Below are 539,048 nucleotides of genomic sequence, written 5' to 3'. Positions count from 1 at the left end.
CTTTTTTTTTTTTTTTTTTTTTATCTTTTTGGGTAAAAATCTAGTCATGGTATTGTCGGGTGAAAAGACATACATGGTTTTATAGCCCTATGGGCATAGTCCCAAAACATCCTCCAGAATGGTTGCGCTAGTTCCCCACTTCACCCAAACTGCATTAGTGTCTCTACTCTTCTACATTCCTTGCTGCATTTGTCATTTTGCTTTTTTGAAATTTTATCCAATATGGTAGGTGCAAGGTAGTACTTCAGAGTTGTTTTGATGTGTATTTCTCTAATCAATACTGACTTAGAGGATTTTTTCATACAACTATTGATGGATTTGATTTCTTCTTCTGAAAACTGCCTTCAATAACCATTTGTTAAACATGAGGTATGTATTTGGCATTCTTTTAAACACTGGGGATACAAATACAATAAACAAAACAATTTCTTCTCTCAAAAAGCTTACATTATAGTTTAAAATTATACAAATGATCTGCCTTCACTCTTTCCCATCATCCTCCCTCCACATGAGAAAACAAGAAAAACAAAACCCCTGTTACCAACCTATATAGTTAAGCAAAAGATCCCTGCATTAGCTATGTCCAGAAAACTATGTCCTTATCTGTCCTTCGAGTCCATTATCTATTAGGAAGTAGTTATCATGTTTCATCATAGGTCCTTTGGAATTGTGTTTGATCATTGTATTGATCAGAGTTCTCAACTCTTTTAAAGTTATTTGTCTTTACAACATAATTGCGATTGTACAACTTGTGCTCCTGGCTCTGCTTATCTCATTCTACATCAATTCATACAAGTTTTCTGAGTTTTCTCTAAAACTAACCCCTTCATCATTTCTTATAGCACAATAGCATTCCATCACATTCATATATCATAATTTATCCAGCCATTTTCCAATTGATGGGTATTCATTGATATGTATTTTTTAAAATTTATATAAAGGTTCTTTTCCTCTTTCTCTGATCTCTTAGGGATAAAAGCCTTGTAGTGGTATCTTTGTATCAAAAGGTTTATTAACTTATGGGTCATAGTTCCAAATTGCTTTCCAGAATAATTAGACTAGTTCACTACTTCATTGATAATGCATAACATACATGTTTTCTCATAGCCTCTCCATCACTTGTCATTTTCCCTTTTTTTTTTTTGACAACCTGATACATATGAAAGATCTACAGAGTTGTTTTTAATTTGCATTTCTCTAAATATTAGGGATTTAGAGCAATTTCTCATATAGCTTTTTGATAGCTTGAATTTCTTCCATTCAACTGACTCTTCATTTATACCCTTTGACCATTTATCAGTTGGGGAATGGCACTTATTTTTTTATAAATTTGAATTAGTTCCCTAATATATCTTTATAATGAGACTTTTATCAGAGAAACATGCTGCAGAGATTTCCCATTTACCTACTTCTCTTCTAATTTTATCTTTATTTGTTTGTACAAAAACTTTTAAAATTGAATATACTAATGATTGTCTATTTTGCCTCCTACGATGTTCTCTCCTTTTTGCTTCTTCATGAAGTTTTGTCTTATGCATATATCTTACATATAATTTCTTCCTTAGTCCTCTAATGCTTTTATGATGTCACTCTTAATCTTTAAAGGTAAGGTTATCTAATCTCTACTAGACTGAATTCCCAGTTTTCCTAATAAGGAACTTGCTTCTTCCTTTGTCACATAAATAGAGGTAGTTTCCTTTGTTTAAATGCCTATTTTAAATTGGGGAGGTTGAACAATTTGCTGTCTCTTTTTCTTTTGTATTCTTTTCAACAACTCTTTTCTGCTGCATCCAGAATTCATCTACAGCATGGGTGAAATGAATTGCACCAGAGAATAGAACTTTTCCCCTTTGCACAATGGCTCGAAGATGTTGGTTTTCTGTCCATATTGTTGTTTTTAGTTTCAAGTACTAGAGGCGATCTTTGTGTGACCTGGGGGGTCAACCATGGAGATGTTGGATCAAGGATTACAGGCAGGATGATGCAGTCAGTCCACCTGACGTGGAAACCGGAAAACCTAGGGTGCCTAGACGCAAGCCCCGGGGGCTTTTGGACTTGGAACTGGAATTGTGCTCTATAGAAGCAGGTTAAACTATGATCAGAGCCCCAAGCTAAACTATAATCTTCTTCACCTTCCCAGAGACTGAGATGGGGGTGGGGTAGGGAGAGGAGGATTATTTGTCTCATGTGTTGGGGGAATAAGTTTCTGCTTTTGGGATTTTACCTTTGGAAGTAAATATTTCTTTGTAAAAATCTAATCCAACTATTATTGGCTAAATGGAAGTGGGATATAGGAGGCCATCTCCTACAATTGAGGGAACAACATTGGAAGGGACTGGAGCTATTTGCAGAGATCAAAGAAACCTTAAGGATTTTAACCCTATCAGTACCTCATAGACATTTGGCTCACAACAACAATATCTCTAATCTAGGAGAATATAACTTGTTTCAAATTATAAATCTCTCTTTACTTTTATTTTTCCTGCTTATCACCTTGACCTGGTTTAGAAAGTAGTCATAGGCAACATCTTTGGGCTTGGGAGTTTGGAGTAAAGGCTGTTGCTTAGTTGTCACTTTCCACCCCAACCCCTATTTCATGCATGACTCTGAAGTGGGAATACTGGATGAGTTTACTATATTATACGAGACTTCACTGGCTTTCAGTTACTATCATCTGTATTATATCACAGAAACAAATGTTAGTGGACACATATATTTTATATACCATTAGAATAAATAATAAGAAAGCCATGTACATAATTCACAGGGATAAAAGAGGAATCTCTGTAAATGTATACTAGCTGGGTATAGCCACACAGAATAAGTGGATCACAAACTCTGGAGGAATGTTGCATTTAATAGCATTTGCCTTCTCTCTGGTTTAGAGCTATAGGAGAAGGAAATTATTTTTAGGGGCAGCAAGGATCATCTCATCCAATCTAGATTGTAAAGTTAAGTGCTTCTGGTCAAGGTCATTCTCACCTTGCTTTAGTTGCTTTATTAACCAGGGTGGCTGCTGCTGAGCTAGCAATAGTCGCTTCTTTCAGAGTTGACAAGAAGGGCAGAGAAACACAAATCCAGCAAGTACTTGATGCTACAGATGTCTGTATGATTTTAAGATAGAGTTAAGTCAAACTTCTACCCCTAAGTCTTAATATTCTTCTATTTCTGGCATCTTTCTCTCTCAGAAGTTTCTCTAAAATACACTTTCATGAGACTTCTTGTATAATAATGTCAGTTGTCAATTAAATTATTAGACCCATCAAATCATTCAGTAGATTAAATTAAATAAAGATGTATCTTTGGTTACATTGATCCAGGGCTACATTTCTACAGGAGATGATATATATTCCCAGGACCAGAAATTTTTTAGTCCCTAGCAAAAATCAGCCAGGGTCTGTTGGGAAACTGTAACTATATAGCATAAATTGAGACCTCAATATTTTAAAAGAATAAGGAGTATTTTCCTGACTTCTTTCCTAACCATTCTAAAGAACCTTTGAAAACAAATGTGGATTAACCCTAAATGAGATATACTGATGTTGTTGTTGTTTGCCCTTTGTTCTAGAAAACATAACATCAAGAAGGACATACCATAACATGCAAGTTAATTGGATTTCAGTGGAAAAGGACTGTGCAAGGTCACCTGCCTCACTTTCTCCTCCTGAGTCATCTGAGTCCAGTAGCAAGACATAATTCAGAACTTGGAAATGGCCCTCAAGTGACAAGTGTAGCACTATAGAAAGCATTGCTTGATGGGCTACTTCAAAGACAAAATGGGTTACAGTCTATATATCTCAAGAGTATATTCACATCCATAGTACATAGAAAATAGTCATAAATAGCAAAAAATTAAAAAGCAATAAGCATTCATATATACAAAATGAAATATTGTTATATTACAAACATACATAAACAAATAAACACAATAGCAAATTAATACATAACTATTACTCATAATGTAGTAATCATCATATGTAATAAACATAAATAATTAAACTCAAGGTATCCTTCACATGAGCAGTCTCTATCATTGTCAACCAATAAACATTTATTAAGCCCCTACTGTATCTGCCAGGCACTATTCTAAGCATTAGAGATATAAATATGGAAAAAAAAAAAAAAACAGTCCTTGATTTCAAGTAGTTTACAATCTGATGGGGTAAGACAATACACAAAATGGCTCTCCCTTCACTACATATATAACTATTTCCTTAGGTTCACTTATAGTATCATTAGTTAGCTTAAGTGACTGGCCTAGTCCCATCTAAGGAGAATAAATACAAATAAATATAGTGTGGTTAAATACAGGTACTTTAAAAGGAGAATAAATAAAAATAAATACAGTGTAGTTAAATACAGGTACTTTGAAAGGGAGTACAATTGAGATTGAAAAGGTTCCATGTAGAAAATGATGCTTGAATTGGTTCTGAAAGGAAGAAAAGGATTCTCTGAGGCACAGGTGAGGAGAAAATGTTTTCCAAGCATGAGGAATAGCAAATTACAAAGACTGGTGAGAGTATCACATGTGAAGACTAGAAAAAAGGCCATTTTGATTAAATTGAAGAATGTAATAGAGTAAGCAATGCCCTGTTGTGCTAAAAAAAAAAAAATTAGTTTAGGACAAAATTGTGAACTACTTTAAACAGAGGAATTTATTGTGAGAATTGTCAGGGTCTTTCCTTTCACGAATAAGCCAGCACACAAAATAGACAGGGAAACCATAGTTTATTCACTCAAGAGTATAATACACACCATCAGTTGGTGATGGACATGCATATTTCACAATTTTGCAGATGACTTATATGACATGACATGTCACATATATGACACAAATATTATCTTCTGAGCTAAGTGATCCAGCTAAAGTAACAAAAGAGATATATTTCTTTATAAAGGCAATTTGGTAAGATCAGATAGAACACAATAAGCAGGAAAAAATACTTATTAAAACAAAAAGAGGATGCATAATTCTTATAAAGGAAAGAATGTGTCCTTGTTAGCATAACCATATACAATAGATCAAAGAAAATAGTATCTTCTTTATGTTCAGTTGATAAAAATTTGTTAAGCATCTACAAAATGCTTTATTAGGTAAGATTTAAAAAGGAGGCAGTTTTCTGAACTTTAAGATCCTTTTAAATTTCTTTTGTAATCTTAAATCAACTAGGGGAAAGAAGCATAAAAGGAGACATTCAGCACAAGTCAAAAAGGCATCATACAGGAAACAAAAGCAAATATGGGACAGTCAGTTGTATTCTCTCCCAAATCCATTTTAAACGAGTTTTTATTTTATTCTAGGGATAATTGAAACCACTGAAGTTTATTGAGTAGAGAGTGACATTTGTGCTTTTTTTTTTTTTTTAATAACATGCTTTTAAGATTTACTTAAATATTTACAATATTATTTAACATGTGAGCATGTAAATTATCTGCAAATAACTAGTTTTTTTTTTCTTTTCTTTTTTTAAAAATAACTTTTTATTGACAGAACCCATGCCTGGGTAATTTTTTTACATTATCCCTTGCACTCACTTCTGTTCCGACTTTTCCCCTCCCTCCCTCCACCCCCTCCCCCAGATGGCAAGCAGTCCTATACATGTTAAATAGGTTACAGTATATCCTAGATACAATATATGTGTGCAGAACTGAACAGTTCTCTTGTTGCACAGGGAGAATTGGATTCAGAAGGTATAAATAACCCAGGAAGAAAAACAAAAATGCAAGCAGTTTGCATTCATTTCCCAGTGTTCTTTCTTTGGGTGTAGCTGCTTTTGTCCATCCTTGATCAATTGAAACTGAATTAGATCTTCTCTTTGTCGAAGAGATCCACTTCCATCAGAATACATCCTCATATAGTAACGTTGTTGAGGTATATAATGATCTCCTGGTTCTGCTCATTTCACTCAGCATCAGTTCATGTAAGTCTCCCCAGGCTTCTCTGTATTCATCCTGCTGGTCATTCCTTACAGAACAATAATATTTCATAATGTTCATATACCACAATTTACCCAGCCATTCTCCAATTGATGGGCATCCATTCATTTTCCAGTTTCTAGCCACTACAAACAGGGCTACCACAAACATTTTGGCACATACAGGTCCCTTTCCCTTCTTTAGTATCTCTTTGGGATATAAGCCCAGAAGTAACACTGCTGGATCAAAGGGAATGCACAGTTTGATAACTTTTTGAGCATAGTTCCAAATTGCTCTCCAGAATGGCTGGATGTGTTCACAATTCCACCAACAATGTATCAGTGTCCCTGTTTTCCCACATGCTCTCCAACATTCCGCATTATCTTTCCCTGTCATTCTAGCCAATCTGACAGGTGTGTAGTGGTATCTCAGAGTTGTATTAATTTGCATTTCTCTGATTAATAATGATTTGGAGCATATTTTCATATGGCTAGAAATAGTTTCAATTTCTTTGTCTGAGAATTGGGTGACATCTGTGCTTAAGGAAAATCATTTGGGCAGTGGCAATTTGGAAAATGGATTGAAGAGAGAAAACAAGACACTAAGAGGCCATGGCAATAATTTAGGCATTGTCTCCTCACCTCTCTCTCTTTAAATCCCTCTCTTCCAAGGCTCAATGTAAGCACCACTTTCTACATAAAACTTCTCTTGATCCACTCTCTGCCTTCCACTCCCCAGAGTTATTTCATGTATTTTGTTTTTTGTTTTTTCAATGTACAAATTTTGCAAAATATTTATTTTGTTTTACATATATGCATGTATGCATGTTATGTATGCATGTATTGGGTAAACATTTACTTATTATTTCCCAGATGGAATGCATGCTCCTCAATACTAGAGAGTTGGCGCTTTAATAAATGCTGATTGATTGAACTGAAGCCAAAGCTCCTGGCTACCAGGGTTCTTTCCCCTATTCTCTGTCCTAACTGTGTGGCAAATTGCTTTGTGAAATATAAAGGACCCAGATAAAAAGGGAAATTTTTATTATTTGCTTCCATCACACCATTCTTAGTTTTCTTATACATCCCTATTGGGATTGTGGAGAGTGTGATCCACATCACCAGGCCTGGCCTGAGATTTTACTATCAATCCTGAGACTCTTTTCTCTCTAGCCTGAGGGATGACACTAGCTCCCTCCCACTGGGGCCTGATCCTTGGTGGCCAATTGCAAGACCTGGGAGAGGTACATCTGTCTGGTCCCTAAATCCCTCCTTTTTGTTCTCCTTCATCCCATCCTCATCAGACTGGAATTTCTTCCCTAAAGGTTTGCTCAGCTCCCTTCCTTTCCCTTCCCTTCAAGCTCTTAATTCAACTAAGACTCATCTTCTCCTTGCTGCAAGACTGATACACCTGCAGGCTCTTCAGGTTATTAAAAGGACATCAGTCTTGCTCAACAGATATAGGCTTGACTGAGAGGGCATAAACCTCCTACACTATTGAGATGACTGATGTCACACAAAAGAGAGTGTTGATTTCACAAAATAGGCACAAAATAATTAAGAAGACATTGTGGAGAGGAGAGTGAGGATGCTGATGACATAGACCTCACTAAGCGGCTACAAACCTCACTTAGTTTACCCAGATCTAATAGGAGAGAACCAAAGGAATCCATAACCCAGTGAATGGGCCAGGACTTCATTAAGGGGAATGCAAACCTACCAGAGGAGGCTAAAAATCCCATTGGAGAAATACCTTAACACTAATGCAGGAGAGATAGTGATCCCACTTAGAAAAGGGAGTCACCCTGAAGGGAGACACAGATCACAGTGAGAGATAAAGGTCTCCCTGAGAAGAATAAAGATTCTACTGAAAGGACTTGGATCCTAACAAATAGGAAGGCACAGGGAAGGAAAGGGAATAAGCATTTATTAAGTAACTATTTTGCATGAGGCACTGTGCTAAGTGCTCTACAAATATTTAATACTCACAACAAAACTCTAAAATAGATGCTATGTTCATCCCCTTTCTTTCTTTCTTTCTTTCTTTCTTTCTTCTTCTTTTTTTTTTTTTTTTTTTTTTTTTGCTGAGGCATTTGGGGTTAAGTGACTTGCCCAAGGTCACACAGCTAGGAAGCGTTAATTGGCTGAGACCACAGTCAGATCCTCCTGACTTCAAGACTGGTACTCTATTCACTGCGCCACCTAGCTGCCCCTCTTTTTTTTTCTAATTTTATTTTTTTACACTTGAGAAACGGAGGCAGCAGTTAAGTGCCCAAAGTCACACAGTTGAATTTGAACTGAGAGCTAGGCTCAGTTAGTTAGCTATTCACTGCACCATCCAGCCACTTCATCAACAGAATACACCCAACTTAGGAGAGTGGGGTACAACTCAATAAAAGAGACACAAACTCCTGTGAATATAGACTTCACTAGGAGGCTACAGACTGCACTGGAGGAATGTATACACATTAGGAGAGACAAGGATACTTATATGGAGACAAGTCCCACTGAGAGAAGATAGACTGTAATGAAAAAGATAGAATTTACTGAGAGATCTCAGATCCTACTAAGGGGACACAGAAAGCATTAAAAGAGTCACAGAAAGCCTAAAGGAGACACAGACCTTATTGTAGATGCAGAGAGTATATTCTTAATTATGAGACTCAGTCCTTGTGGGGGAACAGGGAATGTGCCACAGAGCCCACATAAGGACACAGACAATATTAGGAAAACATGGGCCTCTCTGAGGAAGGTAAAGACCTTGAGAAGATCTCAGACCCAATGAAAGACATATTGAGGAACATAACCCATTGTGGAAATGGGGTTACCATCTTAGGGAAGGGCTACATGCAAGAGTGCTAGCTGGGAACTTAAGAGTTAAATTTTAAATAGTAGTATTTATACCTCAGAAATGAATGATGCTACAAATCAGGGCTTGACATCTTTTTGTGATTATTTTAGACTTAAGAAAATGCAAATTAACTAAACAATGCAAATTAAACGAAAACATGTATCAAGCTGACATGTCTTCTGTCTCCCTCCCCTCATCCCCAGCACAGTTGTTAAACATTTACCAGCACAACTACATGGCTAGACTGGGGAAAGCTAGATTTCCTAAGTATTGTGCTACTTCCCTCCCAAGGACAAAATGAATGAAACAAGGAAAAGGTATTCATTAAGCATGTGCTATGTTCAAAGTACCAACTGTGCTTTAACACAAAGTGCTTACTGTGTTATAGGCTGCAAATAGACAATCAGATAACCTCAGAACTCAAGGAAATCACATTTTAATAGGTTGAAATGACACACATAGGAGGCTTCAGCAGCAAATCAAATGGAAAGACCCCAAGGTCCTTAGGGTATAGTGGACACAATGCAGATAATAATACAGATTCTTTACTGTTATTTCCACCAATAAAACCATATCAGTTTCAGATGTTGAACCATTTGATGATATCCAGAACTTTGCCATGAGAACTTTCTTTTCTGGGTTTTCAGTAGAAGAGACTGAAAAGAAAGGGCAGGAGTACTGAAGCCTGTGCAGAGACAGTAGCTGGGTCATTCATTTCTCCAGAGAAGCGTTCCTTCCTTAGATAAGAGCTTCAAGGATAAGCTAGGATCAGGGCTGGTGGAATGTTAGTATAAGTATGGGATTCTTGTGCTTACTTGTCCCTACAATGGAAATTGATTGGCAGTTAACATAGATGGTAGCAGGGATGCTGGATTATTTTTGTACCAGAGTTGCTCTCCTAGATAATGGCTGTGTTAACTAGGCTGGAAGCAGAGCCAAAGATGCTAGAGGGGTGGACAATCACTGCTGTTGGTATGTCATTAATTAATTCAGTCAGCAAACATTTATTAAGCACCTACTATGTATAGAACGAATAAATAAATAAGCATTTATTAAGCTATGTGTCCAGTACTATGCTAAGTGCTACAGATACAAAGATAAGCAAGCAAGATAGTTCCTACCCTCAAGGAATTTGCCTTCTAATAGGGAAGACAATACTGGGTGGAAAGGAAAGAATATTTACCTTGCAAGTTTTTATAGAGATAGTGATTGGAGTCATGGGGTAATTGATTGCCATGTCCTTTCTAGTTGTGTTTTATCTGATTACTGTTTTCAGAGTTGGATTTGAGCTGGACATGGTGAATGCTCACCAGTCAGGATGGGAGCTTGCGCTCCAGACTGGAGGTGGAGACTAATCTATAGAAATATGGCTGCTTGAAGGTGACTAGAAGCTTGGCCTTGAACTTTATCCAAAAGTCAGATAAAACACAGTTACTGATTTTATAAAATTTATAGTCCCTCAGAAGGATGAGACACAGAGTTAACTATAACATTACATGATGAATGCTATGTGAGGTAGGATCCTAGCATCAGAGGTTTTGGAGCTTGAAGGGATCTCATAGGATCTTAGATCTAGAACTAGAAGGGATGTTAGAAATCAGTGTGTCAATGACTGGGGAGTCATCGAGAAAAAGGCTCATTTAATGAAAAAAAACCTTTCCCCCCAAATTAACAAGGATTTGTTTTCTTTCCCTCTTACATCTCCACCCCAATTGAAAAAAAGAACAAAAATAAAGTTCTGGTAGTTAGATGGTACAGTGGATACAGTGCAGGGCCTAGAGTTAGGAAGATCTGAGTTCAAATCCAATCTCAGACACTTATTATCTATGTGATCCTGGGCAAAACACTTAAGTCTCTTTACCTCAGTTTCCTCATCTATAAAATGAGCTGTAGAAGAAAATGGCAAACCAATCCAGTATCTTTGCCAAGAAAACCCCATGTTTGGGTCATGAAGAAATCAGACACAACTGAAATGACTAAACAACAAAACAAATATGCACAGTCAAGTAAAATCTGTCTGAAAATGTCTATCTTATTCCTCATCTTGAGTTTATCATCTTTATGAGAAGAGGTAAATAAGATATTTCACCATGAGCCTTTAGAATCATGGTTGGTCATTGCATTGATCAGAATTCTTAAGTCTTTCAAAGTTCTTTGTCTTTACAATGTGATTATTATTCAAAAAATTGTTCTTTGATCCTGCTCAATTCACTCTGCATCAGTACATACAAGTTGTTAAGATATTTTCTAAAAACATTATTTCTTATGATACACATATTTCATTACATTTTTATATCATATTTTGTTTGTCCATTCCTCAGTTGAGTATTTTCTAAGAATCCATCTTTGCCACCATAAAAAGAGCTACTGTATAACATTTGTATACATATAGATTCTTTTTCTTATTTATTTTTTAATTATAGCTTTTTACATACAAAACATATGCATGGGTAATTTTTCAACTTCTGTTTCAACTTTTCTCCTACTTCCCCCCATCTCCTCTCCTAGATGGCAGGTAGATCCATACATGTTAGATATGTTAAAGTATAGTACATATAGATTCTTTTCAGGAAAAGGACCCACATGTGCAAAAATGTCCAATGTTTTTGTAGTGGTAAGGAATTGGAAACCAAGTGGATCAGTTGAGGAATGATGATAAGTTATGGTATATGAATGTTATGGAATATTATTGTTCTATGAGAACATGTTCTCATTGTTCTATGAGAAACCAGCAGGCTGATTTCAAAAAGACCTGGAGAGACTTACATGAACTGATGCTAACTGAAGTGAGTAGAACCAAGAGAACATTATACATAAGATTATGTAATGATCACCTATTATGGACTTGGCTCTTTTCAATAATAAGGTGATACAGTACAATTCCAATGACTTGTGATGGAGAGAACTATCTGCATCCAGAGAAAAGACTATGGGGACAGAATTTGGATCACAGAACACTATTTTCCCTTTCTTTGTTATTGTTTGCTTGATTGGTTTTTTCCCTCATTTTCTTCCCTTTTTGATCTGATTTTTCTTGTGCAGTATGATAAATGTGGAATATGTTTAGAAGATGTACATGTTTAACCTCTATTGGATTGCTTGCTATCTAGGGGAGGAGGGAGATGGGGAGAGAGGAAAACAAAATTTGGCACACAAGGTTAGCAAGGATGATTATTGAAAACTAATTTTGCATATACATATAGTTTGAAATTTTTAAAGCTATTATAAAAAAACCAAAAAAAAAAAAAAAACAAAAACCATGAATTCTTCTCCTTGGGGCAGCTAGGTGGCATAGTGGATAGAGCATCAGCCCTAAAGTCAGGAGGATTTGAGTTCAAATTTGGCCTCAGATACTTAACAAGTCCTAGCTATATCACTCGGGTAAGCTACTTAACCCCAATTGTCTCAGCTAAATAAATAAACAAACAAATAAATAAATAAATTCTTCTCCTTTTCAATGTTCTTAAAATTTAGGCCTAGTTATGACACCAGTGGATCAATTTGAAGTGGATTACAAGATTGAGAGATCATAATTTTAGACTGTTAGAGAGTTACAACATAAAGAAATTGTCAGAGAGATCTATTACGGGTCACAAAGATTTGCCATTTATTACTTGAAATAACTCATGTTCTTAACCAAATATGATTAAACAAGGGAGAATCTTAGATGATTAAACAATGTGCTTTGTGTTGGGGGAACTTTTAAAATCTCAGGGGAGAAAAGGAGCAAGAGCAGGGTCTGGGGAGTAAAAAGAGGAACCAGGGATGAGTTGAGGAGAAAATAAGGCAGAATTAAGAAGGAGCCAGGCCCCAGACTTGTGTAAAGATATCCAATCAAGACATTCTCAAGAGGCTGGACAGGATGGATGGATTAGAGTTACTGACAATGTAGGACAGATGAGCTAATTAAAATTCTATCTTCCATATCAAAATGATACACAATTTAATGACTTTTGGAGGATGGTTCAAATTTCTTTCCAGTATAACTGAAGCAATTCACAGCCCTTATTTTCCCTCAATCTCTCCAAAATTAACATTTTCTTTTTTGTCATATTTGCTAATGTAGAAGCTAAGAATTGCTTTAATTTACATTTCTCCAATTTATAATGATCTGGAGGACTTTTTTTTTTTTTGTTATAGCTGTTGATAGTTTGAATTTCTTTCTTTGAAAATTGTCTGAAGGATTCTAGGAAGATGGTGGAATAGGTCATAAAATTCCAAACTTTCCAGATTTTCCCAACAAACAAATCAAAATTTTTCTCTCAGGGCAAACACTGACTGGTAAAAAGTACAATACAATTTGGAGAAGATAAGAGATCCTCCTGGAACAAACTGAGAACACAGAAATATCCCAAGAGTGTGAAATATTTTAGGATTGAAGTTTACCTTTAGGATTGGTAAAATAGCAATCTGGAGCCTTCAGCTTCAAATACTGGATCTTTTACCTCCTGGACACTATGAAGTCCAGGAAGATTGAGGGAAACTCAGTTGATAAGGAATGGTAGCTATGCTGCTGAGAAGATGCCCTGGAGGAGATTAGGAATCAGTAAGCCAGGTGAGTACAAAAGTAGTGGGATAAAAATACTATTGATTGCAGACACTTATAGAAGGGAGGAGTTCTTGGTTTGGGGTTCCAGGCCAAAGGAGAGAACTGAAGTGAAACCAGAGGCACCATTCCCCACCCTATCACCATCACAGGACTAGAGGTGGTTACACTAATAAGTTCTCATTTTCTAAAAATGAGCAGCAAGCAAAGGAAAAAGAACTCAACCATAGAAAATTACTATGGGAATAAGGGAAGCTGGGGTTCAACTTCAGAGAAGGACATTAATTACCCCAAAGAATAATGTTAAATGTCTACCTGCTGAATAAGAAATCTCCTTATTAGTAGTAAGTTCATTTCAAATCATTGTAAGGACGTGACTTTCCCCATATGAACCTAATTCCCATGTAAACCATGAGAACGCAATCGAGGAAGGATGTGACTCCCCCTGTGAGGACTTGACTGCTCTCTCACCCCAAGAGCATATATTTTAACTCCTTCTCCTATGAAAACCTGACCGTTCCTTGACCCATAAGAACATATATTTCAACTCTTTCCTTTTTAATCTATAAGACAGGCATGTACCACCTGTGTTTTAGCTCCAATTATATGATTCCAGGAACTCGCCACTCCTTGGAACGGTTGCTGTTGATAAGGACTGGCCCCCTTATCAATGCAATATTTGATTATAACCACCTGGAGCCCTAATTGGTGCGTCCTTGTCTTAGATGAGGTCTTCATTTGGCCCAAAGCCTTCTTTGTTTGGACCCCTATAAAGAGTGGGCAAAGCATTCTCCACTTTGAAGCCTCACTTATGGAGATGACGATCTGCCTAGGACTTTCCCCATCGAGACTCATAGGCTGAAATACCGGGGCATCCCAGCCGTCCAATTAGAGTTGAAGCTCCCTCGATCGTACTGAGTAATGTATTCCCTCTCTTTCTCTGCTATTCTAATCATAATCCTTATTATTCTTTGCCTCTTGTGTATTATTTGTTGTATGTGTTGTTATTGCAAGCATTCTATCCCGTGCATTGTATAATTAAATTTTACCTTTACTTTAACTGAGCCTGAGAGCGTCATTTATAAAAACGGATTCGAACTTCTCTTAAAAATCATATAACATTAATATAACAATAATTGGCTTCACGAAACAGGATCCGCTATATTTATAAATGCCTCTCTTTAAGAAAAATAATAAGACCCCCGCCCCGGCTGAGATCCCGGGGTGGGAAGATGCCCCGTTTTCTTCCTTAGCGAAGATCTGGGCTGAAAATACAGGATCTTGTGAAGCCTGGGGCAACAGAGTGAGAAACGGCAAGCTACCCCAGTTAGCTGAATGTTTATCTAACATTCCCATAGAGAAAGGGAAGGAAATGAGCGGAATATGCAGAAGAGGTTGGACTTTGTTGACAGCTTACCGCAAGGTTTGTCTGGAATTGGATAAAAAGGAAGATGAGAAAATTCAAATGGAAAAGGAATTAGTAGAATTACAATGCAAAATGTCCATGCAGCAGAGTCAACTTTATCTTAGGAGATCAGGCTAGGAATTATCAGCATGTTGCTGAAAAAGCTGCAGTGAGAGTAGCACAATATAAATACAGGAATCGCTGGGGCAAAGTGAATAAAATGAAGGTTCATGTCGTGATTGCCTCGGCTAAAATTGATTGGGACCCCGATAAATGGGACGGAGATATTTGGGATGAGGATGATGAACAATGGGAGGAAATAATTGAGGAGGAAATACCCGAGGTGGGAGAAGAAGTAAGACCTATAGTACGTAGGAAAGCTGAAAAGGAAGGGGATAATCAGCCCAAAGTAACAGAAATCACTGAGGATTTTTCTCAAAGGGAAATAACTGATTTGCTAAGCAGATTTTCTCAAAGATCAGGAGAGCCCACTATCTCCTGGCTGATAAGGATAGCTGATGGAGGAGCAGGTGGTGTCTGGCTGGACCCCAAGGATGCTTAAAATTTCTCAGTCTTACTTCTAATCCCTTTGTTTAGCAGGCTATAAGGGATCACAGCCACTTAGGGCTAAATGCTCAGGGAAGTAACACTTCTATATTAGAATTAGCTGCCCAAGGGTTGAGGACTCAGTACCCTGATTCTTCTATATGGCCTAATGCTCACGGTCCTTAGTACACCCTAAAGGATGGAATTCAGAGATTGAAGGAAGAAGTAATGAAAACTGCTGTTCTTGTGGGAGATGCTGACACCTATACCGATACTGGTGTGTTGGCAATGCATAGAGCTCCTATTTGAAATCTGCACCTCCTGCTTACAAAAATCTTACCTTAACTTTGTTAGTGGCATCTTCCGGAGAGTCGCTAGGGACAGTGATAGATAAGCTGTCTCAGCTGGGAGATTTGGGAGAGTTCAGGGACATGGGGAATCCTAACCCTAACCTTCGGGAGAGTAATCGCCCGAGGGGAAACAACAGTAATAATAGAATGTCTCGCAGGGAATTGTTCACTACTCTCCTGAAAGCAGGAGTAAAAAAGGAGGAGATTGATGGGATTACAACTGCTGATATGTACCAATTATATAAAAAGAAAATAGGCAATAAAAGCCAGATATCTGCTCTGAATGTAACCCCATCAGCGCCTCCGCTTCCCACCTCCCTGTACCCATCCTTAGATCATCTTAAGGGAGAATAAGATGAAGGCCAAGCCCTGTGTGTCCGTGCCTTGCATACCGATTATAGACTCCACGTGTCTTTGATAATATACTGGAAAAATGGCTCAACCACCAAGACTCAGGCATTAGTGGACACAGGGGCGGAGGCTACTCTAATTTATGGAAACCCTACTAAATTTAGAAATGGGATTCCAATAACTATTTCAGGGCTAGGAGGGCATGAAGTAAGGGCTAAACAAGTGTCATTATGTATGAAAATTGGGACTTTCCCCAAAAAGGAATATAAGGTTATGATTGTGCCCATTCCTGAATATATCATAGGGATTGATATATTAAAGGGAATGACTTTACATTTACCTGATGGACAGTATCAATTTGCTATAAGGACTTTGCAAATAGCTGTAATGGTTGGAAAATTGTCAATACCCCCAGTCTCTGTCCCTGTTCCCTCAAAGATTGTTAGCCAAAAGCAATATAGAATACCAGGAGGGACAGAAGAAATTACTAAAACTATAAAGGAATATGTACAAGCTGGGGTGTTAATTCCTACAACTACTGCTTGGAATAATCCTGTTTGGCCTGTGAAAAAATCTGATGGGTCCTGGAGGATGACAGTGGACTATAGACAATTGAATAAAGTCACCCCTCCCTTATATGCAGCTGTCCCGGATACTATTACTTTGATAGAAGCTGTGCAGTCATATTCTGGTTCTTGGTATGCAGTAATACATCTAGCTAATGCATTTTTTACTATTCCTATAGACCCTAAGCAGTGGGACCAATTTGCATTTACCTGGCAGGGTAGACAATATACCTTTACTAGACTTCCCCAAGGTTACTTACATAGCCCCACTATTTGTCATCGGATAGTGGCTGAGCACTTGGATAAATTTAACTGGTCTGATGTGAAATTAACCCATTACATTGATGATATTATGATACAAGCCACTACTGCACAGAGTGCTGAACAACGGCTGGAGCAGCTTATAGAACATATGAAAGGGAAAGAATGGGAAATTAATCCTGAAAAAATACAAGGACCTGCTCAGAGTGTAAAATTTTTAGGGATAATTTGGAATAAAGGTCATAGAGAAATATTACCAAAGGCCAGACAGAAAATATTGGACTTCTCCCTTCCCCGGGATAAGAAAGAGGCGCAAAAATTTATAGGTTTATTTGGGTTTTGGAGGAATCACATTCCTCATTTAGGTCAGATCTTGCAGCCTTTGTACAAGGTCACTAGGAAGAAATATGAATTTGAGTGGGGAGATAAGGAGATACTGGCCTTTGAGGAAGCTAAAGCTGTTATCCAGACTGCCCTAGATTTATGGCTTGTAAAGGAGGGGCCTGTAGAATTACAGGTATCTGTTTTAAATGGATATGCAGATTGGAGTTTATGGCAAAGACAGCAGGGGAAGAATGTTCCCCTAGGGTTTTGGTCCCGAAAATTGCCTCCTGCAGGACAAAATTATTCTCCTTTTGAACAACAGCTATTGGCAGCATATTGGGCATTGGTGGAAACTGAACACTTAACTTTAACTCATGAAGTAATCCTAAGGCCAGCTATACCCATAATGAGCTGGATTTTGGAGACACCTGCCTCCCACAAAATTGGACATGCTCAAGAATCTTCTATAATTAAATGGAAGTGGTATTTACAAAATAGAGTAAAAACGGGGAGGCAGGGAGTGTCTGCTCTATATGAGAAAATTTTAGAACTTCCAAACCAGCAGGAATGTGTAGAAACACCCAGGATATATGAGCAGTCCCCAGTATCTTGGAATCAAGGTTATGATTCTTTAACCAAAGAGCAAAAAGACCATGCCTGGTTTACTGACGGTTCAGCCAAATATATAGGCTCTAAAAGATATTGGAAAGCAATAGCATATAATCCAGCAAAAAATACTGTTTTGGAGACTATAGGAGAAGGTCAAAGTAGCCAGTGGGCTGAACTGATGGCTGCCTATCAAGCAATACAGAATGAAAAAGGAAGCCAATGCCATTTGTTTACTGACTCATGGGCAGTGGCCAATGGACTAGTGGTCTGGATGCCTATGTGGAGAGAAGATGATTGGAAAATACGGGATAAAGAGGTTTGGGGTAAGAAATTATGGTTACAAATATGGGATTGGTGTCAGAATACTAATGTGTCTGTGTTTCATGTAGATGCTCATGTAAAGACGGATTCTGTGGAACGTGAGTATAACACACGAGCAGACGAACTGTCCAAAATACAAGGAAAGGCCCTGCAAGTGGTCCCCACTAAGGATGATGACCTAATGTTAGGGAAATGTATCCACACTGCTGCAGGACATCTTGGTGCACTTGCCTCTTACAGGTGGGCATTAGGGGAATTAATCTTCCTCTTGACTTATTTAAGCAAATATCTCAGGAATGTCCCCAGTGTCAGCTTTTTAGTCAGCGCCCTTTACCCAGAAGGGTGACTGGAGAACTGTCTCGGGGTACTCTACCTGCCCAGATCTGGCAAATTGACTATATAGGCCCATTACCTATGAATCAAGGGTGCCAATATGCCTGTACCTGTGTGGATACCTACTCTGGGGTACTTATTGCTTGTCCATATAAGAAAGCTACACAAAAGAACACGTGTAAAACTTTAGACATTGTTTCACTATATTATGGCACCCCTATGCAAATCCAGAGTGATAATGGCACTCATTTTAAAGGGAAAGAAATTGAGTCATATTGTAATTATAATAACATTGAATGGATTTATCATATTCCTTATTATCCTCAAGCATCAGGACTTATAGAAAGAATGAATGGATTATTGAAGGAAAAGTTGAAGAAATTAAGTGACAGTAATGATTTGAGAAAATGGAAAGAGAATTTATTTGAAGCTCTAAGTCAGTTAAACAATAGGCCTTTAGCAGATGGAGAAGGTACCCCTCTCTCCAAGATGATGACTCCTAATTTACAGATAAGAAAGATATCTTCTCTTCCCACCATTCAGTGGTGGACCTTAAATGAAAATGCTAGGCAACCTTGGCGAGCTTCTTTGGGAGCAGCAGGACGTGACTTATATGTAACTCATGATGTGAATATTTCTCCCCAAGGCCAGCAGCTATGCCATACTGGTATTGGCCTCAAATTACCCCCTGGATATTATGGACAATTATTTTCTAAATCTGATCTAGCTTTAAAGCATCAAGTGCATGTTTTGGGTGGTGTTATTGATAATGACTACAGGGGAGAAATTAAAGTATGTTTACATAATTCGCATATCAGCGAAACCTACTCTTGTAAAACAGGAGAAAGAATATGTCAATTAATGATATTACCATATTTGGAGGGTCAATGGACTCAAATGAACCTCAGTGTTACAGACAAAAGAGAACTGGAATTTGGCAATCCCAGTGATATTTACTGGGTCCCTGAGAAAATAATTCCAGGCACTAAAGTGTGGGTGAAAAAACACCCCACCGATAAACCTAGACAGGCTGAGTTAATTGCCCAAGGGAATACAAACACTGCTATTGTTGTTTACCCAGGTGATGATAAATGGTACCATGTTCCTCTAATGCAAATGTTTCTACAAAATTAAGTGTTTTATAGTGTGTTCCTGTCTGATGAAAGATACCTGGACCTGGACCCGTGGAGTCCGAATGCGGCCCATCGGAAACACCATCCAGTTAAGATGGTGGACATCAACCTTCAATACCATCCAAGGCGAATACACTTGTCCTGCATTCACCTCCTGTTATGTTGCCAATTGGACTGCTCCTAATGTCACATTTTACCTAAAGGAGGAATCCACCTATGTTGTACAGGGGTTTTCTTCTGAAAATTTGAGCCTCATTATTTCTTCATTAATTAATATCTCGTGTTGTATTGTGACCCTACCCTATACCCCTCCTTTTACATCCCCTAGGGATCGAGGATTCATTCAAGAACAGAAAATAGTAAAAAATTGCACTACATGGAATGTAAACAATGCTATTCAAACCGTGAACCTTTTCCCCAAGGGTCATGATCAATACCTAGTCTGTACCACCGCTACTGAAATAAGTAAATGGGATAATGGGAAAAAGCAAATAAGTGATTACTGGGTAAAATATTTGATGCTGACACCTCCTTCCCCTCCTACTAAACACCCTCCATCAATAATCAGAGTACCCAGTACTTGCGCCAACATCTCCATCTCGCAACACAAAATACTGTTTCACTATAATGTTACTTTTCCTCTTCTACCTATATGCAATAGAGGAAAAAGGGCTTGGTATGACACCTTGCTTGGTGGGGTAGGAACTGGTTTGTGTAGTTAACTCAATAGACCTTGAGGCCTTGGCCAGCAGACTGCGCAGTGCTGGACAGGATGTATCTCAAGCTTTAACTATTAATGCACAATGGTTACCCACAACGATCCTACCACACCAAAATACTATAAAGTACCAAGGCCAATTTCTACGTGTGTTTAATAATAGTGTTATAGTTAACTTGCATTTTGATACTAATATTGCCAAACTGTTTGAATGGACCAAATGCTCTCTTCAAAATATGTATACTTTGATACAGAAGGAAAATGCCCAACGTCTCTTGCAAGAAGGAGACACCCATATGTGGGACCAGGTGATTACCCCAGAAGATAAATGGAAACTACTTAAACCTGTAAATGCACAATGCACCCCTTATTGGTGCACTGGAACTATTGTGCACTATCAAGTACATGTTTGGACTGTTATGTGTCAATTTCATGTTATTCCTTTTATACTACATGCTTATTTTGCACTGCCTCACATACAAAGTAACTATATAGATCATAATAATGTAACTCATACCTTAACTAACTGTGTAATGACTGACAAAGGCATGGGTGTGTGGGATGATGCCCCGGCAGATGGAGCCCTGCCTTCTCCCACATTCTTCCAACCTTTGTGACTTAACTTTGTACCCATTAAACAACTTCTCTATGCTATATGAAGTTTCTGCCCAACATATATGTGTTGTGTCTAATAATGCTACTGATCTAGCCTCTGTTTCTCAAGTTCCCCCTTATTCTGGATGTTTAACTGGCAGGGTGATGTTTTCTAATTTTCCCCTGAAAAAGATGTTGATATTTTCTTCTTATACTGGCAGGGTGATGTTTTCTAATTTTCCCCTGATACAGATGTTGATATTTTCTTCTTATACTGGCAGGGTGATGTTTTCTAATTTTCCCCTGATACAGATGTTGATATTTTCTTCTTATACTGGCAGGGTGATGTTTTCTAATTTTCCCCTGATACAGATGTTGATATTTTCTTCTTATACTGGCAGGGTGATGTTTTCTAATTTTCCCCTGATACAGATGTTGATATTTTCTTCTTATACTGGCAGGGTGATGTTTTCTAATTTTCCCCTGATACAGATGTTGATATTTTCTTCTTATACTGGCAGGGTGATGTTTTCTATTTTTCCTCTGACCACTGATATGATATGGAATTTGACTTGGGTACCCAAATTGTTACCTCTTCCCCATATTTCTCTGTCTCTACAACCTTTAATTAATATTTTAAACCAATCTCATGTCCTGAAGCGACTATTGCAGTCTAATCAGCGCGCCTTGAATGAACATCGAATTCAGATTCATATAGTAGCAGGACGGTTGCTTGAGGCCTCACATTTAGTTACTTCTGATACTAATCACCATTGGTATGATTTTTTATTTAGATCTAACAGTGCTATTGTATATTTTAATAGTTTAGCTATCCCTATATTTTTATTATTGATATTTTTGTTATCTCTTATGTCTGTGTAACTGTTATATGTACTCCAAAATGAAGAAGATTTATTCTAGCTTCACTCCCCTTATCACGTCCTCTTATGCTTCTTATGAACTTAAGGCCAAATGAATAATAAATCTCTTTATTAGTAGTAAGTTCATTTCAAATCATTGTAAGGACTTTCCCCATATGAACCTAATTCCCATGTAAACCATGAGAACCCAATCGAGGAAGGATATGACTCCCCCTGTGAGGACTTGACTGCTCTCTCACCCCAAGAGCATATATTTTAACTCCTTCTCCTATGAAAACCTGACCGTTCCTTGACCCATAAGAACATATATTTCAACTCTTTCCTTTTTAATTATAAGACAGGCATGTACCACCGGTGTTTTAGCTCCAATTATATGATTCCAGGAACTCGCCACTCCTTGGAACTGTTGCTGTTGATAAGGACTGGCCCCCTTATCAATGCAACATTTGATTATAACCACCTGGAGTTGGTGCATCCTTGTCTTAGATGAGGTCTTCATTTGGCCCAAAGCCTTCTTTGTTTGGACCCCTATAAAGAGTGGGCAAAGCATTTTCCACTTTGAAGCCTCACCTATGGAGATGACGATCTGCCTAGGACTTTCCCCATCGAGACTCACAAGCTGAAATAACGGGGCCTTCCCAGCCGTCCAATTAGAGTTGAAGCTCCCTCGATCATACTGAGTAATGTATTCCCTCTCTTTCTCTGCTATTCTAATCATAATCCTTATTATTCTTTGCCTCTTGTGTATTATTTTCTGTATGTGTTGTTATTGCAAGCATTCTATCCCGTGCATTGTATAATTAAATTTTACCTTTACTTTAACTGAGCCTGAGAGCGTCATTTATAAAAATGGATTTGAACTTCTCTTAAAAATCATACAACATTAATATAACACCTGCCTAGAAAGAATTCATAGAAGAATTCAAAAAAGACTATAAAAATCAAATGAGAGAGACTGAGGAAAAACTATAAACAAATAAATAAATAAGAAATATCCAGGAAAACAAGAAGATTATAAAAAGAAAGTCAACCAACTAGAAAAGGAGATTCAGAGTCTTAAAGAAGAAAATGATTCTTTGAAAATTAGAATTGGGCAAGAAGAAGCCAGTGAAGTTATAAGAGACTAAGAAATAACAAAACAAAATATAAAGAATAAAAAATAGAATGAAATATGAAACATAAGAAAAACAACAAATCTGGAGAACAGATGAAGAAGAGAAAACATAGGAATAATTGGATTATCTGAGAGTCAAGAGAACCTTGACATAATAATACAAGAAATAATCAAAGAAAACTGACTGAAGTGATAGAACAAGAGAGTAAAATAGAAATAGAAAAAATCCACTGATCACCACATTAAGGAGATCTTACAAGAAAATATATAGCTATATTATTGCTAAATCTCAAAGCCCCCAGATCAAAATGAAAATTTTACAAGAAACAAATAAACAACAAAAAAAAAAAATCAAAATTCAAATACATCATAGCTACAACTTGAATTGTACAGGATTTATCAGCAGTTACAATTTTAAAAAAGACTTCAGATTTTGTAATATTACATATCAACAATCAAAAGAACTAGGCCTGCTGCTGAAAATATTACATCCAGCAAAATAAATATAATGTGGAACCCAAAAAATGACATTCAACAAACTGTCAGATTTTGTCTCAAACTTGAACTCAATAGAAAATTTAACATGTATCAGCTAACATCAAAGACTAATTTCAAGGGACTCATAAGAACAGATTATTTATGTTTTATATGTGGAAATGTGTACCATATGTCTAAGATTGACATTAGTAATTGAGAAGACCAAAAGAAAGATTGGGGCAGAGCTGAGTATGATCTGACTCTAAAAAGCAAAACTATCTAGGAACAAGTAAAAATAGTAATTGTGCTACATAAGTGTGGTGTAGAAGAAGAAATGATACAGAGGCATTAGAAGGAAGAAGAAAGCTGGTAGTTCTGAAAACCCACTCATATCTAGAATGAGTTTAATAGGGAATAATATATTCATATATATGTATATATACATATATACATACCAAGAAGGGTATAGCACCCTTCAAAATCTACAAACAAAGGGAGATGGAGGGAATAGAATAAGATGGGGTATAGAAGGATGCTTAGATTTATAATAGTGGGACAAGGTATGTAAATGAATGGGAAAGGAATAAAGAGGTAGGGAAAGGATGGGGGGAAAAGAAAAGGGAAGGCTCCATGGTGGGGAGGGTTAAGTAAAAGCAAAATAGATTATGGAGTAGAACTAAAGTAGAAGAACTAGCAGGAATAGAAAATAAGATATATATGCAAATACAATAACAATGATCAGGAGTAGAATTTATTAGGAAAAAAGAGGGATAGTAATTATTGATCTTAGATAAAGTCAAACTTAAAGATTCAATCAAGAAAGAAATCTATGTTATATTTCAGCTATATTAATATTGTTTTAGATGTATATATATGTGTACATGTATATACATATATGTGTATATTATGTATGTAGGTATATGTATGTGTATATAGAAATATGTGTGTATCTATGTTTTTTCTTATTTTATATTTAAGTTTTAAATAAACTAATTTTTAAAACCTGTCTGTTAATTATTTGATAATTTATCATCTGGAGAATGATTTACTCATATATTTAAATCAGTTCCTTATATATCTTAGAAGAGATCTTTATCAGAGAAACTTATGGCCAAGATTTTTTTCCCCCCAGTTAACTGTTTCCTTTCTAATTTTAACTGCATTGGTTTTGTTAATCTAAAACCTTTCTAATTTTATGTAATCAAAAGCGTCTACTTCATCTTCTTTAGTCCTTATTGTCTCTTATTGGTTCATAAACTATTTATGGATCTCAAAGGTAATTTCTGTCTTGCTTCTTTAATCTATTTATGATGTGAATATATCTAGTTCATATTTACATTTTACATTTATCTTATATATAGTGTGAAGTACTATCTAATTTCTCCCAGATTTCTTTCCATTTATCTCAACTATTTTTGTTGCATAGTTAATACTTGCCAAATTACTGGAGTCTCTGGTTTATCTAGTTTGATAAACCACTTCTTTGATTAAGAAGTTCTCTGGCTTCTATAACACTGTGTGCCTCTTCCATTTGGGAGCTGATACTGCTAAGTGCCCATCCTTCCCACTCTTTTTTCATTATTTCCCCTGAGATTTTTCAGCACTGGTTCTTCCAGATAAACTTTAATGTTAGATATACCTATCAAACTACCAAAAGATGATTTAATAGAGCTAGAGGAAAAAAACTAACTCTGAAGTTCAAGGATGAGGACTTAGTTCAATACTTTCAAGTAGTTGATTAATTTTGAAATTAACTCTGCTTGACCTACTTTCCAAGTCAGTTTTTAATCTAAGTTACCCTATGTTTTCTTTTTTTTTTTTTTTCATTCTTTTGACTGTTTTAATAATTCTTTTGTACTGCAGAGTCATTAAATTCTTCTTGGTCCATTCTTATTTTTATGGAGTCTATTACTTGAGTGAAATTTTGTAACTTTTCTACTAAATGGTTAGTTCTCTTTCTGTTTTTCTTCTAATGCGCTTATTTCCTTTCAAATTTTTTCCTTGGGAGATCTATATAATTTATAATATGATTTTTAAACTCTTGCTTCATTTCTTCTAAGAATTCTAATTGACCTCATGGCTAAACTATTTTTCTTTGAGATTTTGCTTAAAGATGTTGTAGAGTTATTCTCTGGTTCTAGTTGTGTGTCTTGGGCATTCTGACAGATCTTTTCCATAGTTGTTGCTTTTTTCCAGCTAATTCCCAAATTTGTGTTTTATGTTATGGCCAAGCTCTATTCACTTGTAGAAGTAATATTGAATACTTGTTAGTCCAGTCTGTATTCTTTGAGATCCAACAATTGCTTTCTCCAGGTAGTAAGAATTGGATCCAAGGATATTGGAGTTAAGTGGCTCAGGTCTGGAGCTTATAAACTTTCAGTGTATCCTAAGTAATCTGACCTAGGGCAAAATCTGATGGTTGCCTAATTTATTCTAAACTTTACAACCTCCCAATGCCAATTTGGACCTAGTAGACATAATTGCAAGCTTGTGTGACCCTGGACAAGTCACTTAACTCTGCCTTAATCCTTTGGAGAAGGAAATGTCAAACCACTCCAGTGTCTTTGTCAAGAAAACCCTATGGACAGTACTGGTGTGCTATGGTCCACAGGGTCATGAAGAGTCAGACATGACTGAACAGCAACAACACAACACACATAGAAAGGAGGATAATGTTGAACTATATTCTCTCTCTCTCTCTCTCTCTCTCTCTCTGTCTCTGTGAGACAATTGGGGTTACACTGTATGTTAATAAGAGTTAAGTGTCTGAGGCTGACTCCAGGTCCTCCTGACACCAGGACTGATGCTTTATCCATTGTATCATTTAGCTGCCCTGACTATCTAATCTCTATAGTTCTTCCAAAAACAAAATCCTGAGCTCCAAATGAAAAGCTGTTTGCATTCATGCCCATATATATATATACATACATATATATATACATATATATATATATACTCACACACACACACATATTTACATATGTATATAAGGAATAAATGTCTATATTCATTTTTCTGCTCATATACACATCTGTGTTTACATACACATATATATAGACAGAAGTGTATTGGAGCCAGTTCATACCTGTTCTTAAGAATCAATTGTAAAATTTTCAGTGTGAGCATTTGCATTTCAGAAATTGGCAAATCTACAAATGAGGACTTGATTTATTGTTTTGTCCATTGCCTTAGGAATCTTAGGAAAACTTAGGAAAACACTGGAGAAAAAGTTAATAATGTATATTAAACTTTAAAATGTGTCATGTTACTTTTTCCCTCCAGAGAACTGATTGTTAAACATTGACCAGCATATCTCTATAATATGGATAAAACCATTTGAGCATACACATGGACAGAGCCATATGAATGCACACACTCATGTAAATGCTACAGTCTGGGGCTTTTAACCTTGTTGCCTTCTCCGTATAGGGCACTATACTGCAGAGTTCTGATCCTATGCTGCCCCCTCCTGTCTATTGGGAGTTTTGCAGAAGCAGATGGTCTCGGCCATTGGTCGATTTTCAAATCATATAATTTTTTCCCTCGGGTCTTTCCCTTAAGAATAGCACAGAGTGGCTTAGAGGACAGAGTCATGCTCTCAATCAGTTTTTTTTTTTCTTTTTAAAAAATTTTATTTGAAAAAACAGAATAAGAAAAAAAGAAAAACAAAATAAAGCAAAACAAAAGAGAACATTGTCATGTACCTAGCAGAACACCAAGGAGGATTCAAAATATATAACAACAAATCACTAGATCAAGAAGATCTTAAAGAAGGAAAAGGGACCCACATGTGCAAAAATGTTTGTGGCAGCCCTTTTTGTGGTAGCAAAGAACTGGAAACTGAGTGGATGCTCATCAGTTGGAGAATGGCTGAATAAATTATGGTATATGAATGTTATGGAATATCATTGTTCTGTAAGAAACGACCAGCAGGATGATTTCAGAGAGGCCTAGAGAGACTTATGTGAACTGATGCTGAGTGAAATGAGCAGAACCAGAAGGTTATTATATACGGCAACAAGAAGACTATATGAAGATCAAGCTCTCTTCACCAATGAGATGATTCAAACCAATTCCAGTTGTTCAGTAATAGAGTCATCTACACTCAGAGAGAGAACTATAGGAAATGAGTGTGGACTATAACATAGCATTTTTACTCTTTCTGTTATTGTCTGCTTGCATTTTTGTTTTCCTTCTCAGGTTTTTTCTTTCTTTCTAGATCCGATTTTTCTTTTGCTGCAAAATAATTGTATAAATATGTATACATATACTGGATTTAACATATTTAACATGTATGGGACTACCTGCTATCTAGGGGAGGAGGTGGGGGGAAGGAGGGGAAAATTTGAAACAGAAGGTTTTGCAAGGGTCAATGTTGAAAAACTACCCATGCATATGTTTTGTAAATAAAAAGCTATAATAATAAGAAGAAAGTATATATATATACATATATATACACACACACATATATATAATATATGTAGAAGAAATTATATTCATGAATGTCCAATTTTCTTGACTTCCTTATAGATTGTTCTTTTATTCTCTGTTGCTTGCCGTATTTACTTTATTCTTTTTTCTCCCTTTCATCCCCCCATCACTCCCAAGCAAGCTATAGTTAAGAAAAGATATATTTATGTTTACATATATAGATATGTACATACATACACACAACTCACACTCATACTCCCCCTTCATATACACACATCTTTCCTATCCTCGCTGCCTCTTTAATTAAATTCTGCTCCATAACTTGCTTTGCTATTACTTAACCTACCCCCAACCAAGGATCTCTTCCTTGTCTTCTTCCCCATTCACTTATCTTTCCCCTCTTATTTTTTAAATTTTGGAGGATACTATATCCTTCAAGGTATATATGTAGTTCAACAAGCATTTTTAAGGACTTACTATGTGCCAGGCACTGTGTTAAATGCTAGAGTTCTATAAAAAGAAAGCAAACTTGGATTCCTTGACCCAGGAAAGTTACATTCTAATGCAGGAGACAATATGCAAATAAATATGAATATACAAGATGTATACAGTATAAAAGGAAAGTAATCTCAGAGAGAAAGCACTAGTACATATGGATGGGGGGGCGGAGAAAAGAGAGAGACAGACACAACCAGATACACAGAAACAGAGAGACAAAGAGACAGAGAGAGACTGAGACAGAGAGATAGACACAAACACGAGGGAAAGAGGAGAAAGACAGACAGAACAGAGACAGAGAGAGAGAAACAGAGAGACAGACAGAGAGAGAGGGATTTGAACTAAAGCTTGAGGAGATAGTTAATGAAAATGAGCAGAGTAGGGAAATGCAGCATCATGAACAAGAACAGCAAGAAGAGCAGTGTTAATGAATTGTTGAGCAGATGAAGAGGGGTAAAAAGACTAGAAAGGTAGGTTGTGAAGGGCTTTAAAAGTCAAACAGGATTTTATATTTTATACTGGAGATATAGGAAGCCACTGAAGCTTATTGTATGGGCAGTGGGGTGGGGGTTAAGTGATGACCTGTGATTTAGAAAAATTCTCTTGACATCTGAGTGGAGGATGGGAATGAGATGAGACTCGAAGTAGGAAGACCAACTAATGTTGGCATGAGATGATGAAGGTCTGTATTCATGTGATAGCTATATAAATGGAGAGAGGGCGTTTCCTATGCCTGTGAAATCACAAGTTCAATCTCTATCTCTTTCCCAAGATAAATAGAATATTTATTAAATGCTTACTATCTAGGCTCATTGCTCAGTATATGGGGATTCAATTACAAGTCAAAAAGAAAGGCAATTTCTACCCTCAAGGAGCTTACACAACAGAAGATGATACATAAGAGGGGTAATGAAGTACCATGTGGGAGCACAATGGAAAAATGGAATCAGGAGTCATGAGCTGAGCTTTGAAGTTTGAGGTTTGAAGTGAAAATGAGTTGGGTTGGGACTTTCTCAAATAGAGATTCCAGGACAAACTCACCAATGAGAAGAGGAGGGCACAGAGGACACTGTCATCATGAGAACTTCCACTGAAGTGGAAGTTGAGAAGCATTCTAGGAGATTTTTGGCTGAGGTGGCTTGTCCTCTATATGGAGAATTCTCTGACCCATTACCTCAGAGCAAGGACAACCACAACTCCCACACAAGTCCTAAGAGTAACCTGAAAGATTGGACTGTCTCTTCCCTAATTCTATCAGCTTCAGCCCTGACCAATTATGTTTTTTTCCACTGTTAGCTGTCATCAAGGAATATCCACTTCCTATTTAACCACTTAATGTCAATGAGCATTTTTATTCTTATTCATTCATGTGCAACTCTTCATGACCTCATGGAACCAGATCTTTCTATTCTCCATTGTCTCTCAAGTCTTTAAAATTCATGTTCATTGCTTCCAAGATCTCTCTATATATCTCATTCTCTGTCATCCCCTTCTCTTTTTGTCTTCAATCTTTCTCAACATCAGAATATTTTACAATGAATCCTGTCTTCTCATCATGTGGTCAAAATACTTAAGCTTCACCTTCAGTTTTTGTCCTTCCAATAAGCGATCTGAATTAATTTCTTTAAGTATTGACCGACTTGTTCTCTTTTCTGTCCAAGGCAATTTCTTAGATTTTTTTAAATTTCTTTTTTTATTTTAATAGTATTTTATTTTTCCAAATACATGCAAAGATAGTTTTCAACATTTACTTTTGCAAAACCTTGTGTTCTCTCCCCACTCCTTCTCTCCAAGAGAGTAAGCAATATAAGTTAAACATGTTCAATTCTTCTAGTACTATTTCCATATTTATCATGCTGCACAAGAAAAATCACATCAAAGGGGGGAAAAATACAAGAAAAAAATCAAGCAAACAGCAACAGCAAAAGATAAAAATACTAAGCTTTGATCCATATTCAGTCTCCATAGTTCTCTCTCTGGATGCGTCTATTTTCCATCACAAGTCTATTGGAATTGCCTTGAATCAATTCATTGTTGAAAAGAACCAAGTCCATCACAATTGATTATCACATAATATAATCTTAGTTTTTTAATGTCAAGCTTCAATTCTGTGTTTATACTTGTCTCCTTCACCTCCATCAAGAGACTTGTTCATTCTTCACTTTCTGCCACCATAGTGCTATCATCTGCATATCTGAGATTGCCGATATTTCTCCAAGCAATCTTAATTTTGGCTTTTGATTTGTCTACCCTAGCATTTTGAAAAATGTACTTTGCATGTAAATTATATAAGTAAGATAACAATAAACAATCTTGTACTCTTTTCTACATCTAAACCAATCAATTGCTCCATATTCAGTTTTAAGTATTGCTTCTTGACACAAATTTGTTTCTTCAGAAACAAATAAGATAATTTGATACTCTCATCTCTTTGACAACTTGCTACATTTTGTTGTGATATACACAGTAAAAGACTTTAATATAATCAATGAAGCAGAGGTAGATCTTTTTCTGGAATTCCTTTGCTTTCTCCATAATCCAGTAAGTATTGGCAATTTGATCTCTAGTTTTTCAGCCTCTTCAAAAACCAGCCTGAACTTCTAATAATTCTCATATTGCATATTGCAGTTCACATATTGCAGTAGCCTAACTTATATGCAGAATCTTGAGCACAATTTTGCTGGCATGTGAAATGAGCCCAATTGTTCAGTAATTTGAACATTTTTTTGACTCTGCCCTTCTTTAGGACTGAGCTATAAAGTGATTTTTTTTTCCCAATCCAATGGCTACTGTTGAGTTTTCCAAAATTGCTGGCATAATGAATGTAGTATTTTAATAGCATCTTCTTTTAGGATTTTAATAGCTCAGCTGGAATTCCATTACTTTCACTCGTCTTATTGTTAGTAATGCTTCCTAAGACCCAGTTGATTTCAATCTCCAGGGTATTTGGCTTTACATTAGTATCATACTATCGTAGTTATCAACGATATTAAGAAATTTCTTGTATAGTACTTCTGGATATTCTTGCCACTTCTTTTTAGACTCTTCTGTTTCCCTTAATTCCTACTGTGCCTGTCTTTTATCTTGTTCATTTTTGCATGAAACATTCCCTTGGTATTTCTAATTTTCTTGAAGAGATATTTTCTTTCCCATTCTATTATTTTCTTCTTCTTCTTCTTCTTCTTCTTTTGTATAGCTCATTTAAGAAAACCTTCTTTATCTTTGCTGGTTTCTGAATTCTGTGTTCAATTAGTATCTTTCCCTTTCTCTTTTCTCTTTCTCTTTCCTTCCTTCCTCAGCCAGAGCGTATGTGAAGTTAAGAAAAGATTAGCACCTCTCATTTGAGGGCTCACTGAGCCCCTTTCTGGGCTGCTTATCCATCTTTGTTGTCCAACTTGTCACCCAACTATCACTTAACACTCCAAGAAGCTGTAGCATCTGCAATACCCACATTCTGGTATTCTGTCACAGCAGACAGACAAAATCTAGTTATAGGTAACTGCCAGGCCACTTTTGAAACTAGTGAGTAAATTAGAGGGATGTCTATCTCAAGCATATAAAGACTTCTTTCTGACAGAATGGACAGATAAGAATTTATTCCAATAGCCATGAAGGTAGCTGAATCAGGCTCTGTGAAGTGCTAAGAGCTTGGCCAGATATCACAGATGCCAAGATCATCTGTTGAATCCCAGACCATCACCAGTTGTCCTGGCCTTGTCTTACCACTGGACTTTGAAGAGAGAATGAAGCCGATGACTTTGTGCAACTCTGCCTCACTTGAATCCATTAAAGCATTTAACACACAAGTCAAGACATCACTCCATGACATCATTGGTGCTCTTTGAAAACAAAAAACAAACAACACATTTGTAAAGTTTTATCAGATAGTCATTTTTCTCTCTTGCTCTTATTCTTTTTTCCCCCTGAAGAAAGCAACTCTTTATTTATCTTTATTAATTGTTTTATTTTTTCCTGATTGTACATTTATATTAACTTCTTAAAATACACATTTCCTTATGAATCATTGTAAAGGGTGAAACTATGAAAAAGTGTACTTGAATCAGACAAGCAAGTACTTAAGGCTAATTACCAATTTGATATGAGACAATGACTCTATTAGCATATGTTTGGATAAATGGCTCTTCTCACTGTTTGGTGCTGGTTCAATGTTTGATGTTAAGATAATCATAGACAAGGATTAGAGGGTGGGGTGAGAATATAAAGATTTTAAAAAGATGACAAAGTAAGCAAATATGTCTTGTTTATGTACTCTCAATTTTTGTATATTAATATATCAATAAAACAAAGAGATAGTGAAGTAAATAGAACACCAGGAAGACCAGAGAGCAAATTCAATCTCTAACACTAATTGTGGGGCCTTGTACAATTAAATTTATCCATGGTTTTCATCAGTTCCCTCATCTGTAAAATTAGGATTATAATAGCATCTATGTTCCAGGGTTGTTATGAGGTTCAAGTGAGATAATAATTATAAAGTGCTTAACACAGTGGAGAGATCCAGAAAGTGGTGAAAGAAAGGGACCAAATAGGTTAACTGCTTGGGGGAGAGGGTTTGCTTGTATCTCTACAGATGGAGGAGTCAGATGGGTGCCAATGAGTCATATTCGCCTTGTTCATCAGAGAGAGGCAGAGCAGACCCTTGAAACAAAGAAGACCCAAGAAACATTGGTTCCATTGCTGATTGTGCCCACCACTGAAAGAGCCTGGCAGTTATGGCAATTGACTCATGGACATCAAAAATTGTTAATAAGACTGATGCAGGACTTCAAAACCCTCAGGAATCATTGGATTCTCTGAGACATGATAAGATTGTTGCAAGACTTCAAAATCTACAGGAATCATTGGATTTCCTAACACATAAAAAGACTGTTGCAGAACTTCAAAAACTTGGAGGGATCATTGGATTTCCTGACACATGAAGTAATAGACAATAGATTAGTTTTGGACTATCTCTTGGCTGCTGAAGGAGGCACATGTGTGATTGTTGTTTACATAGCCTCCTTCTAGGACTTCTGGAAATCTTTTACAATACCATGTTGATTCATATTGTTTGTTATATCACTACTTGCATGTACAATTCATATTTGTTACACCATATTGAGCCTGCATATTGAGTGGGGAGAGTCATCACTGCTAGCCTATGCTTTATTGCTATGTGTTTGTGTAATACCTCCTATGCCGATGGGTTTATGTATACCTGTTTCTAGTAAGACCCTTCAGCCCAGAAACCCACTAAAAATATCTAGCTTGACTCCCCACTTCCCTTTGGTGTTTTTCATCTCTCTTCCTGAGAATCAGGGTGGGAATATGATCACCTCCTTTTTGGTGTTTTCACTTCCTTTTCTGAGAAGTCAGAGGGAGCATGACCACCTATGTTCTAAAACAAAAGAAAGCAGGAGATGTAGAGGGCTGAAACTCCAAAAAGGTATGCTTGAATCATACAACCTGAGCACTTAAGGCTAATTACCTATTTGATGTAAGATAATGACTCTATTAGCATATATTTGGATAATGGCTCTCCTCACTATTAGTGCTTGCTGAATGTTTGGTGTTAAGATAATCATAGGCAAGGATTAGAGGGCAGGAAGAAAAGCCAGAGTCATTTGGCTACAGGACAAGGAGGAGAGAAGTTGGTGACTCCAGAATCCAGGATACATCTTTGGCAAACCTCATGGCAACTTGCCTGCCTTCTTCACTTCCCCCCCTAAAGATCAAGGTCCTTAATTCATCCTGACTCTGGCTGACCCCGAAGCCCTCTAGGGAGCTAGCCCATATTCTATAGGCAGGCATTTTTCAGGTGAAGAAATAAAAAGTATGTATAGTTATATGAAAAAAAAAATGCTCTAAATCAAATGCAAATTAAAATACCTTTGAGACACCATGTCACATCTATCAGATTGGCTAATATGACAAAAAAAGAAAATGACAAATGCTAGAGGGGTTGTGGGAAAATTGGCACACTAATGCACTATATAATGCACAAAATATATAGATTTTTGAATTGATTCACTCAAAATGGAGAACAATTTGGAATTGTTCCCAAACAGGGAGTCAAGGAAGGGAAGTTGAAGATTTGGAACTCAAAAAAATTTTTAAATGAATGTTAAAAATCATTTTTACGTGTGATTGGGGAAAAAAAGAAATATTATTTAAAAACAAAAACAAAAAATGGAAATACTTTTCCTTTCAGATATTTCTGAAATGAAAGGTTTTTAGTGACAAAGAAACAAAACATTGGTGGTCTCAGCCTTTAGCATTTCACTATTGTTTTATCAAATTAAATTGATCTTGAGAGTTGATTTTCTAGTTCTTTTTGAAGATTAATTAAGCAGATTTAATCTATTATAGTTTTTCACTTCTTTGCCATCTCTTTGAATCTCTCTTATAGTTTGAGGATACTCTGGTTCTGGAAAGACAGTAGTAATTGTTTCATCTTATAGCAGCAAGGACTGAGCTAATTCTGCTGCTACTACCTAATTGGATTCTCTGGGTAATTGATGTTAGGCATAAAAGGCTAAGCATTTCTCATCACTGAAATTACCATTAAGAACACAGCAAAAAGATTCCCTACAGCAAAGTCCCCTGCCACTCTTGCTATGGTAGTAGTCATTTGGGTCATCAGATTTGGCTAAGAGCAGCAGGAGGAGATACCATTGCAGATGGTTAGAATTTTGGTGCTGGCTGAGCTGAAGCTTTCACTGAGGATGCATGGCTGGCTGGGAGGACCAACCAGGAGATCTGACTCCTGCTTTCTTGGGGCATCTCAGCTCCTAGTGATAGAGATTCCAAAGGAATAGAGAGGCTGATAGCAATTCCCTTGAGTGGCTGCCTCCAATGCCAAGTTGTTTTCTAGAACTATTGAACCAATTCATAGATCCACTAATTTTATGCAGTTACCTCAGATAGGTATCATCTTAACTCAGTACCTTATCACTTCTACCCTAGATTAATCCACAGCCTCTTGATTGGCTTTCCTGACTAAATCTCTAATCATTCCAATCCATCCTTTCCATTGCTGCCAAAGTCATTTTTCTTAGGTACAGATCTGACTGTGATTTCTCTGTTGCCTCTAGGAATTTAAAAAAATCCTCTTTTTAATCTTTAAATCCTTTCACAAACATAATCTGAACTCATCTTTCCAAAATTATCAGGTATTACTACTCCTTCTGCACTCTGAAATCTAGTCAAACTGACCTTCTCTCTATTGTTCACATGCCAATCTCAGTTACTTGTTTCTGTGTTTTCATCTCCTCATCTCTATCTCATAAAAATTTCTCCCATCCACTGATACATTGTTGATGGAATTGTGAACAAATCTAACTGTTCTGGAGAGCAATTTGGAATGATACTCAAAAAGTTATCAGACTGTGCATACCCTTTGACCCAGCAGTGTTATTACTGGGCTTATATCCCAAAGAGATCTTAAAAAGGGAAAGGGACCTGCAGGTGTAAAAATGTTTGTGGCAGCCCTCTGTGTAGTAGCAAGAAACTGGAAACTGAGTGGATGCCTATTAATTGGAGAATGGCTGAATAAATTGTGGTATATGAATGTTATGGAATATTCTTGTTCTGTAAGACATGACCAGCAGGATGATTTCAGAGAGGCCTGGACAGACTTACAGGAACTGACGCTGAGTGAAGTGAGCAGAACCAGGAGATCATTATACATTTCTTTTTTTTTTTTTTAATTTAAATTGTATTTTATTTAATAATAACTTTATATTGACAGAATCCATGCCAGGGTAATTTTTTACAACATTATCCCTTGCACTCGCTTATGTTTCGATTTTTTCCCTCCCTCCCTCCACCCCCTCCCCAAGATGGCAATCAGTCCTATATATGTTAGATATGTTGCAGTATATCCTAGATACAATACATATTTGCAGAACTGAACAGTTCTCTTGTTGCACAGGGAGAATTGGATTCAGAAGGTAAAAATAACTCGGGAAGAAAATCAAAAATGCAAATAGTTCACATTCGTTTCCCAGTGTTCCTTCTTTGGGTGTAGCTGTTTCTGTCCATCATTTATCCCATTGAAACTCAGTTAGGTCTCTTTGTCGTAGAAATCCACTTCCATCAGAATACATCCTCATACAATATCGTTGTCGAAGTGTATAATGATCTCCTGGTTCTGCTCATTTCACTTAGCATCAGTCCATGTAGGTCTCTCCAAGCCTCTCTGTATTCATCCTGCTGGTCATTCCTTACAGAGCAATAATATTCCATAACATTCATATACCACAATTTACCCAGCCATTCCTCAATTAATGGGCATCCATTCATTTTCCAGTTTCTAGCCACTACAAACAGGGCTGCTACGATCATTATACATTTCAACAACAATACAATGATGATCAATTCTGATGGAAGTGTCCCTCTTCAACAATGAGATGAACCAAATCAATTCCACTTGTTCAGTAATGAAGAGAACTAGCTACACCCAGCAAAAGAACTCTGGGAAATAAGTGTGGACCACAACATAGTATTTCTACTCCTTTTGTTAGTGCCTGCTTGCATTTTTGTTTTCCTTCTCTTTCCTTATTTTTACCTTATTTCTAAATCTGATTTTTCTTGTGCAGCAAGATTATTGTATTAATATGTATACACATATTGTATTTAACATATACTGTAACAGGGGCAGCTAGGTGGCGCAGTGGATAGAGCACCAGCTCTGAAGTCAGGAGGACCCGAGTTCAAATCTGCTCTCAGACACTGTCTAGCTGTGTGACCCTGGGCAAGTCACTTAACCCCAATTGCCTCAGCAAAAAAAAAAAAAACATATACTGTAACATATCTAACATGTATGGGACTACCTGCCATCTAAGGGAGGGGGTGGAGGGAAGGAGGGGATAATTTGGAACAGAAGTTTTTGCAAGGGTCAATGCTGAAAAATTACCCATGCATATGTCTTGTAAATAAAAAGCTAAAAAAAAAAAATTTTCCCATTCTGTAAGACACTTAAGCACCACCTTCTACATAATATTTTTCCTGATCTTCCCAATTGCTAGTTCCCTTCCTCTCAAACTATATTTTATTTAATTACTTTGTATTTATTCACTTCATATTTATTTGGTATATATTTTAATATGTACTTATTGTCTTCTTCACTAGAAAGTAAGCCTCTTGGGAGAAGGTCCATTTCATTGTCTATATTTGTATCCCTAATACTTAGCATCTGGCACATGGATGGTTCTTAATTAGCATTCCTTCATTGATGGATCAATGGTTGATTTTTATCTTTTGACAATCTTACAGTAATGAGGTAAAATTTCCAAGTTTTTATGATATGCATTATAAATGATTTGGATCATTCGTTCATGTGAGTTGTTGATAGCTTCCATTTCTTTATTTGAAAACCACTTAAAAATGAAGATGAATTTAGAGATGAACATAGGGATAAGATAAGGAATGACAATGGGATTGGGTCTGTGAAGAGGGCAAGAATAGCAAAAAAAAAAAAAATGAGGATAGGAGTGGGGATTCGAGATGGGAATAATAATTTCTACCAGTGACTTTTAAAAGATAGTGGAGAATTGATAAATGGTCAAAGGATATGAACAGACAATTCTCAGATGAAGAAATTGAAACTATTTCTAACCATATGAAAAGATGCTCCAAGTCATTATTAATCAGAGAAATGCAAATTAAAACAACCTTGAGATACCACTATACACCTTTTAGACTGGCTAGAATGACAGAGAAAGATAATGCGGAATGTTGGAGGGGACGTGGGAAAACAGAGACATTAATACATTGTTGGTGCAATTGTGAATACATCCAGCCATTCTGGAGAGCAATTTGGAACTATGCTCAAAAAGTTATCAAACTGTGCATACCCTTTGATCCAGCAGTGTTACTACTGGGCTTATATCCCAAAGAGATACTAAAGAAGGGAAAGGGACCTGTATGTGCTAGAATGTTTGTGGCAGCCCTCTTTTAGTGGCCAGAAACTGGAAACTGAGTATATGCCCATCAATTGGAGAATGGCTGAATAAATTGTGGTATATGAATATTATGGAATATTATTGTTCGGTAAGAAATGATCAGCAGGATGATTTCAGAAAGGTCTGGAGAGACTTACACGAACTGATGCTGAGTGAAAAGAGCAGGGCCAGGAGATCATTATAAACTTCAACAACAATACTATATGATGATCAATTCTGATGGACCTGGCCATCCTCAGCAATGAGATGAACCAAATCAGTTCCAATGGAGCAGTAATGAACTGAACCAGCTACAACTAGCGAAAGAACCCTGGGAGATGACTAAGAACCATTACATTGAATTCCCAACCCCTATATTTTTGCCTGCCTGCATTTTTTATTTCCTTCATGGGCTAATTGTACACTATTTCAGAGTCTGATTCTTTTTGTACAGCAAAATAACGGTTTGGACCTGTATATTTATTTTGTATTTAATTTATACTTTAATATATTTAATATGTATTGGTCATCCTGCTATCTAGGGGAGGGGATGGGAAGAAGGAGGGGAAAAATTGGAACAAAAGATTTGGCAATTGTCAATGCTGTAAAATTACCCATGCATATAACTTGTAAATAAAAAGATATTAAAAAATTTTTAAATAAATAAAAATAAAAGATAGTGAAGAAAGTGAGGAGTACTATATCACAAAATTAGAGAATGGCAAATATCAGGGCACTAGATCCCTAAAGTCGGGATGACCTGAGTTCAAATGTGACCTCAGACACTTAACACTTCCTGGCTGTGTGACTCTGGGCAAATCACTTAACCCCAATTGCCTCCGCAAAAAATAAATAAATAAATAAATAAAAAGAGAGAGAGAGAGAGAGAATGGCAAATATCACGTGATTTTTTTTTTAAAGGGGAGAGAATGGAGTTTGCAGACTATAAACCAGTGAACTTGATTTTGATTACTAGCAAAAATCTAGAATTAAAGTGATAAGTAGGGAACATAGAAAAGGAACCTGTGATCCAAAAAAAATTAGTTTGGCTTGGGATGATCATAGGATTGTAAATCACAGATAGCTAGATAGTACATTAGATAGAGAATTGGACTCATAAAGACTCAAGTTCACATTTGTCCTGTCTCTAAGGGAGGAAGGGGGAAAGAGGATGGAGAAAGGGAGAAAAATCTGGAACACATGGTTTTGCAAGAGTGAATGTTGAAAACTATCTTTGCATGTATTCTGAAAAATAAAAAGCTATATTATTAAAAGAAAAGAAAAAAGCAGTCCAGCTAGGAACCAAGATGGAGCAAAGTTCTATGCTAATCATCAGTGGGTCCATGAGAGGCCACTATTCTGTTTTCTTGTAAGAAATGGGAAAATCACTCTTAAAATAAAATAAAATAACTTGCTTTCTTTCTGGCCAATAAAATTTTACCTCAGTGGATCAGAAAGAAAAAAAAAAGAAGAGTATAAAAGCTGACATAGAAGCTTAACATAAGAAAATCTAAGATCTTAGCAACTGATCTCATCACTTCCTGGCAAATAAAGAGAAGAAATGGAAGCAATGTCAGATTGTATACCTTGGACTCAAAGATTACTGCAAATGTGGCTGCAGCCATGAACTGGAAGGAAAGCTGTGGCAAATCTTAACAATATACTAAAAAGAAGAGACATCTCCTGGTTGACAAAGGTTTATATAATCAAAGCTATGGTTTTTCCAATAGTAATATATGTCTGTGAGAGTTAGACTATAAGGAAAATTGAGCTAAAGAATCAGCATTTTTTGCTGTGTAAAAATTATCCTGGCATGGATTCTGTCAATACAAAGTTATTATTAAATAAAATTAAATTAAAAAAAAATAAAATAAAAAAATAAAGAATCAGCATTTTTAAATTATGGTGATAGAGAAGAATTTTGAGAGTTCCTTGGACAGTAAGGAGACTGAATCAGTCAATATTCAAAGAAGTTAATTCAGGCTATTCACTGGAAGGTCAAATACTAAAGCTAAAGTTTAAATACCAACCACATGATAAGAAGATGAGACTCATTGGAAAATATCCTGATGCTGGAAAAGATTGAAAGCCAAAGGAAAAGGGGAAGGTACAGGATGAAATGGATAAATACTGTCATGGTAACAATGAACATGAATTTGGACAGACTTTGAGAGATAGTGGAGGATAGAAGGGCTTGGTGTACTATGATCCATGGAGTCATGAAAAGTCAGATAAGGCTGAACAACTAAATAATAACAACAAACACCATTTGTAATGGAGGTTTTGTTTTTTTTTTTCTTCTCAATTGGTGTGGAGGAAGTGGGAAGGAAAGGAGAACTTTTATTGATTAAAAAAATTTTTTTTAAACACAGAGAAACCAACAGAAGGCTAAAAGAAACACATAGACAACTTTGAAAATTCCATGTTAAATTTATTTTTTACTTAAAAAGAAAAACAAGTCACAGAGAATCACAAAGAGTATCACAGATTCATTTACAATCCTCATTTTCCATTCCATTTTGTAAATGAAAATGCTTTTTTTATATGATGTTTGTTAAGTTGAGAATTTAAAACATTAAAAAGAAAAACAGAAACTCTGAATATGAGAAATTCAGAAAATATGGAAGAATTATATGAATTGATTTGGCAGAACCAGTAGAATAATAAATACCAATTATCACAGTAATATAAATGATAAAAATGACTAAAACAAAGCTGAAAACTATGTAAATATAATGACCCATCCTGACCCCTAGAACAAAGAAAAGAAACAAACAACCTTCCTCTTTTCATTGGACAGGAGAACTGAGGATGTGGAATGCTGCAAACCATGGTAGACATGGTTGCTTTGCAAACTGATTTAATTGCTTTTCTTTGTCACATGTTTTTCATAGCAACTCTATCTTCTGTCTTGGTGCATTTGCACTGGAATTCTCCTTATGCACCCTCCTCACTTTTCTCTCCTAATTTCCCTGATTTCCTTTAAGATTCAGTTCAATGATGCTAAGTGAAATGAATAGAACCAAGAAAACATTGTACACAGCAACAAAAAGATTATCTGATTATCATCTATGATGGATTTGGATCTTTTCAACAGTAAGATAAATCAGGTCAGTTCCAATGCACTTGTGATGGAGAGAGGCATCTGCATCCAGAAAGAGGATTATAGAGACTATGGTCACAACTTTTTTGTTGTTGTTTGTTTGCTTTTTGTTTTCTTTCTCATCTTTTTTTCCTTTGTGATCTGATTTTTCTTGTGCAGTATGACAAATATGGCAATATGTATAGAAGAATTGTATATCTTTAACGTATATTGAATTACTTGCTAACTAGGAGAAGGAGTGGGAGAATGGGAGGGAGAAAAACTTGGAACACAAAGTTTTGCAAGAATGAATGTTAAAATTTATCTTTGCATACATAAATTGAAAAATAAAAGATTCAGTTCAAAGCCTACTTTTGTGTTTTTCTAATGATACCATTTTGAGCCCCTACTGCAGTATGTTCTCCTCAATGTCAAACACCAATGAGTAAAGTTCCTGTGTAATTTTTCATTAATATCTCCTTGGTATCATAAATAGTAGGGACTAGCACTCTTTTATCAGTTTAGTCCATTGTTAATTTCTTGACATCATAGATAACCACTTAATGTTAATTTGATTCTATAATTGCTGAGCAGATTTAATAAAAACAAAAATACATCAAATCTAAGATATAATCTCTGCTCCATCACCTTGATTCCTGGGGAAAGTGGGTTCAAATTTAAAATTGCTGCTACAAACATTGAACTCATTAAATTCACATTTAAATGCAGCATGGTTAAATGGATGGAGTCCTTCACTTGCTTGCAGGATACAACTTCTCAGCTGTTGGAATTGATCTACTGAAAGACTAAGTAAAATAAATCATTCCAAAGTAACTTGTTCACTCTGGCCCATTGAGCTCAGGTGCCACCAAAGTCTGGTATGAATTTCAATTCCTGAACTTCTAGAAGTTGTTCAGATCCTTTCATAATCACTTGATTGTAGCCAAATCCATTCCATCTTCTATACTCTTTCAGTTAAGCACAGGAAACAATGAAATGAAACACAGAATTGAAAACCAATATCACTTTGTGTTCAAAGTCACACAAAGCCAGTTATAGAGATAAAAATATTAGGCTTCTCAGGATAAGAATGAACATTGGGTCTGAGCATAGTTGTTGAAGATTTGATTTGTGTTAGAAAGAAGTTAGAGATGGAAAGGAGCCAGTATGGTTGACTTGTTTGTTTGTTTGTTTTTCCCCAAAGGAGATGGTTGTGTGGCAGAAGAGACTGGAGTAAGAGAGTGACTTGAAATCAGTAAGAAGAAAGAAATTGTGAAGGAATTGGGAAACTTTGGATTTACAAAAAAAAAAAAAAAAAAAGTGATTGGATAGGAAGAGGAGAAATTTAGAAGAACTTGAGGAAAAATTGAAGGCAATCAACTCAAGAAGGAAGGGTAGGGGAAAAGCTCAACCCGAAGGAGGAAAAGCACTGAGGAAAAGGAATATTAGAGAAGGAAGAGGAGAAAAAGGAGGAGATAATAATTAGCAAGGTAAGGCAAGAAAAGGCAAATTAAGTTTTGGTAAAATGAGGTTAAGAATTTAGTAAGAAAAGGAAAAGGAAGTTGAGTGTGCCTGTTAAATTATTAAGAGGTAATAAAAGAGTGCAGAAATATAAGAGGATGATTTTATACACACACACACATACACACAATCAGCAAGAGTGAAGAGCAGGAGTAATGTTGCAATGATTTGCACTGCTGAATTAAAATCCAGCCTCACTGAGTTCAAATCTGGCCACAGACACGTAACACTTCCTACCCGTGTTTCCCTGATAATAAGACCTATCCCGAAAATAAGCCCTCCCCTTACTGTGTAAGATTCCTCTAAAATAAGCCCTCCCCCGAAAATAAGCCCTATTGAGATTGCTACTGTAGTGAAGGTGATCCCCTGCGCCACACGCTACATTACGGTACCCTCTGTATGCACCGTCCCCGTCCTCCTCCCCCCTCCCCCCCCAGGTGAAACGCACGCAGTGCTCCGAGCTGCATCCAATCAGAGCTGCAGCAGTGAGCGTGTCATCCTGTTCTTTCCCAGTGATTTGCTTGCTGGCGCCATTGAGAGCAGTGCCCGGAGGAGAGCTGAGGCAGGATAACATAAAAACCCGGTATGTAAGCGGGAGTGAGGGGGCATGATGGAGGATAAAAGGGGCATGATGGAGGATAAAAGAAGAATTCAGAGGGCATGATGGAGGATAAAAGAAGAACTCAGCCAGCACTCACCGCGCTAAAGAAAGGAAGAACTTCCTTGCAGAGAGAAGAATAGATCAAGTAATGATTCCTGCAGGAATGACTGCCTATCTCCAGACCCTTGATATTGCAATAAACAAGCCATTCAAGGACCATTTGCGCATGGAAGTCAATGACTACATTGAAAATAGAATGGAAAGAAATCAGCGTGGAAACTTTGTGAAGTACTGTCTGCAAGAAGTTGTGACTTGGGTGAAGAAGTCATGGGATAAAATAACTGACAGTTGTGTCGCCAAGGCACTACAAGCAGGTTACCTGGACAAGACATGTTCATTTAAAGAGAGCTATATTGCTGGACGTGACAGATTGGGTCCACTTCTTCTGAAGGAAATAGAGGCGCAAGACATCCAGAATGGAATTCAGGGTATGGACACTTATGACGATGTTGTTGAAGAAGATCACATGATCATTATTGAATAAAGGTACTTTTTTTTGTTCACATTTACCTGTTTATTAAAATTGCTGTCAATGTTCATTAAAATAAGCCCTCCCCTGAAAATAAGCCCTCTGGCATTTTTCTGTCCAAAAAAATAATAAGACAGTGTCTTATTATCAGGGAAACACGGTAGCTGTGTGACCTTGGGCAAGTCACTTAACCCCAATTACCTGCAAACAAATAAACAAAAACAAAAAAAGCAATGATTTGCACTGAATGTTCTCCATTTGTATTTATGCCATGATCAGCTGACTACTGATTAAAGTGCAAGCTAATTTCCTATTTAGAAAAAAAGTTAAAATGGCTTGAGAAATATCTTTCCAAACTTCAGGTTTTCAAGGACAATGAATTGTTCCTAAAATAAAAAAACAATAGCAACAAAAAGTTTTACATGTGAAAATCAAGAGGAAAAAAGAGAGAGAAGGGAATTATCTTGACTTTTGTCAGAAAGTTGAAGAATAGAAGAATATGATATAGAGAAGGAAGAGAAGAGGGATCATTGAACACTTGTAACTAAGAAGAAAATTTGAAAAGGATAGAGTTGGATTCCTTTAAGGAAGAAGAAAGATTCTTGTCTTCCAAGAAATGGGGATAAGGATCTGCAGAGGCTTCCATGGGATGTCATCCAGTGAGGGTCAGAGAAGAAAGAGAACAGAATAGGTCATTCTTTGCTGAAGGGAACTGAGGAAGCTATGTATTAACTTGACATTAACAACAAAGAAATCTGTTGCTTTTTCAGGGCATGTATCCAAAATTACAGAGAACCTCTCAAGACTTATAAAAATGAGTGACTCCTACATACTCTGGGTGGTTCACATGAACACAAATAGTACTTCCAGAAAGAACCTAGGAGGCATTGCCAAACATTATGCATATAGGGCCAAGAAATTGAAGATGTTAGGGGCAATGGTAGTGTTTTCATGTTTGCTTCCTATTGAAGGCAAGGGATATAGAACAGGAGATCTGATTTAAGAAGGGAATAGTTTGTTATACAGATAGTTTGCAAAAAAAAGGATTTGGATTTCTGAAACACAATTTAAAACAAGAGAGAAAGACTCCTGGCCAGGGATGAAGTATAGCTAGCAAAGGCTGATAAAAATGTCTTATCCTGGTGTCTTGAAAATCTAATAAAAAAAACCTTTTCTGAGCTTTTACAGGGATATTTATTCCTAAGATATGACAGGAACAGAATTATAAAGGTTTCCTCCAACACTTCAAGGGACATACTCCAATACCATCTTCATCTCTGTAGGTTCAAACTTAGCTCATTTTGAACTAAGTAGCCTTGGGTCCTAACAAGTCCAAATGAAAAAAGGAGTGTTCAAGTCAGCTTTCTCTCTCATGACTCCAGAAGGTCATTCCTGAAAGTTACTTCTCAGAATGCTGATGCTAAGCTGGTTACAAAAACCAAAAACTATAACACTGCCACTCTCTCTTCACCTAAAACCTAGAAAATAAATACTGAGATAGATAAAGTATCCATGACTGTAATTACAAGGCTACATAGCCTTGGAGGGGAAAAGGCCCAACTGCTGTCTCCTTATAGTATTGTCTTACTGGATTCTGTCAGTAAAGGAATGAAATAAGCAATTTTCTCCCTGCATTATCATTTTTGATTTAAAGTTCTTTTTATTGCTCTTCATCTGTGTTCTGGTGTTTTAATCCTTCACTGAAAATGATACCAGATCTACAAATTAAGAGATAACTAGCCACTTTGAAAAGAGGAATTTCATTTGGAAGATAAGGCTGAAAGCTAGATTGCAGAATTGAGAAATGAGAGAATAAAGCAAATGAATATAGACCATTTTAGTAGAGCAGGGTTTAATAGAGTAGGGTTTAGTCTGGTATAATAGAGCAATAATCCTCAAAACTATGTACTGGTTTTGAATGGTGGATCAATTGAGTAAATTGGGTGAACAATACACACTAGATAATGAAGGAATTTAGTATTTGATAAATGCAAAGATCCAAGATTTTGACAAAAACTGCTGGGAAAACTGGAAAGCAATTTGGCAGAAACTAATAAAGACTAACATCTCATATCATATACTAAGATAAGGTCAAAATAAGTACACAATTTAGACATAAAAGGTGACATAAAAAAATTAGGAGAGCAAGGAACAGTTTACCTGTCATATTTATAGATAAGGAAAGAACTTATGACCAAACAAGAGACAAAGAGTATTATGAGATGTAAAATGTATAATTTTTATTACATTTAAAGGTTTTTGCAGAAACAAAACAAATGCAACCACGATTAGAATGAAAGCAAAAATCTAGAGAAAACTCTGAGTCAAGACTGATAGATAATTACCACCAAGATCTAGAGAGGGTAATGTATTTGGATAGGGTGTATCTCAAGGAGAAGTTTCTGAGTATTGACAACAGAAAGAAGATCTGGAAATAACAAGGAAAGTTCCCATTCCTTCTCTTGGTCCAGTATCATAAATATATATATATATAAAAGTAGATCTACCCAGTGATGGAGAAGATAAATATGGATGCAGTATATCCTAAAATGATCCAGAAGTGCCAGAAGATAGAAGGAGTATAGGAAGAGCTCTAAAGAGGAAGGAAAGTTTGTGTATGTCTGAACAGGATTTCCAGAGTATATAATGATAGAAGACAGAGATTAATGGATTTGGTATGGGCATGGGGTTGAAAGAATGGGAAATGGTATCAGAGAAAAAGAGTGTGATTTACCTAGGCTTGCTAACCTGTATCATTAGATAAAAAGTTTAAAAGTAGTCATAGGATAGGATAGGAAGGAAGAACTAGAATTTCCACCCTTAAGAGGTAAATTACCCATGCACATGTTTTTGTAAGTAAAAAGCTTTATTAAATTAAAAAAAAATAAAAAGACATGTGGCAACTCAGAATAAATAAAACTTTTCTTGAAACTCAAAAAAAAAAAAAAAAGAGTCCTATAAGTTCTAAGGCAATCCCAATAAACTTTGGATAGATACCATCTGCATCCAGAAAAAGAACTATGGAGATTGAATGTAAATCAATACATGCTGTGTTCATTTCTTTTTTCTGTTTTTTTCCCCTCTGTCATAATTTTTTCCCATTTATTCAGATTTTTCTCTCTCAACATGATTCATAAAGAAATGTATATTTTAAAAAGTTAATATACATGTATAATCAGAAAAAATAAAACTATTTTTAAAGAGTCCTATAAATGGCAAAAGAAAGAATGAGTTCACTTTCAAACACTGGGGAAGAAGAGAGATTGGATCTGGTGCCAGAGGTCCTATTTGTAGATGAGATCAAAGCAGCAAAATGTTTGTTGTTGTACTGGGTTCTAGAGGTAAGAAGCCTGGTTTTTGAGGTCCAAGTGCTGGGTTGCATGCTAGAAGTAAAAAGTGTGGTTTCAAAGGCATTGATCCTATGGAACAGATTAGGCACACAATACACAGAAGTAAATGAACACAATAATCTGATGTTGAATAAATACAAAGATCTAATCTTTGGGGCCAAGAATTCACTATTCAACAAAAATTGCCGGGAAAACAGGAAAGCAAATTGGTGGAAACTAGACAGAGACCAACATTTTATATCATGTGCCAAGATAAAGTTGAAATGGGTACATAATTTAGACATCTTCTCTTTCTATATTTTATGCAAGTAAGATATAAAACCTCCCCTAAGAACTGCTTTGGCTGCATCCCATAAATTTTGATATATTGTCTCATTATTGTCATGCTCTTGGATGAAATTATCAATTGTATCTATGATTTGTTATTTCATCTGCTCATTCTTTAGGATTAGATTATTTAGTTTCCAATTAATTTTTGGCCTATTTTCCCCTGATCCTTTATTACATGTAATTTTTATTGCACATGATTTAAACATAAAGAGTGATATCATAAGCAAATTATGATGCAAGGAATAATTTACCTGTCAGATCTATGGATAAGGGAAGAGTTTGTGACTAAACAAGAGAGATAGAGGATCACTGGAAGTATAATGGATAATTTTGATTACATGAAATTAAAAGTTTTTCACAAACAAAACTAATGCAGGCAAAATTAGAGGGAAAAATAAGAGATCAATAAAGAATTTTAATGATATTTCTTTGATAAAAGTCTCATTTACCAAATATATAAGTAATTGAATAAAATTTATAAAAAGAATAAGAGTCATTCCCTAATTGATAGTTGTCAAAGGATCTGAATAAACAGTTTTCAGAAGGAGAAACCAAAACTATCCATGGTCATATGAAAAAAATGCTCTAAATCAGTATTGATTAGAGAAATACAAATTAAAACATTTCTAAGATAAACACCTCACATCTATCAAACTTACTGACAGAAAAAAAAAAAAAGGACAAATGCTTGAGGAGATGTGGAGAAAGAGAAACACTAATGCATTATTGGTGGAGTTGTGAACAGGTTCAATCTTGCTGGAGAACACTTTGAAACTATGCCCACAGGGCTATAAAACTGTACATACTCTTTGACACAGCAATATGACAACTGGATCTGTATCCCAAAGTGTTCATAGAAAAGAAAAACAGTGTTTATAGCAGCTCTTTTTGTACTGGCAAAGAATTGGACATTTAAGGGATGCTCATCAGTTGTAGAATGGCTGAAAAAGTGGTGGTATATGATTGTATTAGAATACTATTATACTCTAAGAAATGACATAGGAGATGATTTCAGAAAAACTTGGGACAACTTATATGAACTGATGCAAAGTGAGCAGCACCTGAAGAACATACTCAATAACAGCAATATTGTAACAATGTATCAATAACAGCAATAATATAACAGTGATCAACTACAAATGACTTAGTTAAGTCAATTTTCTGGTAGTTACAGATGAAAACAATGATCCAGGATAATTTCAAAGGACCCATGATGAAAAATGCTATTCACCTTCAGAGAAAGAATTGAGGAACTCTGAGTACAAATTTATGTATAATTTTTTCACTTTATTTCTCTTGCTTTTTTGGCAACATGGCTAATATGAGAATATATTTTTGCTTGATTTTACATGTGTAATTAATAGCATATTGCTTGATTCCTCAAAGGGTGTGGGAGGAGCCAAAAGGAGGAAGAAAATTTGGAACTCAAAATTTAAAGAAAAAAACCCAACTGATTCTGGGTTGACTCCAATCTTATAATTACATACAGTACTAGGTTCAGAGTTTGTTAAATTGGCAGATTATGGTTCCATATAAATTTGTTTTTTTGTTTTTTTTATTAATTCAGTTTTAGTTTATTTATAGTTTCAAATTATTTCCCTCTCCTTCCCTCCTTTCCCACCCACTGAAAAGGCAAGAAAAATAAAATCCATTACAAATATATACAAAATAGATTTCCAAATTAGCCATGTTTCAAGAAAAGAGAAATAGAAGAAAATATTCTTCAATTTATAGTCTAAATCCATCAGTTCTCTATCTGAAAGTGGGTAAATATGTTTTATCCTTTAGAATTGTGGTTGATCATCATCTTGATTAGAGTTATTAAATCTTTTAAAGTTGATTATATTATATTGTTGCTACTACATAAATTGTTCTACTGGCTCTGCTCACTTCACTTCACATCTGTTCATACAAGTCTTCCTAGGTTTCTCTGAAACTATCTCCTCATCATTTTCTTCAGCCCAATAGTATTACATTTCATGTAAATTTGAAAATTGCTCTTCAATAGTGACCTCAGAATTTGTATTTGTTCCTGTGCTTTTTAACCTATAATGGACAGAAAGACTGCCTCAGAGTATGGAAAATTCCACATCACATCCCTCTTTTGATACATACAGACAATGTGTAGCAAATCATTTAATTTGTCTCTCTATGTAAATCACTCAATGTCTCTAACCAAAGACTAAAATTAGCTCCATCTATCTTGACAGAAAAAATTTCTCACTTAAAGCTTCCTTAAAAAAATAACAGATCTAGGTCCCTTCTTCCCCTTCTAATCCCAAATCAATGTCTCAGATAAAGATATGAGAGGATTATCATCAAAATCACAGTTGCTGCCAAATTGGGAGGGATAGCTAATGCTAATAAATTCTAATAGAATTCAATAAAATGAAATTTAATAGAAATGAATGAAAAGTCTTACATTTGAGTTTAAAAAATCAACTTCTCAAGTATAAGATGGGCAATCTAATTGAGTTTGAAACTCAGTGAATCAATAGAATTATATGATAATTAAAAAAACTAATTTGATCCTAAACTGTCTCAAAAGAAACATATCTTCTAGTAATAAAGAGGTTCCACAATCCTTAGCTCTGGTCATAATACATTTGGAGTATTGTGTTTAATACCACATTTTAGGAAGGACATTAATAGAGAATTTCCATAAAAGCACAACCAAAATGGTGAAGATCTTCAAGTCAGTATCATATGAGGTTCTGTTGAAGGAATTTAGAGTATTTGGATTATAGAAATGAAGAATCAGGTCAATTGTGATCTTTTCCTTAAAATACTTGAAACACTAACATATAGAAAGACTAAAATGAAGGAAGTAGATTTATTTTCTTCAGTTCCTGGAAACAGAACTAGGGACAATGAGTATGAGTTGCAAAAAGGTAAATTTAAACCTGATAAAAAGAACATTTCGTAGCAATGAGAGTTACCCATAAATAGCATGAGTTGCCCTAGCAGATAATGAGCTCTCTTCCACAGGTAGTCTTCAAACAAAGGTTGGAAGACTACTTTTCAAGTGTGTTGCAGTAAATATGTATTTTTTATAAGAATATAATTTTTAATTTTAGCTGTACCCCAGAAATTTGTTATGTTTTCATTACTATTGTCTTTCCCATTATTAATTGTTTTTATGATTTGTTTTTTGACTTCTTAGGATTTCATTTTTAAGTCTGCACGTAGGTTGCATCTTTTGTTTGTGTTCTCTATATTGAATACTATTTAAATTTCATTATGTTTTGTAAAGGATATGCTTATTTCTCACTTTTTTTACATTTGCAATTTCTTTGCTCCCTAACAAATGGTCTCTTTTTGAAAATATGTCATGTTACTAATATAATATAAATATGCTATCTAGCAGTCCCATCCAGAATTCTTCATCTTTTGTAAATTCTAAATTCCTCAACACTTTGTTCAATTCTATATGTTCCCTTTCTATTAGATTTTTTCAACTCTGGAAGAAGAATATTAAAGTCTCCTACTGTTATTTTGTTACTATATCTTTTAGAAATTCAGTTAATTTTTCCTTTATTAATTTATATGTTATACCAAGAATGGGGATGAGAATTAGGATGGGGATGCAATTGAGGATAAGGTTAAAATTAGGGATGAAGGAAGGCCAGAAGCATTGTGTAACGAGAAAAGCACTGAATATGGAGTCAGGACATCTAGGTTTAAATGCTGCCTTTTCTGCTTACTACATATATGACTTTGGGCAAGTTAATTAATGTCTCTCTAATTTCCTCATCATAAAATGAATGTATTGCAGAAGATGACTTCAAAGATCCCTTCCAGCTCTAAATCTATGACCCACAATAAGAATGAAATGGAGGATAGAAGATGGGGATGGGGATGGGAATGGAGGTAGAGATTGGTATAAAAATACCAATAGACATAGGTATGGAGATGGAAGATAAGGAAAGAGTTATGGGAATAGATTTGGGGATAGGACTAGAATTGGAATTAGGCCTAAGGATAAAGATGAGAATGGAAATCTGAAGAGAGCGAAAAAACCAAATGAAATGCCAATTATAATGGTTTCCAATGAGTGAGAAACAGAAATGAAAGATTAATGGGTATTGGCAGCAACTAGGAGAAAGCCATGGAGAAAGGAGCATGATCTACTGGGCACCTCCTGGGATCAGGGACCCTCCTGAAAGTAACCTATTCCATCTCTTCTTCTCCACTGTCCTTCATTGCCCAACTCCAAGGCTCTACCTGGGCATGACAGCCACTCAGACTCAGGGTCAACTTGGAACACAGCCCCACTTAGTGGGGGCATCTACCTTATGCCCCCAACCAAGGGCCTCAGGCCCCGCCCCCGACCACAAACCCCGCCCCCTCCTTGCTCCCCATCCCCCACCCCTTCGCCCAGGCCCCGCAGTCACTTCCGCCGCTGCGCTGCTGGGGCAGATTAGGGTGAGGATGGCGGCGGAGAAGGAGGCTAGCCAGGAGAGCGCTTTGGGCGCGTACTCGCCGGTGGACTACATGAGCATCACAAGCTTCCCTCGGTTGCCGGAGGATGAGCCGGCTCCTGCCGTCCCGCTGCGCTGCCGCAAGGACGAAGACGCGTTCTTGGGGGACCCAGACACAGGTGAGGGAGGGCCCAGCGGAGCCGGGACTGACCACGACCCACCGCGGCTGACCTGGACCGACTGCAGCACCGCGGGCCCATCTCTGCATCCCGGTCCTATTCATCCTCCCACTATTCGCCCTCCTCTAACCCTCGCTCCCCGAACTGCACCTCTGTCTCTTCCTCTCGGCTTCTCCTTCATCCTCTCTGCTTCCATCCCCATCTCAATCTGTCCTCCATCCCTTATCCGCATCCCCCTCCTTGCCTTCCTCTGATTCAACCCTCCCCATCTCCCTTCCCCTCCTCCTCCCCACATCTCCTCCCATCCCCCTGCTTCCACACTTCTATCATGGATCCAGGGGCAGAAAATTGCAACGGGTTCCTTTTTTTGGGGGGGGGGGAATATTGGCAAGAGAAGTATATTTCTACCACCAGGACAAGCTGAGGAGAGCGCCCAGATTTGTCCCTTTCTCCAGGACGGAGCAGGGCAGGGAAGGAGAGAAGAGACCAGGACTGTAGCAGGAGAAAATAAGATCTGGGGAAATTAGGTCTGGGAAAAATTGACAGCAGGGTGTATGTGGGGGTGGAGGGAGATGGAACTCGGTACCTGGAAGGGAAGGGGAAATTTATTAGGTTTTCTTAGGTCTCCAGCGGCTTACTAGAAAACAGGGGGATGCATTCGATGACCTCTCAAGGTCCTTGGAGTGTTCTCTCTTTTCCGGGTTCTTCAGCATTCAATGGGTAGTCTGGCACCCTCTTCCCCAAACTGTCTCCTATCTTTTTTCATTAGATTAATTATTTTGAATGAAATCAACATAGTTATCTGAGACTTCCCACAGTCATTCCACTATCTAGTACCCTCTTGGGATTCAGAAAGAAATAAGTACCTGAACTTTCCTGTTCCCCCAACACAGCTCTGATTACCAGGCAGATTTCTTCTATTCCCACAAAACTTAAGGAAGTAGGAGATTGGGAAAGCAGAGAGGAGCTCAAGGAAGTTGGAAGGTTTTGTATCTTGGTAGCCCCATCTTTGGTTTTCTACACTTTTCCATATGGCCCAGTTCTCTCCATCTTTCTCCTATTTCCTATGACTCCTTAAAAAGAAGAATCACTTCCTCTCTGTGAGGCATCCTTCCAATAGTAGACCTTCCCTTTGGGATCCACTTTCACCCCCCAAGCACTCAATTGTTCTTCCCATCCTGATCCAGCAAGCCTCATTGGGCCTTTCTGATTCCGTTTCTTCATTCTTAGCCTATCTCTCCATTTTCCCCTGCCCCCAGACTTTTGTGTCCCTCATCTGTTCTGTCCCAGCTTCCCCTTCCTTCAAACCCAAACTTCTGCATCCCAGCCTCCTCTCTCTTAACATCCCAATTCAAGTTTTCTCTTTTTCACCCTTTCCAATTTCATTCTTCCAGTCTCCTATGCTCATCATCCCCTGTTCTCTGTGTGTCCCTGAATCTCTAGCCTGATCTGTCTCAATGTTCCCAGTGCTGGCCTTTCAGGCATCAACTTTGCCGTCCCAGCTACCGCTTTCTCATCCTCTCCATACCAAATCTCTTTGTCACTGTCATCAAGTCCAGGTGACCACAGCCTTCCAATCCTAAATCCCTTGGATCCTTAGATACCTAGTTCACTGTGTCACTGATTGCACAGCTCCTTCTATCTCAACCAAAGTAGACTCTGACCCAAAAGAGAATCTCCAGTTCCAGTCCTCCATTGCCTAGTTTTTAAAATCCTGTCTCACAACACCTCAGGTCCCCAGAATCCTGAGTCTCCAGCTTCCTTTATTTCCATCTATGTCCCTTAAGTCAGAACCTCCTTCTTTGACCCTGCTTCCTTTCCTAAATCTAAAAGTTTGCTCAAATTTATATTTATCCTCTTAGATAGAGGAACTCTTTCAGTCTAAACCTTTCCCAGCAGTAGATATTGGTGTTGTCAAATCTCAAACCAGTCACACCTCTCTCCTATTTCTTATGGCTTATTGGAAGAAGGTCAGAGTGCCAGCCCTGTAAAGGGCTAGGAAATTGTGAGTCAGTTCCTCTCCCCAGGAGTTTTATCCACTTGAATGTGTTGGATTGGAGGAAGAACTTCAAGTGGAAACATAGTCCCTGAAAGTTTAGAGGGTCGGAATGGATTGAAAGCTCATTGTGATGTTGTGGCCCAAGAAAGATAATGTGATTTTAAGCTTCATTAAGAGAAGTAGAGTGACCACCAAGCCTACGAAGGTCATAGTCCCACTATCCCCTATCCTAGTTAGACCATATTTAGGAGACTGTGTTTAGTTCTGGGTGCCTTAATTAAAGTCATTCATAAATTAGAGACCATCCACAAGAGGGCAGCTGGAATAGGTGAAAGAGCTCAATGCTAGTACATCTTTTGAAGGAAGTGGTAATATTTACCCTGGAGGAGAGCAGACTTGAGTAGGTGGAAGGGAGTGGAAGTGGGATCAGACCTGTTTTTCTTAGTCAAAAAGCAAAATTAGGAGCAGTAACAATTGAAAATTGCAGAGAAGCAAATTTAAGATTTAATGTAAAGGAAAAACGTTCTAATAATAGAGCTGTTCACAAGTAAATGGGCTGCCCTGGGAATACTTGTTGGTGATAATGTAGAAAAAATTATTTGTCAGGAAACATTGGACTAGGGTGATTCTGAGGTCTCATTTAACTCTGAGAATCTCTAGTTCTATAAATGACAGAGGAAGAAGGTTTTCAAAGCCAAGCAACCATGTAGGTAGTGCCACAGGACAGATTGAGAAATTCAAGAAATACCAACCTTATCCTGAACAGAAGACAGCTGGTTCCCCTAAAATGCTTTGGTAACTTTAAATAGAATGTTCCTCTTGAATCCTAGGCCTTTAGGAGAGCTTCAGGATGGATACCTAAGTACTAGTGCATATATTTTGCATGATGCTCAACAAATCTAAGTCTCCTGGTCAGAATTAATGAGACATAGATGGCCTAATGTAAAAAACTCTTAAGTTGGATGTAATCCCCAAGTTTTGGAGAATCTACTCAGAGTTTAGAGCTATGACTATAGTCCAAAACCTGTCTCTTTGGTTTTTAGATCCCGAGTTCTCAGGCTTTGTTCCTCAGAGGCCAAAAAAATGCCCCTGCAGGCTAGGGGAAGAAATGGTCTCCATCTTTAGGGGTTTTCTAAAGGAGAGATTTGACCCCACCCTCAATAAGTCCTGACTCCAAGGGGAAAGAAATAATGCCTACATCTAAGAGCATTCCACTCAGACTATCCTGATTCTGAAGAAGAAATATGAATAATTACAGAAAAGAGGATGAGTTTATAAAGTCTTTCAAGGCAGGAAATAGGCTCTGCACTTCTAAAATTCTATAGGACTTTGTATAAGCCTTGTCCTCTCTACTGGTGACTAGTGAATGCTTATCCAGTAAGTGAACAAGAGGCTGATGTCATGCCATTTATCTATCCATATCTTGAATAGATGCAGCACTAGGACCAGGTGGGCACCCTGAGTAAGAGGGGGTAAATTTAAGCAGTCTTTAAGGCTCTCAGAAATGAACTGCATCTTATCCGTATTGACCTAGGCATGGGAACACTGACTTCTTTCATGGATAAATTTAAAGGGATAATTTTACCAAGCCACTAACATTAAATGGCACAGCAATGACAGTCCAAAAAATGATACACTAGATGGAAGGAGGTACAAGCAGAAAATCTTTGTTGAATTCAGATATTTGAATAGCCTTGTATGCTAAACAAAACTATATACGTTTCATCACACTATAGGAAAAAAAAACTCTCTTTATCAAAGTAGCTAAGGATGCCATTTATTATTATATTTTCTTTTGAATATATTTTTGATATCTTTTGTTTTAGCATCACTGAGATTTCCCCCATATCTCTCTCTCTGAGTCACCTATTCTAACAAAGAATTTTTAAAAAGAGGAAGAAAAGAAAAATTTCAGCAAAACCAATTAACACAAAAAAAATCTGATGTTATATATAGTTAGTATATGTTTAAGATGGTACACAATTTAGACCAATTTTGAAAGAGGTACCTTTAAATAACTCTTAAATGTTTTCAATTAGTAAACCTAGTCTGCCCCCAATATAATGTAGATTTTATTAACTTATTCTGTATCCTTCAATTTGAAAGTAAAAATTCTCTTGGCCTGGAATCTATTTAGGGCCTTCAGGACAATTTTTCCACCAAAAGTACTCTTTCAGGCAGCCTCTATCAGTAATAGGACATACTTTAAGCTGCCTGCTTACTTCTAAGGAAAAAAACTCTTCCACTTTCCTTGTTTTCCTTCTCCATTTCTGTGAGGAAATTCACACGGATTTGTAATATGTTTATTCTGAGAAACCATCCCGAATTTTTTCTATACCGAAGATAATCTGACAGTTTACCAGATCCTCCCTCCATAATTTCCCTCTCCTCCTCTGATTCATCTTGGATCTACCTACTCATCATTTTACAAAGAAGGAAACTGAGGTCCTGAGAGAAGGCACTTGCTCAAGATCACATAATTATTTAGTGTCAACCTAGACTTTTGACAGAGAGTTCTTCCCACTACACCATACTTTTTCTCTGTGGTAAAGAGTAAAGATGTTTGGATAAAGACATATGGGTTTCCATCTTGCTCTGCTATGGACATTCCCTCTCTGAGTATCAATTTTCTCATCTCTAAGATGAGGATAAAAATAAATATAGCAGTTCTCTCACAGGTTGTTGTGAGGCTAAAAGGAGATAACAGATTTAATAATAAATTGTGAGCTACAAAGGACTATCTAAATGTAAGCTATTATGATTTTTAAAAAGTTTTGTCCTCCTATGGAAAGCTTGATAGGATACCCAAATAAGTTCTGTATTCTAAAATCATTCAAGGATGAAAAAAATAGATGGAAAATGGAACAAATTTGTCTGTATTTCTGTACTAATCTATTTTCATCATCAGTGTCAAGGGAACAGCTACATTTGGACTCTAATAATGAAGGGAGAAAGTCAAAGCTTTTGTTTGGGATGAGCCCCATAGCTAGCTACTTCACTTCTAGCCTGGGTAAGATAATGAGAACTAGTCTCGAAAAAAAAAAAATCATGTATTATAATAATAAAAATATCTAACATTTATATCATATTTACTATGTGCTAGGCACTGTGTTAAGCACTTTATAATTTTTATCTCACTTGAACCTCACAACAACCCTGGAAAGTAGATGCTATTATAATCCTCATTTTACAGATGAGGGAACTGAGGAAAACCAAGGATATTTGTATAGGGTCACACAATTAGTGTTAGAGACTGAATTTGATCTCAGATCTTCCTGATGCTCTATTTACTTCACTATCTCATTGTTTCATTGATATATTAATATATAAAAATTGAGAGTACATAAACAGATGTATTTGCTTACTTTGTCATCTTTTTAAAATCTTTATATTCTTGATAGAAAAAGAAGGGAAAGGGCATGCTTTTTCCAAAGGATTGCAATCAGATTGCATTTTTATAATTATGCATTTGACTGAAAAATGAAGAAACATAAGCTACCATGCAGTGATATTGTTTGTTGGTTACAAAAAAAAGATAGGACTCATTAAGAGAACCTAAAAGCCTGTCTTCTAGTAAGGAGTCTCTCCTACATAAGCTCTCCTCTTCTTTTGTTTTTTTCATCTCTTTCATTTCTCACCAACTCACTCCATTTACTCACCCCAAAAGAAGTCTTCCCTTGTCACAAATAAGCGTTTTTAAGCAAAACAAATAAACACTTTGATCATATCTGAAAATATGTGCCTCATTCTCATCCATCACCTCCCTGCCAAGAGGTGGGAGACATGCTTCATCAAACTTGGCATTATTGATCATGCATTGATCAGTATTCTAAAATTTTTCAGGGTTATTTTCCTTCGTATTATTATCATTATCATAATTTGTTCTTGTGGTTCTACTCATTTCATTCTGTATCAGTTCATTTGAGTATTCCCAAGATTCTCTGAATTCTTAATATTTGTTATTTTTTTATTATTTCTTATAAAGCAATAATAATTCATTACTTTCCATTAATTTTATTTTTAAATTACCAAGCATTTATTTTTCTTTCCATTATTTCTTATAAAAACAATAATAATTTATTACTTTCCATTAATTTTATTTTTAAATTACCAAGCATTTACTTTTCTTTCCATCTACCACCCAGTTTAAAAGGGAAAAAAAAGAAAAAACAAGACCTCTTATAATGTGTATAGTTAAGAAAAACAAATTGCAGCATTGTTCATGTTCAAAAATGTCTATCTAATTCTGCATCATGAATCTGTCATTACTCTGTCAGGAAGTGGGAAGCATAGTTCATCATCAGTCTTCTGGAATCATGGTTGATTGTGACATTGCTCAGAGTTCTTAAATTTTTGAAAAATGTTTGTCTTTACAATATCATTATTTTATAAATTCTTCTCCTACTTTTAGGTACTTCACTTTGCATCAATTTATACAAAGTCTTTACAGGTTTCTCTGAATTCGGTCCTCATTTCTTATCGCACAAAAACACTCCATCACATTTATATACCAAAATTTTTTTAGTTCATTTCCCAACTGATAGACTCTCTCTGAATTTCCAGTTCTTTGCTCAATTACATTCACATATCCCACTCCCTGTGTGGTTTTTTTCAACCACTCCCCAACTGATGGGTACCCAGTTTGTTTCCAATTCTTTCTGTTAAGCATATGTTAGGATCATACATGATACTTTGTTTTACTTATTAAATTGTATTTTTTATTTTTGTTGTTAAGTATTCCCAGTTATAATTTTTTATTTTTAAAATTCATTTTTTAAAAATTGAATTTCAAATTTTCACCCTGCCCACCTCACCCATTGAGAAGGCAAATAATATAATATCAATTATACATGTGAAATCATGCACATTATTTCCATGTTAGTCATGTTGTAAAAAAAAAAATGCAAAAAAGCAAGAGAAATAATGAAACTGAATAAAAAATATGCTTCAACCTGTGCTCAGAATTTGTCAGTTTCTTTCTCAAGGTAAATAGCATTTTTCATCCCAGGTCGTTTGGAATTGTTTTGGATCATTGTCTTGATCAGAATAGCTAAATCATTCAAAGTTGATCATTGTACAATATTATTGTTAGTGTATATAGTGTTCTTCTGGTTCTGCTCCCTTTGCCCTGCATAGTTTGTATAAGTCTTTCCAGTTTTTCTGAAATCATCCTGCTCTTCATTTCTTAGAGCACAATAGTATTCCATCACAATCATATACCATCTTTTGTTCAGCCATTCCCCAATTGATGGACAGCCCTTCAGTTTCCAGTTCTTTGCCACCACAAAAAGAATGCTAAAAATATTTTTGTATAAAAGCTTCTTCTTTTCTTTGATCTCTTTGAGATACAGACCTACTAGTGTTATTGCTGGATCAAAGGAAATGCAGAATTTTGTAGCCCTTTGGGCACTGTTCCAAATTGTTCTTTGGAATGGTTCAAACTCCTTCAACAATGCATATGTTCCATTTCTCCTCCAGAATTTGTCTTTTTCCTTTTCTGTTATGTTAGCCAATCTGATAGATATGAGTTGTTTTAATTTGCATTTCTCTAATCAATAGTGCTTTAGAGTATTTTTTCATATGACTATAGACAGTTTTGGTTTCTTTTGAAAATTGCCTATTCATATCCTTTGACAATTTATCAATTGGGAAATGATTCTTGTTTTCATAAATTTGACTTTGTTTTCTATATATTTGAGAAATGAGTTCTTTATCAGAGAAATTTGCTGTGAAAATCATTTCCAGCTTCTTGTTTTTCTCCTAATTTTGACTGTGATTTTGTTTGTGTAAACCCTTTTTAATTTCACGTATTCAAATTTATCCATTTTACTTCCCATATGTATTACACTTTATTAAATATAAACACAGAGATAACAATATGCAGTCACCCTCATGATTATTGATACTAAGTAATACATAAATTCATCTTTAACAAAGTTAGTAGCCATTGACACAGAGGATATCTTGTACAAAGTTCAAATGAAAGATTTCTTTATAGATGGTGAGATCCCCCAGATTTTCCTTTTTTTCTTCTTCTTTTTTTCAGATGACACTGAACTGATTACATCAAATTCTAGAACATTACAAGACCTCCTCAATGAGATTCTGATTTTCCAAAAATCCACCCAGGAAAAATTAAATGGTTGGAAAATTCTTATAGTCCAGATTGTGACAAATAGGTCCATTAAACTTAATTAGTGCATACCTGGGAGAGGCACTGCAAATGGAAAATGGATTTGCCTAGAATAGGAGAAGAGAGTAGGATGGATTGCATTTGGGAAATTACTCAACTTTTAACATTCCCTGTTTGCTCCCTTGTGCAAAGTTGCATCTGTTTAACCTAAACATTCTGTGGTTATATATTTTGAAAATACAGTCTTTGAGGAAGATACATTGAGGCAAAGAATGAGATATAAAAGTTCTCATTGACTCCTCCAAGTCTCTTGTGATTTTATATCATAGCTTCCAACAGTCTATATGTACTGGTTTAAAGAAGCCTGAACCTCTAAAAATCCCAATTGTCTTGGTTTATAAACTCTTAGATTTCTGCTATTAAAAGCAACCATCATCCTCACCTTCAAATCTCCAAAGCATCCATGAGAGACTTGAAAATATATACATATATACATACACATGCTTGAATGATTTAATAGGAATCACTTTGCTATATGACCTTCAAATTATTAACATCAAAAGAGGCATTAAATAGGGAGATATCTGTACACCAAAAGCGTTTGCCAGAATCATGGCATGTATTCAGTTCAAATCTAAATGAAAGACGGATTCCCCATGGATAGTGAGGTTCCTCAGATGCTTCTGTGTGTGTGTGACATTTTCTGCTTGCATCGAAGCCTGGAGCATGGCAGTTTCCTAAATGAACTCCACAGTCATGCTAAAGAGTTCAACTTAATTATCTACAAGTTGACGATAAGTGTCCATTGTCTAAATTGTGATACACATTTAGATGGACAGTCCATGAAGAGCCATCAGTTCACATAGCATCATAGATGCCACAGGTGGTCAGTGAAAGGAACTCAGAATTGGACTAGGGGAGGAGAATGGGTTGTATTGCTTTTGGGAGGTGGCAATGTTTTTAAATACCTGAAGCTATTCTCTGAAGCAGTGGTTCATCTTTTTTAATAGTAGTATTTTTTCCATGATGCAGTATGACCATGAGCCTAGGATGCCACAGTTTCTGAAGAATTAAAATGCAGGGTCAGTGGAGAGGAATGTAGTACACATGAGCAAGATGTAAACCATTGCCAACACAAGAATTGTGCAGGAAAAGTGATATAAAGGATATCATTACAGAATTATATAGAAAAAGAAAAAAAAAGAAAAACAGAAAAAAGATGGTCTGATCATTATAACAAGAGCAAGGTGATGACAGTTCTTGTACTCCACTGATATCCAGACAATGTCAAGATATCTAGAATAAGATCCCCAGCATTATAGGTAGATTTTTGTGAAAAATGAAATAATATATTTTACATAAAATAATAGAAATATTGTTTCTAATAATACAAAAAAGTATCATATAAATATCAATTATTATTAAGGGAGGTAATGGAGAAGAACCAGAATGGGCAAGCCATGGATAAGGGTATAGGTTCAAAACCTAGCTCTTCCACTTATTCCCGAGTGATCTTGGGCAAGACAGAACCTTTGTGGTACTGTTTCCTCATCCATAAAATGAGCAAGTTGGACTTAATGAATTCTGAGGTTCCTTCTGACTCTTAATTCTATGAGCCTCTAATTTATAATCTATCATTGGATGGAGTTCCGACTTCTAAAAGAGAATAGATAGATCAAACATGTGTGTATGCATGCATATATTTTTATGTCTTGTTCAAATATTATTAGATAGTTATCAGTACAGGAAAGAGATCATTTATGTGGGTTTGTAAGGTTGCGTACTCTCCCATTTGGCCAGATGATTTATTAGACACTTCTAGGTGTGAATCTTGAGCTGAGTGAGCCAGTCAATCACTATTGGCTGAAAAGATTAATACAGCTAGGTAGCACAGTAGCTACAGCATAGGACTTGGAGTCTAGGAGAACTAAACTAGCCGTGTGATTCTGGGCAAGTCACTCTCTGCCTTGGTTTTCTCATCTATAAAGGGGGATAATAATAGCACCTAGCTCCTATGATGATTGTAAGAATAAAATGAGATAGTAATTGTAAAACATTTAGCAAAGTACCTGGCACATGTAGGTGCTATATAAAAGCTATCATTATTATTATTAGTTTTTCATGACTTCAAGTCCAAAATTCTATCCATTGTATCACCTGACATCATCTGTTTAGGTTGTTCCATTGGGCAAGTTGACTATTCAAATGTTATAAGCAAAAGTAGTAGCTGAGTGGATATGAAAATTCATCATTATGGACCATCAAAAACATTGCAAAGTAAAATAATCAAACATAACTTATTGAATACAGCAGTACTGATCAATCTTAAATGTTATATATATGTATAAACTTAGCATTCTGAATTGTTTGGATCCAGGTATCCTTCATATTCTCCCTTTTCTTCCCCATTATACATACGCATTTTGCAAAGTCCATATGGAGAACCAGTAGTCCTTCTCCTGTTCCTACTTGTTTAGTCTACATGAAAAGTGACTGTTATGCAATCAGTGATACCCAAAAGCTTTCAGTGAATACTTTTGCCTCTAAGAGGCTGCTTTCACCCTGGTCCTTTCAGAGCCATCTGTGGTTACATATGTGGTATTTATATCCGTAGGACTAATGCTTAGTAGAGATGGGGATAGGGATAGGGACTGGACCTTGATATCCTTACTATAGAGAACTTCCAGGTGGAGATTACCTTCTCTGTAATTTATATAGTTTTAGAGAGCTATGTAGAACAGAGAGACTAAGGGATTTATGTAGGATCACATAGCCAATATGTGTCAAGGGTAGCATTTAAATGTAGGTTTTCCTGGCTCAATATTATTACGTTTTCTCCTCATTATCTCTTCCAACAGCGAATTCCTACTATCATAGGAAAATCCCTAATTGGAAATAATTATTTTGATATTTTAGGAACTGGAAGTAGCTCCAGACCTCCATAGAATACAAACATTGGCAGAAAATAAAACCTAATTGGTATCATTCCACTTGGATTGACAAGGTCATCATGTTGATGTTTATAGTGCCCATACCAATCACACCATACCAATGGTCAACATTGTAGGCATCTATCCATCATGTTAAAAACTCTGCAAAATTTAAGATATTGACCTCTGTTTTAACATGTAAACAAATTTAATTCTTTTTTAAATAGTATTTTATTTTTCCAAATGTATGTAAAGATAGTTTTCAGCATTCATTTTTGTAAAACTTTGTGTTGATAATTTTTCTCCCTCTATTCCTTATCTCCCCCCTCCTCAAGACAGCAAACAATCTGATATAGGTTAAATATGTGCGATTCTTTAAAACATATTTCTACATTTGTAATGCAGTGCAAAAAAAATCAAACCGAAAGGTAAAAAACCACAAGAAAAAAAAGTAAACAAGCAACAAAAGGTGAAAATTCTATGCTTCAATCTACCTTCAATTCCATAGTTCACTCTCTGGATGCAAATGACATTTTCCAATTCTATTGGAATTGCTTTGAATCACAGTGTTGTTGAAAAAAGGAAGTTGATTGCCACCATAATTGTTCATCACATAATCTTGTTGCCATGTACAAATGATCTCCTGGTTCTGATCATCAGTTCATGTAAATCTCTCCAGGTCTCTCTGTATTCATCCTGCTGGTCATCTCTTACAGAACAATAATCTTCCATAATATTCATACACCGTAACTTATTCAGCCATTCTCCAACTGATGGGCATTCATTCAATTTCTAGTTCCTTGCCATTAGAAAAGGGCTGCCATAAACCTTTTTGTGCATGTGGGTCCTTTTCCCTCTTTTATAATATCTTTGGGATAGATACCTAATAGTGGCCCTTCTGGGTCAAAGAGTATGCACAATTTTATAGCCCTTTGGGCATAGTTCCAAATTGTTCTCCAGAATAGTTGGGTCATTTCGCAACTTCAGCAACAATGCATTAGTGTCCCAGTTTTCCCATACCCTCTCCAACATTTATCATTATTTTTTCCTATTTCTTAGCCAGTTTGAGAGGTGTGAAGTGGTACCTCACAGTTGTCTTAATTTACATTTTTCTAGAGCATTTTTATATGACTAGAAATGGCTTTGATTTCTTCATCTGAAAATTGTCTGTTCATATTCTTTGACCCTAACAAACTTAATTCTTAACATCCTACCACAATAACTAAATCTAACAATCAAAACTATTTCCTAAATATGTAAAATGGAATATTAAAGAAAAAAGATCATATAAATCATTGCATTAAATCTCAGGCCTGGTAACTCTTGCAGAACTCTTTCACAGGATATACTGCAACATATCCAACATATAAAGGACTGCTTGCCATCTAGGGGAGGGGGTGGAGGGAGGGAGGGAAAAAAAAAATCGGAACAGAAACGAGTGTCAATATAAAGTAATTATTAAATAAAAATTAAAAAAATAAATAAATAAATAAATAAATAAATGGAATTAACCAAAAAAAAAAAAAAAAAAAAAGAACTCTTTCACATTCACAAGATCAGGAATGATCCTATGGATCTCCCAGGACTCCCTCATTGATGTGTTTATTTTATTCATTCCACAGGTATTTATTAAGCAGATACCATGCTAAGCTCTAGTGATAAAAAACAAACAAAACAAAACAAACAAACAAACAAACAAAAAACCCAGCTCCAGTCATCAGAGAAATTCCATTCTACTGGAAAGAAACAATATATGTACAATTAAATACAAACACATTTTGGAGGAGGCAGAGGGAAACTTGACAGCTATGGCCCTCCTGTACAGCTCTTCTACTGAATCAAGATTATTATAGTCTTCAGCTTCAGATCCCATACTGTACACTATACTTCCAACCAGGTTTCTGCTGCAATCAGGGAAAGAATGGTAAGCTAATGTTGTAGGAAAAGGAGGCACTGAGGTGTTAAATATTGTTTTCCGATTACAATTTTTATAAGGCAACATAAACCCTCTCCAATCTTACTTTACCCAATCAATTATAATAAGTTTTAATTTCCGGGTTGGGAGACCAATCAAAGATTTGTGACACTCCCAGGGGCACATCATCTGCTATAGCCCACTGGAGTTTAGAACCCCTGAGCTCAGGAGATTCTCCAGCCTCAGCATCCAAATAGCTGAGATTTCAGGCTTATACCACTGTGCTCAGTTGCTTGATAACTTCCCTTTGCAAGATAGAAACATTCTCTCTGAATACAGAGCCTGAGTCTTTTTTTGGTGGAGGGAGTCTCCCCTCATTTTTCCAATCCCTCTAAGGACTCTTGAAAAATTGACTTCCAGGACTTTGATTCTACTTGTTAAGCATTTGCTGAAATTGGGAAACAATTACCAACTCAATCTGTAATTCCTGAATTTAGCTTACTATTGTTATAACCACTTTCTTCTTCTCTGTCTGTGGGGACAACTTCTTGATCCCATAGGAGCACAGGAATGAATTGTGACTCGGGACTCTCTGGAGACCGCCACTCCTGATCTGGGAGATTGTCTGCTCTATGTGACTTAGTCTTATGTTATATCCCTTAATAGTTTCTGTTCCAATAACTCCCTTCTTGTTTCCACTTTTTCTTGGTTCATTAAGTAGCTTCTCTTATTGTGGCAAATAAATATACTTTCAAATCACTCATAGGAAAGCTATCAATTCAGCAAAAGTGCTACCTGTGTCACATTATAAGATTGGAGTGATGCTTTCTCAGTCTTTGGTTTTGAATTCTGTGAAACTTTCCTCTGGGCTTCAATTTATCTCAGTCTGGAAGCTTTGGATCAGTCGGATCTCAATGCAAGGTACCACATAGGCCAGTGAGTGCTGGCCAATGTCTTCCCTGGGCTTTTGGAGAGATGAAGTCTTAGTTTGCAGAAAGCTGTGGTGGTATCCAATGAGCCATCTCAATTTTTTATTTTTATCCTTTTATTGAAACCATCAATGCCGCTCTTGTGGAATGTGCCTGTTTAGGCAAGGGACAGTAGCTGACTTCCCCATTTCACCTCCAGAAGAAATCAAGATTATCCTACTGGCCACGCTGAATATTCATGTATTTTATGCATCCATGCATAGTATCAGCAGATTGTGTGATATGCATTGACTATATTGTAAAACATTTCATTTATCTACTTGATATGCCAATTTATAGAGCTTATATTTCTAAAATACATACAAATAGAGCTTTAATGTGCTTAAGGGGCAGGTAGGTGGCACAGTGGATAGAGTGCTGGGCCTAGAAACAGATAGACTCTTTTTCCTAAGTTCAAATCCAGCCTCAGACACTGACTAGCTGTGTGTCCCAGGACAAGTCATTTAATTCTGTTTGCCTCAGTTTCCTCATCTGTAAAATGAGTTGGAAAAGGGAATCGTTCCAGTACCTCTGCCAGGAAAACTCCTATAATGGAATTACAAAGAGTCAGACATAATTAAAAAATAACTGAGCAACAATAAATAATGTTTATCATTAACAAAACTTATCTTTCAAACCAAGATTCAAAGCGATTTCTTTCTCTACTGATCCCATTTTTAAAGAGATGAGAGGAGAAAGATTGATGTCCCCCAGAACACAACCACTTTGTTTTTGGAGGGGCTTTTTTTGGTGGTAATTGAGTTTAAGTGACTTTCCCAAGATCACACGGGTAGTAAATGTCTGAGGCAAGATTTTGATGAGGTCCTCCTTCGGGCCTGTGCTATATGCACTGTACCACCTAACTGTTCCTAACTGCTTGGCTTATGGATCAGTTCTGAACAGTCCAAGTCTGATTTAATCAGAGGGCCTAAATTTTAGCCCTGGCTCTGCCAATTACCTGTGTGATGCTGAACAAGCCATTCTCATTCTCTCTCCCTTTTCCTCCCCTTCATCTCAGTTTTCTTAATAATATTGGGTTGAATTAGATAATCTCCAAAGGGCAGCAAGGTGGCGCCATAGGACGCTGAAATTGCTGAGGCTGAAATCAGGAAAACTTGCAAAATTCAAATTAGCTTCAAATACCTACTGGCTGTGTGACCCTGCATGAGTCACTTTGTCCTGTTTGCCTCGGTTTCCTAATCTGTAAACAGAGCGGGAGAAGGGAATGGCAGATTAGTCCTATCTCTTCCAGGAAAACCCCAAACTGGATCATGGAGAGTCAGACACAACTTAAATGATTGAACAACAGGGCTCCCTCCAGAGTTAAATGATCCTATCACTTAGCCCCAGACTCAAGCTGTGAATAGAGCCAGGTCTTTGAGAGGTGGATATGAACAGAGCTGGAGAAATAAGTAAAGATACAAAAGATGGAAATAGTAATGTTGAAAGGTCTATGAAAAGGCAGATATATCATATGTTGGATTTAACGTATATTTTAATATGTATTGGATCACCTGCCATCTAGTGGAGGGGGTGGGGGAAAAGAGGAAAAAATTTGGAATAGAAGGGTTTTGCAAGGGACTCTGGGTAATTTTTCAACTACCCATATATATGTTTTGTTAAAAAAAAAAAAGGCTATAATAATAAATAAATAAATAATGAAAAAGGCAGGTATACTATTATATGGTCAGTGATCCTGTGAATTGATACATCCATTCCAGAAAATAATTTGGATTAATGTTAGAAAAATCATAAAAGTACTTCTACCTTTTGACTCAGAGATCATTCTTCTGAGTAACTCAAGAAGAACAAAGACAGAAAGTTTCCATATACAGTGTGACCCAAAAATCTTAGTTCAAGCAAAGAATTTTGTTTTTTTATAATATTTTATTTTTCCAAATACATGCAAAGATAATTTTCAACATTCACCTCTGCAAAACCTTGTCTTCCAAATTTTTCTCCCTCCTACCTTCCCTTCCTGCCTCCCCAAGACAGCAAACAATCTGATATAGGTTAAATATGTCCAATTTTTTAGAACATATTTCCATATTTGTCATGCTATGCACGAAAAATCAAATCAAATGGGAAGAAGTCACGAGAAAAAAAAATATATAAGCAAACAAACAAGAACAAAAAAAGGTGGAAATACTATGCTTTGATCTACATTCAGCCTCCATGGTTTTCTTTCTGAATGCAGATGGCACTTTCAATCCCAAGTAAGACTTTTGTTTTAAAAGCTTAAAAGTCTCAGTTTGGTTTTAAACTATTAAAACAAAAGCCTTAGTGTGCACTATTTTGGGGATTTTGGGGATACTCTATATTTGGGAACTTTCTGAATTTGTCCTCCTTGAGGTAGATACTCAGCAGAAGGATTCCTTGTACTGAGTTTGCCACAATATTTAGCAGTTTTTCAGGCAGCCAAAAACTGGAAAAATGGGCACTCACTGCCTGAGGAATGAATTACTGAACAAATTATGGCAAATGTAATAAATGTAATAAAATATGAATCCCTTGTTAAAAAACAAGGAATGTAAGTAATTCATAGACTTAGAAGATTTACATAAACTGATGCAGAATGAAACAAACAGAAACCAAAAACAAAGATCCTTAAAATTATAGTGTTTGGCTTCTTTTTTAGCATTATTTTCCTTTCTACTGTTACAGTTATTGTGTATAATTTTGGCTCTAGAATGGATGAGGAAATATTGACATATTATCTTCTTCCTTTCTTTAGAAAGAGAGAAAAGATCTTGAGTATAGAATGATACATACAATGTCAAAAACAAACAAACAGAGTGGGGCTGGAGATTAGCCCTTGAAGGCTCCTCCCTTTCTGTTCCCTGAGCTTACTGGCTCTACCTGAAGGCGATGACCATTTCTCCCTAAGGGCCTTCTTTTCCCAGTCAGCTGTGGTTGTAGAGAACAAGAACAGGCCCAGCCTTCTTTCTACCTTCCCCCTCCTTCATCTTTTCTGTCACTTCCAGGATACTGGAGTTTTCCTTGTTGGGTTTGAGCAGGCAGAGCCTGAGCAAGTCAGGGGACTGAAGAAAAGACCTTTGTAATCTTGGGCTGATCATTTCTCTGTGAGTCTCAGTTTCCTCATTTGAATGAGGTGGCTGAATGGCACAATAGATAGAGCAATAGACTGGAGTCAGGATTCCAGACTCGGACATATTTATTAGTTCTGTGACTGGGTAGTCCCTTTATTTCTCTCTGCCTCTGTTTCTTTAACTGTAAAATGGGGACAATAATTGCACCACCTCCCAGATTGTTATTAGGATCAGATGAGATATTATTTGTAAAGTACTAGCACAGAGTCTGTCCCATAGTAGATTAGGGTTAGTAGTTGTAGTACTAAGTATCAAACAAATGCTTTGTCTCTTTCAACTCAAAATAATCCTGTGAGTTGATGACTGGATTTGGGGAAGGGGGAGAATCCTGGACCTCTACTTCCTGGAAGGGAAGGAAGTGGTGGTCTGGCTTAGGGGCCAACCCTGGTCCCACCTATCTTAGAACAGTGCGTCAGAAAGAGACTGAAAGATGATACAGGTTAGGGATTAGAGAACTGGGGGAACCAGGGCTAGGGGAGGGAAAGACAGTCAGGAGGAAGCAGAGAAGGCAGTTGCTGGGAGCTAAGTGGAAGCATCACCCTAAGGCAGCTTCTCTGATGTAAGTGAATTCTCAAGGAGGACTTGGGGTAGCAGGAGGGGAGCCCGCAACGGGCAGGAGGAATTCTAATATCTCCTCCCTTCTCTTCCCACCCTCTCTGTCCCCCAGATCCAGACTCTTTCCTGAAGTCTGCCCGGCTACAGCAACTACCCTCATCCTCTTCAGAGATGGGCAGCCAGGATGGGTCCCCTCTGAGGGAGACCAGCAAGGACCCCTTTGCAGCTGCAGCAGAGTGTTCCTGCCGCCAAGATGGGCTCACCGTCATTGTCACAGCCTGCCTCACCTTTGCCACCGGGGTCACAGTGGCCCTCGTCATGCAGATCTACTTTGGGGATCCCCAGGTGAGACTGGGAAGAGGCAGATTAGGGGAAAACCCAGGGAGGCCTGAAGGAGGAAAAAAGATGTGGGAGTTAAAGGGAGAGGAGTGGGCTGTGGGTGGGGTGGTATCTAGGGATCTAGGGGCAGGGAGCTGACTAGGATATTTGGAAGGAAGGAGTTGGAATGCCATAGTGAGGAGACCAAGAACTGGCAGAATAACCTTAGTTCAAAAGACAATTATTAAACACCTACTGTGTGCCCAGCCCAGCTCTATGCTCAGGCATGGAAAGATTTTAGGGGAAGAGAGACTTACCTAGGTGAGGAGGAGGTTGGGATCATCCTTGACCCCCAAACATGGGTAGTTTTTTCCTCTGCCCCCCTGGCTTCAGTTTTACCATCTAGAATAGAGAATTAGTATGAGGAAGAGATATTTCACAAGAATATGCTCCTGTCCCTCCCTTTAAATCTCCTTTCCCCGATTTCTCCCTCAGATCTTTCACCAAGGAGCAGTTGTCACAGATGCTGCCCATTGCACTGCGCTGGGCATCGAGGTCCTGAGTAAAGGGGGCTCTTCTGTGGATGCTGCCGTGGCTGCTGCCTTGTGTGCTGGCGTTGTTGCTCCTCACAGCTCTGGCCTTGGTGGGTAAGTAACTTTCCATCTAAATTTACTCCTCAGATTCCCGCAATTATCCTAGTTCCTCCCCAATTTCTAATCCTCCAGTCAGTGCCCAAGAGGGACCCAACTGCTCTCCCAAGAGTCTCTTAATCAGTCCCTCAGGTCCCTCCAATGATCCTTCATCATTATTCTCCAAATAATAATTGGGCTCTCCCAATTATCCGCCCCAGATTCCTCTGTCAGCAGCCTCCATTTCCCTGATTAGCACCCCCAGAGTCCTCCAGTTGTCTCCCCTATTCTCTTTCAGCTGATCATCCAGGGCATTCCCTTGCTTGTACACAAGCCCTGTTCAGATTCCCGGGAAGGAGGGTGGGCAGGTAGGCCTTAGCTACTCCTCTCCAGCCCTTCAGAATTGGAACTTGGTGTAAAAGCCAGCTCATTTGGGAGCTGATGTCCAGGGTCTAAAGTCTTCTCCCTTACATAAGCCAGCCCCAGGGGGTGGGAGCGAGGGCCAGGACAGGTGCAGGAAATTGGCAGGCACCCAGTCTCTGGCCCCCTAGGATTGGCCCAGTGCCCTCCTCTGGCCGGTTCCTGCTAATCTGGGATTAAAATATTGGGTGACTTGGTGGGGAGAACCTCCTCAGGCCTGCTTTGGAGAGAGCCAGCACCCTTCCCCCACCTCCCTTATTAATCTGGCCAACCCCTCCCGTGTCTTAGAAGCAGGGCCAGGAGACAGTGGGGTACGGTGTGTATGTGTACGGGGGGTAACTCATTATTTCTCCTTGTTCTCCGATACAACTTGTATTGGATATTGGAATATTCCCTTGCCCTCTGTTTCTGCTCTCCTCCCTCCCACCCAGGGGTGGAGTGATGCTTGTCCATGACATCCGGAGAAATGAGAGCCGCCTGATAGACTTCCGGGAGACAGCTCCTGGTGCCCTTCGAGAGGAAGCCCTGCAAAGATCCTGGGAGACCAAGGTGGGGGCCGCAGGGGAGGGGCTCCCATCCCCTTCCCTTCTGTCACCGAAATCAATTTCTGAGCACTCTGTATGTGCCAGGCTGCTCCACATTTACTATGTGCCATGCTACTGGGCACCTGTGGTGTCCAAGGCTCGTGTGAGCTGACCCCGCCTGGCTTCCTCCTCAATTCACATTATTCAAACCCTTTCCCTCACTATCTCCTCCTTCACTCCAAGCTCAAATGAAGAAGTGTTTCTTCTCCATGCAAAAGCCACATTCTTTACATGTGGGTCCCTTCCTCTACCTGTCTTCTCTAGCCAATAATTTACATTTTCTCTCTTATATCCAGTCTATCTGCTAGCACCTTTCCTGCTGCCGACTAACATACCCAATGTCTCCCCATCCCTCAAAACAAAAACAAAAACCCCTCACTTGATCTTATCATTCCTACCTGCCCATCAGCTCGTGTCCCACATATGTCCTCTCCATATGGCTAAACTTGAGAAAGTTATCTACATTTGGTGCCTCCCCCTTCCTCCCCTCTCCCTTTCTTTAAACATTCTGTAATCTGGCTTCTGATTTCATTCAACTAAATAAACTTGCTGTCTCCAAAACTACCAATAATCTCTTACTTGCCAAATCTGATGGCCTTTTCTCTAGCCTGATCTTTCACTTAAAAGTACTTAATACCATTGAGTACCTTATTTCAGATACTCTTCCCTTTCTAAGTTTTTGTTAAATTGTTCCCTCTTGGTTTTCTTCTTATGTGTCCAACTGCTCTTTCTTTGTCTCCTTTGCTAGTGTCCTAAGTCATCATCTTTTTTCCATTACACTCTCATTTGGTTCAGTTAGCATCTCTGTGCAGAAAATTCTCAGATTTATATACCCAGCCTTCATCTCTTTCCTGAGCTATAATCACATATTTCTAAAAGTCTCTTGCACAACTTGAATTGGATGTGTCCAAGACATCTTAAACTCAACATATCCAAAGTGGAACTTTATCATTTCCTCTTCTCAATTTTCCTATTACTGTTGAGGGCACTACCATGTTACTGGGCCCCTAGGATTTAGTGTTATCCCCATCTCCTTACTTATATTATCTTGTCAATGTGAAACTTTGTTATTCCTGCCCTTCTAGCATTTCTTATCTGTTTCCCCTTGTCTTAGCTCATACAGCCATAACACTAGTTCAGGCCCTCATCACTTGGACTATTGGAATAGCCTTCTGTAAGATCTTGCTTTCTCGAGTACCTCCTTACTCCAGTCTACTCTCTATTGAATTACTCAATTCTTTTTTTAATATTATTATCTTTTTCTCAATTACATGTAAACAAAATTTTAAACATTTTTTAAAATTTTGAGCTGTAAATTCTTTTCCTCCCCTTCTTCAAGAAGGCAAGTAATTTGATATAGATTCTATATGTCCAGTCATGCAAAAACATTTTCATAATAGCCACATTGCAAAAGAAAATGCAGACCAAACCAACTAATCAATCAACCCAGGAATAATTAAGAAAGTTAAAGGGAAAAAAATAAGCTTCAGTCTGCATTTAGATGTCATCATCTCTGTCTCTGGATAGCATTTTTCATCATGAATCTTTTAGAAATGTCTTGAATCATTGTACTACTGAGAATAGCTAAATCATTCATAGTTGATCATCATATATTTTTTAATTAAAGCTTTTTATTTTTCAAAACATACACATGGACAGTTCTTTAATATTAGCCCTTGCAAAACCTTGTGTTCCATTTTTCCCTCCTTTCCCCCACACCCTCCCCTAGATGGCAAGTAGTCCAATATAGATCATCATACACTATTGCTGATACTGTGTACAATGTTCTTCTGGTTCTGTTCGCTTTTTTAGTTCATTAGTTTATTAGTGCATTAGTTCATGTAAATCTTGCCAGGTTTGTTTGTTTTTTTTTTAACTATCCTTCTCTTCATTCTTCGAGTACAATAGCATTCCATGACAATTATATATTACTACTTATTTAGTCATTTGTCAATGGGTATCTCCTCAATTTCCAATACCTTGCCACCACAAAAAGATCGGCTGTAGATATTTTTGTACACATAGGTCCTTTTCCTTTTCCTTTTTAAAAAAATCAGTTTGAAATACAAATATTACGCAAGTATAATCTATATCAAATTACCTGCCTTTTTAAGGAGGTGGAAGGGAAAGAATTTAGAGCTCAAATTCTTTTTTAAAAAATTGTTTATATATTACTGAGAAAAAGATAAAATACCTAATGGTGGTATTGCTGGATCAAAGAGTATGCACAGCTTTATAACCCTTTAGGCAAAGTTCCAAATTTTTCTCCAGAAAGCTTGGACTAATTCACAGCTCCACCAATAAATAGTGCATTAGTATCCCTACTTTATTTATTTATTTATTTTTTTAAATAACTTTTTATTGACAGAATCCATGCCGGGTAATTTTTTACAGCATTATCCCTTGCATTCACTTCTGTTCCGATTTTTCCCCTCCCTCCCTCCACCCCCTCCCCTAGATGACAAGCAGTCCTATATATGTTAAATATGTTGCAGTATATCCTAGATACAATATATGTTTGCAGAACCGAACAGTTTTCTTGTTGCTCAGGGAGAATTGAATTCAGAAGGTATAAATAACCAGGGAAGAAAAACAGAAATGCAAGCAGTTTATAGTCATTTCCCAGTGTTCTTTCTTTGGGTGTAGCTGCTTCTGTCCATCTTTGATCAATTAAAGCTCTCTTTATCGAAGAGATCCACTTCCATCAGAATACATCCTCAAACAGTATTGTTGTTGAGGTATATAATGATCTCCTGGTTCTGCTCATTTCACTTAGCATCAGTTCATGTAAGTCTTGCCAGTCCTCTCTGTATTCATCCTGTTGGTCATTCCTTACAGAATAATATTCCATAACATTCATATACCACAATTTACTCAACCATTCTCCAATTGATGGGCATCCATTCATTTTCCAGCTTCTAGCCACTACAAACAGGGCTGCCTTTTCAGTTTTTGTCATGTTAGGCAATCTGATAAATATGAAGTGGTACCTCAGAATTATTTTAATTTGCAATTCTCTAATTAATAGTGCTTTAGGGTATTTTTCATATGTTATAAATAGCTTTGGAATCTCCTTCTAGAAATTGCTTGTTCACACCCTTTGAGTGTGAACTCAAAGCTACTTATGTTCTCCACTCCCATCTTTGTTGTTTTTCAGTCATTTCAGTCAGATCTGATTCTTTTTGACCCCATTTGGAGTTTTCTTGGCAGAGATACTGGAATGGTTTGCCATTTCCTTGTCTAGCTCATTTTACAGATGAGGAAACTGAGGCAAACAGAGTTAAGTGATTTGCCCAGGGTTACACAGCTAGTGTAGAAGACCTATTTGAACTCAGAAAGACGAGTCTTTTTGATTCCAGGTCCAGCATTCCATCCACTGCTCCACTTAGCAGCCCCTTCCTTCCATCTACCCTGTATGTATGTTTTATATACCATATTGCCTCTCCTATTAGATTGTGAGTTCCTGAACGCAGGAACTATTTTTGTCTTTCTTTGTATCCCTAGTGCTTAGCACAGTGCTTGACACATAGGAGACGCTCAATAAATGCACGCTGATTGCCTAAGCATACTGTATGTCTGGCTGCATTATACCTGTACATGTTTGCTGGCTAGTTACTGTATGTAGGATGAGCATTGCCCGGGCATGTGTACCTGCTGTGTGCCTAATATATGCAAGGCTACTGTAGAACTGACATACTGATGAATCTTGGGGGTTCCTTGGGGCTGTGGGCTCTTTAGAGCTCAGTCTAGCCCCTCCCCTTCTAGTGACTTGGTCTCCTTTTTCCTTTGATCACTTCGTCTGACCCAGCCGGGTCTCCTTGTGGGGATCCCAGGAATGGCCAAGGGGCTATATGAAGCTCATCAGCTCTATGGAAGGTAAGTGGAAGGGTCACATCAGGGGCTTCCCCCTCCCCCCCACCTCCCTACCCACTGAATATTTCATTCTCTTTCCTAGAGAATTATCCTGTCTTGAGTTTCCTCTTCCTATATCTGTCCCCTCCCTAAATTCCCACTTTTGCCCCCACTTTCTCTTTCCCTACTCTCCATCTCATTTCAAATTCCTCCTCCTTTAGCTTGGGCCCCAGCATCCTTGGAATCCCCTTTTTTTTTTCCTCCTTTCAGTTCTCATTCCTATGGGTCAGCTCCTTCCATTCTCCTCCCTTGTTCTGGGGGTCTTTTCTCCTTCTCTCTCACCATGTTCTCAACCTTCTCTTCCTCAGGCTGCCCTGGTCCAAGGTTCTGGCCTTCGCCTCAGCTGTAGCTCAGGACGGCTTCAATGTGACCCATGATCTTGGTCAGTCAGGGGCCTTGGAGGTGGGTGGTGAGGCTGCAAAGGGGCTGGGAAGAGAGGGCAGGAGCCTGGAGGCTCTTGTTGGCACTGTGTTGGCAAAAGTAGTGAAGTGTTCTCTGGGATCTTAGAATGGTCAGGGTGGGAGAGGCTCAAGCCTAAGGTGCCTTCCTTGTGCTTTCAGCCCGGGCCATTGTAGAACAGCCTGTACCCAATGCTTCCGAGCGTTTCCGGGAGACCTTCTTTCCTGAAGGCCAGCCTTTGGGACCTGGCACATTTGTGCGGAGGCCGGACCTGGCAGCTGTTCTGAATTCTCTGGGCTCTGCAGGGGCCACAGCTTTCTATGGGGGTGGCAACCTCACCCAAGAGATGGTTTCGGAGGTGAGCATGGGACAAGCCAGGTGGGGAGAAGTAATAGAAGCGTGGACCAACAAAGCTCTGAGAGTCCAGTCATTTTACTCATAACTACATTGAAGCTCAGAGAAAGAAGGGGACTTCTCCCAGTTTGGAGCAAGTTAGTGGCAGAATCAGGACTAGATCCCAGGATACCTAACACTAATCCAAGGATTTTTCCACTTCTGTGCTCTTGGATTCAAAAAAATGTCTGAGACATTTTTAAAGGCTTTAAGAGTCTTAGGGGAAAAGATCAAGGAGTCTTTGGGGAGAGAGATGTGATCTTCACCAAAGTGGGGAATGAGATAAGAGGAAACAGTCTCTTAGAAGTTATAAATCTGGAGCCTAAAAACACCTAAGAAGCCCCACATTTTATAGGTGAGGAAATTATGGATGATCCATATCAAACTCAGGTGCTCCAACTCAGTCAGTGGTTTTTCTGCTGGGTCCCAATTTCTGAGACTTGGAGTGTTATTGGGGGTGGGGAGAGACTGCAGCGTCCAGCCCCTTGTGGTACCCCAGAGGTGGGCAGAGTGGGGGCTGGGAGAAATGTTAGCTGAGGCCATCTTCCTTGTTCCCTCTGTCTTCCTCCTTGCCTGCAGGTGCAGCACCATGGTGGAGTCCTGACTGAGGAGGATTTCAGTAACTACAGTGTATTAGTGGAGAAGCCTGTGCGTGGAGTGTATCGAGGTGATCCTGCCATTCCATTCAGCAGCCTTTCTCACTCTCCCACTCCTCTATCTGGAAGCTCATGCCCACTACAGCAGAAAAAAAGCAAATCCCCAAATCCTGTGCAGGCCAGTGGCTTCCTGAGAAGCCAGGGTCTGAGCTAGGGTTTAGTCAGTTTTCCCATGCGCCCAGAGTGTCAGGATTTAGGGGGCAGATGGGAGGTCTGTTCTTGCCAAGAAGGCTGTTTCCTTATTTGTACCCCTTTTCTCTCTGCTATGCCACTTTTTGTTCAGTCATTTCAATCATGTTCAACTAGTCGTGATTCCTATTTGTGTCTAAGATACTGAAGTGGTTTGCCGTTTCCTTCAACTCATTTACAGATTAGGAAACTGAGGCAAACAGAGTTAAATGACTTGCCCACGGTCACCCAGCTAATAAGTATCTGAGACCACTTTTTAAAAATAATAGCTTTTTATTTTTCAAAATACATGCAAAGAGTTTTCAACATTCCCTCTTGCAAAACCCCATGTTTCAAATTTTTATCCCTCCCTCCCTACATCTCCTCTCCTCTAGAAAGTAAGGCTATATAGGTTAAATATAGATTAAACGCTTCCAAACCTATTTCCACATTTATCATACTGCACAAGAAAAATCAGATCAAAAAGGAAAAAAAAATGAGAAAGAAAAATACAAACAAACAACTATGTTGTGATTTATATTCAGTCTCCATAATTCTGTCTCTGGAGGTAGATAGTTCTCTCCATCATTAATCTATTAGAGTTGGCCTGAATCACCTCATTGTTGAAAAGAGCCATGTCCATCACAATCGATCATCACATAATCTTGTTACTGTGTACTCACTTCACTTAACATCAGTTTGTATAAGTCTCTCCAGGCCTGTCTGAAATCAGCTTCCTGATTGTTTCTTATAGAACAATAATATTTTATTTTAGTTATATAACATAACTCAGGGGTCCTCAAACTTTTTAAATAGGGGGCCAGTTCACTGTCCCTCAGACTATTGGAGGACCGGACTACAGTAAAAGCAAAAACTTTGTTTTGTGGGCCTTTAAGTAAAGAAACTTCATAGCCCTGGGTGAGGGGGATAAACGTCCTCAGCTGCCGCATCTGGCCCGCAGGCTGTAGTTTGAGGACCCCTGCCATAACTTATTCAGCCATTCCCCAACTAATGGGCAGCCACTCAGTTTCCACTTTCTTGTGAGGCTACTTTTGAATTCAAGTTTTCTTGATCTATCCTGGATCCACTGTACTACCTAGTTGCCCCTTCCCAATATCATGGCCTCAGCTTGTCACAAAATGTCAGGGCAAATAGGGACTTTAGAACATAGACTGCCAGAGCTGGAAGAGAGATGAAAGATAGTGTAGTTCAATCCTCTCATTTTACAGAGAAAGCTGAAAAACAGGGAGTGGAAGAAATTTGCCTAAGATTACATAGCTAGTATCCTGATTCCTACACCAGGGCTTTGGATTCTCAGGGCACAGGATGAGGTTTTGGCAAGATTGTGAAGTTTGTCTCTATTTCCCAGCCTAACCTCTCTGTGTCAGCCACTTATTTTTCTTCCCACCCCAGTGCCCCCTTCTTCCTCTTTAAATGCCTATAAAAAACTGCTTTCAATGATATTCTTGGCCAGGTCATTTCCTGGAGATCAATCATTAAACAATTTTAATTAAGCACCTATTATGTTTGCAAGTGACAAAAAGACAAAAATTTAACTGCTTATTTTCAGAGTTTAATTTAATCCTGTTGTGGATCCCCATTTAATCCTATTGTGGTATATATATGTGTATATATATATACACACATATATATGTGTATATATATATATATATGTGCAAAATAGATTTAAAATAGTTTGGGAGGAGAGACACCAGCATCTGGGGAAATCAGAAAAGGCCTTGCTATAGGAGGTAGTACTTGAATTTTATTTTTTTCCCCCAAATACATTTTAAAGCTATTTATTAATTCATGCCATCAGAGTAAATCTCTGGTGAAACAATTTAAATTCAAAATTTTAAAAATAATAGATTTGGTTAAAAAAAAAAGAAATTTTCCATATTTTCCTTGCCTATATTTCTTAAGAGTTCATTTGAGTTTTGAAGAAAATTAGCAATTTAAGAGGTAAAGAGAAAGTGGAATGTGTGATAAACAGGAAGATGGCCAACTTGACTGGATTGAAGAATGGAAGCATGATGAAAGAACATAATTTATAATAAGGCTGGAAAATGAGATTAGATCAGATTGTGAATGGCTTGAAAAATCAGAGAGAAAAGTGTATACTTGTTTCTAAAAGAAATGGGGAACCAATAGAGTTTATTGAATAGAGATGTGAGTAATATGGTCAGAGATATGCTCTGATAAGAATATCCTTTTGACAGCTATGTGAAGGGTTTGGAATACAGCCACAGTTGGGTAAGAGGATAAGAATTATAATCAGTGACCTATGATAAGGAGACTGAGAAGGATTGGTCAGACAGGTAGGAGGATAAGCAAGAGTAATCTCATGAAAACTCATGGGTGGTAAAAAGTTTCAGAGACATCAGGAGAGATGAAACTTGATATAGAAACAAACAATTAAAACATCATTTATAATGTTGGAGAGTACAATTTCAGTTGTGTGATTAGAATAGAAAACCCAACTGCAAAGATTGAGAAGTGGGAGGAGAAAGAATAGAGGTAATCCTTTTAGATAACTTTTCTTTTTCTGGCATTCTGACCCCAAAAAGGATGATAGAGTCAAATGAGAGTTTTTAAAATCTAAGAACATTTTTTAGGTAGCAAGGAGGTAAACAGCGACATAAGGAAGAATAAAAGATTAGAGAGAGAAAGGTTGAATAATTGTGGGGATAATTTTCTGAAGGAGCCAAAAAGGGATGATGGGATCAAAGATGCAAGTAGAGGTACCGACCTTGGCAAGGAGAATGAGGGGATGATAACAAGGAGTTTTTAAATGTCTTTTATTATCTCAGTAAATATGAGATGGAATCTTCAATTGAGAGGGAGAAGAATAGTGTTATATAGGAGGAGAAAAGTCAAAGTTTACAATAGTTCCTGTGGGATGTCCAATAGAAAGAGTAAAAGGGTTGCTTTGCTATGTTGAGGCCCTGATGGGATTAGTCATATCAGTCATTTAAGTTTGGATTTTCTCTCCATGCCTGCCATCTTGTGCAATTCTTGGCTATCTCTTCCTATGAGTCTGCTAGTCTTTCTCACCAAATAACTAATGCCTTTCCTCATTTTCTCCTGCTATTTCAAGGAGAGCAGTAAAGCACAGGAGGGCCCACCTATAATCCCATGACACATGACTAGTTCATCTTTTTCTTTTATATGATTCTCCAGTGACATCTTAAACTCCAATTCTTCTTTGAAATTCCTCATTGATTACATGTTACATATATATCTCTCCATATGGTTCTCCGTGGCGGTCCATGTTCAGTTCTTCAGAGATGGTTGTGCTACATGTCTTACGGCTTATCCACTGTCCCCAGAATGAAGGTTTAGAAAAGATGAGCCTTTGTTTCTGGAAAGAGCTTGCAGTTTCCTAAAAGCAGACTGCCCTCTCTCCCTGTTTAATCCTGAAACCACCTCATTGTCCATTGTCTGTCCCAGATACGGACACTGATGGATGAGTTCTATATGGAAGTTAGAAGGGACCCAGTCAGCATGGGTCACGTGGGTCAGCCTTAGGCTTTTTCTTTGTTAAGAGACATTTTTGACTTGGCAAGTAAAGTGGTGGAGAAGGTTAGGAGTGGGGTCCGAGAAGAATTGTCTTTGTACTAACTTGAAGCCAGCTCTGAAAGAATGAATATCTTGGATCCTTGTTTCTGAAGGTTTCAAAGCCCCGGACTGGAACTCAGAAAGCCTCCTGAGCTGGAACTCCTGCTTTGCCATTGATTGTGTGATTGCCAGCAAGTCCTTTTTTCTCTCTAGCCTCAATTTCCTCATCTATAAAATTGGTTCTTCAGTTTCTAAGAGCTTGGTTTTAGTTTCTTTGCCTCAGTAAAAGTTCTTTGCCCCCTTTGTTGTTATGTCTAGATCTTTTCCCCTCCCCTCTTTAACCTGGCCTCTCCCCTTCTCAAAGGCCACTTGGTGCTCAGCCCCCCACCCCCTCACACGGGACCTGCTCTTATTGCTGCCCTGAACATCCTAGAGGGCTTCAACCTTACCAACCTGGTATCCAGGGAGCAGGCTCTGCACTGGGTGGCTGAGGTATGGTTTCTCACCATTCTCCTTGTCAGCTTCTCAGCTTTGTTGTCCTATTTTGTGTTCCTGCTTTCCGGGGGGCTGGGGTCTGTGCCAGCCTCCCTCCTCCCCTGTCCTGCTCTCTCTGGGTGCTGGGGATACCAAGCAGTCCTTGGGAAGAGGGTTTGGTGCAGGGGAAGCCTTTGGGGCATGGGGGTCAATAAAGGTATTTTGGGGATGGGGAAGGGAAGGTCTTTGGAATTCTGAGGGGTGGGGCATGGATGTTCTGGAGCTTGGGGGTCACAAGCAGAGGAGAGGCCCTGATATGCTTGGTGACTTCTGCATGCCTTTGTAAACACAGACCCTGAAGATTGCTCTGGCCTTGGCTAGCAGACTGGGAGATCCCTTCTATGATTCAACCATCTCTGAAAGCACAGAAGACATGCTCAGGTAGGGCCAAGAGATAGGAAGGGATTGGAGGTGGGAGGGCATTTTGGAGAAATGTGAGAAAGACATTTATCTGAGACTTGCCTCCTTCTGATTTCTCAGAACTATACACACACACACACACACACACACACACACATATCCTATTTGTATATGTGTATTTATGTATCTCTAAATCTTATAATGCTATTTGTGCAAACACTGGGAGTCCCAAAAGTCTTAGTGTAGTTTTAAACTATTAAAACTTAAACTTTATTAAACTCTCTAAAAATTTAAACTTTAAAGCTTTTTAAAAGCTCTCTCTCTAGGTGCATATGTATGCATAATAAATAAACAGAAACTGTGCTAGATCCTAGGGATATAAAGTCAAAATATGAAATAATCTCAAAGAATTTACATTGTATTAAGAGAAATAACATGTACATAAATAAGTATATGGAGAGTAAATGCAAAATAAATATAAAATAGGGAAAGAGGACATTAGCAGATGGAGGGAATGAAGAAAGGTTTCCTTTAAGAGGTGGTATTTGAGTTGTGTTGAATTTGTGTCTTATTATCTTTATTTTTTGAGTTACGGTGTTCAGGTTTTTTAACTTGTCATATAATCCTTAAGTTGTTTCTATATTTCCTGTCTTTGAGATAAATGTTTTGCTTGTGTGAATATCATGTTTTCTTTGAATACTATTGCATTTTGCTTCTCTTCTTTTAGATTGTCCTTTATTTCTGTATATTTCCTTTCCTAATGAATTATTCTCCCTTTTGTTTTTTGGTAGGAAACTTACTGCCTTGGGTTCAAGTTTTTCCTATTCTGCCAATTATTTTTGCTATGAAGACCATATATTCTATTTTACAATTCTTATTTTTCTTTTAAACCATTCAGGAACATCCCACTGTTGTTTCATGCTGTCTTGAGTATTCATTAGGATCCCAGTCTCTAGATGTTGATTTATTTTCCTTTGTCTTACAAAACTTACACATATGTGTCTGGTGGTCTGAGCTCTTTTAGAAGCCACATTCTTTGCTTTTAATATCTTCCTTGTTTGTTGATCTGCTTATGCTGATTAATTGAATTTTCTTCCTCCTGAGATCTTTGATCATATCAGCCTTTTTTCCTTTATTATTCCCTTTTTGACTCCTTCCCCTTTGATTACAATTTCTTTGGGAATTGTACCTTAAAGCTGTTTTAACATTCTCCCATGCTGGGAAATTCAAGTTTCACCAGGTTGTCTTTCCCCTAAAAAACTTCTGAGGGTATAGAACTAGTTCTGACTCAAAGCTGGACTTTTCTCCTCAGGTTTGGTAGAGTGCCATACATGTGTCCTGACCTACCTAGTTTCCATTTTCCCTTAGTTTTCTGACTGAGTTATGTAGCAGCACAGAGTGCTGCTGAGCTGCTGTTTCAGCCTAAGCAAATGTTTGATTTTTGGTTTTCCATGGTACTATGAGGAGACAATTGGTAGGCTTTAGTTCTGTTACAAGCCCATGTGTTGGCTCTTAAAGCTCTACTATTGAAGTGACTATATTAGGGGCTAGAGATTAGTCTTCTTTTCTGCTAGTGTATTGAAATGTTGTCTCATAAGGATTCTTGGTGTTCTAGACTGTGAAAAGAGCTGAAATTATTCTCTCTCGTACATCCTTTCTACTGTCTTCCATCTTGTTGGCATGTGACTAGGACATGTCTTGTAATTATCAGGGGTATCACTGTCCTCACAATTAGGCTCATGATCTAGATATTATCTTTGAGTCTTCACTCTCTCTTACCCCCCTATCCAATTTATTGCCAACCAGTCATTTCTACTTTTGTAAAATCTCTCACATATACCCCCTTCTCTCTTCAACACTGCTGCTACTCAAGTGTAGAATCTTATTCCTTAGGCATGCACTATTGCAATAGCCTTCTAATTAGTTTCCTTGTTTCAAACTTCTCCCAACCCCTGTCCATCTTCTATTCAGCTAACAAAGTGATCTTTTTAAGGAGCAGCTTTGACTATGTCACTCCTTCCCTCATTGAATAAACTCCAGTGAATCCCTTTTGCTCCAGAATCAAATCTAAAACCTTCTATCTTTTACTCTTTCATAACCTATCCCATAGATTTTCAATCTTTTTACACCTACAATCCCCATGTACTTTACTAACATTACTGGCTTTCTTGCAGTTCCCTACACCATCTCCTAGCTCTGTTCATTTTCACATCTCCCATACTTGAAATGTTCTCTTTCATTGTCTCTGTCTTGTAGCTTCTCTAGCTTTTTTTAGATCTCAACTAAAATCCCACCTTCTGTTAAGAAATTCTTGCCAGTCCTTCTTTTTCATTTCTTCTGAGATGATCTCCAATTTATCCATATGTACCTAATTATTTGTACCTAATTCTTTGCATGTTGACTCCCTCCTATAGAGGGAGTCATGTGTTTCTTAAGGGCAGGGACTATTTTTGCCTTTCTTTGTATATCTAGCACTTAACATAGTACCTGGCACACAGTAAGTTCTTAATAAATGCTTACTGAATTTACCCGTGCAAAGGCATGGAAATGGGAAATAGAGGTTTTGCATGAGGAACAGAGAAAAGAACAGTCTGTCTAGACTAAAGCTTCTTTTATTTACTTTTTTTGCTTGTTTAAAATTTTTATTTTCCCCAGTTATATGTAAAACAATTTTTTACATTTGTTTTTAAAACATAGTTCCAGATATTCTACCTTACTCTCCACTCTCTGCCCCTTGAGAAGACACATATAGAGTTATGAAGGACATTTCCATAAAAGTCATGCTGCAAAAGAAAACCTAGTTTTTCCTACCCCATCCCTCAAAAAAACCAAAACAAAACAAAACAAAAACTTCAAGAAAAATAAAGTTTTAAAAAAAGTAGGTTTCAATCTGTTTTCAGACATTTCTTTCACTGGTTATGGATAGCATTTTCAACATAAGGACTTCAAACTACTCTTGTATCATTGTATTGCTGAAAATAGCAAAATCATTCACAGCTGATATCACAACATTGCTATTACTTTGTAGACAATACATTTCACTTTGCTTGAGTTCATGGAGGACTTTGTAGGTTTTTCTGACAGCATCCTGTTCATCATTTTCCATAGAACAATACTATTTCATCATAATCACATAACACAATTTATTCAGCCGTTCCCCAATTGATAAACATCCCCTCAGTTTCCAATTTTTGTCTTGAGAAGAGAGCCAGCATTATATCTTTTGAGCCATTGTAGTGCCTTCCAAATAATCCATAAAACAATAAATGAAACCCTGATTTGTAGCATTTGTCTCTTTTTAAGATGTTAAAACTCACAGTTAAATTAAATAATTTTCCTGGAGCTGACTCCACCAATTGAAAGGGAACTTTAAAATGCACAGAGGAGTGAGCTTACCCATAATTTGAGAAACTTTGATCTAGACAGTACAGTAAAGAAAAGGAAATAATGTATATGAAGACTGAAAAGATAGTTTGGAGCTAGGGTATGAAAGACCTACTACAGGAGTTTATAATTTTATCCTAAAGGCAATAGAAAGTCCCTGGAATTTATTGAATAGGGAAATGACATGCTCAGAGCTACATTTTTCTTTTCTCAATAGTATTTTATTTTTCCAAAAATATGTAAAGATAGTTTTCAATATTCATTTTTGTAAAACTTTGTGTTCCAAATTTTTCCTCCTCTTTCCCTTACCTCTCCTCTTCCCAAGACAGCAAGCAATATGATATAGGTTAAATTATGCTATCCTTTTAAACATATTTCCATTTTTGTGATGTTGTACAAGAAAAATCAGATTAAAAAGAAAAAAAAAAAAAACCAAGAGAAACAAACAAACAAAAAGGTGAAAATTCTATGCTTCCATCCACATTCAGTATCCATAGTTCTTTCTTTGGCCGATTGGCATTTTCACTCCAAGTCCATTGTAATTGCTTTGCTTTTTTTTGTTTTTCTGAGGTAGTTAAGTGACTTGCCTAGGGTCACACAACTAATAAGTATTAAGTATCTGAGGCTGGCCTTGTGGAGAAGCCTGACTATTCCTCAGTGTTCTTTGCAATTGATCATTACATAATCTTGCTACTGTGTACCGTGTTCTCCTGGTTCTGCTCACCTCACTCAGCAGCAGTTCATGCAGATCTTTCAAGGGTTTTCTGAAATCATCCTGCTGGTCATTTCTTACAGAATAATAATATTCCATAACATTCATAAACCATAACTTATTCAGCCATTCCCAACTGATGAGCATCCACTCAGTTTCCAGTTCCTTGGCACTATACAAACATTTTTGTACATCTAGGTCCTTTTCCTTTGTTTATTATCTCTTTGGGATGCAGACCCAGTAGTGAGACTGCTAGATCAAAGCCTTTAAGGCATAATTCCAAACTGTTCTCCCGAATGGTTGAATCATTTTACAATTCCATCAACAATGTATTAGTATCCCAATTTTCCCACATTCCCTCTAACATTTATCATTACCTTTTCCTGACATCTTAGTTAACTTGAGAGGTATGAAGTTGTTAACAAACTTCAGAGTTATCTTAATTTGCATTTACTCAGAACCACTTTAAAAAAAAATCACTTTGACCTTTGTGTGGAAGATACAGTGAAATTGGGAAAGACTGGAGGGAGGGGACTAATTGAGAGATCATTGTAATAATGTAAGAAAGAAGTGATAAGGGCCTGAACTAAGATGTTGTAGTCAGAAACAAAGATTTGGTAACTGATTAAATATCTAGAGTAAAGGAAAATAAAGCATCAAGGATAAGCCACCTGGGAGACTGGAAGAACAAAAGTTAGTTATGAATATGTTGAAGTTGAGATGTTTTGGGGACATTTATTTTGTGTCCAACAGGCAGTTGGTATGGCAGAAAGGGAACTCAAGTGAGACTGGTGCTAAATATATGCATTTGTGGGTCATTTGCATGGAGAAAATAATTAAACCCATGGGGGCCAATGGGGTCATCAAAGCAGAGAGAAGAAAACAGGTTCCAGAAGAGAGCTTTGGGAATTATCCACAGTTGAGGGCATTATAGAGATAGTGAGCCAGCACTAGATACTGAGGAGTAGTCAGGCCATCATGTATGTATGTATCTACCTATATGTGTGAACATGAATACACACACATGAATGCAAAGAGACCTATGTGTATGTTCATATATGTATACACCTTGATGCATGTGTACAGGTGTGTAAGTATACTGCAAACACACATATATGTATCAATGCAGGTACATATGTACGTGAGAGACGTTCACTTATTTTTCAGTTGTGTTTGCCTCCTCATGGTGTCATTTGGGGTTTTCCTGGCGTGGAATGGTTTAACCGTTTCCTTCTCCATTTCCATTTTACAGATGAGTCAGGCAGGGTTAAGGGATCTGCCCAGGGTCACACGGCTAGTAAGTGACTGAGGCTGATTTTTAACTCCAGGCTCAGTGCTCTACCCACTGTGCCACCCAGGTGGCCAATGTGAGAGACAGCACAAGGCTATCTCCCTCCCTTCCAGCCCACCTCAGCCCCCCACACTTTTCACCCCGTACTTCTTTCACTTTTAGCCTTGTCCTGTCCCTCCTGCGAGCCGGGAACTGTGACTAGAGTGGTCATTATCTAAGTGCACTCTGGCCCCTAGAAGCCCGCTACTCCCCTCTCAGCCCTCCCTGTTTGTGTTCCCACAGCAAGCTGGAGGCTGGGTACCTTCGGGGCCACATCAACGATTCACAGGCAGACCCTGGCTCACTGCTGCCTGCCTATGAGCTGGACGGGGGTGCCACAGCTGCACAGGTGCTGGTGATGGGGCCCGATGACTTCATTGTAGCTGTGGTCAGGTATAGTCCATTGTCCAGCGTTTGGAACCAGAGTCAGAGCTCTCTCCAGGCTGGGAGCTAGAGCAGTGGGTGCCCATGGCAAACACCTCCTCCTTTCTTTGCTGGAACAGGGGTTTGGGTGCAAGGAGGGCAGTGGTGATTGGGTGGGCATATCTCATAGCGAAAGGCCCAGAACGAGATGTGCTGTCATTTATGTCTCCTGTTACTTTGCAGCTCACTGAACCGCCCTTTTGGCAGCGGCCTCATCACACCCTCTGGGATCTTGCTGAACAGCCAGATGCTGGACTTCTCCTGGCCCAACAAAACTGCAAATCACTCTGCACCCAGCTTGGTACTTCCTAGGCTGGTCTAGCTGCCCCTCCTTCCCTCCTTTTCCCTTTCTACTTTGGGATAATCTTCTAACCACTCCAGCCCCTCACCTCCCCAATACGTTTTGTTCCTCACTCCTTTCCCCACTTATTCATTTCCTTCTTCCCTTTCTTCTCCATTCCTCACCCCATATCCCAAAGTATGTTGCTTGGGTTCCTGTATATAGCAGGTACTTAAAAAAAATGTTGAATAAATGAGCCACTGTATGCCCAGTTCTGTTTTGGGTGCTGTAGGCTCATCAAGGAACTTATACTGCTGGGGAGACATAGCACTTCATCTACATGTAAACATAACTAATGTGATTTATATCAGGGAAAAGTTAAATGTGGGGAAAGAGAGACATCACTAGGGGTTGGATGGTCAAGCTGGGGACAAAGGGAATCAGTTCAGGTCCCTCTCCCTCACCCACGACATTTGTGTTGCTATGACAGGAGAATGCCATTCATCCTGGGAAGAGGCCACTGTCCTTCCTGTTGCCCACGGTGGTGAGGCCGGCTGAAGGACTTTGCGGGACTTACCTGGCACTGGGGGCCAATGGTGCTGCCCGAGGACTTAGCAGCCTCACCCAGGTGAGCCCTTCCCATTGTCCCTCCTGACAAAGAAGCATGGGAACTGAGCCTTGAGAGGGCTTGGACCTTGTTGTTCATGGGAAATTGGAGAGGAGCAAGAGCAGTTTCCCCCTCACTTCTCAGATCTACTTCCCCATTTCTCTCGGGTTTTTAGAGAACTTTAGTGCTGTCTTCCTGTGGCCATATGGAGCAGGTAGGTGGTGTGGTGGGTGGAGTGCCAGACCTAGTGACAGAAAGACCTGAATTCAAATTCAGTTTCAGATACTTACTAGCTATATGATTCTGGGCAAATCCCTTATTCCTGTTTGCCTTTGTTTTCTCACCTATAAATTGGGAATAATAAAATCACTTCCCCCAAGGGTTATTGGGAGGATCAAATGATTCAATAATTATAAAATGTTTAGCACAGAGCCTAGCACATAGTAAATACTATTGTTAGCTGCTCCTGCTACTATTGTTATTCCTACTAGCATAGTGCAAATAAATAAAGACAAAGCACTCAATAGGTAATCAAGAGAGCATACAATCAAGAGGCTTGTAGTTCTGACAATTACCTATGTGAATAAATTCAAAAAAATTTTATCTCTCTGAGCTTCAGTTTCATTATCTGTGAAATGGGCACAGTAATACTTGCATTGTCTAGTATATTTTGTGTAAAGTATCTTGAACATCTTAAAACACAATAGAAATGTGAGCTATTACTATTAGACAGTGTAAAGCAGCATGATATAATGAAAGGAATCTTGGAGTCAGATGGAATTTCTAGTTAAGATCTGCCACTAACTCGTTCTGTGGCTAGTGGACAAGTCATTTTTTCCCCTGAGGTTTCAGTTTCTTTTTCTTTCAAATCAGAACAATAATCTGATATCCTGACTCCGATTAGCTATTGTTAGTGTCTGAGAAAGTGGGTGAAAAAGTTGATAAAAGTTTCCCAAGTACTCTACAAATATTTCATTTTATATTCACTACTCCCCTGAGAGGTAGGTGATATTTTTATACACATTTTACAGATGGAAAAACTGAGGCAAATCGAGGTTAAAGATTTTGCCCAGTCAAATAATATGCATTGTCTAAGGCAAGATTTGAATTTATCCATTGTGTGACCTGGCTGTCTACTAACAAGAGTGTGCTAGTAAATATTTAATAACAGGCTGGGAAGAAAAAATTTTGTCCCTGACACAATCATAAATTTAAATTGTAATAACATTCTCATCACTTTCTTAAGTCTAGACATCAACAAATCAATAAATCAAGCTTTGATTTGTAGCATTTATCAATTTCTAAGGTGTACATTCTCACACTGAAAATTTAATCATTAATCATGAGCTAGTTTAAATTGGTTCCAGCATACCCCTGTTACTGTACCAACTGGGTGCCTAAAAAGTTTGTAATGTATTTACAAGGGATGATTTACCTGGGCTCCTTTGGGGATACTTCCTGGTTGTATGCACCTCTCATCTCTCTTGGCATCCTGCAGGTTCTGGTGAATGTGCTGACCATGAACAGAAATCTGAGTGATAGCCTGTCCTTAGGACGCCTCCACCCTGAGCTACAGACCAACATCCTCCAGGTGGACAGTGAGTATAGGGAGAAGGGCAGGCTGGTGCGGTCCTGATTCTGGAGCATGATTCTCCTTCAATATTCATTGACATATTTTATTTTTCTTTTGTGTTCATTTCCAAATATATTCTTTTCCCCTCCTCAGAGATCCTGTAGCTAAGAATATGGGTACCGAGGGCTACACAAACAGCAGGTACAACCCCCCAGGTGGCTCCTCAGGAGACTTTTAGGCTTTGTTTCCTTTTGATGACTCAGGCCAGCCCCATCTTCCTGTGGGCAAACACGCACACGCACACGCTCGCGCACGCACACATACACACAAGCACACGGATTTTGTGGCTCTTATGTTTATGTCTTGTAATCAGGGGTCCTCAAACTTTTTAATTAGGGAAGCCTTTCACTGTCCCTCAGACTGTTGGAGGGCCAGACTATAGTAAAAACAAAAACTTTGTTTTGTGGGCCATTAAATAAAGAAACTTCATAGCCCCGGGTAAGGGGAATAAACCTCCTCAGAGGCCGAATCTGGCCCTGGGGCAGTAGTTTAAGGACCCCTGCGAGTAACTACTTAATAAATGCTTGTTAATTGATTTATTACTTAGTCATTCTTCCCCTGTTCTAGATACTTACTCAACTTTGTTGAGATAATAATCCTTTCATTATCTTCTCAGGACCTTTATGGGGAAGAAAGCTAAAGACAGGAGTTGCTATCATTTTCATTGTTTATTATTTAGGAGCATGATTTCTCTGAATCCTGTTAACATTTTTAAAAAATTGATATATTCTACTTTTTTTTTTGCATTCATTTCCAATTATATTCTTTTCCTTTCCTTAGAAAGCTTGTAGCTAAGAATATGGGTACAAGTAGGGTTTGAACCTGTGATTTCATTGGTAGAGGGAACTCCCAGGTGAGGAAATTTCCTTCTCTGCTATTTTTTGTCTTAAAGAGATATATAGGACACAAGTGTCAAACTCTGGACCGATGGGTAACATGCAGCTCTCAACATTTCTGAGTGTTTTGATTGAAGAATCAGATCATAATGTCATTGGGAAATATTTTACAAAATAAAGAAAATAAGTCATATATAATGTTAACATGTAGCTTTCCAAAGTCAATAGGAGGGCATCTAAGTGACCCAGTGGATAGAGTAGCTAGATCTGGAGTCAAGAAGATTCATCTTCATGAATTCAAATCTGGCCTAATACACTTACTAGCTGTGTGAGTCTGGGCAAATCGCTTTACCCCATTTGCCTCAGTTTCCTCATCTGTAAAATGAGCTGGAGAAGGAGATGGCAAACCACTCTAGTATCTTGGCTAAAAAAAAAACCCTAATGGGATCACAAAGAGTTGAACTGGACTCAAAAGGACTGAACAGGACTGAACTACACAATTTGTTCTATCTACCTCTGGGTTGTTATTGGGAGGAAAAGACTTTGTAAACTTGAAAATGCTAAAAAAGACTGTATTATCTTTTAAATTGCTGTTATTTGGGGACACAAAAGATTAAAAGTCAAGTTCATCTACATATCTGTTAACCCAGCGTCTTCTCCACCCTCTTCTCTATTGGTGGTCTTTCTTTTTGGAGCCAGGTATTTCCTCCTTCTCCTCGAGGTTTAGAGCCCTTTAGGGCTGGGAAAGGAGGAAAAACTCAATCTTTTTAACCAAGTTTAGGTAAGGAGGCCCTCCTGGGCTGATTCTCTGAAAAGAGCTATGGCTGTACAGATAAAAGACAACTAATTTATGGCAGAGTTGCTGTTAGTAAAGATTGTCCCAGACACCAACAGCTGCCCCTTTCTCTGTCCTATTTCTACCTCTGTGGTGTCCCCTTTTCTCAGCCTCCTTTCTGATCCCCAGTGCCCTCTTGCCTCCCATCCATGCAGATACTACTCTTAGTGAGATAAGCCTTCATTAAGCCTTCAGAGTGATTTTCCCCTTTCTGGGATTTGTTTCCCACTTTTAAAATGAGGATGGTTGGACTAGATACTACTCTTCTAACACTAATTTATCTATGACAATAATCATGTGATCTTAAGATGCTGTGTTCTATAAGCAAAGCAGATTTGAATTACCCCCTTCCCTAACCACAAGATGCACAAAATTAGAGAAGTCACCCAAATATTCATAGGGACTATTTGTGTCCGATCTGTAGCAGAGCATTCTGAGCTCGTATTGGTCTGATCAGCCATAGTCAGACACACTGTAACTCAACTCTAACACAGTGATGTCATTTGGGTCCTCTTCCAGAACAAAGGACAACAACTGGTTATAAGCCAATCCCCTCATCTCTCAAGCCCTCATTCCCTTCATCCTTATTACTTTTCCCCTGGGTCTGGACTTCTAGTTGGTCTCCCAGCTTCAAGCCCATCTCTTTTCCAGTCTATCTTTCACATAGCTGCCAAAAAAATATTCCCAAAGAACCTCAATAAATGCTAGTTGATGATTAATCTGGTAAAATGGAGGAGCTGGGCTAGTGCTAGTGACTCTATAACAAACTAATTGTGTGGCCTTGGGCAAGTCCCAGAGTTAAGCTATCTGGGATTACTTCATGTGTACAGTGTAAAGACTGGAACAGATGATCTCTACAATACCTTCTTGCTCTGATAGTTTTTAATTTTAATGGAACTTTTGGAAAGGATGGGGATTTTCTAGAGGTGCTGAAATTGTCTACAACTTGCTATGGACAAACAAGACTGTCTAGTCCTGGAAAATAAATCCTCTTGGCCTCCTGATTGTGAGTTTATATGAGTTTACTGAACACTCAAGGAGAGCTCTATACAGAGGAGATACTTATTCTGTTTAAATTGATTTTGTTGCATGTAATTTCTTTCAGGTGAATTCACAGAGGAAGAGGTTGAGTTCCTGCAAGCTCGGGGCCATCGGGTTGAGAAGGTAGATGTTCTGTCCTGGGTCCACGGAGGTCGGAGAACCAACAATTTCATCATTGGGGTGAAAGACCCTCGAAGCCCAGATGGCGCTGGTGCCACCATCTTGTAGAAGTGGGTGGGTGGGGCAGGGGCAGGCGCTGTAGCACAAATACCCTTTGCATGTTCCAAGAGCCCCGAGGAGCCCTGCCTCCCCCTGGGCAAGGGAGGGGGGAGGACAGGCACAGAGTGGGTCTGAAGACCAGAGGCTCCCAGTTGGTGCCTTCGAGCTCTGCCCAGGGCCTGGGGACCAGAGGAGATTTCTATCAAACTCAATTCCAGAATAATTGACAAATTCTACAGTTGATGGGTGTGGACTGAGGAACCTCAGGAGAAAACTAGAATGGTTTTGCCTCCTCCCAAAAGTCCCCATTCCTGAGAGGTTTAGGGAAATGCTTGCTTAAAAACAAAACAAAAACAAAAAATAACCCACCCAACTGGCCCCAACCATCCTTCTCTCCCACCACCCACCCTCTGCATCTTTGCCCTACCTTCTCCCCAGTCTCATTTCTTAAATGACTTGGTTTTTTAAATTTCACCATCCAAAAGCAGTGGGCCCTCTTTTTCTTTATCTCTGTCCCAGAAATAGTAAGGATCTGAGGGAGTGGTGCAGGGAGAAGGGGCCACATAAGGGTGGGAGGGGGGGGGCGGGTAACAGCTCAGGGGCTTCCACTTCCCAAGAGGAATTAAAGAGAAAGTTGCTTAAGAAACCTTATCTCTGGCTTGGTCTGTTAGCTGTCTCCAGGTCAAAGTTGGAACAGATGGCTGAATTTTGGGGAGAAAGAAGTCTCCTCATTTAGGCTTCTAATATCAGCTACTTTAGGCTATCTGCAACCTTGGAGGCCTTTTAGACCATCTCTCTACTTTTGGGCAATATCACCCCTAACTCAACCCCTAAACAATTCAGTCTCATGAAATTCACCAAAAAAGGGCCCCAGAGAGGTAAAGTGGATCTTCCCAACCTCTCTTTAATTTTCCTTAATAGGCTGTGTCCTGGAAGTGGGATGGAGTGGGTCATGTGACATCTGGTACTTTCTTCCTCCTAGTTCATTATTAATATTAATATTGGAAACTTCTAGTTGTATGGAAATGAGTGGAAACTGAGGCCCAGAGAAGAGAGTCCACACCCAAGGTGCTCAGCCTTGAGTTAATAGAGATGTTACTCAAAGCATGGAATCCAAGAGTTGAGAGGAAACTCAGGGATCATCTAGTCTAACTGGTGACTGAACAAAAATTCCTTTTTCAACAACCCTGATAGTTGAAGCTATCCCTGTCAGCAAGCTCTTTCTTTTATTAAACCTCCCCCCCCCAAATATCCTTTCTTGTAATTTTTACTCTTATTGCTCCTACTTCTGTTCTTTGCAACCTGAGGAAACAAAGCTATAACCTCTTCAAATGCACAAGACATTGATCATAGTTCCCTTAAGTCTTTACTTCTCGTTTTTAAACAATCTGGGTTCCTTCAATTTGTGTTGTCCTGTCCATCTAATTGTCCTGATTCCCAACCTAGTATCTTTCCATGTCCCCAGATGCACAACCCTGCTCGTCCATGTCACTTCAGATCTATGTTATTTTTAGGCCATTCCTGCTGGTCTCTCACCGGTCTAGTATCATTTAGATGACTCCTCTTTCCAGCCTCACCCCCTTCCCTCATTTCAGTTTCCTGTCTCCTGCTTCTCAATGGGCCATTTCAACTCTTAAGTCTTATCATCTTATGACTATGTATGGAGATACCCTATTAGACCCCCGAATATAATATGGAAGACGTAAAGTATGATTTTACAGATTTAGAATAATGTTTTATAGAATAGCAACTGAGACCTTCCAGTGTCATAAAGGTAAAAGTACTCGGGTCAATCATTCTGAATGTGCCAGAGCCGAGGACAGAAAACTCCGAAAGGCACGGTCCGTAGGGAGTAGATTTTGGGCCGGGTCTGCCACTGCCTCCTCAGCATTTGTGGAGGGCAGACTATGGGTCAAGCGCAGAGGGCCTGGGTTCTGAAGAACCAACCAGCCAGGCAGAACACGATCGAATCTTCGCCACCATTTCCTTAAGAAGGCAAACCAGAGGAGACACCGTCCACTCAAGCAGAGGATTGCGAAAAGAGGGAGGGTACTGTGGGCCCCGGACTACGGGGAATCGAGGAATGCGGAATTTTGCCCGGAGAAAAGAGACCAAGGGTTCAAAGCTAGCGAAGAACTTGGGGCTCACGAGAAATAAAAAAACTGCTGAGGATCGGGAGGTGGAGGTAGGGGGGAAATAGGAGCTCCATCCAGGAGGGATCAGGGCGGGGTGGGGTGGGGTGGGGCGGGCCGGGCCCGGGCGCGCGTGCGTGCGGCCGCCCCGAGCTCCCGGGGACGTTCGCTCCGGTCACGTGCACGGGGCCCCCGCCTGCCCGGCCCCGCCCCGCTCCTCCCCCTCCCTCTCCCCTTCCCCTCCCCCTCCCGGGCCCCGGTCCCCTCCCCTCCCCCTCCCCGCCGGGTCTGAGGCCGCTGCCGGGTCCGGGAGTCCCGGTGTCCCGCTGTCCGGCTCTCCGGGCCGCGGAGACGGACAGAGCGGCGCTCGCAGGCCACGGGCCGGAGTGGGCCGCCGTCGGAGGCCCCTGGCCGGGCCGCAGGTGAGACAGAGGTTGGAGCTCGGGCCGGGTCCGGGGGGTGGGGTGGGACGGGACGGGACGCGAATGGGACTCGCTTCGTTCCTGGCCCCGGGAAAATGGCGCCGCCGCGCGGGGCGGATGACAGGCTCGGTCGGGCCAGGAGCAGCCACCCGCCCGCCGCCGGGCTCGCTCGTGTCCCCGCCGCCGCCGCCATGTTGGGGAGCTGGCCCCGGCCTGCGGGGGGTCGGGGCTGGAGTGTGTGTGGGGGGGCAGGGTCAGGCCTGCAGCGGGGAAGGGGGGTTGCTTCTCTGTGGTGCCCGAGCTCGAGCTCCGCCTCCCAAACCCTTAGCCGGGCCGGGGGAGGCAGGTGTCCAAGCCCCGACCCGGGCGGGCAGGCAGGGCAGGCCCACCTCATTGTGTGCCGGGTTTACCGGGCCGGGTGTGTGTGCGCTAATGTGCTCCGGGGAGATGGAGGAGGGGAAGGAAGGGGAAGGAAGGATTTGGGAGGACTACTGAGATAGATCCCTGGGCGGGGAGTTTGACAGCGGGCGCTACAAAGGAGCATGCTAACCCTCTGAGGTTTCCTAATCCCTTAAAAGTGGGGAGAAGAAATGAAGCCTCGAAATGCCCGGGGCCTGGCTATGTTGTATGTACAAAAGAGTGATGGCATTGTGTGGGGGTAATCACCCAGGGCACTCTCCGGGGGAGAACACCCCCCCATCCCCGCATCCAAGTAAGGGTCACTCGGGGAGGTCATCATTGTAAGGGGTGAGGAAGCCAGGAGCAGAATTAGTGATATGGAGCCCAAGAGCATGGAATCGGGAATGTCAGTGGACGGAGCTCACTCCGAGTCCACTGAATTAATGTTACTGAAACGTGTATTGCAGTTGCTCAGAGCACGGTACAAAGTGCCGAGAATACACAGAAGAAAAGGGCCTTGTCCTCAGAGAGCTTGAAATCTAACTTTAAAGGCTTAAAACTTCACGGAGACTTTTGAACACCTTGTATAAAGATATACAGAATAAATTCAAAGAAATGAATTAGGGAAGGAGGGCGCTGCAGTTGGGGGTGTTAGGAGGAAAGGTTGGGTAGAAGGTCTTGATTGATCTGTTCTTGGAGGAAGTGAAGCTGTATTCCAGGCATGAGGGGGTGTAGTCCAAAGACGCAAATTCTAAGTGGAGGTGCCGCGTATGAAGAACTGAGGGAAGTTTGGTTGTACTGTAGACTGTGGGAAGGGGAGTAATGTATAACAAGGTTGGAGAGATAAAATGGGGCCAGATTGTGAAGGGCTTTAAAAAGCTAGAGAGGAGTTACTAGTGTAGCCTTAAAGAGCAATTGAAAGATTTTGAGTGGATAAATTATATTATTATTAAACTTGTACATTTGGGAAATTTTGAAATTTGGAAAAACAAATCAATTGTGTGAAGCAGCACAATGGTCTTGAAAAGGCATTGGACCATACCTGGCAGGCTCTGCCACTCCTATGTGATTTAAGACAAAATCACTTTAATATTTCTTTTTGTCTCAGTTTTCACATCTGTAAAATTAGAAGATTGGAGTACTGTTCTCTGCCTAAATTTTATCATCTCACTTTCCTCAAAGTCACTGGTTCTAAGCTTTTCTCATCCTCCTATTCTTTGACTAAAAAGAACACCCTTAGTGACTTTAAAATTCCTCATAATCTATCTCCTTTTCTGTAAGCACCAGAAGTAAGTTAATTCTGACTTTTTACTAAAGCTTACCCTTTTACCTGATCTCATTTTCTTTTAACACCTTATTTCAGAAGGCTGCTCTCTTAGTCTCTTCAATCTCTCCTCCACTGGTACCTTTTCCTCAGTTCACAAATATGTTCATTTTGACATCCACTTCCTATGTAACTACCATCCCATCGTTTTCTCTTATGCTGCTAAAATATCTTGAAAAGTTGTCTATACCAGATAACTACACATCCTCATTACCCATTTTCTCCTTTAAGATGTGATTTTAGTTCTCAAACTTTTCTGCCTGGAATCATCATTGTAATCATATCTAATGGTTTCCAATCCTTGAACTTGTTAGTGTCTTTTAAGAGGGTTTTGAATACCCTCTTTTATTGAATATTCTTCCCCACTGGCTTCAGAGACACTATATTCCAGCTGGGTTTTGTTTTGTTTTGACTTTTCACATCTTTTTTCCGTGCCCTTCACAACCTCTTCACCTTGGTCTCTATGTCTTAATGAATGTATCCCATTCATCTGTATTCAGCCCAAACTTCTCTCTGCATTTTCTATTGACAAGCGAACATTCACTCCCACTACTTCAACTACTACCTCTATGCAGATAATTCCCAAATCTCTATCTTCAGTCCTGACTGTGTTCTGACCTCTACATCTGCATCTCCAACTATCTACAATAAAGCTTCACCTACATGTCCTCTTGGCATCTCAGACTAACATGTTCAAAACCAAGCTTATTTCTTTTCTTGGGCTCTCCTCCTGTCTTCCCTGTTTTAGTCTGATCTACCACCATTCATCGTGCCTCCTATATTCAAAACTTTGGGGTTAGTCAACTTTTCCTCATCTCTCATATCCAACTAGATTCCAAGTTCTACCCATTCCTCTGTGATATCTCATTCATCCATTCTCTTCTTACTAATGTTATCACCCTCGTATAGGTCATTTCTATTCACTATTTCTCTTTTAGGGGCCTCCTACCTTCTCAAATCCACCCTATTACTGCCAGAAAATGTTTTCTCATGTGGTAGCTCTTCTGCTTAAAAAGTTCTTTGTTGCCTACCATAAAGTTCAGATTTCTTTGCCAGGAATTCTAGGCTTTTTACATTTGGGGGCTTCCTACCTATTCATTCTTGTTTCTTTTTGTTTCCCTCTCTTCATAGAATACTTAGAACAAATTGGATAACAAATACTGATTGTCCTCATTATCTTCGTGTTGAATCCTTACTAACCCTTTAGTTCTCAACTCAGTTGTCACCTCATTCATTGTTTTCCCTGATCAGTAACGATTTTTAAATTTCACACCATTTTTGGCACCTTTCTAACTCGAATTTATCGCAGCACTTTAAAGTTTGTAATTGCTTTACATATATCATCTTATTTGATCCTCATAACTTGGTGAATAAGATCCTATTCTTATCTCCATTTTACAAATGAGAAAACTAAGGTTGATGGAGGTTGTGACTTGTTCAGAATCGTACATCTAATAAATAATACAGTATTTGATTTGGAGTCTTCCTTACTGTAAGTCCAGTTCACTATCCTTTATACTAGATTGCCTTTCTTGTTTGAGGGGGATGCAAAATTTCTTACATTTAAAAAAGTTCACTTCCTCAGAAAATACGTTAAATATTTCACTTGCGTAGGGCTACTATTAAGTATTTTAGGAGCAATGGAGTCAAGGATAGAAACAATTTATTTTTGCTTTGAAAGATTTTAATTAGTTGAATTTAAGTTTTATTTTTCTCTTCAAATACTCAAAATCAGTGCTTTCACCACATTATAACCTTTATAATTTTCCTGTGCAGTTGTAATCCCTTTTGACAGTGATGTGATTATTCCCAAACTGCTTTGATTTAATTGGTTTTGATAAAAGTTAAAGTTTATGGAGTAGAAAAGAAGTTAATTTGGAGCCAGAAGGTCTGGCTCTAAGTATCCAGGTTCTCCCAGTTGAAACGCATAAGAATTTGGGTAAGCCACTTTATCTCTCTAGGCCTCAGCTCCTTTATCTGTAAAATGAGCTAGTTGAACTTCTACAGATCTGTAATGCACTTACTGTGTAATATTTTTATTCCACTGCTAAGATGTAAATTTCAGTAGGAAAATTATACAAACTTATTTTATCTAAACTAATCTTTCCTGCATGTAACACAGTGTTCATTTATATAATAGATGCTTAAGAAGTGTTCATTGAATGAGTAAATAACTGAATTCATTTAAAAAATATATTAGTAAGTACCTGTATTAGATGCTAAGGCTATAAAGTTACAAAATGACATCTTGACCATCTTCCTTGACCAGAACACTTTCATTCATATATACACATACAAAATGACATCTTGACCATCTTCCTTGACCAGAACACTTTCATTCATATATATATATATATATATATATATATATATATATATATGTATATATACATATATATACATACATACATATATAGATAGATAGATAGATAGCTTCCCCCATTAGAGAATGTGAGCTCTTTGAGGGCAGATTGTCTTGTGGTTTGTTTGTTTTTGTATATATATCCCCAGTGTTTAGGATTGTACCTATTACATAGTCAGTAATAAATGCTTTTTCATTCATTCAAAAAGCTTATAATTTGTTGGGTGATATGACTTACACAAGTACAATATGTGATAAAAGAGAGATTCAGAAAAGATGCCGTAGGAAAATTGGAGGAGGAAAAGAAGACTTTCACCTGGGGTGAGAGGAATTAGAGGTGCAATTTGGAAATGCATCTGAATTGGAACCTTCCAAATTTTGAAGGATTCTGAAAAACAGAAATGAAGAGGTAAATTAATTCCATGCTTGGAGAATAGATTATATGGAGGAAGGAGATGGCATGGCAAATTTGAGAACACTAGTAGTCCAGTTTGGCTGGATTGTAGAGTACATGGAATGAGGGTACTATAAAATTCAGAAAGGCAAGATGTATGTAGAAGGGACTTATTAAGTCCTAACCAAGATGTACTAGATTAAGGAGTTCAAATTTTATTCTCTAGTTCAGGGATCCTTTTACCGTTTTGTTTTGTTTTTTTTTTTTTTTTTCCTGCCATAGACACACACACACACTTTCACACACACACACTCACTTTCTCTCTCTCTTTCTTTTAAAAATTTATTTTGTTATAGCTTTTTATTTACAGGACATATGCATGGGTAATTTTTCAGCATTGACCCTTACAAAACCTGCTGTTCCAACTTTTCCCCTTCTTCTCCCCACCTCCTCCCCTAGATGGCAGGTAGTCCCACACACATACATACATACATATTTATACAGTTATCTTGCTGCACAAGAAAAATCACATTTAGAAATAAGGTAAAAATAACCTGAGAAGGAAAACAAAAATGCAAGCGGACACTAACAGAAGGAGTGGAAATGCTATGTTGTGGTCCACATTCATTTCCCATAGTTCTTTTACTGGGTGTAGCGGGTTGTCTTCATTACTGAACAATTAGAACTGATTTGGTTTATCTCATTGTTGAAAAGAGCCACAACCATCAGGATTGATCATCATATAGTATTATTGTTGAAGTGTATAATGATTTGGTTCTACTCATTTCACTTAGCATCAGTTCATGTAAGTCTCTCCAGGCTTTCTGAAATCATCCTGCTGGTCATTTCTTACAGAACAATAATATTCCATAACATTTATATACCACAATTTATTCAGCCATTCTCTAATTGAAGGGCATCCATTCAATTTCCAGTTTCTAGCTACTACGAAAAGGGCTGCCACAAATATTTTTTCTGCCATAGATTCTTTTGGCAATTAGGTGAAATTTAAAATAGACCTCTTCTCAGAATCATGTTCTTAAATGCATAAAATAAAATACATATGCTTACCAAGGAAACCAATCATCCTGAATTTCAATGATCAAAACATTAAAATAAACAAACAAAAACCCCTCAGGTTAAGAATCTCTGAATTAGTTGGTGTTTTAAGAGTTCTTTTAGCCCCTGCAATTTGGAACTCTGGTTTCAGAAAAGGGGCAGTGAAAACAAAGGTGGAGGGATGGAAGTATTTTTTCTTTTCTTGTATGTTTAAATATAGGATCTGGACCATAAAATTAGATACATTAGTTACCCATTTCTTTTACTATAGAGAGGATCTCAGTTTTGTTGTTCACTTCTTTAACTTGAAATAGCTGCATATGTAATGTAGCTGCCTCAGGACTTAAACTTTTTCCACGGGTGACCCCTTTTTGCAAGAGAAATTTTTACACTATCTGGAGTATATAGGTATATAAAAGAGGTATACAGATCAAACCATTTACTGATAGTAAGTCATAAATTTATCTTAAAACAATTCTTGGGTATATTTATGATTTTTACTATTAAAGATGAAAGCAAATTTTAATATTAATGAGTTGGATGAGCTTATTTATTTTTACATAAAGAATTAAATCTTAATAGAATATTTAATATCTTTTACTGTTACCAAATTTTTGCAATCTCCCTCCTCCCTAATTCTCAATGAAGAGGCCAGTATAGTCTTTCCTGGAGATAGAAATTTCTGGACTACCTCATTCATAAAGGGATCCCTTTCATTGGGATTTTGTCAAAAAATCTTTTATAACAGGAGCTAATACTTTAGTGAATTGGCTTTCCTGTTTTATGCCACTTTGAGATTGATTAAAGGATTGAACAAAGTTATTTATGTGGGTTATTTTTTTTTTTTCAGTCCAATAATCCTGTGTTTTTAACAAATGCATGAATCTTGGTGGATAAGTCATATTTGCTCTCCCTCATCAGGTGCTTTAAAAACAAGAAGTAAACATAAGAAATCTGGCAGCTAGACATCACAATAGATAATACCTGATAATACTGTGATTAAATCTGGCTTCAGATATTTATTAGCTATATGACCATGGGCAAGCTACTTAATTTCTATTTGCTTCAGTTTCCTCATCTGTAAAATGGGGATAATAATAACATCTACCTCCCAACATTGTTATGAGGATCAAATGAAATAATATTTGTAGAGTACTTAGCATAGTGCCTGGCACATATAATAATCACTATATAAATGTTATCATTATACTTTTCAGTCACATTTGTGGCCATAGACAATCTTAATTGAAAGCCTGCCTGTTCCCTTCTTGTACATCAAGATTACCTGTATATGTACATTATTTTTATAATATTTTATATTGATCTGAAAGTAGGCAAGTGAATTTATAGTTGCTGATGTCCTCTTAGTTGCCTTTTTTGGAGAATGATATTGTCCGACTTCTTTAAGATATCTGATTATAGATCCTTCAACCCTTATAAAATTGAGTGTTAGCAGCCAGGGTTTCTTCAGGGTGTACTTAGTCATTTTTCCAAGTTTATTTTCTTGATTTCTATTTCAACTTCTTCATTATGGTACATCTAGTTGGTACTCAGATGGTAGGGTCAAAATGTAATCATAATGATAACAGCTATATAGAAATACTGGTAAATCTGTTACATTTTCTGGCTAGTTGTTGGCTACCTTAACAGTTTTTGTGTATGAGTATGATGATGTAGGTTAGCTGAGTTTCACATTAAGCACTTTGCAGACTCATTTTCTTCTGCTTTGCAGCTTCAGGACTTCCCCATCCCCCACCCTTCTGGGCCTGCTGCAGAGATCTTCAGGGTTTAGAATGTCTTCTCTGGCCAAATTTTGGCACATATGGATGAAGGAGGGTGGCCCTACCAGAAAATTGGAGATTGTGGAGATAGAGAACTGCCAGGTGAGTTTGGAGGCATGTAAAAACAAACCTCTTTCTAAGGTTAATTCAGAAATAGTTATGCTAAATAAAGTGATTCATGACATTAAAAGGTAATAGTTTACATTTATATAGTGCTTTACTGTTTGCAGAACACTTTATGTACACTGTCATTTGATCCTTAAACAACAGCCTCTAAAGTTCCACTATTATTCCCATTTCACATGTAATATAACTTAGGCTCTGAAAGGTTATATGATTTGGTGACTTCCCCAGGATCACATCAGTATTGGTATCAAAGGTAACATTTGAATGAAAGCCTTCCTGACTCCCAAGTCCTTGGTTATTTCCAATGTATCATACTGCTTAGCATTATGGGACACAATGAAAGAGGGATTTTCACTATTGTAGTGAAAATCATTTGAAAAAGTAGGAAACAAGAAAGATCCTTAAGGTGGAAGGATAGTGAGGCCTTAGGAACTATGTCATCTCATCCCAAGAGCAGTAGAAAAAAAATAGTAAGAAGAAATGTGATAACAGTTATTAAATATCTGAAGGTACATTTTAATTTAAAAAAAAGTCTTGGACTTGGTTTCCTGATCTCTGAATTTTCCTCAATGTCTAATTTGTGAAATGGAGTTAGTATTAGCATCCTGATGTGTTCATAGATCAAATGAAATAAAATCCCTTCTAATTATTTGTACGGGTCACTGTTCTAATATGGGCATTTTTATGGCACAAAATTTAAGAAACACATTTAAATGTAAGGGAAAAAAAAACCTTTAAATATTAAACAAATTTATCAGTGGAGTGAGAATGCTTCCTGTTAAGGAAAATATTCAAATAGAAGCTCAGGCAGAGTCTGGATAGCCATACATACCATTAAGGGTTTTAAAACTCACAAGGACCTTAGAAATAGAGCTTTCTTTTTATTGATGAGAAAACTGAGACTTTGACAGGTCACAAATCATAGTAATAGATCTGGAAAGGATCTTAGAAAGAAGGGATCTTGAGGCCAAGCTGATTTTACATATGAGAAAATTACATAGTCACAGAGGTTGCAAGGATTTGAACCCAGCAGTGTTTTTGTTTGTTTGTTTTTGCTTTTGTTTGCTGTACTAAATAAAGTGATTTTCTTAATACATTTTTCACTTTATGTAAATTTGCATTACACAAATTTGACTTTACATAAAGAATTCTGAAAGAAATTTACATTTAAAAAAAAACTCACCTGTCAACTTTATTACAAAATACTATGCATGTCTTCGCTCTGTGTGTGCGCTCTCTTTCGTTCTCTCTTCTCCTCCCCTCCCCCTCCTTCCCTCCTCTCTCTCTTCCTTTCCCTTTCTCCCCTTCTTTCCCATCCTGCCCTCAACTAAGTGCTCTATGCTCTCTCCCCTTGCCCATCTTTTGTCTCTAGCTCCCAACTGTCCTTGAACCTTAAGTAATGACCCCCTTTTTGCCGCCTTCCCTCCTCCACTTCCTCTGGCAAATTCACATAAATTGTCATTAAATCACTCTTTGTAAAAGCCTGCAGAAAAGCTAGAAGTGTTTGTATCTTGAGAATGACAGAAACAAGTATTTATTAGTGGCTAATGTGCCATTCGAAGTACTAATCATACTAATGCTAATACATATAAAAAGAAAGTTTCTGTCCTCAGAATTTATATTCTAATCTACAAATAAAAATAAGCTGAAAAATGGTGGTGGTAGTGGGAATATTAAAGGATTTCCTTCGCTGTATTCAATATTGGTTGGTTCAGGTGACTTCTAGAGTACTTTCAACTGTAGAAATAAAAATAATAATTCATTCACATGATAGGGTAAAATTTTCGTCTTTGATATTTTTTATGAAAGAATGCAGCATGGTATAATGCTTAGAAATCTGGCCTCTGAGACTGGGAGACCCAAATTCAAGTCCTGCCTCCTACACTTAGCTCTGTGGGCCTGGGCAAGTCATTTAAAAATGTCTAGTTGGTGCCTCAGGCAGCATCCTGAAGTTGTGGAATTATTGTTGATGGAAAGAAGTTTGGGGGGGGGGAGGAATTTGTACTCAGGTGGTATAAATTTGTACTCAGGAAGCAATAAAGATGTTTAGTGTGAAGGAGAATATCTTCTCTGTGTGAAACTGAAGGGAACCAATAATAAATTACTTTTGAGTTCCTGTGTGTGTTGCACTGTAGTGCTTATGAAACATATATAGTGGAGCATTGACAAGAGACCAGAGGCACTTGCTTGCATTCTCCTGTCATCTGTGTGCCTTAACTAGCACTTCTTAGTGGATAGAAAGACATGGGAAGAAAAAAGACTTTTCAGCTGAAGACTATTGAAGGACTTTGTGCTTCAGGTAATGATTGGAATAGATAATTGCATAAGGCCTTTTGAATTTCTTTTTTTCTCCAGTAGTTTTTTATTTTTTCCAAATACATATAAAGATAACTTTCAGCAGTCATTCCTGCAAGACTGTATTCTCCTTCCCTCCCTTACCGCTCCCTTGCCCAAGACAGCAAGCAATCTGATATGTTAAATATGTGCAATCCTTTTAAATATATTTCCATATTTGTCATGTTGTTCCAGAAAAATCAGACCAAAAGGGAAAAAGCATGGGTCTCTTGAATTTTTAAGTTTCTCAATCAAAAGAATTCTGATGTAAGATACTTATTTTTTCCTTATACCTCTGAAGGACTAAAGGACACTTTCATTAGGTGGTTTGGACTTCCTTGCAATAAGAAAACTAATAAATTCCCTAGGCCATGAAATTAGATGACTTTTTTTTTCTATCACTTGTTCACTCTTCCCCCAATATTCTCTTGCAGTGAGAATAATGTAAAGGGACAAAGGGATAACCACTATTGTGCTATGTTTTCAACCCATGAAAAAGATTGTCTTATGGAGAAATGATTTATCCTCCATAGATTCCTCAATAAGAAGGAATTTTCTAACAATTAGTTATTTAAAATTGGAATAGGCTGTCTCTAAAATTTGAAATTCCTATTTTTTAAATTTTAGCTTTTTAATTCTCAAAACATGCATGGATAATTTTTCAACATTAACCCTTGCAAAACCTTGTGTTCCAATTTTTCCCTACCTTCCCCCCACCCTCTCCCCTAGATGGCAAGTAATTCAATGTTATCAATATGGTAAAAATAATTAAATCCAATATATGCATATATATTTATATACTTTATATTGCACAAGAAAAATCAAATCAAAAAGGAAAAAAAAATGAGAAAGAAAATAAAATGCAAACAACAACAAAAAGAGTGAAAATGCTATGTTGTGAACCACACTCAGTTCCCACAGTCCTCTCTCTGGGTGTAGATGATTCTCTTCATTGCAAGATCATTGGAACTGGTCTGAATCATCTCATTGTTGGAAAGAGCTACGTCCATCAGAATTGATTGTTATATACTCTTGTTGTCATGTACAATTATCTCCTAGGTCTGCTCATTTCACTCAGCATCAGTTCATGTTAGTCTCTCCAAACCTCTCTGAAATCATCCTGCTGGTTGTTTCTTACAGAACAATAATATTCCATAATATTCATATACTATAATTTATTCAGCCATTATCCAACTGATGAGCAATCCACTCAGTTTCCAGTTTCTGGCCGCTACAAAAGGGCTGCCACAAACATTTTTGCACATGTGGGTCCCTTTCCCTTCTTGAAGATTTCTTTGGGATACAAGCCCAATAGAAACACTGCTGGATCAAAGGGTATTTCCAGTTTGATAACTTTTTGAGCATAGTTCCAAATTGCTCTCCAGAATGGTTAGATCCATTCACGACTCCACCAACAATGTATCAGTGTCCCAGTTTTCTTACATCCTTTTCCAAAATTCATCATGATCTTTTCCTATCATCTTAGCCAATCTGAAAAGTGAGTAGTGGTATGAGGTTCCTATTATCAAATATACTACAGCATAGACTCAAGGACTTGCCAGGGAGGATACAGAGAAGATTCATGTTTCAGTAACTCTTGGACAAGACATCCTCTGATCTCTCTTCCAGCATTAGGGCGTTGTGGTTTTATGATCCCTGATCCTCTTGTATTACATTTTTTTCCCCTGAAGACTGGAACCATGATTTCCTTGGCAAATCTCAACAAGCAGATAAAGACTCAGCTTACAGTTTAGCATATATGATCATTCAAAGATAGTTCTGTGTTGTTCAGTAGCCTTCATTACACTTTTATCGTCTATGTTAGATATAGACTATATAGATTTTAAAATCTAGAAATTCTGTGCTTAAAGAAGGATAACAACTGAAGAAAATTATCCAAGGAATTGTTTCTATATACAATTAATCCTCAGTAATTATTGGTAGAGAAAAAAGAGGGAGAGGCCATGGGGCAGGATCTAAGTGTTACCGACCCTAGTCCTAAGCCTAAGGTTTATTCTACTTTTCCAGGCAGCAGCACCCCACCTTTCTGAATCAGTCTCAAGTCTCACACAACTCTCTTCCTGTGCTCCAACCAACTGAATTATCCCCCAATTTCTTTTTCATGTCCTGTGCTTTCCCCAGGTTTTTAATACAACTTTTTACACTTGAAATGCCCTCTATCATTTCCCCTCTTCTGTACTTTGGGAAGCCTGCCCATTCTCCAAGACCTTTGCCTTCTATAGAGCTCACATAACACCTGGCTTAAACCTCCTTGTGCTTACCTTATTGTTTGATATTGTGCTTGTTTATGTAAATGTCACTGAAGGAAGAGGTCAGTATCTAATTTATCTTTGTACTTCCCTAACCTGGCAAAGTACACACTGTATAATTTTACCAAGTTTACATGCAAATTTTGATTGCTTAATTGAAAAGCATTTCTTATTATCTTGGAGGTAGCTTGGCATAGTAAATAGAGTTGACCTCAGTCAGAAAGACCTCGTTCCTGCCAGACCACTGGCCTTTTGCCCCTGGGTCAGTCGTTGAACTCTTCTGTCTCAGGCAGCTCTCTAACACTGTAACTTGTTGTTTGCCTTTCCTTCTCAAAGCGACCATGACATCAAAGAGGTGATGCCATGCCATGACATGCAAGCAGATTTAAGGGAAGGAAAGCTGTGTCAAGTCACCAACCTCACTTTCTTCTTAGGGGCCAGATAAGAGATCAAAACGCCTAGAGATGGCCCAGGATGCCAGTCTTGGCCTTTGTAAACGATGGTCTTTATTTAACAGGCTTCAGTTTGCCTGAGATTGGGGTTAGGTATGAAAAAAAAAAGGTAAAGAATGGCTTTTTTTTCCTGGTTTAAAAAAAATTGGTCTGGGAGGAAAAAATCCTCAGGATTTATGGCCAAAACAAATAATTAGTATTAACAGGCCCCAAAGACCATTTGTTGCTTGGCCTAAGATGTATTGTTGGCCAGTCTATGAAAGCTAGAGTGATTTGGGACTTAAGGATGAAGCCTTAGAAATATAGTCTGTGAATCCAAGGTATCCTATGAGGTTTCAGCAAATTTACATTTCTTCAAACCAGACCACATGTAGGAAGGGGAAAAGGGTGGGAGGGAAGAAAGGGAGAGAGGAAAGGAGGGCAGAGAGGAGAAAAAGAGAGAGTGAGCAGTCAATTGACCGTGTGAGCTGTGTTGCTTGGTCTATAATGGGATAGCTACTGATTATTGCCCTTCTTTCTGGAAGATGACCATGACATCAGGAACTCCCAATAGGAGTTCCCCATGAGAATGAAAGCATTGGTCCACTTAAGAAAAAAAAGAACAGAGATGTTGCCTAGAAGCATGTCATGCTTTTGATATTTTTGATGATACATTAAAAGTATCTTGATTTTTTTTTTACCTAACCATAAAGGATAAAAATTCTTTTTTAAAAAATTCATTCATCTTAATGTCTTTATTCCACATAGAGTTAAAGCATTTAAAGTGATTCGGGTTCCTTCTTCAAAATTGTTCATTTATGTCTGCGACTGCATTTGTGGTTTTCTTTCTTTCATTTTTAATTTAATTTTTTAAATTAGTTTTTTATTTTCAAAACATGTACATGAATAATTTTCAACATTCACCCTTGCAAAACATTGTATGAGGATAAAAATTCTAAGCTGACGATAAATTTTGTTTAGAGGTCTGGAAAATTGTAACATTTGTTGTTAATTCAAAATATTTATCCCTTGTATTCTGATGGAAGTGGACCTCTTTGATAAAGAGAGCCTTAATTGATCAAAGATGGACAGAAGCAGCTACACCCAGAGAAAGAACACTGGAAATGAATATAAACTGCTTGCATTTATGTTTTTCCTCCCGGATTATTTATACCTTCTGAATTCAATTCTCCCTGTGCAACAAGAAAACTGTTCAGTTCTGCACACATATATTGTATCTAGGATATACTGCAACCCATTCAACATGTAAAGGACTCTTGCCATCTGGGGGAAGGGGTGGAGGGAGGGAGGGGAAAAATCGGAACAGAAATGAATGCAAGGGATAATGCTGTAAAAAATTACCCTGGCATGCGTTCTATCAATAAAAAATTATTTAAAAAAATATTTATCCTTGTAATACAGCATCTAGTATGAGGGGGATAACTTTTGTCTTTGAGCTTTTGATTTTGGTTTTCAGGCCTAGTATGCCAAGGTCAAGTTCTTTTATTTATTATTAATAGTATTCCATTTTTCCAAATATATGCAAAGATAGTTTTCAGCATTCAACCCTGGAAAACCCTATGTTCCAGACTTTTCTCCTACTCTCCTCTCCACAAGACGACAAGCAATCCTTCATAGGCTAAACATGTGCAATTTTTCTAAACGTTTCCATGTTTGTCATGCAGACAAGTCATATCAAAGAGGGGAAAAAACATGAGAAAGAAAAAAAACCAAACAGACAAACAGCAACAACAAAAAAGGTGGAAATACTATATTTTAATCCACATTCAGTCTTCACTATAGTTCTCTCTCTGGATAGAGATGGCACTTTCCATCCTAAGACTATTGGAATTACAAGGTCAAGTTCTTAACCACATGTGTCAATCTGTATTAAGATGAATGGTTTAATAGATCAGTTTATTTTTTCTCTAGCTAAGATGATAAAATTATTGACCTTAATAGTTAATATGTTCCCTGAGGTGGGTTTTTTTTTGGTTTTGTTTTGTTGTTTGGTCAATTTCAATGCATAATTATTATTAAATATATATAACTTTGGGTTAAGTACAGAAGTATATTTGGCATTGCCCTTCTTTCGTGGAGCGTAGTTAATAATATCTTGTACTTATAGCATACTTTTTACAGACAACTTCACAAAAAATCCTGTGAATTAAGTAGTATAAGTATTACTACTCCCATTATACAAATTAAGAAAGTAAGACTCAAATGGGTAAAATCAACTTATTGATAACCTATAAGAATAGTAAAAAGGATAGCTGAAACTTTTTTTTTTTTTTTTGAAAGCTTAGTCTTTTATTTCATTATCACCTGTCACTAGATCTTTTTGATCCAGAATATTAAAATTCCTGTCACAGACCATAATCCTTTTCCATTTCTCTCTCTCTTTTTTTGAAATTTTTTATTTTTAAAATATATGCAAGGATAATTTTTTCAACATTGACCTTTGAAAACCTTGTATTCCAATTTTTCATCCCTTCCCTCCCCCTTCTCTAGATGCCATGTAATCCAATATATGTTAAACATAGTAAAAATATATGTTAAATCCAATATAGGTATACATATTTAAACAGTTATCTTGATAGCTGAAACTTTTAACTTAAGTCATCTGATTTCAAGGCCTGTGTTTTTTCACAGTATACCTAATATATGATAGTATATGTGAAATGTGTAAATTATTATGGGGACTCAGAAGAAAAAGAGAAAACCTTATAGCTTGGAGATAGAGATCAAGAAAGAAGAAAATCTTGATCCAGTAGTGTTTCTACTGGGCTTATACCCCAAAGAGATACTAAAGAAGGGAAAGAGACCTATATGTGCCAAAATGTTTGTGGCAGCCCTGTTTGTAGTGGCTAGAAGCTGGAAAATGAATGGATGCCCATCAATTGGAGAATGGTTGAATAAATTGTGGTATATGAATGTTATGGAATATTATTGTTCTGTAAGAAATGAGCAGCAGGATGAATACAGAGAGGCTTGGAGGGACTTACATGAACTGATGCTAAGTGAAATGAGCAGAACCAGGAGATCATTATATACCTCAGTAATGATACTGTATGAGGATATATTCTGATGGAAGTGGATCTCTTCGATAAAGAGATCTAACTCAGTTTCAATTGATCAAGGATGGACAGAAGCAGCTACACCCAAAGAAAGAACACTGGGAAATGAATGTAAACTGCTTGCATTTTTGTCTTTCTTCCCAGGTTATTTTTACCTTCTGAATCCAATTGTCCCTGTGCAACAAGTGAACTATTCAGTTCTGCACACATATATTGTATCTAGGATACACTGTGACATACTTAACATGTATAGGACTGCTTGCCATTTGGGGGAGGGGGTGAAGGGAGAGAGGGGAAAAGTCGGAACAGAAGTGAGTGCAAGGGATAATGTGTAAAAAAAAAAAAAAAACTATCCAGGCATGGGCTCTGTCAATAAAAAGTTATAATTTAAAAAAAAAAAAAAAAAAAAAAGGACAAAAAACAAGAAAGAAGAAATCTATAATTGTCACTATTTATGATCATCTCACCATTAAAATTCTAATTTCTTGACCAGACATTTTGTCAGTTATTCAAAACATTATTGTTCTTTGTTTTGATCTGTGATTTGCCTAAGTTAGCCCCTGAGGCCTCTGGACTTGAGAACCAAAAATACATAATAATGTTTAATAAACTTAGGAGTGGAGTTAGAAAGATAAGATCTGTCTCAAATTAAATCTCTTATGGCTATGTCCCTTTGAATGATTCATATTAATTATTCTCCCAGGTACTTTATGTGCCTTTTAAGTTAAACTGAAACATTAACATTTTGTGGTTGGAATATGTATTTCAGTTCTTCAGTGACAGATAGTTTTTTATTAATCTACTGTGATGGGCCTTTTTTTTTTTTTGTACTCTACGATTCAAAAGTTGGTGAAAAGAACCATACTATCCCCAGATAGGGAAGTGTCCTTGTTACACTGGTACTGAATTTAGAGGAATTCTCTCTGTGTTTCCTCATTCCATTTCATTTTTCAAAACTTTAATGAAAATCAAATTTTTAGCATCATTTTTAAAATATTGAGGTAATCATCTGTAGAAAATGCCTTGATTAAAAGCTTGTTTACTTCACATTGATTTCTGTGATAAATGTAGATCACCTTTGTAACATGTAACATTATGGTTTTCTCTCCCCTCCCCCCCCTTTCTTCTTCAACTATTACTGCAAAATACAGGTCCCCAAATGCTTGTTTGGAGTTAAAGACAGCGATCTGGCTAAATGATAAGACAAGATATCATTTTGGTAAGTGAAGTCCTATCTATGTGAGAGACTTTGGGTGAGTAGTTAGGAAATAATGGTTGTTGTCTTTATCTTTTTATTTCTTCCTGACTAAAAGGGATTGTAACAGTAATACCTATTTTAAAGAATTTTGAAACTTTACTTACTCTCCTTAACATTTTTAAGTGTTCTTTCTTTATTTTATTAAATAAGGTTTCTAGAGATCTTTGTGAAACTTTTTAAATTACCTTATTGTCTGCATGAGACCTTGATGTCTTGGAAAGGACACAGTTTTTTTGAGTCAAAATATCTTGCACCAGTATCTTACACCTTAATTCTCCACTTTATTTTGATTCAATGATACTGGTCTCTTGGCTATTTCATGAACAAGATACTCCATCTTTTGGCTTTAGGCATTTTCTCTGACTGGCTATTTCCCATGCCTACAATGGTTTTCTTCGTCTGCTCTGTTTCCTGGCTTAAGTTGCAATTAAAATTTCATCTTCTATAGGAGGCCTTTTTGAACTCTGTTTAATTATTTCTTACTTATCCTGTGATGTAACCTGTTTGCACTTATTTTGTTTGATTGTGGACTCCTTGAGGGCAGGTACTATCTTTTGCTTCTTTTTACATTCCTTAGGTACAGTATCTGACCCATGGTAAGTAAATGCTTATTAGCTATTTTCATGGGTGCAAATTTTAACTGTGCTACTTGCAACTTGTATAATCTTGGTTACCTTAACTTTTTTGGGTCTCATCTTATAAAAGAAGGGAATTTGGACTTAAAATTATCATTTAATACTGCAACATATCCAACATATAAAGGACTGCTTGCCATCTAGGGGAGGGGGTGGAGGGAGGGAGGGGAAAAAAAAAATCGGAACAGAAACGAGTGTCAATATAAAGTAATTATTAAATAAAAAATTAAAAAAAATTATCATTTAGTTCTAAATTCTGTAACTTTACTTTTCATTGTCTGTAGCTCTGGAGTGTAAAGCTAGATTAATGATTTTGATTATTGACTAAAACTAATAAGAGAGTTACTTCATGAGATAATAGGAAAAGTCCTAGATTTAAAGTCAGAAGACCTTAATTTGATTTGATTCTTGGCTTTTACATTTATGTATATGGCCCTAGAAATTTAACTTCTTTGATCCCAAATTTGTAAGGGGAAATAATTATCTTTGTCCTGCTTATCTTTACTGGTACTATAGTAAAAATAATTGAGTAAATTCAAAAGCACTTTATAAATTGTAAAGCACTATATAGAAATATAAGAAATAACTATAGAAGTTGAAGAAATAATTGTAGTCTTTGGAGTCCAGCAAAGAAACATGCACTAATACTTATAGGTAACAGCATCTAATTGTTGTTGTTGCTGGGACAGGTAACTCTGGAAAATTGTGCTTTCCTGGTTGTTGATCAGAACTTCATCTGCTAGCATGACCTAAGATATGAGCCATGACCCTACCACTCTGAATCTCTGAGTCTATAAGTCCAAATACTGAAAAGTTGTACTATTATAAGGTTTGGTGAGCAGACCTTCCATGCTTTCCGGAATGCCTCAAAATGAGTGAAGTGAATTTAGCTACAACTCTCCAACAATATGGAAATCCTTTTTTTTTCTTTTTTCTTTTGCTGAGGCAATTGGGGTTGAGTGACTTGCCCAGGGTCACATAGCCAAGAAGTGTTAGGTGTCTGAGGTCAGATTTGAACTCAGGTCCTCCTGATGTCAGGGCTGGTGCTTGATCCACTGTGCCACCTAGCTGCCTCTTGGAAATCCCTTTTTAGGAAAATAATCTTCAGTACATGGCAAGAAATGATTATACCTAAAAGACAAGATCAAGTCATTCTTGGATTATTTATTCTTTTTTTTTTTTCAGTTTATTCTTTTGCTCTTTCATTCATTCATTGAATATTTATTAAATATCCACTGTGCCAGGTGGTGCCTTGTTTAGATGATATATGGTCCTTGCTCTCATTGTTAACAGGTCAAGTAGAAGATTGGTAACACACAAACATTGATGATTATAATTTAAACATTACATGATGTATTTTAAAGAATTATCCTCAGAAAACTTTTGTAAGACCTAATCATGTGTTCTTTGTATTGTATTTTTTTTATATTCTTGTTTATATCTATATAATTAAAAGCATGGAGTAAGTTAACAAATTTGTGATATTTAAATTTTTATCTGGTGTAACTTGGTGCATTTTAATTTTATGTTTAATTTTATTATATGTTTGGTTGTTATTTAGTGCATACAGTTATCGAATACAATAGTTTTGGAGTTATTTTGATTAAAGATGTTTGCAAATATAACATCCAAATCTTAATGCAATGAGTGTCTACTGTTTTAGAACAAGGTTATTAGCCTGCTGGCATGACTGCTAATTGTGATGTACTAGATAACTTTTATTTATTTATTTTTCATTCTAAAGTAAACTCTTATTGACATTTTTTGTTTTTGCATATCTTAACATTTCTTAGCATATCCCTTCCTCTCTTCCAGAAAACAATACTTTATAATAAAGAATAAAAGTTAAGCAAAACTAACCATCATATTTTAAAAAGCTTGACGTTGTATACTTTTAGACCCTCTTCAAAGAAGTAGAAAAGAGTGCCTTCTTGTTTGTTTCTTTTTTTTTTTTTTTTTTTTTTTGAGCCAAATTTGGTCATATAATTTTGAAGCATTGTTTCAATTTTTTTTTTCCTCATTTGCACTATTGCAGTTAATTTGTATGTCATTTTCTTGGTTATTTACTTCATTTTGCATTTATTCATATAAGTCTTCCCATGCTTTTCTGTTTTCATCATCATATTCATTGTTTTTTTTTTTTAATTTTTTCCAATAATCAAACAATAATTTTTTTTCTTCCATATAGTGTCCAGGTGGGAAAAGATATTTTAAAGACATTTTAAAATTTAAAATGCTGCAGGTTTTTTGTTCTTTGGATATCCTTCACACAAAGAAGCAAATGATACCAATACTATCCAAGTAACTTTTGAGACATCCAATAGTGGATAATTCATTATATCATTGAATTACTTTCTCTATCCATTCTTCAGTAAATATTTATCTTTCTAACATAATATGTAGACTAGAAGAAGGAATATAGATTGGTGTTTCAGATACATAAATATTTCCTAGATAAGATATATATTGTGCTAGATACATGATCAATCTAACGTGGAGTTGAGCTTAATTCTTATTTATCCCCTCACCATTCCTTCATTCCCTGCCCTATATCCCATATGTTTGTGAGAGTTACACAAAGTGGAATAAAAGGAAATATTCTTATTAAATTTAAAATACTCTTTTATTCCTCAGGGTATTTTATTTTTTCTATGAATATATGTAAAGATAGTTCTCACCATTTATTTTTGTAAGACTGTGTTACAAAATTTTCTCCCTCCATTCCTTATCTCTCCCCTCCCCAAGATCGCAAGCAGTCTGATAATTGATTAAACATGTATAATCCTTTTGAATATATTTCCACAAAAAAGAAACAACAAAGAAACAAAAGAGGTGAAAATAGTATGCTTTGATCCACATTCAGTCTCCATAGTTCTCTCTCTAGATGCTAATGCATTTTCCATCCTAGGTCTATTGGAATTATCTTGAATCACCTCATTGTTTAAAAGAGCTAAGTATCATAGTTGATCATCACATAATCTTGCTATTATTGTGTACAATGTTCTCCTGGTTCTGCTCATTTCACTTAGAATCACTTCATATAAGTTAAAGAACTCTTTAAAAAAATAAAAAGTCTTATTGATTGCTTTTACTTTTTATACTGCTCATTTGCCAATATATCACCTAGTTCCAGGCCCTTCTTTATAATAAAGAAAATCTGAAGTAAAACTAAATAAATTAAAAGTATGTTCAAATAATATTTCATGCCTGTAAGTCTTCTTACTTTTTATTGATAGGGAAGGAAGGGTTATTTATGCCTGATTCTGATTTTGTTATTTTTATGCCTGCTAGGATATCCCGATTTAAAAAGTGTATTTTAAAATTCTATCTTTTAGAGGGAGCAGCCTTTCTTGTTAATTGAACCATAGGATACAGCTGAAATATATAAGTGTGCATTATAATGTATGCATTATTAGAAACTTTGTTTTGTTTTTTTTTCCTCTCTTTTAAAAGGTTGCCTCTCTGTCTGTTTAGTGTATTTGTTCTGAATAATCATCACCATGGTTTTGGATGACCTTCCAAACTTAGAAGATATTTATACTTCCTTGTACTCACCAACAATGGAAGATTCAGAGTTGGATTTTGACTCTGGATTGGAAGATGATGACTCAAAACATGACAGTATTTTGGGGAATTCTACTATCTTTATGGCTTTCAAAGGAAACATAGATGATACAGACTTGAAATGGAAATTGGATACCATATTGGAAAATGTTCCCAGTCTTTTACACATGGGTAATGTGCTTTAAGTGTCTTTTAGTGGTTATATGATTGTCTTGAATTATATATAGTTAAAGCCATTGACAAAAGTAAAGGAGTAACTCAGGTTGGAGCACTGTTTGAATTAGTATTAAAAAAAAAAATCTGAATTGTACAACTTTAAAAAGAAATTAAGATATGTTATTTTCAATTAGGAAATTGTAACTAAGCTAAGAGCTTTGTCTAATGTCCCTAGAATATGTTTTACTAAATAAAAATAATTAGCATTTAGCTAATATAATTATCATTACACACTAAAGAGGACTAAAAGAATTTGTCCTCTTAACTTAAAATTTTCCCAGAAGTTTTGTGCATACTATTAATATTCTAGTGCTAAGACAGACTTTAGTGTATATCCTCTCAAAATTATCCCAAATTTTGATTTGTTATAATCCGAAATAACTTTTCTGTAGTCCTAATTTATTTTTTAGGAGACAAAAATCTTTTTTCAAGGAATTTGGATGCTTTAAACTAACTTCTTTAGCAGTTTTCTAGCACATGTATTCAGAACTTTATATTTGTAAGTCACATTTATTAAAGTGGTATGTAATACACCAAGGACCTTTTTATTCACAAAGCAGCTGTTACATCATATTAAGTTTGTTCATTTAACCTTGTTTATTAAGATATAGAATCCTACTTTTTTGGTGATTTTAAGAAATATTATAAAGTGACTAAATATAAAATGGTACCATTAGGTCTGGGTGCTGTTCTAAAATAGAAAATGCTTTTAGGCAATACCCTACTTCTGAATGACCCTTACATTTGCGTAAATGTATGCTAAATCTGAAAATCTTTGAATCTTTTTTTCAAGAGAGTTAAATGAATGCTTTTTGGAAGACTTATATTCTGAAAGCCTTTCCTGGAGCCAGAAATGACCAGGAGAGTGTTTTGCCTAAGATTTTATTCTAATTCAGCAAACCTAATGACAAACACTTAAAGAGCCCCTATCAGTCTCTTCCAGTTAGCCCACCAGAGCTCTTTTCTAAAGAATCACAGAACTCTAGTATTAGAAGCAATCTTAGAAGTTGTGAAGCGCAACTCTTAACCTGAAACGTGATTATGCATTAAAATATATTATCTTTATTAGAACCCCCATTGAACCAGCTATGGTAGGGCTAAGGGTAGGAAGGTCTTCCAATTACAGTTAGGATTTAGAGTCTGAGAGTGACAGAACTTAAAACCTGGAAGGAACCTCAGAGATCATTTACTCCATGCCTACATTTTATAGAAAGGAAGAAACTGAGGTTCAGGGAAAGGATGTCACTTATCAAAATCATGCAGTGAAATAGTAGAGAGTCTGGACTAGAATCTAGGTTTCCTGATTCTTCATCCTTTGTTATTTCTATTATGCCATGATAGCATTTCCATCTGTTATTTCCCAGTCAAGAACCTAGAGTCATTCTTTGTATCGACTCTTAAATTCATGAACCTAACATTCTGGGAGTCAATATATTTCATCTTTCCAGCCTTCACTCTCATTACTGTCTAGGTGAAGCCTTTAATCCTTTTTTTCAATTCTGCTTTTGTACTATCACTTCGACATGTTTTTGCTTATTTGTACTTTTTCTTTTCCAAACTTGTCTTAAGAATTCACTTTTTTGCCTTCACCATGTGTCCCTCTTTCTTCTCTTAAGCCTTTCATTATTATTTTATTTTACCCACTCTCCTCAATTTGTGTACTTAGTTTGAACTAAATTGATTTTCATTAATGATAATAACTAATGTTTTATAGTAGGCAGAGAGATTTGCTAATAATTCTGTAAGGTAGGCAGTACAATCATGATTATCCCCCATTTACTATTTATGAAGCTAAGACTTAAAAAGGTTACATGACAAATCTAGGGTCTTATCATTGTATTGGATTGTATTGATCTTCAGTAATCCACTAAAAATTGTTCATTTACTTTGTATAATACAGAGTTTATATTTCTGTGTTTATATTAGTTTTCCCCAATAGAGTATTAGTTCCTTATAGATAGAAGTTGTTTTAATCTTGTTTTTATATCTCTGTGTGCCTTGCACGTTTCAAGTGCTTAATACTTTTATGAATGAATGAATAATTAGAGAGATTGGGAGTATGAATTAATAATGTCTGAGTTGTAGACTTTTGTGTGTAATAACTTGAAATACTTGCTGTTTATCTTAATTGAAAAATGCATTATTCATTTATCCATTTATTAAATGCCTACTGGATACAGAGCAGTGTTAGGTATTGGAGAAAGTAAAAAGATAAAATAAATCATGACCCCTATTGTCATCTTATAATTTAATAGGGGAAGAAAATATATATGTAATATATAGCCTGTATGCAATAACTGTAAAACCTAATAGAACATGGTGAGAGCATGAGAAGTAGAAAGTGCTATGTGATGTCTCAGGAAAGAAATAATTCTAATTTGAAGAATGAGGAAAGACTCAATGGAGAAAGTTGCACTTAAAAAAAAAAAATATATATATATATATATATATAGTCAGTATAGTCCAATAACAAAACTTAGTTTGTTGGGATAGTCCTTTCCCTTTTGGCATTACTTTTTTTCTACTTTAAGTACTATAATGATAATATAGTGTAATAATTTAACCTTTCTTGCTCCTGAAGTTTTCTGTACTGCAGCGAAGATTTTTTATGATGAAGTTGGATGATAGCTTAATGGAAGAAGTGTCACGAGCTTTCTCACTTACCCAGATCAACAGACAGAGCATGTATTTCTATGTGCCAGGCACTGTGCTAATGCTGGAGTTACAAGTACAAGCAAGCAAGCTAGTCCTTGATGTTAAGGAGTTTACAATTTATGGAGAAAGACAAGCCATAAAAGGGAACTAGAAAGGGAGAGTTGGGAGCACATAGGAGGCAATATTGCATGGAGGTTTCATTTCAGACGAGGTGGGGAAACAGTCATCTCTTAAGGTCAAGAGACTGAAGGGCAAAATTGGACAGCCAAGGATGATGACTAGAATGCAGGCATCACTGTTTGGAGATAGCCGGGAAGAGCATAGTGAGCTCCATTCCATGGCTGACACGCTTTTTTCTGTTTCTCTTTTAACCAAGACTCCAACAAGCTCAAAGTACAGAAGGTGGAACCTTGGAACAGTGTCCGTGTTACATTTAGCATCCCCCGGGAAGCTGCAGAACGGTTAAGAATTCTGGCTCAGAACAACAACCAGCAACTCCGGGACTTAGGGATTCTCTCCGTTCAGATTGAAGGTATCTTGCTCTGCCATTTGCTCATGTAGGTAGTTTCAGTTATGGCAGTGGTAGGAATCACCAGAAATGGAAAGCCTGTATTTTATATTGGAGCGGCTTTATAGATATTTTTAAATTATATAATTGTCAGGCCTGTTGAATGATGGCCAGATCATAAACCAATCTGTGTTTCCTGTTTTAGCAGCTAAGAGTGGAAGATGGGTTGAGGTTGGTGCTGTCTTGTCACTCTGCTACCCAGTCCCCTTTGGGATCCAACTTACTGCATTTGTGAGTCATGATTCATGGATATAACAATGGTTGTCATGATATAAACATAGCTTTCTAACTTTAGGGTGTGTGCAGCAAACCCTGGGTCACTTGCTCCCCCTTCTCTGTTCTACCATCCCCGAGGATTCAGTCAAATAGTACAGATGGTGGTGGCCATTTTTGTTGTGCTAATAGGACGAGGTGCTGCCATCATGTTGGCTATGGCTGAGGGAATAATCCTCTCCTTAAAACTGTCACTTCCCGTCCTCCCTAATCTATGTTTGGCATAACATTGGGGAAAAGTCTTTTTCTAAGAATCATTCATAACCTTGCTATGGATTCTTGGCAACCTGACTTTGAGTTATGACTAAAGATTGGGAACTAGTGCTTTAATAACTTTGTTAGGGTACTTTGGAATTTTACTAATTGAAAAGACTCTAGCTTTAGCATACTTATATGTTTATGATTTCCTTCCTTTTTTTGGAAAGCAGGAGAACTTGTTTTTTTTTTTCTTTTAATTCACATTTAATTTCATATTTTCTAATTCATAACAATTTCAGACAGGCTCTGCTAAAAGAGTTGCTCCTGTAGTAGAGATACACCTTTGGTAGGCAAGTCACAGTATCCCTCTAGCAGTCCTTAGTAAACATGTACTTTCCTGGATACACAGAATTAAACTATTGATTATGTCATCAGTATGGAAAAACATTCAGTTTTTTTTAGTAATGGAGGATGGGTTTGCACTAGTTGTTCTACTCACTTTCTTTTCTATCTTCTTTGTAATTAAGAGCCTTAGATTGGCTCACAAAAATTTTAGAGCTACAGGGAACCTTAGAGCAGGGCTTCCTAAACTTTTTCTGCTCATGACCCTCTTTCCTCCAATAAATTTTTATGTAATCTTGGGTATATAGGTTTATAAAATTGGTACACAAATCAAACATTTACTGATAGTAAATCATAATTTTGTGACCCTCCCATATTCAGTTATCTGACACCATATGGGTCATATGGGATTACAACCTATAGTTTAAGAAGCTTTTGCCTTAGAGATCATCTGATCCAAACCTTTTATTTTACAATAGGGAAATTTAAATTCCAAAGAGATTATATAATTGGACACAAACGTAGTAATTAATAGCCCAAAGACTAACACAGGTTTGACTCTATGGAACAGTGCAAAGTAACTTTCTTGGCTTTAATAGCACCATGTTTTTGTGGCTACATAGCCACAAACTTCATTAAGGAAGAGCAAGAAGAGAAATAGTTGTTGTCACATGTTTTAAACTCTAGTCATCTGTGCTTCTCTCTGTCCACAAGATGGGGCTATTTTCCTGGAAAGAAAATTTGGATAAACTATCATACGATTTATTTCTTGGAACTCCTATTTTTCATCTATGAACTGTTTCTTGTACAAAAGCCAATAAATATTACTTTGGTAGATGGGTTTTTTTTCCCTTTTCTATATTTTTTAATAATTGCTATAACTAGATATAGCAATTATTTAAAAAAAATAACTAGTTCAAAGGGTTAAAATTTCTTCAGCATTGAGTATCTAATTAAATCTTTTCATTTCAAAAAATGATATCTGGCACCATTTGATGTAGAGAGGAGGCAAATTCCATCTGGATATTGCCTTGTCTTTTTACTGTAATGATTATCTGGAATTTTAGAACTGGGAGAGACCTGAAAAGTTATCTACTTTAACACCTTTGCCTTTGGATAGATCCTTCTATACCTTGAGAGGTTGACCATTTTTGGATTGTATTCTGTTTGGGTTGTCTCTGCTAGAAATGAACAAGAAGGTAGAGAAAGGCCTTTTTGACATTTTTCCTTGAGGACCCAGAATTCAAACCTTTGTAGAGAATTACATGGCATTTTCCAATTAAAAAAATAAACCTATCACACGTTTGTGAAATTGTTGGGAGCAATGGGGAAGTCATTCATTTACTTACACTTCTTACTTCCCCACTTTATATGTGTACTTTCAGGATCCTAGTCCTGACAGTTCCTCTAGCCTGAGCCATTATTATTTTATTTATGCATTAAAACATCCCATTGTTTGAGAAGCAGTCCATTAATGTCCGAAATGTAGAGATTATGAAAGGCTTCAGGATATATCTGTCTATTAATGCCATAAGGAGAGAGTAATTTAACCATCAGGCTTACCTGATTCATGGAAAATACTTAGAAGCTAGAAATTTTATTTCTTCTGAAAACATTAAGTGACTATCAGGGATATTAGAGAGGCAATTCCTATATTGGGAAGAAAGTATCTCTAAGATAATATTTGAGCTCCCTTCTAATAAAATTATATAACTGTGAAACACTTTGGAGTCAAGCTTGGTTCAACTTTATTTTGTCCTTTTTGTTCTTTCTATTTACAGTGTTATTTTATAAATTATTTTCCTGGTTCTATTTACTTCACTGAATCATTTCATCAGTCTTCTACTACTTCGCTGAATTCTTTTTATGCATTATTTCTTGTGACATATTATTTTCATATGCCATAATTTGTTCCCCATTTGATGAGCCTCTACTTTATTTTCAGTTTTTGCAGCACAAATAGTGCTGCTCTTAATATATTTATATTTATGGAGCTTTTCTTTTCTTTTTTTAAAATAGCTTTTTATTGACAGAACATATGCATGGGTAACTTTTCCTTTTTTTTTTTTCCCCCAGTCAAGTGATTTTATTTTATTTATTTTTTATTTTTTTTAACTATAACTTTTTATTGACAAAACCCATGCCTGAGTAATTTTTTATAACATTATCCCTTGCACTCACTTCTGTTCCGACTTTTCCCCTCCCTCCCTCTACCCCTTCCCCAAGATGGCAACCAGTCCTATACATGTTAAATATGTCACCGTATATCCTAGATACAACATATGTGTGTAGAACCAAACAGTTCTCTTGTTGCACAGGAAGAATTGGATTCAGAAGGTAAAAATAACCCCTGGAAGAAAAACAAAAATGCAAGCAGTTTATATTCATTTCCCAGTGCTCTTTTTTTGGGTGTAGCTGCTTCTGTTCATCATTGATCAATTGAAACTGAGTTAGATCTTCTCTTTGTCGAAGAAATCCACTTCCAGCAGAATACATCCTCATACAATATCGTTGTTGAGGTATATAATGATCTCCTGGTTCTCTCATTTCACTTAGCTTCAGTTCATGTAAGTCTCTCCAAGCCTCTCTGTATTCATCCTGCCGGTCATTTCTTACAGAACAATAATATTCCATAACGTTCATGTACCACAATTTACCCAGCCATTCTCCAATTGATGGGCATCCATTCATTTTCCAGTTTCTAGCCACTACAAACAGGGCCACCACAAACATTTTGGCACATACAGGTCCCTTTCCCTTCTTTAAGATCTCTTTGGGGTATAAGCCCAATAGTAGCACTGCTGGATCAAAGGGCTGCACAGTTTGATAACTTTTTGGGCATAGTTCCAGATTGCTCTCCAGAATGGTTGGATTCGCTCACAACTCCACATGGGTAACTTTTCAATATTGACCCTTGCAAACACTTTTGTTCCAACTTTTCCCTTCCCTTCACTCCCTCCCCCAGATGTCAAGCAGTTTCATACATGTTAAACATGTTAAAGTATATCATAAATACAATATATGTGTACATATTTATACAGTTCTCTTGTTGCACAAGAAAAATCAGAATTAGAAAGGTAAAAATAACCTGGGAAGAAAAACAAAAATGCAAGCAAACAACAACAGAATATTGTGGTCCACACTCATTTCCCAGTGTTATTTCACTGGATGTAGCTGGTTCTGTTCATCACTAATCAATTGGAACTAAATTGGATCCTCTCGTTGCCGAAGAGAGCCATATCCATCAGAATTGATCCTCATCTAGTATTGTTATTGAAGTGTATAATAATTTCCTGGTTCGGCTCATTTCACTTAGCATCAGTTCATGTAAGTCTCTCCAAGTCTCTCTGTATTCATCCTGCTAGTCATTTCTTACAGAACAATAATATTCCATAGCATTCACATACCATAATTTACTCAGCCACTCTCCAGTTGATGGGCATCCATTCAATTTTCAGTTTCTAGCCACTACAAAAAGAGTTGTCACAAACATTTTTGCACATGTGGGTCCCTTTCCCTTCTTTAGTATCTCTTTGGGGTGTAAGCCTAGTAATTCCAAATTGCTCTCCAGAATGGTTGGATTCATTCACAACTGTATATGGAGCTTTTCTTTTTTTCTTTTTCTTTTTTTTATTATAGCTTTTTATTTACAAGTTATATGCATGGGTAATTTTTCAGCATTGACAATTGCAAAACCTTTTGTTCCAATTTTTCCCCTCTTTTCCCCCATCCCCTCCCTCAAATGGCAGGTTGACCTATACATGTAAAATATGTTAAAGTATAAGTTAAATATAATATATGTATACATGTCCTGTATGGAGCTTTTCTAACTAACTTCTTTGCCATATATGTGCAGCCAAAAGGCCTAGAGAGTTTTAGTGACGTGTTTTGTATGATCCCAAATTGATTTCCAGAATGATTAGACCAGTTCACAATTCTAAAAGTATATGAGTATGCTTATTTTTCTATAATTGTCTTAAGACATGATCTGTGATTTCTTTGGTTTGAGGTTCAATCTCAGATTTTTTCTTTGAGTTTTTCATTGGTAATTTGGAGCAGTCTTTCATAAGTTGTTAATTGTTTGCTCTTCTTTTGAGAACTATTCATATCTTTTGACCATTGAGAAAAGGCCTTTTCTTGATCTTACATATTTGTGTTAATTTTGTATATACTGTAGCTATCTCCTCATCAGTGCTGTCACTAATTTTAAAAGCCAATTTTTAAAGTTTTAAAGTTTGCTGGACCTAATGTTTTGCTTTTTATGTTTAATGAAAACTGCTATTTAACACTATACTGGGCTGTTGAAATGTTTGCTTACCTGACTGTTCTATTTGGTAGATAGTAAATTGTCTTGTTTTTGGACAAGTTTTGTGGTATTTACATTTATGTAATGTTTTCAGGTTTCAGTTTTTGGTTGTCAAGTTCCCTTTTAATTTCATCATATACTGCTTTGGAGAATTAGAAAGAACTTATTTAATGCTACATAGCTATCCTATGTTTACATGAAGATTTTTTTTCTGACATTGTCCTGGGCTGAATGTATTTATTTACTCATATTGGAGTATCATTTTAACTGCCCATCTATGGTATATATTGTTGGCCGCATTATAGTAAGACTTGGTTATGTAATCTTTATATAACAATAACAAGTATTTAGTAACTTTTGTGTACAGGACAACATGCTAAACCCATAGGAGAATTTAAATAAGACATGGTTCCTTCTGTTTGGGAAAGGGCTAAGATACTAAGAGAAGTAGCTTTACTACAAAATGGTATTTCTGGTAAGTAACTTCCTTTGATCAGGGTTCTAGAAGGAGCTATATGATACTGAATTCTAGTATTTCCTCCTATACAATACTAACTTGTGTAAAGGCAAGATGGCAGAATGGACTGAGAGCCAATCTCAAGCTAGGAAGACCTGGCTTCAAGTCTTATCTCTGTTTCTGTCGCATACTGCCATTGTGATCCTGGGCAAGTTATTTAACTTATTATTGTTCTTGGCAACATTTTGGGACTTTAAATTGCCTGGAAAACAGTTGAGTCCTTGTCCCTAATACTCTCTTGTCTAGTTATCATTGTGTTACTTTTCAGTTATATCCCACTTTTCACGACTCCATTTCAGTTTTTATTGGCAGCAATACTGGAATGGTTTGCCATTTCTTTTTCTAACTTATTTTATAGATAAGGAAAATGAGGCAAACAGGATTAAGTGCCTTACTCAGGCTGACACAGCTAGCGAGTGTCTGAGGCCAGATTTAAACCCAGGAAGAGGAGTCTTCAGAACACTATCTGTTTTGTCATCTGGTTGCCCAGTTTTCATGTTTTATAGAAATGATCACTATTTAGCCAATTAGGATTGTATGGTAAAATCTGTTGGGAAAGACCCAATTCTTAGAATTATCTTTGAAAGTTTGTTTACTGTCATTGAAATAGTTTCCTTTTTTCAACCTGGTTCCCCTTTTCAGGTGAAGGTGCAATCAACCTGGCTCTGGCTCAAAATCGAAGCCAAGATGTTCGAATGAATGGCCCCATGGGAGCTGGGAATTCTGTTAGAATGGAGACAGGATTTCCCATGGCAGGCGGTCCAGGTAAGAATTAACTTATCACAATTAAGTATAACATTATGTTAAGTAGTCACTTGAACTTTCTAGGACTCATTTTTGGTTGACTTTGATTTACAGGAGGAAAAGAATGTTAATATGTTATTTAACATCTGATGTAATGTTTTTGACAATATTGTGAAGATAATTGATTTAAGAAACAACCAGTTGTCAGTTTTCAGTAACCTTAGTGAAATAAACTAAATGTAATTTAGTTAACAAGCCAGACAGAAACAGACAAGTCTTTTTTTGGGAGAAAGAAAGCAAACAAGTCTGTCATATAATTCAGCTGAATGACTTGTAGTGAAATTTCTGTTTCATATGTATTAGTATATATTATGCACATGTGACTATATGAAAGACATGATTTCCCCCCCAAAAAAATGTATTGATATATTTTGTTTTTAAATGTCACCAAAATTTTCCCCATTATCCTTCTTTTTCCCCATATAATAAAACTACTCTCTTTGTATACTCTTTACTTTGATTTTAAAATAAATTTTATTAGTATTTTTTATTTGTTTAGCACACCAAAATTTTCCCCAGTATCCCCTTTCCTCTTAGAAAACCATCCCATATCCAATTAATTTTTTTTTTTTTAAAAAGAGAGAAAAAAAATCAACAGAACTAATAAATGCATTGATAAAGTCTGGAAATTTGTGGTCTACCACATCAATGGACCTTCTACCTCTCTATAAAGGAGTGGTGTATGTGGGGAGGTGTGTTCATATCTCCTTTGGCGCCATACTTATTCTATATAATTTTGCAGCATTCATTCTTAAATCTTTCTGTTTATATATTTGTAGTCATTGTATATATATTGTTTTCTTGTTGCTACATTTTGCATCATATTATATAAATTTTCCCCTGCATTTTTTGGACCCTGTGAAACATTTTTAGCAGTTTATTTTTGAGGGCAAATAACCAATTCAAGTTAAAAAAAAAATTGTTAAGCACCCAAGTACAAAGAAAGGCAAAAGCAATCTCTGTCTTCAGGGAGTTCATAGTCTAATAGGAAAGGTCATAAGTAAAGAACTATTTTCAAATAAGATATTCACAAGATAAAATGGAGAAGGAACTAAGATTTAGGAGGACTTTTTACAGAAGATGGGACTTGAGCTAAGACTTGAAGAAGGAAATCAGATAAACCAGGAGGTGAAGATGAGGGAAATTACATCTTTTTCTCGTTCGAGGAGAATGTCTATAGCTGGGAGGTGGAGCATCATGAATGAAGAGTAGGAGACCAGATGAGATCAAACAGAATTTTGCATCTAATCCTGGAGGGAATAGAAAGTGACTGGAATTGATTTGAATAAGGGATAGCATGGTCAGATCAGCATTTTAGAAAGATCATTTTGATATATTAGCTCAGAATTGATTGGATTGAGGAGAAACTTGAGGTAGAGAGACCAACTACCAATCTATTGGAATAGTATAGATATAAGGTAATAAAGTCATGTCAGGGTAGTAACAGTGTCAGGATCTGACATAGAAATGTCAGAACGTGGCAGTAGACTAAACATAAGAAGTAATCCCTAGGTTGGTTACCTGGGTGACTAGAAGAATGATGGTGTATCACAGTAACAGCAAGATCAAACGATGATCAATTCTGATGGATGTTTTCAACAGTGAGGTGATTTAGGCCACTTCCAACGGTCTTGTGATGGAGAGAGCCATCTGCCCCCAGAGGGAAGACAGTGGGAACTAGTGTAGATCACAACATAGTATTTTCACTTTTTTTGTTGTAATTTGCTTGCATTTTGGGGTTTTTTTTTTTTTTCATTTTTTTCCTTGTGTAGCATGATAATTGTGGAAATAAATATATAGAAGAATTATACATGTTTAACATATTGGATTACTTGCTGTCTAGGGGAGAGGGTGGGGTAGGGAAGGGAGAAGAAAATTTGGAACACAAGTTTTGTAAAGAGTGAATGTTGAAAATTATCTAGGTATATATTTTGAAAATAAAAAGCTTTAAAAAATGAAAAATAAATAAACAGTTAAGAAAAAAAAGAATGATGATACCTTCAACAGTCATAAGGAAGTTAGAAAGAAGAGAGGAGGTTTGGGAAGAAAGATGAGTTCATTTTTGGACATGTTGAGTTTAGGAGATCTTTGTGATACACAGCCTGAGATGGTAAATAGGCAGTTAGAAATAAGGCAGCTAGGTGGTGCAGTGGATGGAGTGCTGGAGGTAGAGTTAGGAAGGGTTTAAAACCAGCTCAGCTATAAGACCCTGAACATGTCCTTTCATCCTGTTTGCCTCAGTTTCCTCATCTATAAAATGAGGGGGAAGAGGAAGGGCAAACCACTTCCTTGTCAAGAAAGCCCTAAATGGGGTTATGAAGAGTTGGACACAGTTGAAACAACTGAACAATACTTACATATAATAAATTATCATCCATTCAATGCTTTTGTTTTAATATTTTCTGTTTTGGGGATCTGGCATCTCTAGAGATAGATCAGCAAGTATGGATATCTAAAAAGAGCTACCAGTACATCTATTTCTGTTTCATGCCTCTTATTAAACCTCATCTCACCTTCCACTCTCCCTATCTCCCAATTTATCCTTGTGCTGACCTTATTTAATAGTATTAATTCTATAGTTCATCATTTTGACTATCTGTTCTTCACTCTTGACTGACTCTCTTGTCCCCTAGTTATTTAGGTCATCATGCTGAAGAAAGTCACATCTCTGTACCAACTGAATCCATTACAATTTCTTATTATCTCAACTTATTGTTGAGTATACACTTATTGTATAATATATGAGTATACACTTATTGTAACCTTTATTCTTTCTTTAGTGTTTTCTTTTTCTACTTGATTCAATAGTAGTTTCAGACTTCATTCTCCTCAGTTCTCTAATCTCTTTTCTCCTGGCAGTCTTTCCATTAGCTCCTCCATCTCTTTTATATCTTATTATTTCTTTACATCTTTACTCAGTCCTTTCTACTTTGAATGCAAAGTGAATCCTCTTGCTAAAAGTCAACCTCTTTATGTCTATCATAGGTCCTCTCTTCTCCCCTCCTTTTCTTCTGTGGAAGCTTATCCCATCAATCATGTCTTTCATCTTCTATCTCTTCCTGTCTACTGACTCCACATTGTGAACTCTACCTCCTGCCCCAAAACTACTTACAAAAGTGCTCACACTAACTTTTCACTTAACCCTGACATCTCACTAAGATTTCATCCTATTGATATGGTTCAGCCCTTAAGAAGGATGTGTGGCAGTAACCCTAAGGCCACCTGACTTGGAAATGATGTATTTCTTCTCTTGGGCTATCCTGCTCCACTTTACTCTGTCTGATCAGAGTACTGAGCCCACAAATATTGCTGGCTGTCAGATAACAACTTGGTGGGCAGTGATAACAAGAGTTTCTGAAACTAATGAGCAGCAATAATAAGGGTGCTTAAAGTTAATGCAAACATAGAACAAAATTGGGTGTTCACCACTTGACTAAACTATTCCAGAAAGTTACTCTCTCTCCATGAGCTCTGTCCAGAGAATTTTGAGTATGAGCTCTGTCCAGAGAATTATGAATATTGTACCTGTGCATAAAGGCAGAAGCAAATCACTCAGCTCCTCATCTAAGCCATAAAATTAACATATCAGTGACACAAAGCATCTATTTTCTCTAACTTTTCCCTATAAAATTACTTTCTTGCTCTAGTTCTTTGTTAACTTCTTTTGGAACTTAGCCTTGCTTTAATTGGCATTATAATTAAAATAAACTTTTCACATTAGTCAGGTTGTGAAAGAAGATTCAGAACAAAGGGGGAAAATAAGAAGAAAGAAAAAAGTAAAAATAGTATGCATTGATAGGTATTCAGACTCATCTCAGTTCTTTCTCTGGATGTGGTCAGCATTTTCATCATGAGTCTTTAGGAATTGCATTATTGAGAAAGGCTAAGGCTACCACAGTTCATTGTCATATAGTGTTGCTGTTACTTTGTATAGTGTTCTATGATTCTATTTGCTTGATTCAGTATCAGTTTATGTAAATCTTTTCAGGTTTTTCTCAAATCAGCTTTTCTATTGTTTCTTATAGAACAATATTATTTCATTACATTCATATATCATAACTTGTTCAGCCATTCCCCTGATTATGGGCATTTTCTCAATTTCCAATTTTTTACCACCAGAAGGAGTTGCTATATTTTTGTTCATGTAAGTTCTTTTCCCTTTATTATGATCTCTTTGGGATATAGATTTAATAATGATATTGCTGGATCAAATGTAGTTTTATAGCTTTTTGGGCATACTTCTAAATTGTTCTTCAGAATGGTTGAATCATTTTACACCACCACCAGCAATGCATCAGTGTCCCAGTTTTCCCACATTTCCTCCAACATTTCTCACCATCTTTTCCTGTCATATTAGCCAATCTGATAGGTGTGAGGTGGTACTTCAGAATTGTTTTAATTTGTATTTCTTTAATCAGTGATTTAGACCATTTTTTTCATATGAGTATAGGTGGCTTTAATGTCTTCACCTGGAAACTGCCTGTTCATATCCTTTTTGGGGAATGTCTTGTGTTCTTATAAATTTGGTTCAATTCTCTATATATTTGAGAAATGAGGCCTTTATCAGAAACACTGTCTATAAGAATTGTTTCCCAACTTTTTGCTTTCCTTCTAATCTTGATTACATTAGATTTTTTGTGTTGTAAAATCTTTTAATTTAATGTAATCAAAATTATCCATTTTCCATCTTCTCTAACATTCTTTATGTCTTGTTTAATCATAAATTCTTCCCTTTTCCATAGACTGATGGTAAGCTTTTCCTTGCTCTTTTGAGTTGCTTATAGAATCACCTCTTATGTCTAAATCATGTGCCCATTTTGACCTCATCTTAGTATAGAGTATAAGGTGTTAATTTCTGCCTAGTTTCTGCCATACTATTCGTCAGTTTTCCCAGCAATTTTTGCCAGATAGTGCATTCTTACTCTAGAAGCTAGAATCTTTGGGTTTATTCACAGTCATAGACTATATTGTCTTGTGTACATAACCTATCCCACTGATCCTTTACTTGATTTTTTAGCCAGTACCACATGGTTTTGATGACTCCTTTTAGATCTGGTATAGCCCCTATTACTTTTGAGGATACTACAATTGTTTTCTCAATTTAATCCTCTATTTCATCTTATCCCCATAACCATCAGTTGCTAAGTCTTACTGATTATACTTCCATTATATTCCTTGTATGTAACATTCCTTCAGCTCAATTGCCTATTATCCTATTTTCCAGCCTTATTTCATACTATTCTCTGTTCATGGCTTTTATATTCCATTCATAGCTTGTCTCTGAACTTGACTCTTCTTTTCTGCCTCTGTATTTGCAACAAGTCATTTTCTGTTTCTAGAATGTACTTCTTTCTTATTTATACTTCTTAGAATCCTTTTATTCCATCAAGATTCATCAGTTATCCTTGTCCACAAAAATTTTCTTGACTTCCTATTACACCCTAAGTTGTTAATGCACTTTTCCTCTTGTTTTCCTTGTATACTTTATTTATATATATATATCTGTTGTATTCCCTTTGTAGGATATAGACTTTTGAAGAGTAAGAAGTGTTTTTTGGGTTTTGTTTTCATTTTACTGGAGTAGTACATAGTAGTAGAACTTTGTATGACTTCGTTTATTGAATTGAATTGAATTGAATTGAATGAGGCAGCATGGTATATTGGAAAACTCTGAACTGGAATTGAGAAACTTGTGTTCAAGTCCTTAGTCTGATACTTTACTTGCTGTGTGCCTTGACAAGTCACTTATCTCTCTTATCCTCAGTTTTCTCTTCAGTAAAAGGAGTATTATAATACTTAAATTGGCTACCTCAGAGGATTGCTTAATCTTAAAGTGCTATGGAAATGTACATTTTGAATACGATTCTAAGTTATTAGTCTGCTTTAAAAAAAAACTAATGGGTTTCTTTTTTTTTTTTTTTTTTTGGTAGGATTAATAAGAATGAACAATCCTGCAGCTGTTATGATGTCCCAGGGTGGAAGTGTATCTTCTTCCATGATAGCAGCTGGTGCTAACCCAGAGCTGCAGACTAGAGCACCTCGACCTGCTTCACAGTCAGGTAATTAACTCAAGTATCTGGCTAAAAGTCTATTGTAAAGTGAAAGATGGCATCAAGTATGTTACTCTCCAACTCTTTGTTGTGCTGAGCTCCTATCCACTTGTTTAGGTTAAAAGTGTGTTTAAAAGTAAAAAAAAAAAAAAGAAAAAATTAACCCAAAATGAGTGTATTATAGAGTCATATATTTAGAAGTATAAAGAACCATATAAGTCATGAATTTTTCCCATTAATTTTATGATGAGGCCCAGAGATACTCTGTATTTTTCTGGGAAAAGGGACACATATTTGTCATTTTGAAACATTGATTGAACATTTTTTAAGCCTTTGATAGATATGTTAGTAATTGATAAAATCCTGCAGCTCATCATTTCACAAATTTACTATTTCTATTTGAAAGAATAAATCGTTATTGATATGTATATCCCACTATATCCCTGCTCCCACCTCTTCCCAGAAAATCATCTCTTAGAATAAGAAATGCAAAAGAAAGAAGAAACAGTTCAGCAAGATTAATCAACTTATTAAAAAAGAGACATACATATATATTTAAAAAAAAGAGTTCCTTACCTATTGAATTTTATTTCTGTGTGTGTGATTTTGGACAAATCATTAAACTCCATGTCCCAGGCTATGGAATATAAGTCGTAGAGTAGGTCCCAAAATACCCTGATAAAGGGAATTTCCTTACTGGGAGTTCCTATGCCATTGAAATCACAATTCCATTGGAAAACAAACATGATTAGTGCTTAGACAAAGGCACTTGAAATGACATATGTGCTATCAAAGAGGAAATAGTCAGATTGGAAAAGATTTTAAGAAGTGGATGGACATCTGTGTAAAAAAATGTTTGTAGCAGCCTTTTTTGTAGTGGCAAGGAACTGGAAACTCTGTAGATGCCCATCATGCCCATAAATAAGTTATGGTTATGTGAATGTAATGGAATTTTATTGTTCTATAAGAAAAATTCAGCAGGATGATTTTAGAAAGGCCAGGAGAGATTTACATGAATTGTTGCTAAATGAAGGGAGTAGAAACAAAAGAACATCATACATGGCAACAAGAAGATTATGTGATGCTCAACCATGATGGGTGTGGCTCCTTTCAACAATGAGATGATTCAGGCCATTTCCAATAAACTAAACCACATAGTTGTAATGTACTTTTTCTGTTGTTTGCTTGCTCTTTTTTTTTCTTTCTCATTTTTTAAAATTTCTGATCTGATTTTTCTTGTGCAGCATAAATGTATAAATATATTTGGAAGAATTGTACATGGTTAACCTATATTGCATTATTTGCTGTCTGGGGGAGGGGGTGGGAGGAAGAGAGGGAGAAAAATTTGTAACACAAGATTTTGCAGAGGTTAGTGCTGAAAACTATCTTTGCATGTATTTTGAAAATTAAAAAAAAAAAAAAGAAATAGTGAACAAATAGATTTTCTGCTTAAGATAACAAGATCAGTGCTATCTAAAGGCAATGCCTTTTATTTGTGGTCTAGCTTAGGGATAGTAAACATTTCTTAAGTACATACTTTTTTTTTTCTTAATAGCTCTCATTTCCTTAAAATGACAGAAGTACTAAGGATAAAATGGGAGAAGGGCTTCTAAGATATCTCTGGGAATTATTCCTCTTAACAGATTCAAAGAATGTGAGGACATTATTTTAAAGTACTTCTTCTGTGCTAAGCATCTAGGATACAGATAGAAAAACCAAGATAGTACCTTCATTCAAGAAGCTTATATCCTATGAGGGGATATATAACACAGAGAAGGTTAGAACACAGATGGAAGGGTTTCTTATCCTTACTAGATTTGCTTTAGCAACAAAGCAGATGGTAATGCATCTTCTTTAATAGTATTTTCATTGACTAAGTTGTCTCCATTTCTAATATTGAATCATTTGACAGGGCTTTGGTGATAAGAACTTTCTCCAGTGTTTTGAAATTGTGGCTGCAGCACATGGAGAAGCAGTTGCTAGATCTTATCTCCACAAAAATTGGTTGTTTGAATGATAGTTGTGGGAATTGTGCTAGAAGCCTGGAAAATACTATTGCAACCATCGCATTTTACTAAGAAGGAATCAGATCCAATAAAATTTAGAAGCTTAACCATTTTTTCCCTGATATTTTTGATCTTTTGCTTATATAAGCATACTAGCAATTAGCTATTTTTGAGGGACCTTATTATTAGCTTGTGTTTATTCAAGATTGCAAAAATTCTTTACTTATAACAGTCCCCTGAAGTATAATATGGTGTTTTTTCCACTTTTACAGAGAAAGAAACAAGACTCTTTTTTTTTTTTAATTTAATTTTATTTAATAATAACTTTGTATTGACAGAATCCATGCCAGGATAATTTTTACACAGCATTATCCCTTGAAATCACTTATGTTTTGTTTTTTCCCCTTCCTCCCTCCCCCCCCCCCCCCCCAAGATGGCAAGCAGTCCTATATATGTTAAATATGTTGCAGTATATCCTAGATACAATACACTTTGCAGAACCGAACAGTTCTCCCGCTGCACAGGGAGAATTGGATTCAGAAGGTAAAAATAACTCAGGAAGAAAATCAAAAATCAAATAGTTCACATTCAAGAAACAAGACTCTTAAAGGTGAAGTGACTTACCCATAGATTCTAGTGAATTTTGGAGCCAAAATTTGAACTTTGGTTTTGTGACTCAGAGTCTAGTTCTCCTTCTGTTATTCCATCTTCACTATGATTTTATAGTCCTTTTGTAATTATTAGATTATTTCATTTCCTTAATCTTGTCAAGCAAAAACAAATCTTTTCCCTACTTGAAGATCATGTATCTTCATAGAATCTTAGAGAGGGAAGAAATATGAAAAGCTTTCTGTTCTGATCTAAAATCCCAGTAATAGCTAGGATATAGATTTTGAACTCTTTTTCTCATAGTTGTGCTTAGATAATGCTAGTGCCTTTATTTGGACCCCTTTGTAATCAATGACATCAGTTCCCAAATAGCTGGCCTAAATTAGGTGTGTAGATTGTGACTGTGAAACAGAGCAGAGCTAACTAGACAATAATAGGAATTGAATTTTGACTTCAATATGGAACTATGCTCTAAACTATCCTTAAAATCCACAGTCATCAGGGGGAAAAGCTTGATTATATTAACCCTTCTCGGTTCTTGAATTCTTTAGATTATGGAAGTAATTTATGTGAATTAATCATTTTCCTTTAGTGCTTAGTTCCTCTTCTATGGCAAGAAGTACTAACTTAAATTTTTTTTTCAAACAGAATTTTGCCTTCTACCTTTCCCACATTGAGAATTAAAATAAGTATCTAGGATATACTGCAACCCATTCAACATGAAAAGGACTGCTTGCCATCTGGGGGAAGGGGTGGAGGGAGGGAGGGGAAAAATTGGAACAGAAGTGAATGCAAGGGATAATGCTGTAAAAAATTACCCTGGCATGCATTCTATCAATAAAAAGTTATTAAAAAAAAAAAAAGAGAGAGAGAGAGAGAGAATTAAAATAAAATCCCTGTTACAAATTAATCAAGCAAAACAAATTTCCACATTGGCCATATTCTTATACACACACATATGCATATATGATCTTGTTAAGTAGAAAATCTATTTGTTCACCATTTCTTAAAGGCTTTCCCTACGTGTCCATTTTTCTCTTTTATACCATTAGCCACTTCAAGTGCCTTTGCCTAAGCACTGACCATGTTTGTTTTCCAGTGGATCTGTGATTTCAGGGAATTGCCAGTAAGGAAATTCCCTCTATCAGGGTACTTTGGGACCTGCTCTATTATTTAAATTCCATTACCCAGAAGTTTAATGATTTGCCCAGAGTCATACAGCTTTTATAAGTCAGAGGTAGAACTTGAACTCAGGCCTTCTGATTCCAGGGCTAAATGATCACCCACTGTGCCATGTCACTTCTTACACAAGTACTTTCAAATTGAAAATTTTGATTCTTTTAAAGCTATCAGTGAGCCTTTCCTTTAGATTCCATTCATTTCTTTAAACTTTGCAGAAAGTATTTAGCATGTGATTAAATAGGCACACTCTAATTTTTTTGTTTTTTTCATTTGATACTATATAATAAATACCTATATTTTCCTTTTTTTAAAAAATTGCTTTTATATAATTTTCTCTCTTTTTCTTCTTTCTATTGGCAAGGCAGTTGTGATTAAATAATTTGCCCAGGATCACACAGCTAGAAAGTTTTAAGTGTCTGAGGCTGAATTTGAATTCAAGTCCTCCAGACTTCAGGGCCAGTGCTTTATTCACTGTGCCCTCCAGCTGCCCCTTTTATGTAATTGTTTAACACGTCAAATACAATTGCCACTCTTTTGATGCAGTTTCTAATCTAGTTACATTAACATTAATTAAATGTTTATTATATGTCAGCCCCTGTGCTAAACACTGGGGATACAGAGAAAGGCAAAAAAAAGCTCTCAGGTAGCTGACAACCTATCGAGGGAGACAACATGCAAACAATTAGGTACAAACAAGGTATAGGCAAGATAAGTTGGAGGTTATCTAAGTGAGAAAGTACTAGCCTTAAAGTGACCAGGAAAATCTTCTTGCAGTGGAATTTTAGTCAGAATTTAAAGGAAACCAGAAGGCTGAGCATTCCAGGCCAGTGAAAACACCTAGAGTCGGGAAATGGTGTGCTGTATTGGAGGAGCAATAGTCAGGCCAGTGTCCCTGGTGGGTTGTAGAGGATATTGAGGAGAATAAAGTACAAGAAAAATACGAAAGATAGGAATAGGCCAAGTTATGAAGGGCTTTAAAAAGAACTGCACTTTAGAAAGATCTTTTTGAAAGTTGAGTGGAGGTTAGACTGGAGTGGAAGAAGACATGTGGCAGGGAGACCCACAGAAAGCTCATTTCAGTAGTGATGAAAACTTACATTATTGTGGTGGTGGGGTCAGAAAGGAGAAAGGAGCAAGTGGGAGAGATGTTTTGAATATGAGAGGAGAGGAGATAATAGAATGAGGAATTGTGAATGACACCTAAGTTGTAAGCCTGGTTGACTAGAAGGGTGGTAGTGTCCTTGATAGTAAGAGAGAAATTAGGAAGAGATGAGGGTTTTTGAAGAAAGATAATTCAATTTTGGACATGTTGTAAAAGATGTCTTTAGGATAAGACATCCTGTCCAAAATATACAATATGGCAACTGGCTTGGTGTCCAAAAAAAAAATCAAAAAGTAAATTGATCTGAGAACCATCTGCAGAGATGATAATTGACTTCATGAGGTTTATTGTATCATAAGAGATTCTCATATAGACTGAGGATCAGAAGTCCTGGGATTAATCTCACCTTTGGCAGTTAACATACAACTATGGACAGGTCACTTTTCTTTTTCAGCCTCTTTAAATTGGAGATAATAGTACTTAAGCTACTCTTAATAAGAGTTATGATAAGGAAAGTTTTTTTTTTTTAATTTTTTAAACCTTCAAATCTAAAAGTGATTTGTAAACCTTGTATTGAAAAGTGAGCTATTATTTTCAGTGGCATTAATTGAATCCTTCGTTGATTTTTCTTTAAAACAGATTCAGTGGATCCACTTCTCTCTGGGCTTCCTTTACAGCAACAGAGTCATTCTTCAGGGTCTTTGGCTCCTCAACTCCATCAAATGCAGCCTGTTCCCATTAACAGACAGATAAATCCACCTAATTTTCAGCAGCTTCAACAGCAGCAGCAGCAACAGCAACAGCAGCAGCAGCAGCAGCAGCAGCAGATGCAACCTAGACCTCCACAGCAACATCAGCAGCAGCAGCAGCCACAGGGTATTCGGCCTCCTTTTACTGCTCCCACTCAGGTGCCTGTGCCTCCTGGCTGGAACCAGTTGCCTTCTGGAGCTCTTCAGCCTCCACCAGCCCAGGGTGCTCTGGGCACATTGACAGCAAATCAAGGATGGAAAAAAGCCCCCCTTCCTGGTCCTATGCAGCAGCAGCTCCAGGCAAGACCATCTCTAGCCACAGTACAGACTCCTTCCCACCCTCCACCTCCATATCCCTTTGGAAGCCAGCAAGCCTCACAGTCCCATACAAACTTTCCTCCAATGAGCAACCCAGGTCAATTTACTGCTCCTCAAATGAAGAGCCTTCAAGGGGGACCTTCCCGAGTCCCTACACCACTTCAGCAGGCTCACCTAACGAACAAGTCTCCTGCTTCGTCTCCTTCCTCTTTTCAGCAGGGGTCTCCTGCATCATCTCCAACAGTTAATCAAACACAGCAGCAGATGGGACCAAGGCCACCTCAAAATAACCCTCTTCCCCAAGGATTTCAGCAGCCTGTCACTTCTCCTGGTCGAAATCCAATGGTTCAACAAGGAAATGTGCCACCCAACTTCATGGTGATGCAACAGCAAAATCAGGGTCCACAGAGTTTACATCCAGGTCTAGGAGGTGAGTTGTACTGAACATTTTTTTGTCATTCAATTTTTTAGAGAGAAAAATTGCTAGAACTTCATCTGGCTTTTTCAGTTGGCATGAGTAAAACTATAATGTAAGGATCTAATTCATATTTTACACTGCATGGTTAGTATTGTCACATTAACTTAGCCATTTTGGTGTATTATGATATCTTGGTAATTAAGCCAACCGTCTTTGTCCAAATGTAGGTAGTCTAATTTAGATGCATTTGTTTTGTTTTCTGAAATCCTTTGACTTGTTAGCTAAGAAAGTGTGTCAAGAAAAGCACATTTTAGAAATAATTCAATCACAAAATTGAAATGTTTTGTTTCTCCTCAAGTCAAAATAAAAAGATCAAGTATGGAATCTTAACAATAAATCTTGAGAGAAAAAGAGCTGCCACACTTTACAACCTATCTATTGATTTTAACATATTGTGGTTATTCAGTAGTTTTAATTCAGTATTCAGTTGTTTTTGATTCTTGTGACCCCATTTGGAGTTTTCTTGGCAGAGATAAGGAAACTGAGGCAAATGAGGTTAAGTGACTTGGCCAGGGTCACACAGCTAGGAAGTGTCTGAGGCTGGATTTGAACTTAGGAAGTTGAGTCTTCCTGATTCCAGACCCATCTCTCTATCGGACCACCTAGCTGTCCCGGCAGTACACCAACTACTGGTAAAAGTCTTTTGATAAATTTGGTAAAACTTTATTTAAATGCAAAAGATAAGTTCAGAGCACATTGACTTTCACAGTATTATAATGCAGATAGCTGCTCCTTAGAGAGGGAGCTCCACTAGTTATACCTAAAGGAGATTTATTTATTAATTTTTAAGGTATCTCGTATGAAGAAAAAGCAATGGAGCTTAATGTGTGAGAGGTAAAACAATTACCGTAAAACTTATCCATCTCCATGTTTATTATTATTTATTATTATTAATCATTTATCTAGTGCACAAGAATGTGCTTGGAGCTTTTCAGTAAGACATAGAAAGCACGATTATAATTGTCATCTGATAAACATGCTCAAAAAAAAGTCACTTCCCTACCCCCAAAATATTCCTTAAAGCTCTAGTACAGCATAGTAAAGGCATGTTCTCATAGTTTCTGGTGAACTTGAGTTGCTCATCGATCTTTTCACTGGCTTGCAATTTATTTTCTTGACATGGGCTATAGTTGTGGCTTTAATATTTGCATCTCTTGGAGAAAAGGGCCCTACCAAATTTATGTTTTCCAGAAGAAAAAAAATTCAACTCCAAACTTCAGCTCCCCAACATTCTGGACATTCTGATACAGATCATCAGCCACGTTTTATCTGGGTTCCATTCTACAGATTTGATTAATATGTTTTCAGGTACCATTGGATGGTGCAAGAAGACATGCTATAAATAGATGCATATTTGTATGCAAAAAGTATCTTCTGAGGAGAATGGGATTGAAAACATGGCATTTTTAAAGAGAGAAATATGTTTAATAAAAGTAAAATTGGAAAGATTTTTGAGTTAAATGCCTTCCATTGAGTCCTTGATGGGTTCACCTAGATGATATGACCATATCCAATCCTGTATTATTTACTCTCCTTCTAAATTCTCAGACATAAAACATTGTTAAAAAAGAGAAGCAAGATTTTAGCCACTTCATATTATAATGATTCTCTGTATCATATCCATCATAAGATGGAGCAGAGAACCTTAGAACAGGCTCGGTGATATTCTCCCTCATTTTGAAGCTTCTCTCTACCACCCATTTTAAAGAAACCAACACTAAAATATTTAAGGTGGGGTAAGGAGGGAGGGAGAAATATTGTGGAAGGAAATGTCATTTATCTCCTTTGATGGGATTGAAGCTACTTAACTATTTTTAACATCAGGATTCAACTGTTCATCCTGATATGTTGCATATCAACCTGTTCTCATGCCTTTTTTTTTTTTTTTTTTTTTTTTTTTTTTTTTTTGCATATTTCAAGGTTTAGCATGTTCCCTTGTTTCAGATGCTCCTTTGGGGTCTGTGCTGAGGAAATTCGGATTTTTCCGGATTTGGTAGGCTACAGAACAGTGTGAGCACATGAATCTACCTGTGCCAGTGAACTCTGGTCACTTCTAGGTAGCAGCTTGCCCTCTTTTCTTTGGCATGTTCTAATTATAAATTTAAAAATATTTTATTTTTATTTTTGACAATGCTCATGTAAGAGATTGTGTTGATTTTTTTTTAAATTTTATTTTATTTATTAATAACTTTATATTGACAGAATCCATGCCAGGATAATTTTTTACAACATTATTCCTTGCACTCGCTTCTGTTACGATTTTTCCCCTCCCTCCCTCCACCCCCTCCCCTAGTGTTGATTTTTTTAACCCATCTTTTCTGAACTTAATATAAAGATATAGCCAGTGATTTTTTTTTTTTTTAAAAAAAGTCTTAAGTAAGTGGATTCTTCATGCCGTTCATCCTTCCTTATTCATTCCATACTTGAGTAGAAGTGCAAATTTGCTAGGTAACTGCCTCACTCATTATTTTCTATTAAGGCATACCTAAACGGATCCCACCTGGCTTCTCGACAGGGCAGGCCAATCAGAATTTTTTGCAAGGCCAAGTGCCTTCAACAGCCTCTGGAACCCCTGGGAACACAGGAGCCCCTCAACTACAAGGAAACCAGAGTGTACAGCATACAGGTTTGTCTCTTCCCCTATATCTGTGGACAGGAGCTTTTCATCTTACTGATTTTATCTTTTTCTTATGTCAAATTTGAACAAAGGAGACTTGAGGCTGGTGGGGTAAATAAAACAGGCACAATTACTATCTTAAGATATCTTAAGAATTGTCATGTGGTAGAGGGATTACATTGTTTTCTTGTCCCCTAGAAGGTATGATTAGACCTCATAGATGGAGGTTAAAAAGAGGCAGATTTCAGCTACCTGTAAGGAAAAATTGCTTAACAGAGCTATTCACCAATGGTCTAGACTGCCTCAAGTGTCCCTATTGCTGGAGGTATTTAGACAGAGGCCAGATAAACCACTTGTCAGGGATATTAGAGAAAAAAAATCATCCATTAAGATAGAAGTTAAACTAATTGAGTTCTAAATCCTAGGATTATGTGATGAATAGATGTCTCAACAAATAGCATTGAAATAGGCTGTCTTGTTGGGAACAAGTTTGGGAAGCTAACAACTTTAGCTTTCAAATTAGTTAGGGAAGATTTACAAGAAAAAATCTCAGGTCAGTGACTCCTATCTTTTACTAGAGCTGTAAGCCTCCAGTAAAGTATTCCTTTAATTAAGATGTTTCTGTGTTTATTTCTTACTTTAACTCTTTCTCAATTGAAATAAGGAGTGATGAAACACACTAACTGGCAGCCAGTGTACTTGAGAGGCTGAGTGTAATGCTGCCATCAATAGCAGCTGACCATGTGTTCTGGGCAGAGTGAATAAAGCTAGATTGAAGATAGGTGAAAGTAAAGGTCAATGAGATCTATAATGGCTTATTCCCTTTAGCCAGGGATTTCTCTCCACAATCTATTTGAGAACTGTTGGATCCTGTGGATAACTGATAGAAATCAGTTATATACTATATGTTAACCTGATTCACACAGAAAATAGCTCCTGATTCACTGTGTATTGGTTGTAGAAACATGAAAGCATCTTAGTGCAGTCAGTCCCCTATGAAACACAAAACATTTTGGGCGAGGTTGAATCTGATTACTCCAGGAATGAGCCAAGAAGTGCTCGAAGGTCCACATTTCATCTCTCTGATTTTATATGTAATAAATTACTATTTCTATTCATGTCTTGCTCCTTTTTGTCAAGGCATCATTTAAATTGGAACATTGGGTCTGATGTCATCAAAAATATTCTAATAGTCCTGTGTTTTCACTTGGGATTAATTTAATCATTTGATCCCAGTTTTAATTGCATATATTTGAATTAGAAAAGCCCTTTATAACTGGTGAAAATTCATATGATATCTTGAGACAGGAAGGCAATTTCTTGGCCTTTCCTATTTGCACATATAGCAAATAGTGTTTGCCCAAGTAGTTGGAGAAGAAAGTCCAGATTAGCTTCCCAAGAAATTTTGTAGGTCTCTCCAACTTCTTCAGAATTTTCTTGTTAGAAAGGAAGCATCTTCTCTTAAAGTCTCTGCATTTGCATCTTATATTTCCCCAGCTGCTCTTGAGGCAAAATTTAGTTCACTGACCAAAAGTGTTTTTAATTTTCTTCATCTTACAGGTAGCAACAATCATCTTATTCAGTATTGACAATGAGATTATGTCCTCTTCCCTTTGTAATCTGAGAGAATGTAAGCTTGATTATCCAGCAAAAAATTTGTATCATTGAGTTGCCAGGCAGGAGTGGGGAGAACTTGTTTACCTCTATCCTTGTTGTGCAGTAAGATCTCAATGTAGATGATTATACAGCGTCACACCTTTATGACCCAGAAAACCCACCAAAAGCACTCTCAAGTGTGTTGACAGGTAATGGTATTTAAATTGGTCAATCAGAATGGTGGGGAGTGGGGTATCTTTGTAGTTAAGGTCATTGGAATGTACTAATGCCAGTTGATTCATAAGAATTTCTTTCTAAAGCTGTGCTTTTTCTTTTAAAGGTGGCCAAGGAACTGGTCCTCCCCAGAACCAGATGCAAGTATCACATGGGCCACCAAATATGATGCAGCCCAATATGATGGGACTTCATAGCAATATAACTAGTCAACAAACTAATAACAGTGGAGTTCCTCAAGTGAACATGGGCAGCATGCAAGGTCAGCCTCAACAAGGACCCCCATCTCAAATGATGGGCATGCATCAACAGATTGTGTCCTCCCAAGGACAGATGGTGAATGCTCAGGCTCAAGGAGCCCTGAACCCTCAAAACCCAATGATCCTTTCTCGTGCCCAACTTATGCCACAAGGCCAAATGATGGTAGCCCCTCAAAACCAAAACCTTGGGCCTTCACCGCAAAGAATGACCCCTCCCAAACAAATGATTCCCCAGCAGGGCCAGCAGATGATGGCACCACATAATCAAATGATGGGACCTCAAGGCCAGGTCTTGCTACAGCAGAACCCAATGATAGAGCAAATAATGACCAATCAGATGCAAGGAAATAAGCAGCCATTTAATGGTCAGAACCAATCCAATGTTATGACGGGACCAGCTCAGATAATGAGAGGACCAACTCCAAACATGCAAGGAAATATGGTTCAGTTTACAGGACAAATGACAGGACAAATGATGGCCCAGCAAGGCCCTGTGAACAGCAATCCATCTCAGGTTATGGGAATTCAGGGGCAGGTTCTAAGACCACCAGGACCTGGCTCACACATGTCCCAGCAGCATAATGATGCCACTACCCCCGCAAACAATGAAGTCAACATTTCCCAGATGATGCCTGATGTTTCCATGCAGCCATCAAACATGGTGCCGCCCCACTTGCAAGCAATGCAAGGAAACAGCACCTCAGGGAACCACTTTTCAGGGCATGGGATGCCTTTTAATGCACCCTTCAGTGGAGCACCAAATGGAAATCAGATCTCCTGTGGTCAGAACCCTGGTTTCCCTGTCAATAAAGATGTCACTCTAACAAGTCCTTTATTAGTGAATTTACTACAAAGTGACATATCTGCAGGCCACTTTGGGGTGAACAATAAACAAAATAATACAAATGCAAATAAACCCAAGAAGAAGAAACCACCACGGAAGAAGAAAAGTAACCAGCAAGGAGAACTTAAGTAGGTTGACATAATCTTGTGTAAATGTTCTTTGTCTGTTTCTATAAAGGGGACCCCTATAATAGAGATATCACTAAAACTAGATATCAAGAGAACTGTGTTCTAGTCTTAAATTCTGCCACCAACTTGGGTGATTTTTAGTTATGTGCCTTCTCTCTGGGCTTTAGTGTCTTCTATACAATGAGGGGTTTGGAATAGATGATTTCTTAGGACTCTTCAGCTTTGATATTTTATGATTCCAAGTTGTTTTATTTAGTTGACTCTAGCCATTGAAGTACCCTGCTGACCAGTAAAGGCTAAGCAAATAACTTGTCCTAGGGAGCCCATGGCTCACCTCCTTGGAAAGCTACCAGCGTCATTGTAGCAAAAGAAATAGATCCTCAGCTGCTATTGACTATATTCTTGGGCTTTATAATGGCTAGTGAATAAGGGTGGGTAAGTATGTTTTGAAAAACGGCCTATGTTTTATAGCATAAACCTGCTGTAACCTGATAAAGCAAAATTTGCTTAAAACTCCCTGCTGTTTCACAGTGAATTTTTTTTAACAGGTGTCTTCATAGAATATTGGTTCTTAATCATTTCTAAAGGCTTAAAATCCACATTAAGGAGATTAGACATTTCAAATCAGGCCCCCCTTTCTATCCCTGACAAATGGGTTCCTTGCATATTTACAGAAAGCAGAATGATTAACAAATTCATTTATACTCTATTTTCAAAAGTTGAATGTTAGTTTGGCTTGTTTTGTGCCTTGATGATAAGCATTTTCAAGAAAATATTTAACTTTCTCTTTGCTTCAAAATAATAGGCAGAAATGCAGTAGGTTAGAATTTATTAAAGCAATCACTCCAATGAAGATAGAAAAAGTTAATTCAAATACATAATTGGAATTGACAGTAGAACTATAAACAGCATCCTAATTAATGAATGGCTTACTGTTCTTCCTTATGTCTAGTCTGGGTTTTTGTCTAATATATATTGTAACAAAAATATGTGATAGATGTTAGGTGACAGAACAAAGGCTTTAGCTGTTGTAGATTTCCCCTGTGATAATTGCAGCTAAATTAAAAATACCAAATCTGATAAACCACCTTTCATTTGTAAGAAGTACATTTTTTAAAATTCGTTTTGTGGTGGAATTCTGGCAAAAATTAATTTGTCAGATGAACTGCCTCAGAAGGTCAGAATTTCCCCTTGGAAGTTTTCAAGCAAAGGGTGAATAATTATTGATGAGAATGTTATGAAGGTTTCTTCTGTGTGTTGGTTGCATTAGATGGCTGCTAAAATATTCTCTCTTGTTGTCTGTTAATCAATAAGGGGTTACCTTGCATATGTTTTTATTTAATCATCTGGGACAAGAATCATGCTGTTTGAAAGTTACCTGTTGGTAAAGTTAAAAGTAAACATTTAGTGTCTAGCTCTACTGCTAATCTTACAAAGTGTTTTGCCATGGTTATACTTCAAGATTAGGAGCAAAGAAAAGAACAAAGAAGTATTTATTACTTGGTGGCAGCATCAGGATTGAATCTAAAGTAAAAAGCATCTGCTTTATGTACAATAAGTATACTTTGAAAGATCTGTGATTTCATCAGCAAAGGTATTCCCAATATTGGATATATCCCAGTATATACATTATAATTTATTAAAGTGTTCCCATGACAAAGACAAAATAGCCCCTGGTGTCCAGGCATCCACACCAAACTTGGCTGGTTTTTAGGTAACAGAAACATAATTTGTTGCTTGGCCTGTACGCAAAACTTGACTTGCTTATCGGATAACCAGTTTGTACTCTCCTAGCCTCTTCTTTGAGAATTCAAAGCCCCTTCCACACTATATAATGAGATCATCAAAGAAACGACCAAAAACTTGCGTTGGGTTGAAAAAGAGCAGATTACTTGAATGGCCTGTAGTTTTACAGAGAGTTTTCCCAAATACATTTTCCCCCCTGAAGTTCTCTTTATCCCAAAATGATTATATTCATTGAGATTTACTTAGAATGTAATGTCAGGATGGCTGTATTTCACTGTATTTCAAACTCATATTAAGAAATGCAGCTTACAACTAGCAAAACAAACAAACAGACTTGCTTTAAATAAGTTTTATAGTTTATTTCATTGATTTCTCTAAGCCATAAACATGTTTTGAATCCGGTATGCTAAAGACTCAGTATTTTCTCTGCTGCAAAGAATCATTTTGTGGGAAGGTGAGTCTGGCAGGACATAATTCTTTGTAATTTGCAGGACAGTAGAACACCTGTTACATCACACTTCTTTAAGGGTGATCTGGGCTCTGCAGTTTTTTAACTTTCCCAGAATGGCTTTGTGAATGTGGTTAAGCCACTTAACCTCTCACATCCCCAAAGCAAATCTTTTAAGTGAATTGCAGCATAGGTCCCCATTTACACTGATAAGGAGAAGTTACTAGAAATTTTATCTAGAGGGCAGGTTATCATCAACAACTTAGAGAAATAATTTCTTGTTATTTATGTAACTTTTTGCGACTTTGATGAGTTTCTAAAAGGTCTCATATAATGTGTTTAAAGTACTAACATCTGTGTTTAAAATAAGAATTCGGTAAGATTTAGCTACTTTTTGAGACTTTGATGAGTTTCTAAAAGGTCTCATAATGTTATAAACTAACATCTGTGTTTAAAATAAGAATTCGGTAAGATTTAGCTAAACTTCCTCCCCAGAAAAAAAGGACAATACTTTTATATTAATAATAGAAATCCCACCATGTATATTCTCTTGTTCTTAGGACATATGTGCAGTTGTGATCTTTATTGTGGGTGTTCTTTGACCATTTTTTCATTATTTTAATCATTAACTAATAATAGCTCATAAATTAATGTTGGAGTTGATGCAGAGAAATTAACATTCTCCCACTACTTGTCTTTTTCACCGTGACTAAACTTTGCCTATTTGATGCAGAAGTTGGGGATAGGAGAAATAAGATGTAGGAATTTTCCTTCCTAAAAGTGTTGTGTGACCTGAATCAAAACACTTAAGTTTTCTAGGCTTTTTTCCAAAAAGGGTAAATAGTATTGAGGTCACTTTTTTTTTTTTTCCCCTTGCAGTTCAGGAAGACCTAAACATGTAAATTTTCCTTTATAGAGACAAAGCAGATCTCCGTAGTTGATAGGCTTCTCTAGTTTTTCTTAAGTTTTTATACTTTTAAATGTGTTAGAGGATACCAGGACAGGTTACTTTACATACAAATAACATCAAGTGTTTTTAGAATCACAGAGAATTTAGAGACAGGAAACAAATTCACATGCTGCTGTAGTCCTGGATCACTTTTTCCATTTTTTATAATTTTTGAAGTCAGTGATGGAAACCTAGATTGTAATTTGTCTAGGTTTTAAGATTTTAATTCATTTAGGGCAGCTAAATGCCCTTTTACTATTATAATACCTATTTGAGTTTCAGTTCCTTTTTTAATTACTTTTTTAAAAAAAAAAAAACCTATCCTTGGCTATAATCTCAGAAGGAATTTATTTTCTTGAATTCCAACTTCATATACACTTTTATTTTCTGTGCAAGTCTTTATTGAGATAATTTGTTTCATACCATTATTCCTTTTTTACTCTTTTAGAGAATTATTGTTCTTCCCAGTACTCTGAATATTAGACTGAAATGCATAGTTATCTATTTGCCATTAGAATATTCTTATATTTTTCCTCTGTCTCCTTCATTTCTCAGGGAGCTATGCGTTGCCTCAGCATGTAGAGTCTGTGTCCATTAATATACTATTCACTGCTGTAGGATCAGCCCAAGTGCCTGGCAGTTACCTAAAATAACCTAGCCATGGAATCCAGTAGGGTATATAGTGGGGAAACTGAGAAGGAGAATTAGGAGCCCTAGTACCAACTTTGCCTCTGATTTACCATGTGACTCTGGGCAAATTCTGTTTTTGTTGTTCTCAGTTTTCACTTATTTAAAATTAGGAGTTTGGAGCGTGTAGTCTTCAAGGTTCCTTTCAGCCCTAATTTTCTGTGATTCTAAAAAGGACAGTAGATTCCTCCAATTTAATTTATTGGTAGTTGTTAAAATTTTATATAGCCTTTAAAAATAAGCAAATGGGAATATTGTTAGATTATATTATATATAATTTATAGTATAGATTATAGGCAGAACTTATTTTATCACTTTAGGATAAAATAGTCCCATAGTTAAAGAGCTAGTAAATGTTAGCTAGACTGTTTTGGTTGTAGTTTTCCTATTGTACTTCCTTCTCCCCCTGCCCCACTCCCTTTTAAATACTTGTTGAATGTTTGGAGTCAATATTGAGGAACTTCTCAATAGATAAATATTGGGTCCCTGGTTACATTTTGTGGCTCCTGAGATGTAGCATTGCAGATGTTGACATTTTAGAGTCAGCATCTCCAAACCCATTGCAGATGTACTCTGAGAGCCCAGAACTCCTGGAATGGCTTCAGTTATTTCTTCTGCCTCTGCCTCCTAGAGAGGCAGGTGGAGAAGTGAAAGGGATCCAGGAGACCAAGGTCCCAATCCACTTCCAACCTTCCTTGGCTGTTTTACTGTTGGCAGGTCACTTAGTTATATGTTCCCTTATTTTCCTCATCTCTAAAACTAGACACTTAGTTGAGATCTTGAAACTATGGTAGAAGCATTAAGGTAGAAGAAAAAGAACGCTGAATTTGGAGGCAATCCTCTATCACTATCTGTGTAACCTCAGGCAAGTCACTGGACTTCTGAGCCCTAACTTTCTTATCTTTCAATCAACAATCAGCAAAAATTTATTGGGCACCTAATATGTGCCAACCACTGTGCTAGCCACTAGGGATAGATAGAATGGAACTTCCTTTAGAAGGTCATGGGTGAGGCAATTTGCAATTTGTATAAAGCTTATGTACGTGTAAGGCATATGTCATATAAATGGGAGATGATCTCAGAGAGAAGGCACTAATTGGTAAGGCCAGAAGATGGAGGGAAGAGGGGAAAGCATTCCAGACTTGGAAGATAATTAGTGAAAAGTCCCAGAGTAGGGAGCTGTAGTGACCCTGGATCACAAAGTACAGAATAAAGTATAAGAAAACTGGAAAGGAAGGAAGGGGCCAGATTATGAAGGGCTTTAAAAACCACAGGTTTATTGTTATTGGTTTGGTTTGGTTTTTTTTTTGGTTTGTTTATTTGTTTCATTTGATCCTAGAGGTAATAGGGAGGTATTAGAGTTTATTGATAGGAAAGTAACATTGTCTCACCTGAGAGATCACAGTAGAAAGGAAGATTGATTAGAGTGGGGAGAGTCTTTAGAGTTGAAGTAAATAACCTACCTTTAAAATCCTTTTCATCTCTAAGTCTGTGAATCGTTCTTTCCACCTCTAGAATTCCTCAGTTCTGGGTGATTATATTATTACTTTACCCTGAGTAATTGTTACAATAAAAATGGTACAAAAATTACTTGGGTGAATGTGAATTTTAACATGATGGTCTGTAATATTTCTCAGAATTACTAGGTTACGTAAATCATTTAAATTATAGAAAACATAATTCCAATAAATATTGACTTATAAAAAAAGTAGCTTAAGGTTAAACTAATTTTGCTTGTTAACTTTTAAATGCTTTCCTTTTATTTCTTTTTTTAACTCAGTACCCCAGATACACGCCCACCTGGCCTTGAGGAGTCTGACCAACAATCACTGTCTGGAGAACAAGGAATTAACTTGGACAACACAGGCCCTAAACTCTCAGATTTTGCAAGTAGACCACCAGGTGATAAAGCGTAATAATGTCACTTGTATTGTGTATGACATACATATGATAAGGGTCTTTGTTGATGTTCTTCCTTCCCCTCAAGGAAGAAACGACACTATCTGTCCATTGTGATCCAAGTATATTTACCAAACATTTTGGCATGTGCAATATCTGAGAATTTTTGTGTTGCTGAATAATAAACCTTTAAAATAATAACAAAATTTGTCTGAAGGTATATGTAAATTTGGATTCACCTTCATTTGGATCTTTCAGCTTCTTCCAAATCTCTTTAGCTTCCTAATCCTAATAGTACACATCCAAGACTCAGCCATATTCAGAGAAGCCAAATTTAAATGAATTTTCCTTACTATCTGATCTGATATGCTAATCTACCCTTCTGCATTATAAATGGTGGATTTCCAAGAAATTAATGATATATCTATTCAGTATTGTCATGTTCAATGTCAAAAAGAAGTGCCAGTCTTAGGTACTGTCATTCTCTCATCTAGGAATGTGATAGACCTCAGAAGAGATATCATTTATAACTGTAAGTGGTAAAGTTCACACTCCAATTCTGACAGGTAAAGCCAAGAGATACAAGCTGTATCCATAGCAGTAATTAATGGTAGGCAGATCTAATCTTTCTTAAAATCTTCACACATAAACCATCTGTCTGTTCATCTTTTATACTGTTAGGAGCCCTGTGACTCCTCAGCTACTGCCTGTCCTTGAACCTTTCAGGGTATATATGTCTAATAATGTAATTTCCACTGGATAATGCTATAGTATTCCCTGCTACACTCTGGATAAGTGTTCTCTTCCCTTTTTTCAGGGCAGATTAACCAGCTGTTGAAGCAGTTAAATTGCTAAAGCAGCAATATAGAGAATCTGTAGCATGGCAATAGCATTAAGGAACTTGTAGAGAAACCATAAGTGCTTGGTGCTTGATATGAATTGTGCATTGTGGAATCTCTGCCTCATAGAAAAGAATATGTTATATTCATCACATAATGTGGTTGATTGTGTTAGAGGAGATATCTTCCTCATTTATTCGGAGAGAATAATAACCTCAAGAACCAGAATTAAATATACAATAATATTATATTTGTATATTGTATATATAATATTGTATAAAATACACTATTACCCTTTTTAAAAGAAAAGTTATATTACTTTAAAAAAAAATTGGCTAAGACTCCAAATCTAGATTCTCTACATTAGATGCCAAAATAAATCTTAGCTCAGATGAACATAAACTGTTCATTTATTTTGTCCTTAGATGAGACTTATCCATAAGGATCAAAATAGTACTCGATTGGTGCTGTGTGTAATTAAGCTAAAGTTTCCAGGTCTAATTGGTAGCATTTGATACCTGTCAGTTGTAAAGGGTTTTGAAAAATAAAAACAAAACACTTCTACAAAGCTTTTAAACCTGCTGCGCCTGATTGTAGTACAGTTTTAACAATTTCTACAAAAGTTGTATTTTAGTCCCATGCCCCTTTCCCTCCAACTCATCTCCATTATTAATGTCAGCATCCTTTTTAGTACTTATTTTTGGTACTACGATAAGTAATGCTTCTTTGTAAGCAATGAGGCAGCTATGTTAGCCTTGCCTTTATGAAGCTCTGTGTGGTTATATCCCTATCATCTCTTTTCTATTTGTTGTCTAATAAGTGAAATAAGGATGTCTTTGATGTTTTCTAATGGTGCGAGTTATTGAGAAATATTTTCTGCAAGTGGAAAAAATATAAGTAAATAAGGAGTTAAGAAATAATTTTAAAAGATGAACTTAATAGACTTATAAAAGTCTCTTCCCTTAATTTATGTGTCTCCTTGGGATTTATAGTTCATTTAGCTGATGAATGTCCTGGAAAGCCAATAGATCCACATTGCCAACAAGATTTACTTTTCTTAAGGAAGTAAACCCTAGATTATACCAATTTTAAAACTATTGCAATTTTAAAAGTCATAAAGCTATCTATTTCTGCATAGTTGTCAAGAGAACTATGAGAAAAGTAATCAATGGTTACAATGGAGGGAATTGTTTCATTTTATATGTTAGTGAAGGTAAGGTGACTTCTATATGATACTAAAGTTCTAGATGTGGAAAAGCATCCATGTGGAATGCTTAATTCACATTTTTGGTAGATATATCAAAATTTTTATGAATAGCTATATACAGTTATCAGAACCTGGAATCAATAACACCTCATTCATACTCCAGGGAATCAGGAGTACTAGTGATTTTGCCCTCTCTTAAGCTTTATATTTTCTTAAATTATATGTATACCCTATTGCCAAAAGACTGAATCCTGGAAAAATGATTGTGCCTGCACTGTTTGTATAGATTCTATATGGCCCTCCTCAGAAGTTTCACTGAATATTTGTGAAAATATTTTAGAGATTCTTGAACTTACTATATATCTAACTTCCCTGATTTGGGGGTCTTCGTTCTAGGTTATCCATCTCAACAAGTTGAACAAAGGCCATTACAACAGATGCCTCCTCAACTCATGCAGCATGTGCCGCCATCCCAGCAGCCAACTCCACAGCAGCCACCACCACAGCCACCTCAACCACAGCCTCCACCACCACCCCCTACTCAGGCACAGTCGCAGCAGCAGCAACAAATGATGATGATGCTTATGATGCAACAAGATGCCAAATCCGTCAGACTGCCTGTGTCCCAAAATGTTCACCCCACAAGGGGTCCCCTAAATCCAGATACACAGAGAATGCCCATGCAGCAGAGTGGCGGCATGTCAGTAATGGTCAGTCTGCAAGGTCCTGGCTCAGTACCACCATCTCCTGATAAGCAAAGAATGCCATTGCCAGTAAATCCTCCCCTGGGGAATAATGCACGAAAAATGGTATACCCAGATAATATACAGAATCCTTCCAATTCACCTCTGGGAGAAGTATCATCACTTCCTGAAGGAAATGGAAATGAGTTCCTCCTGTCTCTGGGGCTTCACATTTAGTAGTTTCACAAAATCAGCTAATGATAGCAGGGCCAAAACCAGGACCATCTCCCCTTTCTGCTACTCAAGGTGCAAGTCCACAACAACCACCAGTTAATTCTTTATCTAGTTCTCATGGTCACCATTTTCCAAATGTTGCCACCCCAACACAGACATCCAGACCTAAAACACCAAATAGGGCCAGCCCAAGGCCATATTACCCTCAGACACCCAACAACCGCCCACCCAGTACAGAACCTTCAGAAATAAGTTTGTCACCAGAACGGCTCAACGCTTCTATAGCAGGTCTCTTTCCTCCTCAGATTAATATTCCTTTGCCTCCTAGGCCTAATCTGAATAGAGGATTTGATCAGCAGGGTCTTAATCCAACTACTTTGAAGGCCATTGGGCAAGCCCCTTCAAATCTCACTATTAATAATCCATCAAACTTTGCTCCTCCACAGACTCATAAGTTGGATTCTGTTGTAGTTAATTCTGGAAAACAGGCTAATGCTGGAGGAACAAAGCGAGCTAGTCCAAGCAATAGTCGAAGGTCTAGCCCTGGGTCCAGTAGGAAAACTACACCAAGTCCTGGCAGACAAAATTCAAAAACACCTAAGTTGTCTCTGACATCCCAGACAAATCCAGCTCTGATGCAGGGTGCAGAATTGCAAAGAAATGTGTTGGCCAACTCTACTTCTTTAACCACACCTGTACCTGGGAATTTTCCTAATAACAACATGTTGAATTCACCAAACCCAACTGTGCCTATGGCTGTAGTGGCTAATATTACTGAGGATAACAAAGAGAGTCTTAATGTTCCCCAGGACAGTGACTGTCAGACTGTTTCAGGTAATAAAGAGCAGGCAAATGTTGAACTGAAAGCCATTCCTATCCAAGAAATGAAGATGATGGTTTCTGAAGACCAGCAAAAGAAGGAGATGCAACCTTTAGACACTAACAAGCTTCCTGTTGTAGAAGAGAACAAAGCTATGCTTTCTTCTGCTATGAGAGAAGCCCCAACATCTTTAAGTCAACTTCTTGATAATTCTGGAGCTCCTAATGTTACCATTAAACCCCCTGGACTTAACAGTCTTGAAGTGTCACCTACAATGTCATCAGGGGAGGAACTAAAAAAGATAGCTGTCATTCCTCCACTGCAGGATCAACCTTCTGGTAAGGAATCTTCTAATCCCTTAAACTTGCCTCACAATAATGAGCCATGTTCAACCCAAATGCACCAAGAATTGGGTGAGGTCAACTCCAGTGTCACACCAAATGTACCCCCCATAATGTCCAGGCCTGTCAGCTCCTCTATTTCTACTCCTTTGCCACCAAACCAGATAACTGTCTTTGTAACTTCAAACCCCATTACTACTTCTTCTAATACATCAACACCTCTGCCATCTCACCTGCAGCCTACATTAATGTCAACAGTAGTCACAATGCCCAATGTGGGAAACAAAGTTATGGTTTCTGAGGGGCAATCCTCAGCTCAGTCCAGTGCGCGACCTCAGTTCATTACACCTGTATTTATAAATTCATCCTCGATAATTCAGGTTATGAAAGGATCTCAGTCAAGTACAATTCCTGCAGCCCCACTGACCTCTAACTCCAACTTAATGCCGCAGCCCGTGGCAGTGGTTGGTCCTTTACACATCCCCCAGAACATAAAGTTTTCTTCTGCTCCTGCACCTTCTAGTGCTCCATCCAGTAGTCCTGCCCCAAGCGTACCAACCAACAGGTCCCTGGTTCTTAACTCACGGGCAACACCCGTGCAGCTTCCTTCTCCCCCATCCACAGCTTCTTCAGTTGTTCCTACACAGACCCCTGTCCAGCAGATCAAAGAGTTTAGTCCAGATGAGGCTAGTTCTCAAGTTAGTGTTTCATCAGATCAGTGCCCTGTAGCAGCTGCACAATCAGCAGTGATGGTTTCACCTCTTCTTACCAGTAGTCCAGGTTCCTCTGGCAACCGAAGAAGCCCAGTTTCATCTAGTAAGGGCAAGGGGAAAGTGGACAAGATTGGTCAGATTTTGTTGACCAAGGCATGCAAGAAGGTAACAGGATCTCTTGAAAAAGGGGAGGAACAGTATTCTGTGGATGGAGATGCTGAAGGCCCAGGCCTGGAAATGCCTGCCCTGTGTAATGTGGGAACTGAGCAGATAACCACAGAAACGGACAATAAGGCCTCCACACCCCCGGCACCCACTCTGCTAAAGATAAGCACTCCCGGGCCTGGCACGCCAAGTGTTAGCACCATGGCTGTTTCTTCTTCCTCAGTACCAGTGGCGCCAAGCTTGTTGAGCAGTGCTTCTCCTACCAGCGCACCATCGATGGGCAATGCCTCACTGATTTCAGAGCTGGCTTCCGTCACCCCCAGTACTAAAAGTAATCATGGCGGCATGGTGACTGAGCAACTTGGAATTGGCCTCGTGGAAGAGAAAACAGGAACCCATCCCGAACTCCTGCAGAATATCGGTATGTATGCTGAGCCTTATGGCTTTCCTCACCCAGTGAGGGATCTCACAGTTAATGAGAGAAGTTTGGGCCATGGCTAGGGGAGAAGGAGTTAATATTAACGCTCTCCTGGTATCTTAGCCTGAAGGAGATTCTGTAGTTTGTAGGAAGAAAAGAAAACTTATTTTAGGGGTCTTAACAGTCAACATCACCACCTAGTCATTGTATTGAAATAATTGTTTAATGTTCATTGTAGTCCATCATATCAAGTAAATATATTAGGATAAAATATAAAGGGCCTTGTATGTATGGCTGTAGAATTTTTACTGTTGAATGCAGCTTCGGCTTTGCTATTTATTATACTCTTATCTTAGAGAAAAAGAAATGCCTCAGGAGAAAACCCTTAGTCTGGGGTTAATTTCTCATTCCAGGCTGTTCTTTGAAAGATTATAATTGATTCAAGTCCTTCACCTACTCTACTTCTACAATCTATAGACAACCACAACTAGTGGGGTCTTTCCAGACATCAACATCATCACTTAGTTATTTTTAAGAAAACACTTGTCCCCTTTGGTTCCAATCATATGGACAAGAGTGTTGGGGAACTATACAACAAGCCAGTAGGAAATAAAACTTGATACAATAGAACATGATTTAAAATAAAAGTCCTGGAACTGCAGCTTCAAAGCCAAATTACCCTTCTTAAACAGCTCTGGACTGATGCTTCTGTACTGGTGTTTCAGACCCACTTCTTGAGATCCTGTAACTACAAGAGGTGATGAATTGGTGGCACTATGCTTAATGTGTATACCTCCTTCTCCTGTCCTCCAGCTAGTGATTTTTGACAACTGGTCCAAGAATAGGGATAAGCATTTCCCAATATCTATATCTTATAGTAACAACTCCCCTGCTGAGAAGCTAGGGCTGCCTGTCCTAATTCTTTCTAATGCTATTTGCTGATGGACATCTATGTTTTTGAGTTCATTTTTTAATTTTGTATTTTGCTATATGATCTCAGAATTTTGGTCTAATTAAACTTGTACAAATTAGTTTCATGTCCAACACTGCTAGGTGCTATGATGGATACTGAGGAATATATGAGGTAATCCTTGCCTTTAGGAAGCTTATAATCTCATTAAGAAGTAGAATAAAATATTACTTAATTGCCAAAAGGTATGTAATAGACTATAAGTCCTGCAAAAGTGATTGGATTTCCTGCCAAGACCTTCATTCATGGCTTTGAAATACCTTTGAAAAGCTGGCACCCAGGAACAAGACTTCTAGGGAGATGGGGAACTGGAATTCTTACATGTATAGATACATACACTTCCAGGTGCTGATCTTTGCTAGTCAGTAAGGATGCACTTATTGGAATTTATTTATAAATTCAGGTCTATCTCCTTCCATATTTCACTTAGGACTATAAAAAAAAGTCTGCTTAAAAGTATTTTTCATGATCAACCTAGAGACTGCAACACTCCATTTTTATTTTGTTTTGAAAGAGAAAATTAGCTCACCTAACTTTCCTCACTTTTAGTACCTTCACCAAATCTGGCCCAGAAGGAGATCCCAGCTGTACCACCTCAGGGATCTACACACAGACCAGGTAGAGTATCCCTTGGAAAAGCTTCTCTTTGGGCTAGAATGGACTGAAGGGAAGCAGACTTAGGTAGGCCTCTTATTGGGGATCTCCTTGCTTTTATTTGCATACATTCTTAGCCTGTTGGGGGAAACTATCAATTCGAGGAAAGAAACTATTAAAAATTTTATGTCATTTTAGGAACTACCTTTGCTGTGAGAGGACAAGCTTGAGATTTACTATGTTCTTGCATTCCAACTCTCCAGCCTTCTTGCCTTCTCCCTCTGTAGTAATAATTAAATAGTTAACTGACAAAAGACACTTTAATTTTAAATTGAGTCACAAGGTCATAGATTCTAAGAGAAGAAAACCTCAGAGATTATCTAGTCTAGCTTCCTGATTGTACTGAGGATTGAATCACATGATTATGGTACTTTCATTCAAGTGGGTTTCTCATCCAGCTTAATGTCTTCCATTTTTAATCCATGCTCCACGTTGCTACCAGATTGTTAATTCTTTATGCAGAACATCCAATCACTTTTCATAACTCCTCTCTTGGCCATTATTCATTTCTGTCCTTGTTCCTAATCTAGTAATCTGTTCTGTGAACCATCAGAATTTTTATTCTTTTGTTGTTCATCTATGGTCCATAATTCCAGTATTCCCAGAAACCTTGGGGAATTGCTAGCTATTGTAGAACAAAAAATGAAAATGCTATTAAATAATGCTCACATTAGTTATGACTAAAGTCAGGACTTGTATAGCTGATCTCTGATTAAATTGTAAAGTAGTTCTCAGCAAATGAAAATCATTTCAGGTACATCTATATAGGTTTTTGTTTGTCCTCTAGGCCTGGAATGCTACAAATAGTCCTGGAGTAGTATTATTAAAGAGAAGAAACCAGGATGATCTGACAGATAATATAGGACATGGTTGTTTTTTAGGATCTAGGTTCATATCCTAGGCTTATTCTATGGATATTTTGGGGGAGGGAATGGTGTGTATAATTTTATTTAATTTTTAATTTTTTAAAATTTTTTTATTTTTTTACTGAGGGTTGTGATAAGATTAACAAGCTTTAAATGCTTGAAAAACAAACTTGGGAAACACTATTTTTTTTTTTTTTTATCTTGTCTCATTCCTAGTACACAGTACAGCAAAATATTCCTAAAACTTTTAAATATAAGATGAAAAAGGAAAAATGTTTTATGTAATCACAATAATGTTCATCTTAGCTTATTTCTCTCCATTTCGTTTGGCATTCCCCATGCAAAAAACATCCATAAATATTTGGTAGCTTTTCATATTAATGTAGAATAAGGAAGCAATTCTCAGAGTAGTATTTAAGGCCTCCTACAATCTGACTTTAACCTCCTGAACTTTCTGCTCCAGCCAGATTGTTCTTTAAACTTTCTCCTAAGCATGCTTGGGCATGTACTTAGAGCATTTCTACAGCCCATCAAAATACTGTCTGTCTTTCAAAGATAAGCTGCTTTCCTCTTTGAGATTATACCCAACTATTCCAGTACAACATTTTTTCTTTTCTGAATTCCTAAATCACTTAGTGCCTGTATTATTCACTTGATACATAACATACCCATTTTTTATATTTGCACTTGTATGTAATTGTTTTTTTCATGTTTAGTTACTTTTTCTTTGATTCTATCAAACTAAATTTGTTCTATCAAACAAATCCTTTAGGACAAGGATCATGTTTATTTTTGTATCTCCCTTCTTGCCATTCACTGGGCCTGTAAACATTCAATATTAATACTTGTTGATTGAATTACATTTGAAAATTATTAATTAAATTAAACTCAGATATTTAAGTTCTTGCAGGATCTTATACATGGAATTGGAATATTCAAAGATAAGAAACTTAAAATCTTATAAGAAGTTATTGCATACACATCTACAATACAAACTGGAAAATATTATGAAGATTCATGGGAGAAATATAACATTTTGGCTTAATAGAGACGGGTTGGATCTTCTAAAATTGGTAGATTTTTAGCAGAGATTGCATGGGAAGGCTTTCTCCCCTTAGTATATATGATATTATGAATAAATGCATAGACTAAGAGGAATAAGTAGTCCCACTTGGTTGGAGCATCAAAAGCAGGAGGACAAGTAATAAAACAAAGTTGGAAAGATGGGCTACTGTCCAGTGTAGTACCTCACATTTGAGGAATGAGGGCTAAATATTTCAATAGAGGAAGTGTTTTAGAGATAGAAGCATACCCCAGACCTATGTGAGCTTCTCAATCTATAAATCAGTTTCCAGTATGATCTTTTTCTCTTGTTTGTATATATGTGTGCTGGTTTATATTAATGGCTATTGTTTAAATTTTTTTCTTTAAAAAAGAAAACAATACTAGTCCTTGCCCATAAAAAATTTTTAATCAATAAATTAATGCTTATTATGCTGAGGCTCGTTGTAAAAGTAAAATATAGAAATATGAAACAATTAATAAATGAATTGATGAATCTTAATTTTATACTATAAAGTATGAAACCCTAAATGAGGAGATGCTGGTCAGGATTTTTATAACATTACTTGACAATGTCATGTTAATATAAACAGATAAAAAATGTTCGCAGTTAACAGTAAAAAGAACAAAAGAAAGAAAGAAACGAAAATTAGTTTTTAATTCAGCAATCTTTTTTGATGTAAGTGATCTCTTGTCAAGTCTTCTAATGAAGTTATATTTCTCTGAGAAATATTTTTCAGCAAGAACTGTTTCCAGCCCAGCTGACTTTCTTAAATGACCACAAGATGGCAGACACAATCAGGGAGAGGTAGAAACATTACCCAGAACCCTGTATGCATCCCATATCCCCCAAACCAGTCCTCAGTCTTATACAGTGTTCATTGATAGTCATAATTAAAAGGTACTTAATTTAGTCCTAAAGTATAAAAACATTAAAGTGAATAATTCTTAGGTAGCACTTGAGTACTGGCATTGGGGGTAATTTGGAGCTTAATAGATATACTTAAAAATGAAAATTTAGTTTTAGTTACCTTAATGTCAAATGGTATTGATTTTTTTAAATTGTTTTTAATAGTGTATCATTTTTCCAATTACTTGTAAAGATGGTGGTTTTTTTTGTTTTGTTTTGTTTTGTTTTTATTTAATAATAACTTTATATTGACAGAATCCATGCCAGGGTAATTTTTTTACAACATTATCCCTTGCACTCGTTTCTGTTCTGAAAAGATGGTGTTTTTTCAACTTTCATTTTTGTAAGATTGTGAGCTCCAAATTTTTTTCCCTCCCTCTCTCACCCCCCTCTCTCCACACCAGCAAGCAATCTGATATAAATTATATGTCTATTCATTTTAACATATTTCCATATGAATCATGTTGGAAAAGAAAAATCAGAACAAAAAGGGAAAACCATGAGAAAAGGAAAAAAAAAGAAAAGGTGAAAATAGTATGCCTCCGTACACGGTCAGTTTCCACAATTCTCTCGCTGAATGTGTATGGCATTTTCCATCCAAAGTTTATTGGGAGATATTAATCTTTTCAACTCTTGTTTACAGGAAAAAATAGACTAGGTTTCATATAGTCCCCATTCATACTGCAGTCTCAATAGTAGCCATGACCCTCTACTATCTGCCATTTATCCTTGGGCAGGAAGACTTCAGACATCTGTATTTTGGGTTGAGGCCATGTCCCAACAGCTTCTTGAAAGAATGTCTTCTTAGTCTCTTTTTACATTTTTTGCAGAACTGGAAGCAAATGCTGCTCTAGTCTCCAATCAAAGGTAAGATAGTTCCTGCAAATGCAGCAGGAATATAAGCCTGTTTGGAAGATGTCAGCTTTCTCAGGTTATAAATGACTTCTCTTTGTCCTTTTTCTTAACTTCATTTGCCTGTTTTTTCCCTCCAAATTAACTTTAGCTCCCAAAGCTATAGTTTCTTCTAATAAAGCCTGTTGATTGCTGTTTTATTATTTATGTTAAGTATGCCTATCTGCTTCTCATATAAGCAAGAATCTGGACTTCATCTCCTTTCATTGGAAGTGAATAACATTATACAGTTAAACCAGTTATCTACACCAATGCAAGATAGCTTTTTCATGTCATAGATTTCTTGAATATTAGAATGAAGAAAGAACCTTGGAATATATCTTATTTATCCAATCATGTCATTTTCAGTTTTTGCAAACAGAGTCATAGGATTTTTATAGCTTGAAAAAAACCTGAGAACTCTCCAGTCCAACTTTGTACCCATTATAAGAATAATCTTTATACAATCTCCCTGATATGTGGTTATTCAGTGTCTGAACACTGTCATGCAAGGCTGTCGTGTGAAAATTCAATTAGATATTTATTATTCCAGAAAGTTATATTGGGTGCAAGTTGCACAGAGACAAATTACAGCTCAATTTAAAAGACAATTAGATCTTAGGACTAACAATTAGAATTATCTTAGGACTCTGGAGAGAGGAATCAACAGTTCCTAGTTATGATGCTACTAGAAGGAAGATGGGGGATCTTTGAAAGAGGAAAGAGAAGAGAGGAATTTCATTTGTCACTAGTCATTGGTAGTGATTGACTAGCAAAAGGATGGAAAAAATCTGCAGCCTTATGGGAACAAGGCAATTAAGTAGAAAGCATATAATAGCTTTGTCAGTTATGATGAAGCAGATGTAAACAAGAAGCAACTGGATAGAGGTGAAGGAAGACTTCTATCTGGGCATGGTGTTGGCTAGAAAAAGTCTACGTTTATATAGATACTCATTGGTTTCCTGTTGACATTTTAATGAGTTAATGGGAAGCTCAGGGATTCTTCCTCACTGGGCAAATTTATGGTTGTAATCTTCATTCTATTAACATGAATGCTTCATGTCCAAGTAACTGGTGTACAGGTTAACATGTTAGCCTCATAGCTCAGCACTTGTGTCCCCCTTTTGATGATGTTTTAAATGTACAGTATAATATGCATGTACATTTAAATATAGAAAGAGCCAAGTTTTTGACATATAAATAGTGGTTAATTCAGAGAACAGGCAGTTTCGGGGCATTTCCAAGACTGGAAAGATTAATAAGATGGAATCGTTTCTATCTAAGGGACTGATTATTAGGAATGACCCTGAAATATGAATAGGACAACTCCTTGTGAGGTCATGTGCCCCTTTCTAAATTTTGAGAGTCCTGTCTTTTGAAAGCTGCTGCTTGATCCTTCCTATACAAGATGGTTCCTGTTTTGGGACTTCATACTACTTCCTCAGTACGTGCCTTCTGTTTCTAACTTCTTATTATTGTGCCCTTCCCTAATTCTGTACCTGAGTATATGCCCCTCACAAGAAATTCTGTACTTTCATCCTTTAGTAATGAACCCAAGGAGACGGGGGAGAAGTCTAAAACTCCAAGCCGGAGAAACTCGAGAGCCGAGGAGCCCACCCCTGCTCCTGAGAGTGGGGAGAATGGGCAGCGCAAGAGATCCTCCCGCCCAGCATCAGCTTCTAGCACTTCAAAAGGTGAGCCCTATTGTGTACCTATAGAGAGGAGAGCAGAACAGAAAAAAGAGTAGTCTCGTTACAACCAAGGTACTTTGACTGTTAGGCACCTCTAAGATGAAATGGAAGGGAAGTGAATTTGGAAGTTCCACCATTGTTTTGATGTAGACAAAACCATACTCTGCTATTTATAGAAACTAGTGCAGATGAATGGAAGTAGAGAGAGAACAAGAGCACTGTTTATAGTTGGGTGGATAAATAAAGCTTGGTCCTTAACCTCATTGTGCTTACATTGTGCATTACGTTGGACACAAGCCCAAATACTGATAATGCATATTAGTCTTTGTTAGTGTTTAAGAGCAATGTAAGCAAAATAGTAAAGTCAAGGAAGGAAAGATCATTTCCAACTTGAAGGTTTCAGAAATAGCTTATATTTAGGTAATGTTTGTAGGATAGACAGGATATCTGCAGAATTCAGGTAGATGAAAGGGATTCTAGTTTAGAAAATGATATGAAGAAAACCATGTGTGAATCAAGTGAGCACCTCTGAGAAGCAAGAGCTGCCATTCCATGAGCTTTCTTAACTTACTGAAAGATTCAGCCTCATTAAAGCCAATCCAGACTTAACAAAGGCATTATAGCTCATCAGTGTGCTTCACTGGGTCTGAACACTTCCACAAGCAAGCATAGAATCCAGGAGAATTCCCTCACCAAAGCATATACCCTGTGTTTGCAGCTCTGCCTTTGTTCAGTCTGGTTTTTACCAATCTGGGTAGCTCTCAGATAGTTAGGAATGTTACTTAGGGGCACTAGCCTCTGACACCAGGGAATTGGGTAGACCTAGGTAGGCTTGGTTTCTATGATTTCAGTTCACTGTAAACCTGAACCTGTGGCCTCCCCATAGCATGGTTCCTGAGAGGAGATGGCTTATGTGGCGTGCATCGGGGCATGTTCTCTAGCTGTTGACTTTATAATAAAAAAAAATAAAAACTGATGGCCACAGGTAAGACATTGAAGGGAGGGGGGAGGCTCAGACGTTTAAGACCTAATCCTACCTCCTTTCTCCAACTGCCATTTTCATCTTCCCTGAATATGTGATGTAGCTACTTGAGACTGAGGAGATAGAAAATTCTTTGTAGCACAGACCCTAGTTAAGAGTAGAATATCATTGACAGATGTATTTCAGGCAGGAAAGAAGGAGCTTTAAGAAATTGCTAGGTGTCTGGAAATTTCCTTTCTCACTTAAAATTATCTTTTCAGCAGAAATCATATCGGAAGAACACAACTCATTATTCCAAAGAACAGAATCTAGATTGTGGACAGAAAGGTTCTAAAATACCTTTCCCTTTTTCCTTTCTCATTGTTAGCCTTCAGTCACGTGCTTGAAGTCTCTGGGCTGTGTCTGCTTTAGATGCCTTTAAAACCAGAAGAGAAATAGATATTGGAAATGGCCAACAATGGAAGCTGTATTTGAGTTGTTGAGACTTAATCTTTGCTCATCTGATCCATCAAAAAATCCAGAAGTATAAGGAAAAGCAACACATTAGTGTGCCTTATAGGAGAGTGTGATCCAAAGTAGTCTGTAGCAGAAACTGCTATACAGTGTATGTATTATTATTGATTAGAAAGGTGTTGCTTTTTCCTTTTTTTTCTTTTTCACTTTGGGGATTATGGAGGTAGAAGTAGGGAAACTAGGAATACAGTAGGCAAGAAAAAGAAAAGCAGCAAAAAAAAAAAATTGGTCATTGAAATATTTTTTTTAAATGTACAGAAGAGGCAAGAATCACAGACAAGCAGGATAGTTTTGAAAGTTACATATTGAATTTATTATATATTTTAAAAAGGAAAGCTGTACATAATAGACACTAGCAGTTTCATGTACAGTACTTTTTGTTTCTACTTTGTATGTGGAAATGCATGTTTTATTTGGTGTTTAAATTCAGAATTTTACAAAAGAACTAATGTTGGGCTCCCTTCAGGCATTACCTAGGTAAGAGGAGTAGGGCTGGCACCACGCTCCCATGGAGTTTGGAAACAGGCATCCCTCAGTTAACTCTGTAGAGATGGTAACAAGGATGCTGTCTGTGCTACAATTGTTCCTTTTAGGGCTTTTTACCATTCTGTAGGTAGGCCATTCAGCCAACTGGAAAATCCTTGGGAGCTTGAGAAGAGCTCAGAAAAGAATTGTGCTTCTAGGTGTAGGTGTGTGCTTCCTCAGGCACTGCCTCAGAAACACCAACAGGTGAAGAGGACACCTCCTCCCATTCACCGCTGGCATTTCTTTGCCCTTTTTGCTCCCTATCATTACAATCCCAGTCAACAGAAATGGTGGCCTCTCCAGATTTTCCTGGAGCAATCTATCTAGATTCTCCTTCTTTGCCTCCATCTTACATTCTGCTTATTTTATCTTTATGGGTATGCATGTAGCCCCCACAAAGAGAGAAACTATCGTTTTTTCAGAATCTTTTTATCCTAACACCTAAGCAGTGCTTTTTACCTAATCTCTGATCCTATTGCTTACTATTTGACCAGTGTTTGACCCCTGAGAATTGTGGTATAATGACATATCCCGAGGAGACCCTTCTTTGTAGCTCAGCTCTAGCTCTCATGGGATTCCCGTTGAGGGAGATTTATCACTGTAGAGCTTGCCAAAGATTAGTAGAAAAAAGGAGTCAGGGAGTAGATGTCCTAAACTACCTGTTTTTCCTTTCTTCTTCACAGAGCCTGCAGCCAGCGTGATGCAGTCTAAACGAAGGAAATCCAAGTAAATCACTTCAGGCAACTTGAGACTTGTAAATGTGTGTGAAATTTTTCAAAAGAACAATTTTGAGCTGTGATTTTTAAAAACAAACAACAATTTCTGTACAGTTAATCATTTTAATAATGCTGCCTCTCTCTCAAACCACGTGGCCTCTTCATTAATGAACAGCAAGAGAGGCAGGGTCGATGAACCATTTGTTGTGGCAAGATGAAGTTCAAGTTTTCCAAAAAGAATAGTTGTCTCGTGTCAGAAATGACAACCTACTGTTGTAAATGTTTAGATTTCTCATGTTTCCTAAGCAAATTAGCAGACACAGTGGCCATTCTTAGGTAGCTGGTGATGTTTTGTGCAGTGGAAGTACTCTGTGAATAGCTGTATTGGGGACAGAAATAATCCCTCTCCTTTGGAAATGTTGTAAATAATTTTATTATAGATGATTTCAGACATATTTGTTGTAGAAAAACGGACCAGTGAATAAAGAGAATCTAAGGGTTTGTATAATGTGGAATTCCAAATGCTCTAAATAAAATGTCATTGTTTTAGACCATCAAGGACATTATTAGCAACAGTGATGCATCCTCCAAAGGAAAAGGCAAGGTTTTCTCATCTGTAAAATGAAAATTCAGAGACCAGCTAGTCTTAATTCCCTCATTTTACCAATAAGGAAACAGGCCCAGGGAGATGAAGTCAGACTTACCAGAGGCTAAACAGAAAACAAAATCAGCTCCTGACTGCAAATGCAGGACTAAGGAATCCTGGAGATGCCCTCTAGTTCTAAATCTATCGCCTTGGGTACAGAAGGAAACTATTATTCATTGAAGATGCTGAGCATCAGTCATTCTGTCCAGAGGTCCTTAGGTGTTCTTGGACAACTGTGAAAGCCTGGGCAAATCAATTCACATCTTTGCCTCAGTTTGTCCATCTGTAGAATGGGAATAATATCTACTTCCCAAGGTGATTGTGAGAATCAAACAAGATAGTTGTAAAACACTTATCCTAGTTCCTGGGACGTAGTAGACACTACATATATGTTAGCTATTATCCTGTCTCCCCCAGATGAAGTAAAAGGAGATTTGAGGCCTGAAGATGTGAGTGCACATGGTTCTTAGGAGCCCTTGGCCGACCAAGAGAGAGATGCATTGGTTTCCCTTGCTCTGTCCTTGAGTCTTCACATTCAGGCCTTATCTTTCCCATTAGGTCAATAGGCCATTTCATTTGTGGTCCTTTCTGGCATTTGATGGTCATTATTCAGAGAGTCTCCTGATCAGTATCTTCCTTGAGGGTAATCTGAGCCACATTTGAAGGCCCAATGGGGCTTTGTAAGTAGGGCTTGTACCTCATCTCAAAAATAGTGCCATGTTTCTATGCTCTTATTACCTTCTGCTTATGGATCTTGACTCTCAGGTTCATACTACATATAGAACAGCCCCAGATAGGAATGATAGGGCAGAATAGCACTGACTCATCCCTGACATTGTCACTTATCAGGGAGCAAAATGGGACTAGAAATATGGCTTTGTCCCAGCGTGAGCCTGTAACGTATCACTTTTCCTACTCAGTGCCTCATAAGCATGGAATCTCTGGCATGTTCTAAACCAAGATAATTCAACTTCAGTATATCCTTTAAATAGATTTTTATTTCTTGTGTTTTCCTTTATATTAATTTTTTCCCCCACAGAGGAATAGCATTACAGTCTAACACTCACAAGTCCTGTTACACGCACACACATACACACACACACACACCACGACTGAGTCAAGGTGGTTGCATCTTTGAGTCCACCAACACACATTTTAAACATCCTAAGGTAGGTTCCTCCTAGAATCTGGGCTCAGCATATGACAGAGACGCAGCTTGCTAGCTTTGTTTGGAACCAGGCAGCAGGGCTACAGTCATAGGTATCAGAAAGTGGGTGGTTTGTCTGCATTAAGCCCCCTAGTTCAAAGCCATGTGGATTTAGTAAGGCAATCGAGATCTGGAGCACCTGGGGGGGCAGTGATGCCCTCTGAGAGAGGAGAGGAGGCGCTCTGTCTAAGGGGCCGATTGGTGGGTTCCTCATTGCACATATATGCTTAAAACCGGTCACACTGCAGAAACACACACACAGTGGCCCTCTTGTGAGAAGAGAGGGGAGCAGGGGGCCAGGAAGTGATACTTGGGGCAAGAGAAGGGCAGGTTCATGCTCTTGAGACTCAGTAGGGAAAGAGTGATGCTGTCCTCGTGAACAGCGCACTTTTTAGAAACACCATTAGGACAAAAAGATGGGCATCTTCCCCCAAGACACACACACACGCACACACAATTTTGTTGAAGTGCTGGTTATACTAATGTCTAACTAATACTCCTCACAAACTGGTCATTTCCCCAATGTCTCTGAAACAGTTGTCACTGCAGACTGACTCCCTGTCTTAGGTTGCATAGGACTTCGTGAATCCTGGTTCCTTAATTTGTTCAAGTTCTGTGGTTTGAAAAACCCTGAACCATGCTAAGGGTGAAAGGCACATACACAGTCCATATAGCATGAGAAGATCTGGTGGCTCTGTAGTCGAACAAATGGGGGACGGAGTGGTGTCAGGTCTTAAAAATCTATAGACGTAAAATATCGCCACACTCAGATGCTACAGTTTCAATGGGATGGTTAAAAAAAAAAAAAAAAAGTCATAAGGTTGTGTTGATCCTTGGTTACAAAGACTTGAAGGAGCCTTGAGGGGAAAGGAGGCATAAACAGGCAAGCAAGGTTTAGGATGGTAGGCTCCTGCTCTCCAGACATCCTTCACTCCAGTCCCCAATAAGCAGCTCCCCAGAATTGCAACAGGGAAGATGGGAACTTGGAACATTTCAGCATATCTGGGTGTGACTGAAGTGGGGATTTGGAGAGAAAGACTTGCAAGAAGGTTGAAAGAACCTTAGAAGGGACAGGATGTAATCTTAATCACTGGCTTCTAAGCAAGCTGAAAGTCTTTTTAAAATGTCTCATTTTAATTTTTAAAAATAATTGAGTTTGTTCCTTGGGGCTGGGAGCCTCTGCCCACATAGCTAATTAAGCTATTGGCACCTGGACTCAGGAAGCTAGCCTTGTTCTCTGGCTATAGAGCCAGGGCCAAGAAATGAGAAAAAGGAGCATGTGGGCAGAATGACCGGCAGTAGAGGAAAGATGCTTGAAAGTTTCAAGATACAGAACTAGCTTAAGAAATAAATCAAGATAAAGAGACAAGAAAAAATAATCTAGAAACTGATGGGGCTATTCAGGGCATTGCAAGGGGATAGTTGCTGGTATCTAAGCCCAGAATTCACAGCCCACAGCGTCAAAAGGGGCAACTACTTAAGTCCCAGGCTGGCTATAGTTTTGGGACCTTGTCTCCCTCTCCCACACACCTCAAGGAAAAAAACAAAACAAAGGTAGGAAACTCCGGTAAAGATTGATACTAATAGCTCCAGTTCCCTAGAGATGAGATAACCTCAGAATGGGTGGGCAGTGAAAGGGCCAGAGGAGGTGCTTCTCTGCCCTTCTTCCAAGGCCTGGATCTAAACAATAGTCAATACTGGAAAGCTGCGAACCTTCCAGAAGACCTGTCCATCCTGGTGCAGAGATTTATTTCTAACTCTAGAGTGGGTGAGACATGTATAATCTAAAGCACAGAACTCTGGTGTTGAGGCAGGAAATTGGGTAGCCTGTCATTAGAGCCTTCAGGCTGAGATAAGAAGTTATCCTTTTCATTGCCCTCAACCCAGTTCCTAGAGAGCCTCTAACCCCCAGGAAAACTGCTGGACTAGGTTTCACAAGCTCACCTGGATCCCCCAGACTCCAGTGCCGTAGAGCAGGATGAGCGAGAGGAGTCAGCTGGACCAGAAGTCCTTTCTGGCCATGGTCTATGATGGGATCAGATGGAGGAAACCACCTAAATACACCAAAGCAGCCTTCTGAGCCAGGATCCCTCTCATCTAGTAAAAATCCAGCTTTCCTGTGCTCAGGGGTTCCCTCCTCCAGAGCTACTTCCCTTCAGTCATTTGTCATTCTCAAGTCTGTCTCTGGCTTTCTGTCCCTGTCTAAATCCCTCTGTTCTTTCACTTTCAAGTTTCACATCTCACAGCCCTCTCCAACATACTTTACCTTCAGAGGCCTAGGCCAGCTCTAAGGAGTCTGTACAGACACAGACAATAGAAACGGGCCTTGGGGCATTGCAACCTAGTTGCCAAGATTTGTCAAGGAGGTTTAGAAAAGTCACACTTGGGTCACTCGCTGGACAGTTTTCCTAGTAGGGAGCTTAGGGAGAGACAGTCTCGTGATGGAACTAGTGTTTTGTATGTGTGTAGGTGGAGTTAGATGTAGAGGGAAACAAGAGGATTAAGGTTGGGGATGAAGAAGGGGATCAGAATTTACAAGACAGGGTTCTGAGATAAGGAGTGGGAGGAAAAGGGTTCGGATGCGGACGTCCGAAGTAAGGGGCTGGGGATCTGGGACAAGGGAATGACCAGAGGGAGGCGTTGTCCCCGCGGGGATGGCTAGCAACACCTCTCCTCTTCTTGGGGCATAGGGGCTTTGGCCAACAAGTCCATGGAGCATGTAGGGGTCACCACTTGGGTCCAGAACAAGTGGCAGGAGCAGGCTGGTGAGAAGAAGTGGGGGAGGGTAGTGTGTGGGGAGGGGGAGGGAGGCTGGTGAGAGGTTTATTTGAGAGCAGTGTAGAGTGGAGCAGCCCAGAATGGGCAGACAGGCGACCTCAAGGGCGTCAGTAATTGAACTGGCGCTGGCACGGCTGGTGGAGAAAGCTGCCCTGGTGCTTAGACCGGCGGGGATGGCGCTCTCGAATACGGTTCTGCCGCTGGACCACCTTGGGGCTCAGCCTCTGCCGGTCAGCCTTCTGGCGCGCCCGTTGCACCCACCGGGCCTGACTGGCCTTTTCCAGCACCGCCGTCCGAGGGGGCATCGAGGCTGTGTGGTGCCTGGGGCCTGGATCCCGTCGGGATTGCACGACCTCCCTTGGGGAGAGGAGGCACATAGGAGGCTCAGAACGGGCTTGGAGGAGGCCCTTCCCCTGCCCACAACCCCCAAACTCCCCATCCTGCCTGACCTCGAATTTCGGCCCTTTCCACTGCCAGGCTGGCTTCCTCTCCTGCTGGGACTCTTGGCCAGCTAACTTCCCTACTCCAATCTACCCTACACAACTCATCTAACATGAAAGTGCCCTCTCTTTAAAGAGCATAGTCCCCTGAGTCCCTCCTCCCCCAAAAAGGATGACTTAGATTCTTCCAGCCTTCCTGTGCTCCTCTCTGGCTATAGTATTCAGGAACAGTCCCTTCCTCCCCTCAAGTTCTGACGCCAGTGGGCTTTGGGTCTGACTCATTATTCCCCTTTCTCTTCTCAAGTTGGACTCACTCAAGGACCAGGGTCCTTCTTAGGCCAGGAATTCTCTGTGAATATCTTTTAAAAAAATGTGTAGGTTCCTGTCATCACCTCCCCCCCCCCCCAAAAAAAAGGGTTAACCCTTGGCTTAAGTTATTTATCTTCACCCCAAAGAGCCTTCCTTGCCGCCAGGGAATCTATTATCCTTGGCCTTTCCTGGCCCTACCTCACACGGGATTTTTCAAAAGACCCCAGTACATCCTAGCTCGATACCTCATTTTTTCACTCACAACCACAATCTCCCAGGGACAGGGATGATTCTGACTATGACCATAGCTCCAGAACCGAAATGCCATTGGGAACTCCTCCTTCCCTCTACATGAACACACAGGAAGCCCCTTGTCTAGCTCTACATGTCTGTTTGAAAACCTAAGTGACCCAACCTCAGAGTGGCGCCCTTGGTGCTCGGACCAGCACAGAGAGCACTTCCAGGGAGCACTTCCAGACGGCTTCCGGCTCGGCCTGGGCGGGCACTCTGGGGGAGGGCTGCCCCCACCAGCTGCCTTTTCCATCGGTGTTCAGGTCGCCCAGCCCCCCTTTGCCCTGCCCCTTACCCTAGTCTCGGTCTATACTCTTCCTTCCCTATCCCGTCCCTGGCTCACCGGTGGCCAGCTCTGGCTGGAGGTGGGCTCCGGGGAGGGGTCAGGCTCCGGTCGGGTCCAGGCTCCAGGACGATGGTACTGCCAGTGACATAGACAGACATACTGGGGTGCTCGATGAGCAGGTCCTCCAAGGGGCTGCTCTCCAGGTGGGCAGGCCCCAGCTCAGGCCCCTCTGCAGTGAAACAGGCGGGAGGGGTAACAAACCAGCTCTCATCCAGCAAGCAGGGGGGGGCTGCTTTGGGACTTGGTGGGGCAGCAAAACTATCTGGGGGGAGGGAGGGGAGCGGCAGCAGGGGCAGGGCACCACACATACAGGGACACATGGTAGGGTAGGGAAGAGAAAGGGGAATAATTAGTCAGACCCAAAGCCCACTGGCATCAGAAGAGCCTTTTCCCCCAGCTGGCACCCATCTCTGGTTAATTCTTCTTTTCTCCCTAAGGACAGGCTCGCTCCTACCCCTCTAGGACTAGAGCAACAAGCAACTCCTTTAGAAGCAGCTGCTGCCCTTGGGGGAAGGGACCAGCAAACCCCTCCTGGTCAGAGGCCTAGGGAACCCTCTGGATACTTAGGATCTCTCAAGCCAGTGCCCAGTCCTCTAGGCTAAGCAGAGGTATTCCCCCTACTCCCTGCAATAGAAGTCACTCTCTTAGACCTCCACAAACTCCATTTTCCCTGAATACCTTCAAATGAGCCTGGAAAAGGAATTTGGAATATCGCCTAGCCATCATCCCTTCCCAATATGGGGGGTGTGAGGACCCAGGAATTCTAGCCCTCCTCCCAACCCAGCTCTCTTGAGTCCAGAGACCCGTGTGTAGACTCTGAAGTGGAACAGGCTGGGGCAGTCAGCCACTCAAAGTCTTCTCCAGCCACTTACCAGGCAGGTCAATAATAAGCCAGCCATCCACTTCTTCCTCATTCTCAGGGCAGATGAAGGCTTTGGGGGAGGGAGGCTCCTCAGATGGTGGGCTGGTGCTAAAGAAGAGGCTGGTGAGTCGCTGGAACATCGTGCACTAGGCGGGGTAGGGGAGGTAGCAGTGGAAGGCCCAGCTTCAGTAGCCTTACAGAGACCTGAGGACAAGGAAGCTAAAAATCAGTCAGATCCTGGTTCCTGCTCCCACATCTCGTAGTCAGGCTGGGAGAGAGAAGATCCTTGTGTCCATGCAGGGATGCTTCCCATACCTGACATAGGAAGTGGAAATGTTCTAGATCCCAGGGGATAGATTTTGAGAAAGGGGTATAGAAAATAAGCCTTTAACACATGTAAGAAAGGGAAACTCGAGGGAGTAGGAGGAAGACAGGGGAGAAATTCATCTCCCCTCTACCAAAAGCTGAGCAAGGTTTCCTGCAACAGAGAGGAATCCTTGGGCACAAAGCATGGGCCCAGGGAGGCAGTCATTCCCACAAGTACTGAGTATCTTCCTCCTACCACCCCCTCCCCAGACCTCTTATTCTCCCCCAAGGACAGCAAACTAAATACATTTTCTCATCTATTTGCTAAGACAACTCAGAGCCTTGGGTCCACATATTCCAGGCCTGAAATTGAGCAACCAGTCACTTAGTTTTTCTACCCAGTGCATCCTGTATCCCCATTCCTAAAATAGTCTAAACAGGATTCTGTCTTAGGAGACTGAGAGCAGCCTGTTCAGTGGATAGATAATCCAGCCATACAGTCATGAAAACCCAAGCTCACTTTCTACTTCTGACACTGATTATATGATCTTAAGCAAGTCAGTCAGTTCCCCAGGCAAATAAGTTGCTGAAGAATTTCTGATGTCAGTACAGGGAGTTCCTCATCTTGCATTCCCTATGCCACTTCCACTTCCAAAAAAAAAAAAAAAAAAAGTTGATTACAGGGAAAGCTCTGCCTAAGAAAGGGATTTGGCACCACAGAGAGTCAGCTCTGAGGTCCAAGGGGCTGTGTGGTAGATGGAAAAGAGCACTGAGTTTGGAGACAGGAAACCTCAGTTCCAATTATGATACTAATTGTTTGACCTTAGACAAAGCATTCCCATTTGTAATGTTATGGTCTCTAAGGTCTCCTTTAGCTTTGACTTCCTAGGATATTGTGACCTAGCTGAAGACTGAGACAGATTTGGTTCATGAACTTAAGTATTTCACACAATTGTCAAGAACTGGGATCCTTACACACCTGGATCCCACCACTTTCGTGGGAGCATCAGAACCCAAGCAGGTTCCTCCTAGCCACACCATTTCCTTGTTTTTGACTTCCCCAAATAGCCCTTGGGAGAACAAATCCCTTTAGTCATTGCAAGAGGTGCCCAAAATAGACACCGTGGCTCCCAGTGAGTCAGTGGTGCAGCTAAGAATGGGACCCCAGAATCTCAGCTCTGAAAAGCTAGGCCTGTCCTCCAACCAAATTCTTGCCTGGTCTCCAAGTGCAATTGCTTTCACAGGAAAGGGGATCATTATCATCACGATAGTCCTTGCATTTCTAGTGCTTTGTGGGCGCTCACCCACATCCACCTGGTGAAGGAGATAGTCTATTGTCCCCATTTTATAGATTGGGAACCTTGAGGGTTGGAGAGGGGAAATTTTTTTGCCCAACAACCCATTTAGCTTAGCCTGGCATGGAATCTGGGAAATCTGACCCCAAATTCAAGGCTTCCTATATTGCATCCAGTTGGATGGATGGGCAGGCCGAGCAGCAGGCACACTGGCCATGAGCAGCCCTGCATCCTTAGCCCTCCAGAAGGATAACGGCCTTGTTCTCGGCTTGCCCGCCCAACGTGGCTCCCTCTTCAAGGACAAGGAGAGAAGCAGGAAAGGAAACAGGCCAACGGAGAAAGGAAGACAAACCTCCCCAGCTCCAACTGGACCCCGGACAGGCGAGGCCGCCCCAGAGGTCATGAGCTCCGGGATTGTATTACCTGCCTCCTGATGCCTCCCTTGCCTCATTCCCAGGGCGTGAGAGCCAGAGCTGGGCAGGCTGAGAGGAAGCGGCACCGGCATCACCCTTCCCACTGCCGGAGTCCCTGCGCGTGCTTCTGCGCTCCCAGAAAGCTCTTTCCCGGGAGTTTTAAAGCCTAATGCATGTCAATCATGACTTGCTCTGGATGGCCCCAGGGAGACCCACCAAACCCAGATGTCAAGCCTCGGTCGCTAACGGGCCCTTCCTAGCCAGGGTCCCAAGACCAACCCTATCGGCCCCCCCACATCCCTCCCGGCCCCTCCCGGCCAGCCACAGCCTCGCCCCATCAGGCCTCTCTATCCAGTTCCAACCCAGCCGGGTCACCAGAGGACAGCCAGAGTTGGGGGAGTAGAGGGTGGCGGGGAGGAGCCGGCCTTGGTGACGATTCAATGTCATATGCAAATATGATGACGTAACCGCAGCGGACAACCCCCGGGAGCCAATGGGCAGAGGGCAGTGTGGCTCTGGGCTCCTGCGGTTGGTGAAGCGGCGAAGCCAAGAGACAAAGGCCCAGGAGTGAAGCCGGATCTCTAGCTGAGGAGGGAGGGTAACCCCGCGGGACGAAGGGGCTAGCGGTCTCGGGCCAGCCCAGCTCCGCAGCCCTGGGGTCGCGGCACTCAGAAGAGGCAGGGTTTGCATCCAGGCCTAGAAGCCGCGATGTGGGAGCCCTTGCGCTTTCTCCAACCTCTCCGTCCCCTCCGCAGTAGCGTCTGCGTAGCTTCAGGGGCGTCCTCCCTCTCCAGAAAGCCCGGTCCCCCGAGCAGCCTCCCGTCCGGCGCAGAGCCGCAAGCCCCCTTCCTCACCATTTTCCACCTCCAAGGGCTGTTCTTCCCACCCCAACCTCCGCGCCGTCTCCCGGGAGCCGGGAGTCGGAGAGCCACAAGCGGCCCCCTAAAGTCCCGAGCGGTGCGCGTCCCTGAGCAGACACAAAAATAGCCCCGAGCCCCCCACCACGTCGCGCCTCTGACAGCGCTCAGGTCGTCCCGGCTCAGAGCTGCAGAGAGAGGCCCAGTCCGGAATGCACTGACCTGGGGCTGCTTCCAGTCGCCGGCCACGTCCCGGGGCAGCGAGCGCGGAGTTGGCCGGACCGGAGCTGGGGAGCAGGCGACGGGAAAAGGGAAAGGAAGCCGGCTGTGGCCGAGTGTCCTGAAGCAGGAGGCTCCTTAGAGGTCCAGCAACATTGCTGGGGGCCGGCTCCGGGGCTGGCTGTTTGCGGGGATGCGGGCTTTGCTTCCAGCGCTCCCGGCGGGGGTTGGTGTATTGGCAGCAGATCCGCCGGGGCTCACGGCACAAATTGGAACGCTCAAACAGCTGATTGTGACGTCACAAAGGGGCCCGCCCGCCCGCCCTCACGTCACGGCCCGGGCGGCTCAAGGCCAATCAAGAATTGTGTGTCCTCCCCCTGCTCGGATCCCCTACCCCCATCCCGGGGATCCAGCCACAACAGGGCATAATAACACTTTGAGTTTCCGACCAACCTCCTTTAGTCCTGAGCCAGCCCAGTGGGTCAATCCTTGACCCACTTGGGTGGGCCCAGCCTATCCTTTAGCCCCACGCTCCCCTTCTTACCCTCCCCACCTTGGGCACCGGGTCGGGTTGTTGCCTCCTCAATTCCCTTCCGTCCCCCTACATTCTTTATCCAACCCCGCCCCTGTCCCCTGGAGAAGGGGGAGGTGAAAGGAGAGATCCGGTAATACTGGTCTCCTGGGTCTTAGGAGCTCTAGGGGAGATTGCTCTGTATGAAAGGACCCCTTGCTGATCCTCAAGGATGAATGAGATTCTTCCTGAGGGTCCCTGGGAAACCCGGGGGACGTCAGGAAGGCACAGAGGGCCAAAGAATAGAGAGGCCTAAATTCAGAGCCCCTGGAGAAAACTCCTGTGTAAGAGCCCTGGAGAAGAGGCCACATTTGAACCATCTCGATTCATTTAAAGTTTAGTGGCCTTCAGAGGTTCTAGGACTTTAGGATATGGGATAGGGACTTAAAAAATGGTCAAGGGCTAGTTGGGTAGTTCTCAGAATAGAGTTCAGAAGCTTCTGGCTCCAAGATCTTTATGGAGGAGGTAGCTACAGGGGAAATAAGAAGTCTGGACGCTGTTCCTAATTAAGAAAAAACAAGGAATCTCCATTCCTTGAGAGAGCCCTTAGTTTTAAGAATAAGGGAGTCCCTCAAGCTAAAGTCTGTGGAATTTGAATTCATTCCCTAGCAGTCCAATTCTAAACCCCACAAACCTGGCTTCAAACCTAGCACTTCAAAACTGGTGACAGAAGAGAAGGCAAGCTCTGTAACTATAGAGACTGTTTCATTTTTATCTTTGTATTGTCAGCACTTAGCACAATGTCTGGCACCTAGTGGGTGCTTGATAATTGATGGAAAGGCATCTTGAAGACCATAGTCCATTTCTCTTGTCATGGAGAAACAAACTGAAGAGCAGAAAAAGACACTTAGAAGTTCAAATCACTCAGAGGATTTAGGTTTCCTGACACTTTTAAGTTTTATGATTTTTCACCCCTTCAAAGTCAGCCATTAACTTGGTAATATTAAGCAAATTCTTTCTCCTCTGAGTCTTATTTTCCCCATTTGCACAATGAGAGGATAAGACTTGATCTTTCAACTCTTTTTTCACTCTGAATCCCATACTTCCACTCTTTCCAGGAATCTACAACTGCAAAACCTTATACTTCCAGTTCCTCACTTGCTAGAGGAGAACTAGCCTTTGCTACTCCCAGGATCCTACACTTGAGGCCCCTTTTTGAGGATGAGGAGATATTTGGGGGAGGGAATAGAAGGGTCTAAGCCTTCTCCCTGATAGAAAAGGAGTCAGTGCACAGAAGCTGAATTGACTCATGAGTCTCTTTGGGGCCCATGTTTGTCTGCCCACCATGGCACAACAGGAAGCTGTGGACTTGAGAATCCTAGGGAACCTTGGACTAGAAGTGGGGTTAGGCCAGAAACATGCCTTATTACTTTGTCACTGACCACACCAAGCCTAGCTCCAGGACACAGAGAAAAGCTCCATGTGACTGGCTCACCCAAAAGGGTGAGGCCCCAGGATGCTTGAATATGGCAGAAAATGATGACTCAATCTTCCTGCTGTCTGGCCCAGGCACTAGGCCCAAAGCAGGGAAAGAGCTATCCTTATACCCTGACCCTGACCCTGACCTCTTGACCAATATTTGGTTTCTAAACCTTCTACAAAAGACAACAAATGTGTTTCGGAAAGAATGCTGGATTTGGAATCAGCAGACTCCTGGATTTGATTCCCACCTCAGATCCTTAATAGCTATGACTTACCATGACTGTCACTTCTAATCCTAATAACATCTACTCACAAGATTGTTATAAAATAAAATGAGATGAGATGTGTAATGCCTCTTGCAAACCTAAAAGTGCTGTTCAAATTATGATTCTGACCACATCTCTCCTCTGCTCAGGAAGCTTCAATGGCTCCTATTGTCCAGAAGAGAAAGTCACAGGATTATAATGTGATTTAGAGCTGAAAGGGACCTGAGAGATCATCTTGTCCAGCCTCCTTATGTTACAAATGAGAAAACTCAGGCTTTATAGAGGTTAATTGACTTGAAGCTGGAATTTGAATCTAGGTCTTCATATTACAAAAGCAGTGCTTTTTACTCAGCCTGGCATTCAAGTTCTAAGCACCTCCAATTTATTATCCATAATTCCCCATCTTAGGTTATCTCATCTTCCACACAGGCCCCCTTCCTTGATCATACTACCCCCTGCTTAGAATGTCCTTCTCTAAGCCCAAAAATGCTTTAAAACCCAGTCATACTCATGCTTCTTCTAGAAAATCAACTTCTAGGGAATTATTAGTTATTTTTCAACTGATGTGGAACCTTAAATGAAGGACATAATAGATGCTCAATAAATGTTTCTGGATTGGCTGCCTGACAGGGAGGAATTTAGGCTTAGAGGAATCAAAGGGTCAGAATGTTTAGCTTGGAGCCCAGAAGGAGCAAATGTGATCACTGCCTTGGGCTTTGTCCCAAGACCCCAATCAATCCAGGTCATAGGACTAGGATTTGACTACAGCTCTGACCTGGTCAAAGTTTGGGGTTTGAAGGTCCCTATGGAACAGATGGATGGCATCCCAGAACACACTCATTACTGGGGAGGGAAAAGCTTTATCTTTTGGGTACCTCTCTGATCTAAAAAATTCCGATGGCAACTTTTAAGGGCCATAGGTCATATCTTAGTTTACAACAAACATTAAGCATCAATTAAAATTACAAAATACCCCCTGTGCTAGACTGGGGATACCTAGATTAAAATTACCTCAAAAAACTATTTTACTTGGATACAAGAGATATATATAGAAATATGATACAATATAATTCGAGGAGGAAAAGACATTAGAAACAGTGGTGTGTTTGTATGTGTGGGGGTGGGGAACTGGAGCACTCAGAATCAAAGAAGGTCTCACAGGAGAGTTAGCAACTGAGTCAAACTTTGAAAGAAGGTAAGGATCCTGAGAGGTAATAATGGAGTGATTTTCAGGCACTGGAGACTCCTCCTAGGAGTCACAAACTCATGTCCGCTAGGATTACAGATTTAGAGCTACATAGAACTTGAAAGGTCACCACCTTATTTTCCTCCTCCTCCTCTGTCCCCAGATACTTGAGTAGGAAATGGATCTGGCCCCTTCTACATCCCAGCCCAGATTTAGTGGCACTGTCTTTGAGGGAAGAATCCTATTAGCCATGACCACAAATCCTGATTGAAGATAACGTAGACTCCCACTAGGAGGGGAACTTAGAGTCTTTTCCTCTGGCTGTGGATGTGATGCGAATGTTTCCCTTTCTCTTATGAAAATACTCACTATACATTTTCTCACATATCCTAAATGTGTAAAGGTAGAAGGCAGCCTTAGAGTCAGAAGACCCGAGTAAAAGTCCAAACTCTTAACACCTACTAGCTGTGTAATTCTGATGGTCAGTTCATCTGCCCGAGCCTCAGTTTCTCCATCTGTAAAATGAGAATAATTACTTGCACTACAGATTTCACGGAACTATTTTAAGTAAAAGCATCTTAGAGTAAGGGCAAGTTTTAGACCTGAATCTGAGTTTAAAAATTGACTCATATGCCCTTGTGACCATGGCAAATTATTTAACCTCTCTTAGTCTGAGTTTTCTCATTTGGAATAATAGTGGATAATGCCTTTGCCTTCCTCATAGAGTTGTAAAAGCATTGATTTTCCAACTTTTTGATCTCAAGACTTCTTTATATGCTTAAAATTATTGAGGTTCTCCCCAAAATGCTTTTGTTTACATGGATTATATCCATGTTTATCACATTAAAAACTAGAATATCAATATTTCTTTTGTATTCTTTTTGACTTCTCCCAAAAGTCTTAATGCATTTCTAAGCAACTAAAGCTGCTAATACAGCTTAAAACTATATTAAGATAATATATACTTTGTTATATATATATGTATATATGTACATAAAAATGCATTTTTCCCCAGTTATCATGTATAATGTGGAAATTGATCAGTAAGAGCAATGCCCTTATGAGCTTGTACAAATGTTTAGCCTGATGCAATCCCTCATGTGAACATCAGAGCATACACAAGTGTAACTGTTGCTAGTCCTCATGGCGAAGAAAGACTTTTCAGTTGGCCTCTGGGCTGGAACAGAATGTGAATACAAAAGGCTGAATGATTGAACCTTGTTCTCTTTCCTGTCTTGATGCCTTGGACTGAAGAGATGAGGAGGAGGAGATCTTTACTTAAATCTCCTGGTTGGGAGAGAGTTCACTATGAGTTGAAGAAGGGAAGTTTACAAAGCATCCAAGGTTAGTAGGCAATGGAGCTTCCAAGCTACCTTCTTGATTCAGTCCAGTCCAGTCCAGTACTGATTTATTCAGAGATACTGGTTTCTTTAAGGAAAGAAGCAATTCATGCAGTGGCTATGCAGCATTCAGAAAGCAAATTTGATATGACAAAACTTTGATAAATTTTTTAAAAACTTTATAGCTTTTAATCTGAATTCACTCTTCCCAAAGACTGAAGTAGTATGGGAGACAATATGACCTTGCTATTCTTGATGCATTTCTTCAATAAAAGTGAATTGATATTTGGTTAAATGATATTAGGATGCTAATCACTGAGTCAATGATTGTTACCTCTACAACTAACAAATCATGTTGAGGAAAAAAGACACTAGAATGGGGGCTCAAGACAATAGCTTTAAAAGAAGTGCCCCATTATCCCTTAAGAATATCCCTAGACATGGCCTTCTTCAACGATGAGATGAACCAGATCAGTTCCAATAGAGCAGTAATGAATTGAACCAGCTACACTCAGGGAAAGAACTCTGGGAGATGACTATGAACCACTACATAGAATTCCCAATCCCTCTATTTTTGTCTGCCTGCATTTTTGATTTCCTTCACAGGCTAATTGTACAATATTTCAAAATCCGATTCTTTTTATACACAAAATAACTGTTTGGACATGTTTACATATATTGTATTTAATTTATACTTTAACATATTTACCATGTATTGGTCAACCTGCCATCTGGGGAAAGGGGTGGGGGAAGAAGGGGAAAAGTTGGAACACAAGGATTTGCAACTGTCAATGCTGAAAAATTACCCATGTATATATCTTGTAAATAAAAAGCTATAATAAAAAAGTGAATCAAAAAAAGAACTTATAAAAAATAAAAATAAAAAAAATTTAAACAAAGAATATCCCTAGAACTCTAAAGAAGCAACTATCTATCCCTTTCTCTGAGGGAACTGAACTATCAGTGAGAGTGGAGATCTAGGAAATAGCCCCAGAATCTTATAACAGACTACAAATATATGTTCTCTAAAGGCAAAGAGTGTTTCATTCTTTGTATTGTTATCCCTAGTATCCAATATAGTGCTTGGCACATGACATGTCCTTATATTTAATGTTTACTGATTGAGAATGAGCTTGGGGTCAGGACACTTAAGATTCATGCAGGTGGTAAATACAGTTTTGTCCGAGGATCAGTCTACCTTATCCTTAATTTCCCTTTTTAAGGTTCCATGTCCAGGGTTTGAGATACTAGAGCAGTTCAAAGATAAAAAGATGTGATATTGCTAGGTTTGGTCACAGAACTAAGAAAAGGAAAGAGATGTTTATGAGAGAGAGAGAAAGAGAGACAGAGACAGAAATGGACAAGACAGAGAAAGAGACAAAGACAGAGGCAGAGGGAGAGAGATGGCGAGACAGAAACAGAGAAAGAGATAGAGACAGACAAAGAGACAGAGACTGAGACATAGAAAGAAAGGAAATGTGGTTTATGGAAGGAGCAATGGGTTTGAAGTTACACGACCTGGATTTGAATCAAAATTTCAATTTTTACCACCTGTGTGATTTTAGTTTGTCACCTTACATCATAGGACTATTTTTTCATCTGGAAAAAAAAAATCAAAGGATTAGAGTAGATGATCTCTAAACTTCCTTCTAATCCAGTGTTTTATGTAACTCCCTAAGAAAAACTGGAAATTTGATCCTGAGGTTGGAGGTGTTAGGAAAGACAGGAGCTATTAAGCAGCATTCCCTGCTCCTATCTGAAGAGTGAGACTCAGTCTGCTTGATCCCCTCACTAGGACCTGGAATAGAATGGCATGACAGAAACTTTGGAAGTTGATTCAAGGCCCCAAGGAACTAAGTTAGGGATGTACAGTAATAGTCAAAAAAATATTGCCTTGTGGAGATTGGTACTGAGTTGGGTTTGATTTAAGCAAGAGGAACAGAAAGGAGAAGGGGAACCAAGAGAAGGAAAGTGGATATTGGATAGTGCTTATACAATCAGATCTTAATTGTGCCAAAAGGCTATTTCCCAGGTCTAGGGCCTACCTTGCCTCTTCTTTTATGACCATCTGCCTCCCTTTTCATCTTCTCACTTTTTCTGACATGTTCTTGTCTCAGTATCTGTTATCTGTTTTACTTCTCAGTTTTCTCACCTGTAAAATGAGACACTACAACTAGACCTACAGTTCTGACTTTTCCCCCATCCCCATCTCCTTCCTTTTCCTTTTTCTTTTTTCAATCTCCTGATGCCAAAATCAGTCCTGTAGTGAAGAGATCCTTGTTCTAGGAGTCAGAAAGCTGGAATATTAGTCTGGGATAGGTCATACCCTGATTCTTTGGTTTAACTTTATAGAAGGTAATCTTCTCTGGGCCTGTAATATGATGGGGTTTGATTAGCTTAGGGATTATTAATCTAGGTTCACAAGACCCTTATGAGATAGGTTTCTGGGCTCCTTGAATTTGAACAGGAAAATAAAAATCACATCTTTATTTTCACTACATAAATTCATTTAGTTTATTAAAAAATGATGCTAAGAAGATGTCTATCACCTTCACAGACTGCCAAAGGGGCCTATATTACAAAAGAGATCAAGGACTCCTGATTAGATGGCATCTGAGATCCCTAACAGTTCTGTATTCTACAGCCTTTACTGCTTTTCAGCTTGGAAGGTCTATGTTCTAGGCACTAAAGTTCCTTCTAATGATGACATTATTTGTTCTATGTTCTATGATCCCTACCAGCTTGATGTTCTATGATCTATTAAATGACACGACTCAGATGTTTCTTTTTCATCTTATTAGGAGCTTTTATGAAGCTCACTGCAGTTAGAGAAAACAAGGTCCTGTCAGAAACATTTGGGAGATAAGACCAGAATGAGAGCATGATTCATGGAGCATTGGAATAAAAGGGGGTTGGGAGAAAAGAGGGAAGGTGATGCAATAACAACAGACAGACTCAGAAATTCATAAGTAAATATTGACAATCTGGCTGGGCCTCTGCCCTCAGAAAGTGGCTTTGCTAAGGGTTTTTATCTGAGGGGAATTTTGCTTGAGATCAAAGGGGTCAATCAGGGAGAACTTCATGAAGGAGGAAGAATTTAAGAAAACTTTGGAAATAGAGTTGAGGGGTAATGTTGAGGTGAGGTGGGAGTGGGAGAGACATGCTATGGACAGCAGCTATGAGCCTGCAAAGAGAGAAACAGGATAGCAACAAGATAGAGTGAGAAAGAACATTGGTATCAGAAAATTTGGTTTTGGATTCCTGTGTGACCTTGAACAAATACCTTCTGCTTTCTGGTACAGTTTCCCCAGCTCTAAGATCAAAGAATTGGATTAAATGATAAAAATGGTAAATTCCAATTCTTAAGTCCTATGATCCTATAAGTGAGTGATGGGGAAGTTTAGGATTCTTTGTTGCTGATAGATAGTGCACTGGATAGAATGTTGACTCAAGAATCAGGAAGGCCTGAATTCTAATCCTTCCTCAAAAGGGAAGTAACTGTGTGATTTGGGACAAACAATTTAACTCTAAAATTCAATCCTCCTTTGAGGTACCTCCCCTCAGGATTGTTGTGAGGATCAAATGAGATAATATATGTAAAAAGTGCTTAGCAAATACTAAAGTGCTTTATAAATGCTAGCTGCTATTGTTGTTGTTGGAGGTATCTGAGCAGAAGTTGCATAAATACTTCTGGAAGGAACTTCTTGACTGGGAGTTGGATTAGACTTCTGAAGTCTCCTAGAGGTAGCTAGATGGCTCAATGGATAGACAGAACATTGGGCCTTCCCAGTATTGTTACAAGGACATTCTCAAAATCTCTCTGAAGAACTCTGAAATCGATTGTGTGACAAGGGACCATCCAGCATGGCCTGCTCCCATCAAAGATGGTGCTGTGATCTATGGGCAGAATTGCAGTAACTCAAAAGAAATGTGAGATGCACAAATTTAGAAATATCTCCAAAAGGTCATACATATTATTTATATCTGTCCTGTGGCAGAGCTTTCCAAGCTTATATTGGGCTGACCTTGAGCTCAACATAGCGATGTCATTTTGATCCTCTGAGAATGAAGAACAATAACTAACCAACCAACCAACCAACAACCTACCAAGAGTGCTGGGCCTGTAATCTGGAAGCCTTGAGTTCAAATCTGTCCACAGACAATTACTAGCTGTGTTACCCTGGGTAGTCACACAGCTTCTGTTTGCCTTAATTTACTGGAGAAGGAAATACCCACTTCAGTATCTTTGCCAAGAAAATCCCATGGACAGTATGGTATAGGGGGTCATGAAGAATCAGACATGACTGAAAAAAAATGAATAACAACAATCTGAGGTCCCTTACAACTCTCCTATTTTATAGGAGGGACTGAGAGGATATGTATGGAGAGAGAGAAGAAGTGGGCAATAGGAGCCAGGGCAAACAGTATAACAAAGCTGGAAATTAGGACTTTAAATTTAGAAATCTTCAGTGAATGCACAAGTTTGTCTAGCACTTACCCTGCCCAGCTTCCAGAGGAATGGGAATCAGGATACTTATTCCTGTTAGGAAGTGACCCAGGAAGACCCTGGAAAACTATAGTTCAAGTTGGTAAGAGATCATTGGAGAATGGTATTGGATACTTCCATCTCTAGGGACTAAGGCTTCTTTCATTCATACAGTTTTCAAAGATTGGATAGCTGCTTCGATTTCTCGCATTTAAGTGCCTGGGTCCAGGAGTAGTCTCTTGCCCCCAATTTTGAAGATGTTTGTCAGGATAAACTAACTAATTGGGACTAGGTCTGAAAGAAAAAGGGGAAGGTTCAAGAAAAATAGTTCTTCAAGAGGGCTGGGAATAGAAGACTCAACATTGAGTACTGGCTCTGACACATATTAGTTATGTGACATAGGAAAACTCATTTAATGTTTCTCAACCCCTATTTTTTTCATTTGTAAGATGATATTTTTACAATCTGCTTCAGAACATTTGTAAGTAAAGTGTTTTGTAAACTGTAAATTACTTTTGAGATGCTGTGATCTACAAAGACATACTTAAGGTCTATAAATACAAATACTAAGTAATTTTATACAAAGAAAGACAAATAATTGGAGGCACATTAATTTCTTTACATCTTATTTTCAGTTCTAAATTCTCTTCTTTCCTTCCCCTTTCTCCACCAAACAAAACCCATTACAAATATGTATAGTCATGCAAAACAATTTTACACATTAACCATGTTTCTTTCTTTTTTTTAATTATAGCTTTTTATCGACAAAACATATGCATGGGTAATTTTTCAACATTGATCCTTGCAAAAGCTTCTGTTCTAACTTTTCTCCTCCTTCCCTCCATCCCCTCCCCTAGACTGCAGGTAGTTCCATACATGTTAAATATATTAAAGTACATTAACCATGTTTCTTCCTTCCACCCCTAAACAAAAGCAAGAAAAAGAAAGAGAAGAAAATACACTTCAGTCTCTTCTCTGAATCTCTCAGCTCTCTAGCTGGAGATGGATAGCATGCTTCATTATGAGTCCTATAGAATTGTGATTGGTTATTATGTTGATCAGAGTTAAGTCTTTCAAAGATGATTATCTTCACAATATTGCTATTCCTATATAAATTGTTCTCTTGGCTCTACTCCCTTCACTTTGCATCAGTTCATACAAATCTTCTCAGGTTTTTTCTGAAACCCATCTCCATTATTTCTTACATCACAATAGTATTCCATAAAATTCATATGCTATAACTTATTTAGCCTTTAAAGGGCAAAAGAGAATTAATTTCTTTTAGCCATTGCCTGACCTAAGCTGTTGAGGATAAGGCCATGTGAATGTAATTATAATGATTAGAATACCTTAAGTTAACTTTAAAATAAGACATTTGTAACCCCCTATCTTGTACCTGGGATTTTTGAGTTCTGCTTTCCTTAGGTTTACGTTAAGATAGCATGTCATCATATTAATCATCTAGTAAGTTGTCTACCATTCGTACTTGACTTCAATCACTAATCCAATAATCTTATTGGATTTTTTCCTCTGGTGCAGGCAAGATAGTCTCCCTAAAAGACTAGCTAAAGTCTTCATGGCTACTGGACTGTACTCAGTCTACAACAACCTAGACTGCTTCCCACACTTCCAAGCCCATATTTGGATGGAGGCATTAAACTGTGGCTTAATCCTTGCTACCCAGGTCCAAAATTAATATGAGGAACATAAATATACATTTTAAAATATGAAATCTGATGTCCAAAACTATTTCCTGAGCCTCTATTCCATAATATCATAGATCTAGAGTTTGAAGAGAATTCAGGGGCCAACTAATTCTATCCCTTCGTTTTATAGATGAGGAGAATGAGGAAAGTTAAGTCTAATGTCACCAAGCTATTAAATGTTAAATTTGGGATTTGAATCTAGATCTTCTGGCTTTAGTATTACCTGATCACGTTCCTACCTCCAGATACCTTTAGACTATAAACTCCTTTGGGTAAAGACTGTGTCTTCTTTCATTTTTGCATCCTTAACACTGTGTATAGGCCTTGCACATATTCTAATATTTACTAAACTGAATTGAACCACCATTTCAGGTGGTATGCAAAGCCTAGTGATCCTGATGAGTGTTTGTAGTAGTTGTTAGAACTGATGGAAATAAATAATGAAGTCCTGGATACTGCCCCTGCAAAGTAACAAATCTTACAGGGGAGGGAGGCAGCATATGAAGAGACATATATAAATACAAAGTAGATTAAAACTCATAAATGTCCAAGGTATCGAGGTTTATTTTGGAATTCTGAGGAGGGAAATGTCATTTCTGTTGGACTAAAATGGGGGCTTGTCAGGCAAGTCTGAGTTAGAAGTGGCAACAACTGGGCTAAGTTTGCGATTTTGCCATGGCTTTTCACAAGTCCCAGATGTGTTTACATGTCTGTGCCGGACAGGAAGGAAGGAAGTGGAGGAGCCCTAGGGGCCCTGCCAGTGAGTGAAGTAAAGTCCTTATGGCCCCATCTTTCCGGCAGCCTCAGGCCCCTGACAAACCCCAAGGCCAAGGTTACATGCTTCCTTCATTGGGATAGGGTTGAGGAAATGACCTGTGGTAGCCTTGGCCAGGAAATGACAAAGAAAAATAAACTGAATAGTTTAGATTTTTAATATGATATTATAATATGCTACACTATGTTATTATGCTATAATATGATAGAAAATCATATATGAGCTGGATTTGTCATTTCATTGATAAAGACAACTCACAGATGGGAAAGCTCCCTCTATTGATGCAGGTCTGCAATTTCTCTGTAACTTACAGACAAAGTTGTGTACAAGCTAGCTATTGAATGAATACATAAGATACATTCAGGTTTTAGTTGGGATTTTACATAACTTGCATTTTAATTCTTCAATTCTTTGCAGACTTTTCTTGTAGGATGACTGGTTGCAATCCTTGCTCCAATCATGGCTTGAATCACAGATCTATTTCTTTGAGCAGTGATAAAAGGCAAGGTACCCCCTCCCAATTCACTTTATAGTGCCTAACTATGGAGGAATGGCAGATGAAAGGGAATGGTAGATGATTTTCACCCTCTGGAAACAGCAGGAAAAAGCAAATAGGAAAGAGAGAGGCTGTCTCAATGTGACCATTTTAAAGCCTCAGAAAGTTCTGACTATGTAGCCAATCAAAGGAGGTTCCTCCCAACCACTAGGTAAGAAAAGGTAGGATGCAAGGTCCCTCTTTATTTTTTGTTTTTAATAACTTTTTATTGACAGAACACATGCCAGGGTAATTTTTTACAGCATTATCCCTTGCATTCACTTCTGTTCTGATTTTTCCCCTCCCTCCCTCCACCCCCTCCCCCAGATGGCAAGCAGTCCTTTACATGTTGAATAGGTTACAGTATATCCTGGATACAATATATGTGTGTAGAACCGAACAGTTTTCTTATTGCACAGGGAGAATTGAATTTAGGAGGTATAAATAGCCTGGGAAGAAAAACAAAAATGCAAGCAGTTTATATTCATTTCCCAGTGTTCTTTCTTGGAGTGTAGCTGCTTCTGTCCATCCTTGATCAATTAAAACTGAATTAGCTCTCTTTATCGAAGAGATCCACTTCCATCAGAATACATTCTCAAACAGTATCATTGTTGAGGTATATAATGATCTCTGGGTTCTGCTCATTTCACTTAGCATCAGTTCATGTAAGTCTCACCAGTCCTCTCTGTATTCTTCCTGCTGGTCATTCCTTACAGAACAATAATATTCCATAACGTTCATATACCACAATTTACTCAACCATTCTCCAATTGATGGGCATCCATTCATTTTCCAGCTTCTAGCCACTACAAACAGGGCTGCCACAAAAATTTTGGCACATACAAGGGTCCCTCTTTGTTAGGCAGTCTGTGCCATATCACATATAAACCAAAACAAAGGAGCAGCTCTTTCCAAAATATTCTATCCTGGCATTATGGACCAGGCCACTAATGGAAGTGAGGAGATATAACCCCACAAGCTCCTATGTAACAGGAGCTTGAATTGTTGTGATTAAGAAAGCTGTGGTACACATCAGGGTTAATTTTGCCCCCGGGAAAATTGATCTGTGACCCAACTAGAGGTCCTTTGGCTGGGAGAATATAAAAAGGATTTTTAGGAGTTTGGGAGGGAGCTTTTGAAACATCTAATGAGCTTCCTTATAGCTTTTTATCTACTTTTTAATACCTAGGGACATTTATGAGGGTCTGTTTTAGTATCATTTTACTAAATGAATTGTTTATTTGAACATTATGTCTCTGAGTGATCCAGTGAGAGCCAGGTACAGTGATAGTAGAAACCAACCCATTCATCTCTGGAGCAAATACTATCAGTGAAATCCTTCCTGGAGAAGATGCCAAGGGGCATGTCTACACCCTCCTTAGAAAGATACAATCAATGTCCTATATAAATATTCAACTACCTCTAAGCTTATTAAGCTTAATCGGGTCATAAAGAGTTGGATATAACTGAAAACAACTGAACAACAAATTGAAGAAATGAATGAATAAATGTCTTCAGATTTAGTAAAAGTGATCCTGGGTCAGTATCCCAAGGAAATAATAAAGGAAGGAAAAGGACTCCCATGTGCAAAAATGTTTGTAGCAGCTCTTTTTGTGGTAGCAAAGAATTGGAAAATGAGTAGATGCCCATCAATTGGGGAATGGCTGAACAAGTTGTGGTACATTAAGATAATGGAATATTACTGTTCTATAAAAATGATGAACAAGTTGATTTTAGAAAGGCCTGTATTTACACGAACTGATGTTGAGCAAAACAAGCAGAACCAGCAATACACTGTACATAATAATAGCAAGAATGTGCGATGATTAACTATGAAAGACTTGGTTCTTCTCAGTGGTTCAGTGATCCAAAGTAAATCCAATAAACTTTGGACAGCAAATGCCATCTGTACCCAGAAAAAGAACTAAGGAGAATGAATGTAAATCAACTCATGCTATGTTCACTTCTTTTTTCTGTTGGTTTTTTTTTGTTTTTTGTTTTTTTACATTTCTCCCATGGTTTTTCCCTTTTGCTCTGATTTTTCTTTCCCAATATGATTCATAAAGCAATATGTATTAAAAATAAATAAATTTACTAGGAAAAAAATGTAACCCTGGGTTCCTGAGACACAAGTTTTCCAAGGCCCACTGAGCTAAAAAGATTGAGTAATAATACTAATAGTAGTGTCATTCTCAAGATTTGATTGGCTTAGAAGTGTAATGGCCCAGGCTATTGATATCACTTTTTGGATATCTAGTCAAATAGCTACCGGGAGCTCCAAGCAATGTCTGATGCTTGACTGGCTGACCACAATGGGCAACTCAGAAGCAAGAGAGCTTTTGCTCAGCTAAATCAACATTAATTAATATTCTTTCTGGGGCTAAATAAATCCCCTTCTTTTAATTGTTGAATGGTATATATGCATCTCATTTTGTTTTAGTATTAAATATAAACGACTAGCAAAGGGACTGACCTAAGTCATGCCAGAACACTATCCATTCCACTTTTAAATAGCTCTAATTATTACTAAGTTTTTTTCTTGTTATTAAGCTTCTATTTTCCTTTTTGCAACTTTGTCATGCCTTTAACACATATCTCCAGAGCAGAACAAATCTAATTCCTTGCCCATCAACTGGAGAATGGTTGAGTAAATTGTGGTATATGATTGTTATGGAATATTATTGTTCTGTAAGAAATGACCAACAGGATGAATACAGAGAAGATTGGCAAGACTTACATGAACTGATGCTAAGTGAAATGAGCAGAACCAGGAGATGATTATATACCTCAACAATGATATTGTATGAAGATGTATTCTGATGGAAGTGGATTTCTTCGACAAAGAGATCTAACTCAGTTTCAATTTTTCAAGGATGGACAGAAGCAGCTACACTCAAAGAAAGAACACTGGGAAATGAATGTAAACTGCTTCCATTTTTGTTTTTCTTCCCAGGTTATTTTTACCTTCTGAATCCAATTCTTCCTGTGCAACAAGAGAACTTCGGTTCTGCACACATGTATTGTATCTAGGATACACTGTGACATATTTAACTTGTATAGGACTGCTTGCCGTCTCAGGGAGGGGGTGAAGAGAGGGAGGGGAAAAGTTGGAACAGAAGTGAGTGCAAGGGATAATGTTGTAAAAAATTACCCAGGCATGGGCTCTGTCAATAAAAAGTTATAATAATAAAAAAAAAAAAGAAAAAAAATCTAATTCTTTCAGTCAGCTGAAGACAGCTATCATTTTCCCTTCTGAGTCTTCTCCAGGCTAAATGTGAAACAGGTGTTAATGGATATGTGTATAACTTCTCAAACTTTGGAATCAGATTGGACACTATCACCCTTATTTTTTGTTTCACACTTATTTTTAAGAGTTAATTGCTTTTAAGGGAAAGGGACCTGTATGTGCAAGAATGTTTGTGACAGCCCTCTTTGAAGTGGCCAGAAACTGGAAACTGAGTGGATGCCCATCAATTGGAGAATGGTTGAATAAATTGTGGTATATGAATATTATGGAATATTATTGTTCTGTAAGAAATGACCAGCAATTAACTTTATTGGAGTAGTTGAAAGTACAAGTAAATAAAAACAGCTCAAACATTCAAGAACTTCAACAAACTAAAGATAGCTTGTAGTTTAATTGCTGGAACTGAACTAAAATGAGTTATAGGCAGGTAGGTGGTTGATAAAGTACTATTCCTGGAGTCAGGAGGACCTGTGTTCAATCCAGTACAGATACTTACTAGTTGTGTAACTCCTGGGCAAGTCACTTAACCCTGTTTATCTTAGATCCTTATCTAGAGAAGAAAATGGCAAATCATTCTAGTATCTCTGCCAAGAAAACCAACAAAAAATTGGACATGACTGAAACATCTAAAAACAGCTATTAGTGCAAATAGATTCTGACAGATGTTGAGTTTTGCTGTGTTTTCCTTGACAAAATATCTACCGGTGCCCCTATGAGTCTGTTATGGTGCCCCAGAGCACCATTGTGTACAATGTGGGAACCAAGAGCTTACATGAGAGAGAGAATTGATCTCTGCATTAGGAAGGCTTTGTCATGCCTTTAACACATATCTACTTTGTCACTTAATTTCTCAGTGTCTAGGGAACTCAGGACCATACATGGCAGAGAAGATATAAATCTCTACCTAGAACTCCTTACACAGATTAAATAGCCCTTCTGTTAAGTATGTAAAATATATGAAACAATCACATTAGATTCACATTGTTGCATACACGGCAATAATAGCCTGGTGACAATATCATCTAAGAATCAATTTAAGAATCCAAGGATGGTGTAGAAGATGATGGCTATCTTCAAGTACTTGAAGAGCTGTCATGTGATATAAGAACTGTTCTGTCTGGTCCCAAAGCATAGGTGTAGAAACAAACAATAGGGAAAAATGGTAGCAAGGAAGGTTTTAGCTCAATACAAGTTCAGAATGAGCCCCAGAGAAGCCCACTATTGCATGGGGCCCCATTTATTTCAATCTTGCCTGACTCCTCATGATCCCATTTGAGGTTTTCTTGACAAAGATACCAGAGTGGTTTCCAATTTCTTTCTCCAGATGAAGGACCTGAAGCCAACAGAGTTAAGTATCTTGCCTATCATTACAGAGCTCGTTTCTGAAGTTAAATTTGAGTTCAGAACTTTCTGATTCTAATCCTCAAGCATGGCTTATGTCCATCATTGGCCTTTCTTCTGCTGCTGAATACAGCTGGGAAAATCCTAACAAAAGTGATAAATTACATTACATTAAAAATTCATGTTATCCAACCTCAACTTGGCCCTCACTATGGCAAGACAGTACTTTTATTTCTCCCTAATTGATTCCCTGTCTCACTCCCATTAAAACTATATGAAAACTTCTCTTCCCTTCTCAATTCTTTCATGTCCCTTTCTCTTACTTTACCAAGAAAATGAAGCTATTTGCTCTGGATATACTTTTCTTCCATTCTTTTCATCTCTAAAATCCTCACCATCTCTCATTTTTTCCTCCTTTCCCCTTATATGGATTTTCTTCTAGCCAAGGCCAATCCCTTTGCACATACACTTGATCTCATCCCTCCTACTCTTCTCTCAGAGATATCATCCATAATCATCCTTTATGCCTCTTGAATCTTAAGCCTCTCTCAATCTATTTTTTGTTTTTTTTTTTCCAGTTGCTTTCAAATTTGCTCAAGTCTCTCCCATCCTTAAATCTTCACTAGATCTCACCACACCCTCAAGCTATATCTACCTAAGTCTGTCCTCAGTTTAACTCCTTGAAAAAAAACTATTTATATTGTCCCATACCTTTCCTTTCTTCCCCATTCACTCTTTAACTTTTTTGAGCTGGATTTTAACTTCACTACTCAACTGGAACAGTCTTTTCTTCAAAGTGACTAATGATCTTTTAATTACCAAGACTGATGATCTTTTTTCAGCTCCAGTGCTTCTCAATCTATCTACTACATTTGACATTCAACCATTCTCTACCCCTGGATACTTTCTCTGCTCTGCATTTTTATGACACTGGTCTCTCTTGATTTTCTTTCTATCTGTCTGACCACTCCTTCTCAGCCTCCTTTGCTGGCTTATCATCTACATTATGCTCCCTAACTGTGGGTGTTCCCTAAAGTTTTGTCCTAAGTTACTTTTTCACTCTATATTCTCTTGGTAATTTCACAGGCTCCTGTGAGTTTAAATATAATTTCTATACAAATTATACACAAATGTATAATATATACCACACATAACACATATAATATGTATATATCATATATAACTGTCTTATATGTATATATGTATATATATTGTTTTTAATATGTATATACACATCTATCTTTTCATCTATCTATGCCCATTTGCTTCCCAGAGCTTCTGTCTTTTTTTAAATAGTATTTTATTTTCCCAAATACATGCAAAAATAGTTTTCAATATTCACCACAGCAAACCTTGTGTTCCAAATTCTTCTTCCTCTCTCCCCTCAACTTCCCCTCAAGACAGCAAGCAATATGATATAGATTAAACATATGCAACTTCTTCTAAATATATTCCATATTCATCATGCTGCACAAGAAAAATCAGATCAAAAGGGGAAAAAATGAGAAAGTTAAAAAAATACTTGTAAACAAACAACAAAAATGTGAAAATACTATCCATATTTAGTCTCCATAGTTCTCTCTCTGGATGTGGATGGCATTTTCCATCACAAGTCTATTGGAATTACCTTGAATCACCTCATTGTTAAAAAAGAGCTAATTCTATTACAGTTAATCATCACATAATCTTGATACTATGTACAATGTTCTCTTGGTTCTATTCACTTCACTTAGCATCAGTTCATGTAAGTTTTTCCAGATTTTTTTTGAAATTAGCCTGCTCATTATTTCTTATAGAACAATAATATTCTGTTACCTTCAGATAGCATAACTTATTCAACCATTCCTCAATTGATGGGCACCTATTCAATTTTTAATTCCTTGCCACTACAAAAAGGACTGCTACAAACATTTTTGCTCATGTGGGTCCTTTTCCCTTTTTTATGATCTTTTTGGGATATAGACTCAATAGAGAAACTGCAAGGTCAAAGAATATACAAAGTTGAGGTTTTTTTCTTTTTGTTTTGCTGAGGCAATCGGAGTTAAGTGACTTGCTCAGGATCACACAGCTAGGAAGTGTTAAGGGTCTAAGGACAGATTTGAACTTGGGTCCTCCTGACTTCAGGGCTGGTGCTCTATCCACTGCATCACTTAGCTGCCTCCATCTAACTTTTAAAGCCTACACTACCCACAAACTGTCTTTCCAGTCTTACTGGATACAATTCAATAGCCTTCATTCTGTTCCCCATGTACATTATTTTCATCTTTATTCCATCTATATTTTTGTACTGGCCATTCCACATGAATAGAATGCATTTCCTCCTAACCCTTACCTCACACAATGTCTTTCTTTAAGATGTAGCTCAAAATTCAGTTTCAATTGATCAAAGATGGGCAGAAGCAGCTACACCCAAAGAAAGAACACTGGGAGATGAATATAAACTGCTTGCATTTTTGTTTTTCTTCCCGGATTATTTATACCTTCTGAATTCAATATTCCTTGTGCAACAAGAAAACTGTTCAGTTCTGCACATGTATATTGTATCCAGGATATACTGTAACCTATTCATCATGTAAAGGATTGCTTGCCATCTGGGGGAGGGGGTGGAGAGAGGAAGGGGAAAAATCGGAACAGAAGTGAATGCAAGGGATAATGTTGTAAAAAATTACCCTGGCATGAGTTCTATCAATAAAAAGTTATATTAAAAAAATATATAAGATGTAGCTCAAGAACCATTTTCTACATGAGGCCTTTCTTGATTAGTTCTTTCCATGTCAAATAAATATGTATTTAACTGATTTGTATATATTTGTATGTATTCCTTTTACATTAATTCTATATAATTAGATATGTACTTGTTGCCCTAATAAACTATAAGTTTATGGGTAGGGATCATTTCATTCTTTGCGCTCTCTATTGCCTAGCATGGTACATGACACATAATAAAGGCTAAACAAACACTTTTTGATTTATTGCTCTTGTACTTGATATAATTTACACACCCCATTTCCTACTCCCTTCTACCTACTCACTTGTTCCTGACCAATCTCTTTTATCTTCCCAAACTCCAGTGTACCACTTAAGATCTCCTTGTCCCCTCTACTATGTATGCTCTATGGAATGCTTGCTCCATAAGTAAAAGATTTGCTTTCATCTTTTCTTTTCTCATTCTTCTCATTTTCTAGTTTCTCTTTGAAATAGCTCCCTACTGATGGCACAGCTAGTTTTCCTTTTCAGAACTTGGTTGTACTTTCTCTCATATCCCCTGAATCACTAGTCATAGTGGGGGAGTCAGAATAGTTTTTGTTCCCATCGTTACTTGCAATCTCTACCTCTGTTACCATATTCAAATCTGTCTTCCTTTCATTTCAATTTCTTTATTTAATCAATATTTATCACCCAATCAAAATTCTTCTCGTTATCTTCTGATCTCTAGAAAATTCTTCTTTCTTTGACAGTAAATTCAGTGCCTGACTCACAGGACTTTCTTCAACATTTATTTTTGTAAGATTTTGTTTTTCAAATTTTTCTCCCTCCTTCCTTTATCTCTCCCTTTCTGAAGACAGCAAGCAATCTGATATGTTATATATGTACACATTTTTTTCAAAATAGTTCCAGATTTGTCATATTGTGCAAGAAAAATCAGACCAAGGGGAAAAACTATAAAGAAAAAGTAAATAAACAATAAAAAGGTGAAAATACATGCAAAAATAGTTTTCAATATTCACCACTGCAAAACCTTCATTCAGTTTTCTCTCTGAATTGGAATTGCCTTGAATTACTTGTTGAGAAGAGCCAAGTCTATCACAGTTGACCATTAGATAATCTTTTTGTTACTGTATACAACATTGGTTCTGCTCACTTCATTCACTTCACATCAGTTGATGTAAGTCTTTCCAGAAATCAGTTTGCTCATCATTTCTTATAAAATAATAATATTCTATTATATTCATATACCATAACATATTTACCCATTCCCCAATTGGTGGGCATTCACTCAATTTCCATTTCCTTGCCACTATAAAAAGAGTTGCTTACAAACATTTTTGTATATGTGGATTTCTTTCCTGCTTTTATGATCTCTTTGGGATACAGATCGAACAGTGAGACTGCTAGCTAATCAAAGAGTATGCATAATGTTATAGTCCTTTGGACATAGTTCTGAATTACTCCTTAGAATAGCTGGATCATTTCACAAGTCTTCCAGCAATGCATTAGTGTCCCAGTTTTCTCACATCCCCTCCAACATTTATCATTATTTTTTCCTGACATTTTAGACAATATGAGAGGTATGAAGTGGTACCATAGAGTTGTCTTAATTTTCTTTTCTCTAATCAATAATCATTTAGAGCATTTTTATATGACTAGAAATGACTTTAATTTCTTCATCTAAAAATTGTCTGTTCAAATCCTTTGACCAATTATCAACTGGGGAATGACAGACCTTTTTCTCTCCCCAACTCATGCTCTCATAATAGGTAGGTTTTCAACATATTGATACTATACCAAACATTCTAACTTCCTAATTTGCCAATTTACTCATTTCCCATAACCTACTTCCCCACCTTCACCTCAGCTATACATGGTTACAGTCGTGCACACCCAGAATTGTTTCATTTTCATGTTTGTGAAATCTAATATTTCTTTATCTGATTACAATTTGCACAATTTCACCTTTCCCTCTGTCTTTCAACTCTTAACTCTGTTCATCTTCACCATGATTTCCAATACTTATATATTATAGTTCTTTCCCTGGCTATCACCCCCTGCACCAGCTATACTATTTTTTCTTTCTCTGAACTTGATTCCTTGGTGAACCAATTCAATTCAACATGGTCCTCTTCTCTTGAATCCTTTGCCCCTATGTACTGTCACTGATTTTTAATTGCCAAGTTATAATTTTAGATTGCTTCTACCATCTGCTACTGTCTTCCCACTGATACACAAAGCTGGCAAAATCACAAAACCATGCTGATTGAGTCCACTACAGATTTATGTTACATAACCTCAACTGTTCCCCTCGGGTAATTTATCTTAAAAATTCCTGTACACCTTTCTAATCAATTCACTGTCCCACCCTCACAGCAAGTCTTTTTTTCTCTTTTCCAAATTTTTTCATACCTCCCCAAAACTTTCCACTTCTTCCTCCCACCTTTTTAGCTTGAAAACATTGTTTCATCGTTTATGGGAAAAAAATGAAGCCATTCTCCAATGAGATGTCTTTTCTCCCTATTTCTTTATTTTACCCAGATACTTTCTGCCACAGTCTCTTCCTTTTCCCCTCTCTAATATAAAGAAGTGACTTTTCTCCTTGCCAAGACACACTCTACTTGCATGCACAAATGATCCCATCTTAAAACTATTTTATCCAACAGATTACCTCATAATCTCTATTCTCTCAACTTTTTCCTTCTAGCCACTTTGCTGCTGCTTACAAACTTGCCCATTTCTCCCTCATCCTCAAAATATCCTCATTCTGATCTAACCATCTCCACTAGTTCTTATCCTATATCTCTCTTCATTTTCATGGCTAATCTCCCTGAGAAAGCTGTTTACAATAGTGGTTTCCACTTTCTTTTTACTATCTTTTTAATACTGCAATCTGGCTTCGGATCCAAATATTCAGCTGAAACCATTCTCTTCAAAGTGACTGATGATTTCTTAATTGTCAAATCTAATGGCCTTTTTTGTAATCTTCATTCTTCTAGACCTTTCTAGAGCTTCTGACACTATCAATCATACTTTTTTTCCCCTAGGTTTTTATGATACTACTTTGCTTTGATTCTCTTCATATATGTCTGACTGCTCCTTCTCAGTCTTCTTTGCTGGATTTTAATTCACATCATTCCTATTAACTGTGGAGTATCCCACAAAGTTCTGGCTTGGCCTTCTTTTCTTCTCCTTCCATTCTATTTCACTTAGTGAATCAGCCCCCGTGGTTTCAATGATCATCTCTCTGTTGATGATCTCAAATCCAGCATTAATCTCTCTCCTGATCTCCAGTCTAACATATCCAACCATGTACTGGAATTCTCAAACTGGATGTTTTGTAGACATATTAAACTCTGAACTCTAGACCCGAACTCATTATCCTTTCTCTCAAACCTTTCCTTCTTATCTTTCCTATTTTTCAGAATGGTGGAGGACAACACCAATTCAAATCAACTCCTCTGGCTAAGTTGTTGCCAAGTCCTATTGATTGTATCTTTGAAATAACTCAGGTATATGTCCCATTCCTTCCTCTGACAACTACCACCAATTTAGTGCAGGCCTATATCACCTCATGCTTGGATTTTTGCAATAGTCTTTTAATACGTCTCTCTGCTTTGTCTCTATTTACTCCAGTCCATCCTGCATCAGGTATCAAAGTGATCTTCCTAAAGTTCAGATTTAACCACTTCACTTTCTTTTCCTATCAATTCCATTGGCTCTCTATTTCCCTCAGGATAAAACATAAAATCACCTCTTCTGTTTTTAAAGCCCTTCATAACTTTTTGATCTCTTCCAATTTTCCCAATCTTTTTATACGTTTCCTTTTCATTTAGTTTATAAGCCAGTGACACTTGCTGTTCCTCTCAGAAGAAAACTCTTGTCTTCTGATTGAACATTTTCATTGTATCCCATGCATGGAATGCTTTCTCTCCTCTTCTGAATTTTGGATTCCCTGGTTTCCTTTAAGTCTCATCTAAAATCTGACTTTCTGCAAGAATAGTTTCTGAGTATCCCTAATTGCTAGTGCCCTTTCCCTTGACATTATCTCCATTTCATTATATATATCTTATCTGTGCATAATTGTTTACAAGTTGTCTCACCATTAGATTGTGAGCTCCAAGAGGATAGGGACTTTGTAATACATAACAGAGGTTCATCAGGGTAGAGGAGGGGTGGTTTTCTTAGAGCGACCATCCTTGGAACCTAGCTGGAGCTGAAAAGCCAGTGATGAGAGGACCCGAATCCCCATTCCGTTTATTAATTAATTGAATAAACCCCGAGGGGTACACTCTTCAACGGCTTCAATCTACAGGTTCAAAGGGATGATCCTTAAATCTCTGCCGAGGTTTCATGATCCATGTTTCCTGGCCCTCTCTCCTTGCTGGAGACCCCTTAGAAGTGCCCTTCGAGAGCACCACGTGGTTGCAGATACAAGTACAAAGGGTGTGGGAGAGACGCACAGCAAGCGCCCCCTCCAGGTCTCCAACGATCAAGGGAGCAAAGAATCTCCATCTCAGCCCCTAAGGGCTATGAGCTGGGACGAAATAATTGCACAACGAGAATGAATGAGCCTTCCCAATTTCCGTTGTTCACATACCACCACGGCTAAAGAATTCTGGGAATGGTAGTTTCTTTTTCGAGGCACTCCCTTATCTGTGGTGGTGCCCACCTTAGTAGTAAAAACTACAGTGTAAAGCGCATGCTCCACGCGGAACTCCGTACCGCCCAGCGTCGACCCCGCCCTGTTCCGCGCGCCCGCCTGCTCTCCCGCCCCCGCTAACATGGCGGCTCCTCTGGCCCTGGTGCTGGTGGCGGCTGTCACTGTGCGGGCTTTGCTTTTTCGCTCTAGCCTAGCCGACTTCATCTCCGAGAGGGTGGAAGTGGTGTCCCCGCTCAACGCCTGGAAACGAGGTGAGTCTGTGTTGGGCTGCTCCGCCTCTGGACTCCGGGAGCCGGCCCCGCCCCCGCCCTGGCCCCTCCTCAGAGAGCACCTCGAGGCGGAGGCTGGGAGAAGGAGAAGGGAGAGTCGCGCTCCGGGTCCCATAGACTTTGCTTCCCCCTCTCCCAGGGGCGTACCATCGGAGGACTGGGGACCGGGTGGGGAGCCTCGCGCCTCTACCACCCCGGACTGGGGGAAAAAAGTCACTGAGCTTTGAAGGTAGACAGCGTGACCCCTGAGGCTGGGGCACGTTCTTAGGGTGAACCTTCTTTCCATTCCCCTATGGGTCTACCCTGGAAAGGCTATCCGCGGCGAGAGAGGCCTTGAGCTCCAGCGGTGTGTGTTCAATCCACTTTTCCTTACCTGCCCAGTCAAGAGGGCGTGGTCATCGAGGGAGGGGGCGTGTCTTGTGGAAGTGCTCCACCCCCAGTGCGTGGGTCTTGATGAGGCACCTTCTCCTGGGCAGGGACCCGGAACCGGGGCTTTGATGATTTCTAATTCTCTATTTTCTGGGGAGGTTTGTGGTAGGGGTTATTGAGTATTGAGACTCTAGAAAGGTGGGCCAGTTTGAAATAATCCCCCTACGATCCTCCTCAGGTAATAATTACTTCAGTACCTTCTTCCATTCATTCAATTAAGTTTTTACTGCAAAGAATCACTGTTCTGGGGATCCTTGAGGAGATGCTGGACAGGGCTATAGGCCAGGCACTTCTTAGAGCATCTGTAAAAGTAAAGTATTAGAGTCGATTTCTAGGATTTCATTGCAGTGTAGTTGTATATCAAGAATATGCACTTGTTTGGAAATCCATGAAGAATGGTCGGCAACATTTTTGAGGATAAAAGAAAAGAGAAATAGAAGTATTGGTATGGGAATACACGATAGACCAACTGGTCTGGGGTAGGAAATGCATAATGAGTTCCTGATAGATATCAAAATTCAATTTAAAAATATTTCTGATGCACCAATAAATGTGTATTGATTGATAAGATGTTAGGCTTGGAATCAGGAAAGCCTGGATTCATGTTCAGCTCTGACCCTTGCTATGTTGTTTAATTTCTATATTAAATAAAGCTCCTGTATTTGGTGTGATTCTTATTGTAGAGTCTGGAAGCTTTACATTTTGGCTATAGTGTTCCTATAGTCCTGAATTTCTTTCAGCTCTAGATTTTGGCTATAGTATTCCTATATTCCTAAATTTCTTTCAGGAGCTGACAGATACATTTTCCGTTTGCCCTCAGGTGTTAAGGAATCTGGGGAGTTTTCTTTTAGATTAAAATACATCTTGTTCATTTGTTTCAGTTGTGTCTGACTCTTCATTAACCCCATTTGAAATTTTCTTGGTAAAGATACTGGAGTGGATTTTCATTTTCTTCTCCAGCTCATTTTATAGATAAGGAAATAGGGTTAAGTGACTTGGCCAAGTGCACACAGCTGGTGAATTTGAACTCATTTCTTATTCCAGATCTCATGTTCTATCTACCTTACCACCTAGCTGCCCTGTCTAGGCTCTTTTTATTTTGTTCATGGCTTTTGGGGAATCAGTAATTCTTTTTTTTTTTTTTTTTCCTTGAGGCAATTGGGGTTAAGTGACTTGCCCAGGGTCACACATCTAGGAAGTGTTAAAGTGTCTGAGACCAGATTTGAACTCAGGACTAGTGGGAATCAGTAATTCTTAAACCTTTTTTTCCTTGGTCTATTTTCCATGTCAGTTAATTTTGCTATGAAATGTCATAAAATTTCTTCTTTTTTTTTTTTAGCCTTGTGATTTTTTTATATTTCTTATTGATTTATATTTCTTTACTCTTTAATATTAGTATATGGAGTCATTGGCTTCTATTTACTACATTATGATTTTCAGAGAATTTGTTGTTTTGGCAGGTTTTGTGCCTCTTGTCCTAAGCTATTAATTCCCTTTCCATTCTTTTTTCTGTACCTCTCATTTCTTTTCATTTAAACCTACTTTTTACAGTTGAGGAAACTCAGCTAAACAGAGGTTTAAGTGACTTTCCCAGAGTCATACATCTAGTAATTGTCAGCAGCTACATTTGAACTCAAGTCTTCCTAACTCCAGGCTCAGTTCTTTATCCACTATGCTGTCACCTGCTTGGTACTTACACTCATTTCTATTTAAATTTTTTTCCTTTAATACTCTTATTGTATTTATAAAAATGCTTTTTAATTTTTTTATACTCTTTTTAAAAACTTAGTAATGTTTTATTTTTCCAATTACACGTAAATACAGTTTTCAACATTCATTTTTATAAGATTTTGAGTTCCAAATTTTCCTTCAACCCTCTTACCCCTCTCCCTTTAATATAGCAAGAAATCAGATTCAGGTCATACTAGTCAGTTTGTGAAAGAAAAATCACATCAAAAGGGAGAAACCACAAGAAAGAAACAAGAAAACCTCCAATGGTGAAAATAGTATGCTTCAATTCATATTTAGTTTCATAGTGCTCTCTCTGGATGCATTTTCCATCCCTAGTCTATTGAAATTGTCTTGGATCACTGCATTGCTGAGAAGCGTAAAGTCTTATCATAGTTGATCATCATACAATCTTCTTGTTACTGTGTACAATATTCTCCTTGGGCTGTTCACTTCTATTCAGCAATAATTCATGTAGATCTTTCTAGGCTTTTCTGAAATTAACCTGCTCCTCTCTTGTAGAACAATAGTATTGTTAGTCAGAAAACTGAGACATACATTGCTGGTGGAGTTGTGAACTGATCCAACCATTTTGGAGAACAATATGGAACAATGGCCAAAGGGCTATACCCTTTAATTCAGCTATTTCTAGTGGGCTTGTAAAACAAAGTGTAAAAAAAGGAAAAGAACCCACATGTGTAAAGATTTTTGTAGCAACTCTTTTTGTAGTGGCAAGGAACTGGAAACTGAGTGGATGCCTATCAATTGGGAAATGCCTGAATAGATTATGGTATATGAATGTTATGGGATATTATTCTGTAAGAAATGATCAGCCTGATGATTTCAGAGAAGCCTGGAGAGACCTACATGAATTGATGCTAAATGAAGTGAATAGAACCAAGATAACATCGTATACAATAATAAAATTATACAATGATCAATTCTGATGGATTTCAACAATCCATCAGATGATTCAGGCCAGTTCCAATGGTCTTGTGATGAGGAAAGCCATTTGCACCCAGAGAGAGGAGTCTGGGGACTGAATGTAGATCACAATGTAGTATTTTCACTTTTTTTGTTGTTTGCTTGCATATTATTTTTTCTCATTTTCCTTTTTGATCTGATTTTTTTTGTGCAGCATGATAATTGTGGAAAAATGTATAGAACTGCATATGTTTAACAGATATTGGATTATTTGTTGTCTAGAGAAGGGGATGAAGGGAAGGGAGGAAGGAAAACATTTGGAATATGAAATTTTGCAGGGTGAATGTTAAAAATTATCAATGCATATGCTTTGAAAATAAAAAGCTTTAATTTAAAAAGAACAATAGTATTCTATTACATTCTTATGTCATCATTTATTTTGGGCATTCACTCAATTTTTGATTTTTTTCTATCAGAAAAAGGACTGCTACAAAGATTTTTGTTCATGTGGGTCTTTTTCCATCTTTGAGATACAGAGTCAGTAGTGATATTGCTGGATCAAAGGGTATGCACATAAACTCTTACTTCATCTCTTCCAAGAACTATAGTTGAATTTATGTCCAAGTTGGGTTTATGTTTGAAGTTTTGCTGGCAGATGTTTGTAGCTAGTGACATAGTGGATACAATTTTGGGCTTAGAGTCAGGAAGACCTAAATTCAAATTTGGTTTCAGACATTTACTAGTTCATGTGATCCTAGGTAGTCACTTAACCTCTATTTGCCTGGTATTTGATAGGTGTAGTTTGAATGCTACTTCCCTTTCTTTTTTCTCCATTTCGGATGCTTCTTCCTGCTTTATATCTTGAGCTTCCTTGTAACTATAATGGCTTTTTATGGTGGTATTCTTTTTTTGTTTGTTCGTTTTTCCAACCTCTTTTCTTGACTTTAAATTTGATATTAGGACCAGGCTATATGCACTTTTAAAGAGAAGGTCTGAATTGGTCCTTTGCTACTTTCTTAGGGGTGATGATGAGTGTTGTATTATTCTAGATTCTCAATAGATAATGTTATACACATTAGGAACTTACAAGTTTTGAGTACTTCCAAAATAGTCAGATCCATAGCAAAATTTGATCATTAAGCCTCTGATCTGAGCTTTGCAATTTCCTGGTCTGTGTTTGGGTCTAAGTAACAATGAAATATTACTAGACTCAGCTACTGTCACTATCTGGAAAGCTACTGGTTTAGAGTCACAAAATTGTAGGCTAGAATAAATGTACCAGATCCCCTTTGGTTTGGAATTCCTGTTCTGATTATTCCTTTACAGATTTCTACTTGGGTTAGAACTTGGAGTTGAGGCCCTACTTTTGTTCTAGGTTCTAAGCCACAAAATTGCTGCTTTTTTCTGAACTCCCTTCCTGTTTGATATAGGTGCACAGGCTAGGATGCAGCCTTTTGTATTCCACTGGACACAGTTTACTTTCACAATCTGTTCTGAAACTATTGATTCAAGCTAATATTTGGCACCAGTTCCCATACCCCACAGGAGATGGGGATCTGGTATGTATCTGAGACCTCATCTTTTCTTTGAGCATCACCTGACCAGACACCATCCTGTATCTCTACAGGCCTCTCTGTTTCCTTATGCTGAATTGGATTGGATAAATAACTCACCATAATATTACCTCTTTTAAATTTTTTGATTAGGATTAGGATTAGATTTGATTAGGATTAGGATTAGATCTATTTGGAGTGCATTTTGTAGATCTATTGGAGTATGTACTTCATACTCTTCTATCATCTTCACTCTGCTTTCTAATTGATTTTTGATTTGCTTTACTAATAGTTTTATTCCTCAAAAGATAGAAAAAGTAGATGAGAGACACTAGATTGCTAATATAGATTAATGTTTTTAAAAACCCAGATTTTTATTGATATCTTGGCTTTTTTTTTTAATGCCTAGATTTCTTTTATCTTTTTCTTTGCCCCTTTTAGATAATTCCTTAGAACAAAGAATTTAAAAAAGAAAAAAGATTTAAAAAATCAACAGAACTGATCAGTATATTGAAAAATAATTTGTATTGTAACTAGTATTCTATAACTCTGCAGGTGAGTTGAAGGAGGTATCTTCTCATGTCTCTTCTTTGGGGCCATGTTTCGTTTTTTTATTATTTCCCAACATTTAGCTTCACTTATTTTGTTGTAATTGTTTTTTCCATTTATGTTGATGTTATCTGTTTATTTATTATTTTCCTGGCTCTGCTTATTTTGTATCTGCTCATGTAAATTTTTCTGTACTTTATATTTGTCATATTTGTCTTTTCTTATTGCATGATAATATTCTTTTACTTTTCTGTGCCATAATTTGTTTAATCATTTCTCCATTAATCATCTGCTTTTTTTTTTTTCTTTGTTAGCAAAAAAAAAAAAATACTGCTGTAAATATTTTGTTTTGTGTGGAGTTTTTCTTTTTGTCAACTGCTTTGGGAACATAGTAAGTTTTAATTTATAAGGAGAATCTGGTTGATGAAGTGGAAGAATCTTAGATATTTTAGAGTTGGAAAATCTGGGTATAGGTAAGAGTTTACTAGTTTATAGTAAAACAGATTTTTAAAAGTAAAGGTAAAAAGAAAGTTGGAGTATATGACCTAAGAAGGAAATTTATTCAAGAGGGATCGATAAGAGGCCAAGAACATAGTTGAGTATAACACAGATTATGGAAAAAATGAGGAGAGATGTGTAAAGAAGTTTCTTTTGTACTTGTTGGAGAATTATCTGATGGATTTTTCTTAAAATTTAATGCACTTTTACTTCTAAAAATTGTTGTGGAAATATCATGAGTCTTTTGGAATTGTCCTAGATCATTGTATTGTTGAGAAGAGCAAAACCTATTAAAGTTGTGTTTTTCACACAATGTTGCTATTACTGTGTACAATGTTTTCCTAGTTCTGCTAACTTAATTCAGTATCAGTTTATATAAGTCTTGCCAATTTTTTCTGAAATCTGCCTGCTCATCATTTCCTATAAAACAATATCACATTACATTCTGACTTTTAAAAAATATTGCACTTTCCAGTAACCCCCACCTATGTAGAACTTAAACCTTTAGCAAAGAGGTATAGTTAAACAAAATAACATATTGGTCATCTATGACAAATTATGCCTTATTCTGTAGCCATAATCTTACCACCTCACTGCTGAAAGAGGGAGGAATATATATTTCACCATCAGTATTCTGAATTCAAGATTGGTCAGAGTTCTGTGATCAATGTTTTCCTTTACATTATTATGATTCTTGAGTAAATTATTATCTTGGCTCTGTTTACTCTATTCATATGTGTCTGACCAAATTTTTCTTAATTTTTCATATTTTTTCTTTGCTTTTTGATGCACTAATATAGTGTTACATGCATATTTCACAATTTGTTCAATTATTCTTAAATTAATTGAGACCTACTTTGTATCTAGTTTTTCTAAATAACAAAAAGTGCTGTTATAAATATTTTTGCCTATAGGAACTATTTCTACTGTTTTTTTTAAGACCCTCCCATCTCCTTTTCCCCATTCAAAAAAAAAAAAAAGGTAAAAAATAAAAACAAAATCCTTGTAACACATATATAATTGTATTATATATATAATTGATATAGTCAAGACAAACAAATTCATGTCTTAGTTATGTTCAAAATATGTTTCATTCTGTACCTGAGTGTATCACCTCTTTATTAGGAGTAGGATAACATACTTCCTGTTTTACACAATTTTAACTTCCTTGGGAATATAAGCTCTTATTGGCTTTGTGAAGTCAAAGAATATATTCATTTCAGAAAATTTTCTTGGGTATTCTAAATTGTTTTCCAGAATAGTTTGGCCATTTCTTTTTCGTATATACCATAACTTGTTTAGCCATTCTCCAACTGATGGGCATCCATTCAGTTTCCAATTTCTTGTTTGGACAGTTCTTAATTATTACTTAACCTTTCCAATCTTTATCATTTTTACCTTGTTATCTTTGCCAATCTGATAAGTTTATGTCTTTTTGCAACAAAATCCTGAAAGTTTGGCAGTTGTATGTCTACTTTTTTTTTTTTTTTTTTGGTTCAGTTTATGCTTACCTTTGCTGTATATATTTTTGGTTGTGATAACATACTATTTTTTTAAGAAGGCTGAGGAAGGGGCAGCTAGGTGGTGTAGTGGATAGAGTACCAGCCCTGAAGTCAGGAGGAATTGAGTTCAAATCTAAATCTGGTCTCAGACACTTAATACTTCCTAGCTAAGTGATCCTGGGCAAGTCACTTAACCCCAGTTGCCTCAGCAAAAAAAAAGGTTGGGAAAAAAAATCAGTAAAACCAAATAATACATTGAAGACTGAAATTACATGCAGTACCTTTCATCTCTGCAAAGAAGTGCAATGGGGGCATTTTTTCATATATCTCCTTTGGATCTTGTTCTTTGTAATTTTGCAACAGTTACTTTTGGATTGTTAAACTCATTTTTCCAGTTACATTGTTGTCATCATTATTTATATTGTGCTTACTATGCTTTTCATCAGATCATGTAAAATTTCTCATGCTTCTCTGCATTCATCATATTTATTGTTTTTTTTAGCATGATAATATTCTATTCCATTCATTTGCCACAGTTTACTTAGCCATTCCCAAAATGTATCTACTTTATTTACAATTCTTTGCCATCACAAAAAAATGCTATTATAAATAGTTTTGTATATATAATGACTTTCTTCATATCAGTGGTTTTCTTGGAATGCCCAATAGTACAATCTCAGTGTAAAAGGGTATGAACATTTTAATTAGTTTATTTGCATAATTGCAAATTGTTTTCCAAAATGGTTATACTGATTCATAGCTTCATCCTCTAATATTGACTATTCCTATCCATCATCTTTGCCAGTTTTCTGGATGTGAGGTGAAACTTAAAGGTTGTTTTAATTTACATTTTTCTTATAAGTGATTTGGAGCATTCTTTCTTATGATTAGTGATAGCTTGCAGTTCTTCTTTTGAGAACTGTTTATATCTTTTGACCAGTTATGTCATGGGGAATGGTTTTTGATGTGTTAGCTTTTAAATATATTTTATATATCTTGGGTAAAAAACTCTTATCTGAGAAATTTTATATAAAGATTTTCCCTCTTATTTATTTTCCTTCTTATCCTATGTACATTCCTTTTTAGTTTAGTAGCTTTTCAGTTTCACATAATTAAAATTATTAATTTCATCTTTTGTAATTGCCTCTCTCCTTTGTTTAAGAATCCATCTCTTACATATAGTCATGAAAAGTATGTAATCTGCCCTAATTTTATGATGTTAAATATTAAAGTCATATAGCCCTATAGAATTTATTGTCAGGGAAAATGGCATAGGGTATGGCTCAAGCCCAATTTTTTCCAGTTTGCTTCCCAGTTTTCTAGCATTTTAAAAAAATCAGATGGAGTTTGTTTCTATGTGTCCTACATTTTAATTGCATTTTCTTAGTAATTTATGTATGAATGGTGAGACTAAAGGCAGATACTTATATTAATTGGCCATAACACATTATTAAAATGCCTATTAGTTATTATTTATTACTATTAAGATAAAATAACAGATAGAGATTCCTGGGTTGTTTGCCTCCAAATAGGGTCACCAGCCTGGGAGGTTCAAAAAGTTGATTTTTACCATTCAGATGGCAATGCTAGGGAGACTGAATGATTATGTTCATTAGATAAGCTGAAATGCCAGTTTTGAAATTTACATGGAGAAATATAATTGCAATAGGAATTTGGAGAGATAAAGGGAGAAAGTCAGGGACAGATATTTGGTGGTGATGAGAGAAAGATGTTTTTGGTAATGCCAGTTGATCACTGTGTTCTCAGTAGACAGAAATGGTGGAATTAAAATTGGAAGGTTTCACAGGGAGTAGACTTGGAGAAAAAGGAGTTGTGAGGTTTTAGTGGATGGTGTTAACTTTTGGGATATTTATACTTGCCAAATAGATCAGAATTCTTGAATCAATCTACAGTAACACTGTGATTTCTATTTTGCACCTTGGACTCTTGGTTCAACAAACATAGGTGCTACCATGTGCAAGGTACTGTGTTAGGTATTGGGGAATACAGTGAAAAGAATGAGCCTTTTTTCTCAAGGAACATTTTGCATGTGTGGTAAAAATGTACACAAGTAACTATGTCCAAAATACATGAAAGGTAAATAAAAAGCAATTTCAAGAGCGAGAAAGGGCTGGAAGGATCAGGAGAAGCTCTCCAATAGGAGCTGACGTTTAGTACCAGTGCTTTGAAGAAAGGTAAGGATTCTACAGAATGGAGAGATAAACATTCTGTGCCTGTAATGTGCGAAGTCAAGTAAACTGATGGGGAGTAGCTAGGAAGTCCAATTTGACTAAGATGGAGAGGACAGTGAGATTCCGTGTAAACCACTTCTCTTATAACGGCATTGTTGTCTTTTTAAAAATTAAGTTACATCATAGTTTCTTTGATGAGATTTCAAGAGATAGCCACATTTCTTTGATGAAATTTGGGAAGCACTCATGTCTTATCAGCGACAGAGTTATAAACCATTACAAAGGGTAATTTTTTTTTTTTTTGGTTTTGTTTTGTTTATTATAGCTTTTTATTGACAAAACATATGCATGGGTAATTTTTCAACATTGACCCTTGCAAAAATTTCTGTTCAACTTTTCCCCTCCTTCCCTCCACTCTCTCCCCTAGATGGCAGGTAGTCCCATACATGTATACATATTTATGTAGTTATCTTGCTGTATATACAAAAGGTAATTTAAAAAAAAGTTGTTCCCAAATTCTAGAGATGCCGTCATTTGGGACACTTGTATTTACTAATACACTGTCTATATAGAAGTTGCCTTTTACATTTATAATCCCAGAGAGATAACATTGATGTTTCCACAAACCAGTTTGGGCCTTTTGGATAAATTAATATAGTCAGTGAAATAGTATTGTAGAATCCTAAAGCTGACTGGAACTTAGATTTCACCTAGCCTAATTCCCTGACTAATTAATGAATCTCCTTAACATTGTCTTTAAAAAGTGGCCATTCAATCTTTGCTTGAATACTTTCAAGCCCCTTATCTCATAAGGCAACACATTGAAGTTTTGTATGATTCTGGTGACTAATGTGAACGTTTATGTTGTCTTATCCTAGATCTGATGTCATGAAGAACAGTTGTAGATGTGTCTAGTATGAGAAAGTCAGTGAAGATTTTACAGGTCTGTGAAAACAGGTACATCCCAGTATGTTTTTTGAAACTTCTCTTTAGGCAATCATACTTAGTTATTTTCTTAATGATCTCTCTACAACCTATTGGAATGTGTGTGATTTGGTTAATAATATTTATGCTTTTCAAAATAAACTTATTTCAGAGAAGTATAAAATAATGGTTAGTGGCTATCAAATTGTGCATATCCTTTGATCCAGCAGTGTCTCTATTGAGTGTGTATCCCATAGATGTCATAAAAGAGGGAAAAGGAGTCACATGTGCAAAAATGTTTGGAACAGCCCTTTTTATGGTGGCAAGGAACTGGAAATTGAGTGGATGTCTATCAGTTGGGGAATGGCAAAATATGTTAAGGTATATAAAGATAATGGAATATTATCATTCTATAAGAAATGATGAGTAGACTGATTTCAGAAAAGTCTGTAAAGATTTACATGAACTGATGCTAAGTGAAGTGATCAGTACCTTGAGAACATTGTACACAATAATAAGATTATGCAATGATCAACTGAGATGGACTTGTTCTTTTCAACAGTGAGGTGGTTTAAGGCAGTTCCAATAGACTTGTGATAGTGATGGCAAGTGCCATCTACATCCAGAGAGAGAACTATAGAGACTGAATGTGGATCAAAACATAATGTTTTCATCCTTTTTTTTTTTTTTTTTTTTTTTTGGTGGTGGTGGTGTTTGCTTGTTTTTTCTTATTTTTTTCCTTTTGATCTGATTATGTGTGTGTGTGTGTGTGTGTGTGTGTGCGCGCGCGCGCACGCGCAGTATGATAAATATGTTCAAAAGAATTGTACATGTTTAACTTACATCTGATTGCTTGATGTCTTGGTGAGAGGGGACAGAGGAAAGATGTAGAACAATTTGTAACATAAAATTTTCCAAAGGTGAATGGTGAAAACTATATTTGCATGCATTTGAAATTAAATTCTATTAAAATTAAAACAATAAAAGTTTTAGTGGTGGGAAAAAAGGAAAAAATATAACAATGCTTAGTGTTTTTTTAAATTCTTCTGGCCAAATAGGTAGCTCATTTTTTAGTTGTTTTTTCTTAATCATTTGTAATATTTTATGGAGAGAGTTGTGACAGTCACTACTTGTGTATGCTATTTAGCAATGTTTATTTTTTAACATATTCAAAACCTGGATGATATAGTTTTTTTTTTTGGATAAAAGAGGTTTATTATTGGATAAGCAAAGTCAAAGTATAGGCGAAGTTAGAGATAAAGAGGACACTGGACAGAGGGTCCTGGATGATATAGTTGTTCAATATTGTGAAAAATGTAAGAAAAATTAATTAGGTAAAGGAATGGACTGATGAAATATCTTGAATATAGTACTGTTGCATTCAAAATGAATGATATAATCATAAAATCTCAGAGCAGAACAGTTGTTTTTAATCTGGAGTTAGTGAACTTAAAAAATTTTTTATAACTTTATTTCAATAGAATTAGTTTTATTTGTAATCCTGTGTTTTATTTTATACATTTAATAGGCTTCATTAGACTGTCATGATTAAAAAAAAGTTAAGAACCACTGATGTAGACCATAGCATGAATGGCTTTAGTGATATCCCCAACAAATGGACATATAGTCTCCACTTAAACTTTTGTACCAAAGGACAATTTGCTCTGTCATAGGGTAGCTCATTTCATTATCAGGCAGCCATAACTTAACAATTAGAATTGTTCAATAGTGGCAGTTCTTTTTTTATATTAAGTTAAAAATCTTATCTCCCAGAAATTTTCACCCAGTGGTCTTAGTTTTCCCTTGAACTCAGTAGAGTCACAGAACTAGAAGTACATCAGAGGCTTATAATAGAATCCCTCCATAGTTGATTCTCCAAAATCCCCCAAAAGCAACCATGCAACTTTCCTTTAAAGATCCCAAATAAGGGATAAATTCCTACCTTCTGAGACACTACATTGTTGTTGTTATTGTTTTTGACAATTTCTAGCACAAAATTGTGTAACTTCCATACATATTCTTAGTTTTCATGATTGGTGTCAAGCAACACAGATATTATGCTTCTTCTACATGGTAGCTCTTCAGAATACTTCAGGAGAGCTCTATTGATCCCTCTAAGTCTACTCTTCTGTCCTCTACCATCTTGGTAGTCTTTTTCTAGATGTGCTCCAATATATTAATATCCTTAACCTGTGGTAAATATAAATAAACACAGTACTTCAGCTTTAGTCTGACCAGGGTAGACTCTTTTTTGATTTCTTTGTTGTGTTGTCATTTTATGCTTTTTCAATTCTGTCTTAAAAGAAGAGGTGGCTTATCTCCTTCCTGAGACAAATCCTTCTACGTGCACAAGTGATTCTGTTTCATTGTTTCAAATTCTGTTGTCATCCTCATTTTCACTTATCATCAGTATCTTCTTATCTGCTGTCTACTTTCTTACTGTCTACAAACCTATCCATGTGTCTCCCATGCTCAGAAACTTTCACTTAATCCGTCTTTCACCAGTAGCTATCACCTTCTATCTCTCTTTACTTTTGCAGTTAAATTTGAGAAATCCATCATTCAACCCCACTTTCTCCAAAATTACTACTAATGCATTAGTTGCCAAATCTAATAACCTCTGACTCCTTAACCCCTTAACCCTTTAGCCTTTGACACTGTTATTTACCGTCTTCTCTAGGTTTTCAGGACATTACTCTTTCTTAATTATCTTCTTACTTATCTAGCTATTTCTTCTCAATTTTCTTTATCTTTATCCATATCATGCTCACTAATTGTGGGTGTCCCACAGGGTTCTGCCCTAGCCCATACTGTTCAAACCTTATACTGTTTTACTGATATCAGTTGTTGTGGATTCATTATCTTTTCTATGCTGATGATCTACTTATCCAGCCCTAACTTCTTTGGGGATGTCCAGTCTCACATCTCCAGTTGCCTGTTGAACATCTTAAATTAACTATTGTTCAAATTTGAACTCTGAACTAATTATCTTTCCCCCAAGTTCTTCCTCCTACTGTTGAGGGTACCACTCTGTTATTTAGGCTCCCAACCTAAGTGTCATCTTTGACTCTGTTATTATCTGTATCAAATTTATAGTTAAGGCCCTATTGATTTTATCTTGTAACAAATCTTGTAACTCTCTTATCTCCTTTGACACTGCTACCTCCTTAGTGCAGATTTCACCTCATGCTTGGACTTTTGCTGTAGCCTTTTCTTTTTTTTTTTTTTTTTTGTGGCTTCCTAGGGAGACTTTATTGAGAAGCTCAGATGCAAAAAGGTAATTTGTTGACAGTCAACAAGCATTTATTAAGCACCGGGGGTGTGCCAGCAGCTGGGGGGGGGGGGAGGGGGAGGATACAAACAACAGTCCCCGCCCCTAAGGAGCCCTTATGGCGCGGGGACATATACTGAGGAGGGGCCAGGAATGGTGTAGCCTTTTCTTTTGAGCCTCACTGCCTCAAGTTTCCTTCCTCTTTAGTCCATTCTACCATCAGCTGATAAAGATCTTTTCTGAGTGTAGGTCTGACCTTGCCACTTTCCCCTACAGCTCCTTCCCCCCACCCTCCCCTCCGTGCAAGTCCTTGGTAACCTTTCCACTTCCTATATCTTTCTAATTCCCTTATATTTTGTTCTCACCTATATACTCTATATGCTAATAACAGTTGGCTGCCTTGCTATTCCTGAAGCAAGACAATTTTTTAAAAAAAATTCTGGGCAATTTCACTGGCTGTCCCCCAGTCCTATACCAAATCTCTTCTCTCAAGGATATCTAAAATAAAACTCATTATCTTTTTTTCCCAAACACATAATTTCTAATTTCCCTTTTTTCTGCCAGAAATACTACCATCCTTCCAAAATCACTCAGATTTGCAACTTCTGAATCACCCTCTATTATTTATTCCCTCTTACCCCATACATCCAGTCATTTGCCAACTCTTGTTAATTCTTTCTCCATTTCACTTGCATCTGTCCCCTTTCTACTTGTATAGTGACCCCACCCCCCTCAGAATTCAGGGCCTCATCATCTCATCTGAATTATTGTATTAGCCTCCTAATTAGTCATTCTGTATTGACATTTTCCTTTTTCTAATATATCCTCCACATGTTACCATAATGATGTTTTAAATTAATGTAGAAAATACGTCCTTGTCACCTGCTAGTAAATTCCACTGTTTCTTTGTTGCCTCTAGGGTCAAGTCCAAAATTTTCTGTTTAATAAAACCTTTCACAACTTGGATCAACCTAACTCTAGACTTATTTATATTTATTTATATTTATATTTATATTTAATCCCTTTCAGTCATCCTACCCTAACTGGCCTTCTTTATGTTTCTTGCAGATGACATTCCACTTTTTTTCTCAATGCTTTTCCATGGTTTGATCTCTTTGCCTGGAATGCACTTTCTCCTCTCTTCCATATCTTAGAATCCTGTAGCTTCTTTCAAAGCTCAGCTCATGTCCTACCTCCTTAGTGAGGCCTTTTCTAATCATTCCTATTAATAACTTCCCCCCAAATTACCTGATATATATATATATATGTATATATATATATATATATATATATTTGTAGATATATATATATATATGTAGCACATGTTGGTTATTTGTATGTCCACATGACTTGTTTATATTAAGCTTCTGAGGGAACACTGTTAGATATCTCAAGAAGCTTGCCCACCCTACTCTAGGAAGACTTTGATTATTGCTTGAAAGGGAGCAAGAAAAGGAATTATGTGGCAGATCATTTGTTCTCCTCTGAGAGAGAGGAATACTAGACTACAGTTATATGTATCTGTACCCTTAAATATTGCTAGCCTAGAGAAATGACTTTTTTTCTTAGGTTCAAAGTGTTTTTCTAGTTGTTGTTCCTTAAAGAGGAACGGCTAACTGAAATTTGGATCTGAAGGCTTGACTCCCTTCCTACCAAATGCTAATTATATAAAAAATCATCAGAAATAGTGTATAGTGAGTAAATCAGTTTATCCAAATAGCAAACAGAAATCAGAGAAGTTATAAATATTAGAATATATCAGGTAATACACAGAATATGTGAGCACTTTCATTGGGAGTGAGATTTTTTAGGTCACCTGAGAGAGTTCTTGATCTTATCTAAGGGAAAATTCCTTGAAGTTTCTAGGGAGGGAATCTGGAAATCAGGGACATCTTGAAGAACCAGCTTTCCTCTAACGTCTGCTTTCTTGTTCTCTCCCTGCTCCCTCCCTTTCCTTGTCTATTTTGTGCAAGCCAACTGCTTGGTATTAGGAATACAAAGATAAGATGTAATAACATCTTCTTAAGATGAAATAGTTGGGGATGTTTTCAAGTTCCACACTATCATAGTCAGATCTATCTGTTTATATAAGTTTCAGTTTCTCAGTTTCTTTTCTAAAAATATTGAGCCTACAACTGGATCTTAAATTTTGGGGGATCATTTGAATTGGTAGGGCAAGATAGGACTATCATTCCTTGTACTATAGATATTATACTTCTTTTAATTCAGCCTGAAATTGCTTTAGTTTTTAAGCTATTTGTTCACACTTTTGGCTTATATGAAGCTTATCTATACAACCTACATAGGCTGAATAACTCACACCCATCAGTATTTGTGGTTAACAAGAGTATATTTAGCAATTCTGCTTCAATCTAATGTTCCTACACATGCATTGGGCACTTTTCTTAAAAAATTCAATGCCGATAGAAATTGGAAAATGAATGGATATCAACAATTGGAGAATGATTGGGTAAATTGTGGTATATGAATGTTATGGAATATTATTGTTCTGTAAGAAATGATCAGCAAGATGAATACAGAGAGGCTTGGAGAGACTTATATGAACTGATGCAAAGTGAAATGAGCAGAACCAGGAGATCATTATAACAACGATACTGTATGAGGATGTATTCTGATGGAAGTGGATTTCTTCGACAAAGAGATCTAACTCAGTTTCAATTGATCAAAGATGGACAGAAGCAGCTACATCCAAAGAAAGATCACTGGGCAATGAATGTAAACTGTTTGTATTTTGGCTTTTCTTCCCAGGTTATTTTTACCTTCTGAATCCAGTTCTTCCTGTGCAACAAGAGAACTTCGGTTCTGCACACATATATTGTATATAGGATATACGGTGACATATTCAACATGTATAGGACTGCTTTCCATCTGAGGGAGGGGGTGAAGGGAGGGATGGGAAAAGTCAGAACAGAAGTGAGTTCAAGGGATAAAGTTGTTAAAAAATTACCCAGGCATGGGGTTCTGTCAATCAAAAGTTATAATAAAAAAATTCAATGCCAGGTCCAGAAGGTCTTTTTATATTATTATAAAAGAAGTATAATGCTATTATATACTACATACAGAAGATCTACTAATTTCCCATTTTAATAATTTTTCATATTTGAATCATTGTGTTATTGCTATAGTCTAAGTTCAAAGGAAAAGCATATATTCTGGTTTTTTGGTTTATTCAACAAAATGAGTATTTATTGTGCTGAGATATTTTGGGGATTAAAATTAATTTCCATTAATAAATATTTATTAAGCAGTGACATGCACAGATACTTGAAAAAATGCTTGGAATTGAATTATTGGAAAGATATAAGTATTTAGCCTTCTGTCAATAAAAAGTTATTATAAAATAAAAAAAAAAAGACACAAGTATTTAGCCTTAAAAAAGCATAAAAAAAAAAAAAAAACTTAGGGAGGGCAAAGTAGCTATTGCCATCTGGAAGAAAGATTAAACTTTTTACTCTGTTCCCTTTTCAAGAGTGTATTTTACTTCTGATTGCTGCCTTTTTTAATCTCTTCTCCTAATTATTTCCTCCCTTCCTTCTCTTAATTCCTTTCCCTCTTCCCTATTGAGTAAAATGAATTTCTATATGTGTGTATGTGTGTGTGTGTTCCCTCCTTTAACCATTTCAGATGTGCATGAGGTTTAAGTGTTGCCTATTCTCACCATCCCTATCAAATTCTCTCCTCCATTGTATAAATTTTTCCTTGAGTGTTCCATTTATAAGATAATTTTCCCCATTCTTACTCTCCCTTTTTTCTTTTCCTAGTGCATCCCTCTTTCTCATTTTTAAAATTTTAATTTTAAGATCATCTCAATCTAATAGAATCACATCTGTGTCTTTGTGAAAATCTCTTTAATAGCTCTAGTAATATTAAAGTCTTGAGAGGTTAAATGTATCATCTTTCTATACAGGAGTGTGTAAATAATTTAATCTTGTTAAATATTTGTGATTTTTTTGCTTATGTTTACTTTTTTATGTTTCTCTTGATGTTGTGTTTGAATGCAGATTTTTCTATTTAGTTTTGGTCTTTTCATAAGGAATGCTTGAAAAATCCTCTTTTTAAAAAAATTAGATAAGCATTTTCTCTGTAAAATTGTCACTTTTGCTAGATAGCAAAAGTTTGTTGTAATCCTAATTCCTTTGTATTCCAAAATAATATATTCTAAAAACCTTTTTCCTGAACTCTTCTAGTAATTTTTTCTGGGTAATTTAATTATTGTATTAAAAAGAACAATATATTTATTAATAAAAGTCATTTGGCCTTTTCCCTTAGACCAATGACCCTCAATGGTAGTTCACAATTTATATGTCCTTCAGAGAGTAGATGTTCCGAGGCAATCAACTCTGATTGGCTAACAAGTAATGAGAAAATGAATATTACAATGAGAGACTGGGCTATATTACAGTGAAAGTATAGGGTTTATGACTAGGATCACTACTGATCAAAGAGTCATTATTACTATATCATCTTTATGACAAAAGGGAGAATCAACATTTTTCCAGACCTATCTGAGCAAATGCAAAGATCACTTATTAGCTCAAGCTTGGAATTTCTTTTACTATTTGATTAGATCTTGGCCTGTTTAAATCTTTGAGAAGGTTTCCCACACTGCTTCATTTTTGGCCTTCTAATAATAATAATAATTCTAATAATTTGGTCTTGTGTCCAATCTGCATTTTTCTTTGAGGTTTTGCTTATACATGTTATTGTCCTATTCTCTGTTGTTTTGAGATTTCTTATCATAGTAGATTTTTATGATCAGGTTCTTTTTTTGCTCATTTTTCCAGCTTACTTCCTATCTTGACACTTTATATTATTGTTGGTTCTGTGTTCACTCCTGAGTGTGTATGTGAGGGTGGGGGGGAAATATCTGTCCTGAGCTTCTGTCTTTTATGCTCACCTGCTGCTTTCATAGTTCAATTTGAAGGCCTGTAAGTTTTCTCTTTCCAAAGTGATATGATCTGGGAAGTTCACACCAAAAGCTCTTCAGTTCTTCCTGGTCTGTGCTCTGCAAATTCTTGACCTAGTTTGGATCTGTAGGATTGTATGTGGTTGAGTTTCCTTTGACTTCTGCTGGATTCAGTCACAGCCTTCTGGGAGGTTTTGCAGACTTCTGCTGACTCCTTCTTGGGCTTGGTCCCTTTTTCTGTTTATTCTACGTAACAGGACTGATTAATGGTTGAGAGTCTCCACTTTGCTCTTGGGCTCAGTCACATAGCTATGTTTCAAGAACTTATTCCTCGTTCCTTACACATATAGGACCCCTATTCTCTGGTGACCACATCCACTTTTCTCTACCTTGGAATTGTGGCTCTAAACTGGGTAATGGGTGACAGAGCTGCTAAATGACACCTATTATAAAGCCATGGATACCATTACTACTCATAGAACTAGTACAGAGTCCCCTAGAATTTCGTTCTTCCCAGCTATTCAGTCCCCTTACTTTCCCTAGGTACAGGACTGATCTCTGTTGAATATCTTGTTTGGTTTACTCTGCATTAGTTCATACAAGTCTTTTCACTTTCCTCTGAATCCATTAAATTTGTAGAGTCTTACAGGGCAATAATATTTCATTACATTTGTGTACCACAAATTTGAACAGATGATTTTCTTTTCCTTCCCTATGTTCTATCATATTTTTATTTTGTTGAAATTGGAAATATTTTCCAATTACAGTTTAAAATTTTTCATTTATTAATTACATATAAAACAATTTTAAAATTCATCTTTAAAAATTTTTGTTTCCTCCCAATTATATGTAAAGCAATTTAGACTTTTTTTTCAATTGTTGACCTTTATTTTTTATAATATTTTGAGTTCCAAATTTTCCTCCCTTCCTCATCTCTAATAGAGCAAACAATTTGATATAGGTTACATAGTATAATATTAACATTCATTTTTTTAAAAATGTTGAGTTCCAAACGTTCTCCTTTCTTCCATTACCTCCTCTCTTTCCTAATATTGGTTAGTAGTGTGCTTTAGATTTTACAAGTGCATTCATGCAAAATATATTTCCATATTAGCCATGTTGCAAAAAAACAAACAAACTAGAAAAGTAAAATTAAAAAAATATGCTTCCACTTACATTCAGATTCAATCAGTTTGTCCTTTGGAGAGTGCATTTTTCACCATAAGTCCTTTAGAATTGTCTTAAGTCATTGAAGTGCTAACAGGAACTAAGTCATTCATGTTTGATCATCGTACAATATTGCTGTTACTTTGTACAATATTCTGATTCTGCTCTTTTTACTTTGCATCAATTCATATAAATATTTGCAGGTTTTTCTGAATGCATCTTGTCATTTCTTAATAGCACAATGAGGTATTACATCACAATTACGTACCACAACTTATTCAGTCATTCCCCAATTGATGGGTATCCCCTCAATTTCTACCACAAAAAAAAGCTGCTATAAATATTTGTGTATGCCTGCATATGTTCTTTTCCTTTGATCTAAACAGATGATTTTCAGAAGAAAAATGGAAACTATTGACAACCATTTGAAAAAATGCCACAAGTAGGAATATAAATTAATGTTGAATCTCTCCAAAAAATTGATGAAGATAGTAAAAGAAAAAAAAGAGCTGTGTTTGGAAAACTGTAGGAAGACAGACAGAGTAGAAGTATTCTGTGAATTGAAACTGTGTTTGATAAGTGATTAAATTATTTGACTTTGTCCAGAAGCATCTGTTTTACATAGTTTGGACAAGTTTTGTTGTTGTTGTTGTTGTTTTAAGATGTTAGTGAGGCTTAGGATCATTATTGGTTTTACTTCTTTGTTGCCTGAAACATATAAGGTCCCTGTTATGGAGAGTTGATGTTAAGAGGTTTTAGCTCATTGCTCAATTCACTCTTTTCAGTTATGGTGAAACATAAACCAAAATAATTCAGACATTATTTTTCCTGACCTAGCTTAATTGGTGACCTTGAAGAAATTGGAAGTGGGGTGGAAGATAGTAATTTTATTTGTTTTACTATCTTTTTTAACCTTAGAAATTTTTTTTAAAGAAATTGTATCTTTTTACTCTTTTGTTATTAATAGTGTTTTATTGCATTTTATAATCTACTAGAGCCTCACTGCATTCTAATCCTGAGCTGCTTGAACTGGCATAAAGTGGGCTTGACCCAGAAAAACAGATGTCAAATAAAACAAAAAAGTTGTTTCAGAAGTAGGAAGAAAACCAGGAGGATAGCATAGTATAATGGCTCTTAGACTTTTCTTTTCCTTTTTTTTTGGCGGAGGGGCTCATAGCAGATTCGTACTCTTTTCTTTGGGGAATTGTGGCAATTTATGATAGAGGAATGAATAGAATTGTACATGCATATGTTATTTGCATGTGGAAATTTCAAATAATTTCTAAGGGACTTGAGTGTTCAGTTTTGAATGTAAGTTCCAAATAATTTCTGGCACACTTAATGGATGCTGATGGCATATTATAGCATACCTTTTGAGTACCATTGTTATAGTGGCATGGGATTATTGCTTTCCCTTCAGTATGTGTAGGTTCTTTCTACAAGGGAGGAAAACATCTCTTTTATTGGGGAGGTTCTAAATCTCACTTTGTCAAGGGGGTGACTGAGAGATGAAAAAATTGTTTCTTGGTGTGCTGAATGTGCTGCTTTTGTATAGTACTCACCATCTGGGAAACAAACACAGAAATGACATCTGGTGCTTGCTCCATTGTATTAACACTGTACTCCTATACAATAGTTGTTCCTAGGCAACCATTGACACTCTGCTGCTGCCTAGGGTCCTGATTAGAACTGTTGGTCTTATGAAAGCAACTTACTCATCTTGGCTGAAAGTATCAGGCTGGGTGGGTGGAATTCTGTCCTTTTTCCAGATGCTTTTTACTTTGGACTAAATGGTTTCTGAGGTCCCTTTCTGCTCTAGATTTATAGTCCTATGATTAGTGGATCTAATGAAAGATCTTCTTTTCTGTTACTGTTCTTGTAACAGAAGCTCTTTAGTATAATGTGGAAAAGGCTCAGATAGATGTGGAATCAGAAGTACTGAATTGAAAGTCTAGTTCTGCCATTATTAGCTATGTGACTTTGCACACAATGGATATTTAATACATATTGAATTGAATTGACTTTGGGTAAGTCATTTTACTTTTCTACTCATTTTTCTCATCTGTAAAATGAGGAAAGTAATTTAGCTTGCATTTGTATAGTTCTTTAAGATTTTTGCAAAGAATTTTATATAGGTTATTTCAGTTGATCTGCACAATAATCCAATGAGCTAAGTGCTGTTATTTTCTCCATTTTACAAATAAGGAAGTGAGGATAAAAGTAAAATGAGTTGCCTAGCGGGCCTATGTAGCTAATTAGTGTCAGAAATAGAAGTCAGCCAAGTCTTTCTTACTCTAAGCTTAGTGCTGCATCTACTATTGCTTCTCCCTTTAAGGTTCACAAAAGAGTTTACATATATTATTTCATTTCATCCTCATGACAATTCTGTGAGATAGGTACTTTTTAAGGAGAGGGGGAAAGTAGGACTCATAAAGGTTAACTGATTTGGTCATAGTCATAAAAGTAAAGTTAGGAATTGAATTCAAGTGACTCATTGCCTATCCAACATGCCACATTTTGCTGGAATGAGCTTACAAGGATTTCAGAATCAAATCATTTAATGGATGTGAAACTTAAATCAAAATGCTATACACACATAAGCCCAGAATCTTGGGGAAAACAATGATTTTTGAAGTTTGTTCCCAATAAATTCATTTCTTCATGCCTCTTCCCACCCTCACTCTCTGGTTTTTCCTGTCCAGGCATTTGGGCATTTCACAACATGGTAGGTGGTTTCGTAAAAGAGTCAACCATTAATTTCAGGTGAATGCCTGAAAAACCAATTTTAAACTGTCTCAGAGTTTATTAGAACTTAACTTCTTTGATTTTATTGTTGTGTCCAAATGGCTCAGATATGGGTATTGTTTTGTTTTGTCTTTTCAGTGGTGGAAGGGCTTTCTCTATTGGATTTGGGAGTGTCTCCCTATTCCGGAGCCGTATTTCATGAAGTAAGTATAAATGTTCCCTTTCTACTCTATGTGTTAAAAAATATTTTATTGCCATTCATACAAAATCTAGCAAATGTAAAACACTAGCTATTTAATATGTAACTTAAGAAAGCTTTGAAAAATCATTTGAGAAATAATCCTTTATATGAAGTCTTCATGATATAACAGTACTAGGGCAGCAAGAAGATTATACAATGATCAATTCTGATAGATGTGGCTTTTTCCCACAGCGAGATGATTCAGACCAGTTCCAATAATTTTGTGATAAAGAGAGCCATCTACATCCAGGGAAAGGACTGTAGGAACTGAGTCTGGACCACAACATAGCATTTTCACTCTTTCTGTTGTTGTTTGCTTGCATTTTGTTTTCTTAGTTTTTTTTTCCTTTTTTGATCTGATGTTTTCTTATGAAGCAAGATAATTGCATAAGTATGTATACATAATATTGGATTTAACATATATTTTAGCATATTTAACTTGGATTGGATTATCTGCCATCTAGAAGAGGGGATAAGGAAAAGGAAGGGAAAATTTGGACACAGGATTTTGCAAGGGTCATTGTTGAAAAATTACCTATGTATATGTTTTGTAAATAAAAAGCTTTAATTAAAAAATGATATAACAGTACTATCACAGTTGTGATTGAAACACTTGCCTTATAAACTGAAGAAACAGATCTTGGCCATGGGAATTATGCCCAGAGAGGATATTTAGAAGTATTGAAAGTCTTGACAGTTTTATCACATTATTTTCCCAGATCTATATTTCTTCTGTACTATTCCATAGTACAGATATTCATTTGGATAAATTGAGATAGAAATCTTTTTGTGCTTCTAGTTCTCACTAGTAAATATGGCATGGTGTAGAAAAAGGAGAATGGGATTTAAGACACTTGAGTGTGAGGCTAACTCTATCATTGTCTGGACAAAGTTAACTTTCTGATCATCTATATAAAATAAAGATAATCTTGTACTTGCTTACATCGAACTTGTAAGAAGATAATTGATATAAAATACTTTGTTTATGCTAATACATAATACTTTAAAGCTATTAGGATTTTATTGTCAGTATTTAGAGTTTTGTGGTTTCTTGTGTATAGATACTTTTTTACTTGATGTAGATTGCGATTCTAATAACTTTCAGTTTGGGGGATCTGGAAATTATTTTGTTCTAGTTGTTTCTGTTGGTAATAGAAAATTTGGCTTAAATTTTTTTTGTTTTTATTTTATAGACACCGCTAATAATATATCTTTTCCACTTCCTGATTGACTATGCGGAGTTGGTATTTATGGTAAGTAATCTCTTTTTTTTTTTAAAATTAGATTAAATTAATTTATTTTTGTGACATTTTAAGTTCCCAACCATCTCTTTCCCTTCCTTCTTCTCTTGCGTTAGAGAAAGCCATCATTTGACATGAATTCATAAATACATGTCAAACCATAATATGCATTCTTCTATTATTAGTTCTTTCTATGGAGGTAGATAACATCTTCTTTCATAGATACTTTGTAGTTGATTTGAGTAGTTATATTATTCAGAATAACTTGGTATTTCACAGTTGCTCTTCAAACAGTACTGTTGTTGATATATTTAAAATTCCCTTGGTTCTACTCATTTCACTCTACATTATTTCATGCAAGTCTTTCCAAGTTTTTCTAAAATCAGCTAGCTCATCATTTCTTACAGCACAGTAGTATTCCATCACAATCATATATCATAGCTTGTTTAGCCATTTCCCAATTAATAGCCATCCCTATAATTTTCAGTTCTTCGCCACGACAAAGAGAGCAAATATAAATATTTCAGAACATGGGTTCTTTTGCTTTTTTATTTTCAAAACATGTGCATAGATAATTTTCAACATTCACCCTTGCAAAATTTTGTGTTGCAAATTTTTTTTCTCCCTCATTTCCCCCTACCCCCATTCTTACATGGCAAGTAGACCAATATATATTAAATATGTACAGTACTTCTATACATATTTCCACAGTTACCATGTGTGCATGAAATTTTATAACTCTTTGGGCATAACTTCAGATTGCTCTCAAATGCTTGATTAGTTCACAGTTTCACCAACTGTATAATAATGTCCTAATTTTGTCACATCTTCTACACAGGTGCCTCAAACTTTTTAAATAGGGGGCCAGTTCACTGTCCCTCAGACTGGTGGAGGACCGAACTATAGTAAAAACAAAAACTTTGTTTTGTGGGCCTTTAAATAAAGAAACTTCATAGCCCTGGGTGAGGGGGAGAAACATCCTCAGCTGCTGCATCTGGCCCACGGGCCTTAGTTTGAGGACCCCTGCTAACATTTGTCATGTTTTCCCTTCTATCATTTTAGCCAATCTGATAGGTGTTAGGTGTTATCCCAGAATTAAAGATCTGACCTATCATTTTTGAGGATCAAAGGGGGTCAATAAATATAACAAACTTTGCAATTGTAAAGCATAGAATGCCATATATATTAAACATTTATTTAACTTTTGTTTAATATGTTATATATTTTTTAAAAAATTAAGTGATAAACATGAAAAAATGATACTTTCCTTTTCTTTTCTTTTCTTTTCTTTTTTTTTTGCTAAGGCAATTGGGGTTGAGTGACTTGCCCAGGGTCACACAGCTAGGAAGTATTAAATGTCTGAGACCAGATTGGAGCTCAGATCCTCCTGACTTCAGGGCTGGTGCTCTATTCACTGTGCCACCTAGTTGCCCCGATAAATGATGCCTTCTTGATAAAGAACATTCTTTCCTTCACCCATCTACAAATGTTCCTTCATCTAATTTCATAGCACCTTCTATTCCTTTTATGGACTTGTTATGTTCTAATTTGTATTATATCTGTCTGTGTACATATTTTTATCCCTTTCCTGAAAGACTAAAAATCCTGTGATGGTATAAATTGTGTCTTAATTCTTCTTTATTCTTCACTCTGAAGAAAAAGAAGGGAAGAAAAAGGAAAGAATTCATTTCCTTAGTGGATTTCTTTGACAAAGACTCAATTTCAATTGATAAATGATGGACAGAAGCAGCTACACCCAAAGAAAGAACACTGGGAAACGAATGTGAACTATTTGCATTTTTGTTTTTCTTTCCGAGTTGTTTTTTTACCTTCTGAATCCAATTCTCCCTGTGCAACAAGAGAACTGCTCGGTTCTGTACACATATATTGTATCTAGGATATACTGCAACATATTTAACATCTATAGGACTGCTTGCCATCTAGGGGAGGGGGTGGAGGGAGGGAGGGGAAAAATTGGAACAGAAGCGAGTGCAAGGGATAATGTTGTAAAAAAATTACCCTGGCATGGATTCTGTCAATATAAAGTTATTATAAAATAAAATAAAATAAAATATTAAAAAAAAAGAATTCATTTCCTTTAAAGTATTTCAATGTCTAAATAGCATTTTATTGCTTGCAAACTACTTCCCTGTACATATCTCACTTAATCCATGTATAACACATCCCTGTGGTAGATATCCCATTTTACAGAGATACCCTTTTATTAAGGGTCAGTTAAATAGCTTACTTAAGGCCAGTTCAATCAACCATCAGAAGAGGGATGAAATCTATGACTGAATACTAAGTGTCCTTTTCATCCTGCTATACTTCTTCCCATCTATTTAGTTAGAAATTTTGGAAAATAATCATTATTTCTATGATACTATAATAGTTCTAAAATTAACATGTATCAGAATCTGAGCCTCAGAATCTGAGGCTATATATAAACTATTACAATCACGAAAAGTTCTGATAGATTCTACAAACTTTATAAAATGACTTTTTAAAAAATAGATTTATTATAAATCTGTGATAGAGATAAAGAATACGATGATGATTGATATGATAAAAAAAGTGTTGTACAAATAATACCAATGTAGCCAAGATTAGAAGGAAAGCAGAAATTGTGGAAAAAAATTTTATGTAGAGTATTTTGGATAAAGGTCTCATATCTCAGTTATATAGTGAACTCTTGTCAGTTCAGCAGCTGAGGCTTCTGTAGCTCTCAGCCCACAGAATGTAAGAACTAGGATATGGTCATATGGAGATTCCAGGGTTTCCCTTGGTGACAGAGCAGTATTCTGTTGCATTGCCTATTCTTGGATCTGAGTCATAGGCTTGTTTGCAATTTCAGGACAAGGAGAGGTACCAGCACACCAGAGCTTGTGGCCACAGAGGAATGGAGACTCTGGTCACAATTCCAGGGAGAAAAAGAATGCTTATAAACACTCACAAATCAGAACACAGGGCTAGGAGAGAAGTAAATTTACCTCTCCTTAGATCTTTCCATGAAAGAACTGAAAATTTACAGATTTCTCTCACCACCATCCCACTCCTCCAAAACTAGCTCTAAAAACAGCTGCATAAAAAATCTGATTCTTGGTATAGTGCCTCTCCACTTCAGAAGCCTCTCCAATTTTAACATATAAAATTAAAAATCAAGAAAAAATGAGCAAGCAACAAAAAGAGAACCTGACCATAAAAAGTTACTATGGTAACATGGAAGATCAAAACACAAATTCAGAAGACAGAAGAGTCAAAACTGCTACACCCAATGCCTCTAAGAAAAATATGATTTAGTGTTAGGACATAAAAGAGTTCAAAAAGGATTTTACAAATCAAGTAATAGAAATAGAGGAAAAAATGAGAGTGATGCAAGAAAATTATGAAAAAAATAAGTCAGTATCTTGGAAAAGAAGGTAGAAAAAAACACTGAAGAAAATATCTCCCTTAAAAACAGAATTAGCCAAATGGAAAAAGATTTACAAAGATTCCCTAAAGAGAAGAACTTCTTTAAAAAGGAGGCACAAAAGCTCACTAAAGAAAATAATTCCTTACAACTCAGAATGGCAAGTGGAAGCTAATGACTCCTTGAGATATCAAAATACAATTTAAAAATATCCAAAGAATGAAAAAAAAATAGAAGAAAATGTGAAATATCTCATTGGAAAAACAATTGACCTGGAAAATAGATTGAGAAGAGATAATTTAAGAATTATTGGGCTACCTGAAAAGCCATGAACAAAAAAAGAGCCTATACATCATCTTTGAAAAATTATCAAGGAAAACTGCTCTGATATTCTTGAAGTGGGGAGGGCCAGGGTTGTGGGGGGAGACCAAACTAGAAATGGAAAGAATTCACTGATTACCTCCTAAAAGATCTCAAAATGAAAACTTCCATATAGATGATAGCTAAATTCTAGAGCTCTAAAATCAAAGAGAAAATATTAAAAGCAGCCAGAAAGAAACAATTCAAATATCATGATGCCACAATTAGGATGAAACAGGAGTTAGCCACTTCTATATTAAAGGATTGAAGGGCTTGGAACATGATATCCTGGAAGGCAAAGGAACTAGGATTACAACCAAGAATTATTTACCCAGCAAAACTGAGTATAATTCTTCAAGGGAAAAAAAATGGATATTTAATGAAATAGAAAGCTTTCAAGCATCCCTTATGAAAAGATCCGAAATGAATAGAAAAATCTGGCAATTAAACACATGGCTTAAGAGATGTATAAAAAAGTAATCAGGAAAGAGCAATTATAAGGGATTCAGTAAGTTTAAGCTATTTACATTCCTACATAGGAAAGTGATGCTTGTTAACTTTTAAGAACTTTCTCATTATTAGGGCAGTAAGAAAGCATACACATAGAGAGAAGGCATGGGTGTGAATGAAATATGTTGGGTTGATATCTAAAAAAATAAAATTAAGAGTGAGAAAGAGGAATGCACTGGAAGAAGGGGAAAGAGAAAGATAGATAATTTACCCTATTATCTCACATAAAATAGGCACAAGCAAACTTTTATATTGGAGGGGAACCTGGGAGAGATTGAGGGGAAACTTTTGAATCTTACTGTCATTGGAATTGGCTCAAAGAGAATAAATCAATTAGATATAAAAATCTTATCTTATTCTACAGGAAAGTAGGGGGAAAGAGAAAAAAAGAAAGGAGGATTTGATGGAAAGAAGAGCAGATTGGAGAAGATGGTAGTTAGAAGCAAAACTATTAAGGATGGACAAGGTAAAAGAGAGAGAGTAGAATAAATGGGAAAAAACAGGATGGAGGGAAATAGACAATAATCATAACTGAAAAAAATCTTTATGGTTGATTCCTCACATAAAAGCCTGCTTTTTCAGTTATATAGAGAACTGAGTCAAATTTGTAAAAATAAGAACTGTTCCCAATTCATAAATAGTGAAAGAATATTAATAGACAATTTTCAGAGGAAGTAATCAAAGCTGTCTAAAGCCATATGAAAAAATGCCCTAAATCGCTATTGATTAGAGAAATGGAAATTACTTCCACCTCATATCCTATCAGATTGGCTAATATGACAGAAAAGGAAAATTACAAATATTAGAGATGTGGGAAAATTAAGACAATAATACATTAGTGAAGGAGTTGTGAACTGATTCAGCCATTCTGGAGAACAATTTGGAAATATGTCCAGTGTGTACTGTGCAACTGTACATACCTTTGATCCAACAATATCACTACTGGTTCTGTACTCAGAGATAAAAGAAAAGGAAAAGAAACCATATATACAAAAATATTAATGGCAGCTCTTTTTGTTGTGGCAAAGTATTAGAAATTGAAGAGTGCCCATCGAGTGGGAAATGACTTAAGAAGTTGTGGTATGTTATTGTGGTAAAATACTATTGTGCTATAAGCAATCATGTGTAGGATGCTCTAATCTGAAAAGACTTGTAGGAATTTATGCAAAGTGAAATGAGCAGAACCAGTAGAACATCATATATAGTAATAGCAATATTGAACAATGATCAACTGTGAATGACTCAGCAATACAATGATCTAAGACAATTCTGAAGGATTTATGATGAAAAAATGTTATCTACAGTGAAAGAATTGATGGTTCTGAATGTAGATTGAAGATACTTTTTAAAAAAGGCACGAAGTTTCTTTATTTTCTTGCTTTTTTGTTTTCTTTTATAATATGATTAATATAGAAATATGTTTTGCATGATTTCATATATGTAACATGTCAAATTTGCTTTCTCAATGAGAAGTTTGGAGGGAGGGAAGGAGAGAATTTGGAACTCAAAATTTTAAAAATGAATCTTAAAAATTGTTTTATGTGTAATTGGGGTCAAAGTATTAAATAAATGTGTGTATATGTATATATATGCACACACACATATATATAAATGAGTGATATTTTTCTTAGAAGGGATCCATAAACTTTTCAGATTGCCAGATGCTCTGGGATTAGATAGATAGACTTTATAGTCTCTTCCAGGTCTAATCTAGAATATCATGAAATCTGGTGCTTTCTCCTTTACTCCACAATACCTCAAAATATTATCTACATCACAATTTACTACCAGTGTGTGGTTATCAACAGCATTTTTAGTAGTGTTCTTATCAGCACTATTCCTAATATTTCTTATAACCTGAATGTGGATTATATTAGTTTTTGTTCTTCATAAATTGGAGAGAAAATCTTTTCTGGTGTTTCTAAAACAGTTCTTGCTAGTGATTTGCTCTGACAAAATTGGTTTTTAAAAGTGGATGGAACTAAGTATACTGAACTGTTTTTTTTTTTTTAATTGCTGGATTTTTAGACCTTTTGTAGGTTTTATCCACTCCTTATTTTATGAAAATCCCAGCAGGTTTTAATTCTAGTTCTTTGATTTTCTTTTCTTTTCCTTCTTTCCTTCCTTCTCATCCTTCTCTTCCTTCCTTCTTTCCTTTCCTCCTTCCTTTCAGGATTCTTTCATGAATGGGTATCTAGATTAATAGACACATTTTTCATATATATATATATATATATATATATATATATATATATATATATATATATATATATATATATATATATATATATATATATATATATATATATATATATATATATATATATATATATATATATATATATATATATATATATATATATATATATATATATATATATATATATATATATATATATATATATATATATATATATATATATATATATATATATATATATATATATATATATATATATATATATATATATATATATATATATATATATATATATATATATATATATATATATATATATATATATATATATATATATATATATATATATATATATATATATATATATATATATATATATATATATATATATATATATATATATATATATATATATATATATATATATATATATATATATATATATATATATATATATATATATATATATATATATATATATATATATATATATATATATATATATATATATATATATATATATATATATATATATATATATATATATATATATATATATATATATATATATATATATATATATATATATATATATATATATATATATATATATATATATATATATATATATATATATATATATATATATATATATATATATATATATATATATATATATATATATATATATATATATATATATATATATATATATATATATATATATATATATATATATATATATATATATATATATATATATATATATATATATATATATATATATATATATATATATATATATATATATATATATATATATATATATATATATATATATATATATATATATATATATATATATATATATATATATATATATATATATATATATATATATATATATATATATATATATATATATATATATATATATATATATATATATATATATATATATATATATATATATATATATATATATATATATATATATATATATATATATATATATATATATATATATATATATATATATATATATATATATATATATATATATATATATATATATATATATATATATATATATATATATATATATATATATATATATATATATATATATATATATATATATATATATATATATATATATATATATATATATATATATATATATATATATATATATATATATATATATATATATATATATATATATATATATATATATATATATATATATATATATATATATATATATATATATATATATATATATATATATATATATATATATATATATATATATATATATATATATATATATATATATATATATATATATATATATATATATATATATATATATATATATATATATATATATATATATATATATATATATATATATATATATATATATATATATATATATATATATATATATATATATATATATATATATATATATATATATATATATATATATATATATATATATATATATATATATATATATATATATATATATATATATATATATATATATATATATATATATATATATATATATATATATATATATATATATATATATATATATATATATATATATATATATATATATATATATATATATATATATATATATATATATATCCTCCTGTTACTGTGAATATCCCAGTAACTGGTTCTGTCTTTCTCCAGCACTCATGCAGATTCTTGTACCTTTCTGTGATTTTCATTGTTAACTTATTGATCAAACTATAGGCAACCACACTTATTTTGACTTTATTACAAATTTATTAAAATGTACTTTATGTAGAATAGCAAGTTTTGATTCAGTACTTTTCCTTTTTAATATTGTTTACTTTTGTATGTAATCAAAGAATGATAGTTGCTAATTGGTTTCACTGGTAAAACTTTTAATATAATTAGCATTTGATTACTTCATGAAGGATATCTGCAACAATTTGCCCTTCTGGTCTCTACCTAAAGAAGAGCAGATTGGAGAAGATGGTAGTTAGAAGCAAAACTATTAAGGATGGACAAGGTAAAAGAGAGAGAGTAGAATAAATGGGAAAAAACAGGATGGAGGGAAATAGACAATAATCATAACTGAAAAAAATCTTTATGGTTGATTCCTCACATAAAAGCCTGCTTTTTCAGTTATATAGAGAACTGAGTCAAATTTGTAAAAATAAGAACTGTTCCCAATTCATAAATAGTGAAAGAATATTAATAGACAATTTTCAGAGGAAGTAATCAAAGCTGTCTAAAGCCATATGAAAAAATGCCCTAAATCGCTATTGATTAGAGAAATGGAAATTACTTCCACCTCATATCCTATCAGATTGGCTAATATGACAGAAAAGGAAAATTACAAATATTAGAGATGTGGGAAAATTAAGACAATAATACATTAGTGAAGGAGTTGTGAACTGATTCAGCCATTCTGGAGAACAATTTGGAAATATGTCCAGTGTGTACTGTGCAACTGTACATACCTTTGATCCAACAATATCACTACTGGTTCTGTACTCAGAGATAAAAGAAAAGGAAAAGAAACCATATATACAAAAATATTAATGGCAGCTCTTTTTGTTGTGGCAAAGTATTAGAAATTGAAGAGTGCCCATCGAGTGGGAAATGACTTAAGAAGTTGTGGTATGTTATTGTGGTAAAATACTATTGTGCTATAAGCAATCATGTGTAGGATGCTCTAATCTGAAAAGACTTGTAGGAATTTATGCAAAGTGAAATGAGCAGAACCAGTAGAACATCATATATAGTAATAGCAATATTGAACAATGATCAACTGTGAATGACTCAGCAATACAATGATCTAAGACAATTCTGAAGGATTTATGATGAAAAAATGTTATCTACAGTGAAAGAATTGATGGTTCTGAATGTAGATTGAAGATACTTTTTAAAAAAGGCACGAAGTTTCTTTATTTTCTTGCTTTTTTGTTTTCTTTTATAATATGATTAATATAGAAATATGTTTTGCATGATTTCATATATGTAACATGTCAAATTTGCTTTCTCAATGAGAAGTTTGGAGGGAGGGAAGGAGAGAATTTGGAACTCAAAATTTTAAAAATGAATCTTAAAAATTGTTTTATGTGTAATTGGGGTCAAATTTTTTTTTTTTTTTTTTTTTTTTTTTTTTTTTTTTTTTTTTTTTTTTTTTTTTTTTTTTTTTTTTTTTTTTTTTTTTTTTTTTTTTTTTTTTTTTTTTTTTTTTTTTTTTTTTTTTTTTTTTTTTTTTTTTTTTTTTTTTTTTTTTTTTTTTTTTTTTTTTTTTTTTTTTTTTTTTTTTTTTTTTTTTTTTTTTTTTTTTTTTTTTTTTTTTTTTTTTTTTTTTTTTTTTTTTTTTTTTTTTTTTTTTTTTTTTTTTTTTTTTTTTTTTTTTTTTTTTTTTTTTTTTTTTTTTTTTTTTTTTTTTTTTTTTTTTTTTTTTTTTTTTTTTTTTTTTTTTTTTTTTTTTTTTTTTTTTTTTTTTTTTTTTTTTTTTTTTTTTTTTTTTTTTTTTTTTTTTTTTTTTTTTTTTTTTTTTTTTTTTTTTTTTTTTTTTTTTTTTTTTTTTTTTTTTTTTTTTTTTTTTTTTTTTTTTTTTTTTTTTTTTTTTTTTTTTTTTTTTTTTTTTTTTTTTTTTTTTTTTTTTTTTTTTTTTTTTTTTTTTTTTTTTTTTTTTTTTTTTTTTTTTTTTTTTTTTTTTTTTTTTTTTTTTTTTTTTTTTTTTTTTTTTTTTTTTTTTTTTTTTTTTTTTTTTTTTTTTTTTTTTTTTTTTTTTTTTTTTTTTTTTTTTTTTTTTTTTTTTTTTTTTTTTTTTTTTTTTTTTTTTTTTTTTTTTTTTTTTTTTTTTTTTTTTTTTTTTTTTTTTTTTTTTTTTTTTTTTTTTTTTTTTTTTTTTTTTTTTTTTTTTTTTTTTTTTTTTTTTTTTTTTTTTTTTTTTTTTTTTTTTTTTTTTTTTTTTTTTTTTTTTTTTTTTTTTTTTTTTTTTTTTTTTTTTTTTTTTTTTTTTTTTTTTTTTTTTTTTTTTTTTTTTTTTTTTTTTTTTTTTTTTTTTTTTTTTTTTTTTTTTTTTTTTTTTTTTTTTTTTTTTTTTTTTTTTTTTTTTTTTTTTTTTTTTTTTTTTTTTTTTTTTTTTTTTTTTTTTTTTTTTTTTTTTTTTTTTTTTTTTTTTTTTTTTTTTTTTTTTTTTTTTTTTTTTTTTTTTTTTTTTTTTTTTTTTTTTTTTTTTTTTTTTTTTTTTTTTTTTTTTTTTTTTTTTTTTTTTTTTTTTTTTTTTTTTTTTTTTTTTTTTTTTTTTTTTTTTTTTTTTTTTTTTTTTTTTTTTTTTTTTTTTTTTTTTTTTTTTTTTTTTTTTTTTTTTTTTTTTTTTTTTTTTTTTTTTTTTTTTTTTTTTTTTTTTTTTTTTTTTTTTTTTTTTTTTTTTTTTTTTTTTTTTTTTTTTTTTTTTTTTTTTTTTTTTTTTTTTTTTTTTTTTTTTTTTTTTTTTTTTTTTTTTTTTTTTTTTTTTTTTTTTTTTTTTTTTTTTTTTTTTTTTTTTTTTTTTTTTTTTTTTTTTTTTTTTTTTAATTGCTGGATTTTTAGACCTTTTGTAGGTTTTATCCACTCCTTATTTTATGAAAATCCCAGCAGGTTTTAATTCTAGTTCTTTGATTTTCTTTTCTTTTCCTTCTTTCCTTCCTTCTCATCCTTCTCTTCCTTCCTTCTTTCCTTTCCTCCTTCCTTTCAGGATTCTTTCATGAATGGGTATCTAGATTAATAGACACATTTTTCAAATTATAGAGGCAGTGTTTTATTTCCAGTCCTGAAGTGCTAGTCTTTCCCTGGATTCCCCGTTAATTGGGTGTTACACGAGTTACAGAATGTGGATCTCCACCCCTATTACATAGCTAGTCCTTGTCCTCAAGGAGCTTACATTCTTTTGGAGGAAAATAACACTTAAAGGAACCAGTGAAGGGAAAGGGAGCAGAGTCCATAGAGTTCCTTTTCAAATCTAAAATCTCCCTCCCTGATGACATTCTTTGATTTCCTTGTGGGTAGCAGCCTCCTATTTCTTAGGTTTCATTTTTCTAATTTTTAAGTATTAATTTAAGGACCAGAGAAGTAGAATAATAAAGCATATTGCCTGTTGGGGCTTAAAAAATAACCAGGTATAAACAGGAGGAGGCCAACCAACTGATGAATACCTCTCAGATAAATTCAAAGACCTCAGCTTCTGGGATAAGAACTTACTATTTGACAAAAATTGCTGGGAAAATTGGAAATTAGTGTGGTAAAAATAAAGAATCGACTCAAAACTAATACCCTCTACAAAGTTAAGATCAAAATGGGTTCATGATTTAGACATAAAGAGTGATACTTTAAACAAATTAGAAGGACAAAGGAAAGCGTACCTCTCAAATCTATGGAACAAGAAGGAAATTGTAGGCAAAGAGTTAGGGTATATTATGGAATGCAAAATGGATAATTTTGAATTATATTGTTAAAAAGTTTTTGTACAAACAAAACCAATGCAGACTAGATTGAAGGGAAACAGTAAAATGGGAAAACATTATCCATACAAGGGTTCTGATAAAGGCTTCATTTGTAAAATATATTTAAAAATTGGCTCAAATTTATAAGAATACAAGCCATTCTCCAATTGATAAATTGTCAAGGGATTTGAATGGACAACTTTCAGATGAAGAAATTAAAATCATTTCTACTCATAAGAAAAAATGTTCTAAATCACTATTGGTCAGAAAAATGCAAATTGAGACAATTCTGAGATATCACTACATACTTCTCAGGTTGACTAAGATGACAAAAAAGGAGGAATGTTGTAGGGAATGTGGGAAAACTGGAATATTAATACATTGTTGGTCAACTTGTGAACTGATCCAACCATTCTGGAGAACGATATGGAACTATGACCAAAGGTTATAAAACTGTGCATACCCTTTCATTCAGCAGTCTCTATTGGGCCTGTATCCCAAAGAGATCATAGAAAGGAAAAAGGTCCCACCAGTGCAAAAAAAAAATGTTTGTAGCAACCCATTTTGCTGTAATTAAGTAGATGCACATCAGTTGGAGAATGGGTGAATGTTATATAAAAGTCATGGAATATCATTGTTCTAAAAGAAACAGTCAGCAGGATGATTTCAGAAAGGCCTGGATAGATTTACATGAACTGATGCTAAGAGAAGTGAGTAGAACCAAGAGAATAGGGTATACAGCAACAACAAGATTATATGACAATCTATTCTGACTGATGTGGCTCTTTTTAACAACAAGGTAATTAGCGTCAGTTCCAGTGGTCTTGTGGTGGACAAAGCCATCTGTTCCCAGAGAGAGGACTGTGGGAACTGTGGATCACAACATTGTATTTTCACTTTTGTTATTGTTTTTTATTGCATTTTTTCTATCTCTTTTTTCCTTTATCTTTTCTTTATCTTTTTTTTTCCTTTTTTGATTTGATTTTTCTTGTGCAGCATGATAATTGTGGAAATATTTATAAAAGAATTGCACATGTTTACCATATATTGGATTACTTATTATCTAGGACAGAGGGTAGGGGGAAGGGAAGGAGAAAAATGGAATACAAGATTTTGCAAGAGTGAATGTTGAAATCTATATGCATATCTATGCCTATGTTTTGAAAATAAAACCCTTTTGACTTCTGGGGGTGGAGCCAAGATGGAGGACAAGGCACACACGACTCTCTAAGCTCCTCTCATTCCCCTCATAACCAACTATTTAATCCAGCCTCAAAAATAGCTCTTCACTGCTTAAATTCATGAAGATTAGAAGCACTACAATTTACCAGCCAAAGTCAATCTGGAAGATCGCCAGGAAAGGTTTGTCCTGAGGGGCCAGGAACAGACTAGCACAGGCAGCGAGAGACTAGCATCCTGAGCAGACCAGGGGCTGGGGTGATCTCTGTGGCTAGAGAAGTTATAGGGACCACTCTGCTATAGGCTAACTGCTCTGCCTTGACTACAAAGCAGTAAACTGGCAGAGAAATTAAAGCCTAAAACAGAGGGTCCTCTAAAAAACGCCAGAACCTAACGAGATCTGGCTGTAACCCCTCAAACCCGGAAGTGACTCAGGCAGACTTTAATGCAGCCCTGCAGCCACATCCTGCAGTTCGGGGCTTTTGCGGGGGCAGTTACAAATCTGCACGGCACTGGGGCACAGCTTGGGCAGCCTCTAATTGGCTCGGCCTGGGGCAATAGAACTTCCCTAGCAGATTGTGCTTCTAGGGCAGACACTTCTGGTCCCTGCAAATCCATTCACTGCTCAACTGCTAATACCCACAGCCCCAGGGCGGGATTTGGCTTGGGAAGTGAAACTCTCACTGCTCAGTGTCTAGCCCCAGGGCAGTTGTTATCCCACACAGTGGGGGTTCTTTGCCCAGCACTTTCCCAGTCCAGTCCTGCAGGCCTGAGTTACTCCCGGGTGGGGAACTCTTTCCCAGAGCACTCCAGTACCTCGCTGCTTTTTGTAGCCAGCTGGCAGGACAGCTACCCGTCCATACACCTTTCACTGCTCTGCAGAGGAAGCTGGTAACCTCCTGGCTCTGAAGGCAGACCTTACAGGCTTTAACAAAATGAGTAAAAAAATCAAAAGAACGATTGATAGTTTCTATACAGAAAGAGAACAGCTTTTCAACCCTGAAGAGACTAATAGCAGACAGTCTCCAGACAATTGTTGGTCTCCAATACAAAAGGCTCTCCTAGAAGAGACTATTAAAAACCTTAAAAGAGAACTAGAAGAAAAATGGGGAAAGGAAAGAGAAGCTATGCAAGAGAGCAACAACTTCCTAAAATGTGAATTGGAAAAGATAAAAAACTCCCAAGAAGTGCAGGGAAACAGAATTTGCGAATTGGAAAAAGAAAATAACTCACTAAAAAAAAAAAAAATTAGTGAAATGGAAAAAAATTCCATAGAGCAAAACAACTCAATTGGACATATACAAAAAGAAGTAAAAAAAGCTAATGAAGAAAATAACTCACTAAAAATCAGAACTGAACAAATAGAAATGACTGATTCATTGAGACATCAAGAATCAGTCAAGCAAAGCCAAAAAAATGAAAGATTGGGAAAAAAAAAGTCAAATACTTACTTGGAAAACAACAGACCTGGAAAATAGATCTAGGAGAGATAACCGAGGATCATTGGACTACCTGAAAATTATGATGAAAAAAAGAGCCTAGATACTATTTTACAGGAAATCATCAAAGAGAACTGCCCAGAAGTAATAGAACCAGAAGGTAAAATAGGCATTGAAAGAATTCATCGAATACCTTCTGAAAAAGACCCTAAAATAAAGACTCCGAGGAATATTGTGGCCAAACTTCAGAATTTTCAAACTAAAGAAAAAATTTTACAAGCAGCCAGGAAAAAACAGTTCAAATACTGAGATACCACACTAAAGGTCACGCAAGATCTGGCTGCCTCAACATTAAAGGATCGAAGGGCCTGGAATAGATTTTCCGAAAGGCAAAAGAGCTTGGAATGCAGCCAAGAATAAACTACTCAGCTAAGCTGAGTATTTTTTTCCATGGAAGAAGATGGACATTTAATGAAATAGAGGAATTCCATCTGTTTCTAAGGAAAAAAACCAGACTTAAACAAAAAATTTGATCTCCAACAACAGGACTCAAGAGAAATAAAAAAAGGTAAAAGGAACTCTTGAGAACTGTATTTCTGTTGTGGATATACATAAAAACCATATGTATAATTTGATTTTACCGATATAACATAAAAAAGGGAAGTAGAAATGGAAAGGGGATAGTGTCAGAAAAAGGGAAGAGGGGAGATAAAAAGAGGGAAACTACATGCTATGATGAGGCAAAGGAAACCTATCATATATGAGGGAACTTAGAGAGGGGGAGGAACATTGTGTGAATCCTACTCTCATCAGAGTTGGCTCAAAGAGGAAATAATTGACATATTTGTTTTACAGAGATTCTTCTCTCACTTCATTAAAAAGTGGGAGAGGAAAAGGGAGAAGGAAAAAGAGTAATAAGGGAAGGGTACAAGAAAGGGGAAGGGATTCAAAGGGAGGAGGGAGGGATACTAAAGAGGGAGAGCTGCGTGATGTAAGTGGGAACAATAAGTTTAATACTAGGGAAGAAGGGAAGGAGGGCAAGAAAAAGAAAAGTATAATCTGGGGATATTAGGATGGCAGGAAATACAGAATTAGTAATTTTAACCATAAATGTGAATGGGATGAACTCTCCCATAAAGAGGAGGTGGATAGCAGACTGGATCAAAAGTCAGAACCCTACAATCTGTTGTTTACAGGAAACACATTTAAAACAGGGAGATACATACAGAGTAAAGGTAAAAGGCTGGAGCAGAATCTATTATGCTTCAGGTGAAGTCAAAAAAGCAGGGGTAGCCATCCTTATCTCAGATCAAGCAAAAGCAAAGATTGATCTAATTAAAAGAGATAAGGAAGGAAACTATATCTTGCTAAAGGGTACTATAGACAATGAAGCAATATCAGTATTAAACATATATGCACCAAGTGGTATAGCATCTAACTTCCTAAAGGAGAAGTTAAGAGAGTTGCGAGAAGAAATAGACAGCAAAACTATAATAGTGGGAGATCTCAATCTTGCACTCTCAGATTTAGATAAATCAAATCATAAAACAAATAAGAAAGAAATTAAAGAGGTAAATAGAATATTAGAAAAATTAGGTATGATAGATCTCTGGAGAAAACTGAATGGTGACAGAAAGGAGTATACTTTCTTCTCAGCAGTTCATGGAACCTACACAAAAATTGACCATATATTAGGACATAAAGACCTCAAAATTAAATGCAGGAAGGCAGAAATAGTAAATGCTTTCTTTTCAGATCACAATGCAATAAAAACTACATTCAACAAAAAGTTAGGTGTAAATAGACCAAAAAGTAATTGGAAACTAAATAATCTCATCTTAAAGAATGATTGGGTGAAACAGCAAATTATAGACACAATTAATAATTTCACTCAAGATAATGACAACAGTGAGACATCATACCAAAATTTATGGGATGCAGCCAAAGCGGTAATAAGGGGAAATTTTATATCCTTAGAGGCTTACTTGAATAAAATAGAGAAAGAGAAGATCAATGAATTGGGCCTGCAACTTAAAAAGCTAGAAAAAGACCAAATTAAAAACCCCCAATCAATTACTAAACTTGAAATTCTAAAATTAAAAGGAGAAATTAATAATATAGAAAGTAAAAAAAAAACTATTGAATTAATAAATAAAACTAAGAGTTGGTTTTATGAAAAAACCAATAAAATTGATAAACCTTTGGTAAATCTGATTAGAAAAAGGAGAGAGGGAAATCAAATTAGTAGTCTTAAAAATGAAAAGGGAGAACTTTCCACTGATGAAGAGGAAATTAAAGAAATAATAAGAGGTTACTTTGCCCAACTTTATGCCAATAAATTTGATAACCTAAGCGAAATGGATGACTACCTCCAAAAATATAGGCTTCCCAGATTATCAGAGGAGGAAGTAAATTGCTTAAATAGTCCCATTTCAGAAAAAGAAATAGAACAAGCTATCAATCAACTCCCTAAAAAAAAAATCCCCGGGACCAGATGGATTCACATGTGAATTCTACCAAACATTCAAAGAACAATTAGCCCCAATGCTTTATAAACTATTTGAAAAAATAGGGATTGAAGGAGTCCTACCAAACTCCTTTTATGACACAGATATGGTGCTGATACCTAAACCAGGTAGGTTGAAAACAGAAAAAGAAAATTATAGACCAATCTCCCTAATGAATATTGATGCTAAAATCTTAAATAAGATATTAGCAAAAAGACTACAGCAAATCATGCCCAGAATAATACACCACGATCAAGTAGGATTTATACCAGGAATGCAGGGTTGGTTCAATATTAGGAAAACTATCAGTATGATTGGCCATATTAATAATCAAATCAAGAAAAACCATATGATCATCTCAATAGATGCAGAAAAAGCATTTGATAAAATCCAACATCCATTCCTATTAAAAACTCTTGAGAGTATAGGAATAAATGGACCTTTCCTTAAAATAATCAGTAGCATCTATTTAAAACCAGCAGTAAGCATCATATGTAATGGGGACAAACTGCAACCATTCCCAATAAGATCAGGAGTGAAACAAGGTTGCCCACTATCACCATTACTATTTAATATTGTATTAGAAATGCTAGCTTTGGCAATAAGAGTTGAGAAAGAGATTAAAGGAATAAGAATAGGCAATGAGGAAACCAAATTATCACTCTTTGCTGATGATATGATGGTATACTTAGAGAACCCCAGAGACTCTACTAAAAAGTTATTAGAAACAATCCACACCTTCAGCAAAGTTGCAGGATACAAAATAAACCCACATAAGTCATCAGCATTCTTATATATCACTAACAAAACCCAACAGTTAGAGTTACAAAAAGAAATTCCATTTAAAGTAACTACTGATTGTATAAAATATTTAGGAATCTATCTGCCAAGGGAAAATCAGAAACTTTATGAGCAAAACTACAAAACACTTTCCACACAAATTAAGTCTGATCTAACCAACTGGAAAAATATTAAATGCTCTTGGATTGGGCGAGCAAATATAATAAAGATGACAATACTACCTAAACTAATCTACTTATTTAGCGCTATACCAATCAGACTCCCAAAAAACTACTTTGATGACCTAGAAAAAATAACAACAAAGTTCATATGGAAAAACAAAAGGTCAAGAATTTCAAGGGAATTAATGAAAAAAAAATCAAATGAAGGTGGCCTAGCTGTACCAGATCTAAAATTATATTATAAAGCAGCAGTTACTAAAACCATCTGGTATTGGCTAAGAAATAGACTAGTTGATCAATGGAATAGATTAGGTTCAAAGGACAAAACAGCCAATAACTTTAATAATATAGTGTTTGACAAACCCAAAGACCCCAGTTTTTGGGATAAGAATGCATTATTTGACAAAAATTGCTGGGAAAATTGGAAATTATTATGGCAGAAACTAGGCATTGATCCACACTTAACACCGAACACCAAGATAAGGTCAAAATGGGTTCATGACCTAGGCATAAAGAATGAGATTATAAATAAATTGGAAGAGCATAAGATAGTTTACCTGTCAGACCTGTGGAAGAAGGAGGAATTTATGACCAAAGAAGAACTAGAGATCACTATTGACCACAAATAGAAAATTTTGATTATATGAAATTGAAAAGTTTTTGTGTAAACAAAACAAATGCAGACAAGATTAGAAGGGAAACAATAAACTGGGAAAACATTTTTACAGTCAAAGGTTCTGATAAAGGCCTCATTTCCAAAATATATACAGAATTGGCTCTAATTTATAAGAAATCAAGCTATTCTCCAATTGATAAATGGTCAAAGGATATGAACAGACAATTCTCAGATGAAGAAATTGAAACTATTTATAGACATATGAAAATATGCTCCAAATCATTATTAATCAGAGAAATGCAAATTAAGACAACTCTGAGATACCACTACACACCTGTCAGATTGGCTAGAATGACAGGGAGAGATAATGCGGAATGTTGGAGGGGATGTGGGAAAATAGGGATACTGATACATTGTTGGTGGAATTGTGAACACATCCAGCCATTCTGGAGAGCAATTTGGAACCTATGCTCAAAAAGTTATCAAACTGTGCATACCCTTTGATCCAGCAGTATTTCTACTGGGCTTATACCCCGAAGAGATACTAAAGAAGGGAAAGGGACCTGTATGTGCCAAAATGTTTGTGGCAGCCCTGTTTGTAGTGGCTAGAAGCTGGAAAATGAATGGATGCCCATCAGTTGGAGAATGGTTGAGTAAATTGTGGTATATGAATGTTATGGAATATTAAAATTCTGTAAGGAATGACCAGCAGGATAAAAACAGAGAGGACTGGCAAGACTTACATGAACTGATGCTAAGTGAAATGAGCAGAACCAGGAGATCATTATGCATTCTGATGGAAGTGGATCTCTTTGATAAAGAGAGCTAATTCAGTTTCAATTGATCAAGGATGGACAGAAGCAGCTCCATCCAAAGAAAGAACTCTGGGAAATGAATATAAATTGCTTGCATTTTTGTTTTTCTTCCCGGGTTATTTATACCTTCTGAATCCAATTCTCCCTGTGCAACAAGAAAACTGTTTGGTTCTGCTCATGTATATTGTATCTAGGATATACTGTAACCTATTCAACATGTAAAGGACTGCTTGCCATCTGGGGGTGGAGGGTGGAGGGAGGGAGGGAAAAAATCGGAACAGAAGTGAGTGAAAGGGATAATGCTGTAAAAAAATTACCCTGGCATGGGTTCATTCAATAAAAAGTTATTAAAAAAAAAAAAGAAGTTCTTCCTTTTATCAAGCTGATATTTATTTGCTTCCTTGTCATTTCTAACACATTTTTTCTCATTCTACTTTCTGGAGTCAAGCAGAATAAAACTAATCCATCTTGCATGTTATAAGTCTCTAGATATTAATTATATTCCATATTAAATTTCTCCTTCAAGGTTTAAACAGCTCCAATTCATTAATTGATTAACGTATAATACAGTTTGAATCTTTTCCCTGCTCGAATTACTCTTTTGGACAAATTCTACTTTTTAATGTTACCCTCTAAAATGTGGCATCTAAAACCAAACTCAGATTATCCAGCTGTGATGAGATTAGATCAACATGCCATGAGAATCTCACTTACCTTCTTCTGCTGTCTAGACATTTATTTATTTATCCAGAGCATTGTCTAGTTGGAAATAGAACCTATATCATCTTGCTTTGGGAATCCTTGAATTGTGAAACCAGTTTTGGATTTATTCTGTGTTCCACATATATATTTTATGTAATTCTGCTAGACACAGGAAAAAAGGGGTTGAAAAGCTAGTTAGATGTGTAGAAAACTATTTGGTTTGACAAATATTTATAAAGTGCTGACTATATATAAGATAATATAATTAGATTAGGAATATAAAGACAAAAAATAATCCCTATGTTTAAGAAGTTTATATTAACTACATTAGGTAGCACAGTGGATAGAGCACCAGCCCTAAAGTCCAGAGGACCTGAGTTCAAATCTGGTCTCAGACACCTAACACTTCCTAGCTGTGTGACCCTGGGCAACTCTCTTAGGCAAGCCAATTGCCTTGACCAAAAAAAAAAAAAAAAAAAAAAAAAAAGAGAGAGAGAGAAGAAGAAGAAGTTGTTTATATTAAACAACAATAATAACAAAAAACCTGTTGTTGACCTTAATGTTGTTGTAAGTTTATACATTAAGAGGATTTGGTTCACTTGATTTACTTGTTCATTTTTGTAGTGTGTACCTGGGCCAGTGGAAACTTATGAAGTTCATTTTGATTTAGATTCCTCTAAGAGACTTATTTGAAAAGGATCTTGTTGAAGTCCTGGAATTGCAGCTTTCTCTTGTGGATTTGAAATGGTTCAGAAGCAGGATTGAGTTGGACCCAAATATTCTTTTTTACCTAGTATTATTTTAAAATGAATTATCCACTGACTTCTATGAATTGATTTTTTTTTTGGACTCAGGGCAAGAGGGAGATGATAGTTCTACATGGTTTTGTGAATTTTTTGCTCAAATCAGCAAGACCATATGAGAAGGCTATATCCCTCTAGCCTTAGACCTTTCCTATTCCCATTCTGACTTGGACTCATTTTGTAATATTTTCTTTACTTTCTTTAGATAACTGATGCACTTACTGCTGTTGCACTGTATTTTGCAATCCAAGACTACAACAAAGTGGTGGTAAGTAGTTAGTAGCTGAGTTGTTCCTTTTGGGAATTTATTATCTGTTCTTTCTTCTTTTGGTGTGAAAGGGATACATGTAAAAAGAATCCTCTATCATCAAAATTATAGCATCTTTCTTTATGGTGGCAGAAAACTGGAATTTGCAGTTATATCCATCAGTTGGGGAATTAACTGCACAAATTGTGCTTTAAAATTGTGGTGGAATATTACAGTGCTATAAGAAATGAAAGTATTAGTGATTTTAGAAAAATATGGAAGAGTGAAATGAGCAGAACTAAGAGAACATTGTATACAGTAATAACAATATAGTTTTAAGAATGACTTTGAGCGAATAAGTTATTTTGAATATTATAAATATCCAAATTAACTCTAAAGGATAGATGAAGAGAGATTTTATCTGCATCCAAAGAAAGAACTAATAAATACAAATATGTATAGAATAATTTTATACACACACACACACACACACACACACATACATATACATTTAGGTCTACACATCTCTAGGACTGGAGACTGGGCAAAAAAAGAAATTTACATGATTATTTTGTTGCATATTTGAAAGGAATAGCATATTTTGCATAGCAGATTTGCAGTTTTGCATACAATCATCTTTTTTAAAATTATGCTATAAAAATGCTTGTTTCATATATTACTTTTTTTTTTTTAAAAGAAGAGATCACATTTGAATTCTCTAGCTAAAATGCTTATGTTTTCCTCAGATGAAGTTGAGGAGAAAAAAATTTTAGAAATATAGAATTAGCAAAAGTACACAAATTGAAATATGCTCCAAATCATTATTAATCAGAGAAATGTAAATTAAGACAACACTGAGATACCACTACACACCTGTTAGATTGGCTAGAATGACGGGGACAGACAATTTGCGGAATGTTGGAGGGGATGTGAGTAAAAAGGGACACTGATACATTGTTGGTGGAATTGTGAACACATCCAGTCATTCTGGAGAGCAATTTGGAACTATGCTCAAAAAGTTATCAAACTGTGCATACCCTTTGATCCAGCAGTGTTTCTACTGGGCTTTTACCCCAAAGAGATACTAAAGAAGGGAAAGGGACCTGTATGTGCCAAAATATTTGTGGCAGCCCTGTTTGTAGTGGCTAGAAGCTGGAAAATGAATGGATGCCCATCAATTGGAGAATGGTTGAGTAAATTGTGGTATATGAACATTATGGAATATTATTTTTCTGTAAGAAATGACCAGCAGGATGAATACAGAGAGGACTGGCAAGACTTACATGAACTGATGCTAAGTGAAATGAGTAGAACCAGGAGATCATTATATACCTCAACAACGATACTGTTTGAGGATGTATTCTGATGGAAGTGGATCTCTTCGATAAAGAGAGCTAACTCAGTTTTAATTGATCAAGGATGGACAAAAGCAGCTACACTCAAAGAAAGAACACTGGGAAATGAATATAAACTGCTTGCATTTTTGTTTTTCTTCCCGGGTTATTTATAACTTCTGAATCCAATTCTTCCTGTGCAACAAGAGAACTGTTCGGTTCTGCACACATATATTGTATCTAGGATATACTGTAACCTATTTAACATATAAAGGACTGCTTGCCATCTGGGGGAGGGGATAGAGGGAGAGAGGGGAAAAATTGGAACAGAAGTTAGTGCAAGGGATAATGTTTTAAAAAATTACCCTGGCATGGGTTCTGTCAATAAAAAGTTAAAAAATAAAATAAAATAAAATTTTTAAAAAAGTACACAAATTGAAGCACAAGAAGATATGCAGACAGTGAGTGAGTGATTTAGTTTGGATAGAATGTAGAGGGTATGGTACAAAGTAGGAAATGTAGGTAGGTAGATCAAGTAAGCGAATTTTTAGGTAGTTGCTTATTGTCATTGAAGAGTTTTGAGTAGAGAACTGTTATGATTAGATCTTATGTGTAAAAAGATGAATTGGCAGTGTATACATAGAGTGACTGGGAAAGGAAGAAGCTAAAGTAGACAAACCAGAAGACCAATGAAATAGAAGAAAGATAATGAATGCAAGATATATGTATACACACATACATACACACCTAGTTTTTAAAAGTTTTTTTAAAATGCTTTTTTCATTTTTATACAAGTCTATGCTATAATTGCTTAGAAAACTTTCCCTTATGACAAAGAAAAAGCTATGTAAAAAAGTAAAACCAACACACCAGCCATGTCTGTTGGTATATCTGATATTTTCAAGAGATACCTTAGCTGAAAATTTTGAAGTGTATTGATTATCTGTTGAAGAACTGTTGGCCTATATAAGTAGAATATTTGTGTTCCTCATATATCTATATTTCTCTGGGTATAGCTCAGTTGTAGATCATAGAACTTAACAAATTTTCCTTGCTTCTGAAAAGTCAAATGTAGTAACTTTAGCGGTCATAGCTGTTCTTAAAAAAAAGATTAGTGGGGTAACTAGATGGCACAGTGAATAGAGAGCCCTGGCCCTGAAATCAGGAGGACCTGTGTTCAAATCTGGCCCCAGACACTTCACACTTACTAGCTGTGTGACCCTAGGCAAGTCACTTAACCCCAATTGCCTCACTAAAAAATAAATAAATAAATAAATAAATAAATGAAAATTGGCATTTGTCTCCAATTCTATTTGACTTACTTGTGAGCCACTTAAGGGATTCTGGCAGGGATGAAAAACTGCAACCTTTTTCTGGAGCAGTTGGCTCCATGGAAGGGTTCTTTAATGATGAATAATGAGACCCAGGATAGGAAAGATTTTGCCTTTTTTTGCTTGGCTAATATCAATAAAGAAAAAAGTCATAGACTCTCAGAGTTGGAAAAGATAGCAGAGGCCATTTAATGACTAAGAAGTCTTTTCATAACATTGCTGAAAGTAGTTATTTAGCCTCCATTTTGAAAGCTCATGAAATTGCAGAATTGGAAGGTATTACAGTGCCTGTCTAGTTTAACAAAAAAATGCTCACTACAACAGGTCTGATAAGATGTCATCTAGCATCTGCTTTAAGACTCCATTGAGTAGCAACCCACTGCATCCTATGATGACTAGTTCCACTGTTGGAAAATTGTAATTATTGTGGCATTTTTCCTTTTATCAAGCCTAAATTTGCCTCTCTCTATTCTTCCATTTATTATTGCTCCTGGTTTGTAAATCAGTGGTCAAACAGAAGAATTTTAATCCTTTGTCCACATGATAGCCTTCTGATTACTTCAAGACTTCTTTTATGTTTTTTTTTCAGTTTTTTCATCTTTAAGCTCAACATCCTCAGTCCTCAATTGACTTTTCTGGCATGGACTCAGTGCCCTTTACCATTCCGGTTGTCAGTCTCTAGACACATTAATTTTCATCTCCCCTCCACACATCCCCCATACTTTTCAGCTTCCTTTTGGATGTTATCTTCTCCTATTAGATTGAAAGCTCTTTGAGGACAGAAACTATCTTTTTTTAATCTTATTTTTTTTATTTTTAGTATTTGTGTCCTGTATTTAAGCAGAGTTCCTGGTACATAATAGGTACTTAATTCATTTTTATTTACGGTTACTACTACTACTACTACTACTACTACTATTACACTTCTCCAACTTATTCTGAAACTTCTTTGAATTCATTTATTGTATCCACTAATTTTATAATTGAAATGGGTAGATGTCCTGGAAAAACTCACATCATCTGCAAGTGGTAGTTGCATTTCCCATTTTAATTAACATCTTTTCCATGTCCTGTTAGAGTTGCTAGAATTTCTAGTCCAGTATTAACTAAAAGTGGTCATATTAAGCATCTTGCTTTTTATTCACAGTTTCAAGGCAAGAAGGGCCATTCAAACCCATTTGTTCTTTCCATAGGAGCTAAGTAAAACAAGGCTAATGCCTCTTCCGTTTGACATGTGATTGTTTGAAGAAGACGGTTTTTGTGACCACTCTATGTCTTTTCCTCTTCAGGCTAAAAATTCCTTGTTAATTTGGTAATATCCTTATAGGATATGGTTTTATTGTGGTTAGATTTTCCCTGAAACACTTACCTCTCCTCTCTTCTCTCTGCCACTTTATTTTTATGCAACAGTCATTTCCTAATATTCTATGTCACAAAGAACTGTCTGGTATGAAGTGTATAGAGTGAAGGGTCTGGACTCAAGAAGACCTGGATTCCCAACTATACTTAGTAATTTCTGTTTTCCTTAGCTTTTTCAACTTCAAATTGTGGATAATAATAGTAACTACTTCCCAGAGTACTTGTGAAGATCAAGTAAGATAATTTTTATAAAGTTCTTAGCACAGTGCCTGGTACATAGTAGATACTATATAAATGATAGCTATAAAAATTTAAAAAGCAATTGCATGTGACTGTATATTTTGTATTCTTTTCTGGAGTCCTTACCTTGTCATTCTTTCTCTCCTCTCTGCTAAATAGAGGAAAGTTGTGAAATACAGAAATGATTCTTTCATCGTCTCTTTTTTGGAACCAAGATTAGTCATTGTAATTAAGTAAAGTCAACATGAATTTGTTAATTTCTGTGTCAGGCATTCTGCTAAATGCTGGTCATAAAAAGAAAGGCAAATAAAATAAAACAACCCCTTCCTCAAATCCCAGTTCCTGCTTTCAAGGAATTCACAATTTAATAGAGGAAACAACATACAAACAACTTTTACAAATAAGATATATACAAAATTACTTGGAGATGATAGCTGAAGGAAGACACTGGCATTAAAAGGGATCCAGAAAATGGGATTTAAGTTGGGTCTTGAAGGAAACTAGAGAATTTCAAACATCATAAGACAGCTAGGTCAAGTCAAGAGATAGAGTATCTTGTGTTAGGAATATCAGGGAGGCCTGTGTCACTGGATCTCAGAGTATTTTGGGGAATGTAAATTGTAAGTAGATTGAAAAGATAGGAGGGAATCAGTTTATAAAGTGGGATTTGGGAGCCCTCTAGGTGTCTGAGTAGCTTTTTTACTGTTCACCTTATGTGAAAGTGGGGCTAAAAAAGATCCTCTAAAAAATTGTCTGTTTCACCTAAGCCTGGCCTGCTTACTGTGACAGTTGGAGATCTGTGGTCAAGATACAAGAATATGTAAAAATACTTTAGTGAAGATGAATCCATTTAACTTTTGGTATATGGTCTCTACACATGTTTATGGACAATAAGAAATCCATAAATTTAAAAGACAAACAGTCCGGTTGTCAGTCTCTAGACACATTAATTTTCATCTCCCCTCCACACATCCCCCATACTTTTCAGCTTCCTTTTGGATGTTATCTTCTCCTATTAGATTGAAAGCTCTTTGAGGACAGAAACTATCTTTTTTTAATCTTATTTTTTTTATTTTTAGTATTTGTGTCCTGTATTTAAGCAGAGTTCCTGGTACATAATAGGTACTTAATTCATTTTTATTTACGGTTACTACTACTACTACTACTACTACTACTATTACACTTCTCCAACTTATTCTGAAACTTCTTTGAATTCATTTATTGTATCCACTAATTTTATAATTGAAATGGGTAGATGTCCTGGAAAAACTCACATCATCTGCAAGTGGTAGTTGCATTTCCCATTTTAATTAACATCTTTTCCATGTCCTGTTAGAGTTGCTAGAATTTCTAGTCCAGTATTAACTAAAAGTGGTCATATTAAGCATCTTGCTTTTTATTCACAGTTTCAAGGCAAGAAGGGCCATTCAAACCCATTTGTTCTTTCCATAGGAGCTAAGTAAAACAAGGCTAATGCCTCTTCCGTTTGACATGTGATTGTTTGAAGAAGACGGTTTTTGTGACCACTCTATGTCTTTTCCTCTTCAGGCTAAAAATTCCTTGTTAATTTGGTAATATCCTTATAGGATATGGTTTTATTGTGGTTAGATTTTCCCTGAAACACTTACCTCTCCTCTCTTCTCTCTGCCACTTTATTTTTATGCAACAGTCATTTCCTAATATTCTATGTCACAAAGAACTGTCTGGTATGAAGTGTATAGAGTGAAGGGTCTGGACTCAAGAAGACCTGGATTCCCAACTATACTTAGTAATTTCTGTTTTCCTTAGCTTTTTCAACTTCAAATTGTGGATAATAATAGTAACTACTTCCCAGAGTACTTGTGAAGATCAAGTAAGATAATTTTTATAAAGTTCTTAGCACAGTGCCTGGTACATAGTAGATACTATATAAATGATAGCTATAAAAATTTAAAAAGCAATTGCATGTGACTGTATATTTTGTATTCTTTTCTGGAGTCCTTACCTTGTCATTCTTTCTCTCCTCTCTGCTAAATAGAGGAAAGTTGTGAAATACAGAAATGATTCTTTCATCGTCTCTTTTTTGGAACCAAGATTAGTCATTGTAATTAAGTAAAGTCAACATGAATTTGTTAATTTCTGTGTCAGGCATTCTGCTAAATGCTGGTCATAAAAAGAAAGGCAAATAAAATAAAACAACCCCTTCCTCAAATCCCAGTTCCTGCTTTCAAGGAATTCACAATTTAATAGAGGAAACAACATACAAACAACTTTTACAAATAAGATATATACAAAATTACTTGGAGATGATAGCTGAAGGAAGACACTGGCATTAAAAGGGATCCAGAAAATGGGATTTAAGTTGGGTCTTGAAGGAAACTAGAGAATTTCAAACATCATAAGACAGCTAGGTCAAGTCAAGAGATAGAGTATCTTGTGTTAGGAATATCAGGGAGGCCTGTGTCACTGGATCTCAGAGTATTTTGGGGAATGTAAATTGTAAGTAGATTGAAAAGATAGGAGGGAATCAGTTTATAAAGTGGGATTTGGGAGCCCTCTAGGTGTCTGAGTAGCTTTTTTACTGTTCACCTTATGTGAAAGTGGGGCTAAAAAAGATCCTCTAAAAAATTGTCTGTTTCACCTAAGCCTGGCCTGCTTACTGTGACAGTTGGAGATCTGTGGTCAAGATACAAGAATATGTAAAAATACTTTAGTGAAGATGAATCCATTTAACTTTTGGTATATGGTCTCTACACATGTTTATGGACAATAAGAAATCCATAAATTTAAAAGACAAACAGTTGCAAAAGAACTCAGTAGGTATTGCATCCAAATAGCAGCTCTGAGTGAAGCAAGACTGGAAATTGGAGTCCAGATTACCAAAGTCAGAGTTGGATACACATTTTTCTGGAGTGACCACAGTGATAAGGAGTGCTGTAAAGCTGAATGAAGCTGGCATAGGTTTTGCAATCATATCTAATTTAGTTTATAAACTTGTATGTCTCCCAAAAGGAGTCAACAACAGCTTCCTGACAATGCAATTGCTGCTTGCAGGAAAGTGCCATGCTACCATCATAGTGCTTATGCTCCCACTATGATGAACCCTGATAGTGTAAGAGAAAAATTTTATGAAGACCTGGAAACTGTCATCACTAGTGTTCCAAAAGAAGGACAAACTTGTAATTCTGAGTAACTTTTATGCCAGAATAAATACAGACTGTCAAACATGGCAGGGAATCTTGGGAGGAATGGAGTCAGAAACAGCAACAGTAGTAGTCACTACTGAAGACTCGTATATCTCATCACCAATACTATATCCCATTTACCTAAATACAGCAAAACTTCATGGATGCACCCTTACAGCAAACACTGATTTTTTTTGTTCACAGATGATTGTTCACTCAATGATGCAAAAAGTATGGATCAGTTCTCTCCTGCTTGTGCAAATTTTGGCTTAATAATTAACACCAAGAAAGCACTACCAACCAGCATTATACCATCCATATATGGAACCATCTGTTATAGGAAATGGAGAAATTTTGAATGCTGTGGATAAGTTCACTTACCTTGCCAATATTCTTAGAGGGATATACATATAGATGATGAGGTTGACTCAGTCATAGCCAGAGCTAGTTCAGTGTTTGGGAGGTTCCAAGGAAAGTGTGGGAGAAAAGAGATATTAGGCTGCTTACCAAACTAAAGTTCTACAGGGCCCTTATGCTGGCCTCCTGTTGTATGCCTATGAAATCAGGACAGTCTACTAGTGCCATGCCAGAAAATTGAATTGCTTTAATTTTTTTTAAATTGTCTTCAGAAAATTCTGAAGATCACTGGCAAGATAAGGTATTGGACACTGAGTTCCTTTCTCCAGCAGTACTATTTTTGCGGAGAGCACAGCTCTGATGAACTGGCCACATTGAATACCAGGCATATATTTGCCCCAAAGACTATTTTATAGAGAATTTACACAAGGCAAGTACGTGTGTGGAGTGTAGAAGAAGTGATACAAGGACATTCTTAAGATGTCTCTGATGAAATTTGGAATTCATTGTGAGACATGGATGCTGACACAGGATTGTCTAACATGATGTACCCACATCAAAGAATTTTCTGTGCTCCATGAGCTATTTGTGTCTGACCTACAGTAGAATCTTCCAAGCTCATATTAGTTTACTCAGTCATAAGTTAGACACACTGTGTGTATATTGACCCTGACATTGTGGTTTCATTTTAATCTTCTTTGAGCATGAAGGACAACAATAGTTAACCTGTCATTGCATCAGCCAGTTACTATAAATTTTCCCATGTTGCTCTGAATTCTTCAAGGTCATTGTTTCTTCCAACTCATTAATATTTCTTTATATCATCTACTACAAATTGTTAAACCAATCCTTAGTCTGTTGGTAACTTTTGTTGATTTTTGTGTACTTTAAAATTTTGGATGATCATAAATAAGATTTTTTAAAATATGGTATTGTAGAAAAATGATAGACTTGGAATCAAGAAATCTGGGCTCAGGTCAATTTGAGCACTTAATAACTGTGTGATCTCAGAGATGATTAGCTTTTCTGAGCTCAATTTCCTCTCTAATATGAAGATGATCGTTCTTGTATTACCTGTCTTACACAGGTGTTAGAAAAGCTCTTTACAATCATAAAGTGCTTGCTACAAAAATACGAGTCACGAGCAAACTGGGAGAAAAAAAAGTTAGCATATTTTGATAACCAAATATATATAGAGAATTGATATGTCACTCCCCCACAGATATTTACAGATAAACAGGCCTCAAAAGTGGAAATGCAAATTATCAATAACTATATAAAAGGAATGCTTCAAATCATTAATAAGACAAATGTACATTAAAATAACTGAGGTTCTACCTAACACTCAACAGATAGGCAAATTGATAGAAAAGGAAAACAACAATTGTTGAAGAAACTATGGGAAGAAGATCCATTAATGAATAGTTGAACAGTGAATAGGTCCATTCTGGAATATAGTTTGAAATTAAATGCAATATAGCAATATCACTACTAGACACATAGAAAAGAAGAACTATGACTTACAGTTGTTAATATTATTGCAGTAGATCTTCTAAAAGACAGCTCTTTGTGATTTTACATGTTGGAATATTAATTTAAAATAAATCTCATTTGGAGAATTAGCAAAAACTCTTCCTTTGTTTCATTCAGTGGTCTTTGTAAGATTCTTCCATTTTCATTCAGGTCCTAGTTAGTTAATATGGTGTTTCCTAGCGTTTTATCAATCTGTGATATACTTATCCCCTCCTTGGAATATACTAGCAGATGATAGAGAAGTCTTTATTTCTTTTAAAATCTATTTGACAAACCTCCTGTCAGTCTGTGCCTTATTTTTTTTTAATATCAATAATGTTTTGTTTTTCCAATTATATACAAATATAATTTTCAACATTAATTTTTTTAAGATTTTGAGTTCTAAACTTTTTTCTCTCTTCCTCCCTTATCTCCCTTCTCTCCAAGATAGCAAGCAATCTGATATAGGTTATACATGTATAATTTAAACATATTTCCATATTAGTCATGTTGTGAAAGAAAAATCAGAGCAAAAGCAAATCATGAGGGGGCCAAAAGCAAACAACAAAAAAAAGGTGAAAATAGTATGCCATGATCTGCATTCAGTCTCCATAGTTCTCTCTCCCTGGATGTGGATATACCTTTTGTTCCTAATCATACTATATATCTGGAGATTTAGACATATCACTTATCTTTCTTCCCATGTAATAGAAAAAAACAATGGAACCCAAAGAAAGAACACTGGGAAATGAATGTGAACTATTTGCATTTTTGTTTTTCTTCCTGGGTTATTTTTACCTTCTGAATCCAGTTCTCCCTGTGCAACAAGAGAACTGTTCGGTTCTACAAACATATATTGTATCTAGGATATACTATAACATATCTAACATATATAGGACTGTTTGCCATCTAGGGGAGGAGGTGGAGGGAGGGAGGGGAAAAATCGGAACAGAAGCGAGTGCAAGGGATAATGTTGTAAAAAAATTACCCTGGCATGGATTCTGTCAATATAAAGTTATTATTAAATTAAAAAAAAAAAAAAGAAAGAAAAGAAAAAACAATGGAAATGATAATAGCTAACATTTATGTAGCACTTTAAGACTTACAAAGTATTTTTGCATATTTTATTATCTCATTTGAACTATATAACAATCTTGTGAGATGGGCACCATAGGCATTATAATTTTATTTTAAAGATGAGGAAACTTAATAGATTAAGTGAATTATCCATGGTCACAGTTAGTGAGTGTCTAAGGCAAGATTTGAACCTGAGTGCTTTCTGGTACACCATGATGTAAAATTGTACCCTCTTCTTCCTCCTTTCTCCATTACTATATTGCTTGTTTTATCCTCTAAAAACCCTCAGAACAGAACCAATTTTCATGTTTTCTGTCCCTGAATACCTTTGAAGACACTAAAATTCTGAAGCGGAGACATTTTTTTTCTTTTCTCATTACTAAAAAATTAAAACTACATCATCACTAAATCTTTTTTAATCATTTAAATAAATTTACCTTTCTCAATATCTTTGTATTCTTGAATTTGCATTTTAGAGCTCCAATCATTTGATTAAGGATGCCTGGAAAGTGGAGCAGCTAGGTGGTGCAGTGGATAGAGCACCAATCCTAAAGTCAGGAGAACCTGATAAAGGCCTCTCATTTCCAAAATATATAGAGAATTGACTCTAATTTATAAGAAATCAAACCATTCTCCAATTGATAAATGGTCAAAGGATATGAACAGACAATTCTCAGACGAAGAAATTGAAACTATTTATAGACATATGAAAATATGCTCCAAATCATTATTAATCAGAGAAATGCAAATTAAGACAACTCTGAGATACCACTACACACCTGTCAGATTGGCTAGAGTGACAGGAAAAGATAATGTGAAATGTTGGAGGGGATGTGGGAAAACAGGGACACTGATACATTGTTGGTGGAATTATGAACACATCCAGCCATTCTGGAGAACAATTTGGAACTATGCTCAAAAAGTTATCAAACTGTGCATACCCTTTGATCCAGCAGTGCTACTACTGGGCTTATACCCCAAAGAGATACTAAAGAAGGGAAAGGGACCTGTATGTGCCAAAATGTTTGTGGCAGCCCTGTTTGTAGTGGCTAGAAGCTGGAAAATGAATGGATGCCCATCAATTGGAGAATGGTTGAGTAAATTGTGGTATATGAATGTTATGGAATATTAAAATTCTGTAAGGAATGACCAGCAGGATGAAAACAGAGAGGACTGGGGAGACTTACATGAACTGATGCTAAGTGAAATGAGCAGAACCAGGAGATCATTATATACCTCAACAATGATACTGTTTGAGGATGTATTCTGATGGAAGTGGATCTCTTCGATAAAGAGAGCTAATTCAGTTTCAATTGATCAAAGATGGGCAGAAGCAGCTACACCCAAAGAAAGAACACGGGGAGATGAATATAAACTGCTTGCATTTTTGTTTTTCTTCCCGGGTTATTTATACCTTCTGAATCCAATTCTCCCTGTGCAACAAGAAAACTGTTCGGTTCTGCAAACATACATTGTATCTAGGATATACTGTAACCTATTCAACATGTAAAGGATTGCTTGCCATCTGGGGGAGGGGGTGGAGAGAGGGAGGGGAAAAATCAGACAGAAGCGAATGCAAGGAATAATGTTGTAAAAAATTACCCTGGCATGAGTTCTATCAATAAAAAGTTATTAAAAAAAATAAAAATAAAAATAAAGTCAGGAGAACCTGAGTTCAAATTTAACACTTCCTGACTGTGTGACTCTAGGCAAGTCACTTAACCCCAATTTCTCAGGAAAGAAAAAAAAAATGCCTGGAAAGTATTTTATTCCATTAAAGGTCTATGCCCATTACAAAGGTCCTTTTTTTCCCCCCCCCGTAGGATGTTATTTTTGCTTATAAACCTGTATCTTTTGCTTTGTGGGATATTATATTCCAAAATCATCTTTCATTTATAATAGAAGCTCTGTCCTGGATCTTCTATTTGTAACTTCCTGCCCAATATACAATTTCATTTGGTCTTATCAGCTTAGGTTATCTCTATGACATTCAATCTACTTGTCTAGGTCAAACCTCTTTCCTGACTGCCATTCTTGCATCTCCAGCTGCTAAATAAACATTTCAAACTGGATCTCTCACAGGCATCTTAAACTCAGCATTTCAAAATTAAACTCCCCCTCCCAAGCCCTCACCTCTTTCTAACTTCCCTATTGCTTTTGAGGTACTACCATTCTGTGACTCAGGTTGGCAACTTAATTTTGTTTTGTTTTTTTGTTCTTTGATACATTTATTGTCATTTATTTAAAGAATAAGTTGACAATTTTCTTTTTGTTTGTTTGCCATCTAAGTATTAGTAAATTTTTTTCCTTTTTTTTATATTAAAGCTTTTTATTCACAAAACATATGTGTGGGTAATTTTTCAACATTGACCCTTGCAAAACCGGTTCCAAATTTTCCCCTCCTTCCTTCCACTCTCTCCCCTAGATGGCAGGTAGTCCAATACATGTTAAATATGTTAAAATATATGTTAAATCATATATATATGTGTGTGTGTGTGTGTGTGTGTGTGTGTATATATATATATATATATATATATATACACACACATACATATTTATACAGTTATCTTGCTGCACAAGAAAAATTGGATTTAGAAAGAAGGTAAAAATAACCTCAGAAGGAAAACAAAATGAAAGTAAACAACAGAGAGAGTGAGAATGCTGTGTTGAGGTCCACAGTCCTCTCTCTGGGTGTAGATGGCTCTCTTCATCACTGAGCTAGTGGAACTGGTCTGAATCATTTAATTATTGAAGAGAGCCATGTCCATCAGAATTGATCATCATATAGTCTTGTTTTTATCTTCAACTCCTCACTTTCTTTCACCTTCCATAGGCATTCTATCTTTGTAACAGTTCGCATATATGTCCCCTTCTCCTTTAACTCTATCATCAGTTTGGGGCAGGCCCTCATAGTCTCAAACCTGAACTATGGAAATAGCCTACTGGTTGTAATTCCTGCCTCATGACTTTCCCTTCCACTTCATTCTCTAGTCAGCAGTCAGATTGATCTTCCTGAAATACTAATCTGACGATATCTCCTTTTAAATTCAATAAACTAGTTGTTTCCCAATGTCTTCAGGATCAAATCTAAAATTCTCTCTTATTTTTAAAGACCTTCATAACTGACTTTCTACCTTTTCAGCCTTCTTATAACTTATTCCCTTCTACATACTCTGTGATCTAGTGACACTAGCCTTCTTGTTATTGTTCCTTATAGTAAATACTTTATCTCTCAATTACATGCATTTTCTTTTTTTTCCAGTGAAATTTTATTTATTTAAAATGTAAGTGCAAAAGAGGAAAAGAAAAAAAATTGTCATGTGCACAAGAGAACATGAGAAGATTCAAAATATAAAGCAATACATTTCCATTTCAAGAAAGCATATATTAAACATTACACATTGTGCTCTGAGTTATCTATCTTTTCATAGCTTCTTTATAAGTTTTCTTTTATTTTCTGCTGAGAATTTTTTTTTACTTTATTCTTTTCTCCCTTCCTGTCTCCCTGTCACCAAGAAGGCTACAGTTAAAGCTATACATATACATACATGTATATATACACATATGTCTATATATAAATATCTGTACTCATACACAAATACACACACATATGCATTCATATAAGATCGTATTATACTTGTTTATCCTGTTTCTCTGAAGGTGGATAAAATCTTCCTTTACAAATCCAAATCATTCCATATTTTTCTAAATCTACCAACTTATTATTTCCTATACTCCAGCAATATTCCAATCTTATGTTGTCTAGTTATTTTAAATACTCTAAAACAAGATTGATTCATATGGCTGACATATAATGTAGTTTCCCAATTTTTATCTTTTAATTAAATATATTTTTGCTTTAGCTTGATCTGAGATAATGATTATTACCTCTGCTTTTTTCCCCCTAATAAATTCTACTCTTGGTCTTTATTTTGTTTGTGTATCTCTTATTTCCTATCTCTCCTTACTCTTCTGCTTTACTTTTACATTACCTTGCTTTCCTATTTCTTAACTTACCCATTTCTTCCAGAATCCCTTCTTTATCTTTTCCCTATAGCTTATCCCCTTGCCCTCTTATTTCTTTCTGCAAAGACTTATTCTACACACATTCTCTCTCTCTCTCTCTCTCTCTCTCTCTCTCTCTCTCTCTCTCTCTCTCTCTCTCCTTCCCTCTCTCCCTCCGTTTCTGTCTCGCTCTTCCTCTCTTTTTCTCTCTCTCTCTCTCTTTCTGTGTGTATAAACACATACATATGCACACATATGTTGTTCTCTCTTTAACCCATTCCCAATGAGAATAAGATTTCAGCACTATTTGCCCTCCCTTCCACTAGATTCTTTTGTATTTATTTTTTCTTTTTTTGCCTCATTTGAAGGAGGTGATTATTCCTTTATATCCTTCCTTATACAGTTTTTTTTTTAAAAGAATCATCCAGTCGTACTCAGTTCAGCCCAAGCCTTTGTTTCAAATTACCAAAATAAAAATGATAATCATAAAAGAACTAATAATATTTTTATATATGAGGTAAATGATTTTATATTATTGAGTCTGTTATAATTAATTGGTTCTTAGTGTTGTACTTTAGATTTCTCCTAGACGTTATATGTCAAATTTTCCTTTAAGTTCTGTTTTCATTATAAATATCTTTTGGTTTGTTAAATGTCCTTTTTTGTTTGTTTTGTTTTGTTCAGGATTAAACTTTGCTGTATAATTACCCTTGGTCATAATTCCCAGATCTTTTGCTTTATGAAATATAGTATTCCAATGTCTATAGTCCTTCCACATAGTAACTGGCAGGTCTTGTATAATCCTTATTGTAGTTCCACAATATTTACATTGCATTTTTCTTATTGTTCCCAAATTTTCTCTTTAACCTGGCTGCTTTTTAACTTGTCTATGATATTCTTGTAAGTTTTCCTCCTGAGATTTCTTTCAGGTAATGATTGGTGGATCTTTTCTATTTCTGCTTAGCCTCCTTGTTCTAGGACTTCAGGGCAATTTTCCTTAGTAATTTTTTTTTTTTAGTATTGCATCAAGATTCTCTTTTTTTAATCATAATTTTCAGGCCATTCAACTATTCTTATATTATTTCTCCTTGATTTCTTCTCTAGCTCAGTTGTTTTTCTAATGGGATTTTTCACATTCTTTTCTATTTTTTCATTCTTTTGATTTTGTTTTTATTCTTTTTTTGTGTCTTAGAATGTCATTATAGATTTTGCACAATTCTAGTTTTCAGGGAGTTATTTTCTTAAGTTTTTTATTTTCTGTTTCAAGTTGGTTGATTTTTCATAGTTTTCTGCTCTTATTTTTTTCTGATTTTTCCTTCATCTCTCATATTTGATTTTTAAAGTCATTTTTGAGTACTTCTAAAAAATCTTTTTGTGCTTGGGACCATTTGATTTTTCTCACTAAAAAAGGAGTGGCTTTTATTTACCTCCATTCATTATCTTCCTCTAAATATGAACCTTGAAATTCTCTATCCCCATAGTAAATCATCTGAAGTTAGGTTCTTTCTCCTTTGCTTACTCGTTTTCATTTATTTATTTGTTTTTGTTTTGTTTTGTTTTGTTTTTCTTTATTTTTAGCAGCTTAGTGTGATCAAGTTCTAGTCCTGAGGTATGGGAGATTATGTCCCAAGCCTCGGGTCCTTACTATTATTTTCTGAGGTCTTTCCAGGACTCAACCTTAGGCTTTCTTCTCCATGCCTAAGTCTGGGCTAGAACCTCAAATCCTGCAAGTGATTTTACTTCCTATCCTTCCAGTGTTGGAAACTACAGTTGCCCTCTCTACTCCCTGAACTAAAAGCAGGGCAGAGGCTCAGCTTCCCACCTGCAGCAGTGTTCTTGTCCCCCTGCTACTACACTCACCAGATCTGTGCTAGCTGCTTCTTCCCTTAGTGGCATCTCAGCTAGAAATGTTTCTATTTAGCAAAGCTTTGTTTGGCTCCCTCCACAATGGATAATCCTTCATTTTTTTCCTACTCTGTGTTCAGATATCCACACTGTCACTGAAATGAAGCTTTCTATGACTGAAGCCTTCTTCCAGCTTCCAGCTGTTCCCAGGGTTTGTTGTTTGTTAATTCCTTAGGCTTGGCCTTCACTAGAGTTGAAGCTTTGCGCCTGAAGGTTAGGTCTTTCCTGGAGTCTTCTTAGATGCTTTAGGAGAACAAATGCTTTACTTTTACTTTTATTTTTACTGAGTCAATGTTCTGACTTTTTCTGTAGAGAAATCTGGAGAGTTACAAGTTTTCTGATCTACTCCACTATCTTCCCAGAATCCTTTCCTCAAGCTACATGCATTTTTACTAGATTGTTTTCCTCCTCATCTGTGCCTTCTAGCTCTCCTGGCTCTCCTCAGATATCAGCTAAAAGTCCCATGTCCCAAGAGAAGCCTTTCTTGGTCTTCCTTAATGTTATTCCTTTTCTTTTGAAATTCTTCTCTCAGTCCCTACCTAATACTTATTCGTACATAGTGGCTTGAATGTTGTTTCCTCTTATTAGGCTGTGAATTACTTAAGAGCAAGGATTGTTTTTTGCCTTTTTTAAAAATAATATATAGCCAGTGTTTAGCATGCCATGCATAATAAGGGCTTTAAAAATGTGGTTTGACTGACTGACTTGATGAGCAGTTGCCCAGTCATGTGTGATCTTATCTGTGTATCCTTGGTGCTTGAGGTGCTTGCTTTCTGGATGTTTGCAGTATTCTTTGGATTTTGATTATGACATTTCTGATTCTTCTTTTTGGGCTTTTAGTGATTTGTTATGTCTTTACTTTGTCCTTTAGTTTTTAATTTATTTGGACAATTTTTATTTATGACTTATTGAAATCTATTCCATTTCCAACTTTTTGTTTTTGTTATGGTTTTTAGGGATTCCAATAATTCTTAAATGATCTCTCTTTGACCTGCTTTCCAGGTCATTTGATGTTATCATTGTTTGTTTTATAATGTCTTACATTTCCTTCCATATTTAACATTTTTTTCTAATTTTTTTCCATGCGTTTCAGTTATAATGTCCATGCATATGGCTTACAAATCTGGATATATAGCCTGGCTGATCTCCTGAGCTTCCAGTTCCTGTATTATCTCCTGCCTATTTGATATTTCAAACTCATTCATCTTCATATTAGCTCTCTAAGGTAGTCAATGCCAAGTATCACTTAGCCCCATTTTACAGATGAATAAAATAAAAGTAATGCTTATAGAATATCTCTGACGTGCCCAAGTGCTTGCCACTAACTGGCAGAGCCAGAATTTGATCTTGATTCTTACTTCAAGTACAGAATTCTTGTCATTTTATTATTCTGACTGTATCATCACAGCACTTCTTATACCTGCTGCCTGCCTGATTTTGGCTTAGTGTGTTGAGGAATTAGAATTGAAGATTACTCTTCAATAAAATATCTCAGAGTTTGTCATTATCTTTTCTTAATTTACTTGTTACAGGAGGCACCTGTTAGTGGCTGCTGGGGAATCTAATTCTGACTAACAGAATAGATCCCTTCATGTGAGAAGATAATAATGATATGAGACAGAGAGGCAGTTGCATTCTCTGACCTCTCTCCTCTTCCCTCTTGCCTCCAATTTATTTCATTCCCAATTCACAAGCAATATCTGCGTCAGTAAAGGCTGACTTGCAATTCCTTACGATTCACAGCTGTGGGAGCCCCTTTACATTTAGGCATGGTCCTTAACATTTACTGATTCTCTACTGTTTGCCTTTTTCCAGGTTAAAAAGCAGAAACTACTTCTTGAATTGGACCAATATGCCTCGGATGTGGCTGAACTCATACGGACCCCTATGGAAATGCGTTATATCCCCCTCAAAGTAGCACTGTTGTAAGTATTTCCCAGTAGAATAGGGCTTTAAGCCAGCAAACAAGAAGGAAAAAATATGATTAGAATTCACCATGTTTATTAGCTATTTGGAAATGCAAATGTCTTAGTCATTAGATATATTCTATAGTCCTGTTTTTGACTGGCAAGGCATAGAGACAGAACTATTTATTCTCTTTCTTGGTAGAATGATATTCAAAAATAGATGTTTTATAAATATATATATTTTTTTAGTTTTGATGATTTAACTCCCTTCTTCTGTGACCATTATTTCTGTAGAAAATTTTCCGTTAGAATAATATCTATTTTTTATATAACTACTTATTTCATACCTCTTAATATATGCATACTTAGAACTTAAAACAGGCTGGGAGGTTTCTCTTCTGTTAGCCTCTGATTCACCCTTTGACTTAGTAAATGTATAATTCTTTTTGAAATTATGATGCTGCCCAGAAGTAGTATTATAGAACTTCCTCACTAGGCAAATACTCGATCCCACATAATACTTCTTGCCAGTGGTTTTGATTCTTTTAGGGGGTAACTTTTATTCCTGAGAGTTGCAAATGTGAATTGATAAAAAATTTGTGCATGTAAAGAGAGTTCATTCCTGGAATAGGCCCAGATCTTTTCAGATTGAATTGCTTAAAAGGTATGGTCACTGTTTGGCCACACGTTAAACCCATTTCTTTTATAATTTGCTTTGTTAAATGTATTTATATGTCAATGTATTTATAAATTATTCACCTTCAGATTCCCTCATATTTTAAGGCTGTTCTGGGTATCTTTTCCCCCCTCCATCAATTTATTTCCTTCAGTAGAATTTAAAATATTGTTTAAAGTTGTACAGCATTTGAACTTGTATACCACATATACAAAATGTATCCTTGATGTCCATCTCAGTGAGCCCTGCTGTGAATCTGAGGTATTTGTAACAATTCAAAAGAAATAATCAGTGTGTGGAGACTTGATAACATAGCATATTGCCCCTTGATTTTTCTGCAAAGGCTTTTCCTGGACTATGAATGAGTATGAGGAATCTAGTGAAGTAATATTTTCTTTGCCTAGAATGTAACATTTCAGAGATAGTTGCAGTCTTACTGAATACATTTTGAGAGGATGTGGCAAAAAGTCAAGACTGTGGATAATGCTTGTAGTGAGCAATAATTATCATGCTGAGTGTGTTTATGTGTTCTTTCCTAGCTATCTTTTAAATCCCTACACAGTATTATCTTGTGTTGCTAAGTCCACTTGTGCCATAAACAACACCATCATTGCTTTCTTCATTTTGACTACAGTTAAAGGTAAGGTACTAAGTGTATAAATTTTAAATATTGTATAAATGCTAATTATTATTATGGTTGTTATAATTATACATGAAGTTTCCTAACATCATGAACATGAAAATTGATTCATTTTTATAAATATACTGCATAAGATGAAGAATTTAACAGTAAAGTTAGGTAAAAACAGCTAGCCCCAAATGCACACAAACAATTTTTGGAGAGTTCCAGGTAAATAACTTATTTTGTATAGTCTCTTATATTAATGATAGCAAAGTTGATGGACAAATATCTTTCCTTTTCTTTGTTCCAACTAATTCTTTACTGTTAGTTTTAATACTTAAAATTATCTGAGGCAAACAACCAACTTCTATATGTTATTGTAAAGGCTCATCTTTTGAAATGAATTGTTTCCTTTGAGTGATGTTTGACACAAACAGGTCTGTCTTATCAGGGGATATGTGTTGCTATATGTATAGCTGGCTGAATGTTTTATTTGTCCCTGAATTGTGTCAGGTAGACATTTGACATTTTTTGTAATAATCCATTTAGTCTACATTCTAACCCGAAGTGAATAAGTGCTGGCATTTGGAAATGTTAGCTCAAAAATGGCTGTTTCCCAAAGATGGATTTACATATATAAGAATCATCTTGTGATTTCCATTTTCAGTGGGTCTCATGGGAAAAACCCAAGGCATTCTGCTATGTACAGTATTTTCTTGATCCTTTAAAGTCGGAATCTTTTCCTTGAAGGACTTGTTCTAAGTGGAATGACTACACTGACACACCAGCTAAGTATGGAAAAACCATGAGGGTTTTTGGTCTTTGATCAGGTTGCTTACAGTGCAAACTGAATCTTTGCCATTAAACATTTAATACTTGCTATTGCTTTCTCATTCATCCTATCTTCTGCGTAGTAATCAGCTATCTAATTTAGTTTTATGTAGCTCCTAGAATTTTGTAAGTAACTACATATAATATTAAAATATATAAAAATAAGTAAGTACAAAGAATTCAGTATTCTTAAATTGTTCACATCTCAATTTTTGGACAACCTTCATTAGTGTGTTTGCAGAATTTTACTCCCTCATATTCAGTCTGTCCTTAGTATCTTATGTTCATTGTATAATAGCATTATATGTATAACTATAGCCTTTATCTCACTATAGTATGCCGGTATGTGCAGTTTTCTTAACCCTTCTGTTACTATGGTGCATTTTTTAGGAGAGATGTGATATGTGTGGGAAAAGATAATGAGTTCAGTTTGAGGCATGTTGATTTTAAGATATCTATAGGACATCCCATCTGGAATGTCTAAAAGGCAGTTGGAGATGCAGTTGTGCAGGTCTGCAGAAAGTTTACAGCTGGATAAGTAGATTTGAGGAATATCAGTAGAGAGATGATAGTTGAATATGTGGAAACAGATGACATCAAGTGAAATACTATAAAAAGAGAAGAATGCCTAGGATAGAGCCTTATGGGATACTCACTGTTAATGGGAATGAAATGAATAAAGATCTTGCAGAGAAATAGGTAGAAGGAAAACCATAAAAAACATATCCCAAAAGCCTAGGGAGAAGGAGGAGAGAATGTTGAACAGTGTCAAAGACTTCAGAGAAGATAAGAAGGATAAAAATTGAGAAAAAGCCATTCAATTTGACAACTAAATGATCATTGGCAACTTTGAAGAGGGCAATTTCAGTTACATTATGAGGCAGAAAGCCAAAATGTAGGAAGGTTAAAAAAAAAAGTAGAAGAGAGAAAGTAGAGGCATCTATTACAGTCACTCTTCTCAAGTGAAAGAGATATGGGAAGTTAGTGGGGATGGATCAAGTGAGGGCTTTTTGAGATTGTGGGAGATATGAGCATGTTTGTAGACAACAGGGAAACAACTAGTTGACAGAGAGATTGAAAATAATTAAGAAAGTGGGAATGATAGAACAGGCAATAGTTAAAGAAGATGGGGTATGATGGAATCACTTGTACATATAGGGGATTCGCTTTGATAAAGAGAAGGGATGCCTCTATGTGATACAGAGTTGAAGGCATCTTCATGATATGAGAAGAGAAGAGAAGAAGAGGGAGCTTGACATGGATGCTTCATTTTTTTCTTTTTCAGTAAAATATGGGACAAGGTTCTGAGCTGAGATATGTGTGGGCTTAGATTATGGGAGGTTTGAGGAGGGATTAAAAAGGTTTGAAAGACCTACTGTGGTTAGTGTGATAATGAGCTAATTGGAGAAGTGTGAAAAAAATACTTAACAGCAGTGAAAGCCCAATTGACATTTATGTATTTGTAGTGGTATCAGTCAGGACAGTTGCATTATTTCCTTTATCTTTGGTAGCATGTATATAGGAGGGAAGTCAAGGGATGGTTGTAGTGATCTAAGACTGAAGCTTGGCAGAGTGCAATCAGCAATGTAATAAAGGGGCAAGGGACTCAAGAGTAGAGCACACTGTAGAATTGAATTTATTCACCAAGGGATTAAGTTGGGTAAAAGAGGTGAGTGTAGCTAGTGCAGGAGTAATAGCTTGGGAGAGAATTGAAAGATTAAGGAATTAGAGGTCATGGTAGAGATGAAGAACAAAGCTTGGTATTGGAAGGCATATAGAAAGCCAATAGATTGTAATCAGATAAGGGAACTTCAGAGTTTATGAACATGGAGGGAGTATATTATGATAATACATGTATCAGGGGTATGGTCATCTTTGGTTGAGGATGAAATAGTAGATTATGGAATGAATAAGTTGGAGAACTAGGAAATCAGGTTTTTGATGAGGAATCAATATGTTAAAGTTTCCTATTATGAGGACAATAGGTGGGGAAGAGAGAAAAACATGAGCCAGGTACTGAAATCATTGAAAAAGGAAGAGTGGCCAAAAGGTCAGGCGATAACATCTTTCAGCATTTTGATAGCTATCAGCTAATGTTGCTTGAAAGAACTTCAAAGAAGGGGAAGTTACTGAATGAATGTGATAGAACAGTGTCAAAGACTTCAGAGAAGATAAGAAGGATAAAAATTGAGAAAAAGCCATTCAATTTGACAACTAAATGATCATTGGCAACTTTGAAGAGGGCAATTTCAGTTACATTATGAGGCAGAAAGCCAAAATGTAGGAAGGTTAAAAAAAAAAGTAGAAGAGAGAAAGTAGAGGCATCTATTACAGTCACTCTTCTCAAGTGAAAGAGATATGGGAAGTTAGTGGGGATGGATCAAGTGAGGGCTTTTTGAGATTGTGGGAGATATGAGCATGTTTGTAGACAACAGGGAAACAACTAGTTGACAGAGAGATTGAAAATAATTAAGAAAGTGGGAATGATAGAACAGGCAATAGTTAAAGAAGATGGGGTATGATGGAATCACTTGTACATATAGGGGATTCGCTTTGATAAAGAGAAGGGATGCCTCTATGTGATACAGAGTTGAAGGCATCTTCATGATATGAGAAGAGAAGAGAAGAAGAGGGAGCTTGACATGGATGCTTCATTTTTTTCTTTTTCAGTAAAATATGGGACAAGGTTCTGAGCTGAGATATGTGTGGGCTTAGATTATGGGAGGTTTGAGGAGGGATTAAAAAGGTTTGAAAGACCTACTGTGGTTAGTGTGATAATGAGCTAATTGGAGAAGTGTGAAAAAAATACTTAACAGCAGTGAAAGCCCAATTGACATTTATGTATTTGTAGTGGTATCAGTCAGGACAGTTGCATTATTTCCTTTATCTTTGGTAGCATGTATATAGGAGGGAAGTCAAGGGATGGTTGTAGTGATCTAAGACTGAAGCTTGGCAGAGTGCAATCAGCAATGTAATAAAGGGGCAAGGGACTCAAGAGTAGAGCACACTGTAGAATTGAATTTATTCACCAAGGGATTAAGTTGGGTAAAAGAGGTGAGTGTAGCTAGTGCAGGAGTAATAGCTTGGGAGAGAATTGAAAGATTAAGGAATTAGAGGTCATGGTAGAGATGAAGAACAAAGCTTGGTATTGGAAGGCATATAGAAAGCCAATAGATTGTAATCAGATAAGGGAACTTCAGAGTTTATGAACATGGAGGGAGTATATTATGATAATACATGTATCAGGGGTATGGTCATCTTTGGTTGAGGATGAAATAGTAGATTATGGAATGAATAAGTTGGAGAACTAGGAAATCAGGTTTTTGATGAGGAATCAATATGTTAAAGTTTCCTATTATGAGGACAATAGGTGGGGAAGAGAGAAAAACATGAGCCAGGTACTGAAATCATTGAAAAAGGAAGAGTGGCCAAAAGGTCAGGCGATAACATCTTTCAGCATTTTGATAGCTATCAGCTAATGTTGCTTGAAAGAACTTCAAAGAAGGGGAAGTTACTGAATGAATGTGATAGAAAAGTCTGAAAGTAGTAGAGCAAGGATTATGCTGATTCCCTCACCATGACCAATGATTCAGAGAACCAATGTTCAATTAGAAAGGGAGGCTAAGGAAAATGTGTCATTAGGAGAAGCCAGATCTCAGTGAGAGCCAGACAATGGAAGGAATGGGAAAATAAAATATTTAAGATGAAAGTAAGCTTGTTGCTCATGGAGCAGAAAATACAGTGAAGGAATAGCTTTTGGTTGGGACTTTGGGGTTTTTAGCAAGTGGGAAAGGACAAGGTAGACTAAGGAGAATGACCAGAAAAGAGAGGAAATGATTGAAAGTGCAAGCTGCTAGTATAGACAAAAATAGTCAGTTGTTGCCATTTTAAGTAATCCTGCTAAGCACATCTTTTTAGATTTTATCTCAGTTACTTTCCTGTATATACTTATGCAAGTGGAATTACTGGATCTAAACAAGTCTACATGCAGCTTTGTTATTCTTGTTCTATGTTTCCCTATTATTCTCTGGAAAAGACCTGTAGTTAACTCTACCCCAATTCTATCTCTCTCGGTGTATCTCTCTGTCTGTCTGTCTCTTCCCTTCTTTTGCTCCCTCCTTCTCTCTCTTTCCTTCCCCCTTCTCTCCTCCCTCCCTCTCCTCACAGCCCTGCCAGTATGAGGTGTACTGTTTTGTAAGATTCTTACAAATGTTTTGGTTTCCATTTCTTTTACTACTATTAAAAATTTGCATTTTTTCCCATGATGCTATCCTTTTCTTCCTTTGTGAACATGGAATAGATCATATAGTTCACTCACGCCATGAAAGGTGAATCTCCTGTAAAGACTTTATAGAAATTGGTCTCTTGACCTTTTCTTGATTGCCTACAAAACAGGCAATTCAGCCTATTCTTTTGTTGGAAATTTTATGTTGAGCTGAAATCTACCTCCTGTTAATTCTACCCATCATATTTTTTTTTATTATAGCTTTTTATTTACAAGATATATGCATGGGTATTTTTCAGCATTGACCCTTGCAAAACCTTCTGTTCCAACTTTTCCCCTCCTTTCCCCTACCCTCTCCCCTAGATGGCAGGTAGACCAATACATGTTAAATATGTGAAAGTATATGTTCAGTGCAATATATGTATACATATTTATACAGTTATCTTGCTGCACAAGAAAATCAGATTTAGAAATAAGGTAAAAGAGAAGGAAAACAAAAATGCAAGCGGACAAAACAGAAGGAGTAGAAATGCTATGTTGTGGTCCACACTATTTCCCATAGTTCTTTCGCTGGGTGTAGCTGGTTCTCTTCATTACTGAACAATTGGAACTGATTTGGTTCATTTCATTGTTGAAGAGAGGCAAGTCCATCATATAGTATTGTTGTTGAAGTATATAATGATTTCCTGGTTCTGCTCATTTCACTCACCATTAGTTCATGTAAGTCTCTCCAGGCCTCTTTTAAATCATCCTGCTGGTCATTTCTTACAGAACAATAATATTCCATAACATTTATATACCACAATTTATTCAGCCATTCTCCACTTGATGGTCATCCATTCAATTTCTAGTTTCTAGCCACTACAAAAAGGGCTGCCACAAACAATTTTTGCACACAGGTCCCTTTCCCTCCTTTAAGATCTCTTTGGGATATAAACCCAGTAGAAACACTGCTGAATCAAAGGGTATGCACAGTTTCATAACTTTTTGAGCACAGTTCCAAATCGCTCTCCAGAATGGTTGGATGCATTCACAATTCCACCAACAATGTTTCAGTGTCCCAGTTTTCCCACATCCCCTCCAACATTCATCATTATCTTTTACTGTCATCCTAGCCAATCTGAGGTCTACCCATCATATTTGCCACCTGAGACCAAGCTGAGCAAGTTTAATTTCTTTCATGTGACAGCCCTTCATCTGATTAAAAGATGGTGGTTATATCTTCCCTAAATGTAAGCCTTTTTTTTTTAAATAACTTTTTATTGATAGAACTCATGCCAGGGTAATTTTTTACAACATTATCCCTTGCATTCACTTCTGTTCTGATTTTTTCCCTCCCTCCACCCCCTCCCCTAGATGGCAAGCAAAAATGTAAGCTTTTTTAGACTGAACATTTCTTTCTTATAGTCCTTTTGTTGGTATGGTTTTGGTCTCATTATTATCTTGGCTAATATAAATTCTAGGTCATCAGATGTTTCTTTTAAGATATTTTCAGAACTGAAGTCCAGTTGTTATCAGGTAATGAAGGACACATATAAAATTATCACTTCCTTTGTTCTGGACACTAGATTTGACCATTTGGCTGCATAAAAGTATCTAAACATTACTTTTATTCCCCTCTCCCCAAATAATTATCCAATTTAATAGCTTCTTTTAAAAAATTGAGTGTTATTTTCATGAATGTCTGCATTCTCTCTCATCTCCACCCACATTGAGGAACGTAAGAAAAACAAAACTTGTTAAGACATTTACAGTCAAGGAAAAAGAACTCTCACATTGGCCCTATCACCCCCCTCTCTATTCCCCCCAAAAAAGTGTCTGTCCTGAGTCCATTACTTCTGAAAGTAGATGAGCAGCATGTTTCATCTTGAGTCTTTTGTTATTGTGGTTGATCGTCTTGTTTTCAGACTTCTTAAGACTTTCAGAATTGTCTCAAAATGTTATTATTTTTGTACAAATTGTTCTCCTGTTTCTACACACTTTATTTTGCATAAGTTTATATGTATATATTTTATTATCTTTCTGAATACACATAAGACTTCCTCTTTTCTGCTCCTTCTGATTTAATCAATCACCTACTTATTTAATAAGCACTTATTGTTGGCCCAAGCAATATGCTAAGTGCTGCGGATGTCTAGCAAAGGAGACAACATGCAAATAACTGTATACAAGCTACCTATATAAAGGACTAAATTGGAGATAATCTCAGAGGGAAGAAAGTACTTTAAAATTAAGAAAAAGTGGAAAAGGCTCCTGGTTTCTTTCTACACATCTTCACCCTTTCTAATAATCTGGATTTTCCTCTCTCTCTCTTTCTTTCTCTCACTTTTTATTGATACATACATTTATCTAACTCCCACATATACTGTGTATGCCCACATAACACCTGTCCTGAAACCGACCACACCTGCTTCTGAACCTCTTTCCATGGCTAGATTGTTCCCATTCTCACAAAGGCTAGAGAATTTTGTACCGTCAGCAACAAATTCTAGTAGTATTTTTCCTGATGGTCTACCTGTACAACATGTTTCTACTCCATAGATCTCATTTTTAGATCCTTAAAAAATGTTTTAGTTTATAATTTTTCATCTTAGTCATTTCCTGGTATATATCCCCATTCCATAGCCTTTCTTTGTAACAAAGAAAAAATTTTTAAAAAGCAACTGACAGAATGACTGTCTCACAACATATGCAACATTTTACTCCCATATTCCTTCACCTCCATGTCAAATAAAAAGAAATATATTTTGTCATTTCTTTTCCAGGAACAAAATTGATCATTGTACTTAATCTTAGTTCATCTGCCTTTTGTCGTTATATATATTGTTCTCCTGATTTTATTTTATTTTTTTGCTTTGCATCAGTTCACATGCATCTTCCCATGTTTCTCTGAATCAGAGCTCAACTTTCATGGACTATTAGCAAATCATCAAGTACATGGAACTCCCGTGGCCTCCCTCACTGATTAGGCACCACCCTAGTCTTCTCGTCAACACAAATCATTTTGAGTGAGTTTCTTCCTTGGCAGATGTCTGCTGTTCTCTAATCCTATCTGTTCAGTTGATTATTCTCAGTTTTCGGTTCAGAAGGTAATACTTTCTGATATGGTTTCAAATTTTGGGGTTTCTTTGCCTTTCTTTAACTGTCTCTACATGCATTATATACAGGAAAAGAGAATTACATAACCCAGGAGAAGTACTTAAGATATAAAAGGCACAGGTTCTACTCTGCTACTTTATTTTATAATATTTGACCATTTAATCTGTCATAAGGTCAAGAAAAGATATTTTTCCTGAGACAAATCCTTATAGATGTGCTTTTGCGTAGAGTAAAAAAAATTATTTTTTTATTTCCTCTGTTTATCCCAGGGCAAAAACAGACTAAATTCTTTTTTTTTTAATAGTAAAATTGGAATTTGATGGCCCTGATTTTAAGCCTCCTGTCCTAAGCAAATGTGCACTTGTGTGCGCACCGCGCGCACCCCCCTCTCCCCCCTTCCCCCCACAGAGCTTGTTTTCTTTTTCCATAGGAAATCATTCCACTGAGAACTTGACTCTTTCCTGCTAGTTTTCCCTAACTATATTTGATTAATATTTTCTTCAAAACTCTAGACAGGTTTTGTGGCATCTTTTGCACAGTTCTGACCATAACATTCTCCTACTCAATAAATTCCAGTGATTTCCTGTTGGAAAGGGGTTCTTTGGGATCTGTGAATTTTTTTATTTTAATTTTGATAACTGTTTCAATATTATAATTGATTTCCTTTATAATATGTATTTAATTTTTTGCTTTTAAAAACATTCCAAGGAGTCCATAGGCCTGATGGTGACTATGAGTTTTTTGAGAGCAGAGATTGTTTCATCTTTTTGTCTTTATATCTATCCCCAGTTCCTAGCACAGTGTCTGGCACATAGTAAGCATTTAATAAATGTTTGTTGATTGACTGATAATCCAGGGTATCTTTTCAGGAATATTGTCAGGAGCTTATCTCCTGCTTATTCTGTTGCTGATATGAGATGGTCCCTGGCTCATGCTCATACACATGAATGTGGTGTCCTCTGATGATGATCATTGACTTGGCTAGAAGAGAACACATTATTGTTATATTTATTGATTATCATGGATTCATGACATTGTAACAGAAACTAGTTAACAAAGGGAAGACTGTTTCAATCCACAATGAATTGTCTTTAATCTTTTGCCATTTCAGTTGCCATCTATTTCCTCTACCCTCTACTTTCTAACAGTTCCCTCATCAAAATTGGTTCAATTTTTGGTTTACATATCCTGTAACTCTGTTGCCTCAAAGATTGAATTATTCAAAAGTTCTTTTGTCTTCTGTAATTAACAAATCTTTTTTTCCTCCTAAGATTTCAAATACTTTCACTTTGTAAATTTCTTTGTTCTACTATCTCATAAGGTCCTATTTATGTCTGGGGGAAAAAACCCTGAGAAAACAAACAAAATTAATGGAAAGACTATTGAAGTGTGTGTATATCTGTCTATCTCTTTAACAATGAAATAATGGCTTTTTTGGTTATTAATTGAGGAAATTATTCATTAAATCTTAAAGATAGACCCTATTTGTCAGCAGTTTGGGTTTGCGTGATTGATAACAAACTGGATATTTTGGGCTCAAGAGCACAAGTACTAGTTAGTTACGTAAATAATCCTACACATTGACAAAACATCAATTAAGTTATCACTGAACAAGTGTCTTATATGTCTAATGACCAAATATTTCATCTAATTTGTTATTTTTAAAGGGTATTTATCAGTTTTATTGATTCTTGGTGGTGATTTATAGAAATAAAAGTTTTTATGAATTATCAACTACTAAGTGAAGCTAGCTTCTGAAAATTGGTGATTGTTTCAAAAATAACAAATTAACTTTATGAAATAATTAAAATTAATTCATTTTAATTTTTAAAATATATGAATATGTTCAGCAGCTTGGCTGCTGCAAATGGACATAAATAATGATGGAGTTTTGCAGTTTCCAAAAAAGGCTGTAATTCAACATTAGTCTTAAGAAATTTTAAACAGTTGCTATAATATTAGAAATATTTTTAAAACTTTCTTTATTCTTAGTTTTTTTGTTGTTTTCTTTTAAAATATGGCTAATATAGAAATGTTTTCCATGACTGCTCATGTAGAATCAAATTGCTTACCTTCTCAAGGAAGGGAGAGAATTTGGAACTGAGAAATTTAAAAGACAAATGTTAAAAATTTTTGTTTACATGTAATTGATTAAATTTTTTTTAATTTTAAAATTTTATCATAGGATCATAGTAATATTTAAAGACATATATCTATAGTAAAGTATTGACCCTTCACTCAGAAGATAATGTTTCAAAGCCTGCCTTAGATACCTGTAGCTGTATATAGCTATAAATAGCTAGCTGTATAATCATTTAGTTTTTTAAAATCTGAGCTTCCTCATCTCTAGAAAAAAGTGACAATAATAATAATTTATACTACATATTTCTCAATGGTGTTTTTAGAAAAATACTTTGCAAATCTTAAAACACCATAAAATGTCTGGCATTATTACTAATGCATGGTTCCAAAAGCATTGTATTAAAAGTTTTCTCTCAGCCTTCCATCCTCTCTAAATATTATTGGTTTCTTTTATTTTTATATCTCATTCATTCCCAAATAAACATCATCAAGCAACAAGCCTTTGAAGCCTTGTAACAAAGAAAAAAAAAGGTTTTAATAAAAATCAGAAGAAAAAAAAAAACAAATAAGCTGAAACATGAGCCATATCTGATATTATTTGCAATCTTCCACATTCATAGGTTCTCACCTCTTATGGAAGGAGAGGGATATTTTTTTCTCATCTCTTTTTCCAGATTCAGCTTGATCATTATAGTTACACAGCATTCAGTTTTATTTTCTTGTTTTCCTTTCCATTTTCTTTGTTATAGTTATCATGTATGCTTAAAAAATATTTTAATGTCTTTTCATTTTTGGTCATCATCAACTTTTTCCAGCATATCCTTTTCCCTTTCCTCTTTCAAAGAACAAACATTTAAAAAGAGGAAAGAAAAAATTCAGCAAAAGTAACCAATACATTGAAAGAGCTAGATATTATATACATTCCCATAGTCTCTCACTTCTGCAAACAGGTTGCCTTATCATATTTCTTCTTTGGAGTCAAGCTTGGTCACTATAATTTCATAGTATTTAGTTTTGATTGTTTTGTTGTTTATATATTAATACTGTTTATTTATATTGATGTAGTCATTGTATATATTGCTTTCCTGGTTCTGCTTTACTTCATTTTGTATCTGTTTTTATAAATCTTCCTATGTTTCTCTCTATACTTCATAGTCAGTTTTTCTTATGGTATATTCCTTTATATTCATGGGCTATAATTAATTTAAGTATTCTCTAATAAATGGTCATAAGTTTTGTTTACATTTTTTGTTACAACAAAAAGCACTACTATTATTATTTTATATGTATATTTTTGATGTATACTTTTCTCTTTGATCTTCTTGGGATGTGATATATATGTATATATTTATGCATAAAATTTATTAGGATTTATGGATTAAAGATAGGGATATTTTAGTTATTTTCTTAGTATAATTCCAAATTGCTTCCCAGAATGGTTAGACAGTTTACAGCTTCTAAGGTTATTTTATTCATACCTTTTATCTTTATTTCACATTCATTTCTTATACTTCCTTCAGATTGAACTCTCCCTTTTGATAAAGAAAAGCAAACAAATTTGATAGAGACTGTATCTGAATAATATTCAGTACTTTGTCTAGTAGTCCCCCATTTTTTTCCATGAAGGAAATTTTTTCCATGTCTTTCTTCTGCAGAAATGTTTCATTGATGACTTTTGTTTTTATAGGGTAGTCATTCTTTGATATATTCCTTTCCATTTAACTTTCCCTTGTAATAAAGAAAACCATTTAAGCAAAACTGACAAAATGATCACATTGGCTAGCATATGCAACATTCTGTACTCTTTCTTTCCCTTCCTTCCCTTCCCCTACCCAGCCTCTTCCTCATTTTTGACATAACTCCACTAAAAATCAAGAGAATCTGATAGAGAAATATTCTTTATTGTAACAATAAATTAGATCAAATATTTGGTCTTTATCAAGATATCTTCACATTATTTTTATTTGTATTCTTGTATGATTGAGAGAAATCAAGGAATAATTAAATAATTGGAGGGCTAGTATTCATCATGACAATGACAAATAAATGGAAAAATGGCAATATTGTTCTAGCTAATCTTGCAATTTAATGTGATGCCAGTCAAAATGCTATTAGATTATTTAATAGAATTAGATTAAACTGTAATAAAATCCCTATATTAAAAAGTGAGGCAGAAGTATTACTATAAAAATGAAAACTGATAAGGGAGACTAGCACTCTCAAATCTTAAAATGTACCATTAAATAATTATGAAAATTCCTTGGTCTTATTGCACTTAAAATTAAGGTAAACTAAGACATAACAATCTGAGTACATTCAGTTTATTACTAAAGTGTGAATTTACTAATAAATAGAATCTCAGATCCTGCATGAGGGGAACATTTCTCTTATAGTTTTGGAAAGTGTAGAAAATGGGAAGGCTAACATCATAATTGGAAGTAAATATGAATGGATGAAAATTGGATGTGAGGGCTAGCAACAACTCCCTTCCTTCCTTCCTGTGACTAAAAAATGTTCATTGAGTTCAACTACATCTTCAAGGATAGAGATAGCAAACTAGACTTTTTTGGATACCAAAACAGACATCATTGAAGGATAGCTTAGTTTTGTAAAGATACTAGAGACAAAATTCTGGTGTATCTACTTGCATCTTTTAAGGGTAATAGATTTATTTCCTTGACACAAGAATAAAAGAATAATTAACAGGGGAATTGAATTTCTAACCTTAATTCATTATAGACTACTTCTGAATTAAGTTCAGAAACAAGGAATAATGATTTATGCATTTACAAGACAAAACCAATTAATTGTAAACTGGATCAATTGAAAAAAAGAATCTATTGTCTTATTTCAGTACTAAAATAGAGTAGGAAAATTAATCATAAAGGAACATAGAATTAAAACTCAGAATGGTTAGTTAGTTTGAAAATCCCATGTTAAAAAACACTGGCGAATGGAAACACTATTCAATAAAATTTGATAGAAAAACTGTTATAGACTGCTGGTCTGTCAAACTAAATTCTTGTTCTTTCCCTCCAAATTCTTCTTTTGAATTTTCACATTTCTTTTGAGTGCACTTCTCTCCTTCCAGTCACCCAGGTTCATATCCTTGGCATTATCCCTGATTCCTTATTATTCATTCCTTATATCTAATTATTTGTTAATCTTAATCATTACTACTTTCATAACATATGTCACATCTTCCCCATCTCTCTGCTTATTTAGGTACCACACTAGTGTAGATCTTTATCACTTCATTCCTTGGCAACTGTATTATTCCAATTTACCTCTTAATTTCTTCCTTCCCTACTCTATTCATCCATACAGTTACCAAAATTATTTTCCTAAAACATGGTTGTGATCACGTCACTTTGTTGCTCAGTAAACTCCATTAGCTCCCTGTTGCCTCTAGGATCCAACATAAATTTCTTTGGTTAGCTTTTGAAGTTATTCCCATCCTGACTCCAACTTGCTATTATATATTATGCTACTTCCTGTACTCTACAGACTAGTTAAACTGGTCTTGATAATCTGCTTGCATGGCATTCCCTCTCCTGTCTCTTTGCCTTTGCATTGACGTTTCCTGTGCTAGGAGTACACACCTATCTCATCTTATTTTTTTCTATTAAATTTATTTTTAATACATATTGTTTTGTGCATCGTATTGGGAGAGAAAAATCAGAGCAAAAGGGAAAAACCATGGGAAAGGAAAAAAAAAAAACAGGAAAAAAAAAAAGTGAACATAACATGGGTTGATTTACATTCAGTTTCCATAGGTCTTGTTCTGAATGCAGATGGCATTTTCTGTCCAAAATCTTCTTGGGATTGTTTTGGATTACTGTACTACTGAAAAGAACCAAGGTTTTCATAATTGATATCTCACATTCTTGCTGTTATTGTATACAATATATTCCTGCTTCTGCTTGTTTTGCTCAGCATAAATTTGTGCCTATCTCACCTTCTTAGGCTTTCTTATTTCCTCCAAAACTCTGCTCAGGGATTAGCTTATATAAGAAGCTTTTTCTGATCACTACCAACTGTCAGGGCTCTCCCCTCTCCTCTAAATTAACCTTCTGTTTATTTTGTATAAATAAACATATCTCTATATTAGTATATGTATATCTGCCTTACCAGTCAAATGTCAGATTATGAATATGACAGATTTATGTATGTGTTATCTCACCTGTCTCACTGTAAGGACCTTGACAGCACAGACTTCCCATTTTTATCTTTATATTCTCTGTGTTTAGCATAGTGCCTGACACTTTTTTTAAAAAGTGCTTGTTGATTGATTGAATTACATGAGAGGGAGGGAAAGAAAAAAAAGAATTTCAAACTAATCTAGAAAGGAGCAAAAAGTAGAATCATTTTCTTAGCTTACATCTCATTAATTCATTTTTCGCTGCCTTCCTAAATGCTAGAGGTTTTCTGCATCTGTTATTCATTTTGATTGCTTATTTTTTGTTAAATATGTAACAATAAGAAGTTAATAGCATACATCAGTGAGTTGAAATTTATGGGACTATCAACATTTTATTTTCCTTTAACAAGTTTCACAAGGAGTGTACCTGTGTGATCGTGTACTATTAATGGGGACAAGTATAGATTTATCTTTTTTTCTCTTGTATCTGAAACCATACTAATACTTTAATTCTCTCTATATTTGAAAAATTACTTGTTGACAAAAAGCGATTTATTTGGTAGATGATTATCTGAACAATAACGGGAAGTTCCATGCTAAGAAATAATTACTGAGTCTAATCATAATTTGTGAGGGTGGATCATTCACCACATTTATTTTTTTCTCACAGGTAGTGCCTTTCTTAGTGCCATTTTTCTGGCCTTAGCAACATACCAGTCTCTGTATCCAATCACCTTGTTTGTACCAGGGCTGCTGTATCTTCTCCAGGTAAATTCTTGACTGGCTAGAAGTTATAATTGCTCAATTTAAGTATAATAATGTCTGTGCTTAAGTTCTTCTGGGAAAGTTTGGTGCTCCTCATAATTTTTCTAGGATTATGATCATATACTGTATGTCATATAAAGCCAGTCTGAGTCAAATCAGCATGCATTTATTAAGAGATTCTTATGTGCAAGGCACTGTACTAAGAACTCTCAAGTAGCTCCTGAATCTGATGGGGAAGATTATATGCAAACAGCTATGTACACATAAAATCAAGCAGTAAGGATGCAGATTATCAATATGGAGCCAGAAGACCTGAATTTAAGCCCCTGTTCTGTCACCTACTGGTTGGGTTATCCTGGGCAAATCACTCCCTCTATTTGAACCTTTTTTTTTCCTTCTTTCATAAAATTTGTTCTACATGACTTATAGAAATATGTGAAGAAAGTGCTTTGCAAACAAGTGATATGGAAATTTGAACTATTATAATAATTATTGTTGGATAACATCTGATTATTTAGAATGTTGAGGAATTAAGGAATGAGCACTCAACTTTGTGTAAATAATTTCTAGTAATAGTGAGTGTTAATATATGCACATATATGTATGTTTATATTTATTATAATATACATATGTTAAATATATATATATTTATAATGATGATGGTTAAATAAAGATGAACTTTCTAAAATTCACTCAGGAGAGTTTAAATCCATTCACAGCCCTCAGCACTATTTAGTCTGTGCTTTTGACTCCTGGAAACTCATCCTAATCTTTGGAGAACTTTGGAGAAAATAGTTTAAAGAACAAAATTTTGGGTGGGAATTCAAAATACCTTTGTTCTCCTACCTCTACTGATGATTTGTTTTGTGACCTTGGGTAAAACCACTTCCACTTTAAGGCTCTTACTTTCTTGCCTTATATAAAATGAGGAGTGGGTATATTAATTACAATATCATGAAGGGCTTTCTTAAGTCTAACAAATTTCAGATATTTAGGCCCAAAGTTAGGAAAAGAAAACAATCTAGTCACACATCAAAGGGACAAACGGTGCATGAAGGAGAGATTATTTGTAAAGTACTGGATAATTGTTAGATTTTTGCCGATATTATATTGGTAGCCTCTACCATTAGTTATAAAGATCATTTGAAGTTTTAAGCTTCTTGAATCACATTACTTTTCTAGTCTGTAATTGGGGAGAAAAATAATCCTTTAAAAAATATTGTATTTATTTTTTTAAATTAATAAAATTGATTTTTTTCTCTTTTCTATCTTTTCCTTCTTCCCTCAATTGTCCTTTTATAAACATTCTATGTCATTGCCTTGAGAAAATTAATTGTGCCTTGAAACCTTTGGAATTGAAACCTAAGCTTAGCCTCATTAGACTTCTACCCAGATCTGTACCTTTTTCTTCTCAAAATAAGGAAACAGAGAGACTGTCCTAATTTTGGGGAAGATAGTTTAGTATAGTGAACAGAATTTAAGATTGGGATTCTTTTGTGGTTTACTTATTAATAGAAAGGAAGGATTATACATTGCATTTTAAAAAATATAAACATGTTTATATATTTAACATTTTATAGGAAAAATATTTCTAACATTCACATTTTCTAATGGAAACCCAGTTTACTTCATGTAGAAAACTAGCATCCGTGGCCTCACAATTTGGTGGGCTGATCCTTTACAGTTAAGTTCACTGTACTCATGGAGAAAAGTTATACTCAGAGAAAGGAAACAACTTTAATAACTGTCCAGAAGTCACATAGCTAATCATTGGCAAAATGTGGACTAAAAAGACTCCCAGTTCAGTGTTTATTCCCTCTTTGTCCACACTGTGGTGATTCAGAGTTGTGCAATGAGAAGGTATCTTGTCTTTTCGTTTATAGGTTGTTTTTTTCAAACTTATTTGCTTGTGAGGCCGGGATGCAACTTGATGATAGAACTGAGATGTGTATTCTGGCTTTGTCTCTCCTAATTGTGTTCTTTGTGCTCTCTCCTAGCGACAGTACCTTCCTGTGAAACTGCAAAGCAAAGCCTTTTGGGTCTTCGCAGGACAATATACTGTGATGTATGTGGGAAGTCTGGTGGTTATCATCTGCCTCTCATTCTTCCTCCTCAGCTCCTGGGATTTCATTCCTTCTGTTTATGGCTTCATGTAAGTTATTCTGGAGTCATTGAGATGAATTGAATGCTAATTGGCTCAAGTTGTCTTAACAGGAATCACAGGAGACAGCCCACATGAAGAAGATATCTTTTATAGAGCAATGATGGAGGGCAGATAGTCTCTTAAGACGTTCCTAGAGACCTCTGGACCTCTAATTGACTTAAATAAGTATTAGGTATTAATGTTATAGTGAAATAATAACTAATAACAACATTTATATAGCAACTTATGGTTCCAAAACCCTTTATAAAATTGTTATTCATTTTGCTTTTCTGATCCTTGTTTGCCCATTTGATCTTTGTGAGACAATAATGTAAGTATTATTATTCCTGTAATACATATGTGGAAACTGAGGTTCACAAAGAGATCAAATGACTTGCTTGCGGTTTTGCTTGCACAGTTACAGAGCCAAGACTGGAACCTATAGGTATTTTGATTCTAGATCTTGCTCTTTTTCCACTACAGTCTACTACTTCCTATTTGGTTCAGTTATCCTCATATTACAGTGGTCTTTCATCCCTTTACCATTCTGATTGCCTTCCTCTGAAGGCTCTCGAGTTTTCTAATTTCCTTCTTAATATGTGGTACCTAGAACTAAACTCAGCACTCTAGCTGTCATCTGACAAGGGTCAAGTACATCTGGTTTATGATCTACTCCCTCATGCCAGGACCTCTTCCTGTTAGAATCATGTTAACTTTGGGGGAGGAAGGAAGAGGAGAAATTGTTATACACTTTTAACTCATATTAAGCTTGTGCTCTACAGCCTGTCCCATACTGTAATTGAGTGTTTTTTTTTTTTTAATGGATTGCAGGAATTCTGCTTTACCTCTATTTAAATATCTCCTAGTTCTAGATTGTGGGGGTCTTTTTGGGTCATTGATAAAAATGAGGATGTCCCTTCTATTTGACCAAATTGAGACATTTAAGATTACCTTTTGAGTTTCTTCATTCAACCAGTTCCAAATTCACCAAACTCTTCTGTCATAAAAACCGTATTTCTTCATCTTATCCTCAAGAGTATCACGAGACATTTTTGTCTAATATTTTTATGAAATCCACGTTTACTCTGTATACACTATTGCCCTCTAAATCTCCAATATTGTTACCTTGTTAAAAAGAAAATGAGTTGAGTTTGGCATGGCATTCTCTACTTGAAGCTGTAGCAATTCTATGTAAATACTTTTGACCCTTCCAAATGCTCACAAGCCATCTGCTTAATAAATGTAGTCTAAAACCTTTGCAGGAGTCAGAATGAGGCTCATCAGTTTAAAATTTGAAGATAACATTCTCTTTCCTTTTGGGAAATTGGGTCAGTATTATTCTGACTTGGAATTCTTCTCCAAGTTGTCTATGATTTAAAAAAATAACAACTATAAACTTAATATTAAACAACCATCATTCCAGATGAGCAAGTTTGCTTTGAAACTATTTACATGAAATCAATGCATAAAATATAACCTGTCATTCCTTTTCAACTTTTATCACTTTGTTAGTTTCCATTTAAAATTTATATGGTGGGACTTCCGGTTAAGATGGTGGAGAGGAGGCATACAGCTGTGTAGCTCCGTGTTTTCTCTCACTATCCATTTCATTACAAGCCTCTAAATTAATGCTTGACTGAAAAAAAACCCCACAAATAGTTACCAAGAGAAGCCATCCTTGAGATTCGCCAAGAAAGGTCTGTTTTTACTGGAGGGCTGGAAAGGTTTTAGATCGGGCGCAGGCGGCGGGCAGTGGCAGTGAGAGCACGGGAGCAGACTGGAGAGGGGGTGGGGAGTGATTGCAGCCGGCTCTGCGGGGGGAGCTTTGCTACAGGACTGGATACTTTGCCCTGGCAGCAAGTCAGCAGCCCAGCAGAGAAGCTAAAAACACCGGGGGTGAAGAATACAACCCCAAACAGCTGGAGTCTCTCGGGACCTGGACGCCCCCCCCCTCCCCCCACAGTGACTCAGCACGCTCTGGGATCTCAAAGCGCAGGCGCAGCACAGTCGGGCTAGTGCCTCACTGCTGCCCCGCCTCCCTCCCCCCCCCCCCCCCCTGCAGTCTGTAGAGGAAGCTCGGTAACACCACCCAGCCCCTCCCCCAAAGAAAGACTCCAGTTTTTTCTTTTTTTCTTTGCTAGTTTGTCTTTGATTTTAGACAGAATGAGCAAGAAACTGAAGAGGACTTTAACCCTTGACAGCTTCTATACAGATAGAGAGCAGACTCTAAATCCTGAGGAGACTAAAAACAGACAGTCTCCAGGTGAATCCCGAAAGGAGGAGATCATCTGTTCCTCAGCACAGATGAATCTCATGGAGGAAATTAAAAAGGCTCTCACAAGGGAGCTAGAAGAAAAATGGGAAAAGGAGAGGGAGGCTTGGCAAAAGAGCCTGGAGAAGTCAGTTAAAGAGAGAGTGGATAAAGAAATAAAATCCTTGAAAAATAGGATTGGTGAACTGGAAACAGAAAATAGCTCTCTAAAAAACAAAATAGGCGAAATGGAAACAAATTCCACAGAACAAAAGAACTCAATTGGACAATTAGAAAAAGATTTTAAAAGAGTGAGTGAAGAAAATACTTCACTGAAAATCAGAATTGAACAATTGGAATTGAATGACTCGAGGAGACAAGAAGAATCAGTCAAGCAAATCCAAAAAAATCAAACAATGGAAAAGAATGTGAAATACCTTCTGGGGAAGACAACAGACCTGGAAAACAGAATCAGGAGAGACAATCTGAGAATCATTGGACTCCCAGAAAAGCATGATGAAAAAAAGAGCCTGGACACTATTTTCCAGGAAATTATCAAAGAGAACTGCCCAGAAGTCATAGGAACAGAGGATAAAATAGACATTGAAAGAATTCATCGATCACCCACTGAAAGGGATCCTAAAATCAAAACACCAAGGAATATAGTGGCCAAATGCCAGAACCCTCAGACGAAGGAAAAAATATTGCAAGCGGCTAGAAAAACCCAATTCAAGTATCAAGGAGCCACAATAAGGATCACCCAGGATCTGGCAGCATCCACATTAAAAGATCGAAGGGCCTGGAATATGATATTCCGAAAGGCTAAGGAACTTGGTATGCAACCAAAAATAACTTACCCAGCTAGAATGAGCATCTTTTTCCAGGGAAGAAGATGGACATTCAACGAAGTAAGCGAATTTCACCTATTTTTGATGAAAAAGCCAGAACTTAACAAAAAGTTTGATCTACAAATATAGAACTCAAGAGAAATCTAAAAAGGTAAAGATTAATCTTGGGAACTATATTTCGGCTATAAAGATGTATAAAGAATACATGTATATCTTGTTCTAGAAACTGATGTGGAAAGGACATTGTACCAGAAAAAGGGTAAAGTGGGGGTAGTACATCTCATGAAGAGGCATAGGAAACCTATTATATCTGAGAGAAAGAATGGAGGGGGATGAATATAGTGGGTATCTTACTGCCTTCAGAATTGGCTTTAAGAGAAAACATATTCAATCTATGGTGAAACTTCTCCCACCTCATTGAAAAGTGAGAAGGGAAAAGTGAAAAGGGAAGGAATAAGCTAAGCGGAAGGGAATACAGAAACTGGGAGGGAAAGGGGTAAGATGGGGGAGGAACTCTAAGGCGGGGGGAGGGATACTAAAAAGGGAGGGCTGTGAGAAGCAAGTGGTGCTCACAAGCTTAATACTGGGAAGGGGGGTAAAGGGGAAAAAAGGAAGAAAAGCATAAACCGGGGTTAACAAGATGGCAAATAATACAGAATTGGTCATTCTAACCATAAATGTGAACGGCGTAAACTCCCCCATAAAGAGGAAGCAGTTAGCAGAATGGATTAAAAGCCAGAATCCTACAATATGTTGTTTACAGGAAACACACCTGAAGCGGGGAGATACATGCAGGTTAAAGGTAAAAGGTTGAAGCAAAATCTACTATGCTTCAGGTGAAGTCAAAAAAGCAGGGGTAGCCATCCTGATCTCAGATCAAGCTAAAGCAAAAATTGATCTAATTAAAAGAGATAAGGAAGGGCACTATATCTTGCTAAAGGGTAGCATGGATAATGAAGCACTATCTATATTAAACATATATGCACCAAGTGGTGTAGCATCTAAATTCTTAAAAGAGAAATTAAGAGAGCTGCAAGAAGAAATAGACAGTAAAACTATAATAGTGGGAGATCTTAACCTTGCACTCTCAGAATTAGATAAATCAAACCACAAAATAAATAAGAAAGAAGTCAAAGAGGTAAATAGAATACTAGAAAAGTTAGATATGATAGATCTCTGGAGAAAATGTAATGGAGACAGAAAGGAATACACTTTCTTTTCAGCAGTTCATGGAATCTATACAAAAATTGACCATATATTAGGACATAAAAACCTCAAACTCAAATGCAGTAAGGCAGAAATAGTAAATGCATCCTTTTCAGACCACGATGCAATGAAAATTACATTCAACAAAAAGCCAGGGGGAAGTAGACCAAAAAATAATTGGAAACTAAATAATCTCATACTAAAGAATGATTGGGTGAAACAGCAAATCATAGACATAATTAATAACTTCACCCAAGAAAACGATAATAATGAGACATCATACCAAAATGTATGGGATGCAGCCAAAGCGGTAATAAGGGGAAATTTCATATCTCTAGAGGCCTATTTGTATAAAATAGAGAAAGAGAAGGTCAATGAATTGGGCTTGCAACTAAAAATGCTAGAAAAGGAACAAATTAAAAACCCCCAGTCAAACACTAAACTTGAAATTCTAAAAATAAAAGGAGAGATCAATAAAATTGAAAGTAAAAAAACTATTGAATTAATTAATAAAACTAAGAGTTGGTTCTATGAAAAAACCAACAAAATAGACAAACCCTTAGTAAATCTGATTAAAAAAAGGAAAGAGGAAAATCAAATTGTTAGTCTTAAAAATGAAAAGGGAGAACTCACCACTAACGAAGAGGAAATTAGAGCAATAATTAGGAGTTACTTTGCCCAACTTTATGCCAATAAATTCGACAACTTAAATGAAATAGAAGAATACCTCCAAAAATATAGCTTGCCCAAACTAACAGAGGAAGAAGTAAATATCCTAAACAGTCCCATCTCAGAAAAAGAAATAGAACAAACTATCAATCAACTCCCTAAGAAAAAATCCCCAGGACCAGATGGATTTACATGTGAATTCTACCAAACATTTAAAGAACAATTAACTCCAATGCTAAATAAACTATTTGAAAAAATAGGGATTGAAGGAGTCCTACCAAACTCCTTTTATGACACAGACATGGTACTGATACCTAAACCAGGTAGGCTGAAAACAGAGAAAGAAAATTATAGACCAATCTCCCTAATGAATATTGATGCTAAAATCTTAAATAAAATATTAGCAAAAAGATTACAGAAAATCATCCCCAGGATAATACACTATGACCAAGTAGGATTTATACCAGGAATGCAGGGCTGGTTCAATATTAGGAAAACTATTAGCATAATTGACTATATCAATAACCAAATGAACAAAAACCATATGATCATCTCAATAGATGCAGAAAAAGCATTTGATAAAATCCAACATCCATTCCTAATAAAAACACTTGAGAGCCTAGGAATAAATGGACTTTTCCTTAAAATAGTCAGGAGCATATATTTAAAACCATCAGTAAGCATCATATGCAATGGGGAAAAACTGGAACCTTTCCCAGTAAGATCTGGAGTGAAGCAAGGTTGCCCACTATCACCATTATTATTTAATATCGTATTAGAAACACTAGCCTTGGCAATAAGAGTCGAGAAAGATATTAAAGAAATTAGAGTAGGCAATGAGGAAACCAAACTATCACTCTTTGCAGATGATATGATGGTATACCTAGAGAACCCCAGAGATTCTACTAAAAAGCTATTAGAAATAATTCATAATTTTAGCAAAGTAGCTGGCTACAAAATAAATCCCCATAAATCCTCAGCATTTTTGTACATCACCAACAAAACCCAACAGCAAGAGATACAAAGAGAAATTACATTCAGAATAACTGTTGATACCATAAAATATTTGGGGATCTATCTACCAAAGGAAAGTCAGGAATTATATGAGCAAAATTATAAAAAAGTCTCCACACAAATAAAGTCAGACTTGAATAATTGGAAAAATATTAAGTGCTCTTGGATCGGCCGAGTGAACATAATAAAGATGACAATACTCCCTAAACTAATCTATTTATTTAGCGCTATACCAATCAGACTTCCAAGAAAATATTTTAATGATCTAGAAAAAATAACAACAAAATTCATATGGAACAATAAAAAGTCGAGAATCTCAATGGAATTAATGAAAAAAAAAAATCAAATGAAGGTGGCCTAGCTGTACCTGATCTAAAATTATATTATAAAGCAGCAGTCACCAAAACCATTTGGTATTGGCTAAAAAATAGATTAGTGGATCAGTGGAAAAGGTTAGGTTCACAAGACAGAATAGTCAACTATAGCAATCTAGTGTTTGACAAACCCAAAGCCCAACTTCTGGGATAAGAATTCATTATTTGATAAAAACTGCTGGGATAATTGGAAGTTAGTATGGCAGAAATTAGGCATGGACCCACACTTAACACCATATACCAAGATAAGATCAAAATGGGTCCATGACCTAGGCATAAAGAACGAGATTATAAATAAATTAGAGGAACATAGGATAGTTTATCTCTCAGACTTGTGGAGGAGAAAGAAATTTGTGACCAAAGATGAACTAGAAACCATTACTGATCACAAAATAGAAAATTTTGATTACATCAAATTAAAAAGGCTTTGTACAAACAAAACTAATGCAAACAAGATTAGAAGGGAAGCATTACATTTTTATATAACTATTTATTACTTACATGAACTGATGCTAAGTGAAATAAACAGAACCAGGAGATCATTGTAGATGGCAACAATGATATTATACAATGATTAATTCTAATGGATATGACTCTTTCCAACAGTGAGATGATTGAGGCCAGTTTCAGTGATCTTGTGATGAAGAGAGAACCATCTATACTCAGAGAGAGGACTGAGGGAACGGAGTATGGAGCATAACATTCTCACTCTTTTCATTATTGTTCATTTGCATTTTGTTTTCTTATTCATCTTTCCTTTTTGGTCTGATCTTTCTTGTGTGGCAAGATAATTATACAAATACATTAACATATATTGGATTTAACATATTGTAACATTTATAACATATATTGTATTATTTGCCATCTAGAGGAAGGGGTGGGGAGAAAGAGTGGAAAATTTGGAACACAAGGCTGTGCAAGGATTGATGTTGAAAAATTATCCATGCATATGTTTTGAAAATAAAAGGCTTTAATAAAAAAAAATATTTAGCTGTTTCCCTATTGCTGGGTGTTTTGGTTGTTTTGTGGCTTCTAGTTCCAATATTGCAATGTAAGTAAGATTTATAAAATGATTCCTATTTTGAAATACTCTCATGATTATTTTTTTCCTCAGTAGTATTTTATTTTTCCAAATACATGCAAAGATAGTTTTCAGCATTCAATTTTATAAGATCTTGTGCTCCATATTTTTTTTTTCCCTCCCTCCTTCCCTTTCTTCTCCTTTCCCAATATAGCAAGTAATCTATTAAAGGTCATACATGTACAATCCTTTTAAACATATTTACTTATTTGTCAGGTTGTATGAGACAACTCATACCAAAGGGGGAAAAAATACAAGAAAGAAAAAGCAAATAAACAGAAAAGATGAAAGTATTATTCTCTGATCCACATTCAGTCTCCATAGTTCTCCCTGAATGTGTGTGGTATTTTTTATCACAAGTTTATTGAAATTATCTTGAATCACTGAATTGCTGAGAAGAGCCAAGTCTATCATAATTGATCATCACATAATCTTGCTGTTACTATATACAATGTTCTGGTTCTGTTCCAGCACCAGTTCACTCAGCATCAGTTCATATTGGTATTTCCAGGCTTTCCTGAAATCAGCCTGGGAATCATTTCTTATAGAACAATAATATTCCATTACATTTCATGATATGCTTAAAAAAAAAAAAGATTATTTATTCAAGGATTTAAATCGATACACAATCATATGCATACAAACACTTTGTTTTAAGCATATGTAATAAACAATAAAGAGAATATCACTTTAAAATATAAAACATATAAAAAATATAAGTTATATAATTTCACTAATTACTTTAAATGACAGCTTACAAAAATCATCATTTTTGATGACTGTGTTAAACTACTTAAAATATAAAGAGAAACATTTTTCATGCTATCATGATATATTTTTAATAGAATTGTTGAGTAGTGATAGGTAATTTTGTAACATTTACTGCATATATATATTGCTTTTCTAAAATGCTTTACTAATAGGCAGTTATACTGAATACTTGTATTTGCTGTTTTACAACTTCATCAGAATTAGATTTTGTTAGTTCTAATTATTCTTATCTTATTTATGGGTTTGGGGTATGACATGCCTATGTTGTTTAAGTATGAATTCTTTTCTTATTATTAATGAGTTTAAATATTTTTCTTTTTTTTTTTCAATTAAATGTAAAGATAGTTTTCCACATTTATTTTTTTATGAGATTTTGGGTTCCATTTTTCTTCCTTCCTCTTTTTCTCTCTCCCCAAGACAAGTACTCTGATATAGGTTATACATGATCAGTTATATAAACATTACCACTTTAGAAATATTGTAAAAGAAGAAACAGAACAAAAAAAAAAAAAAAACATGAAAAAAAAAAAAGTGAAAATCGTATGCCTTGATCTTCATTCATACTTTATAGTTCTTCCTCTGAATGTGGATAGTATTTTCCAATATGAGTTTTTTGGAATTGTCTTAAATCATTGTGTTGCTGAAAAGAGCAAAATTTTTCAAAATTGATCATCACACAATGTTGTACTGTGTACAGTGTTTTCCTGGTTCTATTTACTTCACTCAACCTCAGTTCATATAAATCCAGGTTTTTCTGAAATCTTCCTACTCATCATTTCTTATCAAACAACAGCATTTCATTCTATTCATATGCCACAAGTTGTTCAGCCATTCCTTGATGGCTGGAAATTTCCTCAATTTCTAATTCTTTGCCATTATAGTTGCCATAGATGTTTTTGTATATGTAGGTCCTTTTCCCTTTTTTATGATCTCTTTAAGATACAGGCCTAATAATGGTATTTCTGTATCAAAAGGTATGCACAATTTGGTTGTCCTGTGGGCAAACATAATTGCAAATTGCTCTCTAGAATTGTCGGATCACTTCACAACTCCCCCAGCAATCCATTACTGTCCCAATTTCCCCACATCTTCTCTAATATTTATATTTCCCTTTTATGTCATATTAGCCAATCTGATAGGTATGAGATGGGATTTGTATTTCTCTAAAATCAGTGGTGATTTAGAGCATTAGGCTATAAATAACTTTAATTCCTTCACCTGAAAATTGCCTGTTTATTGTCTTTGACTATTTGTCAATTGGGAAATGACTTGTATTCTTATAAATTTGACTCAGTTCTCTATATGTTTGAGAAATGAGGCCTTTATCAGAAACATTTGTCATAAAAATGTTTTCTTTTCTGCTTTCCTTCTAATATTGGTTGTGTTGGGGTTGTTTGTATAAAACTTTTTAAATTTAATGTAATCAAAATTATCCATTGTGCATTTCTTAATGTTCTTTTAATTTTTATTTGATCATAAATTCTTCTCTTTTCCATAGATCTGAAAAACAAACTATTCCTTGTTTTCCTAATTTGCTTATGGTATTTATCCTTTAGTTTATATTTTTGTTCATATAATTCCTGGCATTGTCTTGTCCTGTAGACTCTCAAATATTTTATATTGACTATAGTTATTTTAAATGAAATTTCTCTATCTCTTGCGGTAATAAATAGAAATGTTGATGATTTGTGTTGTTTTATTTTATATACTATGATTTTGCTAATGTTAATTATTTCAAATAATTTTTTAAAAGATTCTCTAGGATTCTCTAAGTATATCATCTATTAAAAATGAGTTTTATTTCCTCATTGCCTATCTTAATTCCTTCAAATTTCTTTTTCTTTTCTTATTGCTAAAGCTAATATTTCGAATATAAGTAATAATGATGGGCCTCCTGATTTTACTCCTGATCTTATTGGGAATGCTTCTAGCTTATCCCCATTACATATAATGCTTGCTGATAGTTTTAGATAGGTACCACTTATCATTTTAAGGAAAGCGCCATTTATCCCTATGCTCTCTAATGTTTTTAATGGAAATGGGTATGGTATTGCCTTTTTGGGGGTGGGGGAGGCAATTGAGGTTATCACTTCATTTGTATGTGGTTGCCCACTTTTGACTCCCTTTTTCTACTGCCATTCATATCCTCCCAATTTTTAGTGCCAAGTCATTCTGCTTCCACCACCCCTGGCCCTCTGTCCCATCTACCTTTTCTGTTTATACTTTTAAGGTGCTGAATGCTACTGGAGGGAAGTCACAACATCATCATAACTGGATCACTACAATTTCAATTCATCTAATTTCCCCTGAGATTCCATTACTGCCTGGCAAAACTTTTTTTTTCTTTTACAGTTGACTACACATTCCCCTTAGAAATTGTTGGGAAACTTTTCTTTCCTCTTCAAACCTTCAGTGCCTCTCTAGTCTTCTCTTCCCTCTCAAGATATAATTTCATCCCCTAAATTATTGAGAAAGGCCATCTACATAAGTCCCTCATTATTTTACTCCATGTCTCAGAATTCATCCTCCTCTCCTTTGTATTTGTCTCTGAGAGAGAAATGTTCTTTTCTCTTGCCATGTCTGAGGCCTCTTTCTGAATCCCATCTCTTCCTGACCTTCCTTTCAGGAATTTATCACATTGCTTATTCCTTCATTCTTATTTCAGTCTCTCCATATTATTGATTTTCCCCCTTGCTACTTATAAAGAAGGTATCTTCTATCCTTTAAAAAAAAAAAAAAAAAAAAAAAAAAAAAACTTTGACTACAGCCCTGAAGTCAGGAGGACTCAAGTTCAAATCTGACCTCAAGATATTTAACACTTCCTATCTGTGTGACCTTGGGCAAGTCACTTAACCCAATTGCCTCAACCGAAAAAAAAACCCCCAAAACTTTGACTTTACCTTTCTTTCTCAAGCTATTATCTTAATATTTTTCCTGTGTTTTACTGTGAAATTGTACCGTGCTAATAGAGCATTGTGGAAAGAATGCTGAATTTCTAAGTCAAAGGACTTAAATCATAGCTCTGCCACTTTGTGGCAAGCTGTTGTGTAATCTTGTACAAGTTGTTTAAGCTTTCTAAGCTAAGGAATATATAAGGAAACAGTATTAGATGACCTTTAATGTCCATTTAAGCTTTAAATCCATGATCAAAGAAAGAATTGTTTATCTTTACTACCTTAACTTCATCATCCACTGCTTTTTACCTCACTTTGCAGTCTGGTTTCCAATCCTATTACTCATCTGAAACTGTTCTCAACGTTTATTTCTGAAATGCTAAAATTGGTGACCTTTTCTTAATCCTCATTCTCTTTCACGTCTCTACTGTTTTTGATACTACTATTAATGGACCTTCTCCTTTTCTTGTATATTGCATTGTCCTCTGACTTTTGGGACACGAATTTCTCTTGGTTCTCTTCCTACCTGTTTGATAGTTACTTCTTAGTTTTTTTCCTTCGATTTCCTTGGTGTAGGTATCCTTCAAGGCTCTGCTGTGGGACTTATTTATGTTCTCTTTCTGTTTTCTACCTTAGTTATCTAATCTGTTCCCATGGGTTTAAGTATTAACTTCAGTTGACTCTTAAACTGTTTTTCTAGTTCTAGTTGTTCTCTTGAACTCCAGTTCTGCATCATCAACTAACTGTTGCACATCCCTATCTGTATGTTCTTTACTTCTCAAACTCAAGGTTCCTAAAATTAAAGCCACATTCTTAACATTAGGCCTGTCCCTCCATCTATTTTCTGTCAAGGACTTCTCATCTTTTCAGTCATTTTGTAACTTCAAAATCCTCTTCAGCTATCCTCTCTGCTTTACTTCCCTAGCCATTTAAGATGCCACACCTCAACAATTCTAACTACAGCTTCTTCTGCATCTGTTCCTCCTCTTTATTCATATTGCTATCATCCCAGATTAGGCCTTACCATTTCTTGCCTGGACTATTGTCATAGCCTCATAATTAGTCTCCCTAAATCTACACTTTCCTAACCATCCTTCACACTACGACAGAAATAAATTTCCTGACAAAGTCTGACCATGTTGTTCCTCTGCTGAAAAATCTTCAATGGCTCTTCATTGCGTAAGGATAAAATACAAACTTTTTTAAGCCCTCCTTGATCTGGCACTCCCTCTCCCTTCTTTCAGCTTTCCAGCCTTAATTCCCTTTTTTTTTTTCATTCAATCTTCCACCCAAATTGGCATTTCCTGAACTTATCATGGTATCTTGTGTTGCTATGTATTTGTAAAAAAAAAATATGCCCCTTTTTTTTAGGATATGTTTCCTCCTCAGTTCTGTTCCCTCACTGCTCTCTCTCTCTCTCTCTCAAAATTTAAAGACTTAGCTCCAATTTAATGTCCATGAAGCCTTACTTGATGAGTTCAGTTGGTAGTATTCTCTTTCTCCCAAATTTACCTTGTACAAATCTTGCCTCTTCTTGTTATATCTCCCAGGAGAATGTAAGCTTCCTGAGAGTAGGGACTTCTTCATTTTGTTTTTGAATTCCTAGTACCTGCCTGGTATCATGCCTTGAATTGAATTGAATTATATCTACCAAACTGTTAAGAGTCTAGGTTTTCTCCTTTGCCTATTTAGAATCTTTTCCTTCTTTATTTTCTTTTTGAAGCCCTTCTAATTAAAGAAAAAACTTTGTTCTTCCTAATTTAAAACATAATTTTTCCAGCACTTTCCTTCCCTTTCCTAGTAGAAAGACAATTCTGTACTTGGTATTTTGTATACTTAAAAGTTCTGTGTTTTTTTTGGTGTATCTTTTCTTCATACATTTGTCTAAATTTTCTTGTTTTCTCTTTCTCTTCTCCCGTTTCAGAGAACTGTCCCATATAGGAAAGAAATTTTTTAAAGAAAAAAGTAAATTCATGACTTTTATTAGCACCTTAAAATCTTAGAAATTAGATAAAACTATTACTTCATTTTGAGCCTTTGAAACAATCCTGGGAAATATGTCCTAATATTTTTACTGGGGAAGAATTTGATGATTAGTAACATTAAGTGATTTCTTCATCATGGTCATACAAAAACTAAGCATCTGAGGCAAAATTCAAATATTGATCATTCTTATCTTTAAGTCCATTTTTCTTTCCACGATATCATCCCACTTCAGCAGGCAAAAACATAAACCATCAAAATCTTAATGATGATAATTATAAATATCTATATTGTACTTTGAATTTTTCAGAATGCTTTTATAAATATTTCATTTGAACTTTATAGCAACCATTTTTAGAAGGCAAGGCAAGTATTATTTTTCCTTTTATGGATGAGGAAACTGAGGCTCAAAGAAAGTAAATTATTTGCTGATAGTCATATAGCTAATAGGAGTCAGAGGTAGAATTTTATTTCATATCTTCCTAATTCCAAATATTGTATTCCATCCATTGAGTTAATATCATAACAGTTCTGTGAGCTTCCCTCTCTACCTTACATTTTAAAGTTTAATCCCTCAGGTACTGCATTTTCTGGCCAAGTTTTTTTTTCCAAGCATTTTTCATAACTTTTATTTTACTTTTTTTTCAATTATTAAACATTTATTTTCTCTTCCTATTACCATCCTCTCTTCTCCAAAAAAAAAAAAAAAAAAAAAAAAGAAAAGGAAAAAGAAAACAAAACCTTTGTAACAAATCTAAATAATCAGGCAAAATAAATTCCTTCACTGGTCACATCTAAAAAAGGTATGCCTCAGTCTTCACCCTGTCTCTATCACCTTGCTCTCTAATAAGAGATGGGTAGTATGTTTGAATATTAGTCCTCTGAAATAGTGGTTGGTTATTACATTGATTGAAGTTCTTAAATGATACTCAAATCCTATGGGAAAACAAGCTATAACTGATTCTATACATACATATATAAACACCCACACATAATGTCTAACTGTTCTTTATCTTTTAAAAATTATAGACTTTCTGTTCCTGACCTCACTCCAAACATCGGTCTCTTCTGGTACTTCTTTGCAGAAATGTTTGAACACTTCAGCCTCTTCTTTGTCTGCGTGTTTCAGATCAATGTCTTCTTCTACACCATCCCCTTAGCAGTGAAGTTGAAGTAAGTGGTTTTGGATAATTGCCCTTTGTCCACATAAATGTTTGGGGTTTCTCTACTGCTCTGACTCTTCAAGTTTGATAATAACAGACTGAACTATGGCTCTATAGTTAAGTTTCTATAAACTTAACCTGGGGCATTTTCTATGCTAATAGCATTGGAAAAATAAATATGCCCAGTCTGACAATTTATTTATTAAACACTTCCTTTGATAACAAAACTAATAACTCCCATTTCTATAGAGCTTTTAAGTTTTACAAACTGATTTCTCTTCAACCATACTGTGAAGTAGATAATTATCCCCATTTTTATTTAAGGAAACTAAAGGTCAAAAGTGACACTTCTCAGAGGGGTTGAGTGATACATACAAGAATTTGACTTGTATAATATAACGAGTAAGTGGCAGAGCCAGGACCCAAAACTTTCAGGTCTCCAGACTCTTTTAGTTAAGTCTTTTCACTGTTCTACCTTTCCTTTTAAGCATGTGCAAAAGCACCCTTTATTTAATAGAGTGACAGATAATCTATAACTATAATAAGCCAGATAGATGAAGGAAATGACTTTTTGAAAAATAACATTTTCCAACAGGTCTCTCTAAGGTTCCACCTGAGTAACCTAAAAGAGCTTCCTTTGTGATGTTCACATGATGCCTATGCTACTGCCCTAACTCAGGCTCATACTTCCAGTATCAGATGATTATGATAAGAATAAATTTCACATAAGATAATCACATAAGAATGTGAATTTTGGTGCTATGTATATTCCATAGGAAACAAGGAAGCATTAGTGGAAAAGCTTGCCATCTGTAGTCTTGTTCTGGCCAAAAGTATTTTTGTGCTTGTGTTGCCATGTTACTATATAATAGACATAGTTTGTGACAATGGAAAGCAATGTTATAGTGACCAAAATAATCTTCCCATCTGATTTAGGCCACATTTTTCTTTATGTAAGAGTTCCTCAAGGTTCCATATGAGCCTAAGGATGAGAAAGCTTCCTTTTTCTATTATTTACATTTTATCTGTTGCTAGATTGTGTTTTACCTAAGGGATTTCCTAGGGACCTAGCTCTTTAAAAATGCTAAAAATATATTATGGTTCGGTTCTGCAAACATATATTTTATCTAGGATATACTGCAACATATCTAACATATATAGGACTGCTTGCCATCTAGGGGAGGGGGTAGAGGGAGGGAGGGGAAAAATCGGAACAGAAGCGAGTGCAAGGGATAATGTAAAAAAATTACCCTGGCATGGATTCTGTCAATATAAAGTTATTATAAAATAAAATAAAATAAATAATAATAATAAAAAATAAAAATATATTATGGTAACTTCCTATGAAGATTCAAGAGTATTTCTTCCTAGACAAGAAGACAAGAAGGTACAGTAAAGTTTCTCTTAAATCACCTAATACATTCAGCAGGAATGTCCTGAGAGGCTGTCCTTTCAAGACCTCGCTTCCTATTCAGATTCCATGTCACTTGGCTGAGCACAGTGGGTGGGTTTCCATTTAGGGAAATAATTTGCTAGTGTTTTAGGCCTCTAAAAATCCCTCATTTATTATGGCACATTCAGGAAAGAAATGGGTCCAGTCTGCTTTCCATCTCCTCAGCTCTTGATGAAGTCCAACTTGCTTGGCTGTGAGCAGCATTGGGACTGAGGGAACCTTACAGAGAATTGAGTGGGAGTGGGATGATAATCTGTGTGCTTTCCTCTCTGCTGCAAAGAGCAGTAAAAATTACTCCTGGTGAGGTGGTGTCACAGTAATCATGTGACATTTCCTCTTCATAGGGCCCCAGAGGTCACTTAGAATCATCTGGCTTCTCCCAGCATCTTTACTTCCTTATACTGAGACATCTATCTAGGCTTTCTGGTCTGCTTAAAAAAATGGTCCATCTGAATGCTCCAGGTGGCATACCAGATTTTTCTCACATTTTCTTCCATTCCCTCCTGCATCTTGCTCCCAGATTAATTTGTGGCATATCTAGTAGCATTTTATTTCTGTCAGTGGAAGTCTTTCTAGTAGGCTCATTCAAAGGTTCAAAACATTTTCTGAAGCTGTGAATTGTTATTTGTCACCACATTTTCACTGGCCTTTCTCTAGTAATGCTTTAGCTGATGAGGGTGCCAGTTGTCTGAAGTAGTAATCTATAGTACGTATCCTTTGTTGGTTTTGCATTTTTGAAACCATTTACTAGTTCCCACACATTATTTCTCATAGACTGTGGATCTGTGCTAACTTATACAGTAATTCCACTGTTGGGTCAGTTGAGTTTCAGAGAAAAGCTGATGTATATTTTTGTTGTTTTGTCCCCAGATGTAAAGATTTAAGACCCACTGAATGAGTTCCCAATTTGACCAACTTTTCATCACTTTGCTGACAAGGAAGGATTCATTATGTCCTATAGAACACCCTTATGAGACAGATTGCTAGTAGTGCTATCCTTAATTGAAAAAGGGAAATCAGTCAAGGACAGTGATTTTCCCAGGGTAGAACAGAGAAAGGAGCCTGAGAGAAAGGTTCCTACTTAATGCCTTCACTCACTACTTTGGGCAGCACCACAGATTGATCTGTTTGCATCATCTCCTAATGATGGTGCTGGAGTGATGAAATGTAGTTACTGCCTTTTAAAGAACTTCACTGTTTGACATGATTGACAGTCCTTTCTGAGAAAACAACTCAGTTATATACTAATAACAACTCACATTTCTATAGTTTAAGATTTATAGTCTACTTTCCATATAGTCACCCTATGATGTAAATTTTAGGAACCAGATGAATTTCAGCAGGGTATAGAATCTGCCAAAGTCACACAGGTAGTAAATATCAGTCTGCTAGCATTTGGTAAGTGCCTGTTATGTCCATACAAAGAAAGGCAAGAGGTAGTCTCTGTACTTAAGGAAGTCATATTGGATGGGGACAGGAGCCAGGACTCCAAAACCAGGGCTCTTTTGGACTCTGCCCCTTTGGAACTCAGAGTTCCTCTTACCCTGTTTACTGCTGTAAAGAAAGGAGTTGACTTTTATAAGCTTTGAATCCATGTGCTCAACAACAGGGATATCTTCACAGATGACCATTTATGGGCAGAAATAAAAAAAAATGTTGACTCCATTTAATTTCCCATCTGCCACCTAAAAGGTAAGTTTAGAATCATTGTCTGTGGTGACTGTTCAGGTTTCTGTGGTTGTTTAAAAGGGTTGTGTTAACCATTCTTCCCTGGGTACATCTAACCTGGTAACATGCCTTCTTCATAGTGTTTGCTATATAGATCCTAATTTATCTTCTTGGTTTCTTTCCTTTATCTTAGGGATCATCCTATGTTCTTCATGTTCATCCAGATTGCTGTTATCTCGATTTTCAAGTCCTACCCCACAGTGGGGGATGTTGCCTTGTACTTGGCTTTTCTTCCAGTCTGGAGCCATCTGTACAGATGTAAGCATCTTCCTTTTTCCTTAACAACCTCTTGGATTTATCTTTTTAAAATTCTCCAGTGAAAGATTTATGTTCACTCTATTCTTTGATGAAAAGAAGAGGGTAGTGGTTATTGGGTTTAAACTAGAAATCACCCCATGAATGAAAGCCATAAAGAAATTAGAAATTCATTCAGCACTTGCTTTGTGACACATACCATGGTGGGTGTTTTGATTGGTGGTGGTGATGAGTAGAGTGAGTTACTGTTGATGGCATTTATGTTATATTTTACAGTTTGCATATGGCTCCATATATTTCACAGAAACTATAAAGATATATTTTAATCAAGCAAGCAATTAACCCGTAAACATATATTAAGTGCCTGTTATGTAGCAGGCACTGTGCTAAGCAGGGGATGCAAAAAAGAGGCACTAGACAATCCCTGCCTTCAAGAAATTCACAGTATTTCCTGCTCTCAACAGGAATATATAATGACAACTCCTGAGAGCTTGTTAAAGTTTATAGAAGACCTTTCTCAGAATAGTCCTATGAGATCAATAATGTAAGTATTATTCTCCCACTTTACAGATATGGAAAGGAAGTCCTACTGTCACATATTAAAAGTCAGATCTAGGTTCAGACTTACATATCCTGATTCCAATTATGGAACTCTTGCTACAAGGCATCATCCTTCCCCGCTCTCCTCTTCCCCCTCTTCCATACTTACTGGAGAAACTAAAATGTTTCTGGATATAAAATAAGAAAAATTAAAATAAATAGGTGACTGTAGCCATTACTGCTCATGAGGAAATGACATTAAGCTCAAAGTACCTATTCACCAGAATTGTGCTGTTTTCATTGGCTACAAAATATGAGGACAGACAACCTCAAAAAAGGGATTCCAGCAGTTTAATCTTGGAATAGTGAAGAGACTAGTTCTTCCGTTAACTTACTGTGTTTCCTGAATCTTTCTGCATGTCTCTACTATGAAGTTTCTTCCATATAGAAAGTAAGGCAATCACTTAATTGTTCTACTGGGGCCTTTCCAACTTAACCCTTTGGGATGCTGGGATTTGTCTTAAAAAGGAAAATGGCAGCAGATTTTCAACCTCTGTAAACCTTATTGTAATGAATGAAAACAACTCTTAGGAGGATGTGTGTCTGTTGTTGTTTCATTTACCAACCTTCTGGCACTTCGCATGCCAAGCAGGAAGTGAAACTAAGCAGCTCCAAACATGAAACTGACTAATGTGACTGCCACCCAAACAGCAGGAAGAACAGTAAGTCAATAGTGTGAGTGGGTGCAGCATGTGCTCCTGCAGTATTCTGAGTTACCAAGCTGGGTTTATAGCCAGAGCATTTGCTGTTCAGGTAGTTCCTCATCACCTCCCTGCAATTTCCTCATGATTATCTGTAAGAGTCATCAAGCAAACTAGCTTGGGATTGACCTGTGGCCCTTTAATAGCCTGGTCATTTGGAGAGTATGTGGGTGACTTCAAAGACCCCAGGCTACACTTGATATTGTAAAATACAATTTGTAATGTGGACCCTTTCACCCTTCTTTCTTATTTTGTCTCTAAATTTGGCTATTCACATTTTGGGAAAACATGTTGATTCTTATATTTAAAACAAAAATAATAAGCATTTTCTTTGCTTCTCCTCTCCACACTTTTGATTTTCATTCTTTTGCTTCCTGACCCTAATTCTCATTCTTCAATTCATCTTTGTAGTAATAACTGTCATCCTCATAATAACAATAACAACAAAAATAGTTTACATTTGTCCTCATAATACCCCTGTGAAACATGTAGTATACATATATATTTTTCCCCATTTTATAAATGAGACCCTAAGACTCAGAGACAGGAAGTGAATTTCCAAAGTTATACAAATTAGTAGTTGAATTAGGAGTCCAGTAAAGGTTTTTGATGCTCTTTCTATAATATCACATTGTATATATAAGATGCATGTATGGTGACCCATATGCATTTCTTCCTTTGTAGTGCAGGCTACTGTTGTATTACATGGCACTCCCAAGAATAGGTCTGCTTTCAAAAGATGCTGGCTCTAAGGATTTGGAGAGATGTTGGAATGAACATTTTTAAGGATCTGAAAAAAAAAATTAAAAACCAGATTCTGCCTTGTAGGGTGATTAGTCACTGTGAGAGTTAGAGGAGTTTTCTGGGAGCCCATATGATCCTTATGAACAATCTCACCGGCTTTCAGAGCTATATTTTGTTTTTGTTTTTGTTTTTGTTGTTGCTGGGTTTTGGGTTTTTTGTTGTTGTTGTTTTGGTTTTTGTTTTTTTAAAGTTTGGACTGACAGTAATTATGAGCTTCTCAGCACCAGGGGGAGTATGAAGACACATACTTGGAATGTGATGTTTGTGATATCATCACATGACCCATTCAGCCAATAGCTTCTTTGTCTTTTTTGAGGCATTAGATTGGCTGTTTTGTCTTTTGTCTAGAAGTTGCTAGAAGTGTTTAAGCCCATAGCATATAGCTGAAACTGAGGAATAGTTTTAAATTTTGTTTTAAAAAAACAACCTTTAGTATTTATTTGTTCCTCCTCTGAATTGGAATTCTTAAGAGATCATTTAGACCATCTCCTACCTGAAGCACAAATTTCTTCTGTAGCATCCCCTATAAATGTCTATGCTGTTGCTATTTAAAACACCTCCTGTGAAAAGTATCAGCTATAATTATTCGGCAATTTATATTCAGCTCAAATTGGCCTCTTTGTAGCTTCTCCCCATCACTTGGATTCAAATTAACTCTTGATGACAACTCTTAAAATTCTTTAAAAAGGAAAGTCAAGCAGGATTTGAGAAATATCTCTCATGTACTGTCCCTGTATAAATGCAAATAAATGACTAAAACATAAGGACTTGTTGCCCTAACTTATAATTTGACTGAAAGATTTGATTGTTGGCAGTTATTGAGGTAGCTGGGTTTTTCAAGATGTGTATAAGGTGCAGAGGATATTTTTTAAATGTCTTTTTATTCTGACCTTAACAAATATTAAATAAAATTGACTTTTCTGTAAATAAAACAGAAGAAGATTGTGCAGAAAACTGAATTTTATATACGTTTTCCTTTTCCTTTTAACTACATAATAAATTCAACATTAATTTTCTTTTTTTTATTATAGCTTTTTATTTACAAAACCATATGCATGGGTAATTTTTCAACATTGACCCTTGCAAAACCTTCTGTTCCAACTTTTCCCCTCCTTCCCCCAACCCCCTCTCCTAAATGTCAGGTAGTCCAATACATGTTAAATATATTAAATACAATGTATGTATACATATTTGTATAGTTATCTTGCTGCACAAGAAAAATCGGATCTAGAAAGAAAGAAAAAAACCTGAGAAGGAAAACAAAAATGCAAGCAAACATCAAAAGAAAGAGTGAAAATGCTATGTTGGTGGTCCACACTCATTTCCTATAGTTCTGTCTTTGGGGGTAGCTGATTCTCTTTTTTCCTGAATAATTGGAACTGGTTTGAATCATCTCATTGTAGAAAAGAGCCACATCAGCTAGAAGCTGGAAAATGAATGGATGCCTATCAATTGGAGAATGGTTGAGTAAATTGTGGTATATGAACGTTATAGAATATTATTGTTCTGTAAGAAATGACCAGCAGGATGAATACAGAGAGAACTGGTGAGACTTACATGAACTGATGCTAAGTGAAATGGGCAGAACCAGGAGATCATTATATACCTCAACAATGATACTGTATGAGGATGTATTCTGATGGAAGTGGATCTCTTTGATAAAGAGATCTAATTCAGTTTCAATTGATCAAGGATGGACAGAAGCAGCTACATCCAAAGAAAGAACACTGGGAAATGAATATAAACTGTTTGCATTTTTGTTTTTCTTCCCGGGTTATTTATATCTTCTGAATCCAATTCTCCCTGTGCAACAAAAGAATTGTTCGGTTCTGCACACATATATTGTATCTAGGATATACTGTAACCTATTTAACATATATAGGACTGCTTGCTATCTGGGGGAGGGGGTGAAGGAGGGAGGGGAAAAATCGGAACAGAAGTGAGTGCAAGGGATAATGTTGTAAAAAATTACCCTGGCATGGGTTCGGTCAATAAAAAGTTATTTAAAAGAAAAAAAAAAAAAAAAAGAGCCACATCCATCAGAACTGATCATTGTATAATCATCTTGTTGCCTGGTTCTGTTTATTTCACTTAGCATCAATTCATGTAAGTCTCTCCAGGCCTCCTGAAATCATCCTGCTGGTCCTTTTTTACAGAACAATAATATTCCATAACATTCATATACCACAATTTATTTAACCATTCTCCAATTGATGGGCATCCATTCAGTTTCCAGTTTCTAGCCATTACAAAAAGAGCTGTCACAAACGTTTTTGCACAGAATGGTCCCTTTCCTTCCTTTAAGATCTCTTTGGGATATAAACCCAGTAGTAACACTACTGGATCAAAGGGTATGCACAGTTTGATAACTTTTTGAGCATAGTTCCAAATTGCTCTCCAGAATGGTTCAATTCGTTCACAATTTCATCAACAAATTTCATCAACCTTAATTTTCAAAACTATCCAGCTTCCCTATGTTTTCTTCAGGTCTACCTGTTTTGATTTTCACTTTTTTGCTTCCTAACCTTGATTCTCATTCAGTTCATTTTATTAGTAGTAATAGTTCTTCTCATAATAATAGCAGTAACAAAAATAGTTTATATTTGTTCCTATAACACTTCTGTGAAACAAGTAATATATAATATTTTCCCCCATTTTACAGATTTTACAGTTAGTGATTGAATTAGGACCCCAGTACAGGTTTTTTTACGCTCCTTCTACATAACCTCTTCTATTTAATTTTCTTAATTTTTCAGTGATCTTTTTTTCTCTTTGTAACCTCTCTCTTAACCCCCCCTTCCCCATACACACAGTCTATCTCCATTGAAAAAAAGAGAGAGAAAAATTAAGCTTTTGCAACAGATATGCACAGTCAAGCAAAATAAATTCCTAAGTTGGCCTTGTCTTAAGATGTATGCCTTTTTGCACCGAATACCTGAAGAGTAACCCCATTTTGCCTATTTAATTTTGTCCAGGAGGCATTATTCAGTTTTTACCCTTTTTATTCTCTTGTGTACCATCTAGTGGTCAGAATGTGTTATGTCTTATATACTCCACCTCCAACCTTTGGCTTGGAGCTCTTGACCCCTCTGGTGCTTCTTGATTATCTAAAGACTGTGGGAAAGTTGTTTTTAAGGGAAAAGGCTCTTTCATTTAGTTAATCAACAAATACACAGTAGCAATAATAGCTCTTTTGTAGAGCTTTATAGGTTAGAAATCATTTTCTCTATGATCACCCTAGAAAGTAAATTCTATTGGCATTGTTATTCCACATGAGAAAACTGAAGCATAGAAAGGTTAAATGATTTGTCCATAGATATATCTCTAGTAAATGTTGAGCCAAGACTTGAGCCCTGATCTCCTGTTTCTCTGTGGCTCACAAAATAAAGTCCAGATGTCTTGGTCAGGCCTTTAAGACTTTTTATAATTCGACCCCTATCTATCCAATTCAGTGAACTTTTATCTTCATTATTATAGGATTAGTTGAAGAATGGGCTTTAGATATCATATTGATGAGATACATCTTCTAGGGGAAAAGTGGCAGTAGTCCTGAGGCCACTGGGCCTTGGCTGTGCCTAGTTCCACAAACAATGCTGGCAGTCAGATAATAATCTATTAGTAATAACAAAGTTTCTGAGATAATAATGAGGTGCTTACCAAACCACTCTTCAACTCCACCTTTTAGACTACTCCTCAATTCTACCTCTAAGCCATAAAGTTAGCATATCAGTGACTTGAAGCACCTGATCTCTCTTTTTCCTATAAATCTGTCTCTGCTCCTGGTTCTTTGCTAAATTCTTTTGGAACTTAGCCTGCTTTAATTAGCATTACACTTACAATAAACTTTGCTCCTGGAATTGGATTTGGATTCAAGCCTGCAAATTATTTTTTTTTAATTTTTTAATAATTTTTTATTGATAGAACGCATGCCAGGGTAATTTTTTACAGCATTATCTCTTGCATTCACTTCTGTTCCGATTTTTCCCCTCCCTCCCTCCACCCCCTCCCCCAGATGGCAAGAGTCTTTTACATGTTGAATGGTAAGCCTGCAAATTCTTTTGAGACACCTTGGATAGGACACCAATCTGCAACCTTGGGTTGCAACCAACCTTTTGGGGTCTCCTTCTGAACTTCAACAATATGGTTCAGCCCCTTCATTAAAAGAAAATCTTCTAACTTAATAAATAAAATGAATGTTTTAGTTTACAAAATGGAGCAACAATGAGAGTTATGCACAAAACTGCAAATCTCTATTATAAAGAGATTCTGTGAGAGCATTGATCCATTTATAAAATGTATCCCATCCCCTCCATAAAACTTTTTTCACAGAAAGCTATGATAGGTTGCATCACTGTCACCCACATCTAAAAAGCAATCCCAACTTTCTTAGTTGGATGCCAATTCTTCTAGTTACCAATGTTTGCTTACCTTTATAAGATAAGTGGTTTCTTTTTAGCGCTCAGAATATATAAAGGGAACTGAACACTTTTATAGTATTAGAGATAGCTCTGGATACCTGGGGCTGTGAAGATAATTTTTTTTTTTTTTACATAATAGCTTTTGATTTTCAAAATATAGGCAAAGATAGTTTTCAACATTCACTTTTCCAAATTTTTCTCTGTCCCTTTCCCATCCCCTCCCTTACACAATGAGTAATCCAATATATGTTAAACATGTACAATTTGTGTGTGTGTTTATTTCTACATTTTCATGCTGCACACAAATCAAAAATGAAAAAAAAATGAGAAAACAAGCAAGCAAGGCAAGCAAACAACAACAATAAAGGTGAAAATACTATATTGTGATCCACATTCAGTCCCCACAGCCCTTTTTCTGGATGCAGATGGCTCTATCACAAGTCTATTGGAATTGGCCTGAATCACCTCATTGTTGAAAAGAAACATATCCATCAAAATTGATCATAAGATGTTATTTCAGTCACTTAAGCAGTGTAGACAACAAGCTGCTTGGCAGTAATTTATCCTTGATGCCCTGTGTGAACAGGCCCTGAAGAAAGAGTAAGAAAGAACAATAAAATCATGTGTTGCTTGTCCATGGAGGCACTAGTAGGAGATACAGATCATTCATCCGAGATTTGGGAATCCTACAGTTGAGAGAGATTCCCCTCATCTCATATCACTTGATACAGGCAGGTCCCATTCAGGGCAGCCAGAGGGTGCTTCACTCTTTCACAGGATTCCTGTGGGTGCTATTAATGTGTCTTGCTGTCCCAAGAGAAGGTTGAATTACCAGCTAAGAAAGAATAAAATATTTGTTTGGAGAAGGGTGGGCCTGAATCATAGAATTAATCAATATTCAATAATTTAATAAGCACCTACTTAAGCCAGGGACTGTGTTAAGTACTGAGGATAAAGATGCAAAAGACAATCTCTCCTTATTAGGGAATTGGGAGGGGTGTGTGTGTGTGTGTGTGTGTGTGTGTGTGTGTGTGTGTGTGTGTGTGTGTGTAAAGAGACAAACAAAACTAGCAGAAGAAAAATTATTCCTGAAGGTCATATTTTGTTCTCCTCAGGGCTTTCAGGAATTATTCTTTTTGAAGTCGAATCATAGGATAATAGGAAAGGGCCTCTGTATCTAGACTTCTGTCTGAAATTAGAGTATAGATGATGTAATTATCCATTTTAGTAACACTTATTATGTCAAATAGTCTTTCCTTAAACACTTTCTAGTGGCAGAGGACTCACTCATCCACAAGGTGATTTATGCAAATTTTGAACAGTTTTCAATCATGCTAAACATTCCAAATTAAATCACTCAATCTTCGTTTAATATACTTCTAACTAAGGAATGTCCTTCCTAAAATTTAGACTTAGAACTATTTTTTAAAAAATCTAGATGTAGTTTGACCTTCCTTACTCTGGACAATAGATTTCTATTAATTACATACTGTCCACAGTAAGTGCTTTCTCTGCCAGCTGTAGTTTTAGTGACTAGACTCTTACCTGAGCTTCAGTATACCCATCTACCAGATTGGAAGACACCAGCTTAGAAAGCTATCCACAAACAAGGGTGTTGGTATGGGTTATCTCTGAAGGAGGCTTCTCTTTTGTGATATATAAGATAGCATATTTTCCTTCTTTTCTCCACTTTTCTCCAAAGAACATGCAAAAGATTTGTTGTTTGACTCTAAATTTCATTGTTGTCTATTTTTGCAGTTCTTCGGAATATCTTTTTCCTCTCCTGTGTGATGATTGTGTGCTCCCTGCTTTTCCCAGTTTTATGGCATCTTTGGATTTATGCGGGAAGTGCTAACTCCAATTTCTATTATGCCATCACACTGACATTCAATGTTGGTCAGGTGAGTCATGGAGGGAAAAGGGTATATGATAGCCTCTAATTTATGGGGAACACCTCACAACTATATAGTCCTCTTGCTCTATGGCAGGACATTTGGATTATTATATGCTAATATTAGCATGAAAAGCTTCACTTATCAGGTTTTGTTTTGCATTTCAAGGTCTTGATAATACCAATTGATCCATTTAAATAGCCTAGTTTAAATAGATTAAATTTAAATAGATTATCCTAGTTTAGCCATTTCCTGTGGATTAATGACTGACTTGAGGTTTGGGTGGCTGGAGCCACTGATGATGGTCAACTTGCTTTCAAGGTTATAGCCTGAAAGAGGAAGGGGAGCTAAGCTTTTTTTTTTTTTTAGTCAATGATGGAGTTAGTATTATTGCTTGCTGTGGGTGGGTATTTCTGGAAAATTATTGTCTGGTGCAGACATTTATCTTAGGATACAAACTTAGCCTTCGTTTGAGAAGAGGAAGGGTGATTTCAGGCCTGAAGTCTAGTGGGATTTAGTCAAGTATATATTCCAGTCTCTTTGCCAAGAACATCCCAAGTAGGGTCAAGAAGAGTTGAACATTACTGACACAACAGAATAGCAGCAACAAAATATGTCTTTCATGTGCTGTTTCTTGGTGTCAGACACCTTCCACCTCCCCATCCCGGACTCCCGGTCAAACTGAAACCTGGGAAAGATCTTAACATAAAAAGGCTGTGTGGGATGACCCCTCTCCCCAAATTAACTAATCAGAGACATCTTTAGGTACAAAAAGAAAGCATTTATTTAGTCCCTGAAGGGAGAGGCCCAAGTACACCTGGGAGACATCAGCTCACACCATATGCTCCTGGAACCTGGCCAGCTTCTGCTTATTGGGATTTAAATAGCAAAAGACCCAAGCCTTTTCATTGGATAGACTAAAAAGAAGTAACCATCACTGATCAATGGTCACCAATATTGTCTGCTTCCTGTGGGTCATGTCACTTCTTGTCACTGGCTTAGAGTCTGACCTTTTAGAGATCATGTAATTTCCTGCAACCCAGGGTCCAAAACTTGATCTTCTGGCTCTGGGAGTAGGGAAGAGAAAGTAAGGCTAATGATCTTGCCCAGCCCTCCCTCATTTAAATGCAGTTCACCTTGCTGTCATGGTCCTCTTCAAGAATGAATAAATGACAACCACCAATACTGGACTGTCTTGAGTTCTTCCTTATCCCTCCTCAGCTGTTGGTATCGTTATCCCTGGGATTTGGGAAAACTAGTTTGGTTCTTTCTGAAAGGGAAATGTTCTTTCTTGCTGAGAGCCTACTTGCTTGACCTTTTGTTAGCAATTGCTTGAGCCTGAGGACTTTATTTGGTTCTGGCAGTGAGTTAGTCCTGTGGCTCACCAGGAAACCCAGTTATTTTCTACATGCATGGCTCCCAACAGTGAAGTTGAGAATGCAATTGAAATGGGAAATAGGACTGTAGCAGAAGTTGAGAAAGAGATTGGAAGGATGGAAGGGGGGAGGAAGGGGACAGTGTGGAGATTAATGTGTGGCTCAGAAATGGTGAGGGGTCACCATTAAAAAAAAAAAAAAAAAAGCTGGAGAGATCTCTAGGAACAACACAAAAGTTTATTGTATGTTCAAGCATCCCACCCATCGAGCAGGCAATTGAAGGCGCACCTTTCAGGACAGATTTGACACTTAAATAGTCCCTAACACAAATACCCCTCCCACCACTGACCATCATCCTCATTGGCTGAGAGTCTTATATTCTTTTTTTTATTATTATTATAGCTTTTTATTGATAGGGTCTTACATTCTAAATGCAAGAACTACCCAAGAAATTGAACTTGGCCAATAAATATATAGTTGCACATATTTGATTGAAGTAGGGAGAAAATGGTGTCATGGGAGGATAGCAGGAAAGCAACTTAGATGTGCCCTTGAGTCAATGTTCAAGCACCTTTAGGCCTACTCCAACTCTGAAGTAGATGAAGCCTTACTCGATTTTTACAATTGTCCTGAGAGATCTCACCTTATCTCGTTCAGTGCCTCCTCTTATTTATATACAGATCTCTTCAAATTTTTATAACATAATTTCACATTCCCTATCTAATTCCTCATCCCCTTCTGGCTCCTCTCGGTTCTTAGGGTACTTGTTCCCACCCTTTTAGCACCATCAATCTAACAGATCCTTCAGCTTTCCCTTCCAACCTAATCATTCTGGATAATGAGTTTGGGAATATTCTAGTTATCAATCAGATCTCTTGCCTTAGCTGTCTGATTGGTGATAATCTCTACAACTCCTATTCAACATATATATTGGGATTCTAGATTCTATGTCCCCAACTTCCATCTTGAGCCCAGGTGGTTAGCCCATACTCTTTAACCATTCTTTCTGGGGGCCAGATGTCACCCCAACTATTTGTATCTCCAGTCTGGATAATGGAGGTTCTAAATGCCGCATCCCTTTTTCCAAATCATCATACAATTGAATCCCTAAAGATTTGTCTGCCTATTCAGGAAGAAAGAAAAAAATTTGACCTTATTAATCCAATATAACAGATCCCTGTCCAATTAAGAGGTAGGTGAGTATACTGTGAGGTCAAGGTGAAATTCCTAGGGGAAAATATATCAGCTCCCAAACAGGTGAAAAGGCCCAAGATAATAAGAAGAGTGTAACATAGACAATTATAATGCACTGGATTCAGAGATTGTGTTCCCTTCAGTGGAGGCCCCCTCCTCAAATGTAATTTGAGGTCTCCCTTATCTTCAACTGTTCACTCCAATAAAGGTGGTGCCACAGGTCTTTTTGTTCTGGTTTGGGGTGTCCAGCCTTGTTCCTGGGTCCAAATTGCAGTGTCTGAGGTCAGTATCACCTGGTAGGGTCCGCCCCAACATAGAGTCAATTTCTCATCCTTCTAGGATCGAATCAAAACCCAGTCTCCAACCTGAATTCTATGAACAGGGAAACCTAGAAGAGGAGTCTGAGCTATTAACCTTTTTTTTGTAGTTTGTCCCTAAAATAGGGTCCCAGTTTCCCACATAAGCCTGGAAAAAATGATGTCTACTTTCCCAGAAGAGGAAGGATGCCAAGGGGTGTGGAGATCCCAAGTGATTTCTTGGCCCTAACCAGATTCTGCAGTACTTGGGCAGAAAAATGTGTTCCCTGATCCAAGTCTATCCTCTGCACTACTCCATATCGCGGAATAATTTGTTCTAATAAGACATTACTTACTGTCATGGCAGTTGCTTGGGTTGAGGGTAATGCCTCTAGCCATGAGGTCAGATGATCCCACTACGACCAGCTATTATTTGAGGCGACCCACTGGTGGCAGCTCAGGGAAGTCTACCTGGATGCTTTGGAATGGCCTGATTCCTGGAGGTTGTTCCCCCTTTTGTCAGCACAGCATCACAGTTTGGACATCCTAGTTACTGCCCTGGTGCAATTGCTAAAGGACCTGCCTCACACTTGCTTTGGTCCATACCTCTGTGCTGTCAGGTAAGAGCCATCATCCTTCCAATGGATACTCTGAGAGTTGAGGCCTTCTCTTTTTCCTTCTGGGTAAAAATGGTAGAGGGCAGACTAAGGGAAGTACAGGTATCTAGGCCATTATAGGAGTAATGTCCTGGTCTCCTGCTCCCCTGGCCTCCTCATATGCTAATCTGTTTCCCCTTGCCTCAAAAGAATTTCGCATATGAAGTCCCTCAATAACTTTAACACTTGATTTAAGGCATAAAATATACAAGTTTGAGCTGACGAATGGGCAGGTAGACTGCCCTTGATAACAGTGGAAGTTTTATTTCTATCTACAATAGCAAATCCACTTTTCCTTTTCCCTTCTATCATTCTAGAAGAGCCATCTATAAACCAGTGGACTTCCCCAGGTATTGGAAATTCTTGTAAATCCTCTCTTTTGTTTGAAAATCAGTTCACTCTAAACAACAATGGGTGAAGGATGAAATGCAGGGTTCTATTAGTCCATTTTTCAATAAGCCTTGTATCACAGGCTGCAAAACTTTCCTTCCTTCTAGTGAAACTGGATATTCCCTCCCTAGGAAGGTCTTTCAATGTGATTTTTATCTGGCTTATGTCTGCTCTGCCTAAATTGCCAGGTCCCGCCCAAAACTCAGAGTTTATCCTAGTCTGCTCTTTTTCATTCCTTAGTGCCATTCTACTGGGGTATATGCTGGGTCCATGTGGAATCCAAACAATTTCTGGTTTAGTTATTAAATCTCTCCCCAGAAAGTTTACTCCTGATTCTAAGATGAGCAGAAATCTACCCAATGTTTCCCTTTTTCTCATATATAAGAAAATTTTCTCCTTTAACCAGAAATCATCAGGGTCTCCTTAGATAATTTAACCCCCTCAGGCAAACAGGTTACTGAAGATTTCAATGCTTTGGTGTCTATCAAGAACACAAGAGTCTCCTGGTGGGGTCCCACCTTTAAATTTATCAAGGGTTCCGGATGAGAGTCTTACAAGAATCCCTGACTCCCCTAATCTTCATCAAGCTTAACAAGGGAACATATCTGCTGTTGCATCCTCTACTGGGGGCAGTCTTTTTGTATATGCCCTACTTTTTGACATTCCCAACCCCTCAAAGACTTTTACTGATATCTGAACATGCACTGGTCACAAAGTGAATTTCAAGGTATTTTCTACTCCTGGGTCATTAGGATCAAATCCAGATTACCTCCTCATGCTAGCTTTAATCTACTCAGATATTCAGCTAGTGACTTGTCCTTCCCCTGAGTTACCCCAAAGGCCTTTTTCATATTCTGTGTCTTTGGCACTGCATTTTGTATTCCCGTAATTATCAGTTCTCTAAGCTCCTTAATACTTCCCCAATATATAGGGTTATTGTGATCCCAATTTGGATCTACTAAAGGGTATTTCTGGTCAGCTGGTCCTGCTGTTGGAGGGTGTCTCCTGTCCCACTCCTTCATAGCTGCCCCTCTCCTCTTGTGGGAAGAGAATATTTAACGTTCTCGCCAAGTAAAAAGATTAAGACCCAGGAATTGATCAAATTGTTTTGCTAGCCCAGTGAGATCTTCTGTTACAGGCCTCATTTCCTTCTTAAAGGTCCTGACTTCTGTGGTGCTCAGGGGAGCATTCCCATATCTATACATCCCAGAACCGAGGGTACTTCTCTTAAGGGATACAATTTAGGGCTTGGGGTTTGGGCCTCTGGAAGAGGGTAATTTTGGATATCTCTTTGAATTTGCTCTAATTCCTTCCTTAGTGAAGGAAATGGCCCTTTGCAGGGCCTGGCTGGGGTTAATTGAATTAAGTCTTCCTGTGCCCTCAGGCCCCTGGAGAGGCTGATTGAATTAAGTCCTGAGGTGGGGCTAAGTATGGAGGGGGGAAGAGATAACAATGGGTCCCATTGCTGTGTCTTTAAAGTCTTTATACCCTTTCCACTTTGATTCTTACTCAACATTATTGGAGCCCTGGAAAGCTATAGTGTCTCCTCTGGATTAACAGATTCTTTACTATTAACATACAAATTTAGTTTTTGGCCCACCTAGTCTTCAAGGAAGCCATACTTAGGCCAAATGGTGCCTCTATCTATATCATTGTTACCCCAGATAAAACAATACCTTATCATCTTTTTCTTGCCTTTTCCTTTATATTTTGGCAGTTTGTTCCAATTACTTAATTTCTTTCCCAAGGGACTATCTACCAGTATTTTCTGATCATTTTTCCCCCCCTCATTTCTCTCCTCAAGGGCTGGCTGGGACTAAGCCATACTCATTGAATTTGGATAGAATCTAAATTCCAAAACGTCCAAGCATGTTAATTGTTGCCAATTGACCTCAGTCACCCAAGAAGGCCTTGCCTATCCTATCCTATCCAGAGCACCCCTCCAGAGTCTGTAACTGGACTCAAGGGGCTCACAAGGGGCTTACCTCTGGGTTGCTGCGCAGCTTGACTGATCTGTCCTCACACCAAGCTGGTTGGAATTTTTACCATGGAGTTTCTCCCTTTCCTTTGCCTTGCATTTCTCCACTTTGGGCCCACTTTACCTTGGAGAGCAAGGGGAAATCTCTGGACACTGGCGGGCTGCCTAAATCAGGATAGGACGCCATCCTATTAGCACCCAAGAGTTTGCCTACTCACCAAGTCATGTGATCCCAGGCGAGCCCACAAAACTGTATGGCTCAGAAATGGTGAGGGGTCACCAATTATAAAAAAAGCTGAAAAGATCTCTAGGAGCAAAACAAAAGTTTATTGTATGTTCTCAGAGAATCAGCATCCCACCCATTGAGCAAGCAATCAAAAGGAGAAGGCACCTTTTAGGACAGATTTGACATTTAAATAGTCCCAAAAACAAATACCCCTCCCACCACTGATCCTCATCCTCATTGGCTGAGGGTCTTACATTCTAAGCGCAGGAACTACCCAAGAAATTGACCTTGGCCAATAAGTACATAGTTGTGCGTATTTGATTGAAATAGGAAGAAAATGATGTCGTGGGAAGATAGCAGGAAGGGGACTTAGGTATGCCCTTGAGTCAGTGCTCAAGGACCTTCAGACCTACTCCAAATCTGAAGTAGATGAAGCCTTACTCAATTTTCACAACTGTTCTGAGAGATCTCACCTCATCTCGTTCATTAAGATGTAGGAATGACCCAAACCATTTAGTTAGTGATATTTACCTTCAAATTTCAGGTCTCCCTTCCCCTACCAAGTGGTTATCTCCTTTCTAACTCAGAATAGAATAGTGAACTTTACCTTTGCTCTTATCAGTGATTGTGTAGCATATTTGCTCAAACCATATCAAGTCTAGTGACTATTTTACTGTGTGCTGGAGGACTTGGTGCTAGGGGATATGGATAATTTAGAGAAACAAAATCCATGTTATCCCTATCTTTAGTCTAATTAGAAACACAATGCATAACCACTTGGAATCTAAATATTAACAAAAAATGTGTAAAAGGTAGCTTTGGACACCAGTAGAAAAGATGCCAGAAGGTCATATACGAATAAATGCTATCTGAGTTATATTGATAGTAATTGCTAATTTGGTAATCTGGACCTCTGTTCCAGATCCAAAATAGAGCTCCTGCTTTCATCCACTCTGAATGCCATTGCTTGCAGTTTTTTGCCTGCCTTCCTTGGGAGGTCTATAAATCTCAGTTGAGAGTAGAGTTAGTAACTCTTTTGTATTAATAACTAAGACTTTGTTTCATACTTAGCTCATTCTTATCACAGTTATTGAACCTTCAGATTCTCTCATTCGTAATAGGACCAGTTTTAAAGGGCCCTCAGACATGTATCTCCAGTATCTGCAGTAAAGAAGGGCATTAAGATTGGTCATGATGAATGTGTATACAAGTTTAGGATATGATTCTCAGAAATCAGAAAGTTATCAGAAAGCACTTTCATGATTCTTGAGATAGATGGGCGAGGGAAAGGGGTTGCTCCTTTTGAAAAGAGGCGATGGCTGGATCCAAAATCTGCATTCCTTGTGCTTGTTGGCAAAAAAAAAAAAAAAAAAAGAAAAGAAAAGAAAAGAAAAGAAAAGGAAAGGAAAGGAAAGGAAAGAAAAAAAGGACCTTTTCTGTATATTCTTCAAATGGGTTTATTTTTTTTCTCCACTTAACGATATTCACCTATTCTTTGGCCACCGTACCTATAGAAGTTTTGCCCTGAATATGATAGGGATTAAGATTTGAAGCTCTGGTGAAAAGAATCAGATTTCTTAGTTTAGACAGTGTTAAGTATTTCTTGTCCTGGATCCTTGCCTTCTTCATTTCTACTGTGTAATATAATAATATTTCATCATCCATATCCTCATCCTAATGATAGTGTCCGTCAGCAACAATTATGTGATTGACACTATGCTGAGTCCTAGGGCGACAAAAAAAACAAAAGATAGTCCCTGTACTCCCGGAGCTCACACTCCAATGGGGGAGACAAAAAGCAAACAAGGAGGATGAAAAGGAAACAGTTCCTGGAAGGAAAACACTAAAATTAAGAGGGGTTGAGAAAGGCTTCCTGTAAGATTTGAAGGAACCTGTAGATGAAGATGAAGAAATGCCTGGAGTTAAAAGATGGAGTGTTTCTCATGGAAAATAAGAAGGGATGAGGCACTTGATTGAAAAGTATGTGAGCTGTGAGAAGTCTGGGAAATGTATATGTTGGAGGATGAGGTGGGGAGAGGCTAGATTATTTAGGCCTCTGAACACCAAACAATAGGATTTTGTATGTTATTCTGGAGGTGATAGGGAGACATAGTTTAATAAGAAGGGGAAGTTGACATAAAATCTGTGCTGTGGAAATTGATGGCTAAATGGAAGATGGAATGGAGTGAGAAGAGACTTAAGGCAGATGGGCCCACCTTCAACAATCCAGAGGTGAAAAACTGAAGCCTGTGTTAGAGGAGAGAAGTGGACATATTTGAGAGATGATGCAAAGGCGACATTTACGGGTCTCGGCAACAGATTGGATGTAGGGAGGTGAGAGAGGGAAGAGCTGAGGATGACATTTTGGTTGTGAGATGGGGAATTAGGAGGATAGTGGTGTCCTCAGAAGTGACAGGGAAGTGTGGAAGATTGAAGAAGGAAGGGTTTGGGAGCAGACATAATGAGGTAAGTTTTGGACATGTTGCGTTTTGGTTGTCTATTGGGCAATGTGAAAAGTAATTGGAGATGTAAGACTGGAGGTCAGCAGAGAGTTTAGGGCCAGATAATTAGATGTGAGGACAATCAACATAGAGATAATAATTCAGTTCATGAGAGCTGATGGAATCCCTGTGTATGGAGGAAGAAGAGAATGGGGCACCTACAATTAGAGGGCAATATCTGGATGAGAATCTAGAATAGGAGACTGAGAAGCATGATCTGATAGGTAGGAGAACAAGAAGGATGACTGAGTAATATTAGTACATTTATGTCATCTCAAACTCATGTAGCACTTTTTGTACACATACATTATTTAACTTTACCAACAGCTCTGTGAGGTAGGCAGTGTAACTGTTATTAGTTCTGTGTAACCATGTGAAGTTTTTGCTATATGCTGGGTACATTGTGGTTACCCGAACAACCAACTTTAGCTCTTATTTGCTACTACTTTGTTTCCATATTAAGTTTTCCTCCAGGTTCAAAGCAGTCTAGCACATGTGGATTTTTCAGAAATTAGAATTCCTGAAATTAGCTCTCTTATTGATTCTTTCCCTACTTTCAGGCCTAAAATCATTTCTTCCTTTTAAATTAAATTCCTTTTTCTTAATCCCAGGTTGAATACTTGTAAATTTGGAATGCATATCATTGTAAAAGTCTATAACCTTAAAATAAATTTTTTGATTTTACCATGTGGGTTACCAACTATTCTGCTTTCCACCGCAGCCTGCTCCTGCGTACCTCTATGCACCTCTTCTTGACTTTGTACACACTCTGCTGTTTGCTTTCTTTGTTTTGAGGGGCCAACAATCTTTCTTCTTTGACTTTCTAAGTGACTTTTTTGAATCTTGTTCTTGTGGCTTCTCAGCATTCCCCAGAAAGAAGGCATCAGAAAGTTGGGGAATTATGGATAATACCTGGGAGTTAGTTAGCATTCTCAAAAATCATTAAATTTCTATGGCAGAGATTCTTGGGATCTGGGATGAGTTACATATATTTTATAGATGAAAAAATCCGAAAGGCTCAAAAAGAGTGATTGGTCAAAAGTGATTTAGCTAATCAGTGTTATAGCAAAAACTAGAACCCAATTTTCTTAACTCTGTATACATATTGTTCTTTCCATTACACTATGCTGCTGCAGATTTTTGCTCATCCTCAAAGCTCTTTAGCTTAGCAGATACACTGATGTGCTTAATAATGTGTATATCTTTGTAACATTGAATAGCAAGAAATCCTGGACAACCTTCTGCTTATCCTATATTTTGCTTTTAACTGACTTTCTTTGGGAGTCTCTGCCTTTAAAATCTTTTAGAAAAATAAAACATTTTCATTCTACCAGTTGATACCACGTTCAAAGCCATACACAGATGGACATTTGATTCTTCCTTATATTTTACATAACTTTAGAAGTTAATTTTTATATGGGAATATGAGGTTATGGATTTCTGTTTACAAAAACTTAATTTTCCCAGATTTAATTTAGACCAATGGGAGAAATTGGTTTAATATAGTAATACATATTAAATCAGATAATGATAAAATCCTAAAACTAGAAGATACCTGAGAAGTTATCTAGTCTTACCCTTTACTCAATAAAAGAATTCCCTCAGCATTTCCATTACATGCCCATCCGATCTTATAATGTTCTCTCTGAAATGTAATATTCTTTGTTGAGGTTTTCTTGGGGTCTCTGGAGGCAGTAGCCTTATTTCAGTTCAGTAATTACCACACAAGTAGCCAAGGGTTAAAGTCCAAATCCTTTATTGTCTCCTTCAAAGTCCTATCTCCTTCACTTGGGGCTCAGCTAGTTTTCTGGAGGCCTTCTGGAGTCTTGGTTTCAGTGGAGAAGCAAAGGAGGGTTTGTGCTCCAGCCTTCTGTCCTCTTGTCTGAATCTCTGAATCTCCCTGGCTGAGGCTTTTAGCTTATATGCTACACACTGAGTACAAACCAATCATTATATCATTAGGAAACCATTATTTGTTGTAGGATTAGATCAGTGCTAAACTAGATTTAACCATTGTTTCAATTCCACTTAATACCTTGTTTCAAGTTCTGGCCCATAACAGTCTCTTCATTTTTGCAATGTCCCTCATTCTGTTGTTGAATAGCTGTTTCTTCTCCTTTCCTTCCTTTCTCCTTCTCTCCCTTTTTCCCTTCTTCCCCTCCTTCCCTCCTTTCTCTTCCTTCCTTCCTATCCTCCTTTCTTCCCTCCATTCCTCCCTCCCTCCCTCCTTCTTTCTCTTTCTTTCCTTCTTTCCTCCCTGCCAACCTCTCTCTCTCCTTCTCTCCTTCTTTCCTTCCTTCCTTCTCTCCCTTTGTTCTTATAACACCTTCATTTATGATTATATCATTCTTTCTTTCCCTAGTTAGCATTCTTGTAAAACAATAAAACAAGAAAGAGAAAACATCAGTTTAGTGAAACCAACTATCTCATCGACCAAATCTGATGGTATACACAATATGGAATAAATTTTCAAAATATTTCCCCCACAGACAGCTGCTGTTTTCTATTAAAATCAATTATACTTACTTAGCAGTTACCAAGGCCAAATCTTGCTGCTGTAGGGCTTCTAAGACTCAGAATACCAGTTCCAACTGATGTACCACACTTAGACCTTTCAGCTTTTTAAAGGCTTAACTGCTAGTGATTTTAGGAATGCTTTATTAAGCATCTAACTTGTACCAGGCACTGTGCTAAGGACGGAGCATGCAAAAAAATGAATAAATAAAGCCCTGATCTTTCAACTTTTCTATCCATCTTGGAAGGGAAAGGAAATTCTTCATGTATATCAAGGTGTATAATTAGTTATGCTCCTAAGGAAGAGTTGTTTCGGGCTCTGTCATTTATTCTTTTAAAAAGTTAAATTTTATTGTTTTTGATTTTTACATGAATTATTTACAAATAAACCATCTCTCCATTATAGCAAAAATAAAAGGTAAGATTGACTTTTATTGCTGACAAGTTTCCAGGGTCATGAGAATTATTGTTGAATGAAGGATCCATGATCTCAACAATATGTATCCTTCCTTTGTTGATGGAGATCATAGTCTCCCCACCCCATACTTTGTCATCTTATGATATTCTCCCTCTTGTTTTGCCCTGAATCATCTTTAGAATGGCCACCCATTGCACTGCCATCCTTACTCTGATTCTGTTAATATTTATGGATACCAGTGCAGCACTTGACTGTCTAATTTTCATTCTTCTTTACCTCTATATGACTGGTCCAGCTTATTCAGATATGTCCTTCATGATGTCTTCTGCTTCTTATGTACAAGTCCTCTTTGACAGTAGGTTGCTACCTTACATTCAACTTGTGTATTTCCATTACCCTTTGACTCCCTATCGTTGTCATTTTTCTAAAATTGTAGTGGTTTCCAATTGGCAGCTGTATAGTATCACTAGAATAATATTGATTTTTTTTTTAATGGGATTTTTTTCAGCAGCTAATTGCTTTGAATCATTAACTGCAGCTCATAGTTTCCTAAATGAGATTCAGCCCAGTCTCTTTTTTCTGGACTCCTATCATTGTCCAGTGCCTATCCAATATACTGATGCTCTCAATGTTACTAGTGCAACTGAATGCCATAATCTAGATAGTATGTGCCTTTCACACATTTTGTTTTTCCTATGTGGGTAGCTAGGCCACTCTCTTTTGGGTAGTCACTGAGAAGGCTTTAGTGTTCCAAGATTCTGTGTAATAAATACATTGTGTCAAATTAGCACAGTTTTAAACTGTGAATATCAGCATTGTCAAAATCTAATCTTTTTTTTTTTTTTGGGGGGGGGGGGTCATTATTCAAGATAGCACATCCACGACAGTTTTGAAACACTGAGCTTATATTCTTCTTGTTTGCTGTTTTACTTCTTGTTGATACTCAGTAGATTTTTGAACAGTCTTTCTGTGATTGTATCTGCCTTGCATGATTTCAGAATTCTATAGTATAGAAGACACCCTGTTGAAAGAAATTCTTTTAAGCTGCATTTGGTTGTACTGAGTCGAGTGTTTTTTTTTGAAATCCACAAACAGTAAATTAAGAAAAAAAGTCATGTATTCTCTGTCTCTGTAAGTAAATCTGTATTTGTCTGCAGAAAATTGATTCCAATAGTCTCTGCTTGCTTCTAATGTTTGTATTGATTTATAAAGACTTTAAAACAAGGAAAAAGTAAGAATAAGAGCAGTAAATGCTAGCACCTTTTTGTTTGTTTCCTTGTTTTGGTAAAGGATCTGATCTTTTCCAGTTTTGGGGGAGTCATCTTTCAGATGCTTTAAAAAATTGATCCCTGATTGCCATTAAAATGGTGTTGACTCCAGCTTGGATTTCATCTATGATCTGTTTGGTATCTGAGTCATCATACGAGATGAAAATGGACAAACTACTTGAATTAAAGATTTTTACAAATAAATTAGAGTGCAGCTGGAATAGTTACATTTTTCTGTAAGAAGAGTTCTTTGTTTATTAGGTAGAGTGCCACGTGCACACATGATTCAGGCAGTTCTCAGAAGCATTTATTAAGCATCTTTCTGCACGTGGTACTAATTATTTGATAATTACCACTGTATAGCAGTGAAGAAGCTTTGTTTCAGAATCTGTCAAAGGATAGGACCAGAAAGTAGGAGGCCTCCATGGGGGGTATAGCAGCCAGAGATGGGAGTAATTCAGAACAGCAGTGCTTTGCTGGCTATGAAGTCAGGCCGGAACTCTTCTTAGTTGGAGGAAGCCAGCTCTTTGTCAGTCCTATGGTTGGGGCTGAACACTTAATAGCACAAAGTTTCTGACATCATTTGTAAATTCACATGTGAAACAGCAACAGCTTCCCCTTTAACTTCACAGAATAATTCCCAGAAAAATAATCAGCTTTTTATGTTGGAGTGGGAAGGATGCCATTTTTTCTGTTGAGAATCATTGACCTATCATGGATAAAAACTAAGTGAGGACTGTATATAAATAAAAATCAACTTAATTTAATTTTTATGAGAGAAATACGAAATATTCAATTCAGTTTAAAATTATAACTTTAGTAAATGTCAACAACAACAACAAAACAAATAAATTAAGGGACAAAATTTTATCCAAAATCTTATCCAAATCCCTAAGCTATTAAGGCAAAAACAGGAAAATTAATGAATAACAGACAAATACAATATGCTTTTATTCTATACCCTCTGTTGTATCTTTAGTAATTCTGTAAGCTATGGCCTAGTTTTCCATCATTTCCAAAATATAGTGGAGTTAATATACATGCAACTCTGGTTCTCTTAATTTTACTTTGCCATCCTATAGCTCTTTTCATAATTCCTTCCATTTTTGACATCATGATATTCTATTATATTATATCAAATATTTTAAATATGCATTTTGTTTTTTACTCCTCCATTCCTACCTATTCTTTCCCTAGAGTGCCTTCTTACATTAAAACACACACTCACACAGTACAATGTCTAAAATACATTTTGGGTAAAATGATTTGGTATAGTAACTGCCTTTAACCGCTACATTTTTACCAAAACAAATTTATTTTCCAGTATTCATTATCTGGAACCTATATTTGTCATTTCATTAGATCTCAATTCCTGTCTTTTAGTATTGTCTACATTGACATTATTGTAGTCATGAGTATATAATTTTTCCTGGATCTGATTTTTTTGTCCTCCAATTAGTTCATGTAAATCTCCTATAACTTTGAATTTCTTATATTCATAATGTAAATAGTAATAATATTAATAGTAATTAATAATAAAAATAGTAAATAACATTCCATTACTTTCATGCCCCCATTTGTTCCCCAGATAATTGGTACTTGCTTTGTTTCTAGCCTTTTGTTAACACACGAAGTTCTTCTGCAATTATTTTTTTTATATATGAGTAACTTTTTTGTTTTCCAAATTAATTTTCAATACAGCTCTATGGATAGTGTCTTATAGTATGTGTCTTCCCAAAGCCCCTTCAATAATAATTTTGATTCACTTCATTTCATATTTTTGCCTTTTATCAATTGCTGATTTGATGAGTGTGAAATTATATCATAAAAGTTTTTAATTTTGCATTTCCTTTACCTACATGAAGAAACTTTTCATAATTGTTGATAAATCTGCATTTTTTCTCTTGAAAACTTATTCAAATCTTTTGACTCAAAATCTATTACATTAATATCCCATAATGAATTCAGCTGTTTGCTGGTTATTTAGCTCCTTTTTTGTTGTTATTACAAACAGAGAAACTTTAAATATTTTGCTATTTTCTTTTCTTTTTATTATATTTTTTGGAATAGAGTCAGCAATGGAGACGTGAGGCCTAATGAATTTTGTGAGTCATTGTTTATCAGATCTGCTCTCAAGCTTATGCTCTTTTAAATAAAAAAAGAATGCAAAATTTTAATCAGCTCATACAACAAATAATAATGCATATCTTATTTGTTTGTAGCTTGAACATTGTTACCTTATGAATGGTGGCAAACAAAGTTTTAGGTTGGTTAGATCCAACCAGGGGTTATTCTCTTCCTCTTCTTCCTCCTTGTTGGAGAGGACCACTGTATGGATAGTTTCTCTTTAAGACTATCAATGAGAATAAGGACAGTGTCTTATTTATCTCTTTATTTTCACCAGTGCCAGCATGATTCTGGGTGCAGAATTTTGCTTTTTTCCCCTTAATCCCCTGGATTGTCAGAGATGTCTCCCAAGGAAGCATACTCTCCAGGCCAGAATGAGGCTTCCTCTGGAGGGAGGGGCTGTCCTCTCCATCTGGAGTAGAGTCGTTGGACTGGCCATACTTTTCATCCTCATACTTTGTCTAGCCTTAGCCCCTGTCCAGTGCAGCTGCCTGGGCAGAAAGACCTCTTAACCCTTTATTTCCTGTCTCATCCTTCTTTCTCTGTAAGGAAGCTGCCAGCTACTGGTGTCGGGTCACAGCTGGATCAGATCTGCTTTCTCCGAAACTAAAGAATCGGCTTCCTTCTGACCTCTTTAGGACAGAGGCTGAGGCTGGCTGATGAAGAGTGTGGGGAAAACTGGAAGTCATGAATTTTCAGGGACAGAAGTAGCTCCCCCAGGGGTCTTCTCCCCACTTCCCTGGCTCATTCTGCTCTTCCTGTGCCCCACATAGAAACTGCATCTGTATTTGGGAACACGCTTTATCCTAGAGGCTCCAATTCGAGTCCCACCAGCTCTAGAGTAATGTCAGTCTCCATTTTCCTCTACCACTTACTTGTGTTTATGGGGCTTACAGCTCTTCTCTGTTCCAGTGAGATGGTCAAGCTAGAGATGTGAGCAGTCTCAGGCTGGGAAATAATCCAGTGATGGCAAAATGTACTCGGCTAGTCAGGTGTTCACGAGCATTAGGCAGGGGAGTCAAAATATCTGAATCTAGTCATGGCTTTACTTCTTATTGGGAAAATGCCCAGAACATCCTCTAGCTGGTTGGCTAATAAGTAAGGGGCAGCCATCTCTTGTCCTTAGATCTGGAAATTGGCTTGAAGCCATTACTTTTAAACAATTAAATAGAGGAACCAGTGAAGCATACTAGCAGTTTTAGGTTGAGTGTCTGAGCCTTTTGGCCAGGCTGGGAAAGGGAAGGGCAGGCTTTCCATGGAAGGGAATCAAGACGGTCTCTAAAAGATGGCACCCCATCATTCGCTGCTTCCTTTTTGCCTTCTGCCTTGACAATCTCCCTGGGGTGAGGTAACCTTCCTTTCTAGTTAGCTGGAGTGGAAAGGGGATAATAGTCTTAGAGTCAGGATATTTCAATTTAAGACCTAACCTTATCATGTTAGAGCAGTGGGACCTTGGGGTAGCTATTTCATCCTTAAAATGGGACTCACAGTTGTTAGTAGCGAACAAGGTTTTTTGTAAACTTTAAAACAGTGTAGAAATGAGTTATTTCCTTCTTTCCAAACCTTGTGTAAAACTTCTTAAAGAATTAGTCACTTTTTAAATGTGTTTTTGTTACTCTGACATAGCTCTCCAGCTCTTAACAGGCTGTGATTTGGGAGACACTTTAGGCCTCCATTAGAGTAGAAGTCCCGAGGGTAAAGAGCCAGCCTTAGTGTTTTTGGTGGGGTTTGGGAAACATGGTGGGAATCCCCTCATTGCATTTCTACTTCCTCAGATCCTGTTCATCTCAGATTATTTCTACGCTTTCCTGCGGCGGGAGTACTACCTCACTCACGGCCTCCACCTGAAGCGCCAGGATGGGACGGAGGCCATGCTGGTGCTTAAGTAGGGAGGGGCCAGCTGGCCTTGCTGGAGATGGACTCCTCTGAGACCAAGTGGGGAGAACTGGGGGTGGGGCTGGACTGCTGTGCCCCTCCCCTCTCCCTTCATCTTGGCCCTGCTTTGGGGAGGGCTCAGTTTAGAGGTCATGGGGAGCTCGGGATGCCTTCGATGATACAGACATGGATCCTCAGAACTCAGAACAAGAGGACAACTGCCAACGAAGATCCTTTTGGGAAGTGAAGCCTTCAGCGTGGAGCATGGAAGAGTAGTCCCTGACTGAGAAATGGCGGAGTCTGCCTTGGGCCCCTCTCTGGAAATCATGGTTCCAGCAGGTCCTTCCCACATAGTCCCTCCGAATCCTAAACCCTGTTTTGTCTCCCTTGCTTTATATAGAGTATCCCTTGTCCACTTCAGCAAGGTACAAGTTACCCATGGTCTCTATTCTCCCAGGCCAGTGTATTCCAATATCCCCTTTCCCTGCCCTATTCTCCCAGGCCAAAATCTACCCCTAAATACTCTTCCCATGCCCCTAAACCTGGACAGTCCTTCTTCCCTTTGAACCTAAAAGTCAGGCAGAGCCTTGGTGTGTTGTTAATGCTAAATAAATGTAAATGTCTTTTTCGTAGTGAATACTGGTTGTCTGAAAATGAAAGATAAGGATGGGAGAAGCTAAGCTGAGGAGCAGAGACTGGGGTGATGAATAATCACAGGGGAGGCCCAGCTCTGGGTGGGGATGCTGCTAGAGCTCATCTGCCCTCAGACCTGAAATGGAGACCCACAATCTCAAGGCTAAGCGTGAAGGAAAGATTGCTCTTGGGGCAGTGGCTGGAAAAGGTTCCTCGGTGATTTGTGTCTTCTCTCCAGCTATTCCCCCCTTTTCTTTTTGGGATAGAGGTTAAGAATTAGTCCCTTATAAATATGTAAGGCTGTTAAAATTTACAACACAGAACTTTATGTGCCTACATATGGCTCCCTTGAATAGACCTTGACCTAAGTCCAGCCAAACTAGCTGATCTTATGGGATGTGCTTTGGGAGCTGAAACCCATCAGAGCCATTTCGATGGTAACCCTCAGTGCTGGCTCTAAGGTAACGAGATTGGGTTTCTCATACGGCAGTGAGAATGAGTCCTAGCTTAGAACAGTGACCAGGACCCCCACTGAAGGACAAATATTTGAACATATAAATGGTCCTTGATTTGTCTAAAAGAAAAACCTGATTTCCTGACTTAAGTAGCAGAGAGACATGTGAATATCAACCAGAGATATATAGCGGCCAGGTGAGAATTACTGGCCTCAGGCCAGGATGAAGGCTGGGTTAGTAGCCTCTGCAGAGTGGAAGGGACCCAGAATATCTCATCTTCATTTTAGGGTCCATGAGGACCTGGGTGTGGACGGGAAAGTTGGTAACTGCAATGGCGGCAGCGAGAACATTGGCCCAGGCTGGGTAGGACTTGAAATTTCTCTTTATTTATACAGAGTAACGATAGCTCTAATAGGCTGGTGCTCCAGGACACTGGTACATAATGTGGAAGAAAACAGCAGGCGGGGTTGTGGTCGCAGGGGGAAAGCTCAGTTCAGAGTGGCTGCTAGCGCGAGACGGGTCCAAATTGCATGCAATAAAGATGGAAGGGACAGGTGCCTAAAAAAAAAAAAAAAAAAAAAAAAAAACCAGACCAGAGCCAAGGCAGGGCCAAGGCCACAGGTGTCCACCCTTTTTTCTCCCCCTCCTCCCACTTTCAGCAGGTGCCACCTTCAAAACCAGGAGGGAGAAGCCATATATATTTTCTATTCTCATCCCCCTTCTATAGACATAGACAGAGCAGCCCCCATGGCTCTAGCGTCTGGGAGTAGCACCGAGAGTTGATATGTGTACAGAGTTGGGATAGATGAAAATTTCTTGTTGACACAGGATGTCCTCCGCTCCGTTGCAGCCCTGGTTGGGCAAAGTCCTTATTTTGGCATTGATCTAAGCCAACCACTCCAGCTTTGGGTCCTAGGGAAGGGACCCAGAGAGGGGTAGTTAGAGGCAGCTTTATAGTTCTGGAGTAGGAAGCTGAGCTACCCCCTCCTCTAGCTGCTGCTGTCTTCCCAGGGCCAGGATATTCCCTGACCCTTTTTGCTCAGTAGCCAAAGGTCTCCTGGGAGGCATAAACCATGTAGAGGAAGCCATCTTCATCCTTCTCCTGCTCATAGATCTCTGAGATAGGTGTGGAGACGCTCACCATGCTGTGCTGGTTCACTAGCAGGAAGAAGGCCTGAGTGGGATTAAGTTGGAGTCTACGGCTGCATAGAAGAGGACAGGGGAAGTTCATTGGAAGGGCAGCAAAACAAGAGATCCTCCCCTGCTCCCAAGCTCCCAGCTCTGACATTTGAGTTGGAAAGAATGTCCGAGTTCCAGTCCAGCGGTTCCCCCAAGTATGAGCCTCCCTGACAGAAATCCGTCACCCCCATCTATCCTGCCCCATTTGAGAGCCTGAAGAAGTTCCCCCCACCTTACTGCATGGTTTGGGGTTTTACGAAGTTTCTGCTGATCCAACAGGCCCCCTCCGGCCTATCTATCATATTCCACTCTCTGAGGCCTTCAAATACTTGGGTTTTGTCTTTCTTGACTTCCCCTCTCATGTCTACAGATCATGGCTTCCCTAACTTCTCCACCCTAAATATGAACTCACTTCCTTTAAATGATCCTCACAGAGCATGAATTCTAATTCTTTTCCATCCCAGATATTCTCCTGTCGATCTGTTCCAGTTTGACAATGACCCTCCCTGGACATGGTCCCAGAACTGAATGCTGTATTCAAATACAGCTGACACCCAGAGAACCCGCGAATCTCCCTTTCCCCCCTTCCTTCTAGACACTGCCTCTTTTAACGAGTAGGGTCCAAGCTTGAGGTCAGACTCCGGCAGCGCTGCCCAGGTCAATGGGAGGTGGGCGGATGGAAGGGGTGGGGGCGGCCTCTGGCTCACTCACCGGATGATCTTAACTAATTCACTCATGTTGACGTGGTCAGGGACAAGGAACTTGGTCTTGTCCAGGACGGGCAGTTGTTTTTCCCCTTTGTACCGCTCGATGATCACCTAGGCGAAGGAGGATGGGTAAGAGGAGGCAGATGCAGGGCAGAAGCTACGGGTATTTGGAGGCGGCCCAGACCGTGGTACTCACCGGGATCTTACTGGGGTGCTGCTCTCGGATCTGCTGCACTTCCTTGCATCTGTCAGCTGGAAAAAGAGGCGGCGTTGAGGCTCCAAGCGAGGGCTCTGGGCCCGGAGGAACCCTCCCTCGCTGCAGCAGCTGCTTCAGCGTTCCCAGGACCCGCCCGGGAGCCACAGAGGTGGCCGGGGTGATCCGATTTCCCACCCACATGGCCACTCCTCAGGCTTCGCCATCCCGACCCGGACCTAGCTCCGCGACCCTTATACCCCTCCCTCGCCCGCCGGACATGTGCCCCGAACCGAGACACTCAGGTTACCCAAGAGATCTTTCTTTTCCCCACCCACCCAAACCCCTTGCACAGACTCAGACGATCTAGGCAGGGGTACAGAGCTTCCCACGGCCCGACCGGGTGAGGGGCTGGGGACCTGGGCCCTTCCGAGGCCGCTCCGGTTCTCCCCTGGCTCAGAGCCAGCCCCCTCCCCCGCCTAGGACACTCGGAGTAAACACGCCAGGGTTGCGGAGGAGGGGCCTCAACTGTCTCCTCCCTGCGCGCCCCTTAAAGGGCAAACCCGGAGGGGGGGAGGACGAGTCCGGGCGGCCGCCCTCCCCCCTGCCGCTCAGCCCCGAAGCTCTCCCAATAGAGGTGGGGAGAGCGAGACTGCCCTTCTGTACCCAGACCCCCTAGGTATCTGCGTGACGCCCCGCGTGCCCATGACATCACGGGCTTCGGCTTCCCACCCCAGGTGGTTCCTAGACGCCCCGCAGAGTGCGGTCGGGTCCTTCCAGCCCTCCACCCGCACCCCGCCCCGGCCTCACCGAAGCTTCGCCGCTGCTTGAAGGGCCTGTCGGAGGGCATCGCGCCGGGGTCCGGGGTCGGGCAGGGGGGGGATGGGAAGTTCAGGGTCAGGGATCCGGGTGTCGCCGCTGCTAACTTGGGGTTCTCTCTGGCGTGTTCGTTCTGGTTCTCAACCCCGAGCAGCTGCTGGCCGGAGGAGTTGGTAACTCGGTTCGGTGACGTCACTTCACAACATTCTTTAAAGGGAAGACTGGCCCTGCCCTGCCATTGGGCCGACGAAAAAGGCACCCCATCCGCCCACTGACCCCGTGACGCACAGGCAGCTCAGGCCAGGAATGGACAATCGAAGAGGCGGGGCTCCCAAGGAGACGCTGCCTTCCTGGTCGTTGCCATGACAACAGACAGCAGCGCTTCGCGGCTCTAATCGGTGACGTCATGCGCCCCACCCCTCCGCTTTTTAACTCCGGGCTCCAGTTCGCCCGCCGGGGACCGCTCGGTCTCTCAGCCGCTGGCTGGCCGGTAGCGTTATTGACGAGGTCCGAAGCCAGAGGCGGCTGTCCTCCGGTACGCGTGTGCGGGTCGAACTCCATAAACTGACTAAGCCCTCCGGACATCAACTTGCCTGGAGACTCCCCGGGCCCTCGGGCCTCCCACCATCCGAAAGACAACCCAGGATGTCCAGAGCCCTTTGGGTCCCAGCTAGTCCAGCGGAGGAAGCAGATGAGATGCCAGGGTCCTGCGACTCGTGACACACGAGTGGCAAAGGAGGGTCTAGAAACCACGGCGTCGAGCTCTTTCCAATATATCTCACTCCCAACTCAGTTTGGGTAAATCACAGGACTTTTCTGGCTCGTTTCCTTACCTATAAAATCAGAGTTGGACTGGACGAGCTGTAAGGTGTCCCCTAGCTTGTGTTGACGTGTCGTTCCTGCCGTTTTCAACAGGCTACATGGTTCCTTCTCACCTGACCCTCTTGGGCGGCCCCCTCCCCCCTTTCAACAAAACCTAGCTCAATGGTTCTCAAAGTGTGGTGCAGTGAATCCTGCAGGGTCGCCGAAGTCCTTCCAGAGGGTCTACAAATTCAAAATTAGTTTTTTTTCCTATTTATGATAAATATCTAATATATAACCCATAGAAACAAAAACTCTTTGGACATAGTCTCAATAGTTGTTAATATCGTAAAGATACTGAGAAAAAGTTTGAGAACCACCCTAGGCATCATCTCTGACAGGAAGGAGGGAATGAATAAGATGCTTTTCAAGTGCTAATCTGTGATAGGAATGTTTTAAACATAAAATTCACCATTGGGGCTGGTGTAAATGCCATATGGTTTCAGAGGAAAGGCTACTGAGCAGTTTTTGTGTCCCAAAGAACAGAGGAATGAGGAGAAAAGGTGTGAAAGAGGAAAACTTGAGAACCTGTTGAATAAGACAGATTAAATATTAACTCTTCCCATTACCCCAGCTGGTGGCTGCTCCTTTAAAAACTCTTCTTCCCTCACTAAAAACTAGATTTGTAAAGGAAAACATGTTCTTGTTCTTCCTTTCAAGATGGTATAAAGAGATAGACCAGACAAATATCACACTAGTAAATGACTACACAAGGTCCTGCTTGTAAGGGGTTTGACGTCTATAGAAGCAGCTTTTCAGATTCTAGGATTCTATAGAGTTGCTTCCTTTTTGAGGTTATGGTAGGGATATCAGTCCTGGCTTCTGCTTAATTGCCTCAGTATTCTGCACAAAGTAGGGGCCTAAGTGTTAATGGGCCAGAACTCTGAACTTGAAACAAAGAATTCTTACCAGGTACTAAATCAATGGAATTGACAAAGACAATAGTTAACTAATTTAGCTTGGTTCAGTATGACTGATTTAATCCTACAATATGTTATGGGCCAGGAAACAAGATACTGAGTGGAATCGAGGAGATAGTGGTTAAATTTAGTTTAGCATTGATTTAATCCTACAACAAATAATGGTTTCCTAGTGATATAATAATTAGTGTATACTCAGTGTGGGGCATATAAACTAGGAGTTGGGGAGATTCAGAAGCCAGAGAAGGCAAGTGGGAATCTCAGAACTGAGGAGAGAGATAGGCCTCCAGAAAAACTAGCTGAGCCCCAAGTGAAGGAGACAAGACTTTGAAGGAGATAATAAAGGATTTGGACTTTAATCCCTGGCTGCACTTGTGATTACTGAACTGAAAAGGGGGCTGCCTCCAGAGACTCCAAGAAAACCTCAACAGAGAACATTACATTTTAGAGTGTAATGCCGGAGAAACTGAGGCAGGATGGAGATTAGAGAACAATTTGATTATCAATTGATTGGATCAGACTCTTATCTCAAAGTATCCAGCAGTGAATGTCAGATACAAGATTCTTTTGTAGGGTAACAAGAACAATGACATAATAGGGTAAATACTTCTAATGAGGATGACATAATGGAGACATACAGGAGAGGCTCCTAATATTCTAATGATGTCTAAAATGGATAGACCTTTATTCCACCAAACTTTTAGAGGGAATGATTATAGCCTAAAGATATAAGACCTTTATCCCATCAAACTTTAAGAGGGAATGATTATAGCCTGGGGTTTTGGGGCAGAGTAACAAAGGTAGGAGGACTTCAAGGAGACTATGGCATAATAAGAGAACATTATACCTAAGAAACTGAATTCTGTTTCTATTGAAATGTTTGTAAAAAAAGACAAGGATAAAATTGAAAAACAACTTTGAAAGCAATTTAAACTGATACTCTCTCATTGGCACATGAAAGCCTGCTTGGTCTTGTAACTGGAGACCCTGGGATGATTGTTTCTCCAAGCAAATCTGTATATCGTGACACTTCCAGCAACCCTGGGTGTGACCGGTACCCAGAGAACTTGGCTTGTATCTTTACCTGAAGTAAGACCTCATTTCCTGTAGGGAACTCAAAAAGTGGCTGTGGAAACTTCAGCAGGGAATGGAGAGGAGGCTGATACCTGATGTCTAGATGACTGTCCAGGTAATCTCTCCTCCTTTTGGGCTACTTCTGAGCCACAAGTTGTCTCACTGAGGGAGGAAAAGGATTGAGGCAGAGGACGACGGGGAGGAGTGCCTTTGAGGAGTGTCACAAAGCTCTCCCCAATCACAGTGCCAAGGTTTAGTCCTGTGTCCTTCTTTGAAGGTAGAAAATTAGTCGGGATATGCTAGGCCCCAAAGCTGCGTGAGCCTTCGTGGCTCCTCCACATGGGCCACATCTGGTGTACAGGGAGTCGGTACTGGCACTCACACACCAGGTGCTAGTCAGAGGTGGTGTTTGCACCCTCATGCCACCAACACTATTTCATGTGACCTGAGACAGGAAAAATAGCCTGTTCCAGAAAGTAATCCTCTAGTAAACAGGAATTAACTCCTAAACCCCTTTCTCTACAAAACAGTCCCCTTACCCAAGCCTTGGCCTGCTAGGGAATTTAGGGTCTTCCACCCTATCTCACCTGTCCTTTCAGGCTTAAGTTAGACCTGAGTGCCCTTTCTTTAAGTTGTTAGCTCAACCCTAAGGCCTTCAGTGAGCCTCCCACAGCTCCTACTCCACTCATTTCGATCTGTTTCTGCAGGGAGGAATCCTAACTGCTATGAGCCCTCAAGGTCTGGGTCCCCTTCCCCCGCTCTGTTCTGCACCTGCGACTTTGCTAAATGCAGGTGATCCCTGGTAAGGAATAAACAATGAACGTCTCTAACGTTCAGTCTCTTTTCTGGGGCAGAGAGGTTGCTGTCCAGCCGGAGCTAGACGTGTATGAGGGAGAAGCTGGATGCAAGTTTAACTCACAGGTGACCCTGCATGATGCAATCCCAACTCCAACACAATAAGTGCTCAGTGAATAACCCTTTAATTGGACATCAGAATCTCTTGAACCCAAAGGAATCTTTCTTTGTAGGGAACCCCACCCCATGGCCTCCTATCATCAGTTAATTTTCTTCTCCACCTTCTTCCTGTCCATGGAAAGTACAACAGAAATGGTCATATAAAGGGCTCTTCTCAGTTGGAGGAAAATTGATCATGCTTCTTCCATACGCCTCCCTCCCTTCCTTGGGCCATCCCTCCAAAGTCTCCTCCCCTCTTCTCCGGATGTCTCTTGGGCTAGTTCCCAAGTCCCTGAAGGTCCTTCCCCCCCTGCTATATGGACTTATGGAACCTGGTCAGCCTCCGTGCCAGAAACAAGAGCAGTGCCCTATAGGGCCCCAAGTCCCTCCAGATCCACTAGGTATGGCTGCAAAGAAGAGATGCATGGTTTCCCACTAATTCTGGGACCTGTCCACCTTCAAATCCCCTGGAAAGAACACACCTTCCTTCAGTCCATCCCTCAAGCAGTTGGACTCCTTCACCGGTCACTGGATCATAGGTTGAAAGGCGAAGGGCCCCTGAAGGTTGCCTGGATAAGCCCCAACTTGATCTGGGCCACAACACCAGCCCTTTGACCTCAAGGTTTCCGAGCTCCTGGGGGCCTGCTTTGTCCCCACCTGTCTGGGTCCCAGAACCTCTCCCCTTATCCCCTAACCCACCCCACTACTGTGATTCCTGGGGAGGCCTCCCCAACTGGGCACTTAAAAGAGACAGGAAGACTCATTAGGATTACTTTTAGTTAAATGCCTTTCAAGACAGCAATACAATTAAAAACAGAAGCAGAGGCCCAGAAGGGGTGGAGGGAGAATGGAAGGGAGGCCTGAGGCCCCAGGCCGGCCCTGCCAGTCCAGGTCAAGGGGTTTTCTCAGGAACCAAGGCAGCTCCCAAACACTCAAGGTGGGGAAAAGGTTAAGAAAATCAATCTGGGCCACACCCTGGGTCACATGATTTCTTTAAATTCAGTCTGACATCATCTTTTGTTTTCCATGTGCCATTCCGTGGGGAGAGGGAACAGACTAATGATTTCTTTCGGGGAGACTATTAAGCTAAAGACAAAAATATGGTACCCCGAATATGGCAAATTACTCTGATGGATTTTGGATAACAATCAGGAAATAATCTTTATCTGAAAAAAAGAAGAAAAGAGACATGTCACAAACAAGACTTTGGACTCTGGGCCTCCAAGTCTACCCTCCACCAAGTGCTCATGGCCCTCACCTTTCCCCAGCCCTCAGGGTCCCCCAAGAGGGGACCACCCCAGAAACACCTTGTGAGGCAGCCCACTCTGGGCCGTCTTCACCTGGGCCAGCCAGGGGGTAGAGAGGCTCCCGGCTTCATCCTGACATTAACCCCTCTTTATCCCGATGAACACTGCCTTAACCTTCTTGGATATCATACAGAGGCATATGCTGAACTTGTAGACCACTGAAAGCCTTAGATCTTTTTCAGATGAAATGATGTCTAACCAAGCCTCCTTCCATTTTGTACAGGTAAGGTTAATTTTTAAAATTAGTGTCAGACTTCACATTTATCCCTATTGAGAGTCGTCTTAATTCAGTTCAGTTCAACATTTGAGCCAGTCCATCACTACTTTTAAAAATCCTGTTTCTCTCAATATATGAACTATCCATCCCCTACCAAGATTTGTATCAGTAGCAAAATTGATAAGGGCTATTTTTGCCCTTATCTAAGTTGTAGTGTGATTTAAATGCAGATTTGAAGCATCTTTGTTTCAGGTAGCAGTACCTACAGTATGCCCTTAAAGGCAAACGTGCTAAGAGCCATTTGCCCAGTAGGGGCTGGGAGGGAAAGAGAGGAAGGAAGAGAAAGGAGGGGGAAAGAGGACAGGAAGGAGGGGAAGAGACACAGAGAGGCAGAGAGAAATATAGTGTGTTCCACTTAAAAGAAAATGTAGACATCCTTTGTGCTATAGGGAAAGACAGGTTGCTCATAAAGGCATCGACAGCTTAGTTCCTCAAAGGCAAAGGGCAGCCGTGTCTTGTTCATCTCTGTCCCAGGGCCTCTCAAAATAGTAAATCTTCACTGAAAGTTTATTGAAAAGAGAGAACATATAGCATATCAAACTGAAAAACTTGGCCTTTCTTCCTCCACATTAACGAGCAGAGGCAAGCTGAATCTGCCCAAGGTTAGCACTCTTGCCCATGAATTCATCCTTTGTGTTTGGTACATTATCTTGTAGAGACTTCCTTGTGTTCACAGTCTCTCCGGGGAAGGAAGGGACAAGGTTATTTCTGTTCTGGTGTCCCTAGCACTTGTTACAATGCACAATACATAACTGATGCTCAATAAATTCATGCCGACTGACTGAAATCTAGTTCTTGCCCCTGTTTTTGAACTCAGGAATGAAATTACTACAAATAAACAATGACTTGGAGAGAGCCAGAGTTTTCCTCTTTTATAAAGTCTCCATTTGTGAATAGGATTGACACTAGTAGATAAGATTAACATTCTACTCTGCCTATACCACCCAACCTTCCAAACAAGTTAATCTAAGTAGACTTGGGTCCACTGTGTTTTACTCAGCCTTGGGTGGGGAGATATAAACCCTTTGTCTAGATTCCCCAAGGCTGGGAGTGATGGTCTGGGAGTAAGAGTAACAAAATCAAATCACATCCCTCAGATCCCTTCATTAGAATTAATCCACCTCATTAACTGTTAACCAAAGGATCCTTGGGAACACTAACTCTTTCAAGGGCATATAAACTGAGCCTACCACAATAAGTGTCTTTGGTCTAAGAGAGATCAAATGACCATGCCTTTTATTAATATGGTAGCACTATTAATAAAATGATTAATTATCTAAAAATTGTATCTCTTGAGCTTTAAAAATGTTACACTTGACAAAAGTATGTTACACTGATCTGATTTGTGACTTATTAGTAGTATAGACCAGTGGGATCCAATTTGAAGCCCCTATCAAATTAAAACATTATTGGGAAACATTCGATAAAATAAAAATAAAACACAGCATAGATTTCTATTTGAAATGGACAGGGCAGGATGTAAATTCACATTGATAGTTTCCTTATTGAATTGGGAAAGAAATGTAATCCAATGCTGATTAGTGTGTGTACTGGAATTCTTAAATCAGGAAGGCTGGACTAGATGAATTTTAGGATCTATTTTTTCATCTCTAAGAAGTCTAAAACATGGGGCAAACTAAGAAATAGAAGTAGCCATTTCTCTAGTTATGTGAATAGATGAATACAGCTGGAAAAAAGCAATACTTTGCTTAAATAGTAGCTATCCGGTGTTAAGGCAAAGTAGAACTCCAGTGGGAGTCACAAGAGCTGAACTGTAGTCCTGATTGCCACAAAGACACAAAACATTCTCTGAGCCTCAGTTTCTCCATCTGTGCAATGAGGGGGTGTGACACCATGACTTCTAAAGACCCTCTAAATTCACGCTCTATGGTGTCACCAAATATAGATTCTTTCTGACAAGTCCAATGAAATCTTGAAATCTGATCCAGGCAGTGAGACTCTTACCTGGAGCTACCATAATCTCATTTTTTTTGGAGCGAATGCGCAGGAATGTAAGATCATTTTGGGGGTCAATGTCCCTCACAGTACCCCGAGCCTTCAGGATGAAGCTGTGCATCAGGTTGGCGTACTGCATGGTGGTGGAGTTGTCCATGGTACTTTTAATTGGAATGCCTGTGCCAAGGACAGGTGGAGAGAAAAATCAAAGCCAGTTCTTTTGCTTATTCCCCATTTCTATGATTTACCAAAATGGCCACTTGTGCTTATGTTGTACTTCTAGGAAATGAGATTAATCTTTATAATCTTGAGAGTTTTATGATATAAACAAGGTTATCCATTTAAAACTCATTTAGAGTCCAGTAAGGATGACGTTTTTAAATGAGCCTCTTTCTTTGTGGAAGGACCTTTTTGTCCATGTTTCAGAGATGAAAAATTTTCTGAAGTCACTTCAAAATACTTGAAACCAATCACATATGTGGAACAAAAAAGTAAACTGGGAATACATTGTACACAATAACAGCAAGAATGTGTGATGATCTACTATGAAAAACTTGGTTATTTTCTCAGTAGTTCGGTGACCTAAAGCAATCCCAATAGACTTTGGACAGAAAATGCCATCTGCATCCAGAAAAAGAACCAAGAAAATCTCCTTACGGAATGTAAATCAAGACATGCTAGGTTCACTTCTATTTTTCTATTTTTATCTATCTCATGGTTTTTCCCTTTTGCTCTAATTTTTCTTTCCCAACACGATTCATAAAGCAATATGTATTAAAAAAATAAAGTCCCTACAATACAAATAAATGTAAATGTTAAAAAAACAAACAAGCAAAGAAACAACAAACCAATCATGTGATAAATGACTGGAGCATCAAAGTGGAAAGAGCACTGATCCTGAAGTCAAGAGGATCTGACTTTAAATTCAGCTTCAGACACTAAACACTCACTAGTTGTATGACTCTAGGCAAGTCACTTAACCTCAACTGCCTCATCCAAAAAAAAAAAAAAAAAAAAAGGAACCGGAGCCTGGTTTAACAAACTAGTAGTAGTATAAGAATAGTAGTGTCTGGTAGTACCATGGGAAAGGTCAGAAAAGGCGATATGGGAAAAATCCCATGAAATGAAATTCAACAGAACAGCATGCACACTGACTGACTGTGAAGGTTCCACAAAACAGCAGCACCAACAAAATGTGGAAAAAATACTAAGATTTCAGAATACCTAAAACTAGTAAGTTATCTATATTTTCATGTATTGTCATGTTTATTCTTGATTGTGGAAGTAAGCAATCATTTTAGGAGATAGTATCTTAAGATTAGAATAAGAAAGAAAAGTCAGTTAATGCCTCCTGATTACTTTTCTAGCCACCCTTCTATTCAGTCCAAAGTGAGATAAACATGCAGCACCTAGGCACAGAGTCTAGCAATGCAGTAAGTGGTTCACCTTAAGGCTGAATGTGACAGATGCTCATTGTGCAAGAGCCAGGGCAATTAATCCCATATAGGTAAGATTATACCCATTTACCTCAAGGGGAAGATGAGCAAAGTTAACCTTCTTCCTAGGATTCCTAAATTTTGAGAGAAACATTTGCCTTATTTTTCTGGAGTCCTAAGATATTTCCCAGCATGCTCCATGTCATCTCTACCTCTCCACCAGAGGCCCTGAGCTCTAATAGGTAAACTTTTGCCTTATCTTTCTGGCAGTGGAGGAAGATCCAGGCTTTTACCCAACTCCCCTAGTCCTAACCCTTCCATTTCCCTCTAGAATGTAACCTTGAGAGCAGAGACTTTCTTGTTTGCTTATATTTGTATCCCTAGTGCTTAGTATAGTACACGATGTAAAGTAAGTGCCTAACAAATTCTTTCTCTTGCTCCATCTTGGAGTGAGTCTGACAATGATGTGGAAAGAGAAAACTTGTGACTGAATTCCAGCCTTAACAAGCCATGTTCCCTTGAGAAAAAAATCTCTTCAGGCTTCAGTTTACTCATCTGTAAAGTGGGAATAGTTCTTACCCTACCTCTAGTAAGTAACAATAAAATATTTGAAAGGATTGTGAAAACTGTCAGAAACATACAAATCTGTTATCGTTTTTATTTTTACAACGAGGCAGAGAAAGGATTAAGTCCAATTCCTCTATCTTTTTGGAGGGCTTAAGGAAATGATCTGACATATTTATCAATTTAATCCCAGGATCTGTCAGAGTTGATCCACCAAAATGCTGGTGCTTTCAGTAGTACTTTCAAAATTTGGTTCTGGGAATGAGTCTTGGCTCTGTCCAAAGTAGTTCAGACAAAGATCTGAAAAAACAAGTAGTTGCTTAACTGAGGGGGTGATCTTAAGCAGCTGAAAGTTCCTGACCCAAGAGAGGGTAAATTCAGAAGCAAACCATCTGGTTTCTCATCCTCACCATGTGGGGTATGCTTGGAAATACCTTGATTTTCACAGTGTCTAAAAGGCTTTATTCATGTACTTCTCAATTATCCTTCTCTCTCAAATCCTGCAAGAATTCAGACCATACTAAGGTTTCATCTTTCATCTCCAAAAACTGCATAAATATTATCCCCTCCCCCGCCCCTACCCCCAATTCATAAGTTGCAGAATGTGCTGCACTGAGGAGGAGATATGAGTCCCACTGTGTGACCACAAGCAAACTACTACTCGGTCTGAGCACTGGTTTCATCTCTGTACAACAAGGGATTACAAGAATCCTTATTACTCAAACATTCAATAATTATCTACTCCTTGTCCTGCAAGATACTGTGTTTGACACTGGACATATAAATGATACCCAGATTTCAGGATCAGAGCTCAAGTTTACATGGAATGAGTTCCATTTGGATAGTGTCTTTCACATCACACACTTTGAGCCATGCATATCCCATGTTTTCTCTGGAACTGGAGGCCTCCCTACACAAAGATGAAATAGGATACATATGTTTTCCATCAAAGAGTCTGCAATGTAGTAGTCTGCAATTCTACAAGAATCAGAAGTAACTTTTTATATATGCATTAGAACACCTGAAAACTACCATTACTACACTTGAAAATGCATAATGTCAAGTTGGCTACTTTAGATCTGAAGTAAGATACTTGGTAATATTAAATTCATCTTCTTACCCCTCCCCTCAAGGGATTAATCATAGATAAGCCCTTACAGAAACAATTGTGCCTGGGTTCTGGCTAAGGTTTCTAAAGAAGTTTGAATGACAAGATATTTAATAACCATTTCTTCATTATCATTCTGCCTTCTCCCTCTTTCCTGGATGTACCATGAAGAACGTGGAGCTCAGGGGGTTTCTAACTGGCTAGGGACAATCCTGGCATATGGAAAAAAGAACACCAGAATGTCGGAGCTATAAGAGACATCAAAGATCATCTAGTCCAATTCCATCATTTAACAGATAAGGAATCATTTCCAGGGAGTGGTGGTAACTTGCCCTTGATCATACAACTAGAGCATGGCAGACCCAGGACTGAAACTCAGGTTCAGGGTTCTGTTCACCACACTCTGCTGCCTCAGTTTCTTGTTTTGTAAAATAGAATTAAGAAGCCATGGTCCATGTACTACGTTAAGAATAAAACAAAACCAAGAGTATAAAAATTTGGCAATAACTGTAAGGAATGGCAGCTCTCTTGGATAGTCAGAGAAGGGGAATAAATACCTTCTGCATTGACAACAATGATCCCTTGTACTCCCTTCTGGCTCTGGATTCGTTTTAGGGTTTCTTCTACCTCAGCCTGGCAAATGAAAAGACATGAGAGAAGAAACAAGAAAATCAGGAACACTTCCCAAGTTCACTTGGATACCAATCTCCCCAAGGTAATACCCACTTCCCCTGATTCCTCCCTTAAACTTCTCCGGGAATTGTTGGCACTGGGTTCATTAAAACATTTCCTTGGATGCTAGAGTTTCCACTTCAGCTGATTCTTTTCTATTATTCCCACAGGATTTTGTCATAGTGAAATTTCTTCAAACCCAATACAAACCAGGCCACGATTATCATCATAGAGTCTAATGCATCATCCCTACAGTAGAGGGAACATTTCTTAACATTCCTGATGAGGATGCACAGAATAATGATAACATTTCTTCTTCAACTATCTCTTATCTATGGAGGAGGAATGCTTAATGCATATGAGACAAGGATACTTAAGTTATAAAATTCCTTTAAATAGGAACAACTTCTATGGGCTCCTATTTAAAGTCCAGAGTTTATCTTATCATCAAAGATCAACTAGAAATAGTAGATTCTCCATCCCCTCTCTAGGGTTTGGAAACTGCCTGGAATACTCTTTGCTATCCAGAAGTCCTCTTTAATTCCATCTTTAACTGCTTAAACACAAAAGGAGAAAGCAAAATAGTTGATTTATTTTTTCTTCTTTAGAGTACTCTTCCCATACTCAAATCTCCATTTTAATTCATTTAAATACATACTATGGAGGTCCAGCATAGTGGGCCTAGAATACAGAAAATTTAGTCTTCAAAATTTTCCTCAGACACTTAACAGTTATGTGACCAATCCTGTATATTTCGTTTTCTCAACTGTAAAATGGATATCATAATAGCACCTACTCCCCTGGATTATTGTAAGAATCAAATGAAATAACTCAAAAGTCTCACAGCACAAGGCTTGGCACATAGGAGGTTGTTTAATAAATATTCAATCCTTTTTCTTCTCTTTCCTACTATGTACAGGGAACTGGGCTAGCTCTGAGGTAGAAAGAGAAAATGAAAAATAGCGCCCCATCCTTGAGAAGCTTATATTCTACTGGAAGAAAATGTTATTAAAAGTAGTTGGGTCCTTCAATATTATTGGTGTTATGGTTCAGCTATATTATAGGTAAATAACAGGAATCTAAAAATTTACATTGCTTATATAAGTTCCAAAATTTTTTTGCTTAACCCCAAACCCTATTAAAGTAGCTGAATTTATACACTACATACCACCTGAATGATTTACTATGCATATAGATAAAGCTGTGCCTTAGCTAAGGTTCCTGAATTTTGACTCACAAGTTTGGTTTGAGTCCTATCTTATCCACTGCTAATTGTAGGACAGTGGGAAGACCATTCTAAGCCTCACTTTTCTCACCTATAAAATGGGTTGAAAATACCAATCCTAGCTAATTTCAAAGAGGGTGGTTGCAAATATAAATTAAGTCAGAATATGTAAAACATCTTCATGCCTGTGAAACTTTTTGTAAAAACAAACTTGTAAAAATAAAACATGTTATATCTGTTGCATTGGGGAAAGGGTTATATGTATCTCCTGTATTCATGTCTCTTTAAAACAACTAGAAGAAAACAACAGTCATTTAACAAGTAGAAACCTTATAGTCTGGTGTACAAACAAAAAATTCAAAACATCTTCAAGGAAGCAAAAGTCCATTAAGGGAAGGGAGGACAGACTCAGAGACTTAATGCATTTAATTAACTAACACCAGAAGATCTGACACATCACAAAAAGTTTTATGCAAGAAATGTGTGACAAGGACTCTGAATATTTATTCTATGCTAATGGTAAACACTTAGGAATTTATAAACAGGATACTGAACAGAGGTCAAAGGTAAAACCCTCAAAGGAGGTAAAGTCAATTTTACTTCAGAAGGCTCACTTCAAAGAAAAACCTTTTGGTCCCAAGCATTCCTTTCTCTCAGTAAAACTGGACTATGGATTTCATGGAGAAGCACTTTCTTCCAGGAGCCAGTTGGAATGTGGTTCATTATTTGGTTATTTTCTGCTCTTATTAGACTCGTGATGCAATAAATCCAACAATGTGAAAGTTCCCCTAAACGAAGGAGGATAATTTGGGCATGCCAAATTCTGCAAACGCAAAAAGACCTGACAATAGCTAGAAAATAGGTGAACATTTGGGGTAGGGAGGTATATTTAGGATTATCAGTAAATCCAGATACAAATAAATGGTATCAAAAAAGCAAGCAAACGAATAAAATCTACAGATGAAAGAAAAAGAATTAAAGCAAGCAGAAATAATGTTGATATACGGTTTCCCGTCATCCTGGTGATATCCTGTGGTATATTCCATGTACCAGGATGTAAAATCTCCTCACTTAGGTTCAAAAAAAATAAACTGTACAACTGCAGAACAGGGAAGACATACTTAAGTGAGAAAAAAATTAGGGGTTACAGATCTGAATGGGCCAATGGTGTGACAAGGCAACTTAAAAAACTCAAGTGATCCGAAGCAGCCAGCCTACCTTAGGAGAGGAAAAAGGTCCAGCATATAAAGCGGTGACGGTCCTGCTGTTCCAAATCCTAAATAGGCCATCTCTAGAGTGTTTGGGCTGCCTTTTAAAAGGATCGCTTAAGCCGAAGAAAACTCAGGTAAGGAACATGACTGTACTCAAGTAACAGGCTGTCGTGTGGCCGGGGGACTTAATTTATTTTAGTATTATAATCAGGAAGGGGACAAATGCGGCTCAGCGTGCGGAAGAACGCACAGCTTTCCCGTAACAGAACTGAAAAGCAGCAGCAGCAGCAACTTCTGTCTCTGGGTTCATTTCAACAGAGCTGGGAGACAAGTGACCAAGCACCCGCCAGTTTTAGCAAAGGGCCCATGACTGACTACCACACGGACGCTGGGAGTGGTCTTGTGGACGCTGGACGCTGCACTAAGACCTCCGCGAGCCTTCCCGGGATTGTACAATTCTGTTCTTAAGATGCTTCGCGACTACCGAGATGAGGTTGGGGGGAGAAGGGGAGGAGCCTAGAGAAGTAAGAGCGGGGTCGGGTGGGGTGAGGTGGGGTAAAGGGCAAAGGACGCTTCTCAGGCCTGAGCATCCCAGGCCAATCCATCCTCTACGAGCCAGGGCCGGGGAGAGGCAGCGACTTCCGGTCCCCCGGGATTCGGGTCCCGGTGCTATAGTTCCCACCCTCTTCCCGTCAGCCTGTCTCCAGACCCAGTCGCATGGCACGGAATTCCAGAAGGCAGGAGGGCTTCGGCGTAAGGCAGCAGGCCATGAGAGAACCAAGGCTAGGGTTAAGGCTTCCTCCAGCCAGGATCCGGCACTTACCATCCTATCGACAGAAACGACAACACCGCGGCTACAAAAGAGGCGGGGGCGCCCAACCCTGTCCAGACACTCCCTTCAGCGCCTGCGCAATCCAACCCTGTAAACAGGGTGACACTCACGATTGGCATCTTTTAGAGCCAGTGCCGGGTCAGAGTCTTTCTAGAAAGTGGGCTCTTGGCCGTCCACTCCCCCCGCTCCTTCGGTGATTGGCACAGCGCGAGCAGGAAGCACAGCCCAGCGCGAGCTCCGCGGCGTGACGCCACAGACGCGCCCTCCCTCTGCGGAGTGTAGTGCGGAGGGACTGTGACTTTTCTGTAGCGTGCGCGTCACTCCCTCCCCAAGAACCGCTGTGGGGTGGGACGGCTGCCCGGGTGAGCGGTGGGCTATGTGGAAGGATCCGGGCTCAGATTCCGGCTCCGCGCCCTTCAGGGCGACCTTGCGCCGTCTGGGAGCCGAAGGGTTGGGCTCAGGCTTTCCTTCGCGAGGCCTTCGGAATCGGGGGAAGGAGGGAGTGGGGAGGGCTTGCGTCTCTTTCCCTAGCACTGTGGATTTGGAGCCGTGGGCCGCTCACGACTCGGGCAAGTGGACGTGTCGCAACTGGTTTTCTCCTCGAGAAATGGGGAGAATGTTAGGATTTTCTACGGTGTTGGGCTCCAGAGCGAATGAGAAAGGGCCCTGTGACGTCAGAGTCAGACAGGTCAGGGGCGCAGGGCTCTGACCCAGCCCCCCAAAACTTCCCCCTTGGGGGCGTTGGTACGGGACCTTTCTCTTTGACTACGTAACTGCTTCTGCTGTGCTTCACTCCGTAAACCAAAGCGACTTTTACTTTCCCTTAATTCTCCTGGAGCTGGGGATCCCCCACAAATAGGGTAGGATCTGCTTTGCCTTGCCCCTCAGGATGGCAGTACAGCAGCAGAGCGCGCTGGATTAGGTCTCGGGAGACAGATTGGAACGGTGGCCACTCGTGGTACGAGGCAGTGAGCCTCACCTCTCGGTCCCACTTTGCTCATTGGTAATGAGTGGCTATGACTTGCACCTTCTACCTCAGAGGTTTGCGTTGAAAGTGCTTTGGATTGTTGCCATTTTAAATGATTTTCACAGCTTTATGAGGTAATCTCTAATGAGATTAGCTGTATTGCATCCTATAGTGGAGGCAACCCTTGGCCTTGAGAGGAAATGGCGGATTTGGAGCCACCCTCCCGATTCCAAGTTCAGAGCTCTCTGCACTGTTACCGGGCTATTCTGCTTTATGCTGGGCTTTCTAGAAGGCCTGTCCTCAGAACAGGGGATTCTATAGGATGGAAACAAAATTCAGTGGATATTTTCGATTTTTGTCATTATATCCTAAGCATTTAGCACAGAGCTGGGGACACAAACATTTCATGAATGCTTTTGAAAACTACTCATTGAGTGCTGAGAACATTGGTTTTCATGTGTCCCGGCCCCGATCCCCGCTTAGCACCCATCGGGCCAGCTTGGAAAGGTCCCCCGAGTTCAGTCTGGGAGCCGAGTTGGGCTCAGGCTTCCCTTCTCCTTGGGCCTTGGTCGTGGCAGAAGGGGACCACCTGGCCGCCAGGGTTTGCCTGCCTTTCTGTCTTGGCCAGAACATTCTGGATTTGGAGCCAGGGCAAGGACTCGGGCAAGTGGCTTGTCGCAACTTGTCTTTTCTCCTCCAGGAATGGGGCATATGTTGCCGTGCTAGTGACAGGTGCTTTGTAATCAGGTAGTCAAAGCCATGACAGGTCACAGAGAAGGCAGTATATTGTAGTGGAAAGAGTACTGGTCTTGGAGACTTTCCTTCCACCAGCCGAGATTTATTAATTAACTTGGAAGCCACTTGAAGAATGTGGTATTTGAGTCAAGCAAAGCAAAAAGCTTAAATTCTGGGAGCGGGAAGTGAGAGAAGAGAGCATTACACAGAAGCAGAAAGTGGAACCTGTACGGGGAACAAACAAGTTTGGCTATTCCAGCCATAGAGGGAAAGGGATGATAATCTCTAATAAATCCATATTGTGAAGGGCTTTAAACACTAAAGGAGGGGCAGCTAGATGTGCAGTGGAGAAAGCACCAGCCCTGAAGTCAGGAGGATCTGAGTCAAATCTGGTCTCATACACTTAACACTTCCTAGCTGTGTGACCCTGGGCAAGTCACTTGACCCCAATTGCCTCAGCCAAAAACAAAGAAGAGGAATTTGGGGCTTTTTGAACTCATAGTCAAAAGATGTGTCCCCTTATCTGACATTACCTGCCTGCCTTTCCATGACAAGCCACAATCAGTATATGTTTCATTATCTATAATGAGACTCCTTGCATCATCATCTACTTCAATTTAATAAACAAGCAGTTGTATTATTGCACAAAGATATCCCTTTCAGAGAGCTAGTAACTAATGATAGGGAAGAAGGATCAGAATTAACAGTGATATGAAAAAACAAGGCAAGTCAAGGTGGAAACAAAAACCACTTTTAGCTTGGGCATAGTGGGAGGGTTAAGGTAAGGCTTTATGAAGGTGTTTTGCCTGAACTGGGCCTTTAAAGGGAGGAATTTCAATGCAGGTATGCTGTTCCATTCTGAGGGAAAAAAAGGAGACACAAGATTGGAGAGTTAAGGTACAGGGTGTGCTGAAGGCACCTACCTCACTGTTCCAATTTTCAGTGCCAGTGTTTACCACTAAGAAACGGGCGAATGCTATAAACCAGGTTTTGGATTATTGTTTTGTTAATTGTCTAGATTAAAAAAGTGATGGGAAAATGAAATTACTGAAATATAAAGCTAAAAAAAAAGTATACTTTTTCTCCCTGGAGAGTTGCTTATTAAATGCTACTTTTGTTGTAGATAGCCTTATATGCCAGATTCAGGATTTTATATTTTATTTTGTAGGCAACGGTGAATCATTACAGATTAAATCTGAGCAGAGGAATAAAAAGCATTCATATAGGATAAATGATGGACAGAAACAGCTATACCTAAAGAAGGAACACTGGGAAACGAATGTGAACTATTTGCATTTTTGATTTTCTTCCCGAGTTATTTTTACCTTCTGAATCCAATTCTCCCTGTGCAACAGGAGAACTGTTCGGTTCTGCAAATATGTATTGTATCTAGGATATACTGCAACATATTTTAACATTTATAGGACTGCTTGCCATCTTGGGGGGGGGGGGTGGAGGGAGGGAGGGGAAAAAAAAAATCGAAACATAAGCGAGTGCAAGGGATAATGTAAAAAATTACCCTGGCATGGATTTTGTCAATACAAAGTTATTATTAAATAAAATAAAATTTAAAAAAAAAAAAGCATTCATATGTTAGTGTAAAACTACTTGGGCTCATGGAATACTAGGACAGCATGTTGTTAATTACTTAAAAATTACTTTAAAAATTAATTAAAAAATTACTTTTTTCTTTTATGGCAGCAGCCAGTTTATTATGATGATGGCAGGACTAGAGAGTTTTGTCTTTGGGATAGATGTACCCAGGCTTGGCCATGCAGAATTCAGTACAGTGAAGAACCAGGAGAACCTTGTTCTGTTTCCAAAATCTGCAGTTCCATGCTGGCTAAGATTCTTTGAAAGTATATTGGTCCAAGAAAGGAACTGCATTTAGTGAGAGGACGCGAGTTTGAAGTGTCATCCTAGACAAGTCAGCTAACCACAACCATACTTGCCTCATCTATAAAATGAAATTAGGCTAGGTGGCCTTTAAGGCACTTCTAGCTCAAAGATCCTGTTATCCTTATGAAATTTAAAATGACATATATGAGAAGAATGGCTATCATATGAAAACAGAATTTGGACTAACAAGTTCAGTTTAGTCATATGAGAATCATAGACGGGTTCAAAAAATTAATTGATAAAAATAGTAAAGATGTACCTGAGCAGCAGTTCATAGGCAAAATAACGTGAGGGGTATTAGCTAATAAGTGAAATGAAGGCTAAAAAAAAAGTAACTTATAAATCCGGGGCATATTTATTAATAAAAGGAGCAGCTAGGTGGTGCAGTGCCTGCAGTCAGGAAGGACCTCAAATACTTACTGTGTGATGATGCTAGGCAAGTCCCTGAACCCTGTTTGCCTCAGTTTCTTCATCTGTAAAATGAGCTGTAGAAGGAAATGACAAACCACTCCAGTGTTTTTGCCAAGAAAACCCCCAAAGTTGCACAGCAACAAAACTAATACTAGTGTCTAAAACAAAGGAATAAAAAGGCTTCTTGTCCTCTACTCTAATTAGGCCACATCTGGTAAATCATGTTTAGTAGGGCCTGGAGAAGATGATTGCTCTTTCAAAGCATATGGAGATGTTTAGATTTGTTTTGGTCAGAGACAAAGGGCAAAATCAAGAGTGAAAGGCAGAACTTGAAGAGGCAGATTATTAGCCAGCTCCATAGAAGGAAAACCGGGTGATGGGTGTCCTTGGAGCTTGGAAGGTTTTAGAAGAGGTTTGAGCTTTCAGGGATTATATTTGTTAAATGTGAATTGTGAGCCTGGTTCTGCTACTTGCTACCTGTGTGATCTTGGGCAAGTTCTTTCACCTTCATGGGCTTCATTCAGTTTCCTAATCTTTAAAACGAAGAGCTTGGCCTAAATGATCTCTGACCTCTCTTGTCCATTTTAGATCTGTGGTCCAAATTTTTGAAATCTACAGAGCACTATTAGATGTTGTGCGTAAGATGAAAAAAAAAGCAAGTCTCCTGTCAAGGAATTTACAGTACTGGGAGACCTAGGTACACAAATAATACAAGGCAGAATGAGAGGGGTTCAAGAAGTTCAGGGGGTGTACCTAGAGGTTTGGGTGTTAAGACTTTATGGTACATAGGCTTCCCCCAAAGAGATTGTTTCTCTCCCAACCTGCCCACTTTTCCATTCCTATGGCCACAGCTCTAATTCAGGCCCTTATCATTACCTCCTGCACTGCTGCCATAACCTAGTTCTTTGTGCTAGTATTTACATCTTCAATCCATCTACTACTCTACCCTTCCTCATGTACATGATCATAGGGGTAGCAAGAGGAGTCACTTCTGTTTTTCAAGTTTCAATAAGCCCTTGTTCCCTACACCACATAAAGGCAAAGCTCCCTTGCAGGCATTTAAACCTTCAACCATACACCATCCTGTCTATTTTTAGCTTTTCTTGTGCCTCTCCATTTTCTTACCTAGCATTCTGAGATAATACAGCATCAAGAGCTGAAGAGTTCGGAGGTTTAGATATGAAGGGGATGCTGGTCATCCAGTCCAGCCCCTTCATTTTACAGATGAGAAAACTAAGGCCCAGAAAAGCAAAATGATTTCCCCAGGGTTACACTATTTGAAACGTAGCAGAAATGAGTTTCAAAGCCAGGTCATCAAACTCCAAACCTAGCATATTTTTATGCATTTGGCTGGCTCCTTTCCATCAGTGCCCATGTGAAATGCTATCTACTCCAGAAAACCTTTCCTGTTTAGATCCAGTCATCATTTTTTCAGGGGGGACCTCACAGAGCTCTTTGCTAGTCACCTAACTGCTATTTGCCTCAATTACCCCATCTCAAAAATGGGGATAATAGCACTGATTGTGTTTTGAAGATAAAATGTAAGGCATTTTGCAAACCTTAAAGCGCTATATATATAAATGCTATCATGTTCTATGTATTTATGATTCACATTCATTTTATAATTATATATTTACCTTCCCTATTATCTCTTGAAGGATCACTTTTTTTTTTTTACTTTTTTTTCTCTTCCCAGATGTCTAGTAAGTTGCTCTGCATATAGTAGATGCTTATTAAATGTTAAGTCAAATGTAAGTGGAGTTTGTTTTACTCTTTGGACCAGAAAAAATTTAGCAGGAAATGATGGAATGTGAAATAACATTGGATAGAGTAGATTTGGTAGAGATTGATTACTAACCCATTTATCAGGCCTTGGAAGGCCTTAAAAAGAAGTACAGATACTATCACTTTTTAGGATTCTTGTATCCTTGGAGAAACGATTTAAATTCAGAAACTTTAAACTCCTGAACAGATTAGCTCCTGACTAAAAGGTAGTCATTCTGTGTGACAGCTTATGTAATCAGTCATATCTTACAGAAGCAATCCTGTGTCAGACTTACAACTTGGGATCCCTACATATCTTTATCATAACCAGATAACCAGTGTGGTCATACAACTATCTATCTGAAGACCTAACCTGATCATGCAGGAGATGACAACCTTTTTGTTGATGACAAACAAAAAAATTTCTGGTACAGAGCCAAAAAAAGTTTTAATTACAAATTCAGATTTCAACTTTATTAAAAAAAAAAAAAAAAAAACAAATGAGCCAGCATTTTAAAGAACTTTTTTTTGAGGGGGGGGGAATTGGGGGGCTTTGGGGGAATGGGAATTAAAGTGCTTGACTTACTGAGGTATTTTTACAGGTACCCGGAGTACTTGAAATTACAGTCCAAAGAAAATTCAACAATTAAATTCAAATACGTTACTATATAATCCGGTACTGCTGATTAATGTGAGCATATACAAACTAGAATATTTGGGGAAACAAACTCTAAAATCCCCCAAAGGGGGCTTGGAGATACCAATACTTGCAGAAGAGGTGACGTTAATGATAGCATTATCGGGAAGAAAAAGGTATGTATCATCAAAATAGTTGAGAGAAGTATGATCTTGATTCATTAGAAAATAATAAAATTATATGATAGTATTTTCAGTACTGAGTATAAATATTAATTTTTATTTCTTTGACTGAAATTCATACACACTGGGGCTTTCATATGACTCCCCTGTTGTAAAATTAAAATCTGAAACCTAAACTGAATTCTAGTATGATTATTTGAAGTCCTACATATGTAGTCTTTTGAATATTCTGACACAAAATCATATAGGAAAGAATTTGATGTTTTAAAACCACCATATTTTGATTTAGTTTCAACTAAAAATTTCACTGGCCAGACCTGTTCTCTCTTCAAAAAATGTGAGTGCTGTGCTCCCCAGTTTCCCATACAGAGCTGAAAAACAACAATTTCTTGTTTTACTTCCTTTTTATTTCAATATAACATGCGGTAAAAAATTAACAGGATTTGTTATAGCATTTACAATGCTTACAAAGAAAATGGACTTTCTAAAAGCATTTTTTGTTAAGATTTAAGAAATCTCTAATTAAACACAACAAATCTATTTTCAAATGTTTAGTTTGGACCCAAATGTAAAATTTCATTGGGTAGGTATTTGTATTTCCTGTATATCTGCAGTATTTTCACATAACCTCTGGTTCTTGGGAAATCCAGCCCCCAGTTCCCTAGTACAGCAGGAAAGACATATACATGTGGCCACTTAAATTAAAGGAAGAAATGCAATAAGGGAGACCCCCCAGGCTGCAAAAATATATACAAGCATTTACCTTTTCTGGAACTAAACATTTCATTCATAAAAATATTTAACAGCCAAACCCTATAGAACTAGGGCTATGGCTATTTCAAATATAACTATTCTGTATCTTAAAAATATAGGGCATAAAGCCTCTTGGGTGATATTTTTACATTTTAACACAATATTTCTATGTCTGTAGATGAATCATGATGCATTATGTAAAACAAAAAAAGTTACTTTCTTATACTATCTCACTTAATTTTGTAAATCTCTTGTAAGTCTTTTAGGTAACAAAATTTCATTATTATAATTCACCTCATCCAGAAATCCTTATAAAGCTTATTCTCTGTCAGAGCCCATCATATATTGCAAAAATTAGTTCTTTTGTAAGTATTTAGGTGAGTTGGTAATTATTTTCTCATAAAACTGTCTCGTATCATCCCGACAGGAAAAAATGGCAAGTGTCTGCTTTAAAATCAGGTATGGCTTTAGGAGATCACACTGAATTTCCTGGGCATATGCAAGAGAGATGTGAAAATAAAATAAATATAATCAAATAAAATTGGGAGAGCCTCTTTAACCATTTATACTGACAGGCAATCAATAGATAAGACATTCACTCATACCAAATCTCATTTTTAAGATCACAATTTCTTAGAGCCTAATAAAAATGCTTAATATCTTAACAATTTTTACCAAATCTCAGTTTTTAAGATTATAATTTCTTAGAGCCTAATAAATATGCTCAATATCTTAATTTTTTTTCCCTTGCTCTAAACTTCAATTGTGAAACAAACAAAAATGTTTTTCTTCCTGGGGGACTGGATTCTCTTTCTGCTAAGTGCCATTTACACTTTAGGCTCCATCCCCAAATTCCTAGATTAAAACCCATCACTGCAAATCCATCCCCGGACAGATATGTAAAAGACCCATAGTATAATCATTAACAAAAATCTGAATATTAAATATTAATGGAAAATAGAAATGAAAATTGCTTATTTTTAAAATAAGAGGAGTAATTCAACTAAGTTCAGGCACAACAAAGAACCAAAATGGACCACCTTAACATGGGAAATCAGTCTCAATTCAGTCAGAAAACATTTTCACAGGTAACTGAGTATACACACAGGTGTTCTTCAAGCAATTCTTTAAAAAAAAAAACAAAAAAGCTCAAGTTCCCCCCCAAAATGAAAATATAATTTCTGGAGACGCTTTACAATTTATATGGTTTAAATTAAAAGGTAAACAACATATAACTTGGCTTGTTCAATACCAATTAAATGGTTAAAGAAGGAAATTATCTAAATATGACAATTGCAAAGGTCAAGCCTAACTTCCATTTCTCCTTTTCCACCACCAATATGAATCTGCAAAAATACTAAACATATCTAGTCCAGTCCACTTCAATTCCAGGTGAATTTTTACAAATAGTATACGAAAGCATGGTGTTTATTAGAGGGGTTTGGTTTGCTTACCTAGCACCTCTCTGGATGCCCCCTCATTTGTTGTGTTGTGTCCTCAATTAAACTGCTTAGGTCGAACGTGTAGAGTCAGCCAATGCGAACAATTCCTCCTAGTCCCAAGCCGTTTTCCTAGAGTGTTAGCAATGTCTGGACAGTTGAAACACTTGCACTATGATGAAAACCCCAATGAGGAGACAAACATAAGAATGTCATGTGCAGGCTGGGATTTAGTTCTATCTAAATTTTCATTTTTGTAGTGGCACTGAACGGCAAAAGGTATTTGTGAACAGATGCACAAGTTCTGAATCACTTCCAGAGGTAACATCAAAATGATGCAAATTGGACAACAGTCAGGCCAAGCTGCAGTGAGAATAGGCACGAGCTGGATGCTTGCTCCTGGGACCTAGGAGCTGGCTTAAGCTTGAACTTGATTTTCAAATTCCTCTTTTTATCAAGAGACTTAAGATGAAGAACCTGAGCATTGCAATTATAAAGGGACTTCCCACAATGTCTGCAGCTCTCCCAAAGAAAAACCTACCTCCAAAAGAAAGACTTGACCAAATAAAAGGTTACAGAAACATTCTTGTTTAGTAAAACAAGGCAGGTGTCATTGCATTGCTGTGTTAAATCTCAAGTTAAGTCAGGTTCCATCTGTAGCCATGTCGCTTGGAGATCTTATTTCTGGAAGGGCTCAGTAGAAATCCAGAATTACCAGGGCATCGATTGCAAGGATAACATTAATTTACTTACACACAAATAACTCTTTAAACAGTCGGTCCAATTTACAAGATGTGCAACAAGCAGAAGAGGTGAAGGACAAACATTACAAGTAAATTCATGTCCTTCAGGGGTGCAAATTCTCAGAGGTTATTCTTGTCCAAATCCTTCCGTTTCCTCAATAGCAAATAACAGTTTTTCCTTAAGTTGTTCATAGCTCTTGTAGGGCGGTAGATCCAAACGATTAAAACTAAAAGAAAGAATGATCATTATGAGGGCAGCAAACTCATAAGGAAATGCAATAGAAACTGAGAGTGGGTTTTTTTTTTTTTTTTTTTAACCTTTGGGACTTGGTTGCTGTGAGAGAAAGAAGGCAAAACCCTCCAGATTTGAGTCTTTACTCCCTCTTCAGATTAACTTGTATCAGAATATATATATATATATATCTCTAAAGTAAAATGTAAACTCCTTGAGGGACTGTTAGCACAAGGAATAAATGTGTGTGTATTTTTCAAAGGCTTACTACGTTTAAGATACTTTTTTCTCTAAAGGCTGAGGTTACAAAGGAAAAGTCAAACCAGTCCATGTCCTCAAGAAATTGCCACTCTAATATGAGAAATAACTTAATGAATAGGTATAGACAACACAATACACAGAACAGATACAATGTAATAAAAAGTAGAGGAAGGAGCAGACTAACAACCTTGCATGACTTGGATTATGGATTTTGTCAGCTACCACAAGGAAGAAATGGCTGCCTATGTTAGAAATTACAAATTGATGTCAAAAGTGATAACAGTATTTGTATCTGGATGCTTCAGTCTGAACCTAGTACCTTCCCTCCTGGAAGCAGTCCCAGGTACTTAATTAAACTCCTATAGAAATAGCTGCATAATCCTGGATCTCTCATTTTAGCCTTTCTCAGTTTCACTCAATAAAACGAGAGATTTGAACTGACTTCTAAAAAACTTCCTCATGATGGTTACAGTGTACTACGTATTCTGTCAGACACCATAAATGTGTCTTGTTGACATGTTTTTCTTTCTCTTCCTTTTAAAATCTTTATTACGTGATAAATGTTGGAGGGGACGTGGAAAAAACTGGGACACTGTAGAATTGTGAGATTGATCCAACAATTCTGGAGGAATTGGACTATCAAAAAAAAGGACTATCAAACTGTGCATGTTATACCCTTTGATCCAGCAGTGTCCATACTGGTTCCCAAAGAAATCATAAAAAAGGGAAAAAGAACCCACATATGCAACAATGTTTGTAGGAGCCCCTTTTTGTAAGTTATGATATATCAATGCTATGGAATATTATTGTTCTATAAGAAACGATCAGGAGGATGATCCAAAGGCCTGGAGAAACTTACATGAACTGTTTAGTGATGAAGAGAGCTATCTAGACCTAAAGAGAGAGAGAACTGTGGGAACTGAGTTTGGTTTACAACATACCTCTTTGTGTTATTTGCTTGCATCTTATTTTGTTTTATTTCCCTCAGTTTGATTTGATTTTTTTTGTGTAGCAAGATAATTGTATAAATACGTATGCACATATTGGATTTAACCTATACTTCTACTATGTTTAACAAATATTGGACTGCTTGCCATTTAGGGGAGGGGCTAAGCGAAGGGGGGGAGGACTGGAACACAAGATTTTGCAAGGATTAATGTAAAAGAATTATCCATGCATATGTTTTGAAAAATAAAAAGCTTTAATTAAAAAAAATTAAATTAAAATTTTAAAAAATATTTAAAAAAAAGAAAAAGAAAAAAATGGCAAGCAGGATGATTTCCAAAAAAACCTAGAAGATATACATGAAGTGATGTAAACTGAAATGAGCAGAACCAGGAGAACACTTACACAGTAAGAGCAATATGTATGATGAAGAATTGTGAATGATTTGGCTATTCCTAGCAATACAATGATCAAAGATAATCCCAAATGACTTGTGATGAAACATGATATCCTCCTCCAGAAAAAGAATTGATATTGTCTGAATATGACTATTTTCCTATTTCTGCCTTCTTTCCTTTCTTTTTTGTTCAAGTCTTCTTATACAAAATGATTAAAATGTTAATGTTTTACACAACTGTACATATATAACCTATATTGAACTACTAACCATCTCAAGGAAAGGAGAGTCAAAGGATAGAAACTGCAAACAAAAAAATGTAAAAAAAAAATTATTTTAACATGTTAACTGGGAAAGAGGAAATATTTTTTAAAATGTCCGTTGCTGAAATATAATTAAATAAAACAAACCAACATGTTAGCATGTCTGATCACATATACCTCATTCTGATAGTTCCTCTCTTCCCAGAAGGAGGCATGCATTACCATCCGTCCTCATACTTCAATATTGATCACTAAACTTCTGATATCTTTCAATCTTTATTGATATTTTATGTATCCTCTAAAAGTCTACATACTGAGAAATACTTCAGCAGATATAATTTGTTCATTTATGACAAATAATTGCCATATGGCAGATTACTGGAAAGCTTTTTCTTTAGAGATTTTACTCACCAGGTATGACTTCTAGGTAACCAATTTTCTTTCCCAACTTTTTCAATGCAAAATTTTTGTGGTCCATTACTCCCTGTAACAGAATCAAATATTTATCAGTTTTTGGTGTATCTTAACAGAAGATGAGACTTTACGTAGTATTCTGCATCTAGGATAAGACATTATGTCCCCTCGCTGCTTACAAAAAATACAGGAATGTAATATATGAAAAATTCATGTATTAATCCTAAAGGAAAAAAGGAGAAAATAATGAATCAATAATTAATAATTAGTTTCTGATAACTTACTATGATCAAAACGTTAAACTTTCCTAAGAAGAGTTAGAGAGCAAGGCCAAAATTGCTTTGGAAATTTGGACTTTTTTCTTCTTCCCAAGTGAACAGTATAATCTTTGTAAACTTAATACTAGCCCCATCTTCTTAAGGATGAGGATCATCCATGTTAATCTATGTAAATCCAAATATCCATGACATCTCACATTAAATTTCATCCAAATATCCATGACATCTCACATTAAATTTCTGCCATGATGCTGTGATGGATAGTATAACTCAACAATGGCCTCACATCACTTTTGGACTCCTGAGAGACTCCTCGCATGTCTATAACATGCAAGATACATGGTAAATGCTGAAGAGAAAGATTAAAAAAATGACAGAGGTCTGGGCCTTGAAGGAGTCGATAATTTAAGTATTTAGCCAAGGGTCTAGCACTCAATGTGCATTTAATAAATGCTTGGTGATTTTCAATCTTAAGTTTCTCCCTACCCATTAACTAGCATCTTCCCATTTGTCGACATGGACAACTTTCCCTTGCAAGCTTTAAAGCAAATATGAGTTACTGTAAAAAATTACTTGCTCAACTCTGCTTCTTCTAGCTTCTGTCCTATTTCTCTTTTCTGTCCACATAGTGTGATCTGTGTTCATCATTTCCCTTTTCTTACATTCGCTTTTTTACTTAATCCCCAGTATTCTTGTTTCTACATCATCCACACTACTCACTCCTTGAAACTATTTTTCTAAGATGTTCTTTTAAACAGATCCAATGCCCTTTCTGTGGCATTCAAGCCCTCTTTTTAGCCCTGTCTCCCTTTGTAGCTCTTGTACGACTACATCATTTTGGCTCTTTTCCTTCTCTTTGAGCCATTTTTCTTTCTCCTTCTCATGTCCTTTATTCTCAGTCTTCTTGGTCTCTACTTTCCTTTTCCCTAGAAAGCATATTTGTCCTTATGCTTTCACAATTAGCCCCTCTATGTGAGTGATTCCAAAATATAGTCCTGGGCAGAGAAGCAGTAAATACAATAAAAACATCACATAGAAGTAAAGGATCTGCATCCAAATATAAGCTCTCCTGTTTTACTTTATGCGTGACCTTGGGCAAGTCACTGAACCTTCTAAACTTGAATTTCCTTATCTGTAAAATGAAGGTTAGATTTGGTGACCTTTAGGGTCCCATTCAATCCTAATGTTTATGATTTTATCATCTTTAACGATCTACTTGGAAGACTTGTAATTTTTTTTTTTTAACTTAGCATCTTCCAAACAAATTCACCACCTTTCTTCTCTCTCTTAAAAAAAACAAAACAAAACTGAACTTCTCAGAATAAAAAACAAAAAACTCCAAACAAATAAACAAAAAACCCAACAAAATATTCAAAGCTAAAATAACAGAAATTCAGTCAATATTGAGAGATGTTTTAACTCTGGTAAAACTAAGGTAAAGGGATTCACCCTCCTTTTTATTACAACTAGTAATGAATTGCTTTGTAGATGTCTCACCTATAGAGGATTTGGGGGGAGTACTCAATGGAAACTTTGTTATGTCAAAACAAAATGTATTAATTATTTTTTAAACAAAGTAATACAATGATAGGAGAAAACCAAACTCCCCATCTCACTTTCCTCTCCAGCTTCTACCAAAGTTACTGCCATGCACTTACTCTACCTTAAAGCTTTAAGGATGCCACTGATGCCTCCTCTATCATTCTTCTCAACTATGTACTGACTTGTACTGTTATATGACTGCTTTTATTCTTTTATTTCCCACTGACTTCTTTTACTAGCAGCACCTAGCATAAGCACAATGTTAAGCTAACAGACACTTATTGTGTTTTAATTGGATTAAATAATTTTCTTAGAGATTAGGGCTGTGTTTGTCCTTAATATTGTTTTTAGTAGTCAATTTTCATAAGATGGGTTACCACATTATCCAATGATATGAAATACAGGCTTTAATATCTATAATGAAATAAATGTGATGGTTCAAAATTTTAAGAGCATAGAAAGGATGACTTTATATAAACCCAAGTTAATCAAAATTATCTAAGATAATTACTGCTTTATATTTGATTTAGATGATTCTGACAAGTTAGTACAAATACATATACATATATACCTATGCCTGTATCTCTCTTGCTAAAAAAAAAAAAAAAAGCTGCTTGCTTTACTAGTATCTGTATAGGAAGTATTTCCATACCCATGAGATCAGCAAATCCCCCAACCGGCAATCTGCATGTTCCAGTAACAAACTGCAACAGTCTCATTCTCTTTTCATTGTCAATTTCTTTCACAAACTGTTAAAAAGGGGAAAAGCAATTTTAAATACGGATTGATTATGATTATTTTGAAGCAACAAACAATAATTATCAAACACATAAAAATCACAACATGAAACATAAAAATTATCCTGAAAAATCTTTCAACACTGCCAGTAAAAGGACTGACCACTTTCCTACCTTGCCCATGTCTGTTATAAAACATAATTATCAGGCATAAGATGTATGATTTGATTACTCTTATTCTCAATATTCTCAGCTGTGAGATGTTTCAGGAACTATTTTTAGGTTGCACAGAAGTTCCCTTAGCCAAAGAAACATTCAAGGACAGTCTAGATGATCCCTCATTAAGATGATGTAGAGAGGATTCCTGCTTCAATTATGGAATAAGGTCCTTTTCAACTGCTGCATTTTGACACTGAAAAGCTGTGCTAGAATGTAGTTCTCTACTACATTAGGATCAAATGACTTAGGCAAAGTGCTTCTGATAATTTAATATCTCATCCCTCTCTCCTCTAATTCTCTGACAGGAGAATTGCAGAAAAAAGGACAAAGAAATGCTCTCTGGTGTGTATATACAGCAACCCAGTTCAGTATAGATTTTGATTTATAAAAGAATTATTTAGAGAACCCTGATCCAGGAGAATTTATTCTACTGTCACATTCTTATAGCTGAGGGTGGTATATTTGGGATGCCTAGAGATGGCTGCTCAAACACACAACAGATAAGCTGGTTGGCAGATACTTTGTCTCTTCCTTCTATCTATCTACTATTTATCTAACTACTATCCATTATTGATAATCTTAATAGGGAGCTACTCATTTGAAAATGAATCTTGTATAATTTGAAACTCAATTTTCTTTTAGCTCATCCAAATAACTTTCAAAAAAATCCAATTTACATAATATTCCCTTTATCAAAGAAATTATTTATCATATTTACATTAAGCAAGTTTCACTGATCTTTTGAAAAGAAAATTCAAACACACACAAATTTATTTTTTGGAAAAAGTATTCTTGTTTCAAAATCCAAAGTCCTATTTTTGTTTTACCATTTCTTTTAAACAAAAACTCCAAAGCATTCACAAACTTTGTTATTAAAGAAAAGCTTTGGTTCTATATGATGTAGCATTTTCTAATAGATTATAAAAAGGTTGACAAAAATAAAAGTGAAGAAATCAGCTACAAACCTGCCAAAACCACATGATTTGTTTGCTTGTTCTAGTATAATGTCGGTAGATGGCATGTCTTTGCCAGTCATTTAAATCAATCTCTTGCATTCCACACAAAAGTACCTTTGGTGACAAAAAACACATGATTTATTTGAGGATTTTTAGATACTTATGATTATAATCATATTTGACCAAGCCCCACCAATAAATGTCTTTTTTAAAAAATTGACTAGCTCAACATGATAGCCTAGTACTGTTTAAGAAATATTAGTTTTCAAAGCACCAAAACTACTCAAAAGGATTTTAAAGTCATACAGCAAGAACTATTATCTACCTGTGATATAAGTTGTCACAGGATATGGCGTGTGGGGAGAGGAGTATCCACAAAAGAAAAAGTCATTCATTGCAGAATTTATACTAAAACTTAACTTTTACTTTAGGACCTAGTCCAGTATTAATAATTTAAGTGAACATTTATTAAAGAACATTCCACAATATCAAATGCTACAAAAGGGACAGGAAGTAAGAGGAGTGAGAAAACACTAGATTGGGTTAAGGTAGATAGGAGAAAGAGAAGTAGATATTAAAAGTGGAAATAGAAGAATAGTAGTGTTGGGGAACTTTTAATTATCCAGACATCTACAAGAGCTTTCTCCACCTAAAAGAGAGCAGTTAATTACATCTTGCCTTGCCTTTAATAATAGTTTCATCTTTCAAATGTCAACAAGGAGAAATTCTAGTCTGACTGATTCTCACTAACAGGAAGGACATAGTTGTTGAGATGGAAATAATGGAAGTGACCATGCCTTGTTGGGCATTCCTGGGCATAATCTGATGGATCTTAAATTTAGGCAAAGTATATTACATAAAGTGCTCAGAGGAAGGATACTGTTACTAAAATTCTGCAAGGAAAAAAAAATCAGCATCAAGAGAATGGAAGATGTTCAAGAATGAAATTCTGAGGAACCAAAGGAAAATAATTCCATAGAGAGGAAAAAACAAAATTTATTTCAAAACAGTATCAGGGATGCAGAGAGAATTCACCAAACAACTTTCAAAAGAAATGAACTGAAGATAGAAGAAAGTGTAGCTCACAGAGGATAAATCAAACTGCATGAAATAGTCCTATAAAAATGGTCAGGAGTGCTAAAACTCAGAATGAAGACTACATAATAATGGAATCTTTTTAGCAATACTGGGAGGAAAAGGAGGGACAACTTTTGCTTGCAACGGATGGGTTGATAACAAAGAACATCGGAGAAAATGCCAAGATAATCAAGTTTTATTTTGCTTCTGTTTTCTTTGCTTAAGAGAATGACCTCTGGATTAGAAATGGCAAAACAAAAATGACTGATATAGAACTACGTTCCAAGATAAATGAGAAAATGCTAAGAAAGGACCTAGTTTTACTAGACAAATTCAAGTCTCCTGGCCCAGATGAATGACACCTTCAGGTACTGAAAGAACTGGCAGTTAAAATGGCTATACTCTCATCAGTGATACATGAGATGTCATAGAAAATGGGAGAGGTATACAGAGATCAAAAAAAAGTAAATATCTCAATTTGTGCAAAAAAGGGGAGGAGAACAATTTGTATACTATTCAGTAATGAATGCTGATTCCTGGAAAGACACTAAAATGGATCAGTAAGATATGGCAAATAAACCTCTAAAAAGGGAAAGGGTGATCACAAAGAACTACCATAAGTATAGGAGATGTGCAACTTTTATTTTTTTGTCTCATTTTATTGGTAATGTTATCAAACTGAGAGATGAAGGGAATGCTTTAGATATAGTTTACTTGTAGGTTAGCAAACTTTGATAAAACATTTCATTCTGTTTCTATGGAGATGATGGGGAAATGTTAACTGGATGAATAACCAATCAGCTGTGTTCAGAAGTAGATAATGGCAACTCAAAGAGAACTATTTATAGTATGATCTTACTATGGCAGAAAATATCCAATAGAATACTCCAGGGATCTGTGCAATTAACAAACTTTTCTACTACTTGGACAAAAGAATAGATATAGTTTGCAGAAGACACAAAGCTGCTAACTATCAGAATCCCCAAAAATGTTAATATGCTAGAACACTGGGCTGAATCTAAATAAGCTAAAATTCAATGCCACATTTTTATTTAGGTACAGAAATTCAACATCACAAGTACAAGATAAAAGAGGCAGAAAACAAGAAGTTAGAAAAAGATCTTTGGGTCCTGTGGACTATAACTTTATTGAAAGCCAAAAAACCTAAGGCAATTTTGGGAAGCATTAAAACAGGCATAATCCCTAGAACTAAGGTGCAAGTCATTATCTACTCTGTCCTTGTAAATCTTCATTGGAAATTTTGTTCAGTTAGATCATAATTTAAGGTAGAAAATGTTTAAAAGGAAGGTAACTAGGATAGTAAGTCCATGTTAAAATGAAATGTTAAAATGAACTATGGCTGTTTAGCCTGGAGTAGAGAATACTCAAGGTGGACATAGTAACTGTCTTCAAGGATTTGAAAGGGTGTCATATGAAGATGGGTGAGATTTAACTGTGTTTGGCCCTCAAAGGCAAAATGAAGAGCAATTGGGGGTATTCACAAAAAGTCAAGTTTAGAGTTGATGTTGAGGGAAATGTCCTAACAATTAGATTTATGCAAAATGAAATAAGACTATCTGGAGAAGAGATGTATGTCCCTCTCCTTGGAAGTTTTCAAGCAGAACTTATATTACTAATTGTCAGAGATGTTATGATTGGAATTGCTTTCACTATATACTGGAATATAGGTCCTTTCCCTCTCTCAAATTCTGTCATTCTGTAACTTCTGAAAGTGCAACATGAACAGGAAGTAAGATAACAAAGATATTAATTATAGCCAATCCAAGGGGGTGGCAAGTCACTCAATTAGTCAGTAAATCATGTATATGTCAAGCATTTTGTAAATCCCAAATTTTAAAGTGTCTCAAAAACTTTAAAGTATCTCAAAAATTTTAAGCTTTTAAAATTTAAAAAACTACCAATATTTTAAGGACATCCTATGGAAATCAGAAAGAATTTATCTACATATGGCATTTATTTTATGAGAGCTTCATATACATTGTCTCAATTCGATCCTCACAACAACTTTGAAAAGCAGACAGAACAAAAATCTATTTTGAGATAAACAAACCAAGATTCAGGTTGTCCAATTTTAGAGAAATAATTATAAATTTGAATTGTTGGCTTTCTTAAGTACTAGGATCTATAATTCTTTATATATAATTAAAAAAAAAAAAGATACTTTTCACCTCTAGTTCCTTAGCATCAAAGTATTGTAAGTACTGCTGGGGAAGAATTTCATTGAACCCTTCAAAGAAAGCTTGGGTCTGCTCTTCAACACCCCGAGATAATCTCCATTCAGCTACCATTCTGAAGAAAAGAAACAAACTATTGTGACTGAAATGCTTAGTGACATTCACCCATATACTTTTAAAGGACAAGACTAGAGACAAAGCACTAAAGGGAAGAGAAAAGAAGAGGCAAAGTATAGTTCAATAAGTTGGAATTTGATTATTGGGAAAATTTTAGAATCTTGAAGTGATAAGCAGTGAAACCTATTATTTGGCAAGATTGAAGTAGAATCAATATGATTTCATCTCAAAAGATCAAGTCAAAAGGAAATCAGAGGCGCATCTACTTCTAAAATAATGTAGAGCATTAATTTTTATAGGAAGATTGTAGGATATCTTTTTTTCTGAGGCAATTGGGGTTAAGTAACTTGTCCAGGGTCACACAGCTAGGAAGTGTTAAGTGTCTGAGGTCAAATTTGAACCCAGGTCCTCCGGACTTCAAGGCTGGTGCACTACCCACTGTGTCACCTAGCTGCCCAGAATATCTTTTTTTCTTTAAGAGGAAGGGGAAAAAAATGACCAATTTTATTTTTAAACTAAATTGTTTTTCAATTAACAAAAACATACTTTCTTTCACTCCTATCTTTCCCTGCCCTCAAATGAAAAAATAAAATTAATCCTTATAACAAATATGTAGTCAAACAAAACAAATGACTGCATTATATTATTATTATATAGCTATATCTAATGAGTCAATCACTTCTCAGTCAGAGAGAAGTGGTATGGTTCATCATGAGTCCTCTTGTGGTTTTGTCACTTGCCTGAAAGTCGCTGTTTCTCTAAAACTGTCTCCACCACTTCTCACAGCACAACAATTTATTACAAGTTGTCACCACACAAAAGCTAAGAGACCATCACTTCAGCATTATATGAAACTTACTTGAAAGTATATATGTAAATCATAATCATAAAATGGGCATTTCTGATCATATAAAACTGATGTGTATGTCCCCCCACAAATAGTTGGAGAAAAATCTTTGCAAGTAATTTGTCTGATAAAGGTCTCATTTCTAAAATTTAAAAAATATTGATTAAAATTTTTTCTGAACAAAAATCATTACCTAATAGAAAAATGATCCAAAGGTAGTTATCAAATGAAGAAATTAAAGCTATCATCAAAAATATAATTTAAAATGGTAGTAAATCACTAACAAAAGAGAAATGAAAATTAAAACAATGTTGAAATCCAACTTTTATCAGTTTGACAAAAATAACAAAAAAAGCAAATGACAGGGTTAATGAGGCTGTGGGGAATAATAAATTGATGAAGATATAAATTGTTTTAAGCAGCCAGCAAAGGCAATTGGACAATATTACTATTTATTAATTACTATTTTTGTACTATAATATTAATACTATTAATATGAAATATTACTATAAAATATATACTACATGTTACTATTAAGCAGTAAGTTACTAAATACCCAGAAATATCATTACTGGTATATGAGGCTCCCTACTTTCCCATAACAAGGTATCAAATGGAAGAGGAACTTTGATCAATATGATGACTATCATTTGAAGGGATGTGTAATGAAGCATGTTTTTTCCTCCTGACATAAAATTGACCAACTTAAGAAACAGAATGAGAAAGATATATTTTGGATATATCCAATGTGGGAATTTGTTTTGTTCAACTTCCTACTTGTAACAAGAATTCTGAATATGGCATGTTTTTGGTTTTCTTTTAAATTCAAAGGTCTGGAAAAGAGAAAATAAGTGCCTACTAATTGAAAAAAATTTAATTTAATTAAAAAAAATTAAATCTATGTGTGGTTAACAAAAAAGCCTTCATTCAAAAATCAAACCAAAAGCTCTTCAGTTTTCATAATTAAAAGATGTCAAAATGTCAAAGTCCACCCTAAATTAAAATTTTGATATAGTTCTGAAATTGTCAGATTTAGGTTTAAGTCTAGGATGGAGCAGACATTTAAAAATCTTTTCCAAGACCAAGTTTGATAAGCTGTGGTAATCTGGTTAAGTCAAAATTGCTGAATTAAAATTTCCCCAAAAATTTTGTATATTCATTTTTTAGTTAATTTGCTGAAATCCCAAGAAAGAAACCAAGATGAGAGGAAGAATATAAAGAGTACATTTTCTCTTACCTAATGTATTCTTCTTTATTTTCTTCTGTTACCAGAATATTACTGCCATTGGGTTTCAATTCATGACTCTTAATTTCACCAAGAATTTCCTTATCAACTGAAAAGTACATCTCTAAACCACATTCTTCAATATTGTTTTCTCTGTTAAAAAATTAGTATAATATAAAAATCCATTATTTATTCCCTGAGCACTCAATTATGTTTTAGAGTAACTGCATTTCTGATGAATGGTAATTAAATCAAATTAACATATAAAACACAAAAATTTAAAAATAATTATATTCTTAATCATTATATTTTTGTCCAAATCTACAGATCCTAAGTCACATTTCTGTATAATAGAAGAAAGTAAGTTTCGTGTAAAGAAAGCTCACTCCTTTAATGATTTGGGTAAGAATTAGGAAATGAACAATTAAGGCACCTGGAATGCATTTTCACAAAGAAAGAAACTTACTTAACCCAGATGAGAGAATTGTAAAATTCTGGATCAATAGATTCTAAGTCCTTGAGTCCAACTGGTTTGTTCAAGATACGTTTATAGAATGGCAAAGAAAAACCTGTATCTATGAATTTTCCATGGAATAATGCCTAAAGAATAAGAAAAAGGAAAGGTTTAATCCTTAAAATATTAATTTAGCATTCAAAATGTTGAGTGAAATCATAATATTACATAAACCAGTGACTTCATGGATTACAATTGTCAAAGTATAGGGAAGCTAACTCAGAGAAAAACTTAACAAGGAGAGCTGTCCAATAGTGAAGTGGACTGTCATCAAAATAACTGGTGATCCCAATCCTATGAAGTATGTAGTTGTCATTATTTTTAATTTACAAATTAAAAAAACAAGGTTCAGAGAAGTTTGCCCTAGTCACATAAGTAGTAAATATCTTAACTGGGCCTCAAAACCAGTCTTCTGACTTTATTCCTCGATTTTAACCACACCACCAGGCTCTAGTATCCTATGACTGGCAGTTTTCAAGCAAAGAGTAGAAAATCATTTTTTGAGGATGGTAGAATTGCTAGAGTTTGAAAGTGTAAATTCAAATATCCCTTCCAATTCAAAGATTTTGTGAATAACTAAAATTTTGGGAAATCTGTTCTCAAGTTCTCTATTAGAAGTATGTAGTAATTATTGCTTTCTGGGAAATGTTCAAATAAAGTTAGAAAACATGCCCTGTAGATATGCTATGCTGTCAACTTGCACTTACCATGGCAATAAACCTGCCAATAAAACGGAAATATTTTAGATGATCTGGATTGATATAAGAAGCTGGGTTTATCTGCAAGCAGTAGTTATCCTTCCCTGCATATTCAAACAGGCAATACATTGGGTTCAACACTTCATGTGACAAAAGAAAGAACCATTCTCTGAAATTAAAAGAAAACTTATGGTAAAAACCTTGAAAATGGACCATTTACAAATCAAAATATAGTTCTATAAAAAACTGCTTAAGTGGTGTTAGGTATTCTATCCACTCCTCCATGTTGACTTTATAGGTTTCCAATGTGATTTCAATTATTTATGTATACATATGTGTGTATGTACAGACATAGCACCAAGGTTTTCCCAGCTTATTATTGCAAATTTAAAGCTCCTCATGGTTGAAGTGTGATCTGTATAATCTTACTTTACACCTCTCAATATGGTTGTAATAAAAACTCTCCCTTTTCCTCTACCTTTTTCTCTCTACTCAATCCTCTTCTGTGACCCTAATGGTACTCTCTCTGTGATCACATTTTCCTCTCTACTTTCACATTTTGGTTGTATATCTTTCCTTATGTAATTATTATGTTGTACTTTGTGTTATTACTATCTCCTTATGCATCTCTTTTAACATACGGCTTTTCGAAGGGAGGAACCTACATTTCATTTATTACTTCACCTCTCAAACACCCAATAATAACGTTCACAGAAGACACTTGATAATGCTTGTTGAACAACAATGGTTTACAGATGGGCATATGAGTCTTACTAGCTTTAACTCATCTTTCGATTCCCAGCAAGACTCCTGGCAATTAACAAAATCTTATGCTCTAGGTTCCTCTAAATCTAAGTCTGATCTTACTAACTCAGAAAAGTATTTGTATGGTTAATATAGAACCCAAATTGCAAAGACCAGTAAGAAGGCCAGTTTGTTCAGAATACAGCATACATGAATAATAGAAGTGTAAAAATAAGTCTAGAAAGGCAGTTGAGGGCCAGAATTTACAGAACTTTCAATGCCATGCTGAGAGGTTTGCATTTTATCTAAGTAACAAAAAAGAGTGACTAGAGATCCTTAAGCAGATAAGCAAGAGTCATTATTGCAATTCAGGAGACTGGAAGTAGGAATACCATTGAGAAAGCTACTGCAACAGTTGAGTGAGAAGTGATGAGAGCCTACATTAGGTGATACCCATGAGAACAGAAAGGAGTGGATGGATGTAAGAGATGATATAGAGGCAGAATTAACAAAATTTAGCAAATGATTAAATATGAAAAGGAAAGAAAAGTCAAGAATTAAGAATGATTTTGAGGCTGAACATCTGAGTAAATTAGAAAACATTGGTACTCTTCATAGTGACAGAAGAAATTCTGGAGAGGGAGGTTTGGGAGAGAAGACAACGAATAACATTTTGGATAGGTGAGTATGTGTAGAGGGCCACAAATAGTGGGGAACCCTGGGCAAGATATAAAACCCTTTAGTCCAGTAAAAGGAACGCTACTGACAGTGTCTGCTTCTGCTCTCCATCTCCCCTAAGAGCTCTCGGCCTTTCTGAGAAGTCAGAAGGTAGTGACAACTTGTGTTGTAATTAAAGCAGTTACATCAAGTGGCAAGGAAACAACTGCAAACAATAGCAAGTTGTTTACATGGCCCCACATGCACAGTATATAGTTAGTGCATGGACAGTGTTCTGTAGTTATGTAAGAGTATTAGGGTATATAAGGCTGAGAGAATATGGAATAAACAGACACCATGTTTGACCATCCATGTGAGTCCCACCTTTTCACTCTCTTCTTAGATCAAGGATTTGGGCTAATACCAAAATCCTCCAGAGAGCTAATCCGGACATTACAAGTATGACATACCAAAAAGAAAGTAATTGCTGTTATTATCCCACTGATAGTTGAAGAAACTGAAGTAAACTGGTTAAATGACTTAGCCAGGGTCACACAGCTAATAAGGATCTGAGTAGCTTGACCTCAGGCATTCCTGGTCCCAGACTTAGTGTTCTGTGCACTGTGACGCCATCTAGCTGCCAAGACAGGCAGGAAGCCAACCAGAAAAAGAGGGCAATGACACAAGAGGTGCAGAAGAGGCTAAGGAAGATAAAACTTTTGAAGAAAAGGGCACATGATTTAACAAGAGAGCAATAGTAGCATCAAGAAAGCAATTTTTTGTTGAGTTTAGAATGAATCAAGCAGTTTTTAATCTAAAACTTCCTGTACACCTTTGATCAGACATTAATACTGTTTAAAAAAAAAAAAAAAAAAAAAAAAAGCAAAGAATACAAGAATTTTCCCAAATCAAAGATGGAAGAAAATCCTAATATGAAAAATATACTGATTCTTATGGACAAAAACTAAATTCTAAGTAATGAGATTATCACTACCTTGCCACACCTCCATAATCTAAACCTTCTTCTCCTGGAAAAATTACCCACAAACGTCTTCGGAGATCCTGGGGATTGAAACTCATTATCTAGGAAAAAAGGAATAATTTGTTATTAAAAGTCTGTTAAAACATTATGTAAATATCATTATTATTTAGGAGATATACCTTCTTTTTAAATCCTACTGACTTTAAGGATAGACAAGCAGTGAAAGATAATCAGTTCCACAACCACAGACTGAACCCCTGAAATTAAATCATTTTATATATGTGGGCCCAAAGCCTTAGTGTATAGATACTTTCTTTCATTAGAACTGTATCAGAATTGAAAAATAACCCTAATAACATATATCTTATCTAGGATCAATGATTCTTTAGTCAAGAAGTACAATATATTATAATTATATCACAACAGGCACAGTGTCAACCTTTGTGCTTTAGTTTTTACCCTATAATACGTGGGTTACTACTATTCACTTCAAATTTGGTTTGTAAAGCACTAAAAATTCTTAAATGTAAATCAAATCTCATTTTCTCTTAGAACATGGTATATTATGAATTGAGATTATAGGTTAATATAGCTACAGTTTATGAAGTACTACAAACAGGAATTTTAGAATCAGAATATATTTTTTAAAAAAACAAATAAACTATCCCCAGATCCAAGCAGAGGAAAAAAATTTCATATACGCACAAACACAAATATATATACATCCACATCAAAGTCAAATCAGAAAAATATGTGTTAAGAATAATTAGAAAACTATGAATTTAAGATGAAAACTGTTTTAGAGAAGGGTCAATCAGAGAAGGTTGAGAATTATGAGACATGTTAAGCATCAAAAAGAGAATTAAGTCCAAGTATTCCCCACTAACATATCTATTATCTTTAAAAAATTCACAAATATACTTTTCTCATAATTTCTTTCAGTAGGCAGATAGAATACATAGTAACAAACTAAAATCTAGTTTGTTCAAGTCATCATTTAAACTGCTACCAAAGAGTTCTGATGTTAATTTTCATGCCAAATCTGTAACCTTTGTACCTTTAATGATAACCTGACAATAATTACTAATTCCATCCTAAGAATTTCTAAAAATACATGCCAGAGCAGCTAAATGGTACAGTGGATTAAGCACTAGCCCTGAAGTTAGGAAGACTTGAGTTCAAATCTAGCCTCAGACACTTAACACTTCCTAGCTGTGTGACCCTGGTTAAGTCACCTAACCCCAACTGCCTCAGCAACAAACAAACAAGTAAATAAATATGTGATAGATAAATAAATAAATAAAATAAAAATAAAGATACATATATCCAGATTTTATTATTTTTCTTTTATCCTGTTGTGTCTACTAATCTTCAAAGTTTCCAAAAACATAATTACAAATGAACTAGTCAACAGATTATCCAAATTAAATTTAAGTTGAAAACAGAGGTAGGGAAAAATAGAATGTTGCTGTGCCTGAAGAGTTCACTAGATTTAAAGAAAATCTCTTGCTCCTTGGAAGGCCCAAGGTAAATCTACCAACTTGGAAGATTTATGATAAGGAGCTGCTTTCATAAAGGTCCCTTCAATAACAAATCTACTGATCCTAATACAACTGCAGGGTTGAAATTTTGAGAGAAGGAAGGAGGAGCTGTTCTCCATGCATGAATCCAGTTCTCCAGGCATTTGGCAATGCATTGTAATAATAATACCTGCTGAAATGAATCTTCAAACAAAGTTTTTCTTGTCACTGTAATCTTGATATGTTGTGGCATAGCCAATTGCTGAAATATAAGTGATTCAAATAAACAAAGTCAGTTACTGAAGAATGCAAATTTACTGTATGAATCTGAATTTATTTTTATCTTTTTTTACATCCAAGTTTGTATTTAACAATATCAATGCTACTTCCTAGCTATGTGACCCCAGGGTCATTTAACCCCAATTGCCTCAGCAAAAAAAAAAAAAAAAAAAAAAAAAAAAAAGAATATCAATGAGAATTAAAGTACATGTATAAGAAAGATAAGTAATTAATTTAAAAAATTACAGATGATTTGACAAATTTTATGTTTTAAATGCTATTTCAGATAATTTCTATTCCTAACAGTTGCTTTTATTTGGTTAATTCTCCTCAGTCATAAGAATGTAATTGAGAACTACTCATTTAAAAGTGGTTATCATTGTAAAATGTTAACTATTAACTTCATCTTGTTTTTTAAAAAAATCATCAAATGAAATAAATCCCAAATTTGATTTAAAAAACAAACCTCTTAATGCTAATTCATTTAAGTAAATCATTTTAGTAAAGAAATTAAGTTTAAATATAAAGTAACTGATCTACTTAACTACTTAAAAAATGGGCCTACAAAATCATTAAAAGTAAGCACATTATCATCCTGACGACCAGTTATAACCTAAACACCTTTGGAAAACTATTAATACTCAACTTGTCAGTTTGGGATCAAAGGTCTAAACAAATGTCATTTATCATCATCCTTAATGACTTTAGACTTTTCTGTGAATGTATGAAATCAGGCATTCTCCTCAAACCTAATCAGGCCAAATTCTCTAGTAAAAGATATCTATAATTACATGAGGAAATACTGTACATATGTAGTAAGATATCATTCCCATCCTCATGAAGTGGAGCTCTATTTCAATAATCTCTTTCCTTGGGAAAAAAAAAAGTCAGCTCAAAATGAGTGATTTCTTCCCTTCTTTAACTTTTTGCAGTTAGCTCTTTTGCTAACTAGTATATTGTACAGAATGTATATTTGTCACTATTCTCTAATAAAAATGACTACCACTACATGTAACAAATTGCTGAAATGTTCTAAGTGAATACTTACATAATAAAAACATGTTACCTATTAACATCATTTGTAGTATGTTAATTTGTGTACTTCTCCATTTATTATTACATAAGTGTTACTGTTGAATATAATTCTGTCTTGTCCCCTTATTGAAGACATATTTTGTATCTCCAGCTAGGCTTTTTGAATTCCACAATAAGTGATCTATATCTCAGATTTCTTTTGCCCCCAACAACAATAAGCAAAAATATATTATTAGAGTTCCATAAATACCTACTAATAGGCTGATACTGTGGGGAAGTTAAATTTGTAATTAATTAGAAGACAATATAGCACATTCAATTCTGGTACTAGATTTCTTTAGACTCCTGGACAATCACTGGCATGTGAATCAATACTTGGCTCTAAATAAATAATGGCAAATAGGAAAAGGACTAGTTTAAAAATATAGTTTAAAATGCTAGTAATGATGATGAAAAATATTTCCGATGTTCTTAAGCTCTAGGGGAATTAATTTTCAAAAGGTTGACCTGGTAATGTGAAATGATGTTCATGTAATCATTCACTCATACCTTATCTTAGATACTATTTTATTTTTTTAAAAAGGATGAAAAAGAGTATCAAACTGGGATAATAAATATAAATCCACGAATCAAGAGGAAGGGAAAAGATCCAGCCAAACACTTTCCCCCCCATTTTCCTATATGATTGTTATTATGTAACTGCCTAATTATAGACAACTACAAAAAAAAAAAAAAAAAACTACAAAGAAACATTTGATGATACTGACCTGACACCAGAAACGGAAATAGTGAACTTTTGCCTTGAAATCCCTAACATAGGCTATTTGGGGTCCATTATCTCTGAGAACAGAAAGAAAAAGAATTGAGAACATAGCTCACCTTTAGTATACCGGTTTATTCTGACACAATTGAAAGAAAACATTTTGTCGTTCCAAAAACTAACTGAAGTATATAGCTTAGTGTTCAAACTAGACATGTCAGACTAAGAAAACCACAAAATCCCATGTGAAATTCAATTCCATTTCGAATCCATCCTTCTCAATAAGAGCTTTATGACTCTTTTCCAAAAGCTTAGTTATATCCCAAAACAAGAATACTTTTTGGTATGCAAAAGGAAGAAAACAATAAATAAGTTTAAAAAATCAAGAGAATAGAAAAGAATAGAAATCAGAGAATTTGGATTCAACTATTCATTAGTAGTGACATGACAGTGATTTCTAAAGAGTAACATGCAGTGCTTTGTTTGTCAGATGGTGGCCAATAGATAAAGACTTTATGATACAGTATCCTGTAAAAGTGGATAAAAATACTATTTAGTAGAAACATAAATGTTAGAATGTAGTTTCCCTAAAAAAAAAAATCCCATTCAAGAGTTGTGAAACAAAAACTAAATAAAATAAAACTTTTTTATACTGCAACATGTAATTCAAAGAGTTTAATATTAATTTACAAATTTCAGAATGCTTACAGAGCAGATTTTCCAGTTCGAGGATCTATATATGTTGTTGTTCTCCTATTATGATCCACAAAATATGGAACCCCATCCACTGTAAATCTCATTTCCCAGCCTTCTGGTAAGGGTTTTTCATTTAATTGACTGAAAAACATGAAAATACAAAAGCAGTCAGACAGCACCAATACATATGGATTGCCAAGAGCAGAAACTAGAAATAAGGACAAATGTGAAAAAAAACCTTCTAGAATGTTGCCTTTAAGTTGAAGCATTCCTGTGACTGGCATCATTTATATTATATGGAAAACTCTAGTTAATAACAACAAATAAGGTATCCAATAAATTCGAGCATTTGGACTTGTTCAAGTATGGTATATAATAAGTAAGGAATTATTTAACATTTTTTAGTAATTTTTTTGTTTTGCCTTTAGATATAAGAAAGAGCATTTTGTTAATGCTGTCATTGTTACAGGAGTGGTTTTTACATGGATTAATATAATTCTCTCCATTGCTCTGCACAGATCTTACTCCTAACTAGAATCTTTTATTATCTAATCCAATCCTATCTGAAATAGGAAAATCCTCTAACACATCACAAATAAGAAGTCATCCAACTTTTCCTTGAAGACTTTCAGTGATAAGGATGGACAGAAGCAGAACACTGGGAAATGAATGTAAACCATTTGCATTTTTGTTTTTCTTCCCACGTTATTTTTACCTTCTGAATCCAATTTTCCCTGTGCAATAAGAGAACTGTTCGGTTCTGCAAACATATACTGTATCTAGAATATACTGCAACATATTTAACATATATAGGACTGCTTGCCCTCTAGGGGAGGGGGTGGAGGGAGGGAGGGGAAAAATCGGAACAGAACCGAGTGCAAGGGATAATGTTGTAAAAAAAATTACCCTGGCATGGGTTCTGTCAATAAAAAGTTATTATAAAATAAAATTTAAAAAAAAAGAGAGAGAGAGAAATGACCAGCAGGATGATTTCAGAGAGGCCTAGAGAGACTTACATGAACTGATGCTGAGTGAAATGAGCAGAACCAGGAGATCATTAAACATTTCAACAATAATACTATATAATGATCAATTCTGATGGACATGGTTCTCTTCAACAATGATATGATTCAAACCAGTTCCAATGGTTCAGTAATGAAGAGAATCAGCTACACTCAGAGAAAGAACTATGGGAAACGAGTGTGGACCACAACATAGCATTTCCACTCTGTTATTGTTTGCTTGCATTTTTGTTTTCCTTCTCAAGTTTTTTTTTACCTTCTTTCTACATCCTATCTTTCTTGAGTAGCAAGATCATTGTATAAATATGTATACGTGTATTGTATTTAACATATACTTTAACATATTTAACATGTATTGGACTACCTGCCATCTAGGGAAGGGGGTAGGGGAAAAAAGGGGGAAAGTTGGAACAGAAGGTTTGGCAAGGGTCAATGTTGAAAAAGTATCCATGCATATGTTTTGTAAATAAAAAGCTATTAAAAAAAAGATTAAATGACTACTGTTCTGTTGATAAAGCAAAATTTTAGCCTTACTTTGCGCTGAGTTTGTTATTTACATTTTGTGTGTGTGTGTGTGTTCATTTTATTTTTTTTTAATTTCAGAGGCAGAGTCAAAGTATCAGAGAAAAGGCAGGGACTCACCTGAGCTGTCCCAAATTTCCCTCCAAACAATTAAATAATGCCTCAAAATGAATTTTGGTGCAGCAAAATCCACAAAATTATAGGGTGAAATAATTTTCCAGCTCAAGACAACTTAAGACCAGCAGGAAAAGTCTGTCATATCAGGGTGAAAATGGAATGCAGTCTATATTCCAGCAATCGAGCAACAAACCCTGGGAGCAACAGAATAGCTGCAGTGGCAGCTTTCAGATCTCTCAGCCCACAGAAGGTAAGGAGGTTAGACAATTGTTCAGAAGAAGAATACAATTTCCTTTGCTGGCATGGAGTGCAGGACTCTGTTGCATTGCCCAAAGGTGAATCCAAGTCAGAGCTCTAGGTTGCAGTCCTAGGGTGAGGAGAGGTACCATCACCCCAAAGCTTGCTGTATGATCATAATTCCAGGGCAGAAAAGAGTATTTAAGTTCAAAGACAACAACATAATCCAACAAAGTAGTAAACATATTTCTCTCTTTAGATTATGCCACTTAGGAAGAAATGAAAACTTGCATCCTAGCTCTGAAAACAACTGCAAAAAAACCAGAAGCTTGGACAGTACCCTCTTCACCCCAGGAGTAGAGCCCAACTTTAACATATTAAGTCAAAAGTCAAGAAATAGGCTGCAAAAATGAACAAACCAAAGAACTTGATCACAGAAAGCTCCTGTGGCTGACAGGAAAGATTAAAACACACATTCACAAGACAATAAAGTCAAAACTGCCCCATCCAAAGAAAAATGTGAATTGCTCTCAGGACATAAAAAGATTTTAAAAATCAAATTAAGAAAGGCAGAGGAAAAATTGGGAAAAGAAAATTATGAAAAAAGAGTCATCTTGTTATAGGAGGTATAAAAAACTACTAAAGAAAATAATACCTTAAAAAACAGGTCAAAGGGTAAAAGCAGCACAAAAATACACCAAAGAGAATACTTTAAAAAGTAAAACTGGCCAAAAATCAGATCAAGAAGAGGGGAAGGAGGAGGGTGAAAAGAACCACAAGAAAATTAAGATTAAATAAGAATGGTTTTTTTATTCACTGCTCTTATAAATATTATTTCCAAAATGACTTATGCTGAAAATAAATCAATTTAAACATTTCTCTCTAAAGCAAAACAAAAGTGATTAGATTTAGAATAATGATAAAGTAATAAAAATTATTTCTTGGCCCACAATAGAATATAATATTAACATGCTTTTCCTCCTTTGACAACATACTCCCCATCCCATCTTTCTTTCAAAATTCTAGCAAATATCTTTGTACACCCAGTATCTAGGATAGTGCTCTGTATAAACTAGGGGCTTAACATCTATTTAATTGAATTGCATTATGAAATAAAGTTGAGATGTCTCTGCAACTAGGAAAAGAGAATTCAGATTGAAATTCTCAATAATCTCAATAATCTCAATAACGAATAATTAAATCTTAATTTAAAAAAAAGGCTATGAAATATAAATGTGTCTGAAAGTTTTCATTGAATAAGCCATGTCAGATTGCTTGCTGTCTTGGGTGGGGAGGGAAAAAAATTTGTAATACAAGGTTTTATAAAGGTGAATGTTGCATGTGTTTAGAAAAATAAAATACTAACTAAAAAAAAAATGAAAATAATAAAAACAAAACAGAACAGTGGTCCCTCCTGGAACAATGGAGAAGATCCAAAGAAATATACTAGGGAGGAGGTTTGCCCCAGCCCCCCAAATATAAATAGGTTGCTCTGTGGAAACAATCAGTAAGATATAGTGATTAACTACGTTGGGAACTTTTCATTTCATAAACAGTGTTGGGGGTTGAAGGAACCTTTGTTGATAAAGAATGGGGGGGGGGGGGAGGGGAGGGAAGAGATATAGCCCATGTTTAACTTACTTGGGGAGGTAGGAAGGAGGGAGAGGGGAAAAACAAAGCAAAAAGTGAACAGCAGAGACCAAAAGAAAACTACAAGGAAGCAAAGAAAAGGTGGACAGTTCTGAATACAATATAGTCTATTATATTATAATATTTATATATTAGATAGATATAATAGATAATATAATAATATATTGTTTTCTTGAAATACAAATTTATTGTTACTTATTTTGAATCTATTCATGTTTTGCTGTGCATAGCACTTTTTTTGTTTGCTTTTTTCCTATCTTGTATTTAAGTTTTTAATTAACTAATTAAAAATAAAATGTTGTATTAAAAAAAAAAAAGGCTGGGGGGCTGGGCCTCCCTACTTTGCTAAACCAGAAGCAAGGGACTGATCACACTGGTGTGAGTAGGAATCTTTGAGCTCCACTTTCTCAATTTAGGCCAGCTTGTCTCTCCTTAGATAACCTAGTATCTGCTCCTATCCTCTCTCCCCCATTCCTGATCCTTCAACTACTGGGGGCTGACCATATAAATTGGAGAACTGAATGCAGATTAGGTTTTGCTTGGCCCTTCGCATCAGATTTCCTGGCAGCTGAAATAACCAGGTATATGCCACCAGACGTGACCTCATATTGTTAATGTAGAAGCTTTGTTATGAATTATTCTTCAAGTTGAATAATTTGGAAAACACTATAATTTATATTTAGGCAGGTATCACAATGGCTAGAACAATGGATCTGTAGTCAAGAAGACAAGAGAACTGTTTGGTTCTGCAAACCAATATATATATAGGATATACTGCAACATATTTAACATATATAGGACTGCTTGCCATCTGGGGGAGGAGGTAGAGGGAGGGAGGAAAAAAATTGGAACAGAAGCGAGTGCAAGGGATAATGTTGTAAAAATATTACCCTGGCCTGGGTTCTGTCAATAAAAAGTTATTATAAAATAAAATTAAAAAAAAAAAAAAAAAGACCTAAAATCAAATTTGATCAGAGATACTGACTAGCTGTGTGAATGTGGGCAAGTCATTTAATCTGTTTGTCTCAATTTCCTCAATCTAAAATGGGGATGATAACAATAGCTTCTATCCTCTCCTGAGATGTTTTGAGGACCAAAGAAGGTAATATCTATAAATCACTTAGGATGGTGCCTGAAAAAGCAGACTTTTAATGAATATTTATTTCTCCCTCATACCCTTTATGGCTTATGCTTTAGAAAATCTTTAAAATTCTTCCAAAGAAAGAATTTAATTCTTTATCCAATTGAGCCAAAAAAATTAAAAAATGAATCAATAATTCAAAGTTCTTACCCCTGACTTCTGGGATCTTCCCACTGTGTAATACGTGTGTTGTGGTTGACAAAATACACTCTGCCATTGTTATCTGTCCTCTTCTCTAAAACAAAACAAAACAGAAAGTGTTTTAGTACAGCCTTATATTTCCCCCTAAAATCACATACAGAAAAGGCTTTAGAATTTGTTTAGTCCACTGTATTAATTTATCAATTGTCTGCACCATAGAAAAGTTCATAAATGTATATTGCCTCTAAAACAGATATAATTATCATTTAAATTTATTTTTTTGAATGTTAATGTTACAAAATAATATGACTTATCTATCTTTGCACCTGCAGCTATTAAATTCATCATGTTCAAAACAAATTATCTATCAATAATATGGAAATGTAAATTAAGAAGATATAGACAAAGCAATTGAAAAAACTATACATCAACATCATCAAAATAATCATCAATATTTTTGATCCAAGTAATGAACATTAAAGTGGCATTTGAATCCACATTCTATGACTCTAGGCAGGATGTTCTTTATTCTAGTATTACAATGCCTCTCAAGTTAATTCATCATTAGCAAAAGTATGAATGTTGCAAATTACATTAATAATTAGAGTACTAAGTACCAGAGATGGAATTTGACCTCAGAGCTTCTGATTTCAACTCTATGCCACTATGCAAGATGATATTTGTAAACAAACCAACAAATCTTTAAGAAAATTAAGTATACGAATTTGTGTTAAAAGCGTATGAGTAAAAGCTTAGGGGCTTCTTTATTGAATCAAAGTATCTAGCTAAGACCAAGAGCTGGCTTTTTATGTAAAAGAGAAACATTAGAAACCTTTTTCAATAATATGACAAATACAGCAAGAATACCCACTATGTCATAAATCATATTATTTAAATAAAAATGGTAGTATAATACTAGATATAGATGCTAGGTATACAAAAAGTTTGCAACATTATTCTAATTAGGTTTAGAAACTAATCCCTAGCAATAATACAAGAAGAAACTTGAGGAAAAAATTAAAATTATTTCCTATTTCAAAATGATATATTTTAAGAAATTCCAAAGAATAGGTAAAAACTGTAAATAAAGATCATTAAAAGCCATTAAAAAATCTATTAAATTCATTAGTCCTTTAATAATTTTGGTATGTGATTATAAAAAAATAACAAGCAAGATGATTTCAGGAAAAACCTGGAAAGTGCTCTATTAAGTCATGCAAAGCGAAACATACTGTGTACAAAGTAACAGAAATGTTCTGGGATAATCAGCTGTGAATAACATTGTTATTCTCAGCAATATAATGATCCAAAACTACTCCAAAGGACTCAGAATGAAAAATGCTACCCATACCCAGAGAAAGAACTGGTCTGAATGGCGACTGTTTTTTTTTTTTTTTTTTTTTTTTTTTGGGGGGGCGAGAATAGGAGGGAGAAGGATAGAGATCTGTTTTCTTTTGCAACATGACTTTTATGGAAATGTTTTGCATAATTTCACATGTGCTTTCTCAATATATGGGAGGGAGGGTGGTTAAGGAGAGAGAAAGGAAGAGAATCTGAAATTCAAAAGTTTTAAAAATAAATATTTTTAAAATTGTTTTACATATAACAGGGAAAAGAAAATTTTGAATAAATTCAAAAAAACCCCAGGAGGAATGGATTTGAAGAAAAATTCCAATAGATAGAACAGAAAGTATTAAATATCTGAGAATGAACTTAAAACAAAGGAAAGATACATTAAAATGCCAATAAACACTTTCAAATAAATACCCATTGACAAGTAAATAATAGGAAATAGTTGAAGAAATTAATATATGGTTTTATAAGTAATTATTTATTAGTGAATATTTTAGAATACTCATGTATCTGTAGGAAGTCACTGCATTACATTAAACACCATAATGCTATTTTTAAAGATTAAAATTTTTGTGTTTTTTCACTTTAGTTTAAGTAGAAAAGTCACACTTTTCTTTGTTCAGCTCCCTAAATTTACTTTACCCAATGGGTGCAGAAATTATATTAGTTAATCCACATGTATCATAAAAGCAGCCATTCTAACCAGAAATGTGCAGTTACAAGACAATATTTCTAAGACACTGATTTCGAGAGGCAGGATGACAGATCTGTTCTTAATCCAATCCAATATTAAATTTAATACTTGCTAACATCCTGGAACTCCCCATTTTACACACTGACACACCCACAATCCAAATGTTGGAATAGTGCCAAAATACACTCAATTTACTTCAGAGTTACTTAACCTAACCACAAGTAAAGTGACCTACCCCATCTAATTCAATTATGTTCACAATAAAAGCCTAATAAAAGTTTTAATAAAGTAAAAAAAATTAGCAAAGAGATTACAACTTATCAGCAAGAAAATACACTATAACCAAATAAGATTTATACCAAGAATGAGGACTGGTTCGTTATCAATCAGGAAAATTATTACCATAAATGATCATATCAATAACAAAACTAACAGAAATCATATAATCTCAACAGAGGCAGAAAAGGCTTTTGACAAAATATAGTACCCATTCCTATATAAAAACACTAGAGAGAGGGGCAACTAGGTATGTGCAGTGATTAGAGCACCAGCCCTGTGTTCAAATTTGGCCTCAGACACTTAAGATTTCCTAGCTTGTGACCCTGGGCAAGTCAATTAACCCCAATTGTCTCAACACAACCAAAACAAAAACACTAGAGAGCATAGAAATAAAAAGACTTTTCATTAAAATGATAAGCAACATTTATCTAAAACCACCAGCAAACATTATTGGTATCATCAAGGGTGAAACAATGATGTCCATTATCACCACCATTATTCCCTAATATACTAGAAAGGTTAGGTTTAGCAATAAGAAAAAAGAAAAAGGAATTAGAATAGCCAAGGAGGAGATAAAATAATCACTCTTTGCAGATGATATGATGGTATACCTTTTAAAAAAAAATACCTTTTTATTTTCAAAGTATAGGCAAATATTTAACATATAAAGGACTGCTTGCCATCTGGGGAAGGGGGTAGAGGGAGGGAGGGGAAAAAATCGTAACAGAAGTGAGTGCAAGGGATAATGCTATAAAAAATTACACTGGCGGGACTTCCGGTTAAGATAGTGGAGAGGAGGCACACAGCTATGTAGCTCCGCGTTTTCTCTCACTATCCATTTCATTACAAGCCTCTGAATTAATGCTTGACTGAAAAAAAACCCACAAATAGTTACCAAGAGAAGCCATCCTTGAGATTCGCCAAGAAAGGTCTGTCTTTACTGGAGGGCTGGGACGGTTTTAGATCAGGCGCAGGCTGAGGGCAGCGGCAGTGAGAGCACGGGAGCAGACTGGAGAGGGGGTGGGAAGCAATCGCAGCCGTCTCTGCGGGGGGAGCTTCGCTACAGGACCGAATACTTTGCCCTAGCAGCAAGTCAGCAGCCCAGCAGAGAAGCTAAAAACACCGGGGGTGAAGAATACAACCCCAAACAGCTGGAGTCTCTCGGGACCTGGCCGTCCCCTCCTTCCCCCCCACAGTGACTCAGCACGCTCTGGGATCTCAGAGCGCAGGCGCAGCACAGTCGGGCTAGTGCCTCACTGCTGCCCCCCCCCCCCACGCAGTCTGTAGAGGAAGGTTGGTAACACCACCCAGCCCCTCCCCCAAAGAAAGACTCCAGTTTTTTCTTCTTTTCTTTGCTAGTTTGTCCAGTTTGCTAGATTATTAGACAGAATGAGTAAGAAACTGAAGAGGACTTTAACCCTTGACAGCTTCTATACAGATAGAGAGCAGACTCTAAATCCTGAGGAGACTAAAAACCAGACAGTCCCCAGGTGAATCCCCAAAGGAGGAGATCGTCTGTTCCTCAGCACAGATGAATCTCATAGAAGTGATTAAAAAGGCTCTCACAAGGGAGCTAGAAGAAAAATGGGAAAAGGAGAGGGAGGCTTGGCAAAAGGAGAAGGAAGCTTGGGAAAAGGAGAGGGAGGCTTGGCAAAAGAGCCTGGAGAAGTCATCCCACTCAGTTAAAGAGAGAATGGATAAAGAAATAAAATCCTTGAAAAATAGGTGAACTGGAAACAGAAAACAGCTCTCTAAAAAACAAAATAGGCGAAATGGAAAAAAATTCCACAGAACAAAAGAACTCAATTGGACAATTAGAAAAAGATTATAAAAAAGTGAGTGAAGAAAATACTTCACTGAAAATCAGAATTGAACAATTGGAATTGAATGACTCGAGGAGACAAGAAGAATCAATCAAGCAAATCCAAAAAAATCAAACAATGGAAAAGAATGTGAAATACCTTCTGGGGAAGACAACAGACCTGGAAAACAGATCCAGGAGAGACAATCTGAGAATCATTAGACTCCCAAAAAAGCATGATGAAAAAAAAGAGCCTGGACACTATTTTCCAGTAAATTATCAAAGAGAACTGCCCAGAAGTCATAGGAACAGAGGAAAAAATAGACATTGAAAGAATTCATCGATCACCCATTGAAAGGGATCCTAAAATCAAAACACCAAGGAATATAGTGGCCAAATGCCAGAACCCTCAGACGAAGGAAAAAATATTGCAAGCGGCTAGGAAAACCCAATTCAAGTATCAAGGAGCCACAATAAGGATCACCCAGGATCTGGCAGCATCCACATTAAAAGATCGAAGGGCCTGGAATATGATATTCCGAAAGGCTAAGGAACTTGGTATGCAACCAAAAATAACTTACCCAGCCAGAATGAGCATCTTTTTCCAGGGAAGAAGATGGACATTCAACGAAGTAAGCGAATTTCACCTATTTTTGATGAAAAAGCCATAACTTAACAAAAAGTTTGATCTACAAATATAGAACTCAAGAGAAATCTAAAAAGGTAAAGATTAATCTTGGGAACTATATTTCGGCTATATGGATATATAAAGAATACATGTATACCTTGTTCTAGAAACTGATGTGGAAAGGACATTGTACCAGAAAAAGGGTAAAGTGGGGGTAGTACATCTCATGAAGAGGCAAAGGAAACCTATTATATCTGAGAGAAAGAATGGAGGGGGATGAATATAGTGGGTATCTTACTGCCTTCAGAATTGGCTTTAAGAGAAAAATTTTAGACATATTCAATCTATGGTGAAACTTCTCCCACCTCATTGAAAAGTGAGAAGGGAAAAGTGAAAAGGGAAGTGAATAAGCTAAGCGGAAGGGAATACGGAAACTGGGAGGGAAAGGGGTAAGATAGGAGGAGGAACTCTAAGGCGGGGGGAGGGATACTAAAAAGGGAGGGCTGTGAGAAGCAAGTGGTGCTCACAAGCTTAATACTGGGAAGGGGGGTAAGGGGATAAGAAGGGAGAAAAGCATAAACCGGGGCTAACAAGATGGCAAGTAATACAGAATTGGTCATTCTAACCATAAATGTGAACGGGGTAAACTCCCCCATAAAGAGGAAGCAGTTAGCAGAATGGATTAAAAGCCAGAATCCTACAATATGTTGTTTACAAGAAACACACCTGAAGCAGGGAGTTACATGCAGGTTAAAGGTAAAAAGTTGGAGCAAAATCTACTATGCTTCAGGTGAAGTCAAAAAAGCAGGGGTAGCCATCCTGATCTCAGATCAAGCTAAAGCAAAAATTGATCTAATTAAAAGAGATAAGGAAGGGCACTATATCTTGCTAAAGGGTAGCATGGATAATGAAGCACTATCTATATTAAACATATATGCACCAAGTGGGGTAGCATCTAAATTCTTAAAAGAGAAATTAAGAGAGCTGCAAGAAGAAATAGACAGTAAAACTATAATAGTGGGAGATCTTAACCTTGCACTCTCAGAATTAGATAAATCAAACCACAAAATAAATAAGAAAGAAGTCAAAGAGGTAAATAGAATACTAGAAAAGTTAGATATGATAGATCTCTGGAGAAAATGTAATGGAGACAGAAAGGAATACACTTTCTTTTCAGCAGTTCATGGAACCTATACAAAAATTGACCATATATTAGGACATAAAAATCTCAAACTCAAATGCAGTAAGGCAGAAATAGTAAATGCATCCTTTTCAGAACACGATGCAATGAAAATTACATTCAACAAAAAGCCAGGGGGAAAAAGACCAAAAAAAAATGGAAACTAAATAATCTCATACTAAAGAATGATTGGGTGAAACAGCAAATCATAGACATAATTAATAACTTCACCCAAGAAAACAATAATAATGAGACATCATACCAAAATGTATGGGATGCAGCCAAAGCGGTAATAAGGGGAAATTTCATATCTCTAGAGGCCTATTTGTATAAAATAGAGAAAGAGAAGGTCAATGAATTGGGCTTGCAACTAAAAATGCTAGAAAAGGAACAAATTAAAAACCCCCAGTCAAACAATAAACTTGAAATTCTAAAAATAAAAGGAGAGATCAATAAAATTGAAAGTAAAAAAACTATTGAATTAATTAATAAAACTAAGAGTTGGTTCTATGAAAAAACCAACAAAATAGACAAACCCTTAGTAAATCTGATTAAAAAAAGGAAAGAAGAAAATCAAATTGTTAGTCTTAAAAATGAAAAGGGAGAACTCGCCACTAACGAAGAGGAAATTAGAGCAATAATTAGGAGTTACTTTGCCCAACTTTATGCCAATAAATTCGACAACTTAAATGAAATAGAAGAATACCTCCAAAAATATAGCTTGCCCAAACTAACAGAAGAAGAAGTAAATATCCTAAACAGTCCCATCTCAGAAAAAGAAATAGAACAAACTATCAATCAACTCCCTAAGAAAAAATCCCCAGGACCAGATGGATTTACATGTGAATTCTACCAAACATTTAAAGAACAATTAACTCCAATGCTAAATAAACTATTTGAAAAAATAGGGATTGAAGGAGTCCTACCAAACTCCTTTTATGACACAGACATGGTACTGATACCTAAACCAGGTAGGCTGAAAACAGAGAAAGAAAATTATAGACCAATCTCCCTAATGAATATTGATGCTAAAATCTTAAATAAAATATTAGCAAAAAGATTACAGAAAATCATCCCCAGGATAATACACTATGACCAAGTAGGATTTATACCAGGAATGCAGGGCTGGTTCAATATTAGGAAAACTATTAGCATAATTGACTATATCAATAACCAAATGAACAAAAACCATATGATCATCTCAATAGATGCAGAAAAAGCATTTGATAAAATCCAACATCCATTCCTAATAAAAACACTTGAGAGCATAGGAATAAATGGACTTTTCCTTAAAATAGTCAGGAGCATATATTTAAAACCATCAGTAAGCATCATATGCAATGGGGAAAAACTGGAACCTTTCCCAGTAAGATCTGGAGTGAAGCAAGGTTGCCCACTATCACCATTATTATTTAATATCGTATTAGAAACACTAGCCTCGGCAATAAGAGTTGAGAAAGATATTAAAGGAGTAGACAATGAGGAAACCAAACTATCACTCTTTGCAGATGATATGATGGTATACCTAGAGAACCCCAGAGATTCTACTAAAAAGCTATTAGAAATAATTCATAATTTTAGCAAAGTAGCTGGCTACAAAATAAATCCCCACAAATCCTCAGCATTTTTTATACATCACCAACAAAACCCAACAGCAAGAGATACAAAGAGAAATTCCATTCACAATAACTGTTGATACCATAAAATATTTGGGAATCTATCTACCAAAGGAAAGTCAGGAATTATATGAGCAAAACTATAAAAAAGTCTCCACACAAATAAAGTCAGACTTAAATAATTGGAAAAATATTAAGTGCTCTTGGATCGGCCGAGCGAACATAATAAAGATGACAATACTCCCTAAACTAATCTATTTATTTAGCACTATACCAATCAGACTTCCAAGAAAATATTTTAATGATCTAGAAAAAATAACAACAAAATTCATATGGAACAATAAAAAGTCGAGAATCTCAAGGGAATTAATGAAAAAAAAAATCAAATGAAGGTGGCCTAGCTGTACCTGATCTAAAATCATATTATAAAGCAGCAGTCACCAAAACCATTTGGTATTGGCTAAGAAATAGATTAGTGGATCAGTGGAAAAGGTTAGGTTCACAAGACAGAATAGTCAACTATAGCAATCTAGTGTTTGACAAACCCAAAGCCCCTAACTTCTGGGAGAAGAATTCATTATTTGATAAAAACTGCTGGGACAATTGGAAATTAGTATGGCAGAAATTAGGCATGGACCCACACTTAACACCATATACCAAGATAAGATCAAAATGGGTCCATGATCTAGGCATAAAGAACGAGATTATAAATAAATTAGAGGAACATAGGATAGTTTATCTCTCAGACTTGTGGAGGAGAAAGAAATTTGTGACCAAAGATGAACTAGAGACCATTACTGATCACAAAATAGAAAATTTTGATTACATCAAATTAAAAAGCCTTTGTACAAATAAAACTAATGCAAACAAGATTAGAAGGGAAGCAACAAACTGGGAAAACATCTTCACAGTTAAAGGTTCTGATAAAGGCCTCATTTCCAAAATATATAGAGAACTGACTCAAATTTATAAGAAATCATGCCATTCTCCAATTGATAAATGGTCAAAGGATATGAACAGACAATTTTCAGAGGATGAAATTGAAACTATTACCACTCATATGAAAGAGTGTTCCAAATCATTATTGATCAGAGAAATGCAAATTAAGACAACTCTGAGATACCACTACACACCTGTCAGATTGGCTAAGATGACAGGAAAAAATAATGATGAATGTTGGAGGGGATGCGGGAAAACTGGGACACTAATGCATTGTTGGTGGAGTTGTGAACGAATCCAACCATTCTGGAGAGCAATCTGGAATTATGCCCAAAAAGTTATCAAATTGTGCATACCCTTTGATCCAGCAGTGTTTCTATTGGGCTTATATCCCAAAGAAATACTAAAGAAGGGAAAGGGACCTGTATGTGCCAAAGTGTTTGTAGCAGCCCTGTTTGTAGTGGCTAGAAACTGGAAAATGAATGGATGCCCATCAATTGGAGAATGGCTGGGTAAATTGTGGTATATGAATGTTATGGAATATTATTGTTCTGTAAGAAATGACCAGCAGGATGAATACAGAGAGGACTGGCGAGACTTACATGAACTGATGCTAAGTGAAATGAGCAGAACCAGGAGATCATTATATACTTCAACAATGATATTGTATGAGGACATATTTTGATGGAAGTGAATTTCTTTGACAAAGAGACCTAACTGAGTTTCAATTGATAAATGACGGACAGAAGCAGCTACACCCAAAGAAAGAACACTGGGAAACGAATGTGAACTATCTGCATTTTTGTTTTTCTTCCGGGTTATTTATACCTTCTGAATCCAATTCTCCCTGTGCAACAAGAGAACTGTTCGGTTCTGCAAACATATATTGTATCTAGGATATACTGCAACATATCCAACATATATAGGACTGCTTGCCATCTAGGGGAGGGGGTGGAGGGAGGGAGGGGAAAAATCGGAACAGAAACGAGTGCAAGGGATAATGTTGTAAAAAAATTACCCTGGCATGGATTCTGTCAATATAGTTATTATTAAATAAAAATTTAAAAAAAAGTTACACTGGCATGGGTTCTGTCAATAAAAAGTTAAAAAAAAAAAAAAAAAACAAAGTATAGGCAAAGATAGTTTTCAACATTTACCCTTGCAAAACCTTGTGTTCCAAAATTTTCTCTCTTTTCCCCCTACACTCCCTCTCCTAGATATCAAGTAATTCAATATATGTTAAATATATGTTAAACATGTGTAATTCTTCTATACATATTTCCACAATTATCATGCTACACAAGAAAAATCAGATCAAAAAAGAAAACAAAAAGTGAGCAAACAAAATTCAATTCACAAAAAAGGTGAAAATGTTATGTTGTGATCCACATTCAGTTCCCCACAGTCCTTCTGGATGCAGATGGCTCTCAATATCACAAATTTATTGGAATTGTATTAATTAATTAATAATAATTAATTATACTAATTATTTGTTGTATAAATTATTAATCATTTCATTGTTGGAGATAAGTCATGTGCATCAGAACTGATTATCACATAATCTTGCTGTTGCTGTGTACAATGATTTCCTGGTTCTCCTCACTTCACTTAGCATCAGTTCATAAGTCACTCCAGGCCTCTCTAAAATCATCATGCTGATTGTTTCTTTTTTAATAATAATATTTCATAACATTCATATACCATAACTTATTCAGCCATTTTCCAACTGATGGGCATCCACTCAACTTCCAATTCCTTGCCACTACAAAAAGGGCTGCCACAAACATTTTTGCACATGTGGGTCCCTTTCCCTTCTTTAAGATCTCTTTAGGATATAAGCCCAGTACAAACACTGCTGGATCAAAGGGTATGCACTGTTTGATAACCCTTTGGGTATAGTTCCATATTTTCCTCCAGAATGTTTGGATCAGTTCACAACTCCACCAACAATGTATTAGTGTCCCAATTTTTCCATATCCCCTCCAACATTTATCATTCTGTCATCTTAGCTAATCTGAGAGATATGTAGAGGTACTTTGGATTTCTCTGATCAATAGTGATTTAGAGCATTTGTTCATATGACTAGAAATGGTTTTAATTTCTTCATTTGAAAATTGTCTGTTCATATCCTTTGACCATTTGTATGAATCCTGGAGAATCATTCAAAAAACCTATTTGAAATAATTAACAGCTTATCAAAGTTACAGAATATAAAATAAATTCATACAAATACCAGCATTACTATATATATATACACACACACACACATATATATATATATAATTAACAAAGCTCAATAGCAAGAGATAGAAAGAAAAATTCCACTTATATATAGACAAAATAAAGTATTTGCATTTCTACCTTTATTATCTTACCATATAAGAATGTATACAGTTTAATTTTATTGAACTTTTGTGATTACTCTTCTTTCATATTTACCTTTTATGCTTTCTCTTCAATTTTGTTGAACTGTCAGATTTCCTATTGAGCTCTTGAGTCTTTTCATCAGGAATGCTTGAAAGCTCTTTCATCAAATACTCACTTTTCTTCCTAAAGAATTATACTCAATTTTGCTGGATAAGGATTTTTGGATTGTAATCCTAGCTTTGCCTTCTAGAACATAATATTCCAAATCTTCTGTTCCTTTAACATGAAAACTGCTAAATCTTGTGTGATGCTGACTGTGGCTCCACAATATTTTAATTTTTTTAGACTACTTGCAATATATTCTCCTTGATCTGGAAGCTCTGAAATCTATCTATACCAGGGGTCCTCAAACTACGGCCCACAGGTCAGATGTGGCAGCTGAGGACAATTATCCCCCTCACCCAGGGCTATGATTTTCTTTATTTAAAATAGGCCCACAAAACAAAGTTTTTGTTTTTATTATAGTCTGGTCCTCCAACAGTCTTGAGGGACAGTGAACTGGCCCCCTATTTAAAAAGTTTGAGGACCTCTGGTATACATTCTAGGAGTTTTCATTTTGGAATCTCTTTCAAGAGGTGGATTTCTTTTAATTTCTATTTTACCCTCTGATTAGGAGTTTTCCTTTTAACATTCTTGAAAGATGACACCTAAGTTCTTTTTTTTTTTGATCATGGGCTTTCAGGTAATCAAGTAGTTCTTGAATAATCTCTCCTCAATATATTTTCTAAGTCAGTTGCTTTTTTGATGAAGTATTTCACACTTTGTCCTATTTTTTCATTCAATTCAAATGATTCAAAGAATCATTAAGCTTTCCAATTTTTAAGGAAATATTTTTAAATCACTTTTTTCATTAGACCAGTTTTTTAAGGAGTCCTTTTCTTTAATTTCTTATGCTTCTTTTACCATTAGGCCAATTCTGTTTTCTAAGATGTTAGTTTTTTCTGATTTTTTCAGTCTCTCTTTTTATTAAGCAGTTAATTCATTCTTCATAATTTTCTCATACCATTTGAATTTCTCTTCCCAACTTTTCCTCTACTATCCTCATATCTTTAATTCTTCCAGAAATTCTTGTTGGGCTTCAGTTCAGAAGCAATTCTCCTTCAAGCATTGGTTGTAGCTGTTTTCACGTTATTGTCCATGGTGATAGGAAAATATCACCCTGGTAACCTTTTATAATTCACCTTTGCTGTTGTTTGCTCTTTTTCTGGCTTATTTGTTGATTATGAACTTTATGTTAAAGTCAGGCTCTCCTCAATTTAGAAGTAGGCTGTATGGCATTGTCCTAAAATTCAGGGTTTTTGTGCTACTGTTTTCAGAGTTAGTATTAGAGAGAAACAAATTTTCAGTGCTTTTCAAGGGAGAGGTGTGATCACTAGTCCCTGATCTGTGCTCTAGTGTTTATCTAAAAAGCACCCCTGCTTCACTACCTGCCTTCCTCTTGACTTTCAGTATGCCCAGGACCCCTGCTCTCTGGCAGCTACAAATGCTAGTGCTCCTCTGTGCCTTGGAACTCTGACCAGGTCCCCTGTTTCCTCGTGATTTTTAGATGATAATTTCTTTCTGCCTGGGAACTATTTCTCAGAATTGCATATAAAGAAGAGTTGCAAATCAGCAAACCAACTACAACAGCGCCAGCAAAGGATTTCTTAAAATTTTTTTACAATTGTTCCTCACTATCTCTGGGCTGAGAGCACCAAATCTGTTTTTTGTTGCTGTCACAGCAATTCCCATGGCCTGCTGCTGGAGCTGCAATCACATCCGCTCTTGACTGGCTCTCTTCCCTGTGTCATAGACCTCTCTCACCAATTGCCAAAGTTGTCTTATTGGGGGAAAAATATCTCACCCTATCCTATTCTATCTAAGGGGTTATTTTGCTTAGAGGAGAACATAGTGTCTGTTAGTTTGGCTGGGTTACTACCTCTAAGCCACCTTTTTTGCTCCACCCACCACTTTAACTAACAATGATTTCCTTTTTCTTTTTTTTAAATAGGAGGGCTTTAGATTTCAGCTTAAACTCTGTTTTCTTCTGAGAATGAACCTGCCTTCTTGTTTTCACCACAAAACACTCATTTTAAAAGATATTAGGGACCCTTTCTCTTCCATCAACATTTTCTTTTCCCCTTATTTATTTTGCTACTAATTTCTGAAATCATTTTATTCTACAAACCGAATTTCAGTTCAAAGAAAACATATCTTGTTTCCAATTATGTCTGTTTTATTAACAAGTTAGAATATTTTAAAATATCTTTGTGTAAACTTGACTAAAAATGCCTTTAGCTGATGAGTATTTTAAAGATAATAAAAGAGGTCAAAATTGTTATTTCAAGAGTAGTTAACCAGAGGCAGTAAGGTACAGAGAAAATAGTGAATTTGAAGCAGATAGAAGACTGGGTTTATTAAACTTCAAATCAGATTATTGTATGACTATGAATAAATCATTTACTCTAAAGTCTCAGTTTCTTCAACTGTAAAACTGATAGGATTCTAGCAGTCATTATCCCAGAATATGTGTTGAGAGGCAAGCAAATAAGATAATTTATGCCAAGTGCTTTGTAATTCTTAACATCTAATGTCATCTAAGACATAAAACTTCTATTTTCAAGGGCAGATTCAAAATGTCAAAATAGAAGGAATCAGTGGAATCCAATCCAATGCCTGTTGACAGCTCGTCCAAACAGATCTATAAAATACACAGCCTGAAGTCCAGTGGAGAAATCAAGAAAAAGTCCTTTGTTTAGTCCGATTCACCATAGATAAATAAACAGAGAAGTTTGAAGATACTGAGGAGAGGAACAGAACAAGAACATTCAAGATGGAAAGCACTTGAGAGCCTATATGCCAGCACAAAAGAAGGTTCCAATTCCATACTGGGATAACCCCACACGCAAACTGGGGCACTGAAAATATATCACAGGAAAAAATACCATAAGCATCTAGAAAGAAAGAATTCAAGTATCAAGGAACCACAGCCAAGATTACATCTGATTTAACAGTCAACCTAATAAGACTATTGCCTTATGGAAACTTGGAATACAATAATCCAGGATGCAAAGAATAAGGGTTTACAATCAAGAATACAGCGAATAACCAATACAGTGAAGTATAATCTTAGAGAGAAAAATGGACCTTTAATGAAAGCATTACGATGAAAGGGCTAAAGCTATAAAGAAACCAAACTTCAAACACAAGTGAAAAGAAACGGAAAAGCTAAATTTCAATAAACAAGAATAAAATACTTATAACATGGGGTGATGATACATATATCCCTTCTATACACTGCCATAATCAAAGATCATAGAGGGATTCCAATTAGACACAGACTGGGAGTAATTCTATTATATCTTGATAACTTATGAAAAGAGAAAGAAAGAAGAATGCATCAGGGGAAGAGGAAGATGAAACTTGGGGGAAATTAGTAGACATTTATATAAATAAGAAGGGGATGAGGGAATGGCTGAAATTTGAACCTCTTTCTCATCTAAATGGATCGAACACACATACACACACACACAAACACACACACACACACACACACACACACACACACACACACAGTTTTAGTTAACAGGAAAATTAAAGAAAAAGAATAGAAGGTTTAAAAAAAATAAAAAAAGAAAAAAAGAAAAAGAATAGAAGGGATATGAAAGGCAGAATTAGAGAACAGTTTAAGAAATTAATTGTAAGCAAAACAAACTCTTATGGATATACAAGAATATTTATAACTTTTTGAAGTAAACAATGAGAAACTAAGGGAAAGCTTATACAGGAATGAACAAACAAGTTATGGTATATAAATGTGACAAAATGCTAAAGTGTATTGTCAATATACTGACCAATCAAGATTCAAGGGGATGAATGAGAGAATATGCTACCTACTTTCTAATACAGCTCAGAATGTAGCATGAAACCAACTATTTTGGTTTCTGCCAAATTGGATACTGCCAATGTGGAAATTTGTTTTGATTGAATATACATTTTTTTTTAAATCAGAAAAAAATTTTATATTCTCCATAATTTTCCAAATAGTATTTTATTTTCAAATCAGAATTTTAGAAGTCAAGGGAGCACTTTTAATTTCTTGAGTAAAAAGAAAAATTTATTTTAGATGCCTTCACTAACGATCTATTCTGATGCCTCATGAAATATTTGTAAAAACCCTATAATCTCAAACAATAAACCAGTGCAGTAGAAAATCTGATAGATTCTATACTGTTTGTGTGGAAAGCTTTTGCTTATGAAGTTTTTGATGATAATCCAAGGGGGAACATAAAAATTATTTAATGATTTTTTTAAAGCAGTAAATATTTGTTCAATTATGTTATACAGCTTTCCTCTATGACAACAATATGGATGTTTAGAGAATTATGAGTCTCTTTTTCCAACAATTCAAAATTGTCCTGATCATATGCGTATTGACTTGGGATTCTTACAACAATTTACATCATACTCAGAAAATATATGCCTGCCTATCAACAAACTGTTTCCAAACCACAGTGAAGGTAAAGAGAATACCAATTATTGGTCAAACCCATGAATGTATTCTCATTTGAATATTGTATACTATACCAGAGTAGTTCCTTTATTCCCTTTTGTTAATTGTATCTTATCATCTGCATAATCATATGATCAAAAGGTCAACAAATGTTGGAGTTCTTGTAATACAGCACAAAAGTCAGGCTGTTTGAAAATCATGATTCTTAGTCATGTGTATTACAAACCATCTTGAAGCCACCAGAGACTGTCCCTCACAAATGTTCTGCATAAACAAATCTTCTATTGCTTCTCATTGTAGTACTGAAGCTATTTTGCAATTTAAATTTAACCACTACTTGTGTAGTTATAATTCTATCTGACCATAATCTGTCAGATCAAGTAATTGGTGAAATTGGTCATTCATTTAGTAGTGTCTCTGAAAGTATAGTTGGTGCACAAGTAGTAGAAGAAATGAAAGTCTCATCTGAATGTGGCACTGTTTTTTAAAACAAAAAGTTTATTTATATATATACATATATAAATTACTAAAAACAAAGCAAAATATGCAATTGAAATTTAAGTATACTTAAATCTCTTAATACACCCTCACTTGTTATTAGACAGCAGTATATTATCTTACATCATTATCCATTTTTTATGTATTGATTAGATGGCTAAAAATTTTAAATACAATTCTCTGAAAGAGAACTTACCAATTCTACCAATTCCTGCTACTCATCTGTACAAGTAAACATTTTCACTTTATTCATAATTTAAAGAAAATACAGACATAAACTCAATGTACAACTAGATTTAAGACTGTTTTTGACTGGTACTGAGCCAGATATTGCAAACTTTTGTTCAAATAAAAGAGGTCAACATTACAGTAATTAAATTCATAATGTTGGAGGGGAAGTGGGAAAACTGGGACACTGATACATATTTGATGGAACTGTGAATACATCCAGCCATTCTGGAGAGCGATTTGGAACTATGCTCAAAAAGTTATCAAACTGTGCATACTATTTGATCCAGCAGTGTTACTACTGGGCTTATATCCCAAAGAGATTTTAAAGAAGGGAAAAGGACCTGTATGTGCAAAAATGTTTGTGGCAGCCCTCTTTGTTGTAGTGACCAGAAACTGGAAACAGAGTGGATGCCCATCAACTGGAGAATGGCTGAATAAATTGTGGTATATGAATATTATGGAATATTATTGTTCTGTAAGAAATGACCAATGGAATGATTTCAGAAAGGCCTGAAGAGACTTACATGAACTGATGCTGAGTGAAATGAGCAGGACCAGGAGATCATCATATACTTCAATAACAATACTACATGATGATCAGTTCTAATGGACGTGGCCCTCTTCAACAACGAGATGAACCAAATCAGTTCCAATAGAGCAGTAATAAATTGAACCAGCTATACCCAGTGAAAAACTCTGGGAGATGACTATGAACCACTACAAAGAATCCCCAATCCCTCTATTTTTGTCCGCCTACATTTTTGATTTCCTTCACAGGGGTTAATTGTAAACTATTTTAAAGTCTGGTTCTTTTTATACAGCAATATAACTGTATGGACATGTATACATATATTGTATTTAACATATTTTAACATATTTAACATGTATTGGTCTACCTGCCATCCGGGGGAGAGGCTGGGAAGAAGGAGGGGAAAAATTGGAACAAAAGGTTTTGCAATTGTCAATGCTGAAAAATTTCCCCTGCATATATCTTGTAAATAAAAAGCTATAATAAAAAAAGAAAGAAAGAAAATAAATCTATGAAGGAATTTAAAAAAATTAAATTCATATTTGATTAGTATATTATATCAAACATCTTCCAAGCTCTAAAACTTATTTCACTAACTGTTATTTCTACTCAACTAAACTTCTCAGGAAATTTAATGAGATCTTGTAGATAACAGAATATATGAAATCTTGTTGGATTATTTTTCTGAATTCTTACAGAACTTCTCAAAAAAAAAAAGTGTTCATAATTATTTTGTAATTAGCTTTCACTATTATCAGTACAATAGTTTCTAATTATATGAATTTTAATTTGCAGCAGGGGTGGCCCACAGTTATCACTGTAGTTACTATAAGCACATAATGATTAAGTTTTGATATTTGTGAACTGCTTTGGGAATTCACAATACATTTTTAAAATTGAAAGCAGAGGAATAAAAGTGTTAGGAAACACTAGTATATTGGATCAATTTATGTTTTTTTTTTTTTTATTATATAAGGACCAACTAAATGCACAGAAGTTCATCATCAAAAAAATAATCAATGTTAATCACTTTTTTTGGCCACGGTACATCATGAAACCACCAATCATAATGTAGTTACTTCTGATATAAATTAGGGTCTAAATTCCATACCAACAGTCATAATTTATCTTTGAAAATCCTTTATATCAATTATAAAGTAATACAGATTTTAAACACTTATTGCTGGAAAAGATCAAATCAGCAAATTTTCTCACGAATAAAGTCAGATCTAAACAAGTTGAAAAATATCAAATGTGCATGGGTAGGCTGAGGTAATACAACCAAAATGACAATTCTATTTAAATTAATCAACTTGTTCAGTGCCAAATCAAATTACCAAAAATTATTTTATAGATTTGAAAAAAATAGTTTAAAAACTAATCTGGAAGAACAAAAGGTCAAGAATTTCAAGGGGATTAATGAAAAAAAAACTGCAAAGGAAGGTGGTCTAGGCATAGCAGACCTAAAACTATATTATAACATCATCAAAACCATTTGATAATGGCAAGAGAGAGTGTGGTGAAACAATGGAAAGATTAGATACATGAGCCACAATAGTCAGTAACTATAATAATCTACTGTTTAATAAACCCAAAGACTCCACCTTCTGGGGTAAAAATCCATTATTTGACAAAATTGGCTGGGAAAAACTGGATAATAGTTTGTGAGAAACTAGGCATACACCAAAATCTCACACCATATACCAAGATAAAGTGGAAATTGGTTGATAATTTAGACACAGTAACATTATAAACAAATTAGGAAAAAGAGCAAAGGACGGTCAGATTTAGACCTGCCATATTTAGGGAGAAGGAAGGAATCTTTGACCCAACAAGAAATTTAAAACATTATGAAATGGAAATTGGATAATTTTGATAACATTAAATTAAAAAGGTTTGCACAGACAAAACCAAGGTAGCCAAGATTATAAAGGAAGCAGAAAACTAGGGAACCATTTATAATGTCAGTGATAAAGACCTCATTTCTAAAATACATAGAGAACCAAGTCAAATTAATAAGAAGTCTTTTCCCACCAGAGAAGTGGTCAAAGTATATGACAAGAATTTTAATATGAAGAATTTAAAACTATTTCTAGTCATGAAAACATGCTTAAAATCATTATTGATTAGAGAAATGCAAATTAAGGCAACACTGAAGTACAGCCTTTTATCTTGGACTGGCTAAGATGACAGGAAAAGAAAATGATAGATACTGGAGGGGACATAAGAAAACTAAAAACATTAATATATTGTTGGTGTTGTGAATAGATCCAGGAATATTGGAGAGCAATTTGAACTATGTCCAAAGGGGCTAGCAGTCTGGATCTGTAGGCCAAAAAGATCATAAAAGAAGGAAAAGGATTCATATGTACAAAAATGTTTGTAGCAGCTCTTTTTGTGGTAGCAAGGAATTGAAAATTGAGTGGATATCTATCAATTGGGGAATGGCTAAATAAGTTATGGTATATGAATATAATGGAATACTATTGTTCTATAAGAAATGATGAGCAGGCTGATTTCCGAAAAGCCTGGAAATACTTACATGAACCAATGCTGAGCAAAGTGGTTAGAACCAAGAGAAAATTGTACACAGTAACAAGATTATGTGATGATCTGATATACTTTGCTCTTCTCAGTAATACAGTAATCTAAGACAATTCCAACAGATTTAGGATGGAAGATGCCATCCATATTCAACAAGAGCTATGGAGACTGAATGTGGATTAAAGCATTTTCACCTTTTTTTCCCTTGTTTGCTTTTTCTGTGGTTTTTCCCTTTTGTTCTGACTTTTTCTTTCATATCATGACTAATAGGGGTAGCTAGGTGGCGCAGTGGATAGAGCACCAGCCCTGAAGACAAAAGTACCAGAGTTCAAATCTGATCTCAGACACTTAACACTTCCCAGCTGTGTGACCCTGGGCAAGTCACTTAACTCCAATTGCCTCAGTTTAAAAAAAAAAAAAAGGAGTACTTCTCATATCATGACTAATATGGAAATATGAATGAATAATATGGAAATGTCCCATATTAGACTGCTTCATGTCTTGAGGAGGGAAGAGGGTAAGGGAGAAAGAAAGAAAAAATATGGACCTCAATACCTTACAAAATAAATGTTGAAAATTATTTTTACATATAACTGAAAAAATAAAATACTACTGAAAAAACAAACAAAAGTGGGGGAAAAAGAAAAAATGATAATACCATGTCAGTAAGTTGAATGCCAGGCATTGTATTAAGGTACTAAAATACAAAGATACAAAGAAAGCCTCCCAATCAAAAAGAAGAAGAAAAAAAAAAAAAAAAGCACCATTCCCAAAGAATTCACATTCTAATGGGGAATACAAATGCAAACAACAACACACAAATAAAATATATACAGGATAAACTGGAGATAATCTCAGAAGAAAAGCACTAAGATAAAGATGTATTGGAATGACTTTTTATAGAGGTTGGACTTTCCTATAGACTTGAAGGAAGCCAAGAAAAACAAAAGTAGGATATGAAAAGGAAGAATTCTAGGAATAAGGAACAGCCAGTGAAAATAGTCTGAGTCAGAAGATGGAAGGTCATATGAGAAGAACCAAGCAGCCAAGGTCACTGGATTGCACAGTATGGAGGAGTGGGATCAGGAACAAGAAATGTAGGAAGAGGTCAGGTTTTGAAAGATATGAATTCCAAAGACAGGATTTTACATGATACTGGAAGTAATAGGAAACCACTAGAATCTACTAAATGGTGAGGATTAAGGGATGGCATGATCAAGGTTTAAGAAAATGAATTTGACAACTGGCTAAAGGTAGCTTAGATTGAGGAGAGATTTTCACAGAGATTGACCAAAAGTTTATTAACATAAGACAGCTATGACAGAGTGAGAGTCTATACTAGATTAGTGTCAATGTCAGAGGAGAGAAGAGGACAACATGTAGGAAAACTATAATAAAGGGAGACAAGAATTGCGTATTGATTGAATATAGAGAGTAAGAGAATGAGGGAATCAAAGATGACACCTAAGTTTAGAGCTTACGGGACTGAAAGGATGAGGGTTCTCTTAAAAGTCTCTTAAAAATAGGAGTTTTTCATGAATCTTTCCAATAAGGAGATGATTAAGGCTAGTTCCGATGATCTTGTGATCTATACCCAGAGACAGGACTGTGGGAATTGCATGTGGATAACAACACAACATTCTCACTCTTTTTGTTGTTGTTCGCTGACATTTTGTTTTCTTAATCATTTTCTTTCCTTTTTGATCTGATTGTTCTTGTGCAGCAAGAGAATTGTATAAATATGTTCGCACATATTGGATTTAACCTATATTGGATTGCTTACCATCTAGGGGGAGGGAATGGAGGGAAGGAGGGGAAAATCTGAAACACAAGGCTATGCAAGGATCAATGTTGAAAAATTATTCATACATATATTTTGAAAAAAAAGGCTTTAAAAATTTTTTCCTTTATTTAGTTGTCTTAACAAAAATGAATGTAATTTTACAAAACTTCTAAAATAAATGATATTTGTATTTCTTGCTAACATATTTTGTATTTTCTTATATTAAACTAATATTATATTCTTGCTTTTTTTTTGTATTTTTGTTTTTTCTTTTTCTTTTTGTTTTTCTTATATTAAACTAACATTATATTCTTGTTATAAATCCAACCTAAAAAAAAAAAAAAAAAACGAAAAAGAAAATAGGAGTTTTGAATCCAAGTTTGAATCTATTTGTAGATAGGTTTCAGGAGGAGAATAACAAACTTGGATAGAAAGGAGAAAAAATAATCACATCTCTTCTCCGTCCCCATATAAATGGTTTTCCCTGAAAAATTATTACATCTATTTTATTTAATTTCTATTTATATTTATCATACTTAATTTGTTTAATATCTACTTTATTTAAATCTAATTTATTTAATGAAAATGTAAATTTATTTAATGTAAATTCCTTAAGTTTCACCAAGAAGCTTTGTTCAAGGGCTCCATGATACAAAAAGTTTAAGAATTTTAACTTTAAAAGAAAGGTAGTCTCTATGAAAAAGTATCTGAAATGGCTACTATGGAAACAAATGCATATAAATTTTGTAACAACTAGGAGAAGGGCAAGAATCAAGCTGTCCATTCATAAAGAATCAGGAAAATTAGCTGGTAAAAGAAAAAGGACAATTAGGGAAAGAACACATAAATATTATACTTCAGAGAACCCACACCACTAGGTAACCTTCACTATAAGAAAAAAGATATAAGCAAGTTCTTGGGAAAACAGCAGAGATCTTCTAGTTGACCATTTGTCATTATCTTTTCCTGTCATTTTTTTAAAATTATAGCTTTTTATTTACAAGATATATACATGGGTAATTTTTCAGCATAGACAGTTGCAAAACTTTTTGTTCCAATTTTTCCCCTCGTTCCCTCCCATCCCCTCCCCCAGATGACAGGTTGATCAATACATATAAAATATGTTGAAGTATAAATTAAATACAATATATGTATACATGTCCATACAGTTATATTGCTATACAAAAAGAATCAGACTTTAAAATAGTGTACAATTAACCTGTGAAGGAAATAGAGTAATTGGGGATTCTATATGGTGGTTCATAGTCATCTCCCAGAGTTCTTTCGCTGGGTGTAGCTGGTTTAATTCATTATTGTTCTATTGGAACTGATTTGGTTCATCTCATTGTTGAAGAGGGCCACGTCTTTAGAACTGATCATCATTTCTTCAACAAAGAGATCTAACTCAGTTTTAATTGATCAAGGATGGACAGAAGCAGCTACACCCAAAGAAAAAACACTGGGACATGAACGTAAACTGCTTACATTTTTGATTTTCTTCCCGGGTTATTTCTATCTTCTGAATCCAATTCTCCCTGTGCAACAAGAGAACTGTTCAGTTCTGCACACATATATTGTATCTAGGATATACTATAACCTATTTAACATGTATAGGACTGCTTGCCATCTGGGGGAGGGGGTAGAGTGAGGGAGGGGAAAAATCGGAACAGAAGTGAGTGCAAGGGATAATGTTGTAAAAAATTACCCTGGCATGGGTTCTGTCAATAAAAAGTTATTTTAAAAAAAAGCTGATCATCATATAGTATTGTTATTGAAGTATATAATGATCTCCTGGTCCTGTTCATTTCACTCAGCACCAGTTCATATAAGATTCTCCAGACCTTTCTGAAATCATCCCACTGTCATTTCTTACAGAAAAATAATATTCCATAATATTCATATACCACAATTTATTCAGCCATTCTCCAGTTGATGAGCATCCACTCTGTTTCCAGTTTCTGGTCACTGCAAAGAAGGCTGCCACAAACATTCTTGCACATATAGATCTCTTCCCCTTCTTTAAGATCTCTTTGGGATCTAAGCCCAGTAGTAACACTACTGGATCAAAGGGTATGCACAATTTGATAACTTTTTTGAGCATAGTTCCAAATCACTCTCCAGAATGGCTGGATGTATTCACAATTTCGCCAACAATGCATCAGTGTCCCAGTTTTCCCACATCTCCTCCAACATTCCGCATTATCTTCCCTGTCATTCTAGCCAATCTGATAAGTGTGTAGCGGTATCTCAGAGTTGTCTTAATTTGCATTTTTCTGATTATTAATGACTTGGAGCACCTTTTCATATGGCTAGGAAATTTCAATTTCTTTGTCTGAGAATTGTCTTTTCATATCCTTTGACCATTTATCAACTGGAGAATGGCTTGATTTCTTATAAATTAGAATCAATTCTCTATATATTTTGGAAATGAGGACTTTATCAGAACCTCTGACTGTAAAAATGTTTTCCCAGTTTATTGCTTCCCTTCTAATCTTGGCTGCATTAGTTTTGTACAAAAACTTTTTAACAATATAATCAAAATTTTCTATTTTGTGATCAATAATCATCTCTAGTTCATCTTTAGTCACAAATTCCCCCCTCCTCCACAGGTCTGAGAGGTAAACTAGTGATTTTCTAACAAAATCAAACATTATATAGCACCTGAGGAAAATGTGCCTTTTAAAAAATTGAAGTGACTTGACAAAAGATGTCAGTCACATAGTAAAGCAAAACTGAGGTATGTGGGAAGGAAACCAACATTTAAACTATGTGCCAAAAACTGCTATGCACTGAGAATACAAATGTAAGCAAAACAAACAAACAAAAAACCCCCAACTATAAAACACAATTCATGCCCTCAAAGAGTTTACATATTCTAATGGGAAGAAAACATCAAGAAGGAGTGCAAAAAGGATAGGTACAGGATTAAGGTATAATGGTAAAATGTGTTAACTCTAGAAAGGAATAAAGTATAAATGGCCTGAGTCTTTCCCCAAAATAGAGTCTCCAGAAGGAATCTATCAGTGGAAGAAAGTGCTATTCCAGGTTAAAAAGCCAAATGAGTCACAGGTAATGAATGTTTTAACAGAAGAACTACACAGAAGTTAAGCAGAAATTATCACCATTTCCTTCCTCTTAATTCAGGGATTCTTCTACTATTTTCATGCTATTTTAACATTAGAACTATGTTGTCTAGATCCTGTGCCATAGGTAAAAATAATACTTTTTTTGTAGAAATAGAATTGTATAATACTGTATAATTCTAATTCCCACACCAACTTCATGGCTACAAACAAGAATGAAGATAATGAAGAGTACTGATGAAGATAACTAACATGCTACTACTTTTATCCATTCTCAGAAATAGTTATATATAGTATGGAATAGAAGCAAAATCAAAAATCCTTAGAAACAAATTTCACAATGATAGAAGGGATTCTAGCATAATAATATACCTACTAGCGGCAGCTAGTTGGTGCAGTAGATAGAGCACCAGTCCTGAGGTCAGAAGAACCTGCGTTCAAATCTGAGTTCAGACCCTTAACACTTAACTCCAATTGCTCCAGCAAAACAAACAAATAAATAAAAAAAAAAAATAATAAACCTATTAGTTTTTATTTGGGCCCTATCTTCTCTAAAGACTAGTTCCAGGGCCAGTGAAGAAGATATACATTACTAAAGCTATCATAAGTTGAAGAAGTCCAGGTGCTAGAAAGTACTTATTTTAATCAAAATTTCACAAATCAATTTAGAAAAATTTTAAGCAAAAATTTCTGATTTTAAAACCCACAACCACCATGAAATTTATATTTGCAAACACTGTTCTCAGTAAGAAGATAATGAACATAAGGCTCAAATGGGAGCGTATAAGTTGAGAATTTTGCAAACCTCAAAGCACTACATAAATTTTTGTTAACTATTATTACATCACTTTCTCCTCCCAAAAAACTCTCTTTTTTAAAGGTTCAAGGTTAATACTACAAATATATAGTTAGCCCAGAAGGCCTCCTTTATTGGATACCTAGACCCAAAATACAGAGTAGGGTTGTCAAAGAAAGAATTATAATTAGATTTGATTTTTATGTAAACTACAGTTATGAAATTATAAGAAGAAAACTTCTATAAAACTGGTATCACAAGAAAGTTTTCAAATAAAAGAAAAAATCAAATGAGATTAAATCATTTGCTGAAAATATAGTTGATTTCTTATTGTCAAAAATAATGGCATGAATAATGCTGAAAATTACAGAAAAATAAAACTGAATTGCATGACGAAAATATTTTCCAATTCAATAAATAAAACTGTGAAGTTTCTTGTCATTAAAAAAAACAAAAAAAACTTCTAGCAAACATGAAAATGAGAGAAAAATATTTTACCAGCCTAGTAATATAGTTATGTAGTTAAAATTAAAAAAAATCATGGGTCTAAGGCAAGAAGTATCAAACTCACTTCAGAGGCCTGAAAGAGAGTAAAATGTAATTGAAAAATGTTTAACAAAATAAGCATAAATATATAGGTATATAATACAGATAATGTTAACTTTTGGTTTTCTAAGTCAATATGCATCTTCAGAGGGTCCTTTCTATTTGATTCACACACCACTGGGAAAGCTTTGGTAAACTATTAAGGCTGTCTTATTAAGAGAATGAACAGGTAGAAAAATGAAGGATGAACACAACACTAAAATAATGTTAAGATGTAAAATGCTTCAAGCTGTAAGACAAAGTCAAAAATATCAAGATTTGATTTGGGGTAAGGATTAAGAAATAACAGTGATGAAAGAGAAAGCATCAACATAACATTTTCTAAAAGAATCATAATACTTATATAGACATTGTTAGTTGGAATCCTAAATGTCAGCCTACATGTCAGTATTAGGGTTTGACTTGCCCTAGATCTAGATCTCCAGGAAAAAAAGGAATGAAAGGTATGTATCACAGATTCATGTGACAACCTTTTGGAAGAGAAACAGGATGATGATATTCTTATTTAGTAAACACTTCAATTATAAGAACAGGCAACCTAAAAATAAACATCCTGGAAAAAAGACAAGAGGGGTAGAATGCTGATGCTGTTGATTGATACCTGAACAGCCTGAGATTGGGGTTGGGTCAGCATGTCAGGACATGTTATCAGTTTTAGCAGGAAAAAGGGAAGTAACGAAAAGGCAAGGAAAAAGACACTGGTGGCTAAGAGCAAGGGGAAACAAACTGTCAAAGCCAAGCCAGTGGAGTAGCAGGAAGTGGTGCAGCTGAGTTCCCTGACAAAATTCTACCAGCCAAATCTCGAGAATGCACCACCATCAAAATCTGATGAAGAAGTCTAGAAAAGATCCAAGCTGGCCAGCTGACATGACTGTAGACTAGGAAAGTTTCACAAAATGCTGTAGCACCAGGGGAAGGATAAACATCAGTGCATATGGAGGCTTAGACCCAGATCTCTACATACTGGGGAGCTGCAAACAGGGAGGGCTGAAACAGCTCTACGACCCAGAAGCAGATGCCAGATGCAAGCAGGCTGAGAAGAGACCCTGACAGGGAGCAGCATTCCTAGATGGAGAGATCTTGCCTGGTAAATGAAGAAGACAACTCAGAGCCAGCTGCCACAATAGGAGGATGACTCAGACCTGAGGAGCAGAAGAGGATCTCAGTGTCAGCGTTTAGACCAGCCTACAGAAGGATAACTAAGACACAAACCTCAGACCAAAGGAGAGTCTACAGTTTTGTCACTGAACCAGAACAGTCCAGCTGGATGACAGAGGCTGACTCTAGACAACTATTGCTAGGAATGCCCTATAACAGACCCTTTTAGGATCATTGAAAGCCTCTGAATCCCTAGCCTGACCTTAAGATTCTGAAAAATACCACACTCAAAATCTTTAAAAGTCTGCAATAGGATTAGTGTAATCCTTTTCTCTAGAAGTCAAAAAGTAGGATGGAAATATAGGCAAACAAACAAAAAAGGACTCACTATAATGAGCTATTATTGTAGCAGGGATGCTCAAGATATAAATACAGAAGAGAGTGGTTCCAAAATATTTATATGCATCACAGAAAAATATTTTGAGCGATTCAACAAGAATTTTTGGAAGAGAAAAAAAAGTAAGAATCTAAAAAAGTTGTTAATTACTTGCATTTGTTTTCTTTCTCAGTTTTTTCTTTTTCTTCTTCTTGATCTGATTTTTCTTGTGCAGCAAGATAACTGTATAAATATGTATACATATATTGGATTTAACATGTATTTCAACATATTTAACATGTATTGGACTACCTGCCAGCTAGAGGAGGAGATGAAGGGAAGGAGGGGAAAATTTGGAACAAAAGGTTTTGCAAGGATCAATGTTGGAAAAATTACCCATGCATATGCTTTGTAAATTAAAAAAAAAAAAACTTAAAAATCAATAAATGAATGAATAGATGAATAGCTTGTGGTACATAAATGTTATGGAATATTTTTGTTCTTTAAGAAATGATTAGCAGGATGATTTTAGAAAGACCTGGAGAGACTTACATGAACTGATGCTAAGTAAAGTGAGTAGAACTAAGAGATCATTATACACAGCAACAAGACTATCAGATAGCAACAATGATTAATTCTAATGGACTTGGCTCTTTTCAAAAATGAGATGATTGAGCCAGTTCCAATGGTCTTGTGATGAAGAGAGCCATCTGCACCCAGAGAAAGGACTGTGGGAACTGAGTGTGGTTCACAACATAGCATTTTCACTGTTTTTGTTGTTGTTTGCTTTCTCATTTTTTTCCTTTTTGATCTGATTTTTCTTGTGCAGCAAAGATAATTAGATAAATATGTATACTTATATTGGATTTTACATATTTTGTTTAACATATTTAACATATGTTGGATTACTTTCTATCAAGGAAGGAGGAGGGGAAAAGGAGGGGAAAATCTGAAACACAAGGTTTTGCAAACATCAATGTTGAAAAATTATCCATACATATGTTTTGAAAATAAAAAGTTGTAATAAAAAAAATAAAAATCACCCCTACATTTATTGTTCTTTCAATTTTCAATATTTAAAATTTTTTTTCAAAATTTCTGAAATACCACTTTCATGAAGCCTTCCTTTATTATTCTCAGTCAGTAGTTAGCTTTTCTCCTTAGACCTAACACATCAATTTATTTGTACCTTATACTTCCAGAAAAGCTCCAGAGTATACAGAAAGCAGTCAAAAAGAACTGAGTTCAAGTCCTGCCTCTAAAACAAATAGAATATGTAACTGATTAAATCACTTAAGTTGTCCATGACCAAGCAACTTTCTAAGACTGTGTGTTGCAAAGAAGATGCTGATCTGCAGTAAGAGTAAATTTCTTACATCAATGAAATCACAAGTCTAGGCAAAAAAAAAAAAAAAAGTTCTTATAAATTGCTTTGTGGAGGATTCTGGGAAAATGGCAGAGTAGATAAGTAAATTTCAAGCTCTCCAGATTTCCCTCATAAACTGCACAAATGTGTGCCTCAAAACAAACACAGACTTTTGAAAAATCAAAAAGACTTGGGGGTAGAATAGGAGTTCTCTTGACACAACCCAAGGAGACCTGAAGAAAGAACCCAGGCCAAAGATTAACCCATCTGAAGTGCAAACACCTCCAGGATCGCTCCATGGAAACATGAAGTGGGAAACTGTGGGGTTGTTTGACAGACCCTTAGCAGCAACCACAGAAGCTTTTACCTCTTGGAACTGCAGAGGACAGGAGATACAGAAAACTGATTAGAACTGATTAAGAACACTAGGTTCAGCTGGGCTGCAGACACAGGGCCCTGGACAAGAAAAAACCAGCACATGTGGGGAGTGCAGAAACAGTGAGACAGAGATGCTGTTGGCTGTGGGCACTTACAGCAGGGTGGAGCTTTTGATTTGGAGTTCCAGGTAAGAGGAGAGAACTGAAGCTAGAGGCACCATTTCCCCATCCTATGATTAGTGGTGCTTATAATACTTCTCATTAAAAAAAAAAAAAAAGAACCAGAAAACATATAACCATATATACTTACTATGGAAATAGGGAATATCTGGAGTTCATCTTCAGAGGATGACACAAGTTAAAAAAAAAAAAAATCTTCTTCTACCCCAAAGATAAATGACTCCTTGTCCAGAGAAAATTTATAGAACTCAAAAAAGAATTTAAAACTCAAATGAAACACACTAAGGAAAAAATTATTTTTAAAAAAACACGCAAGGAAAACAAGAAAATTATGAAAAAAAATTAACCCACTAGAAAAGAAAATACAGTCTTAAAGAAGAAAATAACTCTTTGAAAACTGGACAAGGGGAAGCCACTGAAGGTAGAAAAAAGACCAAGAAATAACAAACAGAATGCAAAGAATGAAAAAATAGAACACAATGTGAAAAATCTTGTAAGAAAAATAAGTCTGAAGAATACCTCAAAAAGAGAAAATCTAAAAATAATTCAACTACTTGAAAGATGTGACCCAAAAAAGAACCTTGACAAAATAAGGCAAGAAATAATCCAAGAAAATTACACTGGAGTGATAGAACATTAAGGGAAAGTAGAAATAAAAAAAAATCTACCCATCATAACCTCAAAAAGATCCTTTGTGGAAAACACACAGTAATATTATTGCCAAATTTCAAAATCACTCAGATCAAAATGAAAATTTTACAAGAAACAAGAAAAAATGTAACAATCCAAATAGACTGGAGCTATAATTAAAACTATTCAGGACTTAACAGCAGCCACAATAAAAGACTGTAAGTCCTAGAATCATATATACTGGTAAACAAAAGAATTAGGCCTGTGGCCAAAAATATATCCAGCAAAATTATCCATAATATTAAATGAAAAATTGGGCATTCAATGAACTTGTAGATTTTCAAGACTTTCTTTCAACCAAACTGGGTAGTGGAAAAAGACAATCTCTGGGTGGTGGGAAGTTAAGTAATAGCAAGGCCAGCAGAATTAAAGCATCAGAGTTAGCAGGGTGAGGAAAGAATAGCTGTACATAAACACTACAACAAGGATCAGGAATAGAATTTACTAGAAAAAAAGTACAGCTAATAATTCATTGATTTTAGAAAAATTTAAAGGTCAAATCAAATGTCAGTCAGATGAATATTATTTTAAATATACACTTACATTTATCCATATGTAAACATGTATGTGTCTAAGTAGATATGTATTTGTGTATATATAGATATATATACAGATTGTGAGTCTGTGGGTGGTTGTAAATATATATACACGGGTGTGTGTGTGTGTGTGTGTGTGTGTGTGTGTGTGCAGGGCTGTGTTATGTGTATCTCTCTCTCTCTCTCCATACATATATATATAAATATTCACCTATGCTTGACTATAGCATACTTGGAGAAAAGTGGGTATGAAAGGAATAAAAGTTTAAAAAGTAAACAGCAGAGAACAAAAGAACAACCTATAAGGAAGCAAAGAAAAGATAGACACTAGTGAATATGTTTCTCCTACTATTATATATTCTTTCTTGAATTGGTAAGTTTTTTTCCCTGTTTGGTTTTGTTGTAAACATAAAAATTTTTTTTAAATTGCTTTGTCTTATACCTTTATGTGTTTGTCTTCAATAATCTTAAATTTTTCTAAGGTATGGACTATGTCATCTCAATTTAATATTTCATTATTTAATACACTGATCTATTGAATTAAATTAAGAATATTAGATTACATTTTTTTAAAATAACTTTAATTAAAGCAAAAGCAAAATAATAGCCATAAAGAATCAGCAACTTTTTTTTCAAACTCTACTTTTCTCTAATTAAACATAATTTGAATTATACTTACCCCATCCAGGTGGTAGAGGTCCAAGAGGGTCAAATTCTTTACTCTGAGTTGAAGTAAATAAATCTTGATTCTATATAAAAATGAAAAGGATATATTAATAACTCAACACATGACTTTTTTTACATAAAGCTTTTTATTTTCAAAACACAAGCAATTTTCAACATTCACCCTGGCAAAACTTGTTTTATTTTTTTTCTCCTTCCTGCTCACTCCCTTCCCCAAGATGGCAAAAAATCCAATATGTAACACAAATCTTTTTAGAAATTCTAAGAACAATACTCATTTTAAAAAATCATGTTCACAGATCTGCTGAAGCCAATGAAGCCCACCAGGACTTTATATTTTAAAGAATACCATAAAGATGTGGCAAAACAATATACATACATTAAACTTAATAGCAATACATATTTTCATCCCTGTTTCTGCCTGAAGTTTTTTGTAAATGCTTAAACATTCAATCATAAAACTAATGTTACACTTTGAATATGGAAAAAAGACTGATGAAAGAGGAGTGTGGTTGAAAGGAGGAAAAGAATTAGAATACAGTTTAAACAAATTCTATTATCCACAAAAATCAGAAAAGGGATTCAGAAAGAATATGACTAAAGTTGTAGGACAAGAGGGAGATAGTTTAGTAGATGAGTAAATGATTCCAGAATATCAGTGGAAAAAGCAAGGATTTCAAAAAACAAGCTTCAATGTTTTAGAAAAAAATATTCTAATCAGTTAATGTTCAAAAAATACTAATTAGACAATTAGTATGAATATACAGTGGAACAATAATCACTAATGTCATTCAAATAGTGCAAGGAATAAGATAAAGGTTTATGGTGAGTTTGTCAACCATAGAAAGCTAGGCAAGTAATGAATATTAATGACACCACTATGGTTTAAAAGAATGACCACTGAAGAAGGAAGAAGGTAACAGAAGATGAGAATAAAAGCATAGTAGGAATTAACCTACTATTAAGTAGTAATAACAATTAATCACGTATTAGAATCCCTTATTTCCGTCAAGATTCTCAAAAGTTCAAGTACCCAATATACTTTTATCTACATACACTCTTTGTAGATCCTTGCCCAAAAGATGGAGCCCTTTCTCCTTAATTTGTATTTATTTTGTTGCTTTGCCCCCTATATATACTTCAGTACATACATGTGTTTCCTCCAATACAATGTCAAAATCTTGTAAGCAGGGAATCTTTCTTCCAGAGAAGATAGTACAGTGCATGGCATATGGTGGGTGTACAATATATGCTTATTTAGCAGGTACTATATGAAAGGAAAAGAAAACCTCTCAACTTTTTATGGATTGTTTCTTTCTAGATTAGATTTGGGGTTTATATATATGTGATCCTTTGGAACCTATATTTGGCTAACAGTCTTGGCACCAACAATCTAAAGATTATAAAGCAAAGCATTTACATATTTTGTTAAAACACCTGACTGCAAGAGACTAAAAATCAATTTAAGCCCTTTGTTTTCAGAAAACAAAGATTCTTTACCAAAGAAGGGAAATATATTTCTGAAGCTAATAATTTTTTGGGGGGAGTTCAGAACTGTGATTTTCTCAATATAAAGTAATCTCTGCCAAGAAACTCTCCCAATAGACACCAACAAGTACTGTACACCTCATAGCCTTAGAAAATTATCTTGGGGTATATTAAGATGCTAAGTGACCACAGTGACATTGCAAAAATGTATTGGAGGTAAGACTTGCAATCTAGGTTTCCCTCACTATAAGGCTGACTCTGGCTGTCTATCTACAATTTCTGTGCTAGTTCTCAGGGTATTAGTCTTTAACATTATTCCTAGACAGCTTTCCAGACTCTTTCAAGCAAATGGAATTCCACATAGCTTAGTCAGATTTTTATCAACAGATCCATGATAGTAACTAGTAACCTCAGTGTTAAATTTTGCCTGTGAACTTTGTCACTATTTTTATGTACTTTTCTCTCAGCACTTTCTAAAATCACTTTGACACATGCAAGGAAAGGGCCATGAGAGATATTTTATTAGTCTGTAGTACAAAGACTACTGCTCACCCCATAAATGAATCTCTGGTTAAACTGCTGCATTGCTCCTTGGAGTTGACTTCGTTGAAGTTGCCATTGCTCATAGTTTCTAACTGACTCCAAAGTTGGGCGCTGCCAGGTGGTTGTTCTTGTGAAGTGGTCAACATAATAAACACGTCCTATGTTGTCAACTCGACGTTCCCAGCTAATGAGCAAAACTCTCAAAATTAATGTCAGTGTTGTGGAGCTACTAAGATAAACATGTACCTGAATATCACTTAGAACAGGTATCCCTAAACCTTTCCTTGAGGAAATGCTAACTATTATGTATATACAGAACCACTACCATGAAAAATGCTGGAACTGTTAAACAATTAAAGAAAATGTTTGAAACGGAGGCCTTACTATTTAAAGAGTCCGCAGAGACTCACTCTTAAAAACATGTTTAAAATACATTTGTATCTAGTTCAGTGAGGAAGATAATGATTTTTAAATATAAGATCTGAAATAAAGCAATCCCTAAATAATAAACCCAAGAGACAAAGTAAGGTTTTGAATGCAGTAAACAGTTGATACAATGAAATATGTCATTATAGAAACACCAAGGCCTAAGCAATTTCTTAGTCACAGATTAGATAAATAAAAATCACTCATCAAAGCCCTGACTTTCTCTTGTAGTATTTGAAACTTTGTGAAGACAGATAGGAGTGATAAAAAAATAGACCAAAGAGGAATGTAGGTGGACTTGAAAAGATTTGAATTACCATCTCTGAACAATTCTGCCAAGCTTTTCATTATTTTTGACTCACCCAGGAGGAAGAGGTTCTGGTCTATCCCATGAAGTTCTTTTTTCAATATGATCTACAAAGTAGACTCGTCCATGTTGATCCACTCTCTGTTCCCAACTTAAACACACATAAATAAAATGGCTAGTGTAGTTTCATACAAGAAAAATATTCCAAGTACTATATAGTTCAAAGCATTTCATTTAAAAGTTTTTGGAAATTTTGATAATGAATACAAAAATTAAAATAAAAATACATGTCACTAACAAAAATAAATTCAACTAGAGCTATCCTAAGCAATTCTCTTTTTGCAAAAGCTAGTAAATATTTCAAATTCTCAATTAACCATTAGTAGATAAACTGCCATGTCTAGTTCAGTCTCATTGGCTTTCTGAGAACTCATCTCAACATGGAAAGGCTCAAGACCACTATCCTGCCCACTTGGTGATGAGTATCTTTAATCATGACAACCCATAAAATAAAGAAAAATACAAAATAATTCTTAAATCTTGTATAGCCCCTTTCTGTTCCTGCAATAACTGTAGCAGAGTGGCAGAAAAGAGGGTAAACAATGCAAAGAATCACATGTTTAGTTCATTTTTAAACATTAACTTGGTAGTAAGTACTCTAAATATGCTATCCTTGCCCAATAACCAACCAGTGAGCATGTAACAAGAGAAATCAAATCTTATAAATTCTGATATTCTTGCTATAAATGAAAGCAGGAAGAAGTTGCAGATAAAGGAGATGATAGTATTATAAGATTATCCTTAGAGAGGCAAAAACGGAATTTGAGAAGTTAGTTTTATTATGTGTTGAAAGGTAACAAGAAAGATCATTTCAAGAATTCTTTGGTCATCTCATTTTGAAGAATTCATGATATTTGGGGGAAAAAAGCCGTCATGAAAATATTTATTTACTTATGTCTGTGCTAGATAATAATTAAGAGAATTTCTATGGAAAACTAGATAAAATCATCTAAGTTCACTTATCGTGTACTTTGGTATTCAGTGACTGTAAAAATAAAATACATAAGGAAAAGATGGTAAAAAAATAAAGTGGGAAAATATAGTTCTGGAACAAGAAATGAAAATGCCCTGACTACAAGAAAGTAATATTCTTCATGAAAAAAAAAAAAAAATTCAAGATAAAAATGTTTTTAAAAAGAATCAAGAATGATGAACAATGGGAATCCCAAATAATCTTACAAAAATTTTATTTTATTTTAGTAGATAAGAAATGATTCTTTACTGGTGTGAGAGCATTGTCTAATAATCTTTCTGCTTATACTAATATGCAAAAGAAAAAAATCAAAATTAACACAAAAACTGAATTAAAATGGGTGAAAAATAAAAATGGGAATAAAAATTTGGGGAAAAAATTCTAACTTTCCCTACCCTATTCAAACAATTTGCTGATAACAAAAGAAATGAAATGGGTGAACAGGCATCATCACAGATTACTATTACTACCATTTCCTGAAGAAGTCTAACTGATACAAGTGAACTGCTATAATAAAAGAGACAAAAAGCTTCTAAAAACTGTCTTCATCACCAGACCCTTTTGTCAAATAATGAAATAATACAGCCAAGGGCAACATCAGTTTAAAAAAATAAATTAATCAAAAAAATATTACTGAGGATGGTGGAAAATTATGAACAATATCACTTGATGAAATAATGAGAAACAATGGAGAGCAAAACAAATTTGAAGAAAGTTTGGTGAGAGATCTAAGCAAGTCAATCTAAGGACATTTAATATATTTAAAAAATAAAAAACAGATGGAAAGTAGATAAGATTTATAAATGTTCATATAATAAAATCTTTTCATCATTCAGAAGATTGAAGCCACTACACTTGGCCTTATATATTGAAAGGAGTGAAACGGGCACTAAAGATAACAAAAAAAAAAAGAAAAGCAACTAAAATAGATAGAAACGATCTATGAATCTTTATTTCCACATAAAAAAAAGAGAGAGAAAGAAGGAAGGAAAGAAGTGAGAAAGGAAGAAAGGGAGGAAGAGAGAAAGGGAAGAAGGAAGGGAGAAGAGGAGAATGGAAAAAGAAAAAGGGAAAGGGAAAAGAAAGGAAAGGAAAAAGGCAAAGAAAAAGAGGAAAAGGAAACTTAGAGAATTGTAAGGAACTACTCAATCAACATCCTTTTCCAATTTCTAAAAATGTTTTGAAAAATAATGTCCTCAGATATAGACAACACAGTGAATGAAGATATGAAAAGGTCTGAATAGGAGCACTCCCACAAATGACAATATACAACATACTCAATTAAAATGTGTGCAGAATACAAAATTTCCTATGCTGTTTCATTATTAAAAATTATTTTTACTTTGGTAAAACAAAATCATAATTCCAATAGGTAACAACTCCTATATTTGTTAAAAAAAAATTATAACACTAAAGATTTAATAATAATGTATTGAAAAATACATCTTATTATCAGTTCAATCTTATTGAATTTTAGCATTTCTATCAATTTATGAAATGTTTTTAATTGCAAAAAAAGGTCCACACATAAGCCTCACTAGACTATATCACAGGAACCAATAAGATAGAAAAATTATGAATCTATTGCAAATAGTGAGGTACACCAGCTGTTCATGTTTCTGTTTAACTTGCTGATCATATCAAAACACTGCAGAAGACAGAAGCATTTTTTTTTCTTTATCCTTCTAGGATAAGGCTAATGTGGAAATGTTTTGCATGACACACACATTCTCTATGAATGTATATGTAAACACACACACGCAGAATTTCTTGCTTTTTCAATGGGTGAGGGAGGGAGGTGTTGGAAGGAAAGAATTTGGAATTGAAAATATAATTTTTTTTAATTAAAAAAAAGGAACATTTCAGAGTTTCCTATAGGAGATCCATAATTCTCCAAAAATTCAAATCTCAGTATAAAGACAGGTTTTAAACCAAGTGAATTAAGAATGTCTACTGTCCAGACTAGATGATCAATTAAACAGAACAATATATTACAACCGATCCATTACTGTACAAAAATGACAAATGCTTTTTAGCTGAGGCCAGCACTGAGAAGGATGAGAATGAGCTGGATTACTTTCAGGGAATTATACAGTTCTCTTAATTATCCCAAACTTTTCCCTGAAATATGTCCATCTTTTTAACAGCAATATCTTTCTGCTTTAGCTGTATAATTTAGAATTCTGGAAAAATAAAATTCCTGAAGAATTGAAAATGAAGATCACAAAAAGAAAAATGTAAAGTACATATGAGTGTGTGAGCAGATGATATATTACAGCATTATGTCCAAGTGAATAAAGGTATAATGTAACATTAGAGAAAAAGAAAAAGAAAAAAAAAAAGATAGGCTCGTCTAATAGTGAGAGTGAGGATGCTGGTGTCCTTCACTGGGATCCATCAATGTCAAGAGAATTTAAAGACTCAAAGAACTCATATCTGAGAGAATAGAAATGCAGCAGACAAGATAGGTAGACATGAATGGGATAAAATATGCTTCACTGTACAGAGAATCTACACATTGATGGCTCTCCTAAAGTCAGAGAATTCATATAGGAATAGCCATAAAACCTGACAAAATTTTAGCCTCTACATCTATTTTTATCTATGGTTTGCCTAGCCCTGGTGCTATTAGGAAGAACATTTCAATGGTTCCATTTCTTTGTCAAATAGAAACTCATAAGAATGCTAAAGAAATGATGAACATATAATGCATCTAAGTCATTTTGATGACCACAAGTTGATGCCCAATTCAAATGCCATTTTTTCCATAATCACCCCACCTAAAGCAGCTTTCTGCCTCCTGAAAATTTCTATAGCCCTTTATTTAAACTTATACAGAGCAGAAGAGAAGTGCACAAGACTAATCTATTCTACATGGGTTATAGCACTTCACATAATTTTAGTACTTATATATTATCATAGCATTATTCTGCTTTCTTGAACTTATTTTCCTTAATGAATTGTCCATTCATTGAAGTTAAAAATCTTGGCTTTCATTCTCTTAATCTTCCACATTACTATGCACACAGTGGGTAATTGGAGACTTCAGTAAGCCACATGTGATCACCAGCACAACATTCAACAACACTATGCAAGCAGAAAAAGTAAGGTCTAGTTAATTTTTTTCTGCCTCTTCACCCTGCCCCAAGATGTGAAGCCCTAAATCTACAGGTCAAAAAGTCTACTTCCAAATTGGTCCTCCTCATATCCCTTACAATTCAGATTCTATGTTTCTTGGCACAATTTTCTAGAAATAGAAAAGAAATCTTATCAAAAATATATTATTTTAAATTTTTAAACCTCTAGTTAATAAAGAAGAAAAATGACATAAGAAAGGAAAATATTCGAATTGGAAGTCAAGAGATGTGGATCTAAAGATTCCCCCCCTCAGTCATGAGGCCAGAGGCAAGTCACATAACTCCTCGTTTATTTAAATATTTGTATTTAATTTTATTTAATTATTCAAAAAGAAAATGATATAACTAATGATTGTGTGTGTGTGTTTGTGTGTGTGTGTGTGTGTGTGTTTGGTGGAAGGCATGGGTGTGTGTGTGTAAAACCTATATCAAAATTGCTTAGTGTCTTAAGAAGGAGGGCAGGGAAAGAAGAAATTTGTAACTCAAAATTTTATTTAAAGAATAAATGTTAAAGAAAAACAATAATAAATAAAAAGGACATGATAATATTTCCACTGCCTACATTAAGAATTGTGAGTAAAGTACTTTGCAAGCCCTTAAAGAAGTCATAAATCTGAGCCATTTTGATTATTATGAATGAATTTTGGTTAATTTTTTTATTTTATGGAATTAACTTTTTTTTTTTAGCTTGAACTTAACACCAAATGAACATTTGCAACTAAAGAAAAAAGATGATCATGTATAAAATGGCAAATTTCTAGTATGAAGTTATTTTAAAGAATATATGTAATTATATGTACCTTTCAAAACTATTCTATTTGTGTATGATTCTTCTTATCCTTACTTTTCTTCTAGGGGTGGGGGTGAGGGTGTCCTTCAAAGACTCGTGTGTGTGTGTGTGTGTGTGTGTGTGTGTGTAACATGTGCAATCAAGCATGTCCCCCATGGAGTTCAGGAGGCACAGGACAGAAATTGCTGACCCAGTCTTTCTCTCTTATTAACTTAGCTCCTTAATTAGAAAAAAATTTAAACACTTCTTGAAATGAACATGCATAAATAAAACAAGTTCCATTACTGAATACATCTGAAAACATTTCTTGTTCCATATTTTGAGTAAATTCATCAATGTGACAGGATATAGACTAATTTTGTCTTTCACCTTAATGTCACTATTCCTAAGGGCAATACAATAAGCAATGTACCACTTATGCTTATAATCCAAAAAAAACACCATAGCTATTAAAGTCTTTAGGGGAAATGTTCTAAAAGGTCACAAAACATGATGTTATTTCCACAAAATGCTCATTAACATATGTACATATGTTAATCTTTATTCTGTCCCCCTCTCTCTTCAAGTGTTCCAAGTTAAAACTGAGGAAGAGAGAAACAATGTGTAACATGATGCACTCCAAAACTAGATACTCAAATGGATGGGATCTCACTAATTTTAATGTTCTTTCTATCAATGAATACTGCAACCCAACCATGCCTATCCATACTATTGACACTCTATATTCCAAGATTTCCCATAATTTTACCACAGAGGACTCCATCCAAAACACTAAAAGTCTTTCTTGCTTTTCCCTGACATCATAAGGGCAGTAGGTGAGCACTTGGGATGTTCATCTGTTATCCTTCACACTTTCCATATAAGCAGATCATCTTTTCTTCCTATCACACATAATTCTAATGACATCTAAGCAGTACAGTGAATAAAACTCTTCACCTAGAAATAGAAAGACTTGAACTCAAAATTAATCACAGACAGTTACTTACTGGGACCTTAGACAAATTAAATAATAGCACTTACTCCCAGGATTTTATGAGGATAAAATAAGGCAATATTTATGAAGAGCTTTATAAAATCTTAAAGTGTCATATAAATTTTAGTTGTTTTTTAAAATCAGTTTCTCATTTGTTACAGCTTGCTTATACCCACATTGAACCTCTCTCTTCACTGCCTTCTATTGATATTCACCTTCAATTATTTCCAGATTATTGTGTTCCATGTCTCATATACTACATTGATAGAATTAGCATTTGTAGGTGAACCTTTTGTATCTGAGAAAAGCTTCTGAACAATATAGGAATTTTACAATTTTCCGGAAGCTATCCGGCTTCCTTTTTTCCTCCTGTTTAATTCTGTGTCCAATCTATTGTCCATTTACATTGTCTATCCCAGTGGATAGAACACTGGGCCTGGAGTTAGGAAAAATTGAGTTCAAATCCATCCTTAGACACATATTAGGATGTGGGACTCTGGGGGTAAATCACTTAACCTATATTCCTAAAATGCCTAAACTATAAAATGGGGATAACAGCAGCTTTTACCTCAGAGTTCTAAGGAGCTAATGAGATACTTTGCACAATGCTTGGCAGATAAATGAGATTAATATATATATTTGTTACTGTCCCAGAGACACATAGTGATAGGTTCTCTAGACTATCTGCCTATATATATTGCAGGCTGAGCAATAACATTCCTGTGAACATGATGTCAAATCAACAACACAATTATTATCTACCTTGGGCAAAGCATTGAGCTAGGTACAAAGGAGGAAGAGACAAAAATGGAACAGGTCAAGTGCTTTTGACTCGTTATAGATCTCTTCAATAGTTTTTTTTTTTTTTTTTTTTTACAAAATTCTAGGGCATGATGCTATCTGAACAGCAGGACTTCAACATTTATAGAAAATCTCTCTTCAACTTTTTATTGGATCTCCTCAATCACAATAGTATACCTTTGGAGAAGACATGGCTCCTTTTTTTAATGCCTCACCTGATGTTTATGATTAGAGAATCATGGAACAGAATAATTTTTGTTTTTGTATCTTTCACAGAATCTTGATTTTTATATGAATGACAGACATTTTGTTGGAAGAGAGCTTTTTTTTCTTTTGAATTAAATGGGGTGAACCCAATATAGGGTTTTTCATAGCCCACCAAAAAAATTGTGACATCTTCATTTCACTACATTTTTTAGTTAATTGAGAAATGGGAAATATGCGGTTCATTTGTTGAATTATCACTTGCAAAAACCTGCTTTTATTTCCCAGATACAGCCTCACCAAGAACACCCTCAATTCATGTATGAATGCTCTCAAACATTTTATACAGATGACAAAGTACAAAAGTCAGTAATTGGTGATGTTCTCCTTCACTGTTTTTCAGTATTATAATAAAAGTCTGAGATTTTTTTTTCAACTCTTTAGTATCTTCCCTCCATTAGATATCTTGAGAACTGACAGCTTTGTTACTTCCAGCATAAATCTCACATGTGGTTCAATCTAGACTTTGCTTTTCTAGACTTTGTTCTCTTTAATGCCAATCTTACCTCCCTTATAAGTAAGTCTGGCACTGTGATGTTAAAATCCAAGTGTGGTGACTCTACTGTCCTTAAAGGTGAAAAGTTTGTTTTGTAAATATTTGCTGATCTTTTCCATTTATCTTCTACTTGCTGTCCTCCTTCCATTTTTTGTCCTTACATATCCTCAGGGTGACTTCATTTAGTTGGTATCCTTGCCAAGCCTTCTTTAAAGTGGTTTTACCTTCCAATGCTTCTCTCTGTTTAATGAGGCAATAATGCTCATAATCATTCATCATCCATCTTCATAAAATTTTACATCTGAATTTATATTCTAGTACAGTGTTGCCTTTGGTTTCCATGTCTCTCCAAGGTTGCAAATAAGTCAAAACATTTGACTGCTTTATGGATTCTTTTGGTCTTCTTGCTATGGCAATTGGTTTACACAGATTACTTTAGTATGAATGCCTGTTGTCCATTACCCAGTCTTCACTGTCAATTTTTTATTCAAATAATCCAAGACTGAGGTGAATCAAATATATTTTTTTCATTGATATTATTTCATCAAACTTTTTACCTCTGATCTTTTCTTCAACAAGTCTGTGATCTAACTGGTCAAACATGAAGCATATTATTATTGTTGTTGTGTTTACTGAGTAACATTTTAAGTCCCCAATTAGTAACTTTAAAATTCACTCCATAAGGACCACTCTATGTACTGAGCAGCAAACAGTACTTCCTGGAAGACTACTTTTACCAAAGATCACTTAACATGTTTCTGTGGAAGATGGGAAAAAACTGCTTATTTTTATCTCTATTTAATAAACTATTTAAAATCTCTGACTCCCAAGATGCATCAGATGTTGAACCTTCTTCCTGGGACAATTAGAATAGTAGGTAGGATCTGCTGCAATGATCTTAGTTCAGAAAAAATGGAAAAGTTTATAGAACATTAATTCCTAGTCCTCAATCAGCAGTCTAGGCATTAAAAGGAGCAGTGATACCTGGCTTACTGGTAATAGCCCACTACACTACTACACTACTGGGACAGAGGGGAGGTCAGTAGTGCCCTGATCTTTAGGCAGTTCAGATAACACTGGCAAATCGCCAGGTCACAAGGAGGACACCCTGTTCTAAAGGAAATAGTTTGGATAACATTGCAGCAATGTAGCTAATACTGTGGGATGGTAAGGATGGCACCTTGGCCAACAGGCAGTAGTTCAGATAGCATCGGCAGCAGCAGGCCTGCAAGGAGGGAACCCAGGCTTACAAGCAGCAATTCAGATAATGTTGGCATTAGGAAAAAAAGGAGGGCCCCTTGGCCTTCAGGCAGCAACCGGATTGTAAGGAGGACCCCTTGGCCTGCAAATAAAAGCTTGGAAAGTCACCAGTAGCACTGAGAGAGTGTAGAAGACTAGGCTCACTCCCCTAGAGGCAAACAGCAGTGTTGTGGTGCCACTCTCTGTGCAATGGGGAGCACGGTGGGTTTTTACATGATGGGCAATACCATAAGCCCTTGGATATCTGGCAGCAACATGATACGCAGGAAGAAAAGACAGGGGAATGATGTTGGGCAGCAGAGGAGGATGAGCAGAAGCAGAAGAAAGATGATGGCAGTAGAACAGGAAGGATGACAATCAGCAGAAGAACAGGGATGACATGCAGCAGAGGAAGAAAAATGTCAGGAAGCAAAGAAGGCTTTGAAGGAGGCCTGGCAGCAGAAGAATAATCCTCAGGGTAGTACTTTCTTTGTTGTTTCTGCTGTACTGAGGCCCTTTCCACTTGGCTGCAAGGAAGGAGGAGTAATAATTTTTCTTTGAAGCTGGTGAACCTGAGAGGTCAGGAGATATAAGACAACATTCTAGAACAGAGACTGGGGATAGCTTGAATTAACTCTTCATCTTTCTACCTGCCAGAGCTGCGATTGATTGAGATATGATACAAATTCAGGGCAGCTTATTTTAACTTCATCCCCAAGTAGATGAATTTGAAACTCAGATGTGGGCCCTTTAGCAATAAGTATAAAGAACTGCTCTATCAATTGACCTAGAATTCTCTGAGACTCCATAAAAATTCCCTGCAGACTGCTCCTATCTGGGAGTCAATAGTTGTGTCTTGTGGAAGACAAAAGGAAGCAATTTTCTTTTTTTCAGCTTGGTAAAAGCATTGTTGATTTGCTCCTCAGGCTTTAAGTAGTGCACTGAATTAGATGTAGAAGGCCTTACTGAATCATGTCTTACAATAGAAAAAAAATTTCATCTAGGAATTTTATATCTGATTTAGAGTCACTTTGAGACTTCATGATTTAGGATTATCAGAGATCAGTTTCAATCCAAATCCAAGGTGTGAAGGCAGACTAAACAATAAAATTCTTTAAAATATGGAACTTCCCTTCCCATATAGTACTTTATTATTAGACATATGAGCAAAGCAAATATAAGTTAAAACTGTTAAGATACTCACCCAGGTGGAAGGGGACCTTGATTAACTGTATTGAGCTGTTGAGAAGCAGAATTTATTGGCTGTACTTGTCTAGAAGTTGGAGGTGTTGTTAAAGCCACTGTAGTAGGACCTGCTGCTCCAGCTGTTGCTCCTTCAGGAATTACACTCATATTTGCTGATGGTGATGACTCTGTACTAGATGTAGGAGTTTCAGAAGGTGCAGATGGAGAACCATTGACAGATGCTATAAATAGGTTAGGTAACAAAATTTTAAAAGGTGTCATTACATATTTTTTTCTAAACTGTGAGTGCAATTTTAATTTTTTAACATTGGTAAAGCCCTAACACAAGCAAACTCATTTACAAGTGACCAAAAATTCACAAAATCAATCACAAGATTAAAGTTTAAAGTTTGAAGGGAAAAGAGACTATATAGTCCAAATGCAAGGGCAGGGAATTTAAGTTATTTAAGAAAGAAAGGACTTGAAACTAGTTCCTCTGAACTCAGTGCTCTTTCTGCTGTATCAATACAGCAGAATTTGAAAGTTTATTTGTTAAAGAAATCTATACATATACATGCTTCCATTTCAAGATTTCAATGAAAAAACCATTACATGCCTTTTTCAATATGATCATTCAGGACTTTTCAATTTATATTCTCATTTACTCATTCTCCTTTAAAGACAGATAAGAGAAATAAGCCACAGACTCAATAATTTGGCTTTCTGCACGAAGTTATGGATTATAAAACTATAAAGCTAGGGGACCTCTCAGGGAACTTTTAGTTCTTTTAGACTTTTTTTAATCCAAATGGAACCTGAATAGTAATATGCTACACAACATGATCTGCTGAATCCAGTGAATTTACAACTCAGCATAAAATACCATCCACACATTAACGAAGAAGAAACAAAACAATTCTAAATGTAAGAATGACTAGTTCTAAACATTTCAACATCCCAAGAAAAAGTGATGAAAAGACTATAAAGTATCTCATGATTGTGTACAGAAAAATCATCCTTGTCAAAAAATGCAAATGGACAGATGCAGCCAAGAAGATAGTCTAAAAACAAATGATATTTCTATCAATGTTCACCTGAACAGCAACTTAAAATTAAAAAAAATTAAAAATCATAATTATCAAGTTATATAACATTAAAAGCTAATTCTTCATATCTCTCTTTTTACATAATACCAACCTGGTCTACGAGGAGTGGGAGGAGGGGGCCGTGAAGGTCTTGGAGGCCTAGAAGGTTTAAAACCTCCATTTGTGAGTGATGGAGAATTATTGCCATTGATCTTCCTATTTTCGCTGGATCCTGCTTCCTCAGCATTTTCAGGGTCATTTGTACTTGATCTAGATGAGGGGTAGGGAAAAAAGAACAGGAAGAAAAAATTTTTAAATCCTTAAAATTTTGCAAAGTATGACAGGAATAAAATCTTATGTCTCTACAGGAAGACCCCTCATGAGTTTTATCAGATATATATTTGAACAGGTTTTATGTAAATAAGAATTTTCATAAACATATAAGCCAGGTATCAAGAAAAAATATCTTATCTGCAAATGAGCTGACTTGATTCTGATTAAATGTATATACATAACTCTATGTATAATATATACATACTATAGTTTATACATAGTAATTAATATAGAAGGTATCTAAAACAAGATAGGGACCTACAACAAATTTTAAGAAAAAACTATTTTTCATTATGCCGATAAGCCTTAAAAAGTATTACCTGGAGGCAGATAAGGGTTGAGGAGCTACTTATATCAAAGCCAAATATTATGAAACAATGTTGATGATAGTCATGAATCACACAAACAAAAATTGGAGAACAGAATATGATAAACTATGGAGTAATGGTGAAAATAACTAACTTGGAGCTCTACCTACAGATTCTAACCTACTAGATAAGATTCCCTACGAAACAAGATAAAGAAGAAATGCCCAGTAGAATCAAGCAATATAATACGAGGAGTAGAACATAATGAAAATAAAACAAGTACACAGTCAGGGAAATAGTCTTAATTTTGCTAACTAGCTATATGACCTTAGGGAAAACACCATTTTCCTGGGTCCCAATTTCTCCATTTGAAAACTGACAAGCTGGATTAATTTTTATCTAGCTTTAAAATTCGAGCACTATGCAAATAAAGAGACTATGATGATGTATATACTCTTTGAATCAGAATTTCCATTATTAAGCTTATACCCCAAAGAAGTAAGTGATAAAAAGAAAAACTCCATATACACTGAAGCATTTAGAGCAGCACTTTTTGTGATAGCTAAAATATCAGTTAGTTAATACAATGGATAGAGCTCTGGGCCTATAGTCAGGAATACTCATCTTTCTGGGTACAAATCTGGCCTCAGTCCCTTTCTGTGACTCTAGACTTGTCACTTATACCTGTCTCAGTTTCCTCATCTATAAAATGGCAAACCATTTAAGTATCTTTGCCAAGAAAGTCCCAAATGGGATCACAGAGAATTGGACATAACTGAAAAGCAATTCAACATAAGAATTGTAAATAAAGTAGATACCTATCTTGTTGTAAAGGAAAAGACATAAGGGAGGTGATGCCATGACATGCAAGGGAACTGAAAATGAAGAGGGAAGGCTGAGCAAAATTACCAGACTTATTTTCTTCTTCACAGTCATCTTGGTCCAATAGCCAGATAGATATAAGGATGACTAGAGATGGCCTTGGATATAAGGCCTTGGCCTTTGAAAGTTAAGGTCTTTAAGATCTCAGTTTGATCTTTCTGTAGCTTGATCTTTTTGATACCTTCTTGATACTTTCAGCTCTAGTTTTCTGTAAACATTATTCTCGCCTAGTTCTCATTCTATTTGATTGTTCCTTCTCAGAATCTTTATAGAGAATATACTCAAAAAAAGAGGGAGGAAAGAAAAAGGGAGGAAGAGAAAGAGAGACAGCACAGAGAAAGAGAGAGAGAGAGAGAGAGAATACTCTTATACCTTCTTACTGGATCTATATCCCAAAGAAATTATAGAAGAGGGAAAATGACCCACACGTGCAAACATGTTTGTAGCAGCTCTTTTTGTGGTAAAAAAGAATTAGAAAATGAGCAAACATCCATCACCTGGGAAATGGCTGAATAAGTGATGGTATATGAAAATAATGTAATATTATTATTCCATTAAAAATGATAAACAGAATGATTTTAGAAAGGCATGGAACAAATTACATGAACTGATGTTAAGTGAAGCAAGCAGAACCTAGAAAACATTGAATGTAGTAAAAGCAAGATGGTGTGATGATTAACTATAATAGATTTGTTTCTTCTTAATAGTTCAGTGAATCAAGGCAATATATCCCAATAAACTTTGGATAGAAAATATCAACTGTATCCATAGAGAGAACTGTGGATACAAATACAAATCAATACATGTTATGCTCATTTTTTCCCTTCTTTTTCTCTCTTGTTTTTCCCCTTTTATTCTGATTTTTCTCTCCCAACATGATTCATATGGAAATATGTATAAAAAATGAATGTCTATGTATAACAAAAAAAAGTTGTTTTACATGTATGTAACTAGAGAAAATAAAAATATTTTTAAATGCACAAAAGAAAACAGAAGGAATTCAAAAGGAAACAAAGGTAGAAAGTTTTAAGTAACATGAAAAATTTATTATTAACTTTTTTTAATAAGCATTATGAAATGGAAATTTATACTTTCATATAAAGTATTTTTAATATATTGCTGCATTTATGTAAATGCTCTATTTTGGGGGTGCTTAATTTTAGAAATAAGAAATATTTTCATTGTTTTTTGATGATACTGTTTCTCTACTCCTTTTAAAACATCCAATTCATTTACACAAGAATTCTTAAGGACCACTCTAAATGAGTACTGTACAGTCACATTCTCCTAGACCAGAAGTACTATAGAACAATGAGCAAACTCTGAATCATTAAGTAGAACAAATAACCAACAAATTTACCAAGATAAAATAATGTCAAAATTCCCATGAGGAATATATTACTTAATCCTTTTTAACCTTCCCACACTGATCGTAGTCTGAAGTTGCTATATCATACAATAAAAGACTAAAAATATCTGGGCCATCAGGAATCAGATAGGACTATATATGTGAGACTACTGACAACATCTGAAAATTGCTTAAAGGCGACATTTTTATTATCCATAAATGGCAATGTTTCAGAAGCTGCAGTGATATTGTGTAATCTCTAAATAAGATCTCAACAAATGTCTCAAATAATACAAGGCCCTTCTGCAAGAAGTCCTCAAGGCAATTAAAGCTAGGGACTCCCAATGAGTTGCCTCTCTACCTATTAAATATATACTCTCCAAATCCTAGTTTGCTTTACTAAATTAACAGAAAAGAGAAGACATTAATTTACAGCTTATCAAGCAAGACATGGAATAATAAAGAAAAGCACTGAAATCTAAAAATTACCTTTAATACAGTTTTGTCAGTTCAATTGTATTTTTTCCCTTCTAAATGACAATTTCCCCTTTTCTAATGATAAGTCATGACCTTTTCTTATTTTTCTTGTCCTATGGAAACTAAAATACCCAATAGCCACTGAAAATTTGTTAAATGAAACAAGAAGAGGCTGATAACATTAGCATCTAAATCCCACAGCATAAAGTCAACTTGATGCAATTTAACTACTTCCAACAGCAATTAGCGTGTACAAATATATATAGCTCTGTAAACCAATACCAAGAAGACACTCTCTCTTTGATTTGACTATACTTATATTCTCAAAGTTATACATTCATATTACATATGGCATTTTCAAATATAGTAGTATACTTCTATTTCTCTTTCTTAGTAATCTAGGACTGGGGCAGTTAGGCGCAGTGGATAGGGCACCAGCCCTGAAGTCAGGAGGACCTGAGTTCAAATCTGATCTAAGACATATTTCTTGGCTGTGTGACCCTGGACCAGTCACTTAATCTCAATTGCCTCATCCAAAAAAAAAAAATTCAAAGTAATCTAGGACCACAGTAATTGCTTTATTTACCCTTCTATATTTGGTATCAACAACAAATTAATCTTAAAACAGAAATTTGAGTATCCTCTAACACCTTACAAACCCAATAGGCTATGTCATAAGTCTTTCAGAGTGTATCTGCATTCATATGAAATTCCCCTCTTTTTAATTTTTAATCACTCAATTAATTTATTCCAGCGTGGGTCTGACTTCTATATTGCTTCAATATTAATTTTCCTTTACCTAGTCCTGCAATCTAACAGTAATCACTCATATGCTCATGTGATATATCTTACCTTGTATCATTCCTGGTTCTGGAATCATCACTCTGTGAACTACCTTTATCATCAGCAGAAACAAACAAAAGTCAATGAGATTAGAATTTTGTTTTCAAAAACTTTTCATACTTAGACTGTGTAACCAAAATGTACCCTTAATCATCCTTATTTTATATGTATATTTAGAAGAACTGAACGTGTTTAATTGATGTTGGATTACTTGCTGTCTAAGGGAGAAGATATGATAGGGAGGAGAGGAAAAAAAATATGGAACAAAAGGTTTTGCAAGGGTGAATGTTAAAACTATCTTTGCATGTATTTTAAAAACTAAAAAGCTATTATAAAAAATAAACAAAATAGAGTAAAAAATAAAAATAAAAACATTTTAATACTTGATCAAGATTCTAAAGTTAAATCAAATTCAACAATTTAAGTTAAGGGTTAATTTAATTTTTCAATCATATTGAATAAAACTAGTCTTACTATTAATTTGTTATGTACCAAAAAAAATTTAAATTGCATTTAAGCGATATACTGTATTTGTGTAGGCTATACAATTAAAATTTTCTATGTACCTTCTATAAAACATGCTGCCTCTGGTTTCATTTATATCTGGTCCACTATCCTTTTATATAATAATAGTACATATCAAAGTGTGAGCACTTAGTGACTGCTCATGAATTTTGAATATAGTAGGTGAAGTACTTTATCTAGAGATCACTTAAACTCAACTACTTAGAAAACAGCTGTGAACCAAAAGTAAATGCTTCAGTGCAGCTGAAATGGATGACAAAGTACATAACAATACTGATAATTATAAAACTTTTAAAGATTGTAGCTCCTAGACAAGCAAAAAAATTTTGGTCAAAGAAAGCATTAATAAGCTTTTAAAATAATAAGATTTTTAAAATCTTAAGATCCCTATTTTAGCGAAAATATTTAATAATAAAGAAGTAAAGGGGAAAATCTTAAAAAGAATTCACAGACAACATACATCACTGAGACAGCCACTATGTAGGGACTTAATGCAAGAAGTTCAGATAACAGTGAAACAGCATTTAAAAATAATCATAACATTTACATCATTATAATCTTAACTAAGAGAAGACTATTTACAGAAAGTAATGACACAGGAGCACTTAGGTGGTGCACTGGGTAGAGCACCAATCCTGAAGTCAGGAGGATCTGAATTCAATTCTGGCCTCAGACACTTAACACTTCCTAGCTGTGTGACCCTGGACAAGTTACTTAACCCCAATTGCCTCAGACAAAAAGAAAAAAAAGAAAGAAAAGAAAGTAATGACACACAAGGCTTTTAAGAATTATATTTCCATTACTGATAACAAAAAAGACAAATACAGAAGTGCACTAAAAGTTGAGAAAATCAAAAAAATCATAATTCTTAGAAGGATTTATTGAATCTTATTGAGACCTTATAGATTATTGGCTTTTAGTACAATGCCTATGTGAAATAGGAAGCTTTTCTGCAACATTCTTCACAACTATAAACCTCTGTCTGAGCAACTCCAATGATGGGACAAAATTACTACCTAATCCCAAGTAGTTAAAAACAAACAAACTTCATTAATTAGGGATAAGTCTAGAGAACCCTTAAGAAGTAATATTGTTAAATACAAATCAATGGGGTCTTCACAGAAATTGATTAAAAAATTCTGCTTGTTTAAGGAAGAGGACCATTTTTAGAGTCAAATCATAGGGGTTTTTTTTAGTTAATATACTGCTAAAAAGTAAGTAAAATGTTAAATGCCTTTAAATGCTTCAGATTATAAACATATGTGGAGATTGGGAAAGCACTAAGGATAATGAAAATAGTAGGGACAATAAACTAACAACAAAACTAAAACCAAAAGAATCAATGTTGAGCCAAATTGCCTAAACTCAATCAGTTCATAATCCACAGAAACTATCCAAGAGAAAAAAGGGAGAATATGAAAAGTAAATTCAAACTGTCGTAAAGAAAAAATCAAAATATTTGTGTTATCATGACAAAATGGCAGGAGTTGAAAAATATCACTGCCCTTTGCTGGGAGAATTGATAGTGATTACATTATTACATATTAGTTACCTTCTGAACATGTGGCATAACCATTCGTTAGAATCTCAGGATCTACCTGTAGTCCATCAAGACAAACTGACAAGTCTCCTATGACTTCTGTCGGCTCCTTGTCACCCACAAGTTGTAATGTCACAATCACATCATCAACTATGGAAGAGAAAAGTCTTTTTTATCTTTCAAATATCTTACTGAAAAAGTCTGTCATAAAAAAATTAGATTGCATCCATCACTTGGATACATATAAACTGTACTAATTGAGTTAGATAATTGGTTCTAGTCCTCAAGGAACATCAAAACTTGTACTATATATGGAATAAAAGAATGGAATACATCTGGCTACTCATCTGTACTGGCATCTGTACCTTAAAAAACTCAATGCAGGAGAAGCATAAATGCCTAAAAGCTCAAAAACTTTGGGCCAGGAAGAAAAAGTAGAAGTACAAAAATTTATATTCAAATATCTTCATTTTTAAAAGGAACCATTTCATTCATTTTTAAATTTTCTCCATACTTGTCAGTAATATAAAATAATGTGAGCAAACTCAAGATATTTTACCAATATAAATCAGATTAGTTTAATTAAAAGAGAAAATAAGATTACAAAGATTTACAGAGGATTTAAGCTTGTTTCACAGTATCTTAACCAGAATCAATGGGAAAGGAAGATTCTAAAAATATTTTAGTCAAGGAATACAAGAGATCTTCTTATGATTATTATTATTTGTGAGTTATCATTTGTGCATTTGTTTTGGATCTAGGGCTTTTAAGCTTCCTTAAGATGTGTTAAATTTCTTAAGATTTTTCTTACTGTTCAAACTATATCCAAATAAGCACTGACACCTTTGCTACAATTACAGGTTGTTTTGTTAAGTCTGGTAGAATTCCATATAGACTATAACAAAGTACACATAAGTTAAATACATTTTCATTTACATACATACGTTTCAAATTATTTGACTTTAACGTTTCATGAATATCTAGAGCAGCACTTCCCAGTAAAACATCGGATTTTAATGTCTGGTGACTCCATACACGAAAATTTAATTTGCTGATGGGTGTGACAATTCTAAAAGGAGAAAAACATTGAAGGAAAAATGCGATCTTCACTAAATACCACATTGCAACCTGGAACAAGTAAATTATACTTTATATCTATGGTAAAATACAACTCTAATAATGCGGGTAGTATTATAATGATTTAGACTATCTAAAATCTACATGCCTTTATGGTTAATTTCACTGGTAGATCAATCACTAACAAAAATACATTTTCATTGTACACAATAACAGCAAGATTGTGTAATGATCAATCATGAAAGACTTGGTTCTTCTCATCAGTTCAATGATTCAAGGCATCCCTATAAATTTTGGATAGAAAATGCCATCTCCTTCAGAGAGAAAACTATGGAGACTGAATATAAATCACCACAAGCTATGTTCACTTTCCCCCCTTTTTTTTTCTCTTGTGGTTTTTCCCTTTGATTCTTATATTTCTCTACCAAGATGATTCTTTTTTTTTTATGTGTATTTAAAAAAATGAATGTACATGTATAACCAGAAAAAATAAAATAATTTAAAAAATACTTTTTCCTCCGAAACAAAACTGCTATATTTCCCCAATTTCACTGTGCCTTTGAAGAAAGCATTATATTCTTAAAGACTGCTATCAGTGAACAATGTTCACTATACACTAGGAACTATAAGTGAAAGTAATCCTGAAAGTGACCAAGAAAGCATAGCAATTATCCTATCTCAACTGGTTCACTACTCACCTCTTGTAAAATATTGGGGGATAAAGGAGAAAATAAAGAAAAACTCAAATTCTGAAAAGTCTATTCAAAAGGGCATCTGAAAAGTCTATTCAAAAGGGCACTTTCTTTCCAACTTTTTTTCCATAAAATCTTTAAAAGCTAACTAAGGCAATTTCTATAGATCTTCTTAAAATTTATAGACAAAACATGTGCAAGAAATAATTTTCTACATCATATTTCTCATTTTCTCTAAGTCCAACCCTAAGTTTTTAGCTGTAGGGTATCCCTGCTAAGACCACTCTCTTATAAATGTAGATTAGCAATTATATAACAAGGTATAATTTCTAGAGTTGTTTGGGATACAGAGAAACTTGTCAAGTGTCACATATCCAATAGATGCTGTAGGAAGAAATCTGAATTCAAATCTTTCTTACTACAAGGTAATTTCTTTATCTACTGACAAAGATGAACTCTCATGATCATTTGAAGCATCAAGTTAGAGAAAACAATAACTAACTATGCACACTTTTTCTTATCTAATGACAAAATGACAGGAGTTGAATGAAAGGTATCATTGCCCTTTACTGGGAGAATCAATAAAGATTCTCCCAGCAAATAAAATCATTCTCCCTGAATGCCTCCATATAGAAAATATATTTTACTATAGATGATCACCTCCAAATTACTCCAAATCAATTACAAGGGCAGCAATCTAATAATATTCTTGCACAGAATAAATATAAAGAATTCAGATGCTTGCTTTACTGTGCCTTAAAAAATACAAAAATTTATGAGATAAGCTCCTGAAATATTTCATCTCAATTAGAGGACAACTATGCTTCAAATGGAACAATTATGCTTTATCAAAAGGATAAATTAAATTCTTCCTCACACCTGCAACAACTTAAGATTCGGTCACCACAGAATGTGCTTTCTTTGCTTATTCTGTATAGTTGCCACTATCAAGAAACAAAAAATTCAACTTAAGTCTCAATTCTGTGTTTTAAAAGGAATATGGAATAATGGAAAGAACAATGGACCCAGCAGGCAAAATTCTTGGGTACAAGTCATGGCTCAGCTTCTCAGCTGTAGGACAACTCTGACCGTGTTATATGCTTTGGTTTGTGTAAAATATTGATCTAGATGAAAAACTACAAGGTATGGTTATTTATTAGTGCTTTTGTACAATAATTCAATCCCTTTTGCCAGAATACAAGACAGACTATTTTTATGAGGAATTCCACTCTGGAGTGCTATATTAAAATAGCAATATATAAAGAAAATTAAATTTATTAACATTTATCTAGTTTCAATTAAAATTCTTGAGTACCTAATCTGAGAAACTGGCAAAAATAACTAAAGATTAAAAGTTTTTTCCCCCCAATTAATAAACTCTAAGGCAATTAGCAATAAATAAGAAATTTTGGCTAATGTAAATAATCTATGATCTTATTCAGTAAAAGATATGGTACCTTATCATGAAAAGAAATTAAGTCCTATGAGAGGCTCTCCATATGTGCACGTTAAGGAGCAGCAAAAGATGGAGAAGTCTGCTTTTTAACTCGGCTATTTACCAATTGTAATCAAGATCAAGAGGATAGGGAGAAAATCTTTTTATAATGTTACATATATTTTTCATATACTCAAGTTCTTCCAATTCCAGAGATGTTGCCCAGTTGTAACAACGACTAATTGTTGTTGCCACCACTTCCAAAATAAGATATGCTGAGAGAAGAAAGGGAAAGACTGTGGGAAAACAGAAAATGAAGAGTATAAGAAAGGAACTAAGGAGAAAAAACACTGAAGACAGAAAAAGAAAAGAGGAGCCAGGAAAAAAGAATAAAAAATGGATAAGGAAATATAAGAAAGAAGAAAAGAAGAGGAAGGGAAGAAAGAGAAGAAGTGGAAAGGTGAAAAGAGAAAAAGAGAAAGTAATAAAAAAGATGGCATTTACGCTTACAGGGATTTAAGATTATATTTTATATTATCTGCTAAACAATTAAATTCGACAAAATATTTGCAAACCTACACAGTAAGAGGCTGCTTCCACTTGGGACTGTTGGTATTACTGCATTTTTCTGTCTTCTTTGACTGTCCATCTACTGAGACTTCCACATAAGGACTTGGTCCAAACCAGTTCTTTTTATTTTCTTTAAGTTTTGCTGAGATGACTATTTAAAAGAAAAAAGAAATGTTTTTACTGTCAGGTTCTCCTCAAAAAATATTAAGAGAATTTCACTTGGCCACTCCAACAAGAAAAAAAAAAATCAACCTTACATAATAAATAACCAATTTAATTTGCAAATAATAAATATAAAACTCTTCAACTGACCAACAGCATATTTAGTAATACCAAAATGTCTCATCATGTTGACTCACCAATGTTTGATCCCATATCTTATTTTGAGAAATTAAAGATTCTCCCCCTCCCTCCCATGTAATTTCCCTTCATTAGACCACTGTTAATTAACAACCGTCTAGATTCTCTGAGGTATGTTATAAAGCCTGGAGGTGGCAATGTTAACAGATGTATTTCATTTATTAACATTATCTATTCTGTAACACTGTTAATACATTATACCAAAACCTTAACCTAATCCCAATCCTCTTCCTGATTGCCTTTTCTTTTTTTAATTAAAAGTTTTTTTATTTTCAAAACATATGCATAATTTCTAACATTCACCCTTGCAAAAATCTTGTGTTCCAAATTTTTCCCCTGCCTTTCTTCATCCCAACCATCTCCCCTAAATGATAAATACAATATATATGTTAACATGTGCAATTCCTTTATACATATTTACACAATTATACTGCAAAGAACAAAAATGAAAAAAAAATGAAAAAGAAAACAAAAAGAAAACAACAACAAAAAAAAAGTGAAAATGCTACGTTCAGATCTCTCTCTGGGTACTGACTCTTTTCATCACAAAACCATTAGAAATGGCCTGAGTCACCTCATTTTTGAAAAGAGCTCTGTCCAGTAGAACTGATTACCTGACTACCTTTTCATTCCTATGCATGACCAGTACCAACTAGACACTTGGAAATTCTAAACTGCCTAGATATTTGGAAATTCTAAACTGGGTTACAAAGAGTTCCAAATACAAGGGCAAAGAACTGTGCAAAAATGTTTTCATAGTCACTTATCATTCTGGCTTCCTGTCCCTAGACTTCTAGTCTTTGATACCTTGATGTACCACTTCCAAACCATGTGAATATGTATGGGTGATTAAATGTATACTAACTAAATGTTGTAAAATTATAATAACTTTGCCCCTTTCCCAAAAGAAGAAATATAATAAGGGACCTCCCTATTTTTGAATAGGTAGGAAATTATGGCTGTGAAATTCTCCCTTGAATAACAATTGATATGTTAGTTTAGTTTTTATTCTGTGATATAAGGGATAGCTTCTTTCTGGTAGGAATAGGCTATACTGGGAAATCAAGGTAACAATAAAACAAAAGCTATCACTACAAATTAAAAATAAAATATTAGACACTTAAAGATTCTACTATCCACAAAATTAGAAAAGTGATTAATTATAAATTTTACTTTTTGTAAATGTGTGAACTATGAATTCATAGTTAGACACATCAACACTTTAATTGAATTATTAGCAACTAAATATGTTAGGTTGGACTTAAGATTCCCTAGTATAAAATAGAAAACTCACAAAATTTAAGTGAACAAGATTATCAAGGAAATTAATTAAAAAGAAAAAATTGAAGGAAGGTAGCCTAGCCATATGAGACCCTCAAACTGTACTATAAAAGTTATCAAAACATTTTCTAGTCCTGACTAAGAAATGAGTAGTGGATCAGTAGAATAGATTAGATACAGAATACGCAGAAGCAAATGACCGTAGTATCTAGTGTTTGATAAACTCAAAAATTTAAACTTTTAGAATCCACTAACAATAAAAACTGCTGGAAAACTATAAATTAAAGACAGACCAACATCTTAAATGGTATACCAGAATAAAGTCAAAATGGGTACACAATATAGACATAAAGAAATTAGGAGACCATGGAATACCTATCAGGCCTATGGAAAAAGGAAGAATTTAAGACCAAACAAGAAAAAAAACTACAAGATATAAAATGGATAATTTTGATTGTATTAAATTAACAAGACTTTGCACAAACAAAACCAATACAATTAAGATTAGAAAGACAGCAGAAAGCTGCGGGGAAAGAGAGAGAGATTATAAATTTTTACACAAAGCAGATCTGATAAAGGTTTTACTTCTCAAATATATAGAGAACTGAATCAAATTTATAAGAATACAAATCATTCCCCAACTGGTAAATTATCAAAAGATATGAAGAGTTTTCAGAAGAAATAAAAACTATCGATACCACTTATATTGTACTTCATTTATACTTTAACATATTTAACATGTATTGGCCAACCTGCCATTGGGAGGAGGGAATGGGAGGAATGAGGGGAAAAAGTGGAACAAAAGGTCTGGCAATTGTCAATGCTGTAAAATTACCCATGTATATAACTTGTAAATAAAAAGCTATATTTAAAAAAAAACTATCAATACTCATAAGAAAAAATACTTTAAATTACTATTGATTAGACAAATGAAAATAAATACAACCACCTCACACCTATTAGATTGGTTGATATGACAGAAAAGGAAAGTGATAAATGTTAAAGGGGATGTGGAAAAATTGAGACAACAACGCACTATCAGTAGTTATGAAATGATCCAACTATTCTAGAGAGCAATTTGGAATTAAGCCCAAAAGACTATCAAACTGCATATTCTTTGCTTCCCCCAAATAACTATTAGATTTGTATTCTAAAGAGAGTTTTAAAAAGAGAAAGAAGAGGGAAAGAACTATTTGTACAGAAAAATTTATAGTAGCTCCTTTTGTAGTGGCAACAAATTGAAAATTGAAGGGATGCCCATCAATTGGGGAATGACTGAATATGTTGTGGTATATGGTGATGGAATGCCATTGGACTGTAAGAAATTACAAGCAGGATAATTTCTTAAAAACTCAAGAAAGACTTACAGGAACTGAAGCTCAATGAAGTGAGCATAACATTTTACACAGTGACATTTAGCAGCATTAGGCGAATTGTGATAGATTTAGCTTTTCACTGTATCACAATGATCCAAGACAATTCCAAGAGACTCATGATCAAAAATACTATTCATATCCAGAGAAAGAACTATGAAATCTGAATACAGATCAAAGCATACTATTCACTATTTTTTATTTTTTCTTTCTTTCAGCTTTTTTTCACCTTTTGTTTTGATTTCTTCTTTTACATGATAAATGTAGAAATATGTTTAACACGAATGTACATATATCAAACTCATGGCCCTCTAAGGTAGAAAATTCTGAAATGGGGATTAAAATATAAGAAATATTTTAACAAAGTTTATAAAAATAAAATACAACATATTTTTAGTTTTTGTTTTTTTCTTTAACATTCATTTTTAAATTAAGTTGTAATTTTTTTCCTCTCACTCCCTTTACTCCCACTACCACCCACTGAGGCTAGCAATGATATCCACTGTACATGTTTAGTCATATAAAACACAGTATCCATATTAGTCATGTTGAAAAAAACTCCCAAAAGAATATTTTGGGAAAAAAAATACACTTCAATCTGCATTAATAGGTTCATTAATTCTTTCTCTGGAGGTAGAAAGCATTTTTTATCATGAGTTCTTTAGATATGCTGTACATCTTTGTATGGATCAGAAGAGCTAAGGCTTTCACAACAGTTCATTATACAATATTGCTGTTATTATGTACAATGTTCTCCTAGTTCTGCTCACTTCACTTTTCATTAGCTCATGTAAAACTTCCAAAAACAATTTGTGAAGTTTTTAAGTCAACATGCATCTGGCAATTTAAGAGCTTGATACCACTGATTTAGAACATTTTAAAACATATGGTCAGTTGTGAACGAATCCAACCATTCTGGAGAGCAATCTGGAATTATGCCCAAAAAGTTATCAAACTGTGCATACCCTTTGATCCATCAGTGTTACTTCTGGGCTTATATCCCAAAGAGATACTAAAGAAGGGAAAGGGAGCTGTATGTGCCAAAATGTTTATGGCAGCCCTGTTTGTAGTGGCTAGAAGCTGGAAAATGAATGGATGCCCATCAATTGGAGAATGGTTGGGTAAATGGTGGTATATGAATGTTATGGAATATTATTGTTCTGTAAGGAATGACCAGCAGGATGAATACAGTGAGGCTTGGAGAGACTTACATGAACTGATGCTAAGTGAAATGAGCAGAACCAGGAGATCAGTATACACTTCGACAACAATATTGTATGAGGATGTATTCTGATGGAAGTGGATTTCTTTGACAAAGAGACCTAACTGAGTTTCAAATGATAAATGATGGACAGAAGAAGCTACACCCAAAGAAAGAACACCGGGAAACGAATGTGAACTATCTGCATTTTTGTTTTTCTTCCCGGGTTATTTTTACCTTCTGAATCCAATTCTCCCTGTGCAACAAGAGAAATGTTAGGTTCTGCAAACATATATTGTATCTAGGATATACTGCAACATATCTAACATATATAGGACTGCTTGCCATCTAGGGGAGGGGATGGAGGGAGGGATGGGAAAAAGCGGAACAGAAGCGAGTACAAGGGATAATGTTGTAAAAAAAAAAAATTACCCTGGCATGGATTCTGTCAATATAAAGTTATTATAAAATAAAATAAAATATTAAAAAAAAAAAAGCATATGGTCAGTTCTGCCTTGTTAAAGGCTAAGGTTTACAGGAAAGTTTACCCTTGTTTTTTATTTGACTTTTTAATTGAAGGTCAACTTTATAATTTTTTTTTTAATTCAAGTGGAAATGTTCTACAGGAAATATGAAAAAGGAATACATCACACCCACATATACAGACCTAGTGTTATTTATTTAGATCTGATTACTGAATCTAATGTGACCTAGCTCAATACCATTAAGGGTGTAACTGTAGAAGCTTTAACTTTTCAACAGAAAACATTTAGCTAAAGAATCTGGGCTTTGTCTCCTACATACCTTTTAATGATTTTGTTACCACAATTGACATTTTGCTTTTCTATGATTTTTCTTCTAGTTCTCCCATGAATTAAGATAAAAATACTGTTGATGAAACACTAAAATTAACACTGATTTAAAAAAAAAAAAAACTTATAATGCTCATCCAAATTTCAACAGTGTCTGTGGATATTTTCTCATGATACTTTTGTATGAACAGCTGGCACCAAAGTCAGAAATTGGTTTGCTTCTATTTAATCTATGCAGGCCTATGTTGCTTTTACCTGTGTTCCTATTTCCAACAGGCAGAGAGAACTAGTGAAAAGGAACTCAAAATATTTATATCAACAGCACTTCTGAAGTATCAAAGAAACAGAAACAAAGTATATGCTAATCAATTGTAGAATGGCTAAACAAACTGAATTATTTAGGCACATGAATATGATGAAATATTACTTTTCCGTAAGAAACAACGAATACAATTATATGCTATCTAAAAAAATCTTAGTGTACCTTTAAAGTTTAATGACTTACAAAGATTCACAGAAGCATGAAGTAGCGCAAAATAAAGTAAATCTGGAAAGAAAGTATACACAACTAGAACACCAAAATTGGAAAGAACAAGAATAAGAAACTGAATTGGTAAAAAATGGTATTGGCTAATCTTTGTCTCAAAGAAAAAAAATTTAGCCCTACTCTACTACTTTGTAGAAGTGGGGTCAATAGTACACTACATTATAACATCAAACTAGTATTTTATATGTTGTTTAGTTCTACAGAATTTTTTCCTCCTTTTAAAAATTCTTTATTGTAAGAGCTGGTTTCCTATGAATGGCTACTGGAGAGATACAATGGGCTATAGATTATATAAAAACAAAATACATCACCAAAATATTTTTAAAAGACAGTAAAAATATAATTGGTATTAAATGGTATTATATTTGATAATCTTTAGTTTTCTCTAGAGATTTACACATTTTAAAGAAGTACTTAATGAGCTGAGTGGGAGGGGCATTGTCAGCCTTTGTTATAACCTTTTGAAGTGATAAAATAGGCACCAGAAGTGGTAAACAGAAATAGATTCAGAATTTGGGAGAGCATAATTGTAAAAGAATGTTATAAAAATACATAATAGAGATTTGGTTCAAGACATGGAACAACAATGACAAGACACAAATCACAGATGACAAAGGTTTGATATTTATTTAACATGAAGATATTCATGGGCTCAAGCAGATATAATACAGAAAGCAGTCATACTGAAGAAGTTTGCATTTCAGGGGACACAACTTTTAAAGTCTCAGGGAGCAGAACAGTGGGAGGTAAGGAGAACTAGATCTATGGAGTAAAGGGTTCTGAGGAAGCAGGGAGGTAGGAAGATAAACGTAGGACTCAAGGTACAGCCAGGTAGAATCCCTATGACTGTCAAGTCCCAGAAATGTGTAAAGATGTGCCAATCAAGATCTCAAAGGTTGCTGCGATCCTCTTTTAAAGATTCTAGCTATTAGACAGTCACAAAAGGATGGAGTACTAAACAATAGAAAGCCAAATCCTTTTGCCTCATTTCATTGAGACATGAGAGGCTGAATGAGAAGAGTCTGACTCTCATTGTTCTACATCAACAAGACTCGGAGAATTGACAGGAGGGCTCACATCACACAGAACAGACAGACCTCTCCCAAAGACTAAAAAAGTGGCCACTGGAATTTTGTTAAGAGAACAAGACTTCAGGCTAGAACTACCCAAATACAAACTAGGTCTGAACCCTTCCTTTAGTGACTCCTAGGATTTCAATAACTGAAGCCATTCTCAAAATGATGTGGTTGTGTTAGTCTCTAGAAAAAGTGGACTCTTGCAACTGGAAGAACTGTGCTCTGTGTTGCTCTAAAAAAGTAAGCTATATATCCCAAAGAGATATTAAAGGAGGACCTGTATGTGCAAAAATGTTTGTGGCAGCCCTTTTTGTAGTGGCTAGAAACTGGAAACTGAATGGATGCCCATCAATTGGAGAATGGTTGGGTAAATTGTGGTATATGAATGTTATGGAATATTATTGTTCTGTAAGGAATGACCAGCAGGATGAATACAGAGAGGTTTGGAGAGATTTGCATGACTGATGCCAAATGAAATGAGCAGAACCAGGAGATCATTATACACTTCAACAACAATACTGTATAAGGATGTATTCTGATGAAGTGGATATCTTTGACAAAGAGAAGATCTAATTCAGTTCCAATTGATCAATGATGGACAGAAGCAGCTACACCCAAAGAAAGAACACTGGGAAATGAATGTGAACTATTTGCATTTTGGTTTTTCTTCCCGGGTTATTTTTACCTTCTGAATCCAATTCTTCTTGTGCAACAAGAGAACTGTACAGATCTGCACACATATATTGTACCTAGGATATACTTTAACATATTTAACATGTATAAGACTGCCTGCCATCTAGGGAAGGGGGAGAGGGAGGGAAGGGAAAAGTCGAAACAGAAGTGAGTGCAAGAGACAATGTTGTAAAAAATTACCCAAGCATATGTTGTCAATAAAAAGCTATAATTAGAAAAAATTAAAAAGCAAGCTAATAAATTTATTTAGATCTTTTATGGCTTCCTTCCCTATTTTATCTTTCTTTTCCTGAGTATAACAGTAAAAAGAATAAACTTAAGATTCAAGGAAAGGAAGGCTTCCTTCCAATTATAAACAACTAATAACTTACTTATAGTAGAATTGAACATTTATTACATTTTTGCTATCCTAGGCACTATGCTAAATAGAAAGGATACAAAGGAAAAACAAAAATAGTCCCTGCCTTCAAAGAGCTTACATTCCACTGGGATACAGAACCTTTACATAAAGTGGTAAAAGCAAAATTAAAACAGTGGCTATGGAGCAGTAAGTTGGCTCAGTGGACAGAGCACCAGCCCTGAAGTCAGGAAGACCTGAGCTCAAATCCGGCCTCAAGACACTTAATATCTCCTAGCTCTGTGACCCTGGGCAAGTCAAAACTACATATATACATACGTATATATATGAACATATGAACAGAGGATAGCCAGTTCAAAGACACAGAATTGTAAAATAGAGAGTTACATGAGAAGAATAGCAAGCACACCAATATAGCCGGACCACAGAGTTCATCAAGAAACAGTGTGAAAAGTGGCAGCTAGATTGTAATAGCACTTAGGTAACAACAGCACTTACCTTTCAGGATTATTGCGAGGATCAGTTGAGATGTTTGTAAATCATTAGCACAGTACCTGGCATAAAGTAGGTGTTTAATAAATGTTTGATCTTTTCTGCTCCTCAGCGTCCTCCAAAAGGCTTGAGTGACTTGCTCTAGGTTACACAACTACTAAACATCTGAGGAAGGTTTTGAACTCAGGTCATTGTTATTTCCCCAGGTGCAAAAACTTTTTTACTATGGTATGCTGTTGTGAGAAATAACTCCTTTGGATTTAGGAGGAGTGAAGTTAAAAATCTTTAATTAGGGGCAGCCAGGTGGCACAGAGGATAGAGCACAAGCCCTGACGTCAGGAGGACCTGAGTTCAAATGTAATCTCAGACACTTAACACTTTCAAGCTGTGTGACCCTGAACAAGTCACTTAATCCCAACTGCCTCAGGAGGAAAAGGCAGTGTGAGAATTGAATGAGGATTTAGTTTCTAACAGTTATGAAATTTAAAATAAAATTGAAAACTAAAAAATGGAGATAGGACACAAAACAATGAAACAAAACTAATAAAAGGAAGATGTAATCAGGGGTGGAGGATTCAGACTTAAAAATGGAAAAAAGTGTCATCAAAGATGGGTTATTTAGAATAAGAAACACATTGTGGGGACAAAAGTGGGGACTTAGTTCCAAGTGGAAGAGAAAATGTAATTAAGGACTTATCTTCAGGTGGGGGGAGAAGTAATGATGTAATTAGGGGTGGAGATTCACAGAAGGGAATTAAAACTCTCTAGACAGGCTGAAATCTTTATAACACTCAGCCAAGGACTACAGGCAAATAAGATAAAGCTAAGAGAGAAGTGACTCTGTAAACAGGGGTGGAGATTCATATGGGGCGGCTTAGGCCCTTTGAATAGGTTGTGATTTCTGTAGGACTCAGTCAATAGGGAATCAGGACAAGGGCTTACATTTTGAGCATAAACAAAGACATATCTATGATTCTAGATACCCACTTCTGCAGTTGTGTAATTACAGGTTTTTGTTTGTTTGTTTTTGCTGAGGCAATTGGGGTTAAGTGACTTGCCCAGGGTCACATAGTTAGAAAGTGTTAAAATGTCTGCATCAGGTCCTCCTGACTTCAGAGCTTGTGCTTGCTCTATCCACTGTGCCACCTGGCTGCCCCTAATTAAAGATTTTTAACTTCACTCCTCATAAATCCAAAGGAGTTATTTCTCAAAACAGCATACCATAGTAAAAAGATTTTTGCACCTGGGGAAATAACAAAAACCTGAGTTCAAAACCTTCCTCATATGCTCTAGTTGTGTAACCTAGAGCAAGTCATTCAAGCCTTTTGGAGGGCACTGAAGAGCAAAAAAGAACAAACATTTATTAAGCACTTTACGTCAGGTACTATGCTAATGATTTACAAAGATCTCAACTGATCCTCACAATAATCCTGAAAAGTAAGTGCTATTGTTATCCTTATTTTAAAGCTGGGGAATTAAGGCAGAAATGAAGTGACTGACCCAGGGTCATACAGCTAATAAATGTCTAAGACAATTTCTCAATGTCTTGTGGACTCCAAGCTCAGTGATTCTATCTAACATATGACATACTACCTCTAGTCTCCTCACTTGTAAAATGAGAATTTTTTGACTTGAAGTCCTTTAATATCTCCTCCAGTTATAAATCTATGATCTCATGAGTAATGTTAACACTAGAAATCCACTGAGGAGGCTGAAAGACACACAAAATAATGCACTAGTGAAAGCTATAAACTAATCCAGTTATTCAGGAAAGGAACTTGAAAGTATATTCAAAAGGTCAATAAAATATATGTATTCTTTGACTCAAAAATACTAAAACTAGGTTCAGATCAATCTTATGAAGTGGTTGCATTGAATGAGAACTGTGTATTTCAAATGGATGGAACAATTACCACATTTTACATGATTATAGCTTCAAATAGTCCGAATTCAAAAATATGTTAACCTTCCTATGGGATCCGTTATTCACACTAAAGAGGACCTATCATACAGTAGTACAAAGGGAACAAAGCAAGACAGAAAAAAAAGAAGAGAACAAAGAAAGATTGGAAAAAACCCATATAGACAATAACATTTATAGTACCACTTTTTGTTGCAATAAAGTACAGGAAGCAAACTGGATGCCCATCAACTGAGGAATGGATAAATAAATTATGGCATATTAACATAAGAGGTTATCATAACATTAACAATAAGGAAAAAGGATGGATTTTAGAAAAATCATGTAAGATCTAGGAACTGATACAGAGTGAAGAGACAGAACTAGAACAATTTTTACAACAGACAAATCTTAAAAACTTAAGAATTATGATCAATGCAGTGATCAACCATGAATCCAGAAAACTAAAGATGAAGAATGATATCTACTGCCAGATAAAAAGGTTGGAGACTTGAGGTGCAGAGTGAGAGATATGTTTTCAGCTGTGGCCAGTATGTAAATTTATTTCGCTTGACTATGACTATTTGTAAGGAGTTGTGGTATTTTCTTTGTTTTTAATGGGAAGGGAATATAAAGAAGAGAAGTGCCAATAGTGATAACAGTTATGTAAACAAGTCATCCAATTTTTAAAAGAAGAGAACAGAAGAATCTTCAGAAGAAAACACAGATAAACCAATCAACTTTTGAAACTAGCATATTAAAATCATTTTTAAAGAAACACAAGCTCTATGTGAAGAAGATGTGGGGTTTGCTATACAAATCCTTTTATTATTTTTTTGTAGTGGAAATATTTATGATAAAGATATTTGGCAGAAAATGTTTGTGGCAGCCCTGTTTGTAGTGGCTAGAAACTGGAAAATGAATGGATGCCCATCAATTGGAGAATGGCTGGGTAAATTGTGGTATATGAATGTTATGGAATATTATTGCTCTGTAAGGAATGACCAGTAGGATGAATACAGAGAGGCTTGGAGAGACCTACATGAACTGATGCTAAGTGAAATGAGCAGAACCAGGAGATCATTATACACTTCGACAACGATATTGTATGAGGATGTATTCTGATGGAAGTGGATTTCTTTGACAAAGAGACCTAACTGAGTTTCAATGGATAAATGATGGACAGAAACAGCTACACCCAAAGAAAGAACACTGGGAAACGAATATGAACTATTTGCATTTTTGATTTTCTTCCCGAGTTATTTTTACCTTCTGAATCCAATTCTCCCTGTGCAACAAGAGAACTGTTCGGTTCTGCAAATATATATTGTATCTAGGATATACTGCAACATATCTAACATATATAGGATTGCTTGCCATCTTGGGGAGGGAGTGGAGGGAGGGAGGGGAAAAATCAAAACATAAGCGAGTGCAAGGGATAATGTAAAAAATCACCCTGGCATGGATTCTGTCAATATAAAGTTATTATTAAATAAAATAAAATTTAAAAAAAAAAAAGATGTTTGGCAGATTCAGAACAAAAATATATACAAATAAAAACACTTTTTAAAAACTAAAAAGAGAAAGCTGGGTGAATCCCTTGGACCCAGTCTTTATGAGTTCAGAGACTTGGGGGCATGGATCCCAAGTTGAAAAGGAAGGTGATATTACCTCTCTCATTGATGGGTATCCCTACACATGGTAAGCTTAGTGGGATTAACCATTTAAAAAAAAAAAAGTAATTTTACACATTGTAAACAGTAATGTTTTCAAAACATTTGAGATTAAATTACTTAATAAAGCTCCATAATTGTTCTATTACAACTCAAATTCCTAATATTAGCAGTGGCAAACAGATTTGAGTTCCTTTGGCTCAAAGGAGGTTGACTATGAAGACCAGTGTCGTTTCTATAATCATCTCTTGATATTAATGGGGTTTAGGGGCACAGGACCCCACAAAAGTTGAAATACTATAGGTACTACTTTAAACTTTTATTTTTAACAATTCTGATCACATTTATTTAATACACAAAACAAGTAACAACACACTGCATCAAAAAAAAGTTAAAGTTTCTATACAAGAGAGATTAATATTTTGTACACTCTTATGGTGTAGTTGCAGCAACTGCTTCACAGATTCCCTTCCTTCTATAAAGTCTAAAATACAAGGATTACCACGGGGGAAAACCACTCAATTCAATCTGGATAGGAGAAGGACAAAGAGGAGATACTCTGAAGGGCTTGTCCTGCAGTTCTTTAGTGAACTGAAACTTTTAATGTTTTTGTAATAAAACTTTTTAGTAAAATTTACAATAAATTTATATATGTATAACTTATGACAGCAAATGATAAAATTAATTGATGTTATGCATTATTTATGTTTTTATAACTAATTTTTTAAAATAGTTTTCTTTACATACACATAACATCTGGGACTTTTCACAATATGCTGCAAATCTCCAAAAATTCCCATTTAATTATTGATGGCCAGTCCAGAAATAACCAAAATTGTGAATGTGAAATCCATGAATGTTGGGGAATGACTGTAGTATGAATTTTTATTGAAAGTAATTCACTTTTTGAGATGAGCAGAACCAGGAGATCATTATACACTTCGACAACGATATTGTATGAGGATGTATTCTGATGGAAGTGGATTTCTCTGACAAAGAGACTTAACTGAGTTTCATTGGATAAATGATGGACAGAAACAGCTACACCCAAAGAAGGAATACTGGGAAATGAATGTGAACTATTTGCATTTTTGATTTTCTTCCCCAGTTATTTTTACCTTCTGAATCCAATTCTCCCTGTGCAGCGGGAGAACTGTTCGGTTCTGCAAATATGTATTGTATCTAGGATATACTGCAACATATTTAACATATATAGGACTGCTTGCCATCTTGGGGGGGTAGGGGGGGAAAGAGGGAGGGAGGGGAAAAAACGAAACATAAGTGATTGCAAGGGATAATGTTGTGTAAAAATTATCCTGGCATGGATTCTGTCAATACAAAGTTATTATTAAATAAAATAAAATTTAAAAAAAAAAAAGAAAGAAAGTAATTCACTGTTGCTACTTTCTAAATAATAGCAGAATTTCTATTCTTTGGCTTTTGTAATGGGAAAAGAGAAGTCAACAAGTAAGATCATGATCAAAGTCTAGTTTTCTGAATGGTATAAAACTCACTGGGTGATTCAGAATAGTTTTTGTTCACTTGAAGCTGAGATATTAATTACTACCATAAAATATCACTAAAAAAAGTATCAAAATCAACTAATTTAAATTTTATGCTTCTAACTTTCTAAGAGGTTGTATCATGACCATTGAATTCAACATTTTATACTCAAGGCCAAATATGCTGGGGAATGATTTTCCAGGATCCAAAATGGATTTACCTTTTCATCTTGCTTTTATCTTTTTAAACAGAGTAGTGACCCCAGGAGAAGACAAGAAAAGGAAGTATAAAGCCTTCTTTCTGCTTAGGCTTCCTTTTTTTGGTATTCTTCCCTATTGTATTCAATCTCAAAAGAGACAACCTACTTGCCTACTTTTAATCGTCAAACTGAAATTCAATGAATTGTAAATCTAAGTGGACATATAATTAGAAACAAGTTTGATTGATTTCCCCAGCTTATTAAATATATATGTAACTTCAAATACCACAGAAGGCAGATATTACATTTGCAAAATAAAATTTTAGTAATAAAAATGGTTCATTCTATTCACTTAATTTGCCTAGGATACATCTACATTAAAAGTAGCATTTTAAAATTCAAAATCAACAAAGGAGTTAAGTTTTATAATTTTTAAGTTTTATAAGTTTTACTAATTCTCCATCTTAGTAAAAGATCTGAAAAATTAACGTTGTAGTCGTCGTCCCCAACCATCCAATGAAGTATATACAATGTTTATCAATGATAAACAGTAATTGTACCTATGTTGCTTTTGAACTTCTCTAAATCTTGAGCTTTCTTTTCCCAGAAAACACATCAATGGGACATCTCATTATCCTACAAAAATAAATTTGGCTAGTACTTATATCCTGACTTATATCCCTTTGACCCTCTGATCCTGACAGGAAGACATGACCATGGGCTCCAGGGCCCTATTACTATTTCTACTAATTTTGTTTAATTCTGAGTTAGAAATTATTTCTCTACTGCCAGTTCCTCCTCCTCACCTATTGAGAAAGTAAGCAATTTGATATTCATTTATACATGTGAAGTCATGCAAAATATCTTTCCATATTAACTATGTTGCAAAAAAAAAAAAAGTAGTAAAAATAAAGTGAAAAAATATGTTTCAATTTGCACTCAGAATCCTTCAATTCTCTCTCTGAAACGAAGTCCCTTGGAATTATCATGGTCACTGCATCAATCAGAGTAGCTAAGTCTTTAATGGTTAAGCATTACAACATTGCCAACACGTACAGTGTTTTCCTGATTTTGTTCACTTTGATTAAAAAAAAAAAAAATCACATAAATCTTTACAGGTTTTTCTAAAAATCCTCATCATGTCTTATAACACAATTGCATCCCATCACAATTACATATCATAGTTTGTTCAACTATCATCCAATTAATAGGCATCCGGCCAATTTCCAAGTCTCTGCCACCACAAAAAAAACTCAAAAAACCTAGTCAACCCTTGATATTTACAGGTGTAACATTCCCAGTTTTGGTTATTCTGATAATTAAATGAGAATTTCTGAAGATTTGCAGTGTCTTGCCAAGAATGCAAATGATGTGTATAGGTAAAGAAAACAAAAAAAATTTTTTAATAAGCTATAATTCACTACCAGAAGTATACATATATACATTAATAAACAATTAAATCTTGTAAGAAATTACATTGCACTAAAAAACTATATGCTATGAACTGATGCTAAGTGAAATGAGCAGAACCAGGAGATCATTATATACCTCAACAACGATACTGTTTGAGGATGTATTCTGATGGAAGTGGATCTCTTCGATAAAGAGAGCTAACTCAGTTTCAATTGATCAAAGATGGATAGAAGCAGCTACACCCAAAGACAGAACACTGGGAAATGAATATAAACTGCTTGCATGTTTGTTTTTCTTCCCAGGTTATTTATACCCTCTGAATCCAATTCTCCCTGTGCAACAAGAAAACTGTTCAGTTCTGCACACATATATTGTATCTAGGATATACTGTAACCTATTCAACAAGTAAAGGACTGCTTGCCATCTGGGGGAGGGGGTGGAGGGAGGGAGGGGGAAAATCGGAACAGAATAATGCTATAAAAAATTACCTTGGCATGGATTCTGTCAATAAAAAGTTATTTAAAAAAAGAGAAAGAGAGAAAGAGAAAAGGGGGGGGGAGAGAGATTGTGGGAGCTATGACTTGTGACTCTCCTCCACTGAACTTGTGGAAAAAAAAATTCATAATATTCACCTATGGGATAGGAACACATTTATTATGAAATGTGTCGAATGCCCTGATAAGCACATTCTCAAGCTTTTCAAATATTTATTTGCGAACAAAGTACTTGAATGTTGGTATATAAAGGTGAATTACTGTACAACCAATAAAATCTTGCACTGCTGTTAAACCATCTGGGGAATTTTGAAGAGTGAATTAAATAGAGATTTTCTCAAGGTTAAAAAAAAAAAAACTATATGCTAAGTATTTTCTTTGGAAATGGCTCCTCTTCATTTTTCTACCATCATCTAAATTCACCTAATTTTTTCCCATAATGATCCTTGTATCTTGTGTTTTTTGTAGAAGGAAATTTGTAAAGCAGTTGTTACAGTTACACAAGTGGCTGTGAAGACTGATCTCTCTTATATGGAAACTGCAAGTTTTTATGGGTATGATGTGCTATTTTGCTTTGTATTATTAAATAAATATAATCAAAATTATTTATTATAGCTTTTTATTTACAAGATATATGCATGGGTAATTTTTCAGCATTGACAGTTGTAAAATCTTTTGTTCCAATTTTTCCCCTCCTTCCCTCACCCCCTTCCACAGATGGCAGGTTGACCAATACATGTTAAATATGTTAAAGTATATGTTAAAAATACAATATATGTTTACATATCCATAGTTATTTTGCTGCACAAAAAGAATCAGACTTCGAAATAGTGTACAATTAACCTGTAAAGAAAATCAAAACTGCAAGCAGAAAAAAATAGAGGGATTGGGAATTCTATGTAGTGGTTCACACTCATTTCCCCGAGTTCTTTCGCTGGGTGGAGCTGGTTCAATTTATTACTGTTCTATTGGAGCTGATTTGTTTCATCTCATTGTTGAAGAGGGCCATGTCCATCAGAATTGACATGATCAGAATTATTAAAAAAAAATAAAGGTTGGGGTAGGGCCTAGAGTTGTTTTTCATATTCATGGACTTCCTGCACCACTAATCCCCATAAATGTGAAGGGACATTTTTGCACATATAGGTTCTTCTATCTCTCTGATCTCTTTAGAACACAGATCTAACTGTCTTATTGTTTGGCGAAAGGAGATATATCCTTTTTATATCCTTTTATAGTTCCTGTGTTCTGCAAAATGGCTGGACTAATTCACAACTCCACCAATAATGTACCTGATGATTATTCCACATCCTTCCAGCATTTGTAATTTTCTTTTTCTGTTACAATAGCCAATCTGATAGATGTGAGATAGTACTGTCAAAATTGTTTTAATTTGCTTTTCTTTAATTACTAGTGATGTCGAGCATTTTTTTCATATGATAATGATTATCATACGATAGTTCAGATTTGTATTTCTGAAAACTGTGGGTCCATATCTTGTGATCATTTATCAGATGGGGGAATGGCTCTTATTTTTATAAATTTGGCTCAATTCCATATATATATTTGAGAAATGAGATAAAGCTTCCATTTAAAGAAGAGGCTCCAAATTTCTCACCTGTTATATTGCTTTTCTGTACTTCTCTTAAATGTTCTATCATGCCTTCTTCTACCCTCCTCCCACTGAATGTGTTGTTTCCCCTATTTGACAGTAAGCCACTAAGGGGAGGGACTGTCTTTTTAAAATATGTATTTATATCTCTTGTACTTAGTACAGTATCTGGAACATTAATAGATATTTAATAAATATTTCTTGAGTGAAAGTGGCATGTTACAGAGGTTTATTCGTGTATTTGTCATACCCTAAATAAATGCGGATCTTTCTGTTTTCAGGGCAGCTAGATGATATAGTGGGAAGAATCCAAATCAAATTAGGATTCAGATTACTAGCTATATATCTCTGGGCAAATCACTTAACTCTGTTTGCTTCAGTTTCCTCATCTATAAAATACACTGGAAAAGGAAATAAACCATTCCAATATCTTTGCCAAGAAAATCCCCAACAGGGTCATAATGAGTTGCTATGCTAAAATTTCTGTCAAAGCACAGGAAAATATAAAAAAGACTTTTTTTAAGGAGCAGCTAGATAATGCAGTGGATAGAGTGTTGGCCCTGAAGTCAGGACAATCTGAGTTCAAATACGACTTCAGACAGCTTCACACTTCCTAACTGTGTAATCCTGGACAAATCACTTTACCCCAATTGCCTCAGGGGAAAGAAAAAAAATGACTTTTCTTATTCCCTTTCCAAGGAGATCCTAGTTTTAAATATTTAAATATTATTCTTAAGTATAAAGATTCTTTGTCATAGACTCTTTCCACCTTCCTAACAACTCAAACTCCTCAAACCTCTCATCTAGTCACTCTATCTACTGTAAAAATAATTGACCTGATGACTTTTAACCCTTCCAGTTGAAGAAATGTAAAGTTTTCTGGGAATAGATACATCAACAAATTATATCCTATACAATTCTTATTAGTTTATATTACCTCCACTCTATCTAAACTTTGAGATAGAGTTTGGATACTCTGCATTGCAAGTTCTTCTTGATATAGATTTAGATATAGACACCACAGGGCAAGGGTCTTAACTTTTTACTACCCAGTATTTAGCTGCTATTCTGAGCTAATTCAGTAAATATTTGTCAAAAAGTATGGATACAACATGTCAGATGAAGACGATATCATGATAAAAGGACAAGTCTCTAGCTTGTCTTCTTATAATTCAGTAGAGAAATAATAAATACCCAATCAAATAATTAAATAAAAGAACTTGCCAACTGCATAAAAGTAGTCAAAACAAAATATTACTTGAAGAATGAAGAATAACTTTTGAGGTATGAGAAAGGAAAAAAGGAAGAGGTTAGATTTTATTAAAGAAGTAATACTAGAAGCTAAGTTAGTTGTCTGAGGATTTCAATAGTTGGAAATGAGGAAGAAAGACATCTAAACATAAGAAATGTCATGGTTAACAAAGTCAGGAAAAAATACAATGATCCGTAGGGGGGTTAGTAAGTAGTCACATTTAGCTGGCTCTTACGGTATATTGTTAGGTATAGCTTTAAAGCTAAAATGATACAATGGTACCAGAATTCATGACTCAATTGCCAGGCTGTATAGAGACTTTATTTGGTGAGTGATTGTTGTTGGTGTTCTTTGTCATTCATTCTCTTTTTTTTTTTTAAATTTTTATTTAATAATTACTTTATATTGACAACATTATCCCTTGCACTCGTTTCTTTTCCGATTTTTTTTTCCCCTCCCTCCCTCCACCCCCTCCCCTAGATGGCAAGCAGTCCTTTATATGTTGGATATGTTACAGTATATCCTAGATACAATATATGTTTGCAGAACCGAACAGTTCTCTTGTTGCATAGGGAGAATTGGATTCAGAAGGTATAAATAACCCGGGAAGAAAAACAAAAATGCAGATAGTTCACATTCGTTTCCCAGTGTTCGTTCTTTGGGTGTAGCTGCTTTTGTCCGTCATTTATCAATTGAAACTTAGTTAGGTCTCTTTGTCAAAGAAATCCACTTCCATCAAAATATGTCCTCATACAATATCGTTGTCGAAGTGTATAATGATCTCCTTGTTCTGCTCATTTCACTTAGCATCAGTTCATGTAAGTCTCGCCAGTCCTCTCTGTATTCATCCTGCTGGTCATTTCTTACAGAACAATAATATTCCATAACATTCATATACCACCATTTACCCAGCCATTCTCCAATTGATGGGCATCCATTCATTTTCCAGTTTCTAGCCACTACAAACAGGGCTGCTACAAACACTTTGGCACATACAGGTCCCTTTCCCTTCTTTAGTATTTCTTTGGGATATAAGCCCAATAGAAACACTGCTGGATCAAAGGGTATGCACAATTTGATAATTTTTGGGCATAATTCCAGATTGCTCTCCAGAATGGTTGGATTCGTTCACAACTCCACCAACAATGCATTAGTGTCCCAGTTTTCCCGCATCCCCTCCAACATTCATCATTATTTTTTCCTGTCATCTTAGCCAATCTGTCATTCATTCTCAAAGAGGAACATGGTCTCAGGGAGGTGATGCAGATGAACTGGGCTTAAGTGAAGGAGGGCTGGGCAAGAACACCTGCTTCACTTTATCCTCCAGAGCAGAGCCATCTGGATCCAGTGCCAGATATAGATCAGGAACACTGGAGACGGCCCTGGGTGCAATGGAAGTCCTAGAACTTTTTGAGCTAAGGTCTTTAACAGGTCTCAGTTTGACTGAGGCAAAGAATCTCCTCTTTCACCTAGTCAAAAAAAATTTTTTTTAATTGTGTATACACACACACACACACACACATAGGTACATATATATGTATATAAAAATCTGAGAGAAAACCCCCAGTGTTTCTGGCCAAAGCAGAAATGATAGCCATTCACATTCAATCTGCAGACCCAAACAGTGACCCAAATTGGGTGTGGCCTGGGATATTGGTGGTTAATCAACAAGATTCTAGAATGGTTTGGGTGACATGAACCCATGGAAGGGCTTTAAATCAAGTGAATCAAGAGTTGTGCATAATATATCAGCAACCTAAGAGATGGAGAGATTGAATAGGAGGTTATGCAGTAGTCTTAAATGGGAAGTAAGGTAATAAGGGCCTGGACTAGGATGTAGATAGTAGAAATAAGAAGAGATGGATGCAAAAAATGTAACATAGACAGAACTGACAAGTTTTTTTGGTCTATTTACACCTAACTTTTTGTTGAATGTAGTTTTTATTGCACTGTGATCTGAAAAGAAAGCATTTACTATGTCTGCCTTCCTGCATTTAATTTTGAGGTCTTTATGTCCTGATATATGTATAGGTTCCATGAACTGCTGAGAAGAAAGTATACTCCTTTCTGTCACCATCAGAACTGACAAGTCTTGGTAATCAATTAGATGTAGGAGGTGAAAAGGGAAAAATGAAAAATAGCCTGGGGATCTGAGCAGAGTAACTAAATGAATGGGCATGACTTCTAACAAAAATAGATAAGTCAGGGAGAAAAGTTTTTAAGGAACACTAATAAGGCAAGGTGAGTGATTCAATTATTTCCAATGATAGAGATACTAAATTACAATTTATTGTTCGTATGATAAATAAAAACTGATTATATATGTACATATACAGTAATATTAAAATAATTTTTCAATATTATTTATGTGTAAAAATAAATTTTTGTAATGAGCTGAGGCTTGAGTTGATGCACTGAGGTCCCAAGCACATGAGGCTAAATAGTAATTGGACCATACTCTATTAATATATATGCTTGGAGAAAGAGTGGCCCCCGCCCACTCTTTGTGCAAGTCCTGATGTGTTGTATAGGAAATGACGTTTTTGGTGGGGGGAGGCAGGGGAGTAGAAAGGAAAGCAAAAAGAGAGACTGCTGGCTGGCTGGCATCTTGTCACAGCTGCTTACATTGCTATTGCGACCGCCCTTCAGCTCCAATCCCCCTCTGCTAACTGGCTTCCTGTCCCAGCTGCCCATATTGCTATGGCAATACTTCTTCACCTCTACTGAGAATAAAGATTGAATATTTTTCCCTTAACCTGAATTCCTGACTGCAGCTGATTTTAATTACGCAGTCATCACAACTTTCTGATAGAAATTTTTTTAAAGGATGTGGGAATCCTCAAACTTTAAGGTACAGAGAAGTAATTACATGGTTCTATTTTATATTACTCTAACCATCATTTTTTATTTAACCCATTAAAATATTCAACTGATATTTTATAGGATAATAGCAATTAGAAAATTAATGTGACCCTTTAAAGTTTCTAAGCCACTTTAAATACATTATCTCATTTGATCCCCTTACTACTAGAAGAGGTGGTTGCTATTAGATATTACTTCCATTTTGCAGATAAGGAAAAGGAAACTCAGGGAGGAAAAGTGATGTATCCATAGTCATACGGTTGAGGTGGCAGAAGGGGAAAATCAAAGCCAGACATTTCCTTATACGCCACTACCTACTAATGCTTTAATAGAAATAATTCAAAAATTTAAGTGGATTTTTAAAAATCTTTATTTCTTCAACAAAAGCTTTAAGAAACATCAAAAAGTTTTTGACCAATCAAGCCATTCTCCAACTGATAAATGGTCAAAGGATATGAACACACAATTCTCAAACGAAAAAATTGAAACTATTTCTAGCCATATAAAAAGATGCTCCAAGTCATTATTAATCAGATAAATGCAAATTAAGATTTACATTTCTGAGATACCACTCTGAGATACTACTACACACTTGTCAGATTGGCTTGAATGACAGGGAAAGATAATGTGGAATGTTGGAGGGAATGTGGGAAAACTGGGACGCTGATACATTGTTGCTGGAATTGTGAATACATCCAGCCATTCTGGAGAGTGATTTGGAACTATGCTCAAAAAGTTATCAAATTGTGCATATACCCTTTGATCCAATAGTGTTACTACTGGGCTCATATCCCAAAGAGATTTTAAAGAAGGGAAAGGGACCTGTATGTGCAAGAATGTTTGTGGCAACCCTCTGTGTGTGGCCAGAAACTGGAAACAGAGTGGATGCCCATCAATTGGAGAATGGTTGAGTAAATTGTGGTATATGAACGTTATAGAATATTATTGTTCTGTAAGAAATGATCAGAGGGGTGATTTCAAAAAGGCCTGAAGAGACTTGCATGAACTGATGCTGAGTAAAATGAGCAGGATCAGGAGATCATCACATACTTCAAACAACAATACTATATGATGATCAATTCTGATGGATGTGGCCCTCTTCAACAATGTGATGAACCAAATCAGTTTCAATAGAACAGTAATGAATTAAACCAGCTACACCAAGCGAAAGAACTCTGGGAGATGACTATTAAGTACTACATGGAATTCCCAATCCCTCTATTTTTGTCCACCTGCATTTTTTATTTCCTTCAACAGGGTAATAGTACACTATTTCAAAGTCCGATTCATTTTGTACAGCAAAATAACTATGGACATTTATACATATATTGTATTTAACTTATACATTAACATATTTTAGATGTATTGGTCAACCTGTCATCTGGGGGAAGCAGTGGAAGAAAGGAGAGGAAAAATTGGAACAAAAGGTTTTGCAGTTATGAATGCTGAAAAATTACCCATGCATATATCTTGTAAAGAAAAACCTATAATAAAAAAAAAGGTTTTGACCAGAGTTAACATATAAAAGGGTTAGGATAAGGGAGAATTTAATTTTTTCAGGAATGCTTTCATTTAGCAGTATGGGATATGGAGGAAATGATAAGGAATAGAACTTTGCTAACTAACTTCTACTTTATAGGGGAAGAGGGTTTGACTTCCCTATTCTTCCAACACTAATAGTAGTTTCCCATTCATTTATATGGTAAAGCTTAGAAATGAACTAATAGCATCAACAAGTCTAGGAATCACTTTTGTAGATAATGAGAAGTTACTGAAAGTTTTTTAAGCATTTCTAATAAATCATTCCTAATGATTTTTGAGGACTTTCTTTGCAGTATTTGCTGATGTTTATATAAAAGTTGAGCAATGTATTATTTATTATTAAGTTCTTTTGATTGAACTTTTGTAACAAAATAACTATATAGAAAGGGTCTAATGTAAATCATGAATGACAAACATTCCTGTTGCCAAAAAAATTTCCCAAGAAATTTCCAAAGTTAAAACAAAAATTTTTCAAACACCTATACAAATTTAAAAGACCCATTACTAAATTGTCATCTCACCACAACATTCATTAATTTAAGCTTTCTATTTTTTAAAAATCACACATGCTTCAGGATTAGGAACAAAGGTGGTTCAGTTTGGATTGGATCCCACATTCTTCTGCAATATCTTGATTAAAGCTGAAAGAAAAAATGAATCACGGGATTTTGGTGCTATCAAGAGATCTTAGAGGTAAATCAAGTGATCCTAATCTTTTCTAGAGCATGAATCACATCTACTAAAAGCAGGTTACTTAACAAAAGACATTAAAGAATCATGAAATAGTGAAGAAGTCTTCTTCTCTTTCATCCCTTCTTTCCTGAGAGGATGGATCCATGTAACCTCTCAAAGATCACCAAAATCTCAATAATTTGTCCAGAAAAAAATCTCTTTCCTATTCTTTAATTCACTTTTCAAAAATTCTTTGTTAAGCATTGGTGGATTATCATCATAAAAGGCTCACATCAATATAGTTAGTAATTTAAGGTTTATAAAGCACTTTAACATATCTTCACTTGAGTCTTACAACAACTCTGGGAAACAGGTGTTTGTGATACCCCCATGTAACAGATAAGGCCCAGAATCACATGAAAAGTGTCTTAAGGGATTCTTCCTGGATCTAAAACTATTGAGTCTACACATAAAATTGTCTCTTAGAACAAAGGTGTCAAACTCAGGATGAGTACACCAGAATCAAATTAAAATGTAACTGGGAACAGATAAGTAATAAAAGAATATGAACAATTCTCAAAAGAAGATTTGCAAACTATTCACAATCACATGAAAGAATGCTCCACAATCACTAATAAGAAAAGCAAATCAAAACAACCTTAAGGTTTTGCATCAACTGATTAGCAAAATTTTTTTTAAAAATAGCAAAAGTCAATGTTAGAAGGATTGTAAGGTGAGAGACATGCTATTATGTTGTGGGTAGAACTGTGATATGATACAATCATTCTACAAAGTACTTTGGAATTATTTAAATAAAGTGTCTGAATGTGGCTCATTTCAAAGAAGTTATCAACAAGAAAGTTCCTATAAGTACCAAAATATTTATAGCAGCACTTTTTTGTGATATATCAAAGAACTAGAAATAAAATTGATGCTCAACAATTGGGGAATGGCAAACAAATTGAGTTATATTCATGTAATGAAGTATTCCTGAGCTCTAAGAATGAAGTATATGATAAATATAGAAAAGCATGGAAAGATCTATGAGCTGATAAAGAATTAAGCAGAGCCAAGAAAATAATGTATATGATAATTACAAAAATCCTGAATATGGAAAAACTAGATAGCAGCAAAAAAAAAAAAAATTAAAAGGGAATGCAACAAAATTATAAAAATCAAACAACACTTAAATGGAAGGATACCCCCACCACTGCAAAATAAATAAATAAAAGTAATGCAACAAAATTATAAAAATCAAGCAAGACTTAAATGAAGAGATATGTAAGGACACCCCCAACCCACCCCTTCATGGAGAAGGGATGGACACAAGTGTTATACACAATATCTATTTTTGGAGTTTTTCAAGGTATTTATTAGTTGGGCTGGGTTTTTTTTTTTCTCTCTAAAAAAACACTGCATGTCATATGAGATGACCCTCTAGGAAGGATACTTGAGACAGCTATGATGATTTAAGAAACAAAACACTAATAAAAATTATGAAAAAACAAAAATGTAATTGGAAAATATTTACCAAAATAAATAAAAATACAACACAAAATCAATAATATTAATTTATGGCTTTTTAGGTCAACATACAGCCTTGCAACATGCAGGATTCATGGAATTTCTATTTGAGAGTGACACTACTGTTCTGATCCTACCCAGACTCTATTTTCAAGTAGTTTACAATAGCACAAGAAACAAGGAAAAGTATAAACAAATACCAAGTAGAGATTCAGGCAAAGTGGTAGAAGATGAAAATGTGAACTAGGATGGTTCAGTAGGCGTAGAAAGAAGGGGAAAAAATGAAATATTGGAGAGACAAAGTCAACAGCATTTAGACAAGATCAATGGCAAGAACAAGGATTTTGTTCTTATTTTAAATTTATTTTTATACTATTATTAAACCATTATGTAAGAAATAAAAAGTTACTCTTCAACATAGAAGCAAGCCAATCTGTAAATATTTATCAAATATCTAATGTATACAAAAGCCCTCTGTTGGGTTTTATTAAAAATACAGGGATATAAGTCATCCTTGCCCAAGAGGAGCGTACAATCTAATTGAGTAAGCTATAACATACACACAAAAACATACACATACAAACATAATTTAAACACAATTTATGCCTTAAAATTTAATTTTAATTTATAATTTGATAAATAGATATGAGACAAATAATTCCCATCTCAATGTTATTTTTCAACTTAGAGAAAATATAAACGACTATCTTATCAAAGACTTACCAATGATCTGAAGTTGTGATTTCATGGTCAATCCCCCCACAGACCCTGACCGTGAACTACTGCCAGACATGCCACCAACTGGACTATGGACCTAGATGTGGCAAAGGAGACATTTTAAATATCATCATACACAATCTCATTTTAATAAAAAGCATCATAAAAACAGCAACAAGGCTATTCTCCATGTCCTAGCAGGTAACCTAGTTATTAAACTATTCTTTGCTGATCTAGTTATAATTAATTATATTAAATGAAAAAATCTACAAAATAGTTTCCTTTACAAGACCTCATTCATATAATAGGGGATTTCTTCATCAAAGATGTTTTGGAATGGAATAACTTACAGGCCTACCCAGGCTAATTCTTCAAATAGTACCTCCAAAAAATGACATTAAGTGTAATAATGTAAGAGTAAATTCAAGTGACTTAGTAGCAAGTAGGGCTCTAGTACTAGCTTGGGTTGTGGTTAATCATCCAATTTGCATCTTCAATAATCATTTAAACTATTTTCAGAAGGATCCCATTATAACATGTTAATGTTATTAAAAAATAACATTGGGTTGAGGCAACATTACATATGGTACACCTGTACCTGAATACAATATAAGATGTTCTCTAAACAACATATTTTACAAAAGTTTGAATGGAGAAAGGGATGAGTACTTTCTCTGAGAACTATAAAGACACTGAAAGCAGATGATTTATAAAGTGGAAGAAGGGGAAAATGGTTAAGCTAGGGTCCATTAGCAGTAATAGAAAACTAAGCAGTTGATCTTATAAACAGCAACCCTGGCTGCTCACTTTAGCCAGAACTCTGGAGAAATATACTTGAAAGAAGTGTAGTTGAAACAAGGTGTTAACTCAGAGAACTGATGAGACAATGGTTATCTAGTTTACATATTCTTAGTACTTAGCATGGTAATGTAATAGTTCTCTAGTTAGCACATATTCAGTAAGCTGTAATGATGTAATTTTAATAGGATATATAAGAACTGGGGACAGGAAGTCAGACTGAAATCAGACTGGCAGACTGCTGGAGGAGACTGGGTCAGACTATGACAGACACAGACTGTGTAAGAGATAATAAAGACTTTGGACTCTATTCTTGTCCATTCTCATGGTGTCTACCGTGCTGAGACCAAGGTCCTTCCGAAGGACCTCCAGGAAGCTAGCCCGAACATTACAATTTCCATTTTCCATTATATGTGAATGAAACAATTTTTAGTTTAGTCTAAAATGAAATCCTACTATACGATCAATAATTCATTTTGTCTTAAGTGAAAGATTCATTTACTCAGTGAGCACTCATTGAGCACCTAACACTGTGCAACATATGACACTAAATCTTAGGAGAGATAAAAGTTTAAAGCACAGTCCCTTGTCTTCAGAGTTACATTTTAGAGGGAAAACAAGACACTAATATTTTATAATGCATGTCATGTGCGATAAGCACATTAGAGATTTCTAAAATAGAATGCTATTTCTAAGAAATCCAAGATGGAAAGTTATTTCTTACAGAATGGATGAGAGGAAAAAGTGCAACTTAAGTAGGAATTCTAAAGCAGGAGTTGGAACTCCATAGACAAAAAGGAGCAAGAAAGGAACGTTAAGCATAAAGAATAGCAAAGGCATCAATATGAGCAAGTATGGCTGTTTGTAAATCAGAGAATAATCCAATTTAATTGAAGCAAAGAATATATAATTTAGACCACTCACTGAAAGACAAATACTGAAGCTTAAGTATTTTGACCACAAAACAAAAAGAAAATACTCACTGGAAAAGCCCCTGATCTTGTGAAATATTGAAAGCAAATGGAGAAGGGGACAGTAAAAGATGAGATGGATAGATAGGATCATGGAAGTAACAAATATGAGCTTGAATATGGTCCAGGAGATAGTATAAAAACGATGTAAACTGTGTCCCCTTTAATCTTTGGCGGGGGGAGGGAAGGGGGGGGGGAGCCGATGTAAATTGTGTCCCTTTAATCTGTGGGGGCAAGAGTTGGAAAGGCCCTGATGTAAACCGTGGGAGAAAGGTGATCTTGAGTCTCAAACTCTGGGAGGGACACACTCTATAAGGGAAACTCCCAGATAAGTAATCTCATTTAATTGGAAATTTTAGCCTGGGACATAATCACTGCCCTCTATTGAATCCAAAAATTAGTTCTTAATCTCCCCAGCCTCTAATCTTAGAAGGCTAATAAAGACAACTCTGAACTCCAAATCTTTGCTAATGCCCTTCTGGATTTAGCCTGCTGGGTCTTTCTCAGTGTAAACCTTTGCAGAAGTCCTAACAGGATTTTGCCTACTGATGAAGATATTTTCTTCCCAGTGTAAAACCCATCTTTGCAATAGCCCTAACAGGATCTTGCCAGCTAAGAAAGCTGTCTTCTTTGCATAGTCTTTTCTTAGTGTAAATAAACCCATTCTTTGCCACAAACCTCAGGTCTGTATTTATTGGGATTTGCAACTTCTTTCACAAAACCTGGCACAAGCCAACGGGGACCCCACTGTTATTAGGGGATCTCTCAACTCTCAATTCTCACCCCTCAACAGAAGAGCCTGATGTGCCATGGGTCTAAGGCAGGGGTCCTAAAACTTTTTAAACAGGGGGCCAATTCACTGTCCCTCAGACTGTTGGAGGGCCGGACTATAGTAAAAACAAAAACTTTGTTTTGTGGGCCTTTAAATAAAGAAACTTCATAGCCCTGGGTGAGGGGGATAAACGTCTTCAGCTGCCGCATCTGGCCCACGGGCCGTAATTTGAGGAACCCTGGTCTAAGGGGTCATGAAGAATCAAACATAATTGAAAGAAAGAATGAAAAAAGAGTATATAAAGCAAAATAACATAAAGACTGGTAGAGTATATTGGTACCAGAATAAAATGAATATCAAGCAAAGGAATTCCAAAATAATCATCATCCAATTTAAAGCCCATAAAGGTTTCTGAGAAAAGACATGATCAAATCTATGCATAAGTAAGATTAGTGCAGAAGTATACAAAGGATTATATATATATATATATATAAAATTTAGAGGAGATTGAGGACAGAGGCTGGAAAATTTGTTAGAAGGTTTTTATAATAGTCTGACAAATGTTAATAAGCACCTATTCTAGGATACTTTCAGTAGGAATAGAGAGAAAAGAACAAAATACTATGGACACAGACTTGGCAGACCTTTGGAACTGAAAAGCCATATTTACTAATTTTATTTCTCACCTCATTCTCACTCCTCTGTCCCTAATTACTTTCTGGACTTCAAAATCATGGTTCTACTCTTCTGTTTTATCCAGGAATTTCCTTCAGCACCTGGGTCCTCCTTGCCCTGGAACATGCTATATTACTCCTGTGATTTTCCTACTTTTCTTTTCCTATCTTGTTCCTGACTTTCTAGACTTCAAAATAATGTACTAGAAACCTTTATTATCCTTGTCCCCCATTTCTTCTCCCTTTTCTGTTGACTGATAAATAGAAGCAATTATCATTTTATAAAAAACTAGTTATTTCTAAATATGAAAATATAAGGGACCCATTTTGCCATGATCAAATTTGATATATTTACTCTTACCTCATCTAAATTAGCACAGTTAATTTTGTGATAGTACACTAAAATAAGGCTTTGTATCTAATAATCTTTATTATGTTTTGACTACTGATGAATGATAAATTTTCTGGTTTATGCGAGTGATACACAAATTTTATTTCAGTTCATAATATAGCTGTGTCACATGGGACTGGCAAAGAATTGGAAATTGAGAGTATGGCCAACAACTGGGGAACAGCTGAATGGGCTGTCATATATGACAGTGACAGAATAACTATCATGAGATAAATGATCAGAAGTATGGTTATAGAAAAAAATAGATAGATTGGGGCAGCTAGGTGGCACAGTGAATAGAGTAACAGCCTCTAAAGACAGAAGAACTTGAGTTCAAATCTAGCCTCAGCCAACTTAACACTTCCTAGGGGTGTGACCTTGTCACTTAAACCCAATTGCCTCAGCCAAAAAAAAAAAAAAGGAAGATTTATACAAATTCATGAAAAGTGAAGTGAAAAGAGCCAGTAGACTTTTACAAAATAACAGATAGGATAATCACAGTAAAAGACTTAGCTACTCTGGTCAAGACAATGATATAATTCCAAAGGATCCATGATGAAAAATGCTATTCTTTCAAAAAGAGAAACTGAAAAATGGACTCTGCAGAATGAAGCTTTTTGGGAATTAAGTTTTCTTTTGCAACATGATTAATATGGAAATATGTTTTACATGGCCTCATAGGTATATCAAAATCAAATTACTTGCCTCTTCAAGGAGCAGGGAGGAGCAAGAAGGAAGGAGAGAATATGAAACTCAAAAGTGTTAAAAATGACTTAATTTTTTTTTATATTGAGTTATTTAACAAAATATTTTTTAAAATTAAACATGGTAATAAACTCAATTAGTGGGTTTTTTAAATGAATAATAGTACCACAAATGAACTTATTTTCAGAAACTATGAACCAAAAATCAAATTCACCTATCACATTTAATAACATTACCATTTTGTTAAAGAACAACTACTAAAATTGAAAAACATTTTATCATAAAATACTGGTTGGTGGTTTTTTAAGCAAATATTCCTGAGGGTATAGAATCCAAAAGCTCTATAAATCCTTTAATTAAATCTTCAATATTCCACTAATCACACAAATTATCTGCCTAATTTCCCAATATGTGGGGCATAACAGTGGCTTCATTTTTTTGTTGTTGATACAATGTTACTATTAAGATTTTTATACAACTAGGGTTTTTTTTTTCTTTTGAATAATAATTTTGGGGTGGGAGTCTATTAGTTAAAGAGCAGTACCAAAGAATATCAAGTGTTTTGCATCTTCAGTTACTGCCACATTGCTTTACAAAAAGACTAAAAAAAAAAAAAAAAGAGAAATATGAAGAATATACAGAAATATAGCAAGAGTTCATTTTGAAATAAAGCGGAGGAAAAAACATACAACTATCAGCATGATCTAAAATGATAACAACAAATTAGAAAAGTATACTTTTTGAAATTTAGAGTGATTAAAAATACAGAGATATCTGTTACTAATAGGAAGGCTGTGACATAACGTGAAAGACTATTTTTCGTATTAATTAAGACTTGAATTCTTTGACACTGCTTTCTGGTCATCTAAGACTTAAGTAGACTGTACTACTTCCCAGGTCATGGAGTAAACTGCCTTTTGTTAAGTTATACAATGTTTCATTCCATTGCAATCCAAAGCCAAATGAGTAGGCAGCTAAATAGCAATGCAAGCATCAACATAGGCAACAGTAGAATAAAGTGAACCATAAATCTCTGCTGATAATCCTCTTCCACACTGCTTCCAGGACAGCAACTAGTCAATCCTATAATTGTCCTCTGTCCCTGTGAAGCAGGTTGTGGTCCCTTTAAGAAATTGTATTTCCTATTATCTGTGATACCTTTCAGAATCTCAACATTCCTGGGGAAAGCATATCCTCTCTAGATAAGTTATCTTTCCAGGATGCCAGAGCCTTTGATTCAATTAGAAATCCTGGTCAGAAAGCACCCCTTTTAAGTGTTGTTAATTCCAATAGGAGATCTGGGCTATCCCAGCCCCCACTGGGTTTGACTTGCTTGGGTTGCCCAGCCCCCACTGGATCTGACCTGCTTGGTAGGTCCCAGCCCCCACCAAGACACCTAATATAGTAGCTTCCATCAAGGAAGGTCTTTTGCAGATGGACCTTGGTAGCTCCCTTTGCTGCCAAGACTTTCTGTCCACTGAGAACTCCATTCTCAGTGCAAAACTCTATTTTCCATAGATTTGCCACTACAGATGTCAGTCTCTTGGTAAACTGATTTCTATCCAACAACAAACTTTCGTTTTGCAACTAATATTTCGGGAATGAGTAAATTCACTGCTAAAACCTGCAGCCGATTTAAAGGGGATTCTTAACAACTCTCTTATAGCCACTAATCTAGACCACTCAAACAGCATCACCAGGATGAGGTGTTAGAAGAGGAACAGTAAGTTAACAATGAAATGAACTCTTGAAAAATATCTTTGTCATCATGCCAGACTACTAGAGTTGAATGTATAACTTCTTAGTGATGAATCTACCACCCTAGGAATATAGAAAGGCCTCTTCAATCCAGTAGTTTCTTGGATCCTGCTGTAAAAAGATTTAACAGAAGAGAATAGGCTGCTTATTCACCCTTCCAGTTGATCCTCTAAAATACTTCCCTGCCTCTCCCCCAACTCTGCCTCTTAGAGTTGACATGACCTCAAAATCTCAGAACACTCAGGGGAACCAAGAAAGTTACTTCTATTGGCAATTCTTCTTTCCAAGATTTTTTAAACGAATTTTTCCAAGGAAGGAGTTGACCCAAAAGGAATTATTTTGAGACCTTACTTTCTAAGCACTGATCCATAAAATGAGGATGATTGTGCCAAAAATTATCCCATGTATTGTGGTCCTGATATTGCTGGTCTTGCTCCTGTACTCTGTCAATTTAACATCAGGGGATCCACTGATCCATTATGAACTGCTTTCTGCCCATAACAAAAATTACTGAGATCTGGGAATGCTTCTGAAGGATAATTTGCCAATATTTGGGATCTTGAAGGTTCACTGAGTTTTTCAAGAATTATTCTTTTTTGGGGGGGAAGGAGGGTTTACCTCTTCCTCCAACCAATCTGCTTTAAGAATCTCCAGACTAGGGCTATCAAATACTTGTGATTTACAACTCAAAAGCCATGTAAATTGTAGAAGCAATTCAAAGATCTTTAGGCTATTAAAAAGGATGGGATGAAGTGGGAATAACATCTACTATTAAGAAAATGAGTGTATGATTCTTTTAGGCTAGTTTTTCCCTAAAAAGTTTAAGCACATCCTTGACAGCTCAAGATCATTAAGGCTTGAACTTTTTTGTAGTTTCCTGGTAGAGTGCCCAAACCATATAAATTCAGCACACAAATAATGAATAGGCTTTACTACCATGTGGTACCATGTACCCTTGCTGGCATAATATCCTAGCAAAGTAAATGGAGAGGCCAACTAAGCCAACACTATATTCTGTACTGAACACTCTTTATATGCTATTGCTCAGTAAACTTCCTTTTATAAGAAGACGTATTGTCTGAATTCATTCTAATCCTGAACTTAACCTAACAGACCAGTCTGAACTAGTCTTGGTCCAGAAAAGAAGCAAAAAGAATTCTTTTTATTTTACTAAAGTTAATATGTATATTTTTATACCATAATAAATGGAGTTTATAGTTTTGTGTATAATTGTTTTAAAATTCTTTTTTTTGTATGATTGCTTGCCTTTAGGGATAACTACTAAATCTTAAAAAGACACTTTTCAAAGAGTCTATTGCAACAGACCTAATATAAGTTAATTAACCTGAAAACTCACATGAATTGAAACTGAATAAAGTGAGCAGAACCAGAACAACATTGTACAAATTAACAGCAACATTGTGCATTTGATGAACTTTGATAGACTTTGCTCTTTCTCAGCAACACAACATAATATATAATATATATAATAAAATATATGTATTATGTAATATATAATATGTATAAGAAGACAATTCCAAAAGACTCATGATTGAAAATACTATCTAATCAAATTGTGCATACTCTTTGACCCAGCAGTGTTACTACTGGGCTTATATCCCAAAAAGATCTTAAAGAAGGGAAAGGGACCCACATGCGCAAAACTGTTTGTGGCAGCCCAACTGGAAACTGAGTGGATGCCCACCAATTGGAGAATGACTGAATAAATTGTGGTATATGAATAATATGGAATATTATTCTTCGGTAAGAAACGACCAACAGGATGATTTCAGAAAGGCCTGGAGAGACTTACACGAACTGATAATTCCATACGATGATCAATTCTGATCGACCTGGCCATCTTCAGCAATGAGATGAACCAAATCAATTCTAATGGAGCAGTAATGAACTGAATCAGCTACACCCAGTGAAAGAACTCTGGGAGATGACTAAGAACCACTATATCGAATTCCCAATCACTATATTTTTGCCCGCCTGCATTTTTGATTTCCTTCACAGGCTAACTATACAATATTTCGGAGTCCAATTCTTTTTGTACAGAAAAATAATGGACATGTATACTTATTTTGTATTTAATTTATACTCTAATATAGTTAACATGTATTGGTCATCCTGCCATCTAGGGAAGGGGATGGGGGGAAGGAGGAAAAAAACTGGAACAAAAGGTTTGGCAATTGTCAATGCCGAAAAATTACCTATGCATATATCTTGTAATAAAAAGCTATAATAAAAAATATGTATATGAAAATACTATTTATATCCAGAGAAAGATCTATAGAGTCTGAATGCAAATCTAAGCATACTAATTTCACTTTTTTGTTTTCTGTTTTCTTTTGTCAAGGTTTTTCTCTTTTGTTTTCATTCTTCATAATGTAACTAATGTGGAAATATGACTGTACATGTATAATCTATGTCAGATTAATTGCCCTCTTCAAAGCAAGGGGAAAAATGGAAATCAAAATATAAAAGTAAATGTTGAAAACTAATAAATAAAATTTTAAAAAGAAAAGAAAAAATAAAATATATGAACAATTGCAAAACATTTCATACAAAAATATTAATTGTTCAAGGGTAGGCTGAATCAATATAATAAAAATGACAAGTCTACCAAAATTAATCTATTTCTTCAGTGTCATACCAATCAAACTACCCAAAAAATGTTTTAAAGAGCCAGAAAAATAATAAATTTATCTGGAAGAACAAAACATCAAAATATCAAAGAATTCAATGGGAAAAAAATGTCAAGGAAGTTGTCCTAGCCAAGCCATACCAGACATCAGAATGTATTATAAAGTGGTAATCTTCAAAACAATCTTTAACTAAGAAACAGGGTGGTGAATCGGTGGAATAGATTAGGTACATGACACATAATAGTAAATGACCACAGTAATTTAGTGTTTGAGAAATGCTATTTGACAAAACTGTTGGTAAAACTGGAAAATAGTATGGCAGAAACTAGGTATAGACCAACATCCCAGATGCTATACCAACATAGTTAAAATCAGTACATGATTTAAACAAAAAGATAGATATCATAAAGCAAATTAGCAGAATAAGGAATAGCATATGTCAGATCTACAGAAAAAACTTTGGGACCAAATAGGAAGGAGAGAGCATTACAAGATGTAAAATGATTAATTTTGCACTATATATATATTATAGATTATAGAAAATTTTTGCACTAACAAAACCAATACAGCCAAACTAAAAGGAAAACAGAAAGGTGGAAGAAATTTTTATAGCAAGTATCTCTGAAAAAATTTCTTAAATATATAGAGAACTGAACCAAATGTATATAACACAACTCATTCCACAACAGATAAATGGTCAAAGGATACAAACAGGTATTTTTCAGACAAAGAAATGAAAGCTATCTGTAATCATATAAAAAAATGCTCTAAATTACAACTGATTAGCAGGGTGCTTCTTAAACTGTTTCTATTCACAACCCCTTTTTCACCTAAGAAAATTTTATGTGACTCTGGGTATATAGATACATAAAATAGGTATATACAAATCAAACATTTAGTGATAACTACTGATTACTGACCATATCGATAACTATCAGTAACACCTATATTCAAAGATCCCATTCTAAGGTCACAAATCACAGTTTAAGGAACTGGGGGCAATAATGAGAAATTGAAGTTAAAACAACTCTTGAGATGAAAATTCATACCTACCAGATATGGCTAATGTGACAGAAAAAGAAAATGACAAATGTTACAAAAAATGTGGGAAAACTGGGAAACTAATGCATTGTTGGTAGAGTTGTGAAGTGATCTAACCATTCTGTAGAGCAATGGAATTATGCTCAAAGGGCTATAAAACTGTTCATATCTTTTGATTCAGCTATACTACTACTAAGTCTATATCATAAAGACATCCCAAAAAAGGACCCACATATACAAAAAACATTTAGAACAGCTCTTTTTATGGTAGAAAATTAGAAATAGAATGGATATCCATCAAATGGGAAGGCTGAACAAGTTATGGCATATGATTGTGATGGAATACTATTGTGCATTAAGAAATGATGAGCAGGATACTTTCAGAAAACCTGGAAATACTCACATGAACTGATACAAAGCAAAACAAGCACAACCAGAAAAACGCTGTACACAGCAAAAGCAATAGTGTACAATGACCAAATGTGAATGATTATTCTCAGCAATGCAATTCCAAAGAATGATGAAAAATGTTATCCATTTCCAAAGAAAAAAATGACAGAGCCTGAATACAGATATAAGCATATATTGTTTCTCTATGGTATTTTTTTAGTTTGTTTTCATTCGCAACATGAGTAATATGGAAATGTTTTGCACAACTGCAAATGTATAAACTATATAAAATTGTTTATCATCTCTGGAAGGGGAGAAGAGAAGGGAGAGAAAGAATTTGGAACTCAAAATTTTTAAAAAATATATTAAAAATTGTTTTTACATGTAACTGGAGGAAAGTATTAAAAAAAAAAAAAAAAAAAAAAAAACAACTGTACATTTTATTTGGACCAGCAATACCATTAAGTCTGCACTATCACCACCACCACCACCCAAAAAAAAAATCAAAGAATAAAGGACCCATTTGTACAAACATAATTTATTTTTCTTGTTATTCAGTTGTGTCCAACTCTTCATGACCCCATTTGGGTTTTTTTTTTTTTTTTTTTTTTTTGGCAAAGGTACCAGAATGGTTAGCCAATTCCTTCTGGAATTTTACAAATGAAGAAACTGATACAACCAGTAAGTGTCTGAGGTCAGATCTGAACTCCTGTCACCTAGTTGCCCACTTAGTTGAGAATTGCTAAACAAGTAAGGGTATACAAATTTGAAGGAATACTACTGTGCTGTATGAAATGATAAAAGTGGATGGTTTCAAAAAAATGTGGAAAGATTTGTGAACTGAGGCAAAATAAACAGGATGAGAACAAAGTGTACAATAACCACAACACTAAATAATTCTGTTTAATGCATAAGCTCTTCACAATTTGGCAAATACCTACTTGTCCAATCTTATTTTCTACTCCCTTACATACTCTATAATCTAGGCCAGGGATCCTCAAACTAAGGCCCGCGGGCTAGATACAGCAGCTGAGGACTTTTATCCCTCCTCACTCAGGGCTATGAAGTTTCTTTATTTAAAGGCCCACAAAACAAAGTTTTTGTTTTTATTATAGTCCGGCCCTCCAACAGTCTGAGGGACAGTGAACTGGCCCCCTATTTAAAAAGTTTGAGGACCCCTGAGGCATATTTGTCTATTTACAGTTTCCTGCATTAGGCACTTCCTCTCCCATTTTCCAAAGTTACTGGTTTACTGACTGTTTTCCATACTTAGAATACCCTCCCCTTCCCAACCTTTGACTTAGAATCCCCAATTTCCTTTAAAAGTCTACTTGAGCATCAGTTTCTTCAGGGGACTTTTCCTGGTCCTAATGTTAGAAAAATCATTCTAGCAATATAGAGGAAGATAGAATGAAGTGGGGAGAGACTCGAGGCAAGGAGGCCAATTAGAAGACCACAGCAACAATCTAAGCCAAGAAATGATAAAGTACTGAATTAGGATAGTAGTGATCTAAATGAATATAAAGGAGCAAAGGTGAAATGAAGATTAAAAAAACTTCAAGAGTTGGTTACTGACTGGAAATGTGGAATGAGTAAGAAGAAAAGTCAAGGTGCATTAGAGAGATAAGGTTAACAGAGGTCTTTTTTTTGAACATCCTTAACCTATACCACTATTTTGAGTGATATTTATCCTCACACTAGGAAACAAGCAAAGAGAGATCTAAAAATATAGAGAAAAGGTGTTAATGCATAGCTAGGTTTAAAAGAATTTTTATACAGTAACTTTAGCACATTTTCCTGAGAAACAAGAGAAAACTATTTTGATAAAGAAAGTTTCCAAGATCCTTCAGCTGAAACATCTTTCCCAAGTAGAACAAAACAAACTCCTAAAATTTCTTAGGAAGAGAAATATTTATTTACAAATAAGTTATCAATATAAAAAGATAAGATGATATTAAAAAAATTATCTGGGCTATTTTTAGAAATGATACCACCATATAACAAGATATTTTTAGAATATCATATCTACTTATGACATATCAAGGCTTTAAAATAAATCTAATTTTTGTCAACTGTTTTTTAAAGACAAGTACACACTTGATGTATTATTTATCAAAGCATTTGTCAAAAATCAAAACATGGCAAAAAGACTGAAAAAACAGCATGCTGATAAGGAAAATACAGAGTTTAAAGATCTAAAATACACAGTGTTTAGAGAAATGAAATCTAAGTGCAATAAACTTTCAATCAACCTGATCAAAGGAACACTCGAAACAAGATCATTCACTCATGGTTACAAATCAAATGGGGATTGAGAACCAGGGATTCTGGTATGAAGAATATCTTCATAATGTCTCACACAATTACTTACCACATACCTATCACTCTGTTGAATGGGACTCCAGCATTAATTATTCTGGAGAACAGAAGGAGTGGGGAGTCAGAAATGAGATAATTTTTTCCCCTGGAAAGGAAAAAAGTTCCCTATTACAGGAAGCTAATAGTCACAATTAAATTAAAATTTTAACTTTTTAAAAATAGTAATAAAGTAATAAAATATTAACAAGCATTTATTAAGTTTCAAGGGTTAGGAATTTTTTAAGCTAATATTCTAATGGGGGAAACAACATGTGCACACAAAGTTATATATATGACACATACAATTATATATATATATATATATATATATTCATATATGTGATATACAAAATAGATATAAAGTAGAACACTAGGAGCTGAGATAAATGGGAAAATTCTCCCATAAAAGATGTTGACTGAGCAAAGCCTCCTGAAGGAAAACGTGGCTATTAGGAGACAAGTACAAAGAAAGAATATATTGCAGATAAGGAGGACAACCAAGGCAAAAGTACAAAGAGATGGATGTCTTATTCTTTGATAATAGAAGTCATGGGGAGCCACTAGTTTCCTGAATGGAGGAAGGAAGAAAGTATGTAATGTGGTCCAGTTTGCATTTTCTACATGGAAGATGAACTGAAAGGAGGAGAAATTTGAGGAAGGAAGACAATTTAAAAGATCACAGTTCAGCTAAATGGCAATATGGTCCTGAAATATCATGAACCAAGAAAGGAATGAAGAGGACATGTGGAAAAATGTCAAGATTTTGCAATCAACTGGATCAATTACATGAATCCAAGTGAGAAGTCAGAATGACACCAAAATTGTGAACTTGCAGAAATGGTGGTGCTCTCTGCAGTAGCAGGAAAGTTAAGAAGAGAGGATTTGAGGGGAAAATGTAATCAGTTCTGTAGTAAGACATACAGAGTTCTGAGATGCCTAAAGGACACTGAGTTCAGAATGTCCAATAGAGAATTTTGATGAAAGGTAAGACCTGGATATATGAATGGTGTAAACCATCTTAAAACAAATGAAGAATATATAAACAAGCCATTCTCTAATTAATAAATGGTCAAAGGATATGAACAGACAATTTTCAGATGAAGAAATTAAAACCATTTCTAATCACAAGAAAAAATGCTTTAAAATCACTATTAGAGAAATGCAAATTAAAACAAGTCTGAGGTATCACTATACACCTCTCAAATAGGCTAAGATGACAGGAAAAGATAAGAAAAAATGTTGGAGGGGATGTGAGAAAACTGGGACACTGATACATGGTTGGTGGAACTGTGAATAGATCCAACCATTCTGGAGAGCAATTTGGTACTATGCTATCAAACTGTGGATACCCTTTGATCCAGCCGTGTAGGATCTGTGCCTCACAAAGATCATTAAAAAAGAAAGGGCAGCTAGTTGATGTGGTGGATAGAGCACCAGCCCTGAAGTCAGAAGGACTTCAAATTTGGCCTCAAATACTTAACACTTCCTCACTGTGTGACTCTGGGCAAGTCATTTAACCCCAATTGCCTGAGCAACAAGAAGAAGAAGAAGAAAAAAAAAAGGAAAATAACATTTATCATAAATGTGGAAATATGTATAGAAGAACTGCACATGTATTATATTTGCTGTCTAAGGGAAGAAAGAAAATTGGGAACACAAGATTTTACAAGGGTAAATGCTGAAGACTATCTTTCCATGTATTTTGAAAATAAAAAACTTATTTTTTTTAAAAAGATTTTTAAAAAGTGAAAAATATAGAGAGAAAAGAATAGGCCTAAGGACAATGTCTTAACATATCCCCAGATGCTGAAAATGACATTAATGAAGATCCAGCTAAGGAAACTGAGAAAAGAGAAGCCAGGTAGGAAAACTAAGATGGCAATAACACAAAAATCCAGAAGAGTTAGGATATGCAGGAAGAGAATGTGGTTAATAGTGTCTAATGCCAGAGAGGTCAAGAAGAATGAAGACTAAGGAAAGACTATTGAATTTATTAGCATTTAAGAGATCACTGGGTACTTGGAAAGAGCAGCTTCAGTTGAGTGATAAGTCAAAAATCAGGTTTCAGAAGATTTAAGAGAATGCCAAGAGAGAAAGCAGGGATCTGCTTTTTTTTTTTTCCTTTGTTTGTTTGGATGCCTAAAGGACACTGAGTTCAAAATGTCCAATAGAGAATTTTGATGAAAGACAAGACCTGGATATATGAGTGGTGTAAACCATCTTTAAAACAAGTGAAGAATATATAAACAAGACATTCTCTAATTAATAAATGGTCAAAGGATATGAACAGACAATTTTTTTGTTTGTTTGTTGGTGGTTGTTTTTTCCACGGAGCTTAAATGAGAAGGGAAAGAGAGATATAAGGCAATAGTCTTCAGGGACAGTCAAATACATTAAGGGATTTTATAGTAGAAGAGTCTTGAATGTTACATAGGCATCTAAGAAGGAACCCTTAGAAAAGACTAAAGATTATAGGGGAGTATGTATAGAGGGAAGTTGAGACAGATAATTCATTGGATAAAAGAGAATGGAATGATCAAGGGTAGATGTATTAGCTTTGACAAAGAAGCCTCCTTATTAGAGACTAAAGTAAAAGTAAATCACAGGCATGTGAGATAAAGAGAATGAAAAAAGAGGTAACTTTGTGGCCTCAATGTTAAGGATGAAGTATGAGAAAAGGTCCTCCACTTAGAGAATGGGGTAGAGCTGGTATAGAAGATCTGAAATATTCATTGTGGTGAGTGGGATGGATAATCAATTAGAGAGCAGTAGCCTTGATGCTCGCTGAGATAACATAAGATAAATCTGTAATGGATCCAGTCACCATAATTGTGGCATCTTCAAAGTCGGTTTACCAGTACATGAATAAAAGCAAAGGATGCAGTTATGAAGGGACTAAGTTTGACAGAATGTGACATGCAACAGGAAAAAGAAGAAAGGCATTAAAAAAGATAAGATAGTTTATCAATGAACTAGTTCACCAATGAGTACAGAATTAAGAAGTGAAAGTAGTGTCACAGCAGAAGTGATGGACTGGCATAAGGAATGGAGGAATTAGATTAGATGTAGTGAGGATGACAAAATATTTTTTATCAGAAAAAGGGATTTAATATGGGAATGGAACTCTTGGGGAGTGTGTCAATCAAAGTTACCCCTGTGGATATTTAAGGCAGAGTGGAGCAATAAGTTATGAGCTGAATAAAATGAAAAACTAGAATGTTAGGAAATTTGAAAGAATATAAACAAAATAACTCAATAACTGAATAAAAAAGAAAATGAGAACTGATGCTAAGTGAAGTGAAAAGATTGTACACAGTAATAAGATTATGTGATGATTAACTATGATGGACTTGACTCTTTTCCACAACAAGGTGATTCAAGATAATGCCAATAGACTTATAATGGAGAGAGCCATCTGCATCCAGAAAGAAGACTATGTAGACTGAATATGGATCAAAGTATGTTACATTCACTTTTAGTTATTGTTTGCTTTTTTTTATTTTGATCTGATTTTTCTTGCAGAGAAAACAAATATGGAAATATATTTAGAAAAATTGCACATATTTATATATATATGTATGTATATGTGTGTGTATGTATATACATACATATGCGCTATAGCTAACTGCTTTGAATGAACTTTAACAAGATCATGTTCACTTTAAAATAGATTTTCCAAAGACAGCAAAACCAAGAAAATATACACAATAACAATAATATAAAAGGAAAATATTGAAAGTCATTCAAAATCAAGTAAGTTTAACAACAAATCTTGATTCAAGCAATTGACCAATAAATATTAAGCACCTACTAGGTTGCCACGCACTCTGCTAAACACTGGGTAATACAAAGAAGGGCAAAAAATAGTTTTTGTCCGAAAGGAGTTCACAGTTGAATGGAGGATATAATATTTAAACAACTATGTACAAATAAGCTATATGAAGAATAAAGTGGAAATATTTAATATAGAGAAAGTCCTAGAATTAAAGACGACAAAAGAAAGGCTTATTGTGGAAAGTGGAATTTTTGCTGGAATGTGAAGGAAGACAAAAAAACATCATGAGGCAGAGATGAGTAGGGAGAGCATCCTGGCATGGAGGGGAATAGCCAGAAAAAATGCCCAAAGTTAAGATGTGAAATATCTTTTTCGTGGGTTTAAAGATTACCTGATGAGATGAAATAAAAAGACTGGAAACATAGGAGGAAGTTAGGGGTTAGATTATGAAGGACAAAAAGATAAGAAGATCTTATATTTCATTATAGAGGCAATCAGAAGCCATTGGAGTCAACTGAGTGAAGAAGTGACTGATATAGTTAGACCTGCAATTCAGGAAGTTCAGATTCTAGAAAAAATGAGCAAATTTTTCCCACTTTAGAGAGTCACTGGATTTAAGATGTTAAATGCTGCATACATTCACTATCAGGCATATCAATGCACTATATTGTTTAACTTAATCATATTCTCGGTTTCAAGGGAAACAAGATGAGGAACTATAATGCAAATAAAATTGCATCGACAAAACATTTAAAAAAACAAAATGTAGGGAGAGGTTTATGGGAAGATGGGGGAGGGAAGAGGGGGACCCGAAAGAGATCAGAAAACTCTTAAGCTCTCCAGATTTCCTCCACAAACTAAACAAAATTTCATCTCAGGGCAAACACAGAACAGTGAAAAAATAAGACTTGGAACGGAATACCCACCAGCACAATCTGAGAAGCCAGGAAGAAAGGAGGTTTAACTGCTGTGAAGCTTAAATATCTCCGGGCTAGCTCCAGAGAAACAAGGAAGGGAGAAATCCTGGGGCTAGCTTTCAATCTCAAACTTTCACCTAACAGAAAGTGTGAGAAGTTGGGGTCCGAGTTCAGGAAGACTGAGGGAAACTTTTTCAGCTGATTAGGAACATTAGGTCCAGTTGTGCTGTTGAGATGAGACCTTGGGTGAGAAGGAACCAGCAGCATAAGAGGTAAGTGCAGAAGTAGAGGGGCTGGGACAATCCTGGCTGCAAGCACTTGCAGGAAGGTGGAGTTCTTGGTTTTGGGTCTCAGGTCAGAGGAAAGAACTGAAGGAAGACCTGAAGACAGAGGCATCATCCAACCTCTCCCTCCCTTTCCCCCCAGGACTAGAGGTAATTACACTATTAAGTTCTTATTTTATGATTCAGATCAGTTCCAATGATCTTGTGATAAAGAGAGCCATCTACACTCAGAGAGGATGGTGGGGACTAAGTGTGGTTCACAATATAGCATTTTCACTCTTTTTTGTTGTTCATTTGCATTTTAATTTTTATCATTTTTTTCAGTTTTTTCCTATTTGATTTTTCTTGTGCAGCAAGATAATTGCATAAATATATATGCATATATTGGATTTAGCACATATTTCTACCAGGTTTGGGTTACTTGCCATCTAGGAGAGGGGGTGGGGGAAGAAGAGGGAAAATTGGAACAAAAGGTTTTGCAAGGGTTAATGTTGAAAAATTATCCATGAATGTTTTGAAAATAAGTTTTAATAAAAATAAAAAAATAAATTGAACAATGACTTAAAATTTACTAATTATGTCCCACAAGGAAAAAATATAGAAAAAGCATTACTAAATTTTGAAACCCCGAATCAAAGAGAAAATTTTATAAGTAACAATAACAGAAACCCAATTCAAATATGCCACTATAAAAATTGCACAGAATTTCCAATTTTTAGCTATCATAAAGAAGAGCTGCTTTAAATATTTTGAAGCATATAGGAAGTTTCTTCTTATTAATAGCTTCCTAGAGTATGAGAGCCAGCAAAAGAATCTCTGGGTGGTGAGCCAGAAACAAGATATAGTAGAATATGATAAAATATTGCCTGAGCTCTTCCTAGCTTCCCTCAGAGTCAACATTAGATAAACCTTTGAATGGATTTTGGAGTGACAGATAGTGATAGTCAAAGTGTAATAATTTTCTAGCTTAAGCTATCTTGGAAGGACTTCAGGAAAGATCTGTCTCAACTGGACAGGGGAGGAATGCAGCCCAGCACAGGTGAAGCCTGGCAGGGAGCCCCCCCATGGAATCTTGCAGGAAGCGTTTAGCAAAATACAGTAGGTTGGCTACTCTGTCTTGGTTCAGAGAATCAGCAGAACAGGTGAGATCTCACACACAAGTATAGATGGCAAATTGTGAGTCCTCAAACCCCAGCATAATAGGCAGGACTTTGGCCAAGGTCCCCCAGAACAGTGGGAAAGTCTGCAGCATTACCAGCTCCAATAGTCAATGAGAAGCCTCTGTCCACCTGCTGAGGAAGCTCAGGACAATCTCCCCTGTGTTCTAGGAGCAAATCTCGATCTTAAAAAATGAGCAAAAAGGGGCAGCTAGGTGGGGCAGTGAATAGAGCACCAGCCCTAAAATCAGGAGAACCTGAGTTCAAATCTTATCTCAGAAACTTAACCCATCCTAGCTGGGTGACCCTTGCCAATTGCCTCAGCCCCTCCCCCCCCCAAAAAAAAAGAAAGAAAGAAAAAAAGAGCAAAAAAGCTCGAAGAGCTCTGACCGTAGAAAGCTATTACAGAGATAGGGAAGATCAGAATACAAATCCAAAGAGAAAAGCAAAGGCAAAATGTCTTCAGGTGTAGCCTCAAAGAGGAATCCGAATTAGTCTTCAGTTCAAAAGGGTCAGTTGGAAGAGTTCAAAAGGATCTTAAAAGAGAGAGAAGAAAAATGGGAAAAATAAATGAGAACTATGCAGGAGAATTATGAAAGTTTGGTGAAAAAAGCCAATACCTTGGAAAAGGAAACATAGATTGACTGAAGAAAAACTCCTTAAAAAATAAATTTGGTGAAATGGAAAAAAGTACATACTGAAGAAAATAACTCCTTAAAGAATAAATCTGGTAAAATTAGGGGGAGGGGGGAAGGGAAATGACATTGAATATAACAATTCCTTTAAAAGGAAACATAAAAATTAACTGAAGAAAAACTCCTTTAAAAAAATTGCTAAAATGGAAAAATATATATATATAAACAACTCCTTAAAAATAAATCTGGTGAAATTAGAGGAAGAGGGGAATGTCATTGAACAAAACAATTCTTTTAAAAATGGAATTGGCAAAATGCAAAAGAAAGTAAAAAAACTAATTGAAGAAAATAATTCACTAAAAACTAGAATTAGACAAATGGAAGTGAATGACTCAACGAAACAATAAGAATCAGTCAAACAAAATTTTAAAAAGTGAAAAAATATAAGAAGATGTAAAATACCTCATTGCAAAAACAACTGACCTGGCAAGGTGTGGCAAAACTGACTGGCAAATAGATCCAGCAGAGACAATCTGAAATCCACAATGAGGGTAAAAAAGAATCCTGGATAACATCTTTTCAAGAAATCATTATTTTCGATATTATGATATTCTAGAACCAGAGGGTAAAATGGTCAAGGAAAGAATCCACTGATCACCTCCTGAAAGAGATCCCAAAATGAAAACTCCAAGGAATATATAACTAAATTCCAGAATTATCATATCAAGGGGAAAATACAAGCAGCCAGGAAAAAAAAAATACAAATATCAAGAAGTCATCATTAGGATTACCAAAAATCTAGCAGTTTCCACATTAAATGACCAGAGAGCCTAGAAGATGTATTTTGGAAAGGAAAGGAAGCTTGGACTACAAACAAGAATCAACTACTCGGCAAAATTAAGCATTATCTTTCAGGGGAAAAAGATGGACATTCAATGAAATAAAAGGTTTTCAATCACTTCTGAAGAAAAGACTAAAGCTAAACAGAATATTTGATCTCCAAAAACAAGACTTGAGAAGCATAAAAAGGTAAATAAACAACAACAACAAAAAAAAAAAAACCTCTGGTTTTAAAGGTTAAAATGTTTACATCCCCCATAAGAAGATGATATGTGTAACTCTTGAGAATTTGTCAGAGAAGTTAGAAGAGGTATACTTAGAGGGTGCAGGTATAAACTGATTTTAAATTGAGGTGGAAAATGATTGTACTATTTGAGAAGAGGAAAGAGGAGGTAAAATAGGGGTAAATTATTTCACATAAAGAGGCACAAGAGACCTATTACAATTGAGGGAAAAAAGGGGGGGGGGAGATAAGCATTGTTTAAATCTTAATCTCATTGGATTTGTCTCAGAGAGGGAATAACATACATATTAGTTTGATATAAAAATCTGTTTCACCCTATAGGGAAGTAGGAGGGGTAAGAGGAAAGGAATGGGGGAGCCAAATAGAAGGGGGAGCAGAAGTGGAAGAGGAAATAAATAAAAGATGAAGTCTGAAAAAAAAAAAGGGAAGATTTTGAGAAATAATAGAAAAATCTTTGGATAAAAAGAATATAATAAATTTTAATCTCTTTAAATAATTTAAAATTGCTTTCCAAAATAGTTATAACAATTTATAGGTCCACCTTCAATACATTTATGTACCTATTATCCCAAAATCTTTGCAACACTATTGACATGTTTTTTTGAGGTCACCTTTACCAATGTGCAGAGTATAAGGTGAAACAAAATGCTTTTTAATATGCCTTTCCCTCACTATTAGTGATTTGGAGCCTTCTTTTGTGTGTAACACACACAGATTTCTTTAGGAATACTTTACACAAAAACAAATTTACATAATGCAAATTTATGTAAAATGAGAACTGTATATGTTAAGTGTTTATATATCTTGAATAGCAAACCCTATCAGAGAAATGTGATACAAAGAATTTCCCATTTTACTGCTTCCTTTCTTATCCTACATGCATTAATTTTGTCTGTGCAGAAACTTTTCAGCTTTGTGTAATCAAAGATATCTATTTTATCTTATATTTATAATTGCCTCTATTCCTTGTTTGGTTAAGAATATAATTCTCAGACTTCCATGAACTGATGTTAAGTGAAATGAGCAGAACCAGGAGATCATTATATACTTCAACAACGATACTGTATGAGGATGTATTCTAATGGAAGTGGATTTCTTCGACAAAGAGATCTAATTCAGTTTCAATTGATCAAGAATGGAGAGAAGCAGCTACACCCAAAGAAAGAACACTGGGAAATGAATGTAAACTGCTTGCATTTTTGTTTTTCTTTCCGGATTATTTTTACCTTCTGAATCCAATTCTTCCTGTGCAACAAAAGAACTGTTCGGTTCTACACACATTTTTGTATCTAGGATATACTGTGACATATTTAACATGTATAGGACTGCTTGTCATCTGAGGGAGGGGTGGAGGGAAGGAGGAGAAAAGTCAGAACAGAAATGAGTGCAAAGGATAATGTTGTAAAAAATTATCCAGGCATGGGTTCTGTCAATAAAAAGTTATAATTATGAAAAAAAAAAAAAGAATCTATCTCTCGCCTGCAACTGAAAGGCATATTTTTCTTTTAATTTTTTACAAGATGTATCCATTTAAAATGCAAGGGGATAGTAATTAATTGAACCAGCTACACCCAGCGAAAGAACTCTGGGAGATGACTATGAACCATTACATAGAATTCCCAATCCCTCTATTTTTGTCCACCTGCATTTTTGACTTCCTTCACAGGCTAATTTAGTACAATATTCCAAAGTCTGATTCTTTTTATACAGCAAAATAACTGTTTGGACGTGTATACATATATTGTATTTAATTTATACTTTAACATATTTAACATGTATTGGTCAACCTACCATTTGAAGGAAGGGATGGGGGAAGAAGGGGAAAAGTTGGGACAAAAGGTTTTGCAATTTTCAACGCTGAAAAATTACCCATGCATATATCTTGTAAATAAAAAGCTATTAAAAAAAAATGCATCTGGGAATACAGTACAAGGTGTTTTCTGTCTTACTGTTTTCCAGTTTTCCCAGCAATTTTTTCATTATAGGGAGACCTTTCCTAAGTAATTTATATTTTCTAATTTATTAAACACTACTTTAGTTTACAGTATCACTATTTCTAATTTTCCTTTGTCAAGTCTTCTTGATCTCTATTTTTTAAATACTAAGTAGTTTTGATGACTACTACTTTATAGTATAGTTTAAGAGAATTGGAGGAGTATCATTTCCCCTTCATCCCTATTTTTTTTAAAAGAATTTTTTAGAATCTACAATTTGCTGAAATTATGTCAATTTATCTTTACTGATTCCCCAGGATTTTCAAAATCCTAGCAGCAGCAATTAAAGAATAATCATATCTTCTATTCATCTAGTTTTATTTCTTTGATTTTTTTCTTCTTCTTGTCTTATTGTCATTGTTAGCATTTCCAGAATCATATCAAATAATAGTTAAGAGAGTGGCCATATATCACATATAAGGATATATAGTTTTCCCTTCCACATCATAGGGGATATATAAATAAATATATATATATATATATATATGTATATATATATAATTTTCCTTTCCATATCACAGGGTGTGATATAAGGACATAGCACTCCCACAATCTGGAAAATCTGCATAAAAGTTTTTTACCCTCCCTTCATAGCAGAGAAGTCTGGAATTAAAATATAAAATAAGTTGATATATAAATAATATATAGACAGATTGTTTCTTAATGGATTTCTGAATTCTTTCTTTTGCCAACTTTTTCTGTTAGCTTTCACATGTTATCTGTGGCTTCCACAAAATTCCCATTTAATTTTTTATGCTGACCTGTAATATATCAAAACTAGATAGAAGGGACAACTATATGTGTATTGCATGTGTATATATATGTATGTGTAGAGGGGAAAAGGGAAAAAAAGAAAGGGCTAGAGAGCAGACCCTCTGTACCTGTATTTTATAGAATTTTTAGCATAAATAAGTACTATATTTTTCTACATCCATTGAGATAACCATGTGGTTTAGGAGATTTTAGTTTTTAAAAATTATATTGCTCATTTTTCTAATGCTGAAATATCCTTGAATTCATAATATAAATTCATCTAGGCCATAATGAATGATTTCTTGGATAAATCTCTTTAGTTGGATAGAACTTGTTTTAAATTTTTTAACTGACATTCTAGTTTTTCCTTCTGTGTTTTATCCTTTGCTGATTTAGGCATTAGAACTATATTTGTCTCATAAGGAGATTCTGATAAGCTGCTAATTTTTTTTTTTAAGTTAGAATTCTCTGGTCTATCAATCAATACCAGGTTTTGGTTCCTTTCCTCTTCTGAAATTGGGCTTTATAAGATTTCTATCTGGTCTTCCATGATTCTGAGTATTTTACATTTTTAAGAATTTTTTTTGTTGGCATATAACTATAACAGGTTCTGATTATTTTTTCTTCTAGTTTTGTGATTTCATCTTGTCCATTTGCTATTTTACTCTTAATTTTCTGCCTTGTTTTTAATCATTAGAGATTATTAATTTTATTAATCTTTTCAAAGAATCAGCATTTAGTCTTATTTATCATGTTTCCAGAGATTTTTTTTTTGTTTCTAGTTTAATCTATTTCTCCATCTAATTCATTTCCCACTGCAATGTTCTCCTGAAACTTTATCAAGATCTTCAGAAACTCATCATCCTATAAGATCACATCAACGCCGAAATTCATACCTTTTCAACAGCCCCTGCAACTGAGGCCCCTTCCTCCACAAGTGGAAAGCATGGTGGGTTAAACACTCAAGAGCTCTTCCCAGAATTTCTCTTTTTAGGAAAGTGCCAGGGGTAGCTACCTCATCACCTTACTGAAGAACTTGATCATATTCCCTTTACTGGGAACCTCACCCCTTTCAATTTCTTTTTTTAAGATATTATCTTCCCATTAGAGTATAAATTCCTTGAGGGCAGATTTTCTATTTCCAGAATTTAGCAACTGACTGGCATTTAACAAATGATGATTATAGACTAATTTAAATCGCTATTTTTGTATGCACATTTTAAGTTTACCTGTCAACTATTTTTTAAACTCCATATTTATTCAGTTTATTAATTCTCCTTATGTTTGCAGACAGTTCTTGAGAACTGTCTTAGATGCATTGTAGAAATTTTGTCACATTATTCTATCATTTTCTTTTCACATAATCATCAATTATTTCCTATGATTTGTTCTTTGACCCACTCATTATTTACAATGGTAAGCTGCCATTTGGATCTATGTCTTTTGTTTATGGTAGATGAACCAATAACTTACCTTACTATGGTCTGTAAACAATGTATTTAGTATTTCTGACTTTTTAGATTTGTTTGCAATTATCTCTGTGCTATCTAATACATAGTCAAGTTTTGTAAAACTTCTATTTAGTGCCGAGGAATCCATATATTCTTTTGCAGTCTCATTTAGGAGATGTTATAAATCTTTTAAGCCCTCATTTCTTCAGCAATTTGTTCAGTTTTATATTTTCCCTTTTGTTCATCTTATCAAAAAGTAAGGACACTGAAATTCCCTTTTACTTCTAAGTTATTGTCTCTGCAAGCTGTAAAGGCATCAACTACAAATTTGGATGCTGACATCTGGAACATAAAAGTTTAATAACGGTATCTTTCAGCATAATGTATCTTTTAGCATAATGCTGCTTCCTTGTTTTGAATGTTTGTTTTTTGCTTTGCAACATCTATAGTAAATCTTTTCTCAGGTCTTCGGTTTTATTCTGTGTATGTCTGGCTATTAAATATGTTTCTTTTAAGCAATGGAGTGTTAAGGTTTTATTTTCTTATTTAATCTGTTACTCTTGTGGGCAGCTAGATGGTACAGTGGATAAAGTACCAGCCCTGAAGTCAAGAAGACCAGAGTTCAAATCTGACCTCAGACACTTAACACTTCCAAGCTGTGTGGCCCCTGGCAAGTCACTTAACCCCAATTGCCTCAGGAAAAAAAAAAAAATCTGTTACTCTTTAATTTTATTGGGGTGTTTAATCCATTTACATTTTAAGATATGAGAATTGGGTTTACATTTTCTTTAATTTGTCTCAAATAATTTGTCTGATAAATTGTGATCCCCCCTCCTTTCTATTGTAAGAAAAGTGTCTCTTCAGTTACTTTAGCTTAATCGTTTTTATGGTGGTCATACTTCTACCTGCTCTCTTCTGTAAGCCCCTAACTCTTCCCTTTCCATTTTTTACTCCCTTTCTCTTTTGAATTTTTTGATTACTAATTCATTTTCTTTCCTATTTTATGTATTTAATTCTTCCCCTCTCCCAGCTTATTTAGTCAAGTAGAATACATAGATCGGTCTTCAACTTCTATTCATTATTTTTAATTTCATTTTCTATAGTCTTTTCCAGAGAGAATTTCTCTATCTCTCTTTACTATCTATTATCTTCCACTTATGTCTAACACTAAACCTTAATTCTCTGGTCTTTGGCTCCTAGACTTATCCAGTCCCTATTTTTAGCATTCCCGGTAGAATCAAAACTCATTCTGGGTTTCTGCCACTGTCCTACAGAATTTTCCCCAGGTCTCCTTATTTTATTGTGTTATCACTCCAAGAAAAATATCAATTCCTGCAAACAATTCTGACCCATGGAAGAACTTTCCCCACACATCCCCAATTATCCACCACTGACCTCTCCCCTAAGTCAATCTCCTTTCTCCCTTTGCCTCATATCAAAGCCCTTCTATTGCCACAGCTCCCTTTAGAGATTCTTCTATCTGCCCCCTGAGGTGGGATGAGCAGTCTTTACCTGCAATACCTAGCACAAATGATCCATCTCTTTTTACAAAACATCCCATTCAACAGTGGCATTCCTCCCACCACCAAAACAAGTCATCCTCTTAGGACTTCAATCTATCCTTCCCCTCCCCCTCCTCTTCATTAACTCCTTGAAGGCCCTCCACCTTCCTAAAAGATCAGTGTTACCTTCCCCTTAGTGCTTACCCTGGCCTTAAACATGTCATATCCCATACTATCCTCCTTCTCCTTCTTCCCCTCCTCCCTTCCATGCACCCTCCCATTTTGTAATTGAGTCCCATCAAAAGCACTGATTTTCACATATAGGTGCTGTCTGAGAGTCTATCCATAAAGCCCCAAACTCACCTCTCCACCATCATCTCTACCTGTTTTCCACCTTCACTTCTGTCTCCTTGTGTATATTTAGAAAGTTTCTTAATAATGGTCTCACTGTTATCTCTGTTGCTGCTGCTGTCCTTGGTTGCTGCATTCGTTCATACCCTTCTGCATTTCTGCTGTCTGGGGTATTCAAAAATTAAAAAAAAAAAAAAAAAAAAACCTCAAGTCCAGTTTTCTGAGAATGTTTTAACTCTTCTATTACTTATCTGTGTTTTTTTTTTCCTTTTATATTTAAGTTCAGATTATAAGGTGTAAGTCATCTTGGGCTACATCTCATATTCCTTTGTTTTTTAGAATATATCGCTCTATTCTGTCCTATGCTTTCTGATGGGATCAATAATGTATTACTGAAATGAAGGTATTACTGATATTTGAAGGCCTTGCTCCTAGTAATTTGCAGGATTTGTTGTTTCTTAATAGACTTGTTAAATTTAACCATTATGTGTCTTGGAATTTGAAATCTTAGGTTTTTTTCTTCCTGAAGACAATCTATGGATACTTTCAATTGATAATTTTTCTTTACTTAGGTGTTCTGAACAGTTTTGTCCTATTAGTTTTTATATCATGATGTTCACTTTTGATTTGTGGTGTTCATTGGGAGACCTACAATCCTTAAATTATCTCTACATATTCCATCTTTAAAAATCAATATATTTGCTGATATGGAAAGCATGTTTTCTTTTGTTGTTGTTTTTTTTTCTCCCTTCTTCCAGACTGTCCTTCACTTTTTTGTATTTGCATTCTTAATAAGCTGTTCTTTCTTTTGTTTCTTTGGTAAAGAACTGCCACCACAGATTCAAAATTTTCTATTCTGCTAAATATTTCTGCTGTACAGGCCATAAATTCTGCTCTCACATTTCTCATTTAAACCATTTGGGAATACCATGTCGTAAAGTTCCATGCTATCTTCAAAATCCAAGGGTCCTCTATCTAATGAAGTGTTTAATAATTTTTCTGCTTTGCAGTTTTTATTCATAAATAACAACTTGTTTTCTTCTATTTTTTCTTCTATTGTTAATCTCTTCCCTGCTGTCTTGTCTGCTTATGCTCAAGGTTTGTGAGTCTTATTTCTGAGATTTTTTTGAAATCTCATCCTTTACCTGTATTTTTCCCATACTGATGACTTTCTGATTCCCTAACTATCAGTAAGGTGATTTCCCTGTGGGCTGGATCTCAAAGCATCTTGGCTCCCTTCCAAAGTTGGCAATTCATAGTTAAATAGCTTAGATCCTCAGTTCCAAGTAGCTTGGAGGAGAGAGAAAGAACAAAACAGGCTCCAAATGAGTGCTACTCTCTTTCCCTCAAAATTAGTGGACTATCACACAGTCCCCCATATATGTATATAGTCCTGTTCCCTGTATTCTTCAGTTTACTTGCCCAAAAGTATAGGACACTGAAATGCTTCTTTCTACCTGAGAAAATTTCTTGCTTGTTTAGAGTTTGGATCTTCATGGCACTGAGAGGAGACAAGATCAATATATAAAGATGAGCTTTATTACATTACATATACACAATATATATTAAATACATGTCTGCTCTATTCCTTTTTTTCTTCTCTCCTAAAGGACCCTGTGCTACCACAGTAGCTACCCTAGCCAGCTAATTTCTGCAGTCTGGAGATTGGATCTCCAGGCACTGAAAAGAGGAAGAGGAGGGTCAAGATGTGGGATTGCATTCTATTGCAAGCCCAAGGGTTGGATCAGCTTTTGTAGTCTTGAAGTCAAGAATATGGTTGGGAGTGAGAGAGAAAGGGCATTGTGAGCTCTAATCAAGCATTGGTTCATGGAGAATTTGTTTGTTTTACCATCATTGGTGTCCTAGATCAAGGAGACAGCTGAAACTATTTTATTTCTAGTGCATAAATTCTATTTTGGAAAGGTTTGAGAAGCTGTGAGGATCAAAGAAAATGTTTAGTTTTCTCACATCTTGTTGATCACATGATAGTTCACAATACTCATCTGATTAGTCTCTATGTCATTCCAGTCCATTCTGTACTACTGCTACCCCAAAGTGATTTTTCTGAGGTAGAAAACAATTTTTCCCTCTATTCAAACTCCAACAGCTCTCTATTACTTACAGGATCAAATGTAAACTCTTGTTTGACATTTAAAGCTCTTCACAAAGTCCTGATACCAACCTACCTTACCATTTCAACTAAATTAGCATTACTTTTTCTTATACAAGACACCCTATCTCCCCATCTTTATACTTTTGAACTATCTGTCCCACTTAACCTGGAATACACTCTTCACATATGCCTGTTAAAATTCCTAATTCCTTCAAGACTCGATCCATTTTTGACCCTCTCCAAAGTTGTGAGGATTACTTGTTTACAAATATTATCTCATTTGATCCTCATAATTACAGGAGAAGGTAGATGTTTTCCCCATTTTACAGATAAGCAAATTGAAACAAAGCAGTTTAATGATTTGCCCAAAGTCACACAACTGGTGAGCATGAGTCCTTCATTGTACTCCCTAGGTGTTTTGATAAACCAAGCTATACCTGTCTAAAATGAAACCTGTAAAAATATAAGAAATAGGATTTTTGTTAAAAAAAAAAAAAAAAAAAAAAAAACCAAAGTTATAAAACTGGGGAAAACAACTAATAATATCAATTAATGCCCTCAATTCCAAAAGGGTTCAGAGAATGTATCATACATTATTAGCAAATTCAAACTAATTTTAGTCTGCAACTCTTTACTGAAGACTTAGTCCAAGAAGACCTTTCTCTCACATGACTGATTCTTATGAAAGAAAACAGAATGATCATAATATAGTCACATTATTATCCTAAGTTTCTCAAAATCTATCACACACTTAATTTATTCTCACATGTAAACAAATGCACAGAAAAATCCAAAATCTGAGAATTGGAAGGAATCTGAGGTTATCTTGTCCAACTCATCCTCTTCCAGAACATCTCAAAGAAGTAATCACCCAACCTTTGCATAAAGATCTTTGCAAATAGGTAATTCACTATTTCACTTATGGACAGTTGTGTGAGGAAGTTTTGCTTCGGATTAAGTTGAAATCCACTTCTAACCTCTACCCTTTAATTCCATGGGGTATTCGTTTATGGCTAGGGTCATCAGGATCCCTGCTTGGTCAGAGCCTAAAACCCCTGGGATTCTTCTGCTGACACCTACCTCTTGGATTAGAGCCTGAAGGATCTTTCTGGTTGAAAATGCTTAATTTTCAGAGGCATCTCTGCTACCTCAGGATAGAGCATTTAGTACCATAGAGTGCCAGGCCAAGAGTTATGGTGAGCATAAGGCAGTACCTCCCATGGCTCCACTAGCTGACTAGTGCAGAGTCAGCTGGTACTCATAAGGTCCATATCCTAGGGGCTTTCTCAGGGAAGTCATTTGCTCTTTCTGTCTTCAGACAGGACACTTGCAGGCTATGCATGTTCCAGTTCTACTTATTCTGATGTAATCTTTGAGAGGCTTCCTTTTGTATTGCCTTGAGACTCCTGGCTGATTATTTCGTATAGTTTTGTAGTGAAAGAATCTGGAGTTGAAGAAACCACAAGTTTCTAACTGGATTTTATGACCATTATTCAAACTGGAACAAAACTCCAGAGTTTTGTTGGAGTAACTAAGCAAAGTCCCCATTCAAGCAGTCATCCTTACAAAAAGTCCAACAATGATTCTAACTGGGTGTTTTAGTAGAACTAAAATTGCTCTATAAAATCCCTATTTGCCATTGAAAACTGCAGTTTATTATTATGGCTGAAAAAGTCTAGGTAATCCATTTTTTTCTTAAACATTTTCCCATTTGGAGAATGTTTAAGAAGAGTAAATTGAAGAAATATGAAAAGACACACAAACACCCCTCCTGAGCCTGGAATACAAATAAAAAAAAAAAAAAAAATTCTAATTCAGGAGCAAAGAACAGAAACACTTTCTGATTATGCTTTCCACCAAGAACTCATTTAGAGCTTTTACTATCAAATATTTTCTGAGAATAAATTGAGTTACTCCCATAAAAGATACTTTTATTTATTAACAGCAATATAGAAAGAGTACTAGCAGTAGAACTAAAAACTGAGAATATTAAGTCTCTTTACATATTCCAACAATTACGTTTGAAAACTTAAATGTTTATCAGTATGAACAATCACAAATATATCAATTTCAATTAAATCAATGTGAACTAGAATTTAACATTTGAAAAGCTCAAAGCTTTAAACCTGCCTAGAAAGTTTTATCTGTTTTAGTACAAACTTCTCAGAGGTACAACACCATTAAGCTAACTTGTAAACATAAAGTAAATGTTTCTGCTCATCTGCCAAAGTTTACAAAATACTCAGGAACCCCCTTATCCATAAATGAGAAAAATATCAGTATCTGCATTATAATGTTGCATTACAGTAATATGTAGAAAATGAATATCTATTAAAATACTCTTCAATTTCTAAATTTATTTAAAATGCTAGTTCCAGTTTATTACTTTTTTTATATAGCAATTTGCCTTTTCTGAGTAAATTTTAGAATTATTCCTATAAAAATGACTTTTAAAACAAAAGAAAAAAAAAAGGTTGATTCAAAATCCCAAGAATCATTCTCTTGGGATAGACATAATAAACACATCCCATTTTTTACAATACTATTTCTCCTTAGTTTCTTTAAACATTTTGACACATAAACAAAATAATTATGGCATGCTTCCACAAAAATCACATTATCTTTTCAACCCAACCTTTTTTTAACATGTATAAACACCTCAGAATAATGTGTTCAGCATATAATTTAAATAACAAAACTTGTAAAGTTACCAAGAATTTATAATCTTAAAATGCAGTAAGCACCTAAATTTCTTAGGTTTCCAATTGCTATCTCTTGTACTCGTGCAAACTACTAAAACACAATAATAATATATATGTTATCCAAAGGGTATGAAACTTGGAACATGGTCAAGCGAAATTTGTATATAATGAAAAAATTGTTGACTGCTTGTATTATACCATCCTCATTCATTCAGTTCTTGTTCTATAAACAAGTAAAAGTTTAGGGAAAATCTCTCATAATGTGGTCCATTCAATTCCTGTTATAAGCTGAATGTCTTAAAAATTCCTCTAGAATATTCCACTTTTACTATTACCAACACTCTAATATAAGCTCTCCTTTCATACTTGGATCATTTACACTGGCTTCCCAAATATGCCTATCTTCATTGCCTTCCCTTTTTAAATTATAAAATTCCATGAGGACAGAATGCTTTGTTATTTTTCATCTTTGTGTCCTCAACACTTATTAATGTTTATTATGTGCAAAACTATCCAACTAATCCAATATTAGTTGACTCCATCCTGGGTTGCTCTCTCTCTCAAATTTTTTCAATAATCTTCCTGGCTATACCTCTAAAATAAAATTCAAATTCATCTACAATGTAATCCCTATCTTTTCAACTTTCCCATTCTTCCTCTATGAATCCTAGGTAGACTAATTTTATTAGATGTTCAACAACAGAAAGCTCATTGTATTCTGATCTTTGCTCAAGCTGTCCTCGCCTCTTTTCTACACCTATAAAACTTTTAAATTTGGTGGTTTAAGATCCAGATCAGTATATATCTTTTAACTCAAGATGCCTTAACTAGACAATTCCAATTCAGTGATTCTTTCCTTCTGACATTCAAAGAACTTACCATTTGTCATTTAATTATATAATGCTTTATAACATCTCATGTATTACTGTGTTCTTATTTGATTTTTTATTTGTAATTTTATCTCTCATACTAGACAGCAAGTTCTTTAAGAACAGTGAAAGCAATGAGAAGTTTTTCTATTTCCCTAACACCTTGCACAATGAATGGTTTAATAATCACTTCCTGAAAGGAAAATACTTCCTAAAAAGCTCTAGGTTTAAAATAAAGGCCTGACTAAAGTTCCCATGACATTTAGTCCTGTAAGATTTGGGTTGGACCTGAGAGCAGGGAATTTCAACATAAAGAAGAGCCAGAAATCACAGAAGGAAGAGGATGGGGGAAAAAGACAAATCTGAAGAGGACATGTTGAGAAGTAACTGGGCAGGGCATTCAGGGAATTGTAGTGTGTAGTGAGCTGCACAACACAAGGTGTTGTAGCTGAAATTAAGGTAAACCAAGTCAAAAGCTCTAAACATGATCAATTTATTAGCAAAGCACAAATTTGCCCATAAACTGGGCTCTCAGTCTCCTCAAAAGTTAAGACTCCAAATAAGGACTGACATAATTCTTACAAACTTTTGAACTTAATTCAAAGACATGGTACACTTCCGCAGTTACCTAAAATATCAGCAGTGGGGCAAGCTAGATGGCACAATGGATAGAGCACCGACCCTAAAGTCAGGAGAACCTGAGTTCAAATTTGACCTCAGACACTTAACATTACTGTGTGCCATTAATCTCTTTACCCCAACTGCTTTGTTAAAAAAAAAAAAGTCAGCAGTGACACAGAATAGGATTGTGAAATAGAATCATTTTTCATTTTCTCAAAAGATAGAAAAGACAACTTCATGCTATTGGGACAGTCTGCTTAGCAGGGATGCCTATACTGTAAATTATTCTCACACCTTTCTAGTTCCAGAAAATAAAGAAGAACTCCCAAGTCTAAGTCCACATGGAAGGAGAGCCAAAGCCACAGCTACTCAAAGTTGCCCTGGCTAGTTTACTGAGTTCATTATCCCCAATCTCAAAACATGAGTTTAGAAGATAAAACTCTAATCCTTAGAGTGGGAAAGATATTCCTTCTCTATTTAATCCTAATTAGAGGTTTATTTTTTAAAATGCACATTTCTTGTATTGATTTTCTAGTAAAGGAGTTGTGACTGAATTTAGGTGATCACTAGAGTTTCTATATTTGTATTTAGAATGACATTTGAAACAAAATGAAATCCAATTATGATCCACACTACTCCCACATTGAATAAAGTAATCCATGGAAATATCAGAATGAGGAGAAAATGAATTATACATACAAAGTTCCTAGCACACTATACAAAGATGGAATAAATATCTATTGAATGAATTAACCTGTCAAGGTAAGAAGATTCAGAATGAAAAGATCCAATCAAAGAATAGCATAGCTTAGCTATATCCTTTATAAAAAGATGACCAATTGACTTTGTTCTCTAGAATAAAGTAATAAATGAATATATTTTATCCAGACTTTGTCGGCTGTCTGAATGATTAGCTGAGATTTCGAAATTTTTAAAAAAAGTTATAGGTAGTATTTTCTGATGTTTATTTTCGCTCTTAAAATCTAGAGTCTAGATTATCCTTTCTCCAAAGCAAAAAACATTAAACATCCTTTGTTCTTGAAAAGCAAATATTATAAGAGACAATATTTCCAGAATGAAGCACGATTTACGCACAATTCATTTGTTATCAGCACTAAACATACATATCACCACAAATTCATGCAAACTAAATGCGTCTTTTTGAGGAAGAATAACATAACAAGGTACAAAACAAATAGGGAACATTAACTTGAGTTGTAGTTAAAATATTCCTACTACCATAAGCTTCCTGAAGTAAAAAATGATACTTTTATAATTCTGTGTAGGACAAACCAGTCTAGCTAAAGCAATAATGGCACTTCAGAGGCAAAGAAAAAAGAACTATGTACCAGATAAAGTAAAACCACCACTTTGATTACCACTTTCTCTCAGACCAATATAGTAACTCTGAACCCAAGAGTTCTGGGAATACAGGGTCTACAGGTCAACAATCTAGACACCCAGCCAGGAGTTAGGGAAGCAGTTCTTCAGGTGAAGGTACCAGTCACCTTCATCAACTATTGACAAAATGTTACCAATGGGGCATAGGCAAACCAGCCTAGTCAAAGCATGATACTGTTGTGAAGCCAATAGGAGGCAGCATGGGCCAAGAGAATCAAACTACTACTACTACTACTACTACCAACATTACATCCCCTTAAGCCCCAATAGCTTAGGTCGTTAATCTTAAGAGCCTTGGGAGCCTGCATCCAGACCAGGCCTCTCAATCACTATTCTGAGAAATTCAACCTAGTTTAACAGCTTCTCCAAGTGTTGCAGTGCCCACTTCAGCAAACACAGCCACTGATGTCCCAGAAAAGAAAGTTCATGGCATCCTTTACATTGTCAAATAATTTAAAATTAAAAAATAAACAGGATGTTATCAATAGATACAACAGCAAATAAAATGCATTATCATCTGCTTTGTTGCTACAGCCTAAAGAATACATGTCATACATGTGTTGTCTCCCCAACTGGTCTGCGAGTTCCTTAAGAACACAGGACTTTTTTATAAGGACTTACAAATACTTTTTCATTAATTTCATTCATTCAGTCAGTCATTCATTGTACCTAAAGTAGTATCTGATAAACAAATGGCACTAAATTAATACTTATGAATCGAATACTGAGTAAAGAAATCAAGGACCCTGGAAATAAATTTAGATTCGGAAACAATGCCAAATCACTTATTATTCTTTAATATTAATAATGAATCCCCTTCAATTGTGTCAGATCTAACATGGTACCTTGCCTTTAGGAAACATGTTGTATTAAAAAATTATAAGACAACTTTCTACTCAAGAGGGCAACTATATTCATGAATGTCAAGACAAACGGATACTATGGTGGGTATTTAAAATTCTTCTATACTTTTTTACAAAGTATTTCATCATAACAGCTGCCTTTAGGGAAAAATGCTATCTTGTCCCTTGTTTCCTACATCATATAGTCACTTTTCCAATTTTATCTTTTTGCTTTACCTACTACTTTAACTATCTTCCCTATTTATTATTCCTCTCTTACCAACTTCTTGTTTCTTATTCTGTCATTATTGTGATAATAAATTCCTGAGCTTTAGCTGTTTGTGAGATATATATATTCAGCATTATGGATTTGTTATATTAGTAGAATACAGATGGAAATGGCTGTCTCAGTTCAGCCAAATGACCCTGAGGCCTGAGCAGGTCTGTTTAAATTTAGGTTTTTCTTCCTTCTAATTGGCCTGAAGATAGTCCCTCAATAGAAGTTTTTAATGAGGTGATGGGAAAAGGAATCACCTCAGATCCTCCCTTTCAGAAAATGGGATTAGGCTGCCATCAGTACACAACAGCTCTGGTTGAATCCACAAGAATTTGGATAGAGTAGATGGTGAGGTTACAAAGGAACTTGCATTTCAGTTAAATGAGTGGTGTATAAGGTTACAAAGGTGGAAAATATCAGGGTAGAGAAACAAATTACAAAGCAAAAATGAGACTCAAATGATTGGAAGCTACCTAAAGTAAAAGATGAAGATAATTACAAGGCAAACGCTTATATTCATTTTGTTGTATGTGTTGTGAGAGAGATAACTTCAAAGATTTTTTCCTATCCAAACATACAGAAAAGACCAAATGGATGAAAATGTCTATTGCTCAGATTTCAACATGCGTTTGAATAGACACCTAAAGAACTTGTGTAACAGTATGCATGTCTAGGACACACAGTATAGATTGATATAAATGAACTCTACCAGTGAGGAACAGAAGGATTGCTTTCAAAAAATTGGAAAGGTCTTTTATTGAGCCCAATTCCCATGAAAGCAAAGTCGCATTTTTTTCAATACAATCATTTTACCAGTGTTCTATATGGCAGCAAGATGTGGATTATCACTGCCTCTAAAGACCCAAGGATGAGTTATCATAGAAAGGATAATAGGGAAGTACACAGTCTTTATGAACAGACCACAACACATAACAAAGAACCCCAAAAAAAGAACAGAAGTAAAGAATGTTAACAAAGAAATACATGAAAGGAAATGTTTTGTATAAGGGTAAGGGATTACAATGGACAACCAGAGTGGTCCCTGTAGATATCAAGACAAATAGAGAAAGCCAGGCTCCAATCAATTGGGGAGTTCCTCTGTGAGCACTTTTAGAAGAACATAGGCATGTCACAAAAAATGAATAGTTATGAATAAATTGTAATCTACATCTTTGGAAAGAATGGCCAAAGCCAACATCAAAGATCAATTTGAATATTTTCTGGCACACATCTATATGAGTATATGTCTCCCTTAATAAGACTATAAAGTCCTTGAGGTTAAGGATTGTTTTATTTTTGCCTTTATTTCTTTAGTAGGCAGAGGCTAACATAAAGCAGAACCTTAAAAAATTCTTGCTAATTGCTTGGAGTAAAGTTAGATATGTCTCAATTCTAGAATGGGGCATATGAAATTCATATTCTTCAATCCAAAATATTGCTTCAACTCAAAATCTAAAATGACCTGATACTAACTGGTAGTGTTTCATATAAATATTAAGTAATGGCTCCCTGGGAACTCAACTTAAAATCCAGTGTGTTATTCAGATTTCTTAATGAGCCCCTTTGATCAATCAAACAGGGCACTCCCTTGGTAATAGTAAACTTTTTATTTTTCTGTATAGTTGAAAATATATAGAATTATTTGGTTTTCTCTCAAATATCTTATAGTCACTATTTCTGAAGTCATTGTATTTGTCCTTGAATCACATGTCCAGAAATAAAGTATTTTACATCAAAAGAAACTCAGAAAACAGGACAGATTTCACAGATTTCAAATCTACTAAAGCTTAGTAATTAGCTTAGAAAATAAATTCCCATAGCTGGTTTGGGAAGTGAAAGCAAGTAGTGGAAATGTACTACTTTATTCATTGCCTTATGAATATAGTCTTTCCTGATAATTCACAAGCAAGAAGGCAACAGTAACTATCATTAAAAGGGAAGGGAGAATCCTACAGCAAAACATACATATAAAATATAAATCTAACCTATTAGAAGGCACGAATTATGGGACAAAAATTAAGATGTATACTAAAGCAAGGCTGTCTTTATTCCGAATCAATTTTAATTCTCCTTGAAGAAATGTACATTTCTGAGTGCTTAAATTCACCGGATTACACACAAAATGACTAATTTTAGATCCAACTTCTATCGATACTTTACAGAGCTGCTGCTTTTATCTACTTAAGTCGCAAGTCAAAATATTCGTCTGAAAAACAAGTTACACTCCCTTCTACACACACCACCACCACTATCATCATCATCATCTGGTTAGGCTTTCACTTCTACCTATATCGGTCTGTTGTTGTTGTTGTTGTTTTAAGTCCTCACAGCTTCCAAGACCCGTGAAGATAAACAGTGCTCAGAGGGCAAAGGGAAAGCGCCGACACAAGGCACAGGACCCCCAGGGAAGAAAGGCAAGGGAACCAGTGAAGACAATGGAAACGAGGACGGTTTTTCACTCACTCCCTCCCTCCCTTTCTGGCGGGTGCGATTTGAAAGAACCTGGGAAAAGCTTTTGGACGCTGGAAAGTGCAGATCAGTGCTAGAGTGACAGACATCCTGGAAATGAAACCGCAGGAAAGGGGCGGGGACAGCAGTGGGCGAATATCGCCCTTTCGCCCTCACTCCGGACGCCCTTAGTCCCAAGGGGCTCCAGCCGCTCTCGACCCCGGCCCAGCCCAGGTGCCAGCAGGGGGCGGGGAAGCCGCTGCCCCTCGGCTTCCCCCTCCCCCCCGCTACATACCGGCAGCAGGGTACCTGGGGCTCGCGCCCAAGCATTAGCCAGCCGGGGCCGGAACGGAGCAGAGCGGGGCGGAGCAGGGCTGGGCTCGGCTGGGCGGGGGGGAACTGCGCCCCGCCACCCTCATTCTCTTCCTCCTCGCCTCCTCCTCACACAACTTCCAGCCTGGGGGGGGTGAGGGACTCGCAAGTCCCTCTGTCTCGACGCCTGTCCAATTGGTCCGAGCGCGTGCCGCCGCCGCCACGGCTCTTGTCTCGTGCCGGACCCTTCCTCCGCGCTCGTTGACTCCACTTGTCCCTTATTCCCCTCCCGCGGACCGGGCCCGGCCGTGAGGGGGCTCACAGAAACTGAAGGTACCACCCCTTCCTCCCCACTCTCCGGAGCACGGCTCCGTTCTTCCTCCCCAAGATCTCTCCCTAACCTGCCCCACTCCTACCCTAGTCGCCCTCCCGCAGGTGTTTACCGGGCTGCGGGGAAGAGGAGGAGGCGGCGACGGCGGCGGCAGCTCCTCAGTCCCGCGGCTAAGATGGCAGCCACTCCCGAGCCCAGACCACAGCTACCAGCCAAAGTCGGCAGTCAATGCGCAGGCGCGGCCGCTCGGGAGTGGCGGAGCCGGGGAGAGCCGAGACTACAAGTCCCAGCAAGCGTGGCGAGCCACTCCCATTTCCCAACTAAAGGTGTCAGGTTTGAGGGCGGAGCAAGGGGGTGGATCCCGAAGCAGCCCAGTTCCCCTAGGTACTTCAAGGGCAGGTAGTTCGGGTTCCAACGAGTCTTCCTCTGAAGTTCAGAATATGAGACTGGGCACAGGCTGCATTGTTGACTTAAGACTCGGAAGCCACTTGTTTGAATTCTGACGCCGGAAAGTATTCTGTCACCCTGGACAAGTTCTGACATTTGCCAGAACAGGTGACATCCTCATCTGTAAAATGGGCATGGTAATTCCTGTCATTCCTGTCTCACAGCAGTTCTGGGTAATACTACCAGTCTTAGTTAACAGTCCAAACCCCTATACCCTGCCTGCATCACATGGGTCTGAATAATAACGCTAGCCCTGCCGATTTATTTTGCAAGTAAAAGAAAGAGGTATGTATGTTTACGTAAGACTAATTAAAAAGAGGACAAATTAGCCTGAAGTCCTTCTAGGAACCAAAGTACAGTGTTAAGACAACATGAAGAAATCTCTTAGGTTACACAAACTTTTATGAGGTACTACGAGGGACTTCTATGGCCAAATCCAGCCTCTGTGTTTACTCCTGGGGAAATTGGGCCCGGAAAAGGGAAAGTGACTTGTCCAAGGCCTTATAAAAAGTTAACTTTGGGGACAGTTGTTTTTTGTTGTTTGCTTGCTTGCTTTTTCCTTTGTCAACTTTTTTCCTTTTTGATCTGATTTTTTTTTTTTGTGCAGTATGATAAATATTAAAATATGTTTAGAAGAATTTCACATGTTTAGCCGATTTAGATTACTTGCTGTTTAAGGGAGTGGGGGGAAAGGAGGGAGAAAAAAAAGACAAGCTTAAAAATCCTAAAATAATAATAATAAAAGAGTTAAAGGCAGACCTTATATGAGAACTTGAGTACCTGGGAGTTATTCCATTGCTAATACCCTGGATCCCAAAGAATATAACCTATGGGAATATACCTGAGGGGCCCAGAATGTCCTGGCCTTGAAAAGCAAGGAGTTCTCCCTTCCATTTATGTGCCATTGTACTGGGTTTAGAGGCCACTGGGGCTGGCACAGTAAAGCTTCTAATCAGAGTTCAAAGATCTGTGCCACAAAACTTAGTAATGACTAAAGCAGTGATACACCTTCTTGCATAAAGGAGACATCATGATAACTAACAGTAAAAGCCAAGAAATTCAAAGCTGCTATAGTCCATACCTTTCTTCAGCTATTTAGAGGCTTTTAGCCTGCATACCAGTAAAATAGTGAAATGAGGAAATTGAGCCATGGGATATAAAGCTAGAAGGTACCTTGGAGGTTATCATGTCTGATGTCATTTTATAAAGGTGAAACATACTAGTATTTCACAGATAGTGTGATTGTGATTTGATGAGTGAGGTCAAGCCAAAAATCTAACCCTGACTCCTTTGTCTCCAAATCCAGTATTCTTTCTGATGGTACCTTTCAAAAGTAAGAGTAGCGATCCATTGGCTATCCAACTACTTAATGATTATTACCTTTGTTAGAATGAATTCATTAATCAGAATGGGGTGTGAACCAGAAATTTAAACCTTCTTGAATCAATCCAAGCCATTGCTTGAAACTTGGTTATTTATATACTTTAACATATTTAATATGAATTGGTCTACCTGCCATCTAGGGGAGAGGGTGGGAGGAAGGAGGGGAAAAGTTGGAACAGAATGTTTTGCAAGGGTCAGTGCTGAAAAATTATCCATGCATATAACTTGTAAATTAAAAGCTCTAATAAAAAATAAATTTAAAAAAAGAAACTTAGTTATGTCCTAAAGAAATTATATAAAAGGAGCCACCTAAGAATAAAATTCTAAGAGTCTTTAAGAAGAGAAGAAGAATCAAAAAATGTAGACATAAAAGAACTCTTATTGTAGGAAGCAACCAATCAACAAAAGGACCAAGAGAAAAGACATCCAGGAGGGCTGTGGGTTTTACAAGCTGATTCCATCAGTATATCCCACCTACACAAGGACTGAGAGAAATACTGAAGAAGAAAAGTCTTTTCTCTCTAACTTCCCTTCTGAAACTATAATATAGTCTGTTTTTGTTCCCCAAACATTTCTAGTGACATGAATTTTGCCCCAACCACAAAGAGGCCAAGGGTTAACTAGAGATATAAATATAAATTGAAACCGAGCTAAATCTCGGCCTAAATGTTAGGAATTTTTCTGACTGGGGGTGCTCTGAGATTGTGATTGAAACCAGTAACTTTTCATTTATAAAGTCCCTTAAGTCTCAGAGAAGAAAACATTGTAATTGCCCTTAGGTTTAAAACAAGCTAATTATTTTAATAGGATCAATATGTTACTTAAAGAGATGTTATGTAGAAGAAAGTTTAGAATTTTTCTTTATAATTCCTGGGGGGCTTAAATAGTAGTGATGAATGGAATTTTAAGGAAAGGCAGAGTAAGATCCAATATAAGGAAATAACAATTATATATATTCAAAAAAATCTAATGGGTTGCCTTGGGAGATAATGACTTCCTCATTATCAGAGGTATGCAAGAAGGGACCGGATAATCACTTTTATGAACATTTAGAAAGTATACATACATAAAGGTTGAACTAGATATCTGAGGTTCTTTCGAGATCTGAGATTTAATGGATCTTCTCTTGATTTCACAAAGCAGCCACTGAAGGCCACTAGCACTTGGGCATAATGGAAAATGAGAAACAATATTTTTATCCTTATTTTATATCTACTTTGTATACAAGTAGACTTAACAAATGCCAAATTTATAGGTGAATGGATAGTATTTCTGAGGCATCCTAACCCTTACAGCAATTCCGTGAAGACCAGCAAATTTTTGCCCAGGAATAAGCAGGAGCAGGATCCCAAAGTAGGTCTGGCAGCATTTATAACAACAGTTGACATTTATATAGTGCTGAATTGTACATACCTTATCTCAACTCATTGGACCGTTTATTAACTCTATTTAACAAAAGAGGACACTGAAAGACAGAGAAAATAAATGGCAGAGCTTAAATGCACAGAGTTGGCAAGAGAAATCAGGTCTCTTGGCTTTTCCTTGCTTTTCTACTGTATAATGCTGATGCTTATAACATTGAACCCAGGTTTCTGCCCAATTCATGCTCATTTTTCTTCTTGAATAGAGAGTTCTCTGTATTCAAAAATTACTTCTATCATCAATAGGCATGCACAGTAAACAACACATAATTACTTAATCCCACTTTCCCATCCTAGGGGGATGGGGTGGACTAGGGATCAGCAAGGGACAGAGTTGGGTCAGATTGGCATCAGAAATGCCAAACTACTCCTCTGACCATCTGACCTGGAGAAGTGTTTTGGCAAAGAGTTAGGAATAGCTGGAAAAGAAGAGAGCAAAAAAGAGGAGAGAAGGAAAAGAGATTGAACATGTAATGGACAGGAGAGAAAGTAAGGAAACTGAAGAGAAAAAAAACAGATGTAAAAAGAAAAAGAGCATACAGGGAAGCAAATGATTGAAAAAGAGCCAGATGCTTTCCTTGCAAAGTCCTGAGTCATGCTTCCATTTCAAAACTCACTAGATCTACCCTTTCAGCTTCCTACTGTGATAGAGGCCCTTATGAAAACCAAAGAATACAAAGGGAAGTGTACTGCATTCAAATTCCAATTCTGCCTCTTTTTAACTATGTCATTTTTATGTCATTTAACGAAGTCATTTCTTTCTTATTCACCTCCTCCTCTTTCTGGACCTAAGTTTTTTTTTTTTGTAAAATGAGGGGGCAGGGAAGGAAGTAATAGCAAAAAAAAAAAAAAAAAAAAAAAATTTCTTCAGAATCTTAAGAGACTGAATAAACGTTAGGGTATCCATTGAAAATGAGATGAGTTTCTAGGCAAAGATTTAAGGAAAGAGTTATTATTTAAAGAGACCCTGGAAATAAAGCTTCTGGAGAAAAAGAAAAGAAATATTAGTTAAGATAGTTATCATGGTGATATGAGGATTTCACAATGACCCATGGGCTAATGCAGCAGTCATGTAGTACCCATATTTCAGTTCTCCTATAGATACTTAACACCCAACATTTGACCTTTCTCTGAGTAGTCCTAGTTCTCCATGCTATTTATACAACAAGTATATTTGTTGACAACTAAGCCTGTCGTTTTTAAGCTTAGCATCTATCTCCAGCATAGGGAAGACCTGCACATAGTAGGTGCTTAGTGCACATAGTAGGTGCTTAGTGTTTATTGAGTTAAAATTTAGGAAAGAAATTTGTCTTCAAATATCTCTAGGGCTGTCATGTGGAAAAAGCATCAGACTTGTTCTACTTGTCCCTATAGGGCGGAACTCAGAACAATGAGTAGGAATTAGAAATTTCAGCAAGTCAAAGCAAAAAGAAAAAAAACAACTTCCGGTCTATTGGAGCTGGAACAGAGTGGCTCAATGAGGTAATATGTTCCCTATTACTGAGGTATTCAGACAGAAGCAAAATGACCTTTTGTCAGATAGTTTCTCTGCCCTTAGTTTTTCTTCTTTTAAACCTATTCTCCTCAGAGTGGATATTTCCAAAGTTCAGATCTGGTCCTGTTACATCACTACTGCTCAAGAAATTTCAGTGGTTCTCTACTGCCACTAGGATAAATTATAAACTTTTTTGATCAATATTTAAAGTACTTAACAATCTGATTCCAGTCTAATTGGATTTCACCTAATTCCCCTTTGTTCCTACTATATTCTAATTAGGAAGGGAAAGGAGAGAACAAGCATTTATTAAGCACCTACTATATGCAAAGCACTACAAATAGCTCTTCTTGATGATCCCCATACACAAAATTCTACTTCTGCTTTGTTCCCATGACTGAAATATTCTTGATCTACCTCCTCTATCTCTTGGAATACTGTCAGGGTTCAAGACAAATGTCACGTTTTCCCTAATAGCTTTTTGATCATGTGAAGTTACTGATACATTCTGCCCAGTAAACCCTCCTCTCTGCCTCCCTTCCCAAAAAAAACCCCATGGTTTCTCCTCAAATTATTTTGAATTTGCTTCAATATATTTTGTTTTTATTTACCTGGGTACAAGTTGTCATTCTCTCCTCCTCCAGCCCTTTTTAAAGTACAATACAAGGTCCCAGAGAACAAAGATTGTTTTATTTGTGCCTTTTTCTCCCTAGCCTATAACCCATAGGAGCTACTTAGTAAATTCTTGCTGAATTAAATCAGCGCTGGACAATTCTTGTTTAGGCATAAGTTGGAATTCTAAGGACTCTTCCAGCTCTGAGATTGAGTCATGTTCAGTCATTTCAGTCATATCTGACTTTCCCATGATCCCACTTGGGGTTTTTCTGGCAGAAATATTGGCATGGTTTACCATTTCCTTCTCCAGCTCATTTTACAGATGAGGAAACTGAGGCAAACAAGATAAAATGCCCAGGGTCACACAGCTACTAAGGATCTGAGGCCTGATTTGAATTCAGAAAGATGAGTCCTCTTGCCTCCCGGCCCAGCGTTCTGTGCTGTGTGACGCCACCTAGCAGGCCCAAGCTGTCTCATACTTTACTTGATCCAATATCTTCCTTGAATCCATGAGAAAACTAAGGGGAAAGAGGGGAAATCACTTGCCCACTCACAAAGCAAATGTGCGACACAGACCTGGGTCCGGTTTTTTAGCTTTCAAGTCTAGGGTTCCCTCTACTTCTTGTTCAGTCATTTCAGCCATGTCTGACTCTTCAGGATCCCTCCACCGCAGTCCACTAGTTCCCAAGAGAAAGAGTGCTAGATTTAGAGTCAGGACTTGGTTTTGGCCACTTCCTAGCTATATAATCTTGAACATTATTCACTTTCTCTCTCTGGGCCTCAGTTTCCTTATCTGTAAAATAGCTGTTAGACTACATCAGGGTTCTTAGAATTTGCTTTTTCTGACATTTTGCTAATTCAATATATAGGTTTCCTTGGTGATGCAATATATAAAATTTTTTTTGAGAAGAGATCTCCTTCACCTCTCTGTCTAATGGACTCTATGACATTAAAAAATCCTAAACTAGACTCTTCTCTGACTGTATGGTGTTTAAGACTATGATTTCAAGTGATTCATGGTTGGGTAGGGTTAGGGAGCCAAAGAAGAAGGTTCTTTAGATATTTGAATATCTTTCTGGCAGAGTGATGTCTAGGAAAAAATTTTAAAGAGATTGCCCTTAACATGAGTATCTCTTGGGTCTGGAAAAGGAATTCTTCAAATTCATAATCAACAAAACTAATTAAAGGTTTTACACTGTACAGCACTATGCAGGGGATGATACAAAGTTTTTTAGCTAACACAGGATTCTCTTCTGAAGTTTATAGGCTAGTAAGGGGAAAACAGGATAAAATGACAAATCTTTAAAATATAATAGCACATATTAGTACACTGAAGATAGATAAAATAAAAGAGAAAAGAAAGTGAGTATGCATTTGACATTTGATGGAGGTGTGAAATTGTGTTCCCTTTAATCTGTAAAATGAACACTCTAAAATTGTGTACCCTTTGATCTGTAAAGAAGGGAGATTCAAATCTCAGGCCCTCCTGGAAAGCATATCTCCTGGACAAGTAAAGTGGCTTCATCTGACTGGGCCATTTCTAAGGCGAGCCGGATCTCTATTCAAAATCAGACTGAAAAAGCCTTCAAAGTAATTTCATTTGGGAGATCCTGGTTTGATCAGCTCAAGCTGCCCCAGCCCACCCCTTCCTCTCCTGCCAAGATCTGCTCATTTAGTAGGTTTCTGTTTACTCATTTCTTTGCAGAATGTCCAAAGCAGGACTATGCCTTGTCCCTTGGTATAGCTGCCAGGATCCTGCCTGCTGAGAAGACATTCTCTTCTCAGGCCAGCCTCCATTTGCCTAACAGGACTTTGCCACTATGAAGTTAGTCTCTTAGCAAAGCTGACTTCTCATCCAACAATAAAGTTCTATTTTTGCCACCTAAAACTATTTGGGTTCATGAATTCATTCACAAAGAACCTGCACCTCCAACCTAAAGGGGATTTCCACAACTCTCTGACTGCCACTAGAACCCCATCACATTTATTAAAAGCTTAATATAGGCAGCTAAGTAAAGCAGTGGAGAGATTGTCAGGCCTGGAGTCAGATCGACATATCTTTGTGAATGTCCTTAGACAATAAATGTGAGACTCTGGGCAAGTCACTTAACTCTGTTTGCCTCCGTTTCCTTTTCTCTAAAAAGAGCTGGAGAAGAAATGTTAAGCCATTCCAGTATCTTTGACAAGAAAGAGTTAGACATGACTTATAAATGACTGAACATGTGCTATGTTAAACACTAGACATAAAAATGAGTTAAAAAAAAAAAAAAAGCAGTTTCTGCTCTGAGGGAGAGATATAAACTGTTACATGAGTTCATCTATATTCCCACCGTCTATGTCTACCCTGCTTCTAACCTTTACCTTGGTGAGTTCCTTAAGGTACCTGTTCCATCACCCCACACCAAAGCACTTCAATGTTGGCAGTCCTTCCAGTGGTAAGTATAGCCACTGATCATGCCTGCCCATCATCCCACACAGGACTCTGTCTATAATTCTTTAGACATTGAGAGGATACCAATAGGACAAGTATCAGATTGTCCATAAGTTTTTAGCTTTTGACACAAGACTAGTCCAAATAACTTTTTATGATACACTTCTTTGATACATAATAATTAACATTTCCATAACACTTTAAAGATTTTCAAAACATTTTACATGTTATCTGATTTATTCAACAACTATGATGGGGCAGTGTTCCCCCCAATTCTTCAGAAGAAGAAATTAAGGCTCACAGAGATTGTGACTAATCTAAGATCACATAGCTAGTGAGTGTCTTCTTGCCTCCAACTTTAATATTCAATCCATCTCATTCTACCATCATATTCACTGGAAGGTCAAATTCTGAAGCTGAAACTTAAATACTTTGGCTACATAATGAGAAGCTGGGATTCACTGGAAAAGTGGAAAATCTAATTTTGGGATAGATTGAAGGCAAAAGCAAAAGGGGACAGCAGAGGATGAGATGGATAAATAGTATCATGGAAACAACCAACATGGACTTGGACAAACTTTGAGAGATAGTGAAGGATAGAAGGGCCTAATGTACTGTGGTTCATGGGGTCCCCAAAAGTTGGACACAACAAATAATTAAATAACAAATGTAACCTTTTCCTTACTTCCTTACTTGTGTAAAGAAGTAGGGTATGCCTTTTTTTTTTTTTTTTTTTTTTACCTTCCAGAAACCCTCAAGCAGGAGAAACAGGTAGAGATGTATACATCAGATGTGCCCAGAGTTAGTAGACAAGTCTCTTCCTGACCCTTTATGTACAATGCAGAATGGAGGGATGTCACAAAAGAGGATCTCCCAGCCAACACAGATGCATCACAATTACAGAGGAATACCTCTAAGGTCTGAGCACCAGGGTCGTTCCCACATCAGGAACTCCCCAAAATGGGACTCAGTTCCCCTTCAACCCTCACAAAAAATTTGTTTCCTAATGAAATCAAGAGCCATAGAGCAGAATATATGGGAAAGGGCAGGAAAAGGGGAAGAAAGGAGGAATCCTTGGTTTTTACTGATGATGATGACCAGGAGAGATCCTAAGTATCCTTAGAATCTAGGTCAATCATAGATTTTATTTTATTTTATATATATATTTTTAGCAACAAAGAAAAGCTCTCTTCCTACCCCACTCCTTTCCTCCATTTACAAAAGGGCCCTATTCAGAAAGTCCAGATTCAAAACAGTTGTCTTATTTGTCACATTCCTATAGCTAAGTCTAAGTTCTAGTTCTTCTAAGTCATTGTATGATCTTGAGTAAATCACTTATCACAGTCCACGTCTTCCAAATAGAAATGAGGAAAAGGGAGATCTACTACAGATGGTCTCTAAAATCCCTTCAATTCTTAACGGCCTCAATTTAATCCTTTTTTTATGATTGATGTGCAATAGTATCCAGTCACTCTGAACATCAATCTTACTGTATGAAACCTTGAGAAGTAAAATACTGAGCTAACTGCAAAAGGAATACTCTGGGAAAGTTCCTCTCTGGGTCTCAATTTTCCCATCTGTATAATTGGTGCCACAAAGGTTTTTCTCAGTGGAATGTGCTTCATAAGGTTTCAAAGGAACTTTTTTCATGCTTCATTTAAAAAAAAATAATTTTTTTCCAATTTTTATCTTTTTTACCAAATAGTTATCAAACAAACTATTGGAGTTCATGGGCTCTTGGGGCCATTGGAGTTTTTCACCATCACCACCACCATCACCACCAGAAGTAACTTTGCAGCATAGAAATAAGTGATTAGGATAAGAGATAAGTGTTAGGAGGCAATGCCTAAAATGTTAAAACCTGTCAAGTCCCTCCTCCCTTCTCTTCACAACCCTATGATCCCCAACCTACTGCAGAATACTCCAGGATGGCCCTTAGTGTCATAGAAGCTGCAGCTAAGAACTAGATCAATCAGAAGGTGGTGTCCTGGTTATGTAAACTCCAAGAATGCAGCCTCTACCCTTCCTCTGCTTTTTTTTCCCCTCACAACGTTTCTACTTCCTCCTTAGCTGTTAGCACTAATAAGCCAGAAAAAGGAGAACAGAAAATTTCTTCAACCTAACGGAGGAAAAATCATGTCCTGTGCAAGAGCACATACTGTGCATAAAGGTCAATGCAGGTCAAAGAAGAACAAAGCAGGATCTAGTCACTGTCCTCAGAGGCTTACAATCCACTATAAAGGAAAAGCCGCATACAAATCTAATACTTAGTCCAAAGCTCAGGGCAGAGTTGTAGGAGAGACATGGGGACACAATAGGACATGAAAGGAGGGAGCAACTGACTAAATCAGGGCAGGGTCACTGGGAAAACATGCCAACCCTATTTTTAAAAAAAAATTAGTATTTTATTTTTCTCCGATTATATGTAAAAATATTTTTAACATTTGTTTTTAAAATGTAGATTCCGAAATTTTTCCTTTCTTCCCTCTCCGTCTTTATTGAGAAGGCAAGCAATTCAAAATTCAAAATAGGTTATATATGTGTAGTCACACAAAACATATTTCCATATGACTGTGTTGTGAAGTAAAACAAACCAAAAAAAAAAAAAAAATCAAGAAAAATAAAGCCTTCTTCAGTCTATCTTCAGACACTATCAATTCTTTGAACATAGCATTTTTTCATCCTAAGTCCTTCAAAGTTGTATTCTATTGCTGAGGATAGTTAAGGACTTCACAGCTAATCATCTTATACTATTGCTGTTATTATGAACACAATGAGTCTCATTTTGCATCAACTCATGTATTTTCTGAAAGGATCCTGCTTATCATTTCTTATAGAATAATATTCCATCCACAATTACATAGCATAATTTATTCAGCCATTCTCCAATTGATGGGCATCCTCCCAATTTCCAACTCTCTGCCACCAGAAAAGAGCTGCTATAAATATTTCCATTCATATAGGTCATTTTCCTTTTTTTAAAATCTCTTTGTGGATACAGATCTATTGGTGACACAGCTGAGTCAAAGGGTATACAAAGTTTTTAATAGCCCATTGAATCTAGTTGCTCTCAAACTTGGTTAGATAAGTTCACAACTTTACCAACACTATATTAATATCTCATTTTTCCCACATTCTCTCCAATATTTGTCATTCTTCTTTTCTGTTCTATTAGCCAATCTAATAGGTATGGAGTAGTACCTCAGAATTATTTCAATTTTCATTCTTCTAATCAGCAATTTAGAACACTTTTCTCATATGGCTATAGATCATTTTAATTACTTCATCTGAAAAATGTTTATATATCTTGATCATTTATCAATTGGGGAATGACTCCTAGTATTATAAAATTGATATCATTTTCTATATATTTGAGAAATGAAGCTTTTATAGAGAAACTTGCTTCAAAAATTTTAACAATTACTTTTGCTATTTTTTCCTTTATTTTATTTCCCTCTTGTTTATTCTATTCTCTCTCTTTCCACCCTGTCCCCCCTCAAAAATGTTTTACTTCTGACTACCATCTCTCCCAATTTGCCCTCCCTTCTATCATGCCCCCTCCAGCCCTTTCCATTCCAACCCAAATGAGTATGTACATTATTCCCTCTTTGTGCCATTTTTGACAAGAAGGAGTTCACTTACTCTTCCCTTCTCTTGTAAAAGCTTTTTCTTGCCAATTTTATGAGATAATTTACCTATTCTTCTCCTCCCTTTCCCTTTCTCCCAGTGCATTCCTCTTTCTCACCTCTTAATTTTTTTTTAGACATTATCCCTTTATATTCAATACACACCTGTGCCCTCTATCTATATATACTCCTAACTGCCCTAATAATGAGAAAGTTTTTGAGTTACAAGTATCATTTTCCCATGTAGGAATGTAAATTATTTAATCTTTGTAAGACCCTTATGATTTCCCTTTCCTGTTTATCTTTTTCTGCTTCGCTTGAGTCTTGTATTTGAAAGTCAGATTTTCTATTCAACTCTGATCTTTTCACCAATAACATTGAAAGTCCTCTATTTCATTGAATATCTATTTTCTCCCTTGTAAGAATACTTTTATGAGTTAAGCCCAGTGCAAACAGGAGGTTTGAATGGCCCGGAAGTAATTTCTGTGGCTAGGGACTGCTCCATGAGCGGGATCCCAGGCATATAGAGATAGCTTTTTAACGGGACACGGCTCCCTCTCTGATTGGCTGGGTATGTGATCTCACAGACCCTTTTTAAGCCCGCTGCAGCAGGAGGTCGCTTCTTTATCCTGGGGTAGCTGAGCCAAGTGGATGAATAGCCAGCCAAGAGAGGTAAGGAGCTTGATAGGGAACACATGGGTCTCTCGCAAACCAGAGGTTCATTTGGGAGTTAACAAGTCAGGGCATTATGTGAGCAAGTATAATAAAGGTTTTAAGTTTGCACATGGCTGTTCTTGAGCATGCTATTGATTATTAAACTATGATTCAAGAAATCATAGCCAGAGACCTCTGAAGACCTCAGAGGAAGTGAGCCGGGTAAAATTAGTTGACACTGCAAAGGTCAGTGGCCAGAGGATTCTCTGATGCCCTGAGAATTAGGAGAGACTGGCAATGTGAAATATCGGGTAACACCAGAGCATTCGCAAATTAAGTGACTGCCCAGGGTTAAGTAATAAACGATATTTTACAGACCTGAAGGATTATTCTCAGTTTTGCTGAGTCTTATGATGATTCTTTTCGTTTTTGTTTTTGCTGAGGTAATTGGGATTAAGTGATTTACCCAGGGTCAAATAGGAAGTGGTAAGTGTCTGAGATCAGATTTGAACTCAGGTCCTCCTGATTTCAGGACAAGTGCTCTATCCAATGTGCCATCTAGCTGCTCCCTTATGATGATTTTTGATTGTAATCCTAGTTCTTTTGCCTTCCAGAATATCATATTCCAAGCCCTCAAATCCTTTAACATAGAAGATATACATCTTGTATTATTCTGATTGTGACTCCAAGATACTTGAATTGTTTCTGACTGCTTTCAATATTCTCTTCTTGATCTGGGAACTCTGGAATTTGGCTATAACATTCCTGGGAGACTTTTTTGGTAGAATCTCTTTTGGGTAGAGATCAGTGGATTATTTCAATTTCTCTTTTACCCTTTGGTTCTAGAATATCAGGGCAGTTTTCCTTGATAATTTCTTGAAAAATGATGTCTAGAGATGCCACTCCACACCTATCAGAATGGCTAGAATGACAGGGAAAGATAATGCGGAATGTTGGAGGGGATGTAGGAAAACAGGGACACTGATACATTGTTGGTGGAATTGCGAGTACATCCAACCATTCTGGAGCGTAATTTGGAACTATGCTCAAAAAGTTATCAAACTGTGCCTACCCTTTAATCCAGCAGTATTACTACTGGATTTATATCCCAAAGAGATACTAAAGAAGGGAAAGGGACCTGTATGTGTAAGAATGTTTGTGGCAGCCCTGTTTGTAGTGGCCAGAAACTAGAAACTGAGTGGATGCCCATCAATTGGAGAATGGCTGAATAAATTGTGGTATATGATTATGGAATATTATTGTTCAGTAAGAATGACCAACAGGATGATTTCAGAAAGGCCTGGAGAGACCTACATGAACTGATGCTGAGTGAAACGAGCAGGGCCAGGAGATCATTATACACTTCAACAACAATACTATATGATGATCAATTCTGATGGAAGTGGCCATCCTCAGCAATGAGATGAACCAAATCAGTTCCAATAGAGCAGTAATGAACTGAACCAGTTACGCCCAGCAAAAGAACTCTGGGAGATGATTAAGAACCATTACATTGAATTCCCAACCCCTATATTTTTGCCTGCCTGCATTTTGGATTTCCTTCACAGGCTAATTGTACAATATTTCAGAGTCCGATTCTTTTTTGTATAGCAAAATAACAGTTTGGCCACATATACTTATTGTGTATCTAATTTATACTTTAATATATTTAACATCTACTGGTCATCCTGCCATCTAGGGGAGGGGGTGGAGGGAAGGAGGGGAAAAATTGGAACAAAAGGTTTTGCAGTTGTCAATGCTGTAAAATTACCTATGCATATAACTTATAAATAAAAAGCTATTAAAATTTAAAAAAAGAAAAAGAAAATAAAAAAGACGGGAAAGGGACCTGCATATGCCAAAATGTTTGTGGCAGCCCTGTTTGTAGTGACTAGAAGCTGGAAAATGAATGGATGCCCATCAATTGCAGAATGGTTGGGTAAATTGTGGTATATGAATGTTATGGAATATTATTGTTCTATACGAAATGACCAGCAGGATGAATACAGAGAGGTTTGGAGAGACTTACATGAACTGATGCCAAGTGAAATGAGCAGCACCAGGAGATCATTATATACTTCAAAAACAATACTGTATGAGGATGTATTCTGAGGGAAGTGGATTTCTTCTACAAAGAGAAGATCTAATTCAGTTTCAATTGATCAATGATGGACAGAAGCAGCTACACCCAAAGAAAGAACATTGAGAAATGAATGTAAACTGTTTGCATTTTTGTTTTTTTCCCAGGTTATATTTACCTTCTGAGTTCAATTCTTCCTGTGCAACAAGAGAACTGTTCAGTTCTGCACACATATATTGTATCTAGGATATACTGTGACATATTTAGCATGTATAGGACTGCTTGCCATCTGGTTGAAGGGGTGGAGGGAGGGAGGAGAAAGTCGGAACAGAAATGAGTGCAAGGGATAATGTTGTAAAAAAATTACCTTGGCATGGGTTCTGTCAATATAAAGTTATTATTAAATAAAATAATGTCAATAAAAAGTTATAATTATGGGGGAAAAAAAGAAAGAAAAGAAAAATGATGTCTAGGCTCTTTTGTTGATCATGGTTTTCACTTAGTACAATAATTTTCCAAAGATTTCTCCTGAATCTATATTCTAGGATAATTGTTTTTCCAATGAGATATTTCACATTAATAATTTTTTTCATTCTTTTGGTTTTGTTTCAGTGTTTCTTAATTTCTCCATTAAATTCTCCATTCTAATTTTTAAGGAATTATTTTCTTCAGTAAGTACCTCCTTTTCCATTTGACCAATTCTAATTTTTTAAGAAGTCAAACTTCAATGAATTTTGTGCTTCTTTTTTCATTTGGCCAATTATGCATTTCAAAGCATTCTTTTCCTCATTGGCTTTCTCTACCCCTTTTGCTCTTTTAGCTTAGCTATTTTCTTTAGTATTTTTTGTACCTTCTTTATCAAGTTGTTCACTGTTTTTTTTCATGATTTTCTTGCATCACTCTTATTCTCTTCCCAGTTTTCTTCTGCCTCTCTTCCTTGATTTCCAAAATCCTTTTTGAGCTCCTCCATGGTCTGACACTAATTCATATTTTACTTGGAGACTTTGGATGTTGTAGTTGTGGCTATTTCTCATCTGAATGTGTGTTTTGATCTTCCTTATTACCATAATAACTTTCTATGGTCAGAATCTTTTTCTGTGGTTTGCTCATTTTTCCATTCTATTTTTTGACTTTTAACTCTTTGTTAAAATGGGACTCTGCTTCTAGAGTGGCAATCTCAAGCTTCAGGGGTTTTCTGCAGCTGTTTTCAGATATACTTCTAGAGATCTATTAAGTTTTCAGTTCTTCCAAGGTGGTATGATCTAAAGAGAGAGTTTACTAATTCTGGCTTGTGGTCTTGTCTGTGGGTCACCACAAACACTCTTTTCTGCCCTGGAACCATGACGAGAGTCCCTGCTTCACTGGAGCAGCAAATTCTGAAGTGCTAGTGCTTCTTGCCTTGGGACTGCCACCCAGCTCGGCGATAGATCTGAGTATGGGCAAAGCAACAGAGTGCTGTCCCCAGTGCCAGCAAAGAGACCCCTGTAATCTTGTGTTTGGTTGTTCAACTCCCTCGCCATCTGTGGACTAGAACTCCAGAAGCAGCTGTTGCTGATTTAAGCCAAGGCCGGCTCCTGTTTGCTGGGTCTGGGTCTGTGCCAGGTCAACCCGTGCGGGACTGTGCTCCACTCTCACTCTAGTATGACAGGTCTTTCCTTATGACCTAAGTTGTCTTTGACCAGAAAATTATTTTGCTCTGGCCTTTTGTGGGTCCTTCAGCTTCCAGAATCGTTTTATGGCCTTATTTAATAGTATTTTGGGTTTTGAGGAAAGCTCAGGCAATGCATTGCCTATTGTAGGCTATCAACTCTACCAGCTCTATTAAAATGGGTCTCATTTCTCCAGCAATGAGCATGAAATTACTGATCTTTGCATTCAAGGTGGTCCTAGTCCTCTTCTATGTGAACTGTGGTTGCTTCCTATTACTTCAAGAATCAAAATCAAATTTTTCTATCTGGTTTTTAAAGTTCTTCACAAATAACTTTCCAACTTTGTTAAACATTATTTCCCTTTACATTTATGATGGTCTAGCCAAAATGGCTAATGGTCCCTCATACATGCAGAAGCATCATCTGCCACAACAATGGCTTTGCATTGGCTGTCCCCTTGCCCAGATAAAGCTACCCTTATCCTCCTTCAAAGCTCAGCTGAAGGGTCACTTTCTACTTGATGTCTTTTCCTGATCCCTGATCTCCTTTTGGGTGCTAATATCTTTCTTTACAAATTACCTTGTATCTATGGCTATGTACATAGCCATCTATGGGCCAGAGGTAAACACCATAGATAATGAGCTAGCCTCAGCATCCAGGAGAACTGCTAGTGGATAGTGAGCTAGCCTAAGCTTCAGGGTGACCTGCCTTTGAGTCCTTCTGTTTTGGCACATCCTGCTAGCGATATGACCTTAAGCAAATCATTTAACCTCTAGGTGCCCTCCCCTCCCCCCCTCCCAGGCAACTCTGTTAGACTTATTTGCAGAGCAGGAAAAGATCTGCTTTGGTAATAAGATCTTTCTCACTTGGAATTTCCCTAATCCCATCTGAGAGCTTTTACTTTTTTCTTTGAATACTCAGCATTTAACACAGATCTTGGCACATATGAAGCTCTTAATGATCAATTAATTAATTGAAATGTGCACAGAAGACTGGAAAAAATGCTGAACTTGGAATCAGAAAACCAGGGTTTGCAGCAAAATGATTTCAGAAAGGGCTGGAGAGAATTACATGAAGTGATGCTGAGTGAAATGAGCAGAATCAGGAGATCATTCTATACTTCCACAACAATACTAGATGATGATCAATTCTGATGGTCGAGGCCATCTCCAGCAATGAGATGAACCAAATCAGTTCCAATAGAGCAGTAATGAACTGAACCAGCTACACTCAGCGAAAGAATTCTGGGAGATGACTATGAACCACTACATAGAATTCCCAATCCCTCTATTTTTGTCCGCCTGCATTTTTTATTTCCTTCACAGGTTAATAGTACACTAATTCAAAGTCTGATTCTTTTTGTACAGCAAAATAACTGTTTGGAAATGCATACTTATATTGTATTTAATTTATACTTTAACATATTTAACATGTATTGGTCAATCTGCCATCTGGGACAGGAGATGGGGGGAACAAATTAGAACTGTGTACTCAGCATGAGGGGACAGCGGATGCGACCTTTGAGAGCTGCTCTGACTATCCCAAAGAGCATAAAATCTGTGTCTTCTAAGATACCAGGAGTTATGTCCTCATAAGAAATCATTTGGTACCCTATAGTGTCAATTTTGTCAGGATCAAGTCCCATGTATTCCACAGGTTTGGAATTGGAACAAAAGGTTTGGCAATTGTCAATGCTGTAAAATTACCAATGCATATAACTTGTAAATAAAAAGCTATAATAAAAATTTTTAAAAAAAAGAAAGAAAACCAGGGTTTGAAATCTTCCTTTGCCACTCAATTAGACAATTAGTTCACTGTTAGAGTACCTAGCAACAAGAATGCTAGGGAACAGAATAACAAGAGTCTGCATTAATCCTGAGACCCTTCACCATGTACCTTGCACATAATGTCCCATTTGTATAGGCAACAAGTCTGGGCAAAGATGAGTCTTGTGCTATCTGACCCTTGTGGTCTTTGGCTGGTTGGATCTCGGTCAGCTCATTCTCGGGAATGGATATGGAGGCCTCAGGTGTGGGTTCTGCCTCACTGGCTAACGGTCCGGGGTACACACCCTGTAGACACACCAGGGCAGGCATCGAGCATGCACCAAATCGAGATCACCCTCACTGTCTCAGGAGTCGGACTCCTGGATACACAAGCTAAACACATACTTGTTGTTGGGGCATGTTGGCAGGGGAGATGAGAAGGGTATAAGAACAGGACAGCAGAGGGAGAGGGAAGAAGCAGGAGGAGAGACAAGATGATGTAACCAAGCAATAAAGCTTCTTTAACTGCATAAAGAACTGCTTTGTTGTATCCAGAGACATCCATCTCCGAAGCTCGTAGAGGTGACGATAATTGGGTAAGTGCTCAGACACCAGCTGGTGTCAGCAGGTCTTCACTAGCTGGGGACCCCAACAACTGGTGCCCGAACAGAGACCGAAGTTAGGGGAATCCAGGTTTTGAGCATCCAGAGACAGAGTAGCCACTTAGCCTAAGCTAAATGGGGCGGTTGAGACCGGGGAAGTGATATAAGCCTTCCAGGATGGGATCTAATTTCAGTTTCTCTTCAGTGACACCCTTGACTGTTGATGTGTGCAGTAAACAGATGTATAAATGGGTTAAACAGAAACACATCATGGTACATCTTAAACAATGCAGTAAGTTTGTAAAAAAAAAAAAAAAAAAAAAAAAAACCTTCTGACAGTGTCCCTATGGTTGGAATAAAAGGGACTTGACCCTGACAAAATTGACACTCTAGGGTACCAAATGACTTCTTATGAGGACACAACTCCTGGTGTCTTAGAAGACACAGATTTTATGCTGTTTGGGATAGTCAGAGCAGCTCTTAAAGGCGCTGCTTGCTGTCCACTTACCCTGAGTACATGCCAGACCAGGGGATCCCTGAACAGGGAAGAAGTGATGGAAGAACCAGACTTAGAAACCTCACCTCCGCTTCTGCCTTTTTCTCCCCTGCCGGCACGATTGTATCCATTGCTGCCAAGGTATGAGTATCTCACTCCCAGCACTCCAAAGATTTCAACAGAAACTAGAGAGCCCAAGTATAAGAGAGCAGGAGGAACAGATCAGACAAGCAGCTTGAAAACCTTCTTGTGGCTTTCTTACAGCAAGCGGCAGTTAAAACTACCCCCACGGTTGTACAGTTTCAATGAGCACGATAATTCATCCTGTTGGTCTCCAAGGCATGTAAAACTGTCCAACTTTGTGTCAGGGGTATGTTAACAGAGTAATACAACCGGTTAGGCAGGAATTTCCCAGTGCTTTGATTGTCCACTATATCAATGATCTATTGCTAGCAGTAGATGCTAGTGATGAAATTCAGTTACAATATGTGCACAAGCAATCCTCACCGCACTGCAGCTTAATGCTTCTGATAAAACTCAGATTCAATCTCCTTTTTCTTATTTGGGTTATGTGGTGGACAGAGTGTATATTTCTCTACGTCCTCCCCAATTGGATATGATCAAAGTGAAGACTCTGAACGATTTTCAAAAGGTGATTGGGCTGATACAATGGATGAGGTCAGTAGTTCCTATTCCACTAATGAAGCCCTTATATGACATTTTACCTGGTGATCCTTCACTATTGTCCCCCTGTCAGAGGACTCCAGTAGCCAGAGACAGTTTTCACTCCGTTCGACAATATGGTCTAAACAGCTCACACGCATAGACCCCATCCTTTCAATTGAGTTTACCATACAAAAAAATGCCCCCATGTATGTCATGTTCCATCAAGGAGAGGACCCTATCACGCAGTTGTACCCTCAAAGAGCCACAAAGGTCATAGTATCTTGGACAGACTTGCTGGCTGGATTTCTCTGGTCCTGCATACAAAGGACACCATGGCTTAATGGGACCTACCCAGTTGTGCATGCTCCCATAGCAGAACAACACATATTAGTTATTGCACAGGATAATTTGTTGTGGGCCTCCATAGTGTCTGTTGTAAGCTTTAAACCTATGATAGTCTGTATCAGATGACCAGCCCACTATGGGTGACGGAGATAAGATAATATCTACAGAACCAGCCGTGGGCCCAACAGTGTTCACTGATGCCACCAAATCAGGGAAAGCTGTGATAATATGCCCTAATACCAATCAACAATGGGTTCTCCACACCCCCTATGAGTCTACTCAACAGAATGAACTGTTTGCTATAATTAAAGCTTTAGAATTTTTTCCTCAGGCATGTAACATTGTTTTGGACTGCCTATGCTGCAAAGGCTCTTCTTCTTTGCTTTTTGCCTACATTGAAGACAGAAATACTAATATATCTTTTATGCTTCAAACAGCTCAATCAATACCTTTTCCAGTTCCTGTGGGCAACTACTCAACCAGGCGAGGCGGCCAGGCACGCCATCTCACATCTGCCTCACTGCTTCTCTTGCAGGCCCTCCATCATGCCTTAAAACTGACAATGGCCTCGCATATTCCTCTAAAGGCTTTGCTCTCTTTTTACAGGAATTTGGGATTCGCCACCTCATAGGCCTTCCTTATAGCCCCACAGGCCAGACAGTGGTTGAGTGTGTGCTCGCTGAAGACCGTGCTGCAAAAGCAAAAAAGGGGAGGGAGAGGGGGAGGGATGGGACGCTTAACTCAGTCCCAATTGGACGCCGCTCTCTACACTTAATTTTCTTCAATTTTCAGCTATCTTACGCCTTACACCAGCTTTCCGCTTCTTTGCTAGCCACAGGTCAAGGATTCACAGGTTTTCCCCATACTAGGACGGCTCCGACTCAATGGTGAGTGATGTGGAAAGACATACCAGACGGTCATGGAAGGGGCCGGGGGTGGTGCACAAATGGGTGATAGGGTCTGCTTATAACATCCCAGGTCCCGATGAAGCCAGACAGTGGGTGCCAACCCACTCCTTTTGACTCCTGGGACCTCCAGAACAAGAAGAAGAGCAAAAGGAGGCGGAAAAGGAGGACCAGGACACACCAGTCGACAGAAAAGAGAGAGCAGAAGAGAAGACTGAAATGGCTGTGTCCTGGACTTGCTCTAATCAAATCCAAGAACTGGCAAAGTTTGTAGCTGACATTAATGTATTATCAAAAAAAATTTCAGCCTCCCTAATGATGTTTCTCATGAGCTTATTGATTGGATATATCAACATACACTGTCAATACCCTCATGGTTGTCAAATATTTTACTGTTAATTGCCTTTTTTATCGTATTGCTGTTGCTTTTACCTTGTATTTTCTGATGCTTTTTCTCTCTTACAACAGTCCCTTGCAGGACTGGTAGCCGAGTGGCACCCCCTTCATAGAATACAAAAAGGGGGAGATGCTAGGGAACCTGGCAACAAGAATGCTAGGGAACAGAATAACAAGAGTCTGCATTAATCCTGAGACCCTTCACCATGTACCTTGCACATAATGCCCCATTTGTATAGGCAACAAGTCTGTGCAAAGACGAGTCTTGTGCTACCTGACCCTTGTGGTCTTTGGCTGGTTGGATCTTGGTCAGCTCATTCTTGGGAAAGGATATGGAGGCCTCGGGTGTGAGTTCTGCCTCACTGGCTAAAGGTCTGAGGTACACACCCTGTAGACACACCAGGACAGGCATCGAGCATGCACCAAATCGAGATCGCCCCCACCATCTCAGGAGTCGGGCTCCTGGATACACAAGCTAAACACATACTTGTTGTTGGGACACGTTGGCAGGGGAGATGAGAAGGGTATAAGAACAGGACAGCAGAGGGAGAGGGAGGAAGCAGGAGGAGAGACAAGATGATGTAACCAAGCAATAAAGCTTCTTTAACTGCATAAAGGGTGTCAGACTGCTCTGTCATACGTCTCCGAAAGTGGTAGAGTCGACCATAATTGTGAGTAAGTGCTCAGACACCAGCTGGTGTCAGCAGGTCTGTACTAGCTGAGGACCCCAACAGTTCACTTTGCTATTTGGGCCTCAGTTTCTCTTCTATAAAATGCAGGGGTTAGACTAGATAATCATTAAGGTCCCCTTCAACCCTTGGCAACCTTGGCAAATCTGAGACTCAGAGAGATAAAGACTCAGAGGTAAAGTGATTTGTCCAAAGCTGCTGGTCCTATTCACATTTCCTGATTCTGATTAGTCCAGAACTCTTTCCATTATACTACATTCCGATTCAACCTACCTTTCTGGTCTTATCTCTTCCTACACCCACTCACATGACTGATGTTCCAGTAAAACTGGACTTAATTTCCATTCCTGGAGGCAGTGAGGCAAAGGCAGGGGTGTGCTGGTAAATGTTTAACTACTAGATCTCGTAGAGAGACACAACATACTTTTAAGTTTATTCTGCATCATTAATACTTAAATGTAAATAATTAATAAGACAATAAATTAAGCTGTATTTATAGTTTGCTGAGGTATAAATACTCACGCTGAAAATTTAACAATCAATGTGGGTATGGATTGGCTCCGGCAGTCCTGGGTTCAGTGGAAAACAAGCATTGATTCTCCAGACTCTAGAGACTTTTTTCAAAATCTCACCTTTGATGTTTACTTCATATGTGACTTTTGACAAATCACATCATTTTTCTGGCCCTCAGTTTCTTCATCTGTAAAAGGAAGGGATTAGAACAAATGGCCTCTGAGTTACTTTCAGCTTTAGATCTATGGTTGAGATGTTTTTGCTTTCATAAGATCATCAATTTAGATATGGAAAGAACCTTTGAAATTATCTCATCGAACAACTACATTTTACAATTGAGAAAAATGAGGCTGTAAGAGGTCAATTAACTTGAATCCAGGTTCTCTGACTCCCAACAGAACACACTTTCTGTCACCTGAGGCTCCCTTCCCTCCCATGGTTGGAATGAACAGCCCCTTCCTCTCTCACTATAGTATCTTTCTAGCCATCTTCCTTAATTGAAATCCCTCCTATTCTTTAAGATCCACCTCAGGGTCCATCTCTTACATGAAGCTTATCGTGACAAGCTTCTTTCCCCATCCCACCAATACAACAAGATGAAAGCAATCTTTGAACTTCCTTATATTTCTCAGATCACTTTGCCTAAACCCCTACATTTTTTTCTTACTCTTTTTTGTATTAAAGAAGCACAATTAGAACTAGATGGGACTTCAAATACCATCCAGTCCTATCCCTTCATTTTATGAGGAGGAAACAACTCATTTTCTCATTAGACTATCAGTATATTGAGATCAGAACCTGTGCTATATTTTTTTGTATCTCTAGCACTGAGCATAGTGCCCTACACAGCATTTATAATTATAATGACAATGTTTATTATTTTGATAACTATTTCCTTCATTGAACTGAGTTGTAGTGTAGTGTAGTAGATAGAGATTTATCCCTGAAACCAGGAAGAGTCCAAGGTTCAAATCCTACATCTAACACTTACTTGGATTTAGTGACCTTAGGCCTCATGCAGACCACAACAGTCATCATTCAAGAACAACCCAAACCAAATTAAAATGTAATTGAGAAATATTTAACAAAGTTAATTAAAATATAATAAAACATAGGTAATAGTAATATTTGGTTTTCTAAGTCAACATATGGCCACAGGGATCTTTATATATGGTTCAGTGATCACTCTGTCCATGATTAAGTTTGGTTTTTTGGGTTTTTTGGACAAAGGTATTGAAGTGGTTTGCCATTTTATTCTCCAGTAGATTAAGCTTACATGACTTACTCAGATTTATCTAGCTTGTAAGTGTGTGAAGCCAGATTTAACTCATGAAGATGGTCTTCCAGACTCTAGGCCCAGTGCCCTATCTACTGAGCCACCTAGCTGCAAATTCTAATATAATAGAATTAATGTAATAGAAATCTAATAAAATTATAGTTGTAGAGAAGCTACTAATCTGCAGTGGTAGATAGTTTCTTAATGAAATTATTGTCAATACCTATCTTCATTAACTGAACTGAATTAAGTTTTTTCTGTGTAGAAGTTAGGTCGCATTCTTGATGATGATGATGATGATAATCTAATCTTCCTAAATTACTAGATGACAAAAATATAAATCTCAAAAAATCCTAGTGAATTTAACAAATAAGCTCTACGAGAACCAGCTCATCAGCACAGACAACTATTGCCCATGATTGTCTAGAAATAATACTGATCCCTTAAAATTTAAGAACAACTTTAAAAATAAATGTTGTCATACTGAATACTCATCACCTCTAAACAACAGGTAATTAAAACCTCTCAAAATATAGAGACCTAACAGAAGAAATCAAAACCATATACGAGCAGGAGGAAACTCCTATATAATCATCCCTGTTACTCTTTACACTCCTAGAATTGTCCCAAAGATGCTTTTCGCAAGGTGATGAGGTTATGCCCCAATACTTTTGTATAATTATAAAAGCCATCCACCTACATCCACCCACCACTGAACATCAAGATCCTAGACATGGAGGCTGGCAAGGACCTCAGAAGACTTCTGGCCCTGCCTCCCTCATTTTACAAAGGAGGAGCCCAGGGGCCAGCAAAGTTGTGTCCAAAGTTACCCCAGCAGTAACACTAGAAGTGGGATGAATACCCACATCCTCTAACTCCAAAGTCAATGTTCTTTTCATTCTATCCCACTGCCTCTTGACATAAAAGAATATGATTGCAGGAAAGCAACTGGTCCAAGGATGAGCCATTTAAATCCTTGAAGATAAAAATGAGAAGAATGAAACGGAAATAACATTAGTATTAAGTGACACTTATGTAGCACAATTAAAGTTTCTAAAACACTTCCCTCACAAAAGCCCGTTGAAGCAGGTCATACAAGTATGTCCCCATTTTATAGGTGAGAAAACCGTGGCAGTTTTCCATAGCCAATAAATGTCAGAGCCAACAGTAATCCCATTTAGGTCACAATCTTTCCCCTCTCCCTTGACTTTCTCCTATCTTCTTTAGGGCTTCAGAAGGCCTTCTGAGCAGGGACTATCAAAGATTAAATTGGCAGGTGCCTTGTACCCTCTCCTGTGACATCAGCAAGCTGCGCTGTTCTGTCTCTGATGCAGCTGACTGCTACCATTGAAAATGCACTTATTGTTTCCCCGAGAACCCCACTGGCTTTCCTTCCAGCTGCTAGGACTTCATGGGTAAAAGACTCAATAGGTCTGGTTGTCCAGCCTAACCCTCCCACCCAAAGCCACCCAGCCTTCTGCTTTGTTCCACAGCAAGACAAAGATGCTTATCTCACGGGGAAGGACATTTGTGTGACAGAGCTCTCTGCTCTGTCTGCCTTCTACAACCAGTGCTCCTCTTGAAACAGGGAGAGAATTATAGTGAGATCACAGAACTAGGACTAGAAAGCACCAAAGGTAACATGCTGTAATTGAAAGAGCAATGAATTTGGAGTCAGGGACTTTGGTTCAATTCCCAACTCTGCCAGTTATATATCTGTGACTTTAAGCAAGTTATTCCTCAATCTAAGCTTCAGTTTTCCTCTTCTGTAAAATGAGCAGGTTACTGTATAGTTTGTATGCAGCCTGCTTATGGGTTATATAATACATCTTGGTCTCTTCCAGTTCTAAAGCTGAGAAATCTCAGAGATTATCTATTCCAATCACTCAAACCCTTTCTGTAACATTCCCAAGAAATGGCATGGAGTTCACTATTCCAATTTAATCAGGCATCCTGTTCTATTGTCATGCAGTTCCAATTATTTAAAAGCTTTTTTATATTGAGCTAAAATCTGCCTCATTTTCCAACAATGACCCTAGTTCTTCCCTCGGAAGATAAACAGAATAAATCTAATTTCTCCACCTCATGACAGCCTTCTAAATACTAAAATATAATAATCATTTCCAATCCCCTCAGATCTTTTCTAGAAATTGAAACACCCATAATTCCCTCATAAATGAATTTATATGATAGGAATGAGGTGGCAGTAGAATAATCCTGGAAAGGAGATCTAAGTTCAAATTCCATCTAAAAATGAGATTCTGAAAATGACAAACTTTGAGCAAGTCCCTTAACCCACCTAATTTGTTCTACTGTAAAAGGACATGGGCTGAACTATATCAGAGCTTCTTAAACCTTTTCCTCTTATGACCCCTTTTTAACCTGAGAAATTTTTATCTGACCCCAGGTATATAGCTATAGAAAATAGGTATACAAAGCTAACATTTACTGATAATAAAATCATAATTTTGTGGCCCCACATTCAGTTAAGAGATCAGTTAAGGGTCCCCAATTTAGGAAGCTAGAAACATGTTTAACACATACTGGATTATTTGCCATCTAGGGAAGGGATCGGGGAAGGGAGGGGAAAATTAGAACATAAGATTTTACAAGGATTAATTGTTATGCCACAGTTCTCTTTAACTGTCCTGACTCAGTTTCCCTGTATGAGTTTCCCTTGTCTCAGTTTCCTTAACTGTTCTGTCTCAATCTCTTTAGTTGTAAATCCCCCTCTGACCCAGTAAGACTGAGGACTATTTGTTCTAAGGTTATAAATTAGCAAGATAAACAAGAGAGTAGACCTCCTGACTCTTTTGTGTCCTCAAGAATTTACAATATCCCTCTAAAATATTCCAAGATACCTCACTAATATCTTTACTTCTTTGTATTCAGACATCCTGTCTCTGGGTTCTTAGAATTTGTGGTCTCCCCCATCTTGATAGAGGTTTTCTCTCGCTTCTTACCCTTTCCTTTGTTTAGAGAAAAGGTATTTAAGAAGTTGGGGTTCCTCCATTCATTGCTGGAGGCTGTTGGCTGGCAGCTGTATGCTGGGCACTGGATTCTTTGGGATGATATTTTCCTCCAGCCCTGGGACCAACATGGATTCCTTGGTCCCAGTATATCCTTATCTCTGTCTGACTGGATAATTTGAGACGAGAGTCCTGTCCAGTCAATTATACTCTCCCATTAATAAAATATTAAAAACTCTCTAATCTCTCTTCTGCCTCAGTTTCTCCGGCATTACATTTTGGAGGTTCCACCAAGATAATAGAAACTGAGAACTGGATTTGAGATTAGAGACCTCTCCGTCTCCACCTAGGCTGGAGGAGGCTCGGGATTTTGGTCTATTCCTTGGGAAAAGATCAGCACTCTGGATGGAAAAGGAAGCAGCTTTTTAGCCTCAGTCTGGCCTACAGTAGACAACGAAATCAATTCGGCATTTGGGAGAGTAAGTCTGTCTGGGTACCTTTTGGGGTACCATCTGGTTCTGGTGCTGGTTCTGGTCTGGTCTGTTGCTAGCAATCTGTGTTCTCAGAATAAATACTGATGGGTTTAAAAGTTCTGAGACGGGTATTTTCTGGGACGCTGGAAAATATCCTCTGGGTATGTGTTATATGTTTGTTTAATGTAACTGTGTAGTCTGTATAATGTGTTCTATGTTCTATGTGATTTGTCTATTTTGTTGGTTGAAAAATTTTTAAGAACAACGTTGCAACTGTGCTTAGTAAAATGGAGCTCCACGTGTGTCTGTGTGTGTCTGTGTTAAAAGTTAGCAAGTTTGTAAGAGATAAGGATTCAGCCTCTGTGTTGCAGGCTTAGAAAATATCAAGAAGTTTGAAAAATCTTTCTCTCTCCCTCCTTCTGTCTCTGGCTGACTGCAGCAGCTTGTGAGAAAAAGGGAGAAAAGGGAGAGAAAGGAAGAAATAAAAAAAGGAAATGAAAAAAAAATAGATTGAAAGGGATTTGAAAGTTTGGAAAGTTAAAATATATATATATAGAGAGAGAGAGAGAAGAGCAGTGTGCTAACATTTAAAGGAAAGAAGTTTGAATGGAATATCTAGGCATTCTCTGTGAAGGCATTGAAAAGCACTAAATGGGCTTGGAAGTTCACAGAAACCCCTTTGGATTCTGGAAGGGAAAAAGGGAATTCAAGGTGAAACTAACTTCTCTCTGAGGGCTGGAGTCCTGGAAAAAGCCCCAGTCTGTTTTTGCTGATTTAAGAGCTTTGTTAAGTTTTAAGAACAATGATTAAAGAAAATTTGCTTGTGATTTTAAATTTTTTAAAGGAAAAGCCTACTAGAGTAAAGAGCAATAAAATTCAAGCTTAGCCTGGCCTGGGCAATAAAAAGCTCTGGAGATAAGATGCTAATAGCTGTTAGAAGAAATGTGGTAGAAAGGAAAGGAAAAGAGAAGAAAAAAACTTTTAAAAACAGCTGTATTAGTTTGATTCACTTTGTTACCTTCTGAAATATATTGAGTTATTTGTTAACATAAGTTATACTTTAAATCCAGCTCTGCTGGACATGTGTGGGTTTTGTGGAGGTTTGGGCTATTCACTATAGTGTGAATCTTACAGGTTTTTGAAGGGAAAAGGAAAGAGGAATGCAGGTGATTTGGGAAGGACTGATTTGTAGGGGCAATTAGAGCTTTGCATGGTTTTAGGAAGGTGAAAGACTTTTGGGAGTAGGTGAAGAGGTGGAGGAGGGAGCCACCCACCCTCACTGTCTTCTGCTACTATACAAAGGAACATCTGGTAGGAAAGTTCCTTAAGGAGATCGTTCAGGTATATAGCCAGGGAGAAAGAGAAAGTTGGAAATGGGTGGATTTGGGAAGAAACCTGATGTTAGGAAACTGATGGGCTAAATCTTGAAAAGGATCCCCATGTAGGAAATTGAGTGGGGAACCTGAGGGAAGTTTTCTCTAGGGGGAAGGAGTGGGGGAAGGGTGGCTATGTGGAGTCCTCTCCTCCCCTCACCCCTCTAGAGTGTGTTCCTGCCGTTTTTTTTTTTCTTATCTGATTACAGCCAGTTCAGCAAACTGTGATTTTTTTTTTTAAGGGCATGCTTACTTTTAGGTTAATTAATGAATATTTGTTTCTTGATACATAAATGTTTTCTTGAAGCAATATGGTCATAAATGTGATCCCTATGTTTATATGAATATTTCTAAAAGTTTAAGTGCTATGTTGAAAACCTTCTTGAATTCGTTTATGTGGAATTGGGTCTTTCATATAAGTTTAAATTGATTGTATTGGGTCATCCTAAGGTTATTTAAAGGGCCTCTGAAAATAATAGTTTTTTTCTTTGTCCTTTTGAAAATGTTTCTGTTATGGACAATATGCAATTTGGGATATTTTCTATGTATCAGGTATTTTGAAAGCAAAATGATTTGTATGCATAATGTTCACTCATGTAACATCTACCTAGATATGACAATTGTTCTAAATTGTGAACCTACTGAGGCAAAATTTCTTTCTATTATTACTGTAAGGTTATGGTAATTCTTTGTTTAAGAGTTATCAGAAATTTGGTTAATGAAATTTGTTATTGGAGGTAAAATTTTTTGGGCTTAGAGTTAATTAGTTAATGCTATTTAGGAATTTTAAAGCTCCACCCTCTGACAGTTACTGGGACAATTGATTGATAAGCAGTTAAAACTCAACTGCTTATGTTATGTTATAGTTATGTTCTTGCATTTTTTCCCTCTGTAACTGATCTCTCTGATCAGAGCAATGGTCAATAGAAACTGTTAATGCAATTCAATTATATCATGCCTTGCTATTTTCAGTTTGGTTATATTGGGCAACTAAGTATTTCGCCTGGTCATCTGTCTGTTACTGGATATTTGTGTTTTGTTTCTTTAAGATTTCTACATGATAAGTGGACAATTAACAGGGGTCTGTAAGACTGCACCCGTTTGCCTGGCCTGTAAAGCAAACTCATCTCTTCACATGGAAACTGCTGGCCAATTTATTTTGGCTTCCTCATATTTTGCACCAGTCTGGTGAAGTCTTTCTATCTGAGACTGATCTAATCTTTATGTGTTAGATTTGTGTTTTTGTTCTAGATTTTGGTCAAATTACAGATATTGGCTTGCTTCTGGAACCTGGATCAGCTTTGTTCAGCTTTTGATTGTCAGCATGATGTATCCACTCTGCAAGGAATGAGAGCCTCCTATCACTTCACAGCCTGGAGCAGCAGTTTTAAATGAGACCATGGACTGGACCCTGCATCGAGTGTACTTTGGACTGATATGAGGGACTTTGGGAATGGTTGATGACTGACTGTTAAACCTTGCCTGGATCATCTATTACTGTGTGTTTAAGATTTGGGATGGGATTTGTTAAAAACTCTGTAATTATTGCTGTTATGTTTGAGGGATTTTTAGGAAATGCTACTGTACTAGTCTGTTATGTATAGGGATTTTGATTCACTCTTGAGATTTATATGGGGAATGGTCATTTGATAATTCCTTTCCGTGAGAAAAAAAAAAGGGGGGAGGTAGAGATAGAACATTGGGGAAACTGGTATATTTTTCAAAATACCTGAAGGAATGGGAACCCCTAGCTCCTATTCACTTTGCCTTAGGTATTTCTGCCCCACCCCCTATCTCACTAGTTCAGATTGAATTTGGATGCTTTAGTTTTAGAATCCCTTATTTTGTTAAAATTGCCCTGGCAGACACAATTTTGGGGATTATTATTTTTTTAGGAAAGTTTTAGAAATCAGACACCTGTCCTGACACTGGCAGTCTCTCTGATCTGTTTTTCCAGTCCTGTAACCCCAGTTCATTAAAGATTTCAGCATTTCAAAGGACCTTGAAATTTGGCATGAGACACCTAAAAAGTTTGGAGTTTGCCTGCCTTGATGGGCTAACTGTGCATAATCTGCTCAGAAATCTGTATTCTAGTAGCAGCAGCTCTGGGCTGGGACAGGTAAAGCTACTCCATGCCTTACCCTTCTCCACTGGAGTGGGTTGCCCTGTGAATGAGCTTTGGGCTCTGCTGTTAGTTAAATGCACAAATGACCACAGACCTAACTGTCCATCTCAAACTGGATTCTCTGGCTGAGGTGGTGCTCCAGAACTGGAGCGGGCCTGACATGCTTGCAACAAGGGAACCTTTGTACAGCTGTTAACTCTGGGGTTATCAGGGAGAGACTTGCTCTTGCCATATGAGTCCTTACATTTTTCTAGTTTTATTTTTGCTCATTTGCTTTACATAGGGTGGATCAAAGACCTCCTGGGTACCTCGAGGAAGGTGCTAAGATTCAAAGGTTTGAATATTTAGGAGAGAGAGTGTGGAATGTTATGCCACAGTTCTCTTTAACTGTCCTAACTCAGTTTCCCTGTACGAGTTTCCCTTGTCTCAGTTTCCTTAATTGTTCTGTCTCAATCTCTTTACTTGTAAATCCCCCTCTGACCCAGTAAGACTGAGGACTATTTGTTCTAAGGTTATCATTAGCAAGATAACAAGAGAGTAGACCTCCTGACTCTTTTGTGTCCTCAAGAATTTACAATATCCCTCTAAAATATTCCAAGATACCTCACTAATATCTTTACTTCTTTGTATTCAGACATCCTGTCTCTGGGTTCTTAGAATTTGTGGCCTCTCCCATCTTGATAGAAGTTTTCTCTAGCTTCTTACCCCTTCCTTTGTTTAGAGAAAAGGTATTTAAGAAGTTGGGGTTCCTCCATTCATTGCTGGCATATGGATGCTGGATGCTGGATGCTGTCTGCTGGATTCTTTGGGATGACAGTCTCCTCCAGCCCTGGGACCAACATGGATTCCTTGGTTCCAGTATATCCTTATCTCTGTCTGACTGGATAATTTGAGACTAGAGTCCTGTCCAGTCAATCTTACTCTCCCATTAATAAAATATTAAAAACTCTCTAATCTCTCTTCTGCCTCAGTTTCTCCGGCATTACATAATGTTGAAAAATTATCCATGCATATGTTTTGAAAATTAAAAAGCTTTAATAAAAAAAAAGAAGCAGCAGCAGATAGGGACTATATCTCTGAAGTCTGTCTCTTGCAGCTCTATGGATAATCTAACTAATCTAATCACTCTAAGGTTTCCCATCTATTCCCCCTTTCCTCTCAAAGAATCAGAATTACATGAAATAGGTAAATGCAGTCACCAAACAGGAGGCATTACTGGAAACTGGGCTCTCCTAGTGAGGGAATTGGACACCCAAGATTTTTTCTAGCTTCAAATCTATGATCCCATGATCTCTGAGGTCTCTTACAGCTTTAAATCTATGATGCTATGAGCCTATGAGTTCATGTCCTAGCTCTAACATTTACTATCTGAGATAATTTGGGAAAGATACTTTTTCTCTGAATCTGTTTCCTGATTTATAAAATGCAGAGAAGAATGTGTGGACTAGTGACTTCATGGAATTGTTATGAAGAAAGTGATTTGTAAACCTGAAAGCATCATAGAAATGGGAGTTATGATGATAATGATGATGATGATGCAATGTACTCATTCACTCATGCAATATACAGACTGCTGTATATATGTATATAACAATAGGAGGGTAAGTGACTTGCTTAATGTCAAAAAGCCAATAAGTATCTGAGGCCACATTTGAACTCATGTTTTCCTGACTGCTAGACCAGCACTCCATCCATTGCATCATATAGCTGCCCATGTACATGTTTTCTAGTTTTTGGAAATTAATAAGCAGCTAGTGATGACAATGATAATGATGATGATGATGACGATGACACATCTTTGCAGCATCAAGGAATTTGGTTGATCTTTATCTGAAGATGATATTGAAAACTGCTCATTATACCTTAGATCAAGGGATAGTCAACAATACAGGTGCTCAGCTTGTGGAAGCTGGCTGACGTTTTTAAAATTCTGAGAGGGAAGGATTTGACTTCATTTATTTCCCCCTTTCTTCCCATGTTCTCCTCCTTTCAGTGAGTTCTTCTCCATTGCACACCCAGAGCTTTGCAATCACCCTAAGATGCTTCTGTGGGGGATGGGGAGGGGAAAGTAATTAAAGAATTAGTATAATGCAATAGAAAGACAAAATCTGGGTCACCGACTAAGTGTATGACTTTGAGCTAATTCTTTTTCCTCTATAAAATGAGGGTAATAATATTAATAAATTACAATGGCTCTCAGTTACCTCTCAATAAAATATAAACCCTATTTCTTAGTTTTTTATGTCTTTTCCAACCTGGCCCAAATCTATTTTTTCCCATCTCATTACATATTACTCTCCTTCCCAAACTCTTCAACCAAGTCCAGATGGACATATATCTGTATCTTACATCTGACACTTCAAGTTATCAAGTCCCTGTGCCTTGGTGCTAGCTGTACCTAAGTGTCTGGAATGGGCTTCCTCCTTGTCAACTCCTTTCAAGAGGCAGATCAAACAACAATTTCTACATGAAGCTTTTCCTGATCTTCTTCAAATTGCAAGTGCCCTCAGTCCCCAACTATTTCATATTTAATTACCTTATATTATTTGTTAGTATTTCTTTTTTTTAATAGATATTCTATATATAACTATATAGCTAACTATACACACACACACACACACACACACACACACACACAAAATGTACTAGTTATCTTCCTCTTTAGAATTTAAATTTCTTGAAAATTGGGATTGTTGTTATTGTTGCTGCTATTTTAAAATCTGTATCTTTAGCACCTAGCACAGGTACATAATGAACATAACCCTAGTATATAGTGAATACTTAATAAATCTTTGTTGATTGATGAAACAATGGTTCAGATGTACTCTAAGCTCTTGTCCAACTCTGAGTTCCTCTGATGGCAAAGCCTCTTTTTCTACATTCCTTCTTCACTATATTACTCCCTTGTCAATGAGATGAGGAAGCTAGGAGTGGTCAGAACTTCAGTTGTTTACTTGAGCAACAATTAGTCATCTAAAAAATCACCCAGCCAATCTCAGTCTATCAGCTGGTCACTTAGGTTGCTACCTTAACAGCCAAGAAAATTCCCTTAGGATAGAATTAATCTTAACATCACTTTTGGATTTCAAAACTTTTTAAACTTTTAGATTTTAATAAATTTGATAAACAAGCAACCCTTTTCCTTCCCTCCCCTCCACCTTTTTCCAATTCAACCCCAGACAATATGACATTAATTCGAAAGAATATCATCCATCTCTTTGTTTTCTTCTCTGTCTTGGGACTACTCTACATTCAGTCTCATAGATGTTCTGTATTCTATCTACAGCCTTGAACAATGACAGTTCCCATACAGAACAATCCCCAAGTCCTAGCAAGATTCCCCATCTGTAAAATGAAGAAGCTAACATTCTAAATAACAATTGGAATCATGTAAAGAGAATGATTTAAATCTCTGCACCTTTTGATCCCAGGATTCCATTACTTGTGAATAAATACCCCAAGTAGGTCAATGTTAAAGTATACAACAAAACATTTATAGCAGCACTTTGTGGTAGCAAAGAATTGATTCATTGGGGAATAGCTGAACATATATTTTCTAAGAAATGACCCATATGGTCATGTTTTATTAATAAAGAGTGATAATATAAGCAAATTAGAAGAACAAAGGATAGTCTACCTCTCAGATCTGTGGAAAAGAAAAGAATTTATGGCCAAAGAAGAACTAGAGTACATCATGGAATGCAAAATAGATAATTTTGATTATTTTAAGTTTTAAAATTTTTGTGCAAACAAAACCATTGCAGATGAGATTAGAAGGGAAGCAATAAATTGGAAAAAATTTTTACATCCAAGATTCCTGATAAAGGCCTCATTTCTAAAATATATAGAGAACTGACTCAAATTTATATGAATTCAAGCCATCATCTAATTGCTAAATGGTCAAAGATTTGAACATACAATTTTCAGATGAAGAAATTAAAATCATTTCTAGTTATAAGAAAAAATGCTTTAAAATCATTATTAATTAGAGAAGTGTAAATTAAGATAACTCTGAAGTACCACTACATACCTCTCAGATTGGCTAAGATGACAGGAAAAGATAATGATGAATGTTGGAGGGGATGTGGGGAAACTGGGACATTAATACATTGTTAGTAGAATTGTGAACTGATCCAACCATTCTGGAGAACAATTCAGAACTGTGCCCAAAGGGCTATCAAACTGTGCATACCTTTTGATCAAGCAGTATTTCTGCTGGGTCCGTATCCCAAAGAGATCACAAAAAAAAGAAAGGAACCCATATGTGCAAACATTTGTAGAGACAAGAAACTGGAAACTGACTTGATGCTCATTAGTTGGGGAATAGTTGAATAAGTTAAGGTATGTGAATGTTATGGAATTTTACTGTTCTATAAGAAATGATCAGTAGAATGATTTCAGAAAGGCCTGGAGAGATTTACATGAACTGATGCTAAGTGGAGTAGAACAAGGAGAACATGGTATACAGTAACAAGAAAATTATGTGATGATCAATTCTGATGGACAGGGCTCTTCTCAACATCGAGGTGATTCAGGCCAGTTCCAATGGTCTTGTGATAGAGAGAGCATCTGCCCCCAGAAAGAAGACTATGGGGATCATAATATAATCTTTTCACTTTTTTTGTTGTTGACTTGCATTTTGTTTTCTTTCTCATTTTTTTCCCTTTTGATCTGATTTTTTTTTTTTGTGCAGCATGATAATTATGGAAGTATGTATAGAAGAATTGCACATGTTTAACATATTTTGGATTACTTGCCATCTATGGGAGGAGATGGGAGGAAGGGAGAGAAAAAAATTTGGAACACAAGGTTTTTCAAGGGCAAATGTTGAAAATTATTTATGCATAGTTTTGAAAATAAAAAGTTTTAAGAAAAAAAAAATTACCCATGTGATCAGTAAAGCATAGGAAGACTTATTTGAATGGATACAAAATGAAGTAAGCAGAGCCAGATAAACAATACAATGACCACAACAATGTAAATAATAAAATATTCAAAAATTAATGCTGTGAGTTTGTAGTGACCAAGTTTGGCTTCACAGAAAAGATATGTGTAATGTTCTCTTCTTTAAAGTATAATGTTGTCTGGGAAGAATACTAACAGTTGTGTTTTTTTGTTTTTTATTTTGTTTTGTTTTGCTTTTCAGAAGTAGGGAATCAGGGATGTGGAACACTGCACATAATTTTGGTCTGATGGTTGTTAGTTTTGTTGAACTTTTTTTCTTTCCTCTTTAAAAAAAAAATCTTTAATATAAGGGATGGCTTCTTGAAAGGAACTGGCAAGGAGGAGGCACATTCCAGACACTTAGGGAAAGGCAGTATCAAGGCACAGAGATATAGTGAAAAATGTAGATGATATAAATCAAAAAATAATAAAAATCTTTTAAAAATGAAATATTTTTATAGAATAGGTGCTAAACTCCTTATATCTCAAAACCTCTATTATAGTTATTCTCTGGCCTCAGAATACTAAGATGTGTCTTTTAAGATATTGGGATGGGCAGGGGAATCACTGCAGCCTACAGAGTTCCTCTGCTTTGTCACTGGACAGTTTTTGAGGGAGAGGATTTTTGCTCCTTACATACCTTCTGCCTATGAAACAATCTATTTCATAAGTGACTGCAAGGGTGTATTAGAGCCAGCTCAACCAGTCTGTGGGAGAACTGATTGTTAAAATTTCAGGATGAGCATTTACATAATCAGAAATCAGGACTTCATTTATCTTTTTGCTAGTTGTCTAGACTTAAGAAAGTGATAGAGAAATATTAATAAAGCTGATTAAATGTGAGTGTTCTGCGTACATGTCCATCAATCCTACATACTCTTATTGCCAGCTGTTTGCCAGCACATCCCTGCATGTGGGGAAACCAAGACATTGATAAGGAGTGTTTCTAGGGATTTCAGTAGTTGGCAACCCAAATGTCTTTTTTCCCCATCTACTGGAGACCAAGCTAAAATGGTGTGAATACTGCTCAACCCTGAGACTCAAGCCCATGATAAAGAGCATCTAACTTGATTTTTAGGAAGAGAATTCATAGTTTTATCATTTTACTAATGGAGAAATATCAAGCTTAAAGTGACCATTACAGGCTCAACAGTAATATAGTTACTATTAAGTAAAATCCATTTCAGCTCAATTCATTTCAACAAGTATTTTCTGAATACTGTGTTTAGTATTGGGTCTCTTGGGGATTAAGGAAGGCAGGCACAGAAATAAATAACACAAAATCCCTGTCCTCTCTGAGCTCAGAGTCCGGTTGAGAAACAGAATAGCATAGTGGATAAAATGGATGGACTTTGGTTCAGGAAGACAAGAATTCACATCCTAACTCTGGCACCAATTAACTGGACTACTGGCAAGGCACTATAGCCTTCCCAGCCTCTTGTTATTTTTTCTCCTCAGAAAAACAAAGAAAAGACCGCCTCTGGATTAATTACCCCTAGGGTTATGGTGAGGATTCTCAAAATAAAGTATGTAAAGTATTTTGTAAATACTATGCAAATGTCAATTTTGAAGGAAAAAAAAACCTCAGGGCTAAGAAAGAGAAAGGAAAGACTAGAATATACACTAAAATGTGCATAGTGCCCTAAGAGATTTAAGAAAATGTGATGAAAAGGGAATTGAAGGATTTTTTTGGTTTGAAGGAGAAAGAAATGCCTGCTAGAGAAGGGTGACTAGGGAAGGCTTTATGGAAGATGTGGCACCCATGCTGGAGAGGATTGCAGCAAGTGGAGATAAAGTGGAAATTTGAGGCCTTCAGTTTGAGACATCAGTTTAAAATCCTTTAAGCATTTCTGTCCCACCCATGACAGGGGAGGGTGGGGAGGGGGGAAGAGGAGGGGAAAGTGGGGGAGGGAGTATGATATAAAGGTTCTTTTGTCTTGTACAGGCCACATTCTTGAAAAAAGAGTCCATTTCTTAGCATTTTCTGCTTTCAGGGGTTTTTCCCTTCTTAGCTGACATCCTAGAGTAGTGGTGTCAAACTCAAAAAGAAAGTGATCCAAGGCAAGACACATAGTGACCTTAGAAAACCTGAAATTCACAGTATATTGTATTTTTTATTTATTTTGTTAAACACTTCTCAATTACATTTTAATTTGGTTGAATCAGGGGTTTTGTGAACCCTGTGACAAAGCAGCAAGTTTGGCACTTTTGCCCAAGAGAACAGCAGGGATTTACTTCTCATCTATATGTGAGGGATAGAAAATCCCATCCAAAAAATGACTACTTAGAGACTTCTCAAAGTAAAAAGCAGAAAAGTTGTTTATTTAATAAATTCTCATGAGAATAAGCAATTCCACAGTGAGGAGGGAAAGAGAGAGAGCTCGAGGTAGATAGGGCTAAGGAACTAGGGAAAGATATACAGTTTTTATAGGTTTTAGTTACAAAGGATTACATCATGGGTTGGGGAATATTAAGGGATAGGTGTCCCCTCTCCCCTTAATTGGATGTTATTCCTGCCAAAAACAGCAAATTCCCTGGTTCCGGGAGGAACCATACATCAGGCAACTAGTTGTCTAAACACTGATAACTTGAACAGGGATAAATGTCATTATTTTAGGTAAAATACATATATCTAAAATCTAAGTGAATGTTGGCTAATACTCAACATACTTATGCAGGTCACAGAGACCTAGAGAAACTAAAATACAGGAAAGGGATTTAAACATTCTTGGAAGTTCTTCACTTTATCTCTACTCCACACCTATATAAATTCAGGCATTTTTTACAAGGTGGACCCGTTTTACAGATAAGAAAATGAGTTCCCAGAACAGTAATAATTCATAAAGGGTCAGGGACAGGGCAATTGTCTGCTGGCTCATCAAATAAATGTAAAACTTCAAGATAAGAAGTATTGAATGAAAGGCCTTGAATGAATATTAAAGTATTTACTGTTTTTATAGTATAATTAAAGAGGCTGGTCAGGTGAGTCAAAATTAGATCAGAAACTTAGGCCATGAACAAATTTTGGTTCCTTTGTTCTCTGCATGATCTCAAGTGATTATGAAGTCAACTTGAGTTCAATTCAAGGCCATCCTTTGGTTCTGACAGGCAACTTAGATACAGAACTCCTTGGGAAGATCAATGCCTATATTAACAGATTACTAGTTAATTATAAAATTCCATTTGCTACTTACTCTTTTTTGCTTTTTTCACTCTTAAAATTTCCAGTAGATTGGGGGAGGGGTGCATTACAGTCCCATGCCTCTTATACCTCCCAACAAAATACAAAATTTACAAAGTCCCAAAGCCTAGCGCCATAAAACACCTTGCTTCCTCAGTGCTCATCCTCCTGGAGCTTCCTGTAACACATATCAGAGATAGTTTGGATATCCTATCTGGAACAACCTTACCAACTGGAGGACAACGGAACCTACCCTATCTTCAGCCTCTTACAATCACCTGTAACTCCCTGTTAGGGAGAGTTAGCACTGACTGGCCCATGGTCCATGAGCATCCTTCCTCTCCCCATCTCTTTAGAATGGATTTTTAGGCTAAAATGGTCTATATATTTCTCAGCTCTGCTCTGAGCATGGAAGATTGGACATCCAGATGTCCTGAAGGCTGAGGACTCAATTGTTATTGCTATTGGTAATGATGATAATGATAACCCATAGTTATAATATATAGAATTAAATTGAAGCCAGATTTCATCCATCAACTTCTTATACAGGGAGAGAAGCAGCTTTACTTGAGCACCCCCATGTGTGCATGTGTGATAACTGCAGAGAGCAACATCTGGCAGTGAGTCAGTGTGTCCTGAAAAGAGACTATTGGGCTAGATAGATAGGAGACTTCCCTGCTCTGATGTACTCAAATTCTTTTTTTTCTTCTTTTTTAGAGGAATTTATTTTTATTTTTATTTTTTTACACATTTTATTTATTTTTATTTTCAATACACATTGTTTTATGAATTATGTTGGTAGAGAAAAATCAGAGCATATGAGAAAACCATCAGAGGAAAAAAACACAAAAAAGAAGTAAAGATAGCATTTGTGATTTATAGTCAGTCTCCTTAGTTTTTTTCTGGATGCAGATGACATTTTCTGTCCAAAATCTATTGGATTCCTTTGGATCACTGAACTACTGAGAAGAATCAAGTCTTTCATAGTTGATCATCGCACATTCTTGGTATTATTGTGTACAATATATTCCTGGTTCTGTTTGTTTCGCTCAACATCAGTTTGTGTCAATCTTTCCAGGCCTTTCTATAATCAGGTTGTTCATCATTTTTTACAGAACAATAATATTTCATTACCTTTATGTACTATGTATTTAAATTCTAAGAATTCTCTTAGTTCTGGACTTTACATTGCCTTTTTAAGCTAAGGTCTTCAATTGGTCTCATTTTGACTGAGGCTACATCTGTCCTGTGCTAGGGCCATCACCAATAGTCCTTATCTACTTCTGGCCACTGGATTCAGATGGCTCTGAAAGGGAAAGTGAGACAGGTGACCTTGCACAGCCACCCCTCTCTTAAATCCAACTCACTTGCATGCCGTGGCATTACCTCCCTGATGTCAATGTCCTCTTCGAGAATGTTGGTCAAATGACAACAGCTTTACTACTGATCCTATATGACTTTGGACAAGTTCTTTCCTCTCTGAACTCATTATCCCTTTTTGCTGAGAAAGTCAAATATTGATTTAATATTCTATATTTGATTCCATTATTTTTAAAGCTTTTTATTTTTAAAACATATGCATAATTTTCAACATCCATGCTTGCAAAATCTTGTGTTCCAATTTTTTTCTCTCTTCCTCCCCCACTCCCTCCCTTAAATGGCAAGTAATCCATTATATTTAAACATGTGCAATTTTTCTATACATAATGTTACAAGTATCATGTTGCATAAGAACAATCAGATAAACAAGGAAAAAAATGAGAAAGAAAACAAAATGCAAACAACAAAAAAGGTGAAAATACTAAGTTGTAATCCACATTCAGTCTCCACAGTCCTCTTTCTGGATGCAGATGGCTGTCTTTATCATAAGTCTATTACAATTGGCCTGAATCACTTCACTGTTAGGAAAAATCCCACAAATATCAAGAGTCAGATCATCACATAATCTTGCTGTTGCCGTGTACAATGTTCTTTTGGTTCTACTCACTTCACTTAGCATCAGTTCATGTAAGTCTCTCCAGGCCTCTCTGCTGATCTTTTCTTATAGAACAATAATATTCCATAATATTCATATACCATAATTTACTCAGCCATTCCCCAACTGATGGGTATCCACTCAGTTTCTAGTTTTTTGCCACTACGAAAAGGGCTGCCACAAACATTTTTGCATATGTGGATCCTTTCCTTTTTTTTATGATCTTTTTGGGATACAGGTCCAGTAGAGATACTGTTGGATCAAAGGGTATGCAGTTTGAGACCTCTTTAGCGTAGTCCCATATTTCTCTCTAGAATGATTGAATCAGTTCACAACTTCATCAATGTATTAGTGTTCCAATTTTTCCATATCCCCTCTAACATTCATCATTATCTTTTTCTGTCATTTTGGCCAATCTGACAGGTGTTTTGCACTTCTCTGATCAATAGTAATTTAGTGCATCTTTTCATATTGAAGCAGGTTGTGGTCCCTTTAAGAAACTGTATTGCCTTTTGGTCTGTGATCCCTTTCAGAGTCTCAGCCATTCCTGGGGAAGGCATATCCTCCCCAGGTCTTTTCAGGATGCCAGAGCTTTTCATTCAATTAGAAATGCTGGTCAAAAAGCACCCCTTTGAAGTGTTAATTCCAATAGGAGATCCAAGCTTTACCAGCCCCCACTGGGTCTGACCTGCTTAGGCTGTCCCAGCCCTCCACTAAGACCCAATATAACAGCTTCCTTCAAGGAAAGTCTTTTGCAGATGGACCCAGATAGCTCACTCAGCTATCAGGACCCTTCTGTCCACTGAGAACTGAATTCTCTCCGTGCAAAACTTCATTTTCTATAGATCTGCCACTATAGAAGTCAGTCTCTTAGTAAACTGATTTCTATCCAACAACAAACTTTCATTTTGCAATGAATATTCGGGAATGAGTGATTTCTTTCATTCCTAAAACCTGTGGCCATTTTAAGGGGATTCTTAACAACTCTCTTATTGTCACTAACCTCTAGACCCCCAGGAATCTAGACCACTCTAAACCTCATCAATATGACTAGAAATGGTTTTAATTTCTTCATCTGAAAATTGTCTGTTCATATCCTTTGATCATTTATCAATTGGAGAATGGCTTGTATTCTTATAAATTTGATTCAATTCTCTATATATTTTAGAAATGAGACCTTTATCAGAACTCTTGGATATGAATTTTTTTTTCCTAGTTTACTACTTCTCTTCTAATCTTATTGATGAGGTTTAGATTTGGGGTACCCAAATGAAAATGAGGTCTAGTGGCAGCACAAGAGTCTCCTGTAAAAGAATTTACAGACTGGAAAACCTAGATTGATGAAAGAGGTTTATTATGGGGATTGGAAGTAAGGTTAAAGTCTAGTTAAGAAAATAGATGAGGATAAAGAGAGGAGGACAGTGAAAATATTCCAATGGGCAGAGAGTCTGCGGGGTGCCAGGCGGGGTGTCAGGCATTAGAATTTGAATTGAATTTCGTCTGTTTCCGGACTGAGCCAACCCCACCCAGATAACAAGACGAAACTGTTTGTGCTTGGGGTGGAGTCCCCTCACTGAGGCAGAGTCGAAGGAGGTTTTCTCCTTTAAGGATTTTCAGTTTTGGGGTCCCTCTTCATTGTCTGTATTGGTTTTGTTTGTACAAAACCTTTTTAAGTCTAATATAATCAAAATTATCCATTTTGCATTCCATAACATACTTTAGTTCTTCTTTGGCCACAGATTCCTTCTTTCTCCACAGATCTGAGAGGTAGACTATCCTTTGTTCTTCTAATTTGCTTATAGTATTATATATTATAGTATTTTTTATCTATTGTGTTATATAGTATTAATGATTATTATATACAATATATATTAAAGATATGATTATCTATGTCTAAATCATGAACCCATTTTGACTTTATCTTGATATAGGGTGTTAGATGTAGGTCATTGTCAAGTTTCTGCTATTCTAATTTCCAATTTTCCTATCAATTTTTGTCAAACAGTAAGTTTTTATCCCAGAAGCTGAAGTCTTTGGGTTCATCAAACACTAGATTACTATAGTCATTGACTATAATCAATAACTTATTCCACTGATCAACTATTCTAAAGTTTTGATGACTGCTGCTTTATAATATAATGTTCTGGTACAGCTAGGCCACCTTCATTTGCATTTTTTTCATTAATTTCCTTGAAATTCTTGACCTTTTTTGTTCTTCCAGATGAATTTTGTTATTATTTTTTCTAGCTCTGTAAAGTAATTTCTTGGGAGTTTGATTGTTATGGCACTGAAGAACTAAATTAATTTAGATAGAATTGTCATTTTAATTATATTAGTTCGACCTTACCCATGAGCACTTGATATTCTTCCAATTGATCAGATCTGATTTTATTTGTGTGAAAAGTATTTTGTAATTGTATTCATATAGTTCATGGCTTTGTCTTGGTAAATAGACTTCTAAATATTAAATACAGCTTTGTGATGTCTCAAATAGGAAGACCTCTTTTCCATTTCCATTCCTAAATTGATTTTATTTTGTAACTGCCTGAGCCATGTTTCCTTATCTCTAAGTTAAATTCAGAAGTTCAAGAGTTTTGAGGTTCAGTTTACCTCTTTAACTTGTTTAAAAGTTGTTTCCCTATATGCTATGAGCCAGAACTTGAAACAAGGTGATAACTCAATGGAATTGATGGAAGCAATGCTTGTGTGCTTGGGTTTGCACCTTTAAGAATTCACATATTATGAATGTTATGGAATATTATTGTTCTGTAAGAAATGACCAGCAGGATGAATACAGAGAGGACTGGCGAGACTTACATGAACTGATGCTAAGTGAAATGAGCAGAACCAGGAGATCATT

General features: G+C 36.3%; 7 protein-coding genes and 1 long non-coding RNA gene across 18 annotated transcripts; 4 read left to right on the top strand and 4 right to left on the bottom strand.

Moving 5' to 3' along the window:
- The first annotated feature begins 51,977 nt into the window (after window positions 1–51,977).
- On the top strand, window positions 51,978–94,271 carry GGT7 (gamma-glutamyltransferase 7). Its single transcript, XM_051979165.1, has 15 exons — window positions 51,978–52,181; window positions 69,904–70,136; window positions 70,605–70,756; window positions 71,590–71,707; window positions 75,551–75,618; window positions 75,963–76,036; window positions 76,215–76,411; window positions 77,026–77,113; window positions 81,193–81,320; window positions 81,655–81,743; window positions 87,392–87,541; window positions 87,755–87,872; window positions 88,342–88,479; window positions 89,957–90,056; window positions 92,868–94,271. The coding sequence occupies exons 1-15, from the start codon at window positions 52,013–52,015 to the stop codon at window positions 93,029–93,031; spliced, it is 1,986 nt and encodes a 661-aa protein (XP_051835125.1). The 5' UTR covers window positions 51,978–52,012; the 3' UTR covers window positions 93,032–94,271.
- A 1,156-nt stretch (window positions 94,272–95,427) lies between these two features.
- On the top strand, window positions 95,428–166,129 carry NCOA6 (nuclear receptor coactivator 6). The gene is given in 17 exon segments (XM_051979164.1): window positions 95,428–95,576; window positions 102,847–102,997; window positions 112,285–112,352; window positions 116,480–116,761; window positions 119,838–119,993; window positions 126,308–126,430; window positions 132,400–132,528; window positions 138,058–138,915; window positions 141,443–141,589; window positions 143,517–144,642; window positions 150,253–150,374; window positions 152,814–153,305; window positions 153,308–155,794; window positions 157,311–157,379; window positions 161,084–161,120; window positions 162,690–162,838; window positions 165,539–166,129. Coding segments are annotated over 14 exon segments (6,177 nt in total). The 5' UTR covers window positions 95,428–95,576; window positions 102,847–102,997; window positions 112,285–112,352; window positions 116,480–116,526; the 3' UTR covers window positions 165,586–166,129.
- Window positions 166,130–167,197: 1,068 nt separating this feature from the next.
- On the bottom strand, window positions 167,198–176,072 carry TP53INP2 (tumor protein p53 inducible nuclear protein 2). Of its 3 annotated transcripts, none has more exons than XM_051979168.1 (4): window positions 175,544–176,072; window positions 172,461–172,654; window positions 171,586–171,757; window positions 167,198–170,559 (listed from the first exon to the last, which is right to left on the bottom strand). In XM_051979168.1, the coding sequence occupies exons 2-4, from the start codon at window positions 172,588–172,590 to the stop codon at window positions 170,310–170,312; spliced, it is 552 nt and encodes a 183-aa protein (XP_051835128.1). In that variant the 5' UTR covers window positions 172,591–172,654; window positions 175,544–176,072; the 3' UTR covers window positions 167,198–170,309. The 3 variants fall into 3 exon arrangements, with proteins under 3 accessions (XP_051835128.1, XP_051835126.1, XP_051835127.1); XM_051979166.1 differs by having other exon boundaries at window positions 171,586–171,850; window positions 175,544–175,830; XM_051979167.1 differs by lacking the exon at window positions 175,544–176,072 and adding an exon at window positions 174,475–174,737 and having other exon boundaries at window positions 171,586–171,850.
- A 23,798-nt stretch (window positions 176,073–199,870) lies between these two features.
- PIGU (phosphatidylinositol glycan anchor biosynthesis class U) lies at window positions 199,871–325,530 on the top strand. 3 transcript variants are annotated; one of them, XM_051979157.1, is made up of 12 exons: window positions 199,873–200,038; window positions 222,604–222,668; window positions 223,900–223,959; window positions 245,153–245,215; window positions 263,294–263,403; window positions 264,601–264,701; window positions 279,732–279,829; window positions 281,824–281,978; window positions 296,090–296,233; window positions 299,538–299,662; window positions 307,941–308,083; window positions 308,840–309,259. In XM_051979157.1, the coding sequence occupies exons 1-12, from the start codon at window positions 199,909–199,911 to the stop codon at window positions 308,993–308,995; spliced, it is 1,350 nt and encodes a 449-aa protein (XP_051835117.1). In that variant the 5' UTR covers window positions 199,873–199,908; the 3' UTR covers window positions 308,996–309,259. The 3 variants fall into 3 exon arrangements, with proteins under 3 accessions (XP_051835119.1, XP_051835117.1, XP_051835118.1); XM_051979158.1 differs by lacking the exon at window positions 308,840–309,259 and adding an exon at window positions 324,794–325,530 and having other exon boundaries at window positions 199,875–200,038; XM_051979159.1 differs by lacking the exon at window positions 245,153–245,215 and having other exon boundaries at window positions 199,871–200,038.
- Window positions 325,531–326,345: 815 nt separating this feature from the next.
- On the bottom strand, window positions 326,346–329,169 carry MAP1LC3A (microtubule associated protein 1 light chain 3 alpha). The gene is made up of 4 exons (XM_051979162.1): window positions 328,871–329,169; window positions 328,064–328,119; window positions 327,872–327,978; window positions 326,346–327,183 (listed from the first exon to the last, which is right to left on the bottom strand). The coding sequence occupies exons 1-4, from the start codon at window positions 328,908–328,910 to the stop codon at window positions 327,021–327,023; spliced, it is 366 nt and encodes a 121-aa protein (XP_051835122.1). The 5' UTR covers window positions 328,911–329,169; the 3' UTR covers window positions 326,346–327,020.
- Window positions 329,170–333,448: 4,279 nt separating this feature from the next.
- Window positions 333,449–343,366, bottom strand: DYNLRB1 (dynein light chain roadblock-type 1). Its single transcript, XM_051979163.1, has 4 exons — window positions 343,268–343,366; window positions 339,894–339,969; window positions 336,238–336,405; window positions 333,449–333,854 (listed from the first exon to the last, which is right to left on the bottom strand). The coding sequence occupies exons 1-4, from the start codon at window positions 343,268–343,270 to the stop codon at window positions 333,811–333,813; spliced, it is 291 nt and encodes a 96-aa protein (XP_051835123.1). The 5' UTR covers window positions 343,271–343,366; the 3' UTR covers window positions 333,449–333,810.
- Window positions 343,367–350,256: 6,890 nt separating this feature from the next.
- On the bottom strand, window positions 350,257–504,648 carry ITCH (itchy E3 ubiquitin protein ligase). 6 transcript variants are annotated; one of them, XM_051979154.1, is made up of 26 exons: window positions 504,227–504,648; window positions 501,631–501,731; window positions 483,790–483,942; window positions 457,372–457,462; window positions 431,819–431,960; window positions 428,980–429,104; window positions 428,048–428,185; window positions 425,980–426,022; window positions 421,892–422,049; window positions 420,714–420,936; window positions 410,832–410,927; window positions 410,053–410,227; window positions 408,008–408,077; window positions 377,236–377,320; window positions 372,409–372,537; window positions 371,708–371,780; window positions 369,817–369,888; window positions 368,119–368,207; window positions 365,733–365,892; window positions 364,978–365,111; window positions 364,524–364,664; window positions 362,317–362,437; window positions 359,060–359,164; window positions 357,791–357,887; window positions 355,316–355,388; window positions 350,257–353,033 (listed from the first exon to the last, which is right to left on the bottom strand). In XM_051979154.1, exons 4-26 carry the CDS (start codon window positions 457,439–457,441, stop codon window positions 352,934–352,936), a joined length of 2,619 nt encoding a protein of 872 aa, XP_051835114.1. In that variant the 5' UTR covers window positions 457,442–457,462; window positions 483,790–483,942; window positions 501,631–501,731; window positions 504,227–504,648; the 3' UTR covers window positions 350,257–352,933. The 6 variants fall into 6 exon arrangements, with proteins under 6 accessions (XP_051835114.1, XP_051835112.1, XP_051835113.1 ...); XM_051979152.1 differs by lacking the exon at window positions 483,790–483,942; XM_051979153.1 differs by lacking the exon at window positions 501,631–501,731.
- An 8,876-nt stretch (window positions 504,649–513,524) lies between these two features.
- On the top strand, window positions 513,525–517,286 carry LOC127546942 (uncharacterized). 2 transcript variants are annotated; one of them, XR_007950051.1, is made up of 3 exons: window positions 513,545–513,856; window positions 516,202–516,256; window positions 516,348–517,286. It is a non-coding gene; the product is annotated as an uncharacterized LOC127546942 (long non-coding RNA). The 2 variants fall into 2 exon arrangements; XR_007950050.1 differs by lacking the exon at window positions 516,202–516,256 and having other exon boundaries at window positions 513,525–513,856.
- Window positions 517,287–539,048: the final 21,762 nt, after the last annotated feature.

The sequence above is a fragment of the Antechinus flavipes genome, chromosome 2 (assembly GCF_016432865.1).
Source record: "Antechinus flavipes isolate AdamAnt ecotype Samford, QLD, Australia chromosome 2, AdamAnt_v2, whole genome shotgun sequence".
NCBI classification, from domain to species: domain Eukaryota; kingdom Metazoa; phylum Chordata; class Mammalia; order Dasyuromorphia; family Dasyuridae; genus Antechinus; species Antechinus flavipes.
Note: the sequence above shows the minus strand (reverse complement) of the source record. Positions and strands in the feature narration are given on the sequence as shown.

Bases quoted from the DNA above. Each gene is read 5' to 3' on its own strand.
- GGT7 (XM_051979165.1), top strand. From the start codon at position 52,013: ATGGCGGCGGAGAAGGAGGCTAGCCAGGAGAGCGCTTTGGGCGCGTAC. The intron at 52,182-69,903 runs GTGAGGGAGGGC...TCTGTCCCCCAG, and splicing joins CTTGGGGGACCCAGACACAG to ATCCAGACTCTTTCCTGAAG. The intron at 87,873-88,341 runs GTACTTCCTAGG...TTGCTATGACAG, and splicing joins ATCACTCTGCACCCAGCTTG to GAGAATGCCATTCATCCTGG.
- TP53INP2 (XM_051979166.1), bottom strand. From the start codon at position 172,590: ATGTTCCAGCGACTCACCAGCCTCTTCTTTAGCACCAGCCCACCATCT. The intron at 171,851-172,460 runs GTAAGTGGCTGG...CCCTCCCCCCAG, and splicing joins GCTTATTATTGACCTGCCTG to ATAGTTTTGCTGCCCCACCA. The intron at 170,560-171,585 runs GTGAGCCAGGGA...CCTCTCCCCAAG, and splicing joins CCAGCCAGAGCTGGCCACCG to GGAGGTCGTGCAATCCCGAC.
- PIGU (XM_051979157.1), top strand. From the start codon at position 199,909: ATGGCGGCTCCTCTGGCCCTGGTGCTGGTGGCGGCTGTCACTGTGCGG. The intron at 263,404-264,600 runs GTAAGTATTTCC...GTTCTTTCCTAG, and splicing joins CCCCTCAAAGTAGCACTGTT to CTATCTTTTAAATCCCTACA. The intron at 281,979-296,089 runs GTAAGTTATTCT...TAAAAATTATAG, and splicing joins CCTTCTGTTTATGGCTTCAT to ACTTTCTGTTCCTGACCTCA.
- MAP1LC3A (XM_051979162.1), bottom strand. From the start codon at position 328,910: ATGCCCTCCGACAGGCCCTTCAAGCAGCGGCGAAGCTTCG. The intron at 328,120-328,870 runs GTGAGGCCGGGG...CTCTTTTTCCAG, and splicing joins CAAGCAGCGGCGAAGCTTCG to CTGACAGATGCAAGGAAGTG. The intron at 327,979-328,063 runs GTGAGTACCACG...TCCTTCGCCTAG, and splicing joins AGCACCCCAGTAAGATCCCG to GTGATCATCGAGCGGTACAA.
- DYNLRB1 (XM_051979163.1), bottom strand. The intron at 336,406-339,893 runs GTATTTATTCCC...TCCTTGGCACAG, and splicing joins CATTGTTGTCAATGCAGAAG to GCATTCCAATTAAAAGTACC. The intron at 333,855-336,237 runs GTAAGAGTCTCA...TCTTTTTTTCAG, and splicing joins TGAGATTATGGTAGCTCCAG to ATAAAGATTATTTCCTGATT.
- ITCH (XM_051979154.1), bottom strand. From the start codon at position 457,441: ATGTCTGGCAGTAGTTCACGGTCAGGGTCTGTGGGGGGATTGACCATG. The intron at 410,928-420,713 runs GTGAGTATCTTA...TGTGTGTTTAAG, and splicing joins CAAGGTCCCCTTCCACCTGG to TTGGGAACAGAGAGTGGATC. The intron at 357,888-359,059 runs GTTTGTAGCTGA...CCTTTTTAACAG, and splicing joins AAATCATGTGGTTTTGGCAG to TTTGTGAAAGAAATTGACAA.